Consider the following 576,716-nt stretch of genomic DNA (forward strand, 5'->3'; position numbering starts at 1 on the left):
TCCACTTCGCTCTCTGCCTGTCACTCTCCTGCCACCACAGTGGGCAGCATGTCAGGTCACGGCTGCTAACCAGAAGAAAACCCAGCCCATCACTCTGCTCCTTCCGCCGATGAGCAGTCCCCCAGTGAATGAATACACAGGAAATTCAGCCGGCCAAGGATCAGCCCATGCCAGGCTAATTTATAGTCCTACCAAGGCCTAGGCGCTACCAGATGGCCTAGGTTTAACAAGCTCCCAAAAGGCTGGTTTGGCCCACACTTCCCTCTTTTCTCTTATTCATTCTCTCCCGCTGTGGTGGATTGAAGCACTATTCCCAGGGCCTCAGTCCCCTATAATGGGGTTATATGTCCACCTTCTTTGCCATGTGACCTTACAGTACCTCCCACTAGAATGGCCCAACTATACTGCCCCACCTCACTGACACTGAGGTTGGCCATGTGATTCACATTGGCCAGTGGAATGTCTGCAGAAATGACAATACAGCGGTTATGAGCTAAAGCCTTAAGAGGTTTTGCCCTCCTATGCTACTGTGATCTGCCAGGAGATGAGCATGCCCTAAGTAACTGACGCCCCTTCAGCCTGGGTCCCAGGATAAGCACATGGGAAAGAGATCTGAAGCCAAACAGAAGCCTGTAGTCCAGCCTGGCCCAGCCTAAGTCAACCTAACCATTCTCAACCAACAGATGAGCAAGTGGGAAAATAAATGGTTGTTAAGCAATGAGATTTGGGATCATTTGTTACCCAGCAATATTATACAGCAAAAAAATAATGCCAACGTCAAAAGAGCAAATGCAAAGGTAAGTTTGCCTGGCACATAATAGACATGCAATAATAAAATATTCATGTCTATTTTAAAGAGCTCATAATCCATTCATTGTTGAAACACACACAGAGCACTCCTACATATGAGACACCGTGTGTGGCCCAGAGGGAGCTGAGCAAAATGAAAGCTACAAAGGCAACCTACTCCTGCATGTGTTCTTTTACTCTAGCAAAACTCCAAGCTTCCTAAATCCTACCGGGGGAGAGAGATCTGTGTCGACAGAGCTTCCATTCATTTCATTCATTCATTCATTCATTTATTTATTGTCCTGGGTCAAATTGCAGAAGGGATGAAATTCAGCATCTCCACAGGTATTGTCTGATGGTGGAATTATATTGACTGGTGGTGGAATCTACGTCCTGCTACAAATATACTATTTACTTAAAAGACAGTTAGGAACCAGAAATTATTATTATTATTATTATTATTATTATTATTTTTAAGATAAAAAGAACTGCCGAAACTGGTTTGGCTCAGTGGATAGAGCGTCGGCCTGCGGACTGAAAGGTCCCAGGTTCGATTCCGGTAAAGGGCATGTACCTGAGTTGTGGGCACATCCCCAGTAGGAGATGTGCAGGAGGCAGCTGATTGATGTTTCTCTCTCATCGATGCTTCTAACTCTCTATCTCTCTCCCTTCCTCTCTGTAAAAAATTAATAAAATATATTTTTTAAAAAAAGATAAAAAGAACTTTTGAGACAATTCAGAAGATGGATTTCGGCCATATTCCTTCTTACACTCACCCCCACACAGAGAGCTGTTGGAGCCTCAAACACTTAATGACCTTCGGCACGGTCTTTGCAAAGGTCTTTTAAAAGTCTAAACAAATTATATCCACTGGTTTGCCCTTCTTCCCACATTTATCTTCTCCCTCAGAGAACATTAATAGACTCATCAAATATGACTTCTCCATCTATGTGTCATATATTTTTAAGGTCCAGTGATATCAGCCTTTCCCAAACCTATGGGGTATAGATGTGGATTAGCTCTGAAAACAAGGAGTGGTTCTAATGATTCCTGCTGGGAATTCACAAAAGTGAAGTGTCAGAATAATGAGATGGCATACATACACACCCTCCCAAGCAGACATTGTTCTAAGCACTTTAGACATCCTATATAATCCTATATAATAAAAACATAATAAACAAATCGACCGAACGGCCAAACTGCGGAACAACCATCTGGACGACCATCCAGGACAATGCTATGACACCCACTAACACCAGGCCAGCCAAGGCAGGTGCAATGCAACTGGTCAGGGGTCTGGCCATCACCCCATGATCGCCCCACAGAAGGAGGCTCAGGCCACCGACCCTTGGCCTGTGGTGGGTGGGCGGGGCCTCCCTCTGCGAGGGAAACCAGGGTCCCAAGTGCCAGAGGGAAGCCAGTGCTGGCAGCCTGGGGAAGGAAGGCCTACTCTTGCAAGAATTTCATGCATCGGGCCTCTAGCATGAACTATAACATTAGAGGACATGCCCTGGGTAACTGCTGCCCCTTCGGGGAGCCAGGACTTAGACCGAGAACAGCCAGACGGGGCAGCCTGTCTGTAAATTCCAATCTTGCCAGGACTCTGGGTTCCTTCCCGCCCTCCTGTCCTCGCTCGGGCTAGGATCCCCAGGAAAGCGGCACAAAGGACGGCCGTCCTGCAGCATCCTTTATTTCAAGACTCAGCTTTTCTACAACAAAGCCTGCCGTTTCCCTCAGCAAACCCCGTTAAGCTGCCAACATCCTGCTTCCTCTTGTGGGGCCTACTCACCTCCAAGATCACAGCAAAAGTAGAGCCTCCTCACCTGTCAGGGCCCTCAGCCTCCGGAGCACAAGAAAGTTCCAAATCCTGGCGAAAGCTCAGGCCTGGCCTCCAGCAGGACCCAGCAGCTCAGAAGCCCACGCTGTTCTCCTAAATGCTTCCATCTCTTCTTACCGAGGCCCCCGCCCTGTTACTAAGGCCAGAATGAGGGGGAGCTGCTAGGGAGGGAGGCATCACCTCTTTCAGTCTAGTCTCTCCCCAAACAGCTAGTTTACATCTCTAAGACCCTTGGGCCTCTCTGAATCTTCTACCAGGAGTGGCTGGGGGAGGGGAGAGGGGAGGGTCAAGATTGTCTGGGTCAATGACAAGCTACAAATCTGGCCCAGGCCTCCACCTGGAAATCCAAAGCAAAGCATCTTATTAAAGTCACAGGTTAAGGATCACTCACTCCACAGCTCCTCATTTAGAAGCCTGCGGTGGCGTTAAATGTAAACACTTCCCAAGAATGCTTTAAAACAGAGGGAGGTTTTTATTAACCGACTTAATTGAGGGCCACTTCTCATCGTGGAAAGCTTTTAAACCGAGAAATGAGGGGCCTGTGGGTGTTTTCCAGACACTTGTTTTTAAAACCTGCCACGCTGGCTGGCTGTCCCGGGGAAAAGAAGCACGACTCAAGGCCCCTGCATGTGATCCTGCCGCTGATTCTTCAGCAGAAATAAAACACTGAGTAAGACCTACTCCCCGGCAGCACCAAGGACCTGGCGGGAGAGCTTCATTCCAATATTCACTTCAAGGGTCAGTAGCATCACTGGATGGGAAAAGTGGAAAAAATAAGGCTGGCCACAAAGGACCAAAATAAATGAAGGCATTTTCAAACCTGAAAACAAGGCATAACATGGGACCACAGGCCAGAGGAAGCTGAGGCTTGGATGAATGGTGCTGCTACCTGCTATAACACAGAGATGACTCTGGAAAACATTACACTGTGAAGGAAGCCAGATACAAAAAGGAACATACTGTGTGATTCCACTATATGTAAAATATCCAGGTCAGTCCATTCCAGAGACAGAAAGGAGACCGGTGGGTGCCAGGGCCCGGGAGAGGGAGGGATGTGAAGTGACCATGGAATGGGTGCAGGTTTCCTCTGAGATGATGAAGGGTTCTGGAACTTGATAGTGATGATGGTTGTACAACGCAGTGAATGTACTTAATGCCACTGAACTGTACACTACAAATTGGTTAAACTGTTGACTTTATGTCATCTATATTTTAAACGCAATTTTTTAAAAAATTCCTGATACCAGGAACTCCAGAAAAATCCTTTCTCAGCCCCTAACCCAGGAGCAATCCCTTCCTCACCTGAGTAAAAACATATACACTGAGTGGCCAGATTACTATGACCACCTGACGTTTGTAGGCAAATTAGCTATAATTTCGCACTGAAGTTGCTAGAGGGCCAGACCATTATAAATAGGGAAGCAGGTTGTTGACCATGACAGTAGAAGTGATTTTTTTTTCTGAAGATATGGGTAAACAACGCAATTTAACAGCCTTTGAACGTGGGATATAGATGTATATATATCTTTGAACGTGGGATATAGATGTATCCAACCTGCTTCCCTATTTATAATGGTCTGGCCCTCTAGCAACTTCAGCGCAAAATTATAGCTAATTTGCCTACAAACGTCAGGTGGTCATAATAATCTGGCGACTCAGTGTATGCTGTAGGCCAAAGTAATAAATAATATGATTTTACTAATAACAACTCCTTGATTAAGCTGAGCTTCCCAAGGACACATCACTTCCCCCACACCTGTCCTCAGGGAGGCAGTACTGTCACCATTGGCCTCATTCTACAGGTGAGAAAGCCAAAGTGTGAAGAGGTCAAGGAGCTTGCCCGGGGTCACACACAAAGGGAAAGCCAGAGGATGCACAGAGGTAGGGTGGCCAGTGGCTACACTCACGCTCCTCCTCCTAAGCAGCGGGAATGTCCTCTGGGCCAGTTGACTACTCTGCCCACAAGAGGATACCCTTTGTCTGCTGAGCACTGATCCTTCTTTAGTGGCATTCAGTATGTGGCCACTTATAAACAGGCTTCTCTAAAACACACGTTCAAAAGACACACCTTAGGAATCAAGTACCCCTTGACACCCGCAGAGCTATCCTCGTGCACACAGAGTTCATTTCCCGTGGGCAGCTTGGCTGAATTTAGTCCTGGGAACAACATAAGATAGGAGGGTGATGTGATTACTTGTCCTTTGACCCAGGAGAGAAGCAAGCTTCACAGTATGTAACCGGCCTCAGGCTTCTTCTCCAGAGCCCCACTCCGCCTTCTGCCTAAGGAGTCAGGTTTAAATACCATGAGATGTTAAGGGATTTGTTTAGCATATAAGTTATTTATATGTAAATTGCATGTGTTAGTTATATGTAAATAGATGCAAGCAATTACAAATGAAGTTCAGGAGCTTTCCTAGGAGAGGAAAGTAGCTCTTCCCAGCGGCAGGGACACCTGTGGGGTAATCCAGAAGCACCAATAAAAAGTTAAATTCCTTACACACACACACACACACACACACACATCCTACTTAAGAAAGGGGGGCCCTTTGTCACTGGCCAACAGCTCCATTAGATGAAAGATGTTAAAAACAGCCAGCACTGTTCCAGGTCCCACAGCCGGGGCCCTCAGTCTTGGCACTGTTGGCACTAGGGCTAGACTGTTTGCTGTGGGGCTGCCTTGCACACTATAAGCAGCTTTCCTGGCCTCCACCAAGGAGATGCCAGTAGCCACCACCCTCAGACATGACAACCAAGAATGTGTCCCCCAGTGAAAGCCACTCTATGTCAGAGGTGTGGCCCAATACTCTATAATAAGCACTACATCCCCATTTTACAGATGAGGAAACAAACCCGAAAAGGAAGAGGAACCTGCCCCACTCTAGTGCTGGACAAACGTGGCTTCTAATCCGAGTAGGTGAGATGGCGGGAGGAAAGAATGAGAACACGAGAGAGAACTACTGGTTTCTACCAGCTGGTGTATTTCAACGTTACACGGCACCTGGCCCTAGGAAATGGAGGGCGGGTGCTGGAACCCTCCGATGACGTGTGGTCCTTAACTCCAAAGAAAGCATGCCCTGCTGGCTCTGCTGGCAAAAGCAGGCCCCACAATGCCTGGAAGTCTGAAAGGACTCCTTTCCTCACAATAATCTGCAGGCTGGGGGTCGGCGAGCCCTTCACATAATAAACGCATTAAACACAAACACACACTGGCCATGAGAACTTGAAATGCACTTTTGAAAACATGCTTTATCAAGAATTCTCTGATTGTTTTTATGAAACATTCCCCCCACAGTCGGCCTTCTTAGCACTGGTCGTTTTGCTGTTTAGAAATCTCTGTGGCAGCCAGAGAAAGACAGCTAGACGAAATACAAGCATGTCCAGTTTCAAAAGGCCAGCAGACTTCCATCCTTCCTTCCACAAAGCTTTGCCGAGCACCTCCTTTCTGCTAGACCCAGGGAAACAAGGGCAGTGGAGAGCTCGTCCTCCGCTAGGTTTGCAGATGTGGGGGAGTCCAGACCTGCACCAAAGGGCACCGATGGGGTTCTAACTGCTGAGATACAGGCACTGACAAGCAGTCAATAATAACCTGGGGAAGAGCCGAAACCGGTTTGGCTCAGTGGATAGAGCGTCGGCCTGCGGACTGAAGGGTCCCGGGTTCGATTCCGGTCAAGGGCATGTGCCTGGGTTGCGGGCATATCCCCAGTGGGAGATGTGCAGGAGGCAGCTGATCGATGTTTCTCTCTCATCGATGTTTCTAACTCTCTCTCTCTCTCCCTTCCTCTCTGTAAAAAATCAATAAAATATATTAAAAAAAATAATAATAACCTGGGGAAGAAATGAATGAGTGGGTGAACTGAGAGAATGAATGAAGAGCCAGCCCAGTACCAGAGCTCCGGTGCAGAGAGCCAGCTAAGTCGTTAACAGCGCAGCTCGGGGCCAGACAAGTTTGAACCCTGGGATCCTACCACTCAGTAGCCGCACAACTCTGACACGCTACCCAGTGTCCTCATGGCCTTTCTCCCTCGCCTGGAACATGGGTTCCTCATGGTACTTACCCCACAGAGCCGCTAGGTTAAATCTCTCAGCAGGGCTGGAGGAAGTGCCCTCCAGGATTTCTCTCTCTCCCTCTCTCTCTCCCTCTCTCTCATTTTTTTGTACGCCACCCAGCTGCCTCACACCCAGAAAGCTGGACTCATTGCAGGTGCCCAGACCTGTAGTGCCAGGTGGTCATGCCCTGAGCAGAATGGACATGAAGAACCAGGTAAGCAGTAATCCCACCCCACACACTCTATTTCCTCTCCCACCCTCTACCCCACCCTACCAACCACCCACTCACCCATCCCCCTACCCTCCACCAAAAATATAAAAATAAAAAACCTTGCAGATGGCCCAGGGCAGTGCAGACAGAGCTGAGCTGAACTGGCTGCAACTGGAACAAAGGTACTCAAGCCCCAAACCTGAAACTCACAAGTCAAAGAAATCTTAAGTTTGGTAAACTCCACCCTGCAGTCCCTTTGCAAACTATTCTCCCTGTTATCTCTCCCTTCATTCTTTCTCTATCAGTTCCTCCCCAACTCCTAAAGCTTTCACTGTAATCACCACTCTCAGCAAACTTTCCAGGTTTTTGATATTTGATTAGGGCAAGGAGAGAAGCTGACCAACTTTTCAGCTGCCGCTGTGTAATGCTGAGCAAGTCACTGTTTTTAATAAGGAGAATAAAAGTCGCACAGGCAAAAATGGTGAAGAATCAAATATTATTTTTTAAGCTATTAATTCAGCTACAATGAAGCTCAATGATAGCTCCTAAGATATACTAGAACCTCTTTGTGACTTCAAAACCAGGTCATTTCTTTTTCCTTTGTAATAAAATCAAAAGACAGCAGCTATTTAGAGTCTGAAACTCTGAGCTGGAAGTCCCAAACTCCCACTTAGTCTGGGCTGGAACCTCACCAGGGTCCCCACCTGGAAAACCAGACTAACGCCAGTACCGTGCCACAGGATCCCTGGGAGGGGCCCTGGACACAGTAGGTCCTCTTCCCTGAATGGACCACACATTTTCAAAGGAAAAGAGTGCTGTTTCAAATGCTATAAAATACAAGGATAGAGAGTCAGGGGAAGTCAGATGTAAAAGTCAAGAAAATTATTGAAGTCAAAACCAGAAAGTCTTGGTCATCTGGTCTCAATCCTCCACCAAAGAGATAAGCAACAGTGAAAGATTGTTAATAATAAAGGGCCTTCACAGACAAAAAAAAAAACAACTAAAAATCCACAGCCCTAACCATTATGGACTCTACCTAAGGCAGCAGGGATCCCTGTGACTGGGTGGCTGGGAATAGATGCCACCCTATGAACAAAGACACTGGCATAGTCCCCACTCAGGACAAACACTCGGTGCTCTAATCCCAAACGCTCCAACTCCATGACGACCCTCCACAGAGTCCCTTGGAAATGTTCCCTGGCGCTGACCCTTCTCAGGTGAGTGAGCCCATCGTAGTAAGGAACACGCACTCGGAGAGCCTGCCTTAAACTCATCCTGGCTAATTATAGCTCACTCAGCCTGTGAGGCCTTCCCACCTGTAATTTTAAGAGCTTGCGGTAATTACTATGCAGCGCAGTTTTGTTTTTGTCTCAAGTACCCCATAAATAAGAACTGGATGTGCACAGCGTGGATTTGCTCCACCATGTTCAACAGTGAATTTTGTTTTTAATCACTTACCCAACAACCAATTACCTACAGAAACTTAGAGGTTTGCAGAGCTTGAAGAAATATGGAGATAATGTCTCTCTAACCTAGGATTTGGGATCCATTCAGAGCCTTTCTGAACAGCTTAATCTACCCTCTCAATTAAAACAAAACAAAACAACAACAACAACAAAAAACAGCCCTAGCTGGTTTGGCTCAGTGAATAGAGCATCCACCTGCAGACTGAAGGGTCCCAGGTTCGATTCCAGTCAAGGGCACATGCCCAGGCTATGGGCTCCATCCCCAGTACGGGGCATGTAGGAGGCAGCCAATCAATGATTCTCCCTCATCATTGATGTTTCTATCTCTCTCTCCCTTTCCCTTCCTCTCTGAAATAAATCAATCAAATAAGTAAGTAAGTAAATAAATAAATGAAAAGTGGGATTTCATAAAATTTCCCTTGGGATGACAAGCCCACATCCTCAAGTAGAGGAAAACAGTAAGTGAACCCAGTCCTGAGGCACTGAAAATTCAATTTCTCAATCAACTCTGCTGAAGAGGAATAAGGAGCAGTGGAAGAACTCAGCTTTTCATTCAGACAGACCCAAGCTCTCTTATCCCTCAACCCTGCCACTTCTGAGCTGTGAGCTGCCACAAGATCCGGTTTGTCTTTGAGCCTCAGTTTCCTCATCTGTAAAGTGAGGCCACTGCCACCTGCCTCTCAGGAGCACTCGGATTCAGAGAATGGGAGACAGGCGCTGAGCATACTGCCTGGCACTTGGAAGGCAGTCAATAAACAAAGGGTAACGACTCATCTAACCCTGGGTGATTAGCCCTATGGCTTAGCTATTTGGAAACCACCTTCCCAAGGGAAAAACAGTGTGAAGTCCAGTTTTCAGTCTTTCCAAGGAAACCTGAGCTGAAATGACAACAGTAGGATAGAGAGCGAATGTCCGCCCCTGCTAACTCATAACTTATTTTGCCAGTTACCATTTGCCAAAAACAGATCCAGCCACATTCTCCACCAGTTTCCCACCCCCTGGGAAGAGACCCTTGCACAACTTGGTTAAGTACATACCGCTTGAGCAAAATCCATCTGCCTGAATCTTTCTTCACTCCCCACTTCTTGGAGTGATCAGAGGCTGCACCCTTCCCTCTCCTCTGTCAGAAAAGTATCTGAAACCAGTCATGTAAAACTTGAAGGGACTTAATATAAATCCTAACTCAAACTGAAGTGAAGTTTTTCTTGCACCAATGAACTGAGTAGGTATCTATCCAGGGGCAGCTAGCCAGGTGGTACCTGGCTACCCCCCCCCCCCCCGGTTCTCTGTGCTCATCTTTATTCTGAGAGTTTCTCAAAGTACCGTAACCCACCCAACTGCAAGCTCAGAAGGTCAGGGACTGTTACCCTGTTTCCCAAGAAGTCCTGGAGGGATGCAGAGCTCTGGTAGGAGTGGGGACTTTGTAAGAATTTGCTAAATGAGTGAATAAAGAAATGAAACAACATAAACTGAGTATGGCTTTAAAATGAGGCAGTCCCTCTCCCAGGAATAGCGGTTTGGGAGATAACAGTGCACTAAGGAGGAAGGTAAGGGGGAGGGGGTGCTGGAATCTGGGTGTTTGACTGAAAACTCCAATGAGCTTACCCCATGTGAAAGCAAGAGACCCTGGTGCTATTCCCATTCCCCCCCACCACCCTTTTTCAGGATTTTCATGTCACAACTTGTTTCTTGATAAGAGCAATGTCACATGACAGAATAAAGTAAGCGCTTGGTCATTCAGGGAAAATTACTCAATTTTCAATTGCCCTTGAACTTTGTTTTTCTCCTGTGATGCCAGCCTCTCAGCCATTTCAATGCCCTTTAGTGGCAGGGTCAGAGGAGGAACAGAAAGGAAAAGCACAATATCAGTTGTGTGTGTTTTTTTAAAAGGTCAATAGCATCTTGTAAAGAAATGGGTTTCGAGGGGAGAGGGAGTTAAGGAGGCCATTAAATTTCCTGAGCCACCCATTGGTACAACATACTAACTGTCTGTACTGGAAGGAAAAAAAGGGAGCCAATCGGACATCTATTCTTAACAGGACTCAAAGCTCGCTCTTCTGAGTGCTGTCTTCCCTTCCTCTAAATGGAGAGGCCCTCACTAACTTTTATTTTTCTTCACTTACATTTGTCTAATCACTTTAGAAGTTTAGAGCTGCTACCCCAGAGAGAGAAATGTTCCAATAAATCTTTTTAGGCCCATAGCTACATATACTTTTTCTTCCTTTCTTTCCAAAATGTACTATTATATTCATAGCGTGCCTATTGCTGTTTGGGTGCAACTTTTCAGACACCAAAAGTTCAATAGCATCCTCAAATAAAGATTTCCCCCCAAAATTAGCAAGCTAATAACATAGTTTCATTTTGTTGGCCTGGGGGGTGGGGTGGGCGGGGGACACAGGAAAACACTTTCCATATGGTCTTGTTCCCCAAAGGTTGAGGGCTGGGGTCAGGGGCCACCCTGTGAGAGCATGCACTCCACATAACCTTCATTCTCAAGCCAAGACAATTAAGAGGGCTCCGACAGTGGCCCCACTCCCGGCAACTGGATACAGCCATAGGACCAGGGCATGGCAGCCGAAGCTGGGAAAAGAGAAAAGCCAACTCCATGATTTTTATTTTTCAAGAAAAGTAAATATTCTTTTGCCTCATGTTAGGAACTAGAAATGAACACAAATGTTCCTCCCCCTCTGGACGGCATTCCTTTGAAAGTATATCATCCCACTTACTAATAACAATGCAATATGGAGGGCCCGCACCGAAGAAAAAGTTAAATCCAATGATTTGTGGCCAGTGGCAACGCCCAGGTGGGAGTCTAATACAAACACCATACTTGGGTACAACAGTAAGCTAACCAAGACTCCAAGAGACTGTTACAATAATAACACTGACACTGAAAACACAGTTTCTTAATAAAATAATCAAATTATATACGTGTGTATGTGTGCATGTGTGTGTTCAATTTTTTTCTTAATCTTATTTCACTACCATGTTTGAGATCATCTGAAAAGTGGCTGAAGTCTCACCTCAGAGGTGCCACCCTACTTACTGTGAGGCACTAAGTCCCAAGCTCAAGTTAGCCCAGTGGTCGGCAAACTCATTAGTCAACAGAGCCAAATATCAACAGTACAATGACTGAAATTCTTTTGAGAGCCAATTTTTTTAAACTTAAAACTATATAGGTAGGTACACTGTTATTAACTTAATTAGGCTACTCCTAAGGCTTAGGAAGAGCCACACTCAAGGGGCCAAAGAGCCACATGTGGCTCTTGAGCCGCAGTTTGCCGACCACGGAGTTAGTCTATCAAAAAGAAACATACACTGTGTTATACCTGCTGGGTGTGATCACACATTGGGAATAAAGCTTAGCCACAAATGCGCACACCTTGACACAATATCCGCCTTACGGACCTTGTGAGCTTGCTTTCTTGAAGGAAAACCCTCCACATTTATGCAAAATCATTATCGGTGGCAGAGGGTCTCCAAAAGCTGGATTCCTGAAGTACATTTCCTCCGTTTAATCTGAAATCCTTTCCAAATAGGACACGTCAAACTCTTACTGGGTTTTCTCCGAATAAGACAACCCGTGTGATCACCTTGACCCTCCCAAGGACTTCCTGGCTTCAATCCCCACACTCGCGCCACCTGGGCAGACAATGCCCAGGCGCGCACCTTTACTGTAAACAGAGAGTAGAAACAAAGGGAACTCCAGGGACCAGCACCCTCTGTGGTCTCAGGTTGGGAGGCCCCAGCCAGCAGGCTGTCCAGTGCACGACAGAGCCAAGATGCCCCATCAGGGTGGTTTTCAGGGAGCAAGTCTGAAGGGAGGGAAAGTGAGAGAAGTGCCCGCGATGAGTCCTGCGTGGGGACTGACCTCTAGCAGTTCAGGAAGTGGCTGTGGGAGCAAGCCCCGGGCAGAGCTGCTCAAAGGTGGCGGCGCCTTACAAACCCCTGGCTTGGTGAATGCCATTGCCCGGGCTGCGCCCCAGCCCACCTGAGTCCGGGTTCTAGAGGTGGGACCTAGACACCAGAACCTGTAAGAACTCACTAGATGCGCAGCCAAGTCTGAGAACCGAGGCCCCCAAAGAATCCCCAGCGTGTCTGAGCCGAGTCGGAAAGGCGATGCTTCCTTGGGGGAGGAGGTACACACATCTGTACAAAGGTTTCTAAAATTCCGTGTAACTAGCTCCAATGTGACGGCCAAGCACCTGTCTACAGGCCAAACAGTGATGCAACTTGGAAAAGTCCCTGGGAAAGCTAGGCTATTGCTGCAAGTGAGGCGGGCGCTCGGGGTCTACCGGCCGGGGCCGGGCAGGCCAGGGAGAGGGGCGGTCACCAGCCCTTGCTTTTCCAGGGACGGTCTGGACGGGCACCCGGGACATGAAATGAAACAGGGCAGGGCAGGGGCTGGGCGCTCCGTGTGGCTCCCGGCGGAACCGCGGCTTCCTCCTAGCTGTCACTCGGGCCCGCGGGTCCAGGTAGGGGTGCGAAGGCTGCCAATCCCTCCGCACTGGAGGGAGGTGCGGAGAGCCTCCTCCTGCCCCCAGCCCCGCCGCGGTGCCGCCCGAACCCCCGCCACGTGTTCCGCACGCCTCGCGGCGGGGCGCTGCGGGCGCCAGGAGCGCACCTCCCGGCCGGGGACCCGCGCCTGCGGCGGGCGCTGCGCTGCTCGGGGAGACGCGGGCTGAGCGCGGCGCACCTGGCACAGCCCGAGCCTCTCCAGGCGCGTGGCCCTCGGAGACACCTCGCCCCTCGGGTCCCGGTGGGCGCAGCCCCCCAACCCCCCATCCCCACCCCCGGCCCGGCTCGCGCGTTGGCTCACCTACCGCCGCCGCCACCGGGTCCCGCTCCCGCCGCAGCCAGCACAGCCCGGCCGAGTGCAGGGGCCGCCGCGCCGCCGGGAGGCCCTGGCCGCCGGCCACGCCCCCGCCGCCCGCCCCGGGGAGGAGGGGCAGGGGGCCGGGCGGGGCCAGACCCGCCCCAGCGGCCGCCGGCCTCGCCGCCCGGAGAGGGTAGGGAGGCGCCCGACGCCCCTTCCCGGGCAGGCCGCCCCACGCCCTCCAGCCGCCCGCCCGGCCCTCCGCTGGCCGCCGCTCCCCGCGCCCCGCCCCGCGCCCCTCGGGCACCCTCCAGCACCCTCCCGGGCTGGCCGGCGCGCCCCCCTCCGCCCCTCGCCAGCACCTCTCCCCCACACACTCAGGCCTCGCACTCCTCTCCAGCACCCCTTTGTCCTCGCCCTTTCCCAGATCGGAATGTCCTCCACCGACCCCTCCCCGCCATCCGCGGGTGTTTTTCTCCTCCAAGCCCGCCTTGCCAAATTCCCCTTCTCCGGGAAGCCTTCCCTATGGCGCACCCCACCCCTTGTCCCACCCCCACAGCCTCTGAGCCCAGTTTTTGCCTTACCCTTCCGTGCAGACTTTTTCTCCCCAACTAGTGAGAAACTTAAGGTATAGCTTTTCTTCTACCGCAATCAAATCTACAAACACTTACTGAGCACCTACTATGCCTACTGGTGGAGAGGTAGAGTTCCAGTCGCCACCTACAGTCTAATGGTAGTCAATGCCTGTGCCTGTTAGGAAGGCAGGGAGTGAGGGGCCCAAGGCCACACCGCTGATGGCAGTGGGAGCTGGGAGTAGAAGCCAGATTCCCGGTGTCTGGGTTAGGCCCATTCCAATGGAAACGGCGGGATACCGCTGACCTGCTGTCAGAGCTTGTGCAAGAAAAAAACGTTTCCTTTTCATGTGTGAAGTGGAGAGCAGGATACCTATCCCACCATGTTGTGAAGATTGCCTGAAAAATATATAACATATGGAAATGTCACATAACCTGTACTTAATAAGTAAATGTTTGCCCACTGAGTGAATGAAATAGACATTTGAAAATTCAATAACTTAAAATAACAATGTAAAGACTTTAAAACATAATAGTGAAAGGGAGAAAATATTTGCAAATCGTATATCTGCAAAAGGATTAATATACAAATTATATCAAGAACTCATACAACTCAATGTCAAAAAAAACAAATGTTCCGCCGAAACCGGTTTGGCTCAGTGGATAGAGCGTCGGCCTGCGGACTGAAGGGTCCCAGGTTCGATTCCGGTCAAGGGCATGTACCTGGGTTGTGGGCACATCCCCAGTGGGGGATGTGCAGGAGGCGGCTGGTCGATGTTTCTCTCTCATCGATGTTTCTGACTCTCTATCTCTCTCCCTTCCTCTCTGTAAAAAATCAATAAAATATATTTAAAAAAAACAACAACAAATGTTCCAATTTAAAAATGGGCAGAGGACTGGAGTGGATATTTTCCAAAGAAGACGTACAGGTGGCCAACAAGTACATGAAAGGGTGCTAAACATCACTAATCACCAGGGAAGTGCAAATGGAAACCACAGTGAGATATCACCTCACGCCCATTAGAATGGCTATTACCAAAGACCAGAAAAGTAACAGTGTTAGGGAGGCTGCAGAGAAAAGGGAGCCTTGTGCACTATTGATGGGAATGTACTGGTAAATTGGTGCAATCACTATGAAAACCAGTATGGAGGTTCCTAAAAACATTGAAAATAGAACTTCCATATGATCCAGCAATTCCACTTCTGGATATTTATCCAGAGAAAGCAAAACACTAACTCAAAAAAATATATGTGCACCCCCATGTTCATTGCAGCATTACTTACAATAGCCAAGATAAGGAAGCAACCTGAGTGTCCATCAGTGGATGAATGGATAAAGAATGGAATATGTTGGACTCTGCCTGGAATTCCTCCTCTTTGTTCTCCTTGCCCATAAATACAGCCCCTCTCCCCACCAAAGCCTCAATGGATTCTCCTGTAGCTTGCTACCGCATTCATTTCTCAAATTGCAATTCCTCTGTTATTCCCGAATAAACCCAATTGTTGTTAGTTAAAAAAAAAAAAAAAGAATGGAATATGTATAATGGAATATTATTCAGCCATTAAAAGAAAGGAAATCTTGCCATTTGGGACATGATTAGACATTGAGATTATTATGGTAAGTGAAATAAGTCAGACAAGAAAGACAAATACCATATGATCTCATGTATATGTGGAATCTAAAAAACAAACAAACAATAAAAGCTCATCGATACAGAGAACAGATTAGTGGCTGCCAGAGGTGAGGATGGGGGTAGGAGAAACGGGTGGAGGAGGTCAAAAGGTACAAACTTCCAGTTTAAAATAAGTAAGTCATGAGTATGTAATGTACAGCATGGTGGCCACAGTTAATAATGTTTTATTGCATATTTGAGAGTTGTTAAGAGAGAACTGAAAAGTTCTCATCACAAGAAACAAAAGATCTTTGTAATGGATGCTAACTATGGGGGTCATTTTACAATATATACAAATATTGTATCATTATGTTGTACATCTGAAACTGTTATATGTCAGTTATACCTCAATAATAAACAAAAAAAATAATCAAAATTTTTAAAGGAATGGTGATGGGGGGAGGGGTGGTGATATTACTTAAGAATCCAAGGGAGGCAGTAATAGTCAAAGGAGTCTTTTTAGAGGAAGTGGACAAACTATTCTAGAAATAGTGGATGTAGGTGCTGGTGTGTTCAGGGGGACATTTAAGATGACTATTAGGTCTTTTTTCAAATAATTGAATCGAGCCCTAGCCAGTTTGGCTCAGTGCAGATAGTGTTGGCTTGCAGACTGAAAGGTCCTGGGTTTTATTCCAGTCAAGGGTTGCAACTCGGTCCCCAGTAGGGGGTGTGCAGGAGGCAGCCAAATAATGATTCTCTCTCATCGTTGATGTTTCTATCTCTCTCTCTCCTTCTCCCTTCCTCTCTGAAATCAATAAAAATATATTTAAATAATAATAATAATTGAATCAATACCCGCCCCCCTCCCCCTGGGAACTGACCTTTAGACCACTTCACAACCGACATTCCCTTTCACTTAGACCACATTCCACTTTCTAAGACCATTTCCCCTCTGGACCTTCCCAGGATCTGGACCCGCCCAGAGAGTTCCCCGCTGAAAAAGCCCACTTCGAGTCCTTTAAAACCTCGGACTCCCCATCCCTGGGAACTGGTGCCATTTGGGGGCTCAACCCACCTGATATGCAGATAACCTAATAAATGTATAAGCCTTTACCACTTTTGGCCTTGTGTGTTCCTCCTTGGGTGACCCTAACAGAGACAGCGTTCAGAGGAGGGTCTTTCCTGAATGGAGGCTGCCTGGAGGGGGTCATGGGGTGCATACTAGAAAGGGGGATGGGGCCAGATGGTGGAAAAGGCATCTAATACCAAAGTGAGGGTGCTCACACGAACCAAACAGTAATACTTGGACACCTCAGAGCGGCCGGAACGGCCCCTGCACCTTACAGAGGGCACTTCAGGGCCTGGAGAACGGGTGGCAGAAACCTACGGCCCAGGACCCGCAAACTGATGGGGGGGGGGGGGGCGGATTGCAGCACAGAGGGACAGGGAAGTAAGAAATTTCCAAACAGTTCCCTAGGACTTGAGGACCAAATGTGTGCGGAGACGGTAAAGACACAGCTGAGGTTTCCAGGCTGATGGCTTGGGATGGTTTGTTTGAAAGATATTTAAGAAATAAATGAGAGCTGCTGAAGGGGGTGAGGTAATGATGGCATTGTCAGTGGGTATGCAGGGGGGAGAGAAAGGGGGATTGGACCGCGGAGGGCCAGATGCGGGCAGCATCCAAGCCTAGGCCAAGGAGCATAAGGGCTGGACCAGGTGCCAGAAGAGCAGAGCAGAGGGAAGTGACCTCACTTTGGGCTGAGGAAGCGGAGGGCACCAGCTGAGAGAGGAGAAAGGTCTGTGAGAGGCAGCAGGAAGGCCCAGCAAGGCCTGACATCACTAATCTGCTTCTCCCTTAGACCCTTACACAAGGAGCTATGGAAAGTATTCACTTGGGCCTGCCTGACGTGGCTCAGTGGTTGAGCATCGACCTATGAACCTGGATGGAGGTCACGTTTATTCTCAGTCAGGGCACATGGCCAGGTTGCGGGCTTGTTCCCAGTGTGGGGTGTGCAGGAAACAGCTGATTGATGTTTCTCTCTATTTATCCCTCTCTCTAAAATCAATAAAAACATATTAAAAAATAAATAAGGAGAGTCTTTGGGGGCAAGAAGAGAGCAGAGGGGAGATTAGTTTATCAGAGAAACTGCTTTTGCTGCAGTTATTGTCAAAACGCATGCTCAAGCTGCTTCAGCCTGGACCTAAAGTAAACACCACCCCCCCACCTCACCCCAGGCAGAGCTTCTAAAATTTTGAAACACATTTCTTTTTTATTTTTATTCAATATCAGTTTCCTCCCTTGGCTGCTGTTACTGAGCCTGTAGGAAGATTTTTTTATTTATTATTATTTTTTGTCAATTACAACAACTTGCCAGAAGAGAAATTTTCAGGAGGAAGAGTAGAGAAAAAAATCACCTCTTTTCTCCACTAGATTTTGTGTGCATGGAATACATGATGCAGAAATACTCAGAGAAATGCTATGGCGTCCGTGACATACAAGCCATCGCAGGGTGCAGAACACGGCAGGGGCCACAGGGGGAAGCTGCGCCGTGGACACTTCCTGTGGCCCACGCTGTGAGGCTGCAGTGACCACCGACCGGTACCTGATGGAGCAGAAGGGCATTCAGGGAAGGTGTAGTCAGACACACAAGACAGGATCCAGGAGGCAGTGAACAAAGCCAAAAACAGTACCATGCTTTACCTGGTTGAAGTGGAGAAGTGGGCTTGGGGAGGAGTATGGGGATGGGAAGGGCCCCTGGAAAGAGGTCTGTTGGTTGGAGCCTTTGGAAGAGGCTGCCTTGTTGGGGTTGCCCTGGCGGTAGAGCCTGAGAGGGAACTCGGGCAGGTGGCGCATGTAGCTGGGGAATCCCTGGAAGCAGGAGAGGGAACAGGAAGCGTGAGACAGGGAAGACGGAAGCCACGATTAGGGTGTGTCACTGAGATTGCCGCTATGTGCAAAGGGGCCTCTGGAGAAGCTGCCGGACGCTCCCCAGGACTGACAACATACAGGACAGGGCCGGAGGAGTTCCCCAAGGCTCCAGCATGGAGGCCCGGGCGTTACACTCCCCACCCCAGCTTCCATACTGAGTGCTCCCTTGAGCTGGGAAGCTGTCAGCACTAGGCGATGCCGAGTTTGCATGGAACTGTCCTGGCAGCTACACGTGTCCATTGCCCGGGCTCTCACAGTGCATAAGGCTCCCCCAGGCCCTGCCTCCCACAGCAGATGGCAGCTGGCAGCTCCTCTAGCCACTAGCACAGAGCCGGAGGTCAGTAAATGTTTGATGAATGAATGAACAAACACAGTCTCATCAGTGCACACAGGCGTCATCAGAACATGCCACTGAGAACAGGTTCTGAGCTCTGGTCTCGTGTCCAGGCCAGGGAATGGCTCAACCTATCTTAGTTGTAACAAAGACTTGCCCAAGGCCTTGGACTAGTAACCTAAGCTCCCTGTGGCCTGGATCCCGGGGTCTGGAAAGGGAAGTGATAATCATGCACCTCACAGGGAAGAGGTGGAGCCTAATTACTATGTAAAGGTCCTCAGTAGCCTTTGGAAAAACAAATGTGTTTGTGACTAGTGTGGAGGAAGGTAATGAAGCCAAGTGTACCATTAACATTCTTATTCTGTGGGAGACAGGAAATTAGAGACACTACCACTTTATTATTTTTTTTTAATTTCTATTTGTTGATTTGAGAGAGAGAGAGAGAGAGAGAGAGAGAGAGGACACATCCATTTGTTGTTCCTCTTATTCATGCATCCACGGGTTGATTCTTGCATGTGCCTTGACTAGGGATTGAACCTGCCTCCTTGGTGTATCGGGAGGATGCTCTAACCAAATGAGCTACCCAGCCAGGGCCTCTTCCTTTATGTTCTCTTTGCTTCATAGATAGGGCAACCCTATCATGTCATTGGAAATGTTGAAAGAGGAGTGAAGTTTCTCAGTGGGGAAAAAAGCAATCAAAACTTGAGACTGACTCCATACTGCCCTCCCAGGATTTGCTGTGAGGCACGAGGGCCCACAGACTTCCCCACAGGTGTACCAACTGCACACTAGGTTAAAACCCGGGGAGGAGTGAAGGGCAGCTTTGGAGGGATCCAGCAGAGTCAAAGGCTTTTATGTACTTTCTGTGGGCCAGTTGGATGCAAGTAAGGCTGGACTTCCTGGAAGCTTGGCCTGTCTGTCTGGAGGCTGAAAAACAAGAGGAGAAATGGCAATGCTCAGCCAAACAGCCAAGGGAGGAATTTTCTAGAAACAGCACAAGTTTACAATCCCTGTCTCCTCAGTCATCCCCAAACCACCAACGGATACGAATTCAACAAAGATGCATTTGTTCAATATTATCCCCAAAGCGTCCCTCGTTATGTTGAAACAACTCCAGGATATAAAAGCCTTTTCTATCATCTTTGGCCAAAGTCAGGATAGCTCAAATTCCAAGATTAAAAACAAAACCTTTTAAAAATTTTTTTAAATTTTGACTCTGGGGGCTACATTTTCTCTGTAGCAAATTAATTAACCATTTGGGTGGTTGAATTATTTGCTCATAGATGATCTAAACCATCTTGAGGGCCACATTCTCAGACTGTATTCAGAACAAAAAGATCATGGATGAGACCTGACACCCAGATCCCATGTTTTAAATGCTCCATTTTTGTTCATGAAGGACTGCCAGAGCCTTCTGACGAGGGGTTGCTCCTTCCAGAACACGTTTTTCTTGGATATGTCTAAAGCAAAAGTAGCACGCTGGGACTATTCGGTGAAATAATGAGAACGAGAATTTAGTTTATCTTGCAGAAATGGATACAATTTATATTCCTAACACTTAGGGCTTGGGAACGTGTCTACTCAAGAGCAGGTTGAGGTCTTCAAACTGGCGATTCCCTCTGCCTTCAGGCCTAGGGCCAAGGTGCCAGCAATTACAGCAGGAATGTGGACTTCGTGGGCAATTTGAGGAACTTCACATTCAATGTTTTGTTTGTAGGGTTTTTTTTCAATTTTCGCCCAAGGGCATGTTTTTATTGAGTTTTCAGAGAGAAAGGAGGGGAGAGAAAGAGAGACAGAGAAATGTTGATCAGCTGCCACACGTAAGCACCTCGACCGGGGATCAAACCCACAACCTAGGCATGTGCCCTGACCAGGAACCAAACCGCAGCGTTTTGGTGTAAGCTCCAACCAACTGAGCCACATTCAATGCTTTAATTTTCAAAACAACCCGGGAGGTTGATGCTCTTATCTCCATCTTACAGATAAGGAAGTTGAGGCTCAGAAAACCCACACAACTTGTCCGAGACCCAATCCTTTATGAATAGGTAGGGAGCAGTCTCCACTGCGCTGGCGTCTGTGGGAGCCAGAGCTTTGCTGGGGAAGCACAGGATGGCCAACCGAAAGGCATCAGGGGTGATTCTTCCCATTCCCTCCCCTCACGTCAATCCCTCCCAGCCCCAGTGCCCTCGGCGAAATTCAAGGACGCGGCGGTTGTTGTCCATAGACCTTGCCCTCACCATGAGAATGCCAGAGTCTGTGCCAACATGGGGAAAATGACTTTTAAATTATGGATACGGGTTAGGAAAGAAAGCACAGGCTTATGTAACTCAGCCTTAGGAATCTCTGCCCTCAGGACGGGCCGGGCAGGAGCCGAGCTGAGCTGAGCGTCAGAGGCCCGCATGGCCAGGCAGAGAGCCCCACGCTGGCGTGGCCTTCAATCCACGCTGCCTCTGAAAACCACAGGAACCGGATCGGCAGCTCCAAATCAAAGGTGGCGCTGGGTCTTTAACTAGAAGACCAAACACTCAAAACGCCTCGCAGGCCATCACAGGCAGCACAGCAAAACCTCCAGGCAGCTCATTGCGACTGAGTAGAGACCACTCCAAAACACCTGGCATGAACAGGCATGATGAAGGGAAGTAAATGTGGGCATCGTGGCTGCCAATGCAGGTGCGGACATCGCGGATGTACTTCCGTGCGCTCTCCTAAAGTGAACAGTCATTGTAGTGGGGACACCCAGAGACGCCTCTCACACTGGTCCCTCTCATATCGCATGGTGACTTCTGTGGGCCCCGGGCGCTTCTGTGTGGTGGTTCCTTCCTCCATACAAATATATTAAAAATTATATTTTACAAGTACATCAGCATAAATGTATATTTATGTAGTAAATATGTAGTAAAACATGCTCTTCCACCCAAGTATGCATTTCCCCTCTACTTTTAACATAAACCATACATCTTTGTGGGCCCCTGAAAGAATTGTGGGTGCGGGCTCTGTGCCGAGTCTAGTGGGTGCGCCGGTCCTGTTTATGTGCTGAGGGCTTCCGGCCCTGCCCTGAAGATTTAGGAAACTTTGAACACTAGCTCTGCGTGTGGTCCCCTCCAGGCCAATTAAATCAGAGTCGCTAGAGGTGGGCCCTGGTGTCCTGCGCTTGGCATTTTAGAAGTTCTCCCAGGCGATTCTGACGTGCAGCTGAGATTGTGATCTGGCTCTAATAATATATTTCTCATAAGATCTTAAGTTTTTCAATAGCAAATCCTCTTACTGCATTTTTTTTAAGGAGACTATCCTGAGCCTGGAAAGGGACCACTGTTCTGCAGATCAGCTTTCCAAGGGTGACTGTATTCTATTGGAGAAAATCCACTCTCTTCCCATCACCATAGGGACAATGTTTCGCAGTATTAACCAAAAGGCCCCCCTTTCTGCTCTCTGGCTCCTTTTCAAGCCCCTGCTGTTTGTTTGTAACCTGAAGGCAAGAGGGACAGGGTGGAAAGCAGAAAAGAACGGAATCTCCAACAGGTTGTGTCAAAGGCCTTGGATTTGGGGGTCTCTAGGCTCAGACCAAACCGTTTGGGAAATGTGGGGCTTACGTGCGGGATTTATTCTGGGGAACCAGAAAAGAGTCCTTTCCTCCCTGGCTGCTTGAAGTATGGCCACCATCATGGGCGCCACTGTAACTCCCTGGACCAAGAAGCTCATGACCCACAGACTACTCCAGCGGAAGCAAGTGGTCTTTGGCGTCCTTCACCTTGGGATGGCAACAGTACCCACGGCAGAAATTCGGGGGGAACTAGCCAAAATGTACGCGATCACAGCAGATGTCATCTTTGTGTTTGAATTCAGAACCCATTTTGGCGGTGGCAAGACCACTGGCTTCGGCATGATTTATGATTCCTTGGCTTACGCAAGGAAAAATGAACTTAAACGTGGGCCTGCAGGACATGGCGTGTCTGAGAAGGCCTCAAGAAAACCACAAAAGGAACACAAGAGCAGGATGAAGAAAGGCAGACGGACTGCAAAGGCCAATGTTGGTTGCAAAAAGGAGTGAAGCTCTTCAGTGCTTTTATCCGTGGTGAGTGTGCAAGTTTTTCTGAGAGGATTAATAAACTAAGAACTTAAAAAAAAATACTGTGAGGACTTAAGGGAGCACCACAGAGCTAGGCAGCTCCATGCCAGCCTGCCCCAAACGTGCCAGGGGTCTCTCTTCCCTCCCTCTGAAGTCAGCCCTTTGCCTGGTGACCACCCCGGAGGGGGATGCCCACTCATGCCAGAGATTTTGCAAATGCCCTTTCTCCGGATCCTGGGCAATGCATTCCCACTTTACAATATCCTTAAGCCCCAGAAGGAGAACGGAGCTCTGGGCACCACGCTCTCATGGCCAGGCATAGTTGTGTAGCATTACCAAACTTTTAGAAAGTATAGGAGACGGAACGAGAACTCCCACCAACTTAATTTGATTTATGTTTCAGGGCCTTAATACTCACACTTAATACCAGGAAGAGATCTATGCAGTCAGCAATAAAATTCAGACATCTCAGAATAATTATAACTTCCTTAATGATCTAACGATTCAAGCACTTGGGGAAGGAAGGTGACCTACATTTGATGTTATGTAGACAGCGAAGAAGTATGGTGCTAAGGAACATATCAAATAACATTAAAATGTAACAAACAGAATTTGGCCAGGATACTCTCTGGTAAGGGAGCTCTTAGGGTCACACACCATCCATCTTCATTACACATCTGTCCCAAAGACAGAACACAGCAGGAAGCATGTAGTTTTAATGAGCTCGGAGGGCTATAATATAGTCACCTTGTTATAAACTTTGGTTGTTCTATACCAGCAGGGGACAAAGTATTTGTTTTCTATTTTAAATTTGTTTTCATAAAGCAACATTGCTAGGGAGTTGCAAGGAATGACAAAACAGGAAGAGGTTTTTTAAAGGGGACACTCTATTACTTCTGAAACACAGCAGCTGAGAGCAGCATTTCTTTCTTCAACTGTTACTATTTGAATGAGAGATCCTTAACAAAATTGATAGCTTCCAAAGCTGTAGTTTAGTTAAAGTTTTCTGGAGATGGATGTTGGCGATGGTTGAACAAACAATGTGAATGTACTTAATGCCTCTGAGCTGTACACTTAAAAATAGTGAACAATGGTAAGTTGTATGTTTGTAGCTTTTACCACAATTAAACAGAATAAAGAGACCCTGGATCCAGATCACTGAAGGCAGGCGGGAGTGGGGGGGGACCACAAAAACAGTGTGTTTGTGGTTTTGATCGTGTGTGTGTGTGTGTGTGTGTGTGTGTGTGTGTGGGTGTGTGCATGTGCGCGCATATGGCAAAAATAGAAAAGAGGAGATGATTTCTATTCATTTAAAAAGAGTTTTCTGGTTGTGTTCTGGCTGATGGAAATCTAAACTATGAGCATGGGTACATGTTTAAGTGTGTGGCTAATACAGGCACCAAGTAATGGACAAAATTTGAGCCTGGGTCTTACTTTATAAAATATTACAAGTTAATTATCTGTGTTAAGAAAAGAAATTCACAGCTTCTCCCTGAAGAGCCGTGCCCAGGGGGCGCCGTGAGTCTCCAGCCAGCTGTCCGTGGCCTTTTCAGCACCCCCCCAACCTTCCAGCTGCAAGTTCGGCCCCGCTGACCTCCACCCCACCCCATCGCGTGGAACAAATGAAGGAGAGGGTTTTGGGAGGGAGCAGCCTCGACCTGGGGCCTGGACATGGCTGTGTCCACAGCCATCAGTCTACAGGAAACCACATTCACACCCATGTCGTTGTGTTTTTTGTTGTTGTTGTTGTTGTTTTTTGTTTTTAAATATATTTTATTGTTTTTTGTTGTTGTTTTTTTACAGATAGGAAGAGAGAGGGATAGAGAGTTAGAAACAGAAACATCGATTAGCTGCCTCCTGCACACCCCTACTGGGGATGTGCCCACAACCAAGGAACATGCCCTTGACTGGAATCGAACCTGGGACCTTTCAGTCCACAGGCCGACGCTCTATCCACTGAGCCAAACCGGTTAGGGCAATGTCATTGTTTTTGAGAGGCAGTCACAGATACTCGTCCACAGGGCCACACTCACTGAATCACACACCCATACACAACCACAAGGCAACTCAGCTATACAAGCATTCTATAGACATAAACTTAGCCTTTCTGGAATCATAATCACATGCCCAGATAACCCACCAACTTGCATACAACGTAAGTCCCCTGGACTCACAACCCATGCGTGGGAGTTCAGCTGCCACCAAAACAGCCACGGTATTCATGGCCCACAAGTCCTCTCCACTCATCACACTTAAACAGCACCACCGTCTCTAGGAGTCTGGGGCAGGGGACATGCACCTTCCTGGGCCATGTCGCCTCACAGAGAGACTGTCCTCAGCCCCCGAGGGGCCACACCATTACACAGGCATGTGACTCACCAGCCATACTCTCCCAACCACTGAGCCACACAGCCAGCTCACACATGGCCTCGTCCTGACTCCCAGATATCTTCCTGCTGAGACAGTCACACCCTGGCCTTTGCACCTTCAGCCTTCAAGGACCCCTTCCAAGCACCCTGATCCCCAAATTCTCCCCAGTACAGATATACCCCCATTGTGCAGCTATGCACACAGAGCTGGGAACCAAGTAAGCTGGGACACATGGGGACCTTCGGACAGATTATATAACCATGTTGAAAGCCTCTCCTGCCCCCTCAACACACACTGACCCACCGTCCTACTCAAAGTCCCAATAGAAATGGGGTTAAGGTCTAGAGGACCAAGAAGGGGCCAGATTCCAACTCCCAGTGTCAGAGAAGAGACCAGGTCTGCTGGCCTGGTGACTCGAAGGTCCTTGCTTTGCAATAAAAGTGTGTTTCTGCCTTGTGGTCCAGCCCCATGGGGGGAGGGGGGGTGGCGGGGGGGAGAAATTCACAAAGTCACATAACACTTAACATTATGTAAGTCCCACCTAGACATGCTTTCCTCCAGTCTTACCTGGTCCCTACCATTCACAGCACCCTCAGCCAGGAGATAAAACCCACACCAACAAACAGCAAACTCATTTTACAAAATTTCCAAAAGCTACCGACATATTTTGACATTTTTTTTCTTATTCAATGAATTATTGGGGAAGCAGCAATGATGCATGTGGTAACAAATTACAGCAGGTGCTCAAATAAGGTCGTTTTGTTATAACACTGATGAGGTGCTGTGGGAATTTAACTCTTGGTTACATAAATTAGCCTATGGTGAATTTGGTTACATTATATGTTGTTTTCGTTAAAGCCACAGAACCTACCGATGATAAGTGAGGATCTATTATCTATAGACCTGAATATTATAACACAATTTGTTGAAAGTGGAATTAATGATGATGTGAGGCATCACTTTTTGGAAAGGTATCCGTTACCTAATATTCCCATTGTTCTCCAACAACTCCACCAGTAATAAAAATGCCGGCGTGATCTCTTCTGCCTGGTTCTGATAACTGTTTTAATCCGGGTAGACCTGGGAAGTGGAGGAGGGAGGAGCGTCTATGTGCCAGACAGTGCGCTGGGGCTCCCTACGCATCACTATCTCATTTGCTCACGACGCTGGCCCAGGCGATATGCCCACTGTGGGAGGAGGAAAGTGGAACATGGAGATTATATAATTTTCCCGAGGTTGCACCACCAGCAAGTGGCAGGGCCAGGATTCAAACCCAGATCTGTCTGACTCCAGAACCTGTGTGTTTACTCACTGCCATACAGCACGTGCCTGTGGAGCCTGCTCTTGTTTACATGTTTGTTTTAGAAAGCAGATTTGTTGTTCATCATAAAAGTAACTCAGACCTGTTAAATGAAGATGGCCGAGTGAGCTCAGACTGAAACCACTCCCTCCCAATACAAACACAGAAATAAATGAAAAATAAAAGCCCCCATATAGAATGGAAAGCTGTAGCTGATGCTGCCACAGAGAACTCACAGAGAGGTGAGGCCAGCTGTGAGCTGGGCGAAGGCTCCTGCGCTGCTTGAGAACAAGAGCCCTGGGCACCTCCCTCAGGGCGGTGCCAGGTTACACTGGGAGCCCTGGGCGCGAAACCAGGGCTGGAGCCCATGCTCTCTGTGCAAGAATAGGGACTAATATAACTTGCTTAGAGTTAGAACCAGAAACACACCTGGTTCTGGTTCTAACCCCTGGAGAATGACACAGGGGCATTTGCATGACTGGAAACTCACTCACACCCAGTAGCCAGAACGTAGTCTCTGACCAGACAGGACCATTGGGCCATTAACCAAAGATCTGATTTAAAGAATGTGCCACCAGGAAACCACCCTCCAGTGAAGAGGAAAACGCCCCTGCAAACAGAGCTCTCAGACAAAAGGACACCACATGAGTCAGTCCTGGGACATGAAAGAGAGTGAACTAATGAACTCACTCATGCTGGTGGGAATGTAGATAACATTATGAAAAACTAAAATACATATACTATGTATTCCTAAAACCCTCCGTGGAAAATAAGGGTGGTATTCATAACCCAAGAAGAGTAAGCTATGAAACAAGAACAGGACAATACTTGATATCTTAATTAATAACTAATATTTGATAAGGAATTGAAGAATACTCCTTGGGAAAGGACAGTCACTATAAAAACAGTTTTGGGGAAATGGAATAATCACATCCAGAAGAATAAAGATGGACTCTTCTCTTACATCACTCACAAAAATTAATTTGAAATGGATTAAAGACTTGAATGTAAAATCTGAAATAAAACGCCTAGAAGAAAACATATGGATAACGCTCCTTGGCATTGGTCTTGGCAATTATTTTTTGGATATGACACCAACATCACAAGCAATAAAAGCAAAAATCAATAGTAGGACTACATCAAACTAAAAAGCTTCTGCACAGCAAAAGAAACTATCAACAAAATGAAAAGGCTGCCTACAGAATGGGATGAAATATTTGCAGACCATATATCTGATAAGGGGTTAATATCCAAAATATATGAGGAACTCATACAACTCAGTAGCAAAAAAAAAAAAAAGAAAGAAAGAAAAGAAAAAAGGAACAAAATTACAACAACAATCTAATTAAAAAAGGACAGAGGACCTGAATGGACATTTTCCCAAAGAAGACATACAGATGGCCAGCAGGTACAGGAAAAGGTGCTTAACATCAGTAGTCATCAGGGAAACAAAAATCAAAGGCACAATGAGTTAATTATCACCTCACACCTTTTAGAATGGTTATCATTGAAAAGACAAGAAATTAACAATTGTTGGTGAGGCTGTGGAGAAAAGATCTTGTGCACTGTTGGTGGAAATGTTAATTGGTGCAGCCTCTGTTCCTTTGGAAAACAGTATGGTGATTCCTCAAAAAATTAAAAATAGAACTACCATAATTTTCTAGGAATCCCATTTATGGGTATATATTTAAAGGAAATGAAATCAGGATTTGAAGAGATAACTGTATTCCCATGTTCATTGCAGCATAATTTATAATAGCCAAGGTAAGGAAACAACTTAATTGTCCACTAATGGATGAATGAATAAATAAGTTGTGCGTGCTCTCTCTCTCCAATATATGTATTCATTGGTTGCTTCTTGTATATGCCCTGACTGGAGATCCAACCCACAACTTCGGCATATGGGGATGACGCTCTTACCAATTGAGCTACTTGGCCAGAAGTAACTTTCATGATTTTGACACTTTTGAAGAGTGCTGGTCAGTTATTATGTAGAATATCCTCATTTTGGGTGATGCATTTTTGCCAAGAATAGCACAAAGGAAATGAGCCCTCAGTGCATCAGGCCAGGGGGGTATTATGCTGTAATGTCTTATTACGATGCTAAACTTGATCACGTGGTTAAGATGGTGTCTGCTGGACATCTCCACTATAAAGTTACTGTTTTTCATTTTGTAGTTAATAAAGACCTTGGGGGAGCTACTTTGAAGCTATGGAAAATATCCTGTTTCACCCCGGCTGGGCTGCTCAGTTGGTTGGAGCATTGTCCTGATATGCCAAGGTTGCAAGTCCAATCCTCGGTCAGAGCACATACAATAAATGCATATATAAGAGGAGCAACAAATAAATCTCTCTCTCTCTCTTTCTCTCTCTCTCTCTCTCTCTTTCTCTCTCTCTCTCTAATAAACCAATAAATAAAAAATTTAAAATACAAAAATAAAAATATCCTGTTTTACCTCAAATGTTGCCCATTAATTTTAACATCCTTTAGTGGATGGTGTCAGCAATAACGTTTACTGTGATGTTTGTCTAATGGTGATTTTTTGTTCCCCTCATTAATTAATCAATCAATTTTATGCAAGTCCCTCATATATTAATTTAAATTCTCTGTGCAGAAGAGTTATTTATCCATTTGTTTGTTTATATGAGTATGAACTTATATATACTTATTTTATTCTGTGGGTTATAATCCAATGCTAATATTATTTATTTATTTTTTTAAATATATTTTTATTGATTTGTGAGAGGGAGAGAGAGAGATAGAAACATCAATGATGAGAATCATTGATTGGCTGCCTCCTGCACGCCCTCCCCTGCCCCCCATCCTGGGGATCAAGCCCACAACCCAAGCATGTGCCCTTGACTGGAATCAAACCGGAGACCCTTCAGTCTTCAGGCCGACGCTCTATCCACTGAGCCAAACCAGCTAGGGCTTATTATTTATTTTGTTACACAAACCGTTCCAGCTTTGGCCATTGGGAGCACTTTCAGGTTGGTGCCCATGCCCTTTTAACATGTTTGTTTGTTAGTTTGCTTTTGTTTTTGTTTTTTGTTGTTGTTAATCCTCACCCCAGAATTAACAAAAAAACAAAAAGGAAATTTTTTTCCATTAATTTTTAGGGAGAATAGAAGAGAGAGGAAAAACAGAGAGAAACATCGATGGGAGAGAAACACATGGATTGGGTGCCTCCTGCATGAGCCCTGACCTAATGAGGGCCCGGTGGTCGGTGCCCTTGGCCAGAATCGAACCCTTTGTTCCGCACGCTGACACTCTATCCACTGAGCCAAACTGGCTAGGGCTATTCCCACCTGTTCTGAGCACTTCCTTACTTTCTGGAGCCTCAGGATGCTCTAGGACTGTGGTCGGCAAACTGCGGCTCTCGAGCCACATTCAGCTCTTTGGCCCCTTGAGTGTGGCTCTTCCTAAGCCTTAGGAGTACTCTAATTAAGTTAATAACAATGTACCTACCTATATAGTTTAAGTAAAAAATTTGGCTCTCAAAAGAAATTTCAGTCGTTGTACTGTTGATGTTTGGCTCTGTTGACTAATGAGTTTGCCGACCACTGCTCTAGGCCAGTGGTTCTCAACCTTGGCTGCACATTAGAATCACCTGGGAATCTTTTTAAAATCCTGATTTCTGGATCTCGGAGGATGAGGCCCAGAAATCAGGATTTTAAAAAGATTTCCAGGTGATTCTAATGTGCAGCCAAGGTTGAGAACCACTGCTCTAGGCTCTTGTATTTTCCCTGCCCAAGGCCAGGAATGAATATATTTACTTGTTGGTTCAGCCCTCATACTGTATGCACATAAAGTCATTTCAGAGCTGCTAACGCTAACCCATGCCCCTGTGAGCAGCAAATTTACCAGGAGTGCAGTATGGGTGTACATTCCTTTTGCCTTTAGCCTGACAGTGTCAAGTGAAAAATCCCAATTTTCCTGAGATACTCAGGTTAATTTTCTTCCCCACCCCCTTCAGTGTGAAGTTATTCATCTGTATTGGGTTCATTTGCAAAAAGTTGTATTCTATTTGGGGGATACATATCCTGCTTTTTTTTTTTTTAATTTACATATGGTACAATTCACTCTTCAGAGTCTGCAATTCTAAGGGTATGACAAATGTATCTACCACCACAGTCATGAAACAGAACAGTCACATGGCCCCCAAAATTCCCTCTGCTCCTTCGGGATCAACCCCTCCCCGCACCCCCTGCTTCCGACAACCACTGATCTGCTTTCCATCCCCGTAGTTTTGACTTCTCCAGAATGTCCTATAAGTGGATTCATGCAATATGTAGCTTTGGGGATCTGGCTTCTTTCATAGTAAAATATTCATTTTATTCTACAGGTCATGATTCACTGTTATTGTTATTTATTTTGTTGCTCAAGTTCCCCCCTTTTGGCTGCTGAGAGCTCTTTCAAGTTGGCTCCTGTGATCTCTGGAGATGTCCCCATCATTTTTTGAGCACTTCCTTTCTTTCTGGCACCATAAACTGGTCCTGGCTTATTTTGTATTTTCCCTTTCTCAGTCCCGAAATCCCAGCTCAATTTTCCAAAGAGCAGTGTATACCTGGAAAATCAACTCCAGTGGGCCAGACGGCCTGTCCTCAAAGAAGGGGTCTTGGGGAGGCTCTTACGCGTCCCCTGCAGGGCCCAAGAAAGAGGAGAGATGGAGGGCTTCTCTCACTAGAAGGCACTGAGGCGGTAGGACAGAGGGGCTACGTGCAGACGTGGGTTTACTGTGTAACTCGGGCTGGTGGAGGACACATGACAACACTGATATCATGCATCTACGGCTTCTGTGGGTTCTGGCGACATCTCCCAACAGCACTGTGCATGAAAGTCTGCCAAGGATTTTTATGACTCTAAGCCTAGGATGCCCCCTTTACCCTAGGATGCCCTCTCACTGCCTTTGTACCACTGTCCTCCCACTGCCAGCCATTGGCAGTCACGTCGGAGTCCTTGTGGTCATGGACTGAACCGGCCAGTGGCTCTCTCATCACATTACTGCAGATGAGGAACCCCTTGATATTTGCCTAAAAACGTTATTTAAACATGTTTTAAAAATACTTAATTCTAGCCCTGGCCGGTGTGGCTCAGTCAGTTGGAGTGTCATCCCGAACACCAAAAGGTGGTGGATTTGGTTCCCGGTCATGGCACATGCCTAGGTTGCAGGTTCAATCCTGGGTTGGGGTGCTGTGAGAGGCAACTGATTGATGTTTCACTCTCACATTGATGACTCTCTCTCTCTCTCTCTCTCTCCCTCTCTCTCTCTCTCTCTCTCTCGGAAATCAAATTTTTTAAATATTAAAAAAATAGTAAGTAAATAAAAATATTTTATTCTTTCAAAACCCCTTGCCAAAGCAATTTGTATCAGGGGTGCACTGGGATAATTTCCTGGGGTTGCCATGGGAACCTGTGCCTGTGAATTTCAAGTGACACCTAGTTAGCAGCTGGCTGTTAGCGGCTCTTTTGGAGGAGGGATGTTTCTCTTTTCTTTGAAATGGGACAGTTCTTCCTTCAGGTTGTGAACAATCAGCCATGGCAATTAGGAAGGAGATGTGGCTCTGTGCGTTCAGAAGTTGTGAGGAGCACAGGCGGGAACTGGCTCAGACTGGCTTTCAGAGGAGGACACACTGCTGAGGCTGCCCTTCACCGGCTGAGGCCAAAGTCCCTGATGGAGACCTCGCAGCCGTCAATAAGTCACTTCAGATGAGTTGCATCTGTTGGCTGAACTGATCCCAGCATGTCCCCATGTTCCAGGCATGACACAGAAGCCCTTGCTCCCAAGAACCTGCCCTGTGTGGCTGATGCTGGTCCAGATGAGACTTGGGTGCCTGGAACCATGGGGCCTCTATAAGCCCTGGTCCTGGTCCCGGCCAGCTGCCCAGCTGCCCCCCAGCATTACTCCTGCAGGTGCCAATCTCCCTTGCCGAGGGGGTGAGGAGCACCCAGTGAGTTTGAGAGCAGCGTCAGGGGCTGGGCCAAAGGTGTGCTCCAAAGGTTTGGTCCACAGGGCGAGTGGGGACCCAGGGAGGAGGCAGGTGAGGCTGACGCTTCACAGATGCACCAGGGCTGAAAGGCTGTTGGTGAAGCATGAGGGAGTCGGGGAGGAAGCAGGGAGATGGGTCAGAGAGGCAACTGCATGGAGAGAGCAGCACTCCTGGACCAGCGCCTGAGAGAGCAGTGCGGGGCTGAGTTTGTCCCTTTGGGCTCCTAGGAGTCCGTCAGAGTCTCATCCACACACTTCTGGAGGATTCTGGATGCTGAGCTGGCCAGAGGCCCACGGCTGACATCCCAGAACTATCTGGACGAGTCCTTTCACACTAAGAGGGGATTCAGCGTTAGTTAGGACTAAGCATCATCTAGTACAACAATCGGGGGGCATGGGTTTGTCACTTTATAGCCATTACTAGGTAAGCTTGATTCGTACACAGTGGGGGGAGCACAGGAGTAATTGCTGTTGTCTAAGGCGGAGGTTCTCAATCCTGGCTACCCCTCAGAATCAACGGGAAAAGTGGAGTCACCTTCTAAACCAAATGATTTGAACTCAGTGACTCCGTGGCTCTGGGGTGCAGCAGGACCTGGATTTTTAAACACTCCCTGAGTGAGCCTAATGGATAGACGGAGTAGAGAACTCCTCCTCTAAGACAGAACATCTGTAACCTAAAGAAAATTTAACCATGTGAGAATGGCAAACCTTTCCACCACCTGGAGGTAGCATGGTAGAATTTGGTTCAGTTCTTTCGTAAATAAAAAAACTTTCCTCTAAGTTGAAGCTGAACTTAGACACATCATTGCTCTCTGAAAACAGGTCAGAGGATGAGGAAAACAGATGTCTGCCAGGGTCCAACCCCAGCAGGTCCCGGGGTCCCCAAAGGTGTGGAAGGAGTCGGCGAAGAAGGAATGACACGGAGGCAGCGTTCAGTTGATCAGCAGCCTAGCCAGGATCTCCAGCCAGGATCTCCAGCCAAGTTCTGTTCAGGATCTCCAGTGAAGTTCTGGTTAGGATCTCTAGCCAGGTTCTGTGTCCATGTTCTCTTGCTAAGTTCTCCAGCCAGGTTCCCCAGCCAGGTTTGGTCACCAGATTCTGTAGCCAGGTTCTGGCTAGGTTCTCCAACCAAGTTCTATAGCCAGGTCCTGTCCAGGATCTTTTGCCAGGTTCAGTCACCAGGTTCTAGTCAGGTTCTCTTGCCATGTTCTATCCAGATTCTGTAGCCAGGTTCTGTCTCTAGGTTCTGTGTCTAGGTTCTGTAGCCAGGTTCTGTCTAGGATCTCCTGCCATGTTCTGTTGCCAGGTTCTGTCCAGGATCTTTTGCCATGTTCTGTCTCTAGGTTCTTCAGCCAGCTTCTCTCGCTAGGTTCTGTCTCTAGGTTCTGTGTCTAGGTTCTGTGTCTTGTTGTCTTGTTACATCTGTATTTATACCAGTTGATTCCAATCCTATCAATCTCTATTCCAAAGGTTAGGGCATTTCTTATCTCCATTCCAGGGAGTAAAGATTATGTAGCTTAAGCATGATTGTTCGTAGTTAAAGTGATTAATTACCCGCATGGCACTTAGTTAAGGAGTTTTATCCCCTCCCTGACTTCAGGGGAAAATCCCTTCCTGGGGAAACAACCTTTCTCAGAGAGGTGACCTTGGTTAAAACACATAGTGCCAAGAAGGTGAGCAAACATATTAAGAACAGTATGCCATACATGCCAGGTCCCTTGAAACAGCAAGGATGGACCGGCTCCCGGCAGATGTCACCATGAGCATGTTCCTATGCTTGTGACATAGCTCCTACAGCAGATGAGAACACAGGCCTTCATTGTTTCTTTCCATCGATTTGGCGATTGTCCCGTCACTGAATAAGGAAGATGAGCGCATCCACTGCTATGAGGAAAATTAGGATTCAAACTCAAAGCTCTAGTGAGAGCAGCATGATGGGCCAGCAGATGTCGTAGGCTCTGGCCCTAAGCAAAACTGTGAAGCAGGGCTCCCTGCCACATACCCCATGGCTGAGGATGGGCAGGGTGGTTTCCCAGGGCTGGAGGCTGAGGAGGGTCTGGGCAGCGATGTCTATGCTGACCTCCAAATTAAACCTTTGGACGGGGGACTCATGAGGGACAAGGAGGCCCAGGGGACCCCAGAGAGGGTGGTGAGGACAGAGCTGAGAAAGGCCTCAGGTGCTGACTAATTGAAGGCCTTGACCTTTGAGATGGTGTTAGGTGTTGTGGGTGAGGCCAGGTGAAGGGGCAGGGTCCTCCAGTGGAGGCTCTGCGAAGAGGAAAGGAAGGTAAGGGATGTATCTGTGAGTCAACCCAAAAGTCACCCCAACCTTGGAGGTCACCAGGCCGGACTTCCTCACTTAAGGGACACGGCAACTGCGTGGCTGGAAGATGAGAGGACTCACCCAGGACCACACGGCAGATGAGGCCCAGAGAGACCATACGCCCCCTCCACCTGGGTGCACGACAGACAGCCTGTGCTGGGTGATGGGGAGACAGCAGAGCCCTGTCCTCAGGAAGGCACTCATACACCCTGTACTGTTTTCTACGGCTGCGGTAACCAACCACCAAACACGTGGTGGCTTAAAATGACCCAAATGTGCTCTTACTATACAGTTCTGTGGTTCAGAAGTCCGAGATGGCCTCCCTGGGCTACCATCAAGGCGCTGGCAGGGCTGCATTTGTTTCTGGAAGCTCCGGGGGAGAATCCATTTCCTTGCCCTTTCCAGCATCTGGAGGCCGCCCACATTGCTGGCTCCTGGCTGGCTCCTGGCCCTCATTCTCCATCGTGAAAGCCAGCAATGTTGGGCGGGGGTCCTCTAGCTCCACCTCCCTCTCACCCCCTCTCCTGCCTCCCTCTTCCCCTCTGAAGGACCCTAGTGATGACACTGGGCCCATGTGGATAATCCAGGAGAATTTCCCTATTTTAAAGTCAACAGTCTGAATTCTGCCTTTGCCATGTAACAGCACATTCATAAGTTCTAAGGATCTGGACTGGACATCGTTGGGGACCATTATTCGGCCTGCCATGCTGCCCATGAGGCTTTGCGGCCGCTGGCCATGGTGGGAGAAGGACTGGAGTCTGAGAGCTCAGGAGGGCTGAGCTAGGTAGGCTGAGCTAGAGGAAGAACGGGATGCCTGGTGGGTATCCCAGGTCAGAACCTCTAGGCCAGTGGTTCTCAACCTTCCTAATGCCGCGACCCTTTAATACAATTCCTCATGTTGTGGTAACCCCCAACTATAAAATTATTTTTGTTGCTACTTCATAACTGTAATTTTGCTACTGTTATGAATCATAATGTAAATATCTGATATGCAGGATGTATTTTCATTGTTACAAATTGAACATAATTAAAGCATAGTGATTAATCACAAAAACAATATGTAATTATATATGTGTTTTCCGATGGTCTTAGGCGACCCTTGTGAAAGGGTTGTTCGACCCCCAAAGGGGTCGCGACCCACAGGTTGAGAACCGCTGTTCTAGGCACTAAACGCCAGGCTAGAGAAGGGAGGTTGAGACAGAAAGGATTTGTGGGTGCCTCCCTCACCTCATCACGCACAGGGTGTGTTTCCCAGAAAGTGGAAATGTTATGCGGGATCAGGGAGGCCAAGTTCTCTGCCAGGGCCAGAGGCATGGTATCTGGAATGAGCCAGAAGTGTAAAAGCTAACCTGTTTATGAAGTCGGCCAAGAGCAGAGAAGGGCAAACCTCCCCGGCCCTGCCCCCACCACACACGGGCGTGCAGAATCCTGAACAAGCACCCAGAGGGTTCAGATGCTCCGGTCCCCTATGTCAGCAGCAGGTGGATGGGCATAGCAACTTCACCCCAAAAGGACAGATTGGGAACGGAAGTGCTGTGTCTCCCAAGTCGGCTCCCTGTCTTCAGCATCCCTCCCCCTCCCTGCCGCCCCTGAGGTCTTTCCCAAAGGCAAGTGGAGCATGGGTCCAGCTTTAGCCCTGCAGCGGCTTCTGTGTTGTGGTTGTTGTGGTTCTTCTTCTTCTTAACTGATTTTAGAGAGAGAGGAAGGGAGAGAAATAGAGAGATGGAAACATTGATGAGAGAGAAACATCAACATCGATCAGTTGTCTCTCGAAACCTGAACAGGTACCCTGACCAAGAAACGAACCAGTGACCTCTGGTGCATGGGACAATGTTCAGCCACCTGAGCCACACCAGCCAGGGCAGCTTCTGTGTTTCTCACAATAAAATCCACACTCACCTGAAGGGCTGACGAAGTCCTTCACCACCTGGGGCCAGCCCTTCCCTGCAAGCAGCTCTCTTTCCCGAAAACACAATCATTTGTTCGTCCTCAAGGTCTCTGGAATAAGCTACCCTCCTTTTCTTTCTGGAAAACTCTACCTCACCTTTCAGGATCAGTATCACTTCCCCAGGAGCCCCACGGGAGCGGAGCAGCCCCAGCTCTCCCTGTTCAGAGCCCTGTTCTCCTGCTGGGGGCGCCTGGGAGGCAGGAGGGGTCTCCTCGCCCTGTGTCTCCTGTGTTTCCGGGAAATGTTTGTCACGTAAGGAACTGCTTTCCCAGGCCCCTAGGATTTAGAAATTTGGAGGTAGACTTTGAACGAGTTCAGTTAATGTATGAAATTGGACTAAGTCTGCAGTGAAAGGAAAACCATGTTGGCAGTTCTGATTGATTGCTGGCATCCATGGCCACGATTAATGGCCTCCTTGTACCCGCACCCTTGGCTATGTGACTTCACAACTCTGCCCACTAAGAGGTGGAGTGCGTTTTCTCACCCTTTGAATGAGAACTGCCCTCTTGACTTGCTTTGGCCAAAGCATGTAGCAGACGTGGCAATGTGCTTTAAGACCAGGGGTCTTGACTGTTTCTGCTCTTCCCTTAGGACCCCTGCCTCAGCCGTGAAAAGGAGCCTGGACTAGCCTGCTGGAAGGAGAGAGAACAAGAACGGGCCAGTCTGAGGAGTAGAGCCACACCCGACACTGTGCGACATCCACCAGCCACAGCTCAGCCGCCACCGACCACAGAGTAAGCCCGGCCACGTTCGGCCAAGCCAGCCCAAGCCACCAGGACGACCCATCCAACCTGCAGACTGCCAAGCAATAACAAATGCTATTAAGCGACTAAAATGGGGGGAGTTTTGTTACACAGCATAGGCAATAGGTAACTGACACAGGACAGTTGATGGCTGGGAAGCAAATGGGAAACGAGTCAAGGGAATCCATCTCCTCCATTGTTTTAATTATTAAAGTTTCATTTTGGGGAACATGAGGTCCTTTCCTCCTATGTGCACCAAGACTGCTTTTCATTTGCTTCTTCCTGGAGTTCATTTGGGGACTAGAAGGAGGAATGGGCTCCAACAGAATATTTTCCTGAGTGGAAATAATTAATTCAGTGTTTCCTGAAATGAGAAGGAACCTCCTAATGGATCTGGTATTTGCATTCTGGACGCTGGTCTCAGGAAGAAGCTAGGGGCCAAGTGGGAAAGATCACTTGAGGAAGGCTGTTTGGAACATCAGAAATAAAAACAAATACAAGAGCCTCTCTGACCCTGCAGTTTTGACAGGCGTGGAAGTGAGAAACCAGGTCAGGGAGCTGGGATCTGGGGTGTGGGGCAGAGGATCCTGAAGACCTGGAGGCATGGCTGGCAATTCAGCACTCCCTGTGCGCACTATGTCTGTCTCGGCTGACTTGGCCTTGCTCCTCACATGTCTTCGTAAGGCACTGGGCCTGATTCAAGGCTAATTCAGGAACTGCCCCAAGGCGCACTTCAGCATTTTTCTTAACAAAGATGAGGAAGGAGGACAGACGGCTGCTCCTGCCCAGAAATGTATCCACCGCTCCAAGCCCAGCTCAGTGCTCACTGCCCACCTCCCCTCCCCAGCCCCCGCCTCCGATTGGAGGACTCCCTCCCTCTGAATCCCACTAACACGGTGGTTCTCAACCTTCTGGCCCTTTAAATACAGTTCTTCATGTTGTGACCCAATCATAAAATTATTTTCGTTGCTACGTCATAACTGTAATGTTGCTACTGTTATGAATTGTAATGTAAATATCTGATATGCAGGATGGTCTTAGGCGACCCCTGTGAAAGGGTCATTCGACCGCCAAAGGGGTTGCGACCCACAGGTTGAGAACCGCTGCACTAACACTTCTGAGGGCTGCCAGGCAGACAGGTAACACAAGTGTTACCTGACTTGCTAACCCTTTAAAACTGCCTTAGCCACTTCAGGTGCAAATGCTGTGTTTAAACTGGCTAAATGAACACTTAAGGGAGAATTTAAGATCCCAACACTGCATCTCACTTTGCTTCCGTGCGAAATGTGTTCTCTCTGTTAAAACAGCCTAGAAATGGCCTGTTCTTGGGGCAGCAGCTATTTTGAAGGTGGTCACCTTTGAGCAAGGAGGAAGCCCAGATCCCTGGAGGGGTTTTCATTTTTAATTAAAAAGTGCATTCGAAGAGGCCTTGCATGATTTATCTGTCTCTCCATTCAGTTCACTCCTTTGATGGGGATTTTCCCCAACCTCTGATCCAGGGATCACCTCTCCCTTCCCTAAACTGCAGTGAGCTCTTAGCCAAGAAGGTTTCTTACCGTCCCCCTCACACTCCTTAGCTCTTTGCTTTCTAAAGTGCTCTGGTGCCCAGCCGGCATGGCTCAGTGGTTGAGTTTCAGCCTATGAACTAGGCGGTCACGGTTTGATTCCCGGTCAGGGCACATACCAAACTGCAGGCTTGATTCCCCAGTGTGGGGCGTGCAGGAGGCAGCCCATCAACAATTCTCTCTCATTATTGATGTTTCTCTCTCTCTCCATCTCCCTCTCCCTTCCTCTCTGAAATCAATTTAAAAAGTTTTAAAAAATAAAATTAAATGGAAGGAAGGAAGGAAGGAAGGAAGGAAGGAAGGAAGGAAGTGTTCTGGTTACAGGGAACCTATAGTTTAGAATCATTGTCCCACAGCAATGGTGGCCACATGTGATTGTTCACTCTTCCTCCCTTGGTCACAGGCGCCAACTTCCTCTGGAAACAGTTGTGAGGCAGCCCCCCCCCCCCCCCCATGAGCCCAGCCACTGAGAGCACGCCCTCCTAGGAAGCGCCCCGGGACAGTGAGGGAGGGACCAGGGTGGGGACACCTGGAGCAGCCAGCAGATCAGCCAAAGCGAGCCTGGCCAGCAGGGGTCTGCCCATGGGCCCTGATCCCCACCTCGGACAACGACTTTGCCTTCATTTTTCTCTTTCAATTCTTCTTTTCTTATTTATTGTTTAGCAGTAAATAAATATGGAAAATTTCAAACATTCAAAAGTAGGAACATATAATGGACCCCCAAATACCTGTCACCCTGCTTCAACAATTATCTACGTACAGCCAATCTCGTTTTGTATATACTGCCATCCATTTTCCTTCCTCCTGATTATTTGGAAATAAAACCCAGGTATCATATCAGTGTTTTTCTGTAAATATTTCAGTATTTCTAAATGATAAGGACTCTTTTAAAACAACAACAACAAAATACTGTAATCAAATCTGAAGAGATGCAATGCAATCCCTATCAAAATTGTAATGATATTTTTCACAGAAATAGAAAAAAATCCTAAAATTTGTATGAAACCACAGAAGACTCTGAATGGCCACAGTAATCCTGATGAAGAATAACAAGCTAGAGGCCTCACACGTCATGATTCAAACTATATTACAAAGCAATAGTAATAAAAATGGCATGGTACTGACATAAAAACAGACACAGACCAATAGAATAGAACCAAAAGCCCAGAAATAAACTCATGTATATGACATCAACTAATATTTGACAAGGAAGTCAAGACTACGCAATGGGGAAAGGATAGTCTCTTCAATAAATGGTGTTGGGGAAAATGAATAACTACATGCAGAAAAGTAAAATTGAATGCCTATCTTACACCACTCACAAAAGTTAATTCAAAATTGATTAAGGACTTAAATGTAACACCCCAAACCATAAAACTTTTACATTTTTATTTATTAATTTGAGAGAGAGAGAGAAATATCTACTTGTTTTTCCACTTACTTATGCATCATTGGTTAATTCTCAGATGTGCCCTGACCCAGGATCAAACCTGCAACCTGGTGTATTGGGATCACACTCTACCTAACTGAGCTACCCGCCCAGGGCAAAACTTTTAGAAGAAAACATAGGAGAAAAGCTCCCTGACATTGGTCTTAACAATGATGTTTTGAACATAACACCAAAATCACAAGCAACAAAGGCAAAAATTAATAATGGGACTGTGCCAAAGTGAAAAGTTTCTACACACTAAAAGAAACTATCAACAAAATGAAAAGGCAACATGTAGAGTGGGATAAAATCTTTGCAAACCATCTATCTGATAAGGGGTAAATATCCAAAATATTTAAAGACCTCATACAATTCAATAGCAAAAAAACAAAAACAAACAAACAAAACAAAAAACAAAAAAACACAAACAAACAATGCAAAATAATGAGAAGAACTGAACATTTTTACAAGGAAGACTTATATAAATGACCAACAGGTAAATAAAAAAAAATGCTCAACACTAATCATCAGAGAAATGCAAGTGAAAGCTGAAAGAGTTAAAGAGAATAAAACAGGGCAGAGGAAACTTACTGTGCTTAGTAGATATCTCAGTAGATCCCAGGCATGGGAGGCGCCAAGGATGGACCAGACCCTTACATCAGCAGAGCGGCTTGCAGCCAGCAAGGATCAGTAAAAATCTGCCTTTCCCTTCAGTCTCTGCTGATTCCTTTTTCCGACTCAGCCCACCTGTACCCACGTGCCTGAAATAAAAGCTTCTTTTGATACATACATTATGGCCTCATGTCATAGGTGCAATAAAATATATTTTTTAAAAAAAATTGAGTTATTTTTCATGCTCTAAAGTTCACTCTTTTAAAGTGTACAATCCAATGGGGTTTTAGTATCTCTACAAGGCTGGGGAACTATCATCATGACCTAATTCCAGAGCATTGTCATCACCCCAAGAAGAAGCCCTGTTCCTATTAGCAGTCACTCCCATCTCCCTTCCTCCCAGGTACTGGCAGCCACCGATCTACTTTCTGTCCCTATAAATGTTCCAGTTCTGGACAGTCCATGTAGCTGGAATCATGTGTGGTCTTTAGTGACTGGCTTATTCGTTTAGCATAGTGTTTCCAGGGCTCACACAGGTTGTAGCAAGCGTCAGTACTTCCTAAGCCATCACACAGACAGACCAACAACATTTTGTTTATCCATTCAGCAGCTGATGGACACTTGGGTTGTTTCCGCTTCTGGGCTGTTATGAACACTGGTGCTATGCATATTTGGGTACACATTTTTGTGTGGACGTATGTTGTCATTTTTCTTGGGTAGATACCCAGGAGTGGAATGAACATGGTGACTCTAGTTTAACTTTTTGAGGAACTGCTAGACTGTTTTCTGCAATGGCTGCACCATTTTACACGCCCACCAGCAGCGCATGAGTGTTCCTATTTCTCCACATTCTCGCCAGCACTTGTATTGTCATCTTTCTGAAGCCAGCCCTCCTAGGGGGTGTGAAGTGCTCATGGGTTTCTAATCACTCCTCACCCAGGGCACACTCAGCAGGCAGGTAGCTCTGGCCTCTCTCTCTCTCTCTCTCTCTCTCTCTCTCTCTCTCTCTCTCTCACACACACACACACACACACACACACACACACTCTGCCCTTGTCCTGATGGGTGCTGCAGGGGATAAAAGCTGAGTCCAGGCAAGGAGGTGTGAACTAGCTCCTCTGTTGGCAGGAGTAGAGGCCCTATAGTGGGTCCAACAGATGAGGACTGGAACCGGGGCATCCTTGGGAACAGGGTCGGTCTCTCTCTCTCTCTCTCTCTCTCTCTCTCTCTCCCTCCCTCCCTCCCTCCTTCCCTCCCTCCTCTGCCCCAGGCTCTCTGTCCCATCCATCCTCCTTACTCCCTAACTTCTGCTGAGCAGCTTTCTCGGTTTACCCACAGCTCTGTACCCCTCACCTCCCAATCTTGACTGACAAGTGGCTTCCGACGCCACGAGGTCTTGTGCCCCAGCACCAGGCGCAGTCACCAAATGGCTCAGTCCCCATCCACAATTCCACGTCCTGCAGCGGGGAGGCGGTACTGCACCAGGCCACAGACAGCCCGCGCAGGGCCCTGGTCCAGCCAGCGACGGCCGGGAGAGGAGCAGGGCCTGCAGATCGAGGGACCGCCTTCCAGGCCTGGAGGTCCGGGCGGATACAGCCACGGCGGAGGGGTGGAATCTGTGTCAGCCCTTCACTCGGGGGGGGGTTGGGGGGGGGGTTAGAAGGACAGAGGAGAGGGGCCTCTCGTGCAGGCACAAAGGCAGAGAAACCCAGTGTGCTCGGGCCCAGGGGGTGAGTGGGTTTGCAGAGAGAAGAAGGGAGACCACGAGCGGCCCGCCTCCATTGCTCTGGGTCCTGGTTGTTAAGCTGAAGAGCAGGGCTCCTGTCCTACAGATCAGTGGGTTTTAACCTATTTTAGCAACAGAAACCTCTTGTTTTCACAGCAAATATTACCCAGAGGCTTCGCGCACACTCAGAGGAAAGGGGGCTGCTCCGGTCAAAGCAGAAGTGAGAACCAAGTGGCTTGTCTGGGGCCTCCGTCCCCTCCGTCCCCCCCACCCTCCCCTCAGAGGTCTCTCACCGACTCCCAGAGCCCGAGGAACAAGGACAGCTCCGAGGGCCGCTGGGTGGGGTTGTGTGATGAACAATAGGGTCCTGGAAGAGGGAATGAAGCGGGCGGAGGAGAGAGGCCGAGAGCCTGGGCCCAGGTGTGGAGGCCGGTGTGTGTGGGGCGGTGGGGTGGGGTGGGGTGGGGGGGTGCGGGGGGCGGCGGCAGCACAGGCGGAGTGGCTCCCAGAGGCGAATGTCAGCATCGGATTCGGTACAGTTTTAGGGGAAAAGGAGAAGATTTTAAAGGGAATTTCTGAGCCGGGAAGTCTGTGGATGGAGGTGAGGCCAGGGACCCAGCGGGGAAGAAGTGAGGAGCTTTGTAGAAACATTGAGGCGGCAATAATGGCAAGTTAAAGGAAAAGAAAGAAAAACAGGTTACCCCACAGGCTGCTGAGCAAACACAGGGTCTGCAGGGCTGCCCGGGGCAGAGCGAGGCAGCCTGGAGCCCGGGCTGGGGCGAGCTCATCCAGCAGTTTGCCGAGGGCCGTCTCGGTCGGGGCAGGGAGGTTTAAGACTTGACACAGAGTTGGAGTTAATTAAATCATACCAAATTACAGCGCAACCCTATTATTTCCATGTTGGTTAATTAAAAATGGTGACTATTTCAAAGCCACGGCTAGTCCCCAACCAACGAGAGGTCTTTTATTGCTGTTAATAAAAGCGCTGATATAAGCGGAACCTGTAAATGCAGAGTCCAGTGGGGTTTGGAGAATTTTTCCTTTTGTTCTTTGGATTTCAAGTTAATAAGGTTTTATTTTTTTAAATAAAAGTTCAGGTACCTATGTGCGGCGATGCCAGCAGGATGCTGACTACTAAGTAATACAGCTCTAAAATAATTAATTTTTCTCCTTAGCCTGACAACCTAATCCCCCCAGAGTTATAGATTCTGGAGTTCCCTCCTCCCCCAGAAATTTCCTTTGTGTGTTAGGAGAATCTAGCCCAGGCACAGAAAACCAATTTTTGCAAAAGCACTGTCCATCGACTCTTTATTTTAAAAACAGAGTTAACTATTGTCTTGAGAATAGAGCAGTGGCCACGTGTGGCTGCCTGTGCCTGGTCACCTGCTCCCGACCTGGTTCTGGCGGGGACCCCTGAGACCAGGCACTGCTGCACGGTGGCCCGTCTCCCTGACACACCTGGGCCTCTGCTTCCGCCCACCAGGGTCTCCCACCCAGCGTGCTCGGTGTCCTGGCCAAGCTCACTGCCCTGGAAGCCACCTTGCCTTCAAGCTGGCTCTGCCCGCTTCCCCGGGCCGCCTGCACCAGAGAGTTTTTCCTTTTGTTCTTTGGACTTCAAGCGAATCCTGATGCCCGCTGCCTAGCTGGGCAGTGGAGGAGACACCAGGGGAATCTGTCCGTTTATCTTCTCAAGCTGGAGTCTGCACTGAGCACAGCTGGGGCTAGCACAGCCACTACTCTTTAGAAGACAGGGGACTCTCTGGAAGGATGGCTGTCACTTTCAGGCCATATACAGTTGCATAGAAACAAATGAATATGTTTGAAACTTGAACATTTGTTATGCTCTCTTTTGGTGAACGCGGTTACTTTAAGAAGGCAGGTGCCACTGATCTGGGAAGAGGGGTTCATCACTGAAAGAAGGGATCTTAGTTTCCTCTCTTTGTGTCCCCCCTTCCTTGTACATCTGGGAGGCTCCGTGTATCGCTTGCTGGGGTTGTCGGGACAAAGGGCACAGGCTGGGTGGCTCAAACAATAGGAAGCTGCTTCCTCCCAGTGCTGGAGGCTGCGAGCCTGAGGTGGAGGCTGTGGTGGGTTTGTTTTCTTCCGAGGCCTCTCTCCCTGGCTTGCAGGTGGGCATCTTCTCCCAGCCTTGTCCCTCCGTGTGCCTGGGTCCAGATTTCCTCGCCTTTTAAGGACACCAGTCATGTTGGAGCAGGGCCCACACTAATGACCTCCTTCTGTCTTAATCACCTTCTATCTCTCACAGACCTGTCACTCCTACAGTCACATTCTGAGGCCCTGGGTAGGACTTCAACATGTGAATTCCGGGAGGACGCCATTCAGCCCAGAGCCACAGAGTAGCATTTACACTTGACAGATTGAAGGACCTGCCGGTTGGTGATATGCAAAACACATAAAATATTCAAAGCTCTTTAGATCCAAATTATAAAATAGAAAACAAGTATTACCACTGCACATAGAGGTCATGCTGGGCTTGTTAGTCTTATTTGTTAATTTGCTTTTCTGTTTTCTTAAAGAAAACTGCTTCTGACCTTTTATGCTTCCCGGTAAAAGGTTGTGCAGGAGGAATTTTTTTTTCTGAGTACCATTTGAGCAATGGTACTTGAACACAAATTCTGTTATGAACTTAAGTCATAGCAGTTAATTTTTTATGACACTTAATACCTGTTCAGCCTGGCCAGCATGGCTCAGTGGCTGAGTGTGGACCTATGAACCAGCCTAGGTAGACTTGTCAGCGATTAGAGTGACTTTGGGAAAGCAGGCCACGCCCCTGGGCAGCATTCCCCCATTTCATTGGTAGTTGAGCCGCTGGAGTATCAGCTATTATGCAATGGTGCCACCTGGCGGTCACTTATAGAATAACCACAGTAGTAGCTTCTATTCCATTCCTAAATTCCTGACGAAAAGACTGAAATGTCCAATTGCTTTCCCTGTTTTCTATTGTCTGCCTGTAAGTCATCACAAACGGAAAGAGTGAATACAAGCAGTCACTTCTTGTTGCTTTTGTCTAAAAAATGAAATTGCTCAGCTATATCGACTGATGTATTATGGAAAGAACACAGCTTGAGCATGGGAGATTCAGATTAAAACCCATTTGTCAACCTATTAGTTATAGGGCTTGGGAAAGTGACTCGGCACCCAGTTCCTGATCGGGAGAATGAAAATAACACGATTCTTGTGAGAACGACATGAGATGATGCATATCCACCTGTGAGCCCGTGCCTGGTCCGGTCAAGCCGTGTGTGGAGGGAACCTAAGCCACGGTGAGTGGGTGAGCACTCCCTGCAGGAGGGCGCGGCCAGCTCTATGTTTAGTGGCTGGAAGTAACAGTCATTTAGTCATGCCCCCCCCCTTTCTTTGGCAGGGGCAAAGGTGGTGATGAAGGCCCCATCTCAGTGGGTAGCTGTGGCCAGTCTCGGCAGTGCCCACCTCTGTGCCAGACACTGGCCCAATGGAATTGGTTAACAATGGAGCCAGCATCTCTGTAAACTTTTATCTGGGCCAAGTGAAGTAATAAGGTGAGCTATTTGGTAAGACAAAAAATTGGTCTTTTCCGTTTAGTTTTGGTTTGGTTGTGTGTGGGGGGGGCGGTGGGGGCGGGGGGAGGTGGAAGTATAATTTGGCTAATGCTCTGGGTCCCCAAAAGGAAAATAAAGCATCTCCCTTACTCCCTGGCCTCCGCATTCTGGGAATGAGGCCACATGTGTGTCCGAAGGACTGAGCCTGTCCACCCAACCCTGCGGGTCCACAGCCCTCACATTCCAGCCCCTGGGGCATGGGGCGGGGGGCGGGGGGGAGGAAGCTGGAGGGATCTTGGAGGAGAGGGGCTGTGAAATTGCTGCTTGACTTGAAGGGGGGTCCACAGTGCCAGGAAGTAGAGGGGGCACAGGCATAGTGGTCTCAGCAAATGTCAAGGAGTCGGGGTGGGCATGGGGGTGCCCAAGGCTGCCCACAGGGTTGGGGCATGAAGAGCCTAGGGTTGAGCTTGGACTCAATGGTGCCGCTGCCATGGGGACCAAGACTGTAGCACCACCTTCCACTGGTGCCCACGGTGTCCTGGGACCCAGAGCCCACTTCTCTGAGCGGCGCAAGCCCCTCCCTGTAAATGTTTCTCTTCTCCACGTCCAGCGCGGCTAGAGAGCGGTCCGGTTCCTGAGTAGGGGCTGCTGGGGATTGAGAAATGAAAGAAAGAGACAGACACAGAGATGAAAGGAAAAAGCTGGGCCCGGGTGGGACCACCGTCCTCTGATGGAGAGACAGGGACAGGGACCCAGAGCTGATACAGCGTGTCTATTTTATACAGCAAAAAAACAGGAAGTTTCACTAAAGGTCAAGACAAAGGAGATTGTGCACATTCTTGGGTGGGCCTGCATCATATTCATTCCTGGTGCTTGGCTGGATTTAAATAACAACCCCCCCTCCCCAACCCCTTGGCACCTGGGCTGAAGGTCAAGCTGACAACACTCCTGCCTTTTGGCAAAGCGTGTTTCCAGGACGTGGCTCTGCCAATGCCACTGGATTCAGCTGACAATATTAAAGAAATGCCCATGTGCCTTCCCAGGCGCTCTCTACACCTCCCCAGTCCCTAGGGAGCAGAAAAGGTCCCCAACACAGAGATGAAACTCTTCCAAGCCTGGGTGAGAGCTGGAAAATTGAAGGAAACAGGACTTCTGTGCCTGACTGTCAGGGAGCAAATCCTTGCCAGGACCCTGCTGGGAGGCCACGGTGGCCCCACAGCCCCAGGACCTCCACCCTCTCCCTCCCTGTCCTGGCCAGGCCGGCTGGTTCCCACAGACCAGTGATGGCGAACCTATGACATGCGTGTCAGAGCTGACACGCGAACTCATTTTTTTGGTTGATTTTTCTTTGTTAAATGGCATTTAAATATATAAAATAAATATTAAAAATATAAGTCTTTGTTTTACTATGGTTGCAAATATCAAAAAGTTTCTATATGTGGCACAGCACCAGAGTTAAGTTAGGGTTTTTCAGAATGCTGACACGCCGAGCTCAGAAGGTTGGCCATCACTGCCCTAGACCATGACCACAAAGGCCCACGCGGGATGGGAAGGCTGGGAAAGAAGCTTCGTGGCCCCTTCCCGAGGAAGTGCTCTTCCCACCACGCAGTCCTGGCTCCGGGGCCACATGGTTAGAGGGAACGTGGCCAGGGAACACGCGCCCTCCAGGCCGGCTGCGGACCAGATGCGGAGGGGAAGGGCCCCAGCTCCGAGGGAGGAAACCAGGCCACCTTCAGGGCCCAGCTGAGGACATGTGCCTGTCTCGCAGGAAAGCCGCGCCGTCCGATTTCAGCCAGAAGGGTGCAGTGGCCCCTGTGGCTGAAGGCTCAGGGGACGTGGAGATGGGCCCGGGCCAGCCTCAGGCCCTCGCAGGGGGAGGACCGCGGTTCTTGGTGGCTCAGCCCCTTCATTATGACCCTCCTGCCCTTTGATTCTCGGCCGGCTTCCTCCTCAGCCCCAGCCTGGAGCTGTGAGCCCCTCCACTCTAATAAGCGGAGCATATGGAGGGGCGATGGCTGCCTACGTCGCCCTAAACGTCCCAGTGAGCCCCAAATATCTCCCGGAAGAAAAATGAGCTCTACCTCAGAAACACTGAGAAACCTCCAAAGAACATGGAATCACCTTCGCAACCTGGGAAACATAAACATAGTTCTGTCTGTTCTGCACCCCCTTTTTCACAATCAGGCACTGAGAACAAAGAACAGCCCTGAGAGTCACACTGTGGAGGCACCCCCCCCCCACACACACACACACACCATCATCTCAGCCAGGCTGGCCCGCAGGACAGGTGACCTCCCTCCGTGCCCCAGAGCCACACTGAGCCACGGCTGGCCCTGAGGAGGCAGTGGCTTCAGTCACGTGGGGCCTGCTGGCCACAGGGATGGTCACGTGGGAGGCACTGGGAACAGCTGGGCCTGGAAGCCTTTCTTTCTCCACCACCCCCTCCCCCTGCCAAGAAACTCAGCGTCCACCCGGGAAAGAGCACCCCTGGGACGGTGAGTGGGGAGGACAGGCAGGCACTGGTGATGAGGACCCCTGTGCAGGGCCCCGGCCCCCTCCCTCTGGGCTGATGTGGGGAGTGCCAGGGTCCAAAGCCAGTTCTCAGGTGTCCCTCCCTGAGGGCTTCACGCACCTTCTCTTACCTTGTGACTCACAAATCCTGGAAGAGGTCTCCCTTTGGGCATCTGAAGAAACTGAAGAACAGAGAGGTTATGGGATTTGCCCCAAATCACACAGCACATTAGTGGCACAGCCAGATGGTTTCTCTGCCCCAGGCCAGGGTCTTGTGCTACAGGCTCTGGAGCAGTGGTTCTCAACTGCTTCCCTGGCCCAGGCCCTGCCAATTAAATCAGACCCTGTGGGGGTGGGGACTGGGCTATTGATAGTTTAAAGGTGTACAGCCCCCCCCCACCCCCACCCCCGTGATTCCCTGTGCAGCCAGCGTGCAGCACGCCTGTAGATTGGGCATGGAGGTTCCACCCTGTCTCCAGATCACGAGGCTGTGTGATCTGCAGAAAGTCACCTCACCTTTCTGAGTCCCATCTGCAAATTGTAAAGATGCCCATGTTCCCGATAAAAAGCAAACACAAGGATCCGGACACTGGAAAACCACCAAAGAACATGAAGTCACCTTCTCGAGATCAAGCAGCAGGCATTCTGAGATGTGGTCGAATATGGAAAGATTTCTATAAGCTTAATGGGCCATGGTTATTAGATTCAGATTAATTTTCTGTTATTACAAGTAAATCATTTAAAAAGTAGCCCAAGCCCTACCTGGTTTGGCTCAGTGGATAGAGCATCGGCCTGTGGACTGAAGGGTCCCAGGTTCGATTCCAGCCAAGGGCACATGCCCGGGTTGCAGGCTCAATCCCCAGTAGGGGGCGTGCAGCCGATCAATGATTCTCATCATTGATGTTTCTCTCTCTCTCTCCCTCTCCCATCCTCTCTGAAATCAATAAAAATATTAAAAAATAAAATAAAAAGTAGCCCAAGCCAGTTTGGCTCAGTGGATAGAACATCAGACTGAAGGGGTTGATACTGGTCAAGGGCACATACCTTGGTTGCAGGCTCCATCCCTGGCCCTGGTCGGGGTGTGTGGGGGAGGCAACCAATGTGTCTCTCTCACATCAATGTTTCTCTCTCTCTGTCTCTCCCCCTCCCTTCCACTCTCTCTAAACATCAATGGGAAAAATTACCTTGGGGTGAGGATTAACAACAACAACAAAGAAGTGATGACAGCAGAAGCCTATTTGGAGAAGCCCCTCCTATAGGGCCCTCCCAAGGCACAAGCCCCTTGGGAGGCAGTGCAGCGCCAACAGGCGCAAGACAGGCCTGCATGGAGTGTTGGCTGAGGGAGTGCAGAGGTGGCGGCCAGGGTTCTCTGAACGCACTGCTCGGTTAAAAAGAAGAAAATCCGTGCAGGACCTGACAGGGCCCCCCGCTGGTGGAGCCTGAGTCCAGCCAGGTCAGCGTGATTGACCCGCCGAACTTCATGTGGCCTCCCTGACTGCGAGGAGCTCTCCAAGCGACAGGAAGCCGGGACTAGCACTGGCTCTGTGGTTCATGGAATGGCAGGAGGACCATTTTCTTGGGCAAAAAATAATCATTAAAGCAGGTCTTTCTGTCTTGGCATAAAACAATTCCATTCCTCCCGCCATCTCAGCCAAGATTGTTGGGCAAACTGTTAATGGGGAGACCGAGGGCATGAGGGATCCCTGCTGCGAAGGGTCAGCTGAAGGACAAAACCACAGGCAACAGGGAGCCCCCGTGGTTCCCGCATCGGGGAGGGGCAGGCAACCAGCATAGAGGGGTGCGAGGGTGCAGGGAGGTGCCTGGACACACCCACTGTTCTGGGGGAGCAGAGGGGGCTGTCCACACGTGGGCCCTCACTGGTGCACCTGGAGCATGGCCCGCAGTCCAAGTGCGTGCACATGTGAGTGAATGGTGTGTGCACGTGTGAATGGTGTGTGCATGTGCAGGAGCACGAGGAGTGTGTGCATGTGGGCGTGAGTGCCCGGTGAGTGTGCCCACACAGGAGAGCTTAGGACTCTGGAATCAGACCAACTGGTGCCAAGCCCTCCTCTGCCACTTCCTGTGGCTTTGGCATTCTTTCCTGGGAAAGTGAGGATGGAGACACCCTCTCACCCTGTCCTGTAGCTGGGGAGATTAAATGAGGTCCTGCAGGTGAAAGCAGGGGGCACTGACCCGGTAAATAGGAGTTTCCTCTTCTCCCTCCTTCCTTCCTCCTGCCTCCCTCCTTCTCTCCCTTCCCTGCTTCCCCCATTCCTCCCTCCCTCCCTCCCTCCCTCCCTTCCTTCCTTCCTTCCTTCCTTCCTTCCTTCCTTCCTTCCTTCCTTCCTTCCCAGCTCACAGAGCCCTTGTGAAGGTCACGTGAGACAGTGCCGAGGACCCGCAGCAGCCTGTGTGACCCGCGTCGCTCACTCGCTTGTCACTGCCTGCGCAGGGTGCCCATCATCCACGTCCACCACTGTACGTGGTGCCCAGCACGTGCCCGCACTGACCCACACCAGGAGTAAATGCTCACTGACAGAGAATGGGTGAAAGGTGTGGGGCGAGTGTGGGAGGGCGGCTGTCAGTGCCTCCAGAGCCACGGCCGCTCCCCCCTGTGGGGGCACTGGCCGGGGGAGCGGGGAGGGCCCTGCGCAATAGCTGCTCTGCCCGGGGCCAGGCCTGTGAGCGCCATCCCAACATGTCCCAGACGCGGGCAGCAGCGGGTCGTGACAGGGGACAGTCGCAAGGACTCTCACTCTCCCTGCCCAGCGGAGGCCGGTCCTTCTGAGGGCGGAGCCCATGGCTCCATTCAGAGGGAATGAGCCCATGGCGTCAGCTGTTTGCCTTTGGAAACGGGTAAAACGCATCACCCAGCTGTGTCTCTAACCTGGGCCTGGAACATGTTCAGGGGAAGATTTATTTTTGCAACTGGGCTTCTGCCAGACACAGATTGTATCTTCTGGGAAGTTGCGAGGTCCTGGCTCATGACAGAGCTGAGGAGCGAGGCTGGGCCCAGGCGCAAGGCCATTGCCAGGCCGGGCCGGGCCGGGACCGTGAGGGCGGGCGCCTCCGGGTTGGAGTGAGCTAATCGCAGAATAGGAGGAACCTCGGGGCCTTCACGCCTGCCAGGGCTCCACCGACCCCCAAGACAGAGCGGAATGGGTCCGCTCCCCTCGCAGTGGCTCACAAATGAAACCTGAATCAGGAGGTTTGGGGAGAGGACCTGGGTGCAGGGGTGCACGGAGCGGAGACACTGTCGCCCAGGTTCTTGCCCACATCGGGGAGTCCCATGCGGGTGCGTCTGGCCAGTGGCTTCTCATCTGTTCACAGGATCTGGACTCCTCAGTCCGAGACACTGAGCCCCTCCCTGTCCACGCTGTCTGTGGGAGCCTGTAACCACCGCCCCCTCCCCTCCCCCCTCCCGGCCTCCCTCCCCACGGCTGTGGGTCGGCTTTGGGTTTCCGCCCACAGTCCTCCTCCCCCGCCCCGGTCCTGCCCTCTGTGAAGGCAGCAAGGGGGTCTGCAAGCCATTTTCAAGATTTCAAAAAGCCCAGAGGAAAATCATACATTTACCTCAATGAGGTTCCCAGACTAAATAAAACATTAAGTGTATTTGCTCTGGGCTGGAGTCTATCAACTCAGCGTGGTATCTTGACTGATCAGAGGCACTAATCGGCAGTTACATGTCTTTGATGAATAAAACTCAAAGGAACAAATTATTATTCAATAAATGTAGTTGGTTGGGTAGATAAAAGCTTTGGAACACGGAATCCCTCGAGGAAAGAACTAGAAAGGACCTTTCATGGTGAAAGGGGTGGGGACCCCTGACTTCCACAAATGCCGTATTTTTGTTAAAGCAAAGCACACACACTTTTCCAGAGGCCTTTGATGCCAGAGTTCTCCTTGGTGAATTCCGACTTCGCAGCGTTCCTACAGCGAATGCATCGCTCCTGCCAGCTTTCCCCAGTGAGGTCCCCACGCGCTGTCACAGGTGCTCCTTGGGGGTTCACGGGAAAGGCCCCGCTCCAAGTCGTTTTTGGAAAAACCAGCTGAGCACAACGACAGCACTTATGTGGGGTTTTTCAGGGCTCTTCATAGGTAATATGAACCCAGAGCTCCCAGGAGGAGAGGGGGTGCACGGCGTTTCCTGCTGCCAGCCCTGAGGTCCATTTGGGGGGCACATTCTTAAGTAACAGGTGTTCCACCGAGCACGCTCTGGAACACGCGAGATTATGAGGACGGGGGGACCCAAGACCCCACTGACAGCCCGAGGGGCGACAAAACAAAGAGGAGAAAGATGGCTGCAGGCAGAGTGGAGGGCACACGGCGGAGGCAGGCCCCAGGGTGGGGTGGGGCACAGCACTCCGATGATGCTAGCACATTCGGAGCCCACACTTTGCTCTCTTCCTGCCTCCCCTGCAGAACAGAGGTGGGGCGGGTATGAAACAGGTGTGGCACAGGCCGTGTGCTCCCCAGGGCCCTGGATTCAAAAGGAATAGCTCACCCTGGCCAGTTGCTCAGTGGTTAGAACGTCGGCCCGCAGACCAAGGGGTCCAGGGTTTGATTCCCAGTCAAAGGCACGTACCTGGGCTGCAGGATGCCTGTCCAGTCGGGTGCGTGCAGGTGTGTCTCTCTCACATAGATGTTTCTCTCTGTCTCTCTGTCTCTCTGTCCCCTTCCTCCCTTCTACTCTCTCTAGAAATCAGCGGGGAAAAAAATAATCCTTGGATGAGGATTAACCAAAAAAACCCCACAAAAAACAGCAACAAAAAAACAAGGAATAGTTCAAGGGACTTGGAAAGCCTCTGCTTAATTTGATTCCAGCCCTCATAGTGTTATCTCCTGAGAAAACAGCAGGAAGTGGGGTATTTATGAGCAGCGACTCAACAGCTTTTAGCGAAATCTACTTAATAAGATCCTACCTGACTCCTCACTTCTCCAGGCCCCTTGAGTCCCTCCCCCTTCCTCTGGGGCCACCCTAGCACCTACACACAGACCAGGTGACCCGAATCTCAGTGTGCGGGGGAGGCTGTGGCTGTGTAACATGTCCAGATGCAGCATGGAAACTCAGGGATGCATCCAGATGTCCCCCCGCCCCAGCTCCACACACGGAGAAATCAGAACAGCACAGGGAAGGCCAGCACAGGAGGGAGGGGTCGCCTGCGGGGGCTTCTCCAGGCAGATGCAGACAGGGGCCGAGTTCCTTTCTTCTGCAAACAGACAGGAGCTCCGACAAGAGAGAGGCGGCAGTGCCTTGCAGGCCGCTGACCAGGGAAGGGACAGGAAAGAAGGAAAAAGGAAAGGATGCATGTCCAGCTCCTACATACACTCTGCCAGCCCTTCCACCTACCTTCCTTTCGTTCATCCTCACAGATGCCCAGGAGAGCACCTTCATTATCCCCACTTTATAGATAGAAAGCCACGACTCAGCCACGGCTCAGCCACGCCCACAGATAATGAAGAGGTGATCTGTCTGGCCCAGAGCCCCCCAGGCTGCCCCGGGGGGGGGGGGGGGCTGCCTCCAGGAATTCCGGAGAGCTGTGTGGCTGAAGGAAAGTGGGTGCCCAGCCAAGAATTCTGTGAGACGTCTCTGAAGACACAGCTGAGAAACGCTGAGGAGGCCGTTTCAGGAGGAAGCCAAGAGGCTCATCTGTGGTCCTCGCTTCCCCGGTGTCAGAGGAGAGAGCCCGAGGCAGCGATGGAACCCGCGAGAAGGTCAGGCTACCCCCAAGGGAGGCGGTGCATGAACAGCGGGGTTGGATAGCAAGGGAACCGCAATCGGGAAAGACAGAAAAGCTGTGTGAGAAGGAACCTAGAAGTGATATCCAGGAGTGCTTTCTATCTGTGTAGACCTGTGAACTTTGTGCTGCATTTGCATGTCCATATTTATGGGGAGGGAGCTGCTACAGTGTTTGGACAGGTTCAAGCCTCGGACTGACGAGAGGGCACAGTCCTCTCGTTGCCATGTGCCAGTCCCAGCTGGAGGGCAGAGCCCTCCCAGCACAATTATAGCCAACAGCTGTAGCTGTGAGCTTGAGCCTGTGTACCGAACACGTGACTCCACATGCCTGCGTGATAGAGTTCAGGTGCATGTAGTTGAGTGGGACTGAAACCCACGAGAATGTTGTAAACATCTTTTTTTAAAAACATATTTTATTGATTTTCACAGAGAGGAAAGGAGAGGGATAGAGAGTTAGAAACATGAATGAGAGAGAAACATTGACCAGCTGCCTCCTGCATACCCCCTACTGGCGATGTGCCCGCAACCAAGGTACATGCCCTTGACTGGAATCGAACCTGGGACCCTTCAGTTTGCAGGCCGACACTCTATCCACTGAGCCAAACCGGTCAGGGCTGTTGTAAACATCTTGATCACGCCCTTACTTTGCCTCGTGGCATCTGCTATAAAATAAAGACACGGCTTGTGGGCGCTGGCACTGTCCGTCAGAGGGGCAGCGTCCCGCCGAGACCCAGCTTTCATTCTCTTGTCTGTCTTTTCTAAGACTTTCATCCCGCCCCCCCCCCCAGGGTCACTGAACCAGGCTGAGCTGGCATGGCACATAAGGCGCCCTGGGGCTGAGTATGCCATGGCCGTGCCGGCTCCCCACACATATTCTCGTCTTATTCATGGTAACTTTCCTAGGGGACCAGGGGTGGGCACATGGTAATTTGTGTTTCCACCTGACAGATAAAGAAACCGGGCTCAGCGAAGTGGGGGAAAGGCATCCTTTATGCCTGACAACCCGTGATGGACAGAATTCCTTACTTTTCTACACTTCCCCATGCAGCCCAGTGACTCCAAGGGAGCCATTCAGTGACCTGAGTTGCCAAGTCCAGTAACACTTGTGGCAGAACCAGAACTCGAGCCTCCTGGCACTGGAGTCACAGTGTCTCCCTCTCCTGACACCCCGTTTCTAGATTTAACATAAGAAACCACCTTCCGCTGATTTCAAAGGCTTTACACCAACGTGGTCTCCTGCCTCTGGGAATGCTTCCTGGGGTACTGAGAGGCGGTCACCCAAATCTTCCTTGGCCAGGATTCGGTGACTTCATGCACAAGCTCTCCTCAGCGGGGTCTTCTGGAGCCACAGCAGATGCCTGCTGAATGCATTGCCTGGCGTTCACGGTAAAATGACCACCAGTGCTTCTTCCCAGTGACTTCACTTGTCGAGTCAGGTGAACTCTATCACAGACCTCTGAGCCAGGGTCCGGCCTGGATGGTGTGTCTCAGAGGCATTCTCAGCCTGGGTACCACACTTGATCGCCCTAAGGCAGTGGTTCTCAACCTTCCTAATGCCGCGAACCTTTAATACAGTTCCTCATGCTGTGGTGACCCCCAATTTAATTGTTACAAATTGAACATAATTAAAGCATAGTGATTAATCACAAAAACAATATGTAATAATATATGTGTTTTCCGATGGTCTTAGGCAACCCCTGTGAAAGGGTCTTTGGACCCCCAAAGAGGTTGCGACCCACAGGTTGAGAACCGCTGTAGGGGTGGAAAACATTCTGTCAATCAACAATTGCTGGCTTTCAGTGATGTATCAATTTGGCTGCCTCTCTCTCTATAATTCAACCAGGTACTTTGAAATGCAGACATTAATTCACCATTAATTTTCAGTTAATGTTGTCATCAAATGTTGGTAGAGTTGAATGAAATTGAAACGTTATTCTGAGAGAAAGACCATTCTAACATCTGTGCTGGGGACAAGCAGCCCAGTTAGGGCAGCTGGACTTAGGGGATCTGCTCGCTATTGGCAGGGCTCCATTCCGTGGGAATAGAAGTGAGCTGGTGGTCAAGTTCATCATTCCCTTCCCCCGTGGCAGAGACCGTGCTCGCTTGATGACAGGAGAATAGAGACTGGCAGAGTCATCAAGTCACTGCTAAGATAAGAAGGAAAGGAGCAAGAGGATAAGTTAAATGAAATAAGCACCTTGGAGCCCACATCAGGTAAACAATTCTTTTTAATTAACGAAAAAATTTTAAGCACGAAAGATGAGAAAAGGGGCTTAAAGACAACTTCTGTCAGTGTGAGGTATTTTCAGGAAAGAATTAGGCCAACCAAGGATTATTATTTCCTTAAGCTTTTGATTGAAATCTCAGACTTTCAACTGTTCTGCAGTTAGAAAATCAAGAGACAAGTGGCTCAGCCTCCAGGGAGGGGAAACTAGGGCCAAACATAACCCGGGGCGGGTGAAACCCTGCGGGGAACTCCGTGCAAAAGAAGCAGGTTCGGCCCATCCTTTGAATAACCTTACGTTTTCCTACCTAACTTCAGGTCTCGGCCACACCGCCCAGCAGATGACTCCCGCAGTCCCTCTGCCCCAGGGCTGCCCCTCCGGGGGCTGACCCACCCGCCAGGCCTGCAGGATCACGCAGATCTCCTTCCTGCTGTCCATGGCCGCCTCCTCTCGTCTTGTCTCCGTGGCTGGACAGCAAACTGCTCGGGGCAGAGCCCAGTTCTCTGTCTTTACCAACAAACCCCCACCCAGGGCTGCCAGTCTTGGCTTTGAACGATGAAGGCAGTCGCTCTTGCTGCCAGGTGAAAAGAGCTCACCGCCGTCTCCAGCATTAAACAAGACTCTATTCCCGTTTTACCACGGGGACAACGTCCGGTGGCTGTGCCAGGTGCCCTATTCCACACCACGGAGAAGGATGAGCCAGAGCTCCATCTGCTCAGACAGAGGGGCTTCCGTGGTGCACTTACTGTTCAGTGAGCAAAGCAAGTGGCCGGGAACCGTATCTAATATGACCCAACTCTTGCGAAACAGTTACCGAAAAGGCGGGGCACCCTCCCGGGTGAAGGTGTGCAAGCACAAGGAGGAAAGGACCAGTGCCCAGGGGCCGTTGCCTTGGTGACAGGCCTGGTGCCGGGACTAAGGGATGGGAGAAGAGATGTTTTGAAGAAAGTGCTTATAAACAAGTGCCAGAATGTCTTAGTGTGGTCATCACAGGTTCCCATATGGGAGTCAAATGAGAGCGCCTTCAAGCTGGACCTTAGGTTCTAGTTAGAGTGATGGTGGGACAAACACCCAGGGCAAGCTCTCCGCCTGAGGGATATGGGGAGGAGCTCTGCTCTGAGGAGGGGCTGCTTTCCCCTCCTCCCCTTCCTCCTCCTTCCTTGGCTGCCCCTCTCCCCCCTCTCCCCTCTCTCCCCCCTCTGCCCCCTCTCCCCCCTCTCCTCCCTCTGCCCCCTTTCCCCCCTCTCCTCCTTCTCCTCCCTCTCCCCCCTCTCCCCTCTCTCCCCCCTCTGCCCCCTCTCCCCCCTCTCCTCCCTCTGCCCCCTCTCCCCCCTCTCCTCCTTCTCCTCCCTCTCCCCCCTCTCCCCTCTCTCCCCCCTCTCCTCCTTCTCCTCCCTCTCCCCCCTCTCCCCTCTCTCCCCCCTCTCCTCCTTCTCCTCCCTCTCCCCCCTCTCCCCTCTCTCCCCCCTCTCCTCCTTCTCCTCCCTCTCCCCCCTCTCCCCTCTCTCCCCCCTCTGCCCCCTCTCCCCCCTCTCCTCCCTCTGCCCCCTCTCCCCCCTCTCCTCCTTCTCCTCCCTCTCCCCCCTCTCCCCTCTCTCCCCCCTCTGCCCCCTCTCCCCCCTCTCCTCCCTCTGCCCCCTCTCCCCCCTCTCCTCCTTCTCCTCCCTCTCCCCCCTCTCCCCTCTCTCCCCCCTCTGCCCCCTCTCCCCCCTCTCCTCCCTCTGCCCCCTCTCCTCCCTCTCCTCCTTCTCCTCCCTCTCCCCCCTCTCCCCCCTCTCCCTCCTCTCCTTCCTCTCCTTCCTCTCTCCTCCCTCTTCTTCCTCTCCCCCCTCTCCTCCCTCTCCCCCCTTCCCTCTCTTCTTCTATCCCCTTCTTCCTCTCCCCTCCCTCCTCTCCTCCCTCACTTCCCTTTCTTGCCTGCCCCCAGCCCTCCCCCACCTCCTCTTCCTCCTAGAAACTTTGTCGGGCCTCATGCTGCCCCTCTTCACCCAGGGTCTGTCCTAGAGCCAGAGCCAGTGGGCTCCCTCCTTAGTCCTCCCTCTATCCCTCCCAGGACCGGACCAGGTAAGTGACTTATCCAAGTCACCACGTTTTATCACACGCCCTTCCCCGGAACAGGCCTGCCCCGAGTGTGCCAACCCCAGGATCCCTGCCAAGGGAGCTGCTCGCTGTGTTGATCTGCCTCCAGCGCCGGGAGGCTCCGTCTGGCTGCCCGTGAGAGCGCAGCTGACTGCTGAGCCGGGTTCATTTTCCTGGTTGGGGTGCCCGCTGATTGGGCAGGTCAAGCCCCGCTGTGGCTGGGACTGCTTCACAAAGGGCTGTTTGCAAACCACATGCCTTGACCACATGCTGAGTTGCCTGGTACAGGTGAGGGGATGGGGAGCCCTACCTCTGGGCTCCCTCTCATCTCCATTTGAGGCACCCAGCTAGGGGCATGGGCCACCTTCGTCTCCGCGAGTGAGAGCTCCAAGGGGCTGGGGGCCCCGGGGAAGCCTGGCCTCCTCGGCCCCGCGGAGGACAGAGCCCTGGGAGAGGCAGGCGGGTTCTCAGGGTCCTGTTCGCTGGCCCCCAACATCCGCCTCCCCATGCTCTCTGTTGCGCCACATGCCACCCTCTGTCTCCGTGCACAAGCCAGAAATTTGGGCTCAACCTTGACACTTCCTCCTCCTTCATCCCCTGGGAATTAGTTGCCAAACCCTGTCAATTTCACCCCCTGTACCTCCCTCGAGGCGCTCTGCGCCCTGCCGTCCTATTCCAGGTGCTCCCCTCTCCTGGCTGGCCCGCTGCAGGGTCTCCTACTGGGCACCTTCTTCCCTTTGCCTCCCCCAAGACCCAATGGAGGCGATGTCTGGTGGTGACACCGAGATTCGGGTGTCTCAGATTCTTGGTGCCGAACATCTGAGGCTGCAAACCACTGCTCTGGGCCAGGCCCTGTACAACAGCCACACTAATTGCTCTGAAACACAAATTTGATCTGTCAGTCCCCTCCTTAAAACCTGCCAAAGGCTCTCCAGATGGCTCCTCTGATCAAGGCACCCCCAATCCCCAAGGACTAGCCCCTGCCCACCCACCAGCTCACCCCCACCCCCTTCTCTGGAGGAAGGCCCCCTCCCCTGCCCTGGCCTTCCTCCCGCCTCTCACCCTTCACACTCCTCTCCACCAGCCACCCAGGCTGTCCCCTCCTGGGAATACCTCCTTCCCACCCCACCCTCTCCTCCTTCCCAGATACCAGACAAGCTCTCAGGGACCGGTTTCTCTTCCTTCTCCACACACCCCCCTCTGTCTGCAATTTCACATTCATGAACATGGTTATTTGATTGATGTCTCCTTGTCCCCCTATGAAGGCAGAACTGTGTCAGAATTTGTCATTGTCATAGCACATGCTAGTCACTCAGGAATATTTGTTGAATTGAATGACTAGATAATTACAGCGTGTGTTCAGATGAAGGCAGTAACGGTGGATACAGGATTGGGAAGATCGTGACCCCAAACTCAGATTCCGGGAAGGGTTCCTGAAGGAGGTGGCATCTTAACTGAGAGCCAAGGACGAACCGGACTTCGTCAGGCCAGGGCACTGGGGTGAGAGGGGCCCTGCTCTGCGGGTAGAGGGTGTGCACAAAGGTGCGCAGGCTGGGTGGATGGAACAAGTCACCCGCAGGAAATGAATGGGAGGAAATAAAAGGGAGATGGAAAGATGAGCTGTGACCAGATCACAAAGAGCCTTGAGCTCCAGGCTAAGGAGTTCGGGCTTGGTGCTGTGGGCTCAGGGAACCCTGGAACACTAACCTTCGCACGGAGGGACCCTCGCTGGCTTTTCCAGCATCAGTGCAGTAGGGGAGCGTGTGGGCACTGGAAGGGATCTGAGCTCATTCAAGCCCAGCCCCTTCATTTGACAGGTGAGAAAGCTGAGGCCCAGAGAGGGAGAGTGACTTCTCCAAGGTCACACAGCTGACTCCCAGTACAGTGCTCTTTCCGAAAGAAAAGAAGGATCATCTCAATCAGATGTCAATTTAATGTTAACCCTCATCAGTATTTCTTTTTGTTGCCCTCACCAGCCAACCTCCTTGCGTTGCCCATTCTTCAAAAGTATGTTTGTCCATGAAAGCGTTTGTCCTGGTTCCTGCTCTGTGGGCCACAGCTGCTTAGAAGTTCTGGCTTCTGTGCCTAACTCTGTCACATACATACCGGGGGCCTTGGGTCAGTCCCTCGCTCTGTGGACCTCAGTGTCCCTAATCCCAGCCTTTCCCCCCTCACCCCAAAGAGTCATTGTAGGGAAAGCTCTCTGCTAACGAATGTTAAAGGCCCATGGCACCCTCAGGGTGCTAACTGCAGCCAGCCTGGGACGCCCAGAGGTGGCTGTGAAGACCCCTCGAGGCCCTGACAGTCACTCCCCTGCGAGGCTAGCTGGCATCTACCCTCATATTTAACACCTGCCCTCAGATGTTGGGAAGAGGCTAATGGAGGCGGGCAGCAGGCACCAAGAACCCCGTGTGCAGAGTGAGGCTCGGAGGCAGCAGCCGTGGCCCAAGCATGCAAAGGGGAAGAAAACAGACACATTGAAGCCGGTCCTTAAACCTATTACATCAAGTTGTCTCCAGGGACTGACTCTTCCTTCTGAAAGAATTTGTGAATCATTCTTTTTTCTGAAAACCTAGTCTACAGGAAGCAATCTCCATAGCAACCAATGCACGTCCCCAGGGCCTTTGGAAGGAAGTACAGTGAGCGCTCTGGGCGTCTTCCGAGGGGCCCTCCCGTCTCCATGTCGGAAATGGGCCTGATCTTCAGGTTTCAGCTGAGGTAGAGCTAATGGCAGCTTCAGAAGGAACCAGGAACCAGGGATATGAGTGTGGGAGCCAAGCCCAGGGCCTTCTGAAGCCCCGTGGGGGGCACAGAGGAGGCTGGGCCATTGTGGAGGTTTGCGGGCAGGAGAGCCGGGGCCACCTGGTCTCCTCGGGCAGCGGCGGGGCCTTGGCTGCCGCCCAGGCCTTTCCCAAGCTGCTCTGGGGGGACCTCCCTCCACGCTAACGCCTCCTTTTTGCCTCCCTCTTGTCTCTCGCGTCAGAAAGCTTCCCTTCCTCCTGGACCAAAAGGGAAAGGAGTCAGACAGACCACCTCAACACTCACTGCTCAGGGAGGAAACCCTCCAATAGTGTGTGTATGTGTGTGTGTGTTTGTGTGTGTGTTTGTGTGTGTGTATCCATGTGTATGCGTGTGTATGCGTGTGGGGACTGCCTGGAAGCTTCCAGCTCTTGGAGAAGACACTCTTCCCCGTACCCCACAGCTGCTCCCTCCTCCCCCATCTGCAGGGGGTTCTTCTGGGGGCTTCTACAGGCCCCTGCCAGCGCCTTCTCACCCTGGTGGGAGACTGCCTCCCTCCAAGGACTGACCGGAAGTCATTTGACAGCCCTCCCACCCCCGAAGCACCTTAGCCACCCCCATGACTAACCCAGGGATTAACCCGGGTGCATAGCAGGTTCACAATAGAACTGACCTCAGGGGCAGAAGCAGCGCAGGGAGGAGGCAGGCTGGCCCCTAGAGGCCCTGGGGCAGATCCAGGCCCTGCCACCTCCCTCCTGGTGGCCTCACCCTGAACTCCGCCATCTGTAGAACACGAGCAGTGGTGCCCACCTGGTGGGGCCGGAGGCTCACAGACAGGGCATATGAAGCCAAACAGATGCAGGTTCTCTGGAGAGGCCCTCAGGTATGGAGTCAAAATTTCCAAGGAAGAGGTTCTTCCGTCTAACATAGTTCGAGCAGCTCTGTGCTAGGTGCCGGGGCACCTATGAGCGCCTGAGAAGAGGGAACAAGGACAGACTTAGGGAGGGAGGGGAGCAGAAATGGGTGGGCGTGAGCTGGGCAGACAGAATCCAGAGGGGCCAGAGGAGGAGCCAGGGATGTGGCGGCTCAGCCAGCATTCGCCCGACCCTGCACTAAGGAATCACAGCTGGGCCACGTGTCCCCCTGAGGCGGGGTCAGAATCTCAGAGGGCCGTGCAGAGAGTCACCGATGGGCTGAGCCTGGCAGGTCATGGGTGCGGCTTCGGCTTCTGTGTCTGCCAGTACGGTGGCTTTGACCTCAAGTCAAGGAAGGGGCCCAAGGCTTAGAGGGGAAGCAGAAAATGCTCCTTCTCAGCACCCCAGGGAGATGGAAAAGGGGCTGAGCCAAGGGCTGGGGCAAAACGTCCCGAACCCCAACTTGGATCCCGGGAACAGAGACGCAGCCCCCCAGGATGCCCTGGTGTGGCCTGGACAGGCAAGGCTGCCTGAGACCACCTGGCAGGCACGTGGGGGCAGGAGGGTGGCGTAAGCTGAGAGTGGCCTGCCAGGCCCCGGAAGTGGACTGTCAGTTGAGCAGGAGCCGCCTCTGGGATGTAAACTGGGGAGCCGCCCCACCCACACAGCCAGCCTGGAGGCCTATCTTCTGTGACGGAGAGCGTCCACCGATCCTAAGCTTTTTAACAAGAGGACATGCTACAACTCTAATGTCCACCGATGGCTGAATGCATCGACCAAGCACAGCGTATCCACGCGATGGAATATTTGTTAGTCGGCCACTGAAATGGTACAGTGGGGGTGAATCTAAGTGAAACACACCTGACACCAAAAGGCCACATGTGTGATTCCGGTTTTGTGAAAGGTCTAGAACAGGTAAACGCACAGAGAAAGAAAGCAGACGTGGTTGCCAGGGGCTGGAGGAGGGGGGACAGAAGGGACTGTTTAATGGGTTTGGGGTTTTCATGAAAATATGCTGAGACTGGATATGGGTGGTAGTTGCACAGTATTGTGAAGGCACTAAATGCCACTAAACAGTACGCTTTAAAATGGTGAATCTCATGACTTTGTGTTTTGTGAATTTCGCCTCGATGTTTTAAAAGTTTGCAGCTGAAAGAAGTGACATGAATGCTTCACGGGAGCCCCGAGCAGTCAGGTCCCGCCTCAGGCAGGAAGGGCTTCCTTCCCCCGCCCTGGGATGCTGCCCAAGGCCAGGCCTGCGAGGTCAGCCCCTCACCCCAGCCCCACCTCCTCCCCAGGTGGCCACTCCCAAGGCCGGACTGGCTTGGGGCTCTAAAGGCCCCACCCCCAGGCTCCTTTGCAGTTCTGAGGGGTCACCCAGCTGCAGGGCACCCGAAGGTCCCCTTCCCCCTTCCCGCCACTTCCCTTCTCTCCCGAGGCGAGGACCCCAAGAATGCCCCCTCACAAGCCCCTGGTGCTGACCTCCCTCCGCAGGCTCTGCAACAGAATCCACTGCCTGCACAGGGTGGGGGACAGGGGGACAGTAATCAGAAGCTGGGGGGGGGGGGACCCGAGGCTGGCGTGTACTCCTGGCGCACGGAGAACAGACTGGGAGGGCCGGTGCCGCGGTGTTTCTATCATCTGAGCAGCAGGCTGGCAGAGCGGGCCCTGTTGTGGCATTTTGGTTTCACAGTTGCTTTGGGACCCCTGCCAGGGCAGGGCCTCTGCCCGGGAGAACTTTGGAAAGACATCCACCCAACCACCCCGGCCCCCCAGGTTACTCCTTTCCAGGGTTTTAAAAATAGAAGCGTGAAAACCACCCCATTGCCAGGAAGCCGTGGGGTTCCGTGCTCGTGGCCTTGAGATGCATGTGGAAAACAAGTCTCCGCTCTCCCCTTGGCCCGGGGCTCAGACGGGAGCGTGGTCTGTGCCAGGCAGCAGCCGCCGGCCAGGCCGTGTGTGCGCTGTCATCGTGCAGGGCCCTGCGGGGTGCGGAGGGGCCTCCGTGTCCACCAGGGCCTTTGCTCCGAGCTCCGGGCTGTGAGCAGAGGCCCTTGCTGCCCAGTAACCGAGGCAGAGATGGCAGGTGGGGAGCCTGGGCCCTGGGACTCAGGCAGCTCACAACCTCAACATTTCTGCAACTAATCTTCAAAAATAAAATATCAGAACGGCCTATTTTCCACAGGTCCAGGCAGTTTCTGTAAAAAGCATTTCAAGAGCCTGGGATAAAGCAGGGGACTATGTCAAGAATGTCCCTAATTGCAGCGCGTTGAAATGTGTGATATTTTGCAGAATTGGGCTGGCGTTTGCTTCCGTGGAAATTGTGAGGGCAAAGTCAGCTGAGCAAATGCGGCCGTCAGCAGATGTCACTGTGGTGGAGAATGAGCAGGCTTGTCCAGAACTATACACACCTCCCATTTCCACAGAGTAACTGATACGCTAATGACGCACCGTTTTCCTTAAGGATCCCAAAGGAGTTTTCCTGCCTGCAATGTATCTCGCTTCAGCTTCCACACTTACTTGAAGCCATTTTGTGTAAAAGATGCGATTCACATTTCATTTTACTAATTTGGTGAGCCTCCCCCCACTTAAGTGGGATAGTAGTCGGGAAAACATGCCACTGATGACTGAAAACATTAACCCATTGATGATTTTGAAACTCATTATAAATGACATCATTTCCGATAAGAGGTTGGGCAATGTTGTCGGTGAAATGCCGTCCGCCTGGGCTCGGTGCCCTTGGCCTTCTGCGTGGAGAGCCAGGCTTTGTGACGCTGCCTGTGTTAGTCCACAGACACAGACGTGCCCAGCTCCTTGTCAGGACCGAGGTGGGAAGGGCCTCCAGGCAGAACCACAGCCGGGGTGCAGTGGGGGGGGGGGCACCCCAGCTGAGCCCAGCCCTGGGTTCCAGGCACAGCTACACCCAATGAGCTTTGGGCCGGCAGCCTCTGGGCCTTGCTTGCTGTGACGTGTGAGGAGGGAAGGAAGCAACAAGAAGTGTGTTTGGGGTGAAGGAGCCTGGGGACAGCCACCTGGCCCAGGAACGAAGCCTTTGTCCTGTGAGGTTTTCACGAGGGTGTTTGTGGGGCGCAGGGCACAGAGAGGCTCTAGGTCAGGGTGGGAGAGGGAGACACCCGGTGGGACAGGAGCCTGCCAGCTGCAGGGAGCACAGCGCGCCCAGCCCTGGGCACGGGGGGAGGCCCAGCACCCTGTGGGCCACGCGAGGGTCTGCTCTCCACGCAGTGAGCCCGGGGCAGCGCTCGCAGGGGCCCTGCGGTGGCCGTGTGTTGAGCATCCCCGCGTGAACACACACCACTGGGGGTTCTGGTGAAAGGACTGTTCGTGGACTCAGCTGAGACAGTGTCTGGAGCCCCCAGAGGGCCTGGGAGATACGGTGCGGGCCCCTGAGGTCCCAAGTTAAGCAGAGGAAAGTGGGACGAGCCCGTGGATGTGAGCACTGACACGAACTTTCTGGGTCTGACCCTGCCTGCGTTGTACTGGGTTAGGGGCGGGGCAGTCCCTGTGCTCAGGGAGGCGAGGCTGCAGGAAGGGCAACAGAGACAGCACCTGCTGAGAGCCTTACAGAGATCCCAGGAAGGCTTCCCCTTTGCTCCAGGCGCTTCCCGGGAAGAGGGCCGGCGAGAGGAGCTGTGGCTCATTTGTTAGCGAGGGCAGGGCAGCGGGCGTGGCTCACTCCGGGTATCGGGGTCTCACCTCGGGGTAGCTGGGGAGACGCTGTGATTCTGCACCAGTGACTCGGGCTGAGTGGCAATCAGGATGGTGTGGTGTCCTCCGAAGCCGGGCAGCACCGGGAGACCTACCAGGCGGCTGCTTTGAAGGAGGTGGGACAGATGCAACAATGGCCGCCCCCCCCCCCCCGCCCCGCCCTGCCCGGACCAAGGTGGGCAGGGTTACGGGAGGCCAGGAAGGGTTCCTGCCCAAATGGGCAAGATGAACAGGTGATCCGGCAGCTGTTTGTCATTTTGCTGACGGGAGAGTTGCTGCGCTCGGCAGAGAGACCACCTGGAACTGCGGGAAGGAGAGGGCACCAGCTCGGAAAACACCGAACAGTCTTTTAGCTTCAAAAATATGTTTTTGAGTTTGCGTTTGGCTCTGGAATACAGGGAATAGTTCCTTTTGTGGGAAGATCGATCCGCCCCACGTTGCTCCTCGTCGGCTTTTTTGTTTTCCAAAATGTTTTTATGGATTTCAGAGACGAAGGAAGCAGGAGAGACAGAAACACCAACGATGACAAAGAATCATGATCGGCTGCCACCGCATGCCCCCTCCTGGGGACGGAGCCCGAAGCCTGGGCATGTGCCCTGACCCAGAATCCAACTGTGACCCCCTGGTCGTAGGTCGATGCTCAACCACTGAACCACACAGGCTGGGACTCTTACGCTTCCTGAATGAACTTGCCCCCTGTGCGTATGCAGCAGTGAGATAGGGGGGACAAGAGAATCAGGGTGTCGTGGGGGAAGCCCTTCAGCAGTTAGCATCTTTCCAAGAAGATTCTCCCTCACGACTGATTATGTGCAGATTAGGCTTGTGAAAGATTCTCCCATCAAAAAGGGTGCTCCAGGGCGTTCCTCATGGACTCAATTCTTGAATTTGGAGCTAGAGTTGTTGAGTAATTATTAGAACGAGGATCAGACTTTTGGGTCAGAAGGGCAGGCAGTGTTCAGGTGGAGCCACGTGGGCGCGGTGGGCCTGGGGCGGGGGGGGGGGGTGCGGGCGGGGGGGGGGGGCGGGGACTGCTGCTGCTACTGTCAGCCCGGAGAGAAGAGAACCGCACAGATTTAGAGCGAGGGCACCCTTCCCGTTGCTGATCGTCACTGCACACGCAGCAAGGGGCAGTCGCCCCCGGCCTGGTCAGCGGCCCGCCCCGGAGAGCCCCCCTCCCCGGGCAGAGGGGTCTCTGCGGCCTGCACGGTGCCTCAGGGAGCCGCCCGGCTCCCAGCACCCTGACCTGCAGCCAGAAGCTCTGTGTTGCCTGTCACGCATCAGCTTGTCACCTTCACAAGCGCGGGCCCTATAGTTCTGGGCTGGGACGTGGAGGCGGCGGTGGGAGTTAGGGACTGAGCTAACCCCCGCCCCCAGTCATATACCGAGGTCCTAACACGCGGACACAGACTGTGACTATGCTTGGAGATGGGTCTTTAGGGGGTAACTGAAATGAAGTCGTGGGGTGGACCCTAACCCGATGACTGCTGTCCTCTTACAAGAGGAGCTGAGGACCCAGCCGTGCACAGAGGGAAGCCCTGTGCACCCGGAGGGAACCCGCCCGCCCGCCCGCCAGCGCTCGGTTTGGGTCTTTAGCCTCCGAGTGGAGGGAGGGTGCATTTCTGTTGCCCAGCCGCCTGGCCTGTGGTACTTTGTGACGGCAGCCGAGCAGCCTGGAACTGGGGAAGGCGACACAGTAGGTGCCGAAGACGTTGCTAGAACCCCTGAGAAGGCCAGGCCTGAGGACATGCAGGAGGGCCGCTGGGGGAAGAGCAGCTGCAGGGAGAACAGGGGCTCCAGGGTCGGGGAGGGAGTGCCTGCCCGTCCCCCCCCCCCCCCCCAGCACCCTGACGCTCCCTCCACGGCAAAGGGGGCGAGTCCATAATTACCAGGGACACAAGGAACAGCCAGAAGTGCACGAGACCCATTTCCTCAGTGAAACACAAGCCAAGGTTCTGTTTGTTCTCTGACAACGTAACCATTACACATCTTTATTAAGAGAGAAAATAAAAAAATAAAAGGCAAAGACTCCGCATGAGGCTCTCCAGAGAGCGTCCTAGCGCTGCCTCGTCTGAGGATCTGCCTTCGCCAGCACTTCGGCCTCGACCGGGCGCCCTGGGGTTGGATGGGCTGGCACTTGCCTTCACGGGCCCTTTTCTCCATCAGGAAATAATGGTTAAGGTTAGACCGTACAACTGCGTGGGTATAGAGATGAATATGTCAATATTGTGTATTAAAACTTGTTCCTCAACCAAAAAGTATATTTCTTCTCTCTGATTTTAATGAAATTGAAATATTCCCGAAGGCCCCTATAACGTGGAGGTCCTGGGCACCGAGCCTCCGGGCCTCCTGGGAGAGTCGGCCCTGGTGCTGGCGCGGTGCCCCTGTGCCCAGAGGCCTCACAGCCTGGGCAGGGGGTTGGGGGTGGGAGAGGGGGGTCTCTGTCCCTTGGAAGATGGAAAACCAGACTCAGGGGAGGGAGGCACAGGGATGAGGCAGGACCCAGGCATGGCCGACGCTTGGTCCCAGAGCGCGTGGGAAGTGGAGGGGGGGCCCTGAGGGAGCTGCAGAGAAAGCACCTCACTTCCATGCTGCCCCGCTTGCTTGCCCCCCTCATAGAGGTCTTTGACTCTCCCCTCAGAGGGGCAAGGCTGGCCCAGAACCCGCGGTCTGGCTGCCAGGTCAGGGGGCCTGGGAATAGGCATGAGCATCCTGGCAGGAGGCAGGCAGGGGTGCCCGGGCCATCATAGCCCAGCAGAGCCGGCATCTTCCCGTCTACCCCCGCCCCCCCCAGCAATGCCCAGCGGGGTGCTGGCCTGGGACACTGAGGAGCTCTTTTGATTGATTGCCTGCCACTAAGTTTGTGGCCCAGGGGATGTTGAACCCAGACACCCCCAAATCGAACCTCTGCCCAACGGTCCCAACAATTGCAGGCAGCAGGGGGCGCCCCAGCGCTGGGAGCTAACGGAGGGCTGGCCGGGTGCACAGTGCTCTGGGCCTGGGTGACCAGAGGCCGCAGTGTCCCCAGGAAAAGGCCCAGGACGCAGGCTCCGAGCTGGATACACTGCGATGCGGGGCAGCAGGGGCAGAGGCAGCTCAGACCTGGGAAGCCGTCCCAGGAAGGAGCGGTCCAGGATGGAAAACAACCCAACGTTAAAGTAATGCATCCTTCCCGCTCACCCACCTCTGAAAAGCTGTGTCCTGTCTGTCTGGCGACATCTCTCCCAGACTCCGTGCTTCATTCCTGAGGCCAAGGGAACGGCTGTCCCCTGTCCAGGTCCAGGAATACTCACAGTAAGGCCATGAGTGACAGGGCGGGGGGGCCGGGGGGGATGGGTGGGGGGGAGGCACTTAAGCTGACCCTCCCCTCGGAAGGCTAGGACCCACAGAGCCCCTCCATCGCTTGTCTTTGTCTAAAAATAAGCAGGGAGGAAAGAGAAGGGTGGACCCACCTTTCAGAGGGAGGCTGGCAGGGCCACTTCTGAGGACCCCCACTCCAAGGACCCCACTCAGGGATCTTATTTGTAGTGAAAACCAATGTGGCCCTTTCAGCAGCCAGGACAAACATACAGACAGGAGATGAGGATAGTCAGGGGGAGACGAAGAGAAACAAAGGCAGCGCCTGCAGGAAGCACAGAGCAAAGCCGGCCGAACAAGCATTGCCACAGCCTTTACTGCACACGCTGATAAGCTGCTGACAGCGCAGGCTCCCTGATAAGCTCTCAGATTGCGGCGTGTGCTTTGATCGCCCAGAAAGGAGCCCCACAGCTAGGCTGGGCCCTGGAAAGTGGGGTGACGGAGGGAGCCTTTACAGCCTGGACTTGGTCCCTGTGTCTTCCAACTTCCTCACAGTTGGCACAGATGGAATATGAGGCCCAGACAAGTTAAGTAACTCGCTCAGGGTCACACAGCAAGCTGGCAAAATAACCCCACAAAAAACCCACACACAAAAACTGGAATGCAAGCCCCAAATAACTGGGTTCCCAGTCCAGTGTTCTTCGTTTAGTTGTTCACTGAGCCATTCAATCAAAGAGTAATTACTGAGTGCTCACAGGCAGGCTCTGCCCCATCCTGTCTCAGAGCGGTTACCACCTTTCAGCCAAATCCCATCCACACGTCACGCCTGGGCCCAGCTCCTCTGGGGTTCTCTCGACCTGGCGGCCCCTTTCTGCCGGCAAGGCTGTGCCTTCAGGGAGCTTGGGACATGGTGTCTGCAGAGGTCCCGGCTCGCTCATCAGCAGGGCTCGCAGGAGGAGCTTCCAGCAGGCCAGCACCAGCCTGGCCCTGGTGGCCCCTCTCAGATGGGGTCTGGGGGAAACCGACGTGGACGGCTGCCGAATGGACCTAGAGGTACTGACTCTGCATTTGTGTGATGTGTCTTTGGATCCTTCCCGACTGCAGTATTTAGCTTTTGCTAAAGCCAAGTGCTTTCCACACATTCCATTATTTAAACCTTCCAACGGCCCTCTCGGTTGAGTAACGCTATTCTCCCCATTTCACAGATGAGAAACTGAGGCCTAAAAGGATTAGGTAGAATAAGGGAGGAGGGACAAGCCTACCTTACAGAAGAATCCAAATATACATCCGATTACTCCTTCCTGGACTTAGTGGCTGGCTTCCAAGGAACAGAACATGGAGGGAAAACAGTAACTTTGTCAGGGAGGAACTCAACAGACAACACCTTAACCACTAGTGACAAATCGTGCTTGTTTGTTTTAAACTTTATTTATTGATTTCAGAGAGAGAGAGAGAAACATTGATTTGTTGTTCCACGTATTTATGCACTCATTGTTTGATTCTTGTGTGTGCCCTGACTGGGGATCAAACCCACAGCCTTGATGTATAGGGATGATGCTCTAACCAACTGAGCTGCCACTGCAGGAGACCCCCACTCCTGCAGGGAGGGAGAGGCGGAAGCCCCCTGGGCTCAGCTTCAGCTCCACCCGCCAGGAAACAGGAGCTCCAAGAGCCTGACATGTCTTTTCTGACTTTAACTTTTTATTATGAAAAACATAAAAACACACAATATTATCAACTAGAGGTCTGGCGCATGAAAATTCGCGCCCTCGGCCCAGCCTGTGCCCTCTTGCAGTCCAGGGCCCCTCGGGGGATGTCCACCTGCCGGCTTAGGCCCGCTCCCCATGGAGAGCGGGCCTAAGCCGCAGTCGGACACCCTTAGCATTGCCTTGTAGCCCTCAGCCTGGCTTGTGGCTGAGCAGAGCTCCCCTGTGGGAGCACACTGACCACCAGGGGGCGGCTTCTGCGTTGAGCGTCTGCCCCCTGGTGGTCAGTGCTTAACATAGCAAGCGGTTGTTCCCTGTTCCACCATTAGGGTCAATTTGCATATTACCATTTTATTATGTAGGATATTCTGACATTCTTGTTTCATCTACTCTGTACATTTTTTACTAGAATATTTTAAAATAAAACACCTCAAAATGTGAGACTGAGATACAAGAACCATTGAATTTTGCGGTTAAATGAACCTCAAAAGTCATTCTGTGTTCCAACAGGCCGGCCTGGGCTGGTGGCCTGCAGTGCGTGCCCAGCCCAGGGAAAGCCTGGCCCAGGAGGATGCGCTCAGCCCGGGGCCTTGGGGAAGGTGCCCTGGGGTGATGGTTCAGTCCTTCCTGCGCCCAATAGAACCCACCCAAAGGATCCTCTTCCCCTCTTTTCTCCAACTTCCTCTCCCCTGCACCACAAGCAAGGCCATTTATGCTCAGGGAGGCTGGGGGCCTTGCCCATGGCTGCTGGCCAGTGGAGGCAGAGCAGGATGCCCACCCGGCTCTGCAGAGCTTCAGAGCCCAGATGGAAGGACTGCCCCCCCCCCTCCCCGGCCTCGTTTATCCTCACGAAGGGAGCAGTCTGTCAGCACCCCGTTCCCAGCAGCAAATAGGGGGCAGGCTCCTGGGCCTCTCCTGGTAAAGGTTGCTGTTAGAGGGCGGCTTTGGGAGGTTAAAGCTGAATCTGAGAGCTGGTTTTTAGGAAGTGTGTTAAATGAGCAGGAGAGGTTGGGGCGGGGGGGCTGAGGGGGTAGAGGGGGAAGGAGGGACTTCAAAGCGATCCTCAAAACACACACTATGGGGAATGCTCCTTCCCCGCCCCAGACTGCGGGAGTCTCCTACCCACGCTGCCCAGGGGCCTCATCCCCATTGTATCTCCTGTCCTTTGATGTCGGATAAACCCAGTCCATCTCTTTCATATCACTACAAAGGAGCCTCCTAATTGCTTTGTTTAGACAGCCTCTTTTCCAATATTACACATTTGGTCTTCCCAGGCCCCCTAAGCACTTAACATCATCCAGGTTGTTGCAAAATCCACTTTTCCCAAACTGGTTGGCAGACTCTTCTCTCCCCATTACCAGCCTCCCTGGGCAGATCTGGACACATTCACCCCCTCCCCCCTGCCCCTCTCTCCCCAAAGGCTGCACCGGGACACGGCCCTTCCTCTGGGAGACGGTCTCAGCCCTGCTGGGGACCTCGGAGAGCTTCTGAGCCACGGGAATCCTGCAAGGGCGCAGGGGAGGCCGGCTCCTTGGTGAAGCTTTGCCCTGGCAGTGGCAGGTGGCACCCAGCCCAGGGCCATCTGCTAGACCACAAACTGCCCTGAGTGGCGTGTCTCTCCAGGTACCACCTGCTTGGTCGCTGGGGCTCTCCTTCTCCTTCAGTCACTCTGATCCTCCACCAACACCCGCCGACACCAGCTTCTACTGGAGCCGATTCCAGACAGCCCCTCACTCCCTCTGCACACACCGCAGGGGCCTCTAAAAGACACGGACTTCAGGCGAACAACCACAGCCTCCCATCCAAAGTTACAAACAGCTCTTTTCTTGACAGCATCAGGTGTCCCGTGTTCAAACTTCCTCCAGAGTCTCACGGCTGTACTTTTGTAGTTGGTTGGTTTGGACCAGGATCCAAACACAGGTCACCCCACTGAGTAGGGAGACTGGCAGGGGCCGCATTTTGGTGTGGGTGTGGGTGGGGGGTGGGGGGTGGGGGAGGTTGGTGGGAGGGGCAGGCCTCTCCATTCGCACTCTGCCTCCCGCAGACACAGCGACCCCTTGTCGTTACTAACCCTTGGAGCTCATCCTGGAGCCTCGAGCTCTCTCCTCATTTCCTGGTCAGACTCGCTGTGGCGCTCCTTCCAGGCAGCCATGTGCACCTGCCCCGGCTGTCAGCCCCGGCAGGGTCCTCGCCCACTGTGATTCCCTGGTCACACCGTCGGCTCCTGTCACCTGTCTTCCCAGCCGCTGTGATCTCCGCGATGGCAGGGCCCCCAGCTGCCCAGCACACGGTCAGGCCTACTGAGCACGTGCTGGTGACTAAGGAGCAGGCATGCAAGGCCTCAGCGTCTGATTCGCTGCTCCCTGGCCTTGCTCTCCTTAGGGGTAGGAAGGGCCCGCTCTGTGCCATGCCCGCGGAGTTCCTCAGGTCTCACCGCCGTCCCGTGAGCCAGCACGGCGTTCATTATCCCCCTTCTGCAGAAGAGACTGCAGCTCACAGTGTTAAGCTGGTTACAAATCTCACGGCTGCTACGTCGCAGGTCCCTCCTACCTTCTGTTGCCCTCCCCACCTGTGAAGAGCCATTTGGGCCATCCATCCTGGCTGAAAAGTTCTAGAAAACGCCAGTAATAGAACAAGTTGGCTCCCGCTTCCCAGCTGCAGAAAGTGGTTCTTTCCACGATTTCTGCTCAGGTTGCAGGCGATTACCCCTTCCCCTCTGGCCTTGCCCCCCAGCCCAGCGGAGCTGAGTTCTTTCTCCACCGCGGCATCGTCAGTCCCCACAGCTGAGCAAGCCTCGAGCAGGTACTTCAAATTAAGCAGGTGCCTCCCGCTTAACCGTGCCTCCCTGTGCACCAGTGGGCAGGGAGCAAAGCAAGGAAAACGCGTACATTTTCATGGGCGATCCTTGCAGGAGGCATCCCTCCTCGCCATTGTTTGTGCTCAGGGGCTGGCTGCCCCGGGTGTGCACCAGGCAGGGAGCACTCAGGTGCTGGGACACGTTTACCTGCTTGTCCCTTCAGGTTCCTGCTCCTCCCTCTCCACCCCTGGACAGAAGGCCGGTGGTTGTTCGGGAAGAATAGGGCCTTTGTGTTTCTCTCCTTTCTTCCGTGCGCCTAATTAGGATTATGCTTGGGAATCAAGCTCATTAATCTCTGCCAGTCCGGGTGAGGGCGAGCTTCTCGCACTATCAGTGTTGATCAATAACTCACTGCCGAGTCTGAAAAACAACCCTGCGCCTTTCATCACAGGCCTTAATGAGGACCAGCGCGATGGCCTGTGGGAGGGCGGGATGAGTGGGTGTGGGCCAGCCTGAGGGTGAGGTGTCAGGGGAGGGGGCCTTCCAGCCCACACCTCCTGTGAGGTTGGAGCTTCATTACTGGGCAACTTCTTGGAGCATGGGGGGGGGGGGCAGTCACAGGGGGTCATCGTGGGTCACTCCTAAAATGGACAAGGGGGTCCTTCCTGCTGACAGACCGGAGGCCACCGCCCGCTTCCAACACTGGGCGGCCACCTCAGCCGAATGATTAGGAGAAAAGACTCAGGGGTGCAGGAAAGGGGTCTGCAGAAGGTCCAGGAAATGGGAGAAAGCAATACCTCTCAAGGGCTGCATAGAGGAAGGAAAGAGCTGGCCCTGGGAGCAGGGGAATGTGGTCTGTTAAAAACCCGTGCTGTCCCGGGGGTCCTGCAGGTCTAGGCAGAGCAGATCTTCGGCGATGCCCACAGGGTCCTTGCCTCCAGGGGCAGGCACAGCTGTAGTCCTCCCCCTGGAGACAATCAGTAAACCAGAGGGGAAAAGGGTAACCGAGAGACTGGCATGGAAGGAGCCCAGGATGGTTTTACGACCTTTGGAAGTCCTAGCCTCCATCATATGAAACATATTAAAATGAGCTCAAATCCCACATTAAGTAATTTTATTTTGCTATAAAAAATCGAGATGATTTTTAAATAATTGTTTTTTAAATGAATTTGACTTTTGTAGTCTATTTTTGGGCACATTTTTTTCAGGCTGCAAACATGTTCACAGGCTTTGAAAGGCGGTTGTGCTTACAGTGTGTGAGGGCAAAACGGCCCAGGGAGCTGCGGGATGTTAGCGAGGTGCCGGGGCTGGTGGAGCCTCCAGCAAGCAGAGCCTGGCTCTATGCAGCAGAGCCCAGTGTCAGTTTTGGGAAGAGATTGTAGGTCTGGGCCAAAGGGTACAGAAAAAACCTTCCAGGCTATCTTCCGAAATAAGTGCTTAGACAGGGACAGATGAGGACAGGAGAAAACAGGGTATTTGTACTGCCAGGAACATGCCCCAGTACAGGGCAGAGGTAAGAGCTGCCGGGGCTGGGACGCTCTCACAGGGAAACGCCCCACGAGAACATGTGGCCGTCTAACCCAGGTGGCCACAAAGACCGTGGGCCATCCGCCGCCTGGGACTGCGATGTCCTGGGAGCACCAGAATGCTACGCCCAGCAGCCGCAGGGCCTCGGCACCATTTGCCAGCCCATGAAGGTGAGGGAGGAATTCACCCTTCCCGATCACATGTGTGGGTGCACTTTGACTGTGGAATGCCAAGGGAGAAAGAATTCCAGATTTTGAAATACTGATCAGCCTGCTGAGATTACCTACGGTTCCAGCAACTGCAGAGGACAGTTGGTTTTGTTTGCCAGTTCTGTGGGGAGTAACACACAGGTGTTGTGGAAGCTCCCCCCCTTCTGAGATCTTTTGGGGGAGCACCTGTCTGGAGAGTGCGGTCCGCTGTCACCTGCAGGTGATACCTCTGCTGCAGTATTCTGAGGTCTATCTCCCCAGGTGACTCACAGCCAATGACTGACCACAACAGAGATATCAGTTCCTTAACGTTTCTGCCCAACACTAGACTCAACAGGGAATCGTCTTGGCCCCCACTGGGCAGGCCAGGACACTCCCAGAACTCCACGGCAGCCTCGCCCTCCTTCCTCTCTGCCTCCACAGATGTGAGTCCTGCATCAGGGTCTGCAGGCCCATCCTATTTGCACCCACTGTTTCATCCAGTACTTACACAACTCTAACATGAATCTCCATGTTTCAGATAAGGAAATGGAGCTAATTAGATATTGAGCTTGGATTTAAATTGAGGGCTGATGATGCCAAAGCTAATACTCTAACTTTTAGAACACACACACATACATCCACACACATGATGTGATGTCTAGTTAAAATTTGAGTTTCCACAGGAGAAAAAATATATCAACTAGGAGAAAAATGGAAGAAAATGTAGTAGAGAGAAAAATAAATCCAACGAATAGAACTGGCTTACAAATCTTTCAAGAGAAATAATAACAAATCAAGGCTCCAAGATTTGTAGGCAAAGTTTTAAGCATCTTGATCTGTTACTAGGTGTGTGTTCTTGTAGAAATACAACCTCTTTGGGCCTTCATTTTTATACATCTACTAGAGGCCCGGTGCACAAAATTCATGGACAGGGGAGGGGGGTGGGGCTCTCAGCCCAGCCTGCACCCTCTCCAATCCAGGACATCCCTCTCGCAACCTAGGACCACTGGCCCCTAACTGCTCACCTGCCTGATCGCTCCTAACCTCTCTACCTGCCAGCCTGGTCACCCCTAACTGCCCTCCCCTGCTTGCCTGGTCACCCCTAACTGCCCTCCCCTGCCGGCCTGATCACCCCTAACTGCCTCTGCCTTGGCCCCCGCCACTGTGGCTTTGTCCAGGACATCCGGAAGACGTTTGGTCTAATTAGCATATTACCCTTTTATTAGTATAGACTACTGAGGCAGTTAGTAAGATGGTCTCTAGATTTCAATTCTAACATTCTGTATTTTCTTCAGATGGAACTTTTAGTTGTTTTGTATAAAGAGAAATGAAATTAACATGTTTAACTGTTTTCACCAAATCCCAGTTAGCAAAATGATCTGTGGACAGTGGGTTTCATAATTCATGGAGAAGCATCCTGCCAGGATCCCAAGAGGGTGTGATGGGGCCATGGGCACCTCACACACAGGCCCCACAGAAAGGTTACCCACTGTTTCCCAGGCCCTTATTTGGCATGAACTTCTCATGGGCAATCACTATGCATATTTCTGGTGGTGGTGGTGGTGGTGTGTGTGAGAACTGGAATGAAAGCAGAACTTTTTAGCTGAAAACAGTAAATACAACCATTCTCTAATTATGATATAGGCTTTTTGTGAGAAAAGGGACATAAAACATGTGAAAAGTGCTTTGAAGAATGTTCATTTGAAAAGCCTCATTTAAATATTTTTCCATTTTCTTAATTTATTTCTAGATCTACAAATGAGTAGTTATTAACTGATGTTTGGTCAAACAGTTAAGGAAAAGGCTAAAGGCCACTCTCAGAAGAGCAAGAGAAATACAAAACCCAGAGAAGCTACAGACTCAAACACCAACTCAGTTCCACAAGGCCGACTCTGCCCTGATGGGTTTAATGTTATAAATGACGCAGATATGAAAGCAGCATGCGCCTCTCACCACACACACAAAAGCAACTATGTGAGGTGATGGATGTTAAATAACCTTACTGAGGTCATCATTTTGCAATATATGCATATATTACATCGTTATGTTGTATACCTTAAACTTTACAATGTTACCTGTTAATTATATTTCAATAAAGCTGGGGCAGGGGTAAAAGAAAAGCAGTGTGGGCATTTCTGAGAGGAATGAGATGAAGAAAACAAAATGCATTATTCTTTGAGAGAGGAATTTAAAAAACTCACTAGTTTACTATGTTAAAAAAAGATGGCACATTTATTGCTACATAAATGTTATATACATATTGTGTTTTCTGTTACAGTGACAGAAAAATTTTGAACTTCTTGCTGCTGGTTGAAAAGATTTATCAATAATACCTTGAATTTGACACAGGATACAAATCTGCAATAAACCAACAATGGAAACTGGAGAACAAGATGAGAAGCAATTCATCTCGGACAATTAGCTCTTACAATACTCCATAGGTACTACACGGTATGCTAGAGTCCTACTATGGTCTTAAAATGCTATTGTAAATTTCTGATATTAATGAACAGGTTATGGTAAATAACCCTACATTTTTACTACCTAATATAATAAAATAAAGTAAGAAACTTTTTACTGAAAACTTTTCGATTTCAAAAATCTAGAAAGAGTAATATTTAGAATTCAAGAAATTTTCTTACAAGATTATTGTATAAAAGACTAGCTACAGTGAAAAATAAGCCAAATGTTTTTTTCTCTCTATTTTATGAAGGAAAGCTTCTGGGCATACTGCAAAGTCTAATATAGCGAAAAAGACAACAAGCTCTGAAGGAAAAGGCCAGGCAGTGGCCTATGTTCACTCACACATCATAAGCAACAATTTCTGTTTAGCTGATTAACACTGAAATGAAGAACAAGGCCACAGAGAGAGTCTGATGTAATTGGAGAATATATGCAAATTAAAGTAACTAAAAAGTCCACTAAGTTCACAAAAGACTGACTTGTTAGGAATCATCCTGATTGGAGGATCTGAAGTTCTGTCTTGTTTTTGTTCTTTCAAATGAACAGAAATCTTTAAGCTACATAGTGATTTGGGTCCTTTCTTCTGTGTGCTGATTGCCACTGTTGATACTGGCTATAAGGAATTATTAAGCCAAGACAACCTTGTTTAGCATGTTTTTCTCTCCCAGGGTAGTTGTGGTGGAAGACAGATTTCATGGAAGTTCAAAGTGCTTATTATGTCTAACAAAAAACAACTCTTAAGGGTAAGAGACAGAGGGGTGAGTTAGTGCACAGCATTATGATGGACTGACAAGCACTGGTTTAATGCTAATCTGGCTCATCTTCTTGGGGCAGGGCAGATGGTTTACAGCTGATTAAATCACCCACTGAATTCCTCCCCACTGCCCAGCCATCCAAATGACATCGAGAAATAAAGGCTAGGAAAAGGAAACATGGGTGACCACTGCTCTTGTATCCCATTAAGTAGCTAGCCTCAGAGTGGTGTGTTCATTTATCACACTACTGCCTTGGTGACTACTGGGTCTTGTTAGGGTCACCATAGCTACAGCCTGAAGCCTTCTCTGTATTTTAAATCCGCTTTGTGTTTACTTACAGCTAACACTCTGTAAGTTCTATTATGTAGTACTTACTGCTTGGAAAACAAAGCAAGTTCCAAATAGTAGATTCTTCCCTTGTAATTTACACTTCTTCCTATTACAAGCTTTACTATGAAACCTAGAAGCTTGAAAAGTCTTGGTTATTATTAGAAATAAAGCAATATTTATTTTTGGGAAAATCAAGGGGACATAATTTCCCCTTTCAAAATCGTAGCTAAGCTATGGTCACAGATGGTCTCTGCTTATCGCTGTAAGGTAAGCAGGCACGGCACAGAGGGCTACATGGGGATTCTGGACTGTGACCACACGCCACCCATTTCAGAGACCAAATACAACACCCACAAAGAGAAAATAAAAAATGAATGAAAAAATGAAAGTGAGAGAAAAGCTAGACCAAGTAGTATTTTCCTATTTTATGAAAAACAGTATTCATATGGCAAAAGGATAGGAGAGGGCAACAAAAGACTTTTCCCTTCCTTTTTAAGACACTAACAGGTATGCCGGGAATGCTAAGGGCCAATGGTTGTCACTGCTTTGTTCTCTGCACGTGAACAGCTTTAACGAATGCTGGCATCAGCTGAGTGTACATCAGCTTTCCACATTAACTTTTTCCCTTTATATGTAGACCTTACAGTTCCATAACAATAAATAAAATTTGTAGTTACAATGCATTTGTCAATTCAGTTTAGGCACAAGGCAACTTCCACGGTGAGTGGAGAGATCGAGACAATCTCTGATTGTGCAGAAGCGACACACTGCTTGCGACAAAATGACACGCTGCAACGTCTCCTGGGCGACGTCCTATCTTCACTTCTGATGGAAGTGTTGACCAGTTGCTTTGATCGTAGGATTACATTTGAATTTCTTGCTTCAAGTGTCTTGTTTTTTCTTCTCCCTCCTATCAGGTTTGTCTTCAGATAATCTGAGTTGTCCAGTCCTTATGAGGAGAGTTCACCTTCTATCTAGCCTACTGATAACTCTGGAACTGTGGCAGGGAGAGCCAAGGGAGAGAACAGAACCAATTAGCACATCACTGTTAAAATAAACACCTCCCCAGAAAAAAAAAAACAAACCCAAAAGGTTGACATTCCTTATACCCAGTTTTACACTAAGTTAGCAGTCTCCTAAATGACTTCTAAATAAGCCTCTTTCTTTCAAGGTGTAATTAAAATAGTTTTACTTGAAGATGTGGTAAGATTTTTAAAGGAGATCATATGATTACAGAATCACAAAATACAGGATTATACAACAGCTGTGACAATTAAGCCAACCTTAATTTGAGCAACATTCCAGTTGACAATACCTGAGCTTTGAGGTTCTACCCATGTATTTCTCAGGGAAGACGCAATGTTAACACACACATTTCCTGTTACCTCCAGCCCATCAATCACACTGTGTTAACAGTTCATACCTATCTTCTCTAAACTGAACATTTCTGAAGGCAGGGACCATTTTGCATTCATCTTCACATTGATCCCAGTTCCTGGTCAATAGCAGGTCCTCTAGAAATATTTGCTCAATGAATTTTTAAGAAAATGTATAGTCCACATTTTACACATATTTATATCCTTAATATAGATAGTAGTGACTTTAAAAATTTCCATTTTAGCCATTTTTTATGGAAATAGTTTTAGGAAGATTCATACTTTTCACCTCCTTTTCCAACAATAACCACAGTATTGTTTGTAATAGAGGGATGCTCTTAGGGATGGATAACTGAGATACTCAAAGCCACCTGGCCTTATATTACATGGTGGAAAATTCTTGTGCTTTTACAGTCATTCATTCTGTGATCATTTATCAGCTAATTTGATTCTAGCAGTTATTTTTCTGATGCTCAGTCTCTTGCTGGTTTTCATCTGCCGCCCAGTTCTATAAAGAATTGAAGGTTATCAGGTGAAACCAGACAACTACCTTTATGAAATTATAAACACTAACCAATAAAATCTAATGGAACGAAGTGCATTTACTACATTATTTTTTTTAAAAAAAAGGATTTTTGATAAAACTCTTTTTGATAGGTAGGAATCTCAAAAGTTTAATTTAAGTGGGGGAATTTCCTCATTATAGAGATATGGGTAGAGATATGAAAGTCATATGAGATCCAGAGGCAGTAAAAAGAGCAGGAAGTAAACAGAAGCGGGGAAGATAGATGTGAGGCAGGGAGAGAGAGTGTTAAAGAGAGAGAAATGGGGGGAGAGGGTAAGAGAAAACGGGTACAACAAACTAGAGAGAAACAAGAAAAATAAGACACAGGCTCTGAGATAAATGTGACAGATGAACATAAAGCTCTCTTTTCACAGCCTGGTGGTTATCTGGGACCTGAGCATAAGAAGTTACCTCGCATCACACTTTTTCAAAATAATCTGCTAATTTAGAAAGTCATTTTTGCATTAAGAAACAGTGGTATGTTTTTATTTTAAAATTTCAAAGTTTATTTTTGAGAACAATTTTTTTCAGGATATTCTGTATTTTCCACAGAATGGGAAGCAGTGGCGTGGGTTTTAGAGGGCCTGCATGTTAACCAGCTCTAGCCTGAAGTCTCTAGGGCCTGCACAATTAGTTAGATTGCTGGGTGGTTTTTGTGGGGACATGGCTTAGAGTTTTATCCAGTGTGCTAATATTAGAATATAATCGATACTTAAATAATTACATTGACATTCTTCCTCTTGGCCCCAAATGAAGTTTTTTGGTATAGTTTGTTCCTAGGAAGGCTATGTGTAGAGGTGGTAGGAACCATAGTTTTCAGGAAAGGGTGAGTTACTGACTAGTGTTTGTAGTTTGCAAACTATTCTATCAAATTCCAGACTTTCAGCTCAAAATGACAGCTATAAAGCTGATCAAGTGAAACTGTATTCGAAATTATTGTCCTGTTCCACACCTCCCATTCATTCATCTTTGCGTACTGCTTTTAATCTCCTGATGAAACTGGGAAAACAACTTCCCATTGCTGAAGCAGATCATAAAATGAAGTTCCCAGTTCTACTCCTAATCCATGATGATTAGCTAAAATGCTACTGTCCAAAATATTTAATTACAGTCTACATTAATTTCTGCCACCTAAACATTAACTATACACTTAGATTATAGATAACATAAATGCATATAGTTAAGAAAAAGGTGATTCAAATGAACAACTTGGGCAACAATCTCATATTACTTTTGTCACTCAGTTAAAAAAGATCACCAGGAAGTAAACTGTATTTAGTCCATGAAGAGGAAAATAAAAGAACCATCTTTCAACAAGTATAATTCCAGAGAGAAGGGCATTCTGGTTCTAGCATATATGACACCTTCACATTCCTCTGTAGATTCAAGGTGTAACTGATATTCTTACTGGGAATAAAGATGCATATTACAAACTTGCATTATTGATCCAATGGAAACAAGCAGTAACTTTTTTGTATACGTATGAAGATTTCATGGCAAAGAAGAGGTGGATGGTTAACAGAAAACTGGTTGACGATACAGCTAAGTATTTCTAGTAGAGAAATGAGGAGTATAAGTGGCAGCAAAAGTATTTTTTGGAGGAAGAGTCATTGCACTATTTTCTTCTTGGACCAGAATGACATTCATGATGATCCAGAAGAGAACCCCAAATTCTTTATAAACCACAGGATGCACTTTGAAGAGAATAGTAACCGGGTATAAGAGGACACTGGCTCTGTAAGTATACACAACAGAAAGGTAAACTGTTGGATTCCAAATTACACCTGACCTTTAGCACAACCAGTGCCACTAGAGCATTCTGTTCAAAGGCTCTGACTTTGAGATAAATGAGGTGGCCTCCTTTTCATACTCTTACTTACCTGGCTGATGTTTACATATGACCCATAGGGTTGGTAGCTTCACTAAGCCCAGGATGGGTTCCTGGTAGTGTGGTTGGCGGCTCTGCCGATACGGCAGAAACTTTTTCTTCTTCCCTTCTTTTAAGGCAGGCTGCTTTGGGGTTCAGATTCCTCTCTGAAACAGAGGAAAATAATTTTTATTACTACAGTCGTAAGTTATGAATCAGGGACTCTTAGGTCTTGAACTGAGCAAATTGCTGTTATTTTCATTTCTGAGAGTTTTACTCTATGGTAATCCAAAACTGAGACATAGTTACTCAGGAATGCTAAATCTGGAGGTCTTTTCTCTAGAGCATTTAGTTTCTCTAGAAAAGAACGCTCCAGTTTTTTGAAGATGGGGTTAATGTACTTGGCTGCCAGCACTAGGGAAGCGAAGCCGGACACAGGGCTGAGGGGTTCACTGTTCAATTTCATGCCTCTCAGATCCTCTGCTTTTCTTGGTGATCCGTATTTGCAGCCTTTCTGATTTCATTTTCCCCCTAGAAAATACCCTTCTGTCTTTTACGGTGGAAGAGAAGAGAGAGCAGAAGCAATATGAAGTGGAGAAGAGACTCAGGGATCCAACTTTTCCATAGAAGATCTTCAATCAGTCTTTCTGCTTCTGGTCTGATGCTGCCGCAATAATCAGCACCTCCAAAGTGCAGAGCCGTTCCGGAAAAGGGGCTCTGCGCGGCACCTGCTCTGCTTCTTGCTGGTTTTCCTCCAGGCTCCCCTTCATCTCTTTTCTCTAATTAAGTCAGTTTCCACTATTCTACTTTCTTTCCATCGTACATAATACAGTTTTTGCTATCTCAGCTGCTCTTTTATCTCCCATCTGTCCTTGTGAGTTAATTCCATTTTTATTCATTTTAGTAAGGAGGAGAGTATTACCAATGAATATGCTAAAACTACCATGTTTGACCATCTTGTTGCAACTAAATTAAAATCTACTAGGTTACGGTCTGGAAATGTGTTTAGAAAAAGGAAAAGCCTCGGGAGATCCTGTGACCAAGCCAATTTGGGAAACATTGTCCTAGTTTACTCACCTTCAGCTCTCTAAGAGACCAGGAAACTAAAATTGCAACAGTTCTATCGAGTCTAAATTATCATGGAAAGAGGAGCTGATACACTGCCCTGTGAAAGAGTTTGATGAGGAAGTACTTGACCTGTAATTCAACCTTTAGTAAAAGCTAAGAGTACAAACATGACGGTAAAATCTGCTGAGGATTAGCAAACTTGTAGTCATAATAAGGTAAAGGCTTAAATTGGCAATGGCAGGGACCAGATAGGATTTAATATGTGGGGCACCAAGGCACCAAGAGTGCTTTGGCACAATCTGAGGCTTGGAGGGAAAAGCCACTTTTCCTGCTGTTCTCCAGATGCACTGGGCCTGGGTCCGGCTGCCCTCCTAGTGGAACACTGGTCCAGGGATGACAGGAAGTACATAGCTACTTATAGTTTGGAGCACCCTCCCAAACCAGAGGGGAGCCCAGAGAGTCCAGAGGATGTCCAGGGGATGCCCAAACTAGACATGAAAACAAAATCAACACCTTTGTAGAAACTGATGGGAAGTGGATGGATAAGTTACTGTTGTATGTTTTTCTGAAACTGTGTTCTAGTTCTCTAACTCTGCTTTCCCTACTAAAGAGAGTACTTTTCCTGTAATCAGTGCAGAGAGTTTCATGGTTATAGTTGTCAAGCATCTGTCTACTCCTATTTCTTTTTTCTTTTCCAACTTCCTTCACATAAATAAGACAGATGAATTTCTCTCAATGAAGAGAGAGGCAGAATCTGAAACCCAAGGTTACATCTATAAATTCTTAAAAAAAGGCTTAGGATGAGGCATTCATAACTTTGGATAAAAGATATACAAGTAATATGCAAAAAAGCAAGATCAATGGTAGAACCTCTCAAGGGTTTGTGATAATTGGTAATTCAGGGTCTAGCACATAGCTGAATGGAACAGAGTAATAAATGCTTGTTCAAAAAATGAAGTTTCAAAGCATCTTCAAGATTCCATCAAACTTTTTGAGAAGTTGAACAGCCGGGGGAGCTGTCTGAGTCCTAGTGGATGAGCCTAATAATTACACTTTGCTCTTAGGGACATCCAGGCATGCCAGTGCATACCAGCCCAAGAAATTCATGGCATTCCGGATCAGGGATCAACAAAGAAGTCCTGATACCTTACTGACATGGGTATAGAGGACATCCATATGAGGCCAAGCCAGGAGGGGCCATGACCAGGCATGCTATTAAACAGCATGACCTAGTAGATGCCCCCAGGGTAAAGCAGGCAAGAAACTGAGTGCAGAGAAGTAGGAAAGACCGAAGGAGCAGGAGGAGGACAGGTCTAGGCAGGTAAATTCAAGTGTTGGACACCAGAATCAACAAGACAAAGAGTCACAAAGCATAATGCTGAGCAGCAGGAGGAGGCTGGCTGTTCTGCATTGTTACACAGAATTACTCTTTGCTGGTTTGTGTGAAGCACTGAGCCTATGGATATTGACCAATACAGTGAGACAGAGGTGACAGAACTAGAAAGGAAATTTGATCCAGATGATACAGTGGCAGAAGTACTAATTGAACTTGCAAACAATATGCCTAGAAGAGTGAGTGGAAACAGAAATGTCTGCCCACCTGAGGCAGAACAGTTAGGTATCTTTGCTGAACCTACTTACCTCTGACTTGCTGTTCTAGACTAAGGATGACTGCCACGGCCTGATGAAGAATAAGGAGTTTTGTTTGGGGTTTTTCACTCTTTAAATGAAGTTGACACATTCGACCAAGCTCTTTGAATGCCTCGTTGATATCCCGTACACGCAAGCGCTCCCTGGCATTGTTAGCCATCCGCCTCTCCTTCTCCCTTTCTATCTTCTGTTCTGGGTTCAAATCCTCATCTTCATTAGTACTGCTGGAAAACAAAGGAACAACAATGCCTGTTAGATTCCCTATAAAGCATAGATATGTTTACTGAATGAAATTATAAAGTATAAAGATGCAAAAAAATTACCTATAAATTTTACCAAACAGTACTAATAGTTACATTTCACACGAATGTCTATCTCTTTCCGGTCTTTCTTCAAATACAATTCAAATGATACCACAAACAGGATAGGCAAAAGTAGGTTTACAGTTGTGAATATGTAAAACAGATTATTCTTGTATTATTATTTATTAATGATTGTATTATTTTCCGTACAAATAACTGTAAACCTATTTTGCCCCACGCTGTACATTAAAAAATGCATTTCTATTGCATAGTACAGCTTGAAGACTTCTCCATGCTAGTGAAATTCTTCATAAGTATAATTTGAATGACTACATAATATTCTAGGCACTCTGCCACTCAAAATATGGTCAGCAGCATGAGCATTACTGCAGCTTGTTAAAAACATAGAAATCTGCATTTTAACAAGATCCCAAGTTGATTTATATGTACATTAAAGTTTGGGAAGCACTGTCCTGGTTCGCTAGTGCCTTAATTTGCGTGACCTATACTCTTAAATAGATGCTGGCAGTCACCTGGTAAAGAGGAAAAAGCTTGAAGGCACAGAGTGAGAGAAGTATCTCAGAAAATCACTATTTTTTATTCCAGAGAGAAATATCATCAGTAGTGATAATTAAAAACCTGGACAAACTAGCCCTGGCTGGGTGGCTCAGGAGGTTGGAGCATCAGTACAATTCCTGGTTAGGGCGCATACAGGAGGCAACTGATCAATGTTTCTCTCTCACATCAGTAAACATATCCTCAGGTGAGGATAAAAAAATTTTAAAAACATGGGGAACTGAAACAATATTTTTGAAGGACAAACTGGCAAAATAAAAACCCAAAGCCTTAAAATATTCATTACCTCTTAATCACCAATTCTAACTTTAGAAATTCATCCTATGGATATAATTAGAGATGTACATAGAAATTTATGTAAAGAAAGCTGATCACAGAACTATTACATTAGTGACACACTGGAGGCCAATAATAGGAGGTGGGTTGGATAAATCTCATACATCCAGACAATGGCCTACAATGCATTCTCTAAAAAAATCAAGCTGCAGATCACATTCAGTAAAAGATGCCAGACACAGAAGACTACATTCTGTATGAGTCTAATTACATGAACTTCCAGAAAGAAAACTATGGTAATGGAAAGCAGATCAATGGTTGTTAGGGGATGGGAGAGGGTGCGGATTACAAAGGGGCATGTGGAAACTGTTTGGGGTGGTAAAAATATTCTTCCATTTTGCAGGAAACACTTAAGAATAGATGAAAAAGTTAAAAATACACTGTTAAATGTAAAAAAAGTTGACATTATACAAATTATTTCCAGTTTAATTCAAATTTGAACTATATTTATGGGAAAAGAGATATTCCTTGAAAAGTAGACAGTAGTTGACTCTGGGTGGTAGAATTTCTTGTAATTTTTTTTGTACACTGTTCTGTATTTTCCAAATTTCTGTAATAAAAATGCATTAAGATATCAGAAAAAACATTTGAGGGAAATGCTTTGGAATAAATTCTAGAAAATTCTACTTATATTTCAGAAATAAATTATTGAGCAGAGACTCTCAGATCCTTAACATGATATGCACAAAGAACAGATGTTTCCCCCTCTTTTCTAATATGCTGAGTACTGTAATAAAGAAGTACACAACAGATTCTTATAAGCTAATTGTCAAGTATTACATAATACTTTTATATAATAAAAGTATTCTTCTTTTAATAGAAAATCACTAGCTCTTGGACTGCAAAGGGACCTTGACAGATCATCTACCCCAAAGATTTCCAAATGTGGCCATTTATCAGAATCTTTAGGAACACTTAAAAAAAAGAGCTTTAAAAGGTCCACTACCACATACTGATTTAGATTGTACTGCTAAAATGTTTCTGGAGCCTGTGCACCAGGATTGAAAACCACTGCAAGATCCACAGAAATCAGTTATCTCCCTAGGATCACAAAGCCAATTAGTGGCAGTGTGACGACAAGAACCCAGGTCAGTGCTCAATGGAAGCAAACCTATACCACACACCTAGCATTACCGTCATCTTAACAGTAATTCTAGTACATTTAATGAGTGCTTGCTGCCTGTGAGACAGTGTGCAAAGAGCTTTATGTGCACCGTTTTCAGTTTATTGCCACAAGGATTCTAGCTCAGAGAGCTTTAATGACTTGCCCAAGGTCACTGGCAAGTATATGATGGAGCCATGAGTAAAACCCAGGCTAGCCTTACTTTGTACAAAGGACATATTATTAATCTATTAACTATTGCTAATTACTAAGTATTGTTATTATTAACCTATTATACTGCCTCTCAATTTCTGATGAACTATAACTGGGTTCAGTAAACTATGACCCAGCAGCTGGCTAACTATTTTTGTATAAAATTTTATTGGAAGAGCCAGCCCATTTGTTGATGTATTGTCTAAGACTGCTACAATGGCAGAGTTGAGTAGTTGCAACAGAGACCATATGGCCCACAAAGCTGAACATATTGATTTATCTGGCCATTTACACAGAAACTTTGCAGACCTCTGATCTATAAGATGAGAAGATGAAGAGGAAATATACAATTTTTTCCCTAAAAATTCTATTTGAATAATAAAACTGTGGAAGAATTAAGATGCCTCAAAGGAGTGGTCTATAGATTCCATGACCCAGTCTTCACTTCTTCATGTCTCTACACAAGTGAGTACAATGCATATTAAAATAATAGCATTAGTATCTTAAGATTTAATTTTTCCCAAGAAAAATGTTTAAGTGTTGAAAACAGTGAGAATGTCAAAGACAAAAGGACACCTTTTAAGTATGTGAATACAGGAAGGACCATGCTGGCTTTTTAGTTATATCTACCACACTTACTGTAATCTCCTTTGTGCCATAATTTAATACAAAGAACATGTTAATAATAGATATCTATGTGATATATACATATTGATAAGTGGGTATATACCAAGAAATAGGATGGGCCACAAATATATCAAGTCCTCTAGTTTTAATATATAACCATAAAAAAAATCTGAGGGAAGAATCTGGAAATCATTTGAAACTAACATATTATGTGTCAATCTCCATACTTCAAAGCAGGGTCAAGTCAAATTTCTGGAAAACCTTCCTCAACATCAGCCCATTTAGAATAATACTTCCTTCTCCATACTCTTCTCAAATCAATGTTTAAATCATGAGTTGGCAAACTTTTTCTATAAAGGGCCAGTTAGTAAATATTTTCAGCTTTGTGGGCCATTGCTTTCTCTTGCCAACGACTCATAACTGCTATTACTTTAATGCAAAAGCAGCCATAGACAATCTTATATAATAAAAGGCTAATATGCAAATAGACCAAACAGCAGAATGACCAGTCGCTATGACACTCACTGACCACCAGGGGGCAGACACTCAACGCAGGAGCTGCCCCCTGGTGATCAGTGTACTCCCACAGGGTGGAGTGCTGCTCAACCAGAAGCTGGGCTCACAGCTGGTGAGTGCAGCAGCAGTGGCAGCACTAAGGATGTCTGACTGATGGCCACCAGTTGGACATCCCCTGAGGGCTCCCAGGCTGTGAGAGGGTGCAGGCCAGGCTGAGGGCCCCCCCCCAAGTGCATGAATTTCGTGCACTGGGCCTCTAGTATGTAAATAAATAAGGTTTGAAAGTGTTCTAATAAAACATTTTTTTTAAAAACAGGCAGCTCTGGGAGGTGTGTCTTGGTTGATTGGAGCGTCATCCTGTATAACAAAGGGTGTTGGGTTCGATTCCCAGTCAGGGCACATGCCCAGGCTGTGGGTTCAATCCCTGGATTGGGGCATGTGTGAAAGGCAACAGATTAATGTTTTTCTATCTCTCTCAAATAAATTTAAAAAACCAAAAGCATATCCTTGAGTGGGGATTGGAAAAAAAACGAAACACATTCTGTAAAAGAATAAAAAATAAAAATAGGCAGTGGGCTGGATTTGGTCCATGGGCTATAATTTGCCAACTCTTGGCTTTAAATCATACAATAGAGTCTTACCATATATTTAGCCTTAAATTACTATGTTCAGATATTTATTGATGAACTGTATCAAAATGTCTATACTGCACAATTTAATTAGTTTTAGCTATTTTGTCCTCTAATTGTCTTACAGACTACAGACTCCCCGTACAAGCACTGTGGGGAAAAATGTAATTCTTTTTTTATATGGAGACCCTAATACAGTGTGGTATAATAGAACACATAATTTTTGAGTTAGCTTCGTATGATTTCCTTCTAGGGGTGCTGTAAGGATTAAATGAGATAACATACATAAAGTCCCAACACAGCAGTTAGAACATAGCTGACACTTAATAAATGCACAACACCCTTCAATTTCCCAATACTTTCACCCATGGCAAATTAGTGAAATTTAACACCTAAATGTTAATAAATACCTTGTTCTGCCTCTAGATGAAACCTTGATATCTTTTTGGGAGGATTCATCATCTGATTTCATGTCGTCTGATGAGGGAGGTTCATGAAGGTTTTCATCTTTCTCTTTGTTTTCAGTCTTGATTTCTGCTGGAACAACAGTTCCAGACTGACTTTGCAAGCCACCTAACAAAAAGTCAAAGAAACAAATGTCCAGACTCATGAATTAGAACTAAGACAGTAAAACACTATCTAGATCAGCCGTGGGCAAACTACGGCCCGCGGGCCGGATCCTGCCCGTTTGAAATGAATAAAACTAAAAAAAAAAAAGACCGTACCCTTTTATGTAATGATGTTTACTTTGAATTTATATTAGTTCACACAAACACTCCATCCATGCTTTTGTTCTGGCCCTCCGGTCCAGTTTAAGAACCCATTGTGGCCCTCCAGTCAAAAAGTTTGCCCACCCCTGATCTACATGGTAAATACTCTTAGCTGTTAGAGGGCTATGAGGGAAATCTGAAGATGTAGGGAAGTATACTATTTAGAGCTGGAAAGAGTATGTCCACAAATCTTAAGAGAAAACGATTTTTTAAAGCATCTATATTTAGAAGAACAAGCCTGGCTTTGATGATCCATATAATTATCAGTTTTCGGCACTATTTAACAAAAGAACAAGGTTATGATAAATTTGATGGAGTTTTAGACTCTGACTTCTAAGATTCTGCCAAGGAAAAGGAAATAAGTTTAACACTTTCCTGGATAAACACAATAAAGTAGGTGTCAAGGTTAAATATAACTGGGAGAACTTTACTTTGGTATTCTTAATATTAGCTATATATTTGCACTTATTTGTAAGCTCTATTATAACATTTACCAGTTTGCTTTTTAACAGAACTATTGCTACAACTGAAGTGTTTCTGAACAACAGCTCCTATTATTCAGAGCTCTCTACATACTCAGACATATCTTTCCCACTGCCTCTAGGGACCATGAAGACTCAGTCATGAGGGGAAGTGATTAAGGAAGACAGACATGACAGAATCAAGAGCAGGTAAGAAAAAGACAGGTAAAAACTGAACAATACTTTGAATTGGTTCTATCCATAAGTTCTATAATTTACCAAATGGGCCGAATGGAACCTTCACTGGCACTTCTGTTTGGAATTCTCCCACCTAAGATGACTTTTGAGTCACAGATATGAATCTGCCTGTGAGAAAGGTGACTGCTCCAAATGCAATCTCTGTCTGTATTATTACGAAAAACCAACAATACAGTTACCTCTATAATTTTCTTGTGTTTTATGGTTCAAGTCTGTGCTTGAAGCAGTGACTGTGCTAGACAGGACTGAATGATTGCCATTGAGACTGACAGAGTCTTCTCGATGAGTTCCAACCTAAAGTTAAAAAAAGAAGTCAAGACAGTTCAGGGGCAATAATTGTTTAAATTCTTTTAGTGGGTTTATTAGGGAAAACAATAGGACTCATTTGAATTTAGCCACTTTTCTTGAATGCCACTTTTCTGGATTTTGGATTTCAAATGACATGATAGTTTAAATTTATTTTTAAAAGTTTCATTAGAAAATTGCAACCTCAATTTAACATCCCACAGGATTATAGCAAACTAGAGGCCCGTTGCACGAAGATTCACGCAATAGGCCTTCCTTCCCCTGGCTGCCAGCACCGGTTTTCCGCTGGCACCTGGGACCCAGGCCTTTGGGCCGGCTGCAGCGGAGAAGCCAAGCCTCTTCAGTCTTCAGTCCTCTTCAGTCTTTCATGGGGCTGGAGCCTTCAGTCTTCGCTCTGCTCTTGCATATGCAAATTAACCTGCCATCTTTGGTGGGTTAATTTGCATACTCATCCTGATTGGCTGGTGGGTGTAGCAGAGTGATGACCAATTTGCATGTTTCTCTTTTATTAGTGTAGATGAGCTAATAGAGACAAAGTACTCAGGAAGCCATAAAGCACTACACATAATCAGACCTGTCAATAATCCTCTCTAAACTGATCTGAAAACCTTATCCAAATGCTATCTAAATACAGGGTGGAGCAAAGGTAGGCTTATAGTTGCGAGTATGCAAAACACAGTCTATTCTTGTTTGTTTATTAACTAGAGGCCCGGTGCACAAATTCATGCACCAGCAGGGTTCCTTGGCCTGGCCTGTGCAATCAGGCCGACACGGCTCTCCAACATCCCCCGAGGGGTCCTGGATTGTGAGAGGGTGCAGACCAGGCCAAGGGACCCTACTGGTGCACAATCAGAGCCAGGGAGGGACTTGGGAGGTTGACCAGCTGGGTAGGGGCCGTGGGAGGGCTCCAGGGCATGTCTGGCTCATCTCACTCAGTCCTGATCGGTCGGACCCCAGCAGCAAGCTAACCTACCAGGTGGAGTGTCTGCCCCCTGGTGGTCAGTGCACATCATAGTGACTGGTCAATAGGTCAACTGTCTGCCCCTTGGTGGTCAGTTGCACATCATAGTGAGCGGTTGAACAGCCTTAACATATCATTAGCATATTACGCTTTGATTGGTTGAATGGCCAACTGGCCGACCGGACACTTAGCATGTTAGGCTTTTATTATATAGGATTATTGTGTTATTTTCCACACGAACAACTGTGAACCTACTTTGCCTCACCCTGTAAAGTGTGCATGAATTTGCATTTAAGAAAATATTGCTAGATTCCAAGTAATATTTATTTATATTCTGGCATGCCCTTTCCTCACACAAACAGATAGTGTCTTGTTTTTTCTTTGTCTAAATGCCTGCCCTCAAACATTTTTAAAGAGCAAAAGACAATACGAAAATGTCATATATTTTTATTCACTGTTTTAACCAAACTTATACAAGTCACAATTAACCTGAAATGGGAAGTTAAGGCATGCAAGCACTACCAAATGTTTGGCTATTGCAGTATTTTTAGAAAAACTGGTTATAAATGAAGCTTTATTACAGGGGTCCTCAAACTACGGCCCGCGGGCCACATGTAAACACAAATATTGTATTTGTTCCCGTTTTTTTTACTTCAAAATAAGATATGTGCAGTGTGCATAGGAATTTGTTCATAGTTTTTTTTTTTAAACTATAGTCTGGCCCTCCAACGGTCTGAGGGACAGTGAACTGGCCCCCTGTGTAAAAAGTTTGAGGATCCCTGCTTTATTAGAACAGTAGCAGATGTGTGAATTAGAAGATTAAACCTTTAAGTAAAGAGGTTTATTGCCTGGAGTTATATATGAGAACCACTGTTTCCAATAAATCCTTCAATCCCAATAAATTGCCAAACTCTGAATTCCTTGAGTAATAATATATAGCTTTTTATCTTTAATCACTTCGTGTGGATTTATACCCTAAGAGGTATAAATATTCCTTTGTTTTCTTATGAGCTAAACAAGAGAAACCAAAGCAAAGTTGTAAGCAATGCAGACCACTTGGTAGTAGACCTAATTATATCAGGTCTTCCACCACTCTTTTAAAGAAATGTCTCTCCATCTACATCCTTATTCTTATCTTTAATGTAGTTTTAAAAAACCCATTTAATGTATTTCACACTACTTTTAAAATTACTTGAAGATCAGTCATTACTGAGGATTAGTTGTGTCACTAGTCCCTTAGGTGATCAAGCATGACTCTATCCTTTTTCTAAACCACACAATTTCATCATTTATTAGAATAAAATCTTAAAGTTGGGAAGGGACAAGAGAAACTACTTTTATCCCCCTTCCAAAATCTTCTCCAAGCCTTTAGATCCGCCCCCACCCCCCAAAGAAACACTGAGAAAAATCTGAAGAACTAAACCTAACAATCAGTGAAAAAGAGGGTTGTGAAAATTATATTCAAGAGGGAAAAATTGTTCTCAAAATATTTCATGATATTCTGTCTCTAGGGTGTCCTAGTCATGTTTATTCTTAACACATAGGATGCTTTCTTGCTAGCTATGAACTAACTGCTCAATGATCTAAGGGGAAGGTCAGTTCAAAAACACCATTTTATAAAAAGAGCTATGGTATAAATATAATACATAACAGCATATTCTTTGGGACTTTAAAGCCTATTCTAAAGATAAAATATCACTAAAACAATTTTGACTGGCTGAAGAAATCATTGCAGGATAAAGTAAAAGCTAAGACTTCTGTATTTGTTTTTATAATAATCTTAAAACAAAACTTTCTGGGATCTTTGGTATTATGTGCTAATTCTGCTCTTACCTTAGTATTTTGAGCTATCATGCCAAGTAATTTAAAATAACCTCTAAAAATTAAAAAATTTAAACATGTAAATTTACTACATGTGAAATTCACTTTATAGCTCTGTAAGACAGTAATGGCTGGACAGTAACAACCTAAATTTTCACTCATTTGAGTGATGATGCATCTGCTAAATTATTATTTCTTTTTATTTCATTATTATAATAATTCTTTGATTTTCTGAATCTCTACTAATAAAATGTTCTATCACTTCCTTTCTGATGAAAGGTTTGGCCGACAAAGGATGAGCTAAACAATAAATCTTATTGAGTGTGCCTTTCCCTGAAGGAAAACCAGAAAGGTTGCTTGATTTGTTTTGGGATATAAATGCCAGCAAATATTTTTGTCTCTATGGAGTACTATAAACTATTTTCTCACACCAACCTACATCATTGGCTTCCAAAAGAAAAAAAATCAAAGCTTTAAAAATTAGCCTCAGACTAGCAAAACACTTGAAGTCTGGAGTTTTCCATGTTAATGAAGTTAGCAGGAACTTTTTCTTTGTAACTTGATTCCCCTTACAAATGGCCCTCATATATTTTCTGGAGAATTTGACTTTTACAGTTCTTATGGTTCTCTTTAACCCTTGCTCACCTTGGCGCCCATATCCTCCCTTTAATCTGCAGTTACCCATTCATGTGGCTCTGTCTACACACATACACCAGGTGTATAAACAGTTCTTTGTCTGGCACAGAGCTGTGAGGCCAGCCAGATAGGACCCTGTTTAATTGTTCATCTCGTTAGCATACAGCTGACAGACTGCTTCTAGGGGGAGTAGCAGGGGAAGGCAAACCCTTAGGCCTGCTATGCTCAAAATTTCTATTATTATGAAGAGCTCCATGTCAGAATAAAAAGCCCATCCCATTAAATAACATCCTCCTGAATCTGAATCTTCACAATCTGTGCCTGGCCTTACTTTGGTGGAAGCACCCTTCAAGAAACCTGTTTTCATTTCATTTGGCCAAAGGCTTTAGCACCCACAATGGAAAAATGTTAAATCTAATTAGTTGATGAATAAGGGTCTTGTGAATTAAGGGACAGACTGAAAAAGAACTCAGTATGAATGAATTCCCCTCTGATTCTGAATTCTATATTAATTTGTACTGTTCACTTAACACTAATGATTTAAATTAATCAGTACTAATCTACAGACTGATGAAAGGATCTTTATGTATTGTATACATTTTGTTTTACCTAAAGAGGGGATTTATGCTAGAAATAGCAGAATTCCATTTGTTATGGTTCCTTTTAATGATACTTCCGTAATTAGAACCTGTATGATCTTTTTAAAAAATATATTTTATTGATTTTTTACAGAGAAGAAGGGAGAGGGATAGAGAGTTAGAAACATCAATGAGAAAGAAACATCGATCAGCTGCCTCCTGCACACCTCCTACTAGGGATGTGCCTGCAACCAAGGTACATGCCCTTGACCGGAATCTAACCTGGGACCCTTCAGTCTGCAGGCCAACGCTCTGTCCACTGAGCCAAACCAGTTAGGGCAAACCTGTATGATTTTTAAACTTTAAGAAATGCTGCCATTTTGAACAATTTTAAATTTAAAAACTGGTATCAAAATCCTTAAAAACACTATAATGTGGTCTTAATGAAAATAAATTTTTAAAAAATTGCCCACTTGAGAAAAAATAGGTTACAACAAGTAAAATACAGTTAAATATAAACTCCTTGAATTCAGTTGAAACCTAGACAAACAATTGTTACAGTATACAAATTTATACCAATAAGACTAAATACTATTTAAATATAGTTAAAATGACACCAAATTTATTTTGATAAGTGACAAAAATGCTGATTTTAAACAAAATATTATCTTATTTGCCTCAGTCTTTAACAGCTTAATCTTAAGTATTTTAGAATTTAGAAAAAACAGTCTAACTGCTTTAGGACTTGAAAAACAGACATGATTTATATTTTTAAATCATATAAAGTAGCTTTAAATTTCATGAGTTAATGTTATTTACTTTGTTCTCAGAAAACAAATACCACAGATCTCCAACCACAGCTTAAACAACAAACCCAAAGCAATTTAAAAAAAGAAAAATACCAGAGATCTCCAACCACAGCTTAAACAACAAAAACCCCATGCATTAAGGAAAAAATAAAAGGAAAGGAAGAAAAAAAGAAATGCTTGGATTAAATTTGCCCAAGACTTGTAACATAAAAATCAAAAGACCTCATGGATGGAATTTTATCCAACATCATAAATAAGGAACTTTTTAAGATTTGCACCAAGCTTCCATTAATACAAAAAGCTCCTAATCTTAGTTTGGTTTGAAGTTGAAATCACTGAGGAATAATTGAGTACTTTGTGTGAAAGATAAAATGCTAATATGGATCTATCTCAATGGGCCTCAGTATTTTAGATATCACAGCCATAAACAGATGTGATGTACAATAACTTTATATTGTGGAAACCTCTTTGTAATGCCAAATAAAATTAATGATTCTACTCCTTTTTAGTTTTCTACTTAATACAAGCATTATTTTCTGTCAGTAGTTTATTCCAAGAGTTTATTCTTACACTAAATAAATGGGAGCAAAACTAAAGTCCAATGCTGACATTTTAATAGTTCTAAAAACCCTGATTTTTGTGCCTTAAAATTTAAATGATATATCAATCACATCCCAATAAGAGTGCCTGAAGGAAAGTCTTAAGTTTTATACTTGCATTAAACAAATATGGAGAAGTAATAAAAAAAAATACAAAAAGGGAATAGGAAATTAAGTAAATGAAAATGTTAACCCCATTAAAAAAATAAGAGCAAATATTAAAACTATGCCAGGCTGGTTACTCTAAATATATCCATTTCCTAGTTTCTTTTTCCACTATAATAATCTTTCAGGAAATTCAATTTTGTGTGTATATTAGATAGCCAAAATATGTTAAAAAGCTGTCTGTAGTGAAACCTCACTTAATTCTCAACTTTGATATAATCAAGTATATTCGGTTAAAAGAAACAACAGTAAAAATGAAGTCTTCTGACATTAAGTCCTATTAATATATATTTTTGTCAGGTGGTAGTCTTCTTATCTCCTTGGTGTGAGATATAAAAATCTTTTTCTGGAACTGAAAAAAACCCCAGGCAATTATCTCTTCTGTAAGATGGATAATAGTTTGGTGAAGGCTAAGGGAGGGGGAGGCCGGGATGGGTGGAGATGGGCAAAGGGGGGTAAAAAGGGGATACCTGCAATAGTGTCAACATTAAAAATTTTTTTAATTAAAAAATAAAGTAAGACTGATCTACATATCAATACTATCAGCTGTGGATGACCTTACTGACACAACCTTGTTATAACTAAAGACAATGTAAGGAAAGGGTCTCAGCAGCAAGGCTATTTCCTTGACCAAGGACACTATTCTGGTTGACCTGTCCATGTAGCTTTAACAACACAAGTAATCTTTTTTTTTTTTTAACATTTTTTATTTTATTTTAGTCTGTGAGAGAGAAACATGGTTGGTAGCCTTCTGCACATGACTTGACTGGGCACTGAACCCAAAACCTAAGTATGTGCCCTGACCAGGAATCAAACCCGCAACCTTTAGTGTACGGGATGACACTCCAACCAATTGAGCCACCCAGCCAGGGCTACATCACAAGTAATCTTGATAGCATTGCAGGCTGGGAGTTGAGCTCCCTCTACCACATTTACCCTGCCATCAACTCTTATTCTTCCACTCCCAGTACAGGCTGGCTCACCTCAAATATTCTGCTTCAATACAACTCCCAAACTACTCATTAAAACAATATAAGTAGCCTGGTGAGTGTTGCTCAGTGGTTGAGTGTCGACCTATGAATCAGGAAGTCACCAGTTCGATTCCTGGTCAGGGCACATGCCCAGATTGTGGCTTCAGTCCCTGGTAAAGGCATGTACAGGATGCAACCAATCAATGTTTCTTTCTCACATCGATGTTTCTCTCCCTCTCTAAAATCAATAAAGACATGTTAAAAAAAATAAAACAATATAAGCAAAAAGTTTCAGGATAATAATAATAATAAAAAAAAAGCTTGCTAACCCTCGTTTCCTGAACTGGGAAGATAATTTATGTTCTACATTGGGTATTGGGAAAGTATGGCCAGTAAGCCAAGTCTGGTCTGTTTTTTGTTTTGTTTTATTTTTTTAGTAAATAAAGGAACCCTTTTTTGTAAATAAAGTTTTACTGAAACACAGCCACACCCATTTGTTTTCATAATATCTATGACTTCACTTTTATGTTACAAAGTCTGAGTTAAGTAGCTGTGACAGAGACCATATAGCTTACAAAACTGAAAATATTTACTATCTTATAGGGAAAGTATGCTGACCTTCTTCTAAATTCTAGGAAAAAAGCAATATCATATTTAAAACCTGCAATTAGGATGATTTACAATAAATGCCCATTAGAACAAAAATCCATTACAACAAAAATATTATCTGAATGTTCTGTGGAGTTATTGAAATAGTATTTATGCTTATTAGAATAATTCTATCTCTGCAGAAAATGAATAGAATGATGAAAATTAAATATTTTTGAGTAGCAACCTCACAAATTCTACGGGTGATATAGAATTGCTGATAAACTGATACTTCTGTGGTTACTTTGTAATTTTGGCCACATGACCTCCATTTTTAGTAGCCTAAAATAAATACTAATTTATGATCACACAAAGGAAAAGTATATAAACTACCAGAGAGTTAAATAAGACAAAAAAAAGTAATGCCAGAATGTAAAACTGTGTCATTTTTTAGTTACAATATATGGAATAAAAGCAGGGGATAACTCAGAGACAGCTGTCAATAGTTACAACAATATGTCTCCCCAAATCACACACCCTCCGAGAATATGAAAAGAGTTGAATTCATTTAGGTGGGTTCTGATGGAAATCCTCAGACATGGATAGAGACACTAGGATAAGAGTCTTCCTCCTTGGGTGGAGGGGGTCGAAGAGGGGGAGGATGGGGGGTACATCTGTAATAATGTCAATAATAATAATAAAATATAATTTTAAAAAAACACAAAAGAGTTTTACTCAATAGTATGACTAAGACTTAGTTGGGAGAGTCACCGGCAGACTGATCTTTATTTTATTCTATCCTTTGGCCATTTTGCTGAAACTGAGAACTGAGGATTCACAAATAAAAAGTTCATTTCAGGAGGACGGGTGAAATATTGACTCACCTGACAGTGTCAGATTTTATAAGTTAACACTTTATATTTTGAGGGTAAGCCTGGCAAAAACATCTACATCTCCACCTCTACTAGTGATTGTGTCTGAATGGGGAGGATATAGTTGATGTCTAGCAGATTTTCGCCAGCTCTGTGTCCTCTCAGAAAGTTATCAGCACTGAAGGGAAGACCTTGATGGACACATTAAGCAATACCTTGGCTTAGTTGTTGTGGTATTAATGCTGCTGCTCAGACTAAGCCAGACTCTTCACATGTTACAGAAAACTCTTTTTTTTTCTTGATTCCTTTGAATTTTTTCCTTTTTAAAGAATATCTCTGGCAGCCCTTTTGTTTATGCTCTGAAGTAGGCAGCATATTCCTAGAGGATATATGTGGCTACTTTCTTAATTAAAAGCTTCAGGGCAATATCTAATGAAACAATTTTCCCTTTATTAGTACACATCCTTTTAAAATGTACTAGGTTTCTAGATGGCTTTGAAGGAATGGATTTAAAAAAAATCCCTTTCCAACTCAATCCAAAGTTGATAAATACTAAAACAAAAAACAAACAAACAAACAAAAAGTTGGTAAAAACTACCTTCTAGCCTTGGCCTTCGTGGCTCAGTGATTAGAGCATCGGCCTACTCACTGAAGGTTCAATTCCTGGTCAAGGGCACAAGCCTGGGTTGCAGGTTCGATCCTCCACCCTGTTGAGTTTCTCTCTCTCTCTCTCCCCTCCTCCCCTTTTACTCTAAAAGTCAATGGAAAAAAAATCCTCAGGTGCAGATTAATAAACAAACAAACAAAAAACCCAAAAACAAAACAAAAAAACCCCACATAGGTTCTATTTTGTACAAATAAAGGAACCCGTTTTTTGAAATAAACTTTTATTGGAACACAGTCACACCCATTTTAATTGGGAAGAGTCAGATATATTAAATATTATAGCAGATAACCTGGAATATAAACAGTAATCTATATACGGTGAAGAATTAAAAAATGATTAAGAGGTGAGAAAAGTAAAAACTGCAAATGTTGCAGTAGAGATAAAGTTGGGATTAGAATATATTGATTTTCTAGTCATCCTTCCAAATAAGGATAGATAATATTTCAACAAAATAAGTATTTCTGTGAGTCTCACAATTTATAAATGTTCACACATTTATTAGCTTATCAATAGCAGCAAAAACTAACTTTAAAGAAGAGTGAATTTCAAGATATCATGACATTACTACCCCCCCTACCCCCGCCCCTCCAAAAACAACCTGGTTGTTAAGATATAAAGTTATATCTAATGTCACCATGTTACTGAAAACAGTTCTCAGGAAACCAGGCTGCCTTGTTTGATGTTTACCTCAGCAGCTCCAAAATGAACATTGATGGCTGTCTGACATGTGAATGTGAAAATCTGCAAACAATCTTATTTTATAGAACACAAGCCTTCAGCATTTGGGGCACCTAATTATTTTGATGACAGGTGAGTTTTAGCCTTGATCATATGGCTTACAGCTAGAAATCTGTTTCATAGGAGAATATTTCACACCATGCAATGAATCTTAGAAAACATGTCATAAACATGCAAACGCATGGTAACAATTAAATAGCAGGTTCAAAAAATAATGTAAGACATTCAACATAGAATTTGTGATGTGCATAGATATAGAATTTTACTTTTTTTTCCTCTAAAGAATTACCATATTTTAAAAAAGATGAACTGAGTTATTTTATTCTCTTTGGGGATTAATCTAAAATTATTTCCTTTCAGTGTCACTTAAATTACAGCCATTTTTAAAACTACCCCCACATTTTTCCTTCGTTTGGGAATAAAACTTAAATATGGACCTGTACAAATAATTTCACATTCCTTCTGCTAGTAAAGGCTAGTTCCAAACTATAATAAACAGATTTTCTAGACCAGAACCCCTGAAATCCAGTCTTCCTTTACTGCTGTTGCTATTCAGACTTTCTACACACCATTTCAGGGCAAAAACTCTTCTAACAATTATATGCATCTGGAAAAAAAAAATCCAAGTTTAAGCTAAAATGGTATCTGTAGAAAGTTTCTGCTTTTTGCATATGATATAGAAGGATTTTAAGGGCCAATGCTCAGCCAATGACCCTGCCCAGGACAGTAAAGGAAATTCTTAAAAGCCACTCTATTTCCCTTCAAAAAGGCCTCTCCCCCCAAAAAACATTTAGGACAAGAGGCTTTGGGAGTTATTATTATTAAAAAAAAAAAAGAGCACTATTTTACCATTGAAGCAGATCGACTGCTTGTAACAAGGCTTGATCCACCATAGCTTGAATTGAGGCTCCCAATTGGTGCATTGTGGGATGGTCCCAATAAACTGTGTATATCACTGTGACCGGCAGGCAAATTGGTGGAAGGCCCCACAGCATGGTTCCGCAGCACATGGATAGCATCGTCCAGTCTGTCTAAACGATCCTCCATTCGAGATTGCTGGAGTGATTGAAAAAAGACATGGAGGTTACTACTGGTAGCTATTAAATTCATTAAACTTCTATGTTTCCTACTTTGGGATATATGAAAGACAGCAAGTGAAACCTGCACTACAAATCAATAATCAAAGTAGACTATACTAAATTAACAAAGCTTCAGAAACAAATTACTGCTTTATAAAATCAATTTACTAATCTACCATGAAGTTACTTCTTTAATTTCTATAAAAGATGAATGCTACTGTAGTACTGTCTGATAATTATAGCTGATAAAAAAGATAACGGGTACTGTAATACTGATCTTTGAAATGAGGGCAATTTGGGGACACACTCTCCAATCCATCAAGTTTCAGTTGTGATTTTAAGTGAATAAAGCATACCTATCTGAAATAGTGAACACATCCAAATATTCTCTTTCACAAAACTGAGGAAATGATAGTCTGTCTGTGGATACATACATGCCCCATACACAAACATATTAGAATTTTTAAAAATCAAAAGCACATGCTAGTAGAGCTCTTTTAAAAAGAATCATTCTCAACAACATAAGCGAACAAAAGTCTACTCTTACACACTGTTACAAAAACGGAAATGGTCATTGTTTGGTTTTAAAAGACTTTGGAGTCTGTACAGGCTTGAAGATTTTAAATGGATAATAGGAATTATAACGAACTGAAACAGAAAAAAGGCACCATCTAAAAGAAATAGTACCTCACAGACATCCTTTAAGAAGGACATTGCATCTTGCAAATGCTCGTGAAGTTGCTGCTCAACTCGATTTTTCTGGCAAAGTCAAGACAGAACAGGAGGCAAAGCACAGGTTAAGATTAACTCCAAAAGAGATGAGGAAATAGCTGATGTGCATGTCAGCATAACATGTTAGTAAAGTTAACGCGAAGACCTGTGAGATCTACTTGTATTAAGGTATGAGAAGGCTGGAATTTAATAGCAAAGTGATAAGGTTAGCATCTAAATAGCTTATATATGCTTCAAAATATGTGAGAAGAAAACTTTCCTTTAATTTAAAATATTTTATTAGTCACAGAAAAATAACTTCTATTTGCATTCCATCAAATCATTATTTTGTTTTTATAATATTTTGTAATTCTGTGGTAAGCAAAGAAAAGCAACAGTAGTTAACATTCAACCACAAATTCTTCACGCTAAATACCTAGACAGGCTCCTTTATTCTACTGCTTTATTTGTTTGTTAAATAACATTTTTACTTGTACAATTTACACAAGACATTTTTTTTAAGAAACAAAACATGGGAAATAATAATCTTCATGACAAAAATAATGGCTATTACATTTTAAATTTGTAATGGAAATGTACTAAACTATACATCATATAAGAAAGCATTAAATACAACTATTTTCCATTATTGGACTAATTTTCTTGCTTTTACTTGGTCTGTGTGTGTGTGTGTGTGTGTGTTTTAAGTTTCCTCTTATACATAAATGCAAAAGTATAGAAAAATTAAGCCCTATATTTTTCAAAGAAACAAAAATGCCATTACATTATTTTAACACCAGCTGTCCTTAGACCAGAAGCCTAATGTCTCAAAGAACAGATGGCAAAGGCAGACCCAATGTATCTTATATTGTTCAATTAAATCAGGCCATTTGTTAGCAAAGAATTCGTGTGTAATGCTATCCTACTGTTTTTTTTCATTGTTACTCTCAAGATTTACTAAAAAAAATAAAATAAAAAAGAACTGCATACTATCAGATAAAAGCGACCTGTATGTTTCTAAGGGGCTCTTACCAGGGAGTGGAGTGAGTTTTCATAGCTTGGAGATGAAGGAGCTTGCCCTCCAGGTCTAGGCCACTGACTAGTACCTGTTAAAACAAAATCCCAAATACTCACACCTTGGTTAGCTCCAGTATTCTTGATAATGTTCTCAAGGGGGTAAAGATAAATTTAAATGAAAATTTTTGTTCAGCCTTCAGCATAGTATTTGGCTTCTTGTAAGCCCAACACATTAAAAAAACTTTTTTCATTAATAATACAACAGTGAAGGGAGTTGAGAAAACAAAGAGGAAAAAAATCCTATACTAGTACTTTAAAACATAACTTTATGTTTGCATATTCTTCAGATTGTCACTATGCAAACATATCTTCATAAAATGTACTTAAAGTATACATAATTTAAAATTCTGTCCCTCCCATGGTTTTACATAGTCTTTAAAATAATGCTATTAATGACTGACTACATTAATATTCATCTGATTCTCTAAATCATAATTTGCTTAACCACTTTATCTCACTGCTGGACATTTTGGTTGCTTTCAATAGGCTATTATGAATAGTAAATAAATATTACTATATTACGAATAGTAAGTAGAGAAAATATCTTGAAGATAAGTAGCATTCTAAATTAAAAGGTACAAACATATTTATGATCCTTAATTCATAAGGCTAAATTGTTTTCTAAAGGGTCCTGTTAACTTGCGCCTTTAGTAAAGCACAAATGCAACAATTTCAAATGACTGCAAATGCACTTAGGATTATCCATTAAAAACTTTCCCAACACATTTATACCAAAAGCACATTATTTAATTTGGAAATATAAAATTTTCCTTAAATTTTGTTTATTCTTCAACTTTAGAAAAGTACCAATATAATAAAAACTGAAGACAGGAAATAAGAAAGGATGTAAGTTTTGAGTAGAAGGAATAAAAAGGAAAAAAAATTTAAGAAAAAATAAAGCTAGTAATTTATCCATAGGTTGGGGAGAATACAGTTTTTTTTTTTAAAAAAAATATTTTTATTGATTTCAGAGAGGAAGGAAGAGGGGGAGAGAGAGAGAGAGATAGAAACATCAATGATGAGAGAGAATTATGGATCTGCTGCCTCCTGCAAGTCCCCCACTGGGGATCAAGCCCACAACTCAGGCATGTGCCCTTGACCGGAATGGAACCTGAGACCTTTCAGTTCTCAGGCTAATGGTCTATCCACTGAGCAAAACTGTCTAGGGCGAGAATACAGTTTTAATGGTCTTACCAAACAACTTTAAAAGGAAAAAGAACAACTGATCAAAAATCTTAACTATTTCATGATTGTGCATTTGAAAATAAGTTATTTATATAAAACAACAGACCATTCTATTAAATATATATTACTAGAGGCCTGGTGCATGAAATTCGTGCATGGGGGAGGGGGATGCCCTCAGCCCAGCCTGCACCCTCTCCAATTCGGGATCCACCTCACAATCCTGGACTGCTGGCTCTTAATCGCTCACCTGCCTGCTTGCCTGGTTGCCCCTAACTGCCAAACCTGCCGGCCTGATCACCCCTCACTGCCTCTGCATGCCAGCCTGATAGCCCCTAACGGCCCACCCCCGCCGGCCTGGTTGGCCCTAACTGCACCTACCTGCCGGCCTGGTTGCCCCCAACTGCCGCCCCCTTCTGGCCTGGTCACCCCCAACTGCCCCCCCTGCTGGCCTGGTCACCCCTCACGCCCCCTTGCTGGCCTGGTCGCCCCATGCAGCCGCTGTTCAGTTGTTTGGTTGTCCCTCACTAACCCCCCTGCCGGCCTGGTCGCCCCATGCAGCCTGCTGTTCAGTTATTTGGTCATCCCTCACTAACCCCCCTGCCGGCCTGGTTGTAGGCAGCCATCTTGTGAGGGTTAATTTGCGTATTACCTCTTTATTATATAGGACTGGTTCTTAATAAAAGCTTTAGTGACAACCCAAATTACATAAGAAATCTGAAGTTGGCAAAGTTAAGGTTTGCTTAATTTATCTCCTTTACTGCTAACTTAATTTTAAACTATGTTCTACTGGAGTCTGTAATGTTGCAGGTTAATTTGCCACATTTAGGAAACTAAAAACATCTGTATATTTCACCTTAGCTGAATAACCTAGTAATTGCATTATCATTGATCACATATGCTTTGCAAGTTGAAAAGTTGGATACATACATTCTTAATAACTAATTATATATGTACTGTTGTGATCACACAGAAAAATTTTAAATTCTAAAATTGTAAGAAAAAGTGTATGTTTTATATACTTCATCAGATAACCATTGTTGTTTCTTTACTTGTAAGCAAATTACAAATTATTTTGAGGACTAATAATTGCTTCCTGCTAGACATACAAATGTAATCATAATCCAACTACACAAAAAAGGTCAATTTAAAATTGCCCATTGCCCTAGCCAGTTTGCTCAGTGGATAGAGCGTCGGCCTGCAGACTAAAGGGCCCCAGGTTCGATTCCAGCCAAGGGCACATGCCCAAGTTGCAGGCTTGATCCCCAGTGGGGGGCATGCAGGAAGCAGCCAATCAATGATTCTCTCGCATCACTGATGTTTCTATCTCTCGCTCCCTCTTCCTTCCTCTCTGAAATCAATAAAAATATATTAAAAAATAAATAAAATTGCTCATTAAAACAGAAGCTTATAGACTAATTTTATAATTAACAAGTAGAATTTAGCAACCAGTAAACCAGTAACTGATTATATGAACAATTCATATAAAAACAAGCAACCAAAACTTTATTACTGATTAAGTACCTTAGTTTCAAAGCACTGGTGGAGAATTATGAATTTTTATGTAAATAAGAGGTTAATCATAATCTATTTTAAAAAAGAACCCTAAATTATTTAAAAATAGTTTCCCTGAATGTTTATAGTATTTTATTTTCAATCATATTGCTCCATCTTTCCCAACCCCCTTGGGTGATCAGCCTGTGACAGGAGCCTGATCATCACATTTCTTAATTTGTGTGGAATATTAATTCAAGTTTTATGTTTAAACACCTCAGAATTGTTAGAACACATCTGTTTTGCAAAACATGCAATTTTTCTGTTTCATCACTAGCTTAGTGTTGAACAGTGAGATGTGTGCACTAAATTTACTCAGGAAAGAAATCACCAAAATTCGTTATTTTTTTAATCGTTATAGGAAAAAACTATGCTAAGGTCTATCTCCAAACTGTAATTTGTTAAATTAGAAAAGTACACATCTATTCAAACCTATTTTGTTTTTATTAAAGATAGGGCTGTCTACTGTGATATATCTGGTTAAAACAAAATACATGATAAAATCACTATTATCTTTCTGAACTCCATAAAAATTTCATGGTCAGAGCTCCTTGAACCCACTTGGTCATTTTAAAACTTCATGCTATTGGTAACAAAGGGGATGTCTAGAGAGTTACAGTTAGTTCAGTAGAAGTCAATCCTATGGCTGGCAAAACTCAAAGGGGGGCATGAAAGTTTAGAGGATACAGGAATTAGTGGACCTTCATTCTTGCTGATCTGTACTATTAATTAATTTTATAATCCCTGACTATGACACATGCACACATTTTGTTTTGTTTTTAATCTGTCTTAGAAGGCCAATCAAAGATATGAAAGCTCTCATTTCATGAGCCTAGAGGTTTTTTGACTATGGGACATTATTATTATTTCTTCCTGATGGTAGATCTATTGTGTAATCAGTGAAGAAAAAAGACACATAGACTTTTACAACTTTGGCCCATTGATGGCTTATTAAACTAAGGATGAAACCTTTAGGGCTGTGAATGGAATCCAAATTCTGGGAACAAACCATAATGCTAGCTAGCATACCTCTGACTCTGGACATCTTTTTTTTTTTTTTCTTTTTTTTTTTAAAAACTATGTGTGAATAAAATACATAGATTAAATTTAGAATATGTTGGTATCTTTAGCTTGTAATCATCAACTGTAGCATCACTGCACAAATATGAAAAAAAAAGTGCAAAGGCTGAAAACCTCAGGGGTTTCCTAGAGCAGCGGTTGCCAATCTTCCGGACTTCACAGACTACCAGTGGTCCATGGATACTGGTCGGTGACCACTGTCCTAGAGACTAGGATGTTGCCCCCTTTCCTTCACTGTCACCTGTTATCTGGTGGTAACATATATAGAGGTTGTTAAAAAAATACTATGGACAGCTCTACTCCAACAAACTAGACAACCTGGAGGAAATGGACAAATTCCTAGAAAAATACAACATTCCAAAACTCAATCAGGAAGAATCTAAAAATCTCAACAGGCCAATAACTATGGAAGAAATTGAAGCAGTCATCAAAAAGCTTCCAGCAAACAAAAGCCCAGGACCAGACGGCTTCACAGGGGAGTTTTACCAAACATTCAAGGAAGAACTAAAACCTATCCTCCTCAGACTACTACAAAAAATTCAAGAGGAAGGAACACTTCCAAGCTCATTCTATGAAGCCAGCATCACCCTAATACCAAAACCAGGTAAAGACAACACAATGAAAGAGAATTTCAGGCCAATATCCCTCATGAACATAGATGCCAAAATCCTCAACAAAATCTTAGCAAATTGGATCCAGCAGTACATCAGAAAGATCATACACCATGACCAAGTAGGATTTATCCCAGGGATGCAAGGATGGTACAATATCCGCAAATCAATAAACGTGATACATCACATAAACAAATTGAAAGAAAAAAACCACATGGCCATATCAATTGATGCAGAAAAAGCATTTGACAAAATTCAACACCCATTTTTGATAAAAGCTCTCAGCAAGGTGGGAGTAGAAGGATCATACCTCAACATAATAAAAGCCATATATGACAGGCCCACAGCCAACATCATACTCAATGGACAAAAACTAACACCGTTTCCCCTAAGAACAGGAACAAGACAGGGATGCCCCCTCTCACCACTCCTGTTCAACATAGTACTGGAAGTGTTAGCCATTGCAATTCGGCAAGAAGAAGAAATAAAAGGCATTCAAATTGGAAAAGAGGAAGTAAAACTGTCCTTATTTGCAGACGACATGATATTATACATACAGAACCTTAGAGACTCCATCAAAAAGCTACTAGATTTAATACATGAATTTGGCAATGTAGCAGGATACAAAATTAACCCCAAGAAATCTGAGGCATTTCTATACACCAATAGTGAACTTTCAGAAAGAGAGATTATAAAAACAATCCCGTTTACCATCGCACCAAAAAAATTAAGCTACCTAGGAATAAACTTAACTAAAGAGGTAAAAGACCTCTACTCAGAAAACTACAGGACGTTGAAAAAAGATATAGAGGAAGACATAAACAGATGGAAGAACATACCGTGTTCATGGATTGGTAGAATCAACATCATTAAAATGTCCATACTACCCAAAGCAATCTATAAATTCAACGCACTTCCCATTAAAATACCAATGGCATACTTCAGAGATCTAGAACGAACTCTCCAAAAATTCATCTGAAATAAAAAAAGACCTCGAATAGCTACAGCAATCCTGAAAAAGACCAAAGTAGGTGGGATCTCAATGCCAGATATTAAGTTGTATTACAAAGCCACTGTTCTCAAAACTGCCCGGTACTGGCACAAGAATAGGCATATAGATCAATGGAATAGAATAGAGAGCCCAGAAATCGGCCCGAACCAATATGCTCAATTAATATTTGACAAAGGAGGCAAGAACATACAATGGAGCCAAGATAGTCTCTTCAATAAATGGTGTTGGGAAAATTGGACAGATATATGCAAGAAAATGAAACTAGACCACCAACTTACACCATACACAAAAATAAACTCAAAATGGATAAAGGACTTAAATGTACGACAGGAAACCATAAAAATTCTAGAAGAATCCAAAGGCAACAAAATCTCAGACATATGCCGAAGCAATTTCTTCACTGATACAGCTCCTAGGGCACTTGAAACTAAAGAGAAAATGAACAAATGGGACTACATCAAAATAAAAAGCTTCTGCACAGCAAAAGAAACCATCAACAAAACAACGAGAAAACCCACTGTGTGGGAAAACATATTTGCCAATGTCATATCTGATAAGGGCCTAATCTCCAAAATTTATAGGGAACTCATACAACTCAACAAAAGGAAGATAAACAATCCAATCAAAAAATGGGCAAAGGACCTAAATAGACACCTTTCAAAAGAGGACATTCAGAAAGCCAAGAGACATATGAAAACATGCTCAAAGTCACTAATCATCCGAGAGATGCAAATCAAAACAACAATGAGGTACCATCTCACACCTGTCAGACTGGCTATCATCAACAAATCAACAAACGACAAGTGCTGGAGAGGATGTGGAGAAAAAGGAACACTTGTGCACTGCTGGTGGGAATGCAGACTGGTGCAGCCACTATGGAAGACAGTATGGAGTTTCCTTAAAAAACTGAAAATGGAACTCCCATTTGACCCTGTGATCCCACTCCTAGGAATATATCCCAAGAAACCAGAAACACCAATCAGAAAGGATATATGCACCCCTATGTTCATAGCAGCACAATTCACCATAGCTAAGATCTGGAAACAGCCTAAGTGCCCGTCAGTAGATGAATGGATTAGAAAACTGTGGTACATCTACACGATGGAATACTATGCTGCTGTAAAAAGGAAGGAACTCTTACCATTTGCAACGTCATGGATGGAGCTGGAGAGCATTATGCTAAGTGAAATAAGCCAGTCAATGAAGGAGAAATACCACATGATCTCACTCATTCATGGTTAATAGAGACCATTATAAACTTTTGAACAATAATAGATACAGAGGCAGAGCTGCCTCAAACAGATTGTCAAACTGCAGCGGGAAGGCCGGGGAGGGTTGGGGGGCAGGAGGTAGGGGGGTAAGAGATCAACTAAAGGACTTGTATGCATGCATATAAGCATAACCAGTGGACATAAGACATTGGGGGATAGGGGAGGCTAGGGGACTGTCTAGGGCGGGGGGATAAAATGGACACATATGTAATACCCTTTGTAATACTTTAAGCAATAAATTTAAAAAAAAAATTTTTATTTTTCAATTACTGTTGACATACAATATTATTAGTTGTAGGTATACACACAGTGATTAGACATTTATATAACTTAAGAAATGATCACCCTGGTAAGTCTAGTACCCATCTGACATCATATATCTATATATATAAAAAGCCAGTGACCAGAACGCCATAACGACCGGAATGACTGGTCGCTATGACGCCCACTGTGGCCAGCAAACCAAACCAACCTCCTGCAGCCCCTCCCCCTGGCTGGCCTCACCCCCAATGGGCCCCCACCACCCCGATCAGGGGCAGGGCCAGCCAGCCAACCGCCTGGGGCTGCACCCCACACCAGCCCCGCCCCACAGCCAGCCCAGCCCTGATTGGGCCCTGATCAGGGCAGGCCTGCCGGCCAACACCCCCCCCCCCCCGTCTCCTCCTCCCAACAGGCCTGGCCCTGATCTGGCCCGATTGGGGCCGGGCCAGCTGGACCCCACCCATGCACAAATTCATGCACTGGGCCTCTAGTAGCTATTATAATATTATTGACTATATTCCCTATGCTGTACTTTACATCCCCATGACTGTTTTTATACCTGGCAATTTGCACATCTTGATCCCTTCACCCTTTTTGCCCACATCCCCCAATCTGGCAACCATCAATATGTTCTCTGTATCAGTGTTTATTTTATTTTTGTTTTTTTAGATTCCACTTATAAATGAAATCATATGGTATTTATCTTCCTCTGTCTGACTTATTTCACTTAGCATAATGCCCTTATAGAAGTTTTGGGCTCCTACTTCCTTTTATTAGATAGGCATAAGCTTTCAACTATTAATATAGTTAATTTCTGTAACTGCCCTGGGCTTTTTAGTGAGCACCCCAAAGAGCTAGCTTTTATTCAAGGTTATAATAAATCTACCTGATATTAAAATTTATTGACCACTTCCAGATAACAAGCTAGCTAGATGACCAGGACAACAGCATCAAATTACTCAGCTAGAAAATCAGGGCAGACTGTCTTTGATCACTAAATCTAAAATTCACTCAATGTTTCTGATCTGTTCTTCGTCTGAGTGGGACTTAGCAAGTACTTTGCCTAATAAGATTGGTTAATAAATTTAAAGAATTGATACTAACATTTTGTGTGGCTGAGAGAAAATCTTAAGACCATTTACCATGCATTTTCTTATTTTGTTAGTTGTTTCCCTTTGTAATTGCACCCTAAACTCAAACATTCATGAGATTCCCCTATGCTTGGGAAAGGTTGGATAATCCTTAAGGTAGCATTTAGTGCTGTGTGTTTCACAATCTGGCCCCAGCCAACCTTTCCATCTTAGCTCTTCACACATCCACACATGAAGAGTTCATAATCAGTCATCTCAATGGCTCTGGAGGAACAGGTCACACACTTCTTTACATCTGCATCTTTGTTATGCTTTTCCCTTTATAACCAGAGACTTCTATTCACCTCCTTTTAAAATACTACTCTCTTCATGAAGTTTATCTTGAGCACCCTACTTTAGATGAATATCTTATTGATTAAACTAACCAAAACTGAGGAATTCTTTCTTTCCTCTTTATTTTCATTGTGAATGTTCTGAAGATTGCCATTGAGTACTGAAATTATTAAACTTTTATTCACTTATATTCAAGAAGCAGATAAAGAAAGTCAAAATATGGTTTTGCTTGTCTGCTTTCCAAGTTCCCTTAGTAAACACATTCACTTAACTCAAATACTAATGTCTTCCCAAGTGACAACTGTAATAGATACAGTCACTCTTCTCTTCTATCTTGCTGCCAGAGTCGTCTTTTTGTTTAGAAGGGGTGTGTGTGTGTGTGTGTGTGTGTGTGTGTGTGTGTGTGTGGTGATAAAAAGGAATCACTAGACACAGGAGATGGGAGATACACCTGCATAAAATCAGTTGTCGGTTTGCCCTTTCAAAAGTATTTTTCTTTGGTTAGAATACTAATTTAAAAGCCTATTAACAGCTTCATTACACAATTCAACAGTCCACAGATTTTTCATTAATCAGCTGAATTAAGGAGAAAAGAGGACTCCACCCATTAAACATCAACTAAAGATGGAGGGAGAAATGTGAGATTCGACTTTGGTCTGTCGTTTTTTTGAAAAATGTCTAAGTCTCTGATTTTCCACTTTACTGATGTCACTTCATAGATGCTGAGCTCCTCTGTTGCCTGCTTTCCTATCCAGTGTTAATGAAAAGCAAAGGACACTTTTATAGCTATCTCACTGGGCAGTGGAGCAGAGGCAGTGGAAACATATAGTAAGGGCTAAGGTAGCACCTCAGATGAGAAAGTGAAACAGGCTCTGGCAAAAATGATACTGATAATTTCAGTAAAACTCTGCCAAGAGGGTGATTAGGGTTAAAGTTACATCATTCTTCCGGTAATTTCAGCTCTGTTAAACAACAACTTTAAATCAATGGGTCTTTCATAGTCCAGTCTATGTGGGGAACAGCTGTTCAACTTTTACTAGACAGCTGAAGCCATGGTGTCTGAGAAAGTGGCAGAACCTGCTAATAGCTGAAAGCAGCTGCCAGCAGTTCATCATCTCCACATCGGAATGCTCGGAGCAGAGTCACTGGCTAACACACACAGCACAGGTGATAGCCAGGGACTGGATACACCACAGCCCTGATTTTCAGAAATCCTGCACAATGCAAAAAAGGCTTAACAACAACAACAAAACCACACGAACTTAACTAATGGCTTGAACAGGAAAAGAGAATCATTTCTGAGGTTAACTGTTGGAGGAATATGGCAAGTTTTACCCATTTGCCTGACTAGCCTAATAGCTTTCCTCAGAACTAATACCTTTCTTTTTCAGCATAGTTTTTCTCCAAATACTGGTAGAAAATAAAATTTAAGTTTTTAAATTATAGCTTAACAGATACTAAACATTTTCCTATAATTTTTATTTCTAATAAACCTAAAAATTCCTATTTACAATAACATTTGTATCGCAACAAATTTATACTGTAGGAAGGATATATCTGAAACTTCTTAAAGCTAATGTGAAAAAAAAAGAAACACAGCAAATCTGAGCCACTTACTTAACTCCACTAACAATATTTATCTACATTCACAGAGTTCTTTTCCTTAGCAAAAATAACCCAACATTTCCCCCAGGAATTTATTTACGTATATATGAAATAATAACTTATTGAACCTAAAAATAAAGACAAATTATCTAGCAAAAACAATTATTCATTTTTTGAGTCGAATTCATTTTTTGAGTAGCACACATGGTATAGGGAAATGGAGCAAACAAGGAAGAAAGAAGTTACATGTACTTTTAAATAGATTACTTTGTTTATTTTCTATGCTATCTTATGAAAACTTTTGATTTATTTCCTTCTCCATATTTTGCCTTCATCCAATTGCCTAGCCTTATTTTTATCTTGTTCAAACAATTATCCTTAGAGATTACAAATTATTTTAAGAATGAGAGAAGATATGAAAAATTCAAGAGTAGCAAATATTTCAATAGTCTCAAAAAATGAACCCAAGAGGAAAGTTCTCTGTTTACATACTTTCTCAAAATCTATATTTTTCATGAAATTTTACTGGATTTTATTAAAAAATTAATTAAAAATATTTCCAAGTAGCTCCTACATGTTATTAAGTAGTTAGATAAAACAAAAGCCTACCTGTGAGAGGTGAGGGTGATCCAACTGGTGTTGATGGATTTGATGGAAAACTACTGCTGGTATGGTCAGGAGAATAAATCTAACCAGAAAACAAAAGATATACACATAGAAATATGTGACAACAGCAAAAATATAAATCCATTTGTATGGATTTATTTATTTATTTTTAAATATATTTTTACTGCCCTAACCGGCTTGGCTCAGTGGATAGAGCATCGGCCTGCGGACTGAAAGGTCCCCGGTTAGATTCCGGTCAAGGGCATGTACCTTGGTTGCGAGCACATCCCCAGTAGGAGGCAGCTGATGGATGTTTCTCTCTCATCGATGTTTCTACCTCTCTATCCCTCTCCCTTCCTCTCTTTAAAAAGCAGTAAAATATAATTAAAAATATATATATTTTTACTGATTTCAGAGAGGAAGGGAGAGAGAGATAAAAACATCAATGATGAGAGAGAATCATTGATCAGCTGCCTCCTGCATGCCCCCTACAGGGGATCCAGTTTTAAAATTAGGATTACAAAGTATCACATATATATACACACACACTAATACAGGAGGAATAAAATAGATCATCTCTATTTCTTTGTTATCCTAGTTGAAAATAATTTATATTCCTAATTTTAAAACAAAAAGAGAAGTGACTATAAAATAACAAGTTTGATAAACAATGTTTTTAGAATATACCATATAAATAAGTGATATCCATTAAAAATAATTATTTCGGGAAACTATTAACTTACCTTTTGAAGAGTTTTAAAAAAATTTTAAAAGCCAAAGAAAATCATTTTTCAAAAGTTACCCTTTATTTTTCAAAGAAGCTCTCAATTTGATCAACTACATTTCTGCCAAATTTAGCTCCAAGTGATATGTGAGTACTATAAAAAAATCAAACTTTCTCTCAAAAGATATTTTGTCACCGTGGAGGAAAGTGAAAAAACCATGAAAGTCCTTCAAAAAATGTTCCCAAAATGATCTGTGGACTTTACCCCCTAACAGGTTTACTTTAAAAAAGATAACAAATCTGGATGCAGATATTTTGGCATTTCAACTAAAAGTTTTTTTTGCAATATTTTGTTTTTTTCATTGATTTTTAAAGCGAGAGGAAGGGAGAGAGAGATAATGTGAGAGAGAAACAGTGATCGGTTACCTCTGGTACACATCCCAACCAGGGATTGAACATGCAATCTTAGGCATGTGTCCTGACCAGGAATGGAACCCAGGACCCCCTGGGTATGGGATGATGCTCCAACCAACTGAGCCACCTGGCCAGGGCTGTTGCAATACTTTATATTTCATTACTGCTCAAAAAAAGTGACAGAGCCCTAACCGGTTTGGCTCAGTGGATAGAGTGTCGGCCTGTGGACTGAAGGGTCCTGGGTTTGATTCTGGTCAAGGGCATGTACCTCAGTTGCGGGCACATCCTCAATAGGGAGTGTATAGGAGACAGCTGATCAATTTTCTCTCTCATTTTATGTTTCTAGCTCTCTATTCCTCTTTCTTCCTCTCTGTAAAAAAATCAATAAAATGTATATTTTAAAAAGTGACAGAAATTCATTCAATTTGACCTAAATTAACCATTAAATATTTAAAAAGTCTCTTTAATCTAGGCACTAAGGGTCCCCAAAAGGTCTTCTCTAAGATAATCCTATTCTTATAATGGTCATAATAAATCATCTTCACATTTCAGCATTTAACTTAAAGCAGACAAGTCAACTTACGTGAACATATTATGGTCAAATATTTTAAAAAGGAAAATGACTAGTGGGTGCAGAGAGTCGTCCAACAGAAATAACCTTGCTCTGAATAAGCTTAGAGCTCTAATGCATTTAAAGGGGCCCAAATTATGTTATATAAGGAGTCTCAGAATTGGTTTTAAAGACAGTGTAATATGCTGAAAAAGTCAGATGTTGGGAAAGTCTCATGTAAAGCAAAATTCCAGAAATCACAATCATCAAATATTTCATTTTTAAAAAATAAGACAGCACTAATTAAATTGCAAGAGGCCAGAAAGTCTATGTTCCTTTGCATAGAAATGGATATATCTACCTCAAATAAAATACTTCAATTTGTACGATGTTACTAAGTTGTAATTGTAAATGCATTTAAACACAAATTCTCTCTAAATAGCAGATCCAGAAGTTGTATATTTAAGTTAGAAAGCCATTTTGGAAAAAGCAAAGCTATCAAGAAGTCTTCAGAAGACTTTATGGGAAGACTTAGTAATAGGAAGATAGTATGTTATAAGATCAATATTGCTGGTATTACAGTTGTTACCTTTTAAAAAATTCAGGGCACATGGGAAAATTAGCTAACAGTCAAATTTTGGTTCCCAGTGGCCTGCATAAACATAGTAATTTATTTCAACCATGTAAGTAAATTAGATTAAGCTCATCAAACTTCAACAAAAACAAATCTCCACATACCCTTTTACTTTTATAAATTACTATTTCTCATGTTTAAGATTCAAATAATTATACCTTTTCTGAACAACTTATGCTAAGTTTTATGGAATATGCCTTGACTATATATTGGTAAGGGAGAGCCCTGGCGGTATTGGTTGGAGTGTCGTTCCTGTGCACTGGAAGGTCGAAAGTTTGATTCCCAGTCAGGGCACATATGGAAGGCAACCAATTGATATCTATCTCACATTGATGTCTCTCCTCCCCCTGTCTCCCTACCTTCCTCTCTAAAATCAATTTTAAAAAAAAAGAGAATATTGGCAAGGGAGGAAAAGGTTGGTAACATTTCAATTCCATGCAGAACTTCATCATAAACTAGACCAAATGACTGATTTTTTAATTTCCTTGTCTGTAAGGATCAACATCATGAAAGCATTGGAGAAATAGCATTCCCTCTCTGTTCAACCCTCCTGCTTTTGTTTTCTTCATACTGCTTACATTAATTTCTAATTGTCCAAGTTTGTTTACTTGCCAATTATCAGTCTCTTATCCTTTTCCCTAGTAAAATGTATGCTGCAGAAAAGCAAGGACTTGGTCTTATTCAGACAAAAATCTGAATTATACAGAATGTGCAGCAGTTTCATACTCTACAACAGTGCTGGTAAGTATGTACATATTTGTTGAAAGAATGGATGATATCATCCTTTCAAAAAGTTACTATTTGAGAATTTTTAAAAAATCCTTGGATTATTTACGTAGACCACCCCGCTTTTACCCTTCCAGGTCCCTTAATGGAGATCTCCCCAGAGCCCTAGTCTCAGTTTTTTTTTTCTATTTATCTGTGCTAACTCTTGGTAAAACCATTCTTCACAAATACCAACTATGACCTCTCTGTGAATGACTTCTAAGTTGACATCTCTATCCTCAGACTGATTGCTGGACTTCTCCATAGGGACCTATTCTTCCATCTCAAGCTCAGTATGTCCAAACCCAAACTTTCATCACTGCCCCAAGCTTCCTACCCTTTCCCCTGTCTACTCTTCTGTTTTCTCTGCCTCAGTTAGCACCACCCTTCTCATGGTGATGAGAGCCACTTTCTCTCCTCCTTTCCCCAAGTCCCTCCACACTTCCCACCATAGATTCCAATACCCACAATTCTCTAGTTTCTGGAATAGGTACACATCATTCTCAGTGCCATGACACTTCCTCAGACCTTTACTAGAACTTGTGGCTAAACTATTTAAGTCTTTATAGACCCGTTACTCCTTGCTTCTTTCATTCCATACATAATTGCCTGAGCTATTGTCCTCACCAGTTTGAACAGTCAAATGCCATGCAGTGCTTCCTGTTGCCTAAATAAAACAGAATGAGATTTGATATCTTTTATAATCTGGTCACAAACATATCTTTCTACACTTTTACCTACATAAAATATTATGTACCCTATTATCCAAACAAAATAATTTTATTTTCATTTTCTGAACATAGCTTATCCTTTCAAAGCTCCTGTTCCTTAACTTCTCCCACATGAAATTCTATACCACATCACAGTACAGCTCAAATGTCACTCCTTTGTACTCTTAGAATAACCTGTACTTTTCTTTGGTTTTTTACTTCACACTATGTGATACACTATCATTATTTTTTTCTATGCCTATGTTATCTTCTCTCCTTGAATGTAAATTATTTGAAGGCAGATTCAACATTAAATCCATTACTGTTTGTCACTATCATGTACAAGTAGGTGTTCAATTTTTTTTTAATACTTGACAGATTAATACTGTGAGCCCAACACTTAAAATTTGCTATAATACTTTTTGATTTAAAGCAGGACTCAGTAAGTGGTAGTATTTACCTTAGTATTTATGTAAATGGGGTTCCGCAACAGGAATACCAAAAGGGTGAAAAAGATCTTGTTATAAAGATGAATTCACTTACAAATCAGTTTTATGGTGAAGCTTTGAGAACAATATAGTGAGGCTCCACTATTTCTGAGAATTAATGTACTCAGCTGTCCATACCACACTGTTAGGCAGGTATAAGCTTTTGAGAGTGTAACTAAACTATCAATATTTATTCTCCCTGATAACTCTGCCATTAGTGTTACATAATCCCTAATCATGCAAAGGACTAGTGACAACTTTTTCTTTTTTTTTTTTAAACTGATTTGAGAAAGGGAAAAACATCTATGTGAGAGAGAAACATTGATCGGTTGCCTCCTGTGCACCCTGACCAGGGATCAAACTCACAACCTAGGTATATGCCCTGACCGGGAATCAAACCCGCAACCTTTTTAGGTGTATGGGATGACATTCCAACCAACTAAACAACCTGGCCAGGGCTGGTGACAATTTCTTTATCTCAAAGAAGGAAGAAGTTCTACTTTAGAGGTACTTATCACTACCTTGCAATGACTTAGCAAAATGCTCGAATGCTGTATATAAAATAGGCATGAGCTTTTAAAACTCACTGTGAAAATAGAAGTACCAAAAACGTATCAAGTAAAAAAATATATATATAACTTTTAGTGTGTTTTTTCTAAAGCAACTTCTCCATTTGTACAATAAAAACAATTTTCTCTACTCAGCCATCACATTCCCTGGTTCTACTAAAGTGATAACAGATAGTACTGTTATTAATACTTTTCCTGAACTACAGGCTTTTTGTCCCTGTTGCTTTCATAAAAAGAATGTGTATGTGGGGAGAGGAGGAGCAACACAATGTTAAAAAGGCAAAATAATACAGACTTTTAGATCACAGGTCATTTAGTTAAACTTCACCTCTGCATGATTATTCTATTACCAAATAACATACAAATTATACTTATTCTATATAGAAATTGTTGTGTTACTTTAAGAAATTCTAAACATAAGGTCTTATTTAACAGACAGCATTCTAAATCAGGAATACATTACTTTTTGACCTTAAAGGACTCCTACAGTGATGTTTGAAAAAAAAGAAAAAAGTCAGTCATTTAAAAATGGGAACGGGAGTGATTTAGAATCTACAGCATAAACACAAAGTAAGGCTCATTCCGCATGCAGCCATGGTCCTCAGTACTGTTAAATGACCAATGATGAATAACTCCCAATACCTTCTGCCAGGCTTAAGAGGTAATATGCCTCATTTTACTGCAACAAATAAGGCTCCTCCTCCTATCAGTCATGGTCTATTCCAATCAGCAGGGTGCCAATAAGCCAGAGGGTAATGAAAAGGGCCTCAGACAAAAAAGAAACAATAGGGAGCTCCGAAACCCAACCCTGGAACTGTGAGCCCAATTTTTTAAACACTACAGTGCACATTTCAGTTAATCTTTATTATGCTAATGTTATTGAGTCTAAGGAACAAAGACACTTATTTCATGAATTACTTTTAAACATCAACTTCCCTGAATTTTCTTTTCTTTTGTCAAAGACTACTGACCATTTAACTATCCAGATTAAAACTCTCTCTCTCTTCTTTGCTCTGAGGTAGAAATCGAAACATAAATTATCACAAAGAAGTCTGATATAATCAACAAAGTTAAACAGTTCTCTTGTTTGATCTCCTCTAAATTAAAGACCAAGTGTTTTGATATGGTATTAAGCACTGAAATAAACCAGATGTTTCTTCCTCTATATAACTCTCCATGGGCACAATCTTAAAGGGTTATTGTCTGGCAAATGTTCAGGGAAATGCATTAGAAACGGCACGAATGCCCAGATTTTCCTTTCCTTCTATCTACCCTAGTTTATAATCTAAACTAATGCATAATCCACAGGGCTTTGGGAACTTTGTGTAAATACTTTCATGTACAATTCTCTTTTTAGCTATCCTGAGATTAAGACCACAATTATCCAGGCTTAAACCTAAAATAAAGGAACCTTTGCAAATGTATTATCTGGCTTTACATGTTTAATCACACAGTATTTTATGTGCTCTTTAATACCTAAACTGAAGAACAAAGGTTGTACCCTCTGATGTTTTACACATGAAAGACCTTCTAAGACATATAACAGACAACTGGGGCGCTAGAAATATCTTCCAATGATAATAGGATGGTGCTTCTCCAACTAAAACTAGATGCTATGTTAAAAATGTCACATTATAAAGAACTTAACATTTCAAAATACTCATGGTCACCACTTTCAAAGATCTATAATATCAAACATAAAATTCTGATATGCCAGACTCTTAAATGTAATCCTCATAAAATTCCTTCTCCTCATCTCTTCTAATCCTTCCTATGTCCAATGTAATATATTTGCTTTTCAGTACATTCTGAGAGCACTAAAGTGAATGTGAGTCTGTTAGAGAAAGAATGTATTTGGGGGAGGTGTCCAGTGGGGAGGGGGCAGCAGATGGATTGAAGGAAGGGATTTGAAGTGTGCAGACTATGGCATGCAGTGATGGAGCAGATGGAATGCATCACCATCAGCTATGACAGAAATGATTTATGGAATGACCTGGCTGCTCCTGCCTAGTAACAACATAGGATGACAGAACTGAGTTTCCATGACAACCAAAGCCCACCCACTAACTAGATTAAACATTCTTCCCTAGCTTCCACTAACACTGATTTTGGATTTACTTTTCTAAATGCCAACTGATTGGCTCATATGTTGGTCATAAATATGGGAAAATAGTCAAGGACTTGGAAGGTAACTAAAAAAGAGCTTGAAGGACATCACTAATTCTTGCCTACCTGAATGCCAAGATTGCTTCCCATAAATCTTCTTTTAATATAATAAACAGACTTTTGAGAAAAAAGCCCCTGAAATGCAGGTTATATTTTTAAAAGTTCCTAGTATTAAAGGCTCGAATATTATTTATCCTCCTACATGTGCAATATATACTACTGGATTCTTTCAGAATTAGCACAAGGAATACGGCAGGCCAATCAAATACCTGAGAGGCCCTTGGACTTAATATCTATATATATAAAAGCCTAATATGCAAAGTATCCCCTCAGGAGTTCGACAGGGAGACCAGGAGTTTGACAGGGAGACCAGGAGTTTGACAGGGAGACCAGGAGTTCAATCGCTTGCTATGATGTGCACTGATCACCAGGGGGCGGCATGGAGCAAAGGCAGGCCCCAGACAGCGGCTGGCAGCTGGGGAAGAGAGGCCCCAGCTGGCAGCTGGAAGGCCCTGATCAGCCCTGATCGCCGGCCAGGCCTAGGGACCCTACCCGTGCATGAATTTCATGCACCGGGCCTCTAGTCCTATATAGTAAAAGCCTAATATGCTAAGTGTCTGACCGTTCGCTTCGCTATGACACACACTGACCACCAGGGGGCAGAAGCTCCGACCAGTAGGTTAGCTTGCTGCTGGGGTATGGTGCATTTAGACTGGGTGAGATGGGCCGGACACGCCCTGGAGCCCTCCTGCGGTTCCTCCCTGGCCCCTGATCATGCACCGGTGGGGCCCCTCGGCCTGGCCTGCACCCTCTAGCAATCTGGGACCCCTCGGGGTATGTTGGAGAGTTGGTTTCGGCCCGATCCCCACAGGTCAGGCTGAGGGACCCCACCAGTGCACAAATCTGTGCACCAGGCCTCTAGTTATAGAATAATTTTCTTCCTAAGTAGGTATTTTCACCAGGTGGCAATTAAATAGACAACTGCCTTTGTTTAATCCTCACCAATCTGTAAAACAACTCACTGCACCATTGTTCTTTCTGGAAGTACAAAGGAGTTAAGCTCATCAGTTCTGGGTTCTCATTTAATATATATGAACTTCACCATACCTACCTTGGTGATCCTAGGGCAAGAGACTTAATCTTTCTGAGCTCAAGTCACTTAACCTTTTAAACCTTAGTTCCTCATCTGTAATATGGGAGAAATAATGCCAACCTCACAAGGTTTTCTTTAGGATTAAATGAAAAAAGTCATGTAAATGCTTAGTATACTGCCTAGCACCTAGTAACCATTCAAATTATAGCCGCTATTTCTGTGGGTTATGTTATCACCATTATTTTTGTCATATGATGAAAAGACTGAATTCAATAAATATTTACTGAGTTCTATTTTGTGCAGGGCTCCATTATGTGATAGATAAGTTTGAGTTGGCTTCATTTCTCAAGAAACTTGTACTTGGTTGCAAAGAAAGGTTCATTTACAGAAACCAAAATCAAAGAGGTTTACTTCCTTAAAGGTTCAATAGTTGCTTCCTATTAATTACTTTCACATTAAGTGGTTTGTCCTCCTCATGAACAGCAGCAAATGTATTTGACAAAGTTAACTGCACTTCATAGAAAATGTAAGACAAGTCTGTGAGAATTCTGAGAGACATGTTATTCAGGAGAAAAAAAAGAAAAACCCTAAGGAAAAACTTCAGAAGTGGAACCTCCTTTAAATTATTAGATTTGTAATCTTTGTGAATTGCTGGTAAATGTCCTCCCCAAAAAATTCCAAAAGAAGGGATTTCAGTTTTAATGTTTTACGGATCACATATTAAAACATAATCATTGCTTTTATTAAAGCAAATCATTGCTTTGCCATTAATGTCTTGATGTGATATAAACTAGATGCTCAAGAAAATACTATGAAATTCCTCCAAATCAGTTTTATTAATTTTAGCACAAATTCTTCAATGAATCTGGCTTTTTGTAGGGAAGGCTCTCATTTCCTATTATTTTGAATGAATCATTTGCACATGATTATTTTTTCCTTTTAAAAAATATGTAAAATACTTTCTGTCTAGGAAAAATTCCTTATAAAAGCACTTCCTTCTCCGGATCAGGAAATAACTGAGTTGTCTTTCTTGGTTCCACTTGACTTATGTTAATGGGCAAATCACTAAGTATTTGAAACTAATACATAGCTTTAAATATTAATCTCAGAAATTTGTGCTTTACAAATTTCTTTTCCTTATGCCTACATCTATTTCATTAAGACAAAGACATATATTTAAATTAAAGTTAGAAGAATAGATCTTGTGGGAATGTTCTCAAAAGTTGTTTTAAGGGCATCATGAATTGATACAAACTGAAGATAGTGCTAAATGAGTAATGAAGTTGATCCTGCTATAACTATATCCTTTAACTATGACACATACTACCCACAAAATATAATCACTATATTTCATCAGTATAATATTCATTTAGTACAATATATAAAATCGATACTCACAGATGCCAAAGCCTTTCCAAGTGCATCGCCTGTCTGTGAACTTCCAGCAGCATTCCCTCTGGTTCCTGAATATTTCAAGTAGAAAAACAAATCAAGAATTTTAGCAAGCTGGGATACTTTTTTAGCACTCTGCCATTATTTCTAGGGTGCTCTCTATTGTTATCTCACAACTGTCATAATAAACCAGCAAATACTCTGCATGTGTTGTACTTAGTAGCTAAAGATGTTTCTACACTAAGAAAAATGAAAATATTTCTTTTCTTCCTTTCTTTAATTTTTAAATTCAATACTAAAAATATATTAAAAGGTATGGGGTTGACTGAAATTCCCATAATTAGGGAGTTTTGCCAACTTGAAAAAGCTCACCTAGAATGCTATCTGATCCATTGATGGGAGGAGTGTGTGAAGCAGCAACGTAAGGTGAACTGCTGGTACTGCCACGATGGAAGCTGGACATTGGTGGAAGACTCGTGTTTATGTCTGTTGGTGAAACTGAGTGTGGAGGATAACTCTAGAGAAAGGGGGAAAGAGACATACTGTATTAAATACATTTTCTTAATAATATGCACATATAACTGGACAACTACTGTAACAGGTCAAAAAGAACATCACAAGTTAGCAGCTAAAGTGTCATGCTTAATGCAGTAAGCTTAGACATATTTCAAACTTCAGAAGTTTTGGCAGAACCAAATCTTACACTTGTAATCCAATAAGAAACACAAGTGTGGACAAAGTGCTGCTACACCCTAGTCATGTGTTACAGCCTACCAAGCGGTCATGTGAATGAAGGCTGCCATAACTACTGGATTGAGACATGTGGGAAGTGGAGGTCCCCAGAATTCCACCAAAACCAGGCTGGCTCATCCCATTTGATGAACTCCAAAGATCAGAAGAATTGTGGGTCCCATCTAAGACAAAAAGAGAAATATAAAATTTTCCTTAGCTAAAAATTTTTCTTATTTTGATGATGCTAAAAAATTCAAAGGGTACCCTCCAGATATTTTTCCCTCCCCTTTCCAATCTAGTCATCTATCTAGTTTTCTTCCCTTCCAAACTGCATGACTATCTAAAAAGAAGGAATAAAACTTTACAGTTAGAGAAAAAGTTATTCAAACTAATAGGTAAGCTATTATAAAAATCCTCAAAAGACTTCGCTTAATAGCAAGAATCATAAAAATTCCAAATTTGGTGATATGTTGGATTTAATTTTAGGTTAAGTGGTATACTCATAAATATTTTTTAAAAGTCCTTAATCTATAACAATTTACATTATATCAAACATTCTGAAACTGCAGAATAAAAAAGTTTCTCTAAAACAGCGGTTCTCAACCTGTGGGTCGCGACCCCTTTAGCGGTGGAACGACCCTTTCACAGGGGTCGCCTAAGACCATCCTGCATATCAGATATTTACATTATGATTCACAACAGTAGCAACATTACAGTTATGAAGTAACAACAATAATAATTTTATGGTTGGGTCACAACATGAGGAACTGTATTTAAAGGGCCAGAAGGTTGAGAACCACTGCTCTAAAAGTAAACCTAAGTAATTGATAATGCCTATATTACAGTCAGCCTTCAAATGAAATGTTAGCAAAGACTTCATTCACCAATGTAAAGTCAAGGAACCACTTATGCAGTAATTTATTGCTCCCATAGTATACACTTTCCATAGTCCAAACCACAGGAGACCAAATAAAAATGATTTGCTAGACATAAATTAATGGAAATGTAATACTTTATCTTAACAAGTTGTATTCTGTCCTATGATATTCAATCTTTATTCATATTGATAAATCTAGGAATGATATGAATCTGTAATTTAAATAAGAACCTAGAGTTGTTAATATCTTTCATACATTTAAATTATAAAATGAAAAATTCATTTTTCTCAGTTTAAATCAATTGTAAATTCAATCAATAGTAGATGGGCACTCCAATGGTTTGCTGGATAGTCCAACAATGCAGTCAGCAATAAATCACACTAGAGAATTTAAAAAAATAAATTTTCATTTACATCAGCCAAAAATACCTAGATAAAAAATGTCTGAATTTCTATAAAGGTATTCTTTTTCCTCACAACTGTACAATTTTAGCTAATATACAATAGATAACTGCTGTAGTATTTGACAACTATTTGGCAGTACTTACCTTGCATAAAGAAAGTGCTAGCAAACATACTGGTTGGTGGCTTGGGAGATGGATAACTAGGAGATTCACGGTTGAAATCATCTGAATTTGGGGATGGTGCATATACCTTAAAATTAAATACGAAATTTAATTAAAATGTAAATTACTCTCATATCACTTATGTATAATGATTGTAGCAGTATAAAGGGCCATAAAAGACCATTACCTCATATCTACGAAGGCCTAACACAGATCCAAAGAAATTGCTTAAATCCACATAAATAATGTCTAACTTGGTTACTATCTACATATTTATTTTTAGCTGCTTACTAGAGAAAAATACTACTCCAAATACAGGGTGGGGCAAAAGTAGATTTAGTTGTTTGTATGAAAAATAATGCAATTGTTAATAAATAATAATACAAGAATAAACTGTTTTGTGTACTCACAACTGTAAACCTACTTTTGCCCCACCTTATATTCCTGTAATATATTTTTGTGTGACAATTATACCAGGTGGTTGAAGAAAGTCATAAATGTTGACTCTGTTTTACAAGACATAAATTCATATAAACTCATGATTCAAAATGTGATGATGGAAACAAATGTCTTTTGAACAGAGCATGAAATAAAATTTGGGTTTAATCATAAAAATTCATTCTTTTCTCTGTTACAAGATTTATTAAAAAATACATTAGATTAAGTGCTACTATGCTTTATTACTATTTAAGAATCTCATTTAATTTGTCAGAGCAGCACTAATTTTCTTTGGCACATCTTTGCTTCAGATAAGCAAAATATGAACATTTTGAACTGGCAAATGGACAACATTGGCATTTTTCCGGAAAACTAAACGGTCAATCAAATAACTTTAAAAAAATGTTTGTACTGATTTCAGAGAGAGGAAAGAAGAGGGAGAGAGGGACAGAAAGATCAATGATGAGAGAGAATCATTAATTAGCTACCTTCTATACACCCCCTACTAGAGATTGAGCCCACAACCCGGTCATGTGCCCTGACCGGGAATTGAACTAGCAACCTCTTCACGGTAGATACTCAACCACTGAGCAACACCGGCTAGGCCACATAACTTTAACACTCAGAACATGATCAAACCATTTTCATGATGACCACTGAAACCAAGATGAAAAAAGAATACATTTAAGGTAATACATGGTCTGTAAAAGTAAAGCGGGAGTCAGGAAGAATGGAAAGGTGTATTATGAACAGTGTATAAACATTTCTTTTGTTTAGTCTGATAAGAATATGTACATTAAAATTCATTCCAAAATAAAAATCCTAAGAGTCCGCTTAAGTAGAAATCCTAAGAGTCCACTTGAGAGTCCCATTAACTAAAATTATGGGAGCATGTGTAAAAAAATCATATTTATTTCATAAGCGTAAGAAATTTCTGGAATTATACATGAGAAACTTAATGGTTACACATCTGGACTTAGAACTGGGAAGGAGGACATTTACTTTATGCCCTTCCACACAGTTTGATATTTTTACCCTGAGCACATATTTCTGTGCACTAATAAAAAAAAGTCAAGGAAGCACACACTGAGATTACAATGGGAGCCAAATTTTTTATTTACATAAACTATCATTTATATTCCATTTAGTCTTTCACTGAGGTATTAACTAACTATAAAGACTTCTGGCAAATTACTTAACCCTCCAGACTCAACTATCTCATCTGAAAGATAGTGCTAACAGTACCTGCCTACATTAGGTGGTTGGTAGGAAGATCAGACAAGATAATATATATAAAATGTTTAGCACAATGATCACTCACCAAGTATTAGCTAATAGTATCATTCTTATAGGAGCAATTATAATGCTATGTATTTTTCCTGTTCAGTCCTCAAATACTGTTTCTTACAGCTGTCTGATGTGATCTGAAAAATTCATCTACATAAAAGGTTAAAAAGCTAATTTTTACTCTTCTTGCTACTTGTGCTGATACTTGCACAGGTGTGTCTTTTTAATGGATTAGGAACTCAGGTTAGTTTCCTACCTTTCAGATCCCAAAGGTAAAAATACACCTGTGGTACCTGAGAAGCTTGGGACAAAATATATTCTTATGAATTATCCAGAAGGATCCTAGATAGGGCAATATGATAGATAAAATGTTTCATTCATATATATATATATATGAATATATATATATATATATGTATATATATATATATATATTAAACAGTTTTCTAGCTTAGTATTACATAAAAACAGTGTGAAAATGAAATAATTGGGTATACACAAATGTGTTTGGAATGTATTATATAGGCTATGATAGGTAAGAAAAAGTTTTCAGGAGAGGAATTTTGTACTTTTTTCTTTTAATCAAGATTCAGTGTCTACATTCAGCCACAGATAGATGCTCTCTGTTCCCTTTATATATCGATTTTCCCAAACTAGGCTAAAACCACAAACAACAACAAATAAAGTAAATCCAAATATGTAGCAAGAAAATACAATGAAAATAAAATTTAGAAACCAGCATTAGAACATGTGTTGTTGTTTTGTCACAAATGCTTATTTATCATATACATCATCACTGATCTCAAAGTATGAAATAAAAAATTCTCTATTTCTATACAGGTTATAGACTGAAACAGTAGGTAAGCCTCCCACTGATCATTATGAAAAACTCCAGTTTTGATGTCATTTCACAAAAAAACCTACATAATTTGCCAGTTTAAATTTATACATAATTTATCAATTTATATTTCTTTATCCTTATTACCATTCAATTCACTGTATTCTGAACAAAATATACTTACTTTAATAAAAAGATAAACCTCACTTTACTGCTTTACAAATTGCTGTCAAATAAATAATATACTGATCAGATAATGGTTAATAGATGGCTGTCATGTAAAGCAAGAAAAACCGATATAGATCACACCAAGGAGAAGAGACTTGCCTAGTCTTGTAAACATTTTGAAACTATACAGAGAAAATAAAATGGACTCATTTTAGAGGTAAAGTTATTTTTAATGTTAGTTTTTATAAACAGACGTTGAAAAATAAATGGACTTTTGAAGGATAGATCTTACAAATGAAAATGGTAAAAACTAAACTACCATAAGTTTATCATATATTTACTAACGTAAGTTCAAAGTTTATATATTAATAAAAATGTTTTGAAAAACTTGGTTATTAGGCCCATCTAACAGCATTTCTAACCCAGCCAAAGAACTTTACTTTTGGTATCTTAACCATAGCTTGCAAAAACATAGATGCAATGTTATGAAGCAGCAGTTGTGCCAGTCTTGATTTTTCAGATCAAAGAGTTCTTGCGGCAAAGCGCAACTGATGTGGTCTCAAAGACTTTATTAACTCCAGATGTAGGGAAATAGTCAGCCAATTCCACAAAAAGAGCAAGTCTCTTTTAGTTACAATCAGTACTGGCTACAAATTAAAACCAGACTGCTTATGTCATCTGATCACCTGCACATAGATGCCAGTTTTTTTTCTAGTTAATGATCTAATCATGCATTTAAATCTTAAGTATGATTTCGTATCACAGCAAACAATCTCAAAATTAAGAGAAAAGAATATGTATGCTTTAAGATGATTAAAATCTACCAGAAGTCAAACTATTAAAAAAAAATAAAAAAAACTACAAGTAATTTAAGATGTTCAAATAAAATGTGGTACTCAGAAATTGTCTTTAGAATTCTAGCTTCATTTAAGAATGTCAGGCTCACAGTAGCTATCATGAGACTGTCTTCCTTCTTTCCCACGCACTTACATTTTCTCCCTCAGGAATGGTGATGAGAGAAAATCTGAGTGTCTAGTGAATAGAACCATAACATTTATTCCAACTTGAGTGAATATATAACTGAAAATCTAAGAGTATCTTCCTTTCACTGTTAAAGAACAAATCCACATTAATATCTTTAATGTCCTCATCCCATCCATCCAAATTGGCTTTTTTAAGAGTAATAGAGTACACCAGGGATGAATATTTACAATTATAGCGATCACACAATTATCCTTGGAATGTTAAAACATACAAGCAATGTGAGTTAAGTTAGCAAAAACAGATTCCCTTTTTCCTGTTTGGATGGTTCAGTTCAATCATATGGATAACCCCAAATTCAGGGCAGCCACTTTGTTTAGCTCTAGAGGCTGGAGCTGTGTACTGTGCTCTTGATTTTAATGCATCCTTCATGTAATTAATATTGGAAACATCTATGCAAAGCAGAAAGGCATAATTATTTTCTGATGCTTACTGAGAAAAGATGCAAGAAAGTAAAAAGCTTTTGCTAAAATGATCTTTTCTTTTATCTTGTCATACCCAGTGATGAGTTAAAAGACAATGTCATTCCCCATGCTTTTTAAAATAGATTCACCACCTGTGTGGTGACTGATATTTTTAAATATTCCAAATGATGAAGAGATGAGAATAGCTGTATATCCTAATTAAGAAACCTTCTACAGAAAATGAGAAGAATGCTTTAGATGAGCACTGGCCAACAGAGGTTTCTGTGACGATGGAAATGTCCTATATCTGTGCTGTACAACAGCAGCCACTAATTACACGTGACTATGGAACAGTTGAAAGGTGGATAGTACAACTGAGGAAATGAAACTTTAATTAATTTAGTTATATGTGACTAATGGTTACTACAGAACAACACAGGTGTAGATCACTCTTCTTTACCTAACAGTTTAAAATCACATACATTACCTTAAAAGAAATATTCTAGCAGTCTCATAAGCTCCAAGGCCCATCAAGACCACAATCAGCCTAAACCCTCACCTTGGGAACACCTTCAGCTAATTTGGAAAGGAAGATAGAGAAGCTTATCCACTGTTCTGAGCATGTTCTAACAGAAATTATTACCAAGATTTCAATATGCTTAAGCTTCTATTTGTTCTTTTGTCAAGATGCTTTGAATAGTTCTCTTTTAAGTTATAATATGTAAAAGATCATTAAATGCTTTAATACATGCTAACATGAAGCTCCAATATGTAAAAAACGTTATGCTAAAAATAGAAATAATCTTTAGCACAACTGTTATCAACTTACCAAAATAACAAAGTAAAACACAATCATTTGGCTAATTAATCTTACCATCAGAATTTTAAAATAAAAATGTGAAATCATATTCAAGAACATCCATTTAATTAATCATATATTTTATATAACTACATTTTATATTAAACAACATAAAATTTTACAAGCTGGTACTTAAAACCTGAAAAAGAAAATCCCAACTAAAGTCAAATCCTGAAATACTATTAATCAAATTTTGGGGGGCAATAGTTTTTAAAATGTGCACATTTAAGAGTTAACACTCAAAAACTAAAAAAGAAAAACTAAGTAATTATTATAAGATTTACTTTTTAGTTATTGCTGATTACCTATGCAGGTTCCACACATAGCAACACACACAAATAACAGCTTCCTGAATTTTGTGGGACCTGAATTTAGTAAAAAATAAGCTGTTTAAAAAAGAGTAGATAAGTTGTTTAATAATTATACTCACTCAGATAAGAATGCTAGATAAGTGTTAGAGGAAGTTAAAGAAATTTCCTAAAAATGATTTCCTATTTATTCTTCTGATCACTTTGGATCCATTATTTACTATAAATACTGATATTATGTATACACTCAGATAAAAAGCATCTTTAACCTAACTGGCAAAATTTTAAAGTTTCTGAAATTTAGGTCTTCCCACTTTCTTTGTTCCTTCTCTAATCAAAATTAAAACATAACCCCAAAGAAAAAGTAATTAAAACATTTAATTAAATCTATGAAACAGCAGTCTAATCAAAGGATTCCCCCATATCTAAGACACAAATGACAGATTTGATAAATATCTTAATGCTTTTAGTATTTTAATATTACATAAACAAATTTTGCCATAGAGCCCAATCTATGACAATAGATTTTATGGTGATTGCAAACCTAGGGAGAAAATATTTGGATAGTTCCAGTACTAAATACCACAAGAACTAAAACCAAAGGCATTAAAAAGTAAAATGTCTGAAGCACAAGAACTAACTCAGGGACATAGAAACCATCTCTATGGAAGATTCTTTTCACCTAATTAGCATGCTAAAAACAATAATAATTCCTATAAAAGATATAATATGTATGTTTTTGATAATTTCATAAATAAGAGCAGTATCTTTTTTCAAGAATTTCCAGAGACATGTTTAGGATGAAGTAAAATGTCCTTGCTAATAACAGTAAGAAAAAAGAATTCAGTTTTGGCACAAAACTGCTTAAAATTAATTGCTACTTCTGCAGTCTAACAAGCATAATTGAATATTACTGGTTTTCAATTGTGAGAAAAACTTCTTAGGTAAGTCAAGCACATTTTTATAACTTAACAGCACTGGGCATATTTCATTAGCTCTTTATTGTAACTGCTAACATTTCTATAATAACCACAAAATTTTCCTGAGAGATAAACTGTGAAATTTTTAAAGGACTGGGTTTGAAATTTGTATGCTGGGATAATATAGTACTTGAACAAATCAATGAGTGTCATTTCTTAGTTACCTGCATTTTAAAGAAATTTAGATCCAACAATACAGCACCTGATCCCTTTCTTTAACATGTTCATTAACTAGTCAAAAGGGACACAAACTTCTTTCTAACATTAATAAAGTTGATCAGTGAGTGACAGCATACTCTCTTGGCAGGGCCTATAGTTTTAACTCACTGATATTTGTGCTCACTTGAATCAGGATAAAAAAAAAGACCTTCTTGGATTCATATCAGGAATATAGTCTCAGATGTTTTTGGTAAAGGGATAAACAATCAAATAAGATTTAAGATGAAGTCCTTGTCACTCATTGTCTTTAGTATTCTACCTTTAGAGAATTATTAAATGACTTCATATTTTCCTAATCATATACATTCGATTTAACTCTACTGGGCCCACAGACAGCCTGGAAATTTGAATTAATCTAATTGTGTTTTCTTTCCCTTGTTAATTAGCAGCAAATCCCCAACAAAACACAAATGTAGTTCTATACACTCTCACAGGGGTTTCTGTGCTTTTATTAACTGAAAATGTTTATTTGAAAAATAAGTCTTAGAAATATTTACAATGCCATTTTAGCTACTTGAGACCCTAATTCTTATGAAATACAAATTATGTGGGCAGAAAGCTGCTAAAACTATGCTAAACTAGTTTCTAGTACTACGAGTTCTATTCGAAGAGGAGACCTGAGTTTTTAAACATATTTAGGATAGTTTTAAGTTCTTCATCTTAAACAGAAATAAAAATTTGCTTGACTGACCACATCAATTAGCATTCAGAAAATTGTTAGCCTGATCAAAATATATTCATTTATTTTTAGGAATGGCCCACTGTTTTTCTGTTACATTTTCTTTCCATTGTAGTATGTTTTGATATAAATGGTAGTAAGGATAAGTGAAGCTAGGCCTTTTGCTATGGAGACTAGTTGCTTTGCTCTTGGATGATATAAAAGAGAAAACCTGCTCTTGGGAGAGAGACCTGGGTTCAATTCTGGCTTAAGCACTTACTAACTGGGGCTTGAGCAAGTTACTTAACTTCCCTGAACCTCATTTTCCTTACTTATAAAAGGCTAGAAACAGATAAATGATAGAATAAATGCAAAAATTAAATGAGGTAAACATGAAGCCCCCCCCACCAGCATAGTTCCTGACACAGAGCAGCCCTTATAATCATGTTAGTTCCTTCCTCTTCTTTCCCAGATTCTATACAAAGAAGTTAAATATTCAAAATGTGTCTTTAAGCTTGAGTTTTAAAACTTGGATTTCTATGTTGTCTCTAATAAGATTAAAATAATCCCCTGATACAATTAGAAGAGCATCATGTCTGCACTTGCTACAATTTTTATACCTGGAATACTTTGCAGCATCTTCAGTTCAAGGCCTAGAAAATGGAGGCAGATTAGATGAGAGAAAGGTAGAAACTCCAGCATCCTCATGTGAAGAAAACAGGAGGAATCTTCTCTTCCCAAAACTTTCCTTCCTTTACCCCTAAGACTTTCTAGTTTTCTGCATAAAGGACACAATTTAGTCTTATCAATGAGAAAACTGAATGCAGGCCAAGTTCTTTATATATAAGGAGTTCAGAAACCCATAATTCCTTGCTGTTTTTTTTCTTTTTGTTATTTTTTAAATCTCAAAAAAATAGATAATATTCAATTGCTTTTAAGTCCTCTATCATAAACACATATTAATAGCTTACAGTATGATATGTAATGTAGCTAACTTTAGCTATGTGTGATTCAGAACATTAACCCCTTCACTTTTCAAACAGTGGGAAAATAGGGTTAATATTTTTGGCTTTTCTTTTCTGCATATAGTTGTCCAAGCGTGTTATATCCCAATAATACAATACGGCCACATAATCTTAAATAATAAAATATGAAAAGACACTTTTCTAATTTTTCCCCCTACAGTCTGCCAGTCTTATTAAAATACCCCAAATATCATCAAACTATATAGAATCAACTTGAAAATCTAAAAATAAAGACAAAACAAAAAAGGGGGGGAAGCATTTTGTTTAAGACCAGTATCACTTAGGATTTCTTGCTCTCACCCAATACCCATAATGGAATCGTAAAAATAAAATTAATGTGAATTTATTAGCATTTCAAAATATTAATCTGCCCTATCATCTTAAAATAAATTGATAAAATGGGATCAAAGAGTGAGCTTAAATTTAACTTGTTTACTATGAGAATTATATAAACATTCCATGACTCAAAAGAGGAAGTATATTTCAGGTCCAGAAATATTAACTTAAAGTGCTAGTTTTTACTATAAAACATTGGTAGGTAGACATTTCCTAATATATACCAAGACTGAAGTATTTACATAGTCTTTGGATAATGTAATTGCATACCACATGATTTTCTCATTGAAGAGTTGTAAGAGAATAATAATAAAAAACTAGATAGCGGTGGTAAAAATAAAATGTATACACGAAAATACATATAAGACCAGGGCCTATGATAGAGAAGACTAAGACAATAAATATATCATCTCTTTATGCATTTTTCAGGAACATAAAAGTCACCTCTGACCTGTATCAGGCGCAGGCTATCAATTTCTGGCTACACTTCTCTACCATACTAGCTCTGTCATCTACACTAAGCCTGGAAATACTTAATAAGATCAAAGCTGTTGCCCCCCCCCCCCCCAATGTAGAACAAAGAGAAATGTTGTAATAGAATGATCTGTGCTCTCAAAAGAATAAAATCTAAACTCAATTTGAGTTATAGTCTCTCTTCAAGGGTCCCGTATAAATAATTTTACTGATATCTCTCTCTCTCCTCTCTCTCTCTCTCTCTCTCTCTCTCTCTCTCTCCACCACCACCGCCACCCACCACCACCTTCAAACAGACTATTTTACTTAAAATTGAACATAAAAGAAAAATATTTTCACATCTGAAAGACAGTTGCCAAGGAAATATATATACAGATCAAGTAATTTTACTTATATTACCCCATCGAAATCTACCTCTCACATTCTCTAAAGCTCTACCTATACCGGCAGTGTGAACACATACTTTTTAATGAGTTTAAGTAAGGATAGTTTGGTTTGATTATCCTCTATTAAGAAATATTACCCAAAAGTTAACAAAAGTTAACAACCAAATGCTAACAGAGTTCAAAGAGGCCTTACTGAAGCAATCAGAGAATGAAGAAGTGCTTTCATTAGTTCTCACATTCTCTGGTTAGAAATATAGAGGGTGGGGCAAAAGTGGGTTTACAGTTGTTGAGTATGTGAAACAGAGTTTATTCTTGCATTATTATTTGTCAATTATTGTATTATTTTCCGCACAAACAACTGTTAATACTTTTACCCCCATCCTGTATGCTACTTTAAAACATTCAAGTGGTAGAAAGGGTAGGGACAAATGTAGCTGAATTTTATACCTATTTTGGGAAATGTGATCAAATTTCCTAATTTCACACATTAACATAAAAAATGTCTCTACTCCTAACCAACCCACCACACCCCCCACCAAAACACTAAAGTTATGTAAGTATTTAGTAAGACACCTGAGGGAAAACTTTCTTGGGGAATGATTAAGGAGAAAAATACTGAATTCCTGACACAAACCCAAGATTGTTATTCATTAGTATAACATTTTTATAATGTTTAACAATTATCTTACAAAGGTAACTCCCTCCTATTGTGTCTTCCAGAGAAGTTCACTGTCTTTTTAGAATATACAAAATCCTTGATTTAAATATATTTTTGCAGAAACATACTAAATAATTAATACTAAGTAATGAAAGAATAGAAAAGTCTTACTTAGCAACACAGAAAGGTATTATTTTAAAACATCTAACCATGTGCTGTAAATCGACCAGAAATACATTCTTTGGGAAATATATAAATACATTCTTTGGGAAATATATAAATGCATTCTTTGAAAAATAGTGATTTATTTTATGAATCTGCACAGGGTTAAAATTCTAGTTTGATTGGAAACAGATGGTATCCCAGTAAAGCCGGGCTCTGGACCTGAAACTCCAAACAGGAAATACGGCCCTCACTAGCTGACTGCTTCCCTAATCATTCCCAGAGCTTCATACTTGTTATTTTTATGGCTATCCAATATGACTTTCATCTTTGCCTTCTATCTAGAAAGCATTAAAGAAAAGAATCTTCTCTGTCTATATATGTGTGTGTACTTTATATATACATTCTATGTTTACAACATAGTAAAACATTAAAACAAAAGTACTTTTAAGCGCATTGCTAGTAAAGAAATCAGGCATTAAAAATAATAATTCAAAAATTCAAGTTTATTTTCTATACTATTTAAAAATAAAATCCAACAACTACTGAGTAACTGTGTCCAAGACACAACTTTACTGACACTACTTACAAAAAAAATACACAATCTAAATATATTGTAGAAAATTATAAAACAAAACCTCACAGATTTTAGTAAAAAGCAATTAATCTAAACTGTTTTCCATTAAACAAGCCAGTCAGAAGCTATATGAACAAAGAAAAAAGACTTACCGTTTTCCCATTGTAATAATACATCAAAGAATTGCTGCCCATTCCAGGAACAGGATAAGCACAATACATGTTGATTTTGAAAATGTTACTGTTTGCAGCTAATGCACAGAGATTCTCTCCAAGACATACATCCACACAGCTAGAGTTAAGTCTTCAGCACTATGCATCCACACATGGATCTACTCAAAAGGAACTTATGCAAAACAGGACTGAACCAACTCACAGAGCAGAGAGGGAGGGTTTATGCCGTAAGTGTAATCTCTTTCAATTTCTATTAAGTCCTTGTATTGTGGAGAATAGCAACAAGATAAACTTTAGGGTATAAAAAAATACATGTCACTTACAAATGCTAAAAAATAAAAAAAGCAGTTTCCTAGAAATAAATATCTCAAGGAATTATTAATTTTCCCATATATATGAGATTATCTATTTCAAAGAAAGGCAAACGGAGAGATCTGCTCATCTGTTTTTAGTTTTAATTAAATAAGAGCACTTGTGGCTGGGAAACCTAGCTTGCCACACCTTTAGCAACATTACCATCTGGCATGGTCTAAAGTTGCTTCCAACTTTGATAAACACACGATCAAGCAATCAGAAACTGGAAACACTGAATCATATGTAGTCAGAGGGACCTAGGCAGTTAAGCCTTGTACAAAATCACTTCCTGGAGAAAGTGGACCTGTCATGTTAAGTACCTCTTAACTAGGTAGAACAAACAATGATTTTTTTAAAAAAAATTATAAAAGCATTATTGAAAAAGAAGGGAAAGGAACACATTTCATGGAAATGTTCAGTCCAAAAAATAGATTTTCAGTTATAAAGCTCCTTAAATTCCTCATTCATTATACCAATTAAAAGTTTATAATGGGCTGCACGCTTCTAGAACATCTAATATGTATTAAGCAATTCAGTAATAGAAAAAACAAACAAGGTTTTGTATTCCCTTATAAAAAAGTGTGAAAAGCCAGTGTGTATAACAGACAGAATGTACACTCTGGCTGATAACCTAAAAAAGGTTTCTTTGAACTCTTTTCTCCTTCTAAGTTAATTATTGTTTATATATTTATATTTTAATGTTAATGCTTAAATTTCTCAAAAAGAACAAATAATCAGTGTTCGAATCTCATAGATTTCAAAAATTCATTATATTTAGAAATCAAAAGGTTTTAGACATTGTCTGCAAATCCGTATTTCTCACACACAAACACATTTTGTTATTTAAAAACTGGTGTGGACAATTTTTTAGAATGTCAACTTTTCTCTGATATTCTCCTATCAAAACCTTTTTGTACTATCACTTCTCTCTGTGCCTTGTAGGTTGTAACAGTGCTGTGTTAATCAGAGGAGAGCTCATACGCTGCAAATTGGGGTACATTACTTTTGATGGCTTTGATGAAGCAGAACTCCAACTTAGAAATATTCTATAAGGGACCCCCCATTCTTATAAAACATAGTAATCAAATTATAGTAATAAAACTAAGTCAGACAATGAGGCCAGCTAACTTCAATGTTTTAAAAGCTGATGGTATTGGAATAACAATAAAACCTCCCCACACTCTCCAGATATAGAAAAGACTAAGCAGCAGCTGCAAAAGAACATCACTGTACAGCAGACTATTAAAATGCCAGTCTGCAGAGGGGTCTGTAACTTCCTCCCTCCTGAGAGACCACAAAGACCCATTTCAATCCTTAGAGAACTGTGTAAAAAGCTTTGATTTACAATTAACAATGCCATGCCTTAAAACCATTCAAGTAAATTTTAGTCTTTCATAGACACAGTCTTTTTCTAACAGAACAGCTACTCTTAAAAAAAGGAAAATTAACCATCTAAAATGAAATTCCCTTTTTTCTTAATGATTAATTTAAAAACACACACCTTACTTTTGAATAGAAATTGAAGCAGGCTGGGGGAAGGATAGCCACAAAGCACTGACAATACTTCAACATTTTTTCCCCTACAATTATTATTCCAAACTGAGAAAACTTTATATGGGCTAAAAAAAAAAAAAATCCCCTACAGTTGTCAGGCTCATTTCTCTGGGGCTTGCCAGGAAAGAGAGAGTACTATGTTGTCTGATAAAACAAAAGCATAATGTAAGTCCAACTACACAATCTTGGCTATTAAAAGCACAACAAAAATTTTAGTACTTTATCATTAGTTCTTTTAGGCAGCTAGCTAATATTCTGAAAGGAATAAACAAATAATTCAAGTAAAAAAAAATTCAGATTAAAGTCAGACAGCATAATCTTTTACTGTTCTAAAGCAGTTTATTAAACAACTAGGTAAGATTTGCAGTTAAACCTGAAACCTGAATGTGAAATATAATAGTTTCTAAACAGAGTTGAGTAATTAAAAGCTTTTGTTTCTACTCTTCATTCCTCTTCTCAAAAACACAGATACATAATCCATATATGTGTATTTAAGACTCCTCCCCCCAAATACATAGTACATTCACTAGGTATACAGAGCTTACTATTTAAGATTGTGTCTAGAAACAGGGGTGGTGGTGGTAAGGTAGATCTACCTAAATATGACATTAAACTCATTCCTCAAAAATAATAAATCACACACAAAAAAACCAAGTGGTAATCTAAATAAAATGCTCCCATATTTTACTTGTACATTATGGTAAGGCCTTTTAAGTTTGTTGCTCCAAAATATCATCTTTTTGAAATTACCTTACTTAAAAGAAACTAAAATTGGTTGTAGTCATTTTCTTTATCACAGTTACAAATTACCTTCTATGATAAAATCGTCTTCTCTTCCTCAAAAATATTTTTTGAATCTATAGAACAGCTGCAGCACAATTTTTTTTTTCTTATGGAGAATCATATTACAGGAAAAAATGTATATAGACGGATCAAGTGCTGCTCTAGTCAATGCAGTTGTTTAATCTTCGCCTTTTTTTTGTAAGGAACATGTCAAGGGTTAATCCTGTGACTTCGTCTGACAAAATGAGTCAGCTGGAGCCAGGGCCACTTTTTAAACCTGATTTCAGACAGACATGCAGTCTGCACAGGAGCTCTGAAGTGTCATGCACTTTTTATCCTGAATTGTTTCCATCCACAATTCTACATAACCATTTGTGTTATTCTAAGATTATGTGATCTGACTCAATAGTCAACCACCTAGTCCAAAATCTAAAAAAATCACCAAGTTTCATAGCCAAATGGGATACTATACACAAGGGCAAAATGATTCATGAAAATGTCAGAGAACCCTGAGAAAAAAAATATGACTTGGAGCCACACATCTTTTATTAACAATCAAAGTGCTAGATGAACTTTTACATCACATATTGATGATTCCTTGTTTGAGAATTACTGGATTTCACTGATTTTCAAATATGCTTACCCTCTTCAGTGGTTCAGGATGTGATGTTTATTGCCATTCTAACAGCCATCAAGTATAGGCGTAAACCAGATAAGAGAAAGTTATGAAGTGCTTTGCCTAAGCAATTTACGGATTTACTGAAGATTTAAGAAAAGATGTTTTCAAAAGTCTACTGGGTAGGGACTTCCTGGCTACTTCAGTTTATATCCCGGGTCCCTATGCAAACATTTTCTTTTTCCTTATTTTTCTGTTGATTGGGACATTGACAGATCTTCCTTGGAAAGCTATGCACTCTTTCTTGGGATTAGCTATGTGGTGTTTTAAGCTATTTTACTAGCTCTTCTTTATATGTGATACTGGATCACTATAATTCTCTTATCTGTTTTTGAATTTAAAGCAAGAATGTTTCAAGAGTGACCTAAAATATAAAAAGCTTTTCAAAAAAATTTAACTGAATTACAAACCTTGAATGTTACTAATCTTATTGTACATTTTTAAATTTAAATTTTTATTATTGTTGTTTTAAACCCTCACCTGAGGATATGTTTCTATTGATTTTAGAGAGAGAAAGGGAGAGAAAGAGAAACATTGATGAGAGAGAAACATTGATTGTTTGCCTACCATAGGTGCCCCAACTAGGGATCAAACCACAACCTAGGAATCGAGTCCACGACCCCCTGGTGTATGGGACAATGCTCCAATTAACTGAGCCACCCTGCCAGGACTGAACTCTGTATTTTCCTAAAGTGTGAAATTAAGTAAATAACTAATAAATTATTGGCTGCAAAGGATGTTGGGGATAAAGACAGGTTTTAAAAGAATAGTAAGTGAAAGAACCTACAAGTGGGGTGATACAAAGCAAAAGACCCTTCTCAAAGCCCCTCTTACTCAGCTTGTAGAGAGATGACTTACGAGTGCATGCTGTCTCCCGAGTGTGCAGTCTTTATTTAGTTGGCTAACTAAATCAGACACCAAAATTCCAGGTTTTATATCTAAACATTATACTGCAGATTTTTCTAGTAGATACTACTTTGTAAAAAAATTTCCTTTGTAAGTGTTCATAAAGTTGGTCTTCTGTTTTTTTTTTCAATATCCTCATAATTTAGAAAAATTGCTTTCACAAAAAAATTAAGAATATAAAATTCTAGTAAAACAATGCATCCTTCTTAAACCAATCCAATAACATTCAATGCATATTATTTAAAAATAATGCTATTGACCTGAAATTATATAGTGCACTTTTCTAATTCAACAGTATCATTCATCTTGCTGATACCAATCAATCAGTAAAAAGACTTCCAAATATTGTCTTTCCACTGTATGAAAATATTAAAAATAAAAAACCTGATTTTTAAATCTTTATTCAGGTGATATGATGAAAAATTTGTTCCAATTGTGCTTTATATGTGATTACCTAAATCTTAGTCAAACCAATAATTAGAGTTACACTGGATGATATTACAGATTGGTCTGAGTACTGGTACACAACTTATTTCAGTATTTCAACACACACATAAACATATACTTCTCAGAGCAGAGTAAAAACATATGCTAAAGTTCACAAATCACATCACCTGTCTCAAAGAACATCAGATTTATTATTATCTGTTTACAAAAATCTCTAGTCTAACTTGAGTTTCAGAAATGCTTAATGATTAACAAATTAGAAAACATACCTGTATAGCCAATGGAAACAATCAGCTACATAAACTGCATTTATAGGGCAAAAGAATACCTGTTTAACTCCCCTTTTGACAACCATGATTATAATGAGGATGTGTAAAACAACCTTATCTCCTGGAGGAGAATGCAAATAAATCTCATTCTAAGGTAAATAAATAGTATCCCTCTGACATCAACACTAACAGAGCTGGCAGGTCATATAAAACTTCTAAAAGGCAATCATTAGACACTCCTTTCAAATAAGAGAGAACTGTAATTCCTGAAAATATGTAAAACCCAAAGCAAATTGCATGTTTTTTAAAAATCACAAACTGTAACAAAGCAGTTTTCTTTGAAATATTAAATGGGGGCGGGGGGTTCCCCCTCCCTAATAATTCCTGCATCTCTTGGCTGTCCATTTCTTTCCCCACAGGAATTGCAGTTTGTCGTTTCTCATTTACCACTTGAAATAACATGGTAAGAGAACCAGTATGTTGCAACTTGATAATTTTCCTGCAGATGGCTCTATAATCACAGGACTGCCTAATGGTATATGCACAGGTTGAAAAAAAAAAAAAAAAAGAATGAAGAGGACACCCAGGTTTTTAAATTCCTTACTAAGCTAGCACTTCTGAAGAGCTTCCAAGACTGGATACAGCTTTGCACTATTGACTTATTAGGCAACCTAACAACAACAAAAAACTAAGCAAACAAAGCTATTTAAAAAATTATCTGTACAAGGTAAACAATTTGCTCTTGGGTTGAGTTAGCTCTCCCTTAGGAAAGTGCCAGCCATCTTTTTTTTTCTTTTCTTTTTCCAACCCATGCAATTTTTTTCATCTGACCTGGAAAGAGCCAGGTCCTTTATGAGAAACGAAATAGCACCAAGATATTTTATTCTATTTTAAAATTATTTTTAAAGAGATAAGAATATCTGCATCTTAGCCTAGAGCCATTTTAAGAATCTGCAATCTGAAAAACTACATAACATGTTATTTCTGGCCCAAAATCTCTGATTTGTTTCAGTAAAAATTCTTGTTAGTGGCAGTAATTTTTTTAATACTTCATACCTTCAATTAAGTAATGAGTCTACCAAATCATCTTTCCCATATTTGAAATAATCAAATAACAAAGCACAGTTAATTTTAGCTATATGTTTTGAAAGAAATCATGCAGATCCTGAATTTATGAAAAGAACTATCTTAAAGTATGGTGATTTTTTTTGTTTTTTAAAATATATTTTTATTGATTTCAGAGAGGAAGGGGGAGGGAGAAAGAGATAGAAACATCAATGATGAGAGGGAATCATTGATCGGCTGCCTCCTGCACGCCCCCTACTGGGGATCAAGCCCGCAACCCAGGCATGTGCCCTTGACCGGAATCGAACCCGAGACCCTTCTGTCTGCAGGCCGACACTCTATCCACTGAGCTAAACCAGCTAGGGGTAAAGTATGGTTTCTTACTGTTATTTCTGGTGACCACTCTCAACAAAAGCCAAATAATATTTCATTTTGAAAACACATTGAAGACAGGTAGGTATATTATAGGCAGGGGGAGATAGGAGATGGTGTCAGTTAAATGTAGAACAAGGCAAAACAAAAATAAAGTTTGACTAATGTTTGATGTGCTGCACCAATGAAGGCAATATACCACTCTAACATAAGTGCCCCGTACCAGACAGATTGGGAAACAGACGGGAAACTTTGAAAAAGGAATTTGTTAAGCTACTTGTTCTATATCTACATCACGTTTACACACAGTAGGGCAGAAGTATTGTCTTCCTACCACTCATTAGTACTCTGTAATGTGAGAGAGGCTGCTCAGGTTCCAAATGCCGTGATGTCATACTGATGTCATGATGAGAAAGAGCACTGGACTTGGAGTCAGGAGATACAGGAATCTGGATTTTGCCTGCACCTCTTAGGAAGCATGAGAGTTTAGGCTAGGTCTTGAATTTTCCTGAGTCTAACTTTCCATTTCTGCAAAATATAGGCATTAAAATAAACTAGGCCAAAGATTTCCTAGCCATTTCACCACCAATAAAACCTTTTATTATCTACTCCACCCCAAAACACTGAATTCTTATTTTGAAAGGTTTTGGTCTTCCAAACTCCTTTTTACTGAGTTATAATGAATATTTTTCCCTGATTAAAAAACCAAAAACAAAGCCATGTAACTTCCATTCAGAACTTCAAATTAAAGGAAAATGAAGCACTGCCATGCTAAGTTGAAACAATTCTAATATAAGAAACTTGTTGTTTTAATTAGCATGGGTAATTTTATTTCAATAAACTAGACAATATGATAGGTATTCTGAAATATTTTACATCTCAGATTACTATTTTTGAAGACCCAGGTTGAGACTCACTAGCATAGATAATAGCTAGTGTCCACAGCAAACTTAAATTATCTTCTATCCTATCTAATAAAAGAGAAACATGGTAATTGGCGTACGACTGCTACCCTTCCCATTGGCTAATCAGGGTGATATGCAAATTAACTGCCAGCCAAGATGGCGGCTGGCAGCCAGGCAGCTTGAAACTAACATGAGGCTTGCTTGCTTCAGTGACGGAGACTCCAATGTTCCCTGCCTACTGCTGCAGGCCTCTGAGCTGGCAGTTTGAAACATAGTTACAAAACAGAAGCTAAACAAAACCCCAGAAACCAGCTTTCAGCTAGCCGGGATCTCAGACCTGGAGTTGATACAGAGTTCCGATTGTAGAACCTAAACAAATCAGATACCTGCTTTCAGGAGCGGAGGCCTAAGAGCTGGAGCCTCAGAGTTAAAGCTGGCTCAGAATAAAAAAAAAAAAAGAAAGAAAGGAGCAGTTGGGAGCTTCAGTCCCAGCCTGAAAACAGCCCTCAGCCCCTCATCCAGACTGGCCAGGCACCCCAGTGGGGACACCCACCCTGAAGGGTGTGTGACCAGCTGCCCCAGTGGGGACCCCCACCCTGATCCGGGACACCCTTCAGGGCAAACCAGCCAGCCCCCACCCATGCACCAGGCCTCTATTCTATATAGTAAAACGGTAATATGCCTCCCAGCACCGGGATCAGCAGAGCTGCGAGGTCTCCTGGCACCGGGATCAGCGTGACAGGGGGCAGCGCCCAAACCCCCTGATCGCCCTGTGGCTTTGTGTGTGACAGGGGGCAGGGCCACAACCTCCCTATCGGCCCTGCTCTGTTCCTGACAGGGGAAGGCGCTCCAACCCCCTGTCCGGCCCTGCTCTGTGCCTGATAGGGGGGAGCTCCCCAACCTCCTAATCGCCCTGCGGCTCTGTGTGTGACAGGGTGCGGTGCCCCAACCCCCCCACTCCACGGGCCCTGCTCTGTGTGTGACGGGGTAGAGCCATAACCTCCCCATCGGCCCTGCCCTGAGTGTGAGAGTGGCGGCGCCCCAACCCCCTGATCGGCCCTGCTCTGTGGGTGATAGAGGGCAGTGCCCCAACCCCCCACCCCACGGGCCCTGCTCTGTGTGTGATGGGGTAGAGCCATAACCTCCCCATCGGCCCTGCCCTGAGTGTGACAGTGGTGGCGCCCCAACCCCCTGATCGGCCCTGCTCTGTGCCTGATAGGGGGGAGCTCTCCAACCTCCTGATCGCCCTGTGGCTCTGTGTGTGACAGGGTTCAGCGCCCCAACCGCCCCACCCCATGGGCCCTGCTCTGTGTGTGATGGGGTAGAGCCATAACCTCCCCATCGGCCCTGCCCTGAGTGTGACAGTGGCGGTGCCCCAACCCTCTGATCAGCCCTGCTCTGTGCGTGACAGGGGGGAGCTCCCCAACCCCCAGATCGGCCCTGCTCTGTGCGTGACAGGGGGTGGCGCCGCAACCTCCCCATCGACCCTGCCTTGAGTGTGACAGGGGGCGGTGCCCCAACCCCCCAATTGGCCCTACTCTGAGCGTGACTGAGGGTGGCATCGCAACCTCCCAATCGGCCCTGCTCTGAGCCCGACCAGGGGTTGCACCTAGGGATTAGGCCTGCCCTCTGCCACCCGGGAGCAGGCCTAAGCCAGCAGGTCGTTATCTCCTGACGGGTCCCAGACTGCGAGAGGACACAGGGCTGGCTAAGGGACCCTCCCTCCCCCCCGAGTGCACAAATTTTTGTGCACCAGGCCTCTAGTATATATATAAAAGGCTAATATGCAAAGTGTCCTATCGGGAGTTCTACTGAGAGACTGGGAGTTTGATCACTCGCTATGACATGTGCTGATCACCAGGGGGCGGCACAGAACATGGCAGGCAACCAGCAGTGGCGGTGGGGCGCTGAATGAGCAAGGGAAGGAGGAGGTGGGGAGGCAGGGAGGCGGGGGAACCATGTGGTGGCGGCACATGGGTGGCGAAGGAAGGAGGTGGTGGGGAGGCGGGGAACCTGATCAGCCCTGATCTCTGGCTAGGCATAGGGACCCTACCCATGCACAAATTTCGTGCACTGGGCCTCTAGTCTCTATATAGAAAAGGCTAATATGCAAAATGTCCCCATGGGAGTTCGACTGGGAGTTTGATTGCTAGCTATGATGTGGGGTGGCACGGAATGAAGGAAGGCCCGGGCCGGCACATGGAAGGCCCGATTGGCCCTGATCGCTGGCCAGGCCTAGGGACCCTACCCATGCACAAATTTCATGCACCAGGCCTCTAGTATTTTTATAATCATCTCTGCAAGTGGCATAATTAAAAGCCTAAAGCCTCACATGAAAGGTTGATACAAAAGAGAATCCAAAAACATAATTACAACTTTTCAGTTTTAAGATAAGAATCCAAATGCTTTGTATTCTAATAACATTTATACTAGCAAATGAAGTATTTTCATAAGGAGTTAGTAATATACTTCAATTACCTATTAATACTTTTGTTTAAAACTAAAATCTTTTTAAAAAGTTATCTAGTGTCTAGAACAGGGGTGGGCAAACTTTTTGACTCGAGGGCCACAATGGGTTCTTAAACTGGACCGGAGGTCCAGAACAAAAGCATGGATGGAGTGTTTGTGTGAACTAATATAAATTCAAAGTAAACATCATTACATAAAAGGGTACGGTCTTTTTGTTTTTTAGTTTTATTCATTTCAAACGGGCCGGATCCGGCCCGTGGGCCGTAGTTTGCCCACGGCTGGTCTAGAACAAAATAGTGAGAGAAAATAAAGAGGAAAAGGTTGCTATCTTATCAAGAGGTAAGTAACAGCTCTTCCTGAACTTTGCTCTTGTTTAATTCATTTGACAACTTTTGTTTCTCACTAATGTGCAATTTGATCTACAAGTCAAACATATTATGTTTAACATAGTATCATATGGAAAATAAAATATTTTTGGCCATGTCCTTCAAATAAACATGTAAGCCTCTACAGAGAATGCCTACGTTATATTTTTAGCAAGCAATGAAGAGTTAAGGAGGCAATAGGGAGACCATCTTAATTAAGTAGGCTGTGGCTCCTGCACTGTATAGAAGTTGGGCCTGTGATGTGCTTCTTTGTGCCTTTAGACTGGATAATTTAGTAGATCAGTAAAAGAGATTGTTAAGCAGACTATAAACAAAGGTGGCTATAATGAATATGTAGGTTAGAAAGTTTACAGGGTACAATAGGTATGGAATCTTGAGGACACCTGTTGTCCCGACACTGGTCATTTCAGACTTAAATGATCGATGCATAAAAAAAGGTTCAGACTGTGTTATTACTATTGAAACTGGAATAAAGACTATATAATTGTAAGAACACAACTATCAAATGATAAAACTTCACATGGAAAATCAAATGCAGGTTTTCCTGGTTCTAATATATCTAACTGAGGGTAAGACTATAGTGTGTAAATGGGAAGAATTTCAGTGATCTAAGCCACTGAAAATACTTTCAATTTTCTGATGAAATAATTGGAGCTTTTCCCCTTCCCTAATATGCTTTTATAAAGTTTAAGCATGCTAAAGGTTTTATAATATAGAATCTATATTAGTTGTATAGAATCTATATTGGTTCAAATACACTGTAGTTCTCCCTGAAGAATGTTTAGTTCAGATAACACAGGATGCTCTTTATACTTTCTAAGTCAACTGAGCTAGGAAGAAAGAGCTATGACTGTATTGCTAATCATGTGAGTTTGTTCATTTATTTAACAAATGTTCACTGGGTATCTATTATGCAACTAGGTGCTGCAACTAAAGCAATAAGCAACATAAAATCCCTGCCTTAAAATTTCTCCTGGGTGAAACAAATAATAAACTAATTATATAGTACATCAGGTGGTAATGTGTTATAGAGAAAAATGCAGGAGGAAGGAGAAGGGCAGTGATGGGGGGAGCATGGTTGCCATTTTATGTAGGATGGTCAGATAAGAGTCCCAGTAATAAAATGATATGTCATCAAAGAGAAAAGTATGTGATAAAACTAGCTATGTGGCTACTAAGGGATGTGTGCTCTGGCAGAGAGTAAATGCAAAGGCCCTGAGGCAGGAGAGTGCTTGCTATCTGTAAGGAGCAGTAAAGAGGGCAGAATGGCCAGAAGGGTCAATTAGTGACAGATATAGTCTGAGAGGTAGCAGTAGATAGATAAGAAGGGTTTTGAAAGCCATGTTACGAATTTTGGGATTGCAGTGATAACAGACACTACTGGAGGATTTTGAGCCGAAGAATGATACCATCTGACTTAGATTTTAAAAGGATCTTCCTGTGTTAAAAAAAGACTGGAGGGAAACTGGGAGAGCAGTTGGGTAGATGCTGCCATAATTCAGGAAAGAGATAACAGTGGCTTGGACAACAGGCAGTGACAAATGAACAAAATCTTGAAGATAATTTTAGTATGAGAAATTCAGTATGGGAAGATAACTACGGTTTCCCTTTTCTGTCAATGAAAGTGTAACTTTTTTTCCTTTAGGAAAAAGTTTCCTATATTCTGGTTTTCCATACTCCTCTTTCATGTGAGAATTACATGTTATTTTTATGTTAGCAACTAGGTCAACCTAGTGCACTACAAAGTAGTGGCTGAATTACCTATAATTTACAATTCCTTTCAAAGTTACTCCCATTATTATGTATGACTAGACATTAACTGCATACTTGAGGGGGGGGGGGAATAGAACAAATAATTCAGCTTCTTATACAAAGAAAACAAGTTAATTTACTTTTGATGATTTGAACAGTCAGAAAAGGAGGAAGCTTGAAAGTACAATGTGCAGCAGGAAGTCTTTAACAGATGATCTTCCCTATTATAGATAACATAAAATAACTAGAGGTCCATGCACGAAATTCATGCACTGGAGGGAGGGGTGTCCCTCAGCCCAGCCTGCACCCTCTCCAATCTGGGACCCCGAGGGGCACATCCCTCTCTCAATCCGGGACTGGTGGCTCCCAACTGCTTGACTGCCTGCCTGCCTGATTGCCCCTAACTGCTTCTGCCTGCCAGCCTGATCACCCTCTAACCACTCCCCTGCCAGCCTGATCGACACCTAAATGCTCCCCTGCAGGCCTGGTAACCCTCAACTGTCCTCCCCTGCTGGCCTGGTTACCCCTAACTATCCTCCCCTGCCGGCCTGGTCGCCCACAACTGGCTGCTCCTGCTGACCATCTTGTGGCTGTGGGTGCTGCCATCTTTGAGGGCATGGCAGGCAATTAGCATATTCCCTCCTTATTGGCTGCGGGTGCTGCCATCTTTGAGGGTGGGGCAGCAATTAGCATATTCCCTCCTTATTGGCTGTGGGTGCCACCATCTTTGAGGGTGGGACAGTCAATTAACATATTCCCTCCTTATTAGCCATGGGTGCCATCATCTTTGTGACAGCGTGGGGGTCAATTAGCATATTCACTCTTTATTAGATAGGATAGCTTCATAGTACCTATTTTTATTCTTTTAATTTAATTCAAAAAGCATTTCCTGGATACTCCACTATGTGCTCACAGGGCAACAATTATGCAACAGAAAAATCTAAGTACTTAGAAGTTACTTCTTTCCAAAGGTCAAAGCTATCTTTTAACTATAAGCATCTTGAAGACAGGGTACAAGGCCCATGCTTTATTCATACTTAAATTCTTAAAGCCTAAAAGAGTTCTTTATTCACAATAAACATGTAACATATATTTACTGACTTTTACGGAATGGATTCACATTTCTCTCATTGGAAATCTAATAAATGAAGCCCACTTTAGTAAAAAGGTTTCTAATTCTCATATTACTATTTTCTAAAATTAATAAATATCTTTGGTGATGTTGGAAAAGATACTGATAACTTGATTTCAAATAATATCAAGTTTTATAGTTCAAAAGATTATCAAGCCCATGTCACAAAACTTGAGTTTTATTACTTAATTATTAAGTGTTAATTTTAAAAAATACTAGCCATCATAAAACTAAAAAGGGAACTAAATAGCAACTATAAGTATTACTTAAATTTATAGAGAAAAAGTGAATTTTCTAGTCAGGAGGTGAAGATTCTCTTAAGTTTTGTTTAGAGAGGAACATGCCACATGTTTCAGCAGAATCAGTTTCACAATCATACTTGGGTTGGAAATGATTCTCAAGCTCCTAGGAGCTATCTTTTAGTTTTGGGTTCTATGAAAAAGTTGGGCCAGGTTAAAAGACGGTGATCAATCACCCTCTTTCATCTTGGCCCAGCTATATATATAAAATTATAGTAGGGCTATTTATATTTAAGTCAAATTATTTAAATACTTAATCCCAATTATTTCAAATATACATTTACTAATATGTCTATTCATGGGCTTACTTTTAATGTTATAAACTATCCTGCATATTATTACCTAATGCAAGAGTCCTCAAACTTTTTAAACAGGGGGCCAGTTCACTGTCCCTCAGACCGTTGGAGGGCCAGACTATAGTTTAAAAAAAACTATGAACAAATTCCTATGCACACTGCACATATCTTATTTTGAAGTAAAAAAACAAAACGGGAACAAATACAATATTTGTATTTGCATGTGGTTCGCGGGCCGTAGTTTGAGGACCCCTGACCTAATGTGACATTTTAATCCTAGAAAAATTATAATGCCAGAGCACCCACTTTACACATTGAGGCTCTTCCACTGTCCCAGTCAAGTGCATTTCAGAATAAGGCAAATGCAGTGGGGCCTTGACTTACAAGTTTAATTCGTTTCGTGACGGAGCTCGTAACTCAAATTACTCATATGCCAAATCTTAAAGTGAACGAGTGAGACACGTGATGCTGGGCTGATGTTGTGGTGTTCACTGTGACATTTGCTGCGCCAACTAGCAGTGGGGTATCTGAAGCTGGCTCATAACCCGAATTTTAGCTAGCAACTCAAAGCAAAAAAATCGGCCAAGAGACGGCTCGTATCTCGAAAAACTTGTTAGTTGGGACACTCGTAAGTCAAGGCCCCACTGCAATGGTTTTGGAAAGTTTCTGTCTAAAGCTCTGGCCGAGTGCTCAGGGCCTTAAGAAAATGATGAAGGGACTAATGAATATTGAGTAATGTATTCATTCCTTCCCCCCCCCCCCCCAAAAAAAACCCCACCAGGGAACACACCTAAAAATATTTAATTTTGTTTTTCTTTGGGTCTGTTTTTCATGGGAACTACATTTATGAAGAAGGTAAGAATATATCTACTCTAGGCATATACTTGTGTTCGTTAAGTTTAATGTAGGGGTTGGCAAATTATGACTATGGGCAAAATTTTTGTGTTTTATTTTTTAACAAAGTTTCATTGGAATACAGCCAGGCCCATTATTTATGTATCATCTGTGGCTATTTGAACATTCTTATGCACAGCTGAGTAGTTGTGACAGAGACTGGCTGGGCCACAAGGCCAAACATATTTATTTACTACAAAACCCTTTACAAAAAAGTTTGCTTACTCTTGGTCTAACACAGTGGTCAGCAAACTCATTAGTCAACAGAGCCAAATATCAACAGTACAACGATTGAAATTTCTTTTGAGAGCCAAATTTTTTAAACTTAAAACTATATAGGCAGGTACACTGTTATTAACTTAATTAGGGTACTCCTAAGCTGGCCTTTGCTAAAAACGTCAATCTGATTGAGGTACATTCGCTGAGGTCGACCCCTTTCAACTCTCCCAATCACACTTGTATACCTCCCCTGCACTGCTTATCCCAGGCCCGCCTGCGCTGCGTCTCCCATCGCCCGACCGACACCCCCCACTTCTTCTAACGCCATTTCTTCAAAATAGACTCGCCCAAGCTGAAAACCGACTTCTGTGGATGGGCCACGAAGTTTCAATTGCACTGTGTGTGCGCGCCCACACATGGTATTTTGTGGAAAAGCCACACTCAAGGGGCCAAAGAGCCGCATGTGGTTCGCAAGCCGCGGTTTGCAGTCCACTGGTCTAACACATTGAGGAAGAGTAGAAATATAGGTTATACAAAGAGATAAGCAGGTTCTAGCAAATTTTACAGCAACATTATTTCTAGAATCAAATTAATTTTGAAAATAAAATTATAGATATATTGGGTTATGTAATAACATTATTGCAGATACAGTAAAACCTTGATATAATGGCCTAATTCAGGCGAGGGGGTGTCTGTTATATAGTAGAGGGTTTCTGAATGCATATGTTAAAAAAGTTGACAAATTAGTTTACTTGTTTTTACTTATGGAGACATGTTTGTGTAATTAAAATTAATTAAGAAAAGTTTAATTTCACAGAAAAGTTTACTATATGCACTACTGTAATTTTAAGTTTACAATGAGTAGGTCTAGTAAATGTGCGTTCACGGGTCATCTTGAGTAATCAAATGCACATGGCTGGGCATGGCTTAGTGCAGGTCAGAACATGGTAACATCAGCCAGCATGCCTTAAAACTACTGCAGAGCCCTAACTGGTTTGGCTCAGTGGATGGAGCGTCAGCCTGCGGACTGAAGGGTCCCAGGTTCGATTCCGGTCAAGGGCATGTACCTTGGTTGCGGGCACATCCCCAGTTGGAGCATGCAGGAGGCAGCTGATCGATGTTTCTAGCTCTCTATCCCTCTCCCTTCCTCTCTGAAAAAAAATCAATAAAATATATTAAAAACAAAAACAAAAACTACTGCAGAAAGTCACATCATGAGACAACAGAACCAATTACCAAGCGCCATGCAGTGTGATCATGTGCTAATAGTTTGCCCAATATTAACACATTGTATGCGGGAAACGTGTTTACACGTTTTACGTATTTATACGTTCTACCAGTGTAGTAGAGCGCGGGACACGTATTAATACGTTTTTTATAGACTAGCGGTAGAATGCGGGTAACGTATAAATACGTAAACTAAAGTTATCGTAATTTTACTGAACGTTGCCATTTGCGCAAAAAATTAGCAAAAATGGCCCGCGCCACTTGTTAGCGCGCGATAAAAACTACCCGCAAACAATGTGTTAAGAGTGGTGACTCTTGATGTAAATCTCCTATCTAATAAAGAGAGAATATGCAAATTAGCCATCACACCATAACAAAGACAGCTGCTGTGCCCACAGTGGAAGCAGGGATTCTGAAACACAAGATGGCTGTACCCTCAGCAGAGGGGGGATCCCGTAACACAAACTGCTGCGCCCACAGCAGAGACTGAGTTCCCGTAACAAGCCTTAACAAGGAATCAGCAGGGACCTGAGGCTGCGTGGTGCTGGGCCGAGGCAGGGGACCTGAGGCTGCGCCCCCGCCTGGTGGGGCTTGACAGGAAACCTCAGGCCACGCTCCCCGCCCCGGTGCTAGGCTAGGGGACCTCAGGCCGTGCCCCCGACCCCGGTGCCAGGCTGGGGGACCTCAGGCCATAGGTCATATCCCCCACCTGTTGGAGCTTGATGGGGGACCTCAGGCTACATCCCCCACCTGGCGGGGCTTGATGGGGGTGGGGCCGGCTGGGTCTGGATCTCGCCCAATGGGGGTGGGGCTGGCCGGGTCTGGGTCTCACGTGATTTCGAGGTGCATGCAGGTGGGCGGGGACATGACTCTAGATCCCATGACGTGCCCCAGACTTGACAGGAGGAAGATTTTCATATACATTTTACTAATTTTCTTTCATCTCTGACACTTCTATTATAGAGAAAAGGCAAATATCAATATTAAAATATTTCCTCTAATTAATACCCTTTTAATGTGCATGAATTTCATGCACCGGTGGGGTCCCTTGGTCTGGCCTGCCGGATCAGGCCCAAACTGGCTCCTACATCCCCCAAGGGGTCCCGGATTGCGAGAGGGGGCCGGCCAGGCAGAGGGACCCCACTGGTGCACGACTGGAGTCGGTGAGTGATGTGGGAGGTGACCAGCTGGGGAAGGACTGTGGGAGGGCTCCAGGGCATGTTTGGCCTGACTCGCTCAATTCCAATCAGCCAGACCCAAGAAGCAAGCTAACCTACCAGTTGGAGCATCTGAGCGGCCTTAGCATATCATTAGCATTTTACACTTTGATTGAACTGACCACTGGACAATTAGCACATTAGCCTTTTATTATATAGGATACTAGAGGCCCGGTGCACGAATTTTTGCACAAGTGGGGTTCCTAGGCCTGGCCGGCAATCAGGGCCAATCGGGCCAGGACCGAGAGACACTGGCCAGCCAGGGGGGAGGAACAAGCAGGGCCGATCAGGGCCAGCTGGCTGGGGGGAGGGACCGTGGGAAGTTGGCCGGTCATGGGAAGTTGGCCCTGGGAGCACCCTGGCCACCAGGGGGAAGCTCCTGCAGTGAGCGTCTGCCCCTTGGTGGTCAGTGTGTGTCATTGCGACTGGCTGGTCATCTGGTAGTAATGATCACTTAGGCTTTTATATATATATATATATAGATTACACTCCTCAAAATTAGATATTATACAAGTACTAGAGGCCCGGTGCACAAAAATTTGTGCACTTGGGGGGAAGGGGGGGTCCCTCAGCCCGGCCTGTGCCCTCTCGCAGTCTGGGACCCCTTGGGAGATAACAACCTGCTGGCTTAGGCCTGCTCCCGGGTGGCAGAGGGCAGGCCCAATCCCTAGGTGCAGCCCCTGGTCGGGCTCAGAGCAGGGCTGATTGGGAGGTTGCGATGCCACCCTCAGTCACGCTCAGGGTAGGGCCGATTGAGGGGTTGGGGCACCGCCTCGTCACACTCAAGGCAGGGTTGATGGGGAGGTTGTGGTGCCACCCCCTGTCACGCACAGAGCAGGGCCCATCAGGGGTTGAGGAGCTCCTCCCTGTTACTCACAGAGTAGGGCTGATAGGGGAGTTGGGGCACCACCCCGTCACCCACAGAGCAGGGCTGATCAGGGGGTTGGGGTGCTGCACCCTGTCACACACAGAGCCGCAGGGCGATGAGGGGGTTGGCGAGCTCCCCTGTATCAGGCACAGAGCAGGGCTGAAAAGGAGGTTGGGGCGCCTTCCCCTGCCACGAACAGAGCAAGGCGGATAGGGAGGTTGTGGCCCCGCCCCCTGTCACACACAGAGCCGCAGGGCGATCAGGGGGTTTGGGCGCTGCCCCCTGTCACGCTGATCCCCGTGCTGGGAGGCATATTACCCTTTTACTATATAGGATAGAGGCCTGGTGCATGGGTGGGGCTGGCTGGTTTTCCCTGAAGGGTGTCCTGGATCAGGGTGAGGGTCCCCACTGGGGTGCCTGGCCAGCCTGGGTGAGGGGATGATGGCTGTTTGCAGCTGGTCACACACCCTTCAGGGTGGGTGTCCCCACTGGGGTGCCTGGCCAGTCTGGGTGAGGGGCTGAGGGCTGAAGCTCCCAACTGCTCCTTTTTTTCTTTTTCTTTTTTTTTTTTTTATTCTGGGCCAGCTTTAGCTCTGGCTCCAGCTCTGAGGCCTTTGCTGCTGAAAGAAGGTATCTGGTTTGTTTGGGTTCTATAATCGAAACAATGTATAACTCTAGCTCTGATATCCCGGCTTGCTGAAAGCAGGTTTCTGGGGTTTTGTTTAGCTTCTATATTTGTTACAATGTTTCAAACTGCAAGCTCAGAGGCCGGCAAGGCAGGCGGGGAACGTTGGTTTCCTCCCTCACTGAAGCAAGCAAGCCTCATGTTAGTTTCAAGCTGCCTGGCTGCCGGCTGCCATCTTGGCTGGCAGTTAATTTGCATATCACCCTGGTTAGCCAATGGGAAGGGTAGCGGTTGTACGCTAATTACCATTTTTCTCTTTTATTAGATAGGATAACAAATGACTTTTCAAAGTAAAATCAAACAAACGGAGTATCAGTGATGGCAAATTTTATGTCAGCACATTACTCAGGATGTAAATGCCTTCCCTAACTTTGAATGAAATCCAGAGCCCCAAACATACCCAGTAATAAAATTTAAAATTTCTTAATTTATTCCTTCTTCCCTTTTACTTGAAAAAATAAACCTAAATTTCATTTGGAAAAACAAAAAGAAAAAACTTCACATTTCTATTTATGTTGAAAACCCTGAGGATGGGCTTAAACTCTAAAAAGCATTTACAGAATTCAACCACATACACTTTAAAAACCATACAAGTTACACACACGCACATGTACATGTACACGTACACACACACACACCCCTTTTCCTTACTGGTTCAGATAGCCAGCACTCTTTAAAAAAATTTTTTTATTACATTTACTGGGGTGACATTGGTTAATAAAATTATGTAAGTTTCACATGTACAATTTTATAATACATCATCTGTATATTGTACTGTGTGTTCACCACCCAAAGTCAAGTCTCTTTTCATTACTATTTATCCCCCCTTTAGCCTCTTCTACCTCCCGACAGTAACATTTCTTTATTAAATTTTTAAAGATATTTTATTGATTTTTTTTTTTAGAGAGAGAGGAAAGGAGAGGGAAAGAAACATTGACTTGAGAGGGAAACATCCATATATTTGGTTTGTGAAGTCTCAACAAGTTGAAAAACTAGCAGCTGACGAGTTCAATAAACCTTAAAAGCCAGCTCTGAAATTCAGCCCTGTTCTTTCTTCTTTAAAAAGAGGTCAGAAAATAACAATTATCACTCTACAACCACTTCACATCAGTACAAACAATTGGATACATAGGACTCACTGGTCACTTCTCCTTCTGCTTTTTTACTTGAACTAGATCAAAGACATCACTGGCTTATCACAAAAATGAACATCTTATAACTATGAATTAAAAGCTTATTATCTGCAATGATACAATCTGGCACTGTTCTGAATAGTAGTTACTGTCAGCATAAACAGTGGCAGTTTCTTCTTACTTATGTATAAAGAAAATCTTTCACTCACTGACCAAAATGAATATAAATTTGGAATGAATTTTAGAACCATTCCCTTTATATATTAAAATTTTTCTGCTAGTCTGACCTATAAGTTCAGAGAAAGAATTGACCATTTTGGAAATTTTATATCATGGTAGCCTTCAAATAGAGACAGCTTATCTAACAGCCAGACATAAGAAACTCTAAAGTACCTACAGTTGTTGTGTATCCTCTATGTTTGTCTGCCATAGGAGCTAAGCAAAAACCTATTCCAACTTATGTTTAAGAACTAAAGGGTTCATTCATGAAGTTCTACTGAAGATGGAGCTGAGAATAAATACTGTTTATTGTGCAATCACTAAGATTTTTATTTAAAATCTTTTAGTCTGCAAATTTATTCTTCAAACTTCGTAGGACCAGAACTCACAAGGGGACTCCGTGTCCCCAACTCCAGTATCAAAACTGGCAATCTTGCCCTGACTGGTTTGGCTCAGTGGATAGAGCATCGGCCTACAAACTGAAGGGCCCCAGGTTCGATTCCGGCCAAGGGCATGTACCTTGGTTGCAGGCACATCCCCAGTGGGAGGTGTGCAGGAGGCAGCTGATCTATGTTTCTCTCTCATCGATGTTCCTAACTCTCTATCCCTTTCCCTTCCTCTCTGTAAAAATATCAATAAAAATATAAACAAACAAACAAACAAACAAAAAAAACCTGGCAATCTTTTGGTGCACAGGATACCACCCAACCAAATGAGCCACACTGGTAGTTTTTCCACATTACTTATTTCTACCAGCTCCAGAAAGTATTTGTCATCTCCTATTTAAAAAAATCTTAGGTTAGCCAACCTCAGGATTTAATATTCTAACTTTTTCTACTTAATAGTCTCACTAATTCTATTTAGTCTGCATATGAAAATGCTGGCTCATTGGACATGGTTTAGTGGTCTTTGTGGTAACACCTCAGGATATCTTCTTAGTTATCTCAAGGAGTGCCCCTAATATTTCAAATTTAATACTAAAAATGACTCAAAATTCATATTAATGAAAAAATAAGGCATTTCTGGTCTTGGCCGAATAACTCAATTGGTCTGAGTGTCTTCCGGATATGCCAAGGTTACAGGTTCAATTGCCAGGTAAGGGCACATAACAAGAATCAGCCAATCCTGCCCTGACCGGTTTGGCTCAGTGGATAGAGCGTCGGCCTGCGGACTGAAGGGTCCCAGGTTCGATTCCAGTCAAGGGCATGTACCTTGGTTGCGGGCACATCCCCAGTGGAGGGTGTGCAGGAGGCAGCTGAATCGAGGTTTCTCCCCCTCATCAATGTTTCGAACTCTCTATCCCTCTCCTTCTCCCTTCCTCTCTGTAAAAAAAAATCAATAAAAAAATATTTTAAAAAAGAATCCTACTAGTCTATACTAATAAAAGGGTAATATGCTAATTAGACCAGGAGACCTTCTGGATGTCCTACCAGACAAAGCCGTGGTGGCAGGGCCTAGGCAGAGGCGGTTAGGGGCGATCAGGCCAGGAGAGGAGGGCAGTTGGGGGTGAGCAGGCAAGCTGGGGGACAGATGGGGGAGGGCAGGACATCCCCTGAGGGGTCCCAGATTGAAGAGGGTTCAGGCCAGGCTGAGGGACAACCCCCCCGCCAGTGCACGAATTTCATGCACCGGGCTACTAGTATATAATAAAAGGGAAATATACAAATTGACTCTAACAGCAGAATGACTGGGAATGACCCGTCGCTATAATGTGCACTGACCACCAGGGAGCAGACACTCAATGCAGGAGCTGCCCCCTGGTGATCAGTGCACTCCCACAGGGGGAGCGCCGCGGAGCCAGAAAAGCCGGGCTCATGGCTGGCGAGCGCAGCGGTGGTGGCGTGAGCCTCTCCCGCCTCCACTGCAGGCGGGCAGTAAGGAGCAAGGGGTCCTGAACTGTGAGAGCCCCAGACAGCAAGAGGTATGTCTGATTGCCGGCTTAGGCCCGATCTCCAGGGCCTGCGAGAAGGCACAGGCAGGGCTGAGGGACAATCCCCACCCCTGTGCATGAATTTCATGCACTGGGCCTCTAGTAAATGCATAAATAAGTGTAACAACAAACAGATTTCTCTCTCTCCTCCCCCACCTCCTCCCTTCTTCTCTCTCTCTCTCTAAAAATCAATAAATTTTTTAAAAAGCCATTTCCAACTAAATAAATTTTTTGGGAAAACAGAAAGCATCATTTCTTAAACTGTAGTCAATTACCAATCCAAAGGATATAGACCTCTGTACCTGTCTGTAGCAAAGCAAGAAAAGGTGGAATCTAAGCTGCTTTGATTCATCTCAAAACAGTAAAGTAATAGGGGGGAAAGGGGGAGAGTTAGAAAAATATATTTTTCTTGATGGCTGGGATGGTAAAATACACTTTGAGCTGATAAACTGTAATGGCTTTTGTGTGCAAATATATACACACTTAAAAACAGAACAAAGGACAGAATAACATTTGATAAAGAAACAAACAGATTCTGTTAACAGCCTACGTATGGGACTGCAAACTAGTTATTTTCAAATGAGTGAAACATGTCATTTTGATGCACAGGTAGGATTTGATGTTCAAAAGCTATTGAACCAGAATATAACTTTAGAAATTTGTCTAAAGGCATTCTAACACCTAGATAGTGTTAACTTTCAGGTGATAAAAATCTGAAAAGTGTCTCGCTTCTTTTTTACTTCAGAATTCTGCATCTTCTGTAGCATATTTTAAAAATAGATATATGTTTGGAAATACTAATACCAAATTAAGAAATAAAGAATAAAAAGCAAAGACACTTCTCTCCATCTGAGAAATGCTTCAGAGGCTCACAGGATGTTCAACCAATGATTAAAAAAAAGAGAAACAAAAAAGACATAGACTTTGATAGTTTAGAAAACAAAAATAATTAGTATAAATTCTAGGCAGAATTTGACTCAATACATTTTCCTTCCTTTCATAGGTTTCTTTTCTGAAATTGAATGCTTTTAAACAACAATAGCAGCTTCAATTTATCCTTCCTTATATTTTCAAATTTTTCCTTGCTTTTCAACAAAATTTTGTAAATATGAAATGCTAAAGTTTCTTTAAATTTCACACTGTAGTGGTAGGAACTAGCAAAAATAAAGAACAGTTACTGAGTGTCTATTCTACACCTAGCACATAATGTCCTCAAACTACCATTTGAAATGGGCATTAATTTCTCCTTTTACAAATAGAAACTTGGTATTCAGATAATTTGAAAGCAATGTCTTCAAGGTTATAAAATAAAAAGCAGCTGAGGCCCGATAAAATCCATCATCTGCTTATATGGAAGTCTGTGCTTTTTCTAAATCAACCCTTGGTGATAGGTCCTTAAACAACAAAACCAATTAAAAATAAATTTGACCAACAAAAACATAATTGAAAGAATAAACTATGTTTTAAATTCAATATACTAAACATGATATTTTATGAGTAAAACAAGATACATAATACATAGTAGCATTCAAATAAAAAGAAAATGGTCTTTGACATTGTTAGGTTGTCACTGGCTCTACATGTGATCTTCGGCAAGTTCCTGAGTATCTCTAAGTCTGAATTTCTTTATTTGTAAGAAGAGGATATTAGTTATCATAGATTTATGTGGCCAAGACTAAACATTGAGATGACAAAGGATAGTGGCTACAAATCCTCACCTGGTAATTCCTGCACTTCTAACAGAGTGACACTGAGTCTGTAAAGGATGCTAACAAATATATTGCAAACGTTTCAATTTTTCACAAATTACTAAGGAAAAAAACACAACTGCCTACAATCCCTACTCAGTGCTTCAAAATTTCCTTAACTGTTATATCTTAAATCTGATACAGATGAAAAACAGCTAGTATACAAAGAACAAAGACTAGAGTTGGTGGTTAGCGAAGGGGAGAGGAGATTCAGGAATCCTAAAGGAAAACAACCCACAAAGTCAAAGTACTGCCCATGCCTTTGGAGAGACTCGCAAGTAACCTTACTAATCACAAATGCCTCTATGATCTATTGGCCATAAGCATACTTTAGGCCTTTATCCAGGTAGACTGCCATGAGTGTTTATCCCGTTTCATATCTTGACTGGTCTTATGTATTCACTAATCCTCTTTTGGAATGGGAGAATGTATCTGCTATAGGAAAAGTACAAAGGTTGTACTTGGTACAGAATCCAGTAATGCTGTACTTCTAGATGTGGCCTGAGCACATGTTTATTTTTTCACATCTCTATGCCCTTTTCACAAGCCATGTTTCCAGAACACTTGGTATACACCTTTACTTGCCTCATTGCAATGCAATTAATTCACTGACTGCTTGTTTCTCAGATAGTAACTTCCCTGAAGGATGTATGTTTGCATTCTCAATATCTAACCATCATTCTACTGTTTTTGCTATAAAGGTCTACCTTATTCAATACTTCAACCTGTCTAGAGAAGCCAGTAGAAAATTAAATGTGCTTAAGAACATCATTTCTTCATCAGTAGGAAGAAAACGATCCCCACATGCCTTAAAAAAAATAAATCCTCATCCTAGGATATGTTTATTGATTTTTTTAGAGAAGAGGGTTGGGAGAGAGAGAGAGAGAAAGAGAGAGAAAAAGAAACATCTATGTAAGAGAGAAACATTGATTAGCTGCCTCCCGTATGCACCCCAACCAGGGATCAAATCCACAACCTTTTGGTGTACAGGATGACACTCCAATCTAAGGAGCCACTTAGCCCAGGCGATTTTCTGGTTATGTATTGAGCATATCAGTTTTAAAACCCTTAGTAATTAGCATTTTCTGAAAGAACTTCAGATTTCCCACTCCAAGCTTCCTAAGGGATAACGTTATGATTGGTCATACAACCAACCAATCAATAACTGAGCCAGTAGATCTGAGCAGACATCAATCTCCTAATTGTACATACTGCTTTAATAATGTCAACACACCCTTATTGGACCTTCATCCACAGACAGAAGTTACCATTCAGCTGTTCTGCAGAGAGAAATAGAGGAACTGAGGTCTGTATTTATAAAATACCATGGCTTACAAAAAGAAAAGGCCTCTAACCAATGCTCTATGGTCAGATTATGTAGTTTATCAATGCCTTGCATGTAGTAAATTACCCTATTATTTATTTTTTATGAGTGGTACTGTTAGGTCTGATCAAACAATTGAATCGATACCTCTCCTGGGAAACTGACCTTTAGATCATTTTGTAACCGATATTCCCTTTCACTTTAACCACATTCCATTTGCTAAGACCAGTAACTTTCCCTTCTGGACTTGCCCAGGATCCTCCATCTTAACACACTTGGCTTTTCCACAGAGGACCTGACAAAGCACCTTATCTTTTATTTTAATACTGCCTGGCCACAATATAAATTAGACAATGACTCACATTGGCCCGAGAATGGAACTTGCGATTTTAACATTCTCTGGGACTTAGACAATTTCTGTCACCACAATGGGAAATGCTCAGAGATCCCCTAACACTAACTCTTTCACAGTGTCTTTAGTAAAGTTAACATGTATTTTACAGATTAAAGATAAGAGTGGATAAGCAGCAAACCTTAAAATCTGAGATGTTACTGTCAAGTTTCTAGTTTAGTTTGGGAAGTATAATATCTAAATAATCATGAAACAAAATATACATAGCCCATTTTCATTTTTATACCCATTTAAAAAATAATTCACACAGTTAAATTACATATATTTCAGGAAAAACATTCAAATAGAAAGCCATGACTTTAAATCCCATTGTTTTAGACCAGCCGTGGGCAAACTACGGCCTGCGGGCCGGATCCGCCCGTTTGAAATGAATAAAACTAAAAAAAAAAAAAAAAAAAAAAAAAAAAAAAAAAAAAAAAGACCGTACCCTTTTATGTAATGATGTTTACTTTGAATTTATATTAGTTCACACAAACACTCCATCCATGCTTTTGTTCCGGCTCTCCGGTCCAGTTTAAGAACCCATTGTGGCCCTCGATTCAAAAAGTTTGCCCACCCCTGTTTTAGACACTGAAAAGGTAAATAGTATTAACTGTAAGTGTTCTCAGAAGTGTATATTTTGGTATTATTTACCAAGGTATCTGTTTTCAAAGATTTTAAAAATATATTTACTTTAAAAACTTGAGATTTCAACATAGAATCCAATCTAAAATATACTTTAAATGAATTAAAATGCATTTATTATTTATATATCCTAACGATAGCATTCAATATGTGTAAATACTATTTTCAGCATAGTTTCAAAGTCGTATGATCAGGTTTGAAGTTGATGTTAAATACAGAACTAAAATAACTGAATTCTATTCTGTTCTGTAAAACTATCAAATAAATCCCTAGTACTGTAACTAGTAATACAATATATAAATAGGCTTGACTTTTGAAATTTCTTAATGGTTCTCAAAGGAATCAAGGTTTTGTCAGAATTTCTCCATCTCTGAGGCTCCTCCCGAACACCTGAGACAATATGGTGAATGCTGTTGTCATTGGGAATGCTAGCGAACTCCAGTGTCTATTCTCCTTCCAGCCTGTTCTATCTATCCATTTTGCCCTTTTGGTTTAAAAATGAAAGAACTATGAAACACTAAAAATAAATTGTTTCTTAAAACTGATCTCACACTAAGAAGAAATAGATGAATTCTGCATGTATTAATGTGATTTTTTTCCTTACCTGTGTAGTTCCACTAAATATTGATACGTAATTTAACTCTTACCATTCTTATAGAATTATAACAATAAATTACAAGAAAATTGCAGTTATATGTTTTAGCAATTCTGTCAGTTTTAAATATGATTTCTGTTAATCTAGCAGAAATCATGGGTTCTATGGTTGAACCACCTATCCCTGCATAGTACACAACTGTTAAAATGTAAATTGCCCAACTATTTTTAGCTACTGCTGAAAAAAAAATTTCTGTCTTCGGGAATAATGATTTGAGGCATTGTGTTCATTTTGTTTATCAAGCAGCTATTCAGCCTCTAGTGGCCCAAGTGCTTACGCAAGCAAAAGCTTTTAAGAATGCCTGCAGCTGCAACCCAACCTTACAGGTAGGCTGCAGGTTCAGAGCACAGCTGCCCTAGACTGCATAAAACTCAGATCCATCTGGAACTGATTTTCAAAGAGGATTTCAAATTTGAGTTTTCATGTATCACATGGAAGAGAAGGCGGGGGAAGAACACAGGAAAGAAGGAAAGCAAACAACCAAAAGATGATATCTCTACTTCAGCCTCAATAAAAAATGAAAAGCTCAAATCCATGCTGCTCCTTCTAGATTACGACTTGCCAAGCCGGATATTCCATTCTGCGTATACTTCGATGAGCAGTGACTCATCCAGCAGCACCTGCGCCCATGTGTTAAGTACTGCCAAATAAAAGCCCAACATCCATTTACACAACAAAGAGATGTACCCTACCAGGCTTTTGGATTGAGGCCCCACTCCCCATTTGCTTTAAGCAAAGGGAAAGGAAAAAATATCTTCCCTCCTCACACCAGGGATTTTTAAATTGTAGGTGGATTTATGATGTAGGTTAATTTACAAATACTTTTACTCTTTAAAAGAATAAAGTACATTTAATAGCATAAACACCCCTACAGCATTAGATTATCATGACCATTAATAATTGTTCACCAAATCTTTCCAACCTCCTTCATGAACACTCTTAATTCTCAAAGGATACATTTTGGAGCAAAGAGGGATCAACAAACTAGTTGCTTGAAAGCTTTCCTGATGCTAGGCTGAAGTTAGGAAAGGCTTAATGAAGGCTTTAAAATCCACAAGGGCTTCACAATGAACATCTGACTTGGTGATTTATGCATATTAATAACCTCAGTCCTACTGAGGCAAGCTGAGCCGAACATGTCCTCCGAATCTTAATGTCTTTAGCTCCACTGGGATTATTACAAATGTAAATTTCTAAGATTCTCAGCTATTAATCTCTGTCTGTCCTCCTGTTCAGCAACATAATGACTAATTAAACATCAAAAGACCTGTACAGGAGATCTTCTTTGACAGTTACTGGCCTAGTCCTCTTCCCAAGAGGGGAATTCAAATGACAGGGACATGGAGTAAAAGCCTATGAGTAAGCTACAAATCATTGCAGAGAAATCTAAAAACCTAACATTAAATGCAGATTTATCTCAATGCATGGTTCCGTTAAGCAGCAAACTGATTGTGTGAAGTGTGCTTAATGACACCAGTCGAATATATCCTTATACCCAGCAAATACTGAATATCTGAAATCAGTTTGATTACCACAAAGTCAAAAAAAATGGGTACTTACAGAAGAAGGCAAACCAGGAGGCACCTTTCTGACTTTCTTTGCTTGCAAAGGATCTGCACATAAAAAACAGTATATTTCATCAGCATTTGTATTAGAAAAAATCAGACTTCAAATGAACAGGAAATAATTTTTCCTCCTACTGCCTCTCTTGTTTTCCAATATTTAGGAGTAAGCAAGTGAATATAGGAATGGGGGTACATTCTTCACAACTGGTTCCAGTGCAGAATAGGTCCTAATGAAATGATATATTCTGAAATACATATTCCATAAATTTGGAAAGATGACAGCAAGCAAAGTGAAATAAGAAAGAAAACAACAAACCAATAAGCATATGTGAAAAAAGGGAATTAACATTTCTTAAGTACCAATTACTATGTCTAGACTCTACACTAGGCACTTTATATCATTTATCTCAGTTTCATTTGCAGAGGGGTATTCCGTGCAGGAGGTGATTTTCATAACCTAATTCCTTAACAGAGACATAAATTTAGTGTCCACATCACACTGAGAAACCAGTTTACTTTAACAATGTGTGGTTACAACTGCAACTTCAGCACCAATTATGGTACAATTTACCCTTGGATGTTTATATCTATTTCCAAGAAATAACTACACAGAGAAAGTATATTTCTTTCTAAGACACAAATGATTAGTATAAATGGAAACATGAACACTTTCATATGCCTACTCAGCCTTACTTGGTATTTTAATTTTACTACCTGTAAAATTTAAAATTTAAAACTTATTTATTGTAAAAAAATATGGGTGATAAGTACAGCTTTCTAATATTTTCACAAAAAATGGGTCAAATTCAGGATTTTTCAGAAGTGTTTACTATTAAACAGAGAGAAAGCTGATGTAAAGTATAATTTATATTTGAAAACTGTAAAAATGGGAATAAAACAAGCATGGTCTTTTCCTGGGTCATAGATGATATGAAAGACATGGAGTTGTTTAAGAATGAAACCCATTTAAAGTCAGGGTGGGAATCTTTTTTTTTTTTCTCATTTTGTATGATGTTGTTTTGTTTTTTGGTTTTTTAAAAATTTTTATTGTTCAGATTATTACAGTTGTTCCTTTTCCCCCCCATAGCTGCTCTCTACCCGATTCCCACCCCACCCTCTGCCTTACCCCCACCCCTGTCCTTATCCACAGGTGTACAATTTTTGTCCAGTCTCTTCCCGCACCCCGACAGCCATTTTCCCCTGAGAATTGTCAGTCCACTCCCTTTCTATGCCCCTGATTCTATTATATTCACCAGTTTATTCTGTTCATCAGATTATTTATTCACTTGATTTTTAGATTCACTTGTTGATATGTATTTGTTGTTCGTAATTTTTATCCTCACCTTTTTCTTCTTCTTCCTCTTCTTAAAGGATACCTTTCAGCATTTCATATAATACTGGTTTGGTGGTGATGAACTCCTTTAGCTTTTTCTTACCTGTGGAGCTCTTTATCTGACCTTCAATTCTGAATGATAGCCTTGCTGGGTAAAGTAATCTTGACTGTAGGTTCTTGCTATTCATCACTTTGAATATTTCTTGCCACTCCCTCCTGGCCTGCATAGTTTCTATTGAGAAATCAGGTGACAGTCTTATGGGTACTTCCTTGTAGGTAACTGTTTTTCTCTTGCTACTTTTAAGATTCTCTCTTTGTCCTTTGCTTTTGGCATTTTAATTATGATATGTCTTGGTGTGGTCCTCTTTGAATTCCTTTTGTTTGGGGTTCTCTGTGCTTCCTGGACTTGTAAGTCAATTTCTTTCACCAGGTAGGGGAAGTTTTCTGTCATTATTTCTTCAAATGTTTTCAATATCTTGCTATCTCTCTTCTTCTGGCACCCCCACAATTCAGATGTTGGAACGCTTGAAGTTGTCCCAGAGGCTCCTTACACTATCTTCATATTTTTGGACTCTTTTTTCTTTTTGTTTTTCCGGTTGGGTGTTTTTTGCTTCTTTGTATTTCAAAAATTTGACTTGATTCTTGTGATCCTCTAGTCTGCTGTTAGATCTCTGTATATTATTCTTTATTTCAGTCAGTGTATGCTTAATTTCTAGTTGGTCCTTTTACATATCCTCGAGGGTCTCACTAGATTTATCGAGGGTCTCACTAAATTTACCGGCAGTTTCTAGAAAAACCTTATAACCGTGGTTTTGAACTCTATATCCAGTAGTTTGCTTTCCTCCATTTCTGTCATTTGTGACCTGTTTCTTTGTCTCCGCATTTTGGCTGCTTCCCTGTGTTGATAGAGTGGCTTTCTGTGCTAGGTGTCCTATAGGGCCCAGTGGCTCAGCCTCCCCAATTACCTGAGGTGGACACTCTTGGTGCACCCCTTTGTGGGCTGTGTGCACAGTCTTGTTGTAGTTAACCCTTGATTGTTGTTGGTATCACTGGGAGGAATTGACCTCCAGGCCAACTGGCTGTGAGAATGAAGCTGTGTCTATGGTGGGAGAACTTTTGTGCTGGAGACACCCTTCTGGGGCAAGATTTGCTTCAGTGCGGCTTTGGTGCTCACTGAGTCTGCCCCCTGAGTATCCCTTATGGATCTGAGGAGTTGTAATCTGGATGGTCCCACTCTGACCACTGGGTACGCTGGCTCTTGGATCTCTAAGGAGGTGCTAATTTAGCCTCTGCCTGAGGCTACCCAGCAGGAGCTGTGGAGAGATCTGCAGATTCCTCTTGTTTGTTTGGGGTTTGGAGGTGCCCAGATGAGGCCCAGCTATGAAGCAATGCAAGCTGCTGTGGGGCCTTGGGCCTTCTATTGGATGTTCTGGGTCTCTCTGACCCAGCTTCAGTTTGTTAGGTAATTTTAGATCTCTAAGGGCCAGGCCTTTCATATGCAAAAGCCTCTGTGCACAGCTTGGGTTGGGTGGGGTCTCAGGGAATCAACAGGGTGGAGCAAACAGCTATGGCTGATCCTCAGTCCTTCCCTAAGAGGCCCCGGGTCTCAGTGTCCCGGGGTAATCGCTGCAAGCACCTGAGAGAAAGCTGCCCTCAAGTTCCGCCCAATGCCAGACAGTCCAGTTTCTACCTGTATGAGTCTGGGTCCCCAGAGACTCGCCCGGAACTGGAGTTCAGAGCGTGTGACTCCCTCCTGATTGAAAAAGACAACCGCATCCTCAGTTGCCAGCCCTTTCCGCGTGCTCCTCTGTACCTCTGCACTTTACTTCCGCACCTCCTCTGAGTCTCTGTGCTTTTCTCTTTCCTTCTAGTTGTAGAATTTCCACTCAGCCAGCCTTCCAGTGGTTCTGGATAATGTCCGTTTTGTCTTTTAGTTGTATTTTTGAAGTGGTTGTGCGAGGCTGCAATTTCAGGTGTTTACCTATGCCGCCATCTTGGTTTCTTGTATCCAGGGTGGGAATCTTTACAGTAAATACCCCAGGAGGTTATAAAGCGCAAATTTATAAGTAGCACGTGGAAAAATTTTATACAATAAAAAGGGAAAAAAGTATTCATTGGCACCCAAGTCACTAACCCAACAGGCAGCCTATATTTCCTTAAAACAAACTGCCAAAAATAAACATCTGGCTCACTCTATCCTATCTAATAAAAGAGAAACATGCAAATTGACCATAACCCCGACACCCTTCCCACTGGCTAACCGCCGAATGCTTCCCATTGGCTAATCAGGAGGATATGCAAATTAACTGCCAATCAAGATGGCGGCGGGCAGCCAGGCAGCTTGCTTGCTCCAGTGACAGAGGAAGCCAATGTTCCCGGCCTGCAGCAGCCCAGTTCTGAGCTCCGTTTGCAACAATGTTGCAATTATAGAAGCGAAAGAAACCCCAGATTCCTGCTTTCAGCTGGCAGCTGGCTCAGAGCTTAGAGTGCCAGTGATGGCAACAGAGTTTCAATTATAGAAGCTAAACAAAGCCTAGATAACCTGCTTTCAGCTGCCGCAGCCTCAAGCTGGAGCCTGTCTCAGAGCTAAAGCTGGCTCTCAGCTCCAGTGACAGCCATAGAAGGTAAATAAATCCCAGAATAAAAAAAAAATATATAAGAAAGAAAAAAAGGAGGGGTTGGGAGCTTCAGTCACCCACCAGCCTGAAAACGGCCCTCAGCCCCTCATCCAGACTGGCCAGGCACACGAGTGGGGACCCCCAGCCTAAAGAGGGTGCGGGCAGCCTAAAAACAGCTATCAGCCCCTCACCCAGACTGGCCAGGCACCCCAGTGGAGACCCCCAGCCTAAAGGGGGTGTGGGCAGCCTAAAAACAGCCATCAGCCCCTCATCCAGACTGGCCAGGCACCCCAGTGGGGACCGCCCCCAGAAACCTCAGCAGCCGGTCTTGCCTTGCGGCCTGGGAACCGCCCATCAGCGGTCTAGGCTGCAAGGCAAGGCCCGCTCCCAGCAGCCTGTCTTGCCTTGCGCCCTGGGAACCGCAAATCAGCAGTCCAGGCTGCAAGGCAAGGCCCTCCCCAAGCAGCGGGTCTTGCCTTGGTGCCCGGGATCCACCCATCAGCGGGTTGAGGCTGCAAGGCAAGGCTCGTCCCCAGCATCGGATCTTGCCTTGGTGCCCGGGAACCGCCCATCAGCGGGTCCGGGCTGCAAGGCAAGGCCCGTCCCCAGCATCGGATCTTGCCTTGAGGCACAGGAACCGCCCATCACCAGGTCCAGGCTGCAAGGCAAGGCCCGCCCCCAGAAGCCCCTGTAGTGAGTCTTGCCTTGGGGCCCGGGATCTGCTCATCAGCAGGTCCAGGCTGCAAGGCAAGGCCTTCCCCCAGAAGCCCCAGCTACTTTAAAAATAGAAGGATCTCCTTTTGAACCAATCTGTTTAGATTCATGATTAGTAAAACAGTATGGAACTAAAGAAATACAGTGATAGGAATTAGGAAGTGTGACACTGAGGGTTCTGGGCATGTGAAGGGTGAGGGGCAGAAAGGTACACACGGTCTTCCCTTCAGTTCTGCTGGAGAGATGAGCTCTGAGGGCCGGAGCTGCTCCATGCCCAGAGGAGGTGGGTGTGGTCAGTGGCTCTGTTACAGAACTTCTTGCCAAGCAGAGACCTCACCCGACCCACAGGAACCTTTTTACTCTAGAAAACAGAAACAGCCAGTTCCCAATTTGCATGGGAAAACCAGTGTCCCCTCCTGTGCACGGCATCCTGATGGGGTGACGGGGGAGGTGGGTGAGGGGAGCAGTGCAGAGTTGTTAGGCAGCTGGAGTGGGAGTGGAAATGCCATGAAATGTCCACAGTCCTGGTTGTGTCCATGGCCTGGGCAGCTCCTCCAGGCACTGGCTGAGGGATTAGGGCCGATTCTCTCAGGAAGGGAATATTCCATGGGTGAAAGATTTACAGGCTCAGGGTGGGCCGTGTGTTAGTTTGGGGCAAATCCCTCAGCATTCCTGCTGCCAAGCCCTCAAAGGAATGAGGCAGAGGCACCCCTCACCCCAAGACCCCTTCCTGAACATTTTAGCATCTATGTGATTTTTAATCCCTTCAGGGAGACTTTCTATCCTGCAGTCCCATCCCACCCCACTGTTGCTGTTTGTCTGCCAGCTGGGTCGAGCATCAAGGGGAAAGGGGGTTAATACTCACTGAAAGACTACTGATCCTACTGGGAAATCAACCTATTTACTGTACTGTTGTAAATATCATACCCTTTATATCCTGTATATTGGCTTCTTTTAAATAAATTGAAATGTCTTAGAAAAAAAGAAAAAAAAAAAAGATAAGGCAGGGTGGGACCCAGAAGACCCAGAAGCCGCCTGATATGGTAGTAATTCTATCAGTAAGCACTCTGAAAGTCAGTGGCATAAATGCACCAATTAAAGGTCAGATTATGAGGGTGAATCAAAAACAAAACCCACTTTAAATATAAAGACACATATAGATTAAAGATAAATGAATTAAGCTGCAGCCTGTTTTGCTCAGGGATAGAGCATTAGCCCGTGGGCTGAAGGGTCCCAGGTTCGATTCTAGTCAAGGGCATGTACTTCAGTTGCTGGCTTGATCCCCAGTCCCTATCAAAGCATGTGCAGGAGGCAACCAATCAATGTGTCTCTCCCTTTCCCTTCCCTCTCTTTAAAATTCAATGGAAAACATCCTTGGGTGAAGATTAACAAAAACAAAGTAAATGGATTAAGTAACATTAAAGAGATTATAAGAAAAATATATTCCAAATTCTGTTAGTTGTGTAATGGTTATGTTTAAATTATTAACACCTAAGAAATTGGGTGAAGGGTATATATAATATGCTGTAGTATTTTATCGTTTTTTTAGATGTATGATATTATTTCAAATTAAAATATTAAAAAATTTAAAAATTAATAAAATATTAATTGAAATGTATCTGCATTACATGAAAAATCTCCTAATTGCTTCTAGTGTAATTTATTAAATTGTGCTTAAATTTACAAGGGTTCAATTAAAAAATATCTTAATTCTAAATGATATAATAGAAAATATATAATAGTGCAGTTATAAGCACTTATCTGAAAATAAAAATTTAAAGAAGTGAATTTAAAGAAGGGATTAGCCAAAGAAAATATATGCACAACCCATGGACACAGACAACAATATGGTGATGGCCAGAGAGAAGTGGGGGGCAAGAGCTGGGTAGAGGGGGCAAAAGGGGGGAAATAAGGACATCCTATATCTACACAAATAAAAGAGAAACATGGTAATTGGCGTACGACTGCTACCCTTCCCATTGGCTAATCAGCGAGATATGCAAATTAACTGACAGCCAAGATGGCAGCCGGCAGCCAGGCAGCTTGAAACTAACATGAGGCTTGCTTGCTTCAGTGAAGGAGGACTCCAACGTTCCCCGCCTGCAGCTGCAGGCCTCTGAGCTGGCAGTTTGAAACATAATAACAAAAATAGAAGCTAAACAAACGCCAGAAACCAGCTTTCAGCTAGTCAGAATCTCAGACCTGCAGTAGATACAGAGTTTCGATTGTAGAACACAAACAAACCAGATACCTGCTTTCAGGAGCAGAGGCCTAAGAGTTGGAGCCTCAGAGCTAAAGCTGGCTCAGAATAAAAAAAAAGAAAAAAGAAAAAAAGGAGCAGTTGGGAGCTTCAGTCCCAGCCTGAAAGAAGCCCTCAGCCCCTCACCCAGACTGGCCAGGCACCCCAGTGGGGACACCCACCCTGAAGGGTGTGTGACCAGCTGCAAACAGCCATCATCCCCTCACCCAGGCTGGCCAGGCACCCAGTGGGAACCCTCACCCTGATCCAGGACACCCTTCAGGGAAAACCAGCCAGCCCCACCCATGCACCAGGCCTCTATCCTATATAGTAAAAGGGTAATATGCCTCCCAGCACTGGGGTCAGCGGAGCCGCGAGGCCTCCTGGCACCAGGATCAGCGTGACAGGGGGCAGCGCCCAAACCCCCTGATTGCCCTGCAGCTCTGTGTGTGACAGGGGGGCAGGGCCACAACCTCCCTATTGGCCCTGCTCTGTTCCTGACAGGGGTAGGCGCCCCAACCCCCTGATCAGCCCTGCTCTGTGCCTGATAGGGGGGAGTTCCCCAACCCCCTGATCGCTCTGCGGCTCTGTGTATGACAGGGTGCGGCGCCCCAATCCCTCCACCCCATGGGCCCTGCTCTGTGTGTGATGGGGTAGAGCCATAACCTCCCCATCGGCCCTGCCCTGAGTGTGAGAGTGGCGGCGCCCCAACCCCCTGATCGGCCCTGCTCTGTGGGTGATAGAGGGCAGCGCCCCAACCCCCTGATCCGCCCTGCTCTGTTTGTGACAGGGGGCGGTGCCCCAACTCCCCATCGGCCTTACTCTGTGAGTGACAGGGGGGAGCTCCTCAACCCCCTGATTGTCCCTGCTCTGTGCGTGACAGGGTATGGAGCCCCAACCCCTGATTGGCCCTGCTCTGTGCGTGACAGGGGGTGGCGCCGCAACCTCCCCATCGACCCTGCCTTGAGTGTGACAGGGGATGGTGCCCCAACCCCCCAATCGGCCCTACCCTGAGCGTGACTGAGGGTGGCATCGCAACCTCCCGATCTGCCCTGCTCTGTGCATGACAGGGGGCAGCGCCCCAACTCCCCAATCGGCCTTGCTCTGAGCCCGACCAGGGGCTGCACCTAGGGATTGGGCCTGCCCTCTGCCACCCGGGAGCAGGCCTAAGCCAGCAGGTCGTTATCTCCCGAGGTGTCCCAGACTGCGAAAGGGCACAGGCTGGGCTGAGGGACCTCCCCCTCCGCCCGAGTGCACAAATTTTTGTGCACCGGGCCTCTAGTAATAATAATAAAAGCCTAATATGCACATTGACTGAACGGCAGAATGACCGGTTGCTATGATGCGCACTGGCCACCAGGGGGCAGATGTTCAATGCAGGAGCTGCCCCCTGGTGGTCAGTGCACTTCCATATGGGGAGTGCCACTCAGCCAGAAGCTGGCTCATGGCTGGCCAGCGTAGTGGTGGTGCCAGGAGCCTCTCCCACCTCCATGGCAGCACTAAGAATGTCCCACTAATGGTTTAGACCTGATCCCTTGGGAGCCTAAGCCTTTAGTCGGACATCCCCAAGGGCTCCCTGGCTGCTAGAAGGATGTCTGACTGCAAGCTTAGGCCTGATCCCCTGGGGAGTGGGCCTAAGTCGACAGATGGACATCCCCAAGGGGTCCTGGACTGTGAATGGGCACAGGCTGGGCTGAGGGACCCCCCTCCCCCCGAGTGCACAAATTTTTGTGCACTGGGCCTCTAGTATATTTATAAAATTTACAGGCAAAATTTCCTTTTTTTGTGTGAAGCTTTTCTAGGATCCGACTCTTCACAACTAACTAATACAGCATCCCTTGAGCAAAAGCCACTCTAAACCAAGAGAGTCCAATGCACTGCTCCTATAAGTTTGGAGCCCATCATTCCATTATAGGATAATTATTAGAAGATATTGCTATTTAGTTTAGGACTAAGTAGAACATTTTCACATATTTTGATTTCTTCATTAGTTGCCACTATACAATCACATACATAACCTGAAATTTAAAATCATGACTTTGGAATTCCCACTTCACTTTTAGAAGAGTTCAAAGTGTTATAGTTAAGAGAGTAAGCTGGCTGGATTAAAATTTCAGATTCATCATATAGCAACTATGTGAGCTTAGGCAAGTTACTTCACCTCTTGAGCTTCAGTTACCTAAGATGGAAAAGTGGGATATACCTCCTGGAGTTACTATAATAAAGATAATACATGAAACAGGTTCACGGCACTGCCTAAAGAGAGTGACACAATAAATTTTAGCCATTAGTATTAGGTTTACATTAAATCTGGCAAAATGATTATAAATTGGATATTTTTTTTAACCTTGCAGATTCAAGGCCTCAAAAATTGGTTCAAAACTCAGAATTGTTCCTCTCTATGAAAATCCTTAGTAAAAGGCGAAAGATTTATGCGATCTAAAGAGAAACCAGAGTATCTGTTACTGTTTTGCAGAATGTTGACTGCGTAAAGCATCTAAATAATTTGAAGATGCTGACATTGGTGTAGATGACCTCTGAGTTCCTTTTAACTCTGAGATTTTATGAATAACAGCAATGCCAAGTAAGAGTGACTAAGACTAAGAAATAACAATTAAGAATAGAATAATAATGATCCACTAAATGGTATACATACAGGACATGAGTGGGCCTCCCTAAGTCTTAGCTATCCTAATAAAAGAGAAACATGGTAATTAGCCGTACGTCCGCTACCCTTCCCATTGACTAATCAGGGAGATATGCAAATTAACTGCCAGCCAAGATGGCGGCAGGCAGCCAGGCAGCTTGAAGCTAACATGAGGCTTGCTTGCTTCAGTGACGGAGGAAACCAACGTTCCCTGCCTGCCTTGCCGGCCTCTGAGCTTGCAGTTTGAAACATTGTTACAAATATAGAAGCTAAACAAAACCCCAGAAACCTGCTTTCAGCCAGTGGGATCTCAGAGCTGGAGTTGATACAGTGTTTCGATTATAGAACCCAAACAAACTAGATACCTGCTTTCAGCAGCAGAGACCTCAGAGCTGGAGCCAAAGCTAAAGCTGGCCCAGAATAAAAAGAAAAAAAGGAGCAGTTGGGAGCTTCAGTCACCCGCCAGCCTGAAAACTGCCCTCAGCCCCTCAACCAGGCTGGCCAGGCACCCCAGTGGGGACCCCCACCCTGATCCAGGACACTCTTCAGGGCAAACTAGCCGGCCCCCACCCATGCACCAGGCCTCTATCCTATATAGTAAAAGGGTAATATGCCTCCCAGCACCAGGATCAGCGGAGCCGCGAGGCCTCCCAGCACCAGGATTAGCAGAGCCGAGAGGCCTCCCGGCACCAGGATCAGCATGACAGGGGGTAGCGCCCAAACCCCCTGATCGCCCTGCAGCTCTGTGTGTGACAGGGTGCAGCGCCCCAACTCCCTGATCGCCCTGCGGCTCTGTGTGTGACAGTGGCAGCGCCCAACTCCCTGATCGGCCCTGCTCTGTGGGTGATGGAGGGCGGCACCCCAACCCCCCGCCACAGGCCCTGCTCTGTGTGTGATGGGGTAGAGCCATAACCTCCCCATCGGCCCTGCCCTGAGTGTGAGAGTGGCGGCGCCCCAACCCCCTGATCGGCCCTGCTCTGTGGGTGATAGAGGGTGGCGCCCCAACCCCCTGATCCACCCTCCTGTGTGTGACAGGGGGCGGTGCCCCAACTCCCCTATCGGCCCTGCTCTGTGTGTGACAGGGGGGAGCTCCCCAAGCCCCTGATGGACCTTGCTCTGTGCGTGACAGAGGGGAGCTCCCCAACCCCGATCCATCCTCCTCTGTGCGTGACAGGGGGTGGCGCCGCAACCTCCCCATCAACTCTGCCTTGAGTGTGACAGGGGGCGGTGCCCCAACCCCCCAATGCCCTGCTCTGAGCCCAACCAGCGGCTGCACCTAGGGATTGGGCCTTCCCTCTGCCACTCGGGAGCAGGCCTAAGCCAGCAGGTCATCTCCAGAGGGGTCCCAGACTGCAAGAGGGCACAAGCCAGGCTGAGGGACCACCCCCCCGAGTGCACAAATTTTTGTGCACCGGGCCTCTAGTCTATATAGATAATAGCCTAAGCGACCAAACGACCAAACGATCGTAACAACTAGACTGACCGGTTGCAATGATGCGCACTGACCACCAGGGAGAAGACACTCAATGCAGGAGTTGCCCCCTGGTGGTCAGTGTGCTCCCACAGGGGAGCACCGCTCAGCTGACTGACCAGTCCTAGCGGCCCACCAGCCCAGCGGCAGCCACTCACTCCCTCTATAGTCCTGCAGGTCCAATCTACAGAGAACAGGCCAGGCACCAACGGACCAACACTGCCGGCATGATCCTGACAGTGTGGCCGGCCTCCTGGAAGTCGACCTCGGGCACCGCAACCACCTTCCCCTCCCTAGATGCTCAGTAAGGAAGAAACAATATAAAAGTGGTTGCCAGGTGGCTCCTGACAACTAGCGCAAACATCAGTGGGATGGATCTGGATCCTGGGCTGGCAAGGGCATCCCACCGCCAGCCTGGAGGGGTGATCATGTCCCAGCCCTCCTCACCCACACCTCAGGATCCCACCCGTGCATGAATTCGTGCACCGGGCCTCTAGTATAAATAAGTTATTTAGCTTCCTCAGTCTTGGCTCCTCATTTCTAACAAGAGATTAATATTACAATCTCATAGATTTTGATTGTGATAGATACTGTTTATTGTTACCATAGTACCTGACATGGAAACAATAAACAGTATCTACCATGATCAACATGAAAATGAGTAAGATATAAGCACTAATTTCTGAAAAATTTGAGTTTTTATGAAATTTATCCCCTCCCTTTCCAGTTATTTCAATAGTTCATTTTATCCCTGAACTTTTAGTAATAGTATATTGGTCTATAGTAGTGTTTTTTGTTACACTCACTCACGTAACATACTAACAAATTATTTTCTAGAGTGGCAATAACATATCTAGACTCAAATGAATGCTCCTACCCTAACTCATTTGGTGGGAAACAAAAGTAGAGATGGAGAAGACACTTTACAATTAATTTTTTTCATAAATCACCCACAATACCGAGAGCTGGGAACAACTAATCACAGCTCTCTGCTGAACATGACAATCCATTATTGTACCCTTTGTTACCCTCAAAGCATACTTTAGACCCAGAAACTAGGGATATTTCACCAAAATATCAGCTTTACAGAGGTAGATATATAAATTGGAAGCAGACAACAAATATTTGTGGAATTGGAGGCAGTCAACAAATATTTGTGGAATAAATAACTATGACATACTTTTTTTTGTTGTTAATACTCACCTGAGGATATTTTCCCCTTGATTTTTAGAGAGTGGATGGGAGGGAGAGGGAGAGAGAAACATTGATGTGAGAGAAACACATCAATTGGTTGCTTTCTCACATGCCCTCATTGGGGCTGGGGATCGAACCTGCAACCCAGGTACACGCCCTTGACTGAGAATAGAACTCAAGACCTTTCAGTGGATAGGCCGATGCTCTAATCACTGAACATACTGGCCAAGGCAGATATACTTTCTTTTGGTAGACTATATCTATATATATTTTTTGACAGACAACTGTTTAGGTTTTTATTTTCATAATCATAAACTTAACTCTGCAATCCAGCTAGACTGGGAAGGGGTAAGGAAATTATGGAACCCAATGAACTGTGGCAAGAGCACAAAGATTATAGAACATTCCAAACAAATCGGGGTGAAGGGGTGCTCTCCTGAGCTACAGAAGAAATGGTCTGATGGTTAAAATAAAACACAAGTCAAATTTATTACAGTTGTCCACAGTCAGCAATGGTGATCTTCTTGCCATTCCTGGACCCAAAGTGCTCCATGGCTGTCACAATATCCATGCTGTCTTTCACCTGGCCGAAGACCACATGCTTGCCTTCCAACCACTCAGGCTTGGCAGTGCAGATGAAAATTTGGGAACCATTTGTGTTACGTCCAGCATTTGTCATGGACAAGATGCCAGGACCTGTATGTTTTAGAATGAAGTTCTCATCCTCAAATTTCTTCCCATAGATGGACTTGCCGCCTGTGCCATTATGGGTGTGAAGTCACCACCCTGGCACATAAGTCCCGGAATAATTCTGTGAAAGCAGGAACCTTTATAACCAAATCCCTCTCCCCAGTGCTCAGAGCACGGAAGTTTTCTGTTGTCTTTGGAACTTTGTCTGCAAACAGCTCGAAGGAGTTGCGGCCCAAGGGCTCGCCGTCGACAGCGATGTCGAAGAACACAGTGGGGTTCACCATGGCTGGTCACCGGCGGCTCCAGGACGGCGGCGTCTGCAAAGCCTAGATTACATATTTTTTTACAAGCTGGTCTACCTTAATATAAACATGCTTTACAACTTCAATTTTCCTGTACAGGATTCTTTGGTTGGAATCACCAAAAATGCCACAAACAGTGATTAGATAAGGCATCAGAATACACCCGAACCTTGCTGTAAGTAGCAACACAAAATAGATTGGCTTGGTTAGGCAATGTATGAAAAAAATGAGGGTTGAATGCTTAATAGGTACTGTCTTTTTTTTTTTTTTGCCTTTTTAAAGGTGGTTTGCATTTTTTTAAATGTTTTTATTGATTACAGAGAAAGGAAGGGAGAGGGAGAGAGATAGAAGCATCAATGATGACAGAGAATCACTGATTGGCTGCCTCCTGGGATCAAGCCTGTAACCCTGGCATGTGTCCTGACTGGAAATCAAACAATGACCTCCCGGTTCATAGGTCGACGCTCAGCCACTGAGCAACACTGGCCAGGCCTGTGTTTCCTTTTAAGGTGATGTTTTGGAACTAGACAGAGATAACAGTTGCACAGAATTGTGAATATACTAAATTGTGGGAAGAGCTCAGGAGATTTATCTCAGTGCAGTGGCAGATGCAATGGCGTGAGCGCACTCCGCCTATACAAGCTTCCTCGGCACACCGGGAAGTGGCAGCGCCCGCCTGAGTAAGCCCCCTAGAGCCCCTACATAGTACCCTGATCTTTCCTACCATTGGTTGCCCTAAGGATGGTGTAAACTTCTGATTGGTCTGGAATGTTACATATGTTGCTGCACTTACACAATAAACTCAGATCTGCGTCTTTGAACCTGTTCTCCGGAGTTGGGTATGCTTCGTTAGGACTCCGTCGGCCTCACCCCCGCGGGACCCCCTGCCTCACTAAATGCCACTGTACATTTTAATATGATTGTACACTTTAATATGATTAATTTTACATTTTTACTTTTACCTCATTTTTAGAAAATGTGGGGAGTAGAAGCAATTAATATGCAAAGAACATTGAACTTGGAGTCAGAAAATCTTAAATTTTATCCTGTGTAAATCACCTAATTATATGAATGTGTCCTCTTTTGAGCTTCAGTTTTATGTTCAATCTAGTATTGTATCCACTGCCTAGCAGGATGTTGTATTGATGAGATGAGAATGTATATAAAACCACTTTGCAAACTGTTCAGCATTATGTCAATTTTAGTAAAAAATATGAGCAGAAAAAAAAAACAAAAAACATGAGCAGACATTTTTATGAGGAAAAACTAGTTCCATTTTTAAGTTTTGTTTTTCGTTATTTAGTCCCTCCTATACTGATGACCAAACAACAGTATTAAGTTGTTTATTAAATATCTAATAGATATATTATTTTATGTAAATAAGCCCCAATATCAACATGGTACCCAAGAAATCAAATTTCTTAGCCAGAAGAGACTAAGGGCGGGAGAAGCATTTGTAGGATGGGGTTTGTCTGTGAGACACTCACCAAGTGCCGCAGAGTCATGGAGTGGCCTTCTCCTGGAACTTGTGGTGGAGAATGAGTAGTATGGTGTCCCAGGTTTTCCTGAAGAAGACAGCTGTGCTGGGCTTCCAAGCCCTAGATCTTGTCTCAGGAGACTAGACTATAAAACAAGGCCAAGGAAACAAGTTATGTTCCCACTGATAATGACCCAAACCTGAAAATTTCAATACTTCTAAATTATTTATAGTTCCTTCAACAATGTTTTGAATTTAAGAAGCATCCAATAAGTACTTATTTGAGTTCAATTAGGCCATTTTTTTAAGCATATATTTCTTTCCCCCCCATCCGTGGATGGCCTACTTTCTAATAATTATGTGGATCCATATAATTTTAAGATTGAAAGACACTTTAGTTACTATGTGGCTCTATCCATTCATCATCAAGAATGTTAAAGAAAATAAAAAAAAAGGGCCACCCAGTCTTTGCTTGAATGCTTTCATGACCACATATGCATCAATTTTGTTCCTTTCTTATTCTCTTTCTGGATAGCTCTCATTGTTTGAAGACCACCAGTATTTTCAGGGCTAGCTATTCCTTTGGTAGGAATCACCATAAATTCCCACACTTAAACAGTGATTAGATAAGGTGTCATCTTCAACAGTGTCTCCTGAAGGGTTTGAATATCCTCCTTACGGTCCCTGACACAGATTCTGGATATATTTTCAGTTTATCAAAGTCTCTTGTAAAATGAAATGGAGGACAATATGTCAGATTACTGCAGAATAGTTTTCAACACCACATTTGTGCTAACTCAAATTGAAAGGTTAAGAGTGATCACACCCTACTATACTGCATATGCTGCAATTAAGTCATGTGCCTAGGTACATATGTGCTCCTGACCCTTAAGTCCATGGGCCGACACTCTAACCACTAAGGCAAACTGCCACAGCCTGTTTACTGATTTATTCATTTACTTATTTCGTTAATCCTCACATGAGGATATTTTTCCCATTGCTTTTCGGAGAGTGAAAGGGGTGGGGGAAGACAGAGAAACATTGATGTAGATACACACATAGACTGGTTGCCTCCCGCATGCACCCCAACTGGGGGCAGGAAGAGAACCGCAACCCAGGTAATATGCCCTTGATAAGGAATAGAATCCAAGACACTTAGATGCTTGGGCTGACGCTCTAACCTCTTAGCCACAGTGGCCAGGGCCTGTCTTCTTTTTAATGTAGGCATTTATAACTATAAATTTCCCTCTAATTATTGCTTTTGCTGCATCTCATGTTTTATATTGTCTTTTCATCTTCACTTGATAGTTCATTTTTCTTAAAAGCCTATTCAACAATGCTGAAGCACAAACAGCATGGATGGGCATGGACAGCATTATACTAAGCAAAATAAGCCAGTTAGAGAAAGATAAATATCACATGATCTCACTCATTTGTGGAATATAATGAACAACATAAACTGATGAACAAAAATAGACCCATAGACAGAGAAGCATTGAACAGACCGTCAAACCTCAGAGGGAAGGCAGGGGGAGGGGGAGTGGGGTGGTGGATAAGAGATCAACCAAAAAACTTGAATGCATGCATATAAGCATAACCAATGGACACAGACACTAGGAGGGTGAGGGCATGTGCTAGGGGGTGGGAGTGGCCGGGGAGAGGAAAACATATGTAATACTTTAATCAATAAAGAATAAAAACAACAACAACAAAAAACAATGCTGAAGCATACATTAAGTACTCAAAATACTAAACCAGGTAAAGATCATTCTATCTTTTAGAAATGCTTATAATTAAATTTTTTTCCCCAGACTCCTCAAAAGGTAAATTCTTCTTGGAACAGAGGCAATACCTTCTTGATAAAGGAGAAAAGTGAAAAGAAAATTTCAATCACCAGATAATATGATGTGTACATGAAAAGACTACATAGTATTATTAATGTAATTATTTAGCATTAAGTGCACAAATTCCAACAGATACAAGGTTCAACAGATTAAGAAAGATGTGGCTCTGGCTGGTGGCTCAATTGGTTGGAATGTCTCTCATACATCATAAGGTTGATGGTTCGATTCCAGGTCAGGGCACATACCTAGGTTGCAGGTTTGATCCCTGGTAGGGTGTAAATGGGAAGGCAACTGATTGATGTTTCTCTCTTTCTCTCCCTTCCTCCCTCTCTAAAATTAATAAACATATCTATGGGTGAGGATGAAAAAAATAAAGAAGAAAGATGTAATTATCAGACATAAAGGAGAAGCAGTACCCCTTAAAATAATAATCTAGGAGAAGTGATAAAATTGAGGAAATCAATATAAATGTAAATAGCACATGTATTCTTTCTATTTCTATAGCAAACCTTTAGCAATGGATCTGATTATGCCAAAGTGGTATTGACATTTCATTGTCATGTATGCTTTGTGTTTTTCTTTCTTTTTTGCCCAGACTAGGCACATTCAACATTCCTCAAATAGCAATCAAAATATGGCTCAGTGTGCTGGATGGGACATATTATTACCACATGTTTGAGGCCAGGGGTCATGTACCTTGAAATTTTCCTTTAAGTAACAGTTTTTTAGGATGTTCCCTGCTCAGTGCAAAACTGCCTTTCATATCATATTTTCAGGCATCTGCTGTATTTATTACTTCATCTGCTTTTTCTCATATAGAAGGCACGTATGAAACTGGTCACTGTACATATACAAACAAATACATGAGAGGAACTGGGTATTCATATGTCTCTTAACAGTGCTCCTTATAAATTTCCTTGGCATATAAATTCTAATGGGCATATAAGATAATGATTTATACAATGGGTCAACAATTTGCAGGTCAAATTGGGCCTGTTTCAAAAATACTTTTATTGGAACACAGTCTCACCCATTCATTTATGTATTAGCTATGGTTGTTTCTGTGTTACAACAGATAAACTTTCAGATGAGTAAAATGTAGCCAGTGAGTTATTTCTTCAAAGAAGTCAAATAGTAGTCATAATACAGACTAACAGAGGCATAAAATAATCTGTCATGAATAGGAAAGCTCATTTCTTATAATCCTAAAAGTAGATGAAATGTTTCCAAAAACTGTATGTCCTGAAATAGCATGAGCTTCATAGTTAGCTACCCTGAGTTTGAATCCTGACTGTATGATCCGGGGTAAATTATCTAACATTAATGCATCTGTTTCCTTTTCTATTAATGGATGTATTATCAATTAGTTTACAGGGTTGCCGGGAGAAGTAAATAAGGATTTAAATAAAACTAAGCATGGTTGTAGAACCTAGTGAAAACAAAATAAAACAAAAAAAATGATTACCACATTCTAAGTATCACAAAAGAATAAAAATAAGATGAATGACATTTTAAATTGTTTCCTGGGCACAAACACTTTGCCCTAAGGTAGGAGATCTTGAGTGCCTTGAATCAAAGATGTTAGAAGCAGCAAAGAAGACAGACAGACTCCTTGAAAGAGGGTTGACAACTAGAGGCTAAATCCTGAGAGGAGTGTGACAGATTCAAACTGTTTCAATTTAAGTCAAGAATAAATTGACATATGACAACTTATTTCTCAAAATGATTAAGCAAATGTAAGTATTTTTGTATAAACCTACCTTTAGCATCCAAACATATAAACACACATTGAGTGAAAGAAAAGGAATGGTGATTTATACAAGTGTGGTGGAATGTTAATTAATGAATCTTGGTTAATAAGGGCATGGATGTTCATTGTACTATTACTGCATGTTTCCTGTGAATTTGCAATTTTTTCAAAATAAAAAGTTGGATAAAATCAGAATAAACATCAAGGATTCAGAAGCACACTTTCAAATGTATTATCTCAGTTAATGTTTACTACGACCTTAATTATTATGTAAATTTTATGTTTTACAGATAGCAAGTAGTAGAACCCTAATTTGAATCTAGGTCTGTTTCAGAAGTTTCTTTCTCAATACAACAAGACTTCTACAATAGTCCATGAACCTAATTACCATTTATAAGATTGCTAACTTGGAAAAAAATAAGTGACCTGTCCATGAATTTGGCGGATAACAGTCCTAAAGCTGAGGTGCCCACAGAATACATATTGGTAGACTTTGCACATATGCATAGGATAAAGGGGCAGGAGGAGGAGAATAAGCTTTTTGGGACAAAAAAAATGTGCTTGCTAACAATTTTAGTTCTGCTAAAAACTTTTTCCTTACTAGAGACAAATATGGAGATGTGGTTAGGGAATAAATACTCTGTCTTGCTCTATACTGAATCTTAATGTTCCCCCGCAAACTGGAGAAGCTGTCCTAATCATAGAAATAACCTATTTAATCTGTATCTTGAACTACATAATTAGGCAAAGTAAATGTAGAAGAAATTGTTCCTTTTTAAGAACACAAGATGATACTTTATCCTATTAACTGAAGAAATAAAGAAGAATGTTCATTCTAGATCTGTGAAATATGCTGTTGGTAATTTAATGGGGATTGCACTGAATCTATAGATTGCTTTGGGTAGTATGGACATTGTGATGATGTTGATTCTACCAATCCATGAACACAGTATGTTCTTCCATCTGTTTATGTCTTCCTCTATCTCTTTTTTCAGTGTCCTGTAGTTTTTTGCATATAAGTCTTTTACCTCCTTAGTTAAGTTTATTCCTAGGTATCTTAATTTTTTTGGTGCGATGGTAAATGGGATTGCTTTTTTAGTCTCTCTCTCTGTAAGTTCACTATTGGTGTAAAGAAATGCCATGGATTTCTTGGCATTAATTTTTTATCCTGCTACATTGCTGAATTCATTTATTAAGTCTAATAATTTTTTGATGGAGTCTTTAGGGTTCTCTATAATTCATCTGGAATAAAAAATGACCTCGAATAGCTGCAACAATCCTGAGAAAGAAGAACAAAGTAGGTGGGATCTCAATACCAGATATCAGACTGTATTACAAAGCCACTGTTCTTAAAACAGCTTGGTACTGGCACACGAACAGACATATAGATCAATGGAATAGAATAGAGAGCCCAGAAATCAACCCAAACCACTATGCCCAATTAATATTCGACAAAGGAGGCAAGAGCATACAATGGAGTCAAGACAGACTCTTCAATAAATGGTGTTGGGAAAATTGGACAGATACATGCAAAACGATGAAACTAGACCACCAACTCACACCATACACAAAAATAAACTCAAAATGGATAAAAGACTTAAATGTAAGACGGGAAACCATAAAAATACTAGAGGAATCCATAGGCAGTGAAATCGCAAACATATGCCGACGGAATTTCTTCTCTGATAATGCTCCTAGGGCAATGGAAACTAAAGAGAAAATAAACAAATGGGACTACATCAAAATAAAAAGCTTTTGCATAGCAAAGGAAACCATCAACAAAACAACAAGAAGGCCCACTACAGGAGAACATATCTGCCAATGATATCACCGATAAGGGTTTAATCTCCAACATTTACAGGGAACTCATGCAACTTAACAAAAGGAAGATAAAAACCCAATCAAAAAATGGGCAACGGACCTAGATAGACACTTTTCAAAAGAAGACAGAAGGAAGGCCAAGAGACATATGAAAACATGCTCAAAGTCACTAATTATACGAGATATGCAAATCAAAACGACAATGCGGTATCATCTCACACCTGTCAGAATGGCTATCATCAACAAATCAACAAACAACAAGTGTTGGCAAGGATGTGGAGAAAAAGGAACACTTGTGCACTGCTGGTGGGAATGCAGACTGGTACAGCCACTGTGGAGAACAGTATGGAGCTTCCTCATAAAACTAAAAATGGAACTCCCATTTGACCCAGTGTTCCCACTTCTAGGAATATGTCCCAAGAAACCAGAAACACCAATCAGAAAGGATATATGCACCCCTATGTTCATAGCAGCACAATTCACCATAGCTAAGATTTGGAAACAGCCTAAGTGCCCATCAGCAGATGAGTGGATTAATAAAACTGTGGTGCACCTACACAATAGAATACTATGCTGCAGTAAAAAAGAAGCAACTCTTGCCTTTTGCAACAGCATGGATGGAACTGGAGAGCATTATGCTAAGTGAAATAAGCCATTCAGAGAAAGATAAATACCACATGATCTCACTCATTTGTGGATTATAGAGAACAACATCCTATCTAATAAAAGACAAATAGGGTAATTAACCGTACCTCCGATACGCTTCCCATTGGCTAATCAGGGCGACATGCAAATTAACTGCCAACCACGATGGCGGCCGGCAGCCACGCAGCTGAGGCAAACATGAGGCTTGATTGCTCCAGTGATGGAGGAAGCCAAGGTTCCCTGCCTGACGCGGCCCAGCTCTGAGCCCTGGAAGCAACAATGTTTCAATTATAGAAGCCAAACAAACCTCAGATACCTGCTTTCATCAGCTGAGGCCTCAAGCTGGAGCTGGGCCTCAGAGCTGGAGCCGGGCCTCAGCTCCAGTGACAGCCATAGAAGGTAAATAAATCCCAGAATAAAAAAAAAGAAAATAAGGAGAGGTTGGGAGCTTCAGTTGCCCACCGGCCTGAAAATGCCCTCAGCCCCTCACCCAGGCTGGCCAGGCACCCCAGTGGGGACCCCCACCCTGAAGGGGGTGCGACCAGATGCAAACAGCCATCAGCCCCTCATCCAGGCTGGCCAGGCACCCAAGCGGGACCCCCACCCTGATCCGGGACACCCTTCAGGGCAAACCAGCTGGCCCCCATCCGTGCACCAGGCCTCTATCCTATATAGTCAAAGGGTAATATGCAAACTGACCCTAACAGCAGAAAGACTGGGAATGACTGGTCACTATGACACACACTGACCACCAGGGGGCAGATGCTCAATGCAGGAGCTGCCCTCTGCTCAGCCACAAGCCAGGCTGATGGCTGCCAGTACAGTGGTGGTGGTGGGAGCCTCTCCTGCATCCTCAGCAGCGCTAAGGATGTCCGACTGCAGCTTAGTTCTGCTCCCCGCTGGCAAGTGGACATCCCCCGAGGGCTGCTGGGCTGCCAGAGGGATGTCTGATTGCCATCTTAGGCCCAATCCCCCTGGGGAGCGGGCCTAAGCCAGCAGGTGGTCATCCCCTGAGGGGTCCCAGACTGCGAGAGGGCACAGGCCTGGCTGAGGGACCCCCCCCCCACCAGTGCACAAATTTTGTGCACCAGGCCTCCAGTATACTGATAAACAGGGACAGATCCAAAGACAGAGAAACAGCGATCATACTATCAATCCCCAGAAGGAAAGGGGAGGGAGGGGGTAAGGGGAAGAGATCAACCAAAGGACTTGTATGCATGCATATAAGCCAAACGAATGGATATGGACAACAGGGGGATGAGAGCATGAGTGGGGGGGGGGGGGAGAATGGGGATTAATGGGGGGATGAGGACACATTTGGAATAAAGAATTAATAAAGAATAAGGAATATCTTAACTAATAAAGAATTAAAAAAAAAAAGAAATAAAGAAGAAGTTTAAGACAAGGTTTTCTCCCAAGAACTTGACAATCTAGGAAATAATACCCATGAAACTAATGGAATGTGTGACTAAAAAAATTAAGGGCTAAACTATTATAAGCCTAATATTTTTATATTCTCCTTCCCACGAACAAAATAATGTATTTTTCCTTTGATTCTTCAAGCATTTTGGAACACTAAAACACACACAATAAATTATTTTCCCCTATATAAATTACATAACAACTCATGTTATTGATTTTTCTGCCTGCCTAAAACAAATAAGAAGCATTATTGATTACCACTGATCTTGTCCTGGAGGTATCTCAGGCAAAAAGAATACACAAGTATCCCAGAGGATATAGAACTAGGCAAAGCAGTTTTATCCTGTTTAGCTGTCTTATTCAAGGCAGAATTAAAATTCTGAAAAGATATAGTATTAAATTTCTTACACATGCTTAGAAAAGAATCATTTTTATAATCATATAGAACCTCATCTGTGCAAAATATATCTAATTACTGAAGAATAATCAATGTAGGGTTATCCTTGAAACACTAATATAACCTAGAATATTGTAATTAAACCTACATCAAGCGAAGTTTCATTTGGAATTACATATGACAAACCTCTAGGCAGTAAATAAAACCACCCATTTCTTTATAAGGAACTTAATGTAGCCTATTTGGTAATTTTTTTTCAAGTTCTCTCCTTTTTCATGTGCTTGAGAATTCCCAACTCTAAAATGTGAACTTGAAAAGACTATTTAATGTAAGCCTTTATGATAATATTGACTGAAAAGTAAAGGACTCAAATATAGTAGGGGGCTTGGCCAACATGATTTATCAATGACTGCTTAATTTTTGTATTAGAAGGTACTCTAAATATGATTTAATAAGAAAGCAAAAGAACATTCTATGTAAAAATAGTACTGCAATAGCCAGGAGAATTCAGAATTTAATTCACAATTTAATAATTTGGATATTCTTTACCTTTAAAAGAGAAAAGTGTTTGAAATCTTGATAAACATAGGTTTGTTTCCTAAGAACTGCTTTTTACCATTAAATGGCTTAGCCCCAACAATGTACTACATATACTTTGATATCCATAACTTGTTTAAATAAAGACCTAATTAACCCTACATCTAAAATTATTAGCCTCATTTATTACTAAAAATTAAGAACTAACTCATCACTAATTTGTTTTCTAAAAAAAAAAAAAAGATGGAGAATGCCTAATGTTATAATCACATAATCTCAAAAAAATTAAAATATTTAATATGGACCCCTGGAACGTCTGCTCTATGTGTATTCTGCAGAATTCCTTAATTTCATACCTATAATATACCCCCCAAAGTAGTATGCAGTTTCAATACATAAAAGCAAACAGCCATTCTCTTTTTGAGAAGAGAATGTAGAAAGGTATAAAACAATCAAAATAGAGTACATAAACTGTTAAGATTTCTCAGTTGAATTCTTTATATTGCACCATGTATTTGTCACTGAAGGAAGAAGAAACAAAATTGTTCTAAAATCAAAATGAGTACAGTATTATCATATTTGCAACTGTCCTTTTAATTTAGAAACATCATAGCAGAGTTTATCTGTAAGTCCATTTGAAGTTTCAGAAATTATGACAGTGGAACTGAAGAGTGACAAAGAAGTCTCTCACCTCAAATCACAAGCAAAACTCTCAGAGGATGAAGGGGAATTTAGGGCAAACTATAAATGTTGGGCTTTAATAATACCAGTCTTCTGTTAATTTTCAACAAATAATTAAAAAACAGACTGCAATAAAATCCAAATTTGGGAAACACTGACATTTGTGAAATAATTGTATTATGATGCAAATTAATTTACATTGAAATTCTAGGGATATGTTAGCAATTATCAGCATGTTGTTAAAGAATTCTATCCTGAGAATCTCATTAGATAGTGATGCAAAGTACAGTTGTTATCATTCTGAGAACAAAAGAATCTTGAATGAGTAATCAATAGCAACTGGCAGAAAATGAGACATTAATTATGATCCTCTCTAGTGTTTTGTCTAAGACAAGATTTCATTAAGTGCTTTGTGCAACCTGAATAGTTCCAAGTCATTACCAACACTTTGGACGAGATATTAATTGGGGGGAGGGGAGAATGGAGATTTACAGAGAAACAAAGTAAAAGGAAACCTAAGATGCTTCTATATTCCTTTCCCAGGTCAATAAAAACACACCAACCACTACTAGCCAACTTTAATGCTTGTTCTTTTACAAGTCCCAAATCTTATCATCTTAAGACTGTCTCTTGAAAATTTAATTATTATTTTCTATACTTAAAGTGTCATGCAGGTTTGAGAAGATAATGACAGTCATCCATCAAATGCATCCTGCCATTGCAATCAACCCAATCTATCTTGAAAAGAGAAAAAAGAAACTACCTATATACTATTAAATTACCAAAACATGGTAATCTTAGGATTTAAGTTTACCAATCTTCTTTAATTATCAGCAATAGAGGGAAATTTTATCATCTTAATATTTCCTTCTCATAATTTTTTCTTTCTGAACTTTTCTCCCAAACCTGACATCAGCCAATGAAAATATATCAAAGTAGAGATTTGGGATGTAGATCAATAAAAGAAAGACTTCTTGAAAATAAAAGAACTATGAAGAGAACAAACTAAAAGCCATTTTAATATATCCAATATTTAAATAACTGCAACTATGCAATAAGAATAACTTTCTTTTAGGCTTTTATAGGCTTCCAAAAAGAGAGTCCCTACTTCCAAAAGTGCTGTAAGGGATTTCTTGAAGGCAGAAATGGGCATGCTCTGTCTTCTTCCAAACGAGTTTTTCTGAATTCTGCATGTAGAAACTTCCTTGTTAAACAGGACCCTCTGAAAATCATCTGCAAAGCTACCAGGAAGCCTTTGAGCAGTTTCTTTTGTGAAGACAAAGGAGCCAACTGTGTGAAGTGTAACAGCATTAGAAGAACAGGAGATAAATGTCATTTCTCTTTTGTTTTTGTGGAAATGGTGTTAAACAGTGGTAAGAATTTCAGCAGAGGTTCTAATACTTTGAAGCCACTTCCTTTTTACATCTAGTTATTGAGTACCCCTTCTTCCCAATCCCTTGCCTTTCCCGGAATACAATTAAGAGCAACACAAACCCCAATATTAGTAAGTACTAGGCATATAATTAGGCATGCAATACTTTTTGAACTGAAACATTCTATACTGGATATCTTTAAGAAATTAAACTTTTTATTTTTGAAATTCTCAAATATAAACAAAAGTAGAAAAACACACAGTACAAGGAACCTTCATGTACCTTTCACTCAGCTTCAACAACTCAGTATTCTGCTCCTGCTTGCTTCATTTATTGTCATCTTTCAGCCCTTGTTATAACCCCCAAAACTGACAACAATCCCTTATTATCATGTAATATCAAGTCTGTGGTCACCTCTGTTTTAACTTTATATTCTGAAAAGGTGTCTATTCTCTAGCCATTATTTAGTAGACATTTTTCTCCCAAAATAAATTTGCAAAAGAATAAACTGACTTTTTAAAATAATGTTCCCCAAAAGTACTAAGAACCACCAAAAGTATAATTAGTAAGTAATATGGAAAGAGCAGAAACAGAAACAATGAAGATTTTTTTCCCCTTGCCAATTACCCTGTACAATATAATGCTCTCTGGCCTTTTAACAGAAACAGGAAATTAAAATTGCCTACTGCCAGACACTTCAAAATGAGACTTTCTTCCCACAAAACAATTTATTTTACCTATGTTTCAAACTCACAATCCCAGAAGCTCACTCAGCAGGCAGCTGATGGCTTATTCCTCTTGCTAATGAACTTTCTCCTAGATCACAGGATTCAAATGCAAACTTTTTCTGAATGCCTACTGTGTGCCAACCATTGTATATGGCCCTTTGACATGCTACTGCATCAATAAATAATCTCATGGATAGCTTCAACACTGATCCAAAATACAACTTTTTTTTTTAAAATATATTTTATTGATTTTTTACAGAGAAGAAGGGAGAGAGATAGTCAGAAACATCGATGAGAGAGAAACATTGATCAGCTGCCTCCTGCACATCTCCTACTGGGGATATGCCCGCAACCCAGGTACATGCCCTTGACCGGAATCGAACCTGGGACCTTTCAGTCCGCAGGCCGACGCTCTATCCACTGAGCCAAACCGGTTTCGGTCCAAAATACAACTTTTATGTCTCTTTAATATTCCTGACTCTAACAATCCTCTAACCACCATCGAATAATTTATTCCCAAAAGGATATTGTTAGTACTGGGAACAACATGACTTCTGAAAATTTTCAGTACAATATTCAACTCTGAGATAACCTATTCTTACAGCACCACTGTCCCCTAATTACTGACTACACTTGTTCTTTCGCCTCAACACATCCAATATCTTGACCTTTTCTTTTCCAGTTCCAAAGTTTAATCATGGCTTCATTTCCTTTTTTCAAAAACTAGACCATAAAGTCTACTTCTTTAACCATTATCACATCATTACCTCACTTCACTTATCAACTATGAAACCTTGGATAAATTGTATAACCCCTGACAGTTCAGGTTCTTGGTTGTGAAATAGAAAGAAAAATAGTACCAGCAATAGCAGCAACAACAACACATTTTTTCAGAGAGTATTTCAAGGACCGAATGAAATATATGTAAGGTGTTATACACAATGTCTGGCACTAGTAAGAGTCTGATGTATGCCATCATATGCATTACAATTAGCCTATCTAATTGGCCTGCACACCTGACCACTATATCAATTCAAATATTTGTTTCTACATTTAGTCTGCTGAGTACTATTGGAATAAAAATTAAAGTGCATGTAAAACCTTGTAGATTATTGTCAGTAGTAATTTCTGGTCTCTAATTTCAGATGGATCAACAATACCTTTTAGAAAGCTTTGTACTTGTCAGTAGAGAGCTCATGAAATTGGAGGAACATTTTAAGGTCTTTTATTTCCAACAACAGATGCTCTAATCCTTCTACTATAAAAATCCCATTGAAGCGAAAGTCTAGCCTCTGCTTGAGCACATCCAGTAAGGAAGTCACTACATACCAAGGTTCTACCTTATGTACTACTAGAGGCCCAGTGCATGAAATTTGTGCCGGGGGGGGGGGGGGGCGGCGTTCCCATCAGCCCAGCCTGCACCCTCTCGCAGTCCTGGAGCTGTCAGTAGACATCCTAAGCGCTGCCTTGGAGGCAGCCTCCACCGCTGCACTCGCCAGCAGTGAGCCTGGCTTCTGGCTGAGGGGCGCTCCCCCTGTGGGAGTGCACCGACCACCAGGGGGTTTCTCCTGCATTGAGAGTCTGCCCCCTGGTAGTCAGTGCGTGTCACAGTGACTGGTCATTCCACTGTTTGGTTGATTTGCATATTAGCCTTTTATTATATAGGATGAGAACACTCTTAAGTTAAAATCAGGATTGCTTAACTCCTGGACCTATTGTCCAGTTTTAACCTCAAAAATTAGAGAGAAAACACAAATTAAGCTTCAAATATTTGAAAATGCTTCTTTAATTCTCAGCAGGCCTGTATATGACTGCCTACATATGAAAGCCTTTGATTCTCTTCTCAGAAATACATATCTGCATAGGAAAAAAATGTGCTTCGATGGAAAATTGTGTATTATTTAGCATAGATTGTTGGTCAGTTCTGATGAAAACATTCATGCTCGCCCTGGCCAGTGTGGCTCAGTTGGTTGGTCATTGTCCTGTGCAACAATGATTGCCAGTTGATTCCCAGTCAGGGCACATGCCTGGGTTGTGGGCTGGATTTTAAAAAATAAACAAAAAACATTCATTCAAGCTCTGTGAGGGAATACTGTCTCTGTTGTAACCACTCAAATCCATCTCTGTAGCAAGAAAGGAGCCATAGCCAATATGTAAACAAATGAGCAAGGCTATATTCCAAAAAAACCATTTACCAAAAAAAAAAAAAAAAAGGAAAGGGGTGGGGATATTTGGTAGGTAGCCATTGTTTGCTGACCCCTGGTCTAGAGTACATCTTTCTAGGTACCTGATTCTCAATCTATGGGAGTTATTTTATAACTCTGTTGGTTGTAGATAACTGATAGCAATGCAAAATCATTCTTATCAGGGGACCTGCAAAAAATTGTCCATTGAAAGTGTGAACAATCCTCCCTCACCATCAAAATCTCTACCATACTCCTCAAAGGAAAAAAAAAAGTTTGCCTCCATTTGAAAATTAATTTCCATAATTCTGAATGTTTGTTTTCAGATTCTCCTTTGAATTGGTTCTGATACCTTATACATTTCTACACTGATGATATAAAATCTATATACATGTTCATTTTTATATCTGTAAGAGTCATAATTTTACCTATTTTAAAAAATTATGTTTTAATACCTACAATGTGCTGTTGTTACATGATAACCTAAACTACCTCTCATCCTACTGTTCTTCATATGTGGCTTACAACAATAATGTCTCAAATAGTTTCCTTGTCTCCAGTTTATAAATTCTCTTGTATATCTTGAGCCAGAGCTCAACTTTCTAAGAAACACTTGTATTTTTCATGATGCCATATGTCCAATTCCAAACCCTTACAGGGTAAAATATGAATCCTTCAAGCATTGTCCTTAAAATTCAAAGATCTCACACTGTTCCTTTAAGTAAATATTTAATTCAAGCCAAACAAAAATACTACTATTCACTTATTTTATTTTAAAATACACTGACTTTTTTCTTTTATTCACTTATTTTTTCTTGTAAACATTAAAAGGCATTCATTGATACCTTCTATTTGTCAAACATACAGCTAGATAATTGTGAAATACAACAAATAAGTAGCCAATGATTCTGACCTCACAAAGTTTACAGTTTCGGTAAGACAAAATCAAGAAAGTAATTACGTGATGTGGTAAATATTACTGCCTCTGCACTGCCGGTGTGGCTCAGTGGTTGAACATTGACCCTGAACCAAGAGAGGTCGCTGGTTTGATTCCCAGTCAGGGCACAAGCGCAGGTTGCAGGCTCAATCCCCAGTAGGAGGCAGCTAATCACTGATGCAGGTGGCAGCCAATCAATGATCATTGATGTTTTCTCTCTCTCTCTCTCTCTCTCTCTCTCTCTCTCTCTCTCCCTCTTCCTCTCTAAAATCAATAATAATGTATTAAAAAATATTACTGCCTCTATTTCATTAGTCATATGCTATCTTTCCCCAAGATGTCCTCTTTACTCTGTCAAATTTTACCAATTCTCCAAGATTTGAGAGTTCTACATTTTCCTTTGCAAAATCTTCTCTATATCAAGATCACATTCATTTTTCTTATATCTATACTACTTGTTTGAGATTTGCTATGGATTGTTTTATCATTTTAGTTAATCTTCTGGGTGTACAAAGCTAGGATGTAAGCTTCTTAAGGACTGATACTATAATTCTTTTATTCTGTTGCCTGGCCCAGCTCCTTATTCATGTAAAACAAACAAAAATTTGTTGATTTGATTCTATATGTTAGGCAAATCCTGCAATGTGTGGTTGTTTCCTTGACATTTTTCACCCAATAAGAAAGAAGCATCAACAAAAAGATGAAACATTTAAATGGTAAAAATGAATTTGGTCGACTTACAATGAAAGCTGCAACAAATCTTTGTGAATTGGAAATGCCTTAGCTATTAAGGTCACAATAGTCCTTAGGGAATAAGGGATTCTTTTTATTAAAAACTAGGGGCCCGGTGCATGAAATTCGTGCACTGGGTGGGGGTGGGGGGGGGAGAGTGTCCCTCAGCCCAGCCTGCCCCCTCTCACATACTGGGAGCCCTCAGGCGTTGACCCCCATCACCCTCCGATCGCCTGATCGGCCCCTTGCCCAGGCCTGACGCCTCCGCCAGAGGTGTCAGGCTTGGACAGGGGACCCCCCCATCTCCCCCCGATCACTGGCTCTGGCCCCCGCCCAGGCCTGAGGCCTCTGGCCCAGGAATCATGCCTGGGCAGGGGACCTGCATCTCCCTCTGATCACTTGCTCCACCCCCCGCCCAAGCCTGACACCTCTGACCCAGGCTTCAGGCCTGGGCAAGGGGACCATCATATCCCCCCAATCCCCAGTTCCGCCCCTCACCCAGGCCTGATGCCTCGGCCAGAGGAGTTGACCCTCATCACCCTCCGATCACCAATCACCGGATCGGCCCCTTGACCAGGCCTGAGGCCTCCGGCAGAGGTGTCAGGCCTGGGCAGGGGACCCCCAGCTCCCCGCGGTTGCAGGCTCCGCCCCTGCCCAGGCCTAGCGCCTCTGGCCTAGGTGTCCGGCCCAGGCAGCGGGGACCCGCAGTGGCAGCGGGGGGCGCCGCGATCGTGGGCTTCGCTTTAGGCCCAGGCAAGGGACCCCTAGCTCCTGGGACTGCCAGCTTTGACCGTGCCCAGCTCCCATCGCTGGCTCCACCCCTACTTCCTGCTATCACTGGCCAGGGCGGCAAAGGCGCCTGATTCTCCGATCATGGCTGGGGGGCAGGGCAAAGGTGGCCCCAGGGCCGCCTTTGCCCTGCCCCCCAGCTCTTAGCTCCCCCCTGGGTTTCCGATCACTGTCAGTGGCAGGGGGCTTCTTCCTGCTTTCCCTTTCACCTCCCTGCATTGTGCCTACATATGCAAATTAGCCGCCATCTTGTTGGCAGTTAACTGCCAATCTTAGTTGGCAGTTAACTGCCATCTTAGTTGGCAGTTAATTTGCATATAGCCCTGATTAGCCAATGAAAAGGGTATCGCCGTATGCCAATTACCATTTTTCTCTTTTATTAGTGTAGATAACACTAAAATTGCAAAAATTTAGCCCATAAAATGTAAAATACAATGTATACATTACATTGTGGAATACAGATTTGTGTAATCTAATCTAATAAAAGGGAAACATGCAAACTGACCTTCGCTATGCCCCAAGCCATGCCCACCAACCAATCAGAGCGACTATATGCAAATTAACCCAACCAAGATGGCGGCCGGCAGCCACAGAGCTGGAGCAAGCAGGAGGCTTGGTTGCCCCGGCGATGGAGGAAGGCAAGCTTCCTGCCTGCCCTGGCTGGCTGTGGCCTTGGCTAAAGGCAACAAAGTTTCAATTACAGAAGATAAATAAATCCCAGATACCTGCTTCCAGCCAGCCTCCACTGGGAGCTTGGGTGGCTGGGGGCTGTGGCCAGACTGCAAACAGCCATCAGCCCCTTACCCAGGATGGCCATACCCTCATGGGGTGAGGGACCCGCTGGGGGGCTTGGACAGCCTGCAAACAGCCATCAGCCCCTCACTCAGGCTGGCCAGGCACCCCAGCAGGGACCCCCACCCTGAAGGGGGTGTGGCCAGTCTGAAAACGGCCCTCAGCCCCTCACCCAGGCTGGTCAGGCACCCCAGTGGGACCCCCACCTTGATCCGGGACACCCTTCAGGGCAAACCAGCCGGCCCCCACCCATGCACCAGGCATATAATACAAGAGTAATATGCAAATTGACCCTAACAGCAGAACAACTGGGAATGACTGGTCACTATGACACACACTGACCACCAGGGGGCAGACGCTCAATGCAGGAGCTGCCCTCTGGTGGTTAGTGCGCTCCCACAGGAGGAGCTCTGCTCAGCCACAAGCCAGGTTGACGGCTGCCAGCACAGCAGTGATGGTGGCAGCCTCTCCCGCCTCCTCAGCAGCGCTAAGGATGTCCAACTGCAGCTTAGGCCTGGTCCCTGCTGGCAAGTGGACATCCCCCAAAGAATCCCAGGCTGCCAGAGGGATGTCTGACTGCCAGCTTAGGCCTGATCCCCCGGGGAGCGGGCCTAAGCCAGCAGGTGGACGTCCCCTGATGGGTTCTGGACTGCGAGAGGGCACAGCCGGGCTGAGGCCCCTCCCCCCCCAAGTGCACAAAGTTTTGTGCACCGGGCCTCTAGTCCTATATAAAATAAAAGTGTCCAGTCGACCAGTCAAAGTATAATATGCTAATGATATGCTAAGGCCATTCAACCACTCACTATGACATGCACTGATCACCAGGGGCAGATGCTCCAACTAGTAGGTTAGCTTGCTGCTGGGGTCCGGACAATTCGGATTGAGTGAGATGGGCTGGACATGCCCTGGTGCCCTCCTGTGGCCCCACTCCGGCTGGCCAACCTCCTGTGTCCCTCCCCAGCTCCGATCATGCCCCGGTGGGGTCCCTCAGCATGGCCTGCACCCTCTTGCAATCTGGGACCCCTTGGGGGATGTTGGAGAGCTGGTTTTGGCCTGATCCTGCAGGCCAGGCTGAGGGACCCCACTGGTGCACAAATTTGTGCACCAGGCCTCTAGTTAGTCCTATAAAATCAGTGCAAAAATCTATTATTTGATTAAAAATAGGTTTGAAATAGAGCAAATCACCTCGAATGCTTAACACACTTATATTTAAATTTATAGAAATCTATAAATCTGGATTAGAGTATTAGTATATCTTTCAAGGAACCTGATTCTTAATCATTGGAACTATTTTATAACTCTGTTAAGTTGTAGATAACTGATAGCAATGTAAAATAATTCTTATCAATAGAGATTAAACAATTAGGTTACTGAAATCATTTTAAAAGCATTAAATATTGTCTTAGCAACTTAAAATGTAAAAGCAGTAATGGGTTCAGGATACACCATCCTTGGTTGAGAAGTATGAGCAACTTCCAGAAGCAGGAAGCTGACTCCGATCCCTTGCCCCCAAGCCCTTCTTCCCTGAAGCAGGCCACATCATCTTCAATGTGAGAGATGCCCTTACTATACCTGGAGGAAAGGAGCATCCTCATCTCTAAAGACAGAGGGATCCCAAGAAAAATCCTAGCAAAAAGGTCTTGCTAAATTTTCCCCAATTTACCTTATCCTTGTTAACCTATCATATTCCTCCCCAACTATGCCCACTCTTCATCAAACCTGGCGTTTCAGTTGCTAATGAAGGCTCATGTCATGTAAAACTTTCATTAAGTATGTATGCTTTACTCCTGTTAATCTTTGTCAGTTTGCTTTTCAGACCTAGCCAGGGACCCTGAGAGGGCTGAGGAAAACTCCTCCCTATAGCAGCAAGACTTTCTCATATTCTTATGGGTATCTCAGGCTGGATAATTATTCTATTGTCCTTATCCTTTAGGGTTTCTCTATATATAATGTCAGAAATCACCCCATTATGTAACACAGTTCAAATTATAAAACTGCCAGTTCTCACTGGCTAAGGAAAATTGTTCTCTTAGGAGAGAAGCCTTATTGTGGGAAGAGGGACGGAAAGAAAGAAGTACCTACACCACAGTATGTTTTATGTAGCAGCTTGTAATCATGCTACCAAGTAGAAATGATGCTGTTCTTGAAATGACCACAGAATTACAAGTCTACAAGGGACTGGAAATTTGTTTATCAACTGCACTTAAATCTTCTGCCATGAAGAGAAAAACTGTAGAAGTCTTGGGTAACCTTTTACAGAGCTGTAAGAATTCTTTCTATATCCTGAATATGGGTCCTGTTAGATATGTGCTTTATAAATATTGACTCCAAGGAGTGTGGCTTGTCTAATTTTTTGAAACCTATGCCTTTTTTCTTCTTAATTTATTAATGAGAGGGGGTGGAGGTGGGGGTGGGGGGGTGAGAGAGAGAGAGGGCGAGAGAGAGGGGGATGGCGGGAGAGAGAAAGATTTGTTGTTCCACTTATTTATACATTCACTGGTTGAATGTGCAACCTTGGTATATCGGGACAATGCTCTAACCCAGCGGTTGCCAACTTTTCGGACCACCAGTGGTCCGCAGACCACCCGTTGGCGACCGCTGCTCTAACCAACTGATTACTGAGGGTAAACCTATGCCTTTTGATAAGCAGAAAATTTTAATTTTGACAAAGTCTAATTTACCATGTTTTCTTATGTGGTTATTTCTTTCCTTATTCTGTGTAAGAAACCTTTGCTTACCCCCCAATTGAGAAGATATTCTCCTGTTTTCTTCTTAAATCTTTTTGCAGTTTTAGCTTTTACATTTAGGTCTAGGTTCGATCCTCAATACTTTCTGTGTTTAGTGTGAGAAAAGGACTGATGTTCATACTTGTCTGTATGCATATCCACTTGTTACTGCATTCTTTTGTGGTTCAAAAATCTTTGTTCAAAAAACTGTCCTTTAGACATTGGACTACTTCAGCAAACACTGTTGAAAAATCTAACTATGTGTGGAACATAAGTGACTTCATCTTAAAGCAAAGCTAATAATCCACCACCTTGACATCTGGGTGAACCTGGACCCCTTTCCCTGCTCTGAAATGCACACACAGAGTTCTGGGCTGTTCACAGGACTCCTGTCGCTATCTCCAGGTGAGGGGCTCTCAGAACTCACTCTGGCACCAGAGCCTCCCACACCTGGTTCTTTTGATTATTCACATATTTTCACTGCTTAGGAGATACAAGTACTTCGTCTGGGGGGTGGAAGGTAGGAGAATCTATTAGTCTTGCTACCACCTGAGACTGCTATCTGTATAAAAATCCCCTATTACTGTCTTTAAACCGACAAGCTGGACTTGTCTGCTTGTTCTTTGGTCTCTTGGCACCTCTGGTGTTTGGGGACCGCTTTGCATATACAGCCCTATCAGAAAACAAACGATGTAAGTGTGGATGTACTGGGCTCTATTTTATTCTAATGCCATATTTCTTAGCCATGCTAGTTCTGTGCTGCATAATTACTATAGCTTTATCTGAGACCTTACTTTATACGAGGTAGCATAAATTCTCCAAGTCCACTCTTTACTTTTTAAATTAAATCTTTATTGTTCAGATTATTATAGTTGTTCCTCTTTTTTCCCCCCCATAGCTCCCCTCACCCAGTTCCCACTCCACCCTCCGCCCTCACCCCCCCCCCCCAACACTGTCCTCATCCATAGGTGTACGATTTTTTTTCAGTCTCTTCCCACACCCCGCACCCCTTTCCCCCCCGAGAATTGTCAGTCCACAACCTTTCTATGCCCCTGATTCTATTATATTCACCAGTTTATTCTGTTCATCTGATTATTTATTCACTTGATTTTTAGATTCACTTGTTGATAGATATGTATTTGTTGTTCATAATTTGTTTCTTTACTTTTTTCTTCTTCTTCCTTTTCTTAAAGAATACCTTTCAGCATTTCATATAATACTGGTTTGGTGGTGATGAACTCCTTTAGCTTTTTCTCATCTGTGGAGCTGTTTATCTGACCTTCAATTCTAAATAAAAGCCTTGCTGGGTAAAGTAATCTTGGTTGTAGGTTCTTGCTATTCATCACTTTGAATATTTCTTGCCACTCCCTTCTGGCCTGCATAGTTTCTACTAAGAAATCAGCTGACAGTCGTATTCGTATGGGTACTCCCTTGTAGGTAACTAACTGTTTTTCTCCTGCTGCTTTTAAGATTCTCTCTTTGTCTTTTGCTCTTGGCATTTTAATTATGATGTATCTTGGTGTGGTTCTCTTTGGATTCCTTTTGTTTGGGGTTCTCTGCACTTTCTGGACTTGTAAGTCAATTTCTTTCACCAGGTAGGGGAAGTTTTCTGTCATTATTTCTTCAAATGTTTTCAATATCTTGCTATCTCTCTTCTTCTGGCACCCCCACAATTCAGATGTTGGAACGCTTGAAGTTGTCCCAGAGGCTCCTTACACTGTCTTCATATTTTTGGACTCTTTTTTCTTTTTGTTTTTCCGGTTGGGTGTTTTTTGCTTCTTTGTATTTCAAAAATTTGACTTGATTCTTGTGATCCTCTAGTCTGCTGTTAGATCTCTGTATATTATTCTTTATTTCAGTCAGTGTATGCTTAATTTCTAGTTGGTCCTTTTACATATCCTCGAGGGTCTCACTAGATTTATCAAGAATCTCACTAAATTTATTGGCAGTTTCTAGAAAATTCTTGAAAAACCTTATAACCGTGGTTTTAAACTCTATATCCAGTAGTTTGCTTTCCTCTATTTCTGTCATTTGTGACCTGTTTCTTTGTCTCCGCATTTTGGCTGCTTCCCTGTGTTGATAGAGTGGCTTTCTGTGCTAGGTGTCCTATAGGGCCCAGTGGCTCAGCCTCCCCAATTACCTGAGGTGGACACTCTTGGTGCACCCCTTTGTGGGCTGTGTGCACAGTCTTGTTGTAGTTAACCCTTGATTGTTGTTGGTATCACTGGGAGGAATTGACCTCCAGGCCAATTGGCTGTGAGACTCAGCTGTGTCTGCGGTGGGAGAACTTCTGTGCTGAAGACACCCTTCTGGGGCAAGACTTGCTTCAGTGGGGCTTTGGTGCTCACTGAGTCTGCCCCTTAGTGTGTCCCTTATGGATCTGAAGAGTTGTAATCTGGATGGTCCCACTCTGACCACTGGGTACACTGGCTCTTGGATCTCCAAGGATGTGCAAGGTCAGCCACTGTCTGGGGCCGCCCAGCAGGAGCTACAGAGAGATCTGCAGATTCCTCTTCTTTGTTTGGGGTTTGGAGGTGCCCAGATGAGGCCCAACTGTGAAGCAATGCAAGCTGCTGTGGGGCCTATGAAATTTTTATTTACCCTTAAGTGGAAAAGATATTCATCCATATTTTCCCTAGCAACCTTATTAGTTTAGTTTTCATTTTTAAGTCTATGATCTCTTTAAAATTTATGTTTGTATATGGTGTAAGGTAGGATTGTGTTTTTAAAATATGGATATATAGTTGCACTAGAGGTTAAAAAGGCGTTTTTTTTCCCTCACTGTTTGGTAGGAGGGGTTGCTCCTACCAAACATCATTTCCAATATAGCTGTGGGTCTCTTTCTGGACTCTATTAGATTCCATGATCTATTTGTCTATCTTTATAAGAATACCACACTTGATTAGTATTGCTTTGTAGTAAATTTTGAAGTCAGCTAACATAAGTCCTTTCTCCTTTCTTATTTTCAAAATTATTTTGGTTCTCACTCCTGTACATTTTCAAGTGAACTTTAAAATTATCTTATCAATGTCTATAAGACCCTGCTGGAGTTCTGAGTGGGGCTACATTAAACTTATAGCTCAATGGGGGGAAACGGTACTGAGTGTTCCAATTCATGAACATGCCCTATCTCTCTATTTATTTAGATCTTAATTTCTCTCAGCATTACAGTCAACCTCCCCTACCTATGTTTTCACTTCCTGAGGTTTGAGTTATTCATGATCAAACATAGTCTGAAAAATATTAAGTGGAAAATTCCAGAAATAAACAATTCATAAATTTTGGATTGTATGTTGTTCTAAATACATGATGAAATTTCACACTGACCATAAAGCAACCATAAAGTTGCTTGTAATGTATGAATCGTCAGGTCATAGTAGCCTAATGCTATGCCATAATGCCTACTGTCAATCATCTCATCACATAGGCATTTTATCATCTCACATCATCACGAGGAGTATAATACAGTAATGCCCCTTTATCTGCAGGAAATATGTTCCAATGAGTGCCTGAAACAGTGTATAATACCAAACCCATTATATATATTTTTTCCTATAAATGCATAACTTTCCACTTGAAAAAGTATTTTATAGCTTCTCTTTGGCATATCTGGATTACTAGTATCACTACTCTTGTGGTTTGGGGCCATTGTTGAGTAATATAAGGATTACTTGAACACAATCTGATAACCAAAAGGCCTACAATGTGAGTAATTGGTTGGTACATATACAGCATAGATACAATGGACAAAACATAGACTACTGTATTTTATAGTTTTGCTTTTCAAAGTCTTACAATTTTTAAATTCAATTTATCCCTCAGTATTTTATGTTTTAATATGATTATAAACGGTACTATTGTGTTAATTTCATTTTCTAATCTTTCATTGATAGTGTACAGAAATTGGAGTTTTTAGATTAGCTTTGTATCCTGACACAGCTAATAATATTTATTATTTTCAGTAGTACATAGGCTTTCCCATGTACACACACACATGTCATCTGCAAATTCAACTTAATGTATTCTTTTCCAATTTTTCTGTCTTCGTTTTCTTGCCTTATTACACTGGTCAGGACATAAAATTCAAGTAATGATAGTGGAAATTCTTGTCTTGTTCCTAATATTAGGGGAAACACTACTAGTCTTTCACCATTAAGTAAACACTTAGCTATAGACCTTCCTTGAATGACTTATCAAACTAAGGAAGCTGCTTTCTATGCTTTATTTGTTGAGAGATTTTATTATGAGTATTCGAATTTGTCAAATATCTTTTCTACATCTATGGAAAAATCATATTGTTTTCTTCTTAATTCTGTTAATGTGGTAAAATGAATTACTGATTTTGAAATCTTAAGCCAAATTTCATTTTTCTGGTACAAAACAGATGTGCAGTTTGATAATTAGTTGTTGCTCACCTCATAAAATGAGCTACAAAGTGTTCCCTCCTCCTCTGTTTTAGAATACAGTATATATAAGATTGTGTTTATCCCCCCTTAAGTATTTGAAAGAATTCAACAGTAAAACTATAAGACCCTCAAGTTTTCTTTGTGGGGAAGTGTTTGAAATAAATCTTTCTTCCATTCTACTGGTAATTTGGGTTCTTTCCCCCCCTCTTTCCACTACTCTTTTGTCTTAATCAATCTAGCTAGAAGTATTAATTTTACAGATCTTTTCAAACAATCACATTTTGGCTTTGTTAATTTTTCCTATAATGTGTATAATATTACATTGGTTTCTGCTTTTACTTGTATTATTTCATCCATTCTACTTATTTTGTGTTTCTTTTTCTAACTTCTTAGAGCAGAACCTCAGGTCATGCACTGTATAACTTCTTTAGAAATACATGCATTAAATGCTATACCTTTTCTTCTGAGCACTGCCTTAGCTGCACCAACAAATTTTGTTATATAACATTTTATTATAATTCTGTTAAAATTATCTTCGAAATTCTCCTGTGATTTCTTTTTAGAACCATAGGTTATTTGGACATGGGCTTTTAAATTTCCAGAATTTTGGTGTTGTTCTAGATATCTTACTGACGTCTCATTTAATTATTTTGTGATTTCAAAACTTCAATATATTGACACTAGTTTTATAAACCAGCATATGGTTCAATCCTGTTGAATGTAACATATGCCCTTGAGAATAATTTATATTCTTCAGTTGTTGGGAATAGAGTTCAATATATAACAATTAGATCAGGTAGTTGATACTTTGTTTAATTCTAAGTTTTTGTCTAGTTATTCTGGCAACTGTTGAGTTATTCAAATCTATAACTATAATTTGGAATTTATTTTCTTAATTCTATCAATTTTTGCTTCATTTATTTTGAAGCTCTGTTACTAGGTATATACACATTTATTATTGTTCTTCCTGATGTATTGACTCATCATTTTATTATTATCTCATGTCTGCATATGAGATTGGCTATAGGTATTGGTAAATTTCCAGTTAATTGAGTTTTTAAAGTTAACTGTAATTTTCTCAAGGATATAATTACTATACAGTGTTTCTAGTCTGAACACTTTGAAAAAACATACAAACTACTTAAATACTTGAGGTCTCAATTAGAAACTATTGTAATGATAAAATGATTTTTCACTTCATGATGGCAGTTTTTAAAATACTATACCTATTATTAATAAAGATGTTGGCTTCTATTCTCTGTGCTGAATCAATTAAAAAAATTCAATTGCAGAATGATCTATCAGTACTTCCAGTAATACTGCCACACCAGTTTCCTTTTAATGGCTCATCAGTCATATGATTGCCATGAAGGTAATGTGAGGAGACTCATTTAGCAACATATTATTACATCATTTTAAGATGAAGTAAGGCCCATCAGGCATTATTAAATTAGCTTGAATTTTGTAGTATGTCAGCAGCATTTTATGTACATTAATAGTAGAGTTAATGTTCCTTGGGAGGATTTTGTTGAGGAAAAATGATTTCTAAGTGGTGTTAGATATAATGTTTTAGTCATTATTTATATTTCCTTGTATCATCATTGTATAGTTAAAATCGTTATGTAATTTGTGAAAAGGTAAGACAAAATGGCAACCAATTAGTTTTTTTTTCTCTGACCCATTATAATAAATACTGTTGGGAATACAGGTACTTCTTTGAATGGGTGTGATACACCTCTTTTAACTCTTGAATTTCCTGACTTTCCTACTTAGGCCTCAAATCAGCTGGTGCTGGCCACAATAATTTCTTCTATAAAATGCAGCACAGTCAGAGGTAGGTAACAATAATACATAACAAAGCCACCGTTTCTTTCACAGTAAGGAATTCCTTTGCTTGTTTTAAGAGTCCTCATCTTCAGTGAGGGTTATTTGTTCTAGCTGCAGTATAATCTTTCTTCCTCTGTGCTGAATTTTGGGCTTCCTCTTTGGGACTCATGCATTGCTTCTATGAATTCATAAACAAATCTTTCCCACACTTGAATATATTTACATCTTCTTATATTTAGAAATATTATTTTATATTTCATACATTCTAGTAACCTTATTTTTTCTTTTCCACACAGGCCTACCTAACCTCTCCAATATGTTATAAACAATTGTTAAACAGCAATCTTACAGTTTCTTCTTTTTTCATTCTCCTTATATGCTTATACTTAGTGTATACAGAGGAACTGGGTGTCTCAAAGCATAATCCCCAGCCCATGTCAATTAGATCACTTGGGGCACTTGTTAAAAATACAAATTCCCAGGCCCCTCCTGGACCAAACAAGTTAAAATGGAAGGACGGTATGGGGACAGACTAGGAATCTAAGGGATTCTTATGATAAAGTATAGTTACATCATAGTTAAAAACATCAAGCATGAGTTTAGGTTTACCACTTGCTAAATGTATGGCCTTAAGCAAATTACTTAATACCATTTACTTATTGGCAAAATGGGTATTGTTAAAAGGATTAAATCTGTTCATGTTGTGGGTTTAGTTAGTGCTCAGTAGTAAATGGTAGCAATTGTTATTACAGTGCTATGTACATACATTTAAAATAAATGTGCTTTGTTGTTTTTTTAAATCCTCACCTAAGGATATATTTGGGGGGGGGGAGGTGGTGGTGGGGGGCATTAGTGGTTGCCTCTGTAAGTGCCCTGACTGGGGATCATACCGGAAACCTAGGTGTATAGGCCGACACTACACCAACTGAGCCACCTGGCCAAGGCTAAAATAAATGTTTGGTTTTTTTGATATGAGAATTAAATCTGGTATAAACACACATTAATCCTTGGCAAAACCGTTAAGATTCATTTTGGCGAAATTGGTGAATTATATAAATAGAGCTTACCACTGTTTTTACCTAAACAGCAATACCTTTGCCAAGAGAGTATTCAAACTTGTTAATATAGGCATTAACTACAATTTATTAGATGCAGTTGTAGTTTTTAAAAGCTTGCAATAGCTTTTTTGTCAAGTTTAGCAGTAGTGTGAACATTACACAAGTGGCTCTCAAACTTTTTCATCTATTAAAAATAATATTAAGGGCTCAAATAGCTTTTGTTTTGTGGGTTATATGAACTAAAAACTCTGAAAAATAATCATTTACTTTGTAAAATGTACATGGAAGCAAAAATGCTAATTCTATTTTTCAAATGAGGAAATCAATGCAGAGATGGAATTTAAGGTTAAATGGTATTTCTTATAACTATAGGTCCTAAGTTGTAGAGATCAGAAGTGAACCTAAGTCTTCTGACTCTGAATGGCACAATTATGGGATGTGTATGAAATAGAGTAGTATTGTTAGTATGACTTAAAATTGGCTCATATGCCCATGTATGAAATTAGGGTGGATCTGCATGCAGATAGCAGAAAACAAATTGAACATATCTTGCCTTTCCTTTCTAAACTTTTTGGCTTGATTCTGATGGGAATCTGTAGTGAACTGAGTTCAGGATTCTCAGTCTAAAGAAATGGGGGAAGAGCTGAGAAGATAACCATTATTTGAAATGAAACATGCTAGGGAATGTGCAAGAACTGAAAAAAAGTTTCCATATAAAGAGACTATAGAAAGTGAAAAATAGTTTTAGATGTAGGACTGAAATGAAAATAATTTCCAATGTTAGTAAGGTTAACATTACTGGGTTTTCAAGCTACCCAGAGCAACTGTGTGTTCTTCATGTAATGCATTAGCAACTTTCTTTTTATGAGGAAATATGTAAAAATCATTTTCAGAAGCGATAAGCATTTTGGAAAGAAGTAGGAAGATAACGGCTATGCTGCTTCCAGTTAAAATGAATATTAGTTTTTAAAATCTGTGATACTAGAGAAAGACTGTCTGGTGAACTGGGGAAGGGAAACGATTCTAAGCAGGGGGAGCACAAGAAAATAAGTGTAATTGCCAAAAACCCAACACAGTCACAAATTAAAGGCACAAATAATGGTGAAATAAATTTAATACATTTATTTCTACATCTTCCATTAGAGCCTTTATTTATGTATTAAAATTATCTCACAGCCTTTGTAATAATTACACTTACTTGACAGCCTGGTAATCCAGTGTCTCTGCTGTACAGGGAAAATGAGCCTCTCTCTGATGTTTTTCCTGTAAAACAAAGAAAATAACTTTATATAAAACCCTCATTTGTTGACAGAATTCAACTTCTAGACCATTCATGATAATAATATTGTGGTCTGGAAGTACAAAGAATTAGAAACAAGAAGATAAAGATCCAATAAGTAAAATTTTAAGCACTTACTATCATTCCAGTTAGTTTAACAGTCAAATTCTGACTTTCTACATGTAATAGCATGTATTTTATTAAATGCTTTCTTTTCATTGTAAAACATTAAGAAATATTCAAAAGAATGGACATCTATGTAGTCAACAGTATTATACATGTACCCACTTGTGAGAATTATGTTTTCCCTTATTTGCTTCAGATTGAACATTTCTCCCTCTCTTCTTCTCTCTTTCAGAAATTAAAATAGTATTAAGACGGCTCAAATCTCATCCTAGGTTCCAAGGTAACCATTATCATAAAGTTGGTGTATATGATTCCCATGTATATTTTAAACTTTTAAATATATATTCACTCAAACAATATACATTACTGTTTGTGTTTAATACATTTAAACAGATGAGATCACATGGTATCTAGCCTTTGAAATGTGCATTTTTGTGCAATATTATATTTTTGAGATATATGTTAGCAGACACCTAATTCATTCATTGTTGCTGTTATAAAATGTCCCACTATACAAATAAAGTCAGAGTTGGTATATTCTCCTACTGAAAAATAGATTATTCCTACCTTTGTGTTATCATTAAGAGTGCTGAAACAAATATCCTTGCACAAGTGTTATACACACACATGAGAGTTTCTCCAGAATAGACACAAAGAAATGGAGCTGCTGTATTAAAAGATGTATACTTTCAACTTTCCCTTACTATTCTCTGAAGTAATCATGCCAATTTATATTCTTCCCAGAAATGTTAAGAATTCCTGTTAGGACTTTATCTCCCTTTCAAAAGTCAAATGGCCAAGTGTCAGGAATGGTATGGGCCAGCTCTATAGGGAGATCAGATGACCCACAGTACTGACGATTAACAGCAGTGTTCTGACTCATTTGCTTTTTAAAATAATGTAATTTAAGTATGTTCAGGAAAGTGAATCATATATAGAATATCATATAGTTAACTAAACAGTCCTTGGCAAACAGACATGTTGCTTAGTAAGATTTCTGCAGGGATCACAGTTTAGTGTTAATAACAAAGAGGACACAAACAATGACATGGCAGAGTAACTCTTGTTCTCCATCCCAAGGCAAAAGTAACAACCTAATTCAATCTGACAAGTTACCCAAAATATTTAAAGTTATTGACGTTGCATGAACTTCACCATAATTGTATACTATACTAGTTATTAGCCTGATTGTACAAAAATGCACAGTTTATTAATTTTAAAAAATTCCACACATACATGGATTGTCAAAATTGTCTACTGATATAGTACATAATAAAAAAAGACTTGGAGACATATGGACTATCATAAAATAAAAATGCAATACATGCCATAGTGGCCAACTCATGTAGAAAGCTTACAACTCTAAATTTGACACCTATTGCACTTTAGACATATCCAACAATTATTGTATCAACAAAGGTATTAGTTATTAGAAAATACATTAATAATTAAATGTACAATTCTGAGCCCATTGGATTACAGCACATGTCTTAAGAAGCACTATTACTGATGAAGCACATGTTCAGATAAAGTAATGACAATACAAAAATGCAGATTTATGACAACAGTTAATTAATGTGATCTATTTGCCTCACATTCTCACCATAAATAAGTTCTACATGAAGATTTTTACTTTGAAAAATATACATATGAAATAAAAAGAAAACTATTATAATTGTTTAAGGATATATCCTTTATAACTAAGACTTCTTATAAGGGTCAAGGGGTTTTGGACACTACTCTTTTACTCTTGGAATCTGACCTCACAAAACTATTAAAAGGACTGTTTGCAATTCTGACACATATCCCTCCCCATGCCTCATCAAAATGGATCAGGAACCCTGCTGGACCAAGAAGATGGCAGAAACTGAAGGGAAAATGCCAACTCAGAAAGACTGACAGAGAGATTACTGGGAAAAAATAAAGAATAACTACATTTACGGTTTTGGGGTATTACCTTGTTAATCAAATAAATAAGTTTATGAAGTATTAAAAATAATAAGCAATTCCTTAGGAAAATGCTGCCTTGGTGTACCTCATAAAAATAAATGGCACAGAGAACCAAGATAGTGACATAGGTAAACACCTATACTTGTTGCCTCTCACAACCACATCAAAATTACAACTAAAAGGCAGAACAACTACCACCCAGAACCACAGGAAAACTGGCTGAGTGCAAGTTCCACAACTAGAGAGGTGAAGAAAGCACGTTGAGACTGGTAGGAGGTGCAGAGGCATGGAAAGTGCTGGCACCTGGATGTGCTGCTCTTTTAACAGGGAGGGAGATACAAGCTCCAGCTTGCTCTGAACTCCAGTTCTGGGCAAGACTCTGGGGGACCCAGACACATATGGGGAGAAACTGGACAGGAACGCAAGGGCAGCTTTCTCTCAGAGGTGCCTGCAGTGCAATGATGACTGTTCCTGCATGAGGGCGTGGAACTCAGAGACCTGGGGACATTCTGGTGCAGGGCTGACTGGCAGCCATTGCTGTTTGCTCCGCCTTGCTGATTCCCAGAGACCCTGTCCCACCCAATTTACAACACCACCCAAGCTGTGCGCATCAGCCTTTGCATATGAATGCCCTGTCCTTTCTCTGCCTAAAACCTGTCAAACTGCCACTGGGTCAGAGAGCCCCAGAGCTTCCAAAAGAAGGCCCAAGGCAGCAGCAGCCAGCCTTGCTTCATAGCTGGGCCTCGTCTGGGCACTTCCAAACCCCACACAAAGAGGAGGAATCTGCAGATCTCTCTGTAGCTCCTGCTGGGCGGCCCCAGACAGTGGCTGACCTTGCACATCCTTGGAGATCCAAGAGCCAGTGTACCCAGTGGTCAGAGTGGGACCATCCAGATTACAACTCTTCAGATCCATAAGGGACACACTAAGGGGCAGATTCAGTGAGCACCAAAGCCCCACTGAAGCAAGTCCTGCCCCATAAGGGTGTCTCCTGTGCAACAGATCTTCCAGTATAGACACAGCTGGTCATGACAGCCAATTGGCCTGGAGGTCAATTTCTCCCAGTGACACCAACAGCAATCAAGGGTTAACTAGAACAAGACTGTGCACAAAGCCCACAAAGGGGTACACCAAGAGCATCCACCTCAGGTGACTGGGGAGGCTGAGCCACTGGGCCCTATAGGACACCTACCACACAAGGTCACTCTACCAACTCAAGGAGACTTAGCAGCTACCCCGTACATAGAAACAAACACAGGGAAGCAGCCAAAATGAGACAAAGAAACAAGTCATAAATGAAAGAAATGGAGGAAAGCAAAATACTGGATATAGAGTTCAAAATCATGGTTATAAGGTTACTCAAGAATCTTCTAGAAACCTCCAAGAAATTTAGTGAGACCCTCAAGCATATGAAAAAGGACCAATCAGAAATTAAGCATACACTGACTGAAATAAAAAATAATATGCAGAGATTCAACAGAAGACTAGAGCAGCTGTTCTCAACCTGTGGGTCGCGACCCCTTTGGTGGTCAAACGAGCCTTTCACAGGATCGCCTAAGACCATCCTGCATATCAGATATTTACATTACTATTCATAACAGTAGCAGCATTACAGTTATGAAGTAGCAACAAAGATAATTTTATGGTTGGGTCACAACATGAGGGAACTGTATTTAAAGGGCAAGAAGGTTGAGAATCACTGGACTAGAGGATCCCAAGAATCAAGTCAAAGATTTGAAATACGAAGAAGCAAAAAACACCCAACCGGAAAAACAAAAAGAAAAAAGAGTCCAAAAATATGAAGACAGTGTAAGGAGCCTCTGGGACAACTTCAAGCGTTCCAACATCTGAATTATGGGGGTGCCAGAAGAAGAGAGATAGCAAGATATTGAAAACCTATTTGAAGAAATAATGACAGAAAACTTTCCCTACCTGGTGAAAGAAATAGACTTACAAGTCCAGGAAGCGCAGAGAACCCCAAACAAGAGGAATCCAAAGAGGACCACACCAAGACACATCATAATTAAAATGCCAAGAGCAAAAGACAAAGAGAGAATCTTAAAAGCAGCAAGAGAAAAAAAGTCAGTTACCTACAAGGGAGTACCCATACGACTGTCAGCTGATTTCTCAACAGAAACTATGCAGGCCAGAAGGGAGGGGCAAGAAATATACAAAGTGATGAATAGCAAGAACCAACAACCAAGATTACTCTACCCAGCAAAGCTATCATTTAGAACTGAAGGTCAGATAAAGAGCTTCACAGACAAGAAAAAGCTGAAGGAGTTCATCACCACTAAATCAGTATTATATGAAATGCTGAAGGGTATTCTTTAAGAAGAGGAAGAGGAAGAGGAGGAGGAGGAGGAGGAGGAGGAGGAGGAGGAGGAGGAGGAGGAGGAGGAGGAAGAAGAAGAAGAAGAAGAAGAAGAAGAAGAAGAAGAAGAAGAAGAAGAAGGAGAAGAAGAAGAAAAAGAAAAAGGGAAAGATAAAACATTATGAACTACAAAGTGACGATAAATACATGTCTATCAACAAGTGAACCTAAAAATCAAATGAATAAAAAACCTGATGAACAGAACAGACGGGTGAGTAGAATCAGGGTCATGGAAAGGGAGCAGACTGACAATTCTCGGGGGTAAGGGGCTGTGGGGGATGCAGGAAGAGATTGGACAAAGAGCTTACAACTATGGATGAGGTCAGTGGCGGGGGGTGGGGGGGTGCGGGAGGCCTGGAGTGGAGTGGGAACCAGGTGGAGGGGAGCTATGGGGGGAAAAAAGGAACATTTGTAATAATCTGAACAATAAAGATTTTTTTTAAAAAAATCAATGGTACAGTATATCAATCCCTGCCCTTTAAGAACCTGGGTCATAATTTAAGATTTTAAATGACTAGAAAGTTTTATAATTTTTGCCTCTTTGCTTTTATGACCCACTATAAGAAGAACTGAGTTGATGCCAAATCTTGATCAGAAATATTACCCCCCAACTATTCTTATTGTTTCTTTGAGAAAATAAGCTTCACTTTATAAGATTATCTCCATACAAATTTGGCAGCTATCATTAACAGTTTCTTCTCTTCAATTAAAAAAATCATGTCTCATATCTTTGGCAGAACAGAACTGGAAGACAACATTAACATTTAAAAAATACAGCACTATAAAGAAAAACAACAACAACAACAACAAAAAACCGGCTCTATCAATGGCTTGTCAATCACCACAATGTTCTAACAACTAATTTTTGGTTGAAAAACACACTAGGCCCTTTCTACATGGCAAATTCCTTTTACTGAAATATTATTTCAAACAACCACTAAAGACTTAAAGTTAAGTAACAACTTAAGGACTGTTATATTTTTACTCAAATATACTAGTAAAAAAGTATTTTCTATAGACCTCAATCTACTGGGTGGATAAACCTACCCTATAATACTCTCCTGATAGTATGTGCTCTTTTGCTACTGATTCAAAATAATGTTTTTATGAGAAAATTGCCAGACAGAGATATTTTGGAAGATATAGCTGGCTCAGTATTTATTTCTGCAGCAGTACAGTGATTACCTGAAAATTTCCTGCAAACTAAAATATATTATTTTCAATGAATTATATATTATTTAAGAAATTATTGTTGACCATGAGTAATAGCACAATTAGAACAGTTTCCCTTTTTATCTGAAAGCTAATATTACTTCAATGTTCATTTTTGTAAGGCATACTGATTTGCATTCATTAATTCAAATTCACAATCTATTAAATAAAAAAACTCCATGTGCTACATTTTAAATGGATAGCATTAAACTGGTTTTTCTTATACAACAAAGGCTTAACCTAAAAAAAGAATTCCTGGATGTTTCAAAAAAGTTACCTAGGCCAACTTTACTATATTTCAAAATGATATATTTCAATATACAAATCATGAGAGCTTTTCCATATTTAGTTTTCAGAGAAACAATATGAAACCCTTACACAGGGTTTCAAATCTAAATATTTGTATACAAATCTAAATTTCATCACAGTTCTATGAACAGTCTTCTCCTCCTTTGCCTTGGCTATCTTTGAAACTCATTTTTTACCCTAAGCTCTTTGCTCACAGAGAAGCTTTTCCTCCCTTTTTTTTTTTGGTGAGTGAATACTACCAAAGGTTTACTACAATTTGAATTATACTAATCACTTGGAGAAACATAAAATACCATCCTACAAAGTGGGCAAACCTGTAATGCCACTGGATGTATCAGAGCAGAGACCTAGGAATTCTGATTACTGGATTCATCTCTTGGCTCTTGACTCTCTCTCACTGAGCGAACTGGGCAAGTTAAAAGTCCCTTAACATTAGTGGTCCCACTCACTCTTAGAAAAATCAACTCAGTAACATGCACCCCACACACGCCTGCAGTTTAATTAATGCTTATAATATACTTGGAAGTTCTCGTAGGAAAGAACCTAGGCCAATACTAACTATTAGAATTACAGACTTCATTTTTTGATAGCAATCTGCTCAAACTTACAGAAAAAAAATCTACAAAGGATTTCAAACCAACAGATTATTTTTTAAAGGAAAGAAGAGAGAAAGGGTTTTTAACATAAACGCCTGTCTATTTTCTTTGCAACAATTTGTTTAAGTATTATTGGCTAACGCTTGTGCCAAGCACACTGCTGGCTACATTGCAGATATTTAAATATCTAGTGCCAACAAGCACAGCTGCTGGACTCTCTATGCCCTTCTCTTGTTCACTCCATGCCAAATTACTCACACAGCTATGAAAGATGAGACTGAAAGCAAAGGAAAATGCCAAGTGCAAGTGAGATTAGTAATAAACCAGAGGATCACTATAGAGGTCAGTGATTAACAAGTTCCCAGTTATAATCACTTTTCTAACCCAGCCTTTATCTCATCAGTTATTCCATCTTAACTCTACACCAACTTCCTGTGACAGGCATCAGAACTGCAAGCAGCTAGGTAATTTCCAATAATTCTGCAAAATTGCTAAAGCACCAATAAAGTATCTTATTATCCTTGACAAGAGCACATAGTCAGACCTCGGCAATCTGAATAGGCTTTAGAAATGACTTCTTGAGACTAAAACATAAGACAAAGGAGACCAGGATGTAAACATGCACCTATCCAGCTACTTTTCACCATGCTCTCTATCCCTCCTCCTAAAATCAGATTCATATTAAATATGAACAGAGGAGGATGAGAAGGTTTATACAAACAGTTTGCCTTTCAACCATCAGAATGGCCAGAGAGAACAATTAAAATGCAAACTTCAATATGACAGGTTGAGGTGGGTAGGATGTTAGAAATTTAATAGAGTAAGATACATTTTTACCAAATTTAGTCATTTATCAAAACTTTCTGGACCACTTTATGGTCCAATTGTGCCACATAAAGAATATATAACAAGGTATTCATTATAGGTAGCTCAAAATCTAAACTCTACTTCCCTGAGACAGTTTAGTTTATAATTGCACTTTCTAAATGGTCCCTGAAATCATATATTCATCTATGCTGCATTGTTGCTTTTCCTTAGGTTCAGAATTTAAGTGTGTTTTCTCCAACCACATTGTTTAGAACTCAGAAACAAAGACATGTCATTTTTATAGCAATCCAACAGATTATAGAACTAGGAATCATCTCTTCATCTTGGCTGTATTTCAGAACATGGTGAATGCATACTCTATAAAAATAATCAAGTAACCTTTACATAACAATGTTTTTTATTCCATTCTTAAATAAAAAATAATTTTAAATAATTCCATTGATGCTTTACAACCTTCTAGGGATTAAATAAATTGAGCCAATCCTTCAATACTTTAATCTTGACCACTCCCCTACCTATCCCCCACAAAATCAGGTAAAAATCATCAAACAATTTGGCTGGGAGAAGAGAGGAAAATATATTATCAAATTATCTTTGCAATCATACACTTAAATAATCTACTCCTTCTGAGATATTGACTGTTTCGACCAAATTCTTTTTTTTTCTTTTTAAATATATTTTATTGATTTTTTACAGAGAAGAAGGGAGAGGGACAGAGAGTTAGAAACATCGATGAGAGAGATCGATCAGCTGCCTCCTGCACACCCCCCACTGGGGATGAGCCCGTAACCCAGGCACATGCCCTTGACCGGAATCGAACCCGGGACCTTTCAGTCCGCAGGCCGACGCTCTATCCACTGAGCCAAACCGGTATGGCTCGACCAAATTCTTGTATGAATGCTTCTCTGAAAAATTTCTTGCTTTATACAGTAATAAATAGAACATAAAAGTTCATTATTGGTAGTTCCCATCATTTTTTCACATCTTTCTGTAGTTTGGCTGTTTAATTTAAACCACAACCTTACCAGGCAAGGTCAGTATCTGAATCTGTTTTTTATATGGCACCCAGGGACCAGAAGGCAGATGCCACTTGTTCAGAGAACACTGATCTGGAATTCTAGACTTGTTTTGTTTGTGTGCCAGGAACCGATTCTACTCCAACGCTCTATCTATGGCACACAGCCATGTGGAAGCAGAGAGACAGTTTAACAGAACTGTGCTCTAAAATAGCGGATAATAAATGATTGTTAATTAGCTAGTTTCCCTTGACAATAAGAACTGGAGCAGAAAGAAAGGAACTAGTCAATGGAACTGCTACCATTCACCAACTTTCTGGTCAGAAACAGTGACTGGAATGAAACAAGCAGGGAAAGAGTCAGGAGGATCTATTCCTGTCTCTGCTGTGAACTAGGTGTGTGACATAAACACTAAACTTCCCCAGGCCTCAGTTTCTTACTTGGAGAATGGGTTATGGTGGGACAATATTGAATTAGATGATATCTATCTGTTTCAATATCCCATGAAATTGATACCTCATTTATTTTGCTATTCATCAGACACCCCCTTCTAACAAAATGCAAATTTGGGCACTTCCAGTAGTAAAAGAAAAAGACAGCTGCTAAAAATGTAGGGACTTTTGGAATAATGACAATGTGCAGTTAAAAAAAAAATGAAGTATGCAAGCAGCTCATCATACATTTCTCTAATATACTATGAAATATTTAACTATGAATATTGGGTGGTGAATATAGCAAATTGAAGTAAATGTATTAAGAATTACCAGGATTTCATTCGACTCACATTAAGAAAAACTCTAAATGTTAATAAAATTTCTCACTGGAATGCAACACCCTCCACCTATATAATGTAGAAAGATAGAACACTTTGTATACCAGAGAAAATATACAAATGTAGAGCAATTGAAAAGAAACTATTCTATTTTATTGAAAAGATGAAGAAAGATCAAAAGAGAGTCTTAAGTCTCCTTTGTGGTCTACCAAGATTTAAATAAGATTCTTGCTACATAATAGGTACTCTGAGGGTAAAATACAAGACACTTAGTCTTCATTGCATGGCTTCCAGTACTGGAATTTACTGCCATCTTTTCTACCTTCGCAGTTCGAAAACAGGTAAAGGCTAGCCTCAAGTTTTCCCTGGGTTATAATCCGTAGTTCATTTGTGAGTCAGGTATAACTCAAAATGAGTTTTTAAAACACCAATTCATTATATAAAACTATATAAGTCAATTTAAGTCACAGTATGTCTGTTTAAAAGATTTGCTTAAGGAAAAAACAAAGGAAGAAAGTAAAGAAGGAAAATAGATATAGTAACAAAATTAGGGAGGAGGCATGGGGAAGTAGTTTGAACAGAGGTCCTGGATGTAGACTGACTAGGTTTAAATTCCCACTCTGCTTTAACTAACATTACCTATCTTCTCTGTCCCTTAATAGTTGCAACTGTCACATGAGATAACAGTTTCATCTCACTGGATTTTACACTGTGTAAAATGTACTGACATATAAAGTACTTAGAACAGTGAAAAACACAAGATAAGGGCTAATTATATTATTCATTATTTTTAAAATGAAATATATTGACTGTAAAATCTATAGATGTGTATTTTTAATATCAGTGCCGAGGAAAAAGTCTTAAATAGAAGGGGGGGGGGGGAATAGATTTCATATATATAAGGAGGAGGTAGATTTCAGGTAAATAATTTAAAGGGAACTCCTGAGTATTTTCAAAGTTTTAAAAATTCTTTATGCGTGTCATTTCATTAAAAGCTAATGGCTTCACTCTTCTCTTAGCATTAATGAATGGGTATATTTCTAGTACGAACTGTATAGTTAAGCACAATTAAGTTTCTATTCACAGCTGAAATAAAGAGAAAGAAAGATTTACCAAAGAATGAATGTAAGATCTGGAAAAGTTGGTAAGGGATTTGAAGAGAAACGAAAGCAAGAATAATCTAAAGTGAATTTTAACAGAGTTGTAGATTCTATAATACAGGGGAAAGAGGGTAGATAGGCTTGGATGTAATCCTTAATCTTATTTCCTTTTTCATGGGGGTTGGGGAAAATGGTTATAGGAGATTATCTTGGGTCTAATGATTCCAACTCACTGATTCAAGTCAACTTGGTCGTTGTCTGAAGTTCATGGGGGATACAGAGAGGGACCTTCCTTATTAGGTAAAAAGGAGGTGTAACAGTGTTACACTGAGGAGGTGTTTGTTACACAATGTTAGCAATGAATAAACAGATGTGAGGTTCACTATTTCAATGTTTTTATCTAGGGAAGAACCTATTCCTAAAAATATGTACAAAACCCACTGGAAAAATAGAGAATAAAAATGTCAAAATCTTTAAAAAATATCTTGTCTCTATGTGCTTCATTTTGACTATTTACATTTAATGTTATTTTTTAATACGGCTCGATTTAAATCTACCATTTTGTGAGGTTTTTTCTATTTGTCTTATATGTTTGTTTTTAACCTGCTTTTGGATCGAGTGTCCCATTTAGTCTTCTGTACTGTTGGGTTTACTCTTTAGTGTTTGCCCTCAATTTACAACATAGTGTATCTTTATTGATTTTTCTTTTTAATTAATATTTTTAAACTTTTTCCCAGACACCATTTATCCCTTCTATGTCCTCTTATACAGTATAGAGTATTTTTAATTGGCAGGGTCTACCTTCAAATAATAATGTAACAGTGTAACAACCTTACAACAACATATTTCCAAAATCTTCCCTTGCATCCTTTGGGTTACTGTTATCATACATTTTACTTTTGCATATTTTATATACCCCATTTATACAGTGTTGCTTAGACATTTAGTTATTTTGTAGTGTGGTTAAAAATTCGTTTCTCTTCAAAATTAAAAATCACACTACAAAATATATATGTATCTTTTACCAGTACATTTACATTCATTTTTTCCACTTCTGGAGCCCTCATTTCTTTGTGTAGATCAGGGGTTGGCATATATGACCCATGAACCAAAGCTGGCCTGCTTCCTGTTTTCGTAAATAAAGTTTTACTGGAAGACAGCCATGCTCATTTGTTTATGAATTATCTATGGTTGCTTTTGTGTTTTAATGGCAGAGTTGAATAGCTGTGACAGAGAAAGTCTGACCCACAGCCTAAAATATGTAATACATGACCCTCTACAGAAAAAAACTATTGAGTCCTGGTGTAGATCCAACTTTCTGTCTGGAATCACATTCCCTCTGCCCGAAGAACTTTAACAATCATTGTAGTGCAAGTCTGCTGGGAATGGATTCTCTCAGCTTCTCTGTATCTGAAAAAGTCTTAACTTTGCCCTCATTTTAAAAATAAAAGTATTTTCAAAGAATAGATAATTCTGGGTTGACAGTTTTAAAATTTTTAATACTCATTTAAGGATATCCTCTATCATCTTATTGCTTTCAAACTTTCTATAGCTGTGGTGTAGTTTGTTTTTATTTCGCTGTACATACTTATTTTTTCTGTCTTTGGCTGCCTTCAGGATTTTTTCTTTATTGTTGGCTTTCAGTAGTTTGAACATAATATGTCTAGTTATGTGCATGTATTTTGTTTTTAAAATCTTGGATTATAATTTTTTCTCTCTCCCTCTCCACCTGAGACTTCAGCCACACATATTAGGCTTTGACATGTCCTATAGCTCTGTCAGCTATCACTCTTTTTTCAATGTTTCAGTTTGGATTTCTATTGACCTCTATCAAATTTACTGATTTCTTCTACAATTGTGTTGTCTACCGATGATCCTAATGGAATTCTTCATCTCTGACATCATGCCTTTCATTTCTTGCATTTCAGTTAGATTCTCATTACTTCCATCTATTTGCTAAAAGTTACCTATGTGTGCATGTTGTCGACCTTTTCCTCAGTGGTTCTCAACCTTCTGGCCCTTTAAATACAGTTCCTCATGTTGTGACCCAACCATAAAATTATTTTCGTTGCTACTTCATAACTGTAATGTTGCTACTGTTATGAATCGTAATGTAAATATCTGATATGCAGGATGGTCTTAGGCAACCCCTGTGAAAGGGTCATTTGACCCCCAAAGGGGTCGCGACCCACAGGTTGAGAACCGCTGCTCTAGATCCTTTAACATGTTAGCCAGAATTACTTTAAAATCCTTGTCTGATAGATCCAACATGAGTCTTGAGTCTTGTCCTGTTGATTATTGTGTCTCCTGATGTGCATGTCTCCTAGTTTTGGTTGAATGCAGGATGTCATGTGTAGAAGAAGTAAATGGTATTTAGGCCCAGAAATGAGTATTCCTCTTCCTGTATCAAACCCTTAGTGTGAGAAAATTAACCAAATCAGGAGTTTAGGTGAATGTGATTATTGTCACTGGGCTACTTTCAGTTGACCAGAGGCTTAAACTTCCTCTAGTGATTGGCTCTAGTGTCTAATGCTTATCATGTGGCTGGGGTGCTGTAGGACTTTTCTCAGGGTTAGTTTTTCATCCTGGGCTTTCAATAGATCATATAAATCTGTGTTCCTGAGTATGTCTCTCCTTCATGGTTTTGCCCCTCCCCCAGTGGTAGACTGCTATTACTTTCCTGTCCTTTGTTCCTTCCTCTCCCTATAAGAGCAAAACTCTGCTTTATATCTGATGTTGACCTTGGGTTAAAGTCAACCCTCCTTGACAGGAAGGAGACCTGTGCTTGGTTTAAACTTAAGATCATAGGTCTAAGACTAGATTCCTGTTCTCCCCCCATCACAATAAGTCTTAGTTTATTTCCTTTGGGCAAGAGGCTTTGCTGCCCCTCCTAAAGTCTTTCAATATCTAGGGTCGAGGGAAGCTAGCAGGCTTTTCTTTCCCACAGTGGCAGCTGATCAACACTTGCATGCCTATACCATCAACAGGAATTCTCTTCAGACTCCTGCCCTACCTGTAATTGTTCTTGGAGATCTGAGGGGAAAAAACTTGAGGGTGAGTGTAAAATCCCCTTTTCAACTGTTTTCTTGTTAGATGCCCCCTCGCTAGTTCAAACTGCTATGTTGCTAGGCTCACAATTGGTCTTCTGTTAAACCAGTGGTTCTCAACCTTGGCTGCACATTAGAACCACCTGGGAATCTTTTTAAAATCCTGATTTCTGGGCCTCATAATCCAGAAATTCTGTTTCTTTGTTACTAATGTTGTGGCCCCACCCCACAACAAAGAAACAGAATTTCCGGAGGATGAGGCCCAGAAATCAGGATTTTAAAAAGATTCCCAGGTGATTCTAACGTGCAGCCAAGGTTGAGAACCACTGTGTTAAACCTTAAAGTTTTAGCTGATTCCTCTTACTCACTTTTGTTGTGACTGATAAGACACCTTATTCTCCCATGCACTACCACAAGTAAGGTAGTTCATATATCCCATTTCTCCTTGGAATTCAGATCACATGACTGCCTTGAGATTTCAGCTCTCTTATCAGTTCAAAAAAGAATTTAGTATTGTATCAGGCTTTTAAATTTTGTTTTCATTGTTAAAGAGTGGAAATGGCATTCTTTGCATCTCTCTACACTGTAAGTAGAAGCTAAATGTCCTCTGATTTTCATTTTTGAAAGTTTCCATGTCTGAAAATTCACTGATCCTTTCTTCTGCAGTGAAAAATCTGCTGTTAAACCCATCCAGTGTATTTTTCATTTCAGATGTATTTTTCATTTTTAGAAATTCCATTTGGTTTTTCTCTTTTATACTTTTCATTTCTTCTCTCAACATACTTGTGTTTTCCTCTAGATATTTGAGTTATGCAGCATATTGATAACATTCATTTTAATACCCTTGTTTGCTAACTCTATCACCTCTGTAATTTACTGACAAATTTTACTTATGGTTACAAGAGTATAGTTTCCTGCTTCTTTTGATAGTAATTTTTGGTTGATGCCAGATATTATGAAGTTCACATTTTTGGGTACTAGATTTTGCTGTAATCCTTTAAAGAATGTTGAATTCTGTTGTGATAAGCAGTTAAGTGACTTAGAATCAATCTGATCCTTTGGGAGGGTTGGTTGCCTTTAAGCTTTGTTAAGGAAGGTCCAGAACAGCCTTCATCCCAGGGCTAATTTAGCCTCACCAACACAATGCCCTTCTGAAAACTCCACACAATGCCATTTGTCAGCATATCTTGGAGGTAGTACAAGTTTGACTTCAGACCACTATAGTCAAGCAAATATTCCAATAAAGAGAGTTACATGAATTTTTTGTGTCCCAGTTTATATCAAGTAATATATATATACACTGACACACTTTCTGTAGTCAAGTGTGCAAGAACATATGTCTAAAAAACAATGTACATACCTTAATTTAATGCTTTATTGCTAAAAAAAAAAAAAAAAAAAGCTATCACCTGAGTCATAATCTTTTTGCTGGTGGAGGGTTTTGCGCCTTGACATTAATGGCTGCCGACTGATCAGTGAGGTGGTTGCTGAAGGGTAGGGTGCTGTGGCAGTTTTTTAAAAGACAACAATGAGGTTTGCCAAACTGATGGATTCTTCCTTTCACAACAATTTTTCTGTAGTATATGAACCTGTTTAATAGCATTTTACCAAGTAGAACTTCTTTCAAAATTGGAGTCAATCCTTTCAAACTCTGCCACTGTTTTATCAACTAACTTTATGTAATTTTCTGAGCCCTTTATTGTCATTTCAAAGTTCTTCACAGCCTCTTCTCTAGGAGTAGATTCTATCTACTTTCTTTGCTCATCCATGAGAAACAACTCATCTGTTAAAGTTTTAACATGAGGCTGCAGCAATTCCATCACATCTTCAGGCTTCACTTCTAATTTTCTTGCTTCTTCCACTACATCTGCACTTACATCTTCCACTGAAGTCTTGAACCCTCTAAGTCAAGCATGTCAAACTCATGGCCCACAAATATTTATGCAGCCCAGCCAATATAACGATATATAAGAAATCTATATAATAAAACCCTAATATGCAAATCGACCAAACGGCAGAATGACTGGTCGCTATGACGTGCACTGACCACCAATGGGCAGATGCTCAATGCAGGAGCTTCCCCCAACCTACAGGCCCCAGGCCAGCCAAGGCAGGTGCCAGTGGGGGCTCCCATCGCCCCGCCAGTGGCCCCGCAGAGAGAGGAAGCAACTGGTGGTGGCAGCAGGGGGAGGGCCCAGTGAGCAGGCAGCGCCAGGCCGGCCAAGGCGGGTGCCAGCAGGGCCCCCCTGCCCCCCGATCACCCGACCGGTCGGCCCACAGATTAGCCCTGATCGCCAGCCAGGCCTAGGGACCCTACCCATGCACAATTTCGTGCACCGGGCCTCTAGTGTTTTAATAAAAATTTCGTAACTTAATTTTTACAATAGGCTCTTATACATAATTATTAATAACGAACTACAACATTCGCTAAGGACTGATTACTATAATCATGTTGCATTCATTTCCCTTACGCACAGACGAACCATTTCTCTCCACTAATACTAGCAGCGAATATTTTAGCAGCTGACTGCCACATCATTAGTCTTGGACTGTCTTGTTTGGTGTGTGCAACAGGAAATATTTCACTTATGGAGAACAAGAAAAACAGGCTTATTTGCATTATGCATATTAATTTAGGCAGTTATTCAGTGTCTGGTAAGTTAATGTTCAAGAAAAAATATTAATTTTTATTAAAGTGTCCTATTATTTTATGTTAACAATTACTCATTTATTTCAGCCCTTTGTACTCAGCATGTCTCTATCAAAATAAATCTACATTTCTATGAAAATTGAAGCTTTTGGTTTTTTTTGCAGCCCACATAAACTTAAATCTTGTTTATTTGGCCTGTGTTAGCCTTTGAGTTTGACATGCTTGCTCTAAGTCATCCATGAGGGTTAGAATCAACTTCTTCCAAACTACTATTAATGTTGATATTTGGACTTCTTCCCATGAATCATGAATGTTCTTAACAACAACTAGAATGATGACTCCTTTTCAGAAGGTTTTCAATTTATTTTGCCCAGGTCCACAGGAACCACTAGCTATGGCAGCTATAGTCTGCCTTATACAATGTATGTCTTAAATCAAAATTACTCCCTGATCCACAGGCTGCAGAATAGATGTTGGGTTAGCAGGCATGAAAATAACAGTCATCTTGTTGTACATCTCCATCAGAGCTCTTAGATTACCAGGTGCATTGTCAATGAGGAGTGACATTTTGAAAGGAATGTTTTTTTAGGGGGCAGCAGATCTCAATAGTGGGATTAAAATATTCAGTAAACCATGCTATAAACATATGTGCTGTCATCTAGGCTTTAATGTTCCATCTGAGAGCAATGGCAGAGTAGATTAAGCATAATTCTTAAGATTCCCGAATGACAAATTAAGTTAGCATTGACTTTGTCACCAGCTATATTAGCTCCCAACAAGAGGATTAGCCTGTCCTTTGATATCAGACATTGACTTCTACTCTCTAGCTATGAAAGTCCTAGATGGCATCTTCTTCTAATACAAGGCTGTTTCATATACACTGAAGACCTGTTGTTTAGTGTACCACCTTCATTATCTTAGCTAGACCTTCTGGATAACTTGCTGCAGCTTCTACGTCAGCACTTACTGCTTCACCTTGCACCTTTATGTTATGGAGACTGCTTTTTTTCCTTAAACTTTGTTAGCTTCAAACTCTTCTTCTGCAGCCTCCTCACCTCTTTCAGCCTTCAAAGGATCGAAGAGAGTTAGGGCCCTGCTCTGGAGTAGGCTTTGTTGCGATTGGTTTTATCTTCTATCCTGACCACTAAAACTTTCTCCATACCAACAATAAGGCTGTTTCACTTTCTCATTATTTGTGTTTGCACTGGAGTAGCACTTTTAATTTCCTTCAAGAATCTCACCTTTGCATTCACAATTTGACTGCTTGGTGCAAGAGACCTAGCTTTTGGCCTACCTGGGTTTTCAACATGCCCTCCTCACTAAGTTTAATCTTTTCTAGCTTTTAATTTAAAGTGAGAGATGTACAACTATTCCTTTCACTTGGACACTGTGAGGACATTGCAGGATTATCAATTAGCCTAACATTAATACTGCTCTGTCTCAGGAAATAGGGAGGCCCAAGAAAGGGAAATTGGGGAAGAGCCAGTTGGTGGAGCAGTTAGAACACACATACCATTAATCAATTAAGTTCACCATCTTATATGGGTACAATTCTTGGTGCCTCAAAACAATTATAATAGTGACATCAAACATCACTGATCACAGATACTAAATATAATATAGTAATAATGAAAATGTGACACAGAGACAAGAAGGGTGTTTGGAAAATGGCGCCAATATACTTGCTCCAGGCTGGGGTGTCACAAACCTTCAATTTGTAAAAAAAAAAAAAAAAAAAATGCAAAATTACAAAGTGCAATAAAGCAAAGTGCTATAAAATGAGTATTCCTGCATTATGAGTTCTTCCACGTTGGTTGGCTAATAGACCCATTCTCAGCTTTGTGTGAGTTTCAGGAATTGTTCAGCCTATTCCTTTCTAGTGAGTCTTTCCTGGTCTCAAGTTAAATTTCCTCTCATGTATGCACACACACATCAGTATTCTACCAAAGACTTGAGGGAACCCATCTATAGATCTCAAGCTCTTTTTCAGTGCTCCCTCCTTTCTGCCCTACAAATTCAATCTTGCTTAGCTTCCTTGAATTCTCTTCTTTGTCTCCTTAACTCAGTAAGACTGCTGGGCTCTGTTTGATTTCCTCTCCCCATTACTGTGGCCTATAATCTTCCTCTAAGTAGTCAGTTAGGAAACTGTGGGACTCACCTTATTTACATCCCTTCTCCCATGTACCACTATTTGAAAACGAATGGTTTAATTGGAAACTTCTTGGAAATCCTTCCACCAGCCCCTTTCCTATCCCAAAGAATAAAAAAGTATTCTCCTGGTCTTTCTCTAGCAAACCCATTTTTATAGATCAGAAAGCTAGAACACAGTAAAACTTGACTCCTATAAACAATAAAACTTGACTCCTATAGACTTTCTGATAAAAACAAAATAACAACGATACCTGCTCAGCGAAGTTTGTATGGTAGAAGATACCATAACACAACACATTCCAAATATGTTGCTATCTTTACATTTTGGAGTAACTTTTTAAAAAAATATTTTTTTTTATTGATTTCATAGGGTAAAGTAGAGGGAGAAAGAGATAGAAACATCAATGATGAGAGAGAATCACTGATCTGCTGCCTCCTGCACACCCCCTACTAGAGACCAAGCCTGAAACCCAGCATGTACCCTGACCAGGAATCAAATCATGACCTCCTGGTTCATAGGTTGACACTCAACCACTGAGCCACAATGGCTAGGCATATCTTTTTTTTTAATCCTCACTCAAGGACATGCTTACAAAGAGGGAGGGAGGGAAGAGAAAGATAGAGGGGGGGTGGGGGGAAGAGAGAGAGAGAGAAAAGAAACCCAGGTGTGTGCTCTGACTAGAAATCAAACTGGTAACCTTTTGGTATACAGGACATGACTCAACCAACTGAGCCACTCTGGCCAGGCCATTTTGGAGTACCTTAAATTAAATACATCCTACACAGCTAGACTTTACCATAATAGAAACTGAGTTTGATAAACTATTAGAAAATTAAAAAACTTTGCTAAACTACTTTTGTTTTTATGACATTATAAAGAGGTTCTCTTATTTCTAACCTCAGATGTTTTATTTCTAAAATACTTTGAATTCCACTAGGTCTGCTGACATATTTGAATCTAGATCAAACTGCTCTGAGAATATGATCTCCTGCACTAACTACACACAATATTTTTAAAAGGTTAAAAAGCTGGCAATTTTCCAGTTCCTTTCATCATTTCTGTTATGGAATACAATGTCCAGTTTGTATTTTCTCCTCTATTTTCTTTTGGCATATTGACTAAGTATTTTTGTGTGTGCAGGTCTTTAATTCCTGGTCCTCTTGTATGTGATTTGATACACGGATATATGCTATGTTACAGACACTACAACATTAAAATATTTGTAAAAAATGCTGTTATTAAACTATTTTCTCTTAAAGGTTATTGCTTCCTAAGTATCTGTTTCTGACTACATTAGCTATTTACATTTATTTTTGACACATTTTTCCTGAATTGCTTTTTGTCTACATCAGACTGTATTCAGTAATAAAAACCACTGAATTCATTATAATATTTTGAAAAAATATTAAATAACAATAAAACTCACACTTAAAATGTTAATTTTGAAATAATCCTATTCTTTCCCTGAGAGATTCTTACATCCTGGCAACATAAACTTAGATTCAGGACTCTAATCCTGTATGTGTCTCTTGTAAGAAAACTGGTCATGTGCTACTTAATCACATTGCTTTACTGTCCATTTGAACAGTGTTGTTGTTTTCAATCTTGTTCATAAAATTGTATTTTGTTTCTTAAACATTCTAAATTCAATCCCACTGAAAGCTAGCCTCTGCAGAAAATGTTCTTCTGCCAGAACATGCAGGTCTCTACTCAAATGTTACTTCCTCAGAAGAGCCTTCTCTATTACTTCCCTACTATATTTTATGAAGTCATAAACATTTGCCTGTTTCCTTTGCAGATGCAATATAATTTAGCTGATAACCTTTGGTAAACCATCATAACTCACATTTTTTTCTTTTTTGTAATCTATAGAAACTCTGCTTTAATCTTTATTGCTACTTTATTTACATTTTACTATTATTTTTATTCTACTATATCACATTTGCTCTAATTGAAACCAAAATTCCTTTGCATTTTCTGTTCTTGTAACGTGTGTTTCTATTCACAACTTTATGAAATATACATAAGGATTTACCTGCATGTTTATAGTTTTCAGACCATACAAAAATCTTTTGTGTTTTAGTAAGAGTTTCTTATTTTGGGTAAAGTGCTCTCCCCAATATAAAATGCCTTAAAATATTCTAAATGAAAGATTATAGCAGAAAAATAGCTTATATAAAAAAAAACCTATTCAGGGATCAGAAGCAATTGTTTAATAGGATATAGAGTTCCCAATAGATATCTTAAGATCAAGGGGGAAGTGCAAAGACATCTCCTCAAGAGTTAGATAACTATCATGTTGATGGTAAATACCATGCTCACTGGAATTCAACTTTCTAGTAGTAATAATAAGCTTAATAGCAGAATATACAGATATAGTTTTAGTATTGAGGACAGAAGTGATCCAGAAATGATTGCATTTATTCCACACTTACTTCCTCAACTTTTTTGGATTATATTCAGTCTATAGCTATTTTAAGAACTACTTTGGAAGGCCCTTATGTTTTATGCAAGGAACTGCTATTTTCCCAGATGAATAGAATATCCATTCTCTGGCTCCAAGTTTCCATGACAATAAAAACAAAACATTCATCAGCACCAACCTGGTATTTGATGGCAAATGCAGCTGCAGTTTGTAACAGTTCAATCTTTATCCCAACTCCTTTCTGCAGAATAGAGGCACTGTATTTCCCCAAAGCAACTGAATTGTTTTTACAGTGATTTTCCCCCTTCCACAGACCTAAACACTAACAACTAAGTGTGTTAAACAATCTTAAAATCATCTACTCTTCCCCACATCATGCCGAATACAATGAAAAGTTCCTGAATTTTGCAACAAGCACATTTGATCTGTGAACTCTGGAAGATTAGTTGGTTTAAGTATTATGTAACAGCTGTAGAAGAACATAAAGTGTTTAAGCCTTCATGATAACCACAGAGAAGATACAATTTTGGAGCGACATTCACTGTAAACAAAAACCTATTAAATTCAATCAGATAATGGCAAGACAGTGCCCCCTTGTGTCTTGGTATTTCTGCCTTGACTAAATCCAATATTCATTTCCTTAGAATTTTATGGTATAGATTTGAATAATTTTTATATCAGAGAGACAAACAGGACTTGGTAACTAGCAGCTTTGCTAAGATAAAATCTTACTGTATTAAAATATAAAAATACTGGCTATTCCAATTTCAGTGATTTTAACATGCATTATCTGCAATATGAGGGGAAAATGTAATGAATTTGGACAGATTCGGTATTGTTTTTATTTTAAATTTCATATTTAATTTACATTAGTAAGAGAGGTTGACAAAGTTTTAAAAAGGAAAAGAAAAAATTCAGCACTATCAGTTAATTTTCCTCTGGTAGTAGTTCTCTGTAACACTAACACTGGTTACCTTCATTATCACCTTGGGACAACTAGTGAGGTCCAAGCTTTCCTCAGATGGAACACAGTTTGCACTAAATGGAGACAATTCATATGAAATTTTAAAAGGTATTTAATAGTGACAATATGAGCACTTTTCTAAGTTACATATACTTTTATAAATGAAACATACAAGATAATATCCATGTTTTAATCCCATTCAAAATGTAATACTCATAACTACAGGCCTGAGCATGAAATCTCTAAAAAAGCAGAATCTCAGGCCCTACCGAAGTGATCTACATGAGTGCTGGCATTTTGGCGAGATCCCCAGAAGATTCTTATGGGCATTAAAACTTGAGACACTCCCTACTCTCCTATTTCCAACTATCAAGAGGTGATGGAGGCAGGGAAGGAAAGTGGACCTGATCGACTATTTGGACACAGGGATTTAGAGACCAGGTGGATTCAAAGAAAGTAAGAGAATCAGAAACAGCTTTGGGAAGGTAACCTTGAGTATACAACCCAAGCTAGGTCAGCCTGCTCACCTACTACAATTGCAACTGTTTTTTCAATCTCTGAAATCACTATTTTAAAACAAAGCAACAACTAAAACTCTGCCAATTAAGAGTGTAAATTGGATGATCAAAAAAGAAACTTTCAAAATACAACCAATTATGTAAAATGTTTAAGTCTATCACTCATTATCAATGATGCCTACTACATACTTGTACATATCACAATTCATATTTACTATACATTATCTCAAATATTTGATACTCACCTTGCTCTGATAAGCACGTGTTATTTCTCCCATTTTATAAATGAGGTGACTGAGACTCACTGAAACCAACTAAATCACCCAAAGTCTCACACGTAGTGAAGGTTGAGTAGACCTAAGATATAGGTCTGATGTCAAATTCTAGGTTCTTTACTCTGTACCACACTACCACTACTCCTTAATGTGAATGAAGTCTAATTAGACTGCTTGTCTCTTAAGAGAAGCCGAGTCAGTATACTCACGTCTGGTAAACACTGAAGAAAAATGAGGTATATCTGGATAGATATAAGAAGAACCTTATATCTGAAGATTAAAGTAGCATAATAGCACTGGTCATATGGAAACTTGGAGTAAGGGACTCTAGAGAGGGGGCGGGAGGGTTGCAGGCGTGAAGGTGGAAGATTCCAAAAATAAATTATAATGATAAAAAGGTAAACACTTATGCCTGACCCTATGAGGCATTAAGGAACTCTTTCTCTTGGCACTCCTTTAGCTCTTTGTACCACAATCATCCTCTTTCTGGATGCAAGTTCAGCTACATTACATGTCACTTTCTTGTAGACTAGTTTGAATACCTACTCCTATTACCTCTAATACTATATTTATGGGAAAAGATGTACAAGTTCCAAGCAACTGGCAAATTAGTTTTTAGAAAACACAACATGTTCTTGTGTTAATAAAGAATTACTCATCTTCCCAGCCAATAAGAAAATACCTAGTTACACAACTGAGGAGGCAGATGATCAAAATGGAAGAAGTTCCACAGGTTTCACATCTGCAAATTAGTTTTTAGAAAACACAACATGTTCGTGTGTTAATAAAGAATTATTACAACCGAATAGATTTGGGTTTCAATACTTGCTTCACCCTCTGATTTTTAGTTTCCATATTTTTAAATGCTAAGGAGTTAAAAGTGGTAAAAATAATATTTTCTTTTAGCTCTATCTATATTTTTATTTTTTTCTACAGTAAATGTGTATTATATTTGATCAAGGAAAAAGATACTGTCATATGTAACATAATATAATTCTTATAACTACAATCTTTAAGAGAATTCATATATGTAATACATAAATATTATGTGTATTTACTTAATCATTACAAAACAGTCACCATGAACACAAACAGAATAACAAAGCATAAAAAAACAAGAACTCTCAGTAATTTATATAGTAGTGCTACTTATTTATACATTTATATTAAAAAGCAATGTTTCATCAAATTACAGTCATCCTTAGTATCCAACAGGAACTGGTTCCACCCCTCCCCTCAGTGAATAGCAAAACCTGAGGATGCTCAAGTCCCTTATTAAAATGGCATAGTATTTGCATGTAACTTGTGCACATCCCCTCTATACTTTAAATCATCTCTAGATCACTTATAATACCTACTACAATGTAAATGTTATGTAACTAGTTGTTATACTATATTATTTAGAAAGAAAAGTCTGCACAAAAGGTCTGTTCAGTACAAATGCAACCATCCTAGGCCTTACTACATAGTACATGTCAGCAACGCATAACATTTCCCTCCTCCTCCTCCCCCACCCCACCCCCCGAATATTTTCATTCTGTGATTGGTTGAATCTGCAGATGTGGAACCTGTGGATACAAAGTGACAACTGTATTTTCAAATAAGTTCAGGAATATAATTTATTCTGGCTCAGAACTTGAGCCTATTTGTATTAAGTATCATCTGATTCGCTTTCTGTCACTTCCATTTTTAAAGTAAACAAATTCTAAAAGATAACTTTAGGATGTGCCTCACATCCATTACTTTCTTTCCACCCTCAACCACCACCATCTCAGTTCAGGTTTCTATGAATGAACAACTGAGCAATTATCTCTCAACTGATATCCTCACCTCTGTCTCTCTTTGTTCCCATCTAGCATTCTATATAATAAAGAGCTAATATGCCAATTAGACCAAACAGCAGAACGACCATCCAGACAACCTTTCAGACAAAGCCAGGGCTGTGAGGGCTGGCTGAGGCGGTGAGGGGCTGCGAGAGCTGGACGGGGATGTGAGGGGCTGCAAGGGCCAAGTCTTTTGCACGAATTTCATACGTCGGGCCTCTAGTCCTATATAATAAAAGGTTAATATGCTAAGTGTCTGACCCTTTGACCATTCGCTGTGATGTACACTGACTACCAGGGGACAGATGCTCTGACTGGTAGGTTAGCTTGCTGCTGGGGTCCCACCAATCGGGACTGGGTGAGACAGGCCAGACATGCCCTGGAGCCCTCCTGAGCTGGCCAACCTCCCCAGCTGGCCAACCTCCTGTGGTCTCTCCCGGGCTGGCCCTGACTGACCCCAATCAGAACTGGGCGAGTCAGGGGGAACATGCCCTGGAGCCCTCCCGCGGTCCGTCCCGGTCCTAATCATGCACCGGTGGGGTCCCTCAGCCTGGCCTGCACCCTTTCACAATCCAGGACCCCTCGGGGGATGTCAGAGAGCCAGTTTTGGCCTGATCCCCACAGGCCAGGCCAAGGGACCACATCGGTGCACGGATCCGTGCATCAAGCTCTAGTACATTGATAATAAACTTATATTCAAGAGCACTTTCTTCACTACATTCCACTGTTCAAAACTGAAGAAAATCTCCCAATGCATGGCATACAAAATTCATTCTTTAAAAATTGTGACATTCCAAGTTTTCCACATTCAGGTTCCAATCTAATCTTTTTTTATTGTTTTGTTTTAATTTTGAAAAAAGTTCAAAGCTTTTACTACATTAGTAAGAGAGTTTGTCTTTTCTCTACATCTGGAGGTAATGCAACAACTTCTGGGCCCACAGTTAAGACAGCTAAAAGCAATCTAAAAGTTGTTCACAGAGAATGAGACAGTAAAAACATTTAAAATCATGGGTTTTGAGTGGAGAAATATTTCTGGAGAAGAAAAGGTGATAGCCTTGCTTTAAATATCTGGAGATGCCATAGTTTGGTGTGATCCCCAGAGCATAGCTAGGGCCAAAATAGGAAAACTTTAGGGAGACTGATTTAGTTTTTTAAGCATATTATAAAGCATACTGTTCTAACAGAGATACCCAAAGATTAAATAACTGCCTTAGGGGAAAGTAAGTGCTACATTATTGAAGATATTCAAAGCATAAGTTGGACAACACCTTCATGGAGATGTAAAGGCAGGCAAAACAGTAAAAAGGAGGGTATTGGACTTGAAGTCAGAAGTCATATATACTGGTTAAAAGCACAGGTTGTGGAATCACAAAACCTGGGTTTGCGATGTAAACTGTCAATTCTGAGTAAATTAATTATCCCAGCTCCCTCATGTGAAATAAACCCCAGTTCCCTCTTCCTATATAATAAAAGCCTAATATGCTAATGATATGCTAAGGCCGCTCAACCGCTCACTATGACGTGCACTGACCACCAGGGGTAGACGCTCCAACTAGGAGGTTAGCTTGCTGCTGGGATCTGGCCAATTGGGACTGAGTGAAACCAGCCGTACATGTCCTGGAGCCCTCCTGCGTCCCTCCCAGCCCCGATAATGCACTGGTGGGGGTCCTTCGTCCCGGCCTGCACCCTCTCGCAATCTGGGACCCCTCGGGGGATGTTAGAGAGCCAGTTTCGGACTGATCCCACAGGCCAGACCAAGGGACCCCACTGGTGCAGGAATTCGTGCACTGGGCCTCTAGTATGTAAAATAAAAACACTTGTGTCTATCATATAGAATTGCTGTGTGAATGTAATGCATTAATATACACAAAAGGCTTAGTGACTCTCACAAATAAATACTTAATAAACGTTTTGAATTATAATTACATAGTACTTTGTAATCAACAAACTCTAAGATATGGAAGTTTTTATTATTAGGTATTAGCTTCATAAATGTAGGGATTTTTATCAATCTTGTCCCCCTTGTTTCTCCAGTCCTTAAAATAATGCCTGGTGTTTCAAGCACTTGATTTACAAATATTTGTTAAATAAAAGGAGATTAAAGTACTATTGGTTGTTGGATTATGAACCATTTAAAGTCTTTTCCCATCTGATAATCTATTACCCAGCCATGTGGTATTAGTGAAAGAATGTCTTTATGTTAATAACCATAATCCTTGGCATTGTATATTCAACACATATCTACTTAGGACTTAATTCATATGTCAGGCACTAGGTGTTCCTCAATACCTGGGTTTGGAGAAAAAATAATGAATGATTTTATGTTTATCAGATATATCAATAACCAAATGTGTATAGGAGAGTCATCCAAGAAAATACTTTCTGAAGAGCATTTTTTTAATTATTAGAAATTTATACTAAGGAAATAACCAAGTTAGGACAGACAAAACTTTGCACATAAAAGAGGTTCAATACAGAACTGTTTATAAACAATTTAAATTGCCAATAAAAAGTGAAGAGTGGAAAAAATTGTATGATATACTACATGATAGATTACCCTAGAGTCCTTCAAAATTATTTTTATAGTAAGTGCTTATTACATAACTAGAGGCCTGATGCACAAAATTTGTGCAAGAGTAGGCCTTCCTTCCCTTGGCTGCCAGCACTGGCTTCCCTCAAGCACCCAAGACTTGGGCTTCCCTCTGGCACCCAGGACCCAGGCTTCCCTCCAGCCACCAGCAGGCATCTGGGACCCGAGCTTCCCTCACAGCCCTGGCTTCATCCAGAAGGACATCCAGTCTAATTAGCATATTACACTTTTATTATTACAGATATTAAGTGGAACAGCCAAATATAAGATTGAAAGAGATAAATTCTTATCTATAAAAAAGTGTGCAAAAGAAAAAATTGTCATCCAATTTTATGGTAGTTAGACAACTGCAAAATATGGAGGTGTCATAAAAATCTAAGGAAATGCACACAATTGATCCAAAAATATTAAAAATTTTGCTTAATGTTATACATTAGTACATTATTTTTCTTGCTTAAGCTACATTTGTAATTCACCATCTGTGATTTTCAGATGGAGAACTATAGGTGTGATTTAAGCAGGAAAGGTAATCTTAAACCCAATCAAATTGCCCCATTTATTAAAGGCAGGCCTGTCTGCACTTCAAAAGAGTAGTGACTGAATGTATATTTATATGTTTTCTAGAGGCCCAGTGCATGAAATTCATGCAGTCGGGGGGAGGGGTGTCCCTCAGCCTAGCCTGCACCCTCTCACAATTCAGGAGCCCTTGGGGGATGTCCAACTGACATCTCCGGCCCGCCTCCCACGGGGAGCAGGCCTAAGCCAGCAGTTGGGCATCCTTAGTGCTGCCGCTGCACTCGCCAGCCATGAGCCTGGTTCAGAGCTTCTGGCTGAGCTGTGGGAGCGCACTGACACCAGGGGGCAGCTCTTGCATTGAGCGCCTGACCCCTGGTGGTCAGTGTGCATCATAGCAACTGGTCGTTCCACCATTCAATTTGCATGTTAGCCTTTTATTATAAAGGATATCTGTTTCAATGAATAGTTTGTGTGTTTTAAATTGTGGTAAAATGCACACAACATAATATTTGTCATCTTAACCATTTAGTATATAATTCAGTACAATGTTAAGTATAATTACATTGTTGTATAACTAATCTTTAGAACTCTTTTCATCTTGCAAAGCTAAAATTTTATTACCATTAAATAATTCTCCATTTTCCCCCCAACCTGCCCAGTCCTTAGCAAATCACCATTCTATTTTCTCTCTCTATGAATTTTACTACTCAAGGTACTTCATATAAGTGGAATTATACAATATTTGTCTTGTTGTGACTGGCTTATTTTAGTTAGCGGAATGCCCCCAAGGTTCATATACATTATAGCATGTGTCAGAATTTTCTTTCTTTCAGGCTTAATAGTATTCCATTGTATGTATATACTACATTTTGTTTACCTATTTTCCATCAGTGTACATATGGAATGCTTCCATCTTTTGACTATTGTAAGTAATACTGGTATGAACATAGGGTGTACAAAATCTCAAGACTCTGCTTTTAATTTGGGGGGGTACGTGCTCATAAGTGGAACTGCTGAATCATATGGTAATTTCGTTGTTAATTTTTTGGAGAAATAAACTGTTTTTAACAAACTACCTGTCACATTCCTGTGGGAAAGAGGACTTCTATGATTTAGGAGCAAAGCCTTGCATGGTGAGTGGCACTAATTTTTCCAGGGAAAACTACCAAGATTCACTAAAGTATACCTAGTCCAGAGAGTTTACCTTCTGCTCCCAATTATCAGAATCACTGCTAATATTCTTAAACTATAAGAAGGCAGAGAAATATAGGTAGTGGAAAGCTGTTTATATTAAGATTTCAAAAAATACCCATGATAGGACATTAGGCATTTGCTTTTGAAATTTAGTGTATGTAATTGTTATAAAATAAGTTATCAAAGATCATTATTCTTTGTGGTATGTATGAATAAAAAATTTGAGAGCAGGGGAAAGTAAATATTAAAGGGAAGGGAATACCAAAGCACAAGAAAGGCTTTTGAAGGAGATGAGCAGCTTGAGACTGGGAATGGAGGGGAAAAACAAAGATTGAGATGGGCAGAAAGAGAATAATTTTCATGTGTTTGGGACAATCTAAATGCAATCTTAGCTAGAGGACCTTTCAAGGTCTTTTTGGAAACTATAAAGTTTAAATTTGAACTCAAATTTTCAACTGAAATGGGGCAAATGACCTTAACTACTAGTTAATCCTGTATAATAAAAGCCTAATATGCTAAGTGTCCAGTCATCCGGTAGTCCGTTCAACCAATCAAAGCGTAATACACTAATGATATGCTAAGGCCGCTCACCCGCTCACTATGACGTGCACTGACCACCAGGGTACAGACGCTCTGACTGGTAGGTTAGCCTGCTGCTGGGGTTCAGCCAATTGGGGCTGAGCGAGACAGGCCAGACACGTCCTGGAGCCCTCCCCCTGTCTTTTCCCGGCTGGCCAACCTCCCACGTCCCTCCCTGGCCCCGATCATGCACATGTGGGGTCCCTCTACCTGGTCTGCGCCCTCTTGCAATCCATCCAGGACCTCTCGGGGGATGTTGGAGAGCCAGTTTCAGCCCAATCCTGTAGGCCAGGCAGAGGGACCCAAGTGGTGTAAAAATTTGTGCACCGGGCCTCTACTATAATCATAAATTCGCTTATATACTTAAAGCTTCCCAATATCAGAAACATCTATACTAATTAAGAGCTAACATGCTAATGATCGATATGCCTTAACGGTAACGACCAGGCCATTAGCATATTAGCTGGAGCGTTGCTCTGAAGACAGGGCAGAAGTGGGGAGGCGCCTGGAAGCGGCGGGACCATCCCCCGCGGGGGATGGCAGGGGTAAGAGTGCATAGTGCCCCCATCACCAGTCCTTCGCCACCCACCGCTCGCACTCTGAGTGCCCAGCGGTCCACCTGCCAGGGCACGGAGCACAGCGCAGCAGGCTGAAGGCTTCCATGATCTCCTCTGGCGTCATGACGGGGCAGTGCCACTATGTTACTCTGGAGACTGGAAGGAAGCGGGGAGGCACCCAGAGAAGGCGGACCAGTCCTAGGTGACTGGAGGGACAGGGCAGGGATTGAAGCAGCCAGAAAAGGCCAGAGGGTTTGGGGGCTGGGCCAGGTGCGCTGGAGCTCTGCGTGGAGAGGTTCGGGTGTCAAGGCAGGGCGGCTCTGCGTGAGATTTCAAATCGTGTGCTGGGCTCCTAGTTAGTTATACTATTCTAAATCTAGAATTTTGATCATTTAACAATAGAAGTCTTAGTAATCTAATGCATCAACTGGTAGTATGCATCTAAAAAAAAGAGACTATTTTAATAGCTTATAACTTGTGTATACATAAATAACAATAATACTTGGCCACTTTATTTTTATCTTTTGATCCTAATAAATATCATTAGGCCTCTTCTAATCTCATCTTCCTTTTGCCTATTCTATTCCAAGCCTAATGAATTCCTTTAATAATGTTATTTCTAAAATAAGTAGCTGCCTTTTTTCTTAGAAATAACTGCTAGAATGGTCTATCAGGTTACCAGCATGAATAACCCTCACACAGCTTTATCATTTGGTATGGTTTTGATATGAAATACATCTGGTTATTATTTGTGCTGTACTTGTTGTCTGGGGTAGCAGCTGCAGTTGCCTGAACTTCCACTGGAGGCAGCAGATTCCCCAACCAATCCCTAGTGCACTGATTCACAAAGATTTTTGTAACAACTACAGTGTAAGAGAAAGAGGCCTTAAGTTAAGGCACATTCCAAGCTTAGGGAAAAACTCTTGAAAATCTGATTTAAGCACTGAGAGCCAGTTGCACACTGCAGAAAAACAATGTTAAGGGAAAATGCACGAAGAACAGAAATCCTCAGTGTTACTGTGTTATTTTAGACATGGGCATCAAAGTCCAGTCTTATGAAAATTTAGTCATCCAATGATGCTAACAAGTAAAAAGAAAACAGAAACATTGGGACTCCTTTTCCTTTCTGATTCTCTGTTCTCTATGATGGCGTGCTATCAAGGAGAGGAGTGGCTTAAGGATAGGCTGCTGGAAAGAGAAGAAAAAGTAGAATTGGTGATAATAGTCTTTTAAGAAATTCTTTTTTATGGTGAACACTTTCTGTCACTGGAGAAAAGCACAGTACCTTAGAACTGTGACTTCTGCAACAAAAACTTTTGCAAAGCTCTCATACTCTACAATTTAAACAAATCTAGATAGCAGCTGCAGTGCCACTGTAGTACAGAGGCAATGCCATTACCACTAAATATCAGTGGTTAGACTACATAAATTCTACTATTCCAATATTCCCAACTAATCAAAAGTTAATTTTAGGAATAGTATTTTAGACACACAATTTACATTTTCAATTTCTACAAATCTTTCCTTTGACTATTATAGATTTTTCAAAATAATATAATAAAAGCCTTCATACTTAAGTGTCAAACTTTTACCAAAGTGGAAAAAGAACATTATTTAATTATTCATTCACATATATTCTATGTAAATGACATTTTAAATATTAGAAAGTATTATTTTATTTATAAGCATATGCTAAGTATGACACACTAGAAACTGTTATCTTTGGAGTACGGAGATAAGAAATACCTATTGATTTGTTAAAAGATGTGACAATTATGTCATGTGGATATTTTTATTTTAAGTTCAGATCTTCAATCCATGGTTCTGATAGGCCAATGTGACTTCATAAGAAGCATAAAGAGGAAATGTTTCCCCACAGCAACCAAACCAAACCAAACCACCACAACAAACCAGCATGGTATTCCACCTGGTCTCCCAGCCTAGCTTCTTTCCAACTTATAGAGAGCAAATATGCTTAAAAACTCCAGCCTTTGACTTTTGTATGTGTCTTAGATACTCAAAGTAAACTTCAAATATGTCAGGCAGTAATTTGAGTGTTAGAATTTAGACAGTGCAAAAAAATACATTTCTTTTACACCCTGTGCTCAGGGATGGCACATTACCTAATGTATCAAAGACATTCTAGCTCAAAATTATTGATCAATGATTTTCTTTAGACAGACTTTTGTAGAACTACATATCTACACAGTGTTGACATCAGTTCTACATTTCACCTACATACAGAGTGGAAAATAAAAAAAGATAAATATCTAAATTATTTCAAAAGAAACTGAAAATACATCAGGTAAACCAGTTTCTTAGCACAAGACTATTTCATTAAAAAAATGTTCCACATTTTCTGCCCATTCTTAACAGCAACACATTAAAAACATTCTATAGGTGACTAACCTTTAGTTACACTGATCATTTTACCAAAGTGGCTTTTAGTTTATTTTCCTATTTCACCAGATAAATCGGAGTAAGTAACACAGGGATACATATAAAACGAAAAAACCTAAAGGTTGGTAATTTTGTTTTACTATTTAATAGCACATCAAACCATTTCTTCTACTACTACATGTAATATATTTCAGTTGAAAAACTGAAGACAGGTTTAAAAAGGCTTTTCTAACTTAAAACTTACAATTCCAATTCATTTCAGGGAGGGTTGCTATTTAAGCATTACTAAAACAATTTTAGAAATGACACTGCTTGCTCCTTCAGGTCTACAAACCTGAAATACTAGGACATAAGGTTGATATAGACTGTTCTCTAATTTTTAAAAAGTAAAACTCATTTTAGACATTGCCCTCAAAATAATAAACAATATACGCCTATGTAAACCATGATTTTAAAGTAATATACTATATATACATACACACACCACACACACGCACACACACAGAAATAGTGTCCTACATAGCATTTTATAAAAGACTGCACAGAATCTATTTTTCTTTTTTGAACAATCTTTCCTTCTTTGTTTACTTCTTTATATTTTGCTTTTTTAAAAAATGTTCTTTTTCCAATTACATGGAGGAAATAAAAAGAAATGCAACTCTTTTATGTAAAGTAAATCCATCTGGATGTTTGCTGCATCCCATACTATAAACCTGTGATCCCCAACCAGAATGAGTTATAGTAAAGCTGCAGGCAAAATTGTCTCCATATACCACAATCCATTATCCCTGTCAAGTTAATGTTCCATGTTGAGCCATATGGCACGGGTACATATTCAACAAAGGAAATTCCTTAAACTTGTTATAATCAGCACTTGCAGTCATCCAAAAAAACTGACATAAACAGCTTTATTGTGTTTAGTGCATTTCAGTTAATATCCATGACAAAAACAGGAAACAGTACAGGAAAAGGAGGAGGAATGTGGGGGTGCAGAATTATTAAAAAAAAAAACAACAACACACACAACCCTGTACATTTTATAATTAGATTTTTTTTCCTAAGTGATTTTCAATTACAGTAAGCTCCAACCTCTTAACAGTGATTCACTTGGCCATATTTAAGAAAAAACAAAGTTTAATGACATCAATTTTCCATGGCATGAACCTAAAGTCTTACAGCATTGATTCATAAGCAGTTCAAGCAAAAAAAATGAGTGATTTGAATTTGTTTGTTTGCTTTTTACAGTTGTCTCATAATTGCTAAAATCTAACAGTGCTTCATTAAAAACTAAGGCAATTTAAACAAAGTGTCTTTATATGTGTTAAGTGTAGGTCACAGATGAATCAAGGGCTTCCAGAAGCCTTTGGTACCTGGCACAGCCCAGCACATCAAACTCCAGTCAAGGTACAAGTAGAGCAGAACTTCATTTTAGCCCCCGCAGTGACAACAATAAAACGCTGAGAAAACACACTATCAAATACTGAACTCAGCATCAATTTCTGTTAATTACAGCCTTGTCAGCAACGCGATTATTCAAACAACTCATGCAAATGTTAATGAGGCCTTATTTGCATATTTATTTTTTCCTTTGTTGAAATGTCATTGATTATTACATTCTACTATGATGAATGTGGCTGATGATGTGCTCTGATATGTAATTAGTCATTAGGTGGAATGAATAGATCAATTATGAAAAAGGACTAAGATTAAGAAATATCAAACAAGACCGCCCAATATAACTATAGAATCTTTTAAAAAAAGAACCTAATAAATAATTTCTTGACATTTAAACTGCAACATCAGTAGTTTTCAATAAATAAACCACTACTTCTGTGAGGTTAAATGAAGGCTTAAAAATATATTAGTACTTTGATAATCCAATTATGATCATAGAAACCATCTTTTCAAAAACTGCAAACCACCTCAAGTGGCATGTCAGAACAACAAAAAGAAAAAAATTTTTTTTAGCCTTGAACAAATTAGATATATATAAAGTACATTTTAATCCACGATGAGGAGAAGGAGGTGGAAACAGGTCAAAAGAGAAAGGAGTATACATCCTAGAAAGAAGGGGTAGGAAACTGATGGAGAATGACTACTTTCATAAAAACAAGGCGAGCAAAAACAAACTCCTTCAAATCCCAATTTATTCTTAGAGGAACAGGATTATTTAGACTCTGAAACTGTTTTCTGTAACTATCCAGCCAGCACTTGCTATTCACAGATGAAAAAAACACACACACACATTACTGCAGACCAGATGGGAACATTCCACATGACCAAACCAATCAATCACCTCGGTGGGGCGCAGGTGCAACACAGCCGTGTAGCAACACACCATTTCACAGTCTATCGGGCACAAACACATGGCCACCAATCAATGGCACCCCAAGGACCTTGGAGGGGGCAAGCTCTCTGGAGTCTTACTGGTCCATGCCTGATGACTTCATAATCACACATCATTTCATTCACTAGAGGATACAAACTAGCATTCTAATAACCTTCTACTGCAAATGGTCATGTTGTGCATATTAATACAGAGCTGTTTGGTGTGAAGCAACTGACTTTACACGGCAGGCTAGGCAAAGCATGCAGGGCTGAAACAACCTGAAGATAGAAACTTCTTCCTATTTGAAGATGGCTGTTCTGTTCAGGCTGAGATCAATGGCAACGTGATTCATTCTGCCACATCAAAATTGGCATGCAAGGCTTGTATGTTATACAAAGCAACTGTTAAACAATAGTATGCTGGAAGGGATAAAGGACAAAATAAGATAAAATAAAAATGGAAGTTGGTAATTGTGTATGACGGATAAAAAGGCTCCACATCTTTCTAAAATAACCTAACTGCGAATAAATATTAGGTGATCATGAATAAAACTTAAATGGATATTCACTGGCTTTGTTTTCCTCACATTTTTCCAGGGCTTGAGGGGAGACTCTGTACAGTGCATATACTGCTATAATTCCAATATTGCTATAGCTCCATTCTCTGTTAGATAGCATTCAGAGAGCTCCTGTTAACTCGTGTCAGAGATGTTTAGGCAGGGATATCTTGAATAACTAAGCATTTTTTAATAACTGATTCACCATGCATCACTTAGAGATGACCTAATTTAAAAAGAAAACCCAAGAAAAATGTGCTTCATCCTAAAAAAGCAAACTAGTCAACTCAAATCCTTGGTGGAACAAGGCCAAGTATATATCTGTCTTTAAACAGCAAATTTCTTGATAATTCAGAGGGCAGTCTGAAACCTTACAGTTCCTTAGATCCTACTGGGAACATCAATAATTGGAGCCAGAGTTCATGTGGAAACCGGTGCAAGACATGTAGCAGAGTCTACACTGACCATCTGACAGCACTAAAAGTTGGCTTGAGTGATTACTTTTTGATGCTAATATTCATATCACTTTATCTCTCAAAAGGGTCCATATAGAAAATCTAATGAATATCATGCTTTGCCCAGATTAGGATAACAGTGACTATATCGTCTATAAGTCTAAAGTAAAGAATGTATACATTCTATGAAAATATAGAGGTCCTTTTGAGAAAAAAAAAATCTACTGATTAGTAAAAGGAAGGTATTATTATTATCATTATTCTACAAAAATAACTGGTGAGATCATCTCACTGGTGGTTTAGTACGTAGCATTTACTTTAAAAAGCAGGCCTAACTTCTTTCCAAATGGTAAACTAGAAGAGGACACAAGACTCAAGTCATAAGACTAGGATTCTGCTTCAGGGTCTCACTAATCAGTTGTGTAGCCTTCATCATATCAGATAATGCTGCTGACTTCAATTTATTAATTTGCAGAGTGACCTGATTAGAGAGGACTTGGAAGTCTCTCCGAATTTTGATCTCCCTTTGTGACCTGACATCTTTAAAGGCTCTAGCTAGAAGTTTTCAGAGTTCCATGTAGAATGAATAGAGATCAGGTGTGCTAATTCCAAAAGTCTAGCAGGGAAGCATAATAAAACATATTTATTATTATAATGAACAAACAATAATTTTAAATGGATAATATGTGGTCACTCTTATAAAGACACAAAAGGCAACCATTTCTTTGGTTTATAGAATTGTGAGTAAAATAATCAACATTTGAGTTGACGTTTGCTTGCTCCCTAAACAGACTAACAATATCAAAATTTATCATATTACCACCTGTATACCTAAACAACACAACTAAAAAGGAGCATAAAACCTTTCCAATTAACCTTAGGCTACAGTTTTCTGAAGTATCTCACATAGAGGTGAAGCAATCCTTGCAATAGCTCTGAAGCTAAAAACAATGCGGAGTAAACTCATTTAATAGAAAAATATGGCGATAAAGAGTGGCGACTGGCCTCAGCAAATCTGCAGGAAGGACTGAATAGCATGCTACCACCAGACATATCTTGGGTGACCACCAAAACAAATTTTCTCTCTTTCTTGATTCTAAGTTCAATTCATAGTAAAAGCAACTATGTCTAAACCTTTCCCCCAAAGACACAGGAGATATATTTAAAACACACCTGACAATAATGCCTTGAAAAGCAAAGTAAAAAACCATACTTTCACTTTTTAACCACTGTCAACACAAAATGGTATTTAAAGGTAATATAGAGAAAGGTTAAGAGAGCAGCTCTAGGTTAAGACAGTATTTGGTTTAAATGCCAGTCCCATAAGTTACTAATTTTGTGACTTTTGGACTAGTTACTAAACTCTCTAAACCTCAATTTCTTGATTTGAAAAAGATGAATAATAATATAGGCAATATCTACACCTCAAAGGTTGTTATGAAGATTAAGTGAGCTAATACATTAGTGCTTAGCAACATACCTAACACATAACAAGCAATCTATTTTTGTCATTTAATATTAAAAATAAAAACACTAATTTGAAAGTATAAAAATCAGAAGACAGTTAATCTCTTTAATGCTCTAGTCTCAGCTCATAAATAGTACTGATCCCAACTCTTTTTTAAAAAAAAGTTTCACAAAAAACTGACAGCCCCCTTATGATAACTAACAATTAATTGCAGCTGCTGGTCAATGTACTCCTCAATTGGCCTCCAGATAATAGATCCTACAGAAATTAAATTAGGAAAATCTACCAAGAGTAGAGGTTTCTGCTTTTGTTGAGAAAGATTTCTCCCTCTTCTTTCTCTAGAGATAGTGTGCCAAGCTAAGGAAAAGTGTTGGTCAATCTGAACCCAACTGACAGATGTTGCTTCACTAGTATCTACAAAAAAACCAAAATGGTCAATAAAAATCAGCTGTAGCCATGTAACTAAATGTACCTCGTTACCGAAGCCACTTCACAGAGAGGAGGGTGCTCAGAAGAGGCAAAAAGGAGGACACTGTGGGAAGAGTACAGTGTTGAATCTAGTAGGAACTACAAAGATCTGGATTTGAATCTAGCATTCACCAACTAAATATCATATGAACTCTGGTGAATTTCTCTTGCTCTCTCTCAGCCTCAGTTTTTTCATCTATGAAACTGGAGGCGAAATGGGAAAGAAGAAATGAACATTTAATAAATGTCTTTTAAGTGTTAGGCCCTGTGCTGGGCATTAGGACACACCCTTCCAATACATCACCCTCAAGAATATGGCAAGACCAGAATTACTATCTCCATTTCAGAGATTAATGTAGAGTCTTGAACAGACATTTCTCCAAAGAATATATACAATTAGTCAATGAGCACATACAATAATGTTCATTATCCTTAGTTATTAGGGAAATAAAAATTAAAACCTCAATGAGGTTTTTATACCTACTAGATGGCGAAAATAAAAAAGACAGAAAATTCATGGCAAAAATGTGAAGAAATTAAATTGTTGGTAGGATTTCAAAATGGTACATAGCAGCCACTTGAGAAAACAGTCTGGCAGTTCCTCAATTAAACAGAGGTATATTACTCAGCAATTCCACTCCTAGGTATATTACATACTTTGGGGAAATAAAACATGTTCATATAAAAACTTGCATACCAATGTTCATGACAATATTATTCATAATGGTATAAAAGTAAAAATACTCCAAATCTCAATCAACTGATGAATGAATAAATAAATGTAGTCTACCCATATAACGGAATATTATTTAGCATAAAAAGGAATTAAGTACTGACACATGCTACAACTTGGGTGACCCTTGAAAATAATATGCTAAGTGAAAAAAAGCCAGTCTCCAAAGGCCACATAGTGTATGATTCTATTTATATGCAATGTCCACAATAGGCAAATCAATAGTGACAGCAAGTAGATTAGTGGCTGCCAGGGTGTGTGGAGGGTGGAATGAGGACTGATTTCTAACAGGTACAGGGTTTCTTCATGTGGTGATGAAAATGTTCTAAAATTAGATAGTGGTGATGACTGCACAACTGTGGAAATATACTAAAGACCACTGAACTGTATACTTTGAAAGGATGAATTTTCTGATATGTACATTATATCTCAACAAAGCTGTGATTTAAAAATTACTGAGTTTCAAAGATTTTAAAAGAACAAAACCACTGCCACAGGGTTATGAATATTAAATGAACTAAGCTAAAGCACTCTGCATGGTGCCTGGGACACACCGAGGGTTGTTAATGCAATGTGACCCCTTTTCCTTTTGTCAAATGCAGAAACAATGGTAATATGACACCCATTCTAACCTGATTGTTCAATAAAGCTACCCAATTCTTGTCACCTGATTACCCATGAAAGAGCACAACTACATGTTTATAGTTCTACAGTAAAGTTAGTAAAACTAGTACATAACTATCGTTACTACAAAAGAAAATGGACTTACTAACCAGCCCACATCTAAAGTTGACATAAGTATAATGAAACTATACTGGAGACAAACATATTAGTTATATATTATTCCAAAGAATCCCTTCCAAATCTGTCAGCAATCATTTCAGGAACAATGGAGCTGTAGTTGTGAACATCACTTCTTTTAAAAAAAGAACATTATTGTTCAAATTAATTTGGTAAGCTCTAATATACATTGCTCTAATTTCAAGATTAAATATTCTGATGTTCAGGAAAGTATCTTTTCTTTTCTTTTTTATTTTAAAATATCTTACTGATTTCTTACAGAGAGGAAGGGAGAGAGATAGAGTTAGAAACATCGATGAGAGAGAAACATTGATCAGCTGCCTCCTGCACACCCCCTGGAGATGTGCCCGCAACCCAGGTACACGCCCTTGACCAGAATCGAACCTGGGACCTTTCAGTTCGCAGGCCGATGCTCTATCCACTGAGCCAAATCGGTTTCGGCAGGAAAGTATCTTCTAAAATCTCAAAACAAACAAGCAAAAAATTTGTGTCCCATGCTATCAGATGGCTCTCCTGAGAAATGTTAACACTGATCAAAACAATACAACAGGCAGGTCCTTATATGCCAAGTAGTTTAATCCCTACCCCAGGTGATAGTAAAGAATAGACAGGGATACCTCTCCCCATGGGCCATTATTACCTCTACAGAGAGTTCTCTATATTTATTCTTATACGTTCATTGGGGTGACCAATGAATTATTTTACTAAATAATTTTATGAACGATTACTATATTCTCACATCCATCCATCCATCCATCCATCCATTCAATCAATATTTCACAAATACTTCTCAAACTCAGTGAGAGTTCCCACCTTGTGTAAATCAGTGTGGGAAGCAATGGGAAGACACCTTTGAAGAACCAGGAACCTAAGGGGACCAAAAATTCTCTATATAAATGGTAATACCATTTATATAAATGTAATTCTCCCTATTACAGCCTGCCTTTACTTATGTGATCTCTTGATGAAACAAAAACTATTAGCAATGAATTTGTTCCCTAACCATACTTGTCTCACCCAATCTTGGCAAAACTTCTTGTATATTATAGGTATTTTATAAATGTTTACAGAATACATAAATGAAGAAAAAGAGATGGAAGAATAGAGAAAAGAATAAGAAAAAAATCTATTGTTTAGATTTGTTTTCATGAAAAAGGACCCTACACCTGCTCTCCAACCTTAGCAAAGAAAACCTCCACACAAAACAGATTCCCACAATGAACTGATATAATTAATCCAATTACAAAGAATCTTGATGATCCACAGTTATCCTATGGTGCCTTATCACAAGAAAGTTGCATTAAACATTAACCAATATGTAGCACAGAGATCTCCACTGAGACCTTTCTTGGACCCCCTGAGGGAATAGATAATCAGATAATAAAGCAAAATTGGTAGATGCAGTTTCTTTTAGGGCACACTAAATGAAGAAGAAAGATGGGATCTGACCAAGGACCAATATTATAAAAAACATATTTAATTTAAAGCAACTGAGGTTTTTCCAATATGTAGATTAAGGGGAGAGAACAGCTTGGGTTTTTATTTCTTACAACAATATACATGAGCAATGTTTCTTAAATGGGAGTGAGGTAGAGCACATTACATTGAAGGGAAAAGGGAGTAGAGATTCTGAAATTTAAAAATATTTCAGTATATATTTTTGGATTTATAAAAAAAAACAATGAAAAGCTCACCCAAATTTTTGTTAATAAGATTATAAAGATGATACCACAAGGAGGCATCTTGAAAGAAATATTGCACTAAAGACAAATTACAATAGATCATCAAGGTCTCAATTAAAAAACAGATTCTTTAAATGAAAAATATAAGTGTAATAAACCTAAAAATTATAAAACACTGTATTAGCCAAAATTATTAGTTGCTTTTATACTTTTCTCCAATCCTAGTTTTCTGTATATGAAGGAAACAAGCTAAAAATAGCTTCTATTTATAGCCGTGCCACAAAGAAATATACCTTTTACTTAAAGGGTTATAAAATGATCTAAACCTATACAAACAAGGAACAGGAAAGAACATATATAGTATAGTACATCCTACAGCTATCAAAAACATCAAGGGATTAAACTAATCACTATAAAGCGAGAACTTGCTTTCTAGAAATTAGCTGAGTTTAAAAGTAATAAAGTAAAACAACTAGTTTAGTGTTTTGAAGTTTAAAGGCTAATGCACAGTTTCCTGTTTGTTTATTTCTTGAGTATTTCTTTGTTTATTTCTTATTCATATGTTTATTTCTGCTCATTCTACCTATAGGTTTGTCCAGGATAACAATAAAATATTAATCACTTCATTTGTGGCGTATCTTAAATTAACTAGGTGCCATTGTATTGCAGGAGTTATATGCTTTTACTCAGGCTTATCAGCTGGATCCACTACAGTAAAATTTAAAAGAATATTATAAAAAGGCCCTGGCTGGTGGCTCTGTTAGTTTGAGCGTCGTCCATACACCAAAGGGTTGCAGGTATGATTCCCAGTTGGGGTACATATAGAAGGCAACCTATGGATGTTTCTCTCCCCCGCTAAAATCAATAAACATATCCTTGGGTGAGGATTTAAAAGAAGACTATTATAAAAATTCTTTAGCTTCTGTTTTATTTCAGGCTTTTCGATTGGATAAAGAATAGCAGGGTCAGTTACACTTTAGGCCTCAAACCACACTTAGTTTTCTCAGATTTTTGTGTACACAAAGGCCCCAAATAACTTTCTATATAGATCTGACCAAGCAATAAAGCCAGGTCTTGAGAGAGACAGCTGAATTGGGCATGCAAGCTCTGTTATCTGTCCCCAGTGGGATCTGCAACATTACCCTGTTCAATTTTTCCCATCTGGTTGGTGGCTTCTTCCTGCAGAGGCAATGCTTAGTCAAGAAAGAAAGCCAGAAAGAAAGCCAGAGGCGGGGGGGGGGGGGGGGGGGGGGGGGGGGCCATGTAACCAAGATGGTATAGCAATGTAAGAAAAAATGAGTAGTTGAGATCTAAGACATTATCTAGGTGTCTTAGATCAGCTGGGTGACATATTAGCAGTGAGCGGCAAGCACAGGGGACTTTCTGGGACATGGTCACTTGTGTTTTCTTAAATTTTGTGGAGTAAATGTAGCTGTCACCTGAGATATCTGGGAAGCCTGTGAACATCAATGGAATCTGTCCAATCTGCACCAATAATACTGTCCAAGAGAAAGTCCAACAGACTGCCCTGAATTCTAGGAAGGTCAACAATAACCAAAGATACTCAAGCACACTGGTTCTAACTCCCAGCCACTCCCAGACTACTGTTGGCCTTATTTGCCATAACTACACTAACCAATAGTTTCATCACATCTATTTTTGTTGTTGTTACTTAAATCAAGTAATTGGAAAAGAAAATGCTAAATCTCTGTAGCACAAGGTAGAAGTAGAAGCACGGAAACTGAAGTATGTGAGAAGCTCTAATACAGTGGTTCTCAACATTCTGGTCCTTTAAATACAGTTCCTCATGTTGTGACCCAACCATAAAATTATTTTCGTTGCTACTTCATAACTGTAATGTTGCTACTGTTATGAATCATAATGTAAATATCTGATATGCAGGATGGTCTTAGGTGACCCCTGTGAAAGGGTCGTTCGACCCCCAAAGGGGTCTCGACCCACAGGTTGAGAACCGTTGCTCTAATAGACCTTGATGAAAAATCAGCAGCACTTTCAATAAATAGAAATCCTTACTGCCCCAGACTCCGAATGTGAGGCCTACTTCTCTTCCTTTAAAAGAAATACTCACAGAGTTAGAAGTGGTGGAGATACGTTAGCAGCAAATGGAGATTGTCTACCTAATCAGAAGAAATGAAAAAAGACTAGAAAGGAATCTCTCCTTGGGGTTCAAAGTTATTTAGCTCTATAACAGTATCTCAAATAAATAATTTTAAAAAATTAAAAAGTCTTTAGCAGTCTTCACAGCTTCAGAACAAAGCTCATGACTAAAAAATTATCCTATATAATAAAAGCCTAATATGCTAAAGTGTCCAGTCCAGTCACCCATTCAACCAATCAAAGCGTAATCCTATATAATACAGGGGTAATATGCAAATTGACCGTCACTCCAAACACAAGATGGCCACCCCCATGTGGACACAAGATGGCCTGCAGGAAAGGGCAGTTGGGGGAGTGGGGGGCCAGCCCTGCAAGGGAGGGCAGTTGGGGGGGGAACAGCCCGGTAGGGGAGGTCAGTTGGGGGGGACCAGGCCTACAAGGGAGGGCAGGTGGGGGGGACCAGGCCAGCAGGGGAGGGCAGTTGGGGGGAACAAGGCCTGCAGGGGAGGGCAGTTGGGGAGACCAGGCCAGCAGGGGAGGGCAGTTTGGGGGGGGACCAGGCCTGCAGGGGAGGGCAGTTGGGGAGACCAGGCCTGCAGTTGGACATCCCTCAAGGGGTCCCAGATTGGAGAGGGTGTAGGCTGGGCTGAGGGACACACCCCCACCCCCATACATGAATTTCGTGCACTGGGCCTCTAGTATGCTAATGTTATGCTACGCTCCAACTGGTAGGTTAGCTTGCTGCTGGGGTCTGGCCTATCAGGACTGAGCGAGATGGGCTGGACACACCCTGGAGCCCTCCTGCAGTCCGTCCCTGGCTGGCCAAACTCCCACATCCCTCCCTGGCCCTGATCATGCACCGGTGGGGTCCCTGGGCCTTGCCTGTGCCTCTCACAATCTGGGACCCCTCGGGGGATGTCAGAGAGCCAGGTTCACCTGATCCCGCAGTCCAGGCCGAGGGACCCCACTGTGCACAAATTCATGCACTGGGCCTCTAGTACTCCATAATTGTGTACTTTACTGCAAAAGCCTCAGACTTTCATTCACTTAAGAAGTCCCTTCATTCATGTTCATTTACTTCATTTATATTGTCAAAGCCATGTAAACCAAAAATTTTGACATAGCTAAGATTTAAAGTTTAAATTTAACAAGAAATGCACATTAAGAGCAGGTTTCAGTAATGATTTTATCTTTCATAGTTGTGACTTATTTTTTGCTCTAATGTCAGTCATTATTTCAATTCTTCCAAGAAGCCATTTTTGGTAGACAGAATAAATCTCTCTAAAATCTCTAGTTTTCTTCTACACCTAATGAATACATCCTCAAATTTATGAGCTTCACTTTATAAAAGGCTTAGTTTCTGACCAGTTATAAGAAGTTACTGACTAAAGAAGAAGAGGAAAAAAAAGAAGTTACTGACTGTATGTTTTCCTGAATATTGCACTCCAAATTTAATTTTATTTAAATGATATATTCCAAAGGTCCTAATAAAAATGAAAACAGAAAAGAAAATGATAGGGTGCACTGGTTCTTTGGGTGGTTCTATTAGAAGCTGAGAAACTATACAGCAGTACAGTGTTGTGTTTTAAGAGTATCAACTTTGGAGTTGGAGAGCTGAGTTCTAATTTCCGATTCACAATTTAATGGCTGCCAAAGCAAGTTTGCTAGCTGGCTTCTCAAGTTTGTTCCTTTACTCATAAAAAACACTGTTATAAGAAATTAATGAAATGATTAACATGAACACCACTCACAATGTCTGGCCCAAATATATTTGCTGAACAAATTGTAGTTTTTTGTTATATAATCATATTGTGAGAATTACATTCTTTCTTTCTTTTTTTTTTTTTGGTTTTTGGTTTTGGCAAATATAATCAAAGCTCTGCAGTGGTGTTTTAGGAAACCAAATGTCTTCTCCTCAGACTGCTTACCTTCTGATGAAGGGGACATGAAGCTATAACACAAGGCAAATTTCACATTTCCTTAAAGGTGCCACAGGAAAGATAAAAATGAAGGGAAAAATCAAGCAAGGCTTTTTAAAGGAAGTGACTTTGAGTAAGACTATAAAGCATGGGTAAGTTTTTTGCAGGAGTCAGGGAGATGAGAAGCAGGAAAAGTGAAAACATTTTAGATTAATAGTATATAGCACACAATTAGTAAATGTTGGCTAAATGAATAATGTATGAATAAAAATCTCTATATTTTATTTTGATCTTGCCCCACGGGCATACTGTGTTTATTAATCATAAAGAAAATATACTGATGACAACCAAATTAGTTATACTAGTATATGTCTCCTCAAAACTCCAAAGAATCCCTCCCAAATCATTTCAGTAATAATGGAGCTGTACCCATGCACAATACTCATTTAAAAGAACACTATTTTTCAAATGATTTTGGTAAGCTCATGAATTTCTCAAATTTTAGAATGAACGAATTTGTATTTAGCTATCAGAAATGTATCCTGAAGTAGTAAAAATGTCTGGCTCTACTCATCAGTGAAGTTTCATTTGTCGTAGGCTAGCAGAGGGACTCGATTTCCCTGTCAGTCAAGTAACCTCACTGGTCGATGTCATCATTTACACAGCTTCTGCACTTCATGTCAATTCCAGACCAGGTCTTAAAGAATGCAACTTCTTCCATTTTCAAAAACTGACATCCATAAAACTTCTGTTACCTTTCAGTATCAGCTAATTTGCAGAGTAAAGACAACAGACATTTTTTGAGCCCACTCAACAACCAAGCTCTTCTAGCCTCTTATTAAAGAAGTTCCGTAGACACTAGCTGACTGCTCACCCATGTGGGTCTCATAGGAGTCAGCATTTAGCAAAATCATTCTTAAGGGTTTAACTTTCACAGTTCCTATGTGCAGGCATTAGTTATGGTGGTGCACACCAATATGAAAGTACTGTATTCTTCCAGAAGCTGGCAATTTAATGGGAGAGAGAGATGCATGCAAATAATCATAACACAAGCCAAAACACATAGCTGCAAGTCATGAGAATACATTAATGGCAGAGATCATATAATTTATCTATAGTTTAAAAATAACTCAACAATTATTGAGTGGCTGCTGTATATCAGGTATTGAATAGGGCCCAGAGGGAAAAAAAGAATCAAAATATCCTATCCTCAAGAAACTTCCAGTCTAAAACAAGTGCATGCAATTAGCAAGTTTCAGTATAACATGAACAGAATTGCTGTGGACACAGAAAAGGAGGATTGAGTCCAAGATGAGAATTTTGGCAAGGCTTCCTGGAAAAGCTAACGTATGAGCTGAAAATTACAAGAGCTCAGGGTCATAACTGATTTGCTTGCCAATGTATATCCAAGTAATTAACACAGTACCCAGCAAATGGTAGAAATGCAGTTAAGTTTTTAAATGAAGTGGTGAAATTAATCAAAGAGAGGTGTGGAGGACATTTCATTTAAAGAAAATAGTATGAGCAAAAAATGCAAACATGAAATAGTTTGAAATAAGCAGGTTAAGTATGGGCAGTTAAGTAATATTAGGATCAAAGACTCAAGGCAAGAAGTGATGGGAAATAAAATAAGATATTTGAATGCCCTGTATTTCACTGAGGTTTTGACACAGAAACAAGGTTGGTGGTCAAAAAATGTTTAATGTTCTAATAATGCAAACAATTTACTTTTTTCCCAGGGGATACAAAGTACTATGGGAAAGAAGAGGAAGAGATGAATTCCTATTTACAATTGCCAAGGGAGCACATGGTATTTACTAAATGTCTGCTAAATCGATGACACTGTGATCTTACAACCCATTCCTTTATGAATTACAATATTTCAAAATCCAATGTATAAAGTTTCCATATGGAGTAAAGGTTGTTGAATAGTGGGAGGAAGAAGTCTATTTCTTGATTTTGTGTCCAAATAATACAAATAAAGAATTTAAATTATTTGCTAGCTGGTTTACAATTATTTGACTACAGAATCTCAAAAATAACATATAGCACAGTATCCAGTATGTAGAAGATACTAAAAAAAAATATGTGAAAATATGCATGAAATAGCTGCTCACTAACTGCAAATTCATAATTAGCCCATCATATGACAGAACAAATGAGTTAATCTGAGAAAGTGGTAGTTAATATAGTCATATGTCTTTAAAAAACAAAAGAAAGATAGCTGGCTTAAAAAATCTGAAGTATTTATTTTATTTTATTATTATTTTTCTAATATATATTGATTTCAGAAAGGAATGGAGAAGGAGAGAGAGAAAGATAGAAACATCAATGATGAGAGAGAGTCATTGACTGGCTGCCTCCTGCACACCCCACACTGGGGATCAAGCCTCCAGCCCCGGCATGTGTCCTGACCAGGAATCGAACTGTGACCTCCGGGTTCATAGGTCGACACTCAACCACTGAGCCATGCCAGCTGGCTGGGCTAAAGAATTTCTTTTTAAGTGTACTTTAAAGGAACAAATTATTATCAAGTAAGTACTATGTACATACACAGAAAAGCAAATTCAAAATTTGACTAAAGAAGCATTTAAAATGAATTTTTAGAAAGCTAACTTTAAAGATACATAGGCTGCTTTGGCACTAGGTAAGCCAGAGAAGACAAACTAGAAAGTAAATGGAAAACACATTAGACACAAAATAATCTCAAAATACATTGGCTGTTGACTGTTTGCCTGGCAAAGCTGTTGAGGTAGAATGACTAGTGATTTGATCCAGAAAGGTGTGTCTGAAGAAGCAACACACACATGCGCAATGCAACTACTAACTGAAAAATCTGTAATGAAAATTTTCTCCAGATATGAAGTTCAGAACATTTTTGACAACTGCTCTGCAAATTAAGGTTAACATCACTGTCTGATGCTAATCAAATTGGCTATATGTCAAAGTATAATATAAAAAGTATAATTTCAAATGAACAGCACGTATCCCAGATCCAAAGCACCCATTAAAGGAATGAGAGCCCTTTTATCTGTGTAATTTCTAGTTCAACTACATCCAAAGACTCAAGAGACAGTCAGTGATTCTTCAACATGGGTTAACAGAAATGAGTTAATTTGCTCATACAAAATTATTTCCTAATGAATCACTGCCCTTCAATTTGCTTTTATTTAACATTTACAAAGGTTGTTATTGAAGTTTGCTGTATGTCACTGCCAGGGGACCAAGCTGTGTCTATACTTAGAAAAGAACACAATGGAGATGAGGTGGAGTTATAATCAACATTGAAGCTTGCCTTCCTCATACTGCCAAATCCATCCTGGCCTAGCATCCTCATCCTAATACTGCAAAAGCCAATTAAATTGATCATTGTACTGAATACAAGATAAGCTTTCTGCATTGCAAAAATTAATAGAACAAATAACAGACAAAAATGACTCAAAATGATCAACAATTAAATTTTATTTAATATGTCTGTGTTATTTTTCAGTGGGCAAATTACTTAGTTCAATATTAATCTCTCTCTCAAAAAAAGTAATTTTTAAAATATCTATAAACTTTCCAATCCTTTTCTGATCCATGAAACTACTTTTGAAATTATGCAGCTGTTTTAGGTTTTATTTTTTTAATATATTTTTGTTGATTTTTAGAGAGAGGATAAGGGAGAGGGATAGAGAGATAGAAACATCGATGAGAGAGGAAGTCATAGATTGGCTGCCTCCTACACGGCCTCCACTGGGATTGAGCCCACAACCCAGGGATGTTCCTTGACTGGGAATCGAACTGGTGACCTCTTGGTTCCTGGGCTAACGCTCAACTGCTGAGCCATCAGCCAGGCTGCTGTTTATAACAATAATTCTCATACTAAAAGTAGCAAGATTCTAATTAAAATAAAATTATTTTCATCCCAAATTGAGGAAAATAATACAAATTTTAATTTATCAGTAACAAAATGTTTATTGAGTACTACCAATGTGCCTGGTACTATGTTAAGCTCTACATACTAAGTATGCTCTATAAGTCTCAAATCAACCCTATAATGTAACTATAATTACTGTCCTCATTTACATACAAAGAAACTGAAGAAACCAGAGCCAGAAATTGAACCCAGGTAGCCTGACATCAGTCATGCTGCAAGAAAGTAGCACTTATACCTACATTAATGAATTTTTGCTCATTCAAGGCAGATCTTAAAATTACAGTAATATGGGAGGTCATTTTCTACCGAAGTTAATAATATCTAATTATAAACATCCTTTTTTTCCCTACCTCTTATTTTATTGAGTTTTAAAGATGGCAAATGAATTTCAACATAAAACATTTTTTCTACTTTAATTCTATTTTTCCTCAAATAAAACTGTCACTAAAAAAATAAGCTTACACAGTTAGTAGTTTGATGCCAAAGTATAATGAAAATTGGAAACTCAGTATGTACTCAAATTGTCACACCTGAGAAAGTGACTCAATAAAAGTTGTTAAGCCCTAACTGGTTTGGCTCAGTGGATAGAGCGTCAGCCTACGGACTGAAGGGTCCCAGGTTTGATTCCAGTCAAGGGCATGTACCTTGGTTGCAGGCACATCCCCAGTAGGGGGTGTGCAAGAGGCAGCTGATCGATGTTTCTCTCTCATCGATGTTCCTAACTCTCTAACCCTCTCCCTTCCTCTCTGTAAAAAATCAATAAAATATATTTTTTTAAAAAGAGAAACATGCAAATTGGTGTCACTCCACTATGCCCACCAGCCAATCAGGATGCTTATGCAAATTAACCCAACAAAGTGGTGGTTAATTTGCATACGCAGACAAGGAGCGAAGACTGAAGGCTCCGGCTGGAGTGAAGACTGAAGACTGAAGAGGCTTGACTTCTCTGCTGTGGCTGCAGCAGAGAAGCCATCGAGGCTTGGCTTCTCTTCTGCAGCCGGACCAAAGGCCTGGGTCCCAGGTGCCGGAGGAAAACCGGTGCCGGCAGCCATGGGAAGGAAGGCCTATTACGTGAATCTTCGTGCAACGGGCTTCTAGTAGGATTAATAAGAAAATACTTAACCTGTTGTGCCTCAATTTCCTTATCTGTAAAACAATTATAACAATACCCATCTTACATGTATTTTATTGAGGATTAAATGAGATAATGTTATGAGAACAATTAGAACAGAATTCAACACAGTAAGATCCTGTGGTAGTCTGGGAATTGGACAGGAGAGAAGGAAAATGGCACTTTCTTCCTTGCTTTCTGAGTATAGGAGGGAGAATATCTTGTTTATCTTCTTTTCACTGTACAGTACTCTCCTATTACCTAGCATCCCTCTGCTCACCTGAGTGCATAGGGTGCTCAACTCTTCACTGTAGATCCCGGCAGTGATTTGTCATCCACTGTACATCACACTCCAAAATGACTGCATTCCCTCTTCCCTCAATTAAGACTTCTCTACTAGGAATTAAGCAATGTAAGTTGACTACATTTTAAAAATACATTAACAGTCTGATAGATTTTGGTTATTAACCCAAACTAACCACTGGTAGACTATAAGGCAATTAAAGAAAATTAAAATTTAGGTAAAAGTAGAACAGACTTTCCTAAGAATTTGCCTATGATCTGCTTCTTTAAGTCATTTTTACTAGTCACAGCTTCTCCCAATATAATCCAAGTCCCCAACAGGTTTTGAGTATTTTCAAAGTAGAATCCATGGCAGTGTGTAAGGACAGCCAGCTACTTCTACTAGTAAGGTGCCAAAGACACCAATGTCACAATAACTACAAAACCATATATTTTTAGTGTTGAAATAGAATTTTCAATTTACCTATATCAGATGCTAACATCTAGAATACGATACATTTGTATTTCATTTATTTATTTATGTAGTTCAGTCCATAAATACCTAAATAAAATATATTAAAGCTGGTGAATATCATTAGGGGCCAAACTATGATTTTTTAAAAGAACTTTGAACCTTTGACCAGCTTTAATTTTTTCAATTAAAGGAAGGGTAGAAAACCATTATCTATATACTAGAGGCCCAGTGCACGAATTCACGATCGGGGCTGGGGAAGGATGTGGGAGGTTGGCCAGCTGATGAAGGACCACGGGAGGGCTCCAGAGCATGTCCGACCTGTCTCGCTCAGTCCCAATCAGCCAGACCCCAGCAGAAATGTCCCCTGGTGGTCAATGCACGTCAAAGCGACTGGTCAACCGTCTGTCCCCTGGTGGTCAGTGCACGTCATAGTGAGCGGTTGAGCGGCCTTAGCATGTCATCAGCATATTACCCTTTGATTGGTTGATGGATGACCAGTGGGGTCCCTCCACCTGGCCTGCAACCTCTTGCAATCCGGGACCCCTCAGGGGATGTTGGAGAGCTGATTTCGGCCTGATCCTGCAGGCCAGGCCGAGGGACCCCACTGGTGCATGAATTCGTGCACTGGGCCTCTAGTAGGATATATAAAAGCCTAAGTGACTGTTCGACCAGTTGCTATGACACGCACTGACCACCAGGGGGCAGATGCTCAACACAGGAGCTGTCCCCTGGTGGTCAGTGCGCTCCCACAGCGGGAGCACTACTCAGCTGATCGATGGGCACCAGATGCAGGGCTCATGGCTGGCCACCACAGCCTGGAGACTGCAGCAGAGTGGCAGTGAGCCTACCAAGCGGCAGCAGCAGGCGCAGTGGGGCCACAATGAGCAGGAGTGGCAGGCAGGAGCGGCAGGCACATTGGACTGCCAGTTTCGGCCCAATCCCCGCAGGCCACGCAGAGGGACCCAATCGGTGCACAAATCCATGCACTGGGCCTCTAGTATATCATATGAAGTGGAAGGATTCCCCCCAAATCTTTACTTTCTAAAACAATAGAAATAAAAACAAATCTGAGCACTCAAAGTACTCTTAGTCTAACCCAAGCTCAATCAGACATTTAATTCTGTTTGGAAATTGTTTTAGTTTTATTGTCATGCAACATAAATATAAAAAGAGCAAAATGAAGATGTTTTATGTTAATTTACAATTTTCTTTCCTATTTGCATTAAAAAAACACCCTCATGTTAGTTCTGAGTTTAGTAAGAAACAGCTTTTATTCAATCATTTATTCAATTTAATGCAAGGCATAAAGGTACCAAAATATATAAACAATTAAGAGTCAACCAATTATATTATAAAACCAAGAACTGTCTATTTGGGAAGAAGGGTGGGAAGAATCAACATTGAGATTTGGTCAAACTAAAGCCAGTTTTGATAGAAATTCATGCATCTTAAAAATGCTTACAAAGCTAACTCTCTGCACACCCCCATCCCACTCTCTCACTTAAAATCATAACTGTTTACATAAACATTATAGTAGGTTAAACAGCCTATATTTTTTTCATTGGCTGAAAAGCACATTGGGATGACTGCCAACCATAACCACGTCCTCAAGTACCAAGCTCCTGATGGAGTGATAAATAAAACATCATGTAATATGTTCATATGTCAAAAAGCAAAAAGTAATACTTATGTTACTGAGATAAACATGCTTTCAAAAAGGGATAAGAAAAATAAATTTACTTGTTAGGCGTAAATATGGTTCTCAAAATTTAAGCCACTCTCTAAAGTCCTGATCCCTACAGAAAAAATATCATTACCAAAGCCTGAGCCTACTTCACGGTTAGGACCAGTCACGTTTTACCTCTAAATTTACTTTCCAAAAGTTGTTCAGTATCTTCTAGCAGACAAAACTTCAACCACAGTACTCCTTTCTTGAAAGGTAAGGTACAGCCACTCAAGAAGTGACACCTTCATTATTAATTATATTAATATAATTAATTATATATTAATTATATATGGATACAAAGATAAATAATAGAGAGACTTGAACTCAAGGAATTTATAGTTGAGCAAGAAAAAGACAGAGGTGTACACAACTCTATGATAAAAGAGATAAAAAGTCATGAAGTTGCACAATGCATTAAGGAAGTACAAATGAGGCAGTGATTGCCTCTACCTGAGGTCACAGATGTCACATGTGATCTGGTCCTTGATGGAAAAGAAGAAAGTCAAGTCATTGATCAAAGACAAAAACTGTAAAAGTGAATGATAGTTTTAGAAATGAGTTGCTGGGACATGGCTATCGCTTGTTAGAGATTGGGGGGGGGGGGGGGGGGCGCGCGTGAAGCTTGAGCCAGAAAATTAAGGTCTTAAAGGACCACACTAAGGATCTGAGACTTTATCCTGTAGGTAGGGCACAAGGAAAATGATGTGGAGAGATCTATGATACTTCTTGTTGTGAAAAAGCAAAATTCATAATTGAAAAACTTAAAGTATTCAAACTGAACATCATGTTTAAGTTAAATGAGTTTAAATTTTATTTTATTTTCCCACTTAAATCACACAACTGAATCTGGAACTTAATGCCTACACAATATTTTATTTTAATATACATTATAAATTTATTAAGTACAAAATCTGAGTTCTTTGTAGTTCTTTTGAAGATAATATTTTCTTCATCTTGTTATTTCCCACACTCTCCAGCACAGTGTTTAACACATAGAAGATACTCAATAAAATATAGACAGGTAGTGTATTAAAACTCCTACTAGAACTATTAGAATTTGTGCTGTACCAAATCAATTTCATAAAAATAAATTTCACAGAAAAATCAAGGCCATATAGGCCTTGCTGTAAGGATAGAACTTCAACTGCTACACTCCTAGAATATGGCAATCTAAGCCACCCTTCCACAGCTCCTCTGTATCTGAACAGTTGTTAAGATCAAGTTGCAGGTTGGCCATGTACAATCACTCACAGTTAGTATTCTAAGTGATAGTGTTCCTTTCTCCAAGTCATTTGCCAAAGCTGTCATCTACCTTTAGGCACAGATATAACCAAGGGCCCATCCCTGTCAAGCTACCTGAGGTTTGGCTCCTTTGCACAATGGTGTCAGATAACTGGAAAGTCTGATCACCTGAAAATTCAAGTGAGGTCAGGCCACAGGGCTAATCTGGCATGGAAGATATTCCCAGCTCCAGGGCTTCCTACCCAATCTAGGGAGACAGAGTTCTCAAGCAGTCAGAAGGCTAATTTTTCTCGACTCAAAAATTTCAGGTATAACTCCTCATTTCCACTTTCCCAAGAACTGAAGAGGAGCAGAGGATTTCCCTTTCTTATAAATCACATAATAGAAAATATAGATTATACTTTCCAGTAATATTCCTCTGCTCATCCTAAAAGTTTCTAGTTCTTTATGGTATCTGAAGGAAGTATAGGAAAGGTTGGACCCTTGTTCATATGCCACTTTTGGGTAAGTCTTTTCTTTTCACCCTTTCCCCACTTACAAAATATTTATTCTTTTCAGGATACATAAACCAAACCTACCAATTCCTCTATGTACACAGGCAAATTATGAAATCTTATCAAGGTCTGCTGATCAGTTCTTTCTGTGTCATCTTCCCAAGGACCTCAGTCTAAATTACCTCTCTCTCTCTCTTAGGTCTTAGAGAGGATAAGCAATTGCCACTACCTCCAGTGAACCCAAAATTTCTTTTTTTTTTTCTCCAAAATTTCTTTTTTATGGCTGCAACAAATCCCTAAGAAAAGTTGTAGGTAATATGTTTTTAGAGTTTTGGCCTGAAACTCACTGGGATTCAGCTGCTCCATGAAATAAGACATTTCACCACCAACAAACCAACTAAAAGTAAGTCAATTCAGCCCTAGCCAGTTCTGCCCCTGTGCACTCTATTAAAAAACAAACAAAAAAAACAACAGACCCCCTCCTCCGCAAAAAAAAAAAAAAAAAAAAAAAAAAAAAAAAAAAAAAAAAAAAAAAATTAGAATGAGATCAGAGCAAATCAGAAAAGAAAGGACATTAGGACATTCAAATATGCCTTCATCTCAAGACCCCATACATGGGACTAACACCAGGCACACTGCATCTGGAACAGGATGAAATGTATTCTTCACTCACTGAAACTCTACACTTCTCCTCATAATGTTAGTTCAGTAACCCACACACTGCAATTTAAATCTCCTATTATCACATGAACTCTTTTTTCCTTTTCCCCTAACAACTCAATAAATGTTAGAAATATTCTGAAGTGCCTTAATTTTAACAACTCAGTTTCTTCATTTGTATGAGGAACCAAGTCCATTTTTAGCTTTCAACAGCCAATGCATCTGTTCTATCTAGGCCCAGCCAAAACAACCTATATAAAGACAGACTGAGCCTCTTAAATTAAAGGGTTTTGTGGAACTGAACAGAAGGCAGAAGCCTACATTATTACTCTTGCTTTCTTTTATTTCCTGTATATAAATGCCTCACTTTTCTCAATTAAAAACAAACTTTCACCCAAATTCCTAAAGCCCACTCATAGAAAAAATAAGTAATAGGTACTATGGAAAGATGACTCCAGTTTCTTAAGTGCATAAACATTTGTTTATATTCTTAATTAAAAATGAAAATATCATACATATTAGAGAGTTTTAACACAAGCCAAGAAGATTCAGTGTCTTTGTTAAAGCGTCACCCTATTTGTAACACTCCTTTATTTTTCCAGTGCTTTCAAAGGAAAAATCATGAGCCTCTTCCATAACTATGGTATACATTAAATGCTTTAGAGTAGAATTCTTTAAAATAAAATCTTAATAATCAGATGAACAGTCTCATTTTTTTGAACCCACATTGATCATGTTAATTAAATCTTTCCTACTGTGTGCTTTATTGACCCTTAGAACCATTATCTTTTGAGGCAATCCATTATAACACTAATCAGATATATTATACATTGTTAAGCTAGCATGTGTGTGCATGCTGTGAAAGCTATCTCTTTACAACTTGCTGGGTAATTTAGGAGTTACTTTTACTTCCTCCAAGTTTCCACAGTCTGGTTTCCTACAACACTAAATGATCTATATATCTTCTCATTAGAAATATCAGGACCACTTAAATCTTGGATTAAAATATTATTTCATCCATTATATATATATATATATACAACTTGAAGGCCATTCTAACCTCTTTAATTTTACTACTTCACAAATTAATGCTTCTAAATACCTTACATGTGTATTTGTGTTGAGTGGGAACTCTGCATAGTTTACCACAAGTCACAATTTTATTTAAGTCATGTGTAAATGACTTAAATAAGAATAATGACATTAAATAAATCATCATTTTAAATTAACATTTTTTAATGAAGAAAGATAGAAAGCCAAGTTAAACTGCCTTTGACAATTTCTAGTCATTTGTGATATACAATAGTATTCAGTATTCATCCCCCAAACTCCTAAAACACTGTATGTAACAGTAGGTTAAGAAAATTTGAACACTTTAATTAGTTAATAGGTGACCTAGGCCACTGGTTCTAACTAAATTAATTATAAGAATAAGTTAAAATATTTGAGGTTAAGACAAGAGACATAGAACTTCTAATACTTCTCTAGAAAAGCACAGTGAACAACAGAGAATTACAAAATTATTCTTTATGTACCATTGAACTTAATATTGCCCTGTTTACAATATTAATAATTACCACTATTGTGCATACTTCCAAATACCCACCTCATAGGAAATAAGAAATATATTTTTTGAAAGATCAGACAACAGCTGACATCTTAGCTTTTCCCAGCTAACCCCACACACTAAAGCACAGCTACAAATGCCCAAGAAGAAGACCCACTGGGTAAAATGGTTCTCTGCTCAGCTCTGCATGCATCCGTGGACTTCACAGTAGATAAATATACCCTACTGCCAGATTTAAGTGACACAATGAAGCAAAAAAAGGATATTTGAAATTTAGCCACTTCATCTTAAACTTCTTTTTAAGTAAGGGGTGGTTTATTTTTACTTCAGCTTTTATATATAGAAAAAAATTCGCCCCCAAGGACTTATCCACATTTTTATACTAATCATTTCAAGATAGTTCTAAAATCCTTAAATTTATAATGCACCATAGTTTATAATAATTTTAAAAGATCTACAATTATAATTTTTGCTTTCACAAATGACACAAAATTTTTGACAAATACAAAGGCAGGTATATTATTTTATTTATGATGGGCTCTTTGTACACATATTTAAAGGCAAGACTTTTTTAAATCTTAGAAAAAAACTGGCATATTAGGTAGAATCTTTAAAAATTCAGGAAGTTATGAACTAGCCTACAGATGTTTTTCTCAATTCCATTTCCAAGGATCCTCCCCTGTTCTCCCCCAATTACCTCAAGAGACTCTAAGACAGAACTCCCTCTAAAGACTCGTTTTCCTAAAATACCTAACTCCAGGGACCACCAGAACAGCCCCGCTTCAAACTCTTCCTATGGAGCCAGCTAAGTGTCTGTCTGACCGTCCGACTGGTCGCTATGACACACACTGACCACCAGGGGGCAGATGCTTAATGCAGGAGCTGCCATGACACATACTGGCCATTTAAAAAGAAACAGCACTGAAGACCTGGCGCCGACAAACTAACACTCGGCTTCCCCCAAGTGGGACACAGGCCCCACCACCACCCTAGAGCGACACCCACCAAATCACTGCCAACACTGCCAAGACTCCATGGCACAAAATGTGACCCACAGTCCAGACCAGCCCAGAAACGGTGGCTGTGGGCGCTGGGTAATGATGTCATGTAGCAACGCCCGGCTTCCTCTATCTAGTGACAGGCCATTTAAAAAGAAATGGCACCACGGATCTGGTGCTGACAAACCAACACTCGGCTTCTCCCAAGTGGAACACAGGCCCCACCAGGCCAATTGGCTGTGGAGACCAGCTCCGAGTACAGTGGGAAAGCTGCTATGAGGAGACACCCTTATGGAGCAGGACTTGCTTCAGTGAGGCTTTAGTGCTCACTGAGTCTGCCCTTTGAGTGTGTCACTTATGGATGTGAAGAGTTGTATATTGGTATGATCTGACACTGACCACTGGGTACACTGGCTCTTGGGTCTCCAGGGAGGTGCAAAGTCAGCCACTGCCTGGGTCTACCTAGCAGGAGCTACAGAGATATCTGTTGATTCCTCCTCTTTATATCAGGTTTGGAAGTACCCAGATGAGGCCCAGCTATGAAGCAAGGCAGGCTGGTGCTGGTGCTGGGTCTTGGGCCTTTTACTGATAGGTGTGGGACTCCCTGACGCAGCTGCAGCTTGAGAGATTTTAGCCTGAGCAAGGACAGGCCATTCATATGCAAAAGCCACTGTACACAGCTTGGGTGGGGTTGTAAATTGGATGAGGCAGGGTCTTAGGGAATCACCACGGTGGAGCAAACAGAAATGGCTGCCAGTCAGCCCTGTGACCAGAAAAGTCCCAGCATAGGAACAATGATCCATGTGAGCACCTCCATCTGGGAGAAAGCTGTCCCTGAGTTCCTGCCCTGATGCCAGACAATCCAGTTCCTCCTCATATGTGTCTGTGTTCTCCAGAACCTAGCCTGGCATTGGAGCTCAGAGGAAGCAGGACTTTGTAAGTTCAGTTCGTGGTGCCAGCCTTTTAAAAGGAACAGCTGGGTCTCTAGCAGCCTCTGTGTCACTGAGCCCCAATCTGCACTGGTTTTTACAGCCCGTAGTTCTTATTATCCATAAGGACTTCTTTTCCCAGCTCTGGGACCCTGGGTTGAGGGTCTGGTGTGGGGCTGGGACCCCTTGCTCCTCAGGGCGGTCTCCGCAGAGAGGATCTCCCTAATTAAAAAAGCAGCACATATGGGTGCTGGATCAGCCCATTCCACACCTCTGTACCTCCTACCAGTCTCAGTGTGCTTTCTTCTTTACTTCTCTAGTTGTAGGACTTCCATTCAGCCAGCTTTCCAGCAGTTCTGGATAATGGTTGTTCTGTATTTTAGTTGTAATTTTGATGTGATTGTGGGAGGTGATGAGTACAGGCATTTTTACCTACGCCGCCATCTTCCTAGTTGTCTGTTGTTGCATCTTTCTATTTGCCTCTTGGGGGAAGATAGGTGACAAAGATCAACCCTTACTAGGTGAAGTTTATCACTGAAGAATTAACTTTGGGAACTTCAAATATTTTTCTCTGACATGCTTACTATTTTTACTCACCCCGGGCATCAAGTACTTACATGCTATCCTTTTGCTAATATTTTTCCGTGAAAAATTCAATTCTGAAGTATAGATCATCTTGTTTTCTAGATATTCTCAAGTTGCTGATGTCCTCAAGAACACACATAAGGCTTTGTTTGGCCTTTGATGTTTCCCAACCCCTAAAGCCCAAAAGGGATAATAGTGTTGTGCACACAAAATATAGATGCTGACAAAAAGATTCTTTTCACTTGCTAATATCACTTATCAGAATGCTATAGTTTCCTAAAAAGAAAGGTTAAAGAGACATTCTTGCCTTAAAAATACATGAATTTTCAATTATTTAAAATGCCACAAAGGTGAATATTTTGGTCTAGGTTTTCATTAGAAATGTTTCTAGAAAAATAATCTCTGCATACCACTGACCCATGTCTTACCTCCAATATGCCTAAATTACTTTTCTATAACATTTTACTTCCTCTAATTAATTTATTTACATATTCAGTTATGTTTGTATATACACTGAGTGGCCAGATTATTATGACCACCCCATCAGTACTTCGTTGGGCCACCTTTTGCCTTCAATACTGCAGAGATTCTTCTTGGCATTGACTCCACAAGATGTTGAAAGGTGATGCGAGGAATCTGACACCATGCCTGATGAATAGCACTGTCCAGTTCTGTGAGATTTGATGGTTGTGGAACCAGCTGCCTGATGGCTCTTTTAACTTCGTCCCACAAATGCTCAATTGGATTGAGATCTGGTGATTGTGGGGGCCACCTAAGCAAGGTAAAGTCTCCCTCATGTTCTTGAAACCACTCCTGCACAATATGAGCACCATGGCATGGCGCATTGTCTTGTTGGAAGAAGCCATCTCCATTGGGATACTCCATCAACATGATAGGATCAACCTGATCAGCAACAATACTTAGGTATGTTGTGCTATTCAGACGTTGTTTCATACGAATTATAGGGCCCAAATCATGCCAGGAAAACATGCCCCAAACCATAACACTGCCCCCACCAGCTTGAAGGGTTGGACTCATGCATGTGGGGTGCATGACTTCATGCTGTTTTGCCAAATTCTCACTCTGCCATCTGCATGATGCAACTGGAAACGTGATTCATCGGACCACATGACTTTTTTCCAATGCTCGACTGTCCAATCCTCGTGGTACTGTGCGAATTGGAGACATTTTGTCTTGGTAATTGCAGACAGCAAAAGTGTTCGAACAGGCCTTCGGCTGTTTTGCTGATACTCGCTCCATGGCTCCAAGAGCCAACAATCATCCCATGTTCAAAGGCTGTTAAATCGCGTTGTTTACCCATATCTTCAGAAAAAAATCTACTGTCGTGGCAAACAACTTGCTTCCCTATTTATAATGGTCTGGCCCTCTAGCAACTTCAGCGCAAAATTATAGCTAATTTGCCTATAAACGTCAGGTGGTCATAATAATCTGGCCACTCAGTGTACACTTATTAAACTTTTCTTTTGAGATAACTCGATTTACATGCAGTTCTAAGAAATAATGGAAAGATCCTGTATACCCTTTATTTAATTCCCTCCATATTGCAATATTACAACCAGAATACTGATATTGATACAATCCATAGATTTTATTCAGATCTCCCCCAGTAGTATTTTCTTCATTTGAGTAAGTTCATGTATCTGTCACCATAAGCATAATAGAGAATAGGGTCAACAGCACAAGTATGTCTTGTGTTGCCCCTTTAGAACAAAATCCACCTGTCTCTTTAACCCCTTGTAACCAACAATTTATTCCTGATTCTATAATTTTTCCATTTCAAGAGTAGTATACAGATGGAATCATCTACACTAATAAAAGAGAAAAATGGTAATTGGCGTACGGCGATACCGTTTTCATTGGCTAATCAGGGCTATATGCAAATTAACTGCCAACTAAGATCGGCAGTTAACTGCCAACAAGATGGCTGCTAATTTGCATATGTAGGCACAATGCAGGGAGGCGAAAGGGAAAGCAGGAAGCAGCCCCCTGCCACTGACAGTGATCGGAAACCCAGGGGGGAGCTAAGAGCTGGGGGGCAGGGCAAAGGTGGCCCCGGGGCCGCCTTTGCCCTGCCCCCCAGCCATGATCGGAGAATCAGGCGCCTTTGCCACCCTGGCCAGTGATAGCAGGAAGTAGGGGTGGAGCCAGCGATGGGAGCTGGGCACGGTCGAAGCTGGCAGTCCCAGGAGCTAGGGGTCCCTTGCCTGGGCCTAAAGTGCAGCCCACAATCGCGGCGCCCCCCGCTGCCACTGCAGGTCCCCGCTGCCCAACCTGGACGCCTAGGCCAGAGGCGTTAGGCCTGGGCAGGGGCAGAGCCTGCAACCACGGGGAGCTGGGGGTCCCCTGCCCAGGCCTGACACCTCTGCCGGAGGCCTCAGGCCTGGTCAAGGGGCCGATCCGGTGATTGGTGATCGGAGGGTGATGAGGGTCAACTCCTCTGGTCGAGGCATCAGGTGGGGGGCGGATCCGGGGATTGGGGGGATATGATGGTCCCCTTGCCCAGGCCTGAAGCCTGGGTCAGAGGCCTCAGGCCTGGGCGGGGGCCAGAGCCAGTGATCGGGGGGAGATGGGGGTCCCCTGTCCAAGCCTGACACCTCTGGCGGAGGCGTCAGGCCTGGGCAAGGGGTTGATCAGGCGATCGGAGGGTGATGGGGGTCAACGCCTGAGGGCTCCCAGTATGTGAGAGGGGGCAGGCTGGGCTGAGGGACACTGCCCCCCACACACACACCCAGTGCACGAATTTCGTGCACCGGGCCCCTAGTATAGTATATAATTTTTAAAGAGTGGCTTATTTCCCCACTCAGCTAAATATACTCAAGATCAATCTAAACTGTTGCACTGATTAATAGTTCATTTCTTTTTATTGCTGAATAGTATTCCATGGTGTGAGTGACCATAATTTGTTTAATCATTTACCCAGTGAAGGACATCTGGACTGTTTCCAATTTTGGGCTATTATGAAAAAAGGTGCTATGAACATTTGTGTTCACGTTTTTGAGAGAACATAAGTTTTCAGTTCTCTGGGATAATGTTCAAGAGTATAACTGCTGAGTTATATGCTAACTGCATTTCGTTTTATAATAAAATGTTGTCTAGAGTGGCTATATACCATAATTAATTCATTGGATTAAATTCCTTACTTGTGGAATTAAATAGATGCACAACGTATTTTTGAAAATGGGTATATAAATTCATCTTCATAAGTGTGTTTGGGGCACTGTTTTCCTTCCAAGTGGAACATGGTAAATTGGAAAGTTAAAAGAACACTGTACAACAAAAACATTTGGGAAGTTCAGATGAGCTGCAATGTCTTAAAACTGTCCAGCGTAGCAAGTTAACCAAAGGAATTAGGGGCAGATTAGAAAATATAAACAACAACAGAGGGTACACATGACAACACACAAGTTATGAATGTATACACATATATTCTTCCAATATCTCTAGGGAAATAGTAAATTACAAGCAGTAATTTCTACTACTACTCTGCCAGTACCTAAAGATGTTTTCTAGTAACTTTTTAAAACACTTAAAGATACTATTTACATTTTTTTAAGAAGACACTTGATTGAAATCTTACTGCAAAATGAAATAAACAAAAGCCTACATTTGATGTGCTCTTATCTTGTCTAAACATACAGGTAGACCTGCACATGCATACACGCACACACATAAATACAGAGTAAAAATGCTCTGCACATTTTAATTTCCTTAAATTAGTCTGTATGAAAGAAAAAAAAAGAAGATGGTGTGAGCATATTTTACTTTATGTAAACTTAAGCAAAATTGTATTAAAAATTATCATATAACAAATGGAGCACATTTCCTCTTAAATCTTTCAGATAGAAGAGAGCTTTAAGTTGAAGATAAATAGCATATCAAATTGAACATTTCTTAAACACAAACTATTAAGTACTGTACACAAAAAATTTAAATATATATTCTATGCACTGTAATAAAAATCCCTAATTTACATTTATCATGACTCTGTTCATACAGAAGCCTAGAAAATATTATAGTATTTTTATTAGACACACCCTTTGGAGATTCCCAAGCTGAAAGTGTATATTCTCAATAAGGCAACAGCATACTATTTGGATAACTGTGCCATCCTCACACTGTCCTCTCATCACAGATTCTCTCTAGAGATTCTTCTCCACAGCTATTCTCTGAAGATTTCTCTCTAAAGAGCTGCCCTACTGCCACATCTCTATCAAGTTGCCCAATTTTCATATTTTCCTCTCTCATGTAGTTCAGTTCACTACAGCTACAACTTTATATTGCTATTTTGATAGTTTTTTTTTTAATTTCAGGGTATAGATTATAGAAAACTAAAGGGATAACAGGATTTCAAATGACCAGGCAACTTTAAAAAAATCGCAATGAAATATCCCTCACAAGTAGTGTGGCTATCTGAGGCGAGAATCACTGGAGTTTTTTGTTAATCTTTGCTAATTATCCCATAATACAAAGCAAATGCAAAAAAAGGCCACTGACAGTTGAATATCATGCAAGAAACTAAATATCATGACATGCCTTGAAAGTGATGTTAAAGAACCATTTAATCAAACACAAAAGCCACTAACAGATTTATACCTAACTGCATTAGTCAGTTAATAACTGAAGAGAAAATCAACACAGTTCAAATGAAGTAAAACCGATTTCTATATTGTTGAAGAAAAAAGAATACCAAAAAACTCAACAATTATTTCATTTTTGTTCACTTAGTAGATGACCTAAGTTATTATTTGTTTTGTTAATATTACTTTCTAATTTTAATTTTCAAAATAAAGTCTCAATTGAACATTTTTTCCTATCTTCTGACATCTTGGCATCTCTTTTAAGTAATTCTAAGTAATTTTTTAAGTAATTCACTACAAGACTAATTACTTAGATAAAATGGATCTAAGTCTATCCAGACATACCCTGGAAACTCTGAAACCTCTTCCAAAGTGAGGCATTAGCATTAAGTTTGGTATTTTCCAGACTGGGTAGGAAAGAGTCATTAGCTCACATCTGGCTTCAAAAGAATGGCTATCAAAAGCCATTTTACCCATGAAAAGAGGCTGCTTTGCAAGTGTATGGGCATGGAAAGGGCCAGGAAAAGAGTATTATAACTGCAATGAAACTGCCTATCTGCAATGCAAGAAAACATTCCTAACCATGAAAAAATAATGTATCCTTGTTATACGATATCCAGAAAGAAGACTTTAGAAAAATTTTGGAAAGACTGAAGTGAAGGGTCTAGAAGTGAGAACACTGCATCTCTATCCTTTCCCATTTCTTAAATCTCAGCCCAATTTGCCACTCCAGTTTTCTCTCATCATCTCAACAAATACGTTTAAGGAGAAAGAGGGGGACCCTATTTCAAGGTTTGAACCCCTGGGTCCATCATGCCTAAAATCAATCTATTCCTAGCAATATGGGGATGTGTAAGTCAATAAATATCAATTTTTGTTGAACATAATTTAATTTCTCTCACTTCTAAGAAAAATTCCTGACTAATATACTGGATGAAATATTACTCCATAATAACATTTTTTCCTGATCACTTTTGGCTGTGCCTTATGTTGATCACTTCTAAATTTCTATAAGAAGTTTTTGTATTACTCACATTCTACCAAGTATATTTATTGAAATTCCTACACTAAAATAGCCAAGACTGTAACAGACTGCAACTTATTCACTTTCATATTGTGCCATATAGTATTTTACACAGCTAAGGACAGAATAAAGGGATGAAGGAGAAGAAGGAAGGTACTCATCAATTCAGACTGGTCTAAGCAGCATCAAGAGGAATCTACACTAATAAAAGAGAAACATGGTAATTGGCGTACGACCTCTACCCTTTTCATTGGCTAATCAGCGAGATATGCAAATTAACTGTCAGCCAAGATGGCGGCTGGCAGCCAGGCAGCTTGAAACTAACATGAGGCTTGGTTGCCTCAGTGACGAAGGAAATCAACAGTTCCTGGCCTACAGCTGCAGGCCTCTGAGCCGGCAGTTTAAGAAACTCTGTAACAAATACCACTGAACTTCGGCCAGCAGATTCGCAACATTGTAAGCAAAGGCCAGAAAGCTACTTTCAGCCGCACGGAGGCCTAAGAGCTGGAGCCAAGCCTCAAGCTAAAGCTGACCCAGAATAAAAAAGAAAAAAGAAAAAAAGGAGCAGTTGGGAGCTTCAGTCACGCACAGCCTGAAAACAGCCCTCAGCCCCTCACCCAGACTGGCCAGGCACCCCAGTGGGGACCCCCACCCTGAAGGGTGTGTGCCCAGCTGCAAACAGCCATCATCCCCTCACCCAGGCTGGCCAGGCACCCCAGTGGGGACCCCCACCCTGATCCAGGACACCCTTCAGGGCAAACCAGCCGGCCCCCACCCATGCACCAGGCCTCTATTCTATATAGTAAAAGGGTAATATGCCTCCCAGCACTGGGATCAGCGGAGCCATGAGGCCTCCGGGCACCGGGATCAGCGTGACAGGGGGCAGCGCCCAAACCGCCTGATCAACCTGCGGCTCTGTGTGTGACAGGGGGTGGGGCCAAAACCTCCCTATCCACCCTGCTCTGTTCGTGACAGGGGAAGGCGCCCCAACCCCCTGATCGGCCCTGCTCTGTGGGTGACGGGGGCAGCGCCCCAACCCCCGATTGGCCCTGCTCTGTGCTTGACAGGGTACAGAGCCCCAACCCACCTGATGGGCCCTGCTCTGAGTGACAGGGGGCAGTGTCCCAACCCCCTGATTCGCCCTGCTCTGTGCGTGACTGAGGGTGGCGCCGCAACCTCCCCATCGACCCTGCCTTGAGTGTGACAGGGGACGGTGCCCCAACCCCCCAATCGGCCCTACCCTGATCGTGACTGAGGGTGGCATCACAACCTCCCAATCTCCCTGCTCTGTGCATGACAGGGGGCGGCGCCCCAACTCCCCAATCGGCCCTGCTCTGAGCCCGACCAGGGGCTGCACCTAGGGACTGGGCCTGCCCTCTGCCACCCGGGAGCAGGCCTAAGCCAGCAGGTCGTTACCTCCCGAGGGGTCCCAGACTGCGAGAGGGCACAGGCCGGGCTGAGGGACCCCCCCGTCCCCCCCCCCGAGTGCACAATTTTTTGTGCACCGGGCCTCTAGTCCTATCTAATAAAGAGGGAACATGCTAATTGACCATCATGCCCTCACAAGATGGCAGCGCCCACAGCCAATAAAGAGGGAACCCACTTAATCCACAATGAAATGAAAATAAAATGTAGTAGCTGCTACCAGAGGGGCACATTAGACTCTGAGGTAGAAAGAAGGGAAGGCCTGACAGACCTCAAAGGCAATGGAAGGACAGTCGGTTCACTTGTAAGTCAAATAGTACTTATAAACAGAGGTTTAACATGTACTTGAACAACTGGACCCAAACTGTTAAATCAGCTAAGATGCTTAAAGTGAGTTATAAAAATATATACAACAATATTAACATTGTATCACTTTGCATTTCAGAGAACTTACATGTACTGTCTTTCATTTTCCCTTCAAACAACTTACAAGCATTTTCCAGCGTGTGCTCTATGGAAAACTAGCTCTTTGGAGGCTAATGATCCTTTTTTTAGAAAGGCTCTGTACGTCATCTGGATCTGGGATGTGATGGGCTAAACAAAGTTAAATATGCTTTTTTTTCTTTTCTCTCCAGAGTCTTTAATATTCTAAAGTACAAGTACAATCTGAATCTCTTCAGAGGGAACACAAATTGAAAAACAAACAAACAAATATACAATGTTTTCCAAAGTTGTGTCACTACAGAACCTTTTCCTCATGGTCATCTCTGAAGACCAGTGTTTCCATAATTACAGTTTAGGAAAATGCTGACTTAGTAAAAACATGGGAATATTACATAGAAAGAATAAGCATCTTACATGCCTAATGTGCCTAACAGAAAGAACACTGGACTGAAAGTCAGGAGACATGGGTTCAACATTCAGTTTTGCCAATTATTGTCTCTGAAAAGTCAGGCAAAAAACAATTGTAATTCTAATTGCAGCCTTTTTGAAGGTTGCAAATATTAGATACATTAGATTATAGAATTCCAGGGCTGCAGAATATCTTTGAGACTACCCAGCAGTACCCTATTAGAAAGAGAAAGGTTATTAAAATCCAGATCACCTAACACTCAGCCCTGCATTTTTTCTTATACCATCAACACTTTGTTAAAGTATTTTCACTCTTTAAAAGATAAAATATTAACAAAACATCTCTAGAGGCAAAATGGATCTCAGAAAACCACACAGAGGAAATCCAGAGGTCAGAGTGGTACCATCCAGTTTGCAGCCCCGTGGAACCATAAAGGACACACTCAGGGGGCAGACTCAGTGAGCACCAAAGCCCCATTGAAGCAAGTCTTGCCCCAGAGGGGTGTCTCCAGCACAGAAGTTCTCCCACTGCAGACACAGCTGATTCTCACAGCCAATTGGCCTGGAGGTCAATTCCTCCCAGTGATAACTACAACAATCAAGGCTTAACTACAACAAGACTGTCACAAAGCCCACAAGGGGGTGCACCAAGAGTGTCCTCTTCAGGTAATTGGGGAGGCTGAGCCACTGGGCCCTAGAGGACACTTAGCACAGAAAACCACTTTATCAACACAGGGAAGCATAAAAAATGTGGAGACAGCAAACCACACAATTGAAGATCTCAGAAAAAAAGGAAAATTGAAGGTAATATCTCATCTTAAATTTCTCACTGGCAGCACATGCACACACCACCTAAAATAAGTAAAGCTTTGATAAACACAAGCTTTAATATAAGATTAATCCATTCTACAATCAGTTGGGAAATGAAGGTAGGCAATTCTATGAAATAATTCATATACATGTCCAATTAATAAACTGGTCCCAGCATCACCAAAAATACAATCAACAACAGGTAAAGGAAAGCACATATTACTGAAGTTAAGGAGAAGACCAAGAGTAGAAAAAGAGAACAATAGACTATTTGGTGATACTATTGCAATTCATTGCTATTGTTAAAGCTTTGCAGTGTCACTATAATAGAGTACAGAACTGTTTGATGCTAATTACTTAGTGGTGTGCCAAAAGATGTACTTATTTCAACCTGAAACAACAAAAAAGCTCTTCTTTTTCATATTGAGAAATCAAGTAGATAATTCTGGAATTTATTAAAAAGGAACACTAACTAATCTAACATAATAGCTTTACTTCCTGTATAAAACACTTCAAAATATCTAAATGAATATAGAAATGCATGTTTCTATGGCAAAGTTTTCATTATTGAATCATTAACAACGCTTGTTAGACAAAATTTCTCATTTTGGCAGTGTGCAAAATCATTAAAGTGTTTGAGAGCTCCATCATGAAAGTGTACTTTATAATACACTATTTATTCAGGCAAATGTGCTTATGGCTGAACATAATACCAAAAAAAAAAAATTCCCTAGACATACAATCCCCCCTTTAATGGTGTTTTTTATTTGTTGCAGCAATGATGAAATATATTACTGCTTTTCTATTAGCTTTAACTGTTTCTGAGCATTTATCATTCATAGCACAACTGTGAAGTGTCATCACCTGTTATAATGATTACGTATTAACAGTTCCAAATGATTCTAGTACCATGCCCATCTCAGTTGTGCTTTAACAATGAAGGTTTTTAGACTGAAACTTTCTTAAGTTGTCACTGGCTAAAAAAGTAAATCTATCCACTGTGACTCTATGGAGTACTATAAACCCACATTTTGAATATCTAATAGTCCAATTACTTCAGCTCTTATCAACTGGGAATGCCTGTTGCTGTGTAACTGTTCTACAATTTAAGAGACATTTATTTCCAAAAGCAAGCTATTGTCCTGCAGATTGCTTAGACTAAATTATTAGATACTTCATTTGATCACTTGTATTGAAAACAAAGGGAAAGAAGTACAGTAAATCAGATATTGCTAAAGACCAGTGAAATGCTTCTGAATATATCTGCCAAAACTTTTCAGAATTATTTCTCCCTTTCTTACAGGTAAATTAACATTTTTAAGATTAGGTTTAAAACTTACAATGAAAAATGTATAGCTGTACCTTATTAACTGTACAATGCAGTTAGATGAATGCAGATTTTTTTTCACTTGTACTGTATCAACCTGTTTACAAATCTGAGTTTTTAAAATTTATTTTAAAACTTATTTTATACACAGGATAGGGATGACTATTAAAAGTATTCTAACAATTAACTGTAAACTCAAGAAACCAAAAAGCACATGCTCATAATTTCTCCAACTAAGAAAATGCTACCTCAAACTGAATTACAGAAATACTTTTAGTCAACAGCTGCTCAGAGCAAGTGGCTGACACATATTTCTTAGAATTCATTTAATTCTCACACTTACCCAACAATTTTAACTAACCTTTGCTCAAAGCTGTGCTAATGATATAATTCTACTGGGCTTAAGAATCATCTCTCTGAGTTAAGAATAAAGGTAAGGACATAAATATTAAAATAAAAACCATTTCCTGATTTTTCCAAGTATAGAGGTATAGCCTCAACTTAGAAAGCTTAATTCAATCTGAAATTACAAGCACATTGACTATACCATGCTCTGCCACATTTACTATAAGTTAAATGCTACTTGGGGAAAAAAACTGTACTACAAAAGGAAATTATCTGAAGTGTCATATTATTTTATTTTGATAGTAAGCTCAATAGAAAATTTAAAAAATAAATTAGAAAGTTTTCCTGTGCTAAATGCAAGGAAAATTATTTTGTTCTAAATTTATTAAAATAAGTTCTTATTTTAACCTTGAATGATCATGTATTTAATATTGAGATTTTCATTAGCATTTATGTTAAAACAAACTGTCATTTTAAACACAATTTTTATTGCTGATTATAGATATTTTACTCTTACATAATACTCAATGATTCTGGTTTTATATTGGTAACTGCCTTAAGCAAAATCCATGCTAAAACATCAGACTTGTTTCCTCAGCACTTCACACAGGATAAGGGAAATAAACAAAGACTGTGTAAAGCAAAACCATTTGTAAAAAAAATTGCAAACACAGGATTTTGGATTTGGATAATCCACTTAGATTAGCATGGCTGTGTCTTAAAAGGACAATTCTAAGATCATAATATAGGTCATGTCCTTAAGAAATAGATAGAGTAAGCAATGAAATCAATGACAATTACACAAAACCTTCCATATTTACATGACGCCACAAAAACGAGTAAAACAGATTAAATAAAGCTTTTTAATGTGATGAGCACCAGCATTAGCAAAAAGGAAAAATAACGTCATAAAACAGATTCTTTTGAATCAGGTTCTGCAAAAAAGATAAAGTATCATAAAAACGGGAGGCATCCAAACTGATTAAAGGAAAACAAAAAACCTTGGGCTTATCATTTCAGATTGTACAGCTATAAACTTTCATATGAGAAAGATAAAAGGGAGATGGGGTTGTAATGCAGGAAGTAAAGGGGAGATATAGAGAATGGTTAACAATAAAGGTTTGCCAAAATATAATAATCAGGTTTAGGTAGTAGGTAATATCCTTCAAAGTACAACTTTTCCATTGCAGAACAAAACTTTTAAAATCGTCAATATGAACCCAAGTGCTTAAAACAAAAGCTACTACACCTAAATGTACTATTAAGTTTTAATTAAATAGTGCCAAAAGAAAATATTATTCAATATAAGTAAAATCTGCCTAAAATTACTGCTTTGTTGTATTTTTAATTACCACAAACATACAACTATTAAGACAAATAACAAATTATGAATGTCTCGGAAACACTTCTCTGCCCCAACAGCAAAAAACAAAAAAATGCTTGATGTCACAAAAACACTGCAAAAATTGACAGTTAAAACATTGCTGCTTTCCTTTTTGACATCGGTGACAATAATGCTCTATGAGAAAGATTCACATTTCTGGATACTTGCTCCTCAAATTGAGCTGAACAGGAAAGGAGAGATGTCCCTAGAAACTCAGGAACTTTCCTCTAATCAGTGGTTCTCAACCCTCCTAATGCCACGACCCTTTAATACAGTTCCTCATGTGTGGTGACCCCCAACCATAAAATTATTTTCGTTGCTACTTCATAACTGTAATTTTGCTAGTTATGAATCATAATGTAAATATCTGATATGCAGGACGTATTTTCATTGTTCGCGACCCACAGGTTGAGAACCGCTGCGTCTAGATACTTATGTGTCCTTCCTGGACAAGGGGACAAAATATGCCTCTGACCAAAGAGGCTTTGTGAAGACTACTTGCAAAAAAGTACCAACTTACCCATCAGATTTGAGTTCATGAAAGGTGTTGGGGACAGGCCTTCATGGGCCCCTAATCGACTGTCATTCAAGTGATCACTGTAATGAGGGCTGTCTGTAAAACCCTAGGGGAAAAAAAAAGATGGGAGTGTTAAAGAGATTACTTGGCAGTCCTGCTAATTGAGCATAATCATCTAATTAATATACAGACTTACAAATGGTTATTCCTCACCAAGTTCCTTGTTCATTACTTAGAAAACTAAACAGAGTGCTTCTTTTGTTATTTTTAAGGTTTTAAAGTAAAAAATGTTTCTTGATCTTAAATTCTTTTTAAAAAAGGGATGAACTAAGAAAATACATTTCTGTGTTAGAAAATGTTTATCTCTATCCTCCTTTTTATGCCTCCTTTCCTAAGTGGCAAACAAATATTTAGCAAAAAAGATCTGTTTATACTCCTTTTAATACCAGTATAACAAAATATACTCTTACAGAAAGTGAGCCATGTAAAAAGGAAAACACATTAAAAATAGCTGATTTAAGTTTTTAAGAGTCTGAAAAATAAAACTGCAAACAGCATGAAAACAATATAGCTAATATTATTTCACAATAGCCATTATTAAATCTCCCCTTATAACTTAAAACATGGTTTTTTTAAAAGCAGAGAAGAAAAAACGATACCAAAGTTTACAAATAAAATGTTACAAAAGCTCTGTGGATTAAAAACTGTTCTGGTTCTCAGACTCCTACATATACTAAGTACAGCATCACCTTCTAAAATTATACTGATAAGGCCTTGAACCCGAGTTAATTAAAACTGAAGATGAGACCTATCCTTCTGCCAACTTAAAACAATTTTAGTGAAGATCAGAAAAACTAACAAGAGGCCAAACAGGAAAGACAACTGCCTTGGCTCACAAAAACCAGAAACCACCCAGAATCCCCTGGGACTATAAAATCATCAATCACTGAACATTTATCATTAATGCAGACTGCAGGGTAACATTCAAAAAGACATTAATGGGGCTGAAGCAGGCCTCACTATCTTTGCAGGCATGCTGTCAGTTCAACCAAAAGGCTAGGAACTGAGAGCTAAATAACTGTCAAATCATTACTATTGCTTATGGATGCATGTCACAAGTCCTTCTGCTGTTCAGTTTAAAAACTAATCTTCTGGGAGTGCTAACTCCCAAATGAATCACTGTTTCATTTTTATCTACTTTAGAATCACTGATACACATGTGACAGACATTCAAGAAGAATCTCAGTGACATTTACAACTTGGTTATGACCACAAGAGTATCTATCCTCTGGTAACCACAACCATGTCCCGTCTGTCACAGCTACATGCAGAAGCTAGATACAAAACAGAATGGGGGTGGGGGGTGGGAAGGGCAATGGGGGGGAAAGGGGGACATATGTCATACTTTAAACAATAAAGATTTATTTTTAAAAAAGAATGGCTTCTAGGTCATTCCTTGGAGTTTTCTTTTGTTGCTTAAGACTGAACACTCCTGAAGTGTTAAGTAACATACTGCTATCGTACACATATCTGAGGGTTTCTCTCTGGCACTCCCTCTCACTGCCATTCTTAGGCAAAAGGTCAAAAGAAGGTACAAAAAATTCACTGAGATATTGCTTATCATCATTAAACAATACCATTACTTGAGAAAAATAGCAACAGAAATGTGGCCACATTGTTCACACTTCATCTGAATGCTAAAGGAATAATAACATATTGACTTTTATGCTCTCAGTTCTTATTCTTAAAGCACAACACAAAGAACTTCCTTCTTTTATGACTAAAAATATCACTTTAATTTTTTAAACTAATTCCTAAAGCACATATATACAAATAAATGTAAGTTTTAGGGTGTCATCAAATGACTGTACACACATGATGCATTAACTTAATTGATTAATGTAGTAGCAAAAAGGAATTCTATCTCTAAGTCTTCATTAATATGTGCTCAGAGAACACACCATTTATTTTACTATCAACCTTGTAAAAATAATAGTAAATACTGTCCCTACCCTTATGCACTCACACAATGCAGGGCACAGCCAAGAATTACTACAAGATTATTTCCCAGTCTACTTAAAATCCCATAGAAATTTTTGAAATTTTATGGAATTATCATATTGCACTACATGGGAGTCTATGAACTTTTTTCATCATGTAAAAGCAAAATTTCAATATGGATCCTCAATATTTCTTCATAAATAATAAACATATACTATTAAACAACATATAAAATTTTGTAAGATATAATTTTGCTCATTTAAAATAAACATTAAATAGAAGTTTGAATATTTTTTCTTCCAACGTTCATCTTTGTCCATACAATTTTCTTGAAAAGCAACAGCCGAAGAAGAACAACAAAATAGTTCTTCATCCACAGATACAATCTGATGATGGAGGAAGGACAAAGAAACCAAATTAATAAATGTTTGTTATAGTTTTAGATCTAATATATACCCAATCCTCACTTATAAGACCTGGCCACTGTTTAAGATTAATTTTGTTATTTCTTTCACATAGTAGTAGCAATGATACCCATCCAGGATATAACTTTTGGTGAACCAAGATGAATAGTTACAAAATAATTTACAAACATTTAAATAAGATCACACGTTCAAGAATACGTTAATGTGTAAACTAGCTGGATGGTATCTAGAATAGTGCTTTGCAAACTTCAATGTTCATATCAATTAACTAGAGATCTTGTTAAAATGCAGATTAAGAAGTATAAGGTCTTGCTCTGGCTGGGCTGTTCAGTTGGTTGGAGCATTGTCCCATGCATCAAAAAGGCTGCAGATTCAATTACCTGTCAGGGCACATACTTAGGTTGCGGGTTCCATCACTGGTTGGGGTGCCTATGGAAGGCATCTGGTCTATGTTTCTCTCCCTCTCTCTCTCAAATCAATAAAAACATATCCTCTGGTGAGGATAAAGAAAAAAAAGTACAAGGTCTTGAGTAGGGCATTTTTAATACACAGGTGATGTTGATACTACCAGTTCCCAGACCACATTTTTAGTAGCAAGAACCTGGACAATCAGAAATAATGATCTTTCATATAGAGAGAGGAGAAGCCCAAGTCTAGAAAGGTGATAGGTTACACCCCGCCTACCACCCTGAACCATATTAAAACACCAGAAGTTTCTAGGTTAAGTATAAATTAGGAAGAAATACCATAGTTAACAAAAAAATCTAAAGCAATTAGAGTAACAAAATATTTTTATATATGTAGATATATACTCATCCATGTGCCCCAGCTTTAATGAGAAAAAGAATGCGTGTTAATTGACCCACCGTTTAAATAGCCAACTCTTTTTTTTCCATGGTAAGTTTTATTAAGTTTCAAATAGAAGACATTCCAAATAGAGAAAAGTTATATATAATGCCTATGTTCTATATTCAAATAAAGAAAACACTATCATTCTGTTTCTTTTAAAGTCAGACATATCAAGACCAATTCTTTTCCAAAGAGAGCAGAATTAAGTCTGCTGGGTAAGTAAACTATTTGCCAAACAGCTTAAACAGCCAACTCTTTTTTTTTTTTTTAATATATTTTATTGATTTTTTACAGAGAGGAAGGGAGAGAGATAGAGAGTTAGAAACATCCATGAGAGAGAAACATCGATCAGCTGCCTCCTGCACATCTCCCACTGGGGATATGCCCGCAACCCAGGTACATGCCCCTGACCGGAATCGAACCCGGGACCTTCTAGTCCGCAGGCCAACGCTCTATCCACTGAGCCAAACCGGTTTCGGCAACAGCCAACTCTTTAAGTACCACATAGAGTTAGGCAATGAGAGCATAGACGCCCATAAGCAGAAAAGGCAAAAGAATACCATAACATAATGCAATATGGAGCTGACAGAACAGCATGGAATGAAGCAGAATAATGCAGTGACCAGTTAGATTATCGAAGGGCTGGAGAAAACAAAGGGAAAGCAACTGACCTGAGGAAGGAGTTGGAGTGAGGGCAAAGGAACAAAAACCAAGCAAGCAATGTTACAATGGAGCCTAAGTAGATCAGTCAGCTGACCTGATCAATGGATGCTATTTCAATTTTAGAATATAAAGGAATTAAACCAGTGAAATCATTAAATACAGAGCTGTTATGGTGCATATTTTAAATTGATAGAGCATGACTGTGCTAATAAAAGTAGTCAAACCTGACCTCCTGGGGCTCTTAATTAAGATCTTGAATTCTGTACAATGGTTTTACCATGAAAATAACCATTAATGAAAATGAGATTTTTATACATGAAAGATGATAAACACTACATTATGAAGGATAGGGCAATACTACCAGAACCATCTATCATAGTAGCTTTTTAGCCATAGTATGCTACTAACCACAAAAATATTTCCTAATACACCCTAAAAATTACTGTTCCTGTCTTATAATAAAAATGGACATCACTCAAAAGATTAATAACTTACAAAATCAGTTGATACATAGATCACAAAACTGTTCAATTTTAACTTTAAATCTGTCTAAATTACAACTTAATTTGCAACTATTAAACACCTATGAATACACAGTACTTCATAAAAGTTTTGATATTATGAAATGTATTCTACATAATGCATTTCATACTTTTCTCTATGCTCATTTCCTGGTAGAAAATTTAGAAACGTCAATCCCTGCTACAATATGACAACAGATTTGAAGTAATCAATCAAAGCTGCTATCATTTTTAAACTAATTTAAACTGCACATAATCAATCAAATCTTTTGTTCTATCAAAACCAAACAAAAGCACCCTGGTCTTTTTACAGAATAATATTCTCCTCTGGTTTGTCTCCTCAAAAATACAAAAACTTTTTCCTTTGGTTATTTTTTTAAATAACTCATTTAAAAACATTATTCCACCCAAACAGTAAATAAGGTGTAATCACCAGAGAACCTTTCAAGTTGAGAACAGACTCATGGTTTTTTTAACCTATGTTGCGATTTCTTTATATGAAAACCACTGCCCATTTTAAAATATTCTTTCCAATTATTTTCAGTAGTTAAAAAGTATGTGTGTGGTGGAAAAGGCTCTTTCAATAAAGATTTACATTCTCAGAAAATCTTTTCCTGACCCCAGTACAGGACCAAATTGGGTGAAATCATTCTGAGCTCCCACAGCAGCAAGTATTTCCATCATATCATTGCTCACACTTATTGAAATTACCTAATTATCCATTTAAATTATACCATAATTATCTGTTATAATTGCACAGTACAGTGTAGTGGATAAATGTGGAATTTTTGAAGCCAGACTGGCACATGTGAATCCCATCTTTACCATACACACTAGCTATGTGACTTGGGACAACATTATCTTTCTTGCCTATTTCCTTAAATGTAAATTAGGGGTAATAATAATATCATCATTTCACAAGTTGTTATTAAGCATTAAATAAGGAAATATATGTAGTAATTGAAAAAGTGCCTGGCACATAGTAAATGCTAGCCATTATTAATATCATCTCAGTTAGAGATTGCTACGTCTTACAAATTCTGAAGACAAGGACTGTGTCTGTTATTTTACAAGAACATTCTCAGAACAATGGCTGGCACATACAGAGCAGGTGCTCAATAAATGATGCATGGGAGTTTTCAGCTGTTAAATCTTTAAAATGCTGAAAGGCTTTAGATATTATAAACATGCAATCAGTTTTTCCATAGAACACCCAATAACTAGCAGAAAGAAGGCTGATAAGTTACTAGCTTTTCTAACCAGGCTGAACAAGTAACCACAGAATTTTCATATTCAAAAAACCTCAACTATTCAAATCCTATAGCTTCTAAGTAGTCAAATCCAGTAGAATCAGACATAAAGCAAAAGCTACCAGAAATCTCTGGATGAGGCCTAAATATAAATGAGTGGTCACACCTCAAAGATTAGTAAAATGGAATAAAAATAAAGAGAAGTAACATATGAAGTTTAAAAGAGAAAAAAGTCCTTATTACACTTCATTATTTAATCCTATGATAAATTACCAAAATAAATATTTAGATAAATAAGGTTACACTTTTTAAACAAATCCTTGAATGCGATGGTCTCTCAATTAAATACATCTATGAAAAAGTGGGTTGACTTGATGTCAACAGTCTGTTACCTGAAAGCCAAGTCTGTGTTTACTAGTATATCACTCTGTACTTCTTCACTAGTGACAAGCACATTAATGAGCACACAGTGTATGACTAATAAATATGTTAACTTAATAAATGAATGAATAATGTTCACTGTTAACGAATCAGGTCTACATCAGAAAAAGCTACCTAATATTCAATATGTTACGGTTCTGTTATCCTTTAAGAGGTCAGTTGCTAACACACAATCAATTTTCTTGACAGAGAAATGGATTGTTACCCAGATCCATAAATTCCTAAACGACAAGAATGTTTTAATTCCTCTTTATGATCCCCAAAGAGATCAGCACAGAACTTATGCATGTAATTAAGTGCTTATGTTTTGTTTTGTTTTTTTAAGGATGAATAGCTTTTCCAGGTAGCTTTTTACTTATGAATGCTAAGTAGTTTCATATAATTACAATAATTCCAGACTGAAGAGTAGGTCTTGAATTGGGAGGAAAGAATAAAAATCTTTTTAGAGAGAGAAAGGATTCTCATAAAATATGATGGATATGTGAAATACTGCTTAGCATAAAATGCTTTTGAGAATGAGATCCTAGATGATCATTTTAAAAAGTTCACATGGGTTCAGTTCTAAGTTGAATTCATCCATGTTCACAAATATATCCATGTAACTGCTAATGCCATCTGTTAGAAGCTATCAGAGTGCCTACTAAATAAATTAACTGATATAAACATGCCAGCACTGTATTTAAGGCTTTAATGTGTTATATTAGTTAATTTAAACTATATACAAATACTATATTTTCCTCATCTCATAGTTGAGGAAATTCTGTCTTAGAGAATTTAAATAACTTTCCCAAAGTCAGAGGGTAGTAAAGTGACTTAAACTTGGAATTGTGACAGCAGATGACTTAATGTTAGCCACTAATTTTTTGATCTCCAGCACCAAGAAATCTGTCAATAGAGTATACACTTAAATAGAGAATAATTTCCATTAAGCCAGCCATTTTCAATGTCTCAGAACCCCTTTGGTCTCAGGGCTTCTTGTATAAAAAATATTTTGTCTTGCCCTAGCCAGTTTGGCTCAGTGGGTAGACAGCTGGCCCACAGACTGAAGGGTCATGGGTTTGATTCTTGTCAAGGGCACATAATTCAGTTGCAGGCTCAATCCCCGGCCCTGATTGGGGCACATGCAGGCGGCAATCAATTCATGAGTCAATTTCACATTGATGTTTCTCTGTCTCTCCCCCTCCCTTCCACTCTCTCTAAAAATCAATGGGAAAAATATCCTCAGGTGAGGATTAATAATCTCAAAAACCACTGAAAACCCAAAGAACTTTAAATTATGTGTGACATACCCATTGATATTTGCCATATTAGAAATTACACCTGAAAAAATTTAAAAACACAAGAACCGTCAGAGCAAAGGCATCATCACTTACCATGAAGCATTTGGAAACTCATAGTATACTCAGGAAAGAAAGACTGAAATAGCAAACAGCTTCTTAGTAGTATATTGAAAAAAATAGTTTTAATCTTGCAAAAATAGTTAAAAGGGTCTGAGGACATCCCATGAGGGCTCCTGGACTTGGGGGGGGGGAGAGGGGCGGGCGCGCAGGCCGGGTTGAGGGACCCCTCTCTCCCCCGTGCACGAATTTCATGCACCAGGCATCTAGTAATAATAATAATAATAAAAGCATAATATACTAATTAGACCAGACGACCTTCCAGACGAAGCCAGGGCTGCGAGGGAAGCCCGGGTAACCAGTGCCTGCCGTCGGCCAGAGGAAAGCCCAGGTCCCAGGTGCCAGAGGGAAGCCAGTGCCAGCAGTCGGGGGAAGGAAGGCCTACTCTTTTTTTTTTTAAAATATATTTTATTGATTTTTTACAGAGAGGAGGGGAGAGGGATAGAGAGTTAGAAACACCGATGAGAGAGAAACATCGATCAGCTGCCTCTTGCACGCCCCCTACTGGGGATGTGCCCGCAACCAAGGTATATGCCCTTGACCGGAATCGAACCTGGGACCCTTGAGTCCGCAGGCCGATGCTCTATCCGCTGAGCCAAACCGGTTAGGGTGGAAGGCCTACTCTTGCATGAATTTCGTGCATACGGCCTCTAGTCCTATAAAGTAAAAGCCTACTATGCTAAGTGTCCAGTCATCCATTCAACCAAATAAAGCGTAATGTGCTAATGATATGCTAAGGCCGCTCAAGCGCTCACTATGATGTGCACTGACCAGCAGGGGGCAGACAGTCAACCGGCTGACCAGTTGCTATTACGTGCACTGAGCACCAGGAGGGCAGACAGTTGACCGGTCGCTATGAAGTGCACTGACCACCAAGGGGCAGACAGTCAACCTGTCAATCAGTAACTATGATGTGCACTGACACCCAGGGGGCAGACACTCCAACCGGTAGGTTAGCTTGCTGCTGGGGTCCAGCCAATTGGGACTGGGCAAGATGGACCGGACACACCCTGGAGCCCTCCCACAGTCCCTCCCTTGCTGGCCAACCTCCCACATCCCTCCCCGGTCCTGATCGTGTACCGGTGGGGTCCCTTGGCCTGACCAGCACCCTCTCACAACCCGGGACCCCTCAGGGAATTTTGGAGAGCTGGTTTCAGCCTGATCCTGTAGGCCAAGTTGAGGGACCCTACTGGTGCATGGATTCATGCACCGGGCCTCTAGTAGTACTACAAATGCCTATTAGAAAAGATGAAAGGTCTCAAATCTATTACCTCAATCTCGAACTTAAGAAATTAGAAAGCAAAGAGCAAATTAAACTCAAAGTAAAGGTAAAAGTAGAAGTCAAACATATTGAAAAAAAAAAAAAGGCAAATGAAACCAAAAATTAGTTCTTTGAGAATATCAATAAAATAGGTAAGCTTCTAGCCACACTGATCAGGAAAAAGAAAGGAAAACAATTCATCAATATCAGGAATGAGGTTGGTATTGTAACTATGGATCCTACAAACATTGTGCCAGGTAGATTCTAAAATGGCCCAAGGGTCTCTGTCTTTTGGTATTTATACCCTTATATAAACCATTCCTCTTGAGTGTGAGCTGACCTAATGACTTGCTCCTAATCAATAGAACATGGCAAAAGTGACGGATGTCATGTCTATGATTAGACTCCACAATATTGTGTCTTCTATCTTGCTAGCAAACCCTCTCCCTTGCTGGCTTTAATGAAGTTGCTGTGATGAAAAGACCAAATTGGCAAAATACTGAGGACAACTTCCAGACAATAATCAAGAGGGAACTGTGGCGCTCAGTTCAAAAACTAAAGGAAAATGAATCCTGCCGTAAACCAAATGAGCTTGGAAGCAGATGCTTCACAAATCAGTCTTTCAAATGGGACTCCAGTTCTGGCCCATTACCCAATTCTTTTATACAATTCTGTATAATAAATATACAGATACCTATTATAGTTTTATTCAAGACATGAACAACCAGAAATGAAATTAAAAAAAATCATAAGAACATTAAAAATTATTGTTATAAACTGAATGTAAGTTGTGCAAGATGCGTTCAATGAAAAATGTAAAACATTACTAAGAGAAATTAAAGCAGCTTAAATAGAAGGATATACCATATTCATGGATAAGGCTCCCCATTGTTAAAATGAGTTCCCCTTAAACTGATCTATAGATTCAATGTAATCCCAAACAAAATCCAGAACATTTTATAGAAACTGATAGGCTGGTTTAAAATATTTCAATTTATATGCAAAGCACCTAGAATACGCAAAAAAAAATTTAAAACCAAATAACAGATTGGAAGAGACACACTATCTCATATCAAGGTTTATTTTAAACTAGTGGCCCGGTGCACGAATTCGTACACATTGAAAGGAAATTAATTAGAAGAAATATTTCAATATCACTATTCGCCCTTTCTCTATAATAGAAGTGTCAACCAAACTCACAATCGACAATGATAGATCGAAACACACATGTGCGATTGGCGCCAGCGAGAGCTTTATATGTATCATGCACGCACAACTCAAATTGGGCTTTTATGTACATAGAATTAACTTGCTTAATTAGACCTGCTTTCTGGTTTAGCTAAACCTTTTCCAGCCCAATGAAGCACCCCAACCTCTCTTTCAGTTAAGTGTCAGCAATACAGCAATAAATATCAACATGAAGCATATTATTATTGTAGATCACACAGGGAGAACAAAGGGTAAAATATTTAACTGCATCAGTGTTTGACTATATTCTGAGCAGTGAGAAAACCTGAAGTCATTTTCAAGGTTCACCATTTCTTACTTCTTTTCAGTCGGGTCAAGTTTCTCAGCTTTCTAAATCTCCTTTTTCTGGCTAATGAAAAGAAAATAGGATTCCACCGAGTCTCCTATCTACCTACACCAGAACTTCTGTGAGGATCAAATGAGATGAGGCACGGGAAAATGCTTCACAGACATTTGGTTAGAGTATGAAATATTTGCACCTGGCTATAAAGCAGTAGTTCTCAACCTTCCTAATGCCGCGACCCTTTAATACAGTTCCTCATGTTGTGGTAACCCCCAACCATAAAATTATTTTCGTTGCTACTTCATAACTGTTATTTTGCTACTGTTATGAATCGTAATGTAAATATCTGATATGCAGGATGTATTTCCATTGTTACAAATTGAATATAATTAAAGCATAGTGAGTAATCACAAAAACAATATGTAATTATATATGTTTTTTTTGATGGTCTTAGGCGACCCCTGTGAAAGGGTCGTTCCACCCCCAAAGGGGTCGTGACCCACAGGTTGAGAACCACTGCCATAAAGCAACTCATGCTCCTGGGCTGAAGAAACTGCAAGGAGGCTAGTCGTGGCAAGGGAGAGGAAGCAGGGCGTTGCTAGGCGATGTCATTACCTGGCACCCACAGCCACTGTTTTCAGGCTGGGCTGGTCTGAGCCCCATTTTACACCATGGGGTCTCAGCAGCATGGGCTGTGATTAGGTGGGCTGTCGCTCCAGGGTAGTGACGGGGCCTGTGTCCCACTTGGGGAAGCCGAGTGTTGCTTTGTGGGCACCAGGTCCACAGTGCTAGTGCACATCACAGCAGCTCCTGCAGTGAGCGTCTGCCCCTGGTGCTCAGTGCACGTCATAATGACCGGTCAGACAGTCGAACACTTAGCATATTAACCTTTTATATATATAGATGTACAGTAATCCAGTATGGTCTTGGTGTGATGATTAAAAAAGACACAATGGCCGAAACCAGTTTGGCTCAGTGGATAGAGCGTCGGCCTGCGGACTGAGAGGTCCCAGGTTCGATTCCGGTCAAGGGCATGTACCTGGGTTGCGGGCACTTCCCCAGTGGGGGATGTGTAGGAGGCAGCTGATCGATGTTTCTCTCTCATCGATGTTTCTAACTCTCTATCTCTCTCCCTTTCTCTCTGTAAAAAATCAATAAAATATATTAAAAAAAAAAAAAGAAGACACAATGGAACAGAATAGAGTAAAAAATGGATCTTTTCATATATGTTAACTAGGGGCCCGGTGCACGAAATTCGTGCACTGGATGTGGGGGGGGGGCGGGGGGGGGAGGGGAGTGTCCCTCAGCCCAGCCTGCCCCCTCTCACATACTGGGAGCCCTCAGGCGTTGACCCCCATCACCCTCCAATCGCAGGATCGGCCCCTTGCCCAGGCCTGCCGCCTCTGACAGAGGCGTCAGGCCTGGGCAGGGGACCCTCATTTCCCCCCATCACTGGTTCTGCCCCCAACCCAGGCCTGAAGCCTCTGGCCCAGGAATCATGCCTGGGCAGGGGACCCCCATCTCCCTCTGATCGCTTGCTCCACCCCCCGCCCAAGCCTGACGCCTCTGACCCAGGCTTCAGGCCTGGGCAAGGGGACCATCATATCCCCCAATCCCTGGATCCGCCCCCCACCCAGGCCTGATGCCTCAGCCAGAGGAGTTGACCCTCATCACCCTCCGATCACCAATCACTGGATCGGCCCCTTGCCCAGGCCTGAGGCCTCTGGCAGAGGTGTTAGGCCTGGGCAGGGGACCCCCAGCTCCCCGCGGTTGCAGGCTCTGCCCCTGCCCAGGCCTGACGCCTCTGGCCTAGGCGTCCGGCCCAGGCAGCGGGGACCCGCAGCTGCAGCGGCCCCGCGATCGTGGGCTCCGCTTTAGGCCCAGGCAAGGGACCCCTAGCTCCCAGGACTGCCAGCTTCGACCGTGCCCAGCTCCCATCGCTGGCTCCACCCCTACTTCCTGCTATCACTGGCCAGGGCAGCAAAGGCGCCTGATTCTCCGATCATGGCTGGGGGGCAGGGCAAAGGCGGCCCCAGGGCCGCCTTTGCCCTGCCCCACAGCTCTTAGCTCCCCTCTGGGTTTCTGATCACTGTCAGTGGCAGGGGGCTTCTTCCTGCTTTCCCTTTCGCCTCCCTGCATTGTGCCTACATATGCAAATTAGCCGCCATCTTGTTGGCAGTTAACTGCCAATCTTAGTTGGCAGTTAACTGCCAATCATAGTTGGCAGTTAATTTGCATATAGCCCTGATTAGCCAATGAAAAGGGTATCGTCGTATGCCAATTACCATTTTTCTCTTTTATTAGTGTAGATTGATTTTCAGAGGTAACTAGGGAATTCAATGGGGGGAAAAAAAATCTCTTAAATAACGGATACCAATAAAACAGGAGCCTTACTTCACACCTTATTAAAAAAAGAACTGCAATGGATCACAGATCTGAATAAACAGTTAAATGTGTAAGTTGTTTAATTTACTATGCCTTGAGACTGCTATGTTACTAGCAGTCAAACTTATTTCAAAAGAGATACAGAAGGATTCCCTGAATGGGAAAATATGTGAGAAGTATGTTGCATTCCGTTCTTAAAGGTTTATAATTTACAGTAATATTAAAAAACAAAAATCTAACACCAATAAAAACATTTAATTTTGTTTAATACATAAATATGGTGGACCATGGAACTGTGTATTTACAAATTGTTTATTAATATCCTATTAAACAGTTTGAGACACTGTAATCTTGTTCAAATTTTTTACATGTTAGGAACTATGTCCAGAATAAGTACTTAATTTGACCAAGTTTGCTTGTCTAATGGAAGAAGTTCACTTGTCTACAGGCTTAAGTCCTCTGTTTTTTGTATTACAAAACAGATAATCATTTTCACTTGGTATGCCTTTGAGGTTTCATAATCAAGTACTGCTTCTATTTCTATGCTTCTACTCTCCCAGGGCCATCATTATTAGAACTTTTATCATTCTATAGTATAATAATCTGTTTTTCCCATAAGAAAGACCACTACTTTTGCCCAGGGTATGTGAGCTAATCATTTTTGTTTTGCCCAACTAATTCCAGAGAGAGAAAATAGTGGAATCTCAATAAATGCTTCATGAATGAAAGAAGTGGAAGAAAAAATGTGAGATCCCACAAACTAGAGTATAGAAGTTCAAAAGAAGACTATAAGATTTAACAAGGTAAGATACTGAGGAAAAGTGATCTAAAGATGTACGGTAGGGTTAGTGGCAAATCAAGTACAGTATTTTCAGAGTACAATCTCAGAAAAGTATGAACTCAATGAGATGTAATGTTATCATCAATGCAGAGAAGATATTTGGTTTAGGATAGCTGATACTTTATTGTTTAATCACTAAATAATTTCCTAAACACCAAGAATACGTTCTGCTTCATGCAAAATGTAGCATATTGATTACAATATAAAACCACATCCAAATAATTACTTCATTTGATAACACAAAAGATTAAACATTAGTTCAATAAATTAAAGGAAAACCTTGCAAGCTTATTTTCAGAAAACGTTAGAATAAATGACTACAAAAATATATCACAAAAGGAAATAAAATTAATTGATTATGCTATGTTTGACGATATAATCAATCTCATTTAGGTCATCTATGATGTAGATAACCTTTAAAAAATTTTTGAGAAACTAAAGCCTCTTCTTTTTGAATTTACATTCCTATGAATCTGGGCTACATACTTTTTCCCACAATAATCTCCAAATCCCAAAATCTGTAAGATAGTAAAGTTTTCCAACAGTTTCAATTTTGTAAACTAGAATAGGTCCCTCATTTTGTTCAGGACATATTCCAGCTTCCTCCCTAAGGAGCATCCAAGATTATAAAACTCCTAACATGGTTTTGCATCAAAAGGGATCTGTATACTTTTCATGAAACTGGATGTAAAAAGAGGAACACTTATACACTACTTAATAAACCCCAGATATTACACTACTCTAGAGTATCTATCTTTAAAGTCCTTGATAAGTAGAAATAACAACTGTTTGGGGTCTCTTTTATACTTCAGCAAATGTAATATGATAGAAAGAAACAGTAATTTAGAGTCATATTAGTCTTAGATATTTAATATCTGGTAAGTTTTCTATATTCTCTGAGCCTAAATTTCCTTGACTTATAAAATGTACAGGATTTTTCCTAGAAGAAAACAAAGGCTAGTAAAATCTTGGATATTTCTCACAGCAATATTTATTTTACACATCTCCTCAGGCAAGGGAAACAAAAATAAACAAATGGGACTACATTAAACTCAAAAGTTTCTGCACAGCAAAAGAAACTATCAACAAAATGAAAAGACAACCTACTGAATGGGAGAACATATTCACCAATACATCTGATAAGAGGTTAATATCCAAAATTTATAAAGAGCTTATAAAACTCAACACCAAAACAAACAATCCAATTTAAAAATGGGCAAAAGACCTAAATAGACACTTCTCCAAAGAGGACATACAGATTTCCAATATACATATGAAAAAAAAAATTAAAAATGGAACTGCCCTATGACCCAGGAATTTCACTTCTGGGAATTTATCTGAAGAAACCCGAAATACTAGCTCGAAAGAATGTATGTATCCCTATGTTCATTGCAGCATTATTTAGAATAGCCAAGATTTGGAAGCAACTTGTGTCCATTAGTAGAAGAGTATATAAAATTGCTATGGTACATTTACACAACAGAATACTACTCAGCTGCAAACAGAAAGAAAATTTCACCCTTTGTTACTGCATGGATGGACCTGTTATGCTAAGTGAAATAAGCCAGTCAGAGAACGAAAAGTACATGATTTCATTCATATGCAGAATCTAATGAACTGAACAAATAAGCAAAATAGGGACAGACTCATAGATAGAGAGAGTAGGTAGACAACTCTGGTGGGGGGTATTGTGGTAGGGGTAGGTTTGCAAAAAAAGAAATAAAAGAGAAAGAACTCATGGACAGGGATAACCGTGTGGTGACTACAGGAGGGGTAGGGGAGTGGGTAGAAGTGGAAGAGGGTATATGTGGGATAAATGGTGATAGAAAAATAAAATAAAATAAAATAAAGGGGGGAAATGTATAGGATTTTTAAAATGACTTCTTGGTGAGCTGGTATGAAACTTAGAATAGGCATCACATGAAAGGTCTTAAACTATATTGTGACAAATGCTGGTTATGATTATTGTTATTAATAAAAATAGGCTAAGCAGGCCTAAAAATGTATTCAGCCAGACTCTATCCTAAATTATTTCCGAAGTTTATAAGAAATAATTAAAAAGCCATCAGAAACTAGGACCTCATCAATTACAAAAAGGGACACAAGAGAGATTTTAAAAGATTAATATGTTTTGACTTCTATTTGTTAACTTTAAAGACTAAACAATGAGAAGAAAAAAAGAGAGACTTGCAAAGATCAATCCTGATAAACATGCTATTTCATAGACATACAAAGTGAAACTCACGGTGAGGTGAGAAAGGCTCTTTCCAGAAGATCTATATTAGAGCATCTCAACTGGCATTGTACCTAGAATGGCTAGACTGAAAAAAGAGGTTTGACTGGCTTAAAATGGAACCATCAACAATCTGATAGGTATGTGATTTGAAGAAGTGTATATCATTTTTAACCCAATTATTTTGTTACCCAAGAACATTAAGATTACAATATATAGTCAGGTGCCGTTTTGAATGCAACCAATCTTAACAAACATTTCTCTCATGGGTTTATTCAACCCTAACTTTAAAATACTCCCTTTTCATACCCATAGTTTCCTTCACATTCAGAACATTCAGAAGGAGCAGTTATATAACAAAACAGAGATTAATGGGAACATAGATGCAATATATATAAAACACTTACTTTAATTCTCTGTCCCTCCTGTCTTGCTTTGCTATTTAACTGCTTCATCTTGTGTTTTGTACCTGAGATCAAGAGGCATAAAATACTATTTCAAAATCTGTATGTCCTTTCTAATTATTGCATTTGAACTCCATATTGTCCATTTGAACACCATTTCCTTCTTCAAAATAAAAAAGCAAACCATAAACAATTTAGAGAAAGGAAATATCTACTCTGAAGGAGAGTGAACACTAAACTTTAGTACCCATCAATGCTAATGGGGGTCAGTAAGTAAAAATTATTTTATTTAATTTTTATTAACACAGCTAGATTTTCCCATTTATAAGGAAAACTATCAATATCAGATAATCTAGTAGTTGTATAACACAACCACAGCTAACCTGTCAAAGCCTAACTAAAATACATGAAGTTTAGTTCGGGAGTCATTACTCTGGAGACAGTAAGTCTAAATGATTTTTTATCTCCCCTAGTTACCAAGTGTGCCAGTTTTGTTTTGTTTTGTTCCCTTTGTGAAATCTCTCTTCTTTCCATTACTTTGTGACCTTGATCCTACCATCCTAATCCAAATTTTATCTCATCACAAGTGGGCCTGGGTAGTAACATCTTGCCAGATCATCTTATTTATTGTCACCCTTTTACACTGGTTCCATCCTTCATACCTCAACATATTGATCTTTATAGAGCACTTTGTGTCATGACCTGTATAAAAGTCTAATTTTAACTGGCTCTCTTCTTCCCAAAGATAGACTGTATTTCTTCTATAGAAAGGTTATCTGCCTAACCACACTGTTTACCTACAAAGCAAGATGATTTACAATTTACTGAATTTCGTAATTTGGAAGCATTTGTACTTGTGGTTCCATCATTCCACATTTCCAGAAAGTTATCTTCATTTCAACTTTATTCATACAAATGCTATCTGTCCTATAATATACTATTCAAATACTTCCTCTTCTATTACCATCCAAAGTCATCTCTCCCTCTCCTGTAATCCCATGTTTACCAATGAGATTAATTTGCTAATTAATTATTTGCTGCCTTAAAAGAGTTAAAGTTTGATAACTGATTTAATTCTTTAGGCAAATATGACTTGTATTTCTAACCATAATTCCTGAACTCTAAAATATATATTTACTCATGTTTTACATTTAAGAAATTGAGTGATTTAAAAATACCAACAAACTGAAACTCAGGACCACAGTAAGTCACAAGCTACTTAAAAGCAGGCAGACAACCTTATTATCCTTACTTACAATGGTGGTTCCCACTGTGCTCTGCTGGAAGATGAAAACCACAGGTCCTCTCTACCCTTAGATATTCATTCTGAAGGCCTGGACCTTAAAATGTAAATGAACAACATGCCAGGTTCTCCCAAAATTCAAGCCAGTCCAACCCTTCCTGGGATCAAAATGACCTCTCTGTATTTTTATCAATAGCATGTGAGGGGAACTAAGGCTCTATTATCCCATCTCCAGCTCGCTATTTGTCAAACTATAGAGTGGCTGCTAGTCTAGCTCTTCCACATGAATGAAAAGATGCTAAATACCTGCTAAATATGGAGAGAGCACTGAGCAAAATTAAATATTCCTTTAGCCACATCTGGTGGAAATGGTTCAGGAGTCCTAGAGAAATAATACTAAACTCAGCCAGATAAGGTATCCTTATGAATTCAATTTAATTTTCATAAAAGCTGAAAGCTGTATGTTTACTCTAGCTAAATTTTTTATTATTTTGGTTTTCCTTATCCCAAGTACCTGATCTATGGCTTTCTGTATGAGTCTTAGGAGGCTAGAGCAACTCTTAAATCCTTGTACCCTCATATTTTCATTTTCTACCTGACCTAGTTTATCAAGCTGCCATCCATGTGTATTCCTGACAATTGGTCTGAAAAATGGTTGCTTTTTCAAATAAACCAAACCCTCATATCCCCTCACTGAGACAGAATAGTATGTATTAAAATGAAAGAACTCTAAATGTACCTACTGTTTATCCCTTAATAAAAAGTCCCTACAATTATTATGTGCTGAGTCATATACAGCAGCTAAACCAAGTATTTTAAAGCCAACTCATTACCACATAACTACTTTTCCCCTCCTCCACTAATAGGCCTAAGTATGGAACTTAGTTAGGTAGTTATTATTAGTAGCCAGCACCCTTCTATCAATGAGAAAAGGGGGGGGGGTGAGTTTAAGGTAAAGAGAAAAACATGCCAGGTTCACAGAACTACAAGTAGAAGTGCCAGAAATAGAACCCCAACAGCCTGACTTCAATATTCAGGCTCTTAAATTCTATGCTATTCTGCCTCCCAATACACTATACTTGCTAAGCAAATTTATTTTTACCATATCCTGTCCCATGTCCTCTTTTGGGATATCAATTACAGATCCTCTTCTCTTTCACCTTTCTCCTCTCTCTTCTCTCATTCCTTTAGTGCAGCGGTTCTCAACCTTTGGGGGTCGAATGACCGTTTCACAGGGGTCGCCTAAATACATCCTGCATATCAGATATTTACATTATGATTCATAACAGTAGCAAAATTACAGTTATGAAGTAGCAACGAAAATAATTTTATGGTTGGGGGTCACCACAACATGAGGAACTGTATTAAAGGGTCGCGGCATTAGGAGGGTTGAGAACCACTGCTTTAGTGTATGGCAGAAAATTTAAGACAGTTCTTCAAGTTGAGAAATCCAAACAAATCTCATGGGTAGTTTGTATCAAAAGCACACATCACAAACTAGTAAAATCTCAAACTCATTAAGTCTTAGTTTCCTCATCTATAAAATAAAAGCATTGGATATAAGTAACTAACATACCTTCTAATCTTGAAAACTCTATAATAACACAAAATAGAGGCGGAAGGAAGAGCAACATGGACATGACTGTTTCATTCTACAAACCATAATATAAAGATAAGGGGGGAGGGAGGGAACTGGTGGAAATTTAGCAATTAGAAAAAATACGCACTCACACCTTATTCAACTGAATGTTACTTCTTTCCCAAAATAACTACCATAATAGATTATATATAACCTGAAAAATACTCATGATTAAAATGCCTACTCCTGATGCCTATAAATATAATTTCTATTAGTAGTGACCTACAAATGAACTTATCTACCTTTTAGAGTGAGAAATCAAAAATTCTACCTTAGAAAAGAGTGCTAACAAGAAGACTTCTCTCTCCTGTGAGCTCTATAATAACCCCTAGCACAGGGTGCAAACCCGAATGGTACTTCAGTACTTTGAGCTAGGCCTAAGTTGTGTAGCAGAGCTAGGAGGCAGGAAAACCAAGATGAGATGGCCCTTTGAGATTTCCATGAACTAAAATCAGACTATATTTCAGAAACAGAATACGTCTATTGTAACATACAATGAAATATTAGATATTGAAAGATAATAATGGTGCTAATAATATTAATAGCAGCTTTCACTTACTGAATCAATAAAATACTTAATAGCTATTATTACATTTCATATTTACCAAAACCCTACAAGGTATTTGTAAAATTATCATAATTATAGAGATGAGAATCCCAAGGCACAAGGAGGTTAAGTAACTTGTCCTAGGTCACAGAGTACAACTCTCCAGAGGCTGTAATCCTATATAATCCTATCTAATAAAAGACAAAAAGGGTAATTAACCATACCTCCGCTATGCTTCCCATTGGCTAATCAGGGCGATATGCAAATTAACTGCCAACAAAGATAGTGGCTGGCAGCTACGCAGCTGAAGCAAGCAGGAGACTTGCTTGCTCCAGTGATGGAGGAAGCCAAGGTTCCCTGCCTACCACGGCCCGGCTCTGAGCTCCGAAAGCAACAATGTTTCAATTATAGAAGCTAAACAAACCCCAGATACCTGCTTTCAGCCGGCCGTGGCCTCAGAGCTGAAGCTGGCTCTCAGCTCCAATGACAGCAACGAAGTTTCAATTATAGAAGATAAATAAATCCCAGAATAAAAAAAAAAAAAGGAAAAAAAGGAGAGGCTGGGATTTTCAGTCCTAGCCAGCCTGAAAACGGCCCTCAGCCCCTCACCCAGACTGGTCAGGCAACCCAATGGGGACCCTCACCCTGAGGAGGGTGTGGCCACCCTGAAAACAGCCATCAGCCCCTCATCCAGGCATCCCAGTGGGGACATCCACCCTGAAGGGGGTGTGACCAGCTGAAAACAGCCATCAGCCCCTCACCCAGGCTGGCCAGGCACCCAAGCAGGACCCCCACCCTGATTTGGGACACCCTTCAAGGCAAACCAGCCGGCCTCCACCCATGAACCAGGCCTCTATCCTATATAGTAAAAGGGTAATATGCAAACTGACCCTAACAGCAGAAAGACTGGGAATGACTGGTCACTATGACACACACTGACCACCAGGGGGCAGACGCTCAATGCAGGAGCTGCCCTCTGGTGGTCAGTGTGCTCCCAAATGGGGGAACTCTGCTCAGCCACAAGCCAGGCTGATGGCTGCCAGTAGAACGGTGGTGGTGGGAGCCTCTTCTGCCTCCTCAGCAGTGCTAAGGATGTCTGACTGCAGCTTAGGTCTGCTCCCCCTGGCAAGTGGACATCCCCCGAGGGCTGCCTGGCTGCCAGAAGGATGTCTGACTGCCATCTTTGGCCCAATCCCCCGGGGAGCAGGCCTAAGCCAGCAGGTGGTCATCCCCCGTGGGGTCCCAGACTGCAAGAGGGCACAGGCTGGGCTGAGGGACCCCCCACCCCGCCGAGTGCACAAATTTTTGTGCACCGGGCCTCTAGTCCCATATAATAAAAGGGTAATATGCAAACAGGCCAAACAGCAGAACAACTGAACAACCAATCAAAGCATAATATGCTAATGATATGCTAAGGCTGCTCAACAGCTTGCTATGACATGCAGTGACCATCAGGGGGCAGATAGTCAACTGGTCAACCAGTCACTATAACGTGCACTGATCACCAGGGGGCAGATGCTCTGACAAATATGTTAGCTTGCTGCTGGGGTCTGGCAAATCGGGACGAGCGAGATGGGCGGGACATGCCCTGGAGCCCTCCCGCTTCCCTCCCAGTCTCTATCATGCACCTGTGGGGTCCCTCTGCCTGGCCTGAGCCCTCTCACAATCTGGGACCCCTCAGGGGATGTCAGAGAGCTGGCTTCAGCCCGATCCTGCAGGCCACTCCCCTTGGGAGGGCACTAGACATAGAGCTCATGGCTGGCGAGCACTGCTGCAGCAGTGAGAGCCTTCCCCTAAGTCTGATTGGGCGCAAGCCTGCAGCAAGCACAGTGGGGACGGGATGAGCAGAAGCGGCAGGTAGGAGCTGCAGGTGGCTTTGGCCTGCGGGATTCGGCTCGATCACTGCAGGCCACCCAGAGGGACCCCACCCATGCACGAATTCATGCACCGGGCCTCCAGTATTAAATAAAATGCTTCACTAGGTTGTGTCACCAATCAGGTCAATAATTTGTAAGCACAGAATAAAGGCCTATTGTCATTAATATCACCACCATCCACTTCAAGCTTTACCATCTTAAGTCAACTTCGTTTCCTTTCTCCCTTGATCTCCAAACACAATTTCATTTTAAGCAGCAAAAAAGTACTGAGCACCCATTATATAAAAAGCATTATACTAGACCGACAAAACCATTTATATAAATGTTTTTGTCAGAAGAATTCTATATTCTAAAGAATGAGACAACTAAAGAGAAAGGAAATAAACTTTATTTATGTCCTTTACACATCTAAAAAAAGTAAATTAAGCAGCACTGAATCAGCAAATAATTCTGAGTCATTGCACATGGAATGCAGCAAATGTATTTATTGATTTAAATGTGTTTAATTGTTACATATACACCTAGTTGATTAATTCTGATATACATGATTAAAGCCAATACTTATAAAGCACTCAATATGTACCAGACCCTGATCTAAATATCATTATTATCTCATTTAATCCTTGCAACAGCCTTTTAAAATAGTCATATTATCCCCATTTCACAGATGAGTAAACTGAGATATGGGGACTTTAAATAACTTGTCCATAATCACACAGGTAGTGAATGGCAGGACTGGGATTCATACCCAAACAGTGTGGCTCCAGAATCTGTGCTCTTAGCCTCTGCCTTCTAAAGAGGAAAATAAATCTGAAACTGGAATAAACCATGAACACTATAGTTACTAAGAAAAATCACGATATTCTCAGGCCTTTATGTCTACTACAATGAAAAATATAGAAAACATATGTTTGCAGGAAAGGATAAAAAACAAGGAAGAGGCAGGACAAACTCTTTAAATATGACTTTTGGTCATGTCTTAATTGAGATTTAACTGTCCCTTTCAATCTTTGGTGCTTTGATCTTGATTACCACTTTCACCTATTTCTGAAATTAACAGTGCTAGTCACATCACAATGATTTTTTATCTGTTCATAAGTGTCGTTGTTCTACACAGGTGAGCTATAGTTCAACAGCACAGAAACCAGGACTCTTAACTGAAGTAGAGAAGTCTGAGGTACATGCCACAAGTACTATGCTACTTCCATCTGAGTGTCTCAAGCATGTTCTGTCTCATCTCCACATTTCCTAAGAATGCTAGCCATTTCTTCTATACCATTAGATATAGTTTTTATTTCTGAGTCTCCCTAACCAAAAGTCTGCACTGAATGATGTGATGTGGGTAGTTCTGAAAACCAGAAATTCAACCATATTGTACATTGTGAGGTTACTTTTCTGGTGGACTTGGCCGATACTCTAGACAGGAACCCTGCTGGAGTAACTTTTCCTACCTCTGAGAGAATGGATATAAGACTAACACAATGATGAGAACATTCCCCTTGAAAAGCTGTTAAATAAAAACTTCAACCTATATGATTTGTGTAGTCAAGCTTACACAGTAAAATACATAGTAAAACACAGTATTAATAGAGTTAATGTGCCAAATATCGTTTTATAGTACCACACAAAATTATTATTTTGTTCCTTATAGTTTTGAGTGAGGGTAGAGAAGGACGAGAATAGTACCTTTGAATCCATGTGATTTAATATCATATGTTTTATCATTCTTTTTTTATTTATCTTTACTGTTCAAAGTATTACATATGTCCCGCCTTGTCCACCATTCGAACTCCTCTATCCTACCCCTCCCATTTCCAAGCCTACTGCACTATCATTTGTGTCCACAGGTTATGCATATCCTATCTAATAAAAGAGAAACATGGTAATTAGCATACGACCGCTACCCTTCCCATTGGCTAATCAGGGCGATATGCAAATTAACTACCAGGCAAGATGGCAGCCGGCAGCCAAGCAGCTTGAAGCTAACATGAGGCTTGCTTGCTTCAGTGATGGAGGACTCCAATGTTCCCCGCCTGCTGCTGCTGGCCTCTGAGCTGCAACTCTAAGAAACTATGTTACAAATACAGAAGCTAAACAAAACCCCAGAAAACTGCTTTAGTCGCGGGGCTTCAGCCAATAGGATCGAAACATTGTTTCAAATACAGAAGGTAAACAAAGGCCAGAAACCTGCTTACAGTAGCGGAGGCCTAACAGCTGGAGCCTCAGAGCTAAAGCTGGCCCAGAATGAAAAAAAGGAGCGGTTGGGAGCTTCAGTCACCTGCCAGCCTGAAAACAGCCCTCAGCCCCTCACCAAGATTGGCCAGGAACCCCAGTGGGGACCCCCAATCTGAAGGGTGTGTGAACAGCTGCAAACAGCCATCAGCCCCTCATCCAGGTTGGCCAGGCACCCCAGTGGGGACCCCCACCCTGATCCAGGACACCCTTCAGGGCAAACCAGCCGGCCCCCACCCGTGCACCAGGCCTCTATCCTATATAGTAAAAGGGTAATATGCCTCCCAGCACCGGGATCAGCGGAGCCGCGAGGCCTCCCAGCACCGGGATCAGCGCCCAAACCCCCTGATGGCCCTGCGGCTCTGTGTGTGACAGGGGGCGAGGCCACAACCTCCCTATCCCCCCTGCTCTGTTCGTGACAGGGGAAGGTGCCCCAACCCCCTGATCAGCCCTGCTCTGTGCCTGATAGGGGGGAGCTTCCCAACCCCCTGATCACCCTGCGGCTCTGTGTGTGACAGGCTGCAGTGCCCCAACCCCCTGATCGGCCCTGCTCTGTGTGTGACAGGGTGCTGCGCCCCCCCACCCCCACCCCCCCCCACCCCACTGCCAGGCCCTGCTGTGTGTGTGACGGGTAGAGCCATAACCTCCCCATCGGCCCTGACCTGAGTGTGAGAGTGGCGGCGCCCCAACCCCCTGATCGGCCCTGCTCTGTGGGTGATAGAGGGCGACGCCCCAACCGCCCTCCACGGGCCCTGCTCTGTGTGTGATGAGGTAGAGCCATAACCTCCCATCGGCCCTGCCTTGAGTGTGACAGGGTGCAGCACCCCAACCCCCTGATCCGCCCTGCTCTGTGTGTGACAGGGGGCGGTGCACCAACTCCCCTATCAGCCCTACACTGTGCGTGACAGGGGGGAGCTCCCCAACCCCCTGATCGGCCCTGCTCTGTGTGTGAAGGGTACGGAGCCCCAACCCCCCTGATGGGCCCTGCTCTGTAAGTGACAGGGGCAGCGCCCCAACCCCCTGATTGGCCCTGCTCTGTAAGTGACAGGGGGCGGTGCCCCAACCCCCCTATCAGCCCTACCCTGAGCGTGACTGAGGGTGGCATCACAACCTCCCAATCCGCCCTGCTCTGTGCATGACAGGGGCGGCGTCCCAACTCCCCAATCGGCCCTGCCTGAGCCCGACCAGGGGCTGCACCTAGGGATTGGGCCTGCCCTCTGCCACCCGGGAGCAGGCCTAAGCCAGCAGGTGGTTATCTTCCGAGGGGGGTCCCAGACTGCGAGAGGGCACAGGCCGGGCTGAGGGACCCCCCTTCCCCCCGAGTGCACAAATTTTTGTGCACCGGGCCTCTAATCCGATATAATAAAAGGGTAATATGCAAATAGACCAAACAGCAGAACAACCAACCAACCAATCAAAGCGTAATATGTTAATGATATGCTAAGGCTGCTCAACTGCTTGCTATGACGTGCACTGACCACCAGGGGGCATATGCTCTGACCAGTATGTTAGCTTGCTGCTGGGGCCTGGCCAATTGGGACTGAGCGAGATGGACCGGACACACCCTGGAGCCCTCCCACAGTCCCTCGTCAGCCAGATCGTGCACCAGTGGGGTCTCTTGGCCTGGCCTGCACCCTCTCGCAATCTGTGGGCCCTCAGGGACGTCGGAGAGCCAGTTTCAGCAAGATCCCGCAGGCCACTCCCCTTGGGAGGGCACCAGATGCAGGGCTCATGGCTGGTGAGCCCTGCTGTGGCAGCACGAGCTTCCCCAGATCGGGACTGATTGGACGCGAGCCCATGGCAGGCACAGTGGGGCCGGGATGAGCAGGAGCAGCAGGTAGGAGCTGCAGGTGGCGTTGGCCTATGGGATTTGGCCTGATCCCTGCAGGTCGTCCAGAGGGACCCCACCTGTGCACGAATTCATGCACCAGGCCTCCAGTATACACTAAATTCTTTGGCTAATCTCTTCTTGCCCCTTCTATGCCCCCTTTCCACTGAAATTTGTCAGCCTGTTCCATGTTTCTATGCTTCTGGCTCTAGTTTGTTCATCGTTTATTTTGTTCACTACATTCCATATATAAGTGAGATCATGTGATACTTATCTTTATCTGACTGGCTTATTTTGCTTAGCGTAATACTCTCAAGGTCCTTCCATGCTGTCTCAAAGATTAAGATATCCTTTTTTTACAGCTGCATAGTATCCCATAGTATCCCACAGTTTTTTTTATACACTCATCTACTGATGTGCACTTGGGTTGTTTCCACATCTTAGCTATTCTAAATAATGCTACTATGAACATTGGGGTACATACATTCTTTCTGATTGGAATTGATATATTCCTAGAAGTGGGATCACTGAGTCAAACAGCAGTTCCATTTTTAATTTTTTGAGGAAACTACATACTGCTTTCCATAGTGGCAGTACTGTCTGCATTCCCATAAGCAGTGTACTAGGGTTTCTTTTTCCTCCACAACCTCGCCAGCACTTGTTGTTTGTTGATCGATTGATGGTAGCGTTTGTAGTAGGTGTGAAGTGGTACCTCATTGTTGTTTTAATTTGCATCTCTCTGATGATTAGTGAGTGACTTTGGGCATTTTTTCATGTTTATTGTCCATCTGTATGTCCTCTTTGGAGAAGTGTCTGTTTAGGTCCTCTGCCATTTTTTAATTGGATTGTTTGTCTCCCTTTTGTTGAGTTGTATGAGTACTTTATATATTTGAAAATTAAACCCTTATCGGATATATCATTAGCAAATATGTTCTCCTATACAGTGGGTTCCCTTTTCATTTTGATGTTGGTTTCTTTTGCTGTGCAGTAGCTTTTTAGATTGATATAGTCCCATTTGTTTATTATTTCCTTTGTTTCTCTTGCTCTAGGTAGTGTATTTGTGAAAATTATGCTACATGAGATGTCTGATAATTTGCTGCCTACATTTTCTTGTAGGATTTTTATGGTTTCATGACTAACATTTAAGTCTTTTATCCATTTTGAGTTTATTCATGTGTGTTAAAGTATCTTCTATTGTGGCCTCTTTACTTCTATTGTGTAAAGTGTTTTCAAATATTACAAAATTAAAAGTTTTCTATTATTAATGTAAAGTTATGTTATTTTTTAAATGGTTCAATTTGCTATGATAGAAAGGTATTATTTATATAATATGGTAAAATCTAAAGAAATTTCACTCACATATTTTATTAAAGTTTAAATTGACTTGTTAATACTTTCAATAAAATGTGTCAAACTGGTTTTTAGCCAACACCAATACTTATTTCTGAATTTTAAAAAACTTAACATACTAAAATATTCAGGAGAATGATGTACTCTGGTTAACTGAGATTCTTATTTACAAAATTATATCCATCTTTACCTTATGAAAAAATGTGATCAAGATAGTGAATGATGTTTAATAATAAACCCCCAAAAGTTGATAATTTTCCTATAAAGAACTTCTGTGGACAGTTTCAAAGACACCCACAAATGTCTATGCTGGTGAGAAGAACTCAGGGTAAAAATAAATGGTTTGAAACTGTAAATAAAACATAACTTCTTAACTAGCCCACTAAATCCTTTTAGGCTCAAAATCATGACTGGCATAGGAGAAAAGTTATTGGAAGAGTGGATTTTAATGGGAAAAAAACTTAAGAAGGGTTAGCATTATATCACTTATTTAGCTGACCTTACAGTAGATAGGTAGGGATGGCTATACACACACACACACACACACACACACACACACACATATTTACATTTGTATGGCAGACTGGGAATATCTAGAGATTAATCTTGTTTTGAAAATAGAAAACTAGTTCACTATAAAGTAAATTTAACTTCTCGCTGCACACAATATACACTCAAAAAAATAAATGAAGAGTGAAAATGGCATTTCACATTTGACCTACATATCAAATGACAACAAGAAAAGCAAGATTTGCTTTGAAGTCCATCTCTAGAAGACTTTATTGCAGGATCATGAACATATACTACTAGTAAATGCTTAGATACAAGATCATGTTCTCCTCTCCCAAAATCCTGCTTAATGCTCAACTAGAAAAATATTGAAAACTTAAAAGTAAATATAAAGTCCAATGGCATCGTTCAATGCATTTTAAGAAATGACATGTTATCACACAGTAACTCAAGCCTCTGAAAGAAAATAATCATACAATTGTACACTTGAAACCTATATAATTTTATTAACCAGTGTCACCCAATAAATTTCATTAAAAAGAAAAATATAATCCAATGTTAATGAACAGTATTATGTTCTCCACTATGTAAAATCCCTATTTCAAAATCTAAACAGGAAACCAGCCTTTCCTATTCACAGTATTATTCAAAGAATCAAAAAACCTTTAAACCTGGAAAGAAATTTAAATATCAACACATTGAACTATTCCCAATTTAAATAAGGTGTCCAAGACTAAATGTCAAGTGCACAGTAAAGTCAACAGTAAATCCAAGTCTTGTGATAGAGAGGACAGTGCTTTTTACACTACAACTCGGCTTTCTCATCACTGATTCCTGAAAAGGAAATACTAAAACTTTTAACAGTCATTCTCTATATCTTTCTGTATTACAAATGACTATCCTAGTTCTTCCGAAAGTATTTAAAATAAATTAAACATAGGCTACAGTGATGTAATAGCAAAACCACATACTTTAGTAAGTATTTAAGTCAGCATTTTTCAATGCCAAACAATATAACTCATATGGAGACTATGAACTCCAATAACATTGATTCAGTTTTCCTTTCACTTAAAGCCAATTTGCTTCTAGGGTTAAGTACCCTTAAATTTTATGTTTGTCTATCTTCTCTTGGTTAATTTTGAGAGAAATAAATGTTCATTAATCATTCAAAGTATGACCTTTTGGGAAAGGTATATCTTAACCTCACCAATTTATCAGGGAGACTGGGACTACAGCGTTTAATTTTTTTTGCCAACTCTTTGGTTCAATTTTCAATCTCTCAATTTAATATTTTAAAGTTTCACGGGATTTTATTTGTTGTTTGCTCATTGCTGGAAGAACCTCTAATCTACTGACCTTTCATTGTATAGAACATTAGCTTGGTCCTATTTTCTCTTAACTGCCAACCAAGAAATGTCATCTGTTATATGTGTTTTGATATGCTTCTAAGAGACAGGGCTATAGCATCCCTAATATAAACAGCTGATGACTACTGGAGCAAGTATGGGAGAGAGGAGACTAGAAACTGGTACTTTGAAAGCTAGTACCATCTCTCAAAACAAATAAACAATACATGAAGAAAAATGGCTATGTATGAGGAATATTTAGTGAGGCATTCCAAGCTCTTACAATTTTAGCAGAATATTATAAGTAGTCTAGGTGTAGAAATTACACCAGGAATATTTTCTTCATTTTAGGAGATAGAATAAAGTCTCAATGTATGATAATAGAAAATTAAACCTTTTATGAAGGTACTGGGTATTCTATATGCCAATGAATGTAAGTTAACTTCATTTCTCTTAAGAAACAAAGTTCTGTATATGAAAGAACTTAACTTATTTGGCAAATTATCTTTACAGTTTTAATCAAGGGTTGATGAGCACACTTACTCTAGATGAGTCATAAGAGGGGCTTGGTTGACCACTTGTTCCCCAAGATGGTGTACTTCCTCGTTCATCCATACCTACGGAAAGAAGAAAGTGAAAGATATAAATCCAAAAGGATACCATGATGGATGTTTCTTTGGTATAACAGAAGAGTACAATTCAGTAAGTGGTGTATGTATTTGCCTGGAACTGGCTGTATATCAATCTTTGTCTCAGAAACCAGTAGAAAGTAAATTCTGTCAGAGCATCTTCATCACTGCTTCATAAAATGCTCTATATATACTGCAGAATTTCCATACCAAAATACATCTTTGGAGACTTTAGGCTAGGGCATAATTTGGGCCTCTCCATCTTTATCCCCATCCATTGCTACTTCTAAGAGTAGATGAACCCCCACAGGTTTCTACAGTTTAGTACTACCTCATGAAAATATAAAGAATTCAGTTCTTAAGGATAAAACTTAGAAAATGAAGCAAGTTAAATAACTGTTCAAGTTAATAAAACTGGTTTCTATCAGAGCATTGATTAGATATTCTTAAAGATAGCAAACTAAATCAACCCATATCAAATCAACATTAGTTACATCAAAGCTAATCAAAATGACATGACAACTCATCCTAGTAAAATTTTTTCTAAATCTGAATCCAAATAAATATATCCAAGCTTATGAAAATTGCACAGGAAAAGTCAAAGTGAGAAGGATTGGTAACCATTAACAACAAAAGAATTCATTGTATTCCTTAATGTACCTTCTGAAGCTTTGGTTCCAATATTTTCACCTTCTCATCAGTCCCCATAAAAATTTGAAAGAGATGGAGATCTCTCAATCCAGCCATCTCTCCCTTTTCTGTTTTGAAGATCAGTCTTTTTCATCCTTGACTGCTAACAGGGTATACTTTACCAACCCCTCTGAGCTTCTTTTTATGACAAAATAAAAATAGTTGAATTTTTTGGTTTCATTCTTGCATGAGAAAACTCTAGAATTTAAAAAGAAACATTCCACTAGTTTTAGAACCTCTTTTTCTTCAAAAAAATTCCTTTTAAGTCTTCTGTGATTTAAATGAGAATGTAATGTGTAGTAAGTTAAAATGTCCCAAATTCTCCAGTAACTAGCCAGCATTCCCAAAGCTCTTTCGGAGGGACTGAATTACCAATTGAAGGGTTAAGTGACAAAAAGCAGGGGAAAGAAGTCAATTTCCAAGTAAAATCTACTAATTACTAATTCAGTTAGTAGGAACCTAACTAATTCTTTTGAAGAATCTGTATTTCCTATATTAAATGACTAATATATATTTTAAAAGTTTTTAAACACCTTAGAGAAATGATGGGTACCTAACTAAAGACCACACTCTAGGCACAATCTCAAGTGAAACCAAAGTTTTGAAAACACAGAGATATGCACAAAACTACGAAATGTTCATTCTTTGAGAATTATCAAAATTCTACATTTAAGATTCTATCTTATCAAAACATACTTTGTTAGCGTCTCTCTATGGGCTATTTTCAAAGCATTTTCTTCACAATCAACACTAGAATAGTAGATAGAATTCCCATGAGACTCGATTCAAGACAAAGGCTAGTATTAACCTACAAAATCCACTTATATAAAACTACTTAAATTTTAAATACCTTCCATTTGCAATTATTTTTCTATATGAGGTAAAAAAAATTTTTTTATACTAAACTAGAGGCCCGGTGCATGAAATTTGTGCACGGCGGCGGGGGAGAGGGGGTCCTCCCCTCAGCCCGGCCTGTATTCTCTCCAATCTGGGACCCCTCAGGGGATGTCCAACTGCCAGTTTAGCTCCTATCCCGTAAACTGGCAGTCAGACATCCCTCTCGCAATCTGGGACTCCTAACCGCTCGCCTGACTGCCTAACTGCCTGCCTGCCTGGTCGCCCCTAATTGCACCCCTACTGGCCTGACCACCCCTAACTGCCCTACCCTGCTGGCCTGATCACCCCTAACTGCCCTACCCTGCTGGCCTGATCACCCCTAACTGCCCTCCCCTGCTGGCCTGATCACCCCCTAACTGCCCTCCCCTGCCAGCCTGATCACCCCTAACCACCTCTGCCTCAGCCCCAGACACCATGGCTTTGTCCAGAAGGAGGCCCAGAAGATGTCCGGTCTAATTAGCATATTACTCTTTTATTAGTATAGATGACCAACACAAAATATAAAAGTAAACTGGCTACTGGGAAAGCAGGGTCTCAAATATTTATACACCCATGTTCAGGCAGCATTATTTACAATATTCAAGGGTCTATCAGAAGATGAATGGGTTAAACAAAATGTGGTATATACTTACAATGGAGTATTATTCAACCTTAAAAGGAAGAAAATTCTTACATATGCTAAAAATGGATGAACATGAGTGCGTTATGTTAAGTAAGCCAATCACAAAAGGACAAATACTGTATGATTCCACTTATATGAGGTCCTGAGTGTAGTCAAATTCATAGAGATAGAAAACAGAATGGTGGGACTGGAGGAAGTGGGAAAAATAACACTTTCATTAAATATTTATAACAACGGAAATTTATTTTGATGATCCCATCCTAATGAAAATAATCAGAGAAACCAAGATGGCAGCATAGGTAAACACCGGAAATTGCTGCCTCGCACAACCACTTCAAAAAATCAAATAAAAGATAAAACAGACATCATCAGGAAGGCTAGCTGAGTGGAAATTCTACAACTAGAAGGAAAGAGAAAAGCATACCGAGACTCAGAGGAAGAGCAGTGTGGAAGTAAAATACTAAGGTGCGGAGGTGCATGAGGAGTGGGCTGGCGGCTGAGGACGCAGTGGTCTTTTGCAATCGGGAGGGAGTCTCAGGCTCTGAGCTCCAGTTCTGGGTGAGTCTTTGGGGACTCAGACTCATACGGGAGAAGTCGGACTGTCTGGCATCGGAAGAACTCGAGGGCAGCTTTCTCTCGGAGGTGCTTGCAGCGATTACCAGGATACTGAGAAGAGGACTGAGAGAAGCCATAACTGCTCGCTCCGCCCTGTGGATTCTGTGGGACCCGCCCCGCCCAAGCCCTGCACGGAGGCTTTTGCTGAGTAGCCTCAGGCAAAGGCTAGATTAGCACCTCCCTAGAGATCCAGGAGCGAGTGTCCCCAGTGGTCAGAGTGGGACCATCCAGTTTGCAGCTCCTTGGACCTTGAAAGGACACACTAAGGGGGCAGACCCAGTGAGCACCAAAGCCTCATTGAAGCAAGTCCTGCCCCGGAGGGGTGTCTCCAGCACAGAAGTTCTCCCACTGCAGACACGGCTGATTCTCACAGCCAATTGGCCTGGAGGTCATTCCCTCCCAGTGTTAACTACAACAAGACTGTGCACAAAGACCACAAGGGGGTGCACCAAGAGTGTCCTCCTCATGTAATTGGGGAGGCTGAACCACTGGGCCCTAGAGGACACTTAGCACAGAAAACCACTTTATCAACAGGTAAGCATAAAAAATGCGGAGACAAAAAAACAGGACACAAATGACAGAAATGAAGGAAAGCAAACTACTGGATATAGAGTTCAAAACCACACTTATATGGTTTTTCAAGGACTTTCTAGAAGCCGCCGATAAATTTAGTAAGACCCTCGAAAAGGCTGGTGAGACCGCCGATAAATGTACTGAGATCCTCAAGAAATCTAGTCAGACCCTCAATGTTATGATAAAGGACCAACTGGAAATTAAGCATACACTGACTGAAATAGAGGATATTATACAGACTTCCAACAGCAGACTAGAGGATCGCAAGAATCAAGTCAACGATTTGAAATACAAAGAAGCAAAAAACACCCAACAGGAAAAGCAAAAAGAAAAAAGAATCCAAAAATACGAAGATAGTGTAAGGAGCCTCTGGGACAGCTTCAAGCGTACCAACATCCAAATTATATGGGTGCCAGAAGAAGAGAGAGAGCAAGATATTGAAAACCTATTTGAAGAAATAATGACAGAAAACTTCCCCTACCTGGTGAAAGAAATAGACTTACAACTCCAGGAAGCACAGAGAACCCCAAACAAAAGGAATCCAAAGAGGACCACACCAAGACACATCATAATTAAAATGCCAAGAGCAAAAGACAAAGAGAGAATCTTAAAAGCAGCAAGAGAAAGAACCTCAGTTACCTACAAGGGAGTACCCATACGACTGTCAGCTGATTTCTCAACAGAAACTTCGCAGGCCAGAAGGGAGTGGCAAGAAATATTCAAAATGATGAATGCCAAGAACCTACAACCAAGATTACTTTATCCAGCAAAGCTATCATTCAGAATTGAAGGCCAGATAAAGAGCTTCACAGATAAGAAAAAGCTAAAGGAGTTCATCACCACCAAACCAGTATTATATGAAATGCTGAAAGGTATCCTTTAAGAAGAGGAAGAAGAAAAAGGTAAAGATACAAATTATGAACAACAAATATGCATCTATCAACAAGTGAATCTAAAAATCAAGTGAATAAATAATCTGATGAACAGAATGAACTAGTGATTATAATAGAATCAGGGACATAGAAAGGGAATGGACTGACTATTCTTGGGGTGGGAAGGGGTGTGGGGGATGCGGGAAGAGACTGAACAAAAATCGTGCACCTATGGATGAGGACAGTGGGTGGGGAGTGAGGGCGGAGGGTGGGGTGGGAACTGGGTGGAGGGGAGTTATGGGGGGGAAAAAGAGGAACAAATGTAATAATCTGAACATAAAGATTTAATTAAAGAAAAAGAAAATAATCAGACCATAATTTATTCAGTTTAGGATTGAATTGTTTTACTAGTATAGTATATCAAGTAATTAATGAATATGAGGCCTTTGTATGATTTCAAATGCATTTGTAAAAGAAAATATAGAAAAGATGGGTGCCTGCTACAGAAAACATCTGAGAAATTTCAAAAGAGGTGCATGAAATTTTGTGAAGACACATACTCAATTTTCATCAAGTGACATTAATTACTTCCACAGCATGAAGGAATAGCAGAGATTAATTAAATAAAATGGTAATTAATTAAGCCACAGCTAAAGAGGGCTACATCCCCATAATACTGGATATTGCAGGGAGCTCAAAGGGTGCTGAAGAATAACAAGGGTCTGGCTAGGTTTTATACTCAAAGTTCTATAGTTTTATTGTTAACATATCCAGACTATGAATGGACGGTCGTGGCTGGCACTGACAAAGGCAAGAGTCATCTTTAGGCTTCAATGACTCCTTTCTGCTGAAAACAATGGCTGTACAAACTTAGAAATATGACAGGAATAATAATCTTTCCAAAGCTTCAGCCATAAGATCAAAGTAAGCATTAAAAAAAGAAATTACACACAGAAAATAAACTTAATACAGAAATTATACACATTTATCAAAACCTGAAAAACTATTTATCCCAAGAAAATACATCATAGTTAAAATACAGCGATTACAATGCCAGGCCAACATGGCTCAATGGTTGAGCCTCTACCTAGAAACCAGGAAGTCATGATTCCATTCTCGGTAAGGGCACATGCCCAGGTTGTGGGTTCCATCCCCAGTGTGGGGTGTGCAGGAGGCAGCCAATCAATGATTCTCTTTCATTATTGATGTTTCTATCTTTCTCTCCCTCTCCCTTCTTCTCTGAAGTCAATAAAAATATATTTAAAAAATACAGTGATTACTAGAGAAAACATTTCTATTAAGATGCATCTAAACCATCATTGCCAAATATTTTCTTTCCTTCCCATTTCTAGTCTATCTACACCAATTTAACAGTTTTAGAGAAGCTAGTTTCACAATTGACAAGATTAAAATGGTAGATATAAGAGAAAGTTTACCAATAATTAAGCGGTAGAAACACTTTTATTCTTGCATAATTTTCTAATATGTTAATCTGATATATTCCTATCAATAAGATTAAGAGTTAATGAATAATTTAATTAATATAGAGATTAAATCTTTCTTAATCTTTTTTTTTTTTTTTTCGGTCGGCGGTACCGGGGAGGGGAGGGAAGCCCGGCACTGGGAGGAGGAAAGACCTATTTAATCTTTTATATATAGAATCTCTTAAGTGCCTGCTTTTCTGAATGGAACCAATTAAATAAAGTAACAATATGTATATATTTTGAGTCCATGTGTCCCATTTTAAAAGACATACTATTCTTATTTAATATTTTCCAGTAAAAAACACTAAATTTTAAACCTTATTATCTAAAAACTATGGTTGTAAATTCAACAAAGTAATATGCTTCCTTCTTTTGTAAAACATTTAATAGAGAAAATTATGAAGGAAATGATAAATAACTACATATACCAGCAATTCCCTACGAGGCTGGAACCCTAGAGATGGAATTAAGATGGAAGCCAAGTTTTTGAGAGAGCAAGACTCTTGGAGGAGCAAGTAAATTTCTTGGCAAAGGTTAACATTTGGCATTACTCTCTTCTATGAAGAACTCAGTTACAGTCTACCTGCTTCTTTTCCACTGCCACCATCCTTTGTTTTTGACCAAAAGTGTTCTCTTTCTTGAGTCAATCATAAAATTCTTTCACAGCTTTTATACTAGCCCTTCTTTCATTCTTCAAGAAGAATCCTAGAGACTTCTAAAAGTTTTTAACGACTAGCGAAAACTGAAAACAGATTTTTTAGGGGGAGTGACTTTTATATACCATAAATATCTGCTCCCCCCCCCCCCCCAATATGGGCCCCAACAGTACCGAGTTTGTGTCCATAAAGCATTGCTTAAGGTTTGGTGAGGTTCAGACTTAGTTTCACCTGCCTAGAGGTAAAAAGGGTCAATGAGGAGCAAAGCTGCACAGTTCCTTCCCTTCCCACTTGCCACTGCCGGACCTACAATCAAAAATTCTGCCACGCTAGATTGAGAAACTAGGGTAAAGTGAGAAACAGGACTGGAATTGGGAAAATATTTCAGGTAGTAGTAGGGAGTCTAGTGAGCTGAGAAGGGATGAAAGGAAGAAGGAAGATGGTACAAAGAATGGAAAGAAGAGTAGTTAGGATATCCCTGCAACAAAGCTGGTAATAAGTCAATACAGCCACGCTGCTTGACATCACGCCCAAGTCTATCCCTGTGGAAAAGAAAGGAGGGAGTAAGGGCCCAGCCCAGGAGAGTGTATAGCCACCTCTCTCTCCACCCACCCCCCTCCTCTCTCTCTCTCTCTCTCTCTCTCTCTCTCTCTCTCTCTCTCTCACACACACACACACACACACACACACTGCCTTTGGTAGCAGTACAAAAATACCACATCCCAATACTTATAAATAAGGAAAAGATAATATACTTTGCAGGATTGCCATCTACTATAGGGTGATTCAATAAATGATTTGATGAAAGAAATCTCATTGGAGACGGCTATATCAAATAACCAAAGCTATGAATGTGTCTCTTAATACCTTCTTTACTCAATTTTATTTATGGAGTAATGATATCCCTTTAGATAAGATTTAAAGACTGCAATCAATTTTAAAATAATATACACCTAAAAACCTACAACCACCATTTTATTGTGTTTTTCAGATTTTTGATACTCATGAAATGAATCTACCAATGTGTTTTGCTAGAAATTCACTGTGAAATAGGGTCAATTAGAATATAATAGTAAATCTTTGGGGTTTTTGCTATATATAATGAGAAACAAATAAAATAGAAAAGCTATGGAAATACTAAAATTGTAAAACAACTTGAGAAGTTAAGACATGTTGCTTCATATGAAGTAAATAAGATTGATTACTCAAAAAAAATAATTCTGGCCGAAGCCGGTTTGGCTCAGTGGATAGAGCGTCGGCCTGCGGACTGAAAGGTCCCAGGTTCTATTCCGGTCGGGGGCATGTACCTGGGTTGCGGGCCTATCTCCGGTGGGAGGTGTGCAGGAGGCAGCTGATCGATGTTTCTCTCTCATCGATGTTTCTGGCTCTCTGTCTCTCTCCCTTCCTCTCTGTAAAAAATCAATAAAATATATTTTTAAAAAAATAATAATTATAATTCTGTACAAAAAACTGTTAAATAAAGTCTGATTTATTTTTGGAGAATATATAAAGAAAAAAAGACAAGTAAAAAAATAAGAAGGATTTGCCTTCTCCGGTCATCTTTTAAAATTCAATCACACAAGAGGCTCATCTCAGAACAAGGGACTCACACAGCCTGAAAGTGAAGGGATGGAAAAATATATTTCAGGCAAGTGGAAATGAAAAAAAAGCTGGGGTAGCAATACTTATATCGGACAAAATAGACCTCAAAGTGAAGGCCATAACAAGAGATAAGGAAGGCCACTTCATAATACTAAAGGGATCAATACAACAAAAGCATATAACCCTGATAAACATATATGCAACCAATGCAGGAGCACCCACATACATAAGAAAACTCCTGGAAGATATAAAGGAAGAGATTGACAACAATACAATCATAGTAGGGGACTTTAATACACCACTGACATCACTGGGCAAATCCTCTAGACAAAACCTCAGCAAAGAAACAGCAATCCTAAATGACTCACTAGATCAGTTGACATCTTCAGAACATTTCACCCCAAAGCCACGGAACATATATTCTTCTCAAGTGCACATGGGACATTTTCAAAAATAGACCACATATTGGGTCACAAGCAAAGTCTCCCCAAATTCAAGAAGATTGAAATTATACCAAGCATCTTCTCAGACTACAATGGCATAATATTAGAAATAAACTACAATAAAAACAATCCAAAAAAATCAAACACTTGAAAGCTGAATAGCATGCTATTAAACAATGATAGGGTTATCAAAGAGATCAAAGAAAAATATTAAAAACATCCTGGAAACTAATGACAATAAAAACACAACAATCCAAAATCTATGGGACATAATGAAAACAGTCCTGAGAGGGAAGTTTATAGCTCTACAGGCCTACCTCAAAAAACAAGAAAAAATGGTAGAAAATCATCTAATTCTACAACTCAAATAATCAGAGAGCAACAAGAAAAGCCCAGAGTGAGCAGAAAGAAGGAGGTAATAAAGATCAGAGCAGGAAGAAATGACATAGAGACAAAAAAAAAATACAAAGGATCAATGAAACCAAGAGCTGGTTCTTAGAAAAGATAAACAAGATTGATGAACCTCTAGCCTGGCTCACCAAGAAGCAGAGAGAGAGGACCCAAATAAACAAAATCAGAAATCAAAGAGGAGAAATAACAACAGACCCCACAGAAATACAAAGGATTGTTAAAAAATACTATGAACAACTCTATTCCAACAAACTAGACAACCTGGAGGAAATGGACATATTCCTAGAAAAATATAACCCTCCAAAACTCAATCAGGAAGATTCTAAAAATCTCAATAGGCCGATAAATATGGAAAAAATTAAAGCAGTCACCAAAAAGCTTCCAGCAAACAAAAGCCCAGGGTCGGTCGGCTTCACAGGGGAGTTTTACCAAACATTCAAGGAAGAACTAAAACCTATACTCCTCAGACTATCCCAAAAAATTCAAGAGGAAGGAACACTTCCAAGCTCATTCTATGAAGCCAGCATCACCCTATTACCAAAACCAGATAAAGACAACACAATGAAAGAGAATTACAGGCCAACATCCCTCATGAACACAGATGCCAAAATCCTCAACAAAATTCTAGCAAATTGGATCCAGCAGTACATCAGAAAGATCATACACCATGACCAAGTAGGATTTATCCCAGGGATGCAAGGATGGTACAATATCCGAAAATCAATCAACGTGATACATCACATAAATTGAGAGATAAAAATCACAGTCATATCAATTGACACAGAAAAAGCATTTGACAAAATCCAACACCCTTTCTTGATAAAAACTCTCAACAGGGTGGGAATAGAAGGATCATACCTCAACATAATAAAAGCCATATATGACAAACCCACAGCCAACATCATACTCAATGGGCAAAAACTAAAACCATTTCCCCTAAGAATAGGAACAAGACAGGGATGCCCACTCTCACCACTCCTGTCAACATAGTGCTAGAAGTACTAGCCATTGCGATCAGACAAGAAGAAGAAATAAAAGGCATCCAAATTGGAAATGAAGAAGTGAAACTGTCCTTATTCACAGATGACATGATACTGTACATAGAAAACCCTAAAAACTCCTTCAAAAAATTATTAGACTTAATAAAATTTGGCAATGTAACAGGATACAAAATTAACACCAAGAAATCTATGGCATTTCTATACACCAATAGTGAACTTACAGAAAGAGAGACTAAAAAGGCAAAACCATTTACCATTGCACCAAAAAAATTAAGATACCTAGGAATAAACTTAACTAAGGAGGTAAAAGACCTATACGTGGAAAACTACAGGACACTGGAAAAAGAGACAGAGGAAGACATAAACAGATGGAAGAACATACCATATTCATGGATTGGTAGAATCAACGTCATTAAAATGTCCATTCTACCCAAAGCAATCTATAGATTCAATGCACTCCCCATTAAAATACCAACGGCATATTTCACAGACCTAGAACAAACTTTCCAAAAATTCATCGGGAATAAAAAAAAGACCCCTAATAGCTGCAGCAATCCTGAGAAAGAAGAACAAAGTAGGTGAGATCTCAATACCAGATATCAAACTGTATTACAAAGCCACTGTTCTCAAAACAGCCTGGTACTGGAACAAGAACAGACATATAGATCAATGGAATAGAATAGAGAACCAAGAAATCGACCCAAATTACTATGCTCACTTAATATTTGACAAAGGATGCATGATCATACAATGGAGTCAAGACAGTCTCTTCAATAAATGGTGTTGGGAAAATTGGACAGATACATGCAAAAAAATGAAACTAGACCACCAACTTACACCATACAGAAAAATAAACTCAAGATGGATAAAGGACTTAAACATAAGACGGGAAACCATAAAAATATTAGAGGAATCCACAGGCAGCAAAATCTCAGACGTATGCCGAAGCAATTTCCTCACTTATAGAGCTCCGCAGTGGTCGGCAAACTCATTAGTCAACAGAGCCAAATATCAACAGTACAACGATTGAAACTTCTTTTGCGAGCCAAATTTTTTAAACTTAAACTATATAGGTAGGTACATTGTTATTAACTTAATTAGGATACTCCTAAGGCTTAAGAAGAACCACACTCAAGGGGCCAAAGAACCGCATGTGGCTCGCAAGCCGCAGTTTGCCAACCACGGTCCTAGGGCAATGGAAACTCAAGAGAAAATAAACAAATGGGACTACATCAAAATAAAAAGTTTCTGCACAGCAAAAGAAACCATCAACGAAACAACAAGAAAGCCCACTGTATGGGCGAACATATTTGCCAATGTTATCTCTCTGATAAGGGCTTAATTTCCAACATTTACAGGGAACTCATACAACTTAACAAAAGGAAGATAAAAACCCAATCAAAAAATGGGCAACGGACCTAGATAGACACTTTTCAAAAGAAGACAGAAGGAAGGCCAAGAGACATATGAAAACATGCTCAAAGTCACTAATCATCCGAGAGATGCAAATCAAAACAACAATGAGGTACCATCTCACACCTGTCAGAATGGCTATCATCAACAAATAAACAAACAACAAGTGTTGGCAAGGATGCGGAGAAAAAGGAACACTCGTGCACTGCTGGTGGGAATGCAGACTGGTGCAGCCACTGTGGAGAACAGTATGGAGTTTCCTCAAAAAACTAAAAATGGAACTCCCATTTGACCCAGTGATCCCACTTCTAGGAATATATCCCAAGAAACCAAAAACACCAATCAGAAAGGAAATATGCACCCCTATGTTCATAGCAGCACAATTTACCATAGCTAAGGTTTGGAAACAGCCTAAGTGGATTAAAAACTGTGGTACATCTACACAATGGAATACTACGCTGCAGTAAAAAAGAAAGAATTCTTACCATTTGCAACAGCATGGATGGAACTGGAGAGCATTATGCTAAGCGAAATAAGCCAGTCAGGTAAAGATAAATATCACATGATCTCACTCATTTGTGGAATATAATGAACAACATAAACAGATGAACAAAAACAGATCCAGAGACAGAGAAGCATTGATCAGACCGTCAAACCTCAGAGGGAAGGTAGGGGAGGGTTGGGGTAAAGGGGAGAGATCAACCAAAGGACTTGTATGCATACATATAAGCCTAACCAATGGACACAGACAACATGGGGGTGAGGGCATGAGTGGGGGGATTAGGGAGGTAATGGGGGAATAAGGACATAAATGTAATACCTTAATAAATAAATTAAAAAAAAAACATAAAAAAAAGAAAAAAATTCTATCACAATTTGTTTGGTATTGTTGAAAACAAATATTTACATGTAGGGACATTATAGTGCCAAAGTACACTAGAATAAAAATAGTAAACACGTGGCTAATTTCAAGAAAATAACTAATTTTGAAAATAACTTTCAAACACAGTAATTTTATGTTTTTAGCCACATCACTATATTAAAAAATGCCCTGTAAAGATACAATTAAACAGGATATTCCAGTGACTTAATTGAAAAAGAAGAGAAGCTCAAAAGGAAATGACAGTCTACTTCTTCAAGAAAAATAGAAACTACATGATGGCCACAGGTTGAAACTAAGTTCCCAGAGGGCATGCAGATATTTTGTACTATGCTTGGAATTGTCTAGTGACCTAGTATCTTGAGAATCTGTTCTGACTGTCTGAAAAGACATTCTACCCCTGACAAAGCTCTTGTGCTGTCTTCAAACCTCCCCTAAAGTAGTTATCAAGTCTCAGGACAAGGAAAACCCTCCCACTGCACCTGAAAAAAACCTGTAATACTCCTCTTCAATCTAAATAGCAAAGCTCTCACCTAAAACACATTGCCAGTTACTTTCTTCCATAGAGCACTAAAGACAGTCAACTCTTTTTAAAACGGCTTGATGACTTTCTCTGACTCTGGATGAGTCTCAGCAAAAAATCTCCCTACACAGACTTTCAGTGGTACAATCCTATTAGGTTTACCTTATAAACATTTCCTGAATATGACCTATGACTCATTATTTTTTTAATCCAAGTCACCATCACCTCTGACCTGTATTACTACAAGGGTCTCCCTTCTTGCCCCTTACAGGCTAATATCTACATGGAGACTAGAATGACCTTTTAAAAACAACTCAAATCATGACAATCCAATGCTCAAAATTTACCGCTGGCTTCCTATCTCATTCAGAATTAAATCCATTAGTCTTTTACAGGTTCTGCTACAACTCCTCACTTTATCTCCTACTAGGCTAGGGGCTCAGTAGACGAATTCGTGCACCTTGAAAGGAACTGTGGGCCATGAGGCTGTCTGCTGGAAGCCCTGCTCCCATGCGCTGATGGTGCCGGCACTGCTTGCACCCGCTGATGGCGCAGAGAGATTGGGGTCAGTGCCAGCAGCAGGTGCGAGCGGGGGCCAGCGCCGTCAGCGGGTGCTAGCAGTGGCTGCTGCCCCGATTGCCCCTCAGGGGCAGGGGGAGGTAGAGAACCCCTCAGGGGTGATCAGGGCCACCACCCACACCCACTGATGGCGCTGAGTGATCGGACATGCAGCAGGTGTGAGCGGTGGCTCCGGCGCCGGGAACAGGTGCAAGTGGGGCCAATGCCAGTAGCAGGTGCAAGTGCCGGGCAGGACTGCGGTGTGCAGGAGCAAAGAATTTTCAGTAACCACCAGAGGCTCACCCCTATAACAGCAACTGGCCTTGGTCTGGTGCCCCAGCTAACCTACTCCACCATCCCGTTGAGGCCAATGCCCGCCATATTCCACACACACCCCCTGGTGGTCAGCACATGTCATAGTGACTGATTGTTTGGTTGTTCTGCCATTTGATCTATTTGCATATTAGCCTTTTATTATATAGGATTATTATTTCTCTTGGGTCACTTTACCTCAAAAACATGGCTGGGCCCTGCTTTTACTCAAACACACCAAGCAAGCATGCTTCCTCTTTAGGGACTTTCCACTTGCTCTTTCCTTTCATAAAATGCTGTCCCCGCAGATATCTGGTTTCTTTCCTTAGTTTCCTTCAGGTCTCTGTTTAAGTATCATCTTATGGGAGGAAGTTTACTGTCTGTCTTTTCCCAATACATTGAAAGATCCATGAAAAACAACAACAACCATCATCTGTTTGGTTCACTGTTACATTTTTGGTGCCTAAGACAGTGCCTGACACACAGTAGGTACTAATAAATATCTGTGGAAGAAATTAATGTATAAAATAAAAAATAATACAGTTTAATAAAAGTGGAGCTAAAACTAGTTCATTTGTTACCTTCTCATCAATAATCAAAACCAATATTCTAAATAACTGTAAAGTATTCTGAAAATACCAGTGAGAAACAGACTGTAAATGATTCTATGAAATAGACAAGTAACTACCTTCAAAAACAAAAATTATTTAAAAGTTTTAGAGAAACCTAAAACATCACTGGGCTTGGTGGCTAAATCACATACAGACCTTAAGTACCATTACTTTGAAGTGACCTTGATTGCATACGCCCTATGAAAAACCACTCTGTATTCACTCTGGCACAGCCTAAAGTACACTGCTATCAAAGGAATTTTAAATTAAAAATATTCCAAAAAGTTTTATATATTCAACATGATATTGGGATATTTACAAATGTGGTTAGAAATTTAATGATTCTCTTGAATTTGATAACACTCTTCTTTTATATTCCCTTAATCAGTCAGTTATTCATAGCATTAATTTCTACCTCAGTAATATTTCAAGTAAAACTATCCCAATTTGTTCTCTTCATATATACAGTGCTCTGGATCAAGTCCTGTGTATTGCTTATTCTTCTACTATGTTCCCATTCCAATCTGCAGTTAACATTGCCAGCAACACTTATCTTGCCATAAACACAAGTTGGATCACATCCATTCACTCCTCAAATGTGATCCTCTGCTGCTTCAGAAATAACATTCACACTCCTGAGCATAATATTCTGCAAGGTGGCCTCAATCTACATTTTCAGCTTCAGTACTTACCAAAAACTCAATGCTCCAGCCTCATCAAGACATTAATCACTCCCCAAACATGCCAAGACTTGTCACACTCCTTATTCCACTCCTATTGTTTCCTATGCCTAGACTATCCCCCCCCTACCTATTGAATTTCTAATTTTGAATCACCCTAAGATCAAATGCCCTCTCCTTTAAGAAAGTGTTTTCCATCAACTAACTCTAAATTAATCACACTTTTTCAGAAATTACTTTGTACTTATTATATCTTGAGCACTATGGTTCTTTCCATGAATATCCTACCAATAAAACTTTATAATAGGCAACATACCTTGTTCATCTCTATGTTCTTCTGGTACCTAACAGAAGTTCAATATTCTGCATTAAAAGATTAACTAGTTAAGAACTTATAAAATTAGGGCATTCATATGAGTCTCCTATAAAAATTCAGTAACTATAAAGATGGGTTAAATGGTTAGAGCGTTGTCCCAATAAGCCAAGATTCAGGGTTTGATCCCCAGGCAGGGCACACACAAGAATCAACCAATGAATGCATAAATAAGTAGAACTGCAAATCTCTCCCTCCCCTCTTCCTCTCTCTCTTCTAAAATCTAATTTTTTAAATAAAGGAGAAATTCAAGAATTACTATTTTTTAAAGCAGCTTGTAAAAATGTTGAATGAAATCTCAAAACTAACCTAGTGAGCTCATCTTGCAATATAAAGCAGTAAGCTCCTTCTGATAGCTACTATAAATTTTGGGGAGAAAACATAAATATAAAACAACTATCTATAGGCTCGTAAGAGTGAACAAAACCAGGCTGATTTAGGTTGGAAATATAACCTTGGAAGAAGAGATCAGAATGAGTTTCAGTTTTCAATAGCTTTTAGAGATCAGCGCAGGTGAGCTTCCTGTTATTTTTATTTTTCCCTTGTTCTCCCCCCCCCCCCCCCCGGCCCTTGTTCTTTGGAAGAGAAAGAGAGAAACATCGGTTGCCTCCCATACATGTCCCGACCAGGGATCAAACCCACAACCTAGGTATGTGCCCTGACCAGAATCGAACCTACAACCTTTCAGTTTATAAGATTATACTTCAATCAACTGAGCCACACCAGCCACAGCATGAGTTTACCATTCTTAAAGCTTATCCAGCAGGCAAGTGGCAGCCATGGCATTTAGGAACTAAAATTCCAAAAAATGACCCACTGTCTTTCTGGCTTGAAGAAAAAGAGGACAGAGCCAGCACAACCATAGTCTCCAAAAAGTAAAGATCGAATCCTAAAAAAGAGAGGGAAAAAAAGCGAATTCCCAACTCTTGCGTAAATCTCTACCCAAGAGTTTTGGCTGAGCCCCAGAGCACAACATTTACAAGACACAGCCCCAGGGCAGTTTGCAGCTGAGGTCAAAAGAATCAAATTGAGATTTGAACAGCTGCCAACCTCAGGTAAGAGAAAGTTTTCACTTTCAGTCCAATCCGATTAATGGCTTACTAAAATAAGGAAGTCAACTCTTTGGAGGAACAAGGAAGAAACCAAAATTCCCACAAATAACATTCACAATATCCATAATATAATCTGAAGTTCCAAGACAATGAAAATGTGACCAATGGCAAGGTTCACCAAGAGAGGCCAACCTCAAGATGACCCAGATAGTGAGGTTTCAGATAAGGACATTAAAGCAAATACGATAACTATGCTCAATGAAGTAAAGGACATATGATCATCTACACTAATAAAAGAGAAACATGCAAATTGGTGTCACTCTGCTACGCCCACCAGCCGATCAGGATGAGTATGCAAATTAACCCAACAAAGATGGTGGTTAATTTGCATATGCAGGCACGGAGCAAAGACTGAAGACAACTGAAGACTAAAGACGACTGAAGACTGAAGAAGACTGAAGACGACTAAAGACTGAAGAGGCTTGGCTTCTCCGCTGCAGCGGAGCAGAGAAGCCAACCCTCGCTGCGGCCAGAGCGGAAAAGCCAACCCTCGCTGCAGCCGGAGCGGAGAAGCCAACCCTTGCTGCGGCCGGAGCGGAGAAGCCAACCCTCGTTGCTGCAGCCAGAGCAGCGAAGCCAAGCATCACTGCTGCGGCTGGAGCGGAGAAGCCAACGCTCACTGCGGCCGGAGTGGAGAAGCCAAGCCTCGCTGCTGCGGCCCAAGCGGAAAAGCCAAGCCTCGCTGTGGCCGCAGCGGAGAAGCCAGGCACAAATTAGCTTGCTCTTTGGCTTCTCTGCTGCGGCCGGACCAAAGGCCTGAGTCTTGGGTGCCGGAGGAAAACTGGTGCTGGCAGCCAGGGGAAGTAAGGCCTATTGCGCGAATCTTCATGCAACGGGCCTCTAGTTCTATATAATAAAAAGCTAATATGGAAATGGTCATAATGCCCTCACGCTGTCACGCCATAATGGCTCAGACACTCAAAACTGGGGAGAGAGGAATGGGGACAGGCCAGGCACAAATGAGCTCGCGAGAGAGGATTGGGGACCAGTCAGGCACAAATGAGCTCATGAGAGAGGAATGGGGATCAGCCAGGCACAATTGAGCTTGCGAGAGAGGAATGGGGATCAGCCAGGCACAAATGAGCTCACGAGAGAGGAATGGGGACCAGCAAGGCTATGGCAAGGGAGAGAGACAAGCTGTATACCCCGCGGTCCCGGGCGCCAGCGGCTGGGGCTGCGGCCTGGGAGAGGGACAAGCTGCCTGCCCGTGGTCCCAGGTGCCAGCGGCTGGGGCTGCAGCCTGGGCACCTGTGGCTGCAGACCGGGCAAAGCTGCCCACCCAAGGTTCCCTGCGGCTGCGGCCAGCCCAGAAGAAGCTGACCCAGGTCCTGGATGCCTGCGGCCTGCCAGAGCGAGAGAAGCCCGGGTCCCGGGTGCCTGTGACCAGCTGGAGGGAATCCTGGGTCCCAGTTGCAGGGCGAGGCAGAGGTGGTTAGGGGCGATCAGGCCAGCAGGGGAGCAGTTAGGGGTGATCAGGGTGATCAGAAATAGCCAAATCCAAAAGAAAGAACAGAAGTACAGTCTAACAGAATTCATATAGGAGAAAAAAAAGAAAAATAAATTTGCAGACCTAAATCTAGCCATATGATAAAACATTCCATTTTTGTCTAGCGAGGAAGACAAACAGAGAAGCAATCAAATAGATACTATTCCTTTCAATGAAAACATACCTCATTGCTCTGTGAGTTCGTAAAGTTCATGTATTTGCTCTTCTTGAATAAGACAGTTATTATATTTGGGTTTGGTGGGGGGAGAGATGGAAACATTGTGATTATACTTACACTTTAAACAAAAAACATATAGTACTGTACCACTGTAAAAACTGCATACAAAGGTTTTTTGTTTGTTTTTATAGTACCCATTAGGCTCATAAGTCAGTACCAATAAAGCAGCTTCTACATAACTATCAAGTAGGTTTTAGTGGATTTTTGCTGATTACCTAACACAATTTGCTATTTAAAAACAGCTGTGTGAGCAATTACTATTCTTAACTTAATTCCACAAACAATTCTATTCATTTCCTGTAATGAGGCCCGTGTACTCCCTGTGTTGAAGTTTTAGTCCATTAATTCCTGTAATGGCAACACACTCTGCCTCTCTCAGAGAAACTCCGTAAAAAATTTTCCTTCATATTTCCCTGTAACTAAAAATCTCTTCCTCATATACAATTCAAGCCATCACTCTTTTTCCCACAAAACAAAAATTTACATTGACCACCTTCACTCCTTACAATATACCGGTACTCATTCATTCATTGACGAATCTCTTGCTACTATCTAGCCTCTTCCCAGACCATACCAAGACATATAAAAAGCATTTGTTTACAGGATAAACATGAACTCTTTCAAGTTGTCAAACGTTATCATAAAATACAGAAGCCCTCTCTTGGTCTTCATTTCTTAAATCTCTATAGGCAGAGTTCAGCAAACTTCTCCTGTAAATGACCAATCAGTAAATATTATAGGCTTTATGGGCCATGCACTCTCCTTACCAACTATTCAACTCTACTACTGTAGCACAAAAGCAGCCCTAGGCAATATGTAAACAAATAAAAGTAGCTATTTTCTAATAAAACTTTATTTACAAAAATAGATGATGAACCATGGGCCCTATTTTGCTCACCCCTTTGGTACTTATGGCATCCAATCTGATTAACCACCTTACCTCTCTAATATTTGCTGACATCAACCATTGGATCTCTAATTACTACTTCCTTTTGTGTGTGGAAAAAACTGAAAGTACCTGCTCTTCATCCCATGTTCTTCTCAGTTTATGGTCTACCCATTGGACTACTCATTTAATTTTATGATTTTGACTGTCCCCTCTGAATGATCAGTTTCCAAATGTACATTCCCAGCCTTAAGCTCAGTTCTGTTTTTTGGTACTTAAATCACTTAATTTCTGCTGAAAGCTTTCATTTGGTTCTCCTGTTGTCACCTAAAACCCATCATATCTAAAACCAAACTCTTCATCTCTTCCTCACATGCCTTTGGGCCCTAATTATTAATATTTCTAATACTGCAGGTAGTATTATAAAATACAGGGGTGGGCAAAGGTAGGTTTATAGTTGTATGTGAAACAGTTTATTCTTGTATTGTTATTTATTAATTATTGTATTATTTATTTGCATTATTTCTTATTATTATATTATTGTCATTATTTTATATCCTTACTTATGATTTATCTTTTAGGTAATGATGGCTGGTAATTTAACCTATTTTTGCCCACCCCTGTATAATATTTCAGGTGGACCAGACTTGCAAATTGGCATCATCTTTGATTATCCCTTCACTTCTCCTTCTACCCATTCTATACTGAGTGTTCTTTATGAATGTCTCCTGAAGCAGCATTTCCATTCCTACTGGCACCTTTTATTCAGAGCTTTTGTGGTATCCTATTTAGACTCTTTTGCTAGAGTCTATCTGAATCTTCCTAAAACACTATTTCATAATATTTCACCTGCTTGTGATATCCTGCCAATGTAATCTTCCTAAAACAATCCTTCAAAACACATTACCCATAGATTTAAAAAGTAAGCACATCCAATACCCACTGCCAATAGATTAATTCCCAAATTCTTCAATTTGAAATGGAATATTTACTCACCTGTTTTACAAATGTTTATTGTAAATTATGCTAGATTCTGTCCCTCCTATGTTTAAAGCCTCTGAAAACCCAGTTACAACTGCCTCTCCTCTTCCAACCCTAATAGTCAAAAACACTAATTGCCTACTGTGGCATACATACTGTCATAGACTAGAGAGAATTCTAGGCACTGATGATACAGCCGTGCACAAGGCACAGTCTGCCTTCAAAATGTAACTCAGTGTCTTACCATTCAAACTTTCAACTGTAATGATGAGGCATAATCTTTACATATAGTATCATTCATGAAAATTTCATTGCTCTAACGATTCCTCTTAGCACACTTCTATAGTTAATAAAGTCTTAATAGTTTAATGCTCACTTTAAATTCCACCTCTGCTATAAAACTTGCCAAACCTCCCTAATCCTTATTAGATTCTCTTTCATACTTGTATCATACTTATAAATCTATGTCAAATAGCATAAAGGTTATATTGTTCTAAGTAAACACTATTCAATATGTGGTCTCAAACTAGTTAAGAGCAAAGACCACATTCAGTTCTTATTCTGTATCGTCTACAGTGCTGAACACACAGCTGATGGTTAATAAAAAACTTTTTTTATACAAAATGACACTGCTAATTAAGGAAAGGGTTTTTTTTTAGTAGCAGCTATACCTTTACACTTATCTACTTATATTCACTCTCCCAGTTCCATTGGTGAACAGTATGAGTATGTAAGAAGCCTTCATAAAGGATATAAATGATAACCAAAGCACAAAACCCCGGGAAGACACTCAAGTGAAATACCTGACATTAGCATGCTCTAATGAAATGAACTAATACTCTCTGGTATATTTATTACAGTAACATATAAGCAAAAATTACTGCCATGTACAGATTTTTAAATTTTGAACTCTCATAACTGTCTAACTCTTAAAAAACAATTTAAGTCATTTTAAAACATCTACAATTTATGAAGATGGATAATTACATCCACAAACTACCACAGTATCCAATTTTTGTAGCTATTAAAACCAGGTGGATATTGCCTATGTAAATAAAGCATAACACTCTTGAAATCTCTAATTTGGAATACTTTTTAATACTTTTTGTTTGTTAGATAATAGAGGACTACTTATCAAAAATATACCTGAAATTAAAGACATACATTAAAAATGGCTTCTTATAACAGACTATAATTTTGACATAAAAATAAAATCTGCACCTAAAATCTTACATGTGGCCTGTGGACATGTAAAATGGTAAACTGAGCAATTGGCAATTAAAAGACAAAAATACATATACCCTGACACAACAATACTATCACTAGCTATTTACCCAAGATAAAGTGATAAAAACAATGTCCTTTAATTAAGAACAGTATTCATAATAGTTAAAACTGGAAACAATCTAGGTGACTATCAATAATAAAAAAGAGGATGGATAAAAGAACTGTGGTTTACACATTCAATGCAATACTATTCAACAAAATAAAAAACAGACCAGAGGTAAATGCAACAACATGCATAAATTTCAAAAATATTATGTTTAATGAAAGAAATCCGATATAAAAAATGAATTCCCATTTATATATTGATCTAAAATAGGAATAAAACCAAAATCATAGTGATAAAAAGAAAGACTGGCAGTTTATTGGGTAGACAGTTGACTAGGAAGGAGTATGAGGGATCTTTATGGGGTGAGGAAAATGTTTTACAAGTATAAAGAAAACAACAAATGTTCAGTGACCATTTTCCTGGGGTTACTCAATTGAAAATAACAACTATAAACAAAACAAAAGATTTAAAAACAATTATTTAAAGGCAAGGAAGTAAAAACAAAAGCAGGCAGACAGTGGAGAGGATCTGATCAGTGAAAAACAAATCCAGACACACTGGCTAAGATCCAAATCTATAGGGTTTGTCCATTGAGGACACCGCCCAGTCAACATTGCATGTGGTAGATGAACAAACAGAAAGCCACTGTCTTCTTTGCTTAAAGAACCAGAAAATAGGATTTGGGAATTCCAGTGTGGCTGGAAAGTAAGGAGGGAATCATAGAAAGGAGAAAGCCTCAGTTTCCTCATCTCTGAAAATCAGATAACACTGGCTCTGCTTCCTTAATTGAGAATATATAAAGTGCCTGGAAAGCATCTTGCATGTAGTAAGTTCCAAGTGTTTTACAATTATCTACCCTCACAAAACCATTCCCCTGTAATGTTTTAGTGGTTATTTTAAAAGATTAAGGTAACACATGCCAGAAAATATAATTATGTCTCTGCTTTCAACAATTCTAATTATATGTTTCCACAATTTAACAATTTGTATTCAATACTTAATTAATGAAGATCTATTATGAGTAAGGAACCATACTTTGTCATTCACTTCGCACTTATTTGCTTTACACACCTTCTGTGTGGTAGGCGAACAGCATTACAAATGACCAGGCAAATTAAAGTCAATAAAACAGATGTTTCCCTGAGCCCCATATACTCCTTTACATTTTATATCCACTGACCTCATAGGCATAATTTGTGTGGAAAACATAACAAATTTGTGAACTTTTGAAAACACTAAATTTCCAAGCTGAAGATGTTGCCCTAAAAATAGTCCTATAAGAAACTAACCTAGAGAGGAGAACCAAGATGGCGGCATAGGTTAACACCGGAGTTTGCTGCCTTGAACAACTACTTCAAAAGTGAAACCAAAAAACGGAAGGGACATCACCCAGAACCACAGGAACGCTGGCTGAGTGGAAGTCCTACAACTAGGAAGAAAGAGAAACGCATACGGACACTCAGAGGAGGCGGAGTGCTGAAGTCAAATTCTGAGGTGCGGAGTGTGCGGAGCGGGCTGGCGGCGGAGGGCGCGGTTGGCGTTTTCAATCGGGAGGGAGTCACAGACTCTGAGCTCCAGATCCGGGCGAGTCTTTAGGGACCCAGACTCAAACGGGAGAAGCGGGACTGTCTGGCTTCGGTCAGAGCGAGTGCAGCTTTCTCTCCGAGCTTTGCAGCCATTGCTGGGACTCAGAGAGGCAGAGCCCCTGGGGACAGGACTGAGAGCCGCCATCACTGCTCTCTCCGGCCCACCCTGTTGATCCTGTGCGACCCGCCCCGCCCAAGCCCTGCACAGAGGCATTTGCCGGATAGCCTCAGGCAAAGGCTAGATTAGCACCTCCCTAGAGGACAGAAGTTCTCTCACTGCAGAAACAGCTGATTCTCATAGCCACTTGGCCTGGAGGTCAAACCCTCCCTGGAATTAGCTACAACAATCAAGATTTAACTATAAGACCACGAACAAAGACCACTAGGGGGTGCACCAAGGAAGCATAACAAAATGCGGAGACAAAGAAACAGGACAAAATTGTCAATGGAAGATATAGAGTTCAGAACCACACTTTTAAGGTCTCTCAAGAACTGTTTAGAAGCCGCCGATAAACTTAATGAGATCTACAAGAAAACTAATGAGACCCTCGATCATATATTGGGGAACCACCTAGAAATTAAGCATACACGGACTGAAATAACGATTATACAGACTCCCGACAGCAGACCAGAGGAGCGCAAGAATCAAGTCAATGATTTGAAATGCGAGGAAGCAAAAAACACCCAACCGGAAAAGCAAAATGAAAAAAGAATCCAAAAATGCGAGGATAGTGTAAGGAGCCTCTGGGACAGCTTCAAGCGTACCAACATCAGAATTATAGGGGTGCCAGAAGATGAGAGAGAGCAAGATATTGAAAACCTATTTGAAGAAATAATGACAGAAAACTTCCCCCACCTGGTGAAAGAAATGGACTTACAGGTCCAAGAAGCGCGGAGAACCCCAAACAAAAGGAATCCAAAGAGGACCACACCAAGACACATCATAATTAAAATGCCAAGAGCAAAAGACAAAGAGAGACTCTTAAAAGCAGCAAGAGAAAGAAACTCAGTTACCTACAAGGGAGTACCCATACGACTGTCAGCTGATTTCTCAACAGAAACTTTGCAGGCCAGAAGGGAGTGGCAAGAAATATTCAAAGTGATGAATACCAAGAACCTACAACCAAGATTACTTTATCCAGCAAAGCTATCATTCAGAATTGAAGGTCAGATAAAGAGCTTCACAGATAAGGAAAAGCTAAAGGAGTTCATCACCACCAAACCAGGATTATATGAAATGCTGAAAGGTATCCTTTAAGAAGAGTAAGAGGAAGAAAAAGATAAAGATACAAATTATGAACAACAAATATGCATCTATCAACAAGTGAACCTAAGAATCAAGTGAATAAATAATCTGATGAATAGAATGAACTGTTGATTATAATAGAATCAGGGACATAGAAAGGGAATGGACTGACTATTCTTGGGGGGGAAAGGGGTGTGGGAGATGCGGGAAGAGACTGGACAAAAATCGTGCACCTATGGATGAGGACAGTGGGTGGGGAGTGAGGGCGGAGGGTGGGGTGGGAACTGGGAGGAGGGGAGTTATGGGGGGGAAAAAAGAGGAACAAATGTAATAATCTGAACAATAAAGATTTAATTAAAAGAAAAAAAAAAACTAACCTAAAAATCCCATGTGACTGTAGTCAGAAAGAAAAGCTTTAATTCTTACAAAGTAAAATTAAAGATGTATTTAATTTAGGCTAGGAAATATGTAAAAGCAAGACTAATGCAAAATCAGAATAGATAGAAGAAAATTTAGTAAGGTGAATCAGTCACAAATCTGGAACCTTCTATGAGAATGACGATTCATTCAACAAACAGAAATATAGCCCTGGAAGAGTTTCTCTAATAAACAAAACATTGATTAAAATAAAAATAATTAAATGACAATGTAACAAATGTTAAACTGCACTTTATTTTTAAAATCCATAGGAAAATTCTTAAACAATAAAAAATTTTAAACTCAGCAGAATCACGTCCCTCATTATTGTATAGATCCTATCTAATAAAAGAGTAATATGCAAATTAACCATCACTTCGCAATAAAGCTGGCAGCACCCACAGCCAATAAGGAGGGAATATACAAATTGACGCGACAAAGATGGTGGCTCATGCCGGAGCCACAGAGCCAGCCAGAGAGTGGGCGGGAAGGCTTGGCGTCCTGGGTCGCCCCAGAGACCAAGGAATGGGGCTAGGGGCGATCAGGCCAGGAGGGGAAGGCAGTTGGGGGTGATCAGGCTGGTGGTGGGGGAAGTTGGGGGTGAGCAGGCTGGCAGGGGGGGGCAGTTGGGGGTGAGCAGGCTGGTGGGGGGGGCCAGTTGGGGGTGATTAGGCTGGCGGGGTGGGGGCAGTTGGGGACAATCAGGCCAGCAAGGTGGAGGGGGAAGTTGAGGGTGAGACGGCCAATATGGGGTAGTTGGGGGCAAGCAGACTGGCAGGCAGTGATTAGGGGCGATCAGGCAGGCAGGCAGGTGAGTGGTTAGGAGCCAGCGATACTGGATTGCGAGAGGGATGTCCGATTGCTGGTTTAGGCCCGATCTGGCAGTTGGACATTCCCCCAAGGGGTCCCAGATTAGTGATGGTGCAGGCGGGGCTGAGGGACAACCCACCCACCCGACCCCCCCGCCCCCCCCCCCGCACAAATTTTGTGCACCAGGCCACTAGTTTAATATAATGTGTTATGACTCGTGTCTAGATTTCTAAGATGCAATGATACTATTTCTCACTTTTCCCTCCTTGTTAAAGGATTTGCAGTAGCACTTAACATCTCTGCTTTTTCACTTTTCCAATTTAATTTAAAAGCGTTTTCTTTGTTTCCAATTTGAAGCCCATCTAATATGAATGTAAATCATTCTACCTTGTTTCTTTTTATCTATTAAGCTTCTTTTTTTAATCCTCCACTGAGGATATGTTTTTATTGATTTGATAGAGGGAGCGGGAGCGGGAGCGGGAGCGGGAGAGGGAGAGGGAGAGGGAGAGGGAAACATTGATGTGTGAGAGAAACATAGACTGGTTGCCTCTCATATGTGCCCCAACCGGGAATCTAAGCTGCAACCTTTTGGTATGCAGGAGGACACTCCAATAGACTGAGCCACCTGGCCAGGGTCTAAGCATTATTTTATTTAAATATGTTTTTTGTTATGTATAATTCAAATGCAATAACGAAGCCTTCAAGAAACTCAGTATCTTTTATTTCACTGACATTAAATGTACTTAAAATTTCTCCAAAGAATATATATAAGTGTCCAACGGGTCTATAAAGATTATCAACATAATAATCATGAAAATGTAAATCAAAACCACAATTAGACATCACCTCATACCTATTAGGCTGGTCATAATAGAAAACAAACAAACAAAAAATAAGTGTTAGAGAGGATGTGAAGAAATTAGAACACTTCACACTATTGGTGAGAATGTAAAATGGTACAGCCACTACAGGAGGTTCCTAAAAATAATAAAAATCGAACTACCACAAGATCCAGCAATCCCACTTCTAGGTACTTAGAAAAAAAAAAAAAAATGAAGCCTGGATCTCAAAGATCCCCCTCCCCGCCCACCCGCCACCCCCCCCCCCGACTCTTGTGCATTGCAGCATTTTCATAATAGCCAACATGTACAAACAGCATAAATATCCATTGATAATGAATAAAGAAAATGCAGTAGGCTCATACAATGAAATACTATTCAGCCTTTAAAAAAAGAAATCCTGTCCTTATACTAAATGAAATAAGCCAGTCACAGAAGGATGATTACTGCATGATTCCACTTATAGGAGATACTAAAGTAGCCAAATTCAAAGAAGCAGAAAGGAGAATGGTGACTGCCCAGGGGCTAAGGGGAGGGGATGGGGGCTGTTCGATGTTAAGGGTCTCAGTCATGTAACATAAAAACATTCTAGAGATCTGCTGCACAACGCTATGCATACAGTTAACAACTCTGTACATGCACTTAAAATTTTGTTAGGGGGGTACATTTCATGATAATGTGTTTTTTACCACAATTAAGTAAAAGAAAACTGAATAATTCATAAGAAAGAACATTCATATGTAAATAATACCATCCAATGGAAGGGGGAGAGAAGTAACTTTGAAATACAGAAAAGTGATGCCCATTTTTTATACCTTTTTATTTCTGTAAGAATATTTCATTCCTTAACTTAATCTTTAAAATGGAAGCTTCCTACTTGTGTTTTCCTTCACCTATGGCCATCTGATAAGCCACAATGAAGCTAGATCCACAACTAGCTAGAGATGCATTTATTTTATTCCCTGTCAAAAAATAAGGTAAAAGGCATTTTTTGTAATTACATAAATGCCACACAGACAAGGACTGTAAAATGGCAATTACTAGCATATTCACAATATAAAATATGCTGCAAACATACCGAGAAATGAATTCTAACTATGGGCCCCAATCCAAAACCTTAAAAAAAAAACATGTGTTTAGTAAACTTTTGATTTAATGGTCATATCTTCTTCTGATGTCACCCAAAATAACTTTCATGAATATGAAGGAAGATAGTACACTAGTAATGGGATTAACTAAACAATACATGGATTTTAACAAAAGTGAAAGGTAGCATTGTTCATAGAAACTAAATGGCTACTGTAAATTTCGAAAGACCATTTTCTCTAAAAAAAAAAAACTCAATTACTTTTACTTTTGTGTAAGATGTCTTTTGTATTTTAACTCCAAACAGTTGCCAAAATAAGCCCATTTACATGTGATGCCTGTCAACTAACAAATTTACATTTGGATTTTATTGGCTTTGTACCCTGCATTCTGTTCTCTTCTTTGTGCCATTGTTGTTTTTAAGTTTGGCAGTAGCTCTAGATCTTTGTTTAACTTAGTTCCTTTGTCTAACTTCTTCAGTATATACACATTATAAAATTTGCATGAAACAACATTCTGGTTCCACTGCCACAAATTCCCACCATGGCAAAGGCTTGAAAATTATTATTAAGTGGATCCAAAAGGAATAAACACAAACACAGCACCTAATTTCTCTACCTGAAGATGTAAAAAGCAAGAGAAAGAGCTGTTCGATTCAACAATTCCTATATAATAAAAGAGAAACATGCAAATTAGCCATCCCTGCGCTATGCTCAAGCCACACCCACAAGCCACACCCACAAGCCAATCAGAATGACTATGCAAATTAACCCAACAAAGATGGCGGTTAATTTGCATATGCAGGTGTCAGGCGCCCCAGCAGGCGACAGCGATGGCCACGGCGCCTACGGGCTCCCAGGACCTTCGCCAGCCCCGGGAGGCGAGGCTGTAGCCACGCCCGCGGGCTTCTGGGACCTTGCCGGCAGAGAGCAGGAGGTTTGGAGGACTTGGCAGAGCAGGAGACAGCTGGACATAGAGCAGAGCGAGAGAGAGGGCAGCTTGGAGGGCGCAGCTCCCTCTGTCACCCCAGCTTCCTCATCACAGCTGTGGAAACTGACAGCAGGAAGGAGGAAGTCCCACCCCCACAGAATCAGCCAGAATCAGCCTTTAGTCAGACAGCTCTCAGCAGCCTGATAGCCAGGACTCTCATTCACCTGCATCTCAGACCATGACAGTAGAGAGGTGGGACTATGTCTAAAGAACAACTGTTGATACAACGTAGCTCTGCAGCCGAAAGATGCCGGCGTTATCGACAGAAAATGTCGGCAGAGCAGCGTGCGTCTGATTTTGAAAGAAAGCGGCGCCTGCGACAGGATGTATCTGACCACCAGCTACTGGAAAAACGTCGCTCTGATGCCAAAAAACACCGGCATTATCAACAGAAAATGTCTAAAGACCAACGTGCCTTTGAAGTTGAAAGAAGGCGGTGGCGACGACACAATATGTTTAGAGAACAGTCATCAACAAGTCCTACCAATACTGGTAGGAACTGCCTTCTCAGCGAAAATGGAGTACATGACGATGCAATTCTCGAACATAGTTGTGGTAGAATGACTGTTCGATGTGAATTTTGCCTATCACTAAATTTCTCTGATGAAAAACCATCTGTTGGGAAATTTACTTGATGTTGTAGCAAAGGGAAAGTCTGTCCAAATGATATACATTTTCCAGATTACCCAGCATATTTAAAAAGATTAATGACAAAGATTCTAACAGTAAAAATTTCATTAAAAATATTCGTTCATAAATAGTTCTTTTGCTTTTGCTTCCATGGGTGCAAATATTGCATCGCCATCAGGATATGGGCCATACTGTTTTAGAATACACAGACAAGTTTATCAACGTACTGGAACTTTACATCCTTCGCATGGTGTTTCTTGGAAGTTTGCTCAACTATCTATATCTTTTGGATACAGCAGAAGCTACAAGTAAAAGATTAGCAATGCCAGAAAACCAGGGCTGCTCAGAAAGACTCATGATCAACATCAACAACCTCATGCATGAAATCAATGAATTAACAAAATCATACAAGGTGCTACATGAGGTAGAAAAGGAAGCCCAATCTGAAGCAGCAGCAAAAGGTATTGCTCCCACAGAAGTAACAATGGCGATTAAAATACGATCGTTAACAGTGATCCGGGTAGATATAATTCTCCCCGTGTAACTGAGGTTGCTGTCATATTCCGAAACAAAGATGAAGAACCTCCTTTTGAAAGGGACTTGCTCATTCATTGTAAACCAGATCCCAATAATCCAAATGCCACTAAAATGAAACAAATCAATATCCTGTTTCCTACATTAGATGCAATGACATATCCTATTCATTTTCCACATGGTGAAAAAGGCTGGGGAACAGATATTGCATTAAGACTCAGAGACAACAGTGTAATTGAGAATAATACTAGACAAAATGTAAGGACATGAGTCACACAAATGCAGTATTATGTATGGATTTCATCTCTCTGTGCGGGACACGTTCAATCCTATTTTAAATGCAGGAAAATTAACTCAACAGTTTATTGTGGATTCATATTCAAAAATGGAAGCCAACTGGATAAATTTCATCAAAGCAACCCAATCTAAGTTGAGAGTTCAAAAATATAGTGGTTTGATGGATTATCTCAAATCTAGATCTGAAAATTACAATATGCCGATTGATAAAATGATAATACTTCCATCATCTTCTGAGGGTAGTCCCAGAAATATGCAGCAGCGATATCAGGATGCTATGGCAACTGTAACGAAGTATGGCAAGCCCGATTTATTCATAACCATGACAGGCAACCCCAAATGGGCAGATATTGCAAACAATTTACAACACTGGCAAAAAGTTGAAAACAGACCTGACTTGGTAGCCAGAGTTTTTAATATTAAGCTGAATGCTCTTTTAAATGATATCTGTAAATTCCATTTATTTGGCAAAGTAATAGCTAAAATTCATGTCACTGAATTTCAGAAACACGGACTGCCTCACACTCACATATTATTGACATTAGATAGTGAGTCCAAATTACGTTCCTCTAATTAATTCCCTTTCAATGTGCACGAATTTTGTGCACCGAGCTACTAGTATATACAAAAGATTCATCATGAAGTTCATGTCTAATTCTAACATATTAAAAGCTGAGTAATCAAAGATGAGCTCCTGACCCTCTCCCCTGTGGCATTCAAAGCCATATTTGTTTGGCTGCCAAAATGTCCATCTTTCTCTTTAGCTCTGTTTTCTTCCAATGTATTTTTAGTCCTATCTAATACAGAAGTACTTACTGTCAGGTAAAGTCTCCTGCTTCAAACTCTTTATGTAACTCTGAAAATGATAATTTACTTTGTTAAACTCAATACTTAAAAATTTCATTATAGGTTCATATAAGTGGATCATGCAATGGATCAATATTTTACAAAGGATTTATACAATATTATGAGTTTGAACTTCAGTACTCTATGGAAAAATGTTCAAATGTGCATGGATATCCTACATAAGCAGAGAATTTGACTGTAATAACCTTCACTAACCCCATCTATGTAATAATAAATAAACTCAATTGCTTTCATATTCATATTATGAGTAAATTAATTACCCTAAATGCAATTTTTCATCATAATCAAGGCAGCAAAACCATTAGGAATTTTCATAAGAATCTTATTGGCTCTGAACTGTGTTTTCTGTATTTACATCTGATCATGAGATATTCTCCATGTTCTCAGAACTCATAGCACTTCAAAAATAAATAAATCATAGGGTTAAGACCTTATTTGAAAGGGCTTTTATCTCCTACTGAATACCAGTTTAAAAACAGCTGTTCTTTCATTCGAAGGTTCAGCTCCTTTAAACATCATTTCTGCAGGAAAGGAAAGCCAGTAAAGCTATTTTATACAAAGTCAAACTCCTACTATTCTGCCAATTCTTATGGAACCCCTTTCCATCTGTTCCCTGACATTTCATTCAGGTTATGCACTTGCCAAAGAGCTTTCTTTGGATACTGAATCCACTGGTAAAGACAAATGGTGGAAAAAATCAATTTACTTAAATATTATTAATTTAAATTATGAAAAGTCACCATGCATTTTGTCAAGATAGGCTCTACAATCAAACACATAATCCATGTTATATACAAACAGGAGAATCTAGACCAGTGATTGCGAACCTTTTTGAGCTCGGTGTGTCAGCATTTTGAAAAACCCTAACTTAACTCTGGTGCCATGTCACATATAGAAATTTTTTGATATTTGAAACCATAGTAAAACAAAGACTTATATTTTTTATATTTATTTTATATATTTAAATACCATTTAACAAAGAAAAATCAACCAATAAAATGAGTTCGTGTGTCACCTCTGACATGCGTCATAGGTTCGCCATCACTGATCTAGACTGAGCAAAATTTAATGGTTCAGAATTTTTTGCTACTTGGTTGCTTTAAAATTTTATTCTATGATGAAAAGATAATAAATAAGAATCAATATAATTACGTTTTCATGGAGAGAAGATAACTTCTCAAAAGAAAATAATATCCTGAAGAGAAGTTTGGAAATCATTTTGCAATAGCTTATAAAGTATTTTAATAACAAAAGTTCTTATTTGGGGAATAAAGTGTAACAGAATACTTACTGATTCCATGTTTCAGTAGTTATTGAAGAAGCTTTTCAAAAAAAGATTTAAATAAGTTTTAAGCAAAAGTTAAAATATTAGATCAAAGAATAATAAAGTTAATCAATATAAAGAATTTCCCATGTCTGGATGAGAACCAACCATGACTTTTGACAAACTCAAATAATTGATTACTAATTGATTAGTAGCTACTGTGTCAGAGGACAGGCAGATTAGTAACTCTACTTGTCCTTCAGGAGGTCCAGGAGCAAGCCTGAACTGTGCAGATAAATTGGTCTCATGATCAGAAGAAAATGACAGTGTGAACTGTCTCTCTACCTGTCTCTCTACTCTACCCTATTTTCACACTGGAAACCTTGACCTTCTACTGCATACCCACCCCATTTAATAGGTAGCTTGTACTATTCCTTAAAATCTGAAGAGAAAGACATTTTCAGAACTATTCTGGTTTTGAAAAGATGGTCTGAATCTTAGGATTTGTAAGTATAATGTCAAATGGAATCCTTAGGCATAATTTATTTTTTTCCTTTTTAAAGACTTTAAAAATTCTATGACAGTCTAAAAAAACAAGAATCTAAATTATGATGAAATACAAGGTATTTTTTTTTTGTCCTCGTTAAAGTTTTGACAGACAAATCAACCAAAAACAGGGAAAACATTTACTGAAACAGATGGAAAGGTGGGTTCCACAAATAATTAGTGAAGATAAATAACCTGCATGGGGAAGCTAAGTTAAATGGCTGGGTATGTAAATGGCAATGAAATTACTCTGGCCAACAAAATACTAAGACTGATGATGGCTTCATAAAGGGGGTAAGATGAGTTTCAATATGGAAAATATGTAAGAAAAAACAACCCAAGCTCTGTTCCTAAAGTAGCAGCTTCCTATTAAAGATAACAAAAATACTTTTTAAAAGAATAAAAATACTTTAGATAAACTCCAAGGCTTTCCCCTTTTCCTTTTATTGCCATACATGTTATATTTTAATTGTCCTTTTTTAATTGAGGGGAGGACATGCCTTGGAAGGAATGATGACATGAGAATACATTTCCATACAGGTGATTCACCTCTAGAAACCTGAATCAGCAGATTCCTCCAAACTAACCTCTGAGTAGTACCCAGACACTTTTCTATTATTGACAGCTTTCCATAACCCAGGTTCCTAATCAGACATTGTGAGTTAACAACTATTAACCCCTTTCCAATACAATTAAAATATACATTTTTATCTTAACTTTGTTTTTGCTCAAATGTATGAAAATAGTTTATTTTAAAGACTATTTTGTAATTAAAGCCCCCTTTCCCTAGAAATCCATCAAGTAGTTTTAAACATGGCTTATATCATAGTACAGTGTTGACTTTGATATGCCATATGATTTGGTTCAATAATACACACACGTTTAACTAGAGATTGAAGGTGTTCCTGAGTAAGGAATATCGAGTTTTCTGCCATGTCTAATTAAATCACGTGTATGCAAGCATGAGCATGTGTTGGAGATCAACTACATATTCATAAGAATGAAGGGTGGAAATCAGTACTAAAATGGATTCTACCTTTCAGTTATTTTGCCCATTAAAACCAGGGTTATTTCTTGCAGCATCAGAGAATCAAAGAAATAGAACACATGCACCTAAGAAATTGACCAATTTTCCAAAGTAGTCAAAATAGTTACCGAAAGTCAATATGATCAGAAGAAAATGACAGTGTGAACTGTCTCTCTACCTGTCTCTCTACTCTACCCTATTTTCACACTGGAAACCTTGACCTTCTACTGCATACCCAACCCATCTAATAGGTAGTTTGTACTATTCCTTAAAATCTGAAGAGAAAGACATTTTCAGAACTATTCTGGTTTTGTTACTTTAGATTTTATCACCTCACAACCATCAATTTAAGAAAATGAACACATTTTAAATTTTCACTTTTTTGTCCAGGGGAAAACAATTGACCTTTCTCTTTAATTAACTGACCTCCTCCCTTATGTGAACTAACACCATCTCAACATGCTAGTTATTGCAGCTGCCCAGATCCTATGACTCATTATGAAGAAAACCTCAAAAAGTTATTCTAGAGGAAAAAATAGACAGGGCTTGCTTCTTTCTCTCCTCTGCTCTATGTAAAAGTCTCTCTGACATATGACTCCAAGAAGACAAAGAAAAAGTAGCTAAACTGGGCATCATAAAAATTAAAAGAAATTGAAAAGACTACAGAATTGCATATCTGATCATGTATCTAGAATATATAAAGAACTATGACAACTCAATAATAAAAAATAATTTTAAATAACCAAGTGATCTGAACAGACAGTTCTGCAAAGACACACAAATAGGCAATAAGCACATGAAAAGATGTTCACCATTATTAGCCATCAGGAAAATGCAAATTAAAACCAAAATGAATTTTACAACCATCAGGATGGCTATATTTTTTTTAAAAACCACAATTGTTGGCCAGGAGAGAGTGGAATCCTTACACACAGCTGTTACAGCCACTTTGAAAATGTCCGTTCTTCAAAAAATTAAATATATAATTACCATATGACCAGCAATTCTACACTCCTAGGTACAAACCAGGACTAGGTAATGTCAAAATACAGTCAACCTGCTCTTTAAAACAGCTCCTCTCCAATTTTTTTATTCCTTTCCTATTATTTCCCTAATCTAGACCTATTTTCATCAACATACCCTCATCACCCTCATCACTGGTGTTCTATTCAATCAATTCCCCAACACTCTTAGTGAAAACCTCCCCACACCTTCATAATCTTTTAAGAGTCCCTCAAAGCTCTAACTACTCAATTTGTCAGACAAGGCTACTCACAATCTAAACCTAATCCACTTTTCTAATAATATTCCAATTAGGAGTCTCTAATCCTGTCAGGCCAGGATCTTTAGTGTCTTTTCCTCCAAGAATATAAACAAGAATAAAATTAAGAAAAATTTAACCTATCTAAGCCACCCTTTGGAGTCCATCAAAAGCATCTATCTATATATATAAAAGCCTAAGCAACCAAAAAACCGAATGACTAAACGACTGGTCGACCAGTTGCTATGACATGCACTGACCACCAGGGGCAGATCCTCAATGCAGGAGCTTCCTGCTGGTGGTAAGTACACTCCCACCACTCAGTTGACCGACCGGTCCCAGCAGCCCACCAGCCTGGCAGCAGCCACTCACTCCCTCAGTAGTCCTGCAGGTCCAATCTCGGGAGAATGGGCCAGGCACCAACAGACCAGCAACACCAGGAAGATCCCAAGGGCACCAGGGCCACTTCCCCTCGACATTCCGCAAGGAAGAAACAATATAACAGCAGCCCAGGTGGTGGCTCCCGACAATCAACGTGATTGTCAGCGGGACAGATCCAGATCCCAGGCCGACAAGGGCATCCCACCGCCTGCCTGGAGGGCTGATTGTGTCCCACCCCCCTCACCCACCTCAGGAAAGGGCGCCATACTCGGGGCTCACAGCTGGCGACTGCCAATTGGGACTGACGGGGCGAGAGCTCTCCACAGGCACAGCGGGGCTGGGATGAGCAAAGTGGATTAGAGCGTTGGATTGTGGACTGAAGGGTCCCAGGTTTGATTCCAGATAAAGGAACATGCCTGGGTTGCAGGCTGGATCCTCAGTGGGGGGTGTGCAGAAGGCAGCCCATCAATGATTCTCTCTCATTGTTGATGTTCCTATCTCTCTCTCCCTCTCCCTTCCTCTCTAAAATCAATAAAAATCTATTTAAAAATAAAAGGAATAACCAATCACATGATCATCTTGCGGTTCAGTAGCTAATAGTTCAAGTCCACTAACCATCTGATAGCAGCCATCAACTAACAAGAAAAGCAGAAAACTAAAGAATCTTCCATTCAGTCTAATAAACAGCAAAAAACAACCTTGGATACTGAAATAAATGACATCAATTTCAATATATATCATTTAGTTACCCAAGTATCCCCCCAAAAAGAGTAGCCATTTGCTTAAAGAACTGTTAACTATATTCAAATCCAAATAGATACTACCGAAACTAACATGTTGATCAATAATGCAAAGTAGCTCACTAGTAAACTTAAATTGAAATATATATTATTCATGCCTGAATTTCATCGCCACCATATCACCAAATAACTTCAGAACAAATAGCGTTGGTTAAGTATTCTTTTAGAGAGCCAATACCATTCACATGTGCCAATTCATGGATCTATTTCTGAACCATTTCCATTTATTTTCCTTTCTAATGGGTACTCGGGTGTTTACTTTCCTTTTGAACCTGTACAGGTCCTGCCAAATGTCTACAAAGCTGTGAAATTAGGGGAATTTAGTTAATGGCACATTTTCAGAATTAAATAAGCAAAGCTGCCAATTTTTACTAACGTTCATTAAATTCTGCAAGTAGAAAAGAACCTATTTTCTATCTTTCTCAGGGTATTCACATCCTTGCAGTTCCGTGTAAGTAGAAAATTTCTATAGTTTAGAAAACAAAATCTAAGAAGCCAAACTATCATATACACCAAGAGTTCCTTTATAAAAAAAGAAAGAGTACTAAACATCTTGCCAGCACTATTCACACCAAATTAGTAATTCACCTCAGGCAATAAGAAGGGGAAAAACTAAAACACTCCCTATCACCAACTATGAAACCAGTAATTCCCAAGGTCAAAGGAGTGCAGAATTTACCACTGCTAAATAAAAATTCTGCATTACCACCACAATATAATACCACCCCTTTCAAGTTTTATTATTTTTTTTTAAATTCTCATATAGTTAAATTGACCATTTTCCCTCTTTTGGTGTACAGTTCTATGAATTGTACACCAAAATACTGAATACTTAATACATAATACTGAATACATAATACTGAATACATAACATACTTATGTTGTTCAGCCAGTAATTTCTCAAACATTTTTTTTTTGCATTGCACTATTTCTCCTCCCCTTTTGGGATTCCAATGTTAGCCCATATGTTGCTGGCCCACGGTTTTCTGACGCTCTTTTTTTTATTTTCCTATCATTTTCCTTTTTATTGTTCAGGTTAGAAAATTTCTATTGACCTACTAAGTTCAGTGACTCCTTCCTTCATTTCCATTCTGCTATTGAATCCATCTAGTAAGTTTTTCATTATGATTATTGTACTTTTCAGTTTCAAATTTTATTTGGTTCCACTTTATCCCTTTTATTTGTTTGCTGATACTTTTGGCTCAACACTTGTTGCAGGGATATTTGCAATGCCTTTATCATCATGGCTGGTTTAAAGCCTTTGTCAAATCATTCCAACATCTATATTATCTTGTCAGTAATGCCTGTCATTGCCTTTTCCAATGTGTATTATCTGTTGTTCTTTGCATACTGAGTAATTTTGGATTATATTCTCAGTATTTTGAATAATATGCTATGAAATACAGAATCTTCTTAAATCCTATGGAGTATATTAATATTTCTGTTTTCACAGGCAGTTATCTCATCAATTCTTGGCAGCTGTAAGTTCCAAAATACTTTCTGTAGGTTGTGGTACCAATGTCAGTTCAGTTTTCAAAGCCTTTGCAATGCTATCTGAATTTTTCCTATGGGTGTGCCACCCAGTGGTCAGTCTGCATGCAACCTGGATGAAGTTTTATCCCAAATCTGTTTTCAAAGGTTTTGAAATGCTAATTAGGATCACATTCTTGCATATGCATAGATAACAGGTAAGCCCAGGTGTTTGTACACAACTTCATTGGTTTCTTTCTCAAGCTCTTTTCATTTTCTTCCTGGCACTTTCCAATTTCCTAAGGATATTCTTTTCTCTCCTCCAGTAAGGCACAGTGGACTTCTACAACTATGCCTGTCTCTGGACAAACATTGGGAGGACAGACTAAAAAAAGCAATGAGTTTGCCTCTGCCGTCTTGGAACCAGTGATGCATCAGAGTGCTACGGGTTCTCCTCCCTCAGAGTTTTGGCTCCTAGAGACACTAAATGAAAACTGATGTCATTACTATCTGGGTTGTGAAAAATGGGGGGGGGGGGGGGGGGGGGCGGGGGCGGGGGGAGGAGAAAAAACAATGGCCAGCCCCAACTCTGAGCTTTTCAGCTTTTCTCACATCTCAAGCCAGAACTAGAGGGCTTCTGAATCTTATTCTGTCTATACCACCACACTCAATTCCAGGTTTCTGGCTGCAATGAGGTAAGGTCAGAGGATCCTAGAGGTTTGGTGATATTTCAAAATCTGATGTTCTTTTGTAATGTGCCTGCTGATATTTACCATGCGTTTTGTGCAGGTTTTACAGTTACAATCAGCTGTAAAGAAAGGATGTTTGTATTTACTCCATGTTATCCAACCAAAAGATACTATCCTTTTTCAAATAAGTAAAGAACACTACATTTCCTGATTTTAAATTCTGAGTTATAGGGCTTATTAGCTTAATGAAATTCTCTAACAGAAGCCAGGTCAGAAGGACTCAGAAGATTTATTTATTTAATCCCCTAAACCTCAAGCCAAACAATTCTTTTAGCCAAGCTCTTGGCTACAAAGGTGACAGAAACATCACTGACTAGGCACTTCAGCCAAATGCAAAGAAGTGAGTGTTTATCTGAGTTTTATAAGACCACATCAAGGCCTTAGCCATCCTGACAAGTGTCAACATTCTGAAAACAGGAGTAGCCCACAGCAGTGTAAAAGTAAAGGTAAGAAGTAGAAAAATATGGAGCTAGCAGCATCTGGTTTCTAAGACTCCATAAAAACATTTCCACGTTGTTTACTTCATGAATACAAATAGCCCTATTTATTCTATTGAGGTTTAGATGAAAACTCTATTCCAGAAATAATCACTCACATTATAAACCATGGCAAATATTTAGCTGCCTTAAGGCTCTATTCAGTCCAAGTGGCGAAGCAAGTGTCTGGCATCAACCACAGTATCCCCAAGATCAGGCAATTGGTTAGACTCCATAGTCACCCATATGACAGGATTAGATGAATAAAGAAAAGTTGGTCAGCTCAAAAATATCTAACACCAACAGCTGCACGGTCTAAAATCCCACCATAGTTAGTTACTCAATTCTACAAATGTGTACTGTGATTATGTACATGCTAGATACTATGCCACAGGCTGATTAGAAAATTATTGTCTAGTAAGTTGAGTTTTACATGTAAATAATGCAATTAAGAAAAAGAAAATGAATTATTACATTATATTTTAGATATGATAACCACTACGTGAAAAAAAAAAAAAAAACAGGAAAGAGGAGGAAGAGAAAGGAAAAAGAGAGAAGAGGAGGAGGAAGAAGAGGGGAGACGGGGATAGAAGAAAAGAAAGACAAAGAAGAAAAGGAAACATTGAAATTTTTACAGTGTTTCAGCAGAGACAATGGGTAATATTTGTCTGATTTTTTTTCCTGTTCATGCTTTCTAAATTTACTTAATGAATGTAATCACTTCCAAAATAAGAAGCATTTATTAAAAATAAAAAGAAAAGAAAACTGTACACAATTTTCATGAAACCCAGGTGTCCCATTCCTGGGTGTTTACCATACAGAAATAAAACTTATGTTCACACAAAAATGTTCATAGACAGTCTAATAATATTCTCCAAAAACATAAATAGCATAAACACCCTTTAACACAGATAAAGAACCTGATACATCCACATGTGACACTACTCAGCAATAAAAAGGAACAAAATACTGATACATTTGACAACATAACTGAATCACAAAGATAATATGCTTAGTGAAAGAAGCCCGTCTCAAAATATTAGGTACAGTATTATTATATTAATGAAAAGTTCTCAAAAAGATAAAGCTATGATAACAGAGAACAGATTAGTGGTTGCCAGGGATTAAGAAGTAAGGAAAGGGGAATGAAACAGCAAGTGTTACAGAGGATGGTAAGCAACTGAAACAATCATATGTTGCTTGTGGGAGTATAAAATGGTACATCAGATAACTTTTACCAGTTAGAAAAGCATGGTGGGAAAAAGTTAACAGAAATTTTAGGAGTCACCTGGTCTTCCCTTCTAGTAGCGCGAAGTCCTACCAACAGCATGCTAGGTGGATGGTTAGAATAAATCAGGAAGGAAGCACTCACACCTCTTGAAAGAATCATTTTTACTGCTGAAACCACAATCTCTTGGAAAACTTTCTCTTAAATTGAGAAGAAAACTGCTCTTCTAGAGCAGGAGTTGGCCTATGGATGAAATCCATTCCATTGTCTGTTTTTACAAATAAAGTTTTGTTGGAATACAGCCATGCCCATTTGTTTACCACATACTGTCTATGGTTGCTTTCATGTAACAATAGGCAAATCAAATGGTTGCAACATAAACCCCAAAATATTTATCGGGCCCTTCACAAAAACAGTTCTCCTACCACCGTTCTAGAGGAACACCAGAAATGTCTTTCCCTTCATCTATATAGCAATATTAAAAACCAGTTTTAGCCCTATTTGCTTGTCTTTCTATCGCATTTACTCTTACTCCTGTTGCCTTTGTTCAGTAGTTCCTATCCTAAACATTCTAGACACTACACTGATGAGTGACCTCTTAAAGTATGAAAATTAATTCATTACCCATTTAAGATGACAGTGGAACCATTAGTACCTATGATTCTGACACATTTGATTTATACAGTTTAAGGTATTATTGCTGACTCACATATTTTTTTTTTGCATGTATATATTACTTTTATAAATAAAAACACTGTATGAGGAGATATCTGAAAGGGCGAGGGCTATGCCCTCTATCTTGCCCTGGATCCTCCATGTTGGGGCGGAGGCCATGTGCTCGGAGGAGTGCCTTCTTCCCGGAGGTCCAGGCCTCTCCTGGCCACGCCCGGGATTTCTTTGAACTAACCAATGGCAAGCAAGGGATGTGCGCGCCATAGAGATGACCACATCCTGTGTAACAAGACCCGACTTGGCGCCTGGCCAATTGGAGGGCCCACAGTCAGCTCCCCTCCCCTCACTATTAAAAGCCCTGATTTTCTCGTGAGTAGCACTCGGTTTCCGGTCGCTGCGTCGACTGGAGGCCCGGGTCGGGTTAGCTAACTCAATAAAGGACCTTCTGCTTTTGCATCGGACTGGCTCCCTGGCGTGGTTTCTTGGGGATCTTGAATTCTGGGCATAACAATATCCACAAATTATTTTCACATAATTTTTCTGGATCTGGAGACCAGGCATTATTTCAGGTATTTAAAGATCCTAGATGATAATTTTCTCTTTTTCTTCACTTCCTGTAGGCTATAATTCTATTCTATTACGTTGTTTGATACATTTGAACCTTTCAGTTTAAGGATTAGTCTCCTGAATGAAACAAAATTCCGGGAACTAGCTCAAGATTAAGAGAGCTATGAAAAAGGAAGCAGGAGGGTGCCCAGAAGAAACCTCAACAAGTGTAATGTCTTGAAAAGGGAAAAGGTTTATAAATCAGATAGAATGAGACTTGATTTGGGCTCTGTTCCTTTTTAGCTACTTAACACATGATCCTAAGTTCAAAAGAAGATTAAAGATATACTGAATTAGCTAAGCATTACCTTAAATATTTGATTAACATAAAGCATAACTCAATATTCTGATGTAGGACTCACCTTTACTTAGTAGCCATAGGCCTCTACCTAGAAGAACTACTTCCCCTCCCTTACCTTTCCCAAAGGTGAGCTTCCTGACTAGTGTGCACATTTCTTGACTATGTGGAGCTAAAACAATAATAATCTGCCAACACTAGTGATTGGCACTATTCTTCCAATCAGGTCCTGGAACAGTGTAAGACAGAAATTCTGGGTATTTTCTTTGAAGCGTTGGAAAGCTCTTTTGGCAGCTGCAGTTCTAAAGCTATAAATTCTAATCATTGCATCATTAATAAAGCTGACATTTCAATCTTCATATGTCACTCTCTTGTATCTTATTTTTCATTTGGCTCCAAATTCGGGATTAGGATCCTTTTATTGAGTGTTCCACATTGCTGCTCCTCTTCTTCTTCTTCTTCTTCTTCTTCTTCTTCTTCTTCTTCTTCTTCTTCTTCTTCTTTATTTAAAAAATATATTTGTATTGATTTTTACAGAGAGGAAGTGAGATGGAGAGAGAGAAACATCAATGTGAGAGACATCTACTGATATCTGTTGCCTCCCTTAAACACTCCGACTGGGGATCGAACCCACCATCTGGGTATGTGCCCCAACTGGAAATCAAACAGGCGACCTTTTGGTGCTCAACCAACTGAACCACACTAGCCAGGGTTCACACATTGCCCTTCTTGCATAGGTCACATTGCCAATGCATCCTCCACAGTGTTCAGATTGTTTCTTTAAAGTATAATAAAAACTAATGCATTTTATTTGCAAAGAAATAAATTCAAAATCTTCCAGATCTGTGTTTTTCATCCAACTGACCTTTCAGTATGGCAACCAAAACAAATTTTTAAAATTCCCCAATAAACATAATATTTAACATCTCTATGCATCAAGAGAAAAAGGGAAAGCCTCAGTATCTTAAAAGAGAAGAAAAACCACCTGGCATGACACGGTGCAAATTATTCCACTCCCACCTGTACAAGCTAGAAATAGTAACCTGTTCTCTTTTCAATTCAGAAATTCCATAAAATCAGGATATTACCACATATTTCCTTCTACTAGTCCCATGACCCAACAAGAGAGGTCCCATCCAAGAAATATGATCATGAGAGTCTATTATTTAAAAAAAAAAAAACCCACAAATTTCAAACTATTCAGAATCACAGTTCCTACAATTCTAGGCCAAACCTGAAAAATACAGTACTAGTATAATAAATATAAGAGTTTATATCTACTAGGTTTCAGTCACTGCAGTAAAGTCATATAAAGATCAAAGAAGTCACTTCTTTGTAAAGAACAAGACTTTTACCCTGGATGCTATCCTAAACAAATGCGTTTTCCTACTAGATCCTGAGGCATGAATCTTATTCTGAACAGCATTCCCAAATTGTTTCCTCATGATTGGTGAGAATTCTGACCTATACCTGGTATACTAAGCCACTGTTCATACCCATGTTTCCTGTCTCACCACTATTCTAACCTGCTACACTCAGGGGCAACCCCTGTCTTTGAATTTAGTGTGACACTTTGACCTCACATTGAGCTTTTAAGCTAAAACTACTTTAAAGGTTTTGCCCCAGCTCTTGGATCTAAGTCTGCTCTTTACTGACCCATATTGTGCCCAAGAGCTAACAAGATGCTTAAGCTTTCCATATTTGAAATCTTAAAGTTTTCTTTTTTTAAAAAGAAAAAAAAGCCTGAATTTTTTGTTAGCATGAGTCTATAGTTTTGTTCTATGTGGGGCTCAAAAGAAGCAGAAATTCCCACCCTCGAAATGCTTAAGGAGAGAACACACGGTGAAAGAAAGTAAACATGAATTAGTATAACATACTATATCAAATCTAAAAAATCTACAAGGTGATATGTGTTTTACTCTGGACAAATCCCATCCACTTCATTTAACACAAAAATTAAAGCTTATTATCCTTAATTTCAAAAATGATAGATTGCTCCAGGACAGCTATACCCTCAGGTTCCTATCCACACTTAGTCATCCTTTTCCATGAAGTCTTCCCTGATTAACAAGAAGAAAGATTAGCATTGTTCCACCTACACATAGTCCAAAATTCTTCCATGTCTGCCACCTGAAATAACATGCTTACCAAACTGCCCATATAGAAAAATGGACAATCTATTTATTTAGTTGTGCACATTTCCCAAGTGTTATTCAGCTTACCTGGCTGTATTAGCTTTGAATAGGACATACTGGTTTTCTACATTGCTTGTCTACCTTTAGTTACTTGAACACTTGGAAATTTAATGTTCGAGGCAAAATATAACCTATGGAAATTAGGCAACAAGTTACAGAATAATAGGTCTCCCCCTCACTACTTCATTTTTTTTCAAAAGGAAAAAAACCACTTTTTAAAAATAGACATTGCTACTAATACCTCAGACTTTGTCAGGTCCAGTCCTGAAGAAATAAAAACACGAGGTTTACAACATATTGAACTCTATAAGAAATCCTCAATATGTGCTTAATACATTTGTCTCTACTCCTACCCGCCCCCCCCAAAAAAAAAACAAAAAAAAAAACGGTTCACCACTTATCTCCTCACTACAGTCTGTTAATAACATTGGATTACACACATATGGCACGCTTTGCCTAGGTTTTTTGGGAAATTCCTATTTTATCTACCCTCTTTCTATAAGGATGTCAATGTACAATTAAATATAATTAAATTTTTGTAAGTTTTTAAGACTGTGAAAAAAATGTTGTTCAATACACAGTCAATATATTTATAACTAAAAAGCAACCCCTCTAAAGACAGTAGGCAAAACACTTCTGAAACATCTTCAATACTGCCCATTAAAAAGCTGTATATTGACTGTGCTGGCCACCATAATATTAGAACTCAGCCTTCTTTTTTCTTAAATGGATTCCTAAAATTTAAGTTGCTACCAGGCTATCAGTTCCTCCCTTTCTTGTCAATGTACCAAAGTCTAAAACAGTTTGGTCTTGATTTTCTTACTAAAGACTCATTAAAATAAAATCAATTTAATTATCTCCTAAACTTCCATCAGTATATGCCTTCCAACTAATTTAAGAATTCTACCCTCACACTTGAGCATACAATCAAAAGGCCCCCCCTTACCAGAAAAGAATCAACAGTGAATGTGGTTTATCCACATCAGAAGTTGAACAATAGCAATCTCTGTTGGGGTTTTTCTGGTTGGTTTTTGTTTTGTTTTACTTTGTTTTCCCAATGATTACCTTTTGATTGGCTTTCAAAACCTTTAGACTCAAAGGCAAAACTTAACAGCATGACATCAGCCTCTTCCTGGGCATCCTTGCATGCCCTAGAACCTGCAATATGCAGAGGCTTGCCAAATTAATCTGGTATCCCTTGCCTTCTCTCCAGATTGTATTATCTGACAACCTCTTGTTCTGAGTGAAGAAGAAAATTGTGTTTCATGTATATTTAAGTCCAAGTATGTAATGTGGTGCCTTAGCCTCATTGGGAGAGTTCAATCCAAGGGATGACTTTGAAAATCTGCAGAACAGGTCAACGTTCATGCAATAAGTCTAGATCTCACAATTCCTAAAGTTGTTTCCAGTTTTTTGATGATTTCTGGCTTTTTGTTGTTGTTGTTTTTCCACTATTATCAACAACCCTGCAGTGACCATCTTTGTACATCTACTTTGACACGCTTTTGCAAGTATATTGAAAGGAAATACTGTTGGGTTAGAGGTGCTAGAGCAGGTCTCTATAAACCTTATCTTAAAAGGAACAGATAATTATTTTTTTCATTTTGTAGGCCATAGGGTCTCTTCAGTAGAAAATACCGAATTCTGCCTTGGAGCACAAAAGTAGCCACAGACAATACAAATACAGAGAGTATGGCTATATTACAATAAAACTTTATTTACAAGAAACAGACAGTAAGACAGATTTGGCCCCAAGGGCTGGGGCAGTAATTGGTGACCCTATACTAGAGGTAATATACATTTAAATAACAGTGCCAGACTGAAAGTTATATGCATTTGACATTTGCATTGATAGTCAAACAGATCATTTTTATTATTTTTTTTCAAACGGATCATTTTCAAGTAGAGATATGGGGGCCCCTAAATGGATACTCCAGAGAGCGAGCACCAATAATCTCTCTAGAACTGTGAAGGGTCTGAGATTTTGCCCTACTTGTAAACTAACAAGGTAGATTGTCAGTTTCATGAATGAAAGCAAAGGACATGAGACTCCTGAGTCAGCAACAAACTACTAGTCAAATCCCCTGATAGAAATATGAATGAGCCCAAATTGATGTCTGCACACACAGTGGGTTTACAGGAGAGGAGATCTGAGTTTAGGGAACAAGGTCTTTTATAGTGAGCAGTGAGCATGCCCTACCTTTGCTCTGGAGAGAGATGTTATCTCTATTATACCGAACAGTAAACATCCCTGCCCTTTGCTCCAGAGAGATACACTATGTCTATTTTCCAAGGCTGTTTACTATACAAGCATCCTTAAAAAGATGGTCCAAAACTAAGGCAGTCAGTGCCTCTGCTTGCAAAACATGCAGAAATATAAGAGGACTGTGGAAACTTACCTCCAAACTATGTGTTCCTTGTTTCTACACTATCTTGGGCTCCTGGCAAATTTTTCTAAAGCATTCCACTCTATCAACCAAGCTGATTAATCTGACCAACGAAGGTAAGACCAAATCTATTTAATTTGTCTTAAGAATCAAAACTATAAACAACTCGAAGTAGCAAGATGAGGTCAACCTGCAGTACTGACCACCAGGTCTTCCAGGGTCCTGGGCCAAATCTGCTGGACAAATCCCATACAGAGGGTCTACTCTAGAAATCCAAGTGGCTTTATCCTTATGTGTCTGAACTGACTGACCTTACCATTTAGACCAAATCATTAATCCAGCTATAGGAATATGTACCAGCGATTACACAGAATCTGCCTTATAATCCACCTGGCCCACAAGGAAATCCAAGGCAATCCTATCACCTTTAAGAACCCTGTCCAGTGACTTGAGGCTGACCTGAATACCTTCTAGAGACAAGGTAGTATCACTGATCACTTTAGCTAAAGTCAGGGATCGATTTCACAACACCTAACCTAATTCATCCTAGGGATAACTGCCTGCACAATACATATAAATAATGAATGTCATCCCTCTAAGAAGGTCCCCCAAGTAATCAAGGTTAGCCTAATGTTGGAGAGATTTCTACAATCATTTGAAAACTACACTTTTCGCTGAATACCTTAAGGTCTCTTACAACTCCCCAATGGTGCATGTCACTCTATTTTGGGTAAGAAGGCAAGTTAATGTCTGGCTTCTATACAGGAAGTACAATGCCAAGAGTGCTTAAGGTGCTCATGGAGAGAGGGCTATTTATAATTCTTGTAAGTCCACAAGTAGGATCTCAATCAGTCAGGGGTACAGGCTGACAGTGCATCAAATGTGGCCCTCTGACAGGCTGGTGTGCCTTAGGGTTCTCAATTTAGTTTTAATCTAGTCATTATTTGGAGACTACCTATGAGCTAGGGCTACTGGAACAGGGGCAGGGAAAGCATCTAGAGGTTTTGGCAGGTGCTTTGTGTGGCAGGTATAGAAGTTGGGGCCATTCCCTGCTGTTTCCAATACAATAGGTCCTCGGGTTACATCAGAGATCGGTTCCTGCAGCACGACATAATGCGATTTTCACCGTTAAGTCGGAACCCACTTACATAAGCACCTACATCACTCACATGTAGCACATACACAGCAGTAATGAAGTGAAACAGTAAAAAAAATTTAAAAGAAAGATAATTCCTGACCTTTACTTGTGGTAAACAAATAATAAAAAACATAAAACACATATGTACATATGTCAAAATGACGGAACTTTTTTTTTTTAATAAATAAATGGGAGATGGTGTCGTAACCACAAAATGACGTACGTCGAGTCCGACATAACCCGAATACTGTCTGTACACTTCTCAGTAAGGCTAAAATGAGTGACAATCAAATCATGGTCAGAACCATCTCGAGTGAAGAGCAGAACCAGTTAAATTTAAGGCACTTGCAACAGTTTGGGAGCACTACAACAAGAAGTTTCCCTTCTTGAGGACGGCTCTAGGGCAGTTACGAAAGACAGAAATCACTAATGTCCTGTCCCATCGCATTCCTTTCCCTCTCCTCCCATCCCCCCTTACTTCCCAGGGCCTAAGGTATTCCCACCCTAGGAGCCAGGGAAAAACCCATGTGATCCATTCCAGTAGCCATAAATTAAACGTTTATCTAACTATTTCAGACCTATTCTCTTCATCTGGAAGAGTAAAGTACAAGAGAAACAAAGGCATGTTTTTAAAATTAAAAATTCCAGAGAACTATTATCCACCCCCTCCACTTTGACTCATATAAGCCATTTAGGGGGACTTTAGAAATACTTCATTTTGCTGAAAATACCTAGTTGTTAAGCCCATTTTCTTGCTGCAAAATTCTATTATCCCCAAAGTTTATAACAGTGCCTGGCACACAGTAGGTATTTAATATACATACTGAATATACATTAAAATCGGAAGCTAAATATTATTTCTTTATCCTCTCTGCCTTCCTAATATACTCCATTTCCATCCCACCTGAGACAAACTAAATGCCTCACAACAACCAGAGAAATCATGTATATAGAAATGCAAAAGAGAAAAACACATTATTTTTCTTTTTACGCATAATATTATACAGTTTGGAAAGAAATCTGAAGCATCTTATATATAATGATCTCAATGCATTTTTAAAGTATTTATTTTTAGAGACTCTCAATAATACTTTAAGGCAGTTAAAATAAGTCAAGACTCTTTCCTTGCTCAGAAGAGAAAGAAAAGTGTTACAACTTATCCCAGAAGCACACGGAAAACTATAAAGAAAAATAAGAAAGGAAGAGGAAAGTAAGAGGGGAGAGAGAAAGGAAGGAGAGGGGACACTTTTAGAGACAATAAAGTATTCCTGAGGAGGATACTGTGCTGAGTCTTAATTAAAGACTCGCTGCCCCAACTGCTGGAGTGCCTGAGCTACAGGGAGCAGCTTTTGCCCAAGAGACGCCCCTTCCTGGGCAGCCCATATGCAATGCAGATCCATGTGCAGCTATAAGAGCCTGGTAATCTTAACCCAACTCAGGACAGAGTTCACAGTAAAGGGTTGGTCAAGGATATCATTGGGCTTGAATCACAACTTAAATTTTCCCTCTGTCCAATCCTGTTTCCTTCCTTTCCTTTTCACAGATGTTGATCCCAAAAGCACTCAATTAATATCCTATAAGCTAAACTCTATCTCGGGCTTCCCATGGAAACCAATCTGCAACAATTCCCAAGAGCCAAACTGTATCTATGTAGAGCACACAAGAATTAAAATACCTATAATAGTTTCCACTTACGCATTCTTATAGCTGAAGAAACAATATTGTAAAATAAAATAGCCACTACTATTTCTCTGGTAATACAAATTGAATCAAAACGTTTTCCTTAAAAAACGATCAATATACTGCAAGTTATAAAGATGTTAAATATCTCGGTGCAGCCCTAACCGGTTTGGCTCAGTGGATAGAGCATCAGCCTGCAGACTGAAGGGTCCCAGGTTCGATTCTGGTCAAGGGCATGTACCTTGGTTGCGGGCACATCCCCAGTAGGGAGTGTGCAGGAGGCAGCTGATCAATGTTTCTCTTTCATTGATGTTTCTAACTCTCTATTCCTCTCCCTTCCTCTCTGGAAAAAAAATCAATAAAATATATATTTTTTAAAAAAGATCTCAGTGTATATACCTAATTGCTTTGTTTTACAGGCTGGGACAATATTTCCTTCTAAACCCAAGTAATTGTAAGTGAACATATTCATTTAGTATATTAAGTATTAGGTTATTCAAGGTCTTAAGTTTATGTACTAGTATTTGTATATTTTAATTTCTAATCATAATATAAATTCCCAAGTATTCTATTTTCTCTCTGTAAATTAAAATTCAGAAAGACATTCATCCTGTTAAAATCCCTGCTTAAGAGGAAGATACTTTCCTAAAATGTAACAGAATACAAAAATTTAAAAAATGATTTAACTGGACATCATATCAATAAAAGTATCATTTCATATGAACTTCATTCCAAGCAGCAAAATTAGAACATGAATTAATTACATGGAGAAATGTAGAAAAACACGTCCTAGGTCTACTTTCATAGTTAGCTCTTAAAATGCAATAACTTCTCTAAGAAGTCCTTAAAGTCATAATATTCTTTAAAAATTCACAAAAAGCAGACTCTGTAAATACTTAAATGAAAATTAGTTTTTTCCAGCTCAAAAAATAAGGAAATTTGGATGATTAGACAAAGGGGAAGCATTCTTTGGTAAAACACAGTTGGTTTCTTTAACATTCAATCATTTCAAAAAATTAAAATGACTACTATAGTGAATAAAATTTTTATTAAGCATTTTATACAGTGTCTATACTAATGGTACTAAGCTAAGTCCAGTTTAGAAAGCCAGCACAAACTCAAAGGCAGTCCCTTTTTATATTAAAAAGAAAGCAATCCTAGGCATTTTCCACCTCCTAAAATCTTTAAAAAGCACCACTTTGTGGCTCTACCTGAACCACCTTTCAGATCCACGGCAATATGACTAAATAAATATGGAGTCACATGAACTGCCAGAAACTCTACTTTAAGAAATACAACATCAAGAAGAACATCTGAGAACTTTTCATCCAGAAGAATGAGTGTTCATCAGCCTCTAAAAGAGGGTCTCCAAACTTTTAGAACTAGAATGACCATATCAGCACTATCCACGAACCCCAAGATCTAGGAGGTTCTTACTTTACCTAGGACTATATTTAAATAATTAGCAAAAGAGGCAACAACTATTTTCTTTACTTTTGACTTAGAGAGAAAAAGACTTCCCTTATAAAAGAGATCAATTTTGACCAACTATGAATTAAAAGCATCTGCAAATGAAAGTGAATTGATTCTTTGTCTCTCCTTCCTCCAATTCTTTTGTCATGTCAGTATTAAGACAGACTTGCTTTAAAATTTTGCTTTTATAAAAATTTTTTAAAGAATTTTCAATTTTTTACTGAATTAGGTTGCATGTCTTGTATTTAAGCCTCAGAGTTTACCAACTATGTTGTCTCCCATTACCCTACTTCTGCTTTCCCACCAGCAAATAAAATGAATACTACTAATGTTCTCACTGGGTCCAAGTTTTACACTTTGTATATTTCCTGGCCTTCACTTGTTGTCAAGGAGTTTATAAGGATGGGAGGGAAGCAGGAGGAACAATCAAGTAAAATGAATACCGCATGCAAAAGGAAATAAAATCAGATATACAAAGTAAAGATTTAGAACTTGCTACTACCTCTATGTCAAATATAGTAAGTCCTCACTTAATGTTATCAATAGGTTCTTGGAACTACAACAAAATGACGAATAACAAAACCAAGTTTACCAAAGGCTAATTGATATAAACAAGAGTTAAGTTCCTATGGCATCTCAAAAACATTATAAGGCAATGACATTATTCGAGAATCTGCTGTATATGAGCCAGGCACAGATGAAAATGACATTTCCTTGGGGCCTTGAACTTCATGTAGCACAGAACAAATCTGAATTGAGAAATTTAGAGATGTCCTACAAGAGCTTGATTGATCTTTGATTGTCTATAACCCTGATTTATGTTTCTTTCTCTGTTTCTTCCTCTCTCTCTCTCTCTCTCTCTCTCTCTCTCTCTCTCTCTCTCTCTCTTATCCCTCAGCAAAGAAATCAATTTAATGCACTTATAACACCCAACAAAGGAAATATTCAATGAATTCTTTGTAACGTTGATATCAAAACTAGTGTTGCATACCAGAAACCCATCATCCTCATCTTTGGCTATGAATCTACAGAATTCTTACTAAACAAGGATAACTGGTTCTGGATTAAAAAAAAAAATCCACCAAATGAATCCATGTAAAAACAGGACCAAATTTTCATAATAACTAGTGAAAAAAGATTTGCTTAGGACTTTAATTTCAAAATAAAATTATTTTAAGAAGACCTTACGTCATTCTATATCACAAAATTTAGGTCATTATTATGGCCATGTGCTAATTCTGAGGAGAATGAACAAAATTGGAGAGAGTCATAATTTTAAATGATACTGTATAACAGCATCCTTCACTTCCTACCTGACTTTCAGAACATTATCTAAACAAAAGTAATTTTTCAACCAAGGTTTCTCTTAATTCTATGATATCCAAATCACTTTTTCCTAAAGCGCCAAGTCACTGAATCATTCTCTTGGTAAATTTCTCTTCTACAATTGTTAACTAATCTATCTCTGTCACAACCTCACCCACATATGGCTTTGCATATGACTAAAACTGTTCTCCAATGGCCCTTTCATGAACTTCATGACATACAGCACTTTTGCAATATCTACAATTTTTTTTTATGCTCAGTCTGTACTCTGTCACTAGACAGCAAACAAGGTTTTGGCTCAACAGCCATGGCTAGACAGTCTAGCTGAGGGATATGTTTGAATGGAGATGATTTCGTAGGTAAATAAATACTCTTGGTCAAGAAAACATTTGCTTCCTTATCCAACCTTCATCCATGGAGACCTAGGATTACGAGCACTTATATAACAAGGACTTAAATAAAAACTGATGCCCAAGGAATTTAAGAAAACTTAAAATTAAACTTTCATTAATCAAGATTATTTGAAAAGAAGTTGTTTGGTAAAAATAATGTGAGTTACCATACATACCATAAATAACATATTTTTAAAAATTACAATATATTCAAAAATATTGTTTAGATGACTATTATTTTAGTTATACCACTTTCCCTGATAATTCAGAAGCTATATCTCAATCTGTCAGCTCCTCAGATTTGTTTTTATGTTAGTTATTACACATAAAAAGCACAAAATTCTAGAACTGGAAAACACATTAGAGATGATGGAACACCACCTCCTCATTTTACGAAGGAAGAAACTTAGGTCCAGAAATGTAAACAGTCTTGTTCAATATTGACAGTTCATAGCAGAGCAAGGGAACTTAATGACTTTATAGAACATAACTACCTAGAGTAAGAATTGACTGTAGTTATCCACTATCCTACAGCACACAATCAAGTTACTTCAACCCATGGAAAGTGGGGATTTATTGAAAAGCTTAAATGTTGGTTAAATTTCTCATATAAAATGACCTTAGAAAATAGGTTCTTCTTGTATAAGTAGTGGTAGAACACTATTTTTATTTTTATTTGTTTTTAATTGATTTTCACAGAGAAAGGACAGTAGAGGGAGAGAGGGGAACAACCATGTGAAAAAGAAATATTGATCAGTTGCCTCCCGCACGAACCCCGGGGATAGAACCCACAACCTGGACATGTGCCCTGACTGCGAAAAGAACTGGCAATCCTTCGGTGCATGGTACAACATTCAACCAACTGAGCCATACGGGCCAGGGCAAAGAAGTATACTATTTTTAAATGGTGATCTCTCAAGGTCACCATGAATCCAATTCACAATCTAGAATTAAGCCTCTTTTCTCAGATGCAGTGTTCATGTTACCTGTTGGTTTTTCAGTTGTGAACATAATAAAGGATTAATTTGAATCAATCATTACCCACAAACTGCTAAGTATTATGCATATGCAGTACAGTATAAGAGGATCCACAGACTATGCTTGCTTTATTTTACCTGGTTAAAGTTGAAGTTTTTATAGAGACACTGAATGGAAACTGAGTTTCCCTTTAGATTGACACCTTGTCAGTCCAAAAAAAACACCTCTTAGGAACTTTTTTTTTTTCATTTCTTAAAGTATTACAAAGAGTATTACACATGTATCCTTTTTTCTCCCCCTGGACATTCCCCCGGCTTCCCCCACCCCCCAGTGTTTTGTGTCCATTAGTTATTCTCATATGCATGCATATAAGACCTTCGGTTGATCTCCTACCCGCCCCCCAACCCTCTCCAGGGTTCCCACTGTAGTTTGACAGTCTGCTCAATGCTGCTCTGCCTCTGTATCCATTTTTGTTCATCAGTCTATAATAGTCATTATCCATAAATGAGTGAGTTCATGTGGTATTTTTCTCAGCTTCCCAGGGGCCATCCCAGCCTCACAGGGGCCGCCTCAACCTCACAGGGGCCATTTCAACCCCACCGGGGCCATTTCAACCCCACCGGGGCCGTTGCAAGCTCACCGGGGCCGCCTCAACCCCAGCGGGGCCGCCGTAACCCCACCAGGCCCGCCGCAACCCCACCGGGGCTTTCTCAGCCTCACCAGGGCCGTCTCAGCCCCACTAGGGCCGTCTCAACCTCACCGGGGCCGTCTCGACCTCACTGGGGCTGACTCAACCTCACCAGGGCCGTCTCAACCTCACCGGGGCCGTCCCAGCCTCACCGGGGCCGTCTCAGCCTCACAGGGGTCATCTCACCCTCACAGGGGTCATCTCAGCCTCACATGGGCCGTCTCAGCCTCACCGGGGCCGATTCTACCTCACCAGGGCTGTCTCGACCTCACCGGTGCCGTCTCGACCTCACCGGGGCCGATTCAACCTCACCGGGGCCGTCTCAGCCTCACAGGGGCCGTCCCAACCCCACAGGGGCCGCTTCAACCTCACCAGGGCCACTACAACCTCACCAGGGCCGTTTCAACCTCACCGGGGCCATCTCAACCCCACCGGGGCCACCTCAGCCTCACTGGGGCCATCTCAACCTCACGGGGGCCATCTCAGCCTCTCGGGGGCTGTCCTAGCCCCATGGGGGCCATCTCAGCAACACAAAGTTTGGCATTCTGTCCTTTGTTGGGTGGCTCCTTGCTGGACAAAATCTCCAGGCATTCCTGGTGGCTAAATATCTGGTATGCTTGCTTGGATTTCGTTTTCTACCAAGTGCACAGACTGCCTGTCTGCCGTCTCCCAGCATCCCATGTGAGACTGGATCTGGTGGACCTGCCTGTGCATTTACTAGTACAGCGGTTCCATGTCGGCGGCCCAGCCGGGTCCGGCTCCAGCTTCCTCCAAACCTGATTCTGCTTCTTGAGTGTGTCCCTTATGTATGTGAGCAGTTGAATTCTGCATTCTCCTGGGCTGGGCTACAAAAGCACCAGTGGTTCTCTTTGTGCCACTAGCACAGCTTGGGTGGGGATGTAAATTGAGTAGGGCAGGGTCCCTGGGAATCACCAGGGCAGAGCAAGGGGCAATGGCGTCTCCGCAACTCCTCGCCTCTCCGCGACTCCGCATCTCGCATACCCGAGTGCCGGCTAGAAGCTCCGCAAGACAGCCACTCTCGCTCTCCGGCCTGTTGCAAGGCCGTCCCGTCTCTCCCTGTAGGGGTCTGGGATCTCAGGATCCCGCCCCAAACAAGCTCAGTGGATTTGAGAGTCTGCATCCCCTTCTGATTGAAAAAAAACACGCATCCAGTTGCAGCCAGCCTGGCGCGCGACTCCACACCTCTGTTCTTGGCGAATCACCAGGGCAGGGCCAAGGGCAATGGCGTCTCCGCGACTTCTCACCTCTCCGCGACTCCAGGTCCCTGTGTCCCCGAGCGCCGGCGGGCAGCTCCGCGAGACAGCCACTCTCACTCTCCAGCCCGTTGCAAGGCCGTCTCACCTCTCCTCTTAGGGGTCTGGGACCTCAGCATCCCGCCCCAAACAAGCTCAGAGGACTTGAGAGTCTGCAGCCCCTTCCTGATTAAAAATAACCGCGCATCCAGTTACAGCCCACCTGGAGCGCGACTCCGTACCTCCATTCTTGGAGCCTCTGCACAACCTACTCAGTCTAAATGCTCTTCTTTCTTTCCTTCAAATTGTAGAGCTTCCACTGGGCCAGCTTTCCCATGGTTCTGAATGATAACTGTTTTATAGTTAGTAGTCTCAATGTTGTTGTGGGAGGCAGCACGCACAGGTCTGTACCTTATGCCGCCATCTTGGTTCTCCTCCGGAACTTCTCTTACGTCAATTAGTTTTCTTTTCTGATTGGGATATATCTGTGTAGGACTTTAAAAATGATGTGCTTGACTGGAAACTGTCTTTTGCTAATCAGAGAATTCTGTGCTGTGTCCAAAATATGCATGACGGGGTCAACTAACTGTAGGCAATCAACATGGATGGATGTCTACTCAGAAATTTCAGATTTATGAATACAAAATATGTGGTAAGTGCATTCTATTTCTGTTCCAACAGACTTGACATGTTAAATAAGTTAAACATTAATTGTGACTGAATATGATTTTAAGGGTGCTCTCTTAAAGAAGAAAAAAAGAATGTTATTTCTTTGAAGGCATATTCCCCTTTGTGCTGTTTTCAGGAGAGTGTAAAGTAGAAGTGTCCGTTTTCTCATGGGGAATGTAGAACATTTCCCACACCATTCACATACACAACACTTTCATCACCATGTACTTGCCTGTAGAGCCAGCTCCCAGATTTTCTCTCTTGGATCAATTGTGTAAGTCATGTCATGCTCTAGGTATAACTTCTTAATGCAGACAAAGAAAACTCTGTACAAAAGGACTGGGGAAAGAGATATGCTCCTCAACCTCAAAATACCCATATTCCAAGTTCAAGGCTCACTGGTCCTTCTCTTTCTAGAAATGGTTTCATGTTTTCCTTCAATCCAGACAGTTAATGATAGGGTGGTTATAATATCTTTCATACCTTTACCTACTCTTTTACTCCTATGACTTTCCAGGGACAGCGGAAATCCTTCTCTTCTATCTTTTTCCTTGAACTCTTTAAAAGAAAAAAAAAAAAAAAAAATATATATATATATATATATATATATATATATATATATGTATGTGTGTGTGTGTATTTGGAAGCTTTTTTTAATTTTAATTTCTTTATTAAGGTATAACGGAGGGGTGGGGGAAGCAGTACAGGGGGGATAAGGACACAGGTAATCCCTGAACTCTTAAGAGAAAGAAAAGCCCCAGAACAAACCATGGAAGCCGGTTAAATTAAGAACAAGTCATTCAATATTATGTGCCTCTTAATGTTACACATATAGCATCAATTATAAAGTTTTACAGACAAAAAGTTTAATGTTTCAGAAAAAGTGGGAGATAGTGTAATACATTAAATGACACTTCAAGGAAAATCAGAAAAATCCAGAATGTGAGATATTTTACTGGAAAGAAAAAGGTTCTAAGGGAAATTTTTAAATCAAAAGAAACTGAAAATCAGAAAAAAATCAACTACAAATAATATATATTTTTTAATCCATGGAAAACATTTTTGGAACAGTTCAGGAAACTGTAAATAGAAAATAGTGTTAGGGAAACTCCTGCTTAGATTTTTTTGTGATGATAATGGTGATAATTATGTAGGAGAATGACCTTTTTTTGTGAAATGCTTACTGAAATATTGCAGGTTTATAGTCAAAATCATAAAACCCAAAAACCATTACAATTGTGTGATTCCTGGTCACTGTAGCATAAATAAAAGCATTATTATACTAGAGGCCCGGTACACGAAATTCATGCACAGGGAGGGGGGGGGTCCCTCAGGCTGGCCTGCACCCTCTCCAATCCAGGACCCCTCAGGGGATGTCTGACTGTCTCTCGCAATCTGGGACTGCTGGCTCCTAACCACTCCCCTGCCTGCCTGCCTGATCGTCTCTAACCCCTCTGCCTACCAGCCTGATCGCCCCTAATCACCTCTGCTTGCCTGCCTGGTTGCCCCTAACTGCTCCCCTGCCAGCCTGATCACCCCTAAATGCTCCCCTGCTGGCCTGATTGCCCCTAACTGCCTCTGCCTCGCCCCACAACTGGGACCCAGGATTCCCTCCTCCGGCTGGACCCAGGTTTCCCTCTCTCTGGCCGGCCGCAGGCACCCAGGACCCAGGACCCAGGACAGCTTCTCCTGGGCCGGCTGCATCCGCAGGGGACCATGGGTGGGCGGCTTCGCCCAGCCACAGCTGCAGATGCCCAGGACCGCGGGGTGGGAGGCTTGTCCCTCTCCCAAGCCGCAGGTGCAGGCGCTGGCACCTGGGACCAGGGGACAGGCGGCTTGTCCCTCTCCCAGGCCACAAGTGCAGACACAGCCACTGGCGCTCGGGACCGCAGGGTGGGCGACTTGTCCCTCTTCCAGGCCACAGCCCCAGCTGCTGGTGCCCAGGATGGTGGGGTGGGCAGCTTGTCCCTCTCTCGGACCGCAGCCCCAGCAGCTGGTACCCGGGACTGCAAGGTAGGCAGCTTGTCCCTCTGGCGGGCCACAGCCTGGCTGGTCCCCATTCCTCTCTCATGAGCTCATTTGTGCCTGACTGATCCCCATTCCTCTCTTGCAAGCTCATTTGTGCCTGGCTAGTCCCCATTCCTCTCTCCCCAGTGTTGAGTGTCTGAGTTGTTACTGTGTGATGGCATGACGTCCATTTGCATATTAGCTCTTTATTATATAGGATGCTATCACTGCAAAGCCCTCAAAATTTTATAGTGCACTATCAGAAAAAAAGGGACTCTGCTTAAGACACAGATAAATGGAAAGATATCCAGTGTTCATGGATTAGAATTAATATTATTAAAATATCCATACTACCCAAATCATATACAGATTCAATGAAATACCTATCAAGATTCCAAAGGGCATTTTTTTTACAGAAGTAGAAAAAAATTCTAAAATTGGTATGGAACCACAGAAGTCCAAAATAGTTACAAATCTTTATCTGATATTCAGATATATTCAAAATATATGAACAATTCCTACAAGTCAACAGTAGACCAACAAATAATCCAATTAAAAATTGTATAAAGGACCTGGACAGACAAATGGTCCACAGTATGTAAAGAGGTACTTAAATCATTAATCATTAGGGAAATAAAAAACAAAAACACAATAACTCATTCCAGCCACATTGGTTATCTTCCAAAAGACAAAAGATAAATGCTGGTGAATATATGAAAGGAACCCTTGTGCATTCTTGGTGGGACTGTAAATTCATATAGCCACTGTGGAAAACAGTATGGAAGTGCTCAAAACATTAAAAACAGAACTACCATGTGATTCAATAATTTCATTCTGGATATATCCAAAGGAAACAAAGTCACTATGTAAAGAGACATCTGTATCCCCCATGTTCACTGCAGTCTTATTTACAATAGCCAACATATGTAAAAACCTAAGTGTTCACCGACAAATAAATGGATAAAGAAAATATGGTGTATATACACAGCAGAATACTATTTGGCAATAAAAAAAAGAAAGAAGGAAATCCTGCCATTTGTGACAACATGGATGGACGCTAAGGGCCTTTTGCTAAGTAAAATTAAGTCAGAGAACAACAAATACTATTGGGTCTCACTTATATGTGGAGTCTAAAAACAAAACAAAACTCACAGAAAAAAATATCAAATTTGTTTTTACCAGAAATGGGATGGAAAGAGGAGAAATATGACGGTGGTCAAAACACACAAACTTACAAAACTTACAGTTAAAGATAAGTAAGTCCTGGGGATGTAACATATAGCATGATAACTGTAGTTAACACTGCTATAAGGTACATTTGAAAGTTGCTAAGAGAGAAGTTCTCATTATAAGGAAAAAGACATTTTTAATTTTTTTACCTATAGGAGATAATGGATGTTAACTTATGGTAATCATTTCATAATATATGTAAGTTAAGTTATTATACCATATATCTTATACAGTGCTGTATATCAACTCTACCTCAATAAAGCTGAAAGAAAAAATTTTTAAATGATATATCTGGTATGTTATTACAAATAAGCTACATTTAATTATAAAATTATTTAAATGATAAAAATATAATATGGTATTTGTAATTAGATCTAAATGATACAGCTCATCCAACTTTTTGTCTGAAAATGAAACCTTTACTATTTTGAGGGAAAGTAATCAAAATAACATTTTAAGACAAATAAAAAAAGGACTTGCTTTCTCACTCTTTATGAAATCACAATGACACAATGGCCACATTACAAGGTATTATTTGGGTGATCTATTTATAGGTAACTAGTTAAGAATCACCATCCAAGGAAATGTTAAGTGACTTTCAATAGTAGATTCAAATTAAAATCATTAACGACATTTTCTTTCAAAAGGGTGATTTTTAAACTCTTTCAAACTCTGGAACTAAGAAATACAAGTTTTAAAATTTAGGTTTAAAACAAGAACAAAAAAGAAAGATCAAAAGAATATGACAGCAAAATTTAAGGGTGATGGGATTTGAGAAAGTCTTACAGTTTAAGGAGATCAATTTTTAAGAAAATCTAAGGAATCATACAACAAGGTGCTTGTCTCCAAAATAAACTAAAAACTTCTTCATTAACTTGTTTAAATCAACTTTTTCTGTACTCCGAATGTTATAAGACAACCCTTATACAATGTCAGTCAATAATGATAAATAAAAAGGGCACTATAATACAATTACTTATTTACATGAGTCAACTTTGTAGTTCTAACAAGAGCATATAAAAAATAAGGTACAAAAATTAGTTATTTTCATTTCCTTAAAAAATATCAAATGTTGCCGAAACCGGTTTGGCTCAGTGGATAGAGCGTCGGCCTACGGACTGAAAGGTCCCAGGTTCGATTCCGGTCAAGGGCATGTACCTGGGTTGCGGGCATATCCCCAGTGGGAGATGTGCAGGAGGCAGCTGATCGATGTTTCTCTCTCATCGATGTTTCTAACTCTCTATCTCTCTCTCTTCCTCTCTGTAAAAAATCAATAAAATATATTTAAAAAAAAATATCAAATGTTTTGCCATGAAAAACTATTAACCCTAAATGTCTTAAATTTTCAGGCCATCATCATTCAAGCAGTAGGCTAAAAGACATTTTTCATAATGCATACTAATGAGAACTTATTTCCTCCAAATTTTATTTAAATAGACCCACACTTCACTTTTATAATTTTACCAATTATAAAAGTTGGAATTATATAAGTTAAGACATTATAATGTAGTAATTAGAATTACATGGAAGATAACATAAGGTCACAAGTTTAATCTCTTTCTATGCAAGTTCAATATTCAGCTTTTTCCTATGCCCCTAGATTTGGTCAACCATTATATCTTGTAGGACAGCAGCCACTGGATGGGAAGGGAGAGTTCATGAGGAAAGAGGGGAGAAAAAAGGCAAAGGAATCAGAGAAGAATGGGCCCATGCAAATCCTTTACTATTAGGGAAAAACAACTTAGTGAGATAATGTGTCAGGAATATTATCTTTCATTCCATGTACTAGTCCCATATAAGGGGACTGGGAAATTAAAGCAAAAACCTGAGAATTTAGTTAACTTATCTGAAGTGTGACATGGAAATTTTATTTTAAGAGTTCTGGTCAAATTTGTTAAGAAATTCTTAAAAGTTCAGCAATATTCCAAAACATACCCCAAGAACAGATGGGCCCATTAAAAACACATACTATCTCTGTTCTTAATTCTGCAGGAAGGATGCTACAGGTCAACAGACATGTAAAGCAGTATTAATAACAGCAAGTATGTCCATGTTGAAAACTAATTATCACCCCTCCCCTTATTAAAATAAGTACTTCCAGTATTATAGGCAACACAAGCTATGAAATGCAATCTAGAATTTACCACTCAAATGCATGTTTCCAATATTTTTAAACTGCTGATTAGGAGGGCAATGAAAAACACAAGTACCATGTCCCTCTAAATCAGCGGTTCTCAACCTGTGGGTCGCGAACAATGAAAATACATCCTGCATATCATTTACATTACGATTCATAACAGTAGCAAAATTACAGTTATGAAGTAGCAACGAAAATAATTTTATGGTTGGGGGTCACCACAACATGAGGAACTGTGTTAAAGGGTCGCGGCATTAGGAAGGTTGAGAACCACTGCAATGTTCCTGTGAAGTACAAGCACCATAAAGGAAACTCATCTTAAGACAGAACTTTGTGCTATTTTTTGTGGCATCTCAGAGGTGGTCAGCTGCTTCAGGATCTCTTTCCCAGCCACTGACTGCCAGAAACTCACTGAAGTGGAGGATGAGCGTAAACTTCGTACCTAGTATGAGAAGCTTATGACCACAGTGTGCTGCTGATGCTCTGGCTGAAGAATTGAATCAGTGGTCCAGAATGATGAACAACGTTTCCCCATTAAGCAGGGTGTCTTGACCCCGACCATGTCTGCCTGCTGTTGAGTAAGGAGCATTCCTGTTATAGACCAAGGAAGACTGGAGAGAGAAAGCGCAGATCTGTTTGAGGTAGTACTGTAGAAGTCAATCTTAGTGTTCCCAACTTGGTCATTGTAAAAAAAGGGGAGAAAGAGATTCCTGGTCTCACTGATACTACTATGCCTCATCGCTTGGGTCCCAAAAGAGCTAGTAGAATCCACAAACTTTTCACTATCTCTAAAGAAGATGTCTGCCAATATGTTGTGAGTAAGCCCCTAAACAAAGAAGGTAAGAAACCTAGGATTAAAGCAGCCAAGATTCAGCATCTTGTTTCTCCATGTGTTCTGCAACACAAACGTCAGCACATTGCTCTGAAGAAACAAAGTGCTATGAAAAATAAGGAAGAGGCTACAGAATATGCTAAAATTTTGGCTAAGAGAATGAAGGAGGCCAAAGAAAAACACCAGGAACAGATTGCCAAGAGATGTAGGCTGCCCTCTCTAGAACTTCTACCTCTAAGTCTGAGTATAGTAAAAAATGAGATTCATTAAGAGTAACAATAAATAATAACAAACATTTTTTAAAAAGACAGAATCTAGACACACCATCAACAAAATGAAAAGGGAGTCCACTGCATGAGAGAACATATTAAGCTATGATAAATCTAATAAGGGGTTAATTTCCAAAATATTTAAGGAAATCATACGGCTTACAAAAGGAAGACAAACAATCCAATTAAAAAATGGACAAAGGACTTAAACAGATACTTCTCCAAAGTAGACATAGAGATGGCCAAGAGACATATGAAAAAATGCTCAAAGTCACTAACCATCAGAGAGATGCAAATTAAAATGACAATGAGGTACCACCTCACACCTGTCAGAATGGCTATCATCAACAAATCAACAAACAACAAGTGTTGGAGAGGATGTGGAGACAAGGGGACCCCTAGTACATTGTTCGTGGGAATGCAGACTGGTGCAGCCACTATGGAAAACAGTATGGAGTTTCCTCAAAAAATGTAACTGCCATTTGACCCAGGGATCCCACTTCTAGGAATATATCCTAAGAAACCCAAAACACTAATCAGAAAGAATATATGCACCCCTATGTTCAGAGCAGCACAATTTACAACAGCTAAGATCTGGAATCAGCACAAGTGCCCATCAGTAGATGAGTGGATAAAAAAGCTGTGGTACTTTTATACCATGGAATACTATGCAGCTGTAAAAAAGAAAGATCTCTTTCTTTTTGAGACAGCATAGAGTGACCTAGAGAGTATTATGCTAAGCAAAGTAAGCCAATCAGAGAAAAATAAGTATCATATGATCTCACTCATATGTGGAATTTAATGAACAAAATAAACCAATGGACAAAATAGATCCAGAGACATAAAAGCATGAATCAGACTCAGACATAAAAGCGCGAATCTCAGAGGGAAGTGGGGGATTAACCAGGGACTTATATGCATATATGCATAGCCCATGGACACAGACAATAGTGGGGTGAATGCCTGGGAGGGGCAGATGCAAGGTGGAGGGGGTCAATTGGAAAACAGAGGGGGAAATTGTAGTACTTTCAACGATAAAGATAAATTTAAAAAGACAGAACTTTGTTTGAATCAAGTTTTCATACATAACTGCCCAATAACTATACATAACTTTAAGTAAATCTGTCCCCTAAAAAAGAAGGCAGAACACACTTTGGCTTTTATGTCATATCATTAGGAATATAGCTTAAAATAACAACATGAAATCTTATTTTAAATCTACTGTTCTGCTCCAAACACATTTCCTTTCACTGAAGACATCACAAAGAGCAACAAACATACATACAAGAGTTAACTGGAAAAGCTTTGCACATTATGTGAAAATAGGAACTGTAAAATTTACACATGTGCAAAAAATATATAATTAATAATAAGCAGTATCATTGTAATACCAAAGCTAAAGCTATTTTTCCCTGCTGGATACATTTTAAGACATAATTTTTATTCCCAAGACAAGAAAAAGTGTGTTTTGACATTTATTTTCAGCTAGTTTATTTTTTCTATCTTTTCTACCTTTACTCATGTACACCCACCCTATATAATAAAAGCCTAATATGCTAAGTGTCTGGTCATCCGGTGATCAGTCGACTGTTCAACCAATCAAAGCATAATATGCTAATGATATGCTAAGGCCGCTCAACCGCTCACTATGACATGCACTGACTGACCACCAGGGAGCAGACAGACAACCAGTCAATCAGTCACTATGACGTACACTGACCACCCAGGGGGGCAGACGCTCCGACCGGTAGGTTAGCTTGTTGCTGGGGTCTGGTGGATCGGGACTGAGCGAGATGGGCCGGACACGCCCGGGAGCCCTCCCGCGGTCCATCCCTGGCCCTGATCATGCACTGGTGGGGTCCCTCAGCCTGGCCTGCACCCCCTCACAATCCAGGACTCCTCAGGGGATGTTGGAAAGCTAGTTTGGGCCCGATCCCACAGGCCACTCCCCTCGGGAGGTTGTCAAACACAGGGCTCAAGGCTGGCAAGTGCTACTGTGGTGGCACGAGCCTCTCACGATCAGGACTAATTGGGCACGAGCCCGCAGCAGGCACAGTGGGGCCGGGATGAGCAGGACTGGCAGGTAGGAGCTGCAGGCGGCATTGGACTCTGTGTTTTGGCCCGATCCCTGAAGGCCACCCTGAGGGACCCCACCCGTGCACGAATTCGTGCACCGGGCCTCTAGTATATAACAATAAACTCTATAATACTTAGTGCCATCTCTGAAGTTAGAAAAATTAACACTGAAAAGGGAATACAGACAGGTCAAGGAAAACTAGGTATGGGAGGGCAGCCTTGACATTTCAAGGCTAAGTAACACTTCTAGGTGGATCTAACATCTCCTACACAATATCTTCTCTCCTAGGCATCAGACCCAAGTATGGAATGTTCTTGTTCTCTGTAAAGGCTGAATTATGTTCTCTACTAAGCTCAGTACCATAATTTACTAAGTCAAGGTCAGCCCTCCCTCTAGGAGTCAGCAAACTGATTCCTACAGCAAAAACATTGAATTATAATCTGGGTCCTTGAGTTTTAACACACAGGCTGGTTCAGTGCTTGTGAGGTAGTAGTGTCAAGTATTGTTAAAAAAAGAAAAAGATTTAGACACATGCAACATACATACACACACCCATTGAGAAATATATATACATAAAAAAAACAAGCAAATAATCTTCTAAAGCAGAGGTTAGCAAACTACAGCCAGTTGTCTGGTTTTTATTAAGTTAGGAATTATTTTAAAATTTTTAATGGTTACAGTTTAAATGACTATGAGAAACTACGTTATATCCTGAATTTTGCCTGTTGGCCTGCAAAGACTAAAATATTTCACTGTCTGGTCCTTTCAGAAAAAGTCTGACTTCTTTGCGAAAGCAAAAACTAAGCTTCCCTGTAAGTTTTAGCTCTAGCATGTAAATATGTTCATAAGGAACAACCAATATTTAAAGTTAAAATCTAATACCATTACAGAAGCGGTAATATCAACTTAAGCATTGGTATAAACATATACGATATACACATGGAAAAGAACAGGAAGGAGATCAACATAAAAATATATAATTAACTTATCTTAGTAAATGGCATTTTCACTTTTTTCCCTGTACTATCCCAATCTTCTTAAGTGAGCATATCATTGTTAAGATCAGGATATAGTACTAGAACATTATAGTGCAAATTTTCAAGAAAATATACACCAAAAAATTTTTGTGACTTGAATTGCAGTTATGTGGGTACTTACATACAGGCTCAGTAACACTTTGGTATTCACCATTACAAACTGTTAAGAATTAAAATAGTACATTTACATTCTTTCACATACATAAAAAAGAGAAGGCCCTGTTTCATCAGAAGTCAGAGTTGTCATCTGAACCCTCAAGGTCACTACTTTGGAAGTAACTTTCAGGCACACTACAAGATACTTTATATAATCTGAAGTTTAATTCAAATATTATCTCCTACATTCATGTTAGCTTCAATATTTCTTTCAAAACATAGTAAAAAATGTGACTAAAACCCTAAATATATTCTATGCATACTCCATATACACTATATAACCATAGCATTAACATCTAAAGTCATACTGGGCAATACAAGTTCTTATTAACTAAACAGTTCGAACAAAAACATATTTTTTACTGATAGAAAATAAAATGCTACTATTAAAAAATCAAACAACTGTTCTGCTAAAAGGTACAAACAATGAAACAATCATGATTGTTTTCATAAATAGTATTTTAATTTTCTTGTTCAGTAATCAATGCTTAGCTGTTGTTTTGAAGCCCACAATTTTTTTAAAAATATTTTATTGATCTTTTACAGAGAGGAGGGGAGAGGGATAGAGAGTTAGAAACATCCATGAGAGAGAAACATCCATCAGCTGCCTCTTGCACGCCCCCTACTGGGGATGTGCCCCCAACCAAGGTACATGCCCTTGACTGGAATCGAACCTGGGACCCTTGAGTCCGCAGGCCGATGCTCTATCTGCTGAGCCAAACCAGTCAGGGCTGAAGCCCACTATTAGCGGTTAACATACGAAAGCATACTAATATACATGATATATGATATATCATTATGACCAATTTAACTCTAACTTGATAAATGAGAGGTTTACTTTGGTTAAAAGGCATTTTAAAGTCACATCTCTGTTTTCTGAAACAAAAACCAGTCTTTGCTTTATGGTTTATTTCCTGAGTTTATCTTGAAAATGCACATAAGTTTTCTTTCTGAATGATGTTAAAGTCCAAATTTATTTCTCCCAAACCACAAATTTAAATTAGAATACCACTTATCAGACTACAAACAACAGCTTTTCTTTCCAAGTGTCACTCATATTTCTGTTCCCTTTATAATACAATGTTAACTGGTAAAGAATTTAATATTATTAAAATATTAAACTGCAAACTTTTAAAAAGTAAAAACTATTGGTCATATCATGTACCAAAACTACTGAAAGGAACAAAGCTCCCATAGCCAGTTAACACTAACTAGAGTCTTAACTTTGCTTAAAATGGCAGCTGTAAGAGTTTTTCTACTCTCCCTCTTCTCTTGATGATAGAAGCAAGCACTGAGAGAGAAACTTAAAACATTCACTCACAGAGCAAAAAACACAATCCAGAGCCCTATTAGTAACAATTTAAAGGCAAAGGCTTCATCTCACTACAGAATTTTGCAAGAACACATCAAAATTCAAGAATTGGCCTTAGCCTCAAAAATGTATCTTACTTATGTGGACTAACATTACAAATCCAGATTCTGTTGTCAAGGATAGCTAAATATCCTCCAAAAATCCAAACATGAGCTACTTATTTAACAGAAAACAGATTTTGAAGACATTTTGTTTCATCTGAAATGTCTATCCTGTTAAGTACTACATACAAACAAATCTTGTCAGAATTATATTTAAATAGCATCTATGTATTATAGATTAAGATCTCTTACAGATGTACAAAACAGAGACAATTTGTCACTCTAGGCTAAATTTTCTTTTTTTAAAAAAAGAACTGCATACATATATTTAGTAAAGCAAGTAAAAAAAAGACCCTTTGTATATAAGGATATACAAAATAACTCAGTTCTATAGTCACAGCCTCTATTTAAAACTTCTGAAATTAATTTACTCTAAAAGATATGCAGGCATTCAATAGGTTATAAAATTGCTGGGAGATTTCTATTTCTGGTTTCTGCCATAATAAATACTAAGGGTTTAAGCTTAGCTGCTTTTTTTGACTTAAAAGATTTTTTCCACAGTCAGCAACTTACAACAGGACATACTGTAATACCAAAATGGAAACTACTTAATCAACATTTCCTCATGGAAACACATATCATACACAACAGTCTGTAAGGGTAAAGTTTTATTTCAAAAAGTAGCATTTATATTTTATTTAGCAGCACAAGCTCAATTTTTTTTTCTGGTTCTGTCAACATGTTCGGTTAATTTTAGTCAACATTAATAACACACAAAAAAGTGAAAATGTAAGCAATAATATAAGGCAATTTGTTTGTAAGTTTGAATAAGACCACACTTTCATATTTTTAGAACATAGGTCACAGGTTTTCAAGTCCTATAAAATAAATATGATCCTGTTCTCATGCTATGTTTTTTAAAACTGTTCCTGTAAAGAATTTAAGCCATGTGGAAAACTCAACAGTATGTGAATCATCCAATACATAAATCTTTCAGGTTTCAAGCTCTAAATTTCAGTCATCTATAGCATCACAGAAGGCTAACAAAGGATTGAAAACTCTTGGGCATAATTTCAAAATGTTCCAATTCCCTTTCTGCCCACTCTTCAAAACATACCATTTAATTAAAAAAAAAAAATCTCATTCATAGTTGGTCCTGTTGGTTTTAACACATTTCACTTCTAAATTCTATCATTTACAAAATATTGCAGGAAATAACTTTTCAGTCATTGAGCTCACTTAAATATAAGTGTATATATAGTTTATTTTGAAAATCTGTAGACCCAGGGGAAATATAGTTAATTTGGCTTCTGACTCACACTTTTAAATAATCACTTGCAATACTCCTCATTCAATTGCCTCATTCTTTGTGCTTCCTCTTCACAAAGTCTAAGCTCACTTCCTAAGAGCTTTCTTCTTGCAGGAATCAGCATTTATTGACCTCACAAAGTACACACATTTGCTGTTGTCAGCAAAGAACACAGAAATTGGAGAAAAAAGCATCACAGAAGCACTGGAAGTGTATGAAAGTATATCTTTTTATACAGTTATATTTGTAAAGATCTGGGACTTCATATTTAACCTAAGAAATACTGAAGATTTTTGTATTTAAGAAGGAAATACAGCATTCCAACCCAAGAGTTCATTTCATCTGACTGAGTCAGGACCTGACAGTTGCTACAACTGAGTAGAAAGAAAGGCAATTTCTACCACATTTACTGGTACTTAACACAGTTAAGTAATATTAAAATCTGAGTATTTTTCAAAGCCTCCTGAGGTCATCTGAGATCTCATGGGATTTTTCATAATGGGAGGGTGTTAATCCCCAATGCCCTGGCTTGCTCCCAATTTGGATCATTAGTTTCTGCTTACCTAAATTCCGATTACCATTTCAGTTGGCTCAGATATTCTTCATTTCCTGTCTTGAACTATAGTCCAAGCACTAATTATTAAACAGCCAAAGTGAAATACCTTCTTTGGGTGTCTATATGCCATCAAAAACATTTCACATTCCTTCTAGATTAGTAAAACAGTAGTTTAACCCATATTCTGTTGTGACTTTTAAAATTTTTTCTACTGTTATTTTGTATGGCACACAGAATGTTTTGATTATAATTTTACATAGAATTTTTAGGGTTTATTTTTAAAGAGAATTTGTGATGAGCTTAAGTGCTAACAAAGGTGTGAAACTGCAGACCAGAGCTAGTACAAAGATGAAACAGCTAAATGGACCCAGTTCACCACTCCCCCATCCCTACCATCAACATCCACACACATATCCCTCCCTCCCATTCTCCTCCCTCCCCACCTGTCTCTCTCTTTCTCTCTCTCTCTCTCTCTCACACACACACACAACATACACATTTCGCTAAATTTGTATATATACATATGTACATGCATGTATTTGTAAAAATGTGTATCTAGATATATATATAAAAGTCTAATATGCTAAGTATCCCTCCCACCGTGCGACCAGTTGCTATGATGCACACTGACCACCAGGGGGCAGACACTCAGCGAAGGAGCTGCCATTAGGCACACTTGTCATTTACAGGGAAACAGCAGTGTGGACCTGGCACCAACAAAACAACACTTGGGCTTCCTCCAAGTTCAACACAGGCCCCGCCACCACCCCAGAGCGACAGTCCACCAAATCACAGCTGACGCTGCCAAGACCCCATGGTGCAAAATGCAGCCCAGTGGCTGTGGGGGCCAGGTCATGATGTCATGTAGCAATGTCTGGCTTCCTCTCCCTAGCGACGACTAGCATCCTTGAAGTTTCTTCAGCCCAGGAACATGACTTGTCTTATAGCCAGGTGCAAACATTTTACACTTTAACCAAATGTCTGTGAAGCATTTTCCCATGCCTCATCTCATTTGATCCTCACAGAAGTCCTGGAGTAGGTAGATAGGAGACTCGATGGAATCCTAATTTCCTTACATTAGCCAAAAAATAGAGATTTACAAAGCTTAGAAACTTGATTTGACTGAAAAAAAGTAAGAAATGGTGGACCTTGAAAATGACTTCAGGTTTTCTCACTACACAGAATATAGTCAAACACTGCTGCAGTAAAATATTTTACCCTTTGTTCTCCCTGCATAATCTACAATAATAATACTGCTGTGTTGCTGACACTTACCTGAAAGAGAGGTTGGGGTGCTTCACTGGGCTGGAAAAAGTTTAGCTAAATCAGAAAGCAGGTCTAATTAAGCAAGCTTATCTAATCTAATAAAAGAGAAACATGCAAATTGACCGCAACTTCGCTACACCCCAAGCAACGCCCATCAGCCAATCAGAGCAACTATATGCAAATTAACCCAACCAAGATGGTGGCCGGCAGCCACGGAGCTGGAGCAAGTAGGAGGCTTGGTTGCCCTGGTGATGGAGGAAGCCAAGCTTCCCGCCTGCCCTGGCTGGCTGTGGCCTCTGCTAAAGGTAACAAAGTTTCAATTATAGAAGATAAATAAATCCCAGATACCTGCTTCCAGCCAGCCTCCACTGGGAGCTTGGGTGGCTGGGGGCCGTGGCCAGCCTGCAAACAGCCATCAGCCCCTCACCCAGGCTGGCCAGGCATCCCAGGGGACCCTCACCCTGAATGGGCTGTGGCCAGTCTGCAAACAGTCATCAGCCCCTACCCAGGCTGTCCAGGCACCCCAGCGGGGACCCCCGACCCTGAAGGGGCTGTGGCCAGCCTGCAAACAGCCATCAGCCCCTCACCCAGGCTGGCCACAGCCTCAAGGGGTGAGGGTCTCTGCTGGGGGGCTGACCAGCCTGCAAACAGCCATCAGCCCCTCGCCCAGGCTGGTCACACCCTCAAGGGGTGAGGGTCTCTGCTGGGGGGCTTGACCAGCCTGCAAACAGCCATCAGCCCCTCACCCAGGCGGGCTAGGCACCCCAGCAGGGACCCTCAGCCTGAAGGGGCTGTGGCCAGACTGCAAACAGCCTTCAGCCCCTCACCCAGGCTGGCCAGGCACCCCAGCGGAACCCCCACCCTGATCGGGGACACACTTCAGGGCAAACCAGCCAGCCCCCACCCATGCACCAGGCATATAATAAAAGGGTAATGTGCAAATTGACCCTAACAGCAGAACGACTGGGAATGACTGGTCACTATGACACACACTGACCACCAGGGGGCAGAATCTCAATGCAGGAGCTGCCCCCTGGTGGTCAGTGTGCTCCCACAGGGGGAGCTCTACTCAGCCACAAGCCAGGCTAACGGCTGCCAGCACAGCAGTGATGGCGGGAGCCTCTCCTGCCTCCTCAGCAGTGCTAAGGATGTCCAACTGCAGCTTAGGCCTGCTCCCCGCTGGCAAGTGGACATCCCCCGAGGGCTGCCAGGCTGCCAGAGGGATATCTGACTGCCAGCTTAGGCCCGATCCCCCAGGGAGCAGGCCTAAGCCAACAGATGGACATCCCCCAAGGGTTCCCAGACTGCAAGAAGGCACAGGCCGGGCTGAGGGACCCCCCCCCCAGAACCCCCCCCCTCCGCCGAGTGCACAAATTTTTGTGCGCCGGGCCTCTAGTCTATATAATAAAAGCCTAAGTGACTGTTACAGCAGAACAACCAGAACAACCGGTTGCTATGATGCACACAGACCACCAGGGGGCAGATGCTCAATGCAGGAGCTTCCCCCTGGTGGTCAGTGCGCTCCCACAAGGGGAGCACCACTCAGCCAGAAGCCAGCCTCACGGCTGGCGAGTGCAGTGGCGGTGGCAGGAGCCTCTCCCACCTCCGCAGCAGCCCTAAGGAGCAGCGAGCTGAAAGGTAAGGAGCAGCAAGCAGGCAGGCGGTAAGGAGCAAGGAGTACCAAACTGCGAGAGAGTGCAGGCTGGACTGATGGACACCCCGCCCAATGGCATGAATTTCATGCACCAGGCCTCTAGTCTATATACATAAAGCTCTCGCTGGCACCAATTGCACGCGTGTGTTTCAATCTGTCATTGTCAATTGTGAATTTGGTTGACACTTCTATTATAAAAAAAGGGTGAACAGCAATATTAAAATATTTCTTCTAATTAATTTCCTTTCAAGGTGCACAAATCCGTGCACCAGGCCACTAGTATACAGTATATATCCTAATTCAGTGTTTAAAATTCAAGAAATTCTGGATTCTCAAACAAACCCAATCTCAAGTTTTAAGGCTAAGAAACTGTGGAGTAATACTTTTATATTGGAAAAATGTAAAGTTTATATAATTGTCTGCTTTCCTTATACAGCTTCCACTAATTGCAACCTACTATAAATTAGTTAAGGAGTAGAGGAGGGAACCACAATAAGGTTCAAGTCTATAACACCTCTCTTTAATGCTTATTAATCTCCCTTTTGCCAATAAAGGCTTAGCCTGGACTACAGACAGCAGTAGCAGCCAGAGTGACAAGAGGAGACAGAAGTATAGGAGAGGGCTGAATCCATATTAACATCCACAGAAAATATTTAATCCAGGAATTTTGAATTTTAAGAATTTTGCCATATTCTCAATGCTACTTGAGATTATGGGAAATTCTTGAATTACAATGATTCTAAAACTCCTAAATTTAAATTCTTTCATAGCTATTAATGTGTGCCATACAAAATAACAGTAAAACTATTTTAAAATCATAACAGAATATGACTTAAACTACTGTTTTACTAATTTTAAAGAAATGTGAAAATTTTTTGATGAAATATAGACACCAAAAGAAGCTATTTCACTTTAGCTATTTAATAATTAGTGGACAGACTATGGTAATTCAATTATTTATTCAACAATTATTCTAAAACTCCTAAATTTAAACTCTTTCATAGCTATTAATATTGTTCTTCAAAAGGAATCATAATTTACTTTTGTTAATAATAACAACCTTGCATTAGTAATAATGTTGTAAGTATGCTTTCAAATATGTCATTTGGCCTCCATACTCTACAGTCTCTCTAGAATCACTTTGTACAGTAACTCATTTGGAGAAGTTACGTATTTTAATCCCAGACTAACACCTATGACATATTTTCTACCTACCTCAAACCTTACCCCAAAGATAATTCCTAATCCATATCTACTGCAAGAAAGTTACATAATGTATTATAAGAACAGAGTATAAATGACTTTTCAATTAGTTAATTTTTAGATGAGATGAGTAACTGTTTTCCCCTCAGATACAGAATTTTTAATTAAATTAATTTAAATCACTAGTCAAGAAGATTCTATTCCAGCTGTTTGTCTGCAGAGAAAGCATTTATCTTACATAAAACATTAAGATATGTTTTATGTAATTAAGGTATAGACATAGGGTTTTTAGTTTTAAAATGTAATAATAAACTGTTTGAAATGGTAATATGTTTAATATTTACTGAGATGAATTTTTCAAATTTGTACAAAACTGAATGACTTGGCCATTTCATTCTCAAAAGTAAATGAAGCAGATAGTTATTAAGTCACGGCAAAGTGAACCATCTCCAATTTAATCAGCTCCAATTCAACATCTGTATTGAAAGTAATCACCATTAAAAATCAACAGAAATTTAAAATTTACCTATAATTTTTTTCCTTGACTATTCTATAAAAATACTTTCATTGTTGTTGTTATAGAGTAGATGAGAACAATAAAATTATTGCCATAAGGTACCTATGTATTTTTTAAAAACCAATACTCTAAACCTTGTTTACAACATTTTAACTAAATTAGACATATAAAAATGTGATCATCTAAATGAAATTAATTAATCTAGTTATATCAACCAAAGAAGCTTAAAATTTTGAATTAGTGAATATATTCACCAAACTCTTTACTTATATTTTTTAATAAGCTCCATGAACTTCTATGTGTCTTGCTCACCACTCTATCACCAAAGCCTGAGTGCCTGGAGCTTAGTGAATACCTGCTAAATGAATTAATTAACAAATTACATCTAAATTTAGAATTAGTGAACACTAGATAAAAGTAAACTTTCTACTAAAAAATCTACTATTCAAGGCTTATTATTTCAATAAACTCTGATGAATTTAGTCTTATCATGTGATTTTTGTAAGTTCTATGTTGTTAGATGAATCACTATTAACCCTGAATTTCTTTAGTACTGAAAATACAGAAAGATGAGGACTTATAGCTCTAAATCTAGACAAATCTATGGAAGTAATGATCACACCATAGCCAAATCCTCCACAAATGTCTAACACCAGCCTCTACTTGTGAGCATTGAGCATTTAGGTAATTCAGTTATTTATTCAACAACTATCTACTATGTGCCCAGCGTTATGCTAGGCATCACAAATACATATATAAGTAATATGTATCCTCAAGAAAAGCACCAGTTTGAGAGGTGAGAATCACATGAGTAAATCAAACATGGATGGCAAAAAAGTGAGCAAAATTTTACAAAAAAAGAGAAGACTCAAATTGAAGGTCATGTTCATAAATGAGATGAGAAGTGACCTGGTTGTCATAGGAATGTGGAGTAGAATATGGGAGCTGAGAGGATGCTGAACCCAAGATGTCAGAGAAAAGCATTATGAATAGAGGACACAGCATAAGCAAAGGTACAAAACATACACACAGAAGAAATAATTAAACTTTTTTAAAAATAAAATATTAACCTATATTAAAATAAACATCCCTTTATATAAAACATTCTTATAAAAGCCTTTAATAAAATAATTTTAACCCAGGAGTATTCTCTCAAGAACCTAAAATTCTAGGACTAGGATAAGATTTACAAAGTAGTCCCAGAAAAGTAACTTCACCTGCTTTCATGTCCTTTGATGTTTAAGCTCAAGGTAAAACCACATGATCAATAGGTTCGAATCCTCACCTTTTCATTTTTACCACTATCATGAACCTCATCAATATTTCTAAAACTCCTGAATTTAATTTCTTTCATAGTTATTAATGTTGTCTCTTCATAATGAACCGTAATTTCCTGAAGGCAAAAACCATCTTAACCATCTTGAAGGTCCCCACACATATCTAAAACTACAGAAGAGATTCAATTAGAAATTTATTGACTGATTGTTTATTGAGATTGAAATTTTTACCTTTTTAAAGCACATGCTACTCTAAAATATACTTGACATATAACCTTTCATTCTAGTTGATCACACTTGATAAGAAAACAGGTGGGAATTAGTGTTTTGAGAATTTTTAACCTGCACCCTGCTATCATAACCTAGCATCAGGTTTAATTTTGTCCTTCAGGGAGAAGTCTATTAGTCAACCAACTCACTTACAGAACCACAAGAGAGACCCTGAGAGTAGGGTTAGCAACCCTGAGTTTATGCATTAAGCCCTGCGTTATACATAATGCAACCCTGAAATGTAGGTGTTTTTATGCTCTGTAATTCTCATACTATTGTGACAAACTAAAGAGAAATGTAAGACTCTTACCTTTTCCATAGAAAGACACAAATAGAAGACATTCGTTTGTTGAAGGTATAAAGTAATAAATATAATGAATTAAAATGTACTTGGGATATTTTGATAAATGATCACTTTAAAAGCATTTGATGGGGGGAAGAACACTTGGAGAGCGTCAGCAATAAAGAAACTATGCTTTTTATGACTGAAGGATAAATGTGTAATTGTAAAGATGTATGCAGAGCATTGGCAGTCCATGAATACACTTGAGTATTTAAAAAAGAAACAGTTTGAGGGAAACATCTGTTAAGAATATGTGTGAACCCTAGCTGGTTTGGTTCAGTGAATAGAGCATCAGCCTGCAGACTGAAGGGTCCAGGGTTCAATTCCAGCCTAGGGCATATTCCCGGGTTGTGGGCTCAATCCCCAGTAGCAGGCGTGTAGGAGGCAGCCAATCAATGATTCTCTCTCATCATTGCTGTTTCTATCTCTCTCTCTCCCACTCCCATCCTCTCTGAAATAAAATATATATATATATATTTTTTAAAAAAGAATATGTGTGAAATAACACATAGTACTATGAATCTGAAAAATATGAAACTAAGACTATTTCCCATATGAGAAAGAAAATAACTTATTTATTTAAAAGCTTTATTGTATTACATGTATATCTGCTTTCAAAAATACTGGTAAAGATTCTTGTAAACTGCCTATGAAGAGATTTAATAAAGATAATTAATTCTCATTATCTTTCAATAACAACTTTAAATATTACAAGACAGAATTTAAAAGAGAATGCAAAGGATAAAAGATTAAAACAATCAACAAAATCCATGGTGAAGCTATTAAAGAAATAAGACATCCTGTGAAAATGGAAGCTTTCTAATGATAATTTAGACTTTTAATCTTGGTATTATGAAAATTTCAAACTAACCCATCAGTTTACTGATGGCTCCAATCTACACCCTTTCTTAAAAGATAAAAAATAAAAAATAATCAAGCTTTTAGCTTCTTGAGCAGTGTATTTTAACTGATAATTTACACAATAGCCCTGGCTATTTGGCTGGCTGAACTTGAAGTATAATTGTCTTTGTCTTTGTTGTTTTTGTAATCCTTTGATAATTTTTAATAATAAAGAAACTAGAACTTACTATTACCTCGGTAAAGGAAAGTACCTTCAAATAAGGATTATATAAAATTACACAATAATATAGTCACAAAGTTCTGAAAATATAGCTATAATTAGTGTCCCCCAGTCTATTTCCACTAAATTTAAACCACAGTCTATCTATGGAAGGAATATCTTACAAGTAAATGAAACCAAGCTGGGTCTATTCTGCTAGCGTTTTTTCATTTTCCAACAAGCCACATTGTTGTTGTACAATTACTATCTCAGAAGCAGTAAGGTCTGTTTTTTGAACTGCCTTCTCATAAACACTAGGAGCTTCAATTTCTTTCAGATGCTATAGAATGTATAATACCTGACTTTATTATTTTAAAATATATTTTTAATTGATTTTAGAGAGATTGGAAGGGAGAGGGAGAGAAAGAGAGAAACACTGATGTGAGAGAGAAACATCCATGCCTCTCATATGCACCCTGACCAGGATTGAACCTGCAACCTGGTATGTTCCCTGACTGGAATCGAACCTGCTACCTTCAGTGCACAGGACAACACTCAACCAAGCCACACCAGCGAAGGCCTAACATACCTAACTTTAAAATGTATAAAACAACTCTTATTTTTACTAAACTAGTCATCCTCTGATCCCTCGACATTGTTAACTCTGAGACCTCAGCAAGTTCCAAAGTGTCTGATTGAAATCAAAGGCATAGAAAACTCAGCTTGATCTGAAAAACTGGACCAAGAATTCTGTACCTCATCACATAATCATGAATTGCAATCAACAGGTGTTCCACTCACCAGCTATTTTAAGCCATTTTATATGACTGTAGCAAGACTAATTCTTTTCTAAATAAGCATGTCAACACTTACATCAAAACTATGCTTTTCTTCAAAATTGTCTCCTTAGAAATCTTAATATTTACTTAACCTATGCTACAACTTTCCAAAAAATTTTAGAACTTTCTTTTCCAAAATTTCCATCGCAGAAAATTTACTACACATATAGAAATTCCTCTCATTGCTATGTAAACATTGGATTAATACTCTTGGCCTTGTTTTTCCAACTCTCTTTCCCACCACCCCCTCTATTCCCATATTCCCTTATATCTGGCCCCTGCCTTTTCCTTTCTGCTGGTTTTTGAAATCAACACAATGAAAATTTATAGGATGGGAGGAACTCTGAAGTGACCCAGGAGAATAGATAGTGGAACAAAAGAAATAGACCTGGATGTAAACAATTATTTTCATGCCTCTTATTTGCTAGTATCATGGGTAAAAATGTGCAAAAAGCCATAAAAATGTTTTTTAAAAAAAATAAAATACATTATGTAATGTCCATACTTTCTTTTGAAAGAAGTATCTTCCAAGCCAAAAGTTTCCAAGTCGATGTTCAGGAGGATTAAAAAAGGGATATTTCCAAAATGTTAACTGTCCATTAGGTGTGACTTATATTTTACCTCCTTTCCACCAACACTTTGCTCATCATACCCGGCACTAAAATTAACTTCCTCCACAATAGTCAATGTTCTAAGTTGAGGCCGACTCAAATCACCACCCAAAGTGCTCAAATATGCCGAAACCGGTTTGGCTCAGTGGATAGAGCGTCGGGCTGCGGACTGAAAGGTCCTGGGTTCGATTCCGGTCAAGGGCATGTACCTGGGTTGTGGGCACTTCCCCAGTGGGGGATGTACAGGAAGCAGCTGATAAATGTTTCTCTCTCATCGATGTTTCTAACTCTCTATCTCTCTCCCTTCCTCTCTGTAAAAAATCAATAAAATATATTTTTTTTAAAAAGTGCTCAATGCCGAAACCGGTTTGGCTCAGTGGATAGAGCGTTGGCCTGCGGACTGAGAGGTCCCGGGTTCGATTCCGGTCAAGGGCATGTACCTGGGTTGCGGGCACATCCCCAGTGGGGGATGTGCAGGAGGCGGCTGGTCGATGTTTCTCTCTCACCGATGTTTCTGACTCTCTATCTCTCTCCCTTCCTCTCTGTAAAAAATCAATAAAATATATTAAAAAAAAAAAGTGCTCAAATACAAAAACAAAAAAAAAGATAATAAATATTTTCTGAATAGGACTTGGCTGGCAGGGTAATGAAATAGCAAGAATTTTTGATAGACTAGGCAACCTCCCATCACAGATGCTATTAGCACAGGTGCCTTTTTGTCCCCTACTTTCTAAAATGAATATAATAATATTCTAAAGATGTTGGGGTCAATGACCAAAGTAAATGAGGGCAATTTGGTCCATTACTGAGCAATATAACTGGGTAATTCACTTAAATCATGGGTATACAGAAAAAATCTACATTTCTTGAGAAAACAGCTGAAAGATCATTTTACATAAATAAAAGTTAAGCTGCTTAATTAAGATTAAGTTAAAAGGGAGAAATTTTTCTTTTGTTTTGTTCCTGTAATGCTGCTTTTGTAACTTGAAAAATGAAGATCACCTTTTACACCACAATACATTAACATGGTATATGTAAATACCTACACATTCTTTCCAAATCATAAACTCTCCTTACCTGCTAATGGGCAATTAATTATATACATGCAGATTCACTTCTGATTGCATGTACCTCAACTAATTTCAATTATTCAAGTGAGGCTCATTTTAAAAGTGAAATTATTTAAAAATATATAAGAGACAAAGCAGATGACCAAACTTAGGAAACTAAAACCAGGCCTTAGAAATAGGACTCCTACATCTGATGTGGAAGGGAATTTAGATTTGGAAAGAATACTCTAATCCAAGTCAGAGAGCTCAGCTATGCTCCTGCCTAGGTTTTGAAAAGCAAAGAAAAGGGTAAGAAATAATCAATGAGTAAGTGAAAACTTTCCAAAGTTTTTTCCTTGCTCACATACAAATTTGTCTCTGGGTCCACAGTGGGAAAGGAGGAGGCATCAATTACTCTTGAGTCATAAAATCAGAAAGATAGTAAGCTCCTGAATGAAGGAGAAGGCATAAACTACTCAATTAGCATGACAGTAAAATTAGTATTACCACACCACTGAAGCTTTGGAAGAAGAAAACTGAAATGTTTTTAGTAATCAAGATCAATAAACAAATTAACTGCATGCTGCTCATCTAATCTGAAATTTATAAAATGTTCATAAATTATTTCTGTTTTAGAGTTCTTTATTGTTTTGGGTTTAAAACATGAAAATATATGAGGACTCGTGTTTGTTTGTAATTTTAATCCCCTACCCTATTTTTCCCACAATTGTAAAATCACCAATGGGATTTGCAGAAGAAGAAAAAAAAAAGCTTTGAGGTTGAGACTTTGTAACTTGTATATTTTTAGAAACATCTATTCATGTTTCCATGTTTTGGCAGTTTGTGTTTGGACACCTTCACTTTAAGGTTTAGTATAACAGAGTCTATCAACACTTTCCCAATTACAAAGAAAAATAAGTAGAAAAATTCAAATAATAGTCCAAATTATCAAGTCTCTCAGGAATCAATTTTCTTAAATAATTGTGAAAACATTTTACCAAAGAAACCTGAAACACTGATTTGAAAGAATATAGGCACCCCTATTTCACTGCAGCATTATTTACACCTAGAGGCCCAGTGCACGAAAATTTGTGCGGGGGTGGGGGGGGGGCTCCCCCTCAGCCTAGCCTGCCCCCTCTCACAATCCAGGAGCCCTCAGGGGATATCCTACTGATGGCTTAGGCCCACCCCCCACAGAGCGGGCCTAAACTGCAGTCTGGCCTCCCTCTGTGGGAGGCAACCGGGCTGATCAGGGGAAGTCACCCATCACCCTGCTGCTGCTGCCACTGCCAACCACAGCAGCTGCGAGGCCTGAGCCCCGGGCCTCGCAGTTGCCTGAGCCCATGGCTGCCATGATCCCTGGGCTGCCGGGGCTCAAGGCTGCCTAAGCCCACGGCTGCTTGAGCTCCGGGCCTCGCAGCCTCTGTGGCTTTGTCCAGGTGGACATCCAGATGGACGTACAGAAGACATCTGCCCTGATTAGCACATTACACTTTTATTAGTATAGAGTATTAGTATAGATAGCCAAGATTTGGAAGCAGCCCGTGCCCATCAGCAGATGAGTGGATAAAAAAGCTGCAGTACATTTACACCAGCCGTGGGCAAACTACGGCCCGCGGGCCGGATCCGGCCCGTTTGAAATGAATAAAACTAAAAAAAAAAAAAGACCGTACCCTTTTATGTAATGATGTTTACTTTGAATTTATATTAGTTCACACAAACACTCCATCCATGCTTTTGTTCCGGCCCTGCGGTCCAGTTTAAGAACCCATTGCGGCCCTCAAGTCAAAAAGTTTGCCCACACCTGAATAATGGAATACTACTTGGCCATAATAAAGAAGGAAATCTTACCTTTTGCTACATATGATGGACCTGGAGAGTATTATGCTAAGTGAAATAAGCCAGTCAGAGAAAGACAAGTACCATATGAGCTTACTTACATGCAGAATCCAACGAAAAAAATCTCTATATATAAAAGCCTAAGCGACTGGAACGACCGGTTGCTATGACACGCACTGACTACCAGGGGGCAGATGCTCAATGCAGGAGCTGCCCCCTAGTGGTCAGTGGGCTCCCACAGCCGACCTCCCCCAGCCAGCCAGCCAACCTCCCGTGGTCCCTCCTCCCGGCCCCCGGCCTGGGATGGGGAACCGGGGGTGAGTGGCAGCAGATGTGGCCCCTTTCCCAGAGGGGCCGATGGATGGCCCCCTCCTTGGGGCCAGCTGCCAACCTCCTGTGTCCCGTCCCTCCCCCTATATAGCAGGCCCCAATCAGCCCACCACCTGGCCTCAGCTGAGGGCACATGCAGGCGGCAAGCAATCAATGTGTCTATCACCTCTCGCTCTCTCTTCCTCTCCCTCTCCTCCTCCCCCTCCCTCCCACTCTCTCTAAAAAATGGGAAAAATATCCTCAGGTGAGGATTAACAAAAAACAAAACTGTAGTTGAGCTGGGGGAAAAATAACATAGATTCAAAATCATATAAGCAACAGGCACCTTTATTCCAGGTTAATCATCTATAATAATAAAAGTGTAATATGCTAATTAGACCAGACAGCCGAACAACCTTCCGGACGAAGCCAGGGCTGCGAGGGCAGAGGCAAGCCACCAAGGCTGCAAGGGCAGAGCCTCTTGCACGAATTTCGTGCATCAGGCCTCTAGTTTAATTAATATAAACTTAAGCAAATACAAAACAATACCAACAAGATCAATTTTAGTTTCAAAAAATAAAACCAGAACAATGTAGTAGAAATAATATATGCACAATGAATGCTTATGTATAAAATTATACCTTCAAATATTTGTATGAAAGTTCAAATATTAAATTTAAAGAGAAAAGTAAAAACAAATACAGAAAGGCAAGAGAATGTCAAAGAACCTTGTAGGAGAATTAAGAGGCCAGTACAGTTAAATCTCACAACAAAATTTATAAAATCTACATGTAAAGAAAGCAAAGGTCAAGTCTCAAAAAAATGACATCTCCTCCTAGGGTGGAATAGTAAGAGAAATTACAGTCTTTCAAACTGTAATTTTACTAGAATTGAAGGCAATTAAACAGTCTAATGAAACAATTATAATATTTTTTGTTACGCTTCCCACTTTTTTTTTTACAAGATACTCCCATGTACATTATCTAGGGTGACAATAGAGCAGCACATAACTCTCATTTTGAAGACTGGTACTTTGACATTTTAAGAAATTTACCCAAGGTTACAATGTTTTCTTGGGGACAGAAATCCAACTCTAAGCCCTTATTTTGTATTACTATTAAGTAGTCTACTTATACTAGAATTACCTGCTTATCATCTTTGCACTATATTATTATTTATGTGTCACTATAATTCCTTGGGGGTAGACATTATATCTGCCTCTAGCCATTTTTGTGGCACCATCACCTGACACTGTATCTTATTATAAGTGTTCAAAAAATGTCTGTTAATGGACATGTATAAAAGTACTCAAAGTAACCTATTAAATGGAGAATTCATTTAATTACTTTCACAATACACATATGCAAAACCCTCACTAACAGACCCAGTTAAATGGGCATCCCCAGGAAGCCATGTTTGTACCAGTTAACAACAATCATGTCTCTAACCCCAACTAACTGAATCAGACACGGGCAGCCAATCCAATCCACTCGTTTATTGATCACCAAATGTTCTCATTCACAAACTGAACCCAAGAGGCAGACAAAAAGATAGTGCTTAAGCTAGACATCTTGTGCATTTCGTCAATGCAATAAATAAGGAAGCTAGTCAGTAAAAGGAACAGGAGCAAAAAGCAGACATCACTTGGGAACCTGAATTCAAAGAGACTCTTTGTCCCCTAAAGTGCAAAGAAAACAGACTCTGTTCCAATTTTTTAATTCCTGTTAAGACCTAACTGTATTCGTTTTCATGTTGTACTTCTGTGATTTAAATATCTTTACTTGAACCAGCCTAAATGGGTCCTTTTTTGCAAGCACGTGAGCCTTTACTATGACAATTTTACACTCCCATAGCTACTTCCATTCTCCACAAACAACTACATATTCTTGAGGTTTCAAATAGCAGCTATACACAAATAACTCGAAAACTCTAAAAATCTTCTACGCACCACGTTTCACAGATTTGAAAAACACCTAGGATTATAATAAACTATCAACCTAGAGTAAAGAACAAAGCTATAACATCACAAATTAGTGTGTTAAAATTGTGAAGTCAATAACCATCATCTAGGTAACAGAAAAAAATACAAGAATCATTAGGATAGAGACATTTCATGTAGATGGACTCATGTAGATAGCATCTTTTTTCATTTGCTTGGTGGTTTTGAGATTCAACCATACTATATCCATATTGTGGTATAATTTTTTAAATCTATTCACCAACTGATAAATACTTAGATTGCTTCCCATTTGGTATTATTATGAATAGAGCTCAATGACATTCTGGGGGGAAACTGTGTATGTATGTTTTCATTTCTCTTGGATAAATTCCAGGGATTGGGAATGTTGGGTCATATGGTAAGTGCATGTCTGACTTTATTAAATAAAAATAATAATAAAAAGCCAAACTATGTTCCAGGGTGGCTACATCATTGTTTTCATTCCTACTTACAAAATGATTCCAGTTGTTCCATATCCTCAGCAACATTTGGCAGTATCATTTATTGCTATTGTTGTTGTTTTTTTTAAAGTATTACATATAGTATAACATATGTCTCCTTTTTCCCCCATTGGCCTCCCCCCACGTCCACCCTCACCTCCCAGCACATGCCCTCACCCTCCCCCCGCCACCGTGTCTGTGTGTCTTGGTTATGCTTTAATTTAGCCATTCTAATCAGTGTGCAGATCTCATAGTGTTTTTAATGTCCATTTCTCTGATAACAATGCTAATGACACTGAATACCCGTTCACAAGTGTTGTTGGCCTTTCATATACTTTGATTGAATGTCTAGATCAGGGGTGGGGAACCTTTTTTCTGCCAAGAGCCATTTGAATATTTATAGCATCATTTGCAGGCCATACAAAATTATCAGCTTAAAAATTAGCCTGCTAGCCTGGCCAGCACGGCTCAGTGATTGAGCATCTACCTATAAACCAAGAGGTCACGGTTCAATTCCTGGTCAGGGCACATGCTCAGGTTGCAGGCTCGATCCTCAGTGTGGGGGGTGCAGGAGACAGCCAATTGATGATTCTCTTTCATCATTAATGTTTCTATCTCTCCCTCTCCCTTCCTCTATGAAATCAATAAAAATATTTTTTAAAAAGATAAATGCCCCCCCTTTAAAAAAAATTAGCCTGCTATATTTGGTCAAACATTTAATTAACTCACCCCTAATGCCTTGGCAGGGCCAGACAAAATGATTTCATGGGCATTATACATAGCTCTCGGAACAAACATTTCCCATTCCTGTTCTAGATTCTTTACCCTCACCCCTTTAAAAAAAAAAAAAAAAGAGTGTTGTCTTTTTTTGTATAAGTTCTTTGTATATCACAGGTAGAAGTCCGTTTACAAATACATATTTTGCAAATGAAAAAGAAGAATTCACAACACTTAGATAGCTAAGAACTTTGATGCACAATCTCCTTTACCATCAAGTGACCAAAAAAGTAGAAATACATAAACACTCTGATTGGTTCCTTTCCAGCCATATACTTCCTTACTCTCATTTCTCTATGACTAATCAATGTGTTTCTGTCAGGAACATTCTGCTTCCTAAAAATACTTCCAAATATGCTCACATCATAAGTCAGAATCTATTTTCTCTATCATTCCCCATTTCTCAGGAATGCATAGTTCACATAAGCAAATAATACTGAATGACTTAAAGTATAAACTAAATTAAATAAAAATAATTTTGTTTGGAGACTCAGAAAAGTCAATGCGGAGATATTTAAATTAAATAATAGAAAATCAAAGTAATAAAATTCTGACATACAAAAAACATGATTTCAAGTAATATTATGAGTAAAATATTACTATGCTTTCAATAAACTTTAGTCCAGTAGCTTCTGATTCTGAAAACTCAATTTTAGGAATTTAAGGCACAAGAAAGTCACAGGCATACCTTGAGTTCGGGTCTTGCCTTCAATTTGTAAAAAATGCAACATTTGTTAAGTGCAATAAAGTAAAGTACAAAATGAGTTGTGCCTGTGAAACAAACCGCTACCACTAAACACAAGAAGCAGAAATAGGAATCAAAGCACACAAGATATCAGTCAAAAATCAGTGACCTAAGCAAAATGTCAGCAAACCAAACCGTGCATATTTTATAGAAGAATTAACAGGTTAATAACTCAAGGGATAAGCCATGTTCTAAATCTAAACTGTCTAGATTTGTTCTGTCTAAATACGGTAGACACTAGCCACATGCGCCTATTTAAATATAAATTTTAAATAATTAAATAAAAAATTCAGTTCCTTTGTTGCACTAACCACATTACCTACATTTGACAGCACAGATTAAAAACAAAATAATTTTCATCATTACAGAAATTCTATCAGATATACTAGCCTAGGGTATTCAGCAGGCCCAACTAAAAAGCTTAAGGGAGCTATATTCTTCATAAGTTGTTTTATTTTCTATGAAGGAATTAGAGTACTTTGTTTTAGTATTTAAGTAGTCTTACTAAATACTGAAAATATTTACATCATATATGTAAGATATAGGCAAATAATGGAAGATACTCTCCCCTGGGAGGTAACAATATTGAATTTAGCTTTAATATTCCCTTGCTTTTTAAAATAATTTTACCAAATGTTTCCGTAAAACATATTATTTTGGTTTGCCCGCTTAATCTCATTTTAGCAGAGTCACACTTTTTCTTTACATCACTTGTTCTTTCCACTATTTCCATTTACTCTGAAGTTCATTCTCACCTATCTAAATAACACTGCTATTCAATATACTCAAGTGCAATTCTCTTCAGAAAAAGCTAGGCCTAAATCAATGAAATCACCACCTATGAATCAAAGCTGTGCAAGTATTAAACACAAGGCTTAAAGTTCCAAATGATTCTCTATAATATGAATATTTTTTCATATATATTTAACTGACCATAAACCAAAATGAGAATAACTTCCTTGTGCATCAAAGATAGATCTTAGTTGCTATATGTACATATACCTTTTCTTTCCTTTTTTCTTTTTTTTTTTAAATAGTAGAGCAGCAGTTTATCAAAGTATGTTCCCTCAACTGGCAGCATCAAGTCATAAGGGAACTTGTTAAAAATGCAAATCCTGTGCCCCATTCCAAACCCACTGGATCAAAAACTCTGGGGATGATTAAAACTCAGTCTGTTTTAACAAGCCCTCTAGGTGATTATGATGTGTCCTATAGTTTAAGAAACTCTAGAAAAGTATCTCAACAATCAGTGTACATAAGAAATTTCTAACAGTTAACCAATAAACTCAATTACCAAAAGTAGATTACTGTTTTTCCATTTATTGAATTTTATAAACTTCAGCTTACTCAAAAATATAATATTCAAACTGACCAAAATGCACACACACAAAACAAAGCTACAAACTTTAGTGTCTGTGTGTGTATTTTTTATAATGTGTAGCAGGAGTCCTCAAACTTTTTAAACAGGGGGCCAGTTCACGGTCCCTCAGACCATTGGAGGGCCGGACTATAGTTTAAAAAAAAAAACTAGTCGGCTGCTAAGCAAAAGGCAGCGGCAGCAAAAACGCCCGGCTGGCCGGATAAATGTTTCAGCGGGCCGCATGTGGCCCGCGGGCCGTAGTTTGAGGACCCCTGATTATAGAGATACAGCTTTTCTCCTAATTTTTTTAATTAACCATTTTCTGATTACAGTTTCTCCTTTTTTCCCCCCTCTCTTTTTTAAAACATCATTTCCCCATATGCATCTTAGTCAGTTGCCTTTCTTTGGAAAAAAGCACACGTCCTTTTCTAATTTTTCCATTTCTAACACAGAAATTTTTTTCCTGATGACATATAGAGGTTGCAATATACTAAGGTTCTCAAATCCGCTGTCACATATTGCAAATACTTTCCCATTTGTGTAGTTTGCCCTTACACATTTCAACTTATATTTATAACAGTTTGGCTTTTGTAAATTCAAAATATTTTAGCATATAAATACAAAATAATGTAAGACTCATATATCCACCATCCAGATTTAACAAATGTTATCTTACCAAATATATTTCAGACATGTAAGAAATAAAATAATATAGATAACAGCATTTTTAAATATATTTTATTGATTTTTTACAGAGAGGAAGGGAGAGAGATAGAGAGTTAGAAACATCGATGAGAGAGAAACATCGATCAGCCGCCTCCCGCACATCCCCCACTGGGGATGTGCCCGCAACCCAGGTACATGCCCTTGACCGGAATCGAACCTGGGACCTTTCAGTCCATAGGCCGACGCTCTATCCACTGAGCCAAACCGGTTTTGGCATAGATAACAGCATTTTTATAGAGCAAAATCTTTTCATATTTTCCCTCCATTTTTAGGCTTACTTCTTTCTTACCCTAAAATAAGACAGTCAACTATTATTTTTCAGAAAGTTTAATATATTATGGAAAATTTCAAGCACATACCAAAAAAAGACAGCTTTAGCAATGATCATTTCATAGCCTACCTTCTTTAACCTCTATAGAGATCAACAAGTTTTTTCAGTAAAAATACTACAGAGTAAACATTTCAGGTTTTTGTAGGCCCATGGGTCTCTGTTGCAATTACTAAATTCTGCCTCTATATTGCAAAAGCAGCCATAAGCCATAAGGGTGTGGCTGTGTTCCAATAAAACTTTATTTACAAAACAGGCTGCAAGCTATGTAGCTTGCAGGCCAGGTTCTTCACCTCTATCCATTTCCTCATTCAAGTATTATTTTGATGAACCTTCAATATATCATTTCATCTGAACTGTTAAATATTGTCATACCTTTAAAAGATAAAGGCTCTTGCTTTTTTTAAGGCTCTTTCTTTTTTTTTTTTTAAATATATTTCATTGATTTTTTTACAGAGAGGAAGGGAGAGAGATAGAGAGATAGAAACATCGATGAGAGAGAAACATCGATCAGCTGCCTCCTGCGCATCTCCCACTGGGGATGTGCCCGCAACCCAGGTACATGCCCTTGACCGGAATCGAACCTGGGACCCTTCAGTCTGCAGGCCGACGCTCTATCCACTGAGCCAAACTGGTTTTGGCTTAAGGCTCTTTCTTGAAACATAATTACAATACCATCATCACAGGTAAAAGTTAACAAAATTTGTTTGATATAAATACCCAGTGTTCAAATGTATGACTGTCTCATAATTTTTAATTTTATAATCTGTTTGTTTACATCAGATTCAAATAAAGTCCTGACATTGCTACTGCTTAATATATTAGTCTCTTAAATCCCCTTTAAATTTTAGTGCCCCTTTAATTTAGAGTGGGTTAAACTGTACCTCACCAAAAAAATACACCTATGTCTTAACACCCAGTACCTGTAAAATTATTTGGAAAGAGGGTTTTTGTAGAGGTAATTTTAAGGAACTCAACATAAGATCACCCTGGATTTAGAGTGGGCCCTAAATCCACTGACTATTGTCCTTATGAGAAGGGAGAGAGAAATTTAGACAGAGGCATAGCAGGAAAGGCTATGTGAAGATGAAGGCAGAGATAGGAGGTATGTTGCCACAAGCCAAGAAACATCATGGTGCCACTAGAAGCTCAATAAGAGGCAAAGAAGGATACACCCCTAGAGCCTTCACAGGGAGTGTGGCCCTGGCAACATACTGATTTTGAACTTCTGGCCTACACAACTGTCAGCTCTCATCAAATAGCACACAGCCAAGTAAGTGGCCAGCTGAGGGTTTGACTTGAGGATGTTGAGCATGTGCTGCTGCTGGGGGAGCTGGGACACTTCAGGGTCTGCAGCAGGTCCTGCAGGGCACCTGGAGAAATGTTCTGAGGTGGCTGCACCTTGGATCTGCATGGACATCATGGGTCTGGGCATGCCTCACATTGACTGTTGCTGGGGGATGGGTGCCAGCTGCCACTGCTGCGGCTCGGGGGGCAGAATAACAGGCCCACTGACTTAGTTGGGTCACATTCAGGCCCATGGGGGCCATCTGGCTCTTGGGTCACTGTGCCTCAGGGGCATAGCGTTGTTGGTGCTCACCCAGTACAGATGCTGCTGCTGTTATGCTCATGTGCAATCTGCCGGGTGCCTCCACTGCTGCAGGTGGGCCTGGGCGGGGTGCGGTGAGGCTGACACCTGGTTAGTGGGCTTCCCAGTGCAAACTGTGGTGGAGGGCTGAGTTCTGGCTATGCTGGAGAGCCAGCTAGTGACATGCTCACAGGCGAGGTCTGGGGCAGAGTCAGGGGCTGTGGTGTCCAGGGTGTGTTGGGATGCAGTGTGGGGGGCCAGGGTGGTGCTGAAGGAGGGGAAGGCAGATTCGGCTGAGGCACAGTGCGGGTGTTGATGGTGGCATCCGCTGGCGCATGAACTACATGTGCTGCTGGCGGTGCTGTGTCTTCTGCTGGCAGAGCTTCTGCCTGATGTTGAGGCAGTAGGGAATGGGGCATGTGTTTTCTTGGCAGTGTTTAGCATGGTTGCAGCAAAGGGCCATGAACTGCTTGCACACTCCGCAACCTCCATTGGTCTTGCACTGGCAGCCCTTGGTGTGCTGCACAACCCAAGGAATGACTGCAGGCAGTTGGCGTCACGGTACTGGTGGGCATGCCTCAGGCACTGGATGCAGCACTGGATGGCCTGGCACCGCCACTCCCAGAGGCTCCTGAACTGCGGCTCACCCGACACCCCTGCGGGAGCAGAGGCAGCCCCGCCTCCTCCGCTTCTGCTCCCCCCGCCTCCTCCGCTCTGGCTACCCTGCCTCCTCTACTCTGGCTCTGCAGTGGCAGTTACCACCTCCTCCCCTACAGCTCCCTCAGCAGCATCAGCGCTATTTCCTGAGCAGCCAAGAAAAGAGCTCTCAGGACCCCCTCCTGCCTGGACTCGAGTAGACTTTGGTTACTAGCATATTTTATTTAACATATTCACACAGGTTATAGAGCTGGGCAGACTATATTTATTAGGTAATTCAATATTTTTTAGTATGCGATTATAATCATTTGAAATCACCAAAAGAAAATTCAATTATTTTATAATTGACAATCATTAAAATACCCACAATCCACAGACATTTTCTTTCTCAAAGGAGTATAATTATTTACAAAGTACAGAAGTATAATTATTATACTAGGGGCCCAGTACACTAATTCATGCACCTTGAAAGGAACTGTGGGCCACAAGGCTACAGTAGGCACAGGGGCGGGTCTCAGCCCATGCTCTGCACCCATGCCCAGCCCCTCCCACGGCGGCCCCCAGTCCTGTCTGCCGGCAGTCCCGCTCCCGCCCCGCTTGCACCCACTGACCCACTGACGGCGCGGAGCAATTGAGACTGGCGCCAGCAGCAGGTGCGAGGGGGGCCAGCCATCAGCAGGTGCAAGCAGCAGCTGCTGCCCTAATCGCCCCTAAGGAGCAGGGAGAGCTGTAGAAGCCCTCAGGGATGATCGGGGCTGGCAGCCACCGCTCATACCTGTCGAGTGATCGGGACCAGCACCGGGCTCCAGCAGTGGGTACGAGCAGTGGCTCCGGCGCTGGCTGCAGGTGCGAGTGGGGCTGTCGCTGGCAGCGAGTGTGAGAGGTGGCTGCCAGCCCCAATCACCCCTCAGGAGCAGGGGGAAGTGGAAAAGCCCTGAGGGGTGATCGGGGCCGGCAGCTGCTGCTCACACCCGCTGACGGCACCAGGCACCAGCAGTGGGTGTGAGCGGTGGTTGCGGTGCCAGCAGAGGGTGCAAATGGGGCAGGCGCTGGCAGCAGGTGCGAGCTCCGGGCAGGACCGTGGCGTGCGGGAGCAAAGAATTTTCAGTGACTATCAGGGGCTCGCCCCGATGACAGCAACTAGCGCCCCACCTGCTCTACCATCCCACTGCGAACGATTCCTGCCATGTCCTGTGTTCTGCCGCCTGCTGTCGACGCCCACCATGTTTTGTGTACACCCCCGGATGGTCAGCACGTCATAGTGACCGGTTGTTCAGTGGTTCCACCGTTCAGTCTACTTGCATATTAGGGTTTTATATAGATAGATAGATAATTATATATTTTAAATGTACCATTTAGTAGCAAATTCAAGGACTTTAATACAGCTTTAATTCTTGCTTTAGATTGCATTTTTTCAACTATAGATAAAAGCACCTTGATTACTAATATATTTTATATATATATATTTTATTGATTTTTTACAGAGAGGAAGGGAGAGGGATAGAGAGTTAGAAACATCGATGAGAGAGAAACATCGATCAGCTGCCTCTTGCACACTCCCCACCGGGGATGTGCCCGCAACCAAGGTACATGCCCTTGACCGGAATCAAACCTGGGACCCTTGAGTCCACAGGCTGACGCTCTATCCACTGAGCCAAACCAGTTAGGGCGATTACTAATATTTTTAATGACCTGTTACTATAGCCTGATGATTATTAGATCGTAGCCATGAGCTAGATACTGGTACATAAATCCAAATGTCTAAATGAATTTGAATTTAATACATTAATCACAAAAGATAGCTATATGCATGTTATTTTTCATTTTCAAATAAGCTAAAAATGTTTGCTGTAGGAGATCCAATATTTTATCAGCATTGAAAATGCGTTTTTTAAAAAGAAAACCTGGGGGGCTGTTCACAAAATTAAACCAAATATATTTCAAGGATATCCACTATTCACAATTAAATAGCTAGAAGTCTAACGTTTTAGCAAATGTACTTATTTGTTTTAACAAATACATTCTGTAAATGACCAAACTATAAAAACAAAGATAGCATCTAAATGAATTTTTTGGTAAAATCTTACCCAGCAAGTTTAGTCAATGATAAACTTATTGACTAAAATTCATCTAGGAAGCAAATCCATACAAGGGGCTAATATAGAAAAATATGAAATTTATATACATACAATTCAAATATATCTCATGTATAATAATTTCTATAGATGAATTGACTGATGAATTGATGGGCAAACTGAGGAAGGAAGGAAGGAAGGAAGGAAGGAAGGAAGGAAGGAAGGAAGGAAGGAAGGAAGGAAGGAAGGAAGGAAGGGAGGATGGACTGATTTATATTGACACTCCAAATTCCAATTGAACATTACCGTATTTCTTCCTTCTAGCCTTCCCCCTTTTCATATTTAAAACTCCCTCCTCCAACAGTAAGAAATCTGGCTCCCAGTACACATATAATCTTTATTTGCCTATTTGCTCAATCCTGGTTTACAAAGTACAGTAGTTTTGGATTTGTAAACCCATACCTCTGCATAAAAAAAGAAAAGCCTACAAAGCAGAGTTCAATGTAGGCAGAGTTCAATATTTTTTGAGTTATTATCTTCAAACCTGAGGCCATATAGTCCAAAACTTTGTTCAAAAGTTATCTGTGTTAGTTTGTCCCCCAACCCACATGTAATTACGTTATTTATTTGAAATCAGTTGAGTTCGTTTGTCTCTATCTTAGTCCATTTTCATACTTTTTCCTCTAACTTCACAGATTTTTTAAATGTGAAACATTATCATAGTTCCAAAATCAGAACCATGAAAAAAGGTATACTCAATAATGTCACAACCTCTTCCATTCCTTTAATCCCAATCCAATCCCTCACTCATTCCACCCTGTTCCTACTCACTGTGTCTGTAGTTACTGTTTTATCCTTCCTATATTTCATTGCAGATATACATATTTTCTTATGTTGTCTTCTTTCTTATATAAGGCAGTAGAGTGTAGATGCTCTTTTGCATTTTGCTTGTGGTTTTTAACCAAAAAATATCCTAGAAACCACTCTATATCAATTCACAGAGGGTATCCTCATTCTTTTACATACCTGCACTGTGTGGATATACCATAGTTTATTTACTCACTCTCTCTATATTGACATTTAAGTTGTTTCTAACATTTTGCAATTACAAACAATGCTGCAATGAACAGTCTTTTCTATATGCATTCTTGTATTGCTAGAGGTGACTCTTTGGGGTAAATTTTTAGAAGTGGAACTGCTGGGTCAAGATATAAATGCATATGCAGTTTTGTTAGGCACTGAGTAAGTCCCTTCCAAAAGAGCTATATCAATTTGCATTTCATCATCAAGGTATAGTAATGAGTCACAGACATTTTTTTTTTTATTGATTAAGATATTACATATGTGTACCCTCTACCCCCCCCCCCCCGCTCATCCCCTCACCCCCCCGTTGTCCGTGTCCATTGGTTAGTCCTATATGCTTGCATATAAGTCCTTTGGTTGATCCTTCCCCCTTGCCCCCACCCTCCCCTACCTTCCCTCCAAGGCCCGACAGTCCAATCAAAGCCTCTCCGTCTCTGGATCAGTCCTTGTTCATCAGTTTATGTTGTTCATTATATTCCACAAATAAGTGAGATCTTGTGGTATTTATCCGCTCTCCAGTTCCATCGATGCTGTGGCAAATGGTAAGAGTTCCTTTTTCTTCTTCCTCTTCTTAAAGAATACCTTTCAGCATTTCATATAATGCTGGTTTGGTGGTGATGAACTCCTTTAGCTTTTCCTTATCTGTGAAGCTCTTTATCTGACCTTCAATTCTGAATGATAACTTTGCTGGATAAAGTAATCTTGGTTGTAGGTTCTTGGTATTCATCACTTTGAATATTTCTTGCCACTCTCTTCTGGCCTGCATGGTTTCTGTTGAGAAATCAGCTGACAGTCGGATGGGTACTCCCTTGTAGGTAACTGACTGTCTTTCTCTTGCTGCTTTTAAGATTCTCTCCTTATCTTTTGCTCTTGGCATTTTAATTATGATGTGTCTTGGTGTGGTCCTCTTTGGATTCCTTTTGTTTGGGGTTCTCTGCGCTTCTTGGACTCGTAGGTCCATTTCTTTCACCAGGTGGGGGAAGTTTTCTGTCATTATTTCTTCAAAAAGGTTTTCAATATCTTGCCCTCTCTCTCCTTCTGGTACCCCTATAATTCTGATGTTGGTACGCTTGAAGTTGTCCCAGAGGTTCCTTACACTATCTTCATACTTTTTGAATCTCTTTTCTTTTTTCTTTTTCGGTTGGGTATTTTTTGTTTCTTTGTGTTTCAAATCTTTGACTTGATTCTTGGGATCCTCTTGTCTGCTGTTGGATCTCTGTAAAATATTCTTTATTTCAGTCAGTGTATGCTTAATTTCTAGTTGGTCCTTTTTCATGTCCTCCATGGTCTCACTATACTCCTTGAGGGATTCATTAAATTTATCGGCGGTTTCCATAAAATTCTTGACAAACCTTATAAATGTGGCCTTGAACTCTATATCCAGTCGTCTGGCCTCCTCCGTTTCTGACAATTGTGACCTGTTTCTCTGTCTCTGCATTTTGGCTGCTTCCCTGTGTTGATAGAGTGTCCCTGCGCGCCAGGTGTCCTGTAGGGCCCAGTAGCTCAGCCTCCCCAGTTACCTGGGGTGGACACTCTTGGTGCACTCTTAGTGCCTTGGTTGATGTAGGATCACTGGGAGGAATTGACCTCCAGGCCAATTGGCTGTGGGAAGCAGCTGTGTCTGAAGTGGGAGAATGGTCCCCCTCTGACGGGGCCTTGGGCCTTCTCTTGGAAGTTCCGGGTCTGGCTGGCCCGGCTGCAGTTAGGTAATTATCAGGTTGCAAAGGGCCAGGGCATTCACATGCAAAAGCCTCTGCCGCAGCCTGGGTGGGGCGGGGTCTCAAGGAGTCAAAAGGCCGGAGAAAGAAGCAATGGCTGATTCTCCGCGCCCGGAGTCGCGCGTCTCAGTGTCCCGGTAATGGCTGCAAGCACCTCTGAGGGAAATCCGCCCTCAAGTTCGCCCGCTGCTGCCTGACAGAGCAGCCTCTCTCCGTATGTGTCCTGGGTCCCCAGAGACTTCCCAGAACCGGAGATCAGAGCAGTCGGGAGCTTGTGATTCAAAAAGACAGCCGCGTCCTCAGGTGCCACCCCCTTTCCGCGCGCGAGAGCCGCCACCGTACCTCTGCACTCCACCTCCACAGCTCCTCTGGCTCTCAGCGTGCTTTTCTTGTCTTCTAGTTGTAGAAATTACACCCAGCCAGCCTTCCTGTTTTTCTGGACGATGTTTGCTCCATCCTTTGGGATAATTTTCAATTGCTGTGGGAGGCGACTATTTCCCGGTGTTTATCTATGCCGCCATCTTAGTTTCTCTTCGAGTCACAGACATTTTAATGATGGGGGAAAACTTTTTATTAATCCCTAAGGATGGATAACTCACTTCTTCTTATAATAACTTCATTGAGATATAATACACATACCATACAACTGACATATTGAAAGGGGACAATTCAATAGTTTTAGTATATTCACAGTGGTGCAACCATCAAATCACCACCATCAACTTTAGAACATTTTCATTATATACCATCCCCAAGAAACCCATATCCATTAACAGCCACTCCCCATCCACCCCCTTCTATCCTACGTAACCACAAATCTACTTTTTATCATTATAGATTTGCCTATTCTGCATATTTCATATAAATGGAATTATAGAACATGTGTTCTTTTGTGATTGGCTTCTTTCACTAAGCATGTTTTCAAGGTTCACCCATGTTGTAACGTATCAGTACTTTGTTTCTTTTTTATGGCCTAATAATACTCCATTGTATGGATATGTAACATTTTATACACTCATCAGTTGGATCTTTAGCTTTTTACTTTCTGGCTATTATGAATAATGCTCCTATAAACACTTATATATAGTTTTTGAATGCACATGTTTTCAACTCTCTTGGGTATATACTTAGGAGTGGAACTGCTGGGACATATGGTAACTCTATGATTACCCTTCTGAGGAACCATCACATTGTTTCCTAAAGCAGCTTGTATCATTTTACATTCCGGCCAGCAGGATTAACTCACTTTTGTTGTTGTTGTTAATCCTCACCCCAGGATATTTTTCCCATTGATTTTTTTTTTTTATGTCATGTAATCTCTTTATTTTTAATTCATATCTTTCTCTCAAATACTGCAATTCATTGTTGAAACTTCTTTTCACGATGATAAACAAAGACACTCAGAAGTATTACAAATATTTAAAAAGGAAAATGTACTGCTTCAAAGAGGCCCATTATCTAGTTCTTAGAGAGACTTGTTCTCAGTAAGGAGAAGGAATTTATGTTTAAAATTTCTCAGTCGGCCCTGACCGGTTTGGCTCAGTGGATAGAGCGTCAGCCTGCGGACTTAAGGGTCCCAGATTCAATTCCCGTCAAGGGCATGTGCCTTGGTTGCAGGCACATCCCCAGTGGGGAGTGTGCAGGAGGCAGCTGATCGATGTTTCTCTCTCATCGATGTTTCTAACTCTCTATCCCTCTCCCTTTCTCTCTGTGAAAAATCAATAAAATATATAAAAAAAAATTTTTTTTTAAAAATTCTCAGTCGTAGATTTTTTTTTAAATGCTATGAAAGCATGGCTTGGATTTACCTGGTAATAACAGATTCACACACCAAATGTGAAAGATTTCATATGCTCTAAATAAACATTAAGAAAAGCAAAGGTAAGACATTTCTATATTACTACCTATTCTGTCAAATGATAACTTTTTATCTTTATTCCACGATACCAGAACACTTGACCATTTTTCTAACCTCTGATCAGAAGTGCCAAAACAATGCCTATTATTAATGCATTCATTCACTCATTAAATTAATAACGATTTTTTATTAAGGTATTACATGTGTCCTTATTCCCCCCAATGCCCCCCACCTCCACCCCCGCTCATGCCCTCACCCCCCTAGTGTCTGTGTCCATTGCTTATGCTTATATGCATGTATACAAGTCCTTTGGTTGATCTCTCCCCTTCCCCCCCCACCCTCTCCTGCCTTCCCTCTGAGGTTTGACGGTCTCGAGGTCCTTCCCATATTCATCCAATGCCTTAACCTTACTTTCTGTATATAAGCTCGGCCTCTACAGATCCATTGGTTTTTAAAGAGAGTGGAAGAGATAGAGAAAGGGAGGGAGGGAGGAACATGGATTGGTTGCTTCCCACATGCACCCTTGACCAGGAATCGAACTTGCAAACTATTCAGTCCAAGGGCCAGCACTCCAACCACTGAACCACAGTGGCCCGGGCAGGATAACTCACTTTTTAACTTGATTTAAATCACCTATTCTAATTCTAATACCTAGAACAAACAAAACAACTCTGAATAAAATCATGTGTAATCAGGCCCTTGTTGAATCAGGTTAGTTAACTTTCCTTGTGCTATCATTGATCTAAAAATTAATCAGCAATGCATATACATAAGAGTATAGAATGTAACAGTTGTGAGTTAATGTGGAAGCACTGCAGTTACACAGCACACGATAGTTTGTACTTATTTTAAGTACATATTCTGTTTTACATATTCCAGATTAAATTACTCCCCAAAAGATGTCTCTTTGCACATATGTAGAACACATGCCATATAAAAACTACAGTTAATAAGGATAATTTTATTTATTAAAATAATGTTGGCCTTTCCGAGCACATGACTTTTGCACTCACATGCCTGATGAATCCATTTACCTTGAAAGAGACTATGATTTGATTCTAAAGGAATATAACAAGACAAAGTTAATGAATATTCCCTCTCCTGCAATCAAAGACATGATTTCTTATGTTAAAGTTCTGCTACTGTCTTGGGAAGGACTGTTTGTGTTCTTTAACTTGCCTTCCTTGAGCATCTCAACAGCCAGTCTTGGTGGGAGAGACCGTGGAGTTTTAATTAAGATAAATACAGAAAGAGAAGGGGTGAGAATTCCCACTTTTTTTTAACCCGAGGGATTTGTGGAAGAAGAGAAAGGACCAAGTGAAGTGGTAAGATGTATGTCCCAAAGTGCCTTAAGTAACAAACTCTTCTCTTCCCTTGCCCTCTTGCTCTGGAAGAAAGGCACTTCTTGAGATGTTTAGTGTCAACCTAGGATACAGTCGTATCAAAATACCAGTTTACATTATCTACCATCAACGAAGTATGAAAATACGTCTTTCCTCACAGCTAACAAGGTATTTTATTGTATTTCTAAATTTCTGCCAATCTCATAGGTGAAAATTGGCATCTCAGTACAAGTCTTAACTTGGATTTCTCTTATAAGAGTGAATATCTGTTCATATGTTTAAGAGAAATTTTTACAGCTTTTTGTGAGAATTTTCTATGACTTATGCCTACTTTTCCATTGGGTTTCTTTATATCTGGTCTTTTCTTCTTGCCCTCTATTTTTAAAGGTTCTATATATATTAAGGATATTAGTCCTTTATCTGTGATATGTAATGCAAATATATCCTGCCAGTTACATATCTGTTTTGATTTTATTAGGGTGGGGGTTTTTTGCCATATAAAAGAGTCTTACTTTAAATTTTTATATACTCAAAAATTTTATCACTTTTTCCTTTTGTTGAATCTGGATTTTGAGTCATAGAGAGAAAACCTTTCTTACACCCAGATTACAGAAGAATTCATTCCTGTTTTCTTTTCATATCCATATAGTTTTATACTTATATTAAGACTAGAGGCCCGGTGCACAAAAATTTGTGCACTCGGGCGGGGGCGGGGGGGAGGGGGAGCTCAGCCTGGCCTGTGCCCTCTCGCAGTCTGGGACCCCTCAGGGGATGGCCACCTGCTGGTTTGGGCCTGCTCCCTGGGGAATTGGGCCTAAGCTGGCAATCAGACATCACTCTGGCAGCCCGGGAGCCCTCGGGGGATGTCCACTTGCCAGCGGGAGCGGGCCTAAGCTGCAGTCAGACATCCTTAGCACTGCTGAGGAGGCGGGAGAGGCTCCTACCACCACCGCTGTACTGGCAGCCATCAGCCTGGCTTGTGGCTGAGCAAAACTCCCCCTGTGGGAGCGCACTGACCACCAGGGGTCAGCTCCTGCATTGAGCATCTGCCCCTGGTGGTCAGTGTGTGTCATAGTGACCAATCATTCCCAGTCATTCTGCTGTTAGGGTCAGTTTGCATATTACCCTTTTACTATATAGGATAGAGGCCTGGTGCATGGGTGGGGTCGACTGGTGTGCCCTGAAGGGTGTCCCAGATCAGGGTGGGGGTCCCGCTTGGGTGCCTGGCCAGCCTGGGTGAGGGGCTGATGGGTGTTTGCAGGCTGGTCACACCCCCTTCAGGGTGGGGGTCCCCACTAGGGTGCCTGGCCAGCCTGGGTGAGGGGCTGAGGGCCGTTTTCAGGCTGGCCAAGCCCCCCGGCCACGGAAGCTTCCAGCCTCTCCTTTTTTTATAATTTTTTTTTATTCTGGGATTTATTTACCTTCTATAATTGAAATTTTGTTGCCTTCAGTGGGGCTCAGAGCGGGCTCCTGCTTGCTCCAGCTCTGTGGCCACGGCCGGCTGAAAGCAGGAATCTGGGGTTTATTTATCTTCTATAATTAAAACTTTGTTGCCTTCAGTGGAGCTCAGAGCCGGCCAGAAAGCTTGGCTTCCTCCATCACTGGAGCAACCAAGCCACTTGCTTGCTTCACCTCCATGGCTGCCGGCCACCATCTTAGTTGGGTTAATTTGCATATAGTTGCTCTGATTGGCTGGTGGGCGTGGCTTAAGGTGTAGCGAATGTACGGTCAATTTGCATGTTTGTCTTTTATTAGGTTAGATAGCTGGTCCATTTGTAGTTTATTTTTCTATATGATGTGAAGTATAAATTAATTTTTTTTCCAAATGATTAACCATTTTTATAAAAGTCCATCTTTATCCCAGAGCTCTGAGATGCTACGTTTGTCATGTACTAAATGTCCATGTTCTTGAGTCTACATCTTAATTTTCTTATTCTACTCCACTGTTCTGTCTGCATTATATTAAACAAAAATCTAATCTGCAAAATGACATAGACAAAATGTGGTATAAGATTCCTTCCATTCTATATCTAACTCTTAAAAAGAAATTTAGACCATATTCAAAGTCAGTCACCATCAGTGACTAATTGCTCTAATCATATACAATTGACAATAACTATTTAGACTAGTTATATAAGTAAACTAAGGCACATTAGGATTTGGTTTACAAATACTATCTTAAAATTTTGTCCATCAATTGATAATTAACAGAACCATAAAAAAGATACAGAGTTAGTATGACAGGCAAAATTATTTAATAGATTTTGACAGTTTTCTTAACTTTAGGCATAAATATTTCATACCTCCTCCATATCTTTCAATATCAACTTTACCTTGATATTCATAGGTTTATTAAATTTTATAAAAGTCACATAGAAAGTAGTAAAATAAAGATAACAGTATATTTTTATATTTCTAAAACAGAAATCATGCTGATAACCTATATACTTCATTTTCTCTCCTGCTGGTATGAGCTGTACTTGATCTTAGCCAAGCTCATTCCCTCCACTTGTTCACTTGATCTATCCTCCTCTCACCTCTTCAAGCAATTCTTACTCTCCCTCCTGTATCATCAATTATTTTTCTTTCTACTGACTCATTCCCATGATCCTGTAACATGCTATTAACTCTCAACTTTAAAAAAGATTAAAAAGTAAAAAATCTACTTCTGATGCACCTCTCCCCACTACCACACAGCTACAGCCCCTTTTCTATCTTTCTCACAAGAGCACTAAGAGCCTATACTTGCAGTCTCTAAATTCTTTACTTCCACTCTCCCAAAACCCCGCAGTACACTATTATTCCCTCTACTCTACTACAACTGTTCCTTTCAAAGTCACCAATGAGCTTCATATTGTTTAATCAAGTGGTCAAATTTTAATCCTCATCTTAACTGACCTATCAGCAACATTTGATTGTTCATAAAACAATGTTTCTTCCTTGAAACAGTATCTTCATTGCCTTCCACAATACCACACCTGCCTGGTTTTCCTCCTGTATTTCTGGACATGCCTTTTCAAGCCTCTCCTGATATTACCCCAACCCTAAAAGTTAAAGTGTATACACAGTCTTTTGATCTCTTTAACTACATCCACTCTAATCCCATATAGAAGTCAGCAAAAAGTCAAGAGTGCCACAGTGAGGAAACAGGCACATCTGGTCCTTGGCAGACACAGCTCTGTCTATCCTCTTCACTCCGTGAACAAGATAGATTTGTAAATAAAGAAGGAGAGGAAGCCACAAGTTTCAGGAACTACAAAGAATCCATCAAAGTAATAAACTATTATGTTCCATCTAGATATTCTAGTGCTAGAGAATATCCTTAAAATATATTTCTTAACCAATCAATCCAGTGTCTACTCTCAAGGACACTTTTTCCCCTTTACATTTACAGAAAGTTTTCTTTACACCAGGACAGGCTAGAAGGTATTAGAAAGAATGTTCCTTATCAGGGCATATTGGAGTTTAATGCAGTAATCCCTATCAATAATTATAAATTCAAATCAACTTAATCCACTTTATACCAAAAATATTTGTTACTTAATAAGTATTTAATATATCTTTAATTCACAATTGGTTGACTTTAAAGTTCATGTAATACTTTTACTATAAACAAACCATTTATTTGGATTCAGGGGTGGGCAAAAGTAGGTTTATAGTTGTGAGCACACAAAACAGTTTATTCTTGTATTTTAATTATTTATTGTATTACTAGAGGCCTGGTGCACGAAGTCGTGCACGGGTACAGTCCCTAGCCTGCGATCAGAGCCACCTTCCCCAGCTGCTGGCAGCCAGCCCCATCCCCCACCGCCACCCACCCCGGTGGTTCCCCGTTTGCCATCCAGCAATGGGAGCCTGACAGCTGGGGGAGGGACCAAGAGGTCGGCCATTCCTGCCCACTTGCCAGCCCCACCCCCACCGCTGGTCGCCCTTTGTGTGTGGGGCAACTGAAGGGGCAGAGGCCTTGGCCTGGCACCACCCACATCCCCCTCCACCCACCCCAGGTCCCTGTTCACCATCGGTGATCAGAGCCTGCCGGCCAGGGAAAGTAACCAAAAGGTGGTCAGTGCACCTCATAGTGACTGGTTGAGCGGTCGTTCTGCTGTTATGGTCGCTGGGCTTTTATTATATAGGAGTTTCCATATGAACAACTGTGAACCTACCCTTGCCCACCCCTGTATGTTCTCAAATTTTGCTACTACATGAGAAAAAAAGTGTTTAAAAAGTTTAAATATCAAAGTCACCTGAAGGAGCAATGACATGGTCCATACATCTCACAGTCACACACCAAGTGACTGAAAACAATTATACCCAGAGGCAAAGAGAGAAATATGCTAGAAAAAGAACTTCAAGCCTATGCACTCTTCTCAACCAGGAGAGATGAAACTAGGCCTACTTTCATATATCAACACAGCCTCTGATTTTAACAAGGCTTACCTACCTCACTAAACCTAAGAGGTCAGTTTTTAGTAGTTTATAGAGCAGAATAAAGATTATACAGCATAGTAAAAGCCAAACATTGGCCAGTCCTGCTAAAAATTGACAAGCTAAGAAATAACTATAGGTAAAAAGGAAATAAAAATAAAAATGCCACTATATAAATGCACAGTAATCAGAAAAAGATCTGCATAGTCTCAAATAATGTTATCGACCTTCTCTATTTTCCAACTGAAGCCTACAGTCACATCATTAACTGAATTTTCTGTGTGATACTGTGTTTGTTTTTGTTTTTACATAGTTACATTCTAGTCTCTCTCTTCATATTTCTGAGATCTTTTCCTTAAGATGGATATAAATGAATGCCTCCAATGCCAATAAAGTTGTCTTCTTCTTTAAAAGAAGCTAACATGAGTTAAAGGTCAATGACGGAAAGATTAAAGGCTACTACTAACAAAAAAGTTGTAATGAACTTTTTATCTAATACAGGAAAATCTGGAGTAAAGTTTATTAAATCACATTGTCTAGCATTTTGCAAAGCAGCATCAAGGACCAAACCCATCACACAGCAGATATGCAAATCCAATCATTTACACAATTTACAAAATAGTAAAAAGACACTATTACTTTAAAAGTAGCTAAATTTAACTACTAAAGCTGTGGCTTTTAAACTTGTTTTGTTTTGTTTTTTTACCACAATCTACAGTTAAATATATTTTAATATCACCACCTAGTGTACACAAATGTGTATTTATATAATCAACTAATATTTTATAGACATAATCCTCTAAATGCATGTGATGCATTCTCATGATTTCTGTTATTTCCCATTTCTTTATCATGCTGTGTGAGATCCCTAAAATGTTTTCTCAATCCACTAATGGGTAATGGCCTGCATTCTAAAAATGACGGAAAGTATAAGTTAGCTATTCCTAATAAAAGCCTCTAAGAGAACAATTTTCATAGGCCTTCATGCCCCAAATATTTATTAATACTTACTATGTGAGAAGTACTATTGTTTGACTACCCTATGCTAGATATTGTACTATAAAATTTGAGATTGCTTATACAAATATAACAACAGTCTTGTACTTATTTTAACAATAAGGTTAGATATACAAGGAGGAAAAGACAGACCTGTGAACCCATTTACTCATTAAACATTTGTCATAGGTTTTTTTCCAGCATGTCTACAGTATTCCAAAAAGGTTTATATTTGTATCACAATTATTAGTATGGCATATATATTCTTTCTTCTATTAGATACATGGAACTACTCTGATCATATCGAATACATCGTTATTATCCTCAAAGCACTTAGCATAGTGCCTAGCACACAATAGGCACTTATTTACTGAACTAATGGTTTTCTCTAATCTCAAAGATTAGTTAAATCTGAAAGAATTAAGATAAAGCACAATAAAATAGCTTTGGGTTAACAGGTACTTTTGGGTACCACTATCGAAATACCTCAAATATCAAAGCAAATTTCTGAAAGACTAAATTTTGTTCCACACATTTGTAAGACTTTTGAAATTACTTAAAATAGAACTACTGCAAAAATGACTTACACCAAACTTCATAATCCAGTTATTAATAAAATCCTACTAAAAAGAATATATACTACTAGTTAGTAAATTTTAATTTCTATAGCAAGTGAATGTCCAGAAGGAATAAAGCTGTTGCAAAGTAACTTAATTACTTCCCAGAACAAAGCTCAAAAATCTTTTTTGTTTTTGTTAATCCTCAGCTGAGGATAGCTTTCCTCTGATCATTTTAGAGAGAGTGGAAGGGAGGGGGAGAGGCAGAGAGACAAACATTGATGTGAGAGAGACACATTAACTGGTTCCCTCCTGCATGAACCCTGGCAAGGATCGAGCCTGCAACAGGATACCTGCCCTTGACTGGAACCGAACCCAGGACCCTTCAGTTCTCACGCCGATGCTCTATCCACTGAGCCAAACCAACTACAGCTCAAGAATATTTTTAGTAATACAAAAATATACAGCACTCAGAAAGGTAAAATTCACAATGTCTAGAATCTAATAAAAAAATTACTAGACATAGAGAGAAGCAGAAAAGTACAAATCAAAGAGAAGAAAAAAAATTAATCAACTTAAATTTAACTAGAATTGACACAGATATAAGAATCAACAGGCCTGGATATTAAATCAATTTTTATAAACTATCCCATAAGTTCAAAAAGTTTAGTGATGCAGAAGATATAAAAAAACACAAATAAAGATTCTGATGAAAACTAAATACTTAAAAACATAAACAGATATTCAATGTAATGAATAAAGGTAAAATCAAGAATTTAAAATGTAACAACTGTTTTGCCTTTTCAGGGTCCTGTAAAATGACCTTTTCTGGAAGTCATGAAATTGGACATTTTCTCTCACACATAGTCACCAACAAAATCTGGTTGAAATCAAGCAGAAAAAAAATCAGTTAACTTAAAGGTAATCTGTATTGGGGCCGTGTTGTCCGTTTCTTATAGATTATGATTATCTGGGAAAAGAGTATAATTTTTGTGTCCTTACCATGGAAAAGTGTAAAACATTCTCTTCCCTCTGATACAAAAAGATGAGTGCAAGTGGAATATGTAAGAGAGTGAATAGGGTGGTAATGCTTATAATAATTGAACATGTCCATATTCTACAAACGCCTTACAAGCCTTATAAAGACTACTGCCACTCTTCTATACTTTTGGCTATAACCTCTGGGCTGATTTTGTCATAAACTTTACTCTTCAGCTTCATTCTAAGGTGATTCCACCATTGAGAACAATGTTTTATCTTCCTCAACTTACACAAAATGTCACTGGTATTTACTACTTCATTGGTATTTACTGCTCCACTGGTATTTATTCCAGTTTTTCTTAATAGTCTCTACTGGAATCAAAGGATTTTACTTAAAGACCTATCTTATAAAGATTGCCCTGAGGCTAAGAAACTCTCAAATACTGACTAAATTCTTAAAGAGAGGAATAAACCTTCTCCCTGGAGATGAATTCTGAGGTTCTAGAGCTATAGTAAGTTTTTCAGATCACTATGACACCAAATCAACATTATTCAGGCTTCTCCGTAGAGACCCAGAGGATGGATTTTAGCAATAAACAGTACTTCTAATTGTATATTACTATGTTATTTAGAAAACATTTTCACATGCATGATCTCATTTTTGTCTCATAAAATCCTTGTAAATAGGGCTTATTCACTTGTATAGTGATAAATAAATCATGCGAAATAAAAACCTTGACATCATCTTGAAAAAATCCAACACTACCTCACACTAGTAACTCAATTAAGATGAGGTTCTAGCAATTCCACATCTGCATACTCTCACTTACATCTTCACCCAGCTCTGCTCCACACCAAGCTGTCATTTAAGCTGTGTATCACACACCTTCAGGGACATCACTTACAATGGCAGTGTAACATCTGACCAGACTTAAGTGGTTGTCCTGGCTTCAAGAACCTTGCCTCACTCAAGAACCTTGCCTCTACTCTTCCTATATTACACATTTTCTATTAGCCACATTTACCTTTCTAAAAAGGAGGGCACTTCTGATTTCAGCCATGATACAGGAACTGGAACTGAATTTAACCTCCCACTGCAAACAATTATAAAGTTGGAAAACAAACAATGTAAGACTCTGATCCCTGAGAAAAGGGAAACTATGTGAACTCTACCATCAACATTGGAAGCAATTTGCAGTTCTTGTGCAGCAAGGGGATCTCAAGCAGAACAGAGCAGTATCACTGAATTGAGGCGGCAGAGATTAGAGTTCTGGAATTTGTGGGGCAGAGATCCAGAAGAGGAAGCTACGCAGAGGAAGATCTCAAAAAATCTGCATGGGATCCCCTTGAGTATCTTAATCAAGCATATGATAAAACGCCACAAATGCAGCCACAAAATTACCAAGGAGTTATAGATTCAACAACTCCCAGAGCTCAGACAGGACTGGGAGATGTTTTAAGTTGGAAGGAGTCATAGTAGTGCATAAATATTGAAAACTTGAGACATTCAGTAGAGGCCTCAGAAGGGTTACACATTAGTAACAGGCTAAATTATTCTTGTCATAAAAGTTACTCTAGTCCCACTCTAAAAAATTTACAAACAAGACTGAAAGGAATGAGTTGATCTCTAGTAATTTAATTTCCTATCATAACAAAGTCCTGCATTCTTTAAAAGAAGACAACAAAATCCAAACACTCAATAATGCTAGAATCTACTCAACATTTACCAGACATGTGCAGAAGCAGGAAAACGTGCCCCATACCAGAAGAAAAATCTGTCAATAGAAACAGGCCTAGAATAAAAAGGTGATGTTAGCAAACAAAGACTTAAATACAGCTATTACAAATTGCTCAATGATTTAAAGAAAAACAGGATCACCATGAGGGAAGATATACAAGACCCAAAAGAGACCTTTAGAAATAAAATACAATATTTAAAATAAAACACTTACTGGATAGGATGAACAGATAAGATGATATAAAAGAAAAAATCAGTGGCTTGAAGATACAATAATACAAACTATTAAAACTGAACTCTATAAAGAAATTTGACTCAAAATAATTAATTGAACCACAACAACCCCTGGGATAATATCAAGAGAGCTAACATATGTGTAACTAGAGTCTTAAAAATATATATATGTGACAATATAATGGTCAAAATGTTTCCAAATTTGATAAAACACTATAAACATACATATGAAACACACACATACACATATAGGAATCTCATAATCAAATTACTAAAACACAAGGAAACTTTAAAAGCAGCCATAGACAAAACACCATATTACACAGAAAGGAATAAAGATAAGAATTACTGAAGACTTATCTTGAGAAACAATGAAAGTAAAAAAGAAAAAAGAAAAAAAAAGAAATATTTAACTTTGAAAAAAAATCAATCTAAAATTCCATTTACAGCAAAAATATCCTTCAAGAATAAAGGCAAAATAATACATCTTCAGACCAGCAAAAATAAAAAGAATTCACTGTCTACAGTCCTACACTATAAAAAATTTAAAGTCTTCAGGCAAAAGGAAAATGAGATGAGAGAGAAACTTGGATATACATAAAGAAATAAAGAATGATGGAAATCGAAAATATAAACTCTCTATTAAGACTGGTTAAGAAATACAGAGAAAAGGCACAATTACCAATATTAAGAGGGAAAGGTAAAACATGATTATATATCCTATACAAATATTAAAGGATAATGGAATATTATGAATAATTTTAGGCCAATAAATTGAATAGCAAATGAAATGAAAAAAAAATTTCTTAAGACACAAATTACAAAAACTAATTCAGGAATACAAAAAATATCTGTATAGCCTTAAATCAACTAAAGAAACTGAATTCACAATTTAAAACCTTATAAAGAAAACACTTGACCCAGAAGGCCTCCCTGGTGAATTCTGTTAGATATGTAAGGGAGACATAACGTCACTTCTACACAAATACTCTCAGAAAATAGAAGAGTGAGGGGACACTTCCCAATGTATTCAATGAGGCTACATGATCCTGATGCCAAAATCAAGAAAAAGACAGTACCAAAAAAGAAAAGGAAGAAAACTATAGATTGATATTCATCATAAATACAGATACAAAAATCCTTAACAAAATATTAACAAATTAAAGTCAGTAATATACAAATAATATATCATGACTAGGTAGAATTTATTGCAGGAACACTTGGTTTAAACATTCAAAAACACACCCTGGCCAGTGTGCTAGGTGGTTAGAGCATCGGCCATGCACTAAAGGGTCAGAGGTTTGAACCCCACTCAAGGGCAAGTACCTGGGCTGCAAGTTCCATCCCCAATCCAGGTTAAGTTCGGGAGGCGACCAATCAATGTGTCTCTCCCACATTGATGTCTGTCTGTCTGTCTCTCTCCACCGCCCTTCTACTCTCTCTAAAAAAATCAATGGAAAAATATCCTTGGGTGAGGATTTTAAAAAATTAAACATTTTATTAAAATCAAACAATATTATTCACTATATGAAGAGAACAAAGGGGGAAAAAATCCATCTGATGATCTCAATAGATTCAAAAAAAGCATCTGACAAAATGTCAATGCATTCATGACTTAAAAAAAACAACCACTCAGCAAACTGGGATTAGAAAGCTATTTCCACAACCTGGTAAAGGACATCTACCAAAATCTACACTTTAAATCATACTAAATGGTGAAAAACTGAATTTTTTCCCCCTAAAATAAGGAACAAGGAAAAGATATCCACTCTCATAATTTCTATTTAACATTATATATTTACTAGAGGCCCAATGCACAAAATTCGTGCAAGGGGCTCGGCCCTCACAGCCCCGGCTTTATCAGGAAGGTTGTCTGGAAGGTCATTCGGCAGTCTGGTCTAATTAGCATATTATGCTTTTATTATTATAGACTATAATGGCCAGTATCCTAAGTCAGTAGAAGAAATAAAAGCTACACAGCCTGACCGGTTTGGCTCAGCGGATAGAGCGTCGGCCTGCGGACTGAAGAATCCCGGGTTCGATTCCGGTCAAGGGCACATGCCCGGGCTTCGGGCTCGATCCCCGGTAGGGGGCGTGCAGGAGGCAGCCGATCAATGATTCTTCTCTCTCATCATTGATATTGATGTTTCTATCTCTCTCCCTCTCCCTTCCTCTCTGAAATATATATATATATATATATTTAAAAAAAAAAAAAAGCTACACAGATTAGAATGGAAAAAAGGTCTTAATTTGCATTCAACCTGACTGAATACATAGCAAATACTAAAGCACCCAATTAAAAATCTATATATTATTGTATCTAATAAGTGAATTTAATTTAGCAAGGTTACAGGACACAAAGTCAATATATAAAAGTCCTTTTTTTTTTCTAGATAGCATCAACAAACAATTGAAAAAAATTTGAATACCACATATAATAGAATTAAACAACATTAAACACTTATGGATAAATGTAACAAAATACGTGCAAGACCTCTCTACACTGAAACTGCAAAAGTATTGCCGAGGGAGATTTACAGATCTAATCCACAATTATTTATTGGTAAGTATTATCTTGCTCCCAACTGAAAATGAAAAGGACAACCCATTTCTAAGCCTTTGGGTCTTGATCATTTAATTTTGGTTTCCAGTTTATGCATTTTAGAGATGTATTTACAAAATGTTTCCATAATATTCACCTCTGCGATAAATAATAAGATAAAGTCTTCAGTTTTATTCACTTTCCATTACAGTGTGGCCCTATGAAGAAAATAAAAACTTATATCGCCATATAATACAGCTCAGTAAGATGAAATTTTGTATTAACATATCATTAAATGAACTTTCAAGTTTCACATGTTTGTTTCTACAAAGTAATGGTTCATTATCTTCAGAGAGAAAAAAGTGGAGAACTGAAACCTCATATTCATAAATTTGAAACAAAGACACACTTCAATGGTTCTAAACTGGAGCCAGGTTGTTGCTTAAGAATTAAGTAGGAACTTGTTAAAAATTCAGATTCCTGGGCTATGCCCCAGATCCATGCAATCAGAATATCTGGGGTGGGGGATCCAGCAATAGGTATGTGTTAAAAATTCCCCATATAATCTCAGCTACTACAGTGCTGAGCTTGGGATCGGAGAAGAGCAAATCCCTCCACCAAACACATTTTAACAATGACTACTTCACCAAATTTTTATAACTGTGATATCTGAATACATGATATTAGACAACTGTCCATGAGACAAATTTTTTTAACAATCTGAATAACTTAGCTATTGCTGCATAATTGTATGGGTCAGCGTTGAAACCTGATTCTGCCACTTAGCAGCTGTGTTATTCAAACCATCTGAGGCCTATTTCCTCATCTGCAAAAATAGTAGTAAAACTGAATCTGCCTCAAAGAGTATTGTGAAGGTTATGTTAAATAATTCATGTAAAAGTGTGCCCTGTGCTAGTATTTTATTGATTGCTTTCTATTACAATAAAATTCATTTTTGTGCTTGTTTTCTAAAGGGGAGAACAATTAAGTTGGTGAAACTGAAATTTTAAGACTGCCAACAAATGTTAATGCTTTTGTAGTTTTTAGCTTCACTGAGACATATGTGTTGCACAATTATGTCACTTTCTATAACAGGTCAAATCATTACACGTATTTTAAGAAATCAAATGTCCTACAGAAATCAATATGGGCTCAAGAATGCCCTTTACTACTGATCCCCTACACAGCTCTGTTGTTAAGTGAATAGGTTAATCAAAGAACTATTGTTCCCTATCTTATAAGAGGGAGAGAAAGAGAGCAAGAGAGCCATTTACACATTCATGAAAAACTTTTTTTTTTTTTTTCATGAAAACCTTTGAGAAGAAACTTAACAGTGTAAATCTCTGCCAAGGGAGGGGGAATGAGGAACAGGAAGGAATGACCAGAACTTTAGTTTTCCACCATGTACCTTCTATGCTGTTTAGATATTTTTTTAGCTTTGGCTTGTATTTTTATAATTTTTCAAAAGTAATTAATAAAATAAGCCATTTTCAGTGTCTGACATATAGGCTTTCTAAATTAATTTAAAACTTAACACTCCCCTCCTGAGTCACCTAGGAGGTTAATAAAAACCACACTACAAATAGATAAAACACACTTCCCCTGGAAATAATACTTCCATACCTGAACAGATAACTTCATTAGAATGCCAACAAAAGTCTTTAAAATAAGAAGGAACTGGAGGGGAATATAAAATTAACAACTTTATCTTACAAATCTGAAGACTTACTTTGGATTTTGCCTGAGCACTTTTACACTGTTTATGTTTACACCCAAACCAGTTGAGCCAAACCAAAATATTTCTATTATTGGTCCAATAATACAGTAACTTATTCATCTGACATTAGAGCACAAAACAAATGCTTTCCTAGAGTTTCCCAAGACTATTTTCATATTTAAGTACACTGCTTTTGATACATTCTTCTAAACCAAAACAGTTGAAACCCCAAAACTAATATTGGATACCAAAAAATATCTTCCTACCACAACACAATCTGAGGACTATTTTCAATACAAGAAAGCTCTAAAAATCAGGTACTCTTTAAACATCAAAGAGATCACCAATGAAAACAGATTATTATTAAATGTTAACAAAAGCTCCTTTTTTGAACTTTCTTGCTATTCAGTTAACATCTTCACCAAAAATTGTCATTTATAATTTTGAAATGTGTTTACAAACACAGCTTTGTTTCACAGAGCTCAAAAATACAAAGCCTCCATTCAAATAATAAAAATACCAATTATCTCATTTTAGACTCACTGAATATATCCAAACCTGCTCCTTTCACAGGGAGCAAAAGGGCACTTTCAGAGAACTAAAAATCAACCTTAAGTCTATAAAAAGGTGGCATCTCAGAAATCTGCAGGTTTTACAAGCAATGAAAGTTACTGTTTAAAATAAAAATCCACGAAAATATATTCTACACCTTTCATAGGTAAGCTATATGAGAACTGAGACATATAAAAGAGTAGTCTAATAGCCAGCAGCTCAAATAAAGTTGCCTTAAGTCCGTGAGAAGTTTACACTGGAGAATTTTTGTTGAGGCAGATTACTGAGATGAGAATTTTTACCATCTTTATCATCCAGATCACATCTCCAACTTAATACAATCCTGACAAAACTCCTTAACCTTCAGTCCACATACTAATGTTTTAGCTCTAAATTACATCAGAGTGGTCAACTCAATTCCTATTTAAATGAATGAATGAATAAATGATACAGTTGCCCCCCAAAAAAATCACGTCTAGATATGCAGCCCTAACTTCAAAAAAAAAAAAAAAAGCCAACATATTTTCTAGAGTCGACAAAAGTAGTTTTGGCCCCCAAACTGAAGATGATTTAAAGGCATTAAGTAAAAAGGCGGTAGTTCACCTTTCTATCACAAATTAAACAGGTGAATGGACCCGGTTGCATTAAAATTAGAGCATATTTTTCTGTTCTTAATGGATGTTTCCCCACATCCACTCTAATGCTAGATCATACAACCTCTCTTCCATGGCTCACCCTCTCTTCCATTTGGCAAAAATCAGGCTTATTTTAGGAAAAGTCATTCTTGCAAGGCTTTGGCCATCTACTGATTTCCAGACTGTGGTAAAATGGTTCCTATGGACCTTATTAACAACAGAGCTCCTCTATCCAATCAATCCCAGAATCAGACAAGCCATTCTCCCCACAATCTGACATTACTAGAGAACAAAAGTAACACACACCCTGTGAAAAGAAACTATGAAAGTATCACTTCTCTTTGCTTTTGAAAGACAGGGCTGTGGTTCAGTAGAGGCAGCTGTATTCACATACAACCTCAATGCCTTTAAACACTTGCCCACTTCTTGTTCATCCTTGATGTTTAAATGTGGGGTCCTGGATGGACTAAGATCCTTTCAGAAGAAATAAGAAAACGAGTAGAATTTATTCATTCTAACAAATGAACACCTCAGGTCTCCAGTCACTTAATCCACACAAGTTCAGTGCTTCCTTAAAGCTTCACCATGCAGCTGATGCTAGAAAAGATAAATGCCACTTAGGAAATTTAATCTAGGAAATTTAATTTAAGGAATTTAATCTTGCTTTCCACCAACCAACTGCACATCCCCAAACCTAAAAATAGTCAAACATCAGGTGTCTGTTGACCTCAAAATAGAGTACTTTGCAGAAAAACAAGTGTAAAACATCATCTTTGCTTTTGGGTAGCTATAATCTGGCTAACATACATGTAATTTTTTTAAAAGACTAAAGTATTCTAAAGAACTTTAGGGTTAAAAAGAACTTGGAGATCACAAAGTAGAACTCCTACAAACAGAAATCCTTTGTTCAATGTTCATCAGAAGTAGGCTTCTGTCTTCTTTTATTTTATCTTTTAATATTTTTTTATTGATTTCAGAGAGGAAGGGAGAGAGAGAGATAGAAACATCAATGATGAGAGAGAATCATTGATTGGCTGCCTCCTGCATGCCCCCCCACTGGGGACCAAGCCCACAACCCAGGCATATGCCCTTGGCCAGAATCAAACCTGGGACCCTTTAGTCCGCCGCTCTATCCACTGAGCCAAACCGGTTAGGACTTCAGTCTTCTGTCTATCCAACTATAATAACTGGTTGTACTCAAAATCTACTGGCCATAACTGCCATATTGACCTTAGCTTTGCCTTCACGAGCAGAAAAAGAACTCTTACTTTCCTTTACCCAAGAGTCCTTAAAATATGTGGAAGCCATATTTTTATAAAATTATGACCTAAAATGGGTAGAAAATGACAGGGGATTCAAAATGACAGGGGATTCAAATGGCACAAGAATTACAAGAAGGTATCCCAGTGTGGGAGAAAAGAATAACTAGAAGTAGAAGGTCTGATAAAAGCACCAGTGTGACTGAATCATACAATTCACACTGGGAAGTAGTGAGTGGAAAAAGGGGTAACCTACATTCCTATCAGATTATTAAAGAACTTAAATACCAAGGTGAGATTTTTTATTGTTTTGATAGCCAACAGGGAATAAATGTAGAGACAAATCACAGGAGAAAGATGTTTTAAAAATATTAGGGTTTTGTTATGGACTAAATGCTTGTGTGTGTGTGTGTGTGTGTGTGTGTGTGTGTGTCCCCGCCAAAAAAACTTATCTATTGAAGCCAGTATTGGTGGCGAGGCCTTTGGGAGGTAATGAGAATTAGATGAGGTCATCAGAATGGGACCCCTGTGAAGGGATTAGTGCCTTTACAAGAGGAGATACCAAAGAGTTCTCTCTCCCCCAACCTGTTCTAGTGCACACTGAGGAAAAGACTATGAGAATGCAGCAAAGGGGCAGCTGCCATCTGCAAGGCAAGAAGAGTCAACACCAGAACCCACCCATGCTGACACCCTGGTCTCTGACTTCCAGCCTCCAGAACTGTTAGAAAACAAACTGCTCTTGTTTAACCCACTCAGTCTATTTTCTTATGGCAGTCTGAGCAGACTAATACAGATTGGAAAAGAGAGCAACTGGCAGCAAGGAGCTCAAGTAAGGAGACTATTGAAATGCCCAGAGATGGCAAAGGAATGCAGAAGTCATCAATTACCTATGAAAGAAAAATAAGCTATTTCACCCAGCCCCAGGAGTGACCATCAAATCATTCATGAACTCCTGCTATCCATCCCCAAGGTCCTTAGTTTTGCTGTTTTACCTACCACCTACTCTCACATCATTGCAATTTAGTATAAATCTTTCAAGAAAGCATTAGGAACTATTACAATGGAAAACCCAGAGACAGAAGGCCCCAGAGTGACTGTCAAATCATCCCATAACCCTTCTCACCCAAACCCAGTCATTGTCTTATCCCGGAGAACAATGAACAAACAGCTGCTATGGAGCCCACAGTCCACAGGCCTCCATCAAAGCCACACCAATGTGGTTTTGATGGCCCTACTGGCTCTAGGTTACATGAAATTTGGATTTGCTGATTTCCTTCTTTAAAATAAAAGGGAAACTTCTAAACAATACAGTCCTATAAACATACAGAGAAAACCCCAATATTTTCCAATAAAAGGTGAGCCAGATGTTTTATTTAACCAGACAAGGATACTAAATGAAAAGGGTAGTTTGGGGACCTGGGGGAGCCCTCAACTTCTCTAATCACAAAGAACACATAAACAGTGACCAGCAGACAGTCCCAAGCCTTGATACCTTGTCATTTATGGATGAGACTAAATCAGCCCTCCCTGCCTATACAGCACATGGGAGTTCCATTTGCATTTCCCAACTTCCTTCTTATACCATCTCATCCTCAAACAGGAGTGAGTACACCAAAGCCACTCCATCCTGTACTTTTAAATCCTTAAAACGTTGACTCTTATTGACACTAAAATTTTATCCAGATTACTACTCATTAAACAAAGCAAAAGCAGACTATTCCTAAGAACTATACTTCATTGTTGCACCTACTTAAGCCTGAAGTTAACCTTGCACTACAACAGATCCTCAACAAGCATTTAAAACAACTAAGCTGAGAATAAAGGGCTCGAGGATAATAATTTTGGGGTTCTCTGGTTTGGGATATAATTAACAGAGTTTTAACAAAGAGTATGAGTGAAGATTTCTTTTACTTTATTGATATAACTTTCCCTATCTAACCAAAAAGAGGAAGAACTCACCTGAAGAATTGTAAGATTTTGAGGATTAGCTACCATAAAGAGTCCCCGTAGTTCATCATCCCTCTCAATCACCTGATTTAATCTTCAATAACTATGTAACTGAAATGTTTTGCATGCAGAGTCACTTTCTCTATATATAATTGTAAGCATTACATCCCTTCAACAGTTGCTATGCCACCTAACATAAGCCAACTAATATTCATGCAGAACCATAAACCTCCACATTTTATTTTATTTTATTTTTATATTTTTATTGATTTTTTTACAGAGAGGAAAGGACAGGGATAGAGAGTTAGACACATCAATGAGAGAGAAACATCGATCAGCTGCCTCCTGCACACCCCCCACCGGGGATGTGCCCGCAGCCAAGGTACATGCCCTTGATCAGAATCGAACCTGGGACCATTCAGTCCGCCGGCCAACGCTCCATCCACTGAGCCAAACTGGTCAGGGCTAAACCTCCACATTTTAGAAAGAATTTCCTTAAAATTGCTTACCTTGATCATTATCACAACCCCCTAAGGCAGTATTTTTATTCTCCTCATTTTAGACATAAGATAAACAAGGATCAGAGAAGTTAATTTAGTGCCCTAGAATCATAAATCTAGTAAATAATACTAAACCAAAACTTTGTGACTCCAAACCCCTCCTCTTTCCATTACACCAGAATGTATCTATCTATTCTCCACCACCTTAAGCAAACCACTCTACATAGACAAATAAAACTGTGCATTGGTAAGAGCTCTAGTACCTACAGATACACTTCAGCATAATGAATGCCCAGTCTAGTTTTAAATAAATGAAAATACAAAATGGACTAATCAGCACCCTCTCAAATTATAAGTTAGCATAAGTCTTTTCATTTTAATTCATTGAAAGTTTTGTTTCCAAAATTATATTTTAACAATTTCCATTGAAGTATCTTCTGTATGTTTAATAACATTTTTAAACTACCTTTGGAATAACTATTTTCCATCTGCTTTTACTTGCCTTTATAGCTAAATAAACACTGTCTTTGAAAAGCGGAAGTGAAAATAAAGAATTTTTCACACTATGAAGTAACCATTCTTTTCTATGGCCTCAACTAAATAGATGTGAATATTCCAATATCTTACACATATATCAAATTTCATCTTCTTCCCAAGACACAGAGTCTGATGACAGCTGAACAGTTAAAAGAAGAACCACACATAAAAAGAATTACACTCTCCTAAAAACATTTCAGATGGCAGTTGTTTATATTCAATATCTTGCAATACTACAATTTTATTTTATGGAGGCTTTTGATAATTCTGTTTTCTTTTTAATAAAAACAAATCTTGAAGGTCTTTTTCTGGAGAATATCAACATTACACCATTTAAGCCTCCTGTTACAAAAACAAATTTTAAAGATTTCTAGAGATATTAAATTCCTCCTCAAGGCAAACCATGACCTGGTGTAGATTGGTATCAGTGCAGGTGCAACTACAACTGATCAGTTTGCTGCTTCTGAGGGGCAATAAGAAACCACAGGGAAATGTATATCACTGTTGATTTCTCTATTTCCTCTGTAAAATGAACAGTTACCAACTTCCTACAAGAATTACGAAGTAAATAATGCATGACTAAATATTTATGAAGTACTTTTATCATTATTGATTTTTTAAAACAGTAAGACTCCTCCCCTACCTCCAATGATTTACTGGGCAAAGTCCTACTGCTATACAATTAGTTCAGCAAACCTCCAGAGTCAAACTCAGAGTCTGCTCATTGTGGCACTACTCTTTTAAACTTGACAAGAGGTTATTATATAACTATGAAGGCAAGAGAGATCTTGGCTGTATGGCCTGTTTTGTGTTCCTACAACAAAGCATCTCAAACTCCTTCAAACTTTAAGTCAATTTAACTATTCATGGTTCTTAAGACAGTAACACTGGTAACAGTACAGAGAACAGGTTTGCAAGGCAACCAGAAGTCAGAACGGCCAACTGGCCTGCCTCTTAAACAGGTAAACTACAAACTAATTTATTTCACCTCACTTTATTGCTACTTTCATAGTTTATATTAAACCGGGACTAAGAAGCCAATGACAGACTCCGGGGGGACTTTTCATATTCTCATTAATATCACAATTTTTTTTAATAAAGACCCTTTAACTGAGTATACTGTAGGAATAAACATTAAGCTACTAATCTATGAAAACTTTTAACATATATAAAAGGAGAGAATAAAATTACCAAAGGCTGGTTTTGTTGTCTATCCCCTAAGGAACCATATCTTAGTTCTCCTTTTCTTTATGAAGATGGCTTTGATAGAATTCTCTGTTTGCTCACAGACAGCAGTTAAAATTGGGTATGGTTAGTGTTGAGGTTTCCTTTCAGAGGTGATCATATAATTATTTTCATTTGGTTTTAATTTTTTTAAATATATTTTATTGATTTTTTTACAGAGAGGAAGGGAGAGGGATAGAGAGTTAGAAACATCGATAAGAGAGAAACATCGATCAGCTGCCTCCTGCACACCCCCAACTGGGGATGTGCCCGCAACCAAGGTACATGCCCTTGACTGGAATCGAACCTGGGACCTTTCAGTCCGCAGGCTGACGCTCTATCCACTGAGCCAAACCAGTTAGGGCTCATTTGGTTTTATATATACATGTATAAATATATCTCCTGTTAGCATCCTGAAAATGGCCATGCAAACTGACTAGGGAAATATCAGTACACTCCTTGGCCCGAAAGATGAAAAAGCTTATCCCTCCTCAAAATGGAAATCGATTTCCTAAATCAAAGTTTTGGACAAACTATTCAAAAAGCACAAATCTCAACCTAAGAAGCCTACATTCCAAGAAGAATTTCCATTATAGTAACAAGTCCACCACATTTTTTTTCTGTATTTAAAGTAATAAAAATCTCTAATACAGATTCTTAATCCAAAAAAGAACTATTTATTTTGAGTTGAAAACGACACCTGGGACGCACATACAAAGAGGGAGGTCTATAATATCTTTTTGGAAATCCATGGGGCCAGGTTTTAGAACCCAGTTTTTCAGATTTTAGAAAAGAAATATAGAGTGCTATATATACCATATGTTACATATCACCCCAGCACCTGGTAACCATACAGTGACTAGGAAAATAGAGAATGTCAATGGCCTCCCTTCAGATAAGATCAGCTTTTGCCATGAAAATAGTTTATGGTCAATTTAAAGGAAAAATTTTTATTCAAACCTTTTTGGATTTCAAAATTGGAGATCAGGGATTGTGGCCCTTTGGCAGATAACAGGTAGTAAAGTATGCTATCTCCTAGAACAAAAACAACTAGCTGGTGCTTAGATAAGAAATAGGTAGAATACTTAGTATCATCTTGAAATGGGCCTAATTACTTACCTACTTGGAGAGGCATAATCAACTCAAGCCAGCTATAAAGTTTCCCCTTTAAGTTTATCCCAAATTGGGACCAACACTGAAAAACATTTTCCAAAACCTTAACATGTCAATGCCAAGCTGAGAGGCAAGGGGCTTCTGACAGGTGACAAAGTCAGCTAGATATAGTAGGGCTTCCAAATGGCAAAAAAACTAAGAGGACCTTTTAACTCAGGAGAACTCAGAGATTTTCACCCATGGCCTATGATTGCCCATACAAACTCAGATTCTCTAACTTGTGGACAAATCATGCTTCTGCCATAAGTCAAAGTGAGCCTAGCATTTTTTCCTCTCTAGTGGCACAACAAACCTTTTCTTTATCCCCAACAACCTGAAAACAACAACATATGCCTCAAGGACTGAGAAGCTTGATGACTGTAATTCTCTCCTAGGAGGGATCCCTGTGGTGCCCCACCACTACTCAAGTCTTGCTGAGAACAGCAGCACATTTGCTCATTGATTAGAGTTGCACGATCATATTAAATTTAACTGTGTTCTCTACTAGTACATTAACCACCAATGAAGTCGTAGAATAGTAATCATGAGGTGATCCTGCTCATTTTAAAGCTTTGCAATGGCTCACCGGCAAAACAAAAATAAATAAACCAACAAATGTTGAGAAAGGTTGCCTCCAGGTCCTTAATGTAACTGGAATAATCTTTCAAATTCAAAGACTCTCTCAGCTCAAATGCAGGCACCTTCCTAACACCTAAAATAGACCTGACAAAATGACATCTTAGGCAACCTTTCTCAATTTTTAATAACCAAAAATATGGGAAAATATGGTAGTGTAGTTGTTTTTAAAAAGTAGTATTTTTCTGTCCTGCAACTTATCTCAAATTGTTTTATTTTATTTTGAAGGTTTCATCCTTGAGTCACTACCCAATGCAATAAAAATTAGTAACAATCCCTAGTCTGTTTTCATTTTTGTGTGATCTTTAAAAGTGATCTTTAAGTCCCCAATCAGCTTACCCTAGCTTGGATGACTCACCATGGTCTTTATGAAAACATGTTTTAAACATGGAACAAACAAAAAACCAAAGTTCTCCCTAAAAAATATACATTTGCTTTTCAAGTCATGGGTATGTTAAGAAATTACAGATGGTCTACCTGTAATCAGAAAACAGAGGTTCAAATGACAGTGACATTACCAACAAATCTCTCCTTGTTTAGTTTACAAAGTAATAATTTCCTCCCTACCAAAGCCATTTTTCTTCTAATGTAATGATCTCTTTCCATAAACTTCTATGGGAAGAAATGATCCAGAAATAAAGACATCTAAAGAATATACTTCAAAGCTGGGCTTCTCACTAAGGAAAAGATAGTATAGGTCTGCATCCCACTCTCTCTGGCCCTTAACACCAAAAATACAACTCAAAACAGGAGGAGGGCAATGCCACAGCTAAACATAATGCACCTTACTAGAACTTCCATTTTACTCAGTGATTAATTAAAACATATTTATATTACACCAAATATGTTTGTGCTAGAGAGTAGAGAGTAAAATGACATGAATTTTTAAGATTTCTTCTGCTCACTTGCAAGGTATTGCTTCAGGGTACCAGGGGAGTTTACGTCCCTTCTCCTCTACCATTAAGAAAAAAGTGGAGAAGCTCTGCCCTAGAGACCAACACTTTCACTAATCTGTGTCTCCCAACTATTCTATCCTCTCAGGTCATTTTTATTTTATTTATTGAGACTACACCTCATTCCAGGAAGAATTTCAAGTAGCTGGGGAGGGAATATGGAGAAACACTACATCCAAGTGGCGCTGCCTAAGCACTGAAGAGGGTTTTCCAAAGGTGTACACATTTCTACTCATTATTCTGGACTATACAATAGCTAGTCTACAAAAAAAAGTCTTAAGAAGAAATCAACTGCAAAAATAAAAGGTAAGGTTCTAAGATACCTGATGACTTTTCAAAACTACTCTTCTGCCTGACTTTTTAGACTTTTAACAATGTATATAACTTTATGCGCTAAAAAGCAACTTTGACATGTTGCCCTAGTGGCAGCATTTCTCAAACCACCGCCCCCACCTCTAACCAGGAAACATCTCATTTTATCCAAAGTAATATGAGATAATGCCTGTAAATTGCTCAGCATAGTACCTAGCATATAATAATAGTTCAATAAACACTGACTATAACACTGGTTATAATTATTACTATTAATAATTAATATTATCATTAGTATTCCTTAAGAGGGTGCCACCCAGCTAGCAAGTCACAAAGCAATGATTCCAATTCAGCTGTCTGTCTCCTAAACCCAATTCTTCCCACTGCACTATACTGTCTCTTTTATGAAAAGTCAAGAATTCAAGTGCTCTCTCACTGACAGACTCCAATTAGATTCCACTCCATTTCAATCAATACAGGTTGAAGAATTACAGGAATTCTCTCCAGTCACACACAATCCATTTATATACAAATCTATACTTCATATACAAGTGCCATCAGAGACTCCATTCATCTATAAATAAAAGCCTGAGCAACCGTTACTGCAGAACAACCAGTCGCTATGATGCGTACTGACCACCAGGAGCAGACGCTCAATGCAGGAACTGCCCCCTGGTGGTCAGTGCGCTCCCACAGGGGGAGTGACTGCTCAGCCAGAAGCCGGGCTCACAGCTGGCAAGTGCAACAGCAGTGACGGGAGCCTCTCCCACCTCCGTGGCAGCACTAAGGAGCAGCAAGCCAAGAGGTAAAGAGCGAGCAGACAGGAGGTAAGGAGCAAGGGATCCCAGATTGTGAGAGGAATGTCCGCCTGCCAGCTTAGGCCCAATCTGAGGGACGGCCCCCCCCCCCAGTGCACAAATTTCATGCACCAGGCCTCTAGTCCTATATAATAAAAGCCTAATATGCAAATTGTTCAACCGGGAGTTGGACCAGGAGTTGAACCGCTCGCTATGATGTGTGTTGACCACCAGGGAGCAGCACAGAACATGTGGTGCAGGCAGTGGGCAGCAGTAGAGGCACTGCGGGCCCTGATCGGTCCCAACGGTAGCGGGACCACGGTGGGGATGGTGGAGCAGGTGAGCTGGCGATGCCAGGCCAAGGCGGATGCAAGCAGGGGCCCGATTAGCCCGCCGATCACCCCGCAGATGGCGACCAGCTGTGGCAGCAGGGGGTAGGGCCGCCACCCAGTTCCCAGACGCTAAGGGAGCCGAGTAGGGGGGCCTGGCCCCAATCAACGCCCCACAAGCAGGATGGTGGAGCAGGTGAGGGGGTGGCGCCAGGCCACGGCAGGGTGCCAGGCAGGGCTGCAGTGTTGTGAGGCTGGGGGTGCGAGCTGGGACTGCGAGTCTGGAGGTACAAGCTGGGACCCAAACCCCACAGGCAACCCTGAGGGATCCCACCCATACACGAATTTGTGCACCAGGCCTCTAGTATTCTAATAAAAATTTGTGTTTTTACATTAAATAATCAACCAAAGTCACTGATTTTATATGTCTAATTCTACCATTAACATCAATTTTTGACCTGATAATTTATCTCCCTTCCTATACTAATGCCTAGCTCATTCCTAGATTAGCACAATGGCTTCCTGAATAAATAAATGCTTTCCTTATTCTATTGTCTCACCACTAAAAATTTACTCCACCACAGCTCACTATTTGCCAGGCTCTGTTCTTGGAGCTTTATCTGTATTCACTCAGTCAATATGCATAACAGCTCTATGATAGCTACTATTATTAAAGCTTACAGACTGAGAAACTGAAGCAGAGTGGTTAAGTAATTTACCCACGATCACCCAGTTAGTAAGTGGCAATTACTGGATTTGAACCCATGCAATCAGGCTCCAGATAGTAGTATATAAATATTAGCTCCTCCAGGAATGCAAGAACAGGGATCAATAAAAACCAGCTTCTCTTTCCATGAATGTTACAGTCCCTTGGAGTAAGCCAAATTCCCATTTTGGGATCTCTTTTCATGCTATTCCACATCTAGGAGGCCAGTTCTTCTCTTCCCTGATTCATTTTCCATATCTTCAAACGTCAACTCTAAATTCAACATCTATGAGTTTTCTTTAGACCAGTTCCCTGACTCCTCAGCACACCCTTTTTCTTATGGACTACATTAATTTAAACTACATTAATGTGCAGTTTTTGACATTTTTTATGTTATAAAAGTTTATCTACCTCACAATTTTACATTTTCTCTCCCTATCTACATAATAAATGCCCCCACTTTTCTTTGTCTATATCCTTCTTCATTTCCCACCTTCCCAAAAGCTACTGGAACAGCAGGCTACACAAAGTAGATACTAAATAAATATGCAATTAACTGATAAATCTGAGATAAACATGGCTCCACTATTTAACAAAGCAGAAAGTCATTAATTAGTCTTTTGAACTGACATATTTAAATATTTATTTTCTCATTTTATTCCCTAAATGCAAAAGCATTAGATTTATAATTTCAACATTCCCATCCAAAAAAGTGGAAATCAAAGCAGTCCTATTATGTTTTTTTTAAAGAGTGTCCACTGTCCAGAAATGGTCTTTTTTTTCTTCTTTTTTTTTTCAGAAGACACATTCTAATACTGTTACTTTACTCTTTTTTTTTTTAATATGTTTTATTGATTTTTTACAGAGAGGAAGGGAGAGAGATACAGAGTTAGAAACATCGATGAGAGAGAAACATTGATCAGCTGCCTCCTGCACATCTCCAACTGGGGATATGCCCGCAACCCAGGTACATGCCCTTGACTGGTATCGAACCTGGGACCTTTCAGTCTGCAGGCCGACGCTCTATCTACTGAGCCAAACCGGTTTCGGCGCTACTTTACTCTCTTAAGGCAAGAGTTATCCAAGTCTAACAACATTAAGTAGGCAGTGACATTCCAGGCATGATTACCAATTGTTCAAGAACAGAAAGACTAGCTGGCTTTAATAAGAGATTATTCTAAATAACCCCATTAAATCTAAAGTGTGAAAACAACTGTGTTTACATTTAAGGTTTAGTATCTTCACCTTTATCTTCCTGTTCCAGGAGAATTACTTAAAAACTCAAAGAAAAGGATATACCAAAGGATAGTATCCTAAAAGAAAGTTAAACTTGTATTTAAATAATTAATTATAGGCATACCACACTGTATATAATAAAGTCTCTAAAAATTGTGATCCAATCATATTATTTTTCAAATACATTATAAACCAATGACTACTGAAGGAATACTACAGGCACGACTCTGAAAAGCACACAATACTCATGGTTGTAAACTTGTCTCTAATTTTTCTGTTTTCCAAATCTGTGTTTTCATAAACAGTTTTTCTCTAAAGACTTTTTTGCTACTTAACTTTTACCTTAAATGAGCCACTTAATAGCAGAGATATTTATCCTAAAATACTGTATTTTCCCTCATGTGCCTGCTGACTCTGCAGTTATTTCATTCACACTACAACTTGAAGGAAACAAATGTTTAACATGGTTTTGTTACCCAAGTAAAAGCACTAAATTTGAACAAGTGTATATTACGACACATTACAGTTACTATAAATTTCAACATTGTTAGGTACACAACATGAACCACACCATACTCATAACCTTAAAATATCTTACATATAAAGGCTAAACCTATTATCTACTTGATTTAAAGTACCATTCCTACTTACATTATAATTCAGTTGCATTGGTAAATTTTGGTTTCCTTTTTTGATTTTTTAAAATATTTTCAGCCCTGACCGGTTTGGCTCAGTGGATAGAGCATCGGCCTGCGGACTGAAGGGTCCCAGGTTCGATTCCAGTCAAGGGCATGTGCCTTGGTTGCGGGCACATCCCCAGTAGAGGATGTGCAGGAGGCAGCTGATCGACGTTTCTCTCTCATCGATGTTTCTAACTCTCTATCCCTCTCCCTTCCTCTCTGTAAAAAAATCAATAAAATATATATATTTTAAAAATATATATATTTTCAAATTATGGTACAGGCAACTTGAAAAGCTTACTCCATGTTTAGCACGGTGAGTAGGTATTTAATAATCTTACCGTAGATTTTTTTTTTAAATTACTTTACAATTAGATGCTGTTATAAAGGGAAACACCAGGAATCTTTGTGGTGATAGAAGGGTTCTTGTATTTTGACTATATCACTATCAATAACCTAGGTGTAATATTGTACTAGTGTTGCAAATTGTTACCACTGCAGAAAATTTGGTAAGTGTACATGGGGTCTCTGTATTGTTCCTTACAACTGCATATGAAACTACAAAAAATTAATTCAATAAAAAAATTTGCTGAAGAGCAATTTAATGAGAATTTAGTTTTCTGGCACTACAGCAACATTCTCAAAAAGCCTATGTGTACATATGAAAAATTTCTCCCTCCAGAAACTGATCAGTAACTGAGATTGAAAAACTATATACCTTTTAAAATTTAAGAGCTAGAAATAGTTTTTACAATTATTTCTCAAACTCTTGGGCAAGAACTATTACCAAAGTCGGATTTGAACAAGGAAAAGTAAAACTTTACTTGCTAGTTAAAACAACTTTCTAGATAGAAATTTCAGACAAAGAGAGTCAATATGGCTCACATACTGAATATATATCCCAAGCCTCGCAACATCTCTTATTACTTGGATTCAAAAACTAACAAAAGAAATATTTCATATAGCACATAAACATTAAATTACTAAAAATTAAACCCAGGATCAGAACCTAGTTCCACATACTCAAACCCTAAAGTTGAGGAGACAGTGGACTTAATAAACACCTTAGCTATTTTAATTTTATTAATTCCTTTCAACAAACTTTCCTTTTATACAGTGCCCTAACAGTGCCTCACCTTTAACGCCTATAGAAATGCCTCTCAAGGTCACTGCTGAAAGCGCCTCCCAGACTCTATCATACCATGCAGAAAAATTCAGCCTTACCAGGCAAAGAAAATTAACACCTTAATGAAAAAGTGGCATTTTAACAGACTTCTCAAAACAAATAATAGTACATAATACATTCATCTTTTCCATAGTGACTTTTGATGAAGTATCAGCTATCATTAGAATTATGTGTTTTGCTTTGATTTAAAAATAACATTGTGTACTCTAGCATGTATGTTTCAAAAAATTCCAAAGGTGTTATATATTATTTCTCAAGAAAATCCCACTGTGAAATAAAATCATCCTAAAAAGGACAAATAATCAAGAAAGGAAATTATACTGCACAATTATAGTCTTCATGAGGCAAAAGGTTAGGGTTTTACAAATGACTCCAAAGACAAGAAAACTCTAATCTTTAAGTCAGCTCTTCAGAAGGAAAGTCAGATCTTTAGATCCTTATACGCTGCAAACAAACAAGCATTAGGACGTATTACATATCCTTTGATATCAAGACAGATAATTCAAATATCAGTAAAATATATAAATAAAATAATACTACTATACCAATTTCTTTTAGACATTGTCTTTAAGATAAGAAATGGCTACAGGAAAACCATATCTACCAGTAAACATACTTTGATATAAAATAATCATATGGCATGTTCCCTTCCCCAAAACTAATTATTAAAGGTCACAGCTTTTAAAAATTCTTTTCTAGATTTAAAACAAACCACACAGATAAAAATTACTATGTCCACTAAATACAAGTGCTTAAATTCAAACTTCCAATAGATAAATAACAAGTCTAACAGTTTTAAAACTAAAAAGTTTCTACTCCAAAAAATCAAATACTACAACCACTGCTACAATGTAAAAAGGAATTTTTTTTTTCATATAATGCAAGCAAGGACCTACAACTTCTCCAACGCCATGTTTGTAATACACACCAAGTTCACCTACTTTTTAATTTCAGACTATAAAAATCACACCTTCTTAATTTTATGAAGTAAAAAACTAATTGTCCTTATTCTAAAAACAGAAAATATTTCTAATAGCAAGTTTCTAAAGTCCATGTTATTGATATCAATGAGTGTCAGTTAAATATAATTTCCACAATTCAAGCTGGAACTACTAGCCTGAAACAGCAATATCACTATTCATTAATGAAATATACTAAGCATGTACTACATATTAGACAAAGTAAATTTGACAGTTCCTGAGAATGATTAGTTGCAAAAATTGAGACATACTCAAAACAGTAGTGCAGAAAGGAAATATAGCCTTCTTCTACATTAACTAATAATGTTCTCCCCTCTCCCCAAAAAGTGACAATATTCGAATGATTGCCAGTAAAAGGAAAGAGGTGGGAGAAGAGCTGAGGTTTGGCTGACATGTTATGGTACCCTTTTTATTAAGGATAGTATTAGCCTTAGGATATTTACAATCCAAAGTGCTTTTATTGTACTTAATATAAAATATTAAACGACATATTATTTTCCTCATAAGCTGCGATTTCATCATTAAAAATGAATTTTAGTAAATTTAAGTTATTGCATGTCTTTTAAATAGAAATGCTTGTAAATGTAAAGTGTAATAAAGTAGTAAAATGATTACTAATTTAATCTTCCTTTCTAATGTTTTGCTCTCACAGTATCTTAAGAAATCGCCATCACTTTACCAGGGGAAATAAAAGTACCAGTCAAAGAGGAATTACTGTTTCAGCCCAGAGATTTGACAGCTGGTTTTTTTAAGGTGATACTGTCATGGCTTTAGGGTTTTTTTGTTTGTTTTTGTTCTTGTTTTCATCTATCTCTTAGCACTAATGAATAAATTTAAACAGAAAATTATAGCTTTTGTACACTAGAATGGACCTTTAGAATGTCTTTTTTTTTTTTCACCATGAATTTTTAAGTTAGAAAAACAAAAATATGCATACTTAAGAAATATGGGATAAATGTTAATGGAGCAGAGCAGTTATAAATATACAGAAGACAAATTTAAAGAGGACAGCACTAGTGTAGGAATAGGACTAATTTACCTTACTCTAAACATTATCATCATGTAATCTGAATGTATGACAGAATTCAGTCACCTAATAGGTGTCATTTGAAAATAAATCTAACTCCTTTTCGTTTATTTGTAACTTTTATTCCATTAACATTTTAAATAACCATCCACAAAATTGTTCATTTGCTGCAGACTATTAAGGGAATGGCCATCTTTTAAAATAAGCATCTTACTAATTGTTGCTTGACTCAATTCTACTTTTCATGAGCATATATTAAATAATATTATTTTACCAATTCTTTAAACCCTGGGTTACATAATGCTAATGGACTAAAAATTTAGCAAAATTTAAAAACACATATTTAAATAAACATTTTTTAAAAGATCACATATGGCCATAGTGCATTTTCTTCTGGTACTTTTCTAAATATAGATGCATGATCTAATCCCTTATATTCAAATAAGACAATTTTCAATTTAAAAATTCATTGAAAAAGAGAATTCTTAATCCATATAGAAATTCTTAGTGAAATGTTAATAGATCCTTACAGCAACAGCCCACATTTTAGGTTTGGTTGTTTTTAATTTATAATTTTATTTTTTTTCCTGTTTTTATTTATAATTTTAACAAGACACTAAAGAATGCCATGAAGAAAGATATTAAAATACTTTATATATTTTTCTACTAAACTGTATCACAACATCAAAACATGAGGTTCTGATTTTAGACATCATCTTACCTGATCCACTGAACTGACTGCTTCCCAGTGTTGTTGGTCTGGTTTTCCCACTATTAACAGGTGGGGAAAACATCTGCAAAATAACCCAGAAGTATCTATTAGTCCTGAAATTCTTCTAGACTTTGCAAACCAAGAGTCATCAGTTAATTACTATATTTCAGAAGGACGTTAAAATAAAATTTGAAATGTACATTCAGACCCAGAAAGGCAAATATACTGTGATACTATTTACTAACACTACTTGGTTATATTCTGTCCTGCAAAATCAGTCACTTAAATGAGACCTTCTAAGATTATGGAGTTTAAATAGTGAACTTTTGTCCATGATTGCAATTAATTAAATCTCATTACATTTACATTACATACAGTCAAAATCATATCAAATGAAACTACCACAATACACTAAGGATCCACTCTAAGTTTTATAAAGTAGGGATTGGTCCTGACTCCTAACAGCAAGCAGTTAAAAAAGGAATTCAACCATTAAAAGTAAGGGCAGTGGGCCCCTTGGTTTCAACAGATGCTTTTGAGTCACTCAATTATTACCCACCTAAAAAATTGTAAATATATACACATTACACACACATATGTGTATTACAAAGATACTCAGCTCAAAAGGCTGGCTCTCTTGTAAATGACATCTCTCATGTACCACAGCTTGGGGAGAGAAATGGTGAGGAGCGTTGAAGAAAAAATAATTTTCTTCTCTCCTGTGGAGTTCAAAAATCCCTAATCACCATCAGGGTCAGAGGGTGACTCAACCAAAGCTCATGATTACACTGTTTTCCTTTCAACTGGTTAAAACAAATGACCCCTTTGGCAATAAAGTTTTCAATCTGCAAGTCTAGACATTACATCAAAGTTCAGGTGTCCAACTTGGGGGAGCTGGACTCCAGCCCTGAGAACTCTGCTCAAAGCAGAGGGAGTTCGCGCTGCCTCGTCTCCACGTCGCTTCCCCCCACCTCCTTCCTTTCTCTTTCTTTCTTTTTTTCACGAAACCTCCGCCGAACCCCGCGATGCCGCGGGAAGCTCTCCTACCGCACTGAAGTCCAGCAGGTCGCTCAGCTCCTTGTCGGTCCCTATCGCGGCCATGCGCTGCTGCTGAGGATTCATCTTGGGCCACTTCTAGCGGGTCCTGAGGCAGAGGAAGAACCGGGCTCAGCCAGCGACCGCCGAGGGGATGGAGCGGGGCTCGCGGCCAGAGCCGCGCGCGGAGCCGGCTCCCCACACCCCAGTCGGTCCCCGCGCCGCGCGGGCAGGGGGCGGGGGAGCCGGGAGCCCGCGCCCGGTCCGCGACTCCACGCGTTCTTCTCGGCGCGGCGGCCCGGGAGCGACGCCGCGGATCCCGCAACTCACCGCCTCTCCCGCAAGTTTCCGGGCCGGTCCCTTTTTCCCTCCGCGGCGCCCCCCGCCCCGCGCCGCCGCCGGGAGCTCTGCGCGCGCGGGGCCGGCCCGGGCGGGGGTCTCGCGGGGCGGGCGCGGGGCGCTCGGGCGTCCGGCGAGCCGGGCGGCGGCGGGGGAGAGGCGAAGCGACTATCGGGCTCGGCAACAATAGACCCGACAAGTTGCAGGGGACGGAACGCGCCGCTCGCAGGCCCGCGGCCGCGGCCGCCGCCGCCCGGACCGCCCCGGCGGGCCCCGGGTGTCGCCAGGCTCCCCGCGGGCGCCCCAGGGGCGTCGGTGAAAAGAAAACAGAAACACCGACAACTAGTCCCGCTCGCGCCCGGCGTCCTCCTGCCCCAGCTCGGCCTCCTCCCACTTGGGCTGCCCCGCCGGCGGCCGGCCGGCCCCGGACCCGCGGAACAATGAGCCGGGCTCGGCGGCCGGAGCAGCCCGCTCTCCCAGGCGCCCCGAGCCCAGAACCGAACGGGGCCCCCGCGCAGGCCGAGCGCGCCGCCCGCCCGCGGGCCTGGCCGCCCCCACTCCGCTCCCCAACTTGGAGGGGACCCCGGGCTCGCTCGGTACAAAGGGGCGCGGAGTTGGGGCGCGGGCCGGGGACGCCTCCGCTCCGGCAGGGACGCCCCGCCGCGGCGCCCCCCTCCCGCCCGCCTGCCCTCAATTACCTGCCGCCCCGTCTCCGCATCCAACCACCCCGATTAAAGTTCACTTTGGCCGGCAGCGCGGGCTCCGGCGTCCCCGCGCACCGCCCGGCGGCTCGGATCACTTTGCCCCGCGCGAGCTCTCGGATCCGGGCGGGGGAGGCGGCTCTCGGGCCTGGCCGCCCCTTCCTCCCGGGGCGGGCTGGCGGTCCCCCCGAATAGAACTTGTGGGTCTCCTCAGGCGGACATTTTTTTCGCTGAGGCGGCCTCAGCACCGCGCTCGGCTCGGCTCCGGATCCCTCCGCGCCGGGAAGAGCTCGGCTTAACCCCTTCGTCCCCGGCCCGCGCCCGCCGCCCGCCGCCCGCCCGCGCCGCCGCTCCGAGGAAGTGGGGCCGGCGCGGAGGGGGCGGGGAGGAGCCGGCGGGAACGGGGAGGGGCGGCCGCGGGCCGGTGGACAAAGCCCGCGGCGGGGCGCGGCGGGCCGGAGCCGGGCTGGCGGGGAGGGGCGGGAGCCGCGCGCAGGTACCCGCGAGGCAGGGCCGCCCGCCCGCCCGCTGAGGACGCCGCCTCCGGGCCCTCGGGAGCGGGACGCCGGGCTCCGCGGCGCCGGCTCCAGCTAGCTGGTCCCGCTCCGGCCGCGGGCCCCGAAGCGGAGCAGCGCGGACGACCCTGCGGGCCCATCTGGAGGCGCTGCCCGGGCCGCCAGCCCGAGGACGCAGCGCCTGAGGCTGCCGTTCCCGGGCGCGCGGCGGGGCCCGGAGTGCCAGCCCCGGGAGGCTGCGCCCCGCTGGGCACGGAGGGTGCGTGCGTGGGGAAGGGACGCCCGGCCGCCTCGGTCCGCACTCGGAGTCGGTGCGGTGGGTCCGATGTGCTGCCGAGCGGGAGGCAGAAGGGGCAAAACCTCGCTCCGACCACACACAGCTGCGCGGGCTGCAGGCTCCCCGATACTGCACTCACTCAGGCCCCCGCGGCTACAGTCCTCCCTGCCCACCCGAACCCCGCTCGGGGCCAGCAAACTGCGCGGCGGGACGCGCTCTTGGACACGGACCAAACCGGCCCCCCCTCCGTTTGACCCAGGGAGAGGCGGTCGCCAGCCACTGTCTTGGCGCACGTTCTGAACTTGGCCTAAAGAACCCCCCCCACGCGGGATAGAAAGAAGACAAAATAACTAAACCTCAATTCCTTCCGATTCGGGGATGGGGAGGAAGGTTTTCTCTAATGGCAGCCAGTGTTTTCACTCGTTGGGGGCAGTGAGTGCAGTAAAGACGAGGAAGAGCCAGGGGGGAGAAACGCTGAAGAAAGGAGACATCCGAAGTAACAAATGGAAGGACGCAGCCAGTACCTTGAGGGTGACTGCCAGGGCAGGGAGCTTGGGAGCCCAGACTTGGAGGGAAGCACGGAGGGCGATTCCCTCTGCACACAGGCAGTTACCAGTTACTTGATTACAACCGGAGCTGTCCAGCGGGAGAAGGCAATTGTAGCTTGGGGTAGGGATTTCCATGACGTCAATGGCTACACCCTGGACCTTGTGCCAGATCCTGTGTAGCCTCCCCTTTATCCACTCCTCCTTACCTAGGTGTGTACACACACACACACACACACACACACACACGCTTCTTCGGGTCACATCCCTGCCCTGGCTGGGTCCTGGAGTATATGGTTCCAGTATAAGCAAGTTAGCATAAATCCAACTAAAATAAACCAGCACGTTCGTTCACATCCCCTGCTGCAGTTATTGGTCAGCAGCGGGCATAACACAGTTTGGGCCACTGAGAAGAGCAATTTGCTGGGGACTTGTGGGAAAGTTTTTATTTGTTTGTTTTTATATTCCAAGACAGTTTCAGAGGCAACCTGCATGTACTCAAAAATCAAGGTTTCATAAAAACTCAAAAATTGAAGGCATGTTACCAGAATGTTCGATGGGGGGGGCGGGGGTCCCCAGAGCTCTGGACTGTAGGCAGCCATCTCCCATCCACAAGGTCCAGCCAGGTTAAAATAAAGCAGACATGGGGAAAGCATAGGCAGAAAGAAATGTGATCTCTGATTATGTTTTTGAGCCTCTGATCAAACAGCTTCTGAACCCAGGTCTCTCTTCATCAATTAAGCCAACAGGATTGGAGTTTTCTGCTATTTGTAACCTAGTGTGTTGTAAGCAATATAGGCCCAATGGCTATACACCAGATGGGAAGTCGGACAAACTTTTAAGGCCCCATTCTAGTGGTAAGATTCCATGGCTCAGAGAAGTCTTGGGAAATGGGGAAAGTATATAATCCCATCTGAAAGATTTACGCTCTTTTCAAGAGAAAAGGAAAGCGAGTTTCTTCTCATCCTTCTCATACAATTAATTCACAGAAAGAAATAGCTGTCTGCCCAAACACTCAGTCATGGAGCTCCGTCACTTCTTTGAGGGACTGAATAGTGAACGTTTCCTAGCTATTATGGGCCATATCATGTTATACTTTATTTTCCTCAAGGAGATTGTGTACTCCTTGAGGGCTGGGACTGCCATGCAGCTGTCTGTACCATGCACTTAACATAGTGCCAATGCATAATAAACACGTTATTTATTTTATTTTTTTGTTAATCCCCACCCGACGATATTTTCCCATTGATTTTTAGGGAGATGGACAAGAGATGGAACGACAGAGAGAAACATGGATTGGTTGCCTCCTGCATGAGCCCTGACCAGAATCGAGCCCAGGACCCTTTGGTCCACAGGCCAATGCTCTATCCACTGAGCAAAACTGGCTAGGGCCATAATAAACACCATTTGACACTATAACATGATTCTTTTTCAATGCTGAAATGTTAGCTTTGCATGTATAAATAGGGGAATATCATTCCCACCAATCCCATAATATTCCTGACATATATGGAAGATTTTTAAAAGTATAAAACTGGAATTTTGCATCACTTGTGACTTATTTCTGGGCCTTTGCTGACCTTGCTAGATAGAGCCAGAAGACTTTATTGAAAAGCTCAGAGAGAAACAAGCAGTAATAAAAATTCAGTGATAATTAATAGAACTGTTTCTATAGAGTACATTAATCAATATCAACAAATCATCATTGAAATCTATTTAATGAACATTTCTTACATTCAAGGCATAGTGCTAAATGCTGTGAGAAAGAGTCTCAAACCCACCCTGCCCTCAAGAAAGTTATAATCTGATAGATTTTAGTCCATTCACCTTAGCCTGCTATTGGGCAGACACGGGAGTTCTGTCAGCATCGTTTCAGTCCTTACTTTCTAAGAGGTTCCCTTACCCCCCACTCTCCACTAGAAAATACACACAGTTTTATCAGTGAGACCTGAGTTACCCAGAGAAACCTTTAGAGGCAAAAGGAAAAACAGCCAAAGCAATGGGCTTTGCTTCCTTAGGAGATTTGGCTTGACCTTGATCTCTTGTTTAGAAGGCAAGTATCCTAGAAAGCTCAGAGAAAGAGTTGTTGGAAGCGGGAACAGAATAGGGCTCATCAAGTGAAGGGGCAGGTTGCTATCTAGTTGAAGTGACTGGCCTCCTAGTATTATCCACCTAGAACCAAAGTAGATGGCTAATGTGCTCCCTTGTAGCTCCCTCCTCATTTGGAGAACAGCTAGGAGTCCATGCTTTTTATTCCACCACAGCTATAGCCTTGGGACTAAAGGAAACAGTTTTATGTAACAGTTAGCTTAATAAGAAGTATTACCTTCAGTTCATAGAACTCCCATTACTGACGAACTAAAAGCCAAGATTCTACTAGTCATCAACAGTCCTCTCTCCTCATTCTCTTCTACCAGCCAAAGGTAATCTTCACCTTTGTGGGATTTTCTGGTATAGATTTTGCTTTTTCTCTGTGTTCATAGAAAAAGTTATCTACTCCCTGCTAGTGTCATTTTTTATTCAAGCTTATAAATAGTTTGTATGAATGCTATTTTCAGATATGATAATATAGATATTCCCTAATACCCCATCTCATATCTAATGTCTTTTTCCCCTTTAGGGTTCCTTCTTGCATATTTCATAAAAGCATATGTTTACACAGAAATCAAAATAAATGCAAATGTCAGGGGAAAAAACTGTCACTCTAAAACATCAAATTTAGAGAGTCACATTTTAATTTTAAAAACTCAGTATAGTTAATCAAATTCAATGAATAATAATCTCTCTTTTCCATATTCTGTGTGAATCTTGGCACAGGACCTAGTATATAGTGGATGATCAATAATATTTGTTGAGCCCAGCTAGCATGGCTCAGTGGTTGAACATCAAACTGTGAACCAGGAGGTCACAGTTTGATTCCCAGTCAGGGCATATGCTTGGGTTGCAGACTCCATCCCCAGTGTGGGGCTTGCAGGAGGCAGATAAGTGATTCTCCTCTTTGATATTTCTCTCTCTCTTTCTCTCCTCTCTCTCTCTCCTTCCCTCCCTCTCTGAAATCAATAAAATATGTTTTTTTAAATAATATTTGTTGAAAAATGAACAGTTCTGTATTTCTTAGTAAAATTTTTTTCAAATATTTGTATTATAGAAAATTTCAAACTTATTTTAAAAGGTAGACAGAGTTGCCCAGCCAGGTGTCTCAGTGGTTGTAGCATTGTCCCATACACCAAAATGTTTTGGGTTCTATCCCCGGTTGGGGCTGTACACAGGCAACCAATCAACCAATTGATGTTACTCTTTCACATCAATGTCTCTCTCTCTCTCTCTCTCTCTCTCTCTCTCTCTCTCTCTCCTCTCTCTCTCTCTTTCTCTTCTCTTCTCTTCTCTTCTCTTCTCTTCTCTTCTCTTCTCTTCTCTTCTCTTCTCTCTCTCTCTCTCTCTCTCTCTCTCTCTCTCTCCCCCTTTCTATAAAACATACCCTCTGGTGAGGATTAGTTTAAAAAAAAGTAGAGTAATAATAACTTCCATGTATTTAATAAGTATGGATTCTTCTATTTTCTATCTTATTCCTGCTTTAAGTTAAAATAAATCCAGAATGCCATCTCATGTCATAAAATGAATTTTTAAGGATTAAAAGCATGAGGATGCAAAGGAGACAATGGCAACAAAATTTGAGAAGACTTTTAGCTGGAAAAGTAAGAGTGATAAAAAAAAAAAAAAAAAAAAAGTAGTAGACTAGCCCTGACCGGTTTGGCTCAGCGGATAGAGCTTCGGCCTGCGGATTCAAGGGTCCCAGGTTTGATTCCAGTCAAGGGCATGTGCCTTGGTTGCGGGCACATCCCCAGTGGGGAGTGTGCAAGGGGCAGCTGATCGATGTTTCTCTCTCATTGATGTTTCTAACTCTCTATCCCTCTCCCTTCCTCTCTGTAAAAAATGAATAAAATATATATTAAAAAAAAAAAAGTAGTAGACTAACAAAACAAACTCTTAAGGCAGCAATGAGTCAAAATCAATCACCAAACCCATATATTCTTTAAGGTTGCCAAAAGACTCTAACTAGACATAACTAGTCACCAAGAGACTCTTAACTAGTTGCTCTTGAAGTGAAGTGAGGAAAGAGGGAAATACTATAGGGAGGATTCTTTGCAAATCTGTTTATAAAGCAATCAGATCCCCAGATTTCTTTCAAAACTCCATGCAGTCAGGCAAACAAACGCCTCCCTCTTATCTAGGTAAAATACTGCAAACTTATTCTCTGCAGGTAGTGAACCAGGAGACCTCTGAGGGGTCAGGAGATTAAACGAATATTTGTATATTGGATGCTGAGGAACCCAGATATCTTTACCAACTTGACTCCCAAATTTTAGCAGCCAGATTTTCAACTTCCAAGGAGGAGGTTAGAAGATCCTTCCATGTGGAACCTGATCAACCCAAAGGAAAGACCTGAAGGTACTAACATTGGAGTTTCCCCAATTATGAGCTCAAACAAATCACTCTACAGGTAAGTTTATGGCTAACCAAACCTCATTTTGTTGCCCTATTCTTAAGTATGGAGCAGACAGCCAGGATTATCAGACATTTGAAGGAAACCACTATCATGTAAGACATTTAGAATTGAAGACAGAAAAGTGTAAATGGGGGGGGGGGGCGTGGATGATAAACAAGGAGAGAAAGGTAAGGAAATTTCCTAGAAAGGAGAATAAAAAGTCAGAGAATCAATGAAATAATCTAAGAAAAACTCCCCAAACTGAAGTACATGAGTTACCAAATTAAATGTGTTCACCAAGAGCTCACCACATCAGATAAAAGTAGAGCTATACCAAACCATGTGACCAGGAATTGTGAGTATACTGCAGACAAAGGGAAGATCTTTAAGCTTCCAGAGAGAATACAAAACAGTACAAAAGCAAAGGATTAAAAACAAAACAGCAAGCAATCCTGAGAAAACACAAAGTAGGTGGGATCTCAATACCAGATATCAAACTGTATTACAAAGCCACTGTTCTTAAAACAGCTTGGTACTGGCACAAGAACAGACATATAGATCAATGGAATAGAATAGAGACCCCAGAAATTGACCCAAACCACTATGCCCAATTAATATTCGACAAAGGAGGCAAGAGCATTCAATGGAGTCAAGACAGTCTTTTCAATAAATGGTGTTGGGAAAATTGGACAGATACATGCAAAAGGATGAAACTAGATCACCAACTCACACCATACACAAAAATAAACTCAAAATGGATAAAAGACTTAAACGTAAGACGGGAAACCATAAAAATACTAGAGGAATCCACAGGCAGCGAAATCGCAAACATATGCCGAAGAAATTTCTTCTCTGATAATGCTCCTAGGGCAATGGAAACTAAAGAGAAAATAAACAAATGGGACTACATCAAAATAAAAAGCTTTTGCACAGCAAAGGAAACCATCAAAAAAACAACAAGAAGACCCACTACATGGGAGAACATATTTACCAATGATACCACCGATAAGGGTTTAATTTCCAACATATACAGGGATCTCATGAAACTTAACAAAAGGAAGATAAACAATCCAATAAAAAAATGGGCAACGGACCTAGATAGACACTTTTCGAAAGAGGACATACAGAAGGCAGAAAGACATATGAAAACCTGCTCAAAGTCACTAATTATACGAGAGATGCAAATCAAAACGACAATGCGTTATCATCTCACACCTGTCAGAATGGCTATCATCAACAAATCAACAAACAACAAGTGTTGGAGAGGATGTGGAGAAAAAGGAACCCTTCTGCACTGCTGGTGGGAAAGCAGACTGGTGCAGCCACTGTGGAGAACAGTATGGAGCTACCTCAGAAGACTAAAAATGGAACTCCCATTTGACCCTGTGATCCCACTCCTAGGAATATATCCCAAGAAACCAGAAACGCCAATTAGAAAGGATATATGCACCCCTATGTTCATAGCAGCACAATTCACCATAGCTAAGATTTGGAAACAGCCTAAGTGCCCATCAGCAGATGAGTGGATTAGAAAACTGTGGTACATATACACAATGGAATACTATGCTGCGGTTAAAAAAAAGGAACTCTTGCCTTTTGCAACAGCGTGGATGGGACTGGAGAGCATTATGCTAAGTGAAATAAGCCAGTCAGAGAAAGATAAATACCACATGATCTCACTCATTTGTGGATTATAGAGAACAACATAGACTGATGAAAAAGGACAGACCCAAAGACTGAGAAACAGCGATCAGGCTATCAATCCCCAGAAGGAAAGTAGGGGAGGGCGGGGGTAAGGGGAAGAGATCAACAGAAGGACTTGTATACATGTATATAAGCCAAACCAATGGACATGGACAACGGGGGGATGGGAGCATGAGTTTGTGTGTGGGGGGGAGGTTGGGGGTTAAAGGGGGGGATGAGGACACATTTGTAATACCTTAACTAATAATAATTTAAAAAAAAAAAAAAAAAACAGCATCCATTGCTCCACAACAACACTGGAAACTAGAGGGCAACAGAGCAAGACCTTTAAACATTATGGAAAAAAAAATATTTGCTAAGTGGATTAATTAATTGGAAGTATTTTGAAAATAACTATATATATCATTTTAAAACCAAATAGTACTTGTATTTAGTTTTGATCAATGTGAGTTAGGGATACAGAAATACACCCATGTCCCAAATAGAACACACAGTGGCATCACCTGAAAATACACATACAGTTTTTGCTTTCTATTTTCTCAGCATCTCTAAGGGGCATTTTAAAATTATTAGTGGCTTCTGGATTTTGGTGAGCAAATAATCCTTTTATTTAATGCATTCTCTTTTGAACATAGACAAATTCAATATACATATTTCTTATAGTCAGATCTCATTTATTCACTACAATGAGAAAAACATTTCAAATAGCATATACCATTTTAGAACATATCTTAGCCAAGTAGTTGAAGAGAAAGGTGCCTAGAAAATAGGACAACTAATAGAACTGTCTTGGAAAAGCTGACAAACACTAAACTGCTCCACCCACATTCCCAGCCATTGTTTGCATACTGGTGTAGAATACCAACAGAAACTGAAGACATCCCACCACAATGTAAGTTCCATGGGGGCAAAAAAACTGCAAAAGAATGGTAGTGGACATTTGTCATAGTCATGAATGTCCACCATCTCCTTTTTTTAAAATACTTTTTTATTTTTTTCACTTCAGAGAGGAAGGGAGAGGGAGAGAGATAGAAACAGAAGAGATGAGAGAGAATCATTGATTGGCTGCCTACAGGGATAGAGCCCACAACCTGGCATGTACTCTTAACTGGAATCAAACCCGGAACCCTTCAGTCCGCAGGGTGATACTCTATCCACTGAGCCAAATCAGCTAGGGCTGTCCACCATTTCTTAAACAGTCTTTCTGTATTAAAGGACATTACCATGGAGAAACCAAGATGGCGGCATAGGTTAACGCCGGAGTTTGCTGCCTCGAACAACCACTTCAAAAATACAACTAAAAGACGGAACGGACATCATCCAGAACCACAGGAAGGATGGCTGAGTGGAAGCTCTACAACTAGGAGGAAAAAGAAAAGCATACTGAGACTCAGAGGAGGCACAGTGCTGAAGTAAAATACTAAGGTGTGGAGTGCATGCGGAGCAGGCTGGCAGCTAAGGGCGAGGTTGTCTGTTTCAATCAGGAGGGAGTCTCAGACTCTGAGCTCCAGATCCGGGCAAGTCTCTAGGGACCCAGGCTCAACCGGGACTGTCTGGCTTCGGTCGGAACTCGAAGGCAGCTTTCTCTCCGAGGTTTGCAGCGGTTGCTGGGACTCTGAGAGGCAGAGCCCCTGGGGATGGGACTGAGAGCAGCCATAACTGCTCGCTCCGCCTGCCCTGTAGATCCCCTGGGACCTGCCCAAGCCCTGCACACAGGCTTTTGCCGGATAGCCTCAGGCAAAGGCTAGATTAGCACCGCCCTAGAGATCCAGCACAGAAGTTTTCCCACTGCAGACACAGCTGATTCTCATAGCCAGTTGGCCTGGAGGCCAAATATGCCCCAGTATTTCCTACAGCAATCAAGGCTTAACTACAACAAGACTTCGCACAAAGACCACAAGGGGGTGCACCAAGAAAGCATAAAAAATGCGGAGACAAAGAAACATGACAGAAATGGAGGATATAGAGCTCAAAACCACACTTTTAAGGTCTTTCAATAATTTTCTGGAAACGGCCGATAAACTTGATGAGATATACAAGAAATCTAATGAGATCCTCGATGTTGTGATAAAGAACCAACTAGAAATTAAGCATACACTGACTGAAATAAAGATTATTATACAGACTCCCAGCAGCAGACCAGAGGAGCGCAAGAATCAAGTCAAAGATTTGAAATGCGAAGAAGCAAAAAACACCCAACCGGAAAAGCGAAATGAAAAAAGAATCCAAAAATACGAAGATAGTGTAAGGAGCCTCTGGGACAGCTTCAAGTGTACCAACATCAGAATTATAGGGGTGCCAGAAGATGAGAGAGGGCAAGATATTGAAAACCTATTTGAAGAAATAATGACAGAAAACTTCCCCTTCCTGGTGAAAGAAATAGACTTACAACCCCAGGAAATGCAGAGAACCCCAAACAAAAGGAATCCAAAGAGGACCACACCAAGACACATCATAATTAAAATGCCAAGAACAAAAGACAGAGAGAATCTTAAAAGCAGCAAGAGAAAGAACCTCAGTTACCTACAAAGGAGTACCCATATGACTGTCAGCTGATTTCTCAACAGAAACTTTGCAGGCCAGAAGGGAGTGGCAAGAAATATTCAAAGTGATGAATACCAAGAACCTACAACCAAGATTACTTTATCCAGCAAAGCTATCATTCAGAATTGAAGGTCAGATAAAGAGCTTCACAGATAAGGAAAGGCTAAAGGAGTTCATCACCACTAAACCAGTATTATATGAAATGCTGAAAGGTATCCTTTAAGAAGAGGAAGAAGAAGAAAAAGGTAAAGATACAAATTATGAACAACAAATATGCATCTATCAACAAGTGAATCTAAGAATCAAGTGAATAAATAATCTGATGTACAGAATGAACTGGTGATTATAATAGAATCAGGGACATAGAAAGGGAATGGACTGATCTTTTTTGGGGGGGGGAAAGGAGTGTGGGAGAGACTGGACAAAAATCGTGCACCTATGGATGAGGACAGTGGGTGGGGAGTGAGGGCGGAGGGTGGTGTGGGAACTGGGAGGAGGGGAGTTATGGAGGGAAAAAAGAGGAACAAATGTAATAATCTGAACAATAAAGATTTAATTAAAAAAATAAAGGACATTACCATGATAGGACTCTTGCCTCCCTAACATGTAAGTCATAGCCCAAAATTTTTACAGCCAGAACACAGACTTACGACGTAGGCACGCAGACTTTGGTTCAGAAATGAGCAACACAAGAAAACAGGCTATGGTTGGAGCTGCCATATTGTCATATGGTTGTTGTTGGTCTTTTTCCTTATTGATTCTGATACACACTGAAGTTTGAGAAAAAGTGTTTTAGAATCTAGGTGGCCCTGTGAGGTCCTTAATGCCTCAGAATAATAAAGATGAACATGAAGTGAGCTGTTAAAGTATATTTATCTTAAATAGATAATGACCATTGGAGAAATGTGCTTATCAAGATGGAGCCGGAGTAGCTCAGTTGGTAGAGCGTAGTCCCACTAACCAAGGTCGTGGTTCAATCCCTGGTCAGGGCACATATGAGAATCAGCCAACGAATGCATACTAGTAAATAAGTGGAGCAACAAATCAATCTCTCTCTCTTCCTTCCTCCCTCTCTCTAAAATCAATAAATAAACTTAAAAAACAATAACAACAAGCTGGAGCAATGCTATAAGAAATAAAGTGAGAATAAATTAAATGTTTTTAAATAGTTGCCAAAAGCAAAAGTTATTACTGGCGAAAAGTCTAGAAAAAGGGCCTAGGTTAACACCAAGTTCAGCTCTCACCATGTGTCATATCTTTTTGCACTAGTCATTGGTATCTTCAGCAAATGTAGTCTATTGTAGTAAATTTATTGTTTAACACTTAACACTTCCCAAAAAATCAGGAGAATACATAATCAATATCCTCAAGCTTTTAGGTGCATATGCCATTTTCTCTCAACTAGGAACTCTTTTGGGGTAAAAAATATATTTCCTTTTTCTTACTGATAACTGCATCTTCTGTCTAACCCCAATAATCCCTCAGTAATTGTTTATTAATTGTGAGAAATTGTATTTTCAGTATAAGTTGCCTGTCTTGAATTCATTCCCTGGGTGATTTGGTAAAAATGAATTGATTGAGCTGGGTTGTATGATTTAGATTGCATTTAATTATCCACACTTTCCTTTGAGAGGAGTTAGGAAACAATTGTTCTCATGTACTGCAGAAATATTTTATTTTGGGACCATCTGTTGAATTCCTAATTTCACTGAAACAGCATTTTTATGTAATTGCAGATTACATTTGGTGATTGGCACATTCTTCTCTAAATCCAAAATAACTTACTATAATTTTTCTTGTTTCATTTGCATTATAGCCTACAGGATTTAAAAAAATTGTTTTTAAGCTTTAAACATATTACCTTCAGCTTTTAAACTATATTCAGTAGCATGATAAAAGGATGCCATTGAATATTTTAAACATCTTTTACTTCCTCTGGAATTGGGAATGAAACCTGAGGAAAATACTAGATAGGACTGACTCATTGTTTCCTAGTCTTTGGCTACCCTCCTCCACTCTATTCCTAATGGTCTGATGGTATTCCATCTTGATTTTCCTCCAACTTTAATAAAGTATGCTTGATGGGATTAAAACTGGCAAAGATATACACTTTGCTTTCTAAACCTCAGAGCTTACATTTAGTCTTCAGATGTGACCTAAACTAGGATTAAAGTGAAAATGAAAGCATTAATAAACACCTAGAATATACTTACATTTCCTTCTGTAGCGCTTTTATTTGAACAAGCGATTTAGTGCTTTATTTCTCTTTTAGCCCAGTACTGCAGTTTCCTTAGAAATGCAGTTTCACTACATTCATTTGTTGAATCCAAGTGTTCTGATTTGTTTTTTGATGAGCTCTGCAAGAACAGAAGCACTAATCTATAAGAAAAAAAAACACAACTCTCTAACTTGGCTCTCCCAAAGTGCTCCTGTATTGACTTGTGTGACTGTCAGTCACACTTGAGTGGAGCCCACAATGCTAATGAGATCAAAATCATAGACGTAAACCCAAAGGATCTGTTAACTTCTGTCAGAGAAGCAGGGGTCTCTTCACTGCAGATCAGTCTTCTATTCCTGACTATCTCAAAAAGTACTGGTCCCAGAAGGACAGGACACAGAGTGCCACTGGCCCATTAATAACATCAAGTAGGTGTTGCTTTTTGCTCCACCTAAGAAATGAACTAATTCAGAGATAGATACACGTAGAGAACTTATAGAAAGGAACTATTTGAAACATTACAGTGATTGGGTAATGGGTAAGAAAGTGGGAAAAGGGGTGGACATAAGCTCAAGTGGAAACTAATTTTCTGCATTTATGTTACAGACTTGAAATTGAGAGCATATTCTAACACAATTTTAAAATATAATTCTTTTATAGAAATGTTCAAACACCTACAAAAGTAGTAAAAATAGTATGCTGAATGTCCTTAAACCTGCCACCCAGCTTCAACAATTATTCAAGCATTCCTACCTCCAGATTAATTTGAAGCGAACATCAAATCATTTCATTCACAAATAGTTCAGCAATTATATCTAAAAGATAGGATGCATCTAAAAAATATAATGAAAACATCATTATCACATCTACAGTGTTTATAAAATGCCATTTCATCATCAAACATTCACAAAGTAAATATAGATGGATACTGTAGCTAAAGCTGCCATGACCATGAGAATGCAGATATCTCTTCAAGATAGTTATTTCACATCAAATTTCCTCCAATTGCTACACAAATGGTTTTTGTTACAGTTAATATGTTTAAACTAGAGACCCGGTGCACGAAATTCATGCACTGGGGGTAGGGGGGTCCTCAGCCCAGCCTGTGCCCTCTCACAGTCCAGAACGCCTTGGGGGATGTCCAGGACCCCTCGCTCCTTACCTCCCACCTGCTCACTGCTCCTTAGCAGAGGCAGGAGAGGCTCCCACCACCGCTGCTGCACTTGCCAGCCATGAGCCCAGCTTCCTATGGGAGCGCACTTACCACCAGGAGGCAGATCCTGCATTGAGAGTCTACCTCTGGTGGTCAGTGCGCATCATAGTGACCGGTCATTCTAGTCGTTCCATTGTAAAGGTCGCTTAGGCTTTTATTATATAGGACTAGAGGCCTGATGCACAAAAATTTCTGCACTCGGGGCGGGGGGGGGGGGGTCCCTCAGCCCGGCCTGTGCCCTCTCCCAGTCTGGGACCCCTAGGGAGATAATGACCTGCTGGCTTAGGCCTGCTCCCGGGTGGCAGAGGGCAGGCCCAATCCCTAGGTGCAGCCCCTGGTCAGGCTCAGAGCAGGGCTGATTGGGGAGTTGGGGCGCCGCCCCTGTCATGCACAGAGCAGGGTGGATCGGGAGGTTGCGATGACACCTTCAGTCACCCTCAGGGTAGGGCCGATTGGGGGGTTGGGGCACCGCCCCCTGTCACACTCAAGGCAGGGTCGATGGGCAGGTTGCGGCACCACCCCCTGTCATGCACAGAGCAGGGCCCATCAGGGGGGTTGGAGCTCCGTACCCTGTCACGCACAGAGCAGGGTCGATCAGGGGGTTGGGGAGCTCCCCCCTGTCACGCACAGAGCAGGGCCCATCAGGGGGTTGGGGAGCTCCCCCCTGTCACTCACAGAGTAGGGCCGATAGGGGAGTTGGGGCACCGCCCCCTGTCACACACAGAGCAGGGCCGATCAGGGGGTTGGGGCGCCACCACTGTCACACTCAAGGCAGGGCCGATGGGGAGGTTATGGCTCTACCCCGTCACACACAGAGCAGGGCCCATGGGGGGGCGGGGGGGTTGGGGCGCCACACCCTGTCACATACAGAGCAGGGCTGATCAGGGGGTTGGGGCACCACAGCCTGTCACACACAGAGCCACAGGGCAATCAGGGGGTTGGGGAGCTCCCCCCTGTCACGCACAGAGCAGGGCCCATCAGGGGGTTGGGGAGCTCCCCCCTGTCACTCACAGAGTAGGGCCGATAGGGGAGTTGGGGCACCGCCCCCTGTCACACACAGAGCAGGGCCGATCAGGGGGTTGGGGCGCCACCACTGTCACACTCAAGGCAGGGCCGATGGGGAGGTTATGGCTCTACCCCGTCACACACAGAGCAGGGCCCATGGGGGGGCGGGGGGGTTGGGGCGCCACACCCTGTCACATACAGAGCAGGGCTGATCAGGGGGTTGGGGCACCACAGCCTGTCACACACAGAGCCACAGGGCAATCAGGGGGTTGGGGAGCTCCCCCTTATCAGGCACAGAGCATGACTGATCAGGGGGTTGGGGCGCCTTCCCCTGTCATGAACAGAGCAGGGCGGATAGGGAGGTTGTGGCCCCGCCCCCTGTCACACACAGAGGCGCAGGGCGATCAGGGGGTTTGGGCGCTGCCCCCTGTCACGCTGATCCTGGTGCCGGGAGGCCTCACGGCTCCACTGATCCCAGTGCTGGGAGGCATATTACCCTTTTACTATAGAGGATAGAGGCCTGGTGCATGGGTGGGGGCCAGCTGGTTTGCCCTGAAGGGTGTCCTGGATTAGGGTGGGGGTCCCCACTGGGGTGCCTGGCCAGTCTGGTGAGGGGCTGAGGGCTTTTTTCAGGCTGGTGGGTGACTGAAGCTCCCAATTGCTCCTTTTTTTCTTTCTTTTCTTTTTATTCTGGGCCAGCTTTAGCTCTGAGGCTCCAGCTCTTAGGCCTCCGCTGCTGAAAGCAGGTTTCTGGCCTTTGTTTACCTTCTGTATTTGAAACAATGTTGCAATCCTGCTGGCTGAAGCCCGGCAACTAAAGCAGGTTTCTGGGGTTTTGTTTAGCTTCTATATTTGTAACATAGTTGCTTAGAGTTGCAGCTCAGAGGCTGGCAGCGGCAGGCGGGGAACGTTGGAGTCCTCCATCACTGAAGCAAGCAAGCCTCCTGTTCGCTTTAAGCTGCCTGGCTGCTGGCCGCCATCTTGGCTGGAAGTTAATTTGCATATTGCCCTGATTAGCCAATGGGAAGGGTAGCGGTCGTACACTAATTACCATGTTTCTCTTTTATTAGATAGGATAGGATTGGATCCAAATAGGATCCACACAGTGAATTTTTTGATAAGTGTTAAGCCTGTTCATCTATAGCTTCCGCTCTTTCTCTTTCAATGGTTTGTTAAAGCAAATTGTGTTCTTTGTCCTGTAGGATTTTCCATAATTTTGTTTTTCTATTTGTATCTCTACTGGTGTCATTTAATATGGTCCTTTATCACCTGTATTTTCTGTAAATTATTATTTAGATCTATAGCTTTGATCAAATTCCAGTTGGAATTTTTTTTTTAATTCTCATCCAAAGACATGCTTAGAGAGAGGGGAGGAGAGAGAGAGAGAGAGAGAGAGAGAGAGAGAGAGAGAGAGACATTGATGTGAGAGAGAAACATCTATCAGGCGCCTTCCCTACCTGCCCCAATCAGTGGATCAAACCCTAGATCCATCTATGTGCCCTGATGGGGAATCAAACTGACAACCTTTTGGAGCACAGGATGAGGCTCAACCAATGGTGCCACTCCAGCTGGGCTAGTTTGATTTTTAGCAAGTATACTTCATATGTGATGTTACATACAGGCAGCAAGTACTGTCTGCTTATCTCTCTTTTTGTGAAGTTAGTCATAGATCATTTCCTAGTTGCATTATTTCATTGGAGATTAGAATGTAATGACATTCTATTATTTCTATATCTATTATTAGCTGAAAATCTCTATAAAGAGAAACTTCCTCCCATCAACTATTTGGTTACCCTGAGATAGTATGCGTATGTGAGAAGTAAGATAAATACTTGATTCATTTTTTTTTATTTACCAGTTTTCAGTAAAATGAGTCCATTTCTTTGCATTTTCCAAGGGTATCAATAGAATTTTTGTTTGAGAGTATCAATCTGAGCTAGTAGATTTAAATGTATATATAATATGCTTCATTCCATTACAGTTATTCTTATTCATACTCAAAGAGGATTGACAAATGGAAGCATCTTCAAGTTAGTTTCTGGGTCCCTTTTGATTTGACCCAGAAGTCTTTGATACTTACCATCTGATATGACAAGATGTTCCAGGATCATCTTGTAATTTCCTGCTTCAATTGTAGAATCAGCCATTTCTCCAAGGACATCTGGAAAAAATATTTTGTAATGCTTGCATCCTATGCATATGCCATTATTTATTTAACCAGTTCACTATTGAGGAGGAAGAGGCTTCAGATAGGTTCTAACTATTCCCTATTATGAATTAAGTACTTAGCTATGTTATAGAAATAGCATGTATAAGTGACTTGAAGATATACTTATAAATGTTTATTTTCCCCCTATTATTTAATTTTAAAGAAAGGCTAGTCAATTGGCCCATTTATGCCCTGGCCCTAAACCAGGGCACATCATTCAGCCACTATAGACATTGGCTTCTAGGGTGGAGCTTGCATACAATTAATTAAAAGGTGGCAATAAACATAACATAAAACTTGTGGTTTTGTGGGAGACTCTGTATGTTTAATGCCAACACTTATCAGCCCCTCAGGATATTTTATTTGTTGGAACTGCCATCCTGCTCATAGTCCTTGGACATTTCATCATGAGCCAAGAGATAAGATAAGGCTTGGGAGGAGTATGACAAATGGAAGATTTTTGTTGATAAACTATATTGGAGGTGGCTCACTGATAACTGCAAAAAGTTATAAATCACCATTTCCCAACCAACCAAAATTCCCTGTTTGGCTGATTGGAAATATTTGGACTGGCTAAAGTGCTAAGCGAATTAAGCTTTTTTCCAAAGAAATGCAATTGGCATACATTTTTTAGTATTAACATTTTTCTTTAATTTTTGAATGTCATGCATCTACTTCCAATGGATATATCCTACACTCTGAAAGCTGTTTTTCTAAAACTCCTGAGCATAGACAGCAACTCCTTTCTTTAGGAAGAAAATGAAATTATAATAGAAGTTTCCAGAGGGAAGTCAACAGTGATTGTCACCACTTATTTCCTTTATATATAGTACTTAATTTATGTAGTCAGGTTCTGTGGGATAACGTTGTTATTGGTCAAAACTCATTAAATGAATTTAGTTGCAATTCAGAGGTATACTGAAAATTAACTTTTATCCTACAGAACAGTTAACATTCAGGGTCAACAGAACATTCACTTTTCATATTATAGGGGACCCTCAAGCATTAAATGCTTACACAGAATACAGAGAGGGCTTGGAACTGTAGAGTTTGTATATCTGATATCATGATACTTATAGTTTACCTTGCCAAAAGAGAAAAGTGATATAAATGCTTTCCTATAGGCAGTTATGTTAATTTCCCTTTCTTTTTGTTCATTTATGTTCGTTGCTAGGAGAGAGTTTTGTGGATGAACATGATTGCCAGATAATACTGTTTACCCAGTTAAATTTGAATTTTAGACACACAAGGAATAATTTTTATTATAAGTATGTCCTAAATATTTCATGGAACATATTTATTCTAAAATATGGTTTGTTCATATTTAATTGGGGGTCCTGCATTATATCTGGCAATCCTATGGATGAATAAAGCCTAATAACTGACTTTTGAAAATTAAAAGAACTGCATGGTCCTGAGTGCTTGCAGCATCTGCCTACACACCAAAGGGTCTCGAGTTTGATTCCTGGTCAAGTTTTGACCTCCCCTACTCCCCCGCCGGTCAAGGGCACGAGTGTGAGGCAGGCAACCAACATATACGTATTTCTCAGACCTCTCTCTCTCTCTCTTTCTCTCTCTCTCTCTCTCTCTCTCTCTCTCTCTCTCTCTCTCTCCCTCCCTCCCTCCCTCCCTTCCTCCCTCCCTCTTTGCCTCTCTTCCACTCTCTCTAAAAATCTATGGAAAAAATATCCTCAGATGTGGAGTCACAAAAAAAGATCTGCATGATGTATAATGTTGCTCTACATTAGAAGTACTAGGGACATACATGTACAAGTCACCTCACCTACTGGTTAGAAAGAGATCCTGATTTCGCAGACCAGGTATTGGACCTGAGATTCTCTGTTTCTAACAAGTTTCTGCTTGACGTTGATGCTGCTACTCCGTGAACCACTGTTTGTGCGAGGCTGTATGAACATCTTTTTTGTTGGTTGTTTTTGTTGTTGTTTGGTGACCTAGTCTCTGAGCTTAGAGAATTCACTGATATGTGAGTCTTGGAAGATAGTAAAACCTGAATCTCATTATCTAGAATCTAGATCAGTGGTTCTCAACCTTCCTAATGCTGCGACCCTTTAATACAGTTCCTCATGTTGTGGTGACCCCCAACCATAAAATTATTTTCGTTGCTACTTCATAACTGTAATTTTGCTACTGTTATGAATCGTAATGTAAATATCTGATATGCAGGATGTATTTTCATTGTTACAAATTGAACATAATTAAAGCATAGTGATTAATCACAAAAACAATATGTAAATATATATGTGTTTTCCAATGGTCTTCGGCGACCCCTGTGAAAGGGTTGTTTGACTCCCAAAGGGGTTGCAACCCACACATTGAGAACCGCTGATCTAGATACTGATAGAAGTTGTAAAACAATTTACCATCCTCCCTTGGTCCTCCTCCCTTGCAGCCCGGATTCAGAAGCATGACCTGCTCTGATGAACCAGAAGTACCTGTAGGGCTTTGAGCAGAGAACTAATAACACAAAGCAGCAAGGGTAGCTAGCAGTCGCTTCTCTCTCTTGCAACAGTGCAGTTGTGGCCAAATTAAGTTCCCAGCACAGTGCTGGTGGAGGAGGAAGGGAGCAGAGTCAGTAATAGTCTTCTCACAGGGGCTGTTTCTACAGCATAATTTTGGGCATTGTTTTTTGGCTAAACAGCTCTGAGTTTGGGTCTCTCAACCCTCATAATGATTCTGTGAGCTTCCCACTTCCTTTGCTACTAAATCAGTCAAAATTCATTTTTGTTGTTTGAAACTAAAAACCCTGCAGAAGCCAGAGGATCTGCCAGAAGCTAGTTGGCTTGAACAGCCTGTCGTCAACTGGCAGTATGTGGATGGGATGCCACCTCAGTCATCACTCAGAATGATCGCCACCTCACAGGGTGAGGACGATTCTGAGAACTGCAAACTCTAATTGGTGGGAGGGTATCTATTTCCTGGCACACATCTCTGTGCCTCCTCTGGCTATGAGGTTTCTGTTAATAAATAGTCTTGGCTTAATAGGGCTAGATTTATATGCTAACCCTGTCATTAACTATTTATGTGACTTTGTACAAATCACTTAGCCTCTCTGAGCTCCATTTTCTTGGCTGTTAAAGGGGTGAAGACTACATGTTTATTATTACACTAGAGGCCTGGTGCATGAAATTCATACACTCCGGGGGGGAGGGGTCCCTCAGCCCGGCCTGCGCCCTCTTGCAGTCTGGGAGCCATCAGTCGGACATCATTAATGCTGCCATGGAGTCTGGAGAGGCTCCCACCACCGCCGCTGTGCTCACCAGCTGTGAGCCTGGCTTTTGGCTGAGCGGTGCTCCCCCTGTGGGAGCACACTGACCACCAGAGGGCTGCTCCTGTGTTGAGCGTCTGCCCCCCTGGTGGTCAGTGCATGTTATAGAGATTGGTCATTCCGCTGTTCAGTCAACTTGCATATTAGCCTTTTATGCCTGCAGGATTGGGCCAAAACCGGCTCTCCGACATCCCCCAAGGGTTTCTGGATTGCAAGAGGGTGCAGGCCAGGCTGAGGGACCCCACCGGTGCACGATCAGGGTTGGGGAGGGATACAGGAGGTTGGCCAGCTGGGGAAGGACTGTGGGAGGGCTCCAGGGCATTTCTGGCCAGTCTCGCTCAGTCCCAATCAGCCAGACCCCAGCAGCAAGCTAACGTATCAGTCAGAGCATCTGCCCCCTGGTGGTCAGTGCACACCATAGCAATTGGTCGACTGGTTGACTGTCTGCCCCTGGTGGTCAGTGCATGTCATAGTGAGCAATTGAGCGGCCTTAGCATATTACGCTTTGATTGATTGAACAGATGACCAGACGACCGAACACTTAGCATATTAGGCTTTTATTATATAGGATTGTTCACATTATATCATAATTATTTGTTTTTATAATTTTATTAGTATACTAGAGGCCCAGTGCACAAAAATTTGTGCACTCGGGGGGGGAGGGGGGTCCCTCAGCCCGGCCTGTGCCCTCTCGCAGTCTGGGACCCCTCGGGAGATTACGACCTGCTGGCTTAGGCCTGCTCCCAGGTGGCAGAGGGCAGGCCCAATCCCTAGGTGCAGCCCCTGGTCGGGCTCAGAGCAGGGCCGATTGGGGGGGTGGGGCACCGCCCCCTGTCACACTCAAGGCAGGGTCGATGGGCAGGTTGCGGTGCCACCCCCTGTCACGCACAGAGCAGGGCCAATCAGGGGGTTGGGGCACTGCCCCCTGTCACGCACAGATCAGGGCCCATCAGGGGGTTGGGGAGCTCCCCCCTGTCATGCACAGAACAGGGCCGATCAGGGGGTTGAGGAGCTCCCCCCTGTCATTCCCAGAGTAGGGCCGATAGGGGAGTTGGGGCACCGCCCCCTGTCACACACAGAGCCTCAGGGTGATCAGGAGGTTGGGGAGCTCCCCCCTATCAGGCACAGAGCAGGGCTGATCAGGGGGTTGGGGCGCCTTCCCCTGTCACACACAGAGCCACAGAGTGATCAGGGGGTTTGGGCGCTGCCCCCTGTCACGCTGATCCTGGTGCTGGAGGCCTTGCGGCTCCGCTGATCCTGATGCTGGGAGGCATATTACCCTTTTACTATATAGGATAGAGGCCTGGTGCATGGTTGGGGGCCGGCTAGTTTGCCCAGAAGGGTGTCCTGGATTAGGGTGGGGGTCCCCACTGGGGTGCCTGGCCAGCCTGGATGAGGGGATGATGGCTGTTTGCAGCTGGTCACACCCCCTTCAGGCTGGGGGTCCCCACTGGGGTGCCTGGCCAGTCTGGGTGAGGGGCTGAGGGCTGTTTTCAGGCTGGCGGGTGACTGAAGCTCCCAACCGCTCCTTTTTTTTTCTTTTTTATTTTTTATTCTGGGCCAGCTTTAGCTCTGAGGATTGGCTCCAGCTCTTAGGCCTCCACTGCTGAAAGCAAGTATCTGGTTTGTTTTGGTTCTATAATGGAAACACTGTTTCACCTCCAGCTCTGAGATCCCGGCTGGCTGAAAGCAGGTTTCTGGGGTTTTGTTTAGCGTCTATATTTGTAACAATGTTTCAAACTGCAAGCTTAGAGGCCGGCAGCAGCAAGCAGGGAACGTTGGAGTCCTCCGTCACTGAAGCAAGCAAGCTTCCCGTTCTCTTTAAACTGCCTGGCTGCTGGCCGCCATCTTGGCTGGCAGTTAATTTGCATATCGCCCTGGTTAGCCAATGGGAAGGGTAGCGGACGTATGGCTAATTACCATGTTTCTCTTTTATTAGATAGGATAATTTACATATTATAAAATTCAACCATTTCAAGTGTACAATTCAATGATTTTTAGTAAATTTATAGAGATGGTATAAACATCAACATAATCCAGTTTTTAAAACATTTCTATCATCCTGCCCTAGCTGGCTTGGCTCAGTGGATAGAGCATTGGCTTGCAGACTGAAAACATTTCTATCATCCGAATAGACTCCCTCATGACTATTTATAGTTAATCCCTATTCCCACCCCTGGCCCAGGCAACCACCAATCTACTTTCTATCACTGTAAATCTGCCTTTTCTGGATATTTCATATATATAAATAGAGTCACACTCATAATTATTTGTTACACTAGTTTTTTGGTGCTATATAGTGAGTTTCCAAAAGGCTTATATCTAATCAAACTTTTTATCTACAATGTATAGCACAGTGCTTTGTAGATAGTAAGTACTCAAGATAATAAAATAAAAAGAACACTGATACGTATCTTATGAAGTTGTTGTGAAGATTAAATGAATCCAGGAGACTCTTGCTTCTCAAAGTGTGGTCCATAGACCAACAGCATCAGCACCACCCAGGAGCTGGCTAAAAATGTAGTCTTGGGCCCCATCTCAGGCTTAGAACTTGCATTTTTATAAGATCTCAAGTGATTAATATTCTCATGTAAATTTGAGAAACAGTGCTCTAGATTGTAAATTGCATGAGGGCAGAGATTATATGTGGCATGTAATAGGCACTCAATACTATTTGTTCCATGAATAAATGAACAGTGATATATATGAAAGCATTTTGTAAACTGTTTAAGTCCTATATATATAGGATTGCCAAAGAACAGAAGTGTGGATTTTTGGCTTAATTAAAGCTGTTAGAGAAACAGTTTGGACTAACATTTTATAATGCCAATTTATATACTGAAGCAAGAAGAGTTAGAGATAAATATATTTTACATTTGAATGATAATCCCATAAGGAAACCCAGATTTTAGATTAAAACAATATTAGTCCCTTAACTGAAATGGACTTTATAGTGAGTTAATTAGCATGACAGTTAATTATAGAACTTCTTACATCTAAGAAAATTGCAATTCCATTTTTTATGAGATAATACCTTGATTAAAAGCTAAGAAGCCAATGTCAGACTTAAAGAGACAGGATTGGTAGATGTTGTATAGTCAGTATCAACCACTAACAAGAAAAACCCATCTAGTTTCCCTCTTATAGTCTGGATCAAAATGCTTTAATTTATTCATTTACTTGTTCTCCAGATCATCAAACATTTATCAAAATTGTCACTATTTGACAAGTGCTGTGCCAGAGATTTCTGATGGATTGCTAGGTATGATATTCTTAAGGAGTTGCATATCATTACAATGATGATAGCTTTTTAACTACATAGGCTAACAAAAGACTTTTTATGGGTTCATGAATTTTAAATTCTTAAAATTTTATGAATATTAAACCACATTATATATTGAACAAAGTTATTGGAAGGGTTAAATTATATTTTCCTGCTAAATTCAGGCTATTTGGTTAATACTTACAGAATATGAATTGTTTTTATTTAGGGTTCCTCTAAGGAATATAACAGGAATGTCTTGGTTATTTTCCATTTGCCCCTCTAGATCTGTTTTTCATCCTATCTGTCTTGCTGTATACTGTACCATCAAACCCTCTAGCTTCCGGTTGGATTTGGCCAAAGGGAAGTACCAACACAAGTTTAGAGAGTGGGAGAAAAAGAGGACAAGTGTTTATTTCCACTCCCCTGGTGGGCTACATTTTGGCAGTGGCTGCATTTCTGCATTTATAGCCACATCCTTTGTCAGGCATCCCCTTTCAAACTACAACTCTTATAGGGCTCCTTCCTCCGCTCCTCAGGCTTAAGGCTTCCAACTGTACCAGTCCTCACCTGCTTTACCTTTGCTTGTTGGTTCCCTAACCCTTCCCATACCTCTATAAATCATCCCTTTATTAAGCCCTTTTTACCCCCTTGGAGTGTGCCATCTCTAGTGTTACAAGAAGAAGCCATCAATCAGCCAGTATCTAAGGACTGCCTGCTGGGCTGACACTGTCAAGACATATAATACATGATCCTGCTCCTGAGATACTTACAGTCCAGCTAAGGAGATAAAACCAACATATGTGAAGCAATTAGGAAACACTATACACTGGTATCTAATGAGAGACATTTGGGTTTTTGCTACTTAGCAACCATTCACTCTTCTAATAACCATACCCTGGTTTTCCTCTTCTATTACTCTCTGCCAATGTCATTTAGGTAGCATGGACTACACTCTCAACATGAGTAAATCATGTGAATCGGCTCTGACCTATTGGATTCCTCTGACTGCATGTCCTATTCAGAGCCAATGAAATACAAGGAGACTATTACTGGCACTTGTAGGAAAGAGGCATGCACTCTTCCACTGAGATTGCTAAGAGTAAGGATTATGTGAACTGGAGCTGCCAGGAGCCACCATATGGAGCCTGAGAATGAAGCCAACACAGAAGACAGAGCCAAGAGATGAAGCGGAATAGAATTCTAATGACATTGCTTAAGCCCTTGGATCAACCTATGCCTTGAGCTAAATATATCACTAGTTCTTCAGTTTTGTGAGTCAATAGCAATTCTCTCTCTCTCTCTCTCTCTCTCTCTCTCTCTCTCTCTCTCTCTCATGTCAGTTTGAGTAGTAGTGTTTTGTATTTTCTCACTTGCAACTAAAATAGCTCTAACAATTCATAAATTGGTAACAGGAGTGAGGATTAGTAAGAGAAAGACATTAAATCAACATCAGTTGATTCATATGAGGCCCTACCTATACTGAACTAGGGATTCAACAGGGCAGTAGTAGGTTAAACTGGCACCTGTTGTACACCAGGATTCAGAATACGTGCTTACCAAGTATGAAATGTAAAAGGGCCTGCTTTGAAAGGTCAGATATTGGAGTACCTCAGCTACTCAGGACCTTCAGTAAGGTCCTATAAGAAAGACTCAAGTAAGAACTAAAGGAAACTGTACTGTGAGAGAAACTCTAAGTCTGGAGAATAAAGGCTAGGTCTTAGTCTTAGCACTAACTGCTATAACAGGTAATGCACAAGTCTGAGTGGCTTAACACAATAGATCATCGGTTCTCAACCTGTGGGTCGCGACCCCTTTGGGGGTCGAATGGCCCTTTCACAGGGGTCGCCTAAGACCATCGGAAAACACAGATATAATTACATATTGTTTTTGTGATTAATCACTATGCTTTAATTATGTTCAATTTGTAACAATAAAATTGGGGGTCACCACAACATGAGGAAGGATCGCGGCATTAGGAAGGTTAGAACCACTGCAGTAGATGTTTATTTTTCACTCATTACTCCTGGCCTTCTCCAAGGTCTTTCAGTTACCCAGACTCCTTCCATCTCACGGCGGCTCTCTTATGACTATCCTCCAGGGCCCAAGGGTCAGTTCAGAACAGCCAGAGGAGGAAAGAGACCAGAGAAGCCATAACCTTGTTCTTAACCACATTGGCAAGAAGTGACTCACATCATGTCCCTTTATATTCCAAAGGAGATAATTAGTCATATGACTACCAAGAATAACGAGGAAGCTGGGAAATGAAGTCTCCAGCTGTAAAGCTACTTCCTAGCAACAATTCCACATAACAGAAGAGAATCACATCAATTTGGTAGTAAAAGCTAGTTATCTCTGCCATAACAAGTGGTTTTACAATCCCCACTGTATCAGGAAGCAGAATGCTGAGGAGGTGTAGTCCCTAGAAGGATTGTCCTCCCATGGTCCATTACAGATATGACATGAAAGAACAATGAATGAGAAATTCTCCAATAATAGAACATATGGCAGCCAGATGGGTTGATCAAAGAACTTTTTCCCCTCTCGTGGTGGGAAGCTCTTGCTATTCTTGTCCAGCTAGAAATGATATATGCTGTGAATTGGAGACCACTGTGAGTTTGCCATTAGTCACTTTTCCAAATATGAGTTTTCATTGCAGTTGTTCTCTTCTTTTTCTGTCATTATATTTTAAGTATTTTGTAGCTAATTTTGTCATGCAGTCTTAGGTTACTACACTATGAAGAACTATATTGCTGCATGATAAAGAAACATTTATTACCCTACTATCCTGGACTTGGAGTTATCTGCAGTAACTAGATGAAACTTTGGATCATCTCTCTCTGGGGAGGAAGTGAGTACAAAATATTTTTGCATTGAGTAGGCATAGATCTTTCTATAGGCATATGTAGAGCTCTGATTGGGTGGCTAGGTTGGTTGGAGTGTTGTCCAGTGCACCAATAGGTTGTGGGCTTGATCCCCAGTCAGGGCATCTATGCGAGGCAACCCATTGATGTTTTCTTTCACATGGATGTTACTTTTTCTACTCTCTTCCCCTCCCCTCCCCTCCCCTCTCCTCTCCTCTTCTCTCTCTCTCTCCCCCTTCTCTTTCTAAAGTCAATACACATATCCTCCAGTAAGGATTTTTTTTAAGGCATTTGTAGAGGAAGAATGTTAGGGTATATCAACAGAACAGGAATGTGTGGTATGTCTGCTGTTTCCATTACCCAGGACACATCCACCATTCCTCTGACAATTATACTCCTATCCTCCCAAGTGGAAACATCTTCTTGTGCCATTCACGTGTTACTGATGGACTCAAGTCCTGGGATGGGCTTGTGAACTAGTCTAGGCCAACCTGAGCACTTCATTCTCTTGGAGACAGTGATTTAGACAAGGGCACTTGACCTTTGCTAGTAGTGAGGACAATATGAGCTTAGAGCTGCTGGTTGCTCATTTGTGGAGCTTGAGAACAAACCCAACAGCAGAGGAAAGAGCTAACATATCTGGGAGAATCTGAATCTTGATGACATAATTTGAACCCTTCAGCAAGCCATATCTAACAAAACTATCTTGAACTTTTCAGTATGTGAGCCAATAAATTCCTTTCTCTGTTTAAACTGATTTAAATTGGATTTTATGTCACTAGCAACCACGGTTCCTTACTGAATCAATACTGAGTTGTGTAAGGGTAAATCCATAAACATATACATATGGGAATAAGTGAACATGAATATACTGGTGAGACAGACCTACCTAAAACGGAAAGAGTAAACTGAAGAATGATCCATAGGGTAAGAGGGAACTAGATTGGGACAAGAGCTTGAAAATCCATCAGAAGAACTTAAATAGTCATGAAACTAGCAAAGCAAGAAGAGATGTGCTAAAGGTAAAGATTTAGGATGATTGTTCTGGCAGGTTAGATTGGAGCAGAGAGAGAAGGAAGTCAGAAAGACCATAGAGAAACTGTTGAATTAGCCGTGGCTGGCAGCATTCAAGGGCTTTCAGCCGTGGGCAAACTACCCGTTTGAAATGAATAAAACTAAAAAAAAAAGACCGTACCCTTTTATGTAATGATGTTTACTTTGAATTTATATTAGTTCACACAAACACTCCATCCATGCTTTTGTTCCGGCCCTCCGGTCCAGTTTAAGAACCCATTGTGGCCCTCGAGTCAAAAAGTTTGCCCACCCCTGGCTTAGATAGAGAACATGAAATAGAGACCAAGGAAGGGATTTGATAAGAGTCCATTTATAAAGGATAAATCAAAGGTCTGGTGACTGTTTGGAAAAAAAGAATAAAGAGATGGAATGAGTCAACAATGACATATGAGCATCCAAGCTTTGGTGGCAGGGAAAGCAGTAGCATCAGCAAGAAAGAAAGGAGATGATTTTGGAGACAGTAAGATTGGTTTTGGACTTGTCGATATTGAGGAGATGGCAGGACATCCGATTAGAAATATTGATTATGTACTTGAAGATATGAGTATGCAACTTGGGACATTAAAGACAAGGCTCTGCACAAAAGCAGCATGAAGCAGCAGTTGTAAATGAGTACCAGAGGGTGAGAGAAAAGCAGAAAGTAATAATGTTACAGACCAGGAGGAAAAGTGGCATCCAAAGTGGAGTGGATCTAGTGCTTCGTGGGGACACAGAAAGAAAGCCAGGACCCTTTAGTGTATAAAAAGCTTAGAGAAAACCTTCAAGTCATGTTAAAAGCAATGCTAAGCCCAAACATACCATGGTCTATATGGCACTCGATGGATCGGCCCATCTCCAACTGTTCTTCCTGTTCATTGCACAGCATTTGCATTGGCCTCCCTGCTTTCTACTAATTCAAACTCATCGCTCTTTGGCCTCAGTGCCTTTGCACTTTCTCTCGTCTCTGCCTGGAAAGTTCTTCCCCCAGACATTTGTTGGGCTTTCTCAGACAAGTGTTTAAACCTAACTTTATCCAAGAGACCTTTCCAGATCAACTTACCTAAAATATAAAATGACACACTGCTCCCAACTGCATCCTTATCTGTCCGTCTTACTCTGCTTTGTCTTCATAGCACTTATCACTACATAACATACTATTGTAGATCTATCCGTTTGTAAATGTACTGTCTCCCCAACTGGAAGACTTGTGCTGAGATCCCAGGGGTGCAAGGACTTGTATTATTTACGGATGTATCCATGGTAAGTACAACAGAGACTGGCACATAGAAAGCTCCCATAAAATCTTGTTTGATGGTGAGTGAACGAGTGAAATGCAGTAAATGAGATGAGAAAAAAATTACAAGAGGGCCGAGTTAGTCACTTAAATTCCTAGAACATTCCTATCATTTCAGCCAAAGAAAACCTCTGCTTAAGGCTCCCACTTCTGCTCCATGTCCCAAGATAAAGAGAATTTAGGAATTTGGGAAAGTTGGCTACTGCTAAAGCAAGGCCTTGGATGATTCTGGTAAGAGTGCTGTTTTCTCCTGAGTTAACCCATTTAGAAGAGATCTCCAATCCTGGATTTGACAGGGTTTTTTTTTTTTCCCCCTCCACCCAGCTCCAAGTAGAGCTCTGAGAGAAAAAGGAAGTGGTGGTGTTAGACAGGGCAAGAGTCTCAAGGTCTGGTCCATTCTTACTAAATGCTATTCTTGCTAAATGTTAAAACGTAGCGCAGTATTTGGCAGACCAGCTGCAAATAGAATGAGCTTAACAGGAACTTAACCCTATAAATATAGCCAATTTGCATAGAACCAATCAACGTGAAACTGACCAAATAGTGTATATAAGCAACGACTAAGCCTCCCTTCCAAGAGGCAGAGCTTTGGATGTGACTCCCTTGTCTCCTTTCCTTGCTGCAAGTAAAGGAAACTACCGTGTGACAACCGCTTCTCATGAACAGAGCACACCAAGCTGCCAGCCCCCTGGGTTCAGTGCTGGCTGCAAGACGCAAAGGCTCCCACGTGTTTCTCTTCCTGTGAATCAGCAAACAGGTGAATTTCGGAATGATGACAACTCGGAGGGGCCAGTGTCACCTGCCAGGCAGAAAAGGGCCATCTCCGTTGCCACCAGCTTTCTGCCGCGGCCTGTGCAGAAACCAGCTCGCCAACGAGTCAGGGGAGCGTAGTCTCTCCCGGTTTCCCTCCCCGGAGGCTACTCCCCGACCTCTCCTCTTCCCCCAGCCGCCTCTCCAAGCTGCAGGCTCAGCCTCGGGTTTCCGCTGATCCTGGCGGCTGGAGCCCGGATCCAATGACTTTTCCTAGGGGAGCGCCGTGCTCCCGTCTGGCCGCCAAGGGCGAGCGGGGTTCGAGAAGCCGCAGGGGCCGACCCTCCCCCGCGCCCAGGGTCTCGGGGACTGCAGCCCCGGGCCGCGCGAGCCGAGGGGAGCCACGCCGCCCCCGGGACTATTTGTCCTTCCGCGCGGCCCTGCGGCGGCGCCGACGTCGTCCCTCCCGGCCGAGCGGAGATTAGCCCAGGGCTTCCCCGCCGCGCGCCCCCGGCCAATCGGCGCCGCGCGGGCCGTGCTCGGGGTCGCCACACGCACCCCCCACCCCGAGTCCACGCCTCCCACGCGCGCCCTCCGCGCCGCGCACGCGCCCGCCCGCCCCGCCGCGGGGTCGCACGCGCCTCGGTGCGGGGCCTGCGCCAGGTCGCGGCCTGGACCCTGTGCCCTGGGCCCCTCGGGTCTGCGCCCTAAAGTGAAAGTGAAATGAGGACGGAGGGCCCGGGGGTCCGCGGGGGAGGTGCCCGCGCCTTGCAGGTTCTACTCGCTGGGCCGCGGGGAGCGGGGCACCGGGGCTCCCCGGGAAGGAGGAGGACCCTTCCCGGGTCTGTGGGGGTTGGGGGGAAAACTCCTCAGGGCTCCTTGGGTGTCCCTCGTCGGGGGATCGCCAACTGGTGGGTTTCTCACTGGGTTCTCAGCCATGGTCAGAGCACTTGATACATCCCTTCTCCATCTGGACAAAAAAAACCCCAACCACCCATCCAGAAAGACAGACAGACCAGACAGACAGGCAGACACTCCCCCCGCACACACTGTCAAACTATGAGGCTACAGCTGACATCCTGGCTTGGAGGAGAAAGTGCGCTATCGGGCCCTGTTTTCTCCTTTGGATGCATCCTCCTGAGACCGTGCTGGCCCTGGGGCCCCTGGCGTCCTGACGGTGACTGACACGCGTGATTAGCAGGCCAGTGAGCGAGAACCAGGGCAATTGCTATCAAACCGATTACATCCAGGGACGTCAGAACAAGGACTGCGAGCCCCAGGGACGTGCCATCCTAGCTCTGCCAGGGACGCCCTCCGGGGCTGTGGCCAAGTCAGGTCCTCTCTTTGTGTCTTCGTTTCTCCAGGGCAAGTGAGAAACCATGCTTACTGCTCCCCAAGTATGTCATACAAATAAACCTAGGTAACCGAGGCAAAGGCATGGGAGGTTTGTTTTCGGGGGGAAGGTGGTGGTGACTGAAAGGCATTCTCCGCACAGAAGGTTCTGTAAAGGGGAGCCATTTGATCTGGTCACGTCAACGACAGTTAATACACATGCGTTGAAACGAACTCTGTAGATGCAGGGTGCTATATGCTCTTCAGAGGACTCACACCTTAGAAAAGCCACACTAATGCCCGCGTCCTCAGACCTTCTCCTCGGCCTGTGCCAGGCCCCATCCCCGTCTTGGCCATTTTCATTCTCTATTTCTGCTCAAAGGCCACAGAGCCCTGGAGGTATGGGTATGGAATGGTGCTGCGGTTGGGGCTTCCCACTGGAGCCTAAGCTGTCGCTTGGGGTTCAGACATGTCAGGGTACCAGACGCCTGTCTAGTGGAGGGACTGACAGGCTTCCTGAGACAGAGCAGATCCTCCACCAGGAAGGAGCCTAACACTGTGCCCGAGTCAGGAACAAAGACTAAGCCTCCAGGAGGGAGAGGTCCTTTGGTGTCAGTGTTGTGTCTTTTGGCCCTGAGTCCAGTAGGAGTGGAGAAGGGGGGGAAGATGGAAGGGAGCTATGGGTGAAAGCTGACATATCTGTTTCAGACGTTTCAAATCCTACATTTCACAGTCATGACACATGTTCTCACCTTCACTAGAAAAGACCCCCCCTCCTTCCCCCCTTCTCCCCTCCCCCCTCCCCCCGCCCCCTCCCCCCTCCCCCCTTCCCCCTCAAGGCTTAGCTTGAGCCTGAAACTTGGTCCGTTTCTTCTCATATTCATTCTTTTTTTCATTTAACAGATATTAAATGTTGACTCTCTTCCAAATACTGCGCTATGTGTTAGGAGACACTGGTAAATAAGGCAGAGTATTCTGCCTCCAATTCATTTAATTTACACTCTGGTGGGGGAACTTTGTCTCTCCACAAGGCTTGGCATGAAATTCCAGGGACCAGCATGGAAGAAAACCTCTGCTTAAGGCTCCCACTTCTGCTCCATGTCCCAAGATAAAGAGAATTTAGGAATTTGGGAAAGTTGGCTACTGCTAAAGCAAGGCCTTGGATGATTCTGGTAAGAGTGCTGTTTTCTCCTGAGTTAACCCATTTAGAAGAGATCTCCAATCCTGGATTTGACAGGGTTTTTTTTTTTATTTCTTTGGCTGAAATGATAGGAATGTTCTAGGAATTTCAGTGACTAACTCGGCCCTCTTGTAATTTTTTTCTCATCTCATTTACTGCATTTCACTCGTTCACTCACCATCAAACAAGATTTTATGGGAGCTTCCTATGCGCCAGTCTCTGTTGTACTTACCATGGATACATCCGTAAATAATACAAGTCCTTGCACCCCTGGGATCTCAGCACAAGTCTTCCAGTTGGGGAGACAGTACATTTACAAACGGATAGATCTACAATAGTATGTTATGTAGTGATAAGTGCTATGAAGACAAAGCAGAGTAAGACGGACAGATAAGGATGCAGTTGGGAGCAGTGTGTCATTTTATATTTTAGGTGAGTTGATCTAGAAAGGTCTCTTTGATAAAGTTAGGTTTAAACACTTGTCTGAGAAAGCCCAACAAATGTCTGGGGGAAGAACTTTCCAGGCAGAGACGAGAGAAAGTGCAAAGGCACTGAGGCCAAAGAGCGATGAGTTTGAATTAGTAGAAAGCAGGGAGGCCAATGCAAATGCTGTGCAATGAACAGGAAGAACAGTTGGAGATGGGCCGATCCATCGAGTGCCATATAGACCATGGTATGTTTGGGCTTAGCATTGCTTTTAACATGACTTGAAGGTTTTCTCTAAGCTTTTTATACACTAAAGGGTCCTGGCTTTCTTTCTGTGTCCCCACGAAGCACTAGATCCACTCCACTTTGGATGCCACTTTTCCTCCTGGTCTGTAACATTATTACTTTCTGCTTTTCTCTCACCCTCTGGTACTCATTTACAACTGCTGCTTCATGCTGCTTTTGTGCAGAGCCTTGTCTTTAATGTCACCTTTGTCCCAAGTTGCATACTCACATCTTCAAGTACATAATCAATATTTCTAATCGGATGTCCTGCCATCTCCTCAATATCAACAAGTCCAAAATCAATCTTACTGTCTCCAAAATCATCTCCTTTCTTTCTTGCTGATACTACTGCTTTCCCTGCCACCAAAGCTTGGATGCTCATATGTCATTGTTGACTCATTCCAACTCTTTATTCTTTTTTTCCAAACAGTCATCAGACCTTTGATTTATTCTTTATAAATGGACTCTTATCAAATCCCTTCCTTGGTCTCTATTTCATGTTCTCTATCTAAGCCAGGGGTGGGCAAACTTTTTGACTCGAGGGCCACAATGGGTTCTTAAACTGGACCAGAGGGCCGGAACAAAAGCATGGATGGAGTGTTTGTGTGAACTAATATAAATTCAAAGTAAACATCATTATATAAAAGGGTACGGTCTTTTTTTTTTTTAGTTTTATTCATTTCAAACGGGCAGGATCCGGGCCGCGGGCCGTAGTTTGCCCACGGCTAAAAGCCCTTGAATGCTGCCAGCCACGGCTAATTCAACAGTTTCTCTATGGTCTTTCTGACTTCCTTCTCTCTCTGCTCCAATCTAACCTGCCAGAACAATCATCCTAAATCTTTACCTTTAGCACATCTCTTCTTGCTTTGCTAGTTTCATGACTATTTAAGTTCTTCTGATGGATTTTCAAGCTCTTGTCCCAATCTAGTTCCCTCTTACCCTATGGATCATTCTTCAGTTTACTCTTTCCGTTTTAGGTAGGTCTGTCTCACCAGTATATTCATGTTCACTTATTCCCATATGTATATGTTTATGGATTTACCCTTACACAACTCAGTATTGATTCAGTAAGGAACCGTGGTTGCTAGTGACATAAAATCCAATTTAAATCAGTTTAAACAGAGAAAGGAATTTATTGGCTCACATACTGAAAAGTTCAAGATAGTTTTGTTAGATATGGCTTGCTGAAGGGTTCAAATTATGTCATCAAGATTCAGATTCTCCCAGATATGTTAGCTCTTTCCTCTGCTGTTGGCTTTGCTCTCAAGCTCCACAAATGACAAGCTCCACAAATGAGCAGCCAGCAGCTCTAAGCTCATATTGTCCTCACTACTAGCAAAGGTCAGGTGCCCTTGTCTAAATCACTGTCTCCAAGAGGATGAAGTGCTCAGGTTGGCCTAGACTAGTTCACAAGCCCATCCCAGGACTTGAGTCCATCAGTAACACGTGACTGGCACAAGAAGATGTTTCCACTTGGGAGGATTGGAGTATAATTGTCAGAGGAATGGTGGATGTGTCCTGGGTAATGGAAACAGCAGACATACCACACATTCCTGTTCTGTTGATATACCCTAACATTCTTCCTCTACAAATGCCTTAAAAAAAAAAATCCTTACTGGAGGATATGTATATTGACTTTAGAAAGAGAAGGGGGAGAGAGAGAGAGAAGAAGAGGGGAGGAGAGGGCAGGGGAGGGGAGGGGAAGAGAGTAGAAAAAGTAACATCCATGTGAAAGAAAACATCAATGGGTTGCCTCGCATAGATGCCCTGACTGGGGATCAAGCCCACAACCTATTGGTGCACTGGACAACACTCCAACCAACCTAGCCACCCAATCAGAGCTCTACATATGCCTATAGAAAGATCTATGCCTACTCAATGCAAAAATATTTTGTACTCACTTCCTCCCCAGAGAGAGATGATCCAAAGTTTCATCTAGTTACTGCAGATAACTCCAAGTCCAGGATAGTAGGGTAATAAATGTTTCTTTATCATGCAGCAATATAGTTCTTCATAGTGTAGTAACCTAAGACTGCATGACAAAATTAGCTACAAAATACTTAAAATATAATGACAGAAAAAGAAGAGAACAACTGCAATGAAAACTCATATTTGGAAAAGTGACTAATGGCAAACTCACAGTGGTCTCCAATTCACAGCATATATCATTTCTAGCTGGACAGGAATAGCAAGAGCTTCCCACCACGAGAGGGGAAATAAAACTGAAAAACAAGGCCCAATCATTCGCTCTATGCAGTATAACCCATGTTTTAATCCTGCACAAAAAACTGCCATTATTAGTCTACATTATTTTGATCTTTACACAGCTCATAACATATCACATCTTTTCACAGAGGCCATTGTTTCAGACAATTACAGTTTCCAACAATATAAACACCATGTAGGGCAATGAACTTGTGGCACAGTACATTTTATTAATAACATGCCTTGTCAGCTCCAACAGGCTAAGCTATGGATGGATGAATACTGCAGAAATGAGCCTGTATCTGATACAAGTTTATGTATCATCACAGTTGTTACCATATCTCTGCCTACAGTCAGGGAGCTGCCACATCGTATTCAACAGAATGGTGTGTGGATACATTGTCAGGAGATACAAATATTTACTGTAACCTACCTTTCTTTGGCTATACTTGCCTGAGGATGTATAGTAAAATCAAATTTTAAAATTCCCCCAGGTTTATTATTCCCATTTCATTTTTGGTAGGTTCTCCAAAAAGTGCTACACTGTATTGAAATATAAAACTGCTTATATATTTTCTACCGATAGTACGTCTGCTTCAAATGGTGTCATGGACCCTCAGTGTCTAATTTATCTTGACAGTGTCTGAAGTGGAAGTAAACCAGTTCAGACTGCAGGTCCTGAAGTATGAGTCAGAGAAGGTGGATGTAGCCGAAGTGAAATGAGAGCATTTAAATGAAATGTGAACTCCAGTCAATTTGAATGAATTCCCTTAGCACCTTAGTCCAAGAAAGAACCTGTAAGGGTTTTAATCCTCGCCTGACTCATGACCAAGTGCATGACCCTGAGCAAGCCAGTTAATTAATCTCTGTGTCTTGGTGTCCCCATTTTACAACAGGGTTAATAAGACCTGTAGATGAACCTGCACTTGGAGTTCAGAGGAAAAGAGAATTACACTCTTTCTGAAATGTAGCTGAATAATTATCAATCAATTATCAACAGGAATTTATTGAGCTTTTCACCCACCCGTCATTATAAGATAAAGAAAATCATTAAATGCTAAACACACACACACACACACACACACACACATACACACACACACAAAACTTCACTGCATGAATGAGTGAGAAAGGGAATTAATGAGCCAAGTACTGCATGCCAGCCAGGCTCTGTGCTATGGAAGACACAAGATGCATTCCTGCCTTTAAGGAACTAAGTTTCTAGTGAAATAAGACATATATAGACCGGACCTGTGTTGCTCAATGGTTAGAGAATGGGCCCATTCACTAAAAGGTTGTGGATTAGATTCTGGTCAAGGGCATGTACCTGTGTTGTAGGTTTGTTCCCCTGGCCCTGGCCAGGGTGTGTGTGTAGGCAACCAGCCTATGTGTCTCATCTCTCTCTCTCTTTCCCCCCTCCCTCCCTTCCACTCTCTCTGAAAAGCAATGGAAAAAATCACTGAGGATTAACAACAAACAACAAAAGACATGCATAGATTAAAATGTATTTAACAATTAAGGTGTAAAATGCAAATGACTGTAGTCTATCATCTTCAAACTAGAATTCCCAGATTCTCAGCTTCATTGTAAATTCTTCTCTAAAATTGATCTAATTGAGAATATGCCTATGGTTTCATTGTGTAGAAGCATTAGAGGATGTTTAATAAAAGACTTTAAAATATAGAAATATATTTCATTAGAGTAATATTACAGAAGGAAGTGCAATTGAAATATTAGTTTGGGAGGTGGGGAGAAAGATATAAAACAATTAAAGAAGAACTTGTTTATGTTACTTCTTTTTATATTTTTATTGAGGTATAACATCTATACAGTAACGTGCACAAACCACCACCTAAATCAAGATATAGGTAATGCCCCTCTCAACCATGACATTTCAAAGTTAATGTACTTCTTTTCCACCCCAGACATACCATTATTCTGACTTCTTAGGCTTATCTATACTAATAAAAGGGTATTATGCTAATTAGACTGGACGTCTTCCAGACATCCATCTGGACATCCTTCTGGACAAAGCCACAGTGGCAGGGGCCAAGGCAGAGGCAGTTAGGGGCGACTAGGCTGGCAGAGGAGGGCAGTTAGGGGAGACCAGGCCAGCAGGCGAGGGCAAGTTAGGGGCGATCAGGCCAGCAGAGGAGGGCAGTTAGGGGAGATCAGGCTGGCAGGGGAGCAGTTAGGGGCCAGCAGTCCCAATTGCTAGAGGTATGTCCGACTGCCGGTTTAGGCCCGATCCGGCAGTCAGACATCCCTTGAGGGGTCCCGGATTGGAGAGGGTGCAGGCCAAGCTGAGGGACCTTCCCCCACCCCCTGTGCATGAATTTTGTGCACAGGGCCTCTAGTAATACTATAAAGTACTATAGACTTTATATAAATGGAATTATATCTATTGTGCCAGGCTTCTTTTGTTCAACATTATGTATATATGATGCATCTATTGTTGCATACACCAGAGTTCATTCTTTTGGATTGTTGCAAAACAACTATTTTTAAAGTTTGGTCTGAGGGCCCCTGGGGGAGTCTCTGAGAATTTTCAGGGGGGCCCATGTGTCAAAATTATTCTCATAATAATTTAGGAGTTTATTTATTTGCCTTTCCCAGTGCATTGATGTTTTCACTGATGGTGCAAAAGCAATGGTGATTAAAACTGCTTGACCTTGGCATGAATAATTTTTTTTAGATTCATAAGTTTTGTGTCCTCTCTGAAATATCTTTGCTTAACCTGAGGATACAAATATTTTTTCTATTATTCTCTTCTGTTTTATCGTTTTATAGTTTCAGATTTTACATGTAAGACTAAGATTTATTTTGCTGTAATTCTTGCATATAGTGTGACTTTAGGATCAATAGTCCTTTTTTAAAAAAATGGATGTCCAATTGTTATAGCACTACTTACTGAAAAGACTACTTGTTCTCTCTGTTTCCATTGAATTACCTTGGCACTTTTGTCAAAACTCAATTGAATATATATACTTCTTACTCAATTTCACTTATTTACATGTCTTTCCATTCACTAATGCCATAATTTGAATCCTATAATCCATGAAGATGGTATATTTCTCTGTTTAGGTACTCTTTAATTTGCTTTAACTATGTTTTTGCAATTTACAATATAAAGATCTTTTGTTAGGTTTATTCATAATTATCTTATTTTTGGTGTTATTATAAATGGAATGGCTTTTAAAATTTCATTTTCCAATAGTTTGCTGTTAGTATACAAAGATATATGTTTAATATTTGCTTTAAATAGATTCTTTTATATGAACACTGTATCCTGTGACCTTGCTAAATTTATGAGTTCTAGTAATTATTTTTTGGATTCTCCTGGGATTTTTTACATTAATAATCAAATACTTTGCAAATAGAGACAATTTTACTTCTTCATTTTTGTTGTTGTTGTTGTTTTTGGTAATCCTCACCCGAGGATATTTTTTCCATTGATATTCCGAGAGTGGAAAGGAGTAGGGCGGGGGTGGGGAGGGAAAGAGAGAGAGAGACATTGATGTGAGAGAGACATATGGAATGGTTGCCTCCCACACCTGCCCTGACTGGGCTGGGATGAACCTGAGACCCAGATATGTGCCCTTGCCCAGGAATTGAACCTGAGATGTTTTGGTGCACTGGTTGACACTCTAACCATTGAGCAACAGCCAGGGCTACTCCTTCCTTTTTGATCTTATTGCCATTTCATTTTCTTTCATTCTTACAGTGACAAAGCTCTCCAGCACAATGTTGAATAGCTGCAGTGATAGTGGCATGTTTGCCTTGTTCCCACTGTAGGGGAAAGTAATTCAGTCTTTCACCATTGGCTGTCTGCAGGTGTCCTTCATTCAGCTGAGGAAGTTTCCGACTATTTCTTGTTTGCTGCAAGTTTGTAGCAAGAATGAATGTTGTATTTCATCAAATGCTTTTTCTTTATCTATTGACATGATCATGTAGTGTTTTTTCCCTTAGTCTGTTATTACAGTGAGTTATAGCAGGCATCACTGTGCAAGATCATTTGTGATAACACTGATGACATGCCTAGAACCTGAACTCTTTTTTATATTGATTAGGCTATGGTAAAATTGGTACATTACATGTAGTTTTGATGCAGTTATAAGAACCTATCTGTGACGATGATGTTAAGTGGGGGTTTACTGTATATTGATTGATGTGTAAATCTTGAACTAATCTTGCATTTCTGGGATGAAGCCTAATAGTCTTGAAGTGCTATTCTTACGTACTGTTGATTTCATTTACTAGTGTTTTGTGACAGATTTTGCCTCTATATCCATGAAGGATATTGGTCTGTAATTTTTAAACCATTTTTGTCAGGTTTTGATATTAAGCTTATGTTGGTGTATTAGTTTGTTAAGGCTGCCATAACAAACGAATACAGACTGGGTGACTTAAACAGAACATATCCATTTTCTCACAGTTCTGGAGGTTAGAAATCCAAGATCAAGTTGTTGGCACGTTTGGTTTCTCCTGCTGCCTCTCTCCTTGGCTTGTAGATAATTACCTTCTCACTGTGTCCTCACATGCCCTTTTCTCTATGCAGCACATGCCCCCTTATGTCTTTCCTTTTTCGTACAGGGACAACAGCCTTATTAGATTAGTCTTTTTCATCTATGGTGTTGAATTTATTGGCATAATGTTGCTCATAGTGTTCTCTTATTATTCTCTTAAGTAGGGGCCCAGTGTATGAATTCATGCACCTTGAAAGGAACTATGGGCCGCGAGGCTGTGGTGGGCATAGGGGCGGGTCTTGGCCCATCCTCTGTGCTCCTGCCTGGCCCCTCCAGCGGTGGCCCCAGTCCCCTGTCTGCCGGTAGTCCTGCTCCTGCCAGCACCACTCCCACGTGCTGATGGCGCCTCCCCACTTGCTCGAGCCCACTGATGGTGTGGAGTGATTGGGGCTGGTGCCAGCAGTGGCTGTAAGCAGTGGCTGCTCCCCCTGATTGCCCCTCAGGAGTAGGGGGAGGTGGAGAAACCCTCAGGGGCGATCAGGGCTGGCAGCCGCCATTCACACCTGCTGACGGTGCCGCTGAGTGATTGGGACCGGCGCCAGGCACTGGCAGTGGGTGCAAGCAGGGCAGGTAGCAGGTGCAAGCGCTGGGTGGGACCGTGGCGCACGGGAGCAAAGAATTTTCAGTAGCCACCGGAGGTTTGTCCCGATGACAGCAACTGGCACCCCACCTTGGTCTGGTGCCCCCGCTCATCTGCTCCACCATCCTGCCATGGCTGATGCCCGCCATGTTCTGTGTGTGCCCCCTGGTGGTCAGTGCACATCATAGCGACTGGTTGTTCGGTTGTTCCACCGATCGGTCTACTTGCATATTAGGGTTTTATATCTATAGATGTCTGTAGGACCTATGTTCACAACCTGTTTGTCTAAGACCTTGTTTTAGACAGTCATACTTATTTTAAAAGAACTTAAGAGATGGAAAAATAAAAACTTATATAGTTATTCTGGATGTGTAGCTTTTCATATAAAATTTAAAATTGGCTTATCAATTTCTACAAAATTGGTATTTTGATTGAGAGTGCATTGAATCTATAGCTTTGCTTGGGAAAACTGCCACCTTAACAATATTAAATTGTTGGATCCGTGAACAAGGTACATTTGTCTACTTACATCTTGTCTACTTAAATTTCTCTCATGAATTTATTTTCATTTTCAGGATACAAATCTTGTACAAATTTTGTTGTATATAGTCCCAAGTATTTGATATATTTTTAAAATGGTATTTTTATTTACATTTCAATGTCCAGTTGTTAGTTTCATATATTGTTATATAATGACATTATATCTTGTGAATTCACTAAACCCACTTATTAATTCTAGGAGCTTTTTTGGTAGAAATTTCTGAAGTGTTTATATATATATAATTATGTCATCTGTGAATAAAGATAGTTTTATTTCTTCCTGTGTAACCTATATGCTTTTATTTCTTTTTATTCTCTTATTGTCCTGACTAGATTCTTGAGTACAATATTGAGTAGAAGCAATGAAAGCAGAAATCCTTGCCTTGCTTTCAGTCTCAGTGGGAAAATATTTACTCTTTTATCATTAATTATGATATTAGAAATAAGTGTTTCCTAGTCTTTTATTAGGTTGAAGCAGTTCCATTCCTAGGTTGCTGAGATTAGTACATGTTTTCTTAATATCCTATGTGATGAAATACACATGAAGCACTACAGCTGTATGTAGAAGTATGAGATTGTCTAAAGAAGAAAGCACTTCTGTGATTGAATTGTAAACCGAATTGGTTGCTTTTTTCATAGAACACCATTTTTACTTGGAAGAGCCAAGGGCAAACTATGATTACTCAGACTTACGTATTTGGCAGATAGTTTGTTAAAAAATAAATAAATAAAAGGTGTGATCCTATCATGTCAAGGCAAACAACTGACTATATTTAACATTGATAAAATTTTCCTTTTCAAGCAAAAATTAGAATTTTTAAAAATATATATTCACTCTTTTTGGCTTAACATCTCCCCAATATATCATGACTTTTCTGTTGAGATTGGTGGTAATATTAACAAGCGTGATTTTTCTGATGTTTGATGTGTGTCAATATTTAGAAGATCCAAATATTTTGGTGAACCAATATTTTAAGAAACTACCACTTAAGTTTTAATGTATTATTAAAGACTATTCACAATTTGCCGAAACTGGTTTGGCTCAGTGGATAGAGCGTCGGCCTGTGGACTGAAAGGTCCCAGGTTTGATTCCGGTCAAGGGCATGTACCTGGGTTGCGGGCATATCCCCAGTGGGAGATGTGCAGGAGGCAGCTGATCGATGTTTCTCTCTCATCGATGTTTCTAACTCTCTATCTTTCTCCCTTCCTCTCTGTAAAATATCAATAAAATATATTTTTTAAAAAAAAGACTATTCACAATTCTCTGAAAAAGCTGTTAAAATAATCCTTCTCTTTTTCTCTATATATCTTTGTGAGGCCATATTTTCTTCCTCTACTTCAACCAAAACAACATTATGTGACAGATTGAAAACAGAAGCAGATATTAGGATCCAGTTGTCTTCTGTTAAGCCCAACCGTAAAAGGTAGATATCCAATCTCTATTGCAAAGAGATTGACAAATATATCAAATAATGCCACTTCTTTTACTAATGTTTTTGTTTGGAAGATATAGTCATACATAAAAATATGTACATTGACATGTAATGGATTTATTATTTTTATTTTTTAAATATATTTTTATTGATTTGAGAGAGATTAAGGGAGAGGGAGAATCGGGAATCAAGCCAGTGACCTCTTGGTGCATGGGATGATGCTCAACCAATATACATAACATTTTAACCATTTTTAGGTGTATAGTTAAGTGATCTTAACTATAGTTACATTGTGGTACAGCTGTCACCACCATTCACCTCCAAAATGTTTTTATCTTCCCAAACTGAGACTTTTTATTCATTAAATAATAACTCTCCATTAGCCTTTTCCCCTAGTCACTGGAAATTGCCATTATATTTTCTATCTCTATAAATTTGACTACCATAGGTACCTCCAAAAGTAGAATCATACAATATTTTTCCTTTAGTGTCTGGCTTATTTCACTTAGTACAGTGTCTTCAAGATTTATCCATGTTGTTATTGTTATTTTAATAATAAAAAGCTCTCAGTCTTAATTTTTAGCATGATAAATATTAATAGAAATGCCCAAATATATGAAAAACTCTTCGGTGTTTTAATAAGTTTTAAGAGTCCTGACACCAAAAAGTTTGAGAACCACTGTTACACAATAGCACAGCATATGTATGTGTGCATGTATGTACATAATTTATTTAGCCATTCTACTGCTAAGGAACAATTGGTTTTTCTTCAGTTTTTGGTTATTGTGGATAAAGTTGTTATGAATATTCTCATACATGTCCAGTGGAGGACCTCTATACTACTTTCTCTCCAATCTCTAGGAGTGATGTGGCTGTATACTTATGCCTTTTAAAAATGATGATGGTAGATATCAAATCTCTATTGTATTTAGGTTACATTGGATACATTTCAAAGTACAGTGTGTAACAGACTTGGAATGCTAATATTTACAATATATAGGATATTTATTCTTTGCATTTGTTTAAACTTGTGATGAAAACATTTAGATATCAATGTAAGCATGTGTGAGGCATATATCATTTAAATATGTTATATTAGGAAGTACATGAGGAAAGTGTTTTGAAGACTACAAGACAGTAGACCCTTTAGGAGTTCAGAAGAAGAGCAAGACGATTGAGGACAGGGGAGGTCTCTTTCTCCCTCCTTTCCTTCCCCTTTTGCTCTCATCCTCATTACTGATCCTGTCATCTGATATTTACCAACAACTATTATAAGCCAACCACTCTGTTAGGCATTGAGGATATAGCTGTGAACAAGACAGAGAAGGATTTGACTCACAGTCTAGTGAGGGTTATAATCACCATGAAAACTAATAACTGAAATGACTGCAGATTGTGTCAAATATCTCAAAGGAAACGAACGAGCCTTATGATAGGGGTAGTGGTGGTATTGGCCGTTATGGAGGGTGGTCATGGTGGCCTCATGTTGGAAGAGCTGACTCTGCTTAAGAGGCAAGAGAAGAGCAGTCCAGGCAGAGAGCCTCATACTGAGAGCATTAACCAGACGTTGGAGAAGAAAGAGCTTGGAATGTTCTAAACACTGAAAGCAGGCCACTCTGGTGGGATTACAGTCAGACTTGAGTCTTTTTAAGTTATTACATAGTTAACTCTTGAAAATGTCTATACACAAAATATATAGCAGTTAATATAAAATATGTAAGAAGGCAATAATAAAATGTAGAAAATATACTGATGCTTATCTTTGAGAAGTGATAAAAGTGAACATGCCTCTACTTTCACCCTAGAACAGGAGACAGAGAAGGGAGATTCAGGAAAATAAAATGAGGTTACCATCTGCACCAGCTATCATCTCACTGAGGGAAAGAGGGTGCCTTGTTAATTTTTGTATCTCCAGTGCCTAGCATTGTGCTTGATCTAAAGAAGTTGCCTAATCCATGTGTATCTTAAGGGAGAAAGAAACAGAATTAACACTTATTTAGTGCCAAACTCTGTGCTGGAGCCAATTAAGCAAAATCAAAAGGCAAATAAAATACAATAAGAATTGCAACATGCACAACAGACAATAGGTTGATGTGCTTAATAAACTTTAAAAAACTAGCATATTGCTTAAGAGCATATGTTCTGGAGTGAGGAAGGTAAACTGCTTTGAAAGCAAATTAGGGATTGTGTGGGTGTTTTAGTCGGCCAAGGGGAGCCAGAACGTGGTGGGGGCGGGGAGAAAGAGAGAGAAATGGAAGGAAGGAAGGAAGGGAGGGAGGGAGGGAGGGAGGGAGGGAGGGAGGGAGGGAGGGAGAGAGAGAGAGAGAAAGAGAGAGAGAGAGAGAGAGAGAGAGAGAGAGAGAGAGAGAGAGAGAGAGAGAATACCATGGATCTGTGATGTCTGTGAAGCTCATTCCCAATCTGGTGCCCCTAAGGCTGACCTTCAGATGTTCCCTCACCACGGTTGTTCTCTTTTTCTGGTCTCATACTGAGAGTGCAAATATAAATAGAAGAGACATATACCTCCCAAACCGTCCAGCTTCAGAGAGAATGATAAAGACCTGAGCAACCTGTTAATTGAATGATGACTCCCTGAAGGGCATACCAGCCTTATAAAACTCTTGGTCAGAACTTGTGCTGACACACAAGTGTATTGTGTGTACTTATCAGCATCATTTTATTCATTACATAATATACTCCTCTTAATTTTGAGGAGGAAATGAGCTAATTTTTGTACTACATGATTTTCCTACTTTAACCAAGCTAATTTTTGGTAAGTTAATTTAACATAATTGGTTACCTAGTATGTGCCACTGGCCCAGAGGCAGCAGATACAGCAGGGCTGAATAAAACATGCACAGTCTGAGACTTCATAGAGCTGCTATTGTACATGGGGGTGGGTTCGGACAGACAAACAGGTGAGGAAATAAGTTGCATAACATAATGTCAGATAGAGTATAAATATTATGAACAAAAACAGAGGAAGGCCTTAGTCAGTTTGGCTCAATGGATAGAGTGTCCGCCTGTGGATCAAAGGGTCCTGGGTTTGATTCCGGTCAAGGGCAGGTACCTCTGTTGCAGGCTCCTCCCTGGCCTGGGGCCCCGGTCAGGGCACATGCAAGAGGCAACCACTCTCCCTAAAAATTAATGGGAAAATATCCTCAGGTAAGGATTAAAAAAAAAAAACAACACACACACACACACACACACAAAACAAGGATGGAGGAAGGAAAGGAGCTCAATGTTGGGAGAAGCAAGGTTGAGCCAAGGAGGATGGGTAGAGCTCATCTCCAGTCAACAACATCATTGCCAAGAGGATTCTGAATCCTCACAGTTCCCAGGCTGAATTTCATGTAATCAGTGTTCAGGTGAAATAATTTGTCAGGGCAAGGCCTAGAAATCAAATGGTAATATATATGGCATAAATGCCTGGAAATAAAAATGTCTCAAATGTCATCAGTTCCCACTTGTGCTTTCCAATTTGCTGACAAACCAACAACTATAGTAAAAAGGGGAAGGCACAGTTCGAAGCAGTTTATTACAACAATAAGATGGTTTGTTCAGGAAATCTATAATAGTAAAAGCTTAATATGCTAATTAGACTGGACGTCCCTCCAGACGTCCTTCCGAACGAAGCTGGTGCTACCAGGGAAGCCCGGGTCCCGGGTGCCTATGGGTGGCCAGAGGAAAGCCAGCCTGGGTCCCGGTGCTAGAAGGAAGCCGGTGTTGGCAGCCAGGGGAAGGAAGGCCTACTCTTGCACGAATTTCGTGCATCAGGCCTCTAGTAGAAGATATTTGTCTAATCAATATGATTTGGAAAAAAAAATACTAGTTCTCAGAGGACTAGGGCTAGTACTAGTGTTAAACTGGTTTTGTTTATACTGGTGTCCTTGAAAAGTTTCTTACCAAGATCACCAATAACAAACTAATACCAAAGCCAATGGTTAATTTTCTCTCCTAACCTTACTCTTCATTTGTTGCAAAGTAGTCTCTTCTCTCCTCCTTTCTTCTTCTCCTCTTTATTCTCTATCTAGATTTTATGTAGTCTCACACAGACCTAATAAACCATCTATATGCTGATGACCCTAATTTATATATTCAACCTTGTTTCCTCTCCTAAACTCTGGGTTAGTATATCTAACTGCTTACTTGATATCTCCACTTGGTAATTGAAATTAAACATGGTTTAAATATAAAATTTGATTTCTGTTTCTTTTTCAATACCCAGTATGGACTTCCCTAAATCTTTTCCTTTATACCACTATTGTTTATCCTATTGCTTGATACAAACATCTTGATTTCTCACTTTAATTCATACCCTACCTGCAGTCTATCAGTAAGTTTTATTAGCTCTCACTCCAGATTACATCTGGACCACCCATTTCTTATCATCTCCACTTGAATAGTCTTAGTTAAAAGAAGTCATTATATTTTGCCAAGTCTATTGCCAGAATGTCCTAACTGGTCTTCCTCCCCAGTGCAGGTGAGCCAAGGCTGTGTGCTGAGGGAGTTGAGACCCTGTTCTGAGCATGAGGTTCAGAGTGATGGTGTCTGCAATGGAAAGACGATGGTGAGTGGGGTCTGTGAGGTCACTGAGGGACTGTGCAGGCACAGTTGGAGGAGAGCCAGCAGTCCCCGCCACACACACTTGCACTGCTAATAGATGGTGCAGCAGGAACTAGAAAAAGCGATCAGGAACCAGGAAGAAAAACCCCCTTCCTCCTGCAATGTCCCTCCCATGCTCTCTACTGATAAAGTTCAGCATGTGCACTGGGAGGGAGAAATGCTGCGGAGCAGGTCCTGAAGGGTGAGTCTAGAGCGCAGAGGCAATAAACTGATAAGTGGGACAATCTCTTTCATAATAAATACTTCGTAACTAGCTTCACAAATGCCCCTGGTGTGAGGCTTATTAACTTCATTTCTGGGGTTATTCATACATTATTTATGGAACTGAATTTTAAATTTAGAGTGTACAACTTCCGTATTTCTGTTTCCATTCTTATGTCAAATTTCTTCTATGAACATCGATATAATTAATAACAACAAAACAATCCAAAGCAGTATATGCCAGAAATGGAAAAAAGATGCCTAGGCACCAAATACCGTGGTCCCAATGGCCACATCTAGCAAATGATTGGACAGAGGGCTGAGCCTGGGCAGCAATGCTTCATGGTCAGATGAATTAATAAGATGCTTCTTTCAAATGGATATTCTCCAAGGGGTATGGTCTATATCCTTTACTGTGTAAAGTACTCTTTAAGAAACTAGTCTTTTAGCCCGGATTAATTCATCACAGTAGCTACCATAGCAAAAACAAAAAAACAAAAATAAGTCTCTAAGGGGGAAAATAAGGCTTGAGGGAAGATTTAGGACAGGAGGTGTTATGGACTGAATATTTGTGTTGTCACATGCTGAAGCCCTAATTCCTGGTCTGTCTGTGGAGATGGGGCCTCTAAGAAAGCGATTAAGGTTAACTGAGGTCATAAGGGTGGAGCTCTGATCTGATGAGATTAGTGCCCATTAAGAAGACATTCCACCCACCCCCACTCCATGCACCACTGAGAAAAGGCCATGTGAGCACGTTGCGCACTAAGAGGAGAGCTCTCCTCAGACACACACCCTGCCAGCACCTGGGTTTTGGACTTCCAGCCCCCAGAACTGTGAGAAAATAAATTCCTGTTGTTTAATCTACCCAGTATTTTGTGATAGCAGCCCTTTCCATAAGAATAAAGGCACTGCCCTAACCGGTTTGGCTCAGTGGATAGAGCGTCGGCCTGCAGACTGAAGGATCCCAGGTTCGATTCCAGTCAAGGGCATGTACCTTGGCTGCGGGCACATCCCCATTAGGGGGTGTGCAGGAGGCAGCCAATCGATGTTTCTCTCTCATCGATGTTTCTAACTCTCTATCCCCCTCCCTCCTTTCTGTAAAAAAATCAATAAAATTTAATTTAAAAAAAAAAAGAATAAAGGCACTGTCTGGGAAAGGCAAGCTCAGAGGAATGCCATAGAGTTCTCAGAATACATGTGTACTGGGGGTAAGGAAGAGATACAGAAAAAGAGGAGAGTGGAAGAATAGCAAAAACAAATTTCTTTCACTATGCTACCATTTTGCTTAAGACGGGCCTTTTTTAATTAATGGAGGTAAATGGGACTATGGTTTCCCCAAAACATATGAACACTCTCACATTTTTCTAATTGGCTTTAATTTTTTTTTTTAACTTTCATCTGAATATAAGTTTGTAGCAGTTTCCAACGTAAAGATCATAAAGACTTAACTCAGAAGTCAAGAAACTATTTTCATTCTTTCAACCATTAAGCCTCTTCTATTTAGAAATGACTGCTCATTTGTTGTTGTTTTTAAGTAAAGAAAAAGCTGGAACATTATATGATTTTGAAAGGACTTCTCTACAGAAAAACTCAAGTCAAGGTGTAGAGATATGCATATGATATGCCTGAATTAGATGATTTAGGGGTAAATTCTCAGTAGTATTCTGATACAGCTAGCAGGTACTTAGTAAGGCCAGTGGATGACCAAATGTGGTATAAAGTAAATAAAACATAAACATTAAGCTTTGCCCCGACTCTGTTTTCTGTGTATGGTTTTCCCTAAGACATCCTCACTACATCTCTTCATGAAGCTGTTGCCAGCTCAGAAATGCACCCTTAAATTATTTCCCTCTTTTCCTGCCTTATTTGCTTATTTCCTTACTCTAAATGTCCTCAGATTACAAACCTCCCAATGAAGTGCTAGTACTCAAATTTGCTCAGTCTCTTTTTTTCTAGATAATCCAAGCTAAGACTGTGCCCAAAACAGTACAGAAATGAGTGCTTAAGAAGATATTTTATAAAAAGATATATTTTATAAATAAATGTAGTAAAAATTTGCTTCAGGTACAGAATTATGAATAATTATCTTCTGGTAAAACTAAGAATTCTTGGCAATAAAGAACTCTAAAATTAAGATTTAAAAAAATTATGACATTGACATTGTTAGAGAATACTTCTTTTTGTATAGAATGTTCATGATTTGGGATTGGTCTGATGTTTCCTCATGATAAGATTTAAGTTATACATATCAGGTCAGAATATTACATAGTGATATTGTATCCTTCTTAGGGCATTGTATCTATGTATGATGTCCATAATATCACTTGATTAGTGATATTAATTTCAATCATCTGATCAAGATTGTTAATACTTTTTGTTTTACATGTGCACGTAAATATCTGTATTTTTCCCAATTGCCATTTAATCATAATTTGACAATACTGCAACACTGTAGGAGGCTTCAGTATCATTACCCCATGCTTCAGCCCCTCTAAAATGTATTTACCACAGAGGAGGGCAGAGGGGGAATAAATGAGAACAAAAAGAGACTTTGCTTTGAGCAATGGGCACACAGTGTAGTAAGCAGATGATGTTTTGTTGAGTTGTACACTTGAAACCTGTATGGATTTGTGAACCAATGTCACCCCAATAGACTAAAAAAAATTAAAATTAAAAAATAGAATAAAATGTATTCACCACAGAGACAAAGATTGCTGTTTTATTCACTAATACAAAATATCCTTAGCACATGGTACAGTGCCTACCACATATTTACTGAATGATTGAATAAAAAGATAATTCAGATTAGTAAAAATGTCAATAACAGAATTATAATAAAAGTACTTTATGACAGACATTTAAAAATTTTATTTTTCAACTACAGTTTACATTCAATATTATTTTATATTTATTTCAGGCTTATAGCATAGTGGTTAGACAATCATATACTCCCCCAATATTTTAAGTACATAACTGGCAACATACATAGCTATTACAATATTTTTGACTATATTCCCTATGCTATACTTTATATCCCATGACTATTTTGTAATGACCAATTTGTAGTTATTAATCCCTTCACCTTTTTCACCATACCCCAAAACCACCCTCCCCTCTGGCAGCCATCAGTCTGTTTTCTGTATCTCTGAGCCTGTTTTTATTTTGTTATGACAAAACATTATTAAAGCCATACTATTGCCCAGCTGGTGTAGCTCAATGGTTGAACATCAACCCATGAACCAGGAGGTCATGGTTCGATTCCCAGTCAGGACACATGCTTGGGTTATGGGCTCTATCCCCAGTAGGGGGTGTGCAGGAGGCAGCCAGTCAATGTTGATGTTTCTCTCTCATCAATGTTTCTATCTCTCTCTCCCTCTCTGTACCTCTTTCTTTAAAAATCAATTTTAAAATATTTTTTAACAAGCCGTACTGGTGTGAGGTGATACCTCATTGTGGTTTTGTTTTCCATCTCTCAGATGATTAGTGACTTTGAGCATTTTTCATATGTCCCTTGACCTTCTGTATGTCTACTTTGGAGAAGTGTCTATTTAGGTCCTTTGCCCATTTTTAATTGGATTATTTGTCTTCCTTTAATTAAGTTGTATGAGTTCCTTATATATGTTTGATATTAACCCCTCAGATGTATCATTGGCAAATATGTTCTCCCATGCATTGGGCTCCCTTTTCATTTTGTTGATGATTTCTTTTGCTGTGGAGAAGCTTTTTATTTTGATGTAGTCCCATCTGTTTATTTTCTCCTTAGTTTCCTTTGCCCTAGGAGATTTATTGGTAAACATATTGCTATGAGAGCTATCTGAGATTTTGCTACCTATGGTTTCTTCTAAGATTTTTATGGTTTCATGACTTACATTTAAGTCTTTTATCCATTTTGAATTTATTCTCGTGGTGGTCTAGTTTCATTATTTTGCACGTACCTGTCCAATTTTCCCAACACCATTTATCTCTTACCATTTGAGACAGCATGGAGGGACCTGGAGAGTATTTGCTAAGTGAAATAAGACAGTTAGAGGAAGATAAGTATCACATGATCTCACTCATATGTGTAATCTAATGAACAAAATAAACTGATGAACAAAATAAATAAATCCAGAGACATAGAAGCATGGAACAGATTGATGAATCTCAGAGGGAAGATGGGGCTGGTGGTGGGTGGGAGAGATGAATCGGGGAACTTATACGCAATATATACATAGCCCATGGACATAGAGAATAGTGTGGTGAAGGCCTAGGGCGGCAGGGATGGGGTGGATGGAGGTTAATAGGGGGAAAAAAGGGGACATCTATAATACTTTCAACAATAGAGATAAATTTTTTAAAAATGCCATACTACTTCAGTAGTCCATGGCCATAGGATACAAACACAAGACAGGAAATATATGATTAAGCATAATTTTAAACCTCTTCTCCCCTCCCACACATATTTTAGTCAATATATTTAACCAAAACCATCAGTTGCAAAACTGACTGATTTAGGATGCATTGCAAATTCCCCTTATTACTTTCTGGAAATAATATTATTAGACCTGAAATGGCTAAAAAGTGGGTAAATGGAGAAGGTACAAAGGAAGAAAATGAATGTTGCATGGAAACTTCTAGGTTTTACTCACCAGTGCTGAATTGAGTCATATACAACAGGCCTTACTTTGCATGGTTCTGACATGCACGATTTCCAGTTACCATGGTTTAGTTAAATAGCCCAGTCCTCCAGCACCACAGTTCACATTTCAGTTACCATGGTTCAGTTCAGTTCAGTAATTGCATGAAGTACAAACTTTATTGCTGGCTCTTCAGTCCACAAATCACACTATGTAAATACCAGATGCATATCATGATCAGTGACCAACCACATCACTTCTTTTAAAGTCCGTCAGTGATTGGTCACTCTGCACCTGGTATTCAGTTCACATACAGAGATAGTAAAAGTGTGTAGCTGTGTTTCCATCTTGTTTCCCAGTGCCAAAATCCACGTGACATTTTACAAAAATGGATCATCAAAAGAGATAATTAGCTAAGAGATGAAAGTACAGCAAATAACCTCAAAGTGACGTTGCTGGAAGTAAAAATCGAATTGAATGTGGAGTTATAGAATGAATAACTGACCGTGAGAATGTTGACATTGCCACCATGTGAGAAATTCTAGATATGTAGCAGAGGAACTCAGTGAAGGCAAATTTATCAACATAAAGAAGGAAAGTGGTTGTAAAAACAGCAACAACAAAAATGAAGATGTCCCAGAAGAAGTGACACAAGCAAAAAAAATTCCACATTAATCAAACTTTTGGAGATATTTTGCAACATGAATTGTGCAAAGGATAAAATGTTAGAAGCTGATCCAAATTTAGGAAGGAGAATAACAATTCACTAGGGCATACAAAAGATCCTCTCTCCCTGTATAGTGAGTTACACAACAGAAGAAGGCAAGCAGTGTTTAAACTACTCTTGATACATTTTTAACAAAGAAATACAACACTTTAGTTCTCAATGTTTTAATGTCTTAAATTCCAATATACTAAGTAAGTAACAGTTTTACTATTTTTTCTATATGTATGTATAACTGACAATAAGAGTTTAAATGTTTTGAAAAAAATTTAAAGGTCATAAAAAATCAAAATTTTCCCATTGATTATTAAGGTAACTGCACAGTTTCAGCTTGCACATTCATTTTTATGGTTCTGTACTGCCATGCAAAATAAAGATGGCCTTTATTTGATTCAAAGTAAAGTACAAGTTAAATGCTCAGAAATGAAAAGTAGAAAGTTCTTACCATAGTCATGATCTGAAGAAAAGTAAGAACTACTGAATGGAAATGATAAGCTGTAAACGTTAGCCTCCCACTTGGATCAATCCCAAATCTATATCTCTAACGGGTTTCCCAGTGACTTCTGGGTGTTCCACCAGCACCTCACATACAACACATTAAAAACTGAACTTCCTCCTAACGCTGCCACCTACCAAAAAGCTCCAAGCAGCTTGATTCTCTGTAATGGGGTGTCAACTAGGATTAGTTTTAATGGCTATTAACAGAGACCTGAAATAATAGTAGCTTAAATAAGATACAGATTTATTTTTCTATCAAAACAAAACTCCAGAATTAGACAACCCAGGGCTAACATGGTGACTCACCAATTTTCAGGAATATATCTTTTTGTTCTACAATTCTTAGCACCAAGTGTCTATCTTCAAGTTACTTCATGGCCTTGAACTAGCTACTGGTGCTCCAACCATCACATTCCAGGAATAAAGAAGGAAGGTAAAGCAAAAGTGCGGCCACCCTGTGGAGTCAATGTACTTCAGAAAGATTTCATGGATGCCCCACCCAAAGATGTCTGTTTATGTCCTTACTAGAGGCCCGATGCACAAAATTCATGCACGCACGCGAGGCCAGGGGGTTGGGGTGTCCCTCAGCCCAGCCTGTGCCCTCTTGCAATCCGGGACCCCTCGCTCCTTACCACCCACCTGCTCGCTCCTTACCGCCCACCTGCTTGCTCCTTACCGCTTGGCTCGCTGCTCCTTAGTACTGCCACGGAGGCGGGAGAGGCTCCCACCACTGCCGCTGTGCTCGCCAGCCATGAGCCCAGCTTCTGGCTGAGCAGCGCTCCTGCTGTGGGAGCACACTGACCACCATGGGACAGCTCCTACGTTGAGCATCTGCCCCCTGGTGGTCAGTGCATGTCATAGTGACCGGTTATTCTGGTCATTCTGCCGTAACGGTTGCTGGGCTTTTATATATATAGACTAGGGGCCCAGTGCACGAAATTCATGCACTGGGGGGGGGAGGGGGGGGGTGTTTCTCAGCCCAGCCTGCCCCCTCTCACATACTGGGAGCCCTCAGGGGATGTCCTAGTGACAGCTTATGCCCGCTCCCTGCTTCCCTTGGGGAGCGGGCCTAAGCCACAGTCTGGCCTCCCTTTGTGGAAGGTGACCGGGCTGATCAGGGGAAGGCACCAGCCCAGTCGTGGGCAAACTACGGCCTGTGGGCCGGATCCGGCCTGTTTGAAATGAATAAAACTAAAAAAAAAAAAAAGACCGTACCCTTTTATGTAATGATGTTTACTTTGAATTTATATTAGTTCATACAAACACTCCATCCATGCTTTTGTTCCGGCCCTCCGGTCCAGTTTAAGAACCCATTGTGGCCCTCAAGCCAAAAAGTTTGCCCACCCCTGTACTAGCTCCATCACCCCGCTGCTGCTGCCACTGCCAGTCACCGCAGCCAGCAAGATTTTTTCATCAACACGGACTCAAGTCCCTTCACCATGAAAAATTGACAACTTTCTTTAGGCATTTTCAAGATGTGTCTTTCATATAATAATAATTTCTTTATTATTTTTTTTATCCTCACCTGAGGATATGTTTCCATTGATTTTTAGAGAATGTGGAAGAGAAAGGAAAAGACAGAGAGAAACATCAAAGTTGGCAGGGTCTAGGTTCAGTTCTGACCAAGGGCATGTACCTAGGTTGCAGGCTCCTCCCTGGCCAGGGCCCAGGTCAGGACTCATGCAGGAGGCAAGATGGGAGTCCCCTGCCCAGGCCTGAAGCCTCATACTGAGGCCCCTCCCTTGCTGAGGCTTCAGGCCTGGGCAGGTGAGCCCCATTTCCCCTGATCACTGGCTCCTCCCCCCACCCAGGCCTAATGCCTCTGACCCAGGCATCAGGCCTGGGCAGGGGACCCCCAGACCCCTCCAATTGCCGGCTCCGCTCCCCGCCCAGGCCTGATGCCTCGGCCAGAGGCATCAACCTCCATCACCCTCTGATTGCCCGATCGGCCCCTTGTCCAGGCCTGACGCCTCCGCCAGAGGCGTCAGGCCTGACCAGAGGAACCCCATCTCCCCCTGATCACCAGCTTCTGGGTGGCTTCTGGGGCTTCTGGGGCTGGCCTTCAGCTCGGGATTGGATCCGATCATGGCGGCAGGCAGGTGGCTTCTGGGGTCGCACACGGGGGCCTGGATGGTGGCTCTCGCGCTGGCAGCTGTGCTGTCCTGCCTTGCCTGCAGTATGAAAATTAACCGCCATCTTTGTTGGTGGTTAATTTGCATATCATGCTGATTAACCAATGGGAGGCATAGCGAAGGTACGGTCAATTACCATGTTTGTCTATTATTAGATAGGCTGTCTTACTAGACATAATGGGGACTAGAAAACATAGTTTTAATATAATTTTTCTGGCCAAGGGCACATACCTTGGTTGCAGGCTCTCAGCCCTGGTTAGGGTCATGTGGGAGGCAACCAATCTATGTGTCTCTCTCGCATTGGTGTTTCTCTCTGTCTCTCTCTTTCCCTTCTCCTCTCTCTAAAAATCAATGGAAAAATATGTCCTTGGATGAGGATTAAAAAAAAGAAAAGAAAAGAAAATGGGTACAATGGATACTGGATAAGCAATTTGTGGTCTTTGTCAAACATCATTAATGATTCTACCATTCACCTAGTCACCAAGGGAAAGACCTAGGGATCTTCTGAGACTCTTCTGTCTCCTTCACTATCCATGTTCAAGAGTAGTTTATCATACTTCCTAAGTTTCTTTCAGATTTGAAACTCCACTTTTTATTTTAAAGCTCCATTGCATAAAATAGTGCATGGCAGACACTGTTTATGTTAATAAATGTTAGTGAAATGCTGATTCAATAACTGCTTTTTATACACTTGAGGGAACTTATCTCAGTGAATTTTAAATTGGGGTCTTAAAGAATATTCCTATTACATTATAATGTGTCATTTCTGGAATTCCTTAAGTCACAGAATAATTCCCTATTCTCTAACACTAGTGGGATTTGAATTAGTTATTCAACTTCAATAGTAAGAATGGAACACAGCCAAACACATGCATTGTCTGTATTTAATTTAATTGCATAACTTTGTTAGTAGCTATTGTCTCTTGTACTGTCTCCTCTAGGAGAATTTCCTCAGCATGCTACAAGCACATGCATGTACATGTGTGCTCTCTCTCACTCTCTCTCTCTCTCTCACACACACACACACACACACTAGTGATGGCCTCAAAAATCTTGTTCTTTAGCAAGTCAAAATGTCAAACATCTCAGTGGCAGGTATTAAAAACAGTAAGCCTGTCCCTGCTGAATAGTCCATATGCAAGGTGCTAATTTTAGGCTAAAAAAAGGAAAGTTGTAAAATGTATTCTCTTCTCACTGCTCCATAAGAGCCTTTTCTTTTCTTTTCTTGTCTTTTCTCTTCTTTACTTGTCTTTTCTTTTCTTTTCTTGTCTTTTCTTGTCTTTTCTTTTCTTTTCTTCTCAAGCAGCTGCAGCAAAAGCTTACATGAATGCAAAGTACAAGCAGTACAAGAAACAAGGCATAATTTAAAAGAACTCACTAGATGACTTAAACAAATAAACCTATTGGGCTAAGCGTATTGTTCTGGAGAGAATAAACAGTGTGACTGGCCTTGAATTGATGGAATTCACTGGAATAAAGCAGGGCTGATAAATTGGGATAAAATATTTAGCAGTTGTTTTTTATCCTGGGACAAATGACCGACTACTTTAAATGCATTTCCTGCAGCTGGTGAGTGGGTGGCCAGGTCTGCATCCTACCCACTGTTAGCCAAGTAACATTTCTTGACTTTGACAAGTGCCTCCAAAAGATGAGCTATTGAAGAAAGCAATGTACATCGCAGATCATTTACAAAATATTTTTGTTTCTCTAATTCCTGACATTCTGGTATAAATGAAGACCTGCAAGATCTGAACATGCTCAGAAAAGGGGTTGTTTTGACAAGATGGAGAATAGGCTGTTTGCGAGCAGTCTTCAGACCAGAGCTTTAATAATGTTCATATTACTAGTGCTATTGTATCTTTTTTAAAAAGTACATTTTTATTGATTTCAGAGATGAAGAGATGGGGGGAGAGAGAAACATCAGGGATGAGAGAGAATCATTGATCAGCTGCCTCCTGCACGCCCCCTACTGGGGATTGAGCCTGCAACCCGGGCATGTGCCGTTGACCGGAATCGAACCTGGGACCTTCACTCCGCAGGCTGAAGCTGTATCCACTGAACCAAACCAGCCAGAGCTATTTTATCTTTACCTTTAACTTGTTTTTCTTTGTAGTTCTAAATATTTCAATGGATCAAATAATTTATTTTAACACAACAGTATTGGGATGGGACAGTGGAAGCAAATACAGAATAATTGTTGCAATTTCTTATTAAAGTCATAATTTCATTAAGCTGGTTTCAGTTTAAAATTTTGTATGAAGTTGAAGTCTTTTCTATATGAATATGAGTCTAAATAATAAATTACATATGCAGAAATTCAGTAATTCAGAAATTATGAAATAAGGAATCAGTTAGATATACAAAGGCTAATGACTCACTTTAGAAATATTTTAGGCCTTCTGTGCTGTGTATTCATAATTTGCCACACCCCATCTCCCATTTTCTTTAGTTGTGAGGCTCTTGTGACTGCTTCTCCCTATGTTTATTTACTGTTCCTTTATTTCCCTATCACTACCTCTGTGATGTTTCCATAGCTCCTTCTAACATTTGTATTTATTCATTCTAAAAGCCAGAAGTTTCCTCAAAGTGCCAGTTGGTCAATTAAAAATTATTCTCCAAGCACAAAAAGACAAGAAATAAAAAGTGTTGGGGAGGATGTAGAGAAAGGGAACCCTTATATGCTGTTGGAATATCCATGAAATGTGGATAATAGCACCTACTCCTACCAAGGCTGTGAGGATTAAAAGAGCTAATGTGTACAAAGTGCTATGAACCATATCCGGCACAGAGTAAATGTTTTGAAAAATATAGCTATTGTTATTTTATCATTATTACCTTTACATAAATACTTTCTCCTATCCTTCCTACTTTCCTTTCTCCTCCCCTTACTCCTAGTGAGGGAACACATCACTTCCAACCAAGCAAGGAGATTAAGAAGTATGACCTGAAGCTGTTGTTACAATCTAGTCCTTCTAAAAGAATATTTAAATCCCATAAGAAAATGTTTAAGTCCCAAAGAAAAGAAAGTCCACCAAGGCTGCCATATTGCACAACTCCAGGGGTGCCTCAAACTTATTGGTCTCCCTGAAATTTTGTAGCGGACAATCCATGCAGCCACACATGGTAGCTCTGACGCCTCTCATTCAGTCACGTTAACTTTTTAATTTTCCTCCTTTCATTGTTTTCTTTTTCTTGTATATGTAAGTATGTATACTCCCGATAATGTCATGCACACATTAAAGCTTTCCACATTGGTTCCCCTATACAAGTCTTTTTTCTTCCTTTCTGTTAAACTGGGAGTTCTGTGGTTTGTGTGCATAGAAGCTTATATTCATGCCTATGTGAAGTATTAATAGTGACAGGAAATGTAAGTAAAAATATAAAGAATAAATAGCATTTACTAAGATTAAAAATGCTCATAATGTATAAACAGGATTGCTTTTTCTTACATTTATGAGATGATTACAGTTGGATCGAGGCAAAAGATTTAAATAGAAGTAAAACATGAAATTAATTGACCACTAAGTGATAGGGACCCATGGTAGATTTTCTGCCACTAAATGAAAGGCATAGACAAGCTGGGCTAAGCCTGACTAACCAAACCTGTCTTGTGTGTGTGAAAATACCGCCAGTGATTTGAATCTATATAACACTTTTTATTATTATAAATAAAATGCTTCATTTAGTTAGTTCTGCGGTTGATATGAGGAAAATTGTTCTCTGATGAACTACTTCAAAAAAATCCTTTGAATTTTGAATAGTGTGAGTGTTATATTTTCAATACAATTTATGACCAGTAATAGAACTACATACAGGTGTATTAGATATCTATGCATTTCTTGCCACCATTTTTAAGTATCCCAGATGTTGCCTTTATTCATAATGAGTTAATTCCACTGCCATTCATGCACAAGGGAAGGAGAAAGCACGCCAAAGTCTAGGTAGCTACAGGGAATAGAAGAAGCAAAAAGCCTTGCTAATCTACAAATTTGATAATTCACCCTCAAATAATTGAAAGTTTGATGTATTTGCATTAGAAATGTGTGAATCAGGAACACTGAAGTTCAACACATTTCTGTGCTAAAATTGAAACTGCACTCAGATGGAATGAACCATGTTTTAAGACGTGCTTTGTTTCTGTGTATTTTTTTTTTTTTGGTATAGAATTTCCCTACTTATGGAGGAATCATAACTTTAAATTAAAACTGTAACTTTACCTCTTGAGATGAATATTCTGCATGAAATGATCTATGTCTTCTCAAAATTACCATTCAGCTCACTTCAACAGTCATCTATGGAGCATTATTCTCTGCTACTTCTAAGAATTCACAGAGGAATAAAACATAATCTCTGTTTTTAAGTCGTTTTGTCTCAATTCAAAGGATTGGAAAAAAAGTCAGGGTTCAAGGTATGGGTGAAGGAAACATGGAGCGGAGTGCCAAAGGGGGTGTGTGGGGAAAAACATTTGAGTCTTATTATTTTGTTGTTGTTAATCCTCACCCAAGGACATTTTTCTATTGATTTTTAGAGAGAGTGGAAGGAAGGGGGAGAGACACACAGAGAGAAACATCAATGTGAGAGAGAGACATCAATTGGTTGCCTCCCCCATGAGCCCCAACCAGGGCCAAGGATCGAGCCTGTAACTGAGGTATATGCCCTTGACTGGAATCGAACCCACGACCCTTCAGTCCATGGGGCAGACATTCTATCCATTGAGCCAAACCAGCCAGGGCAAGGGTCTTATTTTTTACTAGTGGCCTGGTGCACAAAATTCGTGCATGGGGGGGAGGGGTCCCTCAGCCCAGCCTGCACCCTCTCCAATCTGGGACCCCTCGGGGGATGTTCAATTGCCGGGGGATGTCCCTATGGGATCGGGCCTAAACTGGCAGTCGGACATTCCTCTCACAATCCAGGACCTCTGGCTCCTAACCACTCTGCCTGCCAGCCTGCTAGCTCTCAACTCCCCCACCCCCCGCTGGCCTGATTGCCCCCAAATGCCCTCCTCTGCTGGCCTGATGGCCCCCAACTGCCCTGCCTGGCCGGCCTCATGGCCCCCAACTGCCCTCACTGGCTGGCCTCATGGTCACCAACTGCCTTCCCCGGCCAGAGGCCCTCCGTGGCCAGACGGGGAACACTTGCCTCATCACTGGGGCGACGACGCAAGCATTCTGTGCCCGGCCAATGCCACTGCCAAGACAGCCAGGCCGCCAGACAGAACATCCACTGTCATCGCATGCAATTGGTTTAGTTACATCATAAATTCCACCCCCAAATCCATTCAGTAGGAAATGCCAACTACCTGGAACCTGTGGAATAATGCCTGATGATTCCCTGCAGGTGTCTGAGCTGTGTATGTGGGAAAAGGTAGGATGTGTGTGTCAAATATATATCTTTCTATCTCACAGATGTGCATGCATGCGTGTGCTGAGGGTAGAAGACACACAAAATCAAGAGAATTGGCAGCTACACCTCAGGAGCAATGACTGGCAGGAGACTGGCTCTAGACTGTAATTTCCCAAGCCTATTGCAGTACATTTTCAGGACGCGTCCCGCCTCTGTCATGCCCCCTGCTGACAGGAGGCTGGCTCCTTCACTGCAGCTATTTCGTGTGGGTCCTTTTGACCCCTGACCTCCTAGCATCCTCAGCCAGTATGTCAGGAATGCTGGTCATTCACAGGGGGCCATAGCCATAGGCTGTGCCAGCCCCTGGGCTGATGTCTTGTTAATCACTCAGTGTGGGCAGGCAGAGCTGCCCGAGAGGTTGGCCTCTCCCGTGGGCACACAGTGGCAGGGGAAAGCAGGAGCGAGAGGCCCTCTATAGGCTGGGTACTCCCAAGAGCTCCCACTCCTGGCAGGTGAGCATGTGACCCTCCCAGATGGGAAGAGAAGCTGGGCGTCCGTGAAAGGTAGGGTCCTCCCCAAAAGATGACCATGAGGCAGCAGGCAGTATGGGCTTTCTTCTGCGTGTGTGGTTTCTGAACTGCGTCACCTGGACCTCACTGGCAGCTGCACTTGGGGCTCCATGATTCATCCTGCCCTTGACCCGTCAAGGTCTGTGAGGCCTGCCAGGTGCCCTGCAGGGCTGCTCCTCCCATTAGTGCCCAGCCTGGCCGGGAGGCCCTCCCTCCACAGCCGGGCACAGAATGCTTGCCTCGTCGCCATGGCAACAAAGCAAGCATTCCGCCAGGCCGCTCACACTGCCCACTCTCAGGGGCACCCCCCCACCCCCCGCCAGGGAATGGGGGACTCTGGCGGGGCTGAGAGGACTGGGCGCCAGCATCTGGTGGCTATGGGCACCGCCATCATTTGTGACGGAGTGACGGTTAATTTGCACATTACGTTTTATTAGATAGGGCTAGAGGCCTGATGCATGAAGTTCGAGCAAGAGTAGGTTTTCCTTCCCCTGGCTGCCAGCACCGGCTTCCCTCTGGCACCCTGGATCTGGGCTTCCCTTGCAGCCCCGGCTTCTTCTGGAAGGTCGTCTGGAAGAACATCTGGTCTAATTAGCATATTATGCTTTTATTATTATAGACTAGGGGCCCGGTGCACGAAATTCGTGCACTGGGTGTGTGTGTGGGGGGGAGAGTGTCCCTCAGCCCAGCCTGCCCCCTCTCACATACTGGGAGCCCTCAAGCGTTGACCCCCATCACCCTCTGATCGCCTGATCGGCCGCTTGCCCAGGCCTGATGCCTCCGCCAGAGGTGTCAGGCTTGGAGAGGGGACCCCCATCTCCCCCCGATCACTGGCTCTGGCCCCCGCCCAGGCCTGAGGCCACTGGCCCAGGAATCATGCCTGGGCAGGGGACCCCCATCTCCCTCTGATCGCTTGCTCCACCCCCCGCCCAAGCCTGACGCCTCTGACCCAGGCTTCAGGCCTGGGCAAGGGGACCATCATATCCCCCCAATCCCCGGCTCCCCCCACACCCAGGCCTGATGCCTCAGCCAGAGGAGTTGACCCTCATCACCCTCCGATCACCAATCACCGGATCGGCCCCTTGACCAGGCCTGAGGCCTCTGGCAGAGTTGTCAGGCCTGGGCAGGGCACCCCCAGCTCCCCGCGGTTGCAGGCTCCACCCCTGCCCAGGCCTAACGCCTCTGGCCTAGGCGTCCGGCCCAGGCAGCGGGGACCTGCAGTGTCAGCGGGGGGCGCCGCGATCGTGGGCTTCGCTTTAGGCCCAGGCAAGGGACCCCTAGCTCCTGGGACTGCCAGCTTCGACCGTGCCCAGCTCCCATCGCTGGCTCCACCCCTACTTCCTGCTATCACTGGCCAGGGCGGCAAAGGAGCCTGATTCTCTGATCATGGCTGGGGGGCAGGGCAAAGGCGGCCCCAGGGCCGCCTTTGCCCTGCCCCCAGCTCTTAGCTCCCCCCTGGGTTTCCGATCACTGTCAATGGCAGGGGGCTTCTTCCTGCTTTCCCTTTCGCCTCCCTGCATTGTGCCTACATATGCAAATTAGCCGCCATCTTGTTGGCAGTTAACTGCCAATCTTAGTAATACTTTAAACAATAAAAAATTAAAAAAAACTTCTGCATACAAGTAACATTTTGTGTGCTATCAGTGACACAAAGTGATTGTCCTATAGGAGCTCACAATGGTTGGTTGAGAAGTCTGTCACATGAGCAACTAACTCCAAAACAAGTCAAATGATGATTAATGACAGAACTATCGATAGCATACAGTGGGAAGTGAAGTAAGGGTTTAGCATAGAGAATGAGGTTCTTGATCAAGATTTCACTACTGGTAAGCTGTGGAGCTGGGATTTGAGATCAGGTCTATCTGTCTCCAAGTGTTTTTTTCACTTTAAAATTGCAAAACACAAACACTGGCCAGATAGTTCAATTAGTTAGGATGTCAAGGTTGTGGGTTTGATCCTAAGGGCACATACAAGGAGCAACCAATGAGTGCATAAATAAGTGGAACAACAAATCAATGTTTCTCTTTCTCTCTCTTCCTCTCTCTCTCAAATCAATCTAAAAATTTTAATTGCTATGCACAATACCATAAGTATCATGCTTTATCACAGGAATATGCAACATTAAAATTGTTTCCAGCCCTGACTGGTTTGGCTCAATGGATAGAGCATCGGCCTGCGGACTGAAGGGTCCCGGGTTCGATTCCGGTCAAGGGCATGTACCTTGGTTGTGGGCATATCCCCAGTAGGGGGTGTGCAGGAGGCAGCTGATTGATCTTTCTCTCTCATCAATGTTTCTAACTCTCTATTCCTCTCCCTTCCTCTCGGTAAAAAATCAATAAAATATATTTTTTTAAAAAATTGTTTTCAGCATTTCATGTACAACTTCTACTAATTATAAAATTTCAACCAATTGGGTGTCCTTCAGAGCCTTTTTCATACACTGATTTGCATATGACCAGAGCAGGGAAGATCGTTGTTTCTTTACCATGCAGTGGAAAGAACATGAATACTGAAATATATTTTTACTTAGGTTCTCTGAGCTTCAATTCTCTCATCTATAAAGCCTTGCTGTGTTGTGGTAGAGATTAAATGAAATTGTTGATGGTAGGTCCATGGCATAACATTTGTCATGGAACGGCCACTCCAGGAAGGTGAATCTGGAGTTTAGAGAAAATATGCCTTTAAACCAATCTCAGAAGATCTGTTAGAGTTGGCAAGGATTGTGGGATTATCTTGTTTACCTCCCTTATTGCCCAGAGTTGAGCATGGAAACCCAGTGCATTGATTTGCTTTTCTCAAGGTCATGTAGACAAATGTAAGCAGAATAAGTTTTATCATGTTTCACTTACTTTTCTGTGCCCAGTGAAGGGATATCTTACTTCCAAGAGCACAGTAGAGAACTGGCCAGAATTTGGGAGTCTATTGTCAACCTTTATGGGTTCAATAATAAGATTGTGGGGGAAATAATGTGTTTTTTAATCATTAATTATATTTAACAACTTCTTTTTATTTTATTTTGTTATATCTAATTTTCTTCAGATATAACAACATACAACTTTGAGTAAGTTTAAGATGTACAATGTAGTGATTTTATATATTTACATATGGCAAAATGATTACTACAATAAGTGAGTTAACACATCCATCACCTCACATAGTTACAATTTGTTTTGTGGTGAAAACTTTTAAAATCTACTCTCTTAGCAACTTCCAAATATACAATACAGCATCGTTAACTATAGGTGCCATGTTGTACATTTTCAGAGCTTATTCATCTTATAACTGGAAGTCTGTACCCTTTGAACACTTTTACCATTTCCCCCACCCCTACTGCCCTCACCTCCAGCATCTGACAATCAGTAGTTCCTTTTCTGTTTCTGTGTTTGATTTATTTTTTTATTCCATATAAAAATGAGATCATGCCGTATTTTTGTCTTTTTCTGTCTGACTTATTTTTACTTAGCATAACATCCTCATGGCTTATTCATGTTGTTATAAGTAAACTAGGGGCCCGGTGCATGAAATTCATGCATGGGAGGGGTCCCCTCAGCCCAGCCCGTACCCTCTAAAATCCGGGACCACTCAGAGGATGCCAGTTTAGGTCCAATCCTGGGTACTGTGCCTAAACCAACAGTTGGACATCCCTCTCACAATCCGGGACCACTGGCTCCTAACTACTCACCTGCCTGCCTGCCTGATCACCCCTAACTGCCCCCCCCCCCGCCAGCCTGGTCACCCCACACAGCCTGCTGCTCAGTTGTTTGGTCGCCCCTCATTAAACCCCCTGCCGGCCTGGTTGCCCCACACAGCCTGTTCAGTCGTCCGTTCAGTTGTGATGGTCGCTTAGGCTTTTATATAGAGAGATAGCAGGGTTTCTTTCCTTTTATGGCTGAATAATGTTTTTTAAAAAAGTATGGAGCCCCAAAAGACCCAGTTTGCTAAATCTGAGGAAGAAGAACAAAGCTGAAGGCATTACACTTCTGGATTTCAAACGTCACTTAAAAGCTATAGTAAGCAAAACAGTTTGGTACTAACATAAAAACAGACAGGGAGACCAATAGAATAGAATCAAAAGCTCAGAAATAAACCCATGCATATATGGTCAACTAATATTTGACAAGGGAGTTAAGAATACTCAGTGGAGAACACATAGTCTTTTCAATAAAAGGTGCTGGAAAAACTGGATATTCCTATGCCAAAGATTCAAACTGTACCCCTATCCTGTGCCTTTCACAAATAATTAACTTGAAATGGATAAAGACTTAAATGTAAGACCTCAAACCATAAAACTTCTAAAAGAAAACATAGGAAAGAAGCTTCTTGACATAGGTCTTAGCAATTCTTTTATGGCTAGGGCACCCAAAGCAGAAGCAATAAAAGCCAAAGTAAACAAGTGGGATTACATCAAACTTAGAAGCTTCTGTTGAACAACTTATAGGTTTATTGACCATTCATATTTATTTTCCTGTGAATTGACTGTTCTTTATCTTTTACTTAATTTGCCGGAACTCTTTATGGGCTAGATTATGGGATTTAATCCTTTGTTGTTTTATCTTATAAATATATTTTCTCTTCAAAAGATCTGTTTTTTCTTTTATCTTTTGTTTATCTTGCTTAATCTATCCTCTGTATATCCAAGTTCTACATTTTTCATGTAGCCCAATCTGCCAAATATGACATGCTCTGAGAAACTCTCTAATTCAATGTAATATTTTGTTTTTTCCTTGTCCTGGCACCATTTGTTGAAAACAGTATCTTTTCTCCACTGAATTGCCTTTGCCCTTCATAAAAGTCTGTTGTTCATACCTGTAGTATGGTTCTATTTCTGGACCCTATTCTGTTCCAATTATTTCTTTGTCATATTTACATAAATACCACACTGTATTTATTATTGTAGCTTTATAATAAGTGTTGAAGTCAGGTCCCATTAACTCTCTAAATGTGTTTTTCTTTTCAAAACTTTAGGTCCTTTACATTGCCATATAAATTTTATAATTAGCATTTCAAATTCGACTAAAAAAATAAAACTCTACTAGGAATTCATTGACTCTATAGCTCATTTGGGGAGAATTGACATCTTTACAATATTGAGCCTTCTGAAACATAAACAAAGTATAAAATTTATTTAGTTAGGATTTCTTTAATTAGTCTCAATAATGTGTTGGAATTTTCAGTGTACAAGGCTTTCATGTCTTTTTGTCTGATTTATCCCTAAATATTTCATATTTTGATGCTATTATAAGTGATCTTTTAGTATTTTTTATTTCCAATTGTTCATTGCTTGTATCCTGCAAGTTTTCTAAACTCACAAGCTCAGTTATTACTTTAAGTAACTTTTTTTTAAGAACTCTTAGGGTTTTCTGCAAAGACAATCATGTTTGAAAATGGTGACAGTTTTAATTCTGCTTTCCCAATCTGGATGTCATTACTATCTTTTTCGTGCCTTACTGCACTGGCTAAAACTTCCAGTAAAATGGTTAATAGAAATAGCGAGGGCAGACATTCTTATCTGGTTCTCAGTCTTAGCGGAAAGCATTCTGCTTTTACCTTTAAGTATCAAGCTAGCAGTAGATTTTTTTTTTTGTAGGTGCCCTTTATAAGGTAGTTTCCTTTTATTTATTTATTTTTTTTAAAAAAATAAATCTTTATTGTTCAGATTATTACAGTTGTTCCTCTTTTTCCCCCCATAACTACCCTCCACCCAGTTCCCACCCCACCCTCTGCCCTTATCCACCCCCACTGTCCTCATCCATAGGTGCACGATTTTTGTCCAGTCTCTTCCCCCACCCCCCACACCCCTTTACCCCCTGGGAGAATTGTCAGTCCACTCCCTTTCTATGTCCCTGATTCTATTATATTCACCAGGTTACTTTGTTAATCAGATTTTTTATTCACTTAATTTTTAGATTCACTTGTTGATAGATATGTAATTGTTGTTCATAATTTTTATCTTTACCTTTTTTCTTCCTCTTCCTCTTCTTAAAGAATACCTTTCAGCATTTCATATAATCCTGGTTTGGTGGTGATGAACTCCTTTAGCTTTTTCTTATCTGTGAAGCTTTTTATCTGACCTTCAATTCTGAATGATAGCTTTGCTGGGTAAAGTAATCTAGGTTGTAGGTTCTTGGTATTCATCACTTTGAATATTTCTTGCCACTCCCTTCTGGCTTGCATAGCTTCTGTTGAGAAATCAGCTGACAGTCATATGGGTACTCCTTTGTAGGTAACTGAGTTTCTTTCTCTTGCTGCTTTTAAGATTCTCTGTCTTTTGCTCTTGGCATTTTAATTATGATGTGTCTTGGTGTGGTCCTCTTTGGATTCCTTTTGTTTGGGGTTCTCTGTGCTTCCTGGACCTGTAAGTCTATTTCTTTCATCAGGAAGGGGAAGTTTTCTGTCATTATTTCCTCAAATAGGTTTTCAATATCTTGCTCTCTCTCTTCTTCTGGCACCCCTATAATTCGGATGTTGGCACACTTGAAGTTGTCCCAGAGGCTCCTTACACTATCTTCATACTTTTGGATTCTTTTTTCTTTTTGCTTTTCCGGTTGGATATTTTTTGCTTCTTCGTATTTCAAATCTTTGACTTGATTCTTGGGATCCTCTTGTCTGCTGTTCGATCTCTGTATATTATTCTTTATTTTAGTGTATGCTTAATTTTTAGTTGGTCCTTTTTCATATCCTCGAGGGTCTCACTAAATTTGTTGGCGGTTTCTAGAAAATTCTTGAAAAACCTTATAACCGTGGTTTTGAACTCTATATCCAGTAGTTTGCTTTCCTCCATTTCTGTCATTTGTGATCTGTTTCTTTGTCTCCGCATTTTTTATGCTTCCCTGTGTTGATAGAGAGGCTTTGTGTGCTCGGTGTCCTATAGGGCTCAGTGGCTCAGCCTCCCCAATTACCTGAGGTGGACACTTTTGGTGCACCCCTTTGTGGGCTTTGTGCACAGTCTTGTTGTAGTTAAGCCTTGATTGTTGTAGGTATCACTGGGAGGAATTGACCTCCAGGCCAATTGTCTGTGAGAATCAGCTGTGTCTACAGTGGGCAAACTTCTGTGCTGAAGACACCCTTATGGGGCAAGACTTGCTTCAGTGGGGCTTTGGTGCTCACTGAGTCTGCCCCCTGAGTGTGTCCCTTATGGATCAGAGGAGTTGTAATCTGGATGGCCCCGCTCTGACCACTAGGTACATGGGCTCTTGGATCTCTAAGGAGGTCCTAATTTAGCCTCTTCCTGAGGCTACCCAGCAGGAGCTATGGAGAGATCTGCAGATTCCTCTTTCTTGTTTGGGGTTTGAAGGTGCTCATATGAGGCCCAGCTGTGAAGCAATGCAAGCTGCTGTGGGGCCTTGGGCCTTCTTTTGGATGTTCTTGTTCTCTCTGACCCAGCTGCAGTTTGTTAGGTAATTTTAGATCTCAAAGGGCCAGTCCATTCATATGCAAAAGCCTCTGCTCACAGCTTGGGTGGGGCGGGGTCTCAGGGAATCAACAGGGTGGAGCAAACAGCTATGGCTGGTCCTCAGTCCTGCCCTAAGAGGCCCCGCTTCTCAGTGTCCCGGTAATCGCAGCAAGCACCTCTGAGAAAGCTGCCCTCGAGTTCCACCTGCTGCCAGACAGTCCAGTTTCTCCCCGTATGAGTCTGGGAGGTTATTGCAGTAATTTAGTTCAGAAGTGATGAAGCCTAAACTGAGGTGGTGATTAGCGTGAATAGTTAAGAGGGGAAATATTTGAGAAATCTTAAAGAGATAGACTGCTGGGAAGAGACAGGAAAGAATCAAAGTTATTTGACTTGGGGGTAATTTGACATGGTAGTCCATTCACAGAATTTTTAACATTTTTAGAAAAATTTGGTGAATTATATTGTGTTACAATTACCTTCAGTATTCAGTACAATTATTTGCTGTACAGATTTATAGCCTAGGAAAAATAAGCAATACCACATAGCCTAGGTGTGTAGTAGGCTATACCATCTACATTGGTGTAAATATACTCACTTTATGATGTTCACACAATGACAAAATCACCTAACGACACATTTCTTGGAGTGTATCTCCATTGTTAAATGGCACATGACTGTAATGTTAGTTTGTTGTTGTTGTTAATCCTCTCCTGAGGATATTTTTCCCATTGCTTTTTCAGAGAAAGTGGAATGGAGAAAAGGAGGGAGGGTGTGAGAGAGAGGGAGGGAAGGAGAGAGAGAAACATCACTGTGAGAGACACATTGACTAGTTGCTTCCCACATGGGCCCCACTGTGGGCGGGGAGCAAACCCACAACCCAGGTAGGTGCCTTTGACCAGGAATTGAGCCTGTGACCCTTTGGTGCACAGGCTGACACTCTAACCACTGAGCACACTGGCCAGGGCTGTAATGTTATTTTAAACTAGAGGCCCAGTGCACGAAATTTGTGAATGGGTAGGGACCCTAGCAGCTGCCAGATGCTGGCCATCGGCCAGGGCCTTCCTTTGTTCTGCACCACCCCCTCGTGGTCAGCGCACGTCATATCGAGCGATTGAACTCCCTGTTGGTCTAACTCCCGAGGAGACACTTTGCATATTAGGTTTTTATATATATAGATGATCACTCTCTTTCTTTAATGCTATAGGGTTTATAGTATATACACTGAGTGGCCAGATTATTATGACCACCTGACATTTGTAGGCAAATTAGCTATAATTTGGCGCTGAAGTTGCTAAGAGGGCCAGACCATTATAAATAGGGAAGCAGGTTATTTACCACGACAGTAGAAGTGATTTTTTTTTTCTGAAGATATGGGTAAACAAAGATTTAACAGAACGTGGGATGGTTGTTGGCGCTCGGAGCCATGGAGTATCAGCAAAACAGCCGAAGGCCTGTTCGAACACTTTTGCTGTCTGCAGTTACCAAGATTAAAAAAAATGTCTCCAATTTGCACAGGAACACAAGGATTGGACAGTCAAGCATTGGAAAAAAAGTAATGTGGTCCTATGAATCACGTTTCCAGTTGCATCATGCAGATGGCAAAGTGAGAATTTGGCGGAAACAGGATGAAAGTGTGCACCTCACATGCATGAGTACAACCCTTCAAGCTGGTGGGAGCAGTGTTATGATTTGGGGCATGTTTTCCTGGCATGATTTGGGCCCTTTAATTCATGTGGAACAACGTCTGAATAGCACAACATACTTAAGTATCATTGCTGATCAAGTTCATCCTATCATGTTGATGGCGTATCCCAATGGAGATGGCTTCTTCCAACAAGACAATGTGCCATGCCATGGTGCTCATATTGTGCAGGAGTGGTTTCGAGAACATAAGGGAGACTTTACCTTGCTTAGGTGGCCCCCACAAACACCAGATCTCAATCCAATTGAGCATTTGTGGGACGAAGTTAAAAGAGCCATCAGGCAGCTGGTTCCACAACCTTCAAATTTCACAGAACTGGACAGTGCTATTCATCAGGCATGGTGTCAGATTCCTCGTATCACCTTTCAACATCTCGTGGAGTCAATGCCAAGAAGAATTGCCGCAGTATTGAAGGCAAAAGGTGGCCCAACGTAGTACTGATGGGGTGGTCATAATAATCTGGCCACTCAGTTTATTTTAACTTTTTTCAACTACCTTCCTGTGATATTATAGCACCTCATATATAGTATAAGAGCCTTATATAATATTAATGTTGTTGCCATATTTTTACATATATTATACACCCACAATGCATTGTTATTATTTTTGTTTAAATTAACTTTTAAATAGATTTAAAATTTTAATTCTTATATATTTATCTAAGAAGTTATGATTTCCATTGTTCTGCATTCCTTTGTGTAGATCCATATTTCCATCTGGTATTATTGCTAGTATTATTAAAGTTCTCCTTTAACATCTCTTATAGCACAGTTCTGCTCTTGAGGAATGTTTTCAGCTCTTATATGTCTGAAAAAGTCTGCATTGAGGCTTTGTTTTAGAAAAATATTTTTGTTAGGTATAGAATTCTATGTAGACAGTTTTTTCTTTTACTACTTTAACAATGTTGCATCATGGTGTATTCTATTGCATTGTGTCTGTTGTTATCTTTATGTTCCTTTCCACATAATGTGTCTTTTTACCCCTCTGGCTATTTTTAATATTTTCTCTTTATCACTGGTTTTAAACAATTTGATTATGATGTGCCTTAGTGTAGTTTTTCTCACTTTTTTTTTAATGTGGGGTTTGTTAAATTTCTTGAATATGAGGGTTTAAAATTTCCATCAAGTTTGAAAATTTTTAGATTTTTATTTCTTCAAATATTTTTTTCTGTCATGCTCTCTCTTTCCTTACCTTTGAAGATTCCAATTATACATATAAAAGGTCCTTGAAATTATGCTAAGGTTCACTCATGCTCTGCTCATTTTTAAAATTATCTTTTAAATTTTATTTTTAGTTTCACGTAGTCTCTGTTTAAGTTCACTAATTTTTTCTTCTACAATGTCAAATCTGTTGTTATACCATCCTAATGCCTTGTGATTCATTAGTTTTTTTCCAGTAAGGCAGTTTGGATGGTACACTATATACTCTTTTGTGTTTCTCTTTCTTTTTTTTTCTTTTTTAAATATTTTTTATTGATATTTTATAGAGAGGAAGAGAGAAGGATAGAGAGCTAGAAACATCAATGAGAGAGAAACATCAATCAGCTGCCTCCTGCACACCCCCCACAGGGGATGTGCCCACAACCAAGGTACACGCCCCCGACCGGAATCGCACCTGGGACCCTTCAGTCCGCATGCCAACGCTCCATCCACTGAGCCAAACCAGTCAGGGCCTGTTTCTCTTTCTTGACTCAACATTCTATCTCTAAGGTTTATCTGTGTTGTTTCATGTATCAGTACTTTGTTTTTTATTTATTAATGTAAAGCATTCCAAGGATGAAACCATAACTTATTTACCAATTTTATTATTAATGGACATGTCGGTTTAAGGGTCATTGTGACTAAAAATTGCTATGAACATTCATATATAGAATGGTTTGAGAGGTGCTATCAGAAATGGATATTTCTGGGGAAGGTGAAGCTTTTTTAAGTTTTAAATTAATTTTTTTAAATAAGTAAGATATGACTAGATTAAAAAGCAAAGGAAAAGTTTCTAGACAGAGGGAAGAGTCATAAGGGACTGAATAAGCAAGAAATTGTAGAGAAGTGGGAAGAGAGGAGACTAAATAGGTAGATACTGCCATCATAAATTAAAGGATCCAAACTCTACTGTGAAGAATTTCAAATATGTAGTCACATAATCAGATTTATTTTTTAAAGTAAAGTATTTCTGATGACAATGTGGAGAATGGATTGGGTGAAGATGATTGGGTGAGATTGGAGATTGGGAGATCTACTGGGAGTTTATTGCAGTAATTTAGTTCAGAAGTGATGAAGCCTAAACTGAGGTGGTGATTAGCGTGAATAGTTAAGAGGGGAAATATTTGAGAAATCTTAAAGAGATAGTGCTGGGAAGAGACAGGAAAGAATCAAAGTTATTTGACTTGGGGGGTGATTTTACATGGTAGTCCATTCACAGAATTTTTAACATTTTTAGAAAAATTTGGTGAATTATATTGAAAATGCAAAAAGTGAAGACATTTTTAAAAAAGTGTTGAGGAGGGGCTTGCCATACCAGGTAGCAAAATATTATGTTATGAAACTACTAACCTAAGTCACTATACTCTACCAAAAATATTTGAAATTTATGTATGGTAAATATAGCATAACAATGTTAAAGAACAAGTAACAACTTGGTAGAAATTATTTCAAAATGTATAGTAGGAAAAGGGCATATAAATAAAAAAAGACAACAAAACCTAATAAGAAAATAGGTAAAGAATATAAAGGACCAATTTATAGATAAAATACAAATGGCAGAATATTCTAAGAAACTGTTAAACCACTGTCTATGTGGTTATGCCTAAAATTCAAAGAATGAGATAAAATTTTAATGTCTCAGAATAGCAAAAGGTGAAATACTTAAGATATCAAATGCTGGCTTGAGACCAGGAAAACACTCACATATTGAAGAGAATGTAAATTGTAGCGATCTTTTGGAAAGCAATTTGGCACATATTTTTTGACCTTGAATCTGTTATAGGACCTTATCCTTCAAAAATATTTGTACTACAAAACAAAGATACACTTTCAAGGATACTCATTTCAATGCTGTTTAGAATAGTGAAAAATTGAAATAATCTAACTAGGAGTTTGATTATACATATAGTGGAATGCTATGCATATATTTTTTATAATGTAGCAGGCCTATATATACAAATAATATAAAGATATTTACAATATGTTGGGTGAAAATGTCAAATTTTTAGAAAATAATGTCAGGCATGATCTCATCTTTTACAAATAAAGATTTCTAAAATGCATATATACTGGGAAATGTGCCAGTAACCAGGGATCTAGCAAGAAGCATGATAGACCAAGTGCCTGTAACTCTAGAGTTAAAAAGTTGTTAGCAGTGATTGCCACTTGGGGAATGAGATAGTTGCGGGTAGAGTAGGGAGGATGTTTACTTTTTACATACTTAGACTGTTAACTTTTTGCTAAAAAGTAACTTTCGTTTTTGTAATTTAAAAATTAATATTTAGAAGAAAAAGTTTTACAATTTTACATTTTCAAATATTTAAAATGGTGATAAAGCTAATTAATGTTTTTAAGAGTGTGAAGAAATGGGTACCCTCATACTCTCCAGGTGAGAGTTATGAATTTGCTTAAACATTTTGGAGTGTAATTTAGCAATATATTTTTTAATCTTAAAATTTTTCTTTGAGCTCTGGCCAATTACTTCCGTTGGTTAGAGCATTGTCACAATACACCAAGGTTGCGGTTTTGATCCCTGGTCAGGGCACATCCAAGAAGCAACCAACGAATGCATTAATAAATGGGAAAACAAATCAATGTTTCTCTCTTTCTCTCTCAAAATTCAATCAATAAAAAATTGCTTTGATACAAAAATTCTACTTCTAGAAACCTATCTTAAGGAAAAATTTTAGATATATGAAAAAGCTAAAAATATATTCATTGCAGCTTTCTTTATAATAGTGTAAAATTAGCAACATGAGATTCTTAATTAGATTATGGTACATAAATAAAAAATTTTTAAAGAGAAAATATAACTTATTTTAACCTTCTCTGTTCTTTTTTTATATATAAAATATATTTCTTTTATTGATTTCAGAGAGGAAGGGAGAGGGAGAGAGAATTAGAAACATCAATGATGAGAGAGAATCATTGATTGGCTGCCTCCTGCACACCCCCCACTGGGGTTCGAGCCCGCAATCCGGGCACTTGTCCTTGGCTGGAATCGAACCCAGGACCCTTCAGTCCGCAGGCTGATGCTCTATCCACTGAGCCAAACCAGCTAAGGTGATACACAAGTTTTTAATCCATTCATCTGCTGATAGGCACTTAGGCTATTTCCAAATCTTAGCTATTGTAAGTTGTGCTGCTATGTACATAGGGTGCATATATCATTTCTGATTGGTGTTTCTGATTTCTTGGGATATATTCCTAGAAAGTGGGATTACTGGGTCAAATGGGAGTTCCATTTTTAACTTTTTGAGGAAATTCCATACTGTTTTCCACAGTGGCTGCACCAGTCTGCATTCCCACCAGCAGTGCATGAGGGTTCCTTTTTCTCCACATCCTTGCCAGCACTTGTTGTTTGTTGATTTGTTGATGATAGCCATTCTCACAGGTATGCGATGGTACCTCATTTTTATTTGATGAATACAAAAAGACCCTGAATAGCCACAGCAACCCTGAGAAAGAAGAACAAAGTTGGAGGGATCTCAATACCTGATATCAAGCTATATTACAATGCCACTGTTCTCAAAACTGCCTGATACTGGCACAAGAACAGACATATAGACCAATGGAACTGAACAGAGAACCCAGAAATTGACCCAAGCCATTATGTTCAATTAATATTTGACAAAGGAGGCATGAACATACAATGGAGTCAAGACAGTCTCTTCAATAAATAGTGTTAGGAAAATTGAACAGACACATGCAAAAAAAAAAACAAAACTAGCCCACCAACTTACACCATACACAAAAATAAACTCAAATGGATAAAGGACTTAAATGTAAGATGGGAAGCCATAAAAATCTTAGAAGAATCAATAGGAAACAAAATAACAGACATATGTTGTAGCAATATCTTTACTGACACAACTCCTAGGGCAATGGAAACTAAGGAGAAAATAAACAAATGAGACTACATCAAAATAAAAAGCTTCTGCACAGCAAAAGAAATCATCAACAAAACAACAAAAAAGCCCACTGCATGGGAGAACATATTTGCCAATGTCATATCTGATAAGGGTTTAATCTCCAAAATTCACAGGGAACTCATACAACTTAACAACAGGAAGATAAACAATCCAATAAAAAAATAGGCAAGGGACCTAAATAGACACTTTTTGAAAGATGACATACAGAAGGCTAAGATACATATGAAAACATACTCAAAGTCACTAGTACCATACAGTTTTGATTACTATGGCCTTATAGTATAGTTTGATATATAGTATGGTTTGATTTAAGCCCATAATTCATATGGGATTCAATTTTGCGTGGGATTATGAGGTAGAGATTTAATTTCATTTTAAAAATATTGATAGCCAACCCTAGCTGGTTTGGCTCAGGGGATAGAGCGTTGGACAGGGGGCCCAAGGGGCCCAGGTTTGATTATAGTCAAGAGCACATGCCTGGGTTATGGGCTCGATCCCCAGTAGGGGGCATGCAGGAGGCAGCTGATCAATGATTCTCTCTCATCATTGATGTTTCTGTCTCTCTCTTCTCTCCAGTCCTCTCTGAAATCAATAAAAATATTTTAAAAAATATGGATATATTTTTTATATATAACAATTATAACAGCCTGATTATCTTTAGCCATTAATATTCAGTGGCACTTGTCATGTAAATGTTATACAGGAGCCCATAGTAATTCGTGAAAAATTATTGTTAGCACCTTTTCCCAATTCTGCATTCAGTAAAGTTATACTGGTAGCTTGAAATTAGCAAAGTTTGTAATATTTACACATGGAAATCAACTAATAACTACAAACCAAGACTGTTTGGATGGAGAACTGGCTTATTCAAGATGAATGCTTTTTAAAAAAATATTCTAGATTTGGGCAGCAAATATTTTAGTTATGATTGTTGCATCTATGTTAATGAATGAGATTGATCTCAAATTTTCTCTTTAATGCCCTTGCTTGAATTTGGTATCAAAATTATACTATTGCCCTGACCGGTTTGGCTTAGTGGATGGAGCGTCAGCCTGAGGGATTGAAGGGTCCCAGGTTTGATTCCAGTCAAGGGCATGTACCTTGGTTGCAGGCATATCCCCAGTGGGGTGTGTGCAGGAGGCAGCTGATCTCTCATCGATGTTTCTAACTCTCCTTTCCTCTCTGTAAAAAATCAAATATATATATATATATATATATATATATATATATATATATATATATATATATTTATTTATTTATTTATTTATTTATTTATTTATTTATTTAAAAATTATACTATCATTATAATTTAGTTGGTGAGTGTGTATTTTTTTTTTTTCTATTCTCTGGACGTTTGTTGTTGTTTGTTAATCCTCACCCAAAGATACTTTTTCCATTGATTTCTAGAGAGAGTGGAAGGGAAGGAAGAAGTGGGGGAGAAAAAGAGAGAAGTACATTGACTGGTCAGTTGCCTCCCACACATGCTCTGACCGGGCTGGGGATCAGACCTGCAATCTAGGTAGGCGTCCTTGACCAGGAGTCGAACCTGTGACCCTTAGGTGCATGGAGTGATGCTCTAACCACTGAACACATTGCCCAGGCTCTGGAATAGTTTGATTAAAATTGATATGAGCTCTTCCCAGTAGACTTTGCGTGTGGATATCCACTTGTCTCAGTACCATTCATTGAAAAGACTGTTATTTCCCCATTGAATGATCTTGGCACCCTTGTTTTAAATCAATTGGTCACAGATGTATGGGTTTATTTTTGGGTTCTCAAGTTTATTTCCTTGGTCTAAGGGCCTATTTTCATACTGGTAACACCCTGTTTTGAATATTGTCGGTTCGTAGTAAGTTTCTAACCAGAAAGTGCGAGGCCTCCAACTTTGTCCTTCTTTTTAAAAATTGTTTTGACTATTTGGAGCCTCTTGCAGTTCCATGTGAATTCAAGGATTGGCTTTTCTATTTTTGCAAAAAAAAAAAAAAAAAGGCTACTGGAATTTTGAGAGAAATTTTTATTAATCTGTAGATTGCTTTGGCTAGTATTGCCATCTAACAATATTGTTTTCCAATCCATAAACACAGGATGTCTTTTCATTTATTTATCTGTTGAATTTCTTTTGGCAATTTTTATATTTATCATTGTACAAGACTTTTACCTCCTTGTTTAAATTTATTCTGGACTATTTGTTTAGGGATGCTATTTTAAATGGAATTGTTTTCTTAATTTCCTTTTCAGATTATTTACTATTGGTGTTGTAAATAAATTTACTACTGACTTTTGATTGTTGATCTAATTCAACCTTGCTGAATTAGTATATTAGCTCTATTAGTTATTTTATACATTTTTGGGGGATTTTTTTTTTTTTTAGTGTATAATGTTAATTTTGAATAGCGATAGTTTTGCTTCTTTTCAATTTGTATGCCTTTTTTTTTTAATTGCCTAATTGCTCTGGCTAGAACTCCCAGTGGAGTGTTGAATAGCACTGGTGATCGTGATCATCCTTGTTTTGTTTCTGATCTTAGTGGGAAAACTTCCAGTCTTTCACCATTTAGTACAATGTTAGCTGTTTTCCAGTGGTAGTTTTGGTCTACATTGTTTTTATCAACTGTATTTGCAATATATTGAGCTTCTTGAGTCAAAAAAATTGTCTTTAATCATTTCAGAAACATTATTACTATCTCATTCATTTTCCCATTCATCATTCAGTATTACAAGTATTTATTTTTAGATGTTCTCACTGTGCTATTTGTTCATCTTTTTACATATATTCTCTCTTTGGCTTTCGGTGTTGTATTCTGCATAATTTCTTTTCTTTTTTTTTAATTTATTGCTTAAAGTATTACAAAGGGTATTACATATGTGTTCATTTTTTCCCCCCGCCCTAGACAGTCCCCTAGCCTCCCCTATCCCCCAGTGTCTTATGTCCATTGGTTATGCTTATATGTATTCTGCATAATTTCTATCATATCTATCAATTTACTAATTATTTCTTCATATCTGTCTAATTTACTATTTAGCCCACATACTGTGGTATGTTTTTAAAAATTTTTAATAATTATATTTTGCATTTCTTAAAGTTCATATTGGTTCTTTTACAACTCAGCTAAATTTTTATAAACTAATTTTTGGCTACATTTTCTTCCTTAAACATATTAAATATGCTTATTTTATATTCTATATCAATAATTTTTATAACTGAAGCTGAAATTCTGACAGTTTTATCCTGCCACTTTTTCACAATAACTTATTCTTTACATATCATAATATTGTACTATGGATTTATGTTCCTTTAACTTTTCTTAAATTTTTTTTGAGACCTAAGTTGCAGCTGAATTTCTTAAGAGAGATTTGTTTTAATTTCTGCTAAATGTCTGGGGCACCACCAACCTAGGACTAATCTGAAAGAAAATGTCTGCTTGGCTCAATGGTGAGCATTGACCTATGAACCAGGAGATCACGGCTCGATTCCCAGTCAGGGCACATGCCCCGGTTGTGGGCTTGATTCCCATTATGGGGCATGTGGGAGGCAGTCGATCAATGATTCTCTCTCATCATTGATGTTTCTCTCTCTCTCTCTCTTTCTCTTCCTTTCTGAAATGAAATATATATATATATATATATATATATATATATATATATATATATATATATATATATTTTTTTTTAAGAAAATGTCTGCTTGTATTTTTGGGACCATTCAGATTTTGTAAATTCTGTCATCAAACCCATTTGAGGATGGGCTTTTAGTCTTGAATTATCAAGGATGCCTTATTTTTTGCCTCCTTTTATGGCCAAGACTGAGACAGAAAGTTTTTCATAATATCTTCTTCTGTGGGGTGGATTGATTTTTAGTTTACTCACTGAGGATATTGCTTTTTTGGGATTCCTTGCTTTATAACATAATATATTATCCTGCCTTCTTTGGGTCTACATTTTCTCTTATCTGTCATGCTCAACATTTTTTAAAACTAAAGCTCTAGGCCACCAAAGATTGACAGATACCCAAGGCAGGACCTGACTTCTTATCTCTCAAATCTCTCTAGATTCATGATCCTTTCCTTCTTACTCATTATTTTGGCTTCTGAGAATCTCTTTCTTGCATTGTTGATAAATCATCCATGCACCTACAAAATTTTTTAAATTTAATCAGCATTTTTAAGGTATTTGGGGTTGAATTTTAAAAAGTTTTGATAGCTAGTATGCTAAGAACTATAAATTTATATTAATATTGAATAAGGATAACCTGTACCATATTTAGCCCAATCTTTCCCCTACTCTTAAATATTCATGTTATTTCAGATTAAGTATAATAATGAGGTGAACATCTTTATTCTTTGTCTATTTGTTGCTTTTTAACATTTGGATTATTTCCTTGGAGTCATTTTTAAGTAGGACTTCTGGGTGAAAAGAAAAAAAACCATCCATTTGAAAAACTTTTAGGATGTAGAATCTATAAGACTTGCATGTAGGAGATGAGGCAGAAGAAGGAATCTAGTATGAGACTTAAGTTTCTGGCTTAGGTAACTGGGTAAATGATGATGTCATTAACTAAGATTGGGGATACAGGTTAAGGTGGGTGTGTGCGTGGGGAATGAAAGCAAGTTCAGTTTGGACATGTTGCTTATGAGGTGATAATAGGTCATGTAGGAAGAGAAATTTTTAGTAGGCAGTAGAAATACAGGGCAGAGGCTCAGGAAAGGGTTTATGGCTATCGCTACAGATCTGCCATTCACTCAATTGGGGTTCCTGAATAGATAGGCTCCATCAAATATATTTTCAGGGGTCTGTGTGTTCACTTCATTGATTTTTATATTCATGGTTTTATTTCAACAATATTCTGGATCATTTGATGACCACCTTCTAAATATTGCCAACTTACTTCAGTGTCCGAATTTGCGTTTATGTTTATAATCTTGCTGGTGCCAAGTATCCTGGAGCCAGGCTTATTAAGTAAATGATGCAATCAGGTCAGGTGAAGACAAAATGGTGTCATCGTGTGCTTGCCCATATGAATGAAGGTTTCATAGTAGTCTCAACAGAGAAAAGTGGTGGGAGAACTGAATCATCACATGATACCCACTTCTATTCAAATTACAAAGAACCTATGTTATTAGCAGCCAGCCCCATATTCACATTATGAGTTGGCAATTTATTTTCAAGGAAACAACATAGCAAATTAATGTTTATTTCATATTCTGAGTTTTTTAGATTTTTAGTTTTATTTAAATTCATTTTATAAAGATTTAGATGTATAAGAACTGTAAGTATAAGGAATTTATATTTAGTTTTATATGTGGGTAGGTTCATAACATTATAATAATAATTTTGGTCAATGTTGAAAACTTAAGAGAAAACTTTTGCTTTAAAAGGCATCTGTACATTATACACAATTGTGTGTGAAAGCTGAGCCATGGATATAAATGAGATTTGTCCAGAAAAAGTACAGAATGAGAACGAAAGAGTGCTTAGAAAACATCAGAAATTCAGGAATGAATGAAGGGAGAGAGAAAAACTGAGAAACCCAATGTTAGGAGGAGAATAAGGAAACCAAAAGAGAAGAGTTCTCAAAAGGACGGAATTGAAATGTCCTTAAAAGGTACAGATAGTCTTTGCCCAAACATTTTTAGTTGAATGATAGTGTCAATAGTCATATTTTTGAAGTTGAAGGAGTTAATAGGAGGTGAGAATATAGTAGTGAGAGGATACCTTTACCAAAATATGTTTGATTCTGAGGAAAAGAAAAGAAAGAATGTTTCTGGAATGTCCTTGAACATGTTTATGTGCTAAAAAGGGGTCAATGGTGAAAGGGTTCCCATATATGTGAGAAGGAATAATTGATAGGAGAAGGTCTCGAGGAGATGGGACTGAATGTGGTACAGATAACAAATGGCAGGGATCACCCTTGAAAAGCAATGATAATGTTCCTTTGAGATGAGATATGAGGAAATTTAAAAGTGAAAACTGGAGTCATATGTGGTGACTTTAAATTTTCTGTGAAGTAGTGACCAGAGTGATGGGGTGGTAGTAGTTTAAGGTTCAGGGAAACGGTGGTGAAGATATGTAATAGCTGTTATGAGAAATGGGCAGGGAACTTACCAGTAATGCTGAGAACTTTGCGGAACTCTGAATTCTAGTTTTGGCTGTGCCCTAAACTAGCGTTATGAATGGGGCAAGTAATTTAACCTGTCAATATTTGTAGAATGAGAAATTGGTAGTAGGTAATTTCTAAAGAGCTGGCCAGTCCTTAAATCATATAATTTAGAAGTGAGGAACTAAATCCTTTATAATAAATAATCTAACACAATAAATATTTGATTTTTCCCTTTTAAGAGTTACTCTGGTAGCAAACAGAAAAGGGGGGGCATTTTAAACTATATTTTATTTAAAAGTCCACATGGAAAATTAAAAAGCCAGTTAGAATAGAAAGGAAAAGAGGAATGGAAGACCTTTTTTTTCTCCTTTACAAACACGCCAATCATTCACTGAAGCCAAACAACAGTCACAGAAAGATGCAGGTACTAGGATAAGCAACAAGATGTGAAAGAAATTGTTGTCAGTATTTTGTTGGCTTTTAGTTACTAGGAATTTGTAAGTGAATTCCAGCTATGTGTTAAGTTATTGCAAAACTCCAATGAGGAATTGAGGGCAATGAGACAGCCTGGAGAAATTTCTTATAACACATTCCACTCTGAAGACTTATCTGTGGTACATCTTTAAGGAAGGGGTGGCTCTGAATCAACAAAGGCTTAACAAAGACCGAAAATGTAAATCTAATGGGTCCCCTCTCTTGTTCTCAAGAAATTTGTTCATAATTAAACTTTTTAATATTAAATGTAATTTGCAAATGAAAGTATGAATCAACCAATGTAATTTCTCAAAGATCACATCTGGCCTTATAAAGAGAATTAGGCATTAATCAACCACGGATACCTAACTCTTCCTGCAAGAAAGTTCTTTACATTAAAAAACAACAACAAAGCAATCTGAGTTGTGCTTGAAGTGCCAGAAAATCCAGGACTACATGATTCACCAAGCAGGTCAGCCTGGAATACTTAGGAGCTGCTTTTATGGAGCTGTGTACACCTACCCAACGCCACTGCGACCAGCTCTTGGCTAACAGCGCCACCTGGGAGGAGAAGGAAACCTACAGGAGAAGGAAGGGTTCCAAGCCCAACAACCCTTACACTGTCTGTCTATTTACACTTCTGCTTTTCTCACCAGAATGTGAATTCTTGGTGGGCAGAGAAATCATCAAACTCCGTTTTATCTCCAGAGCCTATAACAGTAACTTGAACATAGTAACTTTCTAGTATATGCTTATAGGATAAATGAATGATATAAAATAAACTCTGATTCAGTGTTCCAAATACTTAAAGGCAGAGTGTATAATAATTTCCAAACATTCTTAAAGTATGGGCAGTAATGTTCTTTTCAGTTATGCTAACACAAAAAGAAATGGCATCTGGCATATTTGAAGCTTAAAGAGAATAAATATATGTTTCAGAATACATGAATGAACATATGTTGTTTTGATTATTTCCACACATCTCTTGCCAGGCAAGCTCTTCTGAAACACCATCTTTATTTTGTTATTGCCCTGATTAAGGACCCATGATGGCTTCTAGTAGCATAAGGTGTTGCTTTGGAGCCTTAGGACAATCTAATAAAAAGCAGAGTTTTCAATTAAGTCCAATATTTCATCAACATCATATAGTGGAAATCATACAGAATTATATTATGAGGGCAAAATTATTAAGTAGTTATCTGAATGCAAGGGATGAAAATTCAACTCAATTTAGTTTAAGTAAAAAGTTAGAAGAAGAAAAAAAAGAATGAGAGGAAGAAAGAAAATATTTCTTTGAGTAAATGGGAAGTCCAGGAGATTGCATCTGGCTGAAGGCATCGCTGGATCCAGGGGCTCAAACAATGTTGTCAGACAGAGGTTTTCGTTCTTCGGTAAGACTTCTCCTCTAGGAAGGCACCAGGCCCACATCCTTCAAGTTTAACCATCTCCAAAGTAGGGGAAGTCTTCCCAATTAACTCCAGAGGGAAAGTTCTGGGGAGGATTGAACTGGGTTATGCACCCATTTCTCAATCAATACCGGGGTTAAAGAATGGAATACTTTGCTTGGGTAAATATAGATCACGTGTCCCAGCCTTGTGGCTAAAGGAAGTGGGGATCCCATGATAGCCATTTTTTTCAAGATCACTTGGAATGGAGTAGGGTAATTCTCCAAAGGAAAATGTGTGGCTATTACCAGAAGGGAAATGTATGGGCGGAAGTAGCTTGTATGTGCAGGTCCGATGAACCAGCTGCCATCTCTCCAGATTGCTCAGCTGTCCATTCTGAATGGCTGGTTTGCATGCTGTACATTATTAACTACTTTGAATAACCCTAACCCTAGCCCTAACCCTAACCCTGCATGAATATCATCCCTGCGTGATAGCATCTCACCAGTTATGAGTTAAAAACAACACGTACAATGCAACATGAGCACTGTTGAACACATAAAAAGGACATTTATCTTTATGGAACAAAAAAATTACTTTGCACTTAAACACAATTTTTGACAGGGTATTTTTCAGAGCCTGGTCAGATTTGGAACAGGGAAAGAGACTTAGTGAAACCCAGCGTCCTTTGTTTTGTTTGTGTGTATGTAGTCCATGAGATATTTATATCATATTATCACTCTCCCCAATATCTGAAGGTGGTTTGTCTTTCTGGTAACAGGACTGACTACTCATGTCAGTAGTGAGCTTAGGGAAATATACTCCAAAGCAAAGCTAAGTCCCAAGTCCCTAAGATGCCCTTCAAAAGCAGTCATCCATTTAATTTGATCTATTAAACAAACTTAGCAGTTGGAATGCCCACACAGTGAGACAGGCTGCTTAGAGATGGAATTTTGACTTTAATTGGAATCTTCTGTTCTTTATTAGACAACCATACATTTCCAATTATACACACCATCTTCATTTCAAATATGGATTTATAAAACCTTAGGAATTTTCATTCTTAACAATAGACTTAGGAATAAAAACAAGCTCTTATCATGAACATATATGAGGGGTTTTCTTTTCTCTTTCGTCCCCCCTTTTTTTGCCATACCCCAAAGGTCATTGATAACTGACCAAGCATCCACTTTATATCTAGAGCTGTGTTAGCTACTATGAGCTATTAAAAGGAAATTTGAAAAAACAATCCCTGTCCTTAAAGAACTTAAGTAATGTATTTCAGGGGGAAATATTAACATACCTGGAACAATCAGGTACAATTAAATGACTACTTTGCTGTTTCTACTAATGATATGATGACTTCCCCTCCATTTCAGTCTGTTGACATTTTACCCAATCTTCAAGGTCTGTCTCCATAACTTTCTTTAATTTAGCTTAATGTGATTGCTTGAATGCAAAGTGGGGCTCACACTCCTCTGAAACACCCACCTAAATACTTGACACTTGAAAATGTCGTTAATAGCTGCAGTCCAGGCTCTGTAGCTGGTAAGGAGCCCCTGAACGCCTCTCCTGCCCTATCTCTCCTTGCTCTTTTACTTGCACACTGTTTTGAAGACAAATCAAATCTTGACCCCAAACCCGGTTTAATAAACAAAGCAAAACAAAGACAAAGTTATCAAATGCTGTGAATTCCCACACCTAGTCTTCAATGCCTAGAATAGCCTTTTCCCGTCTCTTTCTCCCAATTTAGCTCCTGATAAATTCCCTCTCACCCATTAACCTACCTCAGACATAATTCTCTCGATGAGGTCTCTTCCCTTTCCATCCACCGGGCTGTGCTATCTCTGTCTTTTGTCATTTATGATTCTGGGCGGCAGTGATTTGCTTTCAAGTCTGAATTCCCCTTTTCAGACTCTTAGCACCTTGAGGGTAGCACCCATACTCTACTTGTTTTGGAACCCTGAATGCCTCGTAGGAATGTCTGGCATGCAGCCGGTCCTTTGCTATGTTCTCCTGAAATGAACTGGATCGCACTGAACTAACTAAAAGCATAGAGAAGACCTGAGGTAGCTGAAGATCCTAACTGAGCCCTGGGTTTTATGTCAGTGTTGAATTGGAGAGAAAAAAATAATTTACAGAAGGGGGAAATGACAGGAGCAATGTGCCAAAGGGAAGAATGAGCCTGGCCAAAGCTGGGGACGGTGGATGGTCATATCGGGCTGGAGTGAAGGCTACAGAGTGGGGAGTATTGGGAAATAAAGGCCAGAAAGGCCAGGTAAGGCTATGTTTTGAAATACTTAGAATGTCAAGCAGAGGAGGTGAAACATGATGCAATAAGTTCTGCAATTCAAGAAAAGAAAAACTTAGAAATATTCCAACTATTTGTTGTGTGCGCTGTGAGCCTTATCCCTTCCACAGTCCCCTATTTCAGAACTGACCATATTGATACTATTGTTATGTGACTGGTCCCAGTTGGCCTTAAGTCATCTAAGCATAATAGTGTCGTGGTTTGAAGTAGGGTGTGATACACTGGGAGTCAGGAACCCTGGAGTTGAATTTCTGCCCTGGCACTAATTTACTACCTGACATGGTGAAATAGCTGTACTGCTCTAATCCCCAATGCTCTGATCTGTAAAATGAAGGCAAAGGTGGGTGACATGATTCATGAGGTCCCTTTGATTGCTAGGAGCTAATTTATTAATCTATCTTTGCCCCATGGTTTTATTTGGTCATTTATTTACCTGGTTTCTGGGTATCAGCGTTGCTTTATCAGACTGATGTCCACAGTCCCACAATCTGCTCTTCTGAGACCATCCTTTGAGGTCTGAATCAACTTGTCACACCTAGAAATCCCTCCCCCACCTCCACTCTCCCTTTGAAACCCAGATCCAGACCTACAACTTTTTTCATACTTTCCCTAACCTCTCCGGGTCTCCAGTATTTACCCTCTTGCTTTTGGTGTTTAAAGATATTTCGTCTTGAGTTATTCTTTGTCTCATAATGACTACTCTCTCTCCAATTAGTTTGTAAACTTCTTAAAATAAGGAACTGTTTCATGCAATATTTGTTAATCGCCTACCCTACCCAAACCCACTCTCCCCCAGCACAAAGCTAGGCACAAAATAGACATTTAATAAGCTTCTTGAATATTGAACTAAATGATGTACAAGGAATATTACTAAAAGTGGAATAACCAAACCATCAAAAGGACATCTATGGCTTGGAGTTGAAATCATGTAGCGTATCGATGATTTTACAGATCAAATTCTGTACCCAGCGAAAGACTTTTAAAACAGGGTGATGTGTGCAGTTTCTGGTCTGTGGGCTTGGTTTGAATTAAAGAGTGGGTGGTATTACAGCCAACTCAAGGCAAAGAAAAAACAGAGAACTGTTTACTGAGTGACTTTGCCGTTGGATGTGTCCCAATTGCAGCTTGAGAACATGGGGCAGAGTTACCACCCTGCTGCCACAACCTCTGCCAACTTGGACGAGAAGCAGCGAAGTTGACCTGCCTTTTGGCTCTGGAACAAGGCAAGGGAGTGCACCAGCAGGCATGGGAAGGGAGAAGTTGTGAAATGAAAGATATAAAAAAGAGATGAGCCTGATCCTCTTCCCTCGTCTCCCCCTTTATGCCGAATCTCTCTCCTGCCACCTCGGTACCTGTAAAGTGGAATACACCAGATCTTTGCACTTGGCCTCAGTTGGGGCATGAGATCCCGGGGATCTATCTGAGAGGGGTCACAGGAGGCAGTGAGAGTCAGTTATTTTGAATTGTTTTGTTTCCTAAAGTGATCCTAAGCTAAGAAGTTTGAAAATACTACTCTGCTGAGGCAATTAGCCTTTAAACAACCTAAAAACAAGTTTTAAAAACTCAACACAGAATATAAGAGGAAAGATGACTGTTTCAAGTACTTGAATTCTAGATCTGGTAGTATTGGGGCTCTCTTGATTGCAAATTAGCTAATGGAAAGAAAACATCTGAGGTTAAGAACTCCAAATCCTGCTTTTGCTCTCAAATTGCCTCTGGCTGTCTCTGGTAGGAAAGTCTAGAAACTATGGATTCATTGTACACGCCCCCTCCCCCACCCCCCCTCTAACAGGCTCCAAGGCTGTTGGTGTTTGTAACAGAAGAACACAGCAATGAGTTGATTTGTCTTACTGTGTGCGGAAAATGTAGGAATAACTCCCATGTGTCATCAACCACTTAGTCAGCACTTAGTTCCTTAGCAGGGAAATGTTAAGATTTATTAGGGAAAGTATCCGTCATCCCATATAAATAGATGCACAGTTAAAGCAGATGCAGCAGGCAGGGTGTATATTTCTGTGTGACTAATCATAAGGAGCTTATTATCAAGAACTATTTGGAAAAATCAGTCATTTTGGGAAGATGTCAGACATCAGGATACACTTACTTTTGTGCAAAATATTCCTCAAAACAGTAATTTAGGTTCTAAAGTGCATTGTAGGTGTAGGAATCATTTTAATTAATTTTTTTGTTTGTTTTGTTAATCCTTACCCGAGAATATTTTTTCATTGCTTTTTAGAGAGAGTGGAAGGGAGGGAGAGAAAGAAAGGGAGAAACAAACATCCATGTGAGAGAAAGACATCAATTGGTTGTCTCCCATATGTACCCCAACCTGGGGCCCGGGGATCAAACTTGCAACCAAGGTACATGCCCCTGACTGGCAATCAAACCCGTGGCCCTTTGGTGTGTGGGCCGATGCTCCAACTGCTGAGGAACACCAGTCAGGGCTAATTAAAATTTTCTTTTACTTTAATTTTTCACTTTTGAGAAAATATGAGTAAGTGATTAAAGTAGCCCAATAATCGAAAAGGTACATCAAGTAGGTCTCTTTTCTACGGCTCAGTCTCCACCCAGTCTCCTGCCCTTTTAGGGGCCATAATAGTTGTCAATTTTTTTGTATCATTCAGAAATATTCAATATGAACAAGCTGATCTTTCCCATCAATTTTTTAAAAATATATTTTTATTGATTTCAGAGAGAAAAGAAGAGGGAGAGAGAGATAGATCAATGGTGAGAGAGAATCAGTGATTCTGATGACTCCTGCACATCGCCTACTGGGGATTGAGCCTGCATATGTCCTGATCGGGAATCGAACCATGACCTCCTGGTTCATGGGTCAATGTTCAACCACTGAGCCACGCTGGCTGGGCTTTCCCTTCAATCTTTACACACATGGTGGTAGTCCAGTCTCCATATTCTTTCACAGTTTAATCTTTTCCTTAACAATGTACCCTGGGTACCCTGGAAATCATTCCTTATCAGTCTGTGCATATGGGCCAGACTCATTGTTCTTAACAGATTTAACTGATGTTGACATCTTGCCATAATGGCTTCAGGGTTTTTTGCTTTGTTTCAACATTACAAATACATTTAACCACAACCCCTACTGCCCAATTCCCCTTACTCTCTGCCCAAAGGTAATCACTCTCCCAAAATTAGCATGTATCCTTCCTGCCTTGTTTTTATATATTTGGCATATACATATTTAGTATTTCATTGTGTGACTCTGGCACCCTTTATGTATTCACGATTCTATTTTTGAACATTTAGGTTGTTTCCAATTCTTTTGCTGTTAAAAACAATGCTAAAATAAACATTCTTTTCCACGTCTCCGTAGAATATATACCCACAGTGAATTGCTAGATCATAGTGTATGTACATACCTACTCCATATATTACAACATTGCTTTCCACTGTGGTTTTTAACAATACACATTCACACCAACCATGCTTAAAAATATCTCTCTCTTTCTTGGGCACATTCTTATCAACACTCGGGCTTCTCAGAATTCTAAGATGTTCCCAATCTGATAGGGAACCAAGTTAAAAACCATAACCTTTTAACTTGCATTTACTACTGAAGATATATTTTGTTATGTTTTTGGCTATTTAATTATCTCTCATAATTAACAATTGAGATCATTGGCATTTTCTACCATATTACTCATTTTTCCTTGTTGATCATGGGGGTCATTTTTATATTCTGGATACTAATACTCAGTAATATGTATTTAACTTCTCCAAGCCTATGACTTGCATTTTCACTGTTTCTGGTGTCTTTTGTCTAATGGAATGTTAATATTTTAATGTGTTCAAGTTCTCACTGCTATCATTTGTGCTTTTGGTGTTTTGTTTAAGAAGTCTAAAGAAATGTAGTGAAGACACTCTCCTTACTTCTTTTTAACTTTAAAGATTGTCCCCCATTGTTTAAGTTTTTAATCAGTGTGGGATGTATTTTTGTCATGGCATGAAGTGTAATCTAAAAAATTTTCCCCTGGATCTGGATCTGTACTGGTTATGGCCAGTTGTCTTAGCACCATTTAAATAAAGGTCACCACTCCCTGCTGATATATAAAGCCATCTCTACCCATATCAAGTTTCTATATACGTATAGGTCAATATGGATTTATTCTGTTCATTCTGTTCCTTTGGCCAAGTTTTATATCCTTGCCCGAATACCACACTGTTCAAATAACTATAGCCTTATAAATAACCTAGTAGATCAAATTTCTACTCCTTAGTTTTTTGTTTTTCAAAAATTTCTTTGCTAATCTTATCTCTTTAATTTTCCATGTGAACCTAGGGTAGGATTGTTACATTATTTAAAAATTCTTATTTGGATTCTGATTGGAATTAAAATGGATTCATAGATCCATTATAAATTCATGGGGGGGGGAACTACAGAATTTAATAATTATATCTTTCAATTATTCAGTGTCTCATCATTTCTCCAGGTCATTTTTTATGTAAATATTATAATTTTCCCCAAATAAGGCTTGCTTGTATGTATTTCATTAATTTTGGCCTAAGTATCTACTGTAAATGAGAGATTACACACACACACTTTATATGTATTTTAAGCTAAATTTCCTTATAAATACTGCTTAAGCTGCATACCACATATTTTGGTACTAGTGTTTTCATTATCTGAGCAGTGCTAAACAGTTGGTAATTTCCATTAATTTTCTATCTCTATGATTAGAAGTTTCTAAAATGAATAGAGCAATGTAAATATTATACTGATTTCTAATTTTATTACATTGTTGCCAGAGAACATGTTTTATATGATTTGGGGTCATTGGGTATTTGTTTGAAATTTATTTTTTGACTTATTATAGTCAGTTTTAAAAAATGTTTCATGTGTGCTAAAATGTATTTCTTGTAATTTGAGTATAGGATTACTTACGTTGTTTACATCTTCTACAGCTGTGTTGACAGATTAATACTTACACACACACACACATTTGAGGTTCCAAATTTCTTCAGTGTGAATTAACCTATTTATCTTTGTATTCTTATGTCTTAAAGTTTTTAAAATTGACACTGTTTATATGAGTTTAATTTTTATTAATATTTTTCTAAGTAAATTCTATTTTGTTTATATTTCTTTACATGATGACCTCCTTATCATCATGTTTTAGGTGTGTCTCTTATAAAGCACTACATGATTGAATTTTTAAAAAATCCTTCTGAGAATCTCACTGTTTTCATAGGCAAGTTCAATATATTAATATTTAAATGTACTTTGATTATTGATTTTGTTGGACGTATTTCTACCATTTACATTGTTTTCTCTTTACCATTCTTTAAATTTGATTCTTTTTTCCTCTTCTATACTTTCTATTAGGTTACTATAGTTTTTTAAATTTATTCTTCCCCTTTCTCTCTACTGGAAGTTTACTATCTGCCTAGGGTTGGGATTTAAATTTTAAAAGTACCCTGTGAGAAATTAAAGCCCCAGGCCTCTATACGACTTTCCCAAGCTGGGTAGGCTGGACTTTTCTACCTCTTTTCTTCATGGCAGGAGTAGCTCTTCAAGGGTCTTTCTCTGAGGACATCTCTTGGGTCCCTAGAATTTTTGTCTCAGGTTGCTCATGGAGATCCTTTATGCAGCTTCTGAACTTGAACAGAGAAGGTGGCCTAGGCCTGGGCTGGGCGCAGGGCCAGGACTTCTCTGCCCAAGGCTAGGGGTCAACATGAGATACAAGGGTGCCTGAAGAAAACCCTGAACAAGAACTATTTCTACCATTAAATGAATCAGAGGGTCAACTCACCCTAAACCCATGGTGGCTTTGTTTTTTCTCTTCATTCTGAAAGTTTTTTTCTTTCAAGCTCAGCTGTTTATTTAAAAATTATTTCTATTGCATTTTAACCAGCATTTTCAGGGGTAGACACCAATCTGCTACATCTAAAGAGCTGTGGGAGTTAATTTACTTATCTTACAGAATGTTTACAGGCTCCAAGACTGTTTTCCTCAGTTCCTGTTTAGTCAACTTACAAGTAGACTCTTTTGTCTTGCTCCTTGGCAATGGTGATTCATTTTGAAGTTCTGAGTTGCTATTGTTCTGGCCTTTCCGCAAATGCCCTTGTCTCTCAGACTTGAGGCAGGTAAGCTCTCCCCTGGCACAAGCTCCTGGACACCATGCTGTGTTAACATCCATGGTCCAGGCAGGAAAAGTGGACATTCTTCTCTGTAGTGAAGTTCCTGGGTGTGCGGCCTTTCCTCCATCCTCCAGCACTTTCTACAATGATGGCCCTGACAGATCTCAGCCTTCCCGGCTGGGATGGAAACATACCCAGTTGGAAGCAGCTGACAGGCCCACGCCTTCCAACTAGTGAACTTTCCAATACAACATCTCGGGGCCCTTATTTCCTATCACTACTTTCTGGCTGGGTGGCTCCCTTCAGCCACAGACATTCCGCAAGCAGCTATCTGAGTTAACATCTGAGCTTGGCCGTCACTACTGCAGCTGTGGGCCCTGGCATTGCCTCCAATGAGTAAATTTCCCAGTGAGCTTGCAGAGCTGCCTTGATTTCTCTTCCAGGTAAAATTATCTTAGAACAAAACCAACTTGTCTTTATAGATGTGAGACCTATGCAGTTACTTTGGGCCCCACACTCAGAAAAGCTGGTACTGGGGTTAATGCTGTGTTGCTGCTCTCTTGAAATTTTTAATAACTTTGAATAAAAGTTTAAAAATTTTATTTTGTACTACATTCCACTACTACGTAGCCCCTCCTTAAGAGAAAGTGATGCTGGAAGAAGTGGGTGGGGCTTACTGACCAATTCAGCTTCTTAGGAGTTCAGGGCAATAAAAGTTGAGAGTAATTGTTTAAAATATATTTGCGGATGTAGTGCCATATCCTGCAAAAAATATGGGAAGCGTCCAAGCAAATAAAACATTTTAGTGTCCAGGAAGGGGAGAAAGGTACAACTCTAGAAGAGCTGTCCAAATGAACTTTCTGCAATGATGTTGATGATCTGTATCTTCACTGTCCAGTATAGTGGCCACTAGCCACATGTGATCAAGGACCTGATTTCTACATTTTAAATATTTTAAATCTAAATAGCCTTATGGGGCTATTGGCTACCATGTGGGACAGTGTAGCTCTAGAAAAACACAATAATTTGCTGACCTCCGTTTAACTGAGTGGGATAAGTTTAGGGCTCTTTTGCCTAGTTCCTTATGGATGTGCAGATGAGTTACAGAGAAATAAAGAAGCTGCACTGTCTTTGCACAGAATGAATGAATTTGTGACCCCACTACAAACATGTATGACTTTCTACCAAGCCATTTATGGACAGATATTCTATTCACGTTATAATGGCAGAGGTAGAATATGTGGCAGGGGTGGGGCAGGGATGCCAACCTGCTTTCTTGAGCTTAGGAGCCACATCATGACAGAATTGGCCTCTCATTTCATAGAGAGATGCCCTTTCTTCAAAGACACTGGGAACCTGACATGGGAGGGTCATTTGGGAGTTATCTGAAAGGCAGTTTTTTCTTAGCACCTCCTGGGATATAGAGGAGGTTGTACATATGCCAGCCTACTTGTCCAAGAACTTTGAGATCCATGGGAGAGGGGCAGTCTGGCACATTATGGTGTCATTTTTCCTGTGAAGTGCCCTACTCATCTTCTTGTGCTGAATGAGTCACATCCGGGATGAAGGAGGCAATATCTATGTGGACAAAATCCTAATATAGTTATCTGGATCTAACATCCCATCAGTCCCCTGTCCATACAGTCCTCTGCGGGCTACAACACCACCTACAGGCCAACCCTGAAAAGTACAAGTCCAAAAAAATGGAAGAACTGGTTTCTATTCGGTACAGCCAAGATATCTACCTGCATTGTCCTTCAAGTATTCATGGTTCTAGAGTAAGAACCCATAAGGTTCATCAAATGTATTTATCAATTTCTGGAATTCATTATAAAATTAATTACACATTTCTTCTCCTTGGCTGCTTTAATAACTGACATCAAAAATGCAAGAGGTGTTTGTTTGTTTTTTTGGGGGGGAGGGGGGAGGGAGAGGGGTTTCAGAGGCAGATGCAGCCAGACTTCAAATAAGCCTTGCTTTATTCCTTCACTTTCCCCTAACCTTCCTGACCCAGCTCAGAGGATCCCAGCCCTTGTGCATCCATCGCTTGGATTTCTTTCTCTGGGAAATTGGCTTTTGGAAAAATTCAGTTGCTCATCCTCCTTGGGAACACAAATCACTTGTCATAGAAGCTCAAGTGGCTAAGATAAATGCAGAAAGGTCACTAATGTCACATTTTTCAAGCACTTTGGATTTACCATATCATACCCAATCCTGGAAGTTACAGGGAAGACTACAGCACTAATCCTAGAAATCATCTGGCTGGAAATTATGAGGGCAACCAGTCCTAGCCATTATTAATTTATAATCAGGCACAGACAGGGGACCACACGATTGGATTTCTATGATGTCTAGGTGTAAGGAGAATAAGGTGACTAAGAAGGAGCTTTAAGTTTATATTCTGAGCTACTGGATTGTCTTAATCCATTTATGCTGCTAAAACAAACTGCCACAGACTGGGGATATTAAAGCTTACACATAACAGGATCGTACTGTTTATAGTTCTGGAGGCTGGAAGTCTGAGATCATGGAGGCAGGATGGTCACCTTCTGGTGAGGGTTTTGTAGCTGGCCCCCTCTCGCTGTGTTTTCTCATGGTGGAAGGGGTTAGGGAGCTCTCTGGAGTTCTTCTCTAAGGGCACTAAACCCACTCATGAGTACTCCATCCTCAAGACCTAAGTACTTCCTAAAGATTCCACCTACTAATACAGTCACTTTTGGGGGTTAGGATTTGACATATGAGTTTTGGGGGATACTTTACCATAGCATGGATGAATGGTAAAGCCAGTAGCTGCAGTAGAAAACTGTGGGAGAAAAAAATTTGGGAGATAAGATTATGTTCTAAGTAAATGTACTTCTTACTAAATAGGATTCAGGGTGAATATTTATTTTCCTACATAATAAGTGAGGCTGCTTTAAAAACAACAACAACCCTTGTGTTGAAAGCCAGACACCTAGTTTGTCTTTTGCCATGAATGACTCAAAATGACTAAGGAACTTCTTTGGAAGTACCTCAGAGCTCTTTTTACAAATAGGGTGACTAACCATCTCAGTTTATCCAGGACTAAAGAGTTTCCCAGCATATGGGACACCCAGTTTGAAAACTGAGACTGTTTTAGGTAAACTTTCCTGGTTTACCTGGAACTTGGGGAGATTTCAGTCCTAAAACTGGGAGAGTTTCGGGCAAAATGGGTTGAGTTTGGTCACCCTATTTATAAACTACACAAGAACTTCCAGCTTGTTGCTTTATAGTCATAACCATATTACTCAACATGATCCCCTCCTTATTTTATAAACTTGGACATAAATGCCTTTTGGCTGTTTCAAAAGATCAAATTTATATTCCCCAAACAAATACGTGACAGCACTCAGAATAGTCTGAATTTGGAAGGCAATTTGAAACAGCTTTTCCCTCCCTCCCCACTTCCCTCCCTACTCCCTCCCTCCTCCCTCCCTCTCTCCTTTTCTTCCATTCTTGCCTTTTCCTGTTTGGGTCACTATATAAAAGTAATAGTATCCGTGGGAGACATGGCAGACTCTTTCTCTGACCAAACTTCAGTCAGGCTCCTCTGAGTCCTCTTCTCTTCTAGGTCTTGACCTTGGCCCCATCCTATCTTTGGCTTGTCTAGCCTGGTTTTAGCAAAAATCCTTCTAAGTCAATTTAGCAAGAATCCCCCTACCCTTGATCACCCTCAGTATCTGATCAAATTCTTCATTTTTCACTCTTAATATCTGATCACCTTGGCCTACCTACAGCAAGAATCCTATTAAGCTAGTTTGTAAGAATCCCCTTACTCTTAATGTCTCCTCTGAGTAATGTTTTATGCACTGAGCCCCTCACTCTGCTCATTGACTATAAATCCCCAGCTGTCTTTCTAATCTCTCCCCTAGTGCAATGCTGTTACTGCAATAGCTCTGAGTAAGGTCTTCCTTACTATTTTAATAAGTGTATGGATAGTTTTTCCTTTACCATTTATGGTGCCATAACTCAGACAGGATCAGATTCTTCATTGGACGCCTGAACCTTTATCTAGGACTTCTGAAGCATGCACTTCTGAAGCTTTCGTTTCACTCCTGACTGGTTAGGGACCCACTGGTTAGTCCAACTCCCGAGCCAGTGCTCTGGATAACAGTCAGTTCATGCCTGGTAAGGACAGATTTTGATTCTTAAGATTCTGAGTACACTCTCTGAGGCGGAGTCAGAGTCCCAGGATTCTTTGGTTAAAAGATACCTGTTTGAGCAAGTATCTTCCAGAATAGAAGTCTTCTTGGATCTTTTGGAGTAGGATTTACCCCCTTACTCTTGAGTGGGAAATTCCTGACTCTTAAAAAAAAAATTATTGATTGATCTTTAAGAGAGAGAGAGATTAATTTGTTGTTCCACATATTTATGCATTCATTGATTCATTGGTTGATTCTTGTATGTGTCCTGACTGAGGATCAAACCCAAAACCTTGGCATATGGGGACAACACTCTAACCAACTGAGCTACCCAGCCAGGGTCTGAGTCTTTTTGAGGTCTCTACTCTAGAAGCTGGGTTAGAATCTCAAGCTTCTTTGTTTAAAGTACCATGAGTTAAGAACCCAGGAGCTTCACAGTAGACTGAAACCCCTTTCTCATACCCCTGCTGACTATGTACTCCACCACCACAGCACTAACTCTGTTCCCTTCCTTCCTTCCTTCCTTCTTTCCTTCCTTCCTTCCTTCCTTCCTTCCTTCCTTTTTTTATTATTTTTTTATTGTCTAAAGTTTTACATATGTCTTCTTTTTCCCCGATTGACCCTCACCCCCCCCCCCCCAGCCATTCCCACCCCTTTCTTGTTAGAATGATTTTGCTAAGGATAATTTAGAACTTAATATATCTTCCGTAAGCTGGTTCCTCAAAGACAGCATGGAGCTTCCTCAAAAAATTAAAAGTAGAACTACCATATTGGTCTGCTCTTAATAAGAGATTATAGCCAAAACTGGTTTGGCTCAGTGGCTAGAGCATCGGCCTGCGGACTGAAAGGTCCTAGGTTCAATTCCAGTCAAGGGCATGTACCTGGGTTGCGGGCACATCCCCAGTAGGAGATGTGCGGGAGGTGGCTGATCGATGTTTCTCTCTCATCGATGTTTCTAACTCTCTATCTCTCTCCCTTCCTCTCTGTAAAAAATCAATAAAAAACATAAAAAAAAAGAGAGATTATAGAAGGAGGAAACCAAAATGGCGGCATAGGTAAACACCGGAGATTGCTGCCTCGCACAACCACTTCAAAAATACAACTAAAAAATAGAACAGACATCACCCAGAACCACAGGAAGGCTGGCTGAGGGGAAATTCTACAACTAGAAGGAAAGAGAAAAGCATACCGAGACTCAGAGGAGGCGCAGTGCGGAAGTAAAATACAAAGGTGCGGAGGTGCGTGTGGAGCGGGCTGGCAGCTGAGGGCGCGGTTGTCTTTTTCAATCGGGAGGGAGTCTCAGGCTCTCAGGTCCAGTTCCGGGCAAGTCTCTGGGGACCCAGACTCAAACGGGAGAAGCGGGACTGTCTGGCATCGGTCGGAACTCGAGGGCAGCTTTCTCTCTGAGGTACTTGCAGCTGTTGCTGGGACACTGAGAAACAGAGCCTCTGGGGACGGGACTGAGAGAAGCCATAACTGCTCGCTCTGCCCGCCCTGTTGATCCCCTGAGACCCGCCCTGCCCAAGCCTTGCACAGAGGCATTTGCTGGATAGCCTCAGGCAAAGGCTAGATTAGCACCTCCCTAGAGGACAGAAGTTTTCCCACTGCAGACACAGCTGATTCTCACAGCCAGTTGGCCTGGAGGTCAAATCCCCCTCAGTGTTACCTACAACAATCAAGGCTTAACTACAACAAGACTGCGCACAAAGACCACTAGGGGTGCACCAAGAAAGCATAAAAAATGCGGAGACAAAGAAACAGGACACAAATGACAGAAATGGAGGAAAGCAAAATGCTGGATATAGAGTTCAAAACCACACTTTTAAGGTCTCTCAAGAACTGTCTAGAAGCCATGGATAAATTTAGTAAGGCCCTCAAAAAGACTGGTGAGAACGCCGATAAATATAGTGAGATCCTCAAGAAATCTAATGAGACCCTCGATGTTGTGATAAAGGACCAACTAGAAATTAAGCATACACTGACTGAAATAAAGAATATTATACAGACTCCCAACAGCAGACCAGAGGAGCGCAAGAATCAAGTCAAAGATTTGAAAAACAAAAAAGCAAAAAACACCCAACAGGAAAAGCAAAATGAAAAAAGAATCCAAAAATACGAAGATAGTGTAAGGAGCCTCTGGGACAGCTTCAAGCATACCAACATCCGAATTATAGGGGTGCCAGAGGAAGAGCGAGAGCAAGATATTGAAAACCTATTTGAAGAAATAATGACAGAAAACTTCCCCTACCTGAAAGAAATAGACTTACAGGTCCAGGAAGCGCAGAGAACCCCAAACAAAAGGAATCCAAAGAGGACCACACCAAGACACATCATAATTAAAATGCCAAGAGCAAAAGACAAAGAGAGAATCTTAAAAGCAGCAAGAGAAAGAAACTCAGTTACCTACAAGGGAATACCCATACGACTGTCAGCTGATTTCTCAACAGAAACTTTGCAGGCCAGAAGGGAGTGGCAAGAAATATTCAAAGTGATGAATAGCAAGAACCTACAACCAAGATTACTTTATCCAGCAAGGCTATCATTCAGAATTGAAGGTCAGATAAAGAGCTTCACAGATAAGGAAAAGCTAAAGGGGTTCATCACCACCAAACCAGGATTATATGAAATGCTGAAAGGTATCCTTTAAGAAGAGGAGGAAGAAGAAAAAGGTAAAGACACAAATTATGAACAACAAATACGCATCTATCAACAAGTGAATCTAAGAATCAAGTGAATGGATAATCTGATGAACAGAATGAACTGGTGGTTATAATAGAGTCAGGGACATGGAAAGGGAATGGACTGACTATTCTTGGGGGGGAAAGGGGTGTGGGGGGCGCGGGAAGAGACTGGACAAAAATCGTGCACCTATGGATGAGAACAGTGGGTGGGGAGTGAAGGCGGAGGGTGGGGTGGGAACTGAGAGGAGGGGAGTTATGGGGGGAAAAAGGAGGAACAAATGTAATAATCTGAACAATAAAGATTTAATTTTAAAAAAATCCCCAGTAGGGGATGTGCAGGAGGCATCTGATCAATACTTCTGCACCGCACCTCCTCTGAGTCTCGGTATGCTTTTCTCTTTCCTTCTAGTTGTAGAATTTCCCCTCAGCCAGCCTTCCTGTGGTTCTGGGTGATGTCTGTTCTGTCTTTTAGTTGTATTTTTGAAGTGGTTGTGCGAGGCAGCAATCTCTGGTGTTTACCTATGCCGCCATCTTGGTTCCCCCCCCCCCGCCCCCCTACTGTGGATTGAGCCCACAACCTGGGCATGTGACCTGACCGGGAATTGAAGTGTGACCTCCTGGTTCACAGTACAACGCTTAACCACTGAGCCACACAGCTGGGCTAACTTTGATTAACTTAGATGTAAAAGGGGTGAGTGTAGAGAAAAATTTTATGCGTCAATGGAATGCTATAACACACCCTTGTGGATTATCAGACTCTAGGCCCATTCATTATCTTTGTGGTTTTGTTACCTACTTACAAATTGGACTGAATGCTGCCCTCTTGCATATTTTGTCAGTCCTTACCAAATTCTCAATTCTTCTAATTTCCTCCAACATCTGACTTTAACTCCCCAAATTAACATTTCCAGTCTTTCTCTCACTTTCCTAACTTGGTGTCACAGAGAACTAAAACCTGACTTACCAGATCTTATTGGGACTCTAGGTCAGTGATGGCGAACTTTTTGAGCTCGGCATGTCAGCATTTTGAAAAACCCTACCTTAACTCTGGTGCCGTGTCACATATAGAAATTTTTTGATATTTGCAACCATAGTAAAACAAAGACTTATATCTCTGATATTTATTTTATATATTTAAATGCCATTTAACAAAGAAAAATCAACCAAAAAAAATGAGTTCGCATGTCACCTCTGACACGCGTGTAATAGGTTTGCCATCACTGCTCTTGTCGAGCTGAAGCTGGACAACAGAAACCTTCATGCCTGGAGCTGCTACTGTGTAGGCTACTCAGGAATTTTCCTAAAAGTTTTTCATCTTTCATGCTCTGCTCTGGGAAAGAACCATGACTGTGACACTGATGTTTATGACATCACCCATGACGTTCAAACTGCAAAGGAATCTGTCAGGTTGCCACTACTGTTCTCACTCCACCCTCTAAGGATGCTTCAAGTCCAATATCTATAAATCTTCTCAAATGACTGCCCTCTGGACTCAGAAAACTGGATTTATAGGTGGCTCCAATCTTTGTTTTTCTATTTTGTTTAAATAGAAATTCTCTTTCTTAAAGGTCGGATGATTTGCACCATCCAGTAAATATCCTCCAATCCCAACAGATGGTTCATCTAATCTTTAATGAACAAAAGGAGGCTGAACAAGAAATGGATTTATGTCATTCAGAGGAATTTTGAATATCACTTCGTTCCTTAACAAGAAGAAGGACTGACAAATCCTCAGGCCTCCATTTTGGCCATGTCCTGTCTTTGGCAAGCCTACCTCAGATTTAACAAGAATCCTGCTAAGTAAGTTTAGTGAGATTCCCCTTAACAATTAATATCTGATAACCCTCATTATCTGGTCAAGTGTCTCATCCCCCACCTGTGATGTGTACGTCCTTGACCTGCCTTTGGCAGGAATCCTGTTGAAAAAGAATCCCACTATTCTTGATGTCTCCTCTTAGTAATTTTCCATCCACTGACCTCTCGCTCTGCCTCTTGGCCTGTTGTATTGGGAGTTGAGCCCAATCTCTCTCTCCGATTGCAATAGAGTCAGATCCTGTTGCAATGGTCTTGATAGAACCTTCTTTACCATTTTAACAGGTGTCACAAAAATTTTTTCAGACACATCAGACAAAAGGGGTTTCTTAATCAGTAAATAAACCACAAGGGATATGAGAATCAGCATCTCCCCTTTAAAGGTTATTTTGTCCTATTTCCTACCCAGTTTTGGAATCCCCTTCCCCTTATTTTTTTGGCTGCCTAACACATTTCATGGTAATCACTAATTCATCACATGGAACTGAATAAGAACCATTTAATATGATTATCTTCTCCATTAAAGCTGTCATCATAATTAGAGCTGCAGCGAACTGTTTGCCAGGAATTATCATTTCTGCCAAGAAAAACTTGGGTGTCATTTTAGAAAAATTCTTCAGAGGGGGAGGAGATCGGGACCATCTGTGTTGGGATCCAAAGCTGAACAACGAGAAATAAAGCCCCTCTCCTCTGCTCTCTGCCAACCTCTGGCCAGCCCTCCAGCTGGACCTTGCCAAAGACTTTAGAATGATTCAGCTTTCAGGGGAGTCCAAAGAGCACACCCTGGCAGGGAATGACAGCCTTGGAGAAGTCACCTGTTAAGAAGAGTAAAAAGGCAGCAGCAAATAAAAATTAGGCCTTCATGCATAAGGCTTCCTAAAAGTTGTTCCAAATGGTTTTGTTTTGCCACCCCACTGTTTCCAGGGCAACCACCTAAGCCAGGACAGAAGTAGAAGGAGACATGAGGCTGGAATGGGACCACCCACTGCAACTCTCGTTTTATCCTGATGGCAAGAACCTTTATACCGACTCCAAGTGTTTGTGAGGCCTCTCGCTGTGAATCACTGGAATAACATTTTACCCTGATGGAAGTGTGTCACAGGCTGCTGCTCCCACAACCCCACTTACCGAGGTGTTTTTAAATGGAAGCAAATATCCCAGGGGAATTTTCTCTGCACTACTAGCTTTGCTTTGTCGCACATTTTTAGATTACACACTGTAAATTATAGATAAAATGCATTATGCTAATTTCCTCCTGCATCTCTTTTAGTTATTTTTAGGAAAAATGTCTGACATTCAGCTGCTCAGGTAAATGTTTAAAATGAAGAGAATAATGAAACCGAGGCAGAGGGATGCTCAAGACTGAGACTGCAACCGCCTCACAGCCAGGCACTGTAATGAGCATAACTTGTGTTCAGCACGGATTTTAGCTGCAGATCGTGGAAGAATCCCTGTCCTGGGCATCGGTAGATTTTGTCATGTCTTCTAGTTCTGCAACTTTTTGGACATGTGACTTTGGAGGAACTTATTTCATTTTCCTAAGTCTTAGTTTCCTCATCTAGGAAATGAGAAGTGTTCAACGAGATCTCTAAGGTGTCTTACATTTACCACTCTTTATGACAGTCTGCTAAGCTTGATAAAATACCCTCAAATCATGTAGAGCAGATTATAATTGCCTAGCTTTAAAGAGAATGAATAAACTCGACCTGAAAGCATTAAAAAAATTCAGTAGCACCAAACAAACAAAAGGCTGCATTTCCACCACACACCCAAAAAATGTCAGTAGCGTTACAACGCTTCAACCCACATTCTTTATGATCTCTGACTGCACTGGTTGTTTTTACTGGCTGTTCTGGGTATCTCCCATTTGCTCCTCAAGTTGACTCTGCATTGTTTCCCACAGTGGGAGGTTGTCATGTAAGGACTACAACCTAGGCTGTTGTCATCTGACTTCCAGGTGGGTCCAAGGAATTGACAGGATATTGAAAGGCGGGCAGAGTGTGAGATCGCCGTGATTTAGTTGAATCCCTCAACCAAAAGTCACAGCTTCTGGAATACAACCTCGCTACAAATCTGTCTCAGGTGTTCCTAACAGCTTAGTCAGTTCAGGCTGCTATGACAAAGTACATGGCTTATAAACAACAAAAATATATTTCTCATGGTCCTGGAGCCTGGAAGTCTGAGATTAGCATATGTCAGATTAGGCATCTGATGAGTGCCCACTTTCTGGTTGCAGACTGCCAAATTCTCACTGTATCCGCATACAGTGAGATGCGGATGGAAGAAGGGCTAGACTTGTAGTGGTTCTCAACCTGTGGGTCGCGACCCCTTTGGTGGTCGAATGACCCTTTCACAGGGGTTGCCTAAGACCATCCTGCATATCAGATATTTACATTACGGTTCATAACAGTAGCAACATTACAGTTATGAAGTAGCAACGAAAATAATTTTATGGTTGGGTCACAACATGGGGAACTGTATTTAAAGGGCCAGAAGGTTGAGAACCACTGGGCTAGAGATCTCTGGAGTCTTTTTTATAAGGACACCAATCCCATTCATGAGGGCTCCACCCTCATGACCTTAGCACCCTCCAAAGCCCCCATCTCCTATTACCACCACATTGGGGGTTGGAATTTGAACGCATTCATTCCATAACAGGCTGTCTTCTGCTACCTTCACATCTAGGGGCACTGCATAACCCCTGTGGTTCTCTTCACTTTGAGCAGGTCTTTGAAAATTGGTATTTATTCAAGTCTCCCTAGATTATCCCATTTGAATGAGTCATCTATAGCTTGCCTGTGCCTTGACTGATACACTCAGTTTCTTGAGACACAAGTGTGACAAGATTGAAAAGATGGTGCTTAGAAGTCCTAAGACTTCAGTATATTGATTTACCTCAAATACATACTTTCTCCCTCTCCCTCCTTTAATTGTGACTCTGAGAAAAGATGAGAGTTCCTATGCAGTGCTGCTTGGGTATGTAGTATGTGACCTCTGTATATGCTTGTATTTGACAGAATTCAGAAGCTGATACTAGAAACCTGTCTAGTAGTTTAAGCAGGAAGCATTGATGCAGGGAATCCGATGTTCAGAGGTTAGAAGGCTGGAGGAGTGGGCTCTAGGCTAGGCCTCTAGTAATGACTGCAGAACACCACTGCAGAGCTGACCAGCCTAGAGAACTCTCTCTGCAACAACCAGGAAGCTGGGGGGATCAAGGAGTCCTGTGCCACCTGCCAGTTCCAAGATCACACTACTTTTGCCACAATTCAGGAACCAGAAAGTTGTAGCTTCCATTATTGGCCCAAACCATGTGTACCTGATTTGTACCATCAAAATGAAGGCCTTCCCTCCTTCCTACTCGACTCAGTTCTAAATTCAGTTTTCACACAAGTGCATCTATTTGGTGGAGTCTAAATCATATTCCTAGTTGCAAATGAGCCTGGGAAATGCCAATTTTAGCTTCCTAGACACTGTTGTAGGGGAAGGCAGATTACAAGGAGATTGGGATGAATTCTGAGCAAGACAATCTATTCTGTCACAAGATTATTTCTGAAAGCATGTTTCAAACAGCATACTAAAAAAAAATGAACTTTGTAGAGCTTTTAACAAAGAGACTGGGATTTAAATCTCTGGTTTAGGATTTACTAGCTGCTTGACCATTGGCAGGATACACTAAATATTACTGGATCTCTTTTTCATCTGTACAATGGGAATAATAATGTTTACTTCCCAGAATTGTCATTAATTTATCAGATTCAATACTGTTAATTAGTATTATTGATTTTTACTGATTATTATATTAATACCAGAAATTTTAGTTGGAAGTCACAGAAATCCAATTGATTGACTAAACAAAAAAGAAATTCATTAAAAGATATGTGACAGGTCACAAAATTACCAGGAGGGCTAGAGAGGTAGGCTCAAGGCCGAACTTCCAGAACACTGCCTAGAACAGGCATCAGAACTAGCCTGAGGACATTGCTGCTGCCTCCACAACCCCCTCCCAGCACTCAATGCTGCATTTCCCACAGCCAGCAGGAATTTTACTGATGCAGGTGCTATTACCAGCTTGGTTATCAGAAACTCAACAGTGCTACCTCTGAAGGCCAAGGACAATGTTGTCACTCTTACTGGCATAAATGGATTCCCATGGCATTTCTTCTTCACATTAGTCTCTTCTCAAAGGACGTTTCACAGAGGTATATGGGGTGTGGGCCTAGATCACATACTTGTACTTGGCTACAAAGAGGGCTAGGAAAGCACAATTTCTGACTTTTAACTTGGGAAATAAGGAAACTCTCTAACCAAAGGGAGAGTTATAAAGTACTGGGCTCCAGGCAAATACCCACAATACCTCCTCCAAATGGCTAAGTCATGGGGAGGCCAGAGACAATGTGGATTTAATTATTGGGAGACAGAGTCTGAATGGCATTCTTGGGTCATCCATCTACTTACCTTCTGTTCATGGGAGGGCAGGGCATTTTGCATGATTGCTTACCAGGACTGGAAAGGGAATTGTTTCAAGATGTTCTTAGCAGAAAAAGATGGAGTGAATGCCAGACAGACAATATTCAAAAAGATGTTCACTATTTGCTTACAATGTGCTAAGCACTGTCTTAGTTTCTCTAGATCCAAAGATAAATAATGATGTTGGCTAACATTTATTAATCATTTGATTGGTACCATGAATTTCCTATGCATTATTTCTGATTTTCTGGAAAGTAGGTACTCTTATTTCTTAGGTTAGTATTATTGATTTAATTATGTCCACCACCCTCAAATTCACATGTTAGTCTTAACCCTAGCACCTCAGAATGTGACTTTATTTTGAAACTAGTGACCCGGTGCATGAAATTCATGCACAATTAATTAGAGGAAATATTTTAATATTGCTATTTGCCCTTTCTCTATAATAGAAGTGTCAGAGATGAAAGAAAATTAGTAAAATGTATATGAAAATCTTCCTCTTGTCAGAGTCTGAAATGCACCATGGGAACCAGAGTCAAGTCCCCACTCATCTATGTGCGCCTCGAAATCGCATGAGACCCAGACCAGGCTGGCCCCACCCCCATTGGGCTATCCAGACCCAGGCGGCCCCACCCCTGTCAAGCCCTGCTGGGCGAGGGACGCAGCCTGAGGTCCCCTGGCCCGGACAAAGGTGTGCACCTTGAGGTCCCCTGGCCTGGGCCGGGGGCACAGCCTGAGGTCCCCCATCAAGCCCTGCCAGGCAGGGGGCACAGCCTCAGGTCCCCTGGCCCAGGGCTGCGTGCACAGTCTGAGGTCCCCGGGCCCAGGCTGAGGAAGGGAGCATGCCTTGAGGTCCCCATCAAGCCCCACCAGGCAGGGGGTGCAGTCTCAGATCCCCCATCAAGCCCTGCGGGCAGGGGGCATGGCCTGAGGTCCCCTGTCAAGCCCCACATGGCAGGGGGCGTGGCCTCAGGTCCCCTGGCCTGGGCTGGGGCAGGGGGCGCACCTTAAGGTTTCCCATCAAGCTCCACGCGTGTGTGTGGGGGGGTGGGCACAGCCTGAGGTCCCCCATCAAGCCCTGCCAGGTGGGGGGTGCATCCTGAGGCCCCCTCTCAAGCCCCACTGTGGGGGGGGCACGGCCTGAGGTCTCCTGTCAAGCCCTGCCAGGTGGGGGGTACAGCCTGAGGTCCCCCAGCCTGGTGCCTGGGCAGGGGGGTGGCCTGAGGTCCTCTGTCAAGCCCCATTAGGCGGGGGGCGCAGCATCAGGTCTCTGCTGATTGCTCATTAGGGCTCATTACGGAATCCCTGCCTCCGCTGTGGGTGCAGCCATCTTGACCATTATGGCATGATGGTCAATTTGCATATTCCCTCTTTATTAGATAAGATAGGGTCATTGCAGATGTAATAGTTAAGATGACCTCATTAGAGTGGGCCCTAATGCAATATGACTGGTATCTTTAGAAAAAGGGAAATTTGGACACAGACTTGCACACAGGGAGACTGCCATGTGAAGATGAAGGCAGAGATTGAAGTGCTGTTTCTACAAATTAAGGAACACTAAAGATTGCCAGCAAACCACCAGAAGCTGGAGGGAAGGCATGGCCAGATTCTTCCTCGCAACCTCAGGAAGAAGCAACCCTATCAACACCTCAATCTTGGGTTCCTGGCCTCCAGAACTGGGAAACAATAAAATTCTACAGCTCATGGTCCTTTATTATAGCAGCCCTTGAAACTAATGCAGTCAAGCTTCTTAGAAGCAGAGCCCAAGATGGAATTCTTATGCAGGAGACTTATTGAAGGAATACCTTTCTAGGTTTCTCCTGTGTTTTACAAAATGAGCACAGCAATATTTCTGGTCCCATATGCTCTTCATATTTCTCAAATTGCCACTTCTCCATCAAGAAGTGAAGTAGTTGAGCCCTAGCAGGTTTGGCTCAGTAGACAGAGTGTTGGCTGCAGACCAAAAGGTCACGGGTTCAATTCTGGTCAAGGGCATGTATCTCAGTTGCAGGCTCCTCCCGGCCTGGACCCTGGTTGGGGAACATGCAGGTAGGAATCAATCAATGTGTTTCTCTCACATTGATATTTCTCTCTGTCTTTCCTTCTCTCTCTTCCACTCCCTCTAAAAATTAATGGAAAAACATCCTTGGGTGAGGATTAAAAATAATAATAATAAATAAATAAAATAAAATACATAAAAAGAAGTGAAGTATTTGAACTTGGGAGGACCTTATGAGTATCTTGACTAATAGACTAAGGCAGAAATAACACTGTGTGACTTCCAAGTTTAGGTCACAAAAAGCCACCATGATAAGAGGAAGCCAAAATTAGCCCATTCAGAAAAACCACATACAGAGGGACTGAGGGCCACAGTGAATGGTTTGTATCCACTGCCATACATGTGAGTAATAAGAATCCAGATGATTCCAGTTCCCAACTTTCAAGCCCTCCATCTCACAAATATTATGAAAAAGAGACAAGCCACTCCCACAAAGTTCCTGACCCACAGAATCCATGAGCATAATAAACAGTTGCTGTAAGCCATCAAGTTTTGGGGTAATTTATATTGTAGCCATAGTAGCTGGGAATGCATGGGATTAGGGTCTAGCTGTAACAAAACTTTAAAATTCTAGAAGTCAGTGTGGCTCAATGGTTGAGTGTCAACCTATGAACCAGGAGGTCACAGTTTGATTCCTGGTCAGGGCACATGCCTGGGTTGCAGGCTTGATCCCAAGGAGGGGGTCTTCGGGAGGCAGCCAATTGATGATTCTCTCTCTCCCTCTTCCTTCCTCTCTGAAATCAATAAAATTATCTTTAAATTAAATTTAAAAAATAAAAATTAAAAAATAATAAAATTGTAGAAATGGCTTTGGGACTTTGGGGCAGTAGATGGAAGGAGAAAAGGCTTTGAAGAGACTAGAGACAGAGTCTAGTGGCCTTCAAGAGGGCTCTCAGAGAGGGCTTAAAGGAAAGTAAGGAAAATGTTATTGGAAATTGGAGAAAGAAGATCCTTGTTTGTACTGACATGATGTTTAGCAACATTATAACCTGTGATAACATAGAAAGTAGAAAATATACCTAATGAGCTGTGATCTAGCTGAGATTTCCTGGAAGAATGTTGAAGGTGGCACCTGGCCTCTTCTTGCTTATAGTAAAATGTGAGAAGTCAGAAATAAGCTAAATAAAGAGCTGAATTTGAAAATAAAACTATCACTTCCAGGCTCTTCAAGATTGTCAATTAAGAAAAAAGCTTTCACAGCAAAGATCAAATCTAGGGAAGAACTATAAGATCCATTGTTATGATCTCAGAAAAATCTAAAATGGTTTCCTCAGACAATAATTTAGTCAGACAAAAGGACTTCTAAGGATCTTAAGGGTATCTGTATTTAAAGAAGATTTCTAAGAATCTTAAAGGTCCTGTCCCCCAGGAACATAACAGGAGGAGAAAAGCAAGAGAAGCTTATCTCAAAGAGATCCGTGGATATAAATTTTGTTTAATGGAGTGAATTATAAACTGATTTATAAAACCCCCCACAAAGGTTTGAAAATAATTTTATCAACTTGGATAAAAAGATACAGAGATAATAAAAAATGAAAAGAGATCTTTGGACCCTCAACTTTCTATGGGCAGAAAATTACTCAGCTGCAAATGTGGGCTATTTTCCATGTAAACTGGAGAAGTCAAGAATACAGAGGGTAGAGCCCAGAGCCTTGGGAAATCATTCCCAGACAGTAGGACTGATTCTCTAATCAAGAAAATGACAACAATATGTCCAGCTGGGTTTTAGTACTGCTCTGGACCAATGACTTCTATGTAATTCATCCCCACCCTACCCGCTTTTGGAATGGCAATGTCTATTGCCGCAACCTTTTGCAGCAAGGATTCAGGATCTTGAGAAGGGACTGCAACATAAACAGATACACTAGACAAGAAATATAAATTTAGAAGGCATGGGGAACCAGGCAGAAACCTTCTCTCTAGTGGAGTGGCTCCCTGAATCTCCGGACCCATAGCTTTTTATTTACTAGAATATACATTTGCCCTTTAGCAAAGCAAACAGACATCAATGGTAAGGTTTGGTAAACAATAAAGGATTATCAGGTTAGGGGAGTGTCTTCAGCCATTCAGCCAGCAGCAGATAATATTATGCTGATTCTCAGACATTGCTGAATATCAAAGTCCATCAGCCTTCTGACAGACTTTTCACACTTAATATGTTAACTACTTTTTGGTCTTTGCCTCCAGCAGTCTATCATAGTTATTTGGGCCTGTCCCATTACTGTATGTTGGGAATATGCAGAAAAGATACTTTGTCTCTTTAGTTCATAGGTCTACAGATTAAAATGAACTATTCCTAGGGAGCTCTGTGTGAGGAAATACATCTAAGGAGATTTATCTTTTATCCTAAATGACAATATTTCCCCTAATCCCTAAAAACCTACACAGTGCCTGACATAGAGAAGGTACTTAGAAACATTTGGTAAATGACCGCATGAATAACAGAATGTTACCCATCGCACTGGAAAAATAGGCATTCTAGTTAGTAAAAATAATTATGGGTTGGCATAAGGATAGATATATAGAATTGAGAGCCCATAAATAAAACCATGTATTCATGGGCATTTGATTTTCAACAAGGGTGCCAGGATAATTTAATGGGGTAAGACGTGTCTCTTCAGGAAATGGTGCTGAGAGAAATGGATATCCATATGCAAAAGAATGAAGTTATACACCTACCTCATATAAAAAAATGAACTCACATAGAATCAAAGACCTAAATATAAGAATGAAAACTATACAATTCTTAGGAGAAAATATAGGTTTAAACCTTTGTGACCTTGAATCAGACAGTGGTTTCTTAGATATGACACGAAAAGCATAAGTAACCAAAGAAGAAAAGAAAAATTGGACTTCATCAAAATTAAAAAAATTTTATGTTTCATACAACACTGTCAAGAAAGTGAAAAGACAACTTTAAAGAATGGGAGAAAACATTTGCCACAACTGGCCCTCCTCCACAACACCTCATATACTATCCATTCTAAGTTCCCCTAATGCTTAACTAGTACCTCTACTTGTTTCAGTGGCTAAACTGATGCTGTGAACAAAAACCCACATTCCTGTGCTGAGGGATCTGAGTCACACATTAGGATTTTATTACTAGCCCATGAAAGTAAAAAAATGTACAATATAAGGGTCATTCACCTTGTAGCATATATTAGATTGCATTACTATAAGATTGAATAATATTCCATTGTATGTATATACCACATTTTGTTTATCCATTCATCGTGGATGGATAATACTTAGTTGCTTCCATCTTTCAGCTATTGTGAACAATGCTGCTGTAGACATGGATGTACAAAGAATGTTTGAAAATTTAAAAGATACCTTAGATTCCCTGATTTACTGAGTCAAATCTTAGAAGTGGGAGAAGAGTTTAGAAGATGTACTTTATGTTTTCCAGGTGATTTGAGAAACACAAAATGTAGTCCTTGGATTGATAGTTGGGAGTCCAGTGATTCCCACACAGTAATCTAGGAGTATAAAAACAACAGCAAACCAACCCAGAATAATAAGGTTGTAAGGTGTGAATTTGGTGTGTTGTTAAAAACTGAGGAGAATTTGGATTAGACAGAAATGAGAAGTGAAGGCATTTCAGGTTGAAGGAAAAATAAATTTAGAGGTATAAGAATTATGATATTAATTTTCTAGGTGTCCTTAATTATGAAATCACCAGAGGCCTGGTGCATGGATTCCTGCATTGGTGGGGTCCCTCAGCCTGGCCTGTGCCCTTTCGCAATCCGGAACCCCTCCAGGGATGTTGGACTGCCAGTTTCAGCCCAAACCCCACAGGCTAGGCTGAGGGACCCCACTGGTGCACAAATTCATGCACTGGGCCTCTAGTATGCATATAAGATCTTTGGTTAATCTCTTCTCACCCTCCCCCCTTCCCCCTTCCCTCTGAGATTCATCAGTCTGTTCCATGTTTCCATGCCTGTGCATTGAGCGTCTGCCCCCTGGTGGTCAGTGCGTGTCATAGCTACCGGTAGAATGAATGGTCGCTTAGGCTTTTATATAGATAGATAGCTCATTCAAAGTCCAGATTGACTGATGGTATATTTTCATTTGACCATTATTGAAAACAACACAAACTGTTCCACTAACTATATAATAAATTTTGTTTTATTTATGAAACTCTCATTAGAGTAACAATTTGGTTAGCTTAACCTTTCTATACACATCTGTTTTCTGTGGTGTGAGGATGGAACACCAGGAAAGAAAATTTGATGCAGAAATATAACTTCTTAAAACTGAAATTCATTTAAAATAGTTTTTTTTGGCCATAATGTAAAACCAATTTGTACTATAACAAAATCATTCCAAACTCTTTTTCCAATAGCTGAGAGAAAGTGACTGTTGAAACGTGATCCAACATTGAAATGAAATTGCAAACATCAGTTTTTTTGTTGCAGCTTTAATCTAGAGGAATGACTCTGCCAGAAATCCTGTTTTTCCCAAATCATTCCATCTACTTCTAATTTAATACATTGGTAGAATTCTGCCCCCTTTGGTTGAGTTAAGTTAAAAACAAATTTATCTTCTTTAACTTATAAGGATGTTAACTTAGTACTTAATTTATTCTCTAGATAAAATGGTATGTTTCTGATATATCTATTTTTAAAATTTCTCATTTTTAGAAATTGCTTGGGTATGACCAGGATAATTCCTCCCACCATAGCTTTAAAATAAATTTTACTAACCCATTTTCATTTTGAACAGGAACTACTGATACTCACTGTGACTTTCTGCTTCTTTTCAAATGCAATCCAAGTTATTTGAGAAAGTGTGAAGTTAACTGAAACTTACTGTGCTAAGAGAATGTTTCCCTCTCCTTGACTTCTTTAATTAATTTATTCAACAACAGCAGAAATAAAGCACTAACTATGTCCCAGGAACTGTAATTAGTGAGGAAAAAGAGAGTTTCCCATATGTAGCTTATAGTTAAGTGAGAGAGACAGACTTTTATGAGAGAATTTCACAAATAAATGTGTAATTTCTATACTTCCAAGTAGCAAAACTCACTGTGTTTCATGCTTTGAGAGTGATTAACAAGGATCTGGTCTGTTTGAAGACCCATGAAAGGCACTTGAACTGAGTTAAAGAATAAGTAGGATAAGAAGCATAACACTGGGTATGTGAAAGGCCAAGAGGATTTCAGGAAGAAGGAATGGCATGAACAGAGGTTAAAGGTCAGCCTCTGTGGCTTGAACCCAGGTAGCAAATGTAAATGTACTTCAAGTTGTATTAAGGACTTTTGCCTATATTCCATGTGCAATGCTGTACATTAGCTTGGATAGATATTAGCTAAGAATCTTTCAGCTGCAAGTGATGGAAAATCCTGTCTAACGTACCTTAACACCCACCCTCACCCACCCCCAGATCTTTGGTTTATGCAGTGGTAAAGTTCAGAGGTCAGACACTATCCAAGCACAGCTTTATCCATAGGAGGAGGATGTTCTCATGCCCCAGCTCTGGTTCTCTGGGGTCACTTGATTCTCCTCTCATCCTTTTTCTAGCTTAATCTTCAGTCTGGCTTTCATCTTGGTCACAAGAGCCAATGTCCCTGATTGGATTTGCTCAAATTAATGCCCACCTTGAACCAATTCTTTTGGCTGGGGAGTGCAGTACTTTCAGTGATTTGGGTATTGGTTAAGTGGCCTTCTCTAAAACAATCTCTGTGGTTAGAGGAGAGTATGCCAGTTAAGGCATCCTTAACTCTGGAGTTAGAGGTTGGTGTAATCTTAAACCACTTGGGAAAGTGGTTTCCTAAAATAAATTTAGGGTATCTACCATAGGGAGGGGGGGAACTTTCTGGACAGAAATCATCAGATGTCCAATAGACTTTTGAAGAGTTTTAAGCAGGATAAGAATAGAGGAAGTAACATAAACAGATTACATTCACACACACACACACACACACACACACACACACACACACATACATGTTGGCCTTCAGGATAGAAATAGATTAAAATGAAATGGCTGGGAACAAGAATACACACAGGGAAGACCAATTTGTAGGTTGGAATAATAGTCCAGCATGATGATAGCTTGAACAAAGGAAGTGGCAGCAGAGTTGGGAATAAGCAGAAAGATCCAAAAGACATTTAGAAAGTAAAATAAACACAACTTGGTGATTAATTGGATATGGATGAAGTGAAGACAAAGAAGTTTCTGACTTACACATAAATCGGATAAAAGGTGGTGACATTACTGATAGGAGTATTACTGATAGGGGTATTAAAAGAAAACCAGCTTTGAGAGGTTCAGTCTTAATTTCAGATTACTTTTAGTTCTTTTTAAGACATCCAAGTGAAATTGGCCAGAAGACACTTAGATTTACTCAAATATGTTTATTAAAGGCTTTGGGACAAATCACCTTTCACACTTGGCTATATATCTCTAACACACTTCCTATTACAAAAAAGTACAGTAGCATCCCCCACCCCCACCCCCATCCATGGAGGATATGTTTCAAGACCCCCAATGGAAGCCTGAAATAGTGGGTAGTACCAAGTCCTATGTATGCTATATTTTTTCCTATGCACTATGGATGAAAAAGGGGCTGCATATGAAACATGACAAGCTCAGGGGAGGTCTGTGTGGCAGCCTTACAAACTCAGAGACCTAAAGTAACTACATAGGATGGTCTGAAATTAAAACTCCTAACTAAAAGCAAGTCATGGAGGGTAGTCATGTCCTAGGCCGGTATCTTCCCTGACAGAGGTCAATTGTTACCTTAACTGAGCCTGTCTATTGTCTTTTTTGCATCTATGAAAACATACTTACGCTGGTTAGTTTTAAGAAACAGCAGATGTGGGAAAAGCTGAAAACCAAGTAGAAGGCACCCTTTGTAAAATGCATTTACATTTGTAAGGAAAATCTACTTTTATGAGGGTGTCTCTCTTGCTGCACCAAGGAGAAGGGGGTGACCTTATCTCTAGAAACGCTTATCAAGGCAGAAGACAAAGACTAAATCTGCATAGTAACCTTACCCTTGTTTTCTGTGCTTTTCCTGATAACCTCCCATAATTGATTCCCCCAACCCCAACATCTTCTTTTGTCTTCAGCTGAATGTCTGAATTTTTATAAACATGTATTTGAGTGAAAGAGAGGATACACCTGGAAGCAAGATCTCAACAGTCTGAGATAAATGCTTCAAAGAAACAACAGTTTGCAGCTTATTTTATGCACATGAAAGTGGGAGAAAGCAAGGCGAGGATTAGATTTGAGGGTAGTTAAGATTATGTGCTCTTTTGAGGGTGGTTATGCTTTAGAAGGAGGGTGTCTGAAAAGAGGCATTTCAAAACTGTGTTAACCTAGTTGCACAGAAACAATGGACAGGGCGTGCTTAAGGCAAAGATGAACCTTGTACTAAAGAAGGTATATGCCTGGAGTGTGACTACCCACCATGACCTGCCCAGTTAGGAATTTATGAGGTTGTTACCAGGAAGGGTGGGTCTACCCTGGCATGGTCTGGAATGTGTGGGTTCTTGACTTCCTGCAGGAAAGATTTCATGATATAAGTCCAGGTGATTTTGAGAGTATGTTTATTAAAGCTGAGGACAGTGAAACAAAGGAAGGGCTTAAGATGGAAGAGGCAAGATCACAGCAACAGGAGTGAGCCTAGGCTGAGCTGCCTAGAGGCAGTAAAGGAAGTCACAGTAACAGAAGTGAGCCACGCTGGACTGTGTGGGCTCAGGAAACAAGGTACAGAAGTGAAAGGAGGGCCCTTGGAACAGGTGCAAGGGGTTAGCCTGGGACAAGCTACTGCTACCTGCTACTGCCCTGGTTTCAAGTCTCCTGAGAACCTTTAGAGCGGTGGTGCTCAACCTTCCTAATGCCTCGACCCTTTAATACAGTTCCTCATGTTGTGGTGACCCCAAATTTCATTGTTACAAATTGAACATAATTAAGGCATAGTGATTAATCACAAAAACAATATGTAATTATATATGTGTTTTCCGATGGTCTTAGGCGACCCCTGTGAAAGAGTCGTTCGATCCCCAAAGGGGTTGCGACCCACAAGTTGAGAACCACTGCTTTAGAGCTTGGGAGGAAAAAAAAAGCAAAGATGCACACCTGAGAAAAGAAGGTAGGGGGAAGGCATAGGCGTGGTCAAGGGTTTTTATCTGCTTTCTAAAGGCAGGAAATTTAGGGGACGACTCAATCAGAACATTCATCTACTTCCCAGGTGTGTTCTTTGATATGCTGATACATCAAAATGAGCATATAGAGGGATCAGGGTCATTCTCTGGTCAGTTTCACCTTCAAAGAATGTCATTGGAAAGAAACCCGGTGGGCCTGCCACAGCTTGGTCTGGAATGTGTAAAACATTTGATCCTAAGTGTCCTTGGTTAGGGAAGATAAGACCTTGCGGTTTATTAGCTGGCTATAAATTGCTTGGCCTTGTTTAGATATCTGTCTCAGTTTCCCCATTCCACTTGCCAAGCAATTTTCCTAGCTTTTTACTTACTTGCCTAAAAATCACCCTGTGAGGTTACTTTGCATAGAACCACACCCCCTACAGAACAGTAGCTCAGATAAGCAGTAGGCTATAACATTTACATTTGTATGTGTGCATTCTATGATGTTTGACAAAACTGCCTAAGGACACATTACTCAGAAAGTATCATTACGTGGTGGATGACTTTAATTCCAGTTTAAATATCTAAGAAAATATATCTCTTTGGTTCTACTAATAACTATCATGACATTTGAGCAGTTTCTTAGGTTGGGTTTCCACAGAAGTTGACTTGGAGGCAAGAATGTGAGAGCTGGTAGTTAACTGGGGAGGTGGTCCCTGGAAGCGCTTTTAGGCAAGTGGGGAATTGAGACAAGGAAGGGAAGAAAGCCAGTAAAGGATTCATTGTTGAACAGGTTACTGTGATGGGCAAATGTGCCAAGGGGAAACTCTGGGAGACCGTGTAGAATATTCTGCAGAGTTATCCCAATAAGAGGCAAAGAAGTTGGGTATTTGTCATTTAATTCCCATCTGTCATTGGCTGAGGGCTGATTCCTGCGGGGTTATCCCATGTACATTCAGCCTGCCCTATTTCCCTTAGGTAGAAAGTGGCAGGTGTTTACAGCAGGATGCTGTCAGCCTCATATGGATCAGGGACTATGGAGGGGGATACAGGCAGGGAACCAACAGCATCTGTTATAGGCAGAACTGTATTCTGGTCAAATCATAGATTGATGGCCTTTGGGTCAGTGTCTAATCAGTGTTGACTCTTGTAAGGATTACAATTATGTAATATTAAGAATTTAATAGGCTACTTTTACAAGAGGGATGTGGGCATGGCAAGAACTATTGATTATCATTCCTAAGTAAAAGGAGGTAAGAGCTATGAAAATAATTACAGTGGCAGATCTTTTATCTGCGAGTCTAAACACCATAGCATCCAAACAACAGAACTATTAAAAAGAATGTTGTAGATTAACCAGTGATAGCAATATTGTAACAACTAATTCACTGGTAATACATGTTGTGATGATACTTAGTTATTTGTAGGTTTAGCCACACAAAAGCTGTTTTTGAAGCTTTGTATTGCAGTTATACAAATATAATTTTTATAGGCCCTAATCCAAATAAAAGCGAGAAAAAAAATCAAGAAACTACACTCATTATTTCCTTCCTTCAAGGTTTAGCCCAAAAGTCTGTGTAGGCAGCTGGGAACAGCGGGATGAGCAGTGGTTGTGGTGGGCTGGTGTACAGTTAGAGCCTGAGCAGTGTGACAGGGAATCCATGTGGGGAGGTGACATTCTGGACCAAGGTGTCAGAGCGTGAGTGGCATGAGAAGGGTGTTCACATGGAGGGATGGCAGCAGCAGTGGGAAAGTGGTCACACACAGGGCTATTAAACAAACATGTGAATCCAGTTGACCCTTGAAGAATATGGGGGTTATGGGCACCGAGCCCCTGTACAGATGAAAATCTGTGTAAAACTTTTGACTCCCCCAAAACATAACTACAGTCCCTTAATATCCATGGGGGATTTGTTTCAAGACTCCTGAGCACACCAAAATTTGTAGATGCTCAAGTTCCTTATATAAAATGAAGTAGAATAATGCATAGTTGGCCCTTCACACCTACAGTTTCCTAACTGTGGATGGAAAATTCTATTTTCAGTCCACGTTTGATTGAATCCATGGATGTGAAGCTCAGAGATATGGAGGGCTGACTGTATACTTATTGAAAAAAAAAAAAAAACAGAAACAAAAACAAAAAGCAACAACACAATTACATAAGTGGACCTGCAGAGTTCAAACCTGTGTTGTTCAAGGGTCAGCGGTATATTGAAAATAATGGTTGCCCAGATTCTCATTGTTGGAAAAGGCAAGTACGAATGAGAAAACTAGAATGAACCTTGTGTTTTGGGATCAACAGTACCAATGAACTCATGGATTTCCATAGGTGGGTACTTAGATGGAAAATAGATATGATTGTAAATGTATCAATAAATACATATGTATATACATACACTCACTAGCTTTGTCTACTGTGAGAGCCTGGAAACAGCAATATCCCAATAGCAATGAGCACATTTAGCATCCAGATCTTGGTTTCTAAATTCCATTCTCCATTTAAAGGAAGGTAGAGTAGAGGCAGGGAATGTACAAGATGAGGCTGGAATATCTTGTGTCAGAAAGAAAGGAAGCATTAAAAAATAATGAAGATGTTAAAAGGACAAAAAAGCCAGCTTCTGGAGGCTCCCACTGGCCAACTTTGGGACAATCTGATCATCAAAATAAGTAACAGTAGTATGAATTATAAAATTGAATTGAATAGGATTCATGAATCTATATTGATATAATAAAGGAGAAAGATTTTCCTTATAATTAGTAAATATAGAAAAAATGATGGAATTTTAGAAAATCATTATTCGACAACCATCTATATGTATAAAAGCCTAAGCAACTGAACGACCAGTTGCCATGATATGCACTGACCACCAGGGGGCAGATGCTCAATGCAGGAATTGCCCCCTGGTGGTCAATGCGCTCCCACAGCCAGCCAACCTCCCACAGTCCCTCCCCACTGGCTGGCCAGCTCTGATCAGCCCGATCAGAACTTCCCATGGCCCCTACCCCTGGCGAGCCAACCTCCCTCTGCCCCCATCGGCCCCATCCCCACCCAGGCCAAGGGACCCCCACCCATGCACAAATTCGTGCATCAGGCCTCTAGTAATAATAATAATTAATTGAAGGGTGAAAAAACCACAGTCAGTGCTAAAACCAGTGCATTAAATTTGATGAAGAATGAGATAAAGAACCTCTCCATAAAATATATTTTAATTACAAAGTTAAAAAGTGTAATTTTGCAGAGGAGAAGCTTGGACTTATCTTAGTCAAATATAACTAAAGGCCCATTGAGGGAAGTTTCCTAGAATAAAAGGAGTCATTCCAAAGGCAATAATCTTTTCACTTCCAAGAATCAGATCTAACCATCCCTATTTAACTACCTTCGACATTCTCCCTCACTATATCCTCTTCAAATGACCCTCTTGACCAGGCATCTAATTTAAAAATTAAAATGAGATCATTCCACTCTGAGTCTTTAAAATATTTCTTTTACTTTTATAGCTGCTTTCTTTTCACAAAAACTTCAAAATAGTTTGAATGGAAATGTTGATTATTTCTTATTTCTTGTTTAAGTTGTGGCTATGTGATTTACAGTGAGAATTGTGACCACAATAATGAGGTTTTTCAACATCAGACACTCGTTGGTAAAAGTCTTAGAGGAATTAACAGCACTGTGTTTTGACAGAATTTACTCCCCATAGTGAATTTTGAATGGCCACAAATTCTTTGCAACTTCTCCCATCGAGAGGTAGAGTCTGTTGAATCTGGGTCTGCCTTGTGACTTTGACCAATAGAATATGGTGAAGCGACATTGTGAGACTTCCTGGCTGAGGCCTCAGAGAAGTCTTGATGCCTCTACTTTAGTCCCACTGAAAGCAGCTGCCATGTGAGAACCCCCTAGGCAGCCTGCTACAGAGGCCGATGTGGAGGCAATCGGAGGTGCCCAGGCAAAAGCCGCAGTCAACTGCCAGACATGTGAGACTATTCATGACCATTCTGCACCAGCTGATTTGCCAATAGACACATGTCAACCCATCCAACCAAGGAGAGCAGAGGCACGTCATCCCCATTGAGAGCCCTGTCCAAAATACCAACCATAGAATTATAAGCTTTAAGAAAGCAGGAGTCAACAATCTATGACCTGTGGGCCAAATCTGGCTCACTGCCTCTTTGTAAATAAAGTTTTATTGGAACAAGGCCACACCCATTTTTTTACATATTGTCTATGGTTGCTTTTGAGTTAAAACAGTAGTTTGAGTAGTTGTGACAGGGATTGTATGGTCTACAAAGTCTAAAAATATCTATTTGGCCCTTTACAGAAAAAGTTTGCCAAGCTTTATTTTAAGCCATTAAATTTTGGGGTGGTTCGTTATGCAGCAGTAGATAACTCAAACACTCCCTTTATAGCAGAAGAGCAGTCAAGTCCTTGCTTGAACTGTAATTAATTTATGTAATTTCATGTACACATGTTGAAGCCTGTGAAGGCATTTAACTTTATCTAGACAGACATCTGTTTTCATATGAATAACAATGTCATTTTTCTAAATAGAATATGTTAATAATGCTGGGCACAATATCCACTTTCTTGATACAAAGCACTGTTTGGATTTAATAACCAGATAAAATCCAATATGGTTCTTTTCCTCCCTCAGAAAATGTTTTATTTAAAAATTATTCATGCTAAAGTGATTTTAACTTAATGTCAGAAATGAGCCTCAGTACTATATGAAAGTCTTTCAAAGTGTAATTATTCACTGTAGAAAGCCAAGCTCTAAGTATTACTGCTACATTTTCACAACTTTTGCCTGAAAGTCAGCCCTTATCTTATTTTTTAAAGAAAAATAAAATATTAGCCTGTCTTCAACCTTCAAAGAGATGAGCCATATTTTCTGACTTGTACAAGGTATTTTAAAAAACTAATTTTAGGGATTGGCAGATCCACTATGTAATCCTGGCTTGTTGAAAAGTATATGAATAGATTTCTTCATGAGTTTGGGAACTATGAATAAATATAATGTAAAAACTGTCAAACTCAGATATTTATCTGTGTACTGCAGAAGTTTATTATCTATTCTTCTATGCCTAAATACATGGACAATCAGTTAATGGTGATTAAGTGCTCCTATTTCTGCAAAAAAACAAAAACTATAGAATAAAATGAAAGTAAAGGAAATGGGAAATATATTTTTCCATGCAGCTTTAAAGAGATACAAAATATACACAAGGCATGAGTGTACATGGTCAGTTGTCTTCAATCAGTTTAGAAGCATATACAACTATGAGAGAAAATAGTGGTTATAGAAACAATATGAAACTGGGAATCTGAATTGCCATCATTAAGAGTTATTATGGAACCAAATAAACTGATGTTCAAAAATAGACCCAGAGTCGTAGAAGCAGGAACAGACTGTTGAACCTCAGGGGGCATGGAGAGGAGGGTGGGTCAGAAGAGATCAACCAATGAACTTGCATGCATATATGCATAACCTGTGAACACAGACAATGGGGTGGTGAGGGCCTGGAGTGGGGGGGACGACAGGAGCAGGCTGGAAGAGGTTCATTTGGGGGAAAAGGAGGACCTATGTAATCTTTCAACAATAAATATTAAAATAAAATGAAAAGTTATTATGATTCTGAAGGCCTACCGCTAGGTTAGCAATCAGACTTAAAGGATTCTCCTCCGAGCTATTTTAAATTGTCCATTCATATTTTAAGAAAACCTTTTACAATTCCTAACTTGATCTCTACCTTTCCTACATGCCCAATTTATAACACATAACCAATATTTAAAAGTTATATTTAACAACATATTATACTTTTATTATCCTTGAATCAGAATTGTAAGATTTCAGGACTGGAAGAGACTTTGCAGATTTTCTGACCCACTTGCTTTTGCAGAAAAGGAAATTGTTGTTTTGTTTTTGTTTGTTTGTGTGTGTGTTTGGATATTATATACATAATATGCAAAGGACCAACTTAGGTATCATTTTGTACATATCGAACAAACTACCAGATTCTAAATACTTTTGAGCAAAACAGAAATATTATGTATTTCTGTATATTATGTATCAGCCAGGTGAATTTACTAATTTTAACAATAATTTAATGAAGAAGTTGAGACTATTCAGGTTGTTTATAGATTATAAGAACGTGGTAAGAGTGCTGAAAAACCAGCAATAAAATTCAAAGGGATCTGAAAATGAGAATAAAGATTGCATTGGTCAGTAATTCGGTGATTTAGTCTGAATTGTGTATCCTTGTTGAAGTCTTAACCCCAGTACCTCAGAATATGACTGTATTTGCAAATAAGGTCTTAATGAAATAATAAACTTCAAATGAGTCCATTATGGTGGGCTTTAATCCAATATGACTGGTCTCATAGAAAGAGGAGATACCATCCACACAGATACACAGAGGGAGGGCCTTAGGAAGACAGTAGGAGATGGCCATCTACAAACCAAGGAGGGATGCCTCCGAGGAAAACAATCTTGTCAACTCCTTGATCTTGGACTTCTAGACTTCAGAATTGTGAGAAAATAGATTTCTGTTGTTTAAGCCACTCATTCTGTGGTACTTGGTTATGGCAGCCCTAGCAAAATGTGATACCCAGAGCTTGTGAAAATGTGATACCCAGGGCTGAAGATGACCAAATGACATGATTGTCATCTTTATTATGGTGAACACCATAGTTCTGTTTATGGAACATAAGATTTTGTAAACTGTATACAGTTCAGATATTCTGTTACCACCGTTTCTCAGTTCAAAGTCCCGCCCAACGACACACATTTTAGACATCTAAAAATAAATGGAAAAATGTTTAAATTTTACTTAAGTCACTTAGAACACACACAAAGTGACTCGATATTCATAACACATGACAACACTTCCTTTAAAACCTCTTTCCTCATCTAAAAAACCTCCCTGTCACAACACAGCAGCTAATCCAATTTCTTTCTCTTTTCTCTTTTTTATAAACTTTCCAAACTCTCTTAGCCAGTGCTTATTGGCTTTGCCTGTCTTAGTGCCTCTTCTTGTCCTCAGCATCTCTCCAACTTTTCCAATAGATTTTTTTTCCTAAAGAGGTGTTGATGAAATTTATTTCCTCTTACCCACTCCACCAATCTCTTAAAAAGACCAAGGAGCTGATCTTGCCAAGAAAGAACTTCCCTTGATTGAAGGAGGGAAGAGAAAGGCTGTGAACAGTCAGGCATCAATTTTTTTTTTCCTGTCAAAAATGCATTAAACTTTTTGGCAGCTGTTTCACATTGTTGTTGATATTAAGTTTACAGTAAGCTAAAATGTTTCAGTATATTAAGTGAAATCATCCCTATCCTGTACTCAGGACTTTAAAAAAAAACCCAAAACATTAAATGTAAAACTTTTTATTTCTTCCTAAGTTTCATCTTAGCCCCAGCGTTCAAAAACTCCAGGATCCTTTTGAATCTTTTTTGCTTCCATCTAACATGTAGACATTGTTTCTAGTCTTATGGATTTGATAGCCTGGAACCACCAGCTGAGAATGAGTCAGCAATATAGTGTGACTGTTTTTATAAAGCCAACTGTGATAGTGAAATATATTAATAGGTCTATGACATCCAAGAGCTAGGAAAGTATCCCTTTGCTAAACTTAGAATTGGTCACGCCCTTCAAGTATTATGCCAAGTTTGGGCACTGGCATTTCAATGTACATGTGAAATGGCAGGGACATTCTGAGAGAAGAGTCACAAAAATGAACCCAAAAATGAAATGAAATGTGGTTAAATTAGTTGAAATTATTGAAACCAGAGGAGAAAAACTTTTACTTATTTACATAAAGACTCTGTAAACAATACATAGAACTATTGTTTTTCAGTTTCTGAGGGCGTCCAAGACAAAACAAGAGGACGTAACCTTCAGAAAATGGAAAACAACATAAAGGTCTAATAACAGAGGATTGTTTAAATAAAGTATGGTGCCTCAGTATAATAAAAACCAGTATGAAACACTTGCTAAAACATAGTGAATGCTTTTTTTTTAACATCTCAGAGTAAGGAAGGCTCTTCAAAGATTCACATAAAACTCAAACCGTAAAGTAAAATATACATATAAATTTAAAATTTCCATTAGGAAAACAATAAAACTAGAAAGAGACTTTTAAAAGTCAAACAGAGCAAATAATAGAGCAAAGGCCTAATTTCTTCAATGTACAGAAAAATTGAACAATTCAATAAAAAATGACTAATAACCCAATAGAAAAATGTACAAAGAATTTAAAGGAAAAGTTTATATTAAGATAAATGCACATGGGTAATAAAAATAGTAAAAGCTATTTAACCTCACTAATAATTAAAGAAATATATATTATACCTAGAACTAAGTATACATTTAAAAATCTTGCCTTAACCGGTTTGGCTCAGCGGATAAAGCGTCGGTCTGCGGACTCAAGGGTCCCAGGTTTGATTCCGGTCAAGGGCATGTACCTTGGTTGAGGGCACATACCCAGTAGGGGGTGTGCAGGAGGCAGCTGATAGATGTTTCTCTCTCATCGATGTTTCTAACTCTCCATCCCTCTCCCTTCCTCTCTGTAAAAAATCAATAAAATATATTTAAAAATAAATAAATAAATAAAAATCTTGTTAAAATGCCAAGTTGAAAAAGGTTGAGAATATCCAGAATCTCAAGAATATATGTAAGTTGTTACTCTTACATACCATTGGTAGTACTATGAACTGGTATATTGTTCCTGGAGAGTAATTTGGCAAAAGTGATAAAATTTTTCTATATTTACTCCCTTTGATCAAGCCATTATACTTCTAAAAATTTATTGAAAAGATATTCTTTACACAAGTACAGAAAGATGGAGACACAATTGCAATGTTGTTATAGAAAAAAAAATACCCAAATGCTCATCAATTAGAAATAATTTAAGTAAATTGTGGTTCATATATTATATGAAATTCTAGGCATCCATTTTATATTCCTGTGTATTGCTATGCACCCAGACATGGGAAGATAGCTTAGATATATTGTTAGGTGAAAAACACATTGTAGAAAACATTATGTAAAGTATGAAATAAAGTATATACATATATAAAGTATATATATATATTTATGCATATAAGTATATATGCTCTATCCGCTGAGCCAAACCGGTTAAGGCAAGATTTTTAAATGTATACTTAGTTCTAGGTATAATATATATTTCTTTAATTATTAGTGAGGTTAAATAACTTTTACTATTTTTATTACCCATGTGCATTTATCTTAATATAAACTTTTCCTTTAAATTCTTTGTACATTTTTCTATTGGATTATCAGTCATTTTTTATTGAATTGTTCAATTTTTCTGTACATTGAAGAAATTAGGCCTTTGCTCTATTATTTGCTCTGTTTGACTTTTAAAAGTCTCTTTCTATATGCTAACCACTTGCAGTTAGGTTCTGTGGTCCTCATTATGTTATAGCAGAGAACCCATCAGTCAGCAAGGGTCACTCAGGCACACCGAGCATCTAACCAAATCCATTTTTAAGTGATTCCTTAAATATGAACAGAGAAAATGATCAGATATTTGAGGAATGCTTCCAACCAAGAGACCAAAACAAAGAAATTACAAAAACAAACAAAACAAAACCCAAACAACACACACACACACACACACACACACAGAAAGAAAAAGCCCTCAGAAACACCACCTAGAGAAGCAAAAAAAATTAAAAAGTCATTAATAGCTTCAGTTTCTATGACACACAAAAGAATTCCCTTTTATTTAAAAAATAATCAAAAAAGAAAGGAAAGGAAAGAAATTTTGTGGATAATACACAGCCATGGAAAAATTCAATACAAGAATTGGAAGGTAGTTGAGGAAAGGTTTCAGAAAACAATACAAAAAGCAAGCAATGGAAAAGAGGAGGAAGAAGGCCGCTGGCCACCCCCGCTCAGTCATGCGGCGGGAACTTGGCTGTGCTGTGCTGTCCTGCCTCAGAGAGAAACTCATCTGTTTCAGGCCCAGCCTGGGTGGCTGCCTTTGAAAGCAAGGGAAGGTCAGCATATATCAACCACAGCAAGCATGGAATTTCCAGAGAGGTCTGATTTCAAACCTTTATAAAGAACAAGAACCACATTGATTTCTACAAGGGAAATTAAACTGGCCTGAGTTGGAGGGAAAGGACAATGTGTCTAACCTGTAACTCACTCCAGGCGATGGAAGGTCTTATATCAGCAACAGCCCTTTCCTGATAACTATGTGGACCAATGGCTCCTGGAAAAGCTCCAGGAAATATGCCGGGAAATATCAATTTTGGGTTGTGGTATTTGCATCCAGCATGGTGATAAGCAGCTATGTAGTGTCTGTGTGTTTTTCTAGTATATGGACAAGGGTCACCTACCCCCACCACCCCCTACCACCGCCATTGGCTTTTTGGGACCAACCTGGCTTCACTGATTGGCTATGCTTTGTTTGATCTCACTGAAGGACTCAGAAGTGGGCAAACCCAATGACTTTATGACTTTCACATATGAGATTTCCCCAGTACTGAAGACCCTGACAGTCTGTGAGCACTGACACCATCTATGCCATGTCAATCTTTTTTTTTTTTTTAAATATGTTTTATTGATTTTTTTTACAGAGAGGACGGGAGAGGGATAGAAAGTTAGAAACATTGATTAGAGAGAAACATTGATTCAGCTGTCTCCTGCACACTCCCCACAGGGGATGTGCCCGCAACCAAGGTACATGCCCTTGACCGGAATCGGACCTGGGACCCTTCAGTCTGCAGGCCGACGCTCTATCCACTGAGCCAAAACGGTTAGGGCGCCATGTCAATCTTCATGCTCTTTGGCCACCTCACCCTCTTCGACTAGCGCACCAGTGATGCCATTGTGTCCAGCACGCTGTCCTTGAACATGGCCATCTTTGCTTCTATCTGCCTTGCCTCATGCCTGCCTGGGTTCCTGCATGCCTGCATCATGGTAACATTTGCCATCCAGATTTTTTCCCTGTGGCTCATGTTACAGAAGAAACTGACGGCATGTACTCCTCACAGCTATGTGGGGTCACTTTCTTTTTTCTTTTGCGTCTGAGAGGCCTGCTGTCCATTCTTGTGTGGGAGCAATCCTCTGCCCTTCTGCTGGTGTCCGTCTCCTGTCTCTGCCTTTTCTACCTCACTCACCTGCAGCTTTTTAAAAAAAAACATTTATGGGCCTTGGGATGAGGCTGAGATCAAAACTTGTCCAGGGTTCTCAGTTAAGTTAGAAACCTCCATTTTGTTAACAAGGCCAGCTGATGGACCAGCCTCCCAACGAGAATAAGATTTGAAGGCAGAGTTCCATTCTGGAAGCAGCAGACTGATGTGGGTGGGAGAACAGAGATCAAAACACAAAGTTTACCAAAGGCCTGGGTTGTGAAGAGGCTTATCCTTTCTGTTACTTGGTGGATGGAAAAGCTTTCCGGGGCCCTTGTGGATGATTCTCTCCCATTTATTACTCACTATAACAAATGAAGAGATATGGTTTCTAATTATTAAAAATAACAACATATCAAAAAAAGAAGAAAGAAAATACAAGAAGATAAGAATATCAGTCCAAGAGAGCCAATAGCTGAATAACAGACGTCCCCAAAGAAAAACAAAATGGAGGACAGCAATCATCACAGAAACACAAAATTCACCCAGAATGAAAGGGTACAAGTCCCCAAACTGAAAGAACATAAAGGCCATAACAAGTGGCCAGCACACTGAGTGAATAAAGACCTATATCAAGGCATACCATTGTGGAATGTCACATCCCCAAGCATAAAAAAAAAAAAAATTTTTTTTAAGAGAAAAAAGTCCCAAACAAACCAGATAACACACAGAGTTTTAAGAATCAGAATGGCAGATATGTCAACAGCAATTCTGGAAGCAAAAAACAATGGAACAAGGCCTACAAAATTCTGAAGGAAAATTATTTGCAATGTCAATTTTTTTAACAAGACAAACTACCACTCAAGTGAGGGTAATTTGTAATAAAAGCATTGTCAGTTGTTTATGAGCACAAAAAATTTACCTTTCATGCAAAGTTCTTTAGGAAGTTACTCAAGTATGCTTCATCAAGGCTGGAAAACAAGTAAAGAATATTGGGGTTCAGGAAACATGAGATCCAAGATAGAAAAGAGGTGAAAGGACTTTTCAAGATGGAAACAAAGCCAGACTGAGCTTCCAGTAAGGTTATGGAAGACTCTAAAACTCTAAAAGGAATATTGCAAAAAGTAAACAAATGAAAAAAACAACTGATGTATTTGTACTGATTTAGGTTTTATAGTTCTACTGGAAGGTTTGGGATCAGTGCCATAAATACTAAGCAAATAGGAAAAGAAAACACAGGCAATTACTGACTCTAGGGAAAAATAAAAAGCATAGTGCCAAAAGTGAATGCAGTACCCTATATAATAAAAGGGTAATGTGCAAATCGACTGAACGGAGGAACAATTGGTCACTATGACGCACACTGACCATCAGGGGCAGAGGCTCAACATAGGAGATGCCCCCTGGTGGTCAATGCGCTCCCTCAGGGGGGAGTGCCACTCAGCCAGAAGCCGGGCTCATGGCTGGCGAGCACAGCAGCGGTGGCAGGAGCCTCTCCAGACTCTGCGGCTGAGCTAAGGGAAGCGGGCCTAAGCCATTAGTTTGACATTCCCCGAGGGCTGCCAGGACTGTGAGAGGGTGCAGGCTGGGTTGAGGGACACACCCCCCACCCCAGTGCACAAATTTCATGCACCAGACCTCTAGTCTATAATAATAAATGGGTAAAATGCTAATTAAACCAGACAGCTGAACGACCTTCTGGACGACCTTCCAGATGAAGCTGGGGCTGTGAGGGCCAAGCCCCTTGCATGAATTTTGTGCATCGGGTCTCTAGTATAATATATTAAGTGACTAATTGTGAACAATATTGATATCATTTATTTTTTACAGCTAGTTTTTTTAATGTGTAGTAAAATATACATAACATGAAATGTACCATTTTAACCACTTTAAGTGTACATTAAGTACATTTACAATCTTGATATATTTTTTACTTGAAATAAGTTTTAGTTTTCAATCAAAAAGATGAAATATCTTTTTTCATCCCTTTACTTTCAGTCTATGTGTGTTTTGATCTGAAGTGAGTCTCTTGTAGATAGCATATGTAATTGTCTTGCTTTGTTACCTATTCAGCCTTTATATGTCTTTTGATTGGAGCATTTAATCTATTTGCTTCTAAATTAATTGTTGACAGATATATATTTATTGCCATTTTATTATTCATATTTTTAAAAATATTTTTTTCCTCCTTCTTCTTAAAGAAGACCGCTTAATGTTTCTTATAATACTGGTTTGGTGATTATGAACTCCTTTAGCTTTTTCTTGTCTCAGAAGCTCTTTATCTGTCCTTTGATTTTTAAATGAGCTTTGCTGGGTAGATTAATCTTGGTTGTAGGTCCTTGCTTTTTATCACTTTGAATATTTCTTGTCAATCCCTTCTAGCCTGCAAAGTTTCTTTTGAGAAATCAGTCTTATGAGAGCTTCCTTATAGATAACTGTTTTTCTCTTGCTGCTTTTAAGATTTTCTCTTTGTCTTTAACCTTTGGCATTTTAATTATGATGTGTCTTAGTGAGGGCTTTTTTGGGGACTCTCTGCACTTCCTGGACTTGTATGTCTGTTTCCTTCACCAAGTTTGGAAAGTTTTTTGTCATTATTTTTTCAAATAAGTTTTCAAAATCTTTCTCTCTTCTCTTTCTGACACTCCCATTATGTGAATTTTAGTATGTTTGAAGTTGTCCAAGAGGCTCCTTATATTATCCTCACTTTTTAAAAATTCTTTTTTGCTGTTTTGATTGAATATTTTCTACTTTTTTATCTTCTAAATTGCTGATTTGATCTGCTGCTTCATCTACTCCACTGTTGTTTCACTGTAATGTATTTGTCATTTCAGTTAATGTATTCTTCATTTGTGACCAGTTCTTTTTCTGTTTCTATCTCTGTTTTTATCGTTTTTTATCTCTTTGTTAAAGTTTTCACTAAGTTCATTTACTCTTCCCCTAAGTTCATTGAGCATTCTTACAACCAGTGTTTTGAACTCTCCATCTGATAGATTACTTGTCTCCATTTTATTTAGTTATTTTATGAAGATTTGTTTTGTTCTTTCATTCGGGATATGTTTCTTTGTCTCCTCATTTGGGCTGTGTTTGTTTCTATGTTTTAGGTAGAGCTGCAACTTTCCTGGACTTAGCAGATTGACCTTATGTAGTAGGTGTCCTGGAGGGTCCAGTGGCACAGCCTGCCCAATCACCCAAGCTGGGCACTTCAGGTGTGCCCCTGGTGTGCACCCCTATCTGTGTACACCCTCCTGTTTTAGTTGAACCTTGAATGCTATTGGCACCTCAATGGCAGGGATTTACCCCAGGAGTAGCTACAAGGATTAGCTGCAACCACTGTGGAGGATTAGCTGTGGAGGGGCTGACTCCAGGGAGCAGAAGTTACTTGGGCAGGGTTCTGGTACCCACTGAGTCTGCCCCTTGAATGTATTGCTTATGGAGGTGATTGGGTGATGCTCTGGCATGATCTGAAGCTGTTCACTGGGTGCACTGGCTCTGGGGCCTCCCGGGAGGTGCAGGCCAAGGTCAGCCACCACCTATGCCCTGTCCAGGGCCACTTGTTATGAGCTACACAGATAGTTGCTACTTGTTCTGGTCTTGGAGGTGCCCAGGAGAGGCCAAGCAGTGAATCAAGACCGGGTGCCACTTAGCAAGAGATACGGGGCATGCTGAGGCCGAATGCTACATGTTTGAGAGATTTTAGGAAAGTCTAAAGCATGAGGAAAGATAGGCCATTTGTATGGAAAAACCACTGGACATGGTTTGGGTGGGCCCACAAGTTGGGTGGGGCAGGGGTTACAGGGAATCACCAGGGCAAGGTGAATAGTGATGGAGACTGAGATTTGGCACCCACCTCTGGCTCTGTGGAGGGAGGGCTCAGCAAAGGAACAATGCCAGCACCTCAGTCTGTGAGAAAGCTTCCCCTCCAGGTATTGCCCTGATGCCAGGCAATTCAGTTTCTCCCGTATGTCCCTGGTGTCTTTGGAACTGCTGTCTAGGACTGGAGCTCAGAGGGAGTGACTCTGAGTAAGGCCATGTGCAGGCCTATGAAGAGGAATGCATGGGACTCCAGCAGCCTCCATCTCACTCAGCCACGACCCCCACTGGTTTTTACAACCAAAATTTATGGGACTTATATTCCTGGCACTGGGACCCTGGGCTTGGTGTCTGGTGTGGGTCTGGGACCCCTTGCTCCTCAGGTGAGATAACCCACAGTTGTGAGACCAGCCCTTTCTGCGTCTCTGTCCCTCCTACCAGTTCTGATGTGGCTTCTTCTTTATATCCTTAGTTGTAGGACTTCTGCTCAGCTAGATCTCAGGCAGTTCTGAATGATGGTTGTTCTGCAGTTTAGTTGTAATTTTGATGTGGTTGTGGGAGGATGTGAGTACCCCATTTACCTATGCCATCATCTGGACCAGAATCTCCGCTTGTTGATATCATTTTAATGTGAACAGTAAAAAGTGATTTAGTAAAGAGTGTTATATAACTCCAAGAGGAGGGAACTATTTGTGTACCTTGAGGAAAGAGTTCACAAGTTCAAACTAATATGCACAGAATGATACCATCAAAAATGTACACAGGCGAGACTTTACAGAGGCCTCCCTTTTTCATCTTGGCCACAGACATGCCATCCAGACTGAGGAAAACTCAGAAACTTTGGTGCCATGTGAGCCAAAGCCACGGCCACATCAGCAAGCATAGGAAGCCGAGGTAATGCTGGTGGCTTTCATCATCACAGGATCAACGTAAACAAATATCACCCGGTTACTTTGGGAAAGTTAGTATAAGGCATCACCACTTAAAGAGGAACCAGAGCTTCTGCCCAATGGTCAACCTTTATAAACTGTGGGCTTTGGTCAATGAGCAAACCTGGGTAAATGCTGCCAAACACAAGACTGGAGCCGCTCCTATCATTGATGCAGTGCAATTGTGCTACTACAAAGTGCTGGGGAAGGAAAGCTCCCAAAGCAGCCTGTCATCGTGAAGGCCAAGTTCTTCAGCAGAAGAGCTGAGGAGATCAAGGGTGTTGGGGGAGCCTGTGACCTGGCAGCTTGAAGCCACATGGAGGGAAGGTCATTAAATGCTCACAAGTGGGGAAAAAAGTGTACACAATCCATATGCATAACAGAAGAGCTGAAAAGAAAGTACACGTACCAAAGTATTCATAGTGGGTATTTCCGGATGGTTGGATGATGGGTGAGTCCCAGTTCTTTTTTGGGTGATACGTATTTTTAAAGTGCTGTGTGTGTGTGTGTGTGTGTGTGTGTGTGTGTGTTTTACAGATGAACAGGAGTTACTTTTGAGATGAGAAAAAGGATCATCAAAACATTACTTATATCAACAATATAGGATATAGGTCTAAATTGGTAGTAGGAGGGGTTCAGTTAGATATTAGAAAGCACTTAACTCTACAGGTAACTAAACACTTTCCTGACCTTTCCTTATTCAAGAAAGGATAAGTGTGCTCAGGAAAGGAAGGAGTCGAGGGGGCAGGGGAGCATGCTCAAAGAGCAGCTGCTGAAAGCTCCCAGGAAGAGGGAGAGAGGACTTGCATCAATGTGACAGAATGATGGAAAGTTGAAAAATATAAAAACAAAATTAAGTCTCAGAAACCGTGGAGCCTAGATATGGGTCTGCCTGGCTTTCAGTCAGGGTTGTGGAATCTTGTTGAAAGCTCATTAAGAGGGAGAAGAAATGAAGTCACTGGGCCACACACTGGTGTAAAAGAAGAAAAGGAATAGGAGGACAAAAGGAAAATAAATGTTATTGGCAGGGGTGACTTTTATCATTAGCAAAGCATGGGAGAAAAAAGAACCTTATGCAGCACATGTGAAACAGCCAGTATTTCCTGCTGGAACCCTGCCCTTGGCGACATTTGTAGCATTTGGGAGGTTTCTAATCAATTGACTGGCCAAAATGCGATGGGAATAAAGAACTTTCCTTTCCTACTGCTGTGTCCTAACCAGCCACATGCTCCTAATATCTCATCATGGAACTTGGGACATATTTTCTCATGAAAAAAATTGTACAAATAAATTTTTAGTTCTTCCCGTGGTTCAGTTCTGCTTGCATTTCTAGCCTGATCTATTAGTCCTCTCTGAAGTGCTGTCATCCAGCTACACCATTTGCAGTCCCCTAAAAATGCCATAGCAAACAGCATTAGTTTTCTATAGTCTTCCCTCTCTCCCTTTTAACAGGATTTTTATTTTGTTGGGGTAAATTTGTGCCCAGCTTAAAAAGAATAAAATAAAAAAGAAGGAAACCTTTATCTCTCAGCTTCCTTTGGAATAAATAGCAAAAGAATTTCAAAGACCTAGGGTCTGACATCCTTGAGTCACTAACCATGGCCAGCATTTCCTGGTATGTAGGAAAAATAAATAAATTTCACCTGTGTTTAAACCACTGTTATTTTTTAAAATATTTTTTATTGATTTCAGAAAGGAAAGGAGAGGGAGAGATAGAAACATCAATGATGAAAGCGAATCGTTGATTGACTGCCTCCTGCACACCCCACACTAGGGATGGAGCCCACAACTTGGGCATGTGCCCTATTGGGAATCGAACCATAACCTCCCTGTTCATAGGTTGATGCTCATGCCAGCCAAGCAAACCACTGTTATTTTTAATTTTCAGTTAAATGCAGCCAAATGCAATCCCTCCCTTCTTTATATTTTTACACCGTATTTCCACTGCCTGGTATCCTCTTCCACCTGTGAGGCAGATGGACTGCAGCACTCCAGGATTCATCTGAAGGGATTGCTTCCTGTGAAGATTTACGTTACCTCTGCAAACTTAGATAGTTATGTCTTCTTGTGTGTTCCCATAATACTTTGTATAAACTTCTACCACATATCATAAACCTTTAAAATTATCTGTATATTGATATAGCTCTGACACTTGACTATGAACTTCTTCAGAGCAGGACTGAGATGTGTCTACTTTGTATCTTCTTGCATAGTCACAGCCCTATGCAGGGACTCAAGAAACACTGATTAAATGAATGTTGAATAAACTCAGACTATCTTGAGAACCCAAAGTTCCTTTTCATTTCCTGATTGTAATTTTACTCTCCCAAATGTAAATGTGATGTAATGTTGCCTTCTGTGTCAGAGACTTTAGCATCATCTAAAATACTGAAATGAACTAAGTGGGTGTTCACTAATTCAAGCAATATTAACAGATAGTCATAGAAATAAACTCCTTTGAAATCTGAATTAGGCAGAAAAGAAGGGAAACAAACATTCATTGAGCACTTATGTGCAAGGCATTGTGTTTGAGGGCTTCTCTCATTTACCAAAGTAATTCTACAAGATAGGTGTTAATTTCACTTAGAAAACCTGATGGAACAGATATTAAATAATATGCCCAAGGTCACAGCTAGTAAGAGGTGTAGCAGCCAGAGAATGCTTTCTGACTTCAAGTCTAGTGATTTTTCTCCTCTATCAGGCTGTCACTCATGTCAGAGTAAGGGTGTGAATTTTAAAAGGCAGTCTGGTGTTGCAATATCCCTGTCTCTAATCTTCCCTATTCCAATTCAACCATCACACTGTGGTCAAATTCATTTACCTGAAACACAACTCTAATTATGACACTCATCTAGATAGAAACATTAATGGTTTCCTGTAGCCTAGTGAGGAAAGCCCCCAATCTGTGCTTGTCTCTAGCTATTTCACCCAAGTAATTGTGTCCCAGCCAGACTCTATCTATCCTTCCTTTTGTTAATACTATTTCTGAACACTGGATAGACCTTCCTACATCAATGACATGTCTAAATCTTATCTGCTGTCAGAGACTTTGCTCAAATTTTATGTCTACCACCAAGTCTTTCCTGATTCACACAATTGAAGTGGGTCTTCCTTTTTCCTCTTGATTTCTACCTCTTTCATATCCCCCTCTTTTTTGCATTTAATTTTACTTTGTTAACTGCTTATTTTGTCTCTTACATATTAGATAGTAAGCTCCTGAGGGTAGAACCACGTGCTTTCATTTTTGAACCCTTCTTAGTATCTAGTATGGACACAATAGCAGGTGCTCAATAAGTAAATGAATGATAAAATGTCCAAATAATAGCACCTTGCTCATCACTCCTTTTTGTTCTCTACTTTCCTTTAACCTATGGTGTTGCCTCAATTTCAAACATGAGAGAAAGTAGGCTTTAGCATTATATTTTCAAAATTTTAAGAAAGTCTATTTCACCCTTCTATATTTCTCCTCATCCACACCAAGTTACACATTACAATAGAAGAGCGTTGAATAAAATCATAATTCTAAATATTTCAGCAGCTAAAAAATGACAGTTCATTATTCTGAAACTGAAAGCTTAAGATTTGTTCACTTTTCCCACTATAAAAAATATAGTGTCTTCTAAAATGCTCAGCCCCATACAGTTTCTTTAAGTTCATAACTGGCCACTTGACTGACACCTTGTGGGCAGTGAATGATGTAGAATGACTACCACACAAAAATAAAAATAAATTTTAAAAAGCTTCCTCCACTTTTCCAGAAATGAATATACTGGAGAAGGTGGCCATTAAGATGCAAATCTAAGTCATTCCAGAAATTTTTTCAGATCTGTTTTTAAAAAGCAAAGCTAAACATGTTCTGGACCAAAATCCTGACAAATAGGGCACAAGACCCAGAGAGTAAACTGAGAAACAGAGCTTGAGTCCCTCACTGCTATGAACACCAAAGGAGAGAGAGAGAGAGAGAGAGAGAGAGAGAGAGAGAGAGAGATACCTGCATAACACCAGAAACTTGAGGTGCCAGGTACACAGTCAACTGCTCCACTGAAAAATTTAGGAAAGCTTGCTATCAGAATGCCACCACCTTCGGCCTAGAGCAGTAAGCCATGATTTCTAAGCCTCAGTGGTACGAGGGTGGGGTGTACTGACCTATAAATTAGAGTTTCTCAATGATAGTGCATATTATAATCACAAGAGATTAAAAAACAACAACCCAGCGGCTAAAAGGGGTGTGGGAAAGGAGAATTATTATTAACTAGAGGCCCAGTGCACGAAATTCGTGCAAAGGACTTGGCCCTCGCAGCCGCCCCAGCTGCTGCCTTGGCCCTCGCAGCCCTGGCTTCATCTGTAAGGTCGTCCAGACAGTCATTCCACTGTTTGGCCGTTTGGTCGATTTGCATATTACACCTTTATTATTATAGATGGGTGGGGGTTTTAGTTTGGGATGAGTTAAAGATTTATCAGTGAATATATGTGCCTTAGAAGATAGTCGAGTTACATGTAGAAAATGTTAAAGGAATTCAGAGGAAAGAATGACAACTAAAGGATGATGTATATGGTAAAACTTTAGAATGAACATAGCGTTTGAGCTGTGCTTTGAAGATAAAAGGTGAAAAAAGGAGAAGACATTTGAAGCAGGAGAAATGGCATGACTAAGAGGGGAGGAAACACGTGTCATGTGTGGAGAATCTGAGCTTGCAAAATGGAAGGCTCCTTGGAGGGGTAGTACAAGAAAAGGCTGGAAATGAGATTGGTGACAAGGTTGTGAGAAGATTACGTTTCAAGCTGAAGATTTTTATCTTATTCTGAAATCAGAGGACAGCCATTTAGAAATACTGGGGGTAGTACTGGCAGTATGTAGATAATAGTATTTTTTAAAAATTTGTTAGCATTGCTGTGGAGAATTGACTAGAAGGTGGAGGGACCCATATGGCAGAAAGAGCAATTAAAGAATCTCAGCAATTATGTAATTCTAAGGCAATAGGACTTGGACAGGTGGGCAATCGTGACATTAGAACGTGAGAACAGACTTTAGACACATAAGACATCTGGGTAAGATGGTGTATGGTGATGGATGTATACTGATTAAAAGGAAAATATGACATATGCCCTACTAAAGGAAAGATCAAAGCAGGAAAGTATATTTAAAGACCTTATTCTATTCCTACATGCAGAAGTTTTTTGTTTTTATGACCCAGCATGTTCCTTTTAAAGGCTGTTTAAAAGCAGATACATTTAATGCATACAGAGTCAGGAAAAGGTACTGGTAAAAGCTGGTTCTTCTTTAGTCCGGTGCTCTCCTGCTGGCCAGTTTTTTGGCCAATTGGGTGACTGTGGCCAGTTGGACGATCATCATTAACTTCTCTAAACCTCAGTCTCTTAATCAATGAAATGATGATGATAATAATGTCAGTCCTGCCTTTCTTGCAAGGTATTATGAAAATCAAATTACTCTCATTTAAATTACATTAAAAATATTTATTGATCATATATTGTGTGTAAGCTCTGTGCTAGGTACAACAGGAATATAAAGATGAATGAGACAAAAGGCCTCTCTATGGAAGACTAAAACAAAACACAAGATGGTAAAACAAAAATATAAAATGGGTTAATATAAGTGTCTTAGGAGACAAAGTCCTTAAGTGTTCAAATAACTGAGGGTGAATATCTGGAGGATAAACTCAAGAATAGCTTCATGAAAGAGGGATTATTTGAGGTGAGGCACTAATAGGTAGAGAATGGAGGATAAAGGGAAAGTAATTCATCCATTCATCTACTCATTCATCTATCCATCCTACTTTTGGGGGAGATTCTGTTCTGTGACAGATCACAGAGATAAATAATACTCTGCTCTTGTGTAGCATACTGTAGAAAGCTTATCCAGAGCACAGGGAGTGGGGGTGGGGTGGGGAGGGTGGTGGGGAGATGTTAAATGGAAAGTGATTAATTCAGTACATAACAAATTAAGACAATGGATGTTAACTGCATAAAATCTAAAGTAGAAGAACCTAAGATAAATGCAGTAGCTAAGTACAGAGTATCTAAAGATAGGGATTGCCTGTATGACTAGAAGGTTTCTTCTGTTCGGAGGGTGAGGGGATTTCAATTATATTTGGGGAGCAGAGATGAGAACTGGGTGAGAGAAAATGTTTATATGGTTAGTGAACAATCTCAACTGAAGGATGCTTTTTTGCACCTATATTCTATTTATTTTGGTTCTTCTCTTTGGTCATTCTTCATACATCCTGCCTAGAGTTCTGAAACATGGAGCACCAATGAAAGTCCAGACAAAGCTATAGACATCTGGATTGCAGAGGTCAGCTTCCTCTCAACATCAATTCCTGTCTATAAACATCAATGTGGTATTGCTCTTTTATGGTGGATCTTGAGATGTTTTTCTCTCTTGCCCTTCACTATACATCAGTGATGAATGATCCTCCTTTCATGAGGAAGGTAAGAGTTTATGAAGAAAACTGTGGGGCTAACATACATTTTAGAACATGCTTATAAGAGAGGAGGAGAGGCAGAGGCAGAAACAGAGACAGAGAGGAAGGGAATGAAAGGAGGAGAAAAAAGAGAGGAGAAGAAGGGGAGAAAGATAAGCGGGGAAGGAGAAAGACGGGTTGGTCAAACTGACAGGCTTTTAAGTACAGGAAGGCTGTGTAATGCGAAGTGAGAACTATTGCTATTTGTATTCCTATAATGAAAAAGGCAGAAATTATTTTTGCAAAAAGACGACGTAAAAATGAAGCTTTCTAAAGCTTAAACAAGCCAGGAAAGATGTATTATTCACCATTTTAATCAAGGAATTAAAAAAAAAAAAAAAGACCTGTCCCTTCCTGATTTCCAGGGCCTATGTACGCCTCCTCTTCTCCATCCCTCTCCTTTCTATAACTTATAGAAATGGCACCAGTTCTGCCTCTTCATTATCTCAATAATATATTATTTCCTTAGATCAAGAGGGGAATCTTCCCTATCCCGGAAATCATCAGATATGAAGTAAAATTAGTTATCTGCCTCTATCACAACCTCCTCTCCCCACCCTGTTCCTCTGTTAATGTTCTTATTTGAGTGCATCCATTTGTTCTCCAGTGACAGGAGCCTTAAAGTTATCTTTGAATTCTAACACGCCCACATCCCTGCTAACTCGGAACCCTTAATGATACCCTTCCAACGGCAGCCTATAAAAATGCCGGCAGCTCTGCTCCTGGGGCTCAAGGATTCTGACTCTTTGCTCCTACTGTCAGCTTTGAGCCTTTTTGTTCTGGTCGGAATGTGTCCCAGCATGCACTTTGTTGCCATACGCTTGGATCCTGTCTTGACAGCTAGTGTCTTCAGAGTGAGATCAGTCCGATGGACCGCCTGGCATTCCGTTTCATTTTTAACTCTGGTTGTGTCTACTGAATAGACCTGAGCTCCCGAACATGAACTCCAGTCCTCCCGACACTGACACCCACCCCTGGTGTGGTCATCCAGCCGTGGGCAAACTACGGCCCGCGGGCCGGATCCGGCCCGTTTGAAATGAATAAAACTATTGAAAAAAAAGACCGTACCCTTTCACGTAATGATGTTTACTTTGAATTTATATTAGTTCACACAAACACTCCATCCATGCTTTGGTTCCGGCCCTCCGGTCCAGCTTAAGAACCCATTGTGGCCCTCGAGTCAAAAAGTTTGCCCACCCCTGGGTCATCCCCCTTGGTGTTTTCTAGAGGCAGAAAGATGTGGTAATAAAGTGAATGCTGGAATCAGCAGACACAACTTAAACTCTCAGTTCTACTCTTTCCTACTCATGAACACCCTGGAAATTCACTTAAGCTATGTGTGTGTGTGTGTGTGTGTGTACAGTGTGTGTGTGTGTACAGTGTGTGTGTGTGTACAGTGTGTGTGTGTGTGTGTGTGTGTGTATTAATCCTCAATAGAG

At 40.8% G+C, this 576,716-nt stretch overlaps 2 protein-coding genes and 3 pseudogenes across 7 annotated transcripts; 3 read left to right on the plus strand and 2 right to left on the minus strand.

Annotated features, from left to right (window-relative positions):
* Nucleotides 1-22,263: 22,263 nt before the first annotated feature.
* LOC308518118 (small ribosomal subunit protein eS24-like) lies at nt 22,264-22,662 on the plus strand (the record flags this gene model as incomplete). The annotated part of the gene is made up of 1 exon (XM_081089681.1): nt 22,264-22,662. One exon carries the CDS (start codon nt 22,264-22,266, stop codon nt 22,660-22,662), a length of 399 nt encoding a protein of 132 aa, XP_080945807.1.
* A 55,220-nt stretch (nt 22,663-77,882) lies between these two features.
* Nucleotides 77,883-438,961, minus strand: TCF12 (transcription factor 12). Of its 3 annotated transcripts, XM_081093085.1 has the most exons (21): nt 438,656-438,961; nt 437,631-437,727; nt 436,593-436,665; nt 308,480-308,553; nt 279,166-279,268; nt 208,310-208,374; nt 180,474-180,609; nt 165,774-165,826; nt 126,385-126,490; nt 125,002-125,141; nt 124,600-124,744; nt 124,234-124,298; nt 114,726-114,804; nt 104,072-104,145; nt 103,016-103,087; nt 102,099-102,305; nt 91,718-91,832; nt 90,460-90,622; nt 85,740-85,972; nt 83,044-83,197; nt 77,883-80,219 (listed from the first exon to the last, which is right to left on the minus strand). In XM_081093085.1, exons 2-20 carry the CDS (start codon nt 437,703-437,705, stop codon nt 83,055-83,057), a joined length of 2,121 nt encoding a protein of 706 aa, XP_080949211.1. In that variant the 5' UTR covers nt 437,706-437,727; nt 438,656-438,961; the 3' UTR covers nt 77,883-80,219; nt 83,044-83,054. The 3 variants fall into 3 exon arrangements, with proteins under 3 accessions (XP_080949211.1, XP_080949212.1, XP_080949213.1); XM_081093086.1 differs by lacking the exon at nt 103,016-103,087 and having other exon boundaries at nt 438,656-438,918; XM_081093087.1 differs by lacking the exons at nt 103,016-103,087; nt 437,631-437,727; nt 438,656-438,961 and adding an exon at nt 295,368-295,429 and having other exon boundaries at nt 436,593-436,618.
* On the minus strand, nt 178,249-178,968 carry LOC308520540 (peptidyl-prolyl cis-trans isomerase A-like; annotated as a pseudogene). Its single transcript has one exon. The product of its transcript is annotated as a peptidyl-prolyl cis-trans isomerase A-like (transcript).
* On the plus strand, nt 367,826-370,542 carry LOC308527439 (small ribosomal subunit protein eS6-like; annotated as a pseudogene). The gene is made up of 2 exons: nt 367,826-367,841; nt 369,808-370,542. The product of its transcript is annotated as a small ribosomal subunit protein eS6-like (transcript).
* A 106,736-nt stretch (nt 438,962-545,697) lies between the features above and the next one.
* LOC308518194 (phosphatidylinositol N-acetylglucosaminyltransferase subunit C-like) lies at nt 545,698-564,243 on the plus strand (annotated as a pseudogene). Its single transcript has 3 exons — nt 545,698-545,780; nt 563,134-563,510; nt 563,752-564,243. The product of its transcript is annotated as a phosphatidylinositol N-acetylglucosaminyltransferase subunit C-like (transcript).
* The last annotated feature ends 12,473 nt before the right edge of the window (nt 564,244-576,716 follow it).

The sequence above is a fragment of the Myotis nattereri genome, assembly GCF_964212035.1.
Source record: "Myotis nattereri genome assembly, chromosome: 1".
NCBI lineage: Eukaryota > Metazoa > Chordata > Mammalia > Chiroptera > Vespertilionidae > Myotis > Myotis nattereri.

Excerpts from the sequence above, each read along its gene's own strand:
- TCF12 (XM_081093085.1), bottom strand. The coding sequence starts at position 437,705 with ATGAATCCTCAGCAGCAGCGCATGGCCGCGATAGGGACCGACAAGGAG. Across the intron at positions 90,623-91,717 it reads AACACAAGAAAATTATAGAG|GTGGCTTGCAAAGTCAGTCT; the intron begins GTAACTGTATTG and ends ACTTTTTGTTAG. Across the intron at positions 83,198-85,739 it reads TCTAGAACAGCAAGTCAGAG|AGAGGAATCTGAACCCCAAA; the intron begins GTAAGTAGGTTC and ends CCTCTGTTTCAG.